The sequence below is a fragment of the Ornithodoros turicata genome, chromosome 1 (assembly GCF_037126465.1).
Source record: "Ornithodoros turicata isolate Travis chromosome 1, ASM3712646v1, whole genome shotgun sequence".
Classification (NCBI taxonomy): Eukaryota; Metazoa; Arthropoda; class Arachnida; order Ixodida; family Argasidae; genus Ornithodoros; species Ornithodoros turicata.
Window position 1 is genome coordinate 185,709,094 of NC_088201.1, and position 576,716 is coordinate 186,285,809.

At 46.0% G+C, this 576,716-nt stretch overlaps 8 protein-coding genes, 3 long non-coding RNA genes and 1 other non-coding gene across 15 annotated transcripts; 5 read left to right on the forward strand and 7 right to left on the reverse strand.

Moving 5' to 3' along the window:
* Window positions 1-37,663: 37,663 nt before the first annotated feature.
* Window positions 37,664-287,563, reverse strand: LOC135374067 (uncharacterized). The gene is made up of 31 exons (XM_064607070.1): window positions 287,450-287,563; window positions 283,721-283,865; window positions 270,876-271,009; window positions 265,406-265,547; window positions 264,862-264,992; window positions 244,373-244,529; window positions 238,703-238,836; window positions 236,988-237,147; window positions 233,403-233,527; window positions 221,624-221,744; window positions 210,295-210,428; window positions 191,998-192,091; window positions 189,958-190,082; window positions 163,828-163,948; window positions 161,499-161,632; window positions 149,016-149,109; window positions 139,871-139,995; window positions 136,033-136,153; window positions 133,528-133,661; window positions 122,410-122,503; window positions 104,184-104,308; window positions 96,856-96,976; window positions 90,863-90,996; window positions 82,642-82,735; window positions 72,904-73,028; window positions 70,169-70,304; window positions 62,360-62,484; window positions 59,937-60,069; window positions 54,948-55,081; window positions 46,170-46,326; window positions 37,664-37,982 (listed from the first exon to the last, which is right to left on the reverse strand). The coding sequence occupies exons 1-31, from the start codon at window positions 287,490-287,492 to the stop codon at window positions 37,751-37,753; spliced, it is 3,984 nt and encodes a 1,327-aa protein (XP_064463140.1). The 5' UTR covers window positions 287,493-287,563; the 3' UTR covers window positions 37,664-37,750.
* Window positions 75,574-78,884, reverse strand: LOC135374026 (uncharacterized). Of its 4 annotated transcripts, XM_064607049.1 has the most exons (9): window positions 78,714-78,884; window positions 78,592-78,652; window positions 78,443-78,538; window positions 78,318-78,358; window positions 78,024-78,228; window positions 77,863-77,939; window positions 77,500-77,546; window positions 77,306-77,366; window positions 75,574-77,226 (listed from the first exon to the last, which is right to left on the reverse strand). In XM_064607049.1, the coding sequence occupies exons 3-8, from the start codon at window positions 78,531-78,533 to the stop codon at window positions 77,360-77,362; spliced, it is 468 nt and encodes a 155-aa protein (XP_064463119.1). In that variant the 5' UTR covers window positions 78,534-78,538; window positions 78,592-78,652; window positions 78,714-78,884; the 3' UTR covers window positions 75,574-77,226; window positions 77,306-77,359. The 4 variants fall into 4 exon arrangements, 3 of the variants coding, with proteins under 3 accessions (XP_064463119.1, XP_064463114.1, XP_064463116.1); XM_064607044.1 differs by lacking the exon at window positions 78,592-78,652; XM_064607046.1 differs by having other exon boundaries at window positions 78,443-78,652.
* Trnaa-ggc (transfer RNA alanine (anticodon GGC)) lies at window positions 205,554-205,626 on the reverse strand. Its single transcript has one exon. It is a non-coding gene; the product is annotated as a tRNA-Ala (tRNA).
* On the forward strand, window positions 252,625-253,757 carry LOC135374050 (uncharacterized). Its single transcript, XM_064607058.1, has 2 exons — window positions 252,625-253,583; window positions 253,646-253,757. Exons 1-2 carry the CDS (start codon window positions 252,692-252,694, stop codon window positions 253,699-253,701), a joined length of 948 nt encoding a protein of 315 aa, XP_064463128.1. The 5' UTR covers window positions 252,625-252,691; the 3' UTR covers window positions 253,702-253,757.
* LOC135374058 (uncharacterized) lies at window positions 254,736-255,504 on the forward strand. The gene is made up of 2 exons (XR_010416737.1): window positions 254,736-254,862; window positions 255,344-255,504. It is a non-coding gene; the product is annotated as an uncharacterized LOC135374058 (long non-coding RNA).
* A 25,204-nt stretch (window positions 287,564-312,767) lies between the features above and the next one.
* LOC135374075 (uncharacterized) lies at window positions 312,768-314,649 on the forward strand. The gene is made up of 2 exons (XM_064607077.1): window positions 312,768-313,316; window positions 313,795-314,649. Exons 1-2 carry the CDS (start codon window positions 312,822-312,824, stop codon window positions 314,551-314,553), a joined length of 1,254 nt encoding a protein of 417 aa, XP_064463147.1. The 5' UTR covers window positions 312,768-312,821; the 3' UTR covers window positions 314,554-314,649.
* Window positions 314,650-365,341: 50,692 nt separating this feature from the next.
* LOC135378871 (uncharacterized) lies at window positions 365,342-523,132 on the reverse strand. The gene is made up of 23 exons (XM_064612023.1): window positions 523,014-523,132; window positions 520,759-520,903; window positions 510,307-510,440; window positions 504,223-504,364; window positions 503,798-503,928; window positions 496,125-496,281; window positions 494,005-494,138; window positions 492,287-492,446; window positions 488,073-488,197; window positions 475,286-475,406; window positions 461,319-461,452; window positions 443,022-443,115; window positions 441,014-441,138; window positions 436,665-436,785; window positions 431,523-431,656; window positions 427,504-427,597; window positions 424,072-424,196; window positions 404,669-404,804; window positions 395,268-395,392; window positions 393,978-394,110; window positions 388,979-389,112; window positions 376,576-376,732; window positions 365,342-365,660 (listed from the first exon to the last, which is right to left on the reverse strand). Exons 1-23 carry the CDS (start codon window positions 523,054-523,056, stop codon window positions 365,429-365,431), a joined length of 3,036 nt encoding a protein of 1,011 aa, XP_064468093.1. The 5' UTR covers window positions 523,057-523,132; the 3' UTR covers window positions 365,342-365,428.
* Window positions 412,132-413,277, reverse strand: LOC135379145 (uncharacterized). The gene has a single exon (XM_064612395.1). The coding sequence runs from the start codon at window positions 413,275-413,277 to the stop codon at window positions 412,132-412,134; it is 1,146 nt and encodes a 381-aa protein (XP_064468465.1).
* On the forward strand, window positions 432,568-433,387 carry LOC135374085 (uncharacterized). The gene is made up of 2 exons (XR_010416750.1): window positions 432,568-432,925; window positions 433,077-433,387. It is a non-coding gene; the product is annotated as an uncharacterized LOC135374085 (long non-coding RNA).
* LOC135374092 (uncharacterized) lies at window positions 471,579-473,874 on the reverse strand. Its single transcript, XR_010416754.1, has 4 exons — window positions 473,343-473,874; window positions 473,111-473,205; window positions 472,870-472,987; window positions 471,579-472,747 (listed from the first exon to the last, which is right to left on the reverse strand). It is a non-coding gene; the product is annotated as an uncharacterized LOC135374092 (long non-coding RNA).
* A 4,462-nt stretch (window positions 523,133-527,594) lies between the features above and the next one.
* LOC135391734 (uncharacterized protein K02A2.6-like) lies at window positions 527,595-528,779 on the reverse strand. The gene has a single exon (XM_064622154.1). It carries the CDS (start codon window positions 528,777-528,779, stop codon window positions 527,595-527,597), a length of 1,185 nt encoding a protein of 394 aa, XP_064478224.1.
* Window positions 528,780-549,529: 20,750 nt separating this feature from the next.
* LOC135374098 (uncharacterized) lies at window positions 549,530-555,179 on the forward strand. The gene is made up of 2 exons (XM_064607100.1): window positions 549,530-550,078; window positions 554,416-555,179. The coding sequence occupies exons 1-2, from the start codon at window positions 549,584-549,586 to the stop codon at window positions 555,034-555,036; spliced, it is 1,116 nt and encodes a 371-aa protein (XP_064463170.1). The 5' UTR covers window positions 549,530-549,583; the 3' UTR covers window positions 555,037-555,179.
* The last annotated feature ends 21,537 nt before the right edge of the window (window positions 555,180-576,716 follow it).

Below are 576,716 nucleotides of genomic sequence, written 5' to 3' on the forward strand. Positions count from 1 at the left end.
AGACTCAATTGAGACATGAGTATAACCTACAAATACATCTATGCCCACAGGTTACTTAACCCTTCAGGAAAAAACTAGTAATGATAATATGCTGTTCCTGAAGAAATAAGGGTTTTCCGTTCAAGTAGCGCGTAAAGACCACACGGCGCTGCCGGGTTGCCATGCTCTTCGGTTTCTCCGATGTATGTAAAAGACACTTGCAGTACTTCGGTGTCAAGGCACAGTATTTCGAAATATTCGTTAGTTCTGATGCAATCGTCTGTCTGCTTTTTACACGCATTCTCAACCCCTCGGCAGCAAAAACCGTAGTATCCATCCGTAGTATCCGTCGGTTTGCATTTCACACATGAACACCTGCACGACGAAAAAACAGCGCTTGTTTCGGCTTACACAAGTGCTTTACCCTGATACATGGAAATTTCACAAAACAGTTCATGTTCACGGCACGGTGAGCTACTGCTGAGGACGAAGGTGACTCCGATTAATCTCTGGACGAGGAATCTTCTGCTGCGAAGAACACACTTTCCAGCACGCTAACGCACGAACAAGTTCTGTGTGAGCGACAGTTCTCGAATGCGGAATTCCAGCGCACTCATGTCCAAGAGGCTCGACATTCTCGACATAGAAAGTGGTCACAAATGCCCACTGCCACTTTCGTTTTCGCCGGATTAGCGCCCGGAAATGCGCGTATTACATGCGTCCTCGACAGATGGCGCGGGGTCATGCAATTGTTGACAGACTGCTCGGTTTCCTACTAGGTCCCTGGACATGCAATTATGGAAAATTCGATTACAGAAAAACTACAGCGATTTCAGCGGAGTTCTTTGATGTTTGAACTTTTGAAGGTTCAAGCTTCTCGCTGAACATAAAGTTTTGATAGGTTTATATTCACTTTTCGGTCGCTTTAAACATTCCTTCTAGCCTCAGTTCACTGCCTTCAGTTTCTCCTTCAGTTATTCCTTCAGTTACTCTGCGAGCAACACATTCATAGAGCATGCGGATATGAACTTGGCTTTTGGGAAGTCAAAAGAGCAGAAGTGCAGCGACAAGAATTTATGGCCAAAGGCTTGCCTCTAGATGTCACCCGGACTACAAGACCATATCTTCAGTATTATTCCATTTTGCGAATTTTGGTAGCTCCGACAAAAAATCTCGGGCCCTATCTGTGCGGCCGAGCAGATGTCCTCCTCCACGCCAACTCCCATGCGAGTGTCCGTTCCATGACAGCAGTACTAGGCGTTACACTATCTACCAGATGGCGCGCACTAGAAGAGGTCGGTCGCTATCCGCACCTCCAGCACATGCATCAGGTTCCCATTCTAAGAGAGTATGAAAGAAGAGAGAATAGGCTATGAAAGAAATACCCTAATTGAGCGATTGCAATAATTGAGAGCGAGGTGGAATTTGTGAAAAGGATTATTTGGACTGACGAGGTACGGTTCCTGCATGATTGCAGGGAGAATGCACAGAGTCGTCTCTACTGGTCCTTTCACAACCCTTTCTGGCTGCAGCCTGACAAGCACCATTGGCTTTGGTGGCTGCGACTGATTGTACGCTCCATACAGGGTGACGTAACGGGTTGGTCTTCGGAGAGGAAAGTTTCTGCGACGCCTCTCCACATTCCTCTTTCGGTATGATTTCTCGCTTAGTTGAGGCAGAATTCATTACTCGAGAAAGAAACAAAGTTGTTGGAAGGTATAGTGTGGATGTTACACACCAACTACGATGTTGAGTAATTTTTTTTCGCCGATCATTCCGAAGTATCCATTTAACGTTATCGTAAAGGCTTCTGGCCTTCGGCGATTTTTTTCGAAATTGTGTGGGAAAAAGCACGATTTTTTTTCTGACACCTGGAAACGGTGGATTTCAACGAAAATTTTTCAGGCGATCACAGACACAGCGGAAATACGCGAAAAAGTGATATACCTGAGTGGAATATTGAACTGGAATGGTTTATGATGATCCAACGCAAGAATACACCACTAAGTACAGACTAAAGCTTGAGCGTGAACACATTCGAGGCAAGTGTGTCTGATTGGGTAAAAACAATAGAAAACAAAATCTCAAACCAAGGTACGGAAAGAAGTTACCCGACGTTCCGAAGCCGGTTCGCCTCCTTTATCAGGGGGAACTGTAGTGGCCGTTGGCAGCAGCGTTGGCAGCAGAACGTTGCTGCCAACTGCCACTACAGTGCATTCCTGAGGAAGGAGCCGAGCCGGCTCCGAAGTGTGGGGTAACCCCTTCCTGTACCTTTGTTGGACATCACAAAACTTCAACTTCTTATGAGAAATCATAATCTCAATGTTAAGGCTACACGTTTGCGCTGGTGACGTGCAGTGATAGGACGTTTGGGGTGACGGAAGCCTGGACATGTTATCCGCGAAATTTTATGTGAGCGCGTTGTGAACTGTAATATAATAATAATTGGGTGTTTACGTCGCGAGACAACTGAGATCATGAGCGACGCCACAGCGGTCGGTCTGTGGATTGCTTTTGCCCACCTGAGGGTTCTTTAACGTGCAATGAAAGCTCATTACACGGCACCCCGTATTTAACGTCCCTCGCGGAAGACGGCGTGTCTAAGCAACTTGTACCCTGCCACCAAGTTGCTGGCGTCCTCGGCCGGGTTCGAACCCGCGATCTCGGGATCAGAAGGCGAACACGCTACCGACTGAGCCACCGAGTTGTGAAACTGTATACATATATTTTCTTTGTTCAGACCCCTCATTACCGTCGCTCAGACCGTCGCTTACGTTCATTTTCTTTAGCGAACGCGTCCGCATCTCCCAGGAGTGGCGGCAAACCTGCGAGCTCCGCGCGAATGCTCCGCAGTACGGCGTTTACACTGCAACTTCGTGGTGTGGGATAACATTGACGACATTAACTGAAACGCAGCAATGCCAAGAAACCAGAAAAAAATAATGAAGAGAGTCACAACAATGAACAACAAACTGAAGTGTACGAAAATGTATTTAGAACCTTAAGACCTCTATACCAATAAAAAGTATTTGAACACGAAGTCTTGTACGGGCGCTCGGTATTGTCCATGCCTTGAGGTCCGCTCTGTATGAAGCTCAGGCCCTGAGGTAATCACAAAGCTTCAAGGTCTGAGGAAACCCCACAACCCCATTCCCTGAGGTAACCCCAGTGCACCAAGCCCTGAAGGTATCATAACCTCAGACTCTGAGGTAACCTCGGGAATTATTTTCAGTAGGGTCAGAAGGTCGAAGCCCTCTTCGAAAACAATCCAATAAAGCAATAGATTAAAGATTGGGCCTTCCAATCTGCTAAATCTTCGCCAGCCGGAACGTTCCTTATCAGCTGAGGCGCGCAATAAAGAGCAAATGAGAGGGAGATAGCGCATCGGGAAAATGAAAGGGCCCCTCTCCACTGACGCTACACTCTCCGAGGCCCAAGGGTGCGTTAACGAAATGTTGTCATGTTTCAAAATTTTATCCTAAACTTACTTAGCACTTTCTGTTGATGCGATAATAACGATCAATACGGCAGCACAACAGATGTTGGCACCTCTCATCTTGCTTCAATTAGTCAGCAAAATCTATTCGTTGTGGTAGGCAGGTGCAGTGAACTGCGCTCTTTTTTAAAAGGAAGATCTCTTTTTTACCAGGATTACATATACGATTACGATACAACATAGCAGCCTTGATATTTTGACGTAACATCAATTGAACGGCACTTCCGTGAAAGTATGGTGACGTTTATTGCCTTGAGCTGAAGAGCTGCACTCACATCTGGGGCAATCATTCCGTACGTCAGTGGGACCTTTCTCGAGAACCTTCATGACTCCTATTACACCGGATGCAAGTGCATTCCATGTTGCAGGTGATAGTTTTTAAAATGAACAGCTAACGTCAACCAACAGTTCGGTCAAGACGGATGACCTTATTTTGTATTCCGAACGTGAAATAGCTCTCATAGCTCCCATCGCTCTCAGGAACAAAACGTGGCACGTGTGAGTGAATGCTCGCCCTCTGGAACTCGTTTCCTTCCATTGTTAGAGCGTTCCTTGCATATAGGCTACAGAAGAAAGCTGATTAACTTGACGAATTGTCAAGGTCTGCTGCTAAGATTGATCGATTTCATTATTTTAACGCTACTGCAAATAACAAACAACGACAACAGATAGATTGACGATGATGAATGTGGAAATTCGCCACATGATGTGCGACCCACCGCCCGCACACAATGGCTAGAATGAGATGTGACATGATGAACGACGCTGAAGTGAGTGGTGGACCGTTCGCGGAGTTCGTGAGTCAACATTGGGGACGGCGAGGAAATGAACAAAACGCTTGGTTAAAACAGACAGCACTCGGGTACGCAGGCTCGTCGTAGGATACAGAGGAGAACCCTGTCACGCAGAAAGATAAGGGAATATTGCAAAAGCACGACGATGTTTGATCATGTTTGACCAAGGACTGAGGATGGTTGACAATTTGAATAGTGCGGCTGTGATCGGTTGAAGGTACACTGAAGTGCTGCTCTTTGGAAGTATAGATGGCAGTCCAACAGCAAATTCGCGATATCTGCAAGAACGGCACAGCGAGAGGAGAGCATCGAGTCGGAGCGACCACGTACAAGTGCGGCTGGGGCCAAAGGTTTACGGAACGCGGCATTGACATGTTTTTTCATCGGAGCGGCAGCTGCTAGCTATTAGGAAGAGATTGAATAAGAGACGGTTGGCGAGCTATTCCATTCACGTCTCAGAATGCGTGGTCGCTCCAATGGAGAAATGCGACACTCCGGTGTTCCGTAAACTTTTGTCCCAAGCTGTACCACTCTGCAAGATGACGTGTTGTGTCGGGTAGAGTTACCAAAAAAAATAAAGAAGTCTCTGCTGCACCCCCTGTGCCTGTGCGAGAACGCGTCGTTTGAGGGTGCCTCTGGTGTCAAATCTGCGGCAATCAAGGAGAAGATGTGGAATTTCCTCTTCAACAGTTCATGTAGTACAAATCGAACAAGTCAAACTATTGTATTTAATGCAGTGAGCATACAAAGTCAAAAGGGGGACTGCGAGCACGGGCCTGTGACGCAGTACCAAATAAATAGTTCAGAAACACGGATAACATCGCGCATCTTGTGGGGTCCATTTAACAATTGCACACACAACCTATGTCAAAGGCAGAAAAGAAAAAGAAAAAGAAGGAAAACAGACAAAAGCACCAAACTAGCTAAGCTGATTCATACCGAGGAACTAAAGTAATAAATCAAAAATGCTTAGCAGGCCCAAGATTCGCGGATATGTGTCCTGAGCGAACACTTATCACGGGTCGGTTCCTTTCGTTTGGTCATAACGGGCACTGCGTGACGAGCTTGATGAGGATTCTTCAAACTGTTTCATCGCTTTCAAATGCCAGACGTCTTTAGACTACAGTCTTAGAAATGAACTTCACCGCATAGCACGCTCCCAGCCAACCATGATCTCGAGTGATATCGCTATCTGCCATCTGAAAACGGGAGGCGTACACCTTTTATGTGACAATTATGAACAGCATAAGTGTCACAAAAGATGCGTACGCCTCCCGTTTTCAACAAATCAGGGCAGATCTCTGGCTTCATAGCTAAGGACGTCACACCGCCGGACGCCCTCTGGTCTCTGCTTGTGCCACCCACCTTCATACGTCTTCCGGACCACCAGGAACGAAGAGATCAGGGGCTAGATTTTGAACTTTTCGCTATCCCGTAACGCTGGCTAAACGCGCGTGCTCCACGGTTGACGGCCAATGCGCGTGACAGAATGAGCGCGCAAATTTTGAAAAGTAGCTAAAACAATCGCTATGTGCACACCAAGGTTAAGCCCCAGGTCCCTCGTCAAGTCCTTCGAGCCCATTTTTATGCTCTGGTAGACGCCAAGTTTTGTACCTCGCAGCAGCGTACACCTCGAAATGGGAAGTCCGCGTCGGCATTCATCACCCCATCCGAAGGCGTGGTGGAAGGACATCGTCGTTCACATCAAACCTCATCAGCAGCAGAACTCTATGCCATACTTTTCTTTCTGCAGCATATCGTTAACTTTACCTCATAGGGATGGGTCGTGTGTTCAAGAAAAGACCAAGAGATCAGTTCGACACTTACTCATAGCTGTTAAGTCGCCAGGCTACCTATAGTCAGCATATAGTGTAGCAATCGAATCCCCAGAACTAACACCCAATCGTAGAGTTCCACGCGTTATAAAGCACACACACTTTCGCTTCATTGTTCTCCTTGACGTGTTCAAGAATGCGATTCAGAAAAGAAAGACGAAACCGATCCCGACATCGTGTTGACTGACTCTACATCTGTCTTGTCTGCGAAGCATGGCACACACTGGTTCTCCAATGGGTTCCAGCCCATTGCGGTCTCACACGGAATGAACGGGCCGACAGCGCCGCAGAACTCAGAACCAGCTCTCTGGTGTCGGAGACTGACGCGTATTACGCTGCTGAGAGGAGATCGTCATTCCGTACTTTGACGCGACTCCACTGGCTTCCCGCCATTGAACCGCTGACACTCTAGCCACAGCCATGCTGAGCAAAGTTGATCCAGCGCTCGCTTTCCGAATACCTCGACATACCTCTCGTCAATATGCTGCACTAATTCATCGAATGCGCCTCGATGTGGCTTTTACAGCGATGTGGCATCACCGCTTCAGATAAGTTGACTCTCCCCAATGATGTCAGTGCGGTGCTGTAGAAGATCTTGAGCACATTCTTCTCCATTGCCCACACTACCAACCTTCCCGAACCGTACTCTCCGGATTCCTTAACGAGCTAGACTTTCGCCGCCTCTCTCTGACAAAATTGCTTGGTCCCTGGCCGCATCCAGCACACCAACGCTCTGCCCTCAAAGCTTTCTTCATCTTTCTGGATGGTATAAGACTTTGATCCGTATTGTAGAGGGGCTCATTATTTCCATTCACGCGTCACCACCAGTACCGCCCCTAGCGATGAAACACACCATTCATCATCCTATAATAAAGTTGTTGCTGTTGTTGTTGTTCAAACCGATATATGTTAGCTCCGGGACCGAAGCGGTATCGAACCGTTATGGTTGAACCCGAACCCGAAACAAACCAAAACACGTTTTGGTTCGACGCTCTGCTTCAAAAACGTTCTGAATACCAACTCTCGCACAGGGACTAAGGCTTCGCCTCTGCCGAACCCCCCGCCCCCAGCGGTATGCGGTGACGACGACGCTTGAGTTTCGAAAATTGAAATACCAATGGTGACTATAGCGATATGAGGGGTGTTGAATCTGTATTGTGCCACAATATGAACTATCGTTGTGGAAGCATGCTGGGATGCCTGCGGGTTTCGGTATCCGGCGTCTGATTGTGCATGTCTGCGGGAATCTTATTGTAACAGGAGCTACATCTACATCTTTCAAACTGTTATTAGCGTCGGAGCGGAAATAATGATTGAGGCAAAAACAGCGGCCACTACCTATGTTCAGGGTTGTAGAGAGCGCCTGAGTAAGAGTTGTCACTTTGTGGTATCGAGCCTCAGAACTAAGTACTGTGTTGGTTGAGTAACGTGGTAACAAACAGGAAACATGAAGGGACAGAGGACGCGTTTTCTGTCCGTCTGTGTTTCGTCGCGTTTGTTACCATGAGCCTCAGAGCATTTGCTTTTCACTGGGTAAGAGTGTTTCGGTAGTGTCATTAATATTACCCAACAGACCCAAAAAGTATCACGTTACAACTAGATACCTTTTTGTCTGTTGAGTAATATCAATGACATTTGCGTATGTGTTCTTGCTTCTCGTGGTATTCCATCCTTTTTTTGTTGTGTGTCTGTATGATTTTAGATGGTTAAGTGCAAGTGTCCTGTGATTCATGTGCCTTTTACAAATGACTGAGGAAAGTACAAAATGATTGGGTGCCGTTTACGTGCTCACTGTCTCTGTCACTGTATCAAGGTATTCGGAACTCTGTGGTATCTCTAGCAAGCTTTGACATTTTTGAACTCGTTTTTCTGTAATTGTAACTTAAATACGTTTTAGAATAAACTTTAACGGTCCTGCTTATGTGTCTCTTGCTACTGAAATGATCAAGTCGCTTGCAAACATGCAGACCATGTATTGTGCTCCAATTCTTGTACTATACAGTGCTATACAGTGAATGTATGGTGGTTCGAGCTTTGGGTGCCGCGTACCTGTTGAACGTGATGAGAATTGATGTTCTGAGGCTTGAACACACAGAAAGGACAAACACTTACAAAGCCTCATTTGCCTAGTAATTAATGATGAAGAAGGAAGAAGTAAGTGCGTGTCCTCTGCAAGGTTATGCCTGTTTTCCGTATCTCCTCAAAGTCACGTAAATGTAGCCTTCAACGAAACATATCTATATAGTTGAAAAGAGATTACGAAACAACCTCAGAACTAAACTCCTACCTAAAGAACTGCGTACATTCGCATAATAAAATAATGAAAATAGGAACGAAAACGGGCGTGCTCGAGCATGTTGAACTGTAGAGACTAGGTCGAGAACTGGATCCATGCCGCTTCGGTGGCGACGAAATCCAGCCAGTTCGTGAGGGAACGCACGTTGTTTTTCAAGCCACCAGTCGAGGCGATGCAAAACCATTCTCTCCATCAGTTTCCCCATACAGCTTGTCAGGCTCACCGGGCGAAAGGAGGATAGGGCATTTGGGGGCTTGCCTGGTTTCAGGATGGGAACAACCAATGCCTCCTTCCATGTATGTGGTAAAAATCCTTGTTGCCAAGACGTATTATAGACACGAAGGAGAGCTTGGAGTGACCGCCCGTCAAGGTTTCGTAGGGCGGCATAGGTGATTTTATCGAGCCCAGGGAACGAGCCGGCGTTCACAAGCTTCAACGCTGCCTTTAGCTCGATTAGTGTGAAGTCGCGGTCCATAACTTCCGGGGGACCGGGCCAGTCTTGGTGAAGTTCAGCCGTCAAACTGTGTACAAAACTGCGGTGTAGTGGTGTGGTCGAGGCAGCCGCCGGAGTCGTTAGTACCACACAGAAGTCCGTCGCAAGCGTGTTTTCGGCTACACGCTTAAAGGGACCGAAAAGTGAATATAAACCTATCGAAACTTTATGTTCAGCGAAAACCTTGAACCTTCAAAAGTTCGAATATCAAAGAACTCCGCTGAAGTCGCTGTAGTTTTTCTGTAATCGAATTTTCCATAATTGCATGCCCAGGGACCTAGTAGGAAACCGTGCAGTCTGTCAACAATTGCATGACCCCGCGCCATCTGTCGAGGACGCATGTAATACGCGCACTTCCGGGCGCTAATCCGGCGAAAACGAAAATGGCAGTGGGCATTTGTGACCACTTTCTACGTCGAGAATGTCGAGCCTTTTGAACATGAGTGCGCTGGAATTCCGCATTCGAGGACTGTCGCTCACACAGAACTGTTGTTCATGCGTTAGCGTGCTGGAAAGTGTGTTCTTCGCGGCAGAAGATTCCTCGTCCAGAGATCAATCGGAGTCACAGTCGTCCTCAGCAGTGGCTCACCGTGCCGTGAACATGGACTGCTTTGTGAAATTTCCATGTATCAGGGAGAAACACTTGTGTAAGCCGAAACAAGCGCTGTTTTTTCGTCGTGCTGGTGTTCATGTGTGAAATGCAAACCGACGGATATTACGGATGGATACTACGGTTTTTGCTGCCGAGAGGTAGAGAATGCGTGTGAAAAGCAGACAGACGATTGGTCTTTACGCGCTACTTGAACGGCAAACTGGACGGAAAACCCTTATTTCTGCAGGGAATTCCGTTATACCACCTGTCGGCCATTCACAAGAAGGATATGGGGTGCTCCGAGAGAATACAATAGAAAGTACTCCACTGGATCTCGATCTGCGTCATGCATGCTATTAGGGATGCTTTCCCATCAGTGCGCTGACCTGTAGAAATGTTGTCAGCATATTTTCATTTCTTGTTTGCTGCAAGTTTTTCTCATTGCTTTTTCTTTGCTGTCACAGCATATTATAATTACTAGTTTGTTCCTGAAGGGTTAAATAACGTGTGGTCATAGAGGTATTTGTAGGTCATACTCATGTCTCATTTGTATATGTGAGGAGTAAGTAAGATAATTTTCATCAGTGTCATTCAGCTGAACTGTGTTCATAACGTTTTAGTATAGTTCCTAGTGACCACATTTCCAAATGTCAACTAATAATTGAACCAAGATTGGGATTTAACACTTAACTCTGTTTTGCTAAACGGAGTACTTGTAACGGATTCATTATCACGTCACCAACTAACATTTCTAAAGAAGGACTTGAGGGCTGACTTCAAGTATTATTAACCCTTGATCTGGGTTCAAAGTTAACCATGCACCATTGGTGTGCATAGTACTCCAAAATGGCTAAATACTTTATTGCATAAGTTCTCGGTTACTGTAATTGAGATGTACTTTTGTAAAGTACTTTTGAGAGCACTGCAAATTGAAACTGGCTTCAGTGTACACTACAAATGCATCGTAACATTTAATTGAAATATAATATAAGAGCAGAAGCAACATTTTGTCACAACTCAAACAATATCTTTCTTTTTTCTTGTCCAGGGATTTAGGAAACAGAGTAGGACTTCTGCCCTCTGATGTTTTGACGTACTTGATAGAGTTGTAAAACCTGCAACAAAATAAACAAGAGAAGTATAGACAGTTTTGTCTTTCCCTTTTGAATTTAACAAGCTAGTTATATTTTACCATTTGTTCACTTTTGTATTCTCTGTTGGTGAAAAGATTACAGGAACAATAATGCTGCAGATCGAACAATGACCTGTCATCTTGATGAAGATCAGAACATTTCTTCAGGCATGCTAAGTGAGACAAAAGCAATGTACAATGAAGGTTGTACAGAAACACCAAATTTCCGTCGACTAAAACTTTCTACATGTGGATGTTACCACATCGTGTAGTTTCCATCCAAAAGTAGGACTAGGCAAGGGTGTTTGATAGGTTGTTGGCATGTTGATGTGCTATACCGTTACAGCACATCAATATTGATAGAGGGGCAAACAGTAGACAGCGTGATGGCTGCAATCTCAAGTGAAGATTTATTCAACAGAACAAGAAACCGAAAGCATGAGTATAGAGAAAGGCAGTGCCATGCAGTGCATGGTACTGCCTTTCTAATCTCCGAGAAGGTAGGATCGGAAAAGCAATAAAGAGAAATGACAGTTGCGTCCTAGGTAGGGGAACTCTGCAAATTTAGGACCAATATGATGTGTTAACCTTGCATGGCTCACTGCAGCTCTGACACACATTGAACAATTCCAGTAGTAGGGTTTCAAAGACAACGAACGTTTCCTGTTTCACTGGGCATTCAAATGTAGAAGATGCATCTCTAGAAAATTAATTAGCGCTCCTTAGTCATAAAGTCATAACTACATCTCAACAGGAAGTATTCTTGTACCCTTCAAACAAGCTAGTAGTTCTGATCGGTTTCTTCTCCCCTTCTTGACGTCATACTAATGTTCTGCACCTGTCCAAAGACTAAAAAAAATGTCACACTGCAACACGTAACAAATCTAGCGCTTCCATCTGTGGACTTTGCCTACCTTCTTTCAGCTATTTCTGTCATGTCAACTTGACTGCCTGGATCACACACACACGAAGCAGTCTTGCGCCACTTCAACACTGGAAGGCCCCTAAAATTAAATTTGTTGATGTTGACAATGTCGAGTACGGGACAAGTAGGATAACATAAGTGAAATGGAATACGTCATCGCTATATTATAATTTATACATGTGTGACGCCTGTAGATACCTAAGACGTTGTGTTGAACTCGTCACCTCGGTGAAGCAAAATCACTGGGTACTGAGCATCAGTGTACTACGGACGTCTTCGCAATTCGCTTTCTACGGCATCTTCGTAGTCATCGGCAGCAAAATGAGAACAGTACAAACGACACGACTGCCACATCTAATAACCGAGTGTTTCGAACCACATTCGCTTTTGAGCACTCTCCTGTTGAATCTTCTGGTAGAAAACGCCCACCGCCTATGGTGAACGAACATGATTTTTGCATCCCCGAACACCAAAACTACGGGAGAACCTATGTGTGTCGTCTTCTGTGTCCGTGTCTCTCGGTCTTCTTCATGGCTATACCAGCTAGCCTGCACCCTTTCCCTTGTTACCAAAACTACACCGGGCATATGTAGGTCTCTCGAATAATTGACCACAACAACCAGGAACATGTCATTCACTTCTCTTCGCGCGACCAACACGACCACCCAGGACGTAAACAATAAACGCGATAACACAGACGACCTACAGATGGCGCGGCGGATCGTAGCTCGCAGCGGCGAAGTAGCTGAATGATTTATAAATGTAAAACCTATGGAAGTGAGCGTCATTTTTAAAATGGCGTTTAACTGTAAGATAATGTGCATCAGCTTTGTTCTCTGCAAAATTAACTCTCACGTGGTAAGGGTTGACCAATCCCTGGGAGCCCTGGACCTGAAACCCAAGTTGCTCTTTTTCACCGTTCGCTGGCAGCACCGTCCATGTTCCGGCAATCTTCAAAATATGTATACGTAAAAATTATGCCGAATTGAGAAGTAATGCTTTCTGTATCTTATCAAACAGCGATGTTGTGCACGACAGTCGGCAAAAATATGGGGGTTATTTTTCACTTTTCGGTCCCTTTAACGATAGCCAAGGCCGCGAGAGGATTCTTTTGAGAGGGCGCCTCCTTCAGAGATCGGATTGTCCGCCACATCTTCGTGGCCGGATCAAACGGTGAAAGGTGGTGGCAAAACTTACGCCGACGCTTCCTGTCCTCGTTCTTAAGTTCTTGTGTTACTTTAGCTTTCATCCGGCGGTATTCCACAATGGCTGTAAGTTGCCCTGTCCGACGAGCCGTTCTTTCTGCTCGGCGACGTAATGCTCTAAGGTGATTAATTGCTGGGGAATGGCCGACATGGCCTGTTACCCTTTTAGACATGACCACCGCGTCCTGAATACCGCGGGTAATTGCTTGAGAGAGAGCCTCTGCGGACATACCGGTGTGCACAGATGTTCTGAGGCCCGCACGAAAACGTCTCCAGTTTGTGAAAGAAATCAGTCCAGCAGTGGCTGAGAGGGGCAGTCTGTCGTGCGAAATATACAAACGAAAATGATCCTACATGATGATTGTGACCCTCCAAGGTCGAAAATAAAGTTGTTGTTAAAACGGGCGTGCTTTGCGGGCACACACACACACACACAGACAAAAAACACACACTATGCAAAGCATACGGTAAACGATAGGCTTCGCTGCTCGCGAAGACATGAAAAGTAACGTTGCTGCTGCACTTCTGTAGTACTAAAGGTTAAGAAGTGCTCACAACAACAGCTGCATCGGGACTGAGGGTGGATACAGCCTGGCAAGGCCCTTGAAAAAAGGAAGATCGTGGAAACGCGCCACGAGAGGGTTTCGCGCCAACTTTGTCGAAGAACGGTGCCGGCAGATCTGGCTGTCAGGCGCAGCGGCGCTCGGCAGCAGAAGGACGTCCTCGTCGTCCACGGGCCGTCATACTTCATGCAGTGTACAAAAAGACGTAACAAAATACGTGTCTGTATAACTGGTACCAAACGAACACCGACTGCCTGCATTTATCTCCTTTTATTTGATTTATTTTTTACTTTTTTTGAGCTCATGGCTTTGGTGTGTCACACATGCCGGATAGTGTATGCAGTTCAGTGTGGATACCACTTATATGATTTCTTGTTTAATTGTACCAATATTCGGGCAAAAGGGCGCAGCATGGCGACAGGGTAATCTTCAGAGGCCTTCACGGCAGGCCAGTTATGGCCAGTTCCAATCTATTATTGGTTTTCCGAATGACATCACTGCTTGTGTGGCTTGTGAGTAACTTTCTACTTCCGTGTCCATCTTTTGATCCCTTTTTGCAACACCAGTTGGGTGTAACAAATGTATTTCGAGGTTGAGTCGAGTTGTGTGACTTAACCACCGCCACTTTGGTGTACCGTACTCACACACCCCTTATTCTTGTTCGCGGCTACTATACACCCCTCCGTCTTCAGCTGTGCAGCCATAGCGTTGCGGACTCTTACGTGTGCGAGGAGTATATCCAGTTACGCACGGTGGATGGTTCAACGCTTTACTGCTGGCACCTAAGTGCAACGCAACCCCTGCTCGCCAGTGTGGGCTACGACGAGTTATGTCTCCGTTAGGTTCCTTCCGGGAAAACAGGAGTTTCATGTGCATGTTCGTGTTTCATGTTCATTTCACGCCAAGATCGGAGGTACATGCAAAGTGCAACTTCTGCTCTTTGATTTCTCACAAGGGTGGAAACACAACAAACTTCCAGCGACATCTAAGGAAGAAGCATGTCGCTGTCAATCACCGACGGCACTTACACGCAGAGTGGGGTTGTTGCAAGTGTGATGAGGACCAACATGAGGACCACAGAGTGCGACTTGTCGCATTTTTCTGTACATTCAGCTGGTGGACATCCGAGCGGGAGCATCCAGCTTCGACGGCTTGTGACTCCAATGGACCGCTGACATTCTGCCCCAAGCCATGCTGAGCAGAGTTGATCCAGCGCTTCTTTTCCTCATTCCTTGACGTACCTCTCGTCAAGAATACGCTAGTAGATCATACGCCAGTAGATAATCGAATGCGCTTCGATGTGGCTTTTAATGCGCAGTGACGTTACCGCTTGAGGCAGATTGTGTTTCCAGCTGTCGCTGTTCCTGTATGTGACATAGTTCAACATGCCCGCAGGAAACATGGAGTGCACGGAGGTAGAAGAAAGAACTACTCATTCTGATTACATACACACTATTATTATTATTATTATTATTATTATTATTATTATTATTATTATTAACACTTTAGTTACGCCGTAACTGACCGGCGTCTGCGATATGCCGACCTAAAACGTGGACATCGAACTTGGACATCGCCATAACATTTCGTGAAAGGCACGCGATGGGTAACAGTTGCGGCACCACGCATGTTTGAGAACTTCCCGGGTTCGAACCCTGGTTCCGGCTGTGCTGTCCGGGTTTTTTCCTGTGTTTTCGTGAGACGCTTCCGGACACCAGTGCAGTTCCATTAGAAATCGTCCTTGGACGCACAATGCCACGGTCGTCAGCCTTGACGTTCCCAACCTCTGTGGGGCCGACAACGCCAAGCCCTTTCATAATCACCACCAGAAGCTCATCGCTTGTGTCGTACGTATACGTACGCATGCGCCTGCACCCTATGAAACGCGGCTATGAACCACAACACTGTGTACCAAGCTCTACAGCGTACGCTGCATGGACAACATCTCCTATCACAGAATTCAAAAACCTATACGCTGCGTTACCGGAATTTAGAACCACGAATCGCGCTCGTGCGTTCAGCTTCATTGGCTTAGGAACAAATATAGAGTTTTTGAACATCGGAAAGTCTTAAAGGCAACGATTCGGAAAACATGGTAAGTGAACAAGAGAGAACTGATGTTCTGAGGCTGGAACAAACATAGAAGGACAAACACATACAAAGCCTCAAGTTGCCTAAGATATTAACGATGAAAGATGAAAGTCACTGAAAAGGTTAGCCAGCTGTAGGACTCGAACCCACATCTTCTGGATTGCCGGTCCAGGGCTCTACCAATATCGATCCCTGTCGTATGAATGTGTGTATGAGTGTGCAAAAATGTAAGAGTGAAAGGAGGATGAGCGAGAGAGAGTGACTGCTTTGTCCCTTCAGATGACGCATCCTGGAAGTCGCTGAGAAGGCGTGTTAGCTTAGCTCAATTGGTAGAGCCCTGGACCGGCAATCCAGAAGATGTGGGTTCGAGTCCTACAGCTGGCTAACCTTTTCAGTGACTTTCATCTTTCATGGTAAGTGAGTCGTTTGATTCCCTTGAGGTGACTTGCATGACGGTGTGGACCTTTAATTTTACAGCGTCCTTTACCGTACCTTTTAAGTAGAATGCTGCTCATCTGATTAAACACAGGATAGGGTGTATGTGTTCTGCATTCGAAATGGAGTTCGCGTCCTACGTCTGTTGTAATGGCATCGCATTTCCTACGCGTTTTGCAGTATGCCAAGAAGTACAACCATTTTTTCCTGCAACTAGGGTTCCCGCAAACGTTCCATTATACCTAAGGACATCAGGCACAGGGGTCATCTCAGCAAGAAAAAAAAAAATACAGGGGATAGCTTATGCCAGACCACGTCCCCAACATCACATTTATTTGATTTTGAATCGTCGTCGTCGTCGCCGCATATACAGAGTGTCCACACTAACTGTTAACATATTTTTTTAAAAATATGTATAACACTTTTTTCCAAGATGAAATCATGGCAATATAGCACATGCTGAAGGGCACTCCCTAGCAGGGCATTAGCAAAGTCCAAAGGCAATGTCTTAATTAACTTTCATTAATTAAGTTTTTAATTATAAAAGCTACAACGTTGTCCCAATGAGAACAACTGTTCCTTTCGGTCACCTGATATCGTAGCCGTTTTCAGAACAAAAATCCGTTTGATAGATCGCCCGCAAAAAATTCGTGAAGGAACGCCTTTTTTTTCTTTATTTTGTTCATTGCGCTTCTTAGAAGACGCGTCTTTCTTTCACCCCCAATGTAAGAGGGAGAAAGAGCACACTATCGCCTCCCGCGTCCTGGAAAAAGATTAAAAGGAAACAGAAAATGCAACCCAAGATAAGGCCAGTTCCGATAGAGTCACCCGATACATTTGTCTTTGTTTTGTTTCCGCAAGTTAAAGCACATCTTCGACGCATGAGGCGGCACTGTGCTCCTTCCCACTCTTCCGTTGGGGATGAAGGAAATACGCGTCTCAGAAGATGCGCAATGAACAAAATATAGAAAAAATGGCGTTCCTTCACGATTTTTTTTGCGGGCGATCTATCGAACGGATTTTTGTTCTGAAAACGGCTACGATATCAGGTGACCGAAAGGAACATATGTTCTCATTGGGACAACTTTGTAGCTTTTATAATTAAAAACTTAATTAATGAAAGTTAATTAAGACATTGCCTTTGGACTTTGCTAATGCCCTGCTAGGGAGTGCCCTTCAGCATATGCCATATTGCAATGATTTCATCTTGGAAAAAAGTGTTATACATATTTTTAAAAGATATGTTCACAGTTAGCGTGGACACCCTGTATATATATATATATATATATATGTTTATAAGTCCCAAACGTCGCCACGCCAGCATTGGACAGCTGCTTCGGCCTTATTGGGCCTTCATCAGCAATGCGTAGGTGGGCGACGTTTGAGCGAGTGGCGTCGGAAGGTCACGTGGAGGTCACGTTTGGGACTTATAAACATATGTTCAACGTGCAGCCAAAGAGCGTATGCTATTTTTCCTCATTTAATACTTTACTGGCTTCGCACTGGGCTTTCAGAGGTGAGTGAGTCACCCTGACGGGAGGACATCACGTCCCACGTGACCTTCCGACGCCACTCGCTCAAACGTCGCCCACCTACGCATTGCTGATGAAGGCCCAATAAGGCCGAAACAGCTGTCCAATGCTGGTGTGGCGACGTTTGGGACTTATAAACATATGTTCAACGTGCAGCCAAAGAGCGTATGCTATTTTTCCTCATTTAATACTTTACTGGCTTCGCACTGGGCTTTCAGAGGTGAGTCACTCACCCTGACGGGAGGACATCACGTCCCACGTGACCTTCCGACGCCACTCGCTCAAACGTCGCCCACCTACGCATTGCTGATGAAGGCCCAATAAGGCCGAAACAGCTGTCGAATGCTGGTGTGGCGACGTTTGGGACTTATAAAGATATGTTCAACGTGCAGCCAAAGAGCGTATGCTATTTTTCCTCATTTAACACTTTACTGGCTTCGCACTGGGCTTTCAGAGGTGAGTCACTCACCCTGACGGGAGGACATCACGTCCCACGTGACCTTCCGACGCCACTCGCTCAAACGTCGCCCACCTACGCATTGCTGATGAAGGCCCAATAAGGCCGAAACAGCTGTCCAATGCTGGTGTGGCGACGTTTGGGACTTATAAACATATGTTCAACGTGCAGCCAAAGAGCGTATGCTATTTTTCCTCATTTAATACTTTACTGGCTTCGCACTGGGCTTTCAGAGGTGAGTCACTCACCCTGACGGGAGGACATCACGTCCCACGTGACCTTCCGACGCCACTCGCTCAAACGTCGCCCACCTACGAATTGCTGATGAAGGCCCAATAAGGCCGAAACAGCTGTCGAATGCTGGTGTGGCGATGTTTGGGACTTATAAACATATGATCAACGTGCAGCCAAAGATCGTATGCTATTTTTCCTCATTTAACACTTTACTGGCTTCGCACTGGGCTTTCAGAGGTGAGTCACTCACCCTGACGGGAGGACATCACGTCCCACGTGACCTTCCGACGCCACTCGCTCAAACGTCGCCCACCTACGCATTGCTGATGAAGGCCCAATAAGGCCGAAACAGCTGTCCAATGCTGGTGTGGCGACGTTTGGGACTTATAAACATATGTTCAACGTGCAGCCAAAGAGCGTATGCTATTTTTCCTCATTTAATACTTTACTGGCTTTGCACTGGGCTTTCAGAGGTGAGCCACTCACCCGGACGGGAGGACATCACGTCCCACGTGACCTTCCGACGCCACTCGCTCAAACGTCGCCCACCTACGCATTGCTGATGAAGGCCCAATAAGGCCGAAACAGCTGTCCAATGCTGGTGTGGCGACGTTTGGGACTTATAAACATATGTTCAACGTGCAGCCAAAGAGCGTATGCTATTTTTCCTCATTTAATACTTTACTGGCTTCGCACTGGGCTTTCAGAGGTGAGTCACTCACCCTGACGGGAGGACATCACGTCCCACGTGACCTTCCGACGCCACTCGCTCAAACGTCGCCCACCTACGAATTGCTGATGAAGGCCCAATAAGGCCGAAACAGCTGTCGAATGCTGGTGTGGCGATGTTTGGGACTTATAAACATATGTTCAACGTGCAGCCAAAGAGCGTATGCTATTTTTCCCCATTTAATACTTTACTGGCTTCGCACTGGGCTTTCAGAGGTGAGTCTGTGGCGCCCCCGGCAGATGACGACAATGATGGCCGGCTACTCTCGCGCACCAGTCTTGGCACGAGAATTAAATCATTCTTCGACCAGCCTTCTACCCCGCTGGTTGTCTCTTTTCTTCCGGCCTGGAGACCCACAAACTGGTGACCCGAACGGAGTGAGTTTTGCGGCCATGTCGCAGCCCCCAGCAACCGCGGCGACCGGTATCTCCACCCCTCAGGATGTCCAACCTAGCATCTCCCACGTAGCAGTCAAGATCCCGCCATTTTGGAGTTCAAATCCGGCGGTTTGGTTTTCCCAGGTGGAATGCCAGTTCCACCTCGCAGGTATTACCAGCCAATCCACCAAGTACTTTGACGTCGCCGCAGCACTACCTCCCGAAGTGGCCAACGAAGTCTCTGACATTCTCTGTGCCCCGTTGTCCACTGACCCTTACGACACTCTGAAGAAGGCGCTTATCGAGAGAACAACCGCTTCGGAACGTAAACGTCTGCAGCAACTGCTGTCCGCTGAAGACCTTGGCGACAGGAGACCATCCCAACTCCTTCGACACATGCAGAATCTCATTGGAACCAGGGCTTCAACCATTGACGAACCCTTCCTCAAAGAAATGTTCCTGCAGCGACTCCCGCCCACCGTGCAGATGCTGCTTGCAACTGCTACAAATCTGCCAATAGTCGACTTGGGGGCGCACGCCGATAAGATCATGGAAGTGGCTGTCCCCATCATCGCCTCTGTTAAGGCCTTCGACGCCACTTCGCCCAACGCCATGCCACCGATACCATGTACTAACACGGCCCATGTCAACCCTAACCAAGGTTTGCCTCAAAACGCTCCCGACAGCCTCGAAAGCCTGCGGGCGGAGGTTCACCAGATGTCATCGCTCCTCGCAGCCGTCCTTCCGCATCAAGATTCCCCGGCCGCCTCCGCCCCACACGCGCCACGGTCCTGGCGGCGCACCGGTTCCCCCCGTCCAGTTCGGCGACCACGCTCACGCACTAGGGAACCTCTGGAAAACCCCTAAGATTTCTGCTTTTACCACTGGTCTTTCGGCGCCAGCGCACGCAACTGTCAACCTCCCTGTGCCTGGCCGGGAAACCGCCCAGGGAATCGCTAGCGGCGACGTGCGGTTCCCCTCCCTCCCCCACGCCCAGTCGCCTCCTGTACATAACCGACCCAGCTTCCAAACGCCGTTTTCTAGTCGACACCGGTGCTGAGGTCAGCCTACTACCTGCCACACGGGCAGAAAGACTCGGCCACCCACTCTATCATCTTGCTGCCGCAAACGGTACCGGAATCCCTGTGTACGGCGAGCGCTCCCTCACACTTTCCCTAGGCCTTCGTCGTACCTTCAGATGGATTTTTCGCATGGCAGGAATCACCCACAACATCCTGGGAGCAGCTTTCCTCCACCATTTTGGCCTCCTCGTCGATCTTCATCGCAGAACGCTGTGTGACTCTACGACTCGCTTACAAACCCCTACGCTCCGCTGTGTTCAGCATCCTATACCAGCTGCGCCCCATCACATGATTTCCTCGCTCGAGACGCCTTTCGCTGACGTCGTGCGCGAATTTCCGTCACTCATGAAGCCTCCCGACTGGACCCAACCCGTCGGTCATGACGTCGTCCACCACATACAAACTACAGGCCCTCCAGTGCACTTCCGTCCTCGACGGCTTGCCCCGGAGAAATTCAAGATCGCTCAGGCTGAATTCGAACACATGCTTGACATCGGAATCGCTCGCCCATCCAAAAGCGATTGGGCCACCCCGTTTCATATGGTTCCTAAAAAGACTGGGGATTGGCGTCCCTGTGGCGACTATAGGGCCCTCAACAGCATCACGAAGCCCGACAGGTATCCCCTACCAAATATCCAAGATTTCACCAACAACCTGGCCGGGGCCACCTGTTTCAGCAAGATCGACCTGGTAAAAGCTTACCATCAGATTCCTATGGCCCCGGAAGACATCCCCAAGACAGCAATCGTTACACCATTTGGACTCTACGAGTTCCTCAGGATGCCGTTCGGACTCAAAAACGCAGCCCAAACCTTTCAGAGGTTTATTGATACCGTTCTACGAGGCCTTCCGTTTGCGCTCGCTTATATCGATGATATATTAGTAGCCAGCACGAACGAAGCTCAGCATGCAGACCACCTACGCCAAGTTTTCACCCGCCTCCAAGAACATGGGATCGTAGTCAACGTTCAGAAATCAGAATTCGGCAAGAGATCAATCGAATTCCACGGCCACTGCATTTCAACCGACGGCATATCACCCCTGCCCGACAAGGTTAAGGCTATTCACGATTTTCCCCGCCCCGACTCTGTCAAGCAGCTCCGCCGCTTCTTGGGCTTAGTCAACTTCTACAGGCGTTTTGTTCCTTCTTCCGCTGTCCTGGTCCGCCCTCTTGAGACCCTCCTCAAGACACCCCGCCACTCATCCAAATTAACTTGGTGCTACGAGGCCGAAACTGCGTTTGACTCCGTCAAGGAAGCCTTGGCAGACTCAGTCATGCTCGCCCATCCCGTGCACGGCGCCCCGACGTTCTTGCTTGTCGATGCGTCGAACAACGCTATAGGCGCTGCGCTACAGCAAGAGGTCAATGGCACGAGAAGACCTCTTGCCTTTTTCTCACGCAAGCTAAACGAAACGCAGTCAAAGTACAGTGCGTTCGGCAAGGAGCTCCTAGCAGCGTATTCCGCCGTTCGACACTTTCGGCATTTTTTGGAAGGCCGCACTTTCACTATCTGGTCCGACCGCAAACCTCTCGTCGGCGCGTTCACTTCCTCAAGCCAGAAATACAGTCCACGAGAGATACGTCATCTAGCCTTCATCGCAGAGTTCTCAACAGACATCCGCCACATCAAAGGTGCGCTCAATGTGGCCGCCGACGCGCTCAGTCGGATACACTCCGTCTCCACCACTACCCCACTCACCTCTGACATTATCATTCAAGAGCAGTCGGCCGACCCCGAGATAGCACAGCTCCGCGCCCGACGTTCCACCAGCCTCCGCCTTGCCGACGTACCGCTACCTGGCTCCACTCTCCCCATGCTATGCGACACCACCTACTCTGAGCCTCGCCCCGTCGTGCCGTCGGCTCTGCGCAAGTTGGTTTTCGACAACATGCACGGTCTCCCCACCCAGGAGTCCGAGCCTCCACCAAGCTCATCCTACAACGTTACGTTTGGCCAGGAGCTCGGCAGGACATCCGCCGCTGGGTGCGCGCCTGCGTACCCTGCCAGACCACGAAGGTCCAGAGGCATACCGTTTCGCCTTTGTCTGCCTTCCTCCCACCCAGCGACCGGTTCACTAAGATCCACATAGATATCGTAGGGCCACTGCCTCCATCCAAGGGCCACCGATATATCCTCACCTGCGTCGACCGGTTCACGCGTTGGCCCGAAGCGACACCCATGACTGATTCTACAGCCCAGACCGTTGCGGCCACCTTCCTGGACACATGGGTCGCCCGTTTCGGTGTTCCCACAGAAGTTGTCACTGACCGTGGCCAGCAGTTTGAAAGCGCCCTCTTCAAGGCGTTCACCAAACTACTCGGAACCACCCGTCTGCGCACATCATCCTATCGCCCCGCATGCAATGGTTTGGTCGAGTGTTTCCATCGTCACCTCAAGCAGGCCATCATGGCGAAAGACGGCCGCCATACCTGGACGGACAAGCTCCCCTTGGTCCTTCTTGGCATCAGGTCCGCCGTAAAATCCGACCTCGGCTGTTCCTCAGCAGAGTTAGTCTACGGCGTTCTCCTACGCCTTCCGGGTGAGGTGTTCACTCCCACAGTCGACCCTCCTCCGGATCCGTCCGCTTTCATCACCGCCCTCCGCCAAGCTTTAGCTAGTCTTCAGTTCACCCCGACGCGCACCACTTCCGCAAAGACATCTTTCGTGCCTTCCGAGCTCCACACTGCATCACACGTTTTCCTGCGCACCGACCGGCTGCGTCGCGCCCTCGAGCCCCCCTACACCGGTCCTTACGTGGTCCTACGTCGATCGCCCAAGACCTTTCTTCTCGACGTCCGCGGGCGACCCGAATCTGTCACTGTGGATCGTCTCAAGCCTGCATTCTTCGAGCACGCACCCACATCACTTCCCTCTGACGTCACCCCGTTTCCCCGCTCGGAGCCATCGGCTGCGCCCAGTGCCAAGACAGTTTCTTGGGCGCCTGCACTCATACCTACCCTCCTTCGTTCCTCCGGAGGCCTGAAGGGGGGAGCAGATGTGGCGCCCCCGGCAGATGACGACAATGATGGCCGGCTACTCTCGCGCACCAGTCTTGGCACGAGAATTAAATCATTCTTCGACCAACCTTCTACCCCGCTGGTTGTCTCTTTTCTTCCGGCCTGGAGACCCACAAGTCACTCACCCTGACGGGAGGACATCACGTCCCACGTGACCTTCCGACGCCACTCGCTCAAACGTCGCCCACCTACGCATTGCTGATGAAGGTCCAATAAGGCCGAAACAGCTGTCGAATGCTGGTGTGGCGACGTTTGGGACTTAGAAACATATGTTCAACGTGCAGCCAAAGAGCGTATGCTATTTTTCCTCATTTAATACTTTACTGGCTTCGCACTGGGCTTTCAGAGGTGAGTCACTCACCCTGACGGGAGGACATCACGTCCCACGTGACCTTCCGACGCCACTCGCTCAAACGTCGCCCACCTACGCATTGCTGATGAAGGCCCAATAAGGCCGAAACAGCTGTCCAATGCTGGTGTGGCGACGTTTGGGACTTATAAACATATTTTCAACGTGCAGCCAAAGAGCGTATGCTATTTTTCCTCATTTAATACTTTACTGGCTTCGCACTGGGCTTTCAGAGGTGAGTCACTCACCCTGACGGGAGGACATCACGTCCCACGTGACCTTCCGACGCCACTCGCTCAAACGTCGCCCACCTACGCATTGCTGATGAAGGCCCAATAAGGCCGAAACAGCTGTCCAATGCTGGTGTGGCGACGTTTGGGACTTATAAACATATGTTCAACGTGCAGCCAAAGAGCGTATGCTATTTTTCCTCATTTAATACTTTACTGGCTTCGCACTGGGCTTTCAGAGGTGAGTCACTCACCCTGACGGGAGGACATCACGTCCCACGTGACCTTCCGACGCCACTCGCTCAAACGTCGCCCACCTACGCATTGCTGATGAAGGGCCAATAAGGCCGAAACAGCTGTCCAATGCTGGTGTGGCGACGTTTGGGACTTATAAACATATGTTCAACGTGCAGCCAAAGAGCGTATGCTATTTTTTCTCATTTAATACTTTACTGGCTTCGCACTGGGCTTGCAGAGGTGAGTCACTCACCCTGACGGGAGGACATCACGTCCCACGTGACCTTCCGACGCCACTCGCTCAAACGTCGCCCACCTACGCATTGCTGATGAAGGCCCAATAAGGCCGAAACAGCTGTCGAATGCTGGTGTGGCGACGTTTGGGACTTATAAACATATGTTCAACGTGCAGCCAAAGAGCGTATGCTATTTTTCCTCATTTAATACTTTACTGGCTTCGCACTGGGCTTTCAGAAGTGAGTCACTCACCCTGACGGGACGACATCACGTCCCACGTGACCTTCCGACGCCACTCGCTCAAACGTCGCCCACCTACGCATTGCTGATGAAGGCCCAATAAGGCCGAAACAGCTGTCCAATGCTGGTGTGGCGACGTTTGGGACTTATAAACATATGTTCAACGTGCAGCCAAAGAGCGTATGCTATTTTTCCTCATTTAATACTTTACTGGCTTCGCACTGGGCTTTCAGAGGTGAGTCACTCACCCTGACGGGAGGACATCACGTCCCACGTGACCTTCCGACGCCACTCGCTCAAACGTCGCCCACCTACGCATTGCTGATGAAGGCCCAACAAGGCCGAAACAGCTGTCGAATGCTGGTGTGGCGACGTTTGGGACTTATAAACATATGTTCAACGTGCAGCCAAAGAGCGTATGCTATTTTTCCTCATTTAATACTTTACTGGCTTCGCACTGGGCTTTCAGAGGTGAGCCACTCACCCTGACGGGAGGGCATCACGTCCCACGTGACCTTCCGACGCCACTCGCTCAAACGTCGCCCACCTACGCATTGCTGATGAAGGCCCAATAAGGCCGAAACAGCTGTCGAATGCTGGTGTGGCGACGTTTGGGACTTATAAACATATGTTCAACGTGCAGCCAAAGAGCGTATGCTATTTTTCCTCATTTAATACTTTACTGGCTTCGCACTGGGCTTTCAGAAGTGAGTCACTCACCCTGACGGGAGGACATCACTTCCCACGTGACCTTCCGACGCCACTCGCTCAAACGTCGCCCACCTACGCATTGCTGATGAAGGCCCAATAAGGCCGAAACAGCTGTCCAATGCTGGTGTGGCGACGTTTGGGACTTATAAACATATGTTCAACGTGCAGCCAAAGAGCGTATGCTATTTTTCCTCATTTAATACTTTACTGGCTTCGCACTGGGCTTTCAGAGGTGAGTCACTCACCCTGACGGGAGGACATCACGTCCCACGTGACCTTCCGACGCCACTCGCTCAAACGTCGCCCACCTACGCATTGCTGATGAAGGCCCAATAAGGCCGAAACAGCTGTCGAATGCTGGTGTGGCGACGTTTGGGACTTATAAACATATGTTCAACGTGCAGCCAAAGAGCGTATGCTATTTTTCCTCATTTAATACTTTACTGGCTTCGCACTGGGCTTTCAGAAGTGAGTCACTCACCCTGACGGGACGACATCACGTCCCACGTGACCTTCCGACGCCACTCGCTCAAACGTCGCCCACCTACGCATTGCTGATGAAGGCCCAATAAGGCCGAAACAGCTGTCCAATGCTGGTGTGGCGACGTTTGGGACTTATAAACATATGTTCAACGTGCAGCCAAAGAGCGTATGCTATTTTTCCTCATTTAATACTTTACTGGCTTCGCACTGGGCTTTCAGAGGTGAGTCACTCACCCTGACGGGAGGACATCACGTCCCACGTGACCTTCCGACGCCACTCGCTCAAACGTCGCCCACCTACGCATTGCTGATGAAGGCCCAACAAGGCCGAAACAGCTGTCGAATGCTGGCGTGGCGACGTTTGGGACTTATAAACATATGTTCAACGTGCAGCCAAAGAGCGTATGCTATTTTTCCTCATTTAATACTTTACTGGCTTCGCACTGGGCTTTCAGAGGTGAGCCACTCACCCTGACGGGAGGGCATCACGTCCCACGTGACCTTCCGACGCCACTCGCTCAAACGTCGCCCACCTACGCATTGCTGATGAAGGCCCAATAAGGCCGAAACAGCTGTCGAATGCTGGTGTGGCGACGTTTGGGACTTATAAACATATGTTCAACGTGCAGCCAAAGAGCGTATGCTATTTTTCCTCATTTAATACTTTACTGGCTTCGCACTGGGCTTTCAGAAGTGAGTCACTCACCCTGACGGGAGGACATCACGTCCCACGTGACCTTCCGACGCCACTCGCTCAAACGTCGCCCACCTACGCATTGCTGATGAAGGCCCAATAAGGCCGAAACAGCTGTCCAATGCTGGTGTGGCGACGTTTGGGACTTAGAAACATATGTTCAACGTGCAGCCAAAGAGCGTATGCTATTTTTCCTCATTTAATACTTTACTGGCTTCGCACTGGGCTTTCAGAGGTGAGTCACTCACCCTGACGGGAGGACATCACGTCCCACGTGACCTTCCGACGCCACTCGCTCAAACGTCGCCCACCTACGCATTGCTGATGAAGGCCCAATAAGGCCGAAACAGCTGTCCAATGCTGGTGTGGCGACGTTTGGGACTTATAAACATATGTTCAACGTGTAGCCAAAGAGCGTATGCTATTTTTCCTCATTTAATACTTTACTGGCTTCGCACTGGGCTTTCAGAGGTGAGTCACTCACCCTGACGGGAGGACATCACGTCCCACGTGACCTTCCGACGCCACTCGCTCAAACGTCGCCCACATACGCATTGCTGATGAAGGCCCAATAAGGTCGAAACAGCTGTCCATTGCTGGTGTGGCGACGTTTGGGACTTATAAACATATGTTCAACGTGCAGCCAAAGAGCGTATGCTATTTTTCGTCATTTTATATATATATACATATATACTCATGGAACGATGCGACAGCACCAGAGGACACGTGTTTCGCCGTGTTTGCGGCTCGTCGGCCCTGGGCAGCTGCGCATCGTTCGGCATTGGCAAACCAGGGGTCACTCAGCGAGCGATATACACCTGGGAGGGTGACCGAGCACTCCTCAATGCCACAGTGCAAGCCAGTGAATTATAAAGAGAGGAACAAAGCCATTATAATTCTCTTTATAATTCTTTATAATTCACTGGCTTGCACTGTGGCATTGAGGAGTGCTCAGTCACCCTCCCAGGTGTATATCGCTCGCTGAGTGACCCCTGGTTTGCCAATCCCGAACGATGCGCAGCTACCCAGGGCCGACGAGCCGCAAACACGGCGAAACATTTAGCTCTTTTGTCCCGAAGAAGGCGGAGCTTCCGCCGTAACGTAGACATCCTCCCTAACTTTTATGATTTTTAAGTTTTAATAAACCCCTTTCTTGTTACTTCCCCTACTTTCGTCTTCTGTCTCCCATTTATTTCAACTATAATTACGTAGCCGTCCGATCCAACTCCAACTTTTCAAGATATATATATATATACCCTCCAGAAAGCTGTGAAATATACAAATCATCAAATGTAAATAATTACTGTATAGCTCACATGCTGTGCACTTTCCAGTGATGGATTTCTTGGCTTAACTACCTTTTATATTTGATCTGCATTGCACTACTCTGTTAGCCCTAAATGAATGTTCACCTTTTATTCCTCTTTCATGCGTTCCAGATAATCACTCCGAACCGACTCCAGGAAGTGACGCTTGTGAAGACTCTACAAATGATCTGCATGACGACCTACGAAGCTTCTATGCAACATTCCTTCCCTCCCACATCATGTTTAATGCAATAATTCACATTTTCCGGCGCCACTGCCACGACCTTCCTCGAGACTACCGGTCAATAATTCAGACAGAGCGAAAAACAAATCTGAACGCAAAAGGATCTTTTGTGCACTTCGGCATCAAAGGAGCTTCAACGTTTGAAAAAATTCCTACAAATATAAAATTGCAGGGAAATGTGGATGGCTTGCCATTGTTCAAGTCTTCTGGAAAGTCCTTCTGGCCCATTTTATGTAGAGTCACAAACACTGCAGACAATGACACTTTCATGGTGAGCCTATATTGTGGCACCGGGAAGCCCGAAAACTTGCAAGAGTGTCTGCATCCTTTCCTTGAAGAACTGCATAACTTGATTCAAGGAGGATTCATTTACAAAATGCCCATATAGAAGTTCGACTCACGGCTGTAATCTCTGATGCCCCAGCTAGGAGTTTTCTCAATCAGATTAAATCGCACACTGGGTACTACTCATGCGACAAGTGTATTTAGAAAGGGTTATACAACAACCGAAGAGTGATGTTACCAGAACTGAATGCACACAGAAGGACAGATATATCATTTCGACAGCAACAACGTGCAGAGCACCACATAGGCACCTCTCCTTTTTGTATCACTGGACTCATCAGCCAGCTTTTTCCAGCAGACTACATGCATCTTCTTTGCCTCGGTGTTGTGCGAAAACTACTCTTAATGTGGGTTCGACGTACCCATCCACACTGCCTCAATGCAACGCAATGCAAGTTATTACGCGAACATTTGAAGGCATGTGCAAAGCATTTTCCATCTGTGTTTTAGCGGAAGCCAATGGGCATAGGGGAATTGGAGCGGTGGAAGGCGACAGAATTTCGGAGCTTTTTGTTATACATGGGGTCTGCAGTACCGAAAGATTTGCTTCCCGTGCAAAAATACGAGCACTTTCTTTGCCTCCGTGTTGCTATCAGACTGCTGGCTTCCACTGAGTTTTGCTCACACTACAACAGCTGTGCCGAAGAACTGCTCACAAATTTTGTTCGAGACCTTGCTGACATCTATGGCAAGAACAACATTGTTTACAACGTACACAACCTATGGCATCTGGCATATGACTGTTTGACACATGGCGCCCTAGATTGCTTTAGCGCATTCCCTTTTGAAAATTTCCTAGGCAAGCTCAAGAGAATCCTAAGGTCAGGAAACCGAACTTTATCACAGCTTAGCAGGAAACTTTCAGAAGGGGTGCAGGTACGGCCTTCCAAGAAGTAAAAAAATAACCTAGTGTTGCCTACTGTTATCTCCAAGGTATATCTAAACTGTAAGCGAAAACAAGAAAAAATACCAAATCAGACCCATCGGCAAGCCTACCAACATTAGGCGCGAGCGATCCTGGGTGTTGGTAGTAGAGGCACGATCGTAAACAAAAAAAAAACTTTACAACAAAACATGGCTTGTGTGTGTACTAATAGGTTATTCATAATTTCAATGTAGAAAAAAATTCCTCTTGCCCCACTCGTGCACATACACGAAATCATCTACCACCCGAGTACATTTCCATACCCTGCTCCTTTGCGCATGTGTCACAGTGGGCGTGTTTATCCGTGTATCTCTGTATCCGTGCCGTGTGTCCGTGCATTGCAATACAGAGTTCGTACACTTTTTGGGTTAAACACGGAAGCGACGTTCACATCTCGGAGTTGTAGACCAAGATTCACACGTGTGAACAGATTAATACAATGCATCTCCGGTTGAGGGCCCCGCGAAAAAAAAATTTCGTCATGGGACGAGCGGCCATCATAGCGTGAGGAATCAGCTGTGCACCAACAATGTGATGTTTGGTTGCAATGGGCCTATAATGGCCACTCATTGAATAAATGCAAACCTCTAATCAATACGTGTACGTATAGCTCTAGGTGAGAAATGAACCTTAAGGGGACCTTCCTAATTTCTGTGTGGTCATCACGATGCCCCTCTGCTTGGAGTTGTCAAAATCTGTGATAACTGTATGTATTTCGAATTGATAGGTTTCATTAAACCTGACATTATTTATTTTTCAGTGTTCTCGTCAGGTATTGTTGCCTGGGTGACGGAAAGGAAATGCAACGCAAACGAAGTGCGCGAATGTAAACGTCTAGTTATGCACTACTTATTATTCATACTGATGACGTCATCTCTGACGCCATTTATTTACAAACGTAGTAGTCCGCGCAACGGATGGATGGCGCTGACCGTGTGACCGTCTGTGGCGTTGGGCAACAGTGGCTGCCTGGTGAACTTTGCACGCTTATGCTTTCGACAAACACATTATTTTCAAAATATGGGTGATTATTTTGAATTTCTACGTGCGGACAAAACACGCGTGTATGCGGTATTTCGGACAGGAGTGGCTGCCTGATGAACTTTGCACGTTTATGCTTTCGGCCATGGTATTATTTTGAAATTATAGATGATTTTTTGTGCTTTTGTACGTGCGGACTAAACATGCGTGTATGTGGTATTTCGGACAAGAGTGGCTGCCTGATGAACTTTGCACGTCATCATGGCGTCATTCTCGAGACACAGGGGCCTATGGGAGTTGCGCTACGTGTTTAGATATACCTTGTTATCTCCTCCATGGAACGACACCTGTCGTTGTCCAGGCAGTAAATGACACAGACGCAGGTGTTCAGGTGTTATCCAGAAAGAGCAGCTTTTTCTCAGTGCCATTGCCATCAGCCGAGATGAATATTTATATTTGCAATCGTTCAACGTCTCACCGTACCTGCTCTATTCAGTCTCTCAATGCATCTACACAATGTGTATGCCTGCCTTACAAGGAGCACTGCGTTGTCATTCCAATATTATAGAAGCATCAAACATTTTCATTTCATCAGTTTAACTTATGTTCTGTAGGAGACACGATTGTCAAAAAATCAACACTCCGTGATGTACTCCATCTCAAATGTCCAGATGTTGCACGGCTATTTCTTTTGAGTAAAAAACACATGCAGCACATGGTCCATGCAACTTCAAATACAGTATTCGCACAACACTTTCAAGCTCAACGCAACTGAGTCAATATGAGCCTTGAAACTTCTCACGGAGGGTTTTAGCTAACCATGTCCCCAACAGTACAATTGGTTTATGGCACCGTATGTTACATAGCATTTTTCCTGCATTTATTAAGCTGTGGTACGCAGCACTTGCATGCATTTGCTTATAATAATTTAAGCAAACCCACATGTGTACACGTAGAAGTGTAGAAGCTATATGTACTCCAGCGTTACTCATACTTGATGCGATGTGCCGAGTGCGCTAATATGTTGCAGAAACGTTGAACGTTCACTGATCAATGCAAGAAGTCAGAGACCGAGCTGCCTAGTGCCTTGCAGTGGCAAAAGCAATATTATTACAAAGTAGCTGCATGGTCACAGCTACAAACAATGGGGTGCTTCTGTCTAGGGGAGTTTATTGCTCTGCCTCGTCCTTCATAGTGTAAATCAATAAGCATGCTTCTGAATCTAGCTCATGCATTTCTGCAAGAAAGGAGAAACAGCATTTTTAAATCCTCTGTCATCAAAAAATAATTATCATGTGATAAACTCTAGCGCAGCTGCTGAACGTTGGTCCAGCAACTTCAGCATTTCCAGTGGTCATGATAATGATGTGTAGGAGCCTATTCCCACTCTCGGGGGCAAAGCCCGTCCATTCGATCCCAGTCGAAGGCGAGGCACAAATGCAAACACAATATATACTTAACAACCGCTATTTTAATGACTTACATCTTCAAGTCTCTTTTCTTCTCCGCTTCCACGTTCACACTGACCACCCAAACCCCTCGTCGTTCTCCTTTTTACCCCAAGTCTTTCACCTCCTCGTCGTCCCCCAACGTCCCAACTTCTTCCTCTACTTCGCCCCATACTTCGCCCACCGCAAAACGTCGAACACAGTTTCGCAACCGAAAACATCTACAATGCAGTAATGCAGCAAGCCAAACAATTACAATGTTTTCTCTAGAGGTCGTTGTCATCGAACTCCAGGACCACGTCGTCCCCAGGGTTCGGTGGGGAGGAAGGCCTTAAGAGGTCGGGCCTGTGCCTCCTCAATGTCTCCAGCGCTGAAGCTACGTCCCCGCTGTTGGACTGTTGCTTAGCTCGGTGAAGTGCTCCTTGTCGATGAGTTCGACGGTGCAGCTCAGGGACTTGACACAGAGGACATAGAAGTCTCTTTTCCTCCGCAGTCAGCGGAATCGGGGGGCCATTGAGGTGTCGGTCTGTCAGCAACAGGCCTCTGAAAGGTTGAGGCACCTTCGCCGGGTCGTCGGTGCGAAGCGGGCGTGGTTGAGAGGTCCAGCGAGAGCGGAAGGCCCATGATACTGGTCTGTCTTTCGCTACGACGGTCCATGTAGCCACTGACCGGTGAGTTGGTGGCCCGGATCGGCTCGGAACCTGAGGCCGGGCGGTAGACGAACTAGATCCTGGAGAGCGTCCAGGCCCGCGACTACGCTTTCTTTGGGGAGGCATGGCAGCTGCGAGAAAGAATAGGGGACGACGATAAGAAAGCAATTTCCGACCGCGAGAACCTGAAAAGGCTCTCCCCCAGAAAGTTATAGTTGAAGACTGCGAAGCAGAAATCACACTAAGCTTGCCTTTTAGCTTGTTTAAGCCGTTTCCCTAAAAGGAAATAATGTTACTGGTCATCGTGTCGTAATTCCGTATCTTCATAAAATTTCTCATAACCTGCTTTTTGTTGCGAAGAAATTTGATGTGAACCTTGTATTTAGAAATGATTTTCGTTTAGACTCGTTGACACCTTTTGAAAAAGTTGAAACTTCATGTAAAACCCACAGAACTATGTATGTGAACTGTCGTTCTAATATAGTATATCAGATACCTCTGGAATGTGGTTTTTGTTATATCGGCCAAAGTAAACGCTGCCTAAATGATCGCTTGCGGGAGCATGCCCTCAAAGTAAAAAATAACGATTGTTCTTCCGAATTGGTAAAACACCTACAAGTCTGTACAGGTTGTGCGCCCAGATGGCATGAAACCTTTGTAATGTCCAGTGAAAGCGACATCAACAAAAGGCATATGAAGGAAACGCTATGCATTATCTCTGCTGGGAACTGTGTCAGCAAACCTTCCCTGACCTTCCCGTTGGTTTTGGGACGTTCTTACGTTCTCCTCACCCTTCATTCTCACCCACTTGAACCCTTATATGTTTGTGCTGTTAAGTAAACTTTCAGCTGTGTTTGAGACCTTGTCTGTGTTTGTCGTTTTTTTGTAACCTAGTCTCGGGTTTTTAAGTTATGGCGAAATTGTATTTCGCATCTCCTAATACGGGTTCCATCAACCGCTGGAAACTGGCTGGTGAGTTAGACAGACCGAAAGGCATCCGTACGAACTCGAACAGACCCCTATGACAGGTAGAGGCTATCTTCGGGACATCCTCCGGGGCAACTTGGATCTGCAAGAACCCTCTGCTACAATCAAGCGTTGAAAACACCGCAGAGTTGCCCAGGGAATACATGATTGATTCGATGGACGGGAAGGGATGAGAGTCCCTTACAGTTACTGCGTTAAGTCGACGATAGTCGACGCATAACCTTGCCGTACCATCACGTTTCGGAGCCAGGACGACAGGAAACGCCCAAGGGCTCTGGGATCTCTGAACTGCACCGGTTTGGAGCCTTTCTTCGAGAGCAGCGTCTAACAAAGCACGCTTATGTACGCTCAAAGGTCTTGGATTACAACGCCAGGGCCTAGCTTTACCCGTGTCTATGCTATGCTGTAACAGAGACGTCTTACCGGGTTTTTCCGTAAAGATACCGTCGTACTGCCGCAATACTTGTTGAAGCTGACGGCGCTCCTCCTCAGGACCATGGAATGACCCCAAGACAGTCGGGAGTGCAGACGGTTCGGTGGAGACTGCTGCAGCTTGCTGTGCTGTGCAATCGTCCGCTGCCGTGGCGAAGGGGAAGAACCCTGTCGAACCGTGGTATACGTATCCTCCATTGCGCAGGTCCAGCGCCAACTTGTGCCGGATGATGAAATCCCTGCCTAGGATAACGGGCACTGCCAGGCCAGGAAGGTGAACGAAGCGCTGCTTTCGCCGTCTCCCATCGAAACGGAGCCAGAGCACAACTGCAGACTGTGCTGGAATGACGTCATTGGAAGCAAGACGAAGGGTGACCTCAGTAGTCTGCAGAACTACTTGGCTTTGCAGGCAGTGCTCGTAAACACAGTCGCCGATGAGAGAGAGTGTAGCTTCCGTATCGATAAGGGCGATGTAATTTCTGCCCAAAATGCGAACTGCGATATTTGGTTCTCTGTCCTGAATGCCATTCCGAACAGAGAGAGCAAAAAAGAGCTAATGCGTCTCCTTTGGTTGTCTTGCTGCTTGCAGAGCCAGCTTTTGCATGGTCAAGGCCGCTGCTAGTGACCGTTCGTTCGCTCTTTCGGCAGATAGCCGACGTCGTTAAGCGAGCGTTCATGGACGTCGGCTGCGGCCGTTTCCCGTTGGCATATTACGGGTATTCGGCCCTCGGTGCGGACAGTCCGACGGAAATGTTCGGGGCTGCCGCAATTCCAACAGCCGGCGGACCTTGGCGGCTGCGGGCTCGGCAGACGCTGCCGTTCCCGCTGCCTGTTGGTAGTTTCGCCAGCTGTGTTGCCAGGTTGAGCACTATAATTAGGCAGGACGGGTCTGTCATGGCTCGTTCCTGCAGGGATCGCCCTCTGTTCGTGACGGAAGGGATCAATTGCTCGGCGGGATGGCTCCGCATAAGGATTGCGGTGGTGCTCATCCTGTCCCACTGCAGGTAGGCGTTCGACCGAGGCTGCCCCCGCTGACCACGCACAGCGTGGTTCTAAAGCCCATTCAGGCGGCGGCGGGGGCCGATATTCGAGTTCGGCTAGGAGGTCGCCCTGTATGGTACGAGCCTCCTGCGCCAACGCTTCAAGACTATCAAAGCGATGGGCTCGAAGGTAGGGCCGGAAGCGTGGGTGGAACTGACGGATATCCTGTGCTACTCGCTGCTGCTCTGTTGCAGTTGGTTCTGCTCTGCTGTACAGCTCTTGCAGGGCCCGTACGAATTCTGCCAATGTCTCATCTGGATGCTGAGTACGTTTGTGCAGCTCCTCCAGGATACGATATTCGTAATCCGGGGGAAGGAATTCGTTTTTAAACCGCTGCTTGAAGTCCTGCAAGGACGTGAACCTCGACTGCAGTCGAAGCCAGCGGGCGGCGTCTCCTACCAAAGCAACCTGCAGGATGCGTAGGATCAAGACATCGTCTGAGATTCCCATACCAGCCCGATAGGCGGTAAGGTCATCCAAGAAGTCTGCGACTGACTTTCTATCGGTATACCCCGAGAACGTAAGAACAGGGATTGTCAGTCGGACGGGCGCTTGTGCCTGCGGCGGCGAAACCAACCCGGCATCAAGGCGTCGCGTCATCAACGAGCACGGCTCTGCCATACGTGACAGAAGCTCTGCCGTTGCTGTGGTGTCTGACTGTGGCACTGCAGATACCGCAGTCGACGTACCTCGGGATGGAGGCACGGCAGGTGCCTTCTCATCGTCGGCCGGTTCTCTCGGCTCCGTAGGCGCCGGGGCGACGTGTACCGGCCGCTCCTCCGAGTGGGACCGTTGGGGTACCGGGGCCTTCGCTCCGCTCCGGAGGTTGTACCCGCGTGGAGGCATACTGTCCATCAGTTGTAAGGGCTCGTAGGCCGGACACAACTACAATACTCAAACAAAACGAGCAGCAAAAGTGCTGCCCTGACAAAACCAGACTCGCCGGAAAAATGAAAACACAAAATGATCAAAGCACCACAATCCGGTGGTATCACAATGAACAAAAAAGTTCAAACGTCAAAATAGAACAACAGTAGATGAAACGTGCTGCGTCTTCCACGTCATCGAACGAACGAGCTCGAGCCCCACGTTGGGCGCCATTTGTGGGAGCCTATTCCCACTCTCGGGGGCAAAGGCCGTCCATTCGATCCCAGTGGAAGGCGAGACACAAATGCAAACACAAGATATACTTAACAACCGCTATTTTAATGACTTGCATCTTACAGTCTCTTTTCTTCTCCGCTTCCACGTCCACACTGACCACCCAGACCCCTCGTCGTTCTCCTTTTTACCCCAAGTCTTTCACCTCCTCGTCGTCCCCCAACGTCCCAACTTCTTCCTCTACTTCGCCCCACAGATGATAAATAAAATGATCAATTCTTTGAAACAAAACATCTTTATTTGAAAAATGATGATTGGGGAGTTTCATAAATGTTATAGTCACATCATAAGTCGATCGCTTTCATACCTAAAAACCTCCAGTTTTCAGCTAACTGCATGAAAAATCACTGCAATTAATATTTCTAACAAACATCCTCAATATAACAGTGAAAAATTGCCTTACCGTACGAAGGGCGTTGCCTCTGGACAGGAGCCGCCGATATTTCGAACGGAGACTGTTGTTCTTCTGGGCACCGTCCTCATCATTGGCACGGCATTTAAAGGGTTAGGTGTGACATGTTAAAGGTTCATACGAATTGTAGTTCTGTTTCATTTAGTTCCTATAAACATGTGGTCGTTATAACATGCGATATTGCAAGGCGGAGATTAAAACATCTGTCAGTGACGTTCTCAACATGTTGAAAACGCGCAAAAAAGTTGCAAAAAGGCGCCAACCAGCATGCACACATTCTGGCAATAGTGGCTGAATATCGGGTATAGCGGGCGAATGTACCCATTATGTTGCCAATATTGGAAGAGTACTGGTTATATTGGGCCGGTAGATCAGTTATTCAAACACTACTGGGAAACCACCGAGCATGTCCGGTGCATGACCGGATGTGCACAATATTCAGCCAATATCGGGAGGACATTAACAGTACTGGTCCAATATTGGACCGCTTTTGCCAATATGTAACCAATATTGGGCGAATGATTTGTGCTGCCTGGGCAACGACGAGCGAATATGGGCCCAATGTTGTGTGCTGCTTGGGTTGTTGTGACTGATGCAGTGGCATGTTGGGAGAAGATCTGCAGAAAACGTTTCTAAACCGAAGAGAAATATTCTGAGGAATGTATTGTGGCGCACACCTCAATGTTTAGCCGCTGTTTATTTTTATGTATCGTAATGGTCATTATCTCTTAATGACGCTTACTCAAGCGGTGTAGCAAGCACGTAGTGAAAGTGACATTCGCTTGGTTGGAGTGCACTTCACGAAAATTACACCAAATTAGCCCGTGTGCCAGGGATATTACAAATTTCAATGTGTTGTGCCCTGTTCTTTTTTCTTCTGCTCTGATGGTAAAGTGAATGTTGGGACTTTATGCCATACAACAATGAGCGGTGCTCTATTTGGTCCATTTGCTGTGATGGGGCTGTTGGTGAGGACGTGGAGATGTGGAAACATTGTCGTGCCAGCTTAGTTTCCTCTCATGCGTCAATGCATTCATTGAGAGCTGTTCTCAGCACAATTATATTCCAACATTCATGATGCATCCAATAAGTACTTGAGAAACAGCTAGCCAATATTTGATGAAGAAATTAAGAGTCATAATGTAGAGACTAACTTGTTCCCTGTTCGTAACACAAAACGTTGTTACATAGGAAATGTTGCTCTGAACCAGAAAGTACTTCCCTGTCGCCGTCCATATTGGATGTCATGGTGTTGAATATGCGAACACTTACGTGCAGTAGGTCGGTCACACAACCATATTTATTGTGATTAATCGGCCCGAACAAGCGAAATGGAAACCAGTAGATCCCTTTTTCACTACAACTGACGTCACACTACCTTCATCACTGAAGGCACAATGACGGCTGCTGCCAGAGTCCATGCTGGATACTTCATGCACCCAGCACTCTTGCTTTTGTCGAATTCACAGTCCAATTTCGACGTACCACACATATTTGCCATTATCTTCTTTTTCTGCTCAAGAAAAGATGCGCTGATCTCATCACCGCATCGTTTGTCCTTTAGTACTTCCGTAACGCAATTCTTGCTGTATTCCATGGAACTGGGAAAGACAGATTTGACATAAAGAGTAAATTAAGCTGTTAAAGTCTGACATAGCGTTTTGCAAGGTTGTAGACAGTATTAAACATAATGAGCAGCACACAAATGTTCTGCTATAGGGTGTGGCAAGCAACGTAAAAGAAGGGTAAAGAAAAACAGAAACAATGGTGTCCGTGCTGACGCAATGAGTAGCGCGACAGCTATCGTTGCACTACTAAGGTAATGTGGGGATAATTGTACGCAATGGTTAGCAGATATGGGACAAATGTAGGACCTCAACCGCAATCAGTCATGATGATGTAATGCTAGAGGGGATAACGCGCGCTGCGTTTGGCGTGAAGAAATAAGATTATACCGTTGCCTATGGCAAGTGCCTCGAGTGCATGATGCATAAATCACACTGATTTTTTGTCGTGTATATCGAGAGTCATTGATTTGAATGATCTGAAAACATTCATATGGAACCTGCGAGGATAAGCACAAGCCTAACTGCAATGCCTAGACAACTGCCGCAAACATAGGAAATCCAAGAAAGACTGTTCCTTCGGTTCTCCGTTCAGGTGGCCGACGTCACGGCGAAACAGCACGTCGCTGTCCCACCTTGGCCGTCTCGCTTGTAAGAAATAACAACATAGCATTCCAAGGCCGCAAGCTGCATCGTGATCACCTCACTCAGCAAACACGGCCGGTGCTACGCCTGACTAGGCACTCCTCCTTTCTCAGTCGCATCATCTAAAACTGTGTGGCAGATATGTTTTTTTTTATTGCGTGTTAGCGCCGCGAAGCAACTTGTGGCAGGTATGCGACAGCGAAGGGGGAGGAGTCAGATTGACAACCCTGTCATAAACGCCTCTGCGTCTATGGTTCACGTGGCGCCGTCTATCGCCCGAGCTGAGTTTTATTTGTCATCTTGAAAAAATCACCATGGGCGCTGTCTGGAAGAGATCGATGACGAAGTGGAAGTCGCCATCAGCTTCTGCTATGAACTCTATCGCTAGGGAAGAATTGCCAAAACGCGAACGACGTGAAAAATTAATCAGGAGAACGACGAGGAACAGTATGTAAAAGTGGATTTGATTGTGAATGATAAAGTACGGACTTCTCAAGAAAAATTAGCGGCCCAGCAATTTTGGTCAGGTTCCTCACCTCTTTGATACTGTAGAATTTCATCGACAACCTGAAGCATCGCGAAGAAAGCGGACCCCCACTACGACTTCTACGACGAGATCTACAATCTACATTCCTCGCCAGCTACCATAGAAATGCTTCTAACGTCAAAGTACGAGCGGAATTCGACAAAGACTGTTAACTTGAACCCAGTCAGATAAAAACATCACAAATAATGAAGAATCCCCGACTCCGTTTATTGCGCAAGAGGCAGAGTGAGGAATAAAAAACAAGTGGGTTGAAGCGGGGTAGTTGGTTGAAGTATACGTTAAAGTAAAAACTGTAAAACCTATCTTTCGCTTGTCCGCGTCCCTTCGCCGCAGTTTGAGGGATAGTTTGAGGGATAGTTTGAGGGATAGTTTGAGGGAAGTTTGAGGGATAAAAAACATTGAGGGATAAAAATCTACTGCATGAGCTGCTCAAGATATTACAATGTAAAACATGAACTACCTGCTTTAGGAGATATACATCAGGTCGAGGAATGGAAAAATGCGAACGTCACGCTAACATCCTACGAACATCCGACAGCTGGCTAACCTTTTCACAGACTTTCATATTTCATTTCTTAGGCAATTTGAGGCTTTGTATGTGTTTGTCCTTCTATGTTGTTCCAGCCCTAGAATATCACTTCTCTCATGATCAAGATATTATATATGGGCAAAGATAAACCGGAAGAAGCTTTTTCCTCATCAGTGTACCAATAGCCCTTCATCGCAACGTATGTGAAAAGGTACTGATAAGTATTTAGCTTAACATCCCCCCCCCCAAAAAAAAAATAAACCTTGAGCTAGGAAGCTGTATATTGAATGATGTAGTGGCCAATTTGTCTACATTCAACGGCGCAAAAATCCACTACCAATGATTGCAACTGATCTTTATTTCTCCGGGTCACAGTGAGCATGGGAGCACCTCCATAAAAGTGCAATCTGGAAGAGCATTGGACCATAATCAAGTTCATGTTTCTCTAAGGGAAAGGTGCGGAACACATCCATGACGAAATATAACGAACTTCGGATGACACTGACCTTTCACATATGCAACAGTTAAACGTCGGGTTGTCAATTTTAAATAATTTCAGTGTTGAAATAAACCCAGAAAGCTGTTGTGAGAAACCTGGTGGTATGTCTGGGGAGGGGGGGGGGGGTGTTCTCTCTCTGTGCCTGCAAATGTCATCCAAAAGTATTGCTATTATATATATCAGGGAAACTCACGTGAGGGAGTTGCTGCCATTATCGACAACGACTTGGAAATGATAAAGCTTGAAGCACAGTGGATCCCAAAATTTTTGACAACCCGACAAAATGTGGAATGAGGTCGCCTATTCCATCCCAATCCCGTTCCAATGAATGGAGATTTGTAATAATTCCACTCCTTCCAATTCCTCTGATTGAAACTGTATGGTCAATCCCCACTCCTAGGATCCATTAAATTCCTCTGACAGGTTCCGCCAATCTATTCCAATTCCATTCCAGGCTCTCATAAATCTGGAATGATTCCGGAATCATTCCATCTCCGGAGTGGCAACTCCGCAACTTTGGTGGAGACATCGGTGACTGTTTCAGATCATCTTGCATAAGGTTCGTCATGCTTCCACACTGCAAACTTTTTCACACCTTTAAAGGTGCGCGCCATGCACATCAAACTTGGTTGCCTAACACTGTACCTCCAAGCTGATATGTTACAAAATTCAGAAACCATTTCAAAAGATCAGGTGTCAGTGCAAATATTGCTTTCATTATGTCTTAGATATCGTAGATACGCGCTAATGTTTATATGCATACCGATGCTACCGATATTGGAGCACGTGCACGTGTGTACTATACTGTCCAACAATGACAGTCCAATTTGTGGAGGACAGGCGACATGCGACTAAAGTAAATTAGTGCTAAACCGTACTCTATTATGATGTTACCACAATTACACCGGAAAGGGCGTGCGCCATGAGCATTATTACTCCTTTAAAGGTGTGAAAACGGCTACAGTGCAGGACAAACTGGTAACTGCTCACGGGGAACTATTCGGCCAACCTGAGTCCTTTTGAATATCATTCAGTTCCACAATCTAAAAAAAACACCTAAAGAGACAACGAATTCAGAATGTTCCGGAGGCAACTGGTGGCAACCGGAGGCAACATGTGGTTTCACCAGCAGTCGGGAGAATTTTATTTGCAGGGACTTTTGTGGGACAGATATCGCAGGTGCATTGACTTCCGGGGGGAAATGTAGAATAGTGTGGCAGTTAGGGCTTCCTAGCTCAATCCTTTTTTGTTGTTGTTTTTTGTTTCGGGTAAGGCTCCGTACTTATCAGTGCAAGGAATACTGGGTTGGTAGAATGGTAGTAACACCCTTTTAATACTGCTATGTGCAACCAAGTTGCACCACAAGTGCGTGGTTCCCAGTCCGGCTCCAGTTCCGAAACGGAATGATCTTTTCCACAGCACGAGCGCGGCGGATCTCAATCCTCTGCTTCTTCAGCTGGCGCCACAACACACCTCCCCGTTAAGGTGATCCGTACCGCTGGGCCAGACGAAGATTTCGAGCAGTGTATCTTCGGGCCTGAGGTACGGGTTGAGTGTCCTCATCAGCAGCCAAGATAGACTCAGCGTTCCCACCTGTTGTTGCAGGTTCGACTCCGTGACCAGTCGATATCCAGAAATTCGGGCAGACGCGGCTTGATGTCGCCAGCATGCATCTTGTGCTGTTTCAGATCCTCCGTCATGTTGGGCCGCCCGAACAGCGAACAACGGTGCCTCGAATCCAGTGGTTCTTCCGGGACTTGTCCTTTACCCAAACTTCGTCGCTGGTGGCAAGTTCCGTAGTCTTGTGCAAGAGTCATAATTGCGCTTTTCACGATCTCTCGCTGGAGACGAGGCGTTTCGATGGTTAGGGCGCGGAAGGCCCAGCTCTGTACGGTAGTGCCTCTTCTTAAGCATTTCGCACGGTGGCTGTCCGGTTGTTGCGTGAGGCGTTATCCTGTACTTAAGCACGAAATGCTTAATTTCTTTTGCACTGTCCCTCCCTTCCTTCTGACGGCGAAGGAAGGCTTTCAGAGTTCGCACAAGATTCTCAGCCTGTCCGTTGGACCTAGGATGATACGGCAGAGTCAAGATGTGTTTAATTCCAAGGCGATCCAAGAAATCTTTCAACGCTGCCGAGATGAACTGAGGTCCATTATCGCTAACCAGCTGGAAAGGGAGGCAGTGAAGGTGTCCTCAAGGATTTCTATTGTGGCTGAAGCTTTGGTAGACCTCATCAACTTCACCTCGGGCCACTTGCTGTACGCATCGATTTCCACTAGGTAAGTTTTTCCGCCCAACTCTGCAAAGTCAGCGTGAAGGCGACACCACGGTTCTTTCAGAACCTCCCATTGGTGAAGTTGCTGATCCGAAGAAGTGGCACATGCTCCACACGACTGACAAGTCAGCTCAATGTCATTGTCCATTCCTGGCCACCATACATAGGAGCGCGCCAACATCTTCATTTTTGTTTGCCCAATGTGGCCATCATGAAGTAGGCTGAGGACAGTGTTGCGATGCTGGGACGGGACGACAACGCGCATGCCCCATACGATGCAACCCTTTTCTACTGTCAGCTCAGTGTTGCGCAGGTAGTACGGTTGAAGCTCGGGGTCCCGTTCACGAGAAGGCCAACCTTCCATGATGTAACGGTAGATCTTAGAAAGAACGGTCTGAAGCAATGGCCTTGGCAATTGCAGACGCTTTCAGCGGAATTTTATCAATACCTACTGAGAGGACGGAAGAGAACATTCGGCGATCCAGTGCTCATCCACAAGGAAGTCGTCATCCGAAATCGCAGCATCGAAATCAGGGTTCGGACCTGCCGGAAGTCGAGACAGGCCGTCGGCATTTCCGAACTGGGCCGTTGGCTTGTACTGAATGTCAAAGCTATGACCAAGCAGGGTCAACGCCCAGCGCTGCATTTTTGTCGCCGCTGTGACTGGAATTCCTCTCTTTGAGCCAAAGATTGCCGTCAGTGGCTTATGGTCTGTATATAAGATGGATTCCCTTCCCCAGAGATATTGGTGAAACTTCTTAACATCGAATATAATGGCCAGGGCTTCCTTTTCAATGTAGGCGTATTTTTTTAGCACACGTCAACGTGTTAGAAGCATGGGCGATGGACTTTATGGTAAATGACTGCGCCAACGCCTATCGAGGAAGTGTCAGCAGCCATTTAGAGAGTTTGACTAGGGCCGAAATACGCCAAGGAATCGATGGACGTGAGTGGACGTTTGATCACCATGAACGCCTATCTTGTACAAATTATACGCCGAACTTACTGCAGAGCGATTACAAATCAAATGCGGCAAAATCCCATCCATCCAATCCAATCCTATCCAATCCCAACGGTTTTCGTAAGGAAAGAGTAATCGAAGAGTAATCACAGAAACATGGCAGCGTCTATGTAATGCCAACGGGGATGAGACTGTCACTCTCAGAAAAAAGGATGGAGCAGTTACACCTTTTTGGAGGTAATAGCTGCCGCATACGTTGTGCCTAAAAGGCTGCAAAGTTCTACATGCTACGTACGAATGATAAAGTTACCTCTTCTGATTCGGCGAGCGAAAGGGCGTACGCCTTTATTGGATTTACGCCTTTATTTAGTATGGATATGTGATAATTTCTTTTACCACCCTTTTACACAATTTATCAGACGCTACGTTGACCTAGGTGGTAACGATGGTAATTACCACCTTTTCACGCCCTTTTTTTCTTAGAGTGTGGGCGCGAGTGTTTGAATGGCACAGGCGATTCGTGTCGCGCAGGGAGTCGGTGGATGATGACGAGACCGCGCCGGGACTCGAGCTCAGGAAAAACAAAAACCATGACAATGCAAAACCACACGCAGCTCTTATGGTGATGATGCGATAGACGCCACGTCCTTCCACATCCCTCCTACTCGCCTTGCATCTCACCGTGACATCCACGAGAACGTCCAGGCTAATAAACTCGCCACGCCGACGGGGATGACCATCTTCTCAGAAAGAGGCATTTTCCACCTGCTTCCAAGATTCCAGGAAACGCCGAAAAAAGTGCCTTCACTGCTGAAGTGACTACTTCGACGGTGGGAGAGGTCATTAGCTGATAACCGAATATTCGTATTTTTTACAGACTCGGTCTGGGAACTTCGAGGACAAATATAGTATTTCCGCGTTCGTGGTGTCCCCTCCTCCGCATTGTGTTTTGGTGCTGCTGCGCCTGACGTTTGAACCATGCAGGGTGTTTCACGTAAAATGTCACGAAACTTTATTCAAAAATCCAGCTGTCCGAAAATTATACAAAGAACGTCTTTTTTCTCAGAGGAGACTTTGCCGCGACTAGGGAGCATTTTTTTTTTAAACTCACGAGTAATTCAATGTTCCGAATTTGAATTTCGCGTTTCTTTTTCGGAACTCAAATTTGTCGAGTCAACCTCGCTTTTTTTTTCATAAACAGAAAGCACATGTCGGATTTACCACGTTCCATTGCAAATTACATTTATTACCACAATGGCAATACCAGGAAAAAAAAATTGTGAAACCGTTCTTTCGATGGGCGTAAATTGCTGTCCGCGCTCAGACGTCCGAAAGCAGCGATGCGAATAGGTCGTGAGTCTCTGCCCTTTTACTTTTCATTTTCATGCTTCTGTTGATTAAGCCAGCTTGGTTACAAACTTATCGGATAGAAGAGCGGCAGAAAAAAAAAAAACAGGAAGGAACCTGCCACCGTTTTTCTTGCGCCACACCTCGCAATAAACCGAGAACCCAAGGCGGCCGACATCTGCGCGCCCCGAAACGAACGTTACTCTTCTGTTTCCCTTTTTGTTTAAATCATCATTGTAGCCGTAACTCTCTTTTGGAACGAAAGGAGGTAAGTCCGACATGCGCTTTCTGTTTATGAAGAAAAAAAAAAAAAACAAAGACACACACGCGATGTTGGCTTGGCTTCAATTTCCCCTTAATTAGAATCGATAAAAGTGCTCCGAAGTTGTGGTAAACCCTCTTCCCAGGTAAATAGCATTGGCAGCATACAGTTCGAAGAAGCTTATCTTTAAATATAGATTTGAGACACGTTACGTGGAAAACTCTGTATTAACTACCCCAAGTTTCAGTCCAACGCTACACCTACAATGAGAACAAAACAAGGTACGCAAAACAGCATGAAGTGGCTTCGAAAACTGAACAAAAAGGAAAAAACAAAAACGCTAAGTATTGCGCCTGACTTGGCCCCCTTACCAGGCTTACGAAATCGTCAAACGGTGCTGAAAAACGAGCACTGTCCTAAAGGCCACGTATGCAGAGACGTCATATGTCTATGTACAGGAGCACACAAGCTAGTGTAATGACAACGCGGAATTGGAACATGCGTTTTATGAACCTCAAATGTGGGCCGATGAAGCCGAAGGCGAAACAGCCAAAAACTGTCCAGACGAAGTCAAGCCCCCATACTTGCAGCAAGGCTAGCAGCACCCCTTTATTGATTTTTTTTAAAACTCTGGTGTCTGTCAAGATTTCGCCTGTGGGGCCTTGTAGTACCTGGCCTATTTCAGAAAGAACTATGAAGGGCTGAACCTGAACATTTGGGTGCAGATCACGGAAATTCCCGCGAGGGCACCTCAATAACGCTATCGCATCAGTTAACGCCAAATAATTGGGGAACAAGTCCGAGTGCTACACCACAGCCCCCTGAGTTTCTTTAGTCTCGACGTTTGCCTGTCATCCTTTTGGGGCCACGGATTTCCGGTTGGGGGAGCTATGTTCACACCACATCGGCGTGGCTGCTCTTGTATTACGCGGCTCAAGTGCACGGCCACACAGATAGGAAAGTGCTATCATTCTTTTTCACGTCTTTCTCAGTCACATACCCATTCAAACACAAAACGGTGGGAAGCGTTTAATGCAAGACACGCGGAATTGATTATTCCGGTCCTCTTATGGGGATGGTGGGTAGGTACAGCAGCACCGAATACAGGCTGTTCATCACGACTGTGGAACTGCCGCTCACACGTGAGAAAGCACTTACCAGCACCGCTGCTTGTCAATCTCGGGGCTCAGACCTGCCGGCTTTTGCTTCTCGTCAGGTTTTCGCGTTGTAAGGCCGTACAACTGCTTGTATTTTGTGGCGCAATCATTCTCGGCATTGGGTACTGTTTTTGGGTCGCACTTCGGTAGAGGGACGCCTGGAAGCCAAAGATGTGGTAATGAGATATGTACTAACTAATGTATTTCCAACTAACATGCCCCCACCTAAAAAACGAAAGTCTACGGGACCTACACAAATGAGAACCAAGTAAATGTTGCTATCAGTATTTCATGGTACTCGCGAGTATTTTTCGGTGTAGTTCGTTACCCGGACGACTGGTGAAAGCGTTTGAAAGGTAGATACCGCATATTCGCGTGAAAGAGGGTCATACGAAGGCAACTGAAAACATAATAATCATAAAATTGTGTGGTCTGTAGCCTTTTTTATATGCGTTTGAATCACACATCCTGAATCACTTCTACAACATGAGAACCGCAGCCTCTCAAAGTCCAACCGTATTGGTGGTCGCCATCCTGCGAAAGGTAGGAAGCGTTAGTTGAGATTAGTTTAGCACATCTCGGTGTGGCTAGTCCAGGTTAGGCTAGGGCATGTCTGTGTGTGGGAAGGGGGGGGGGGGTGCCGAGGTGGTCTCGCCTGCACCAGACTGTGCCGCCTCCTGGGTCAACGTGACGGATCACGTTGTGCATATGACCTCCATTATGTAACCAACAGGGACAGTGGTATAACTCTCTACCTGGTCATTTTCATTGCTTTCAAAAACACAGTGGTCAATATCTCTGTTGCAAAATAAAATGTTGGACATAAATGTTTTGTGGTCCTCCGATTGAAAATAAGCTGCAAAAAATGAACTGTCACGCCCAGGAAATGGCCATCAGCGAACTTATACAAAACAGGATAAGAAATGCAAACACCTGAACTGATCTGATCTGATAATAGACTACCCAACAGCCTGCGTGTCCGCCCTGCTAAGCATAACTACAGTGACCTAGAATAACCTCCTAAAAGGCCTAATGAATGGCCTGAATGGCCTAACATTCTAGAACGTGCCTTCCTCGAGTGACTTTCGAAGCCGTTCACTAGCTCAGTTGTAGCCATTTTAAGTTTTCCTGTCGAAAACTTAACCTGCATTTCACTTGTAACTCTTCAGTTAGTTGCAACGGAATATATTGAGCTTCCTTGGCTAGTGTTCCGGAATGCTATCTTTGGTCTTTGGTGATGGCTTGGTGTTTCGAAGTAAGCGTAGCATGTCTCGTTATCGTAACGTGTCTTCCAAGCACAAGCCATTAATATTCAGACAACTTCCCCTGATGTGTTATTTTTGAGCCAATTCAGCTCATTTCCTGGACTATCACACTGCTTGGGACATATCGTCCAGCCGTTCATCGCCATCACCGTTGTCATCTTCAAGTGATCCACGCAAGGACCACGAGTGTCTTCATACAGCAAGGCATGCTCAAGCGATGCGAAATTCACCTTACGATTCATCGTATCCGTGGTCACCTTCACGAACATTTGACTGGTCTTCAGCAAACGCAACATCAGTGCCCTGTAATCAGCTGATCCGGCCTCATCTTCGTCGCTATGTACTTGTTGGAACTGTACCTCTTCGTCTTCTATCAACAAGGACTTTGCTCTTCACCGAAAAGAAACTTCGTTCAGTGATCAACGATTTCCAAGAGACTTCGCATCAAATTCGAAACGTTATAGTGATGTGTTCGTAATTATCTTCACTTCAGACAAGAACTTTAACAACAACAACAACTTTATTTTCGGTCTTGGAGAGTGGGGAGTTTCATCGCAACAGGCGATACTCTACCCCAGTGCTTGGTGGAATGGGGGGAATAAAATAACGAGCCCCTTTACAATAACGATCGAAGTCCGATGGTGTCCAGAAATGTCAGAAGAGCTTTGAGCGCAGAGCGTTGCTGGGCTGGATTGGGCCAGGGACCAAGCAATTTCGGTAGGGAGAAAGGGCCAGAGTCCAGCTGACGGAGAGACTCGGAGAGTGTGATTCGGGAAGGTTCGTAGTGAGGGCAATGAAGAAGAATGTGCTCCAGATCCTCAAGAGCACCACAGTGGCAACAGGTGGGAGAATCAATTTGTCTCAAGCGGTAACGCCACTGAGCTGTAAAGGCCACATCGAGGCGCATGCGGTGGATTAATGCAGCATCCTGACGAGATGTGTTTCGTGGCATGCGGAAAGCGAGCATGGGATCAACTCTGTTCAACATAGAGGGGGGAAGAATGTCGGTTGTCCGTTGGCGGGAAGCCAGGGGTGTCACTAGACGTCGCAGAATTGAACGGCGGTCTCCTCTGAGCAGAACAATACGGGTCCGGTTCCGAGACGAGAGTGCTGCTTCTGCGGCGCTGTCGGCCTGCTCGTTCCCCACGACACCACAATGGGCTGGAACCCACTGGAGAACGAGCCTGTGGCCTGCGGCGTAGATAGTGTGGTAAGCCATTAACACGTCGGTGACTAGGGGTGCGGATGGGCCTCGTATGCCGGAAGTTTCAATTGCTTGAAGTGCAGATTTGGAGTCTGTAAAGACTGCCCATTCCCGGGGTGGAAAATCAGCGATGTGTTGTAGAAAGAAGAGGATGGCATAGAGTTCCGCAGCTGTGGAGGAGGTTGGATGTGAAAGGCGTCTTCCGTGCACGACGCCTTCGGATGGAATGACGAAGGCTGAGGCGGACTTGTTGTTTCGGGATGCGCCATCAGTATATGCTGCCGTAAACGTAGAAAACTTCTCGTCTACCAGAGCATGAAAATGGGCTCGGAGGACTTGAGGGGGGACCTGATCTCTTCTTTGCAAGAACTTTAAGGTATGTTGAGACGTATATATTTATCGCTATTAATGCCAGTGTCTAGTTCTGCCGATATCTATTGTTACCGATATCCTCAGGTTACGTTTTACTCAAATTTTGATAGTGTAGACTTGCGTAACGTTTACACTCTTTCGCAATGGCCAGTCACTTCGACTTAGTTCTTATCACTTCAACTTTAGTCTAGTCTTGTAATTTACCTAGTACGACTTGAAATTGAGAGTTTGCATTTGTGGTGGGACGCCTCGACAAATGTAAACAGACGTTCATGAGCGAAGGACGCTTCGTCTCATGAACGAACAACTTTGGCTTGACAATTTTCCATGCTTGATTTCCCTGACTCCTGCTCTCGTATATCATGCTTGGAGTGCTTGTGTCAGTACTTCATTTTTGGTATTCTGTTCACTGTCAGATTTTGTCGTGTACATATTCTTGTCACAACTGTTCATCTTCTGTACACTTCACAATTTTTCTGTATACTTCACTGTACTCAAAATCGGGAGATTTTTTCTTTTGTAACGGGTATGGATTTGCCACACTTAGCATATACGTTGTAACTTCGAGGAATTCTGTCAGTTCTCTTTTCTCAGTGCCCTTATTCTGCCAAGGGCCCTGGTAAGAGTCGGGATGCTTTGTTTAAAACTGAGAAAGACAATGTCACGATGATTATCATTTTTTGGTTATCAAGTGTTTAGTACCTCAAGAGTGACCATGAAATGAGGACATTTCATTTTTATTAGAAGGGGTCGTGTCAGCGTCATTGTCATCGTCAGCTGACATGCCCATCATCAATGTGTGTTAGTGGCGCCACCGCAGTATTTAACGGCGGTGCGCCACGTCGTAATCGTCAGTCGTCATTCATAGAACGTCCTACGACGACCTATTCGGCACCTTACCATCCTAAATTATTATGCATGCCTGTAAATACGTCTCATCATCATTAAACGTTTGTATTTGTTGCTACTCCGACTGCCGCATCCTTATTACAAGAGTTTGGCGGATGAAGATGTTCTTGGAGTGAGCCACGGCCCGGTCACCTTCCTTCCACTTGGCGACCCAGGACATCATTTTTCTTCATTCCCGCCTCACAAATCACATATCTACTAAAACCTTGACAAATTAAACCAACTAAGGGAAAAGAGGTGCTGACGCCCGCCTTCGAACCTGCTTCTATGGTGGAAATGTGGTCTGCCTCGGCCAATTCCATTTGAATCTCACTTTTTCGGCAAGGTATCTTCAGTACGGACAGGGTACTGGTAACCACCGTACAGTGTTCTTCCAAGGCCTATTGTCTTGGTGAAGGCCACAAGTTCTTGTGATCTAATCGTCTTTCGGTAAGCTCAATAGTGAAACCTTCGGCGCACCGGGAGTCCTCGCGTATCTCTTTTTGTAGCCGGGAGCAAAACAATTGCTCGATCGGCGTTTCCTTGCTTTCGACTCTATAGAACACAACTAAGCCACAACCCCACCACTATCACCGAAACTAAAATGAACATAATTATGCGAACGTTATGCCGGAGACAGCTACGTATCACTTGACACAGAAACCGGAGCGATGTAATCCTTCAGATGAAACCACTGATCTCGATTGTAAAAGGCTGGATCGCGGATAGGGAGCGCGAGCGTGAAGAAACCGGCCGCCATCTTACTCTACCCACAACAGTCGCCGCAGCGATCATGGCAAGTTCTTGCAATGACGGTCGTACCAACCATACTGAAAAGTATACAGGGCCTTCATTTATACAGATGAGTCATTCTTTATCAAGGAATAAATAGGCGTCCATTCTGTATATTTAGTCGACAATTATGAAGTGTTTTTTTTTTTGCCCGAAACGAGCACTGGATGCAGGTTGTTCGATCGCTCTTCCGAGGTTCAATCGAACACACTTGCATTATACCCGGCAGCAAATGCGGTTTGAGTGCATAATATGCTTGACAGAACATGTTGCACTACACTTTTATTGTTGTCATCAATATATGTGCGAGCGCTTTTCTGCATGTATTGCTAGCATCGTACAAGAAAACAAGTGCACATTCATTTCTTTGAATTACCTTCGCGCACAAGTTCGGTATTACGTCATAATGAGACCAAGATTGTCACCCTTTTTCATGTATTGGTATTGTTTTGCGCCTTGGTTTGATTTGTCAGAAAGAATCCTACGTATAACGGTGGTGTGGCGTGACTTGAATATCGCCTTTGTGTCTGAGCTATATCGTCAGCGTGTTGCGATAATAGTAATTTGTAGCGTGTCGTGCTATTTGTAGCAGTTTTTAAGGCAAAAGTGGTCTCTCAATACAGGTTTCCTCATGGGGCTCCCCTGATGATCGTCTGTGCAGTGTGGTGCGACTGAGTGTGCAGGTATGTATCATGTTCCTCATCCACGGGTTTCTAGTTTACAGGAAGGAACCACCTCACTGTGGTCAGCCTCTCCAATTTTGCACATTTTCTTACATGTTCACATCTGAAACACACCTTACACCTTGTACACCTTAGGCTCCTTCACCCAGCAATATAATAATTATAGTTCTTTTTAGAAAAGTTCCCATATTCTTTTTTGGATAGTTTCTAATCTTTTAAATTTTTAGAAGATACAGGGATTGTAAATTCTGTTTTAGTCTGATGTTTTAACATTTGTCCAGTGCATTTATAAACAACAAATATATTTTTAACTAGTAGCATCCAAACCAATGTTTGATGTATTATGACTTTTGTTGTCGATGCACCATACAAATTGGAACAATCATCATCAATACAGGTTACTTCACAGCTGTGTCGTCATACTCAAGAAATGGGTGCAGAACCTACGTAATGCCCACGAACAGAAAATTATTTCTTGAGAATGCACTTCTCTGGCAACTGATGTTTACATCTACTGTTGATAACATTCATTTATTACATATTATATTCTTATATATTATTATATATTATTATTCTTATTCTTATATATATTATATTATCACATATTTGATCACATTAAATGTAAAATTCAGCATATATGAGAAAATATCAGGAGGGAAGTTGCTATTCATTGCTCAATCCAACCTAAAAGCGAGTGCTACAAATTTAGTGAGTGTACCTGTCCATTGTCATTCCTAAAATATATATTGTCATTGTAGGAAGGTCACAAAACAAGAAATGCAGTCTTTTGCGACCTCCTTGCAGGTTCGTTGTATCCTGAAACACATAAGTGCAAGAAATAAATGTTGAACTTGAAAAATGTGTATTTCTTTACTCATCATCAATTATCTTCTTTACAAAAGCATATCGTGTTAGACTTTTTTTTTTACGTTTGACAGACTGGGTACACGAGGGCCAAAATGACAAAATCACAACTGTTCCAAGCTCCAAATCGTCCTGTTGCAATTTGCAGACCATACGTGTGTAGTGCAAGAGGGCCCTTGCACATTAAAATGTAAGATGGGAGTCACAGTTAATGCGAATTGTTTCCTATGAGAGACTTCGATGCTGAACAAAATTGTGCAAACTGCGGAAGGTGCCAGAAAGCGTGTCTGGTCTCACAACGGTGCTACGACGCTCCCTTTTAGATGCCGAAGATACTGATTGGAGTTTCAGATGTGCAGCTGCATTTTTTTCGAATGTGCTCCACATAACAAGCATGACAAAGTCTGCACTGGATAGCAGGCCCCCGTTCGTAAGCAGCTTTGTTCACGCTGCAGTTGTATTCAGCAAAAGCGTCTGAGTACTCCGGAAGGACATTCAGTTTGGAACAACCACGCCTGCAAATAATCAGAACAAATGAAGGAAGAAACAAACAAACATAGAAGGGCTGTACTTCAAAAAGGGATAAGCCCTGTGTTTCAACGAGGTGTTACCACTTTCTAAGTAACTCAATTGATTAAGCTTACATCACTGCCTGATTAACTGTCCTAACGAGCGTGATCTAATTGTGTAAAGTAATTATTTGGGCTGCATCACCGTGCCCATATTTGCGAGGCAAGGCACCAGTGTCGTTCACTAAAGGCTCTTTCTGCGGCGATGCTTGATATGAATCATACTAAACGCATACACGGCTAAAACAACGGCTGTGATTCTACAGAACGATCTCTTTCTGCCATGCGAGTACATCTTTTCCCGGTGTACTTGCGGTGTTGAATTGTGCGTGGCTGTGATAATTCTAAAATAGTAATGTGAAAATAACTTGATTATAGACACCACTTCGTCTCAAGCTAAAAGCAAACCACTACATGCGCATGATCCTCCGAGAGCTGAAGATTGTTGCTGAAGAAGAGTGCTGAAGATTCGCGCCGCAAAAGATCGCGATTTCATCGCGATCTTTGTTACAATTAAGAGTCAGCCAATGAGGATCGCGTTTTCAACGGCCGTAGCCAATGATGAACGTGCCTTCAGCGTTTTTGGCCATGAAGAAGAATCACAGTCGCCTGCGAGTTATGACTGAACGTCCACGCCTACTAAATGAAGAAAAAAAGGGGGAAAAACAAATAAGGCACAAAACTGTCTGAATCTTTCTCAAAAGCGATTTTCTGGAAAGCGTCTTGCACTTTTTTTCTGAATATTTAGGTGTGCAGGTTCCCTGTGACCTGCAATAACTTGCGGGTTCTTCAGTTCGCAGAACGGTGAATCGCAGTAGCAGACGAATTCTGACTATATGTGTCCACGTAGAGAAGGAGGGGGAGGAGGCAATATGCATGCTTTCTCTATCTATTTGGCGTTGGCCGTACGCTGTCGAGTTTTACTACGGCAACGACACACTTATAAACTAAGGCATGTCGAAGGAAATATTCTGCCCTCTGGCGGTACATACTGCTCGCTAGTTGTTACGCACACACATGATATACGAGGCTTTTCTTTTATGAGAGTCAGAGTTGTACGCCCAGACGGACATTACCTTGAAAAAAAAAATTATATATGTAACCCCGAGGTGACCAATTACCTAAAATTCATTATTCAACTATATTGAGGAAATTTCGGGAGGAAGGCTGGACAATCGGCGTTCAAAGGCATTGGAACGCGAGCGAATTTCGATAAGCAATGAGGCGAAATTTCCTCAGCCACCGTGCTCAATCCACGTCAGAAGGCCACGTGCTTTAGACCGCTTGAGACGATTTAAGTAGATAGACCAGATCAACTACTTTGCGATCCTGGGAAGCTAAGTTCGCTCACTGTACAGATCAGTAATCAGAAAGCGCCCATTGGACAGCGCTGCACACGATGCTGCCTGCTGTCCAATACACACGTTCTGATTATTTTTCTTCAAGTTATCTTCACACTGACCGAGCTTAGCCTTCCTGATAAGGGTCCATCGGCGAAGGTGATGCTTTAGTGGGGCGCAGTCGTCGTTCCGCTCATTCGCATAGTGGAATTCAGCATTGGATACTTCACGACACGCGCGAGTGATTTTAACACATAAAACAGTTTTCAACGATTTTAACACAGATTCTGACCGATTTTAAATATTACTTTTGGTCGGAATTCCCTGAGTAAAGATTTAATTAATGTGAGATAGTTCTGTAGCTACATAATCTCCTCAAGGGGACTTCCGTCTGGTGGAATAATTCAGCTGTAGGAACGACTTCTAAGCTGCTCTCGTCTAAACGACAAAAAAGGAAAAGAGAAAAAGGTGCCTAGAACTTGCGGGATTTTTTTTTCTTTTTTACCTTACGTTTTTGTTTCTTTGCTTACATTTGTTGTGATGAAGCAACCGATTTTTGATTGTTTTTGCGTGTTTTTTTGAAGTCACTCGTGTTTTTCAGGATACCACTACATGGTGTTACAATTCGGGTACGGCGTTTGCGGTTCTGGAATACTGACTCGTTTTGTGTCATGTTACCATACGCCACCCAAGGTCGCTTGTCCCCACCGGGGGCAAACGACCTTTATGACTAGACTGACAAGGGCGACTGTTGTCAGAAGCAATGAGCTATGTTAGTATTATACATCGGTATTGTACTTACAGTCCAATTTAAATGTTCCACATTGTCTATATATTTTATATGTTTGTTGGATGAAGAGCTGAACGAAACCTGTGTCGTCACATCCTTGTTGTTTAAGTAGTTCCGGTAGACAAGTCTTGCTGTATTCCATCATACTAGAAAAGACGGTGGAGAAACTGGTGTTTAATTGCAGGGACTCGTAACATATCCTGGTGGATAATAAGAAGATAACAAGAAAAAGAAAACTTTGGATCAGGTCGTGTAAAATAAGCAATACAATGGCGCAAGAGAGATGTCAGCTGTTTCGGCGCTGGGTGCGGCAACCTACGTAGACGGCAACTCAAGGAATAGGCAGTGTGCAGAGCGACCTCCGTGCTGCCGCGCGGGAGACAACCACAAACGTTCTAAGAGTCGTATACTGCGGCTGCATTGAGAGACAGGGCAATTCACAAGGAGTGATCCAGCTACCGTGTCTGTCCATCACCTTGTTTTATAAAAAAAAAGGGGCTTGGATGCTTCGCGCCGCACGTAATGACACGCTGGAAATTATTTCTGTGGAAGTCAGCCACTCGAGCACCCGACGGCTTCGAACTGCACCTCCATCATAAAAACGGCCCTTAACATGAATGGCAGCGGCGACATATAATTTCAGTTTGCACTTTATATTTTAATGCGTTAGCATTAGAGTGCTCGCTAGACAAGGATCGCGGCGTGGCCAGTCTTAAGCCACGGTGCGCATGCGCAGTTAGTGTAGAGGGAAGAACGAAGGAAATGGCGCGACTTCTAGGCAGTGCAGCCAGCCGCCGGCTCTAAAGCAAAGCACACCGGTTCCAAAATATCTTCGCCACTGGCGTAGCTATCTCAGTATCCCTAAGTGGCTGCGTGATATATGTGTAAATATTAGGATGCTCATTGATCTCCGAGAACTGACACAGTCTTCCTTCGCGCTGACTGGGCGGGAGTCATTTGATTCAGGCGCGAGGATCCGAACGGTCGGTTGAACGAAGGAGATATGTCTGTCCGGCCATGCGTGTTTTCTCTGACTACAACCGTTGTGCTCGCAGATGCTAGCGGGTAGCTTCGAGGGTTTTGAGTGCTTCAGATTTAGCTTGTGGAGAACAGCTAGTGTGAAAACCGAATGGCGCATCCAGCTGATCAACACAACAGTCGAAAGACGAACATGACAGGGAATCCCTGCACCTCCAAAGGACGCAGAACTCGCGAGGCAGTCACTCTTCTTCCGATGTTCCGCAGGTCAATGGCAAGACAAGTTTGTATACTTGTTGTTTCCGAAGGAAGTAATGCAGGTTTATCGTGTGAAGTGTGTTACGTACAGCATTTACGAGTAACTCTGTAAGTTAGGGGCGTCAGTGCAGTGCGTTGCCGTTACTTGTGCGTTTCGAATATGCTGCTAATGAATTATATGTGTGGTTATGCTATAGCTGCCCCTTATGCATGTCGCAGCCGTTCATTCACCGTGATCTAGGAACGTTTGTGACAAGTGTGCTTTGGTCTTCAAATACGAAAGCTACATGGATTCATAACAGCGATTTTCGTTCAGACTTAGGCGTCGTCAAAAAACTTTTATTCTATTTTTAGAGCTCCCGCAGCCATCGGCAACTACGACATACCTGGCCCAGCTGTTCTCGAAAACTGTACACCTTTACATACTGTGTGCGCGAACTGCACAGTGCACCTAAAGCTCCAGTGAAACCTGCGTTACAAGACGTTAAAAGATATGTACTGTAACTTTATCTGAACAGTTCGCGAGGATAAATAAACTTGCTTTATGAACCACCACCGCTCTTTGTTTCTCTGCTATGGAGCAACACGCATGTTACTCTACAGCAAGCGCGAAAGAAAAAAAAAGCAAAAAAAAAAACAGAGGAAGCTGTGACTGAGGGGAGGGGAACGCGAAAAAGACGAAAAGCACCGGGAGAGACGGGAAAGGAGGTTGAGAAAGAAGGTCGGCCTGCGCATGCCCACTTCACCCTAGCTTTTTTCTCGTGCAGCTGGTCTTGACCGCTGTGACTTGCTCCCTTGATGCGCAAGATGAGCAACATGCGCATTATTGGTATAGATGAGCGTGGGTACCCAATTTCGTACCCGTAGCCGCACCGCACTCGCGGGAGCACGGCCTGCAGCAATGCCATTGGTGCAACCCGTACCCGCACATCCCGACGTGTACCCGCACACGTACTGGCGGCCAGCCCAATGCGTACGAAGGTTTCTGTTATGCCACATGTTCGTCACAGCGCGAGATGATTTATTGATGCTAGGGATACTATCCATTTGAGAGCCACTTTTCCAACGCGCCAGGCGCTGCGGCGACTGCTGACAATGGTTGCAAGCTTGCTAACGCCAAGCGTATGCCGAAAAGTTGCCGCAATCAGCCCCATGAGGCAAGTCAAAGGTACAGTCAAAGAGTAAGCATAGAACGCGTTGCCAGTAAATGAGAAAGCTGTCATCATCTCACACACCATGGAACGTATTGGTATGGGGGAAAGCGAATAACGTTTTGGAAAGTATTTTGGGCCAAATATTCGCAATGAATCGGGTCGTGTACGAAAAGTCGACGGCTCGCTTGGAGCCTGCGCGTATTGCGGATTCGAGTTTTACCAGTGACTTTTTTTAACAGCTTCCACCACAATTTTTCTTTGTGGAAATAAATTCACATTACATTACATTACATTACCATTACACCCTTCACACGCTGAAGTAGGTCAGACAGCTCTTCGTAGAGGAAAATATGAAGAACGAGTTTCTTCTTTCTTTCTTTTCTTTTTTTTTGCACGAAATTAATAGATTTCACTGAATTTTGAAATCGATCTACTGATATATAAAGCCGTCAGGTCGCAATGCCAGCACAACTGGCGGGCGCGGCGCCGTAGAAGAAGGTGGCGCGCCAAGCAAAAATGGCGTGGCGCGTTGTTCCAGGCGCGCCATGGGTTATTGAGGTTGAGCAAAGGAGCACCCCCTAGTAAGCAAGCAAGCGGCGGCGAAAGAAGGCTGACGCTGCGAGATGACGCCGCCAAGCTGAATTGGAGGAACCCCGAAAGGCTCGTTCGGCTGAGAATGATGTCTTGCGTTCGCGTTGTGTACGGTCGTGTGAAGGATTTTTCAGCGTTAACACATTTTCGTCTGATCCACCAATGGATCGACCATATTTTTCTTTGATTCTCTTTCGTGTGAAGGAAGTAGAATTTGGCGTGTGGAAATCTGAAATCATGTTTGTCTGTTATCGTCCTCTATACCTCGTCTCGGGTTTTCCGTTTCCCGACAAGTTAGGAAACTAAAAAAATCTCATCACTAAAAAAGAGACAGTGCTAGGGACATGATAAATAACGTAAAATTGTTTCCACTCGATCAGTGCGAAGGCATACTAAGGAGCCTTTTTAGCTTTTCTAATAACCGCGACTTCTCGAACAATGGGTTTGCCCGCAATTCTGGAAATAATTATAGGGAACCCAGGAAGATTGTTGCCAAGAAAGAACCTATTTTTTCACGGGTTCAGGGGTTGCGGCAAATGGGTCAACATCGGGCCCGCTACATCTAAAGCTATTGAGGCACTTTGCCTGAATAGAAACGACAAACGCGTTATGTGGTAAAAATTACATACGTTTTACCCTTACGAGGAAGCGCCTGCTCGTAAACTGGACACACTATATCTAATATGAGGCAATTCCACGAGAACGCTTGCACGAAACGTGAATGCAAACGTGCGCGGCGTAGTATGCAAGCGCCAAATTTCTCCTAGACCAGTTGTGCAGTTTCTTCACAAGGGGGACGAGTAGCAGCGCGCCTTTAGGCGCTGCACGCCGCCCATAGGCGCCAGGATTCAACCTTTTACTCTCATTGTTTTTGTTTAGCGATTATGCCTGTGTAGCCTACCGTACCTTTGTGCCTTTGCCTACCGTGGCTTTTACGTAATTATCGTCCCTCAATTGCAAGGTCGGACACCTCGGTCATGATTTCCATTCTTCCGACTGTTTCACTCATTCCTTTAAAGGTTCAACCGTATGAGACATTCTGTGAGCGGCAGAACGCGAGTTTTTCTCGGTGGCAAGCGACGCTGTCGTAAAACGCCTAAAGCTAACCTCATACAACGTTTCTACAATAACGGATTGACTGCGCCCCCAGCGAACGTTTCCGTACCCTCTCAAGGAATGGAAATCCGCATAATTTGATAAGCACTTTTATTATTTGTCAAATTCATGAACACAGGTGATGATGGTGATGAGTTGGATTGTTCTGGTCTATATGGCTATGGGGTTTATGGCTATGATGCGCCAAGCTAGGTAAGTGATGGTGATATTACAAGGTGGAAAAGAGTTAAACGAGAACTAAAAACGTATCTATAACTTTGCAGAAGGTGCGGTACGAACTCCTTCCCATAACAAATGGCCATAAAACATTACATACTTTAAAACTGAAACACAGATATGGTATCAGTGCAGGAGTGCGCACTCAGACCCACCTGTTATGCCTCGCCATTCACAAGGCATCCAAATGCACAGGGCGAACACAGCATTTCGTTTGATATTAATCTGTTGCACTCTTCCCCTCGTGTTTTGCATTTTGCACGCTCACACACAATCGCGTGGATAACATCAGCAACATCTGATCCTCCGCTGAACGCGATCCACGCGAACAATCTGGGCACTTCCGCGTGTCGCCATCCACGGCTAATCTCTGATGGGCAACTTGCTCGCGCCGCTTCCAACGCTTCCTTCGTCCAGCAGTCGCCCATCCACGATATCCGCACCCCTCGGAATTCGGTGGTGTCGCTGCTTTTCTATCGTTCCGCCACGGCAGGTCGCTGGATAATGCGCTGACTAATGCGGTTGGGCCTTAAAACACGAGGTAAACGGCATCTGAGGCAGACTTGCTCTGGTGCACCATGTGGTGTTGGGTGGACACAGGCGCGGTCTGCTGGTGCTGTTGTGGTCTGACGCTTATCACAAAAATGCTATGGAACTGCCGTTTGCACGTAAAAGAAAAAGCGCTTACCAGCAGTGATGTTTCTGCGTATTCGGGCTCAATGCTTCCGGTTTTTCAGGATTCAGCACATGGTTCTGCATATATCTATCGTTGCACGCAGACTGTGCATGGGATAACGTGTTTTTATTACACTCAGCAGAGCCTGTAAACAAAAATTATAGTACGTGTAAGCTGGCCCAAACCAACATACAGGAAGAATTTCAGAAGGGCGTACACGCTGTACTTGAAGGAACCCCCGTAAACTGCTGATAGATGCCCAGTGCTAAGAAATGCTGCTACGGCATTGCACCGCAGTAGCCATTATATTATTGCTCTGCGCGTAGGTTCCTGCGCAGCAGAAGAGGGCGAGGGTGTAAAATCGAGCTTGTGGTGACGTACCGCTCTCACATTCGCCAGGGTCTCCATCCGTTCCACGTCATAACAGCGGAAAGGTAAACAGTGGGAAACGCGCCATACGCTCCGTGTGTTTTCCGTTTTGTTAGGGGATACGGTGTTTCATACCTTCTGTATTTTTTACTGTACTTTGTCGTACCTGAAATGGGTGTAACGTTCTTCGTTTCTGAAACACATACAGATGAGATTATCGTGGGAGAACGCGGTTAACATCCAAGTTGCTTGAAGCCGCCACATCTTCTGTGGGGAGGGCAGCGGAGTGTTAATGTGATTGCGTGCTGTGCAGTCTTTTATGGCGGCTAGGGAAGATAGAAAATGCTACTTTGTGCGCGCCGCAAAGCAGCATGATAACTTTTTGGAACACTGATCTGTCGTGCTATGGTTTAACCCGGCTGACGCGGCTGCACACCCCGGTGCACACCGGGAATGCCGTTCTTCTTCCTCTACCTCTGCCTGTTGCAGTTCCGTAATGCTTCAAGGCACGCAAGTTCCCATAAGCACTCGTGCGCAACAGGTGGTGCTTGCTTTTCTAAAAGCCTACGCTTGTCCCACCCTACAGTTGTCAAGACGAGGTTTACTGGAGATCAACAGCTGCAGAAACTGTGGAACGCAGTTTCCTACATGACGCAGTGTTATAGAAGGTGAACGTTTGCCCACTTGACCGATTAAAAGATATATGTTACGATGCCTATGGAGCCTGTGCCACTTGCGCATCGTATACAAGCGCACACCGTGCTGTTGCAACAGGACAGGTACCTGGCAACGTAACTAATCAAGCCAGTTCAACGGAACCGTGCTACGTTATTAGGTGAGGCTCACCGTACTTTGTACTATTTCTTTCTCCTTCGTCACCTGTTCAGGTAGAGCGTTGGACAAAAGTTTACGCAACACGCTCCGGGGCATTCCTTCCTCAGAGCGACGCGATGACAGTGTTAGGTACTGCACGGACTTGCAAAGAAGAGGTTGCGTTACCTATGCACGTACTAGTTCGCAAGGTACCATTCGCTGCTACCCTCTCACTCTGAGGAAGGAATGCGCTAGGGCGTCTTCCGTAGACCTTTGCCCAGCCCTCTACGTTGTTACGCGCTTTAGCAGCGAGAGAAATACGAAATAGTACAAGTGGGAAGCTTTACCTCCTGAATAGAACACTGCAGTGTGAAAATTTTAGGTCTCTTTCAGTAATCATTTTCGCGGTACGTAACCAATAATGTAATGTGATGTAATATGATGTGAGCCACTGGAAAGCTGCGCACTATCTGCGAGAGGATGGTCTGTCGACTACAAACACGGCGTCGACGCTTCTATATGTTTCCTTTTCCTACAATGAATAAAGTAAATGCACATTGTATGTGAAATGTTTCCATATGTGCAACCATCGGCAGCAACATCAAATATGGAAGAACGTGATCGTGTAGAGAATCGATTATTATTTTTTCCCCTCTGTTGAGATTAGACGCGTATTCTACATAAGGAGTGTTGGGTTTGGTTCCCGATGGCACTGTTCCTTGTTCTGCGCATCCTTGTCATTTGCTAAGATGACGCACTTCCCTTGTTTCTGTCTTTTCTTGCATGCCACTGTGTGCTAGTCTCTGGTACTTCTGGGTGCGCAACATAAAACCGCTAAAGCATTTGCCATTTTTGTTTCAATAGCGGAGTAGCTATTCCGCTAAGATTCAAATTACTGGAGGAAAAGGTATTTCCGCTAGAAATACAAGCAGCTGAGGGCTCGTTTAATGCAAGTGGGAATGTAAAACATAGCAGAGAAAAAGAAAGCGAGGCCCCCCCGATAAAACACTTTTTTCGTCTCAGTTTAATTTCTTGCTTGCATATTGATCTCATTTTCATTGTGATTTCGTTTCGTTGACATTCAACTTGACAGTCTGGCGATCCTCCTCGACTTCAACTACCATCAAGTCCCACTGAATGTAATGAATTTGATCGCCGGAGGGATATTTATCACTGGACTTACAAAGACTACTGTTGTCCCAAGCCTCGTATTATGTGTTATCCCTGCTTCATTCTTCTTTTATTGTACTTACAGAGCGACTTGGACGTTCCACATTGAGTCTCAACTTTCCGAGTGAACCCCTGCAAAAAGTCTTCGGAATCGCATCCTTCTTTTTTCAGCGTGTCCTGAAGACAATTCTCGCTGTACTGCATCATACTGGAAAACATCGTGCACAAATAGCTGTTAAATTACAGGGGCGCGTAACATCGGTTCGCGCCGAATAAACAACGCAGTGAGCTGCGCACGAGCGAATAAGCAGCTTTTTCCGCCAGTTTGGAAGCGAGAAGTAGTATTCAGTCATGCCAAAACTACGGCAGGGCGAAACTACGACACGGCCCCTGGGCCCTGCCCTGAGCCCTGCGCGTATTTTTCCCCGCGCGGCGCGTGTGTGGAAGGTTGTCCACATGCTTATCTGCGAGGGGAGGGCTGCGTGCGCGCTTACCCTCACGTTTTTTAGCCTGGGTCGACTTCTTTCGACATTTTTTAGCCTTGGCAGACTTGGGTCGCGTATTTTTCCCCGCACCCGCCAGGCGGCGCTCGGGTGGAGGCGCTTACCGGTGGGTGGCGCGTGGGTACGTGAGGCTGCGTGCGCGCTTACCAGCTCACATTTTTCAGCCTGGGTCGCCTTCTTTCGTCATTTTTCAATCTGTGTCGACTTCAATCATAATTTTTTTACAGCTACAACATGTGTCCAGTAGGCTGTTTACATGCAAAGGATAGCCATACGCAAAAGTACACATGAAAATATATTTATTAAAGTCAATAGTGCTAGGAATTGTGCTGTGACTCTGTGTGGAGGAGAAAAACCCAGCCAAAAAACCTGAAGCAGAAGAAACACAATACACGTAACAAAGAAATACTTATTACAGGTACGATACAATAGCATTGAATACATATCACAGATCAACACACAATATTTTTTATTAACTGTAATCATACACACAAGTTTTCAGTGAATCAGAAGGGAGAGCACATTTTAATCAAAGAAGATGTTCTCAATCAATACGATTACAATCAAAATTACAAGTTTTATTATAAAAAGCCTGAGATGTGAGAACACGATAGATGTAAGTAATTTCGAGCGCAATCGGGAATTTAGGTTTCATCTTCCAACATGACACAAATTTAATTAATCAATTTCTATTGAAGTGAATAGTGCAGACATAAGGAAATAATTCGAATCCACACATAGCATTAATATAGAACCAATTATCGAACATGTAGGGAAATAATAGCTACACCATATCAAAACGAGAAACGATCACCACATTTAATCAACGAAGATAGTCTTAATCAATATGATTATAAACAAAATTATAAGTTGTGTTATAAAAAGTCTAATATTCCTATACGTGAGAACCATCAGTGCAATAGCGGGAAGTTCTGATAGTCGTATGTAATTAACTGTGAACAGCAGAGACCCTGGAATACTATGGGACATGAACACTAGAGGAAATAAAATCTATGCCACTACAAAGAAGTTATTCCTAATCAAAACAGAAGAGGAGAATAATTTATCATTTTAATTATCATAAAATCATATTCGTGACAATCTAATCGAACACTATACAATTTTCATTCTAAGAGACACTACAAACCTGACTTTGTTTTATGAATCCAACACAGAAAATAGATATGTTAAAAATGAACGTCACCACATAGCACGCTCCTAGCCAACAACCAGCTCTGATGATATCTGCCCTGATTTGTTGAAGATGGGTGCCGTTAGATGTATGGAAGACCACGGAACACGAACGACAAGAACACAAGAAGAAATAAAATCTATACCACTCCAAAGAAGATATTCCTAATCAATATGATCACAATCACATTACAAGTTGTATTATACATATTCCTACGTGAGAACCATTATTGACATAGTGTGAATATCTGTCATAACATTTCGAGCGCAATTCCAACATTACATAACTTTTAATTTCTTATTAAGTGAACAGCATAGACGTAAAGAAATAACGAGAAACAACAAAATCAATAGCTAAAATTAATAGAAACCCAAACATGCACACCATCCAACACATAGAGAAATAATAGCTAATCAATCTATCAAAAGGGGAAATATTACAATATAGCAAAGACTTAACGCTGAAGAACAGAGGAACACTCTAAGCGGGGACATGTAAACAACAACAGATGAAAATAACCATCATTGAACCATCATGAAATCGACCAACATACAATTTTCATTTTAACAAACACTACGAACCTTGGTGGAGGTATCCAAGACATAGAACATATGCAATGTTTTCATCTCGGTTTTCACTCTTTTCCTTAAAGCCGGGAGACTTTATGTCTCTATCTAAATGACCAAGACGAAGCAACTCCCATGCTTTATCACTCAAAGGGTTGGGGCTAATTCCTTCGTCCAGCAAACAGGGCGTTCTAGAGGTCAGATAAGATAGTTCAAAGGGGATATATTTTATTGTGCCGCGCAAATAGATGTCGATATTATTCGAGGAGATCACTAAATTTTCGTATCCTTTCCTTGAAACGGGAATCTTTCGTCAAAGTGGTTGACAAGTCGACAAGTTTGTACAGATCCGATGTTGTTATTGAACATCTAGAGAAAGTCCAAATTATTAAATTGTAGCAACAATACTCAATCAAAAAACGAGAAACAAACTTAATTACATCAAGTTTTGTAATATCTTGCAGCAGAAAGTTCTATATAGATGAACCACACAAAAAATCAAATGTGAAACACAACTCAGAAATATGAGGCATTCCCAACTCAGAGATGATTTTTACTTATCTCAATCGAGTGAACAATTGAGACAAATATGACACAATTAATACATCATGCATACATAATGTCCAGCTCATAGAATATCAGTCGAACCTGAAACAAAACAATAATTAATTCAGACAAATCATTTCTAAGCAAGCAGCGTGAATACACCGTAGAATCTGTACAGAAACTTGTCATTTTCAATGAATAAACATGATCAACTAGTGGATTCAAGCGATAAAGTGTGATGAAACCCGACGACCCCCAACACCAACATCAAGTTAGGGAGGGACGGGCTCTAGTATGGCCTTGTACATTGAATCATTAAAATCGCACATTTTTTCTTACTCATCACACCTTTTTGTAAATCAGTTTCCGTAATTTTCATGGCATGTAGATATTAATAACATTCTAAAAAAAATAATCAATAAAATGAGCATAGATATGCGCACACGCGTGCGTGTGGACGCGCACTTGAAAACAGGAGAGACAATTGTTCTACATTGAAGATAGATAGATTTTGTAATCGCTACCATAAGTCATGGGAAGATGTGATAAAACACTGCTTCGAAAAGAAAGAGCCGCGAAAGGATTTCATTATCACTGCATTTCAATACGTCGTAGACATGGTCGTATTCGGAGATAGGGTACAAACTACAGAACTGAAGATGCAAGAATTTATATGCCCAATCTACAATACTTATAAAAATATCTGCACCTCAACGTCGGAAGGACGGCTGGGATAGATGGCGGAGTTTTTGGGATTTGCTAACGAAGAATTGAAATACACTAGACCAGATGTAATTGTAATCATTGCAATGGGCATTGCGTTCATCAAGAAAGCAGTCAGATCAAATTATCATATACAATCTGTCTATATCGCACGGTTCATTACGGACTTGTTGAAATTACACATATCTGAGATGGAAAGTACATAAAATCTTATCACATTTTTTTTCATTTTGATGCAGTTTTTCTGTACGGCTGCGGGAAATCTCGAGTATATTTTGTGAATTGGATCTACGTTTATGTGTTACCTGCGCAGAACTGCTTATTATAATTAATATAGCATATCTTCAGTGTGTTTATGCATAACGCTCATCTTCATTGCGTACTGGGTAATCATTTGTGATGGCGGTAGTGTGATCCGTTTCTCACAAAATCTGATTGCCACTTTGAAATTATTTCATATACGTTTGCGTGCCGTGTGTTAGGAGGATTACGTGATTAGAAATGTATACTTCGCCTGCACATCGTGCTTATAAAAATTCTCCATTTGCATCGCGGCATTTGATAATAGATTCGCTTTTCGCGAAGGCTCCGTATTATCTCGCAGGCACTGAACCCGAATGAGATTGTAAAAGTCCATGACACTGTGTCGCGAAGGCTTTGACTTATCTCGCCGCAATCAGTTATCTTGCCTTATTTTCCGTATCTTGGACGGCTCATTTTTCCTATCCAGTCATACAAACGGACAACTGTGTTGACGAAAATATTTATTCCGCACTCCAATCGGGTTGCTTGTCAAAGACGCCTTTTCTTCTTCTTTTACTACGTCTGGGCTAGTGCAACTGATTGAGAAATATACATGCACTGTGGAATTTAATTCATGAAATATGATAAGTTTTCACAAGAGATTAGTGATCCTTTTTTGTAATCATAGACTGGTGTATCATGCCTCTAAATTTCAATGACCGATCCTTCTCCTGCAATTCTATCCTTCGAATGTTGTACAGCAATACTGCACTGTTGTACTGCAATGTTGTACTTGTACAGAGTGTAGTCGGGTAAAACCCATTTCATGGTCAGGTCTCATTCCCTATGAGAATTCTTACACATAGTGTGGAATATTCGTCTTAGCAATCTTCAATCTAATCATAAGATGTTTTCGTTGCGATGTGTAGAATACATTACAATGATGACAAAGAATGCTTGGTATGTTTGTTGAGTTTCAATAAGTGATGATACATCAGACCTTGCACGGCAATATTGAACTTCTCTTCATTCGACATCACTGACTGTGACTGGTAGAATAAAATAATTGCGTTGCCGTGGTACATATCACGTGATAAATTTTATGTACTTTCCATCTCAGATATGTGTAATTGCAACAAATCCGTAATGAACCGTGCGTGACAGACCGATTGTATATGATAATTTGATCTGACTGCTTTCTTTATGAACGCAATGCCCATTGCAATGATTACAATTTTATCCGGTCTAGTGTATTTCAATTCTTCGTTAGCAAATCTCAGAAACTGCGCCATCAATCCCTGTGGCCATCAATCTATTGTAGATTCGGCATATAAATTCTTGCATCTTCAGTTCTGTAGTGTGTACCATACCTCCGAATACGACCATGTCTACGACGTATTGAAATGCAGTGATAATGAAATCGTTTCGCGGCTCTTCCTTTTCGAAGCAGTGTTTTATCACATCTTGCCATGACTTATGGTAGCGATTACAAAATCTGTCTATCTTTTCAATGTAGAACAATTGTCTCTCCTGTTTTCAACTGCGCGTCTACACTTAACTAAAAGCATATCTATGCTCATTTTATTGATTAATTTTTTTTAGAATGTTATTAATATCTACATGCTATGAGAATTATGGAAACTGATTTACAAAAAGGTGTGATGGGTAAGAAAAAATGTGCGATTTCAATGATTCAATGTACAAGGCCATACTAGAGCCCGTCCCTCCCTATCTTAATGTTGGTGTCGGGGGTCGTCGGGTTTCATCACACTGTATCGCTTGAATCCACTACTTGATCATGTTTATTCATTGAAAATGACAAGTTTCTGTACAGATTCTACGGTGTATTCACGCTGCTTGCTTAGAAATGATTTGTCTGAATTAAATATTGTTTTGTTTCAGGTTCGACTGATATTCTATGAGTTGGACATTATGTATGTATGATGTATTAATTGTGTCATATTTGTTTCAATTGTTCACTCGATTGAATAATTTCTCTATGTGTTGGATGGTGTGCAGGTTTGGCTTTCTATTAATTGTAGCTCTTGATTGTGTTGTTTCTCGTTATTTGCTTACGTCTATGCTGTTCACTTAATAAGAAATTAAATTTTATGTAATGTTCGAATTGCGCTGGAAATGTTATGACAGATGTTCACACTATTGCAATGATGGTTCTCACATGTAGGAATATTTATAATACAACTTGTAATGTGATTGTGATCATATTGATTAGGAATATCTTCTTTGGAGTGGTATATATTTTATTTCTTCTTGTGTTCTTGTCGTTCGTGTTCCGTGGTTTTCCATACATCTAACGGCACCCATTTTCAACAAACCAGGGCAGATATCATCAGAGCTGGTTGTTGGCTAGGAGCGTGTTATGTGGTGAAGTTCATTTTTAACATATTTTCTGTGTTGGATTCATAAAACAATGTAATGTTTGTAGTGTCTCTTAGAATGAAATTGTATAGTGTCACAAGGATGATTTTATGCTAGTTAAAATGATAAATTATTCTCCTCTGCTGTTTTGATTAAGAATAACTTCTTTGTAGTGGTATAGATTTTATTTCCTCTTGTGTTCTTGTCCCATGATCTTCCAGGGTCTGTGCTGTACACAATTAATTACACACATCTATCGGCACCCGTCTTCAACAATCAAGGCAGATATCACCAGATCTGGTTGTTGGCGAGGAGCGTGCTATGTGGTGAAGTCCATTTTTAACATATCTATTTTCTGTGTTGGATTCTTGAAACAAAGTAAGGTTTGTAGTGTATCTTAGAATGAAAATTGTATAGTGTTCGATTAGATTATGTCACGAAGATGATTTTATGATAACTAAAATGATAAATTATTCTCCTCTGCTGTTTTGATTAAGAATAACTTCTTTGTAGTGGCATAGATTTTATTTCCTCTTGTGTTCATGTCCCATAGTCTTCTTGGGTCTCTGCTGTTCACAGTTAATTACATACAACTATCAGAACTTCCCGCTATTGCACTGATGGTTCTCACGTATAGGAATATTAGACTTATAATTTTGTTTATAATCATATTGATTAAGAATATCTTCTTTCATTAAATGTGGTGATCGTTTTTCGTTTTGATATGGTGTAGCTATTATTTCCCTACATGTTGGATGACTGGTTCTATATTAATGCTATGTGTTGATTCGAATTATTGCCTTATGTCTGCGCTATTCACTTCAACAGAAATTGATCAATTAATTTTGGGTCATATTAGAATATTAAACTTAGCTTCCATATTATGCTCAAAATTACTTACATCTATCAGGTTCTCCCATCTCAGACTTTTTATAATAAAACTTGTAATTTCGATTGTAATCGTATTAAGAACATCTTTGATTAAACGTGCTACTACATTTTAATTTCGGAATCTAAGGACTGGATATAATTAATAAATTCTCTATATTATTCACATGTACTGTCTCGTGTTTTTGTTTCTTCTGTTACAGGTCGTGAAGTTTTTTCGGCTGGGTTTTTCTCCTTCACCTGATCGGCATCACAATTGGCACAATTCCCAGCACTATTGGCTTTAATAAATATATCTCAAGTTGATTGGCATTATAATTGGCATTAATAAATATATTTTCAATTGTACTTTTTGTGTATGACCCTTCTTTGCATGTCTCTGCATGTTATAAGCGCGCGGACAACCCTCCGCACACGCGCCGCGCGGAAAAAAATACGCGCAGGGCTCAGGGGCAGGGCCTAGGGGTCCAGGTTGCTGAGTGGACCAGCCGTAGCCTCGACGTGACTGAATACTACTGCGACAAGCTACGTCAAACGACAATTAAGCAAAAAGCCAATGCGCGTGGTGGCAGGGTTGGAACTTTCACTCTCCGGATCTCCGTCAAGCGATGTCACCTTTGTAGCACATCAGCTTGGCTTTCACCTGAATTGTCTGCCTCAAGTGCAGGGCCGGACAAATCAGTCATGATTCCCGTCTCCTCAAGCGTTTCTAAGTCACTCATCCAGTGAAACACGAGGTGGGCGGTATCTGTGGCAGACTTCTAACAGGGTGTGGGGTGAAAACAGCCTTCGTCTGGATAAGTATCTCAAGAAGACTGTGGAACCGCCAGTTGTACGTGAAAAAGTCCTTACCAGCAGTACCATTTGTTCGCCTCTTTATTCACATATTCGGGGGGAAGGACAAGGCCGCGTTCCTTGATAAAGCTTTCTTCGCAGGCAGTCTGTGCAGGTGATAACGTTTTGTTAGGGCACTTTGATGCAACGTCGCCTGAAAACGGAAATAATTATGCGTGTAACGTTGCCCCAACTAACTTGTACAAATAATTTCAGAAAGACGATCTCCCTGCTTTCACGAAACCCAGTAGAAGATGCATCCAACAGTGATTACGTGGTAGTCAATTTTTCATACGACTTACGTTTTAAGTTCCTACAGTTTGAAATATTACTGTTCTCTTGCAGAGTTCACTTTTCGCGATGACCTTTCTAGAATACAGACAGGTTATGGCGAACAAGTGCATTCGTGTACATTTGTGGTCGTTGCCAGTGTTTAGGGCTTGATGCGTCTTCCGTAACATCGTTCCTGTGCGACGCCGTTTTATTAGGAAGAGCTCAGAGTAAGTGCCCCATTACACTTGCGTCGTGCAGCTTTTTTAACATGTGTTATTTTGCAGAATTCGAGAACTCCTTGATGACAGGACATCCCAGATTAAATGAGATTCAGGACAGGTCCAGAACCCCCCCCCCCCAACGTTTCCCCTACGCGCTTATGAAGAACCTATACGACTTAATAGCCAGCTTGTGAATTGTGAACTGAGACACAGTCGGTTTAGTGTTCACGTCTTTGCAAGTGTGCTTCCTGCAGCATATGGATGTTCATTGCATCTAAAGTATCTGTATGGTATCTCGATCCGATTGCAAACATATTTCACGAGGTTTGTACGGCTTGTCGTTTGTCTGCATGATAGTCTTTCTTAAACATAATTTTCAATCATTGGTGAGATAGCATATTGCCCCACGAAGTTACAGCAGGCTCCAACAGCATGGTATACGAGCCCGTGGACATCCTCTCAGAAATTACAGGATGGCTGATTACCTGAAATTCAACTTATTATATTTTTAAGGGTAAAAAGTGTGATGTACTACGTATCCTCAAACGAACACTTACTTTGAAACACAAATCGCTAAAGTTTGCTATGCATATGAGGAGTAATTGAATCCCCAAAACTCTTGTGTGCAAAAAGAGCGACGCCCATTCCACGTCAAAGGGCCACGTGGTTGCGGGCGATGAAGCTGATTGGGTTGAGGGCTGATCTGCTGTTCAGATAGATCGGCCCTATTTATGGTCCATATAAGCTGCCGACACCGAAGGTCATGCCGATTCGGATTATCTCTCGTACGTGCTTGTCTTCGGATCGCAGAAAAGGAGCTAGGACTTAAATAACGGCTGGCTGAAAATCTGCTATCTTTTACTTCTCCGAAAGCAGTCAATAAGTGAACTGACGTATTTTAGGTAATTAGTCGTGCAGTAGATGCACGCGTTTTCCCACAGGACGTACGCCTGACCGCATAACCCTGGTGCCAAAACCATGCTTATATCTGTGCCGCTCCACAGCCTTATTGTAGAGAATAAAACCATCGGGTTGTTGAACAAGTGCTGTCTCGTAAACAGCATGTTGGGTGCAACTTGAGTATTTCATGTCGCACGCCGTGTTATTGAGGAATATAAGTAACGGACCGTTGACAGACACGCATGAACGCCGAGGTAAGTAGCGGGATAACAGCATAACAAAAGTATTTGCGTTACTTTTATTTGGTACAGGTAGCGGTCTCGAATTTCTTTTCTGTACGACCAGATTCCTTACTGTTGAAAGTACACCGGGATCTTCGTTAATGACTGATTGGAATTTGTAAATTCTTTTTTTTTATTCTTTCTAATTCGAATTCGAATTCCTTTTTATTCTTCAATCAAACTCCGTAAAGGCAGGGAACAACACCACTCTTACCTCATTTACAAATTCCAATTAATCATTAACGAAGATCCCGGTGTACTTTCAACAGTAATGAATCTGGCCGCCTAGATGGGATATACTTTCCTTTTTTTTTCATATTTTTTCTTTTCAGCTACGCCCTCAGTACAGTTCACCCTGATCTGGCTCAGTAAGACGAATGACATCACCAAACGGACTTGACTTGCGGAATGTTCCAGAACATAACTCACGGACAACTACCACGTGGCACATTTGCACCGACTGTGAAGTGACTTACCGAATCTATTTAAGCATATGCAACTCTTGTAGTTCTTTCGTCCTGACGAAGATAGTGGCACTGTCGAAACTTCGACCGTTCTTTTATAATCTATGTTTTAAATTACCCATTAAATAAATTAGTTTTTGTTAACTTTCCTGTAATCTGTCGTCCACATCGTATTAATATATATATATATATATATATAGTTGAAATAAATGGGAGACAGAAGACGAAAGTAGGGGAAGTAACAAAAAAGGGGTTCATTCAAACTTAAAAATTATAAAAGTTAGGGAGGATGTCTACGTTACGGCGGAAGGTCCGCCTTCTTCGGGACGGAAGAGCTAAATGTGGCCGCGAGGCTGATAAGCCTTATCAACCTCGTGGCCACATTTAGCTCTTTCGCAGAATAGAAGCAGAATTCAGCTCTATTGCACAATAAAAGACATAAATGTTGATTTAAAATATTTCGATTAATATTGGAACGATAAAGGAAGCCAGCAGACGCAACTGCGGTTGTAGGATGTGGCAACTTCATCGCTGGAGTTAGAAACACGAGTGTTGAAACATGCCGTGCAACATGTGTCAAGCCCACTGCATTCTTTTTGTTATTTGATACTCACAGACTGGCTTCGATGTTCCACAGTCAGCGTTGATGTCCTTGAAGAACCGCTCAAGAACAAACGTCTCATCGCATCTTTGTCTTTCGAGTATTTCCGGAACACAAGTCTTGCTGTATTCCATAACACTAGAAGAGATAAGACCTATAAGTAATCTCCGAAATTACTGGGACATTCTGACGCCATCTCATGACATCCCTTGATTGAATCACGCAGAATAAGCAGCACAGTCAACTGCACAGGAGAGATGGAACAGTTTTTCCCGCCATTCGAAGCAGCAAGCTACCTCAAACGTAAATCCAGATAATTCGGAAACAGCCAATTTGCGTGGTGCTAGGAACTTGACTATTATTAGGAATAATTTACCTTCTGACAACATGGACAGACCCCCTCGCTGCTTTGTTCACCAGACCTGTATCAGCAGCCGTGTTTACATTAACTCGGCAGAGCAGGTCCAGTTGACAGTTGAGTCGGGTTGAACTTGTAGCGCCACCGCCATCTAACGATGGTCACGGTCCTCGGGGACTGCTTTTTATCTCTCGAGCTGTCTGTTTCTTTCGGGCAGTGCCGAAGTGGCACCGCGCAGTAAACACTGTTTCCCCTTCTGTCGGAGTCTAGTGTGGACTCGTTTACTCAGGCTTCCACATCTCTGGTGACCCGAACGGCGAACGCCCTGCTTTTTCTCGCTGCTTCGAATGCCAACACTTCGCTCCGGCCTGACTACTACTGCTACTGAACTTGGTATGAACACTCCGATTCAGCACCAACCGGACCTGGCCCCGCCCACGTCAGGCCCCTTGACCACCACTCCCCTACCTTCCGTAGAAGGAACTCTGTCCCTGCGTCTACCACCTTATTGGGCTCACGACCCGCAGCTATGGTTCGCCCAGGCCGATGCTCAATTTTCCGCCCGACACATTTCGTCGCAGATTACCAGGTACGGGTATGTCCTTGCGGCATTGCCTGCTGATACCGCGGAGGAGATCCGCGATATTATTCTCCAACCACCCCTCGACAAGCCCTACGGCACCCTCAAGACAGAATTAATCGCCCGAACAAAAATGTCTTCCCAACGTCACCTGCAGCAGCTTATCACCAACGAAGAGCTCGGCGACCAGAAGCCAACCCAGCTTCTTCGACGGATGCGAGCTCTAGTTGGCAATGCCACTCTAGATTCATCGCTTCTCCAATAACTGTTTTTGCAACGGCTGCCCGCGGAAGCACGCCGCATCCTTGCTGCGGCAGGCAGCACTTCCTTAGACGACCTTGCCAAGCTTGCTGACCGTATACTTGACCACTCGCCGGCGGCATCGGCTACCATCTCCTCTCTTGGCCACACGCCCCCTTCTGCGCGTCTTGACATCGACCTCTCTGGCACACCTGCTGCAATGGCGGCCATGACTGGAACGTTACAGAACATGAACGCCGCCATGGCGAATCTCACGGCAATGGTGGCTGGCATTTCCACCCGCAGCAGGTCCCCCTCTCCCGTCGGTCGCCAAGATACCCGACGGCGCCGTCACTCCAGCCGTCGCAGTTTCTGCTCACCCGTGCATTCGGAGGACAGCACGTTTTGCTGGTACCACTTTAACTTCGGCGGCAGAGCTCAGAAATGCAAGCCCCCGTGCAGCTGGCCGGGAAACGGTCCAACCAGCAACTCAGGGCGGCAGCAGCTGGTGTTTCGCGAACCCGCCTGTTCTTTATTCAGGACAAGATTAACAACCCGAGATTTTGCCACCCGGCTCTCCTCATTCTCCACCCTGCGGGCGCCGTCTTACCGACCCTCATCCGATCGTCGCGTCTTTGTGCACCCCGACCTGGCAACCACGACACATGTCTTCGTACGCCACGACGGCCATCGGCAGCCCCTGCAGAACCCATACGACGGTCCCTACCTCGTACAAAGTCGCCGTCCGAAATCCTTCACCCTCCTCATCAACGGGCGCTCCGAGGTGGTTTCAACGGATCGCGTGAAGCTCGCGTACATGGACATCCCGTCTTGCTCAGCGTTTTCAGCCCCCGTCTCTTCGGTCCCCCCCCCCCCGTGACTCCGGTTTCGTCCTCGTCTCGCCGGGTGCGCTTGGACTCGAGACCGCCTACCTGCCTTCGGCTTTAGACTCTCTTTGCGTGCTCGCTCTCCGTGCTTCTAGAGGGGGGAGCCTGTAGCGCCACCGCCATCTAACGATGGTCACGGTCCTCGAGGACTGCTTTTTCTCTCTCGAGCTGTCTGTTCCTTTCGAGCAGTGCCGAAGTGGCACCGCGCAGTAAACACTGTTTCCCCTTCTGTCGGAGTCTAGTCTGGACTCGTTTACTCAGGCTTCCACAAACTCATCCGACGCGGTTTACATGAACTCTCTTCAGGGAGAGCCGATCGCAGCGACGCTCCGCGTCTAGTCGAGTCAAGCCGTGCCAGCACAGCAAATCCGTCTCTTCCCCAGCAAACCAAAATCCATACCTGCGATGAACCCCGAACCATGCATTGGGGCGATGCGTTCGTTCCCGGTAGGAATGCCAATCCCCGAAAAAACTCCGAAAAACGCACAACTTGGCCACCCGAGTAACGTCCCCGCAAGCTACCCGGGGATCACCCGAGCGATCAAGCTGGGATGATACTGCGTGCGTCTTTTGAGGTATTGCAGTGAAGCATGCATGCGGCCCAGAGCTCGCGGTAGCTCCTCCTCCCGCTACCCGCCCACTGCCGTGGCTCAGAATGGCGAAGAGCACTGAAACTACTGCTTTGGAATTTCAGTAAAATATATTTATTTCCTAAGCGCACATGGCCTTGTACACAACACGTACTACAAACGAGAGTACATAAACACCCCACTGTTGGAAAAACCTCTGAAACTCAGTGGAGGTGCAAGGTTCCACCTATTCTCGCTTCACAAACACATTCACAAACTTCTCTCGTCTCTCTCAGAAGAGAAAATAGAAAAAGGGTGGGTTGAACAGTAAACTGAGAAATGTTTGTATACAGGGTGTCCCAGCTAATGTGAACCACGGTATTAAAACAGGCGAAGCGTTCTACGCGAACAGCAGCTGATGAGCCTTGTTAATCTGCCTACCCGTTTTCCCCCAATGCTGCTAATAAATAACTTAGGGGTAACAAAGCAAAGTTTTTCACTTCTTATATAGGGTCTATGTGTCAACCAGAAGGTATAGACTGGTTTGAGAAACACCTACCCCTGTGCCTAAGTCAAAGTACACTTTTTTTCTTTTTTCAAGAAAAATGCACCGCGTTACAACTTGGAAATCCACAGAAAAGGTGACATTTTTTCACATAAGCGTGGACGCTATTTTATCGAAAGGCACAAAGCTCGTGACAGATTGTCACTTCTGATGTTATTTCGTATTGTGGTAATTTCGCGATCTTTTTGCTACGAACGTCGTCTACGTAAGGCATTATTAGGCAATTACTCACAGCTATTTAATTTGTCTTAAGGAAAAGATACATGTGACCAAAACATACCACTTTTCGAAACATTCAACAACTGTTCTTGATATACAACACTTATAGCCTTTTCTTGTTACATTCCTCGTTCCATCATATGTGGCTGACACATACTGTACATGACAAAAGTCTTCGATTTTTACCTCGCATAATAGAGTTTTAAGGAACAACGTTTTAAGTCAGATCACAAGGAAATATTGTATACAGTACTTCAATTAGGTAAACGATGCTCCAGAAAATATCACAGTATAACTCCCCTCTGCACTTTTGGCAAGCAGAAGCTTCGAGCGGGCTACATTCTAGTCGTTTGAGCATGCATGAGAACTTGACAAGACAGTTTGAAGGCTGCAAATGGATGATTTGAGTGTTATGAGCACTTTAGTATACAGAGTAAAGTACATACGAATGACAATCTTGCCCCAGATTGAGGGCGCTTAAGTTCTTTTTTTTCCCTTTACGACCTTTGTAGCTGAAGTTCTGTGCTACATCATCTGACATAAGTTCACACAAAGCAGTCTAGTGATGTCTCTTTCGTCAGTGCCCCCACATCTCAGAAGAACGTGCTCGCGCATCATTAAGAAAAGCCATGAGATACTCAACTGACGAAAACAGAACTTTACGCACAACCTTATCCAAAATACATGTAGACAATGCGCGTGGATTGTGCAGAACGTACCAATTATAGCCTTTGTGATGATAAAGAGAGACATCGAATCGCAGAAGTTCTTGACGATATTAGAATGGCTCCCTGAAGATGTCATTTTCTGCAGGCCCTTCCGTTGGTGCCGTTGTTAACTTGGCCAATATGAGGTCAAGCCGCACGGTGTGGTGCTCCTGAATAAGCTTCATGGTATCCACCATTCTGAGCACTTGAGCTGTAAAGGTTAAAGTAAATTACGTTAATTGCTTTGCGCCCTTTCGCTGGAAGCAAAGAGGCAAAGTGGAGGTATTTACTTCCGGTGTGGGGAGATCTCCTGAGACAGCCCTCGAGAAGCACCTATTAACACCCTAAGACCTAGAAGAAGAAACAACGTTGCACACGTTGTACAAAAGTTGCAATCTGCCACAAAATCAAGGGAAACGTTGAAAGCTACATACCTGTGACATGTGTACTTAGATAATTATGTTAAATAAAATATTCTGATCACCTGTGACCGATGTGCAAAGCATCTGCTCCGCTGCAAGATGTTGGCATCTAAAGAGGAGATGACATTTTTTACGTCAAAGCACATGATTGTCTCATGAGTACAGAGTATTAAAAATGTGTTTACAGATTTGGAAATATGTGCAACATGAATGGAATGAAAAAGAAGAAAAATGGAGATGTAGGCACTCGTTAAGAGCACCAGCTATTCACGCACAATATCTGGGAGAAAGAAAAGGAAATAAATTAATGACAGAGGGAATCGTATGCTTGGTATAGTACGCGATCATTTTTTTTCTTTTTTATGATGCTGACTACGGAATTATGATCTGCAATGCACTTCTAACATACAGGAAAATGTTCCTACCATGTGCAGGATATACACTGCAGCAGTACGGGGGAGGGGCCACTCATCTGGTTGATTTCTGCTTGGGATACGCACAGCTGAAACAGTTTGCTTTGCAGTTAGTTCACCATACAACAGTCAACGCATCACAATATCGTTTGGGAGAATCCCTATTGGCATACCATACTGTGAAGTTTGTGCGTCTGGTTGCCTTATTCGCTGGGACTGAGACAGCTGGGCTGACTGCCCCACTGGCTGAAGTAGACGCTCATTCATTTCCCTCGTCTGCCATTGCATCGTTGTATACTTGGCGGGCTGTGTGGGACTCTGTGTGACAATGTCGTAAGCGATATGAAGCGCATAAAGTGTCAAGTTCATCCAGCGGCTCTGAAATTTAGGTTGGATTGGTTTGCCAACCATGCTGAAAGCATGTTCAAAAGCGTTTTGTATGGCTGGAAATACATAATTCTGCGTACCCCGATGGGAAATTCAGGGTCCGGATGCCCAGCTTCATTCACTGCATGATGAATGTCTTAATTTTACCAGCGTTAAAGTACAACACGTTCAATGCAAGGCCATGAAACACTGGAATGAATCATACGGTGAGAATAAGGTTGCCAAGTAGGTGGAGGCGGCACATCTTGGATTGGTCTGCGATTTTTGACGCTGCAGCAGAGACAGCGTGACAGCATTTCTCCTATTTTCAACAAAGAGTGATCATGTTCTGTAACAATGACTCACTTGACATACAAGGGAGGTCTTTCAGTTCGGGAGAACAGTCATGCTGCAGAAGTTGGCGTGACAGAATTTTCTACAAAGAAAAATGTACTGACTCTACGCTTCCTAAATTGTGGTAATATAGATTAATTTACCTTGAACGTCGCTCAAGTCCATGTATGTTAGTGGAGAGTGTCCTTCAGAATTGCACCTCTGACTGAACATCTGTACAAGCGTCCATGCACTTTAGTCATCGACACTTTGCCATCGGTAACGCCTGTTCCGTACAAGCGTTGCTCAAATGAGCCATATGTGACCCTCGCTGGTGTAACACATGTACTTCTCCTTCTATACCTTCATCGGAAGCGTCTTCATAAATGTCCATGACATCCGAACCACTTGTTTGAGAATTGCGGGATAGAAACGCGCCGTGTTCCAAGAGCATTGGACCGCTGTTACTCGTATTGTCGTGCCCTGACTGAGGGTACCGGCTACCCTCGATGCCCTCACATTGTTAGTTTCGCCGCTGTACCTTACGGAACGTATTGCTTGCTGGCTCTCACTCACGGGGACACTGACATTTCGTCGAGATGTGCGTGATGGCATCCACATTTTTTTTGGCACCTCAGCGTACAGTCTGGTTCCAGAGTGGTGTCTTTTCTCCCAGCTACACTCACAAGCAGTCAAACAAATGAACACATTTCAACTCGCTCACACAACTCACACAACAACGCACAACTCGCTCACAACTGTAACATCACACCACAACACCTCCATCCTGCAACCCGGACGAGCTTGCTAACGGTTTGAACGTTTGAATATCGCTCCCACTGGCCGCCTAGAAGCCGCGCAAGTCGCGTATCTTATTAAAACCACAAAATACTGGATGTGCCATGCGTAAATATGAAGAGTGAAATTGATAAATTTTACATCGTGTTCGGTAACGACCATATTAAGGATCACGTAGTAACGTTACAAAATGCAGCCGCAGTTGCGTACCGCGCAAGCGCAGTTGGAGGCGCGAAGGGTTCGAGGCGTCTGCATTCTCGCAGGCAGCTCTCACAGGGATGAATATGGGACGATTTCCTATTGCTCGCTCCCGGAGATCTGGGGGACGGCGCATGGATCAACTCATCCCGATGAGGCCGTGAGATGAAAACGGGATGATCTGGGAATCATGTGTGTTTGCTGGGTCGCTTCTGTTTCTGTACACGTCTGCGGGGGCCTACTTTGAGCGATTGCTGCCTCGGACGCAGCGACACGATGTACTCGATCCCGCAGATCATTCGTTCCAAGCTGGACCAGTCGTCGTTTACATCCACTTCGCTGGTCGCGTAGAGCGAGTGAACGCGCCCCTGTTGTCGCGTTGACGCGACTCGACCCGGCGCGGAGTCAACTCGACCGAACAGCGTTTACACGAGCAAATGGAACTCCGGTCGAGCTCATGTAAACCTGGCTAGTGTGACACGTGAGGGGTGAGAGCTGCCACGAATCTGTTTGGTGTCGAGATAGAGGAGGAGCAAGCACAACAACTATGATACCGGGGTCTGTTGTGCTTGTGGAAGGCGCAAGGTGTACTACTATTCTTGGGTTAGTGAATGCTGAGGACAACTCAACTCGCGGTGTCGCTCCGGCAGCACAGCGACGTAATGGTTGACTTACGTAAAGTTGAGGTTGTAGTCAGATTAGCCTGCGGAATCATTAAGCTTGGCCTCCCTGCAAAGTGGCATACGATCACAGAGTGCGTCAGCACAGAAGCTAAGTCAGCTACTACGCCTCTGTGCCAGAGCTCCACCGCGTGTCCAGATATCCTCAGAATTCACTAGTCCAATAATAGTATACCTTACGCCGACCAGTAGCTCACCCGCTTCTACTGAATCCCCTTTCTTACAGAGCTGTTTCCATACTTGTGTATATATACCGTTTCTCTTCTGTAATAGTTAACGGTATTTGTTCGCAACCATATCTCCCAACATCAGGAGTTCCCCAGGACTCGGGCCACTCTTCAACGTTTTTGTCAACGATCTCGTTATGTGTATCCAACATTTTAACTTGCTACGGTATGCCGAGGATGGGAAATTGTTGAAAGTAGTCTCATCCCCATTGGACTGCGCCTTGCAACAAAGGGACATCGACCGTGTTATCCAGTGGTGTCGCACGAGCAAACTTCTAATCAACACAGGTGTATTTCTCTCGTAAAGCCAACATAACCTGTTATAAACACTGTTCCAGCACAAATGTCATCACCCGCGCTAACTTGGTCCGTGACCTCGGTGTGACGTTCGATTCGAAATGCTCCGCATTGCGCACTCTAGGACTCTGGGACATACAAAGATATTCCCAAATCCTGATGTTGTTGTATGACCATATCAGGTCTATGTTGACCCTCGCATTGCATACGCATCCTTAATATGGAACTGTCTAAGTAACCCTCAGCGCATAGAAGCTGACCAAATAAGAAAGCGCTCCACATTTCACACTACCTATATTTCGGTTACACCCGGGGATTCCAGACGAACAATTATGAATATCTACTCAGACACGTTGGTCTCATTCCCCTTTCAACTCAGCGCGACATTACCGATGCCACTTTCTTATACAAGTGCCTTCAGTCTTGAATTGACCGTCCACAGTTGCTATGATCTCTGCCTTTCGGTCTTCCAGGTGAGTCCCTACGGAAGCATCCTACATTTTTAACTTGATGTATTTAATGGGGACACTATCTCGCGAGGCAAGACCCTCGTAAACTCGCTGTCATGTGATTTTTTTTCCCGTAACAGTTCCCGTTCTACTCGAAAGAGGTTGTATCTAAAGTTTTCCATTTGTGAAGTTCACTCATTTTGCTTGTGCCCATTTGTCTTTTCCTGACATCCTGCAGTTCTTCTGATCAGTATTGGATATAATTCCTTCGATCTTTTACTCAGCTTTCTGCCGTCCTTTAGTCCTGTCATTTCACGTATGCGTAATGTAAAATATGTTATGTAAGACGTGCCTGTTATTTTAGATATAAGCAGTCTATCCACCAACGCTATTGTACATATATTCTGTGGCCTACGTGTGTATTGCGTAACCTGTGAATATATTCTTCATTGCTTGGGTACCTGTCGTTTTCGGCATTATGTAGAACTTTGTGAGTGTGCGCCAATACCGAGGCCCTCGAGCCTGTTTTGGGCACATAATAAAAATGTGTGGCTGCAGTTGTTCTGTCTTCTACCCTGTCCCTGCCTTCTTGCTGCTATTCGTCATCATGAACATAAAATTATTATTATTATTATTATTTGACAATGAAAACAGCTTTTTCACCAAATCACACAAGCTTGGCTGCACTAGACAGAGCAGAATAGTAACTGTGGACGAATTAAAGGGGAGAAGAGCAAAACACAATGTTCCATGTATTCACATAAGCGACGTTCACTCCTCGAGGAGAAGATGCGAAAAACGTCACCGATTTTAGCTACCCCGTAAATACAAGTGATATACGTCCCCGTCCTGTCCCGTCCGTCCGTAGTCTTCTCGTGAATATGGACATGGGAGAACTGATGTTCTCAGGCTGGAACAACATAGAGGGGACAAATACATACAAAGCCTTCGTTAGTCTTCTCGTGCCGTGCTAACCTGCAGTAAATATCATGGGGCGCAGCCGCAATATAGTTCGTACCAGACGACACGGAGATGCGTTCTAACGAAAAGTCAATATTCGTGGTTTGAATGCTCAACATAATGCGCGGCGAAACTTTTGCCCCCATGCGAGTATTTCCTATTTCCATTTTTCTATTTTTCTTGAGTTCTCCTCCACTAGAATGTTCCGCAGGGATTACGGGAAGCGCGTATTGTATCAGAATTTGTGATATAGCATGGATGTGCAAGTGGATGCTATCCTGTACGACATTCCGAGGGCACTTGAAAGAAAAATTCCTACCCGGTTCGGCATCCCGGGATCCACATTTTGAAATCCTGATACCACGGGATTGTAAAAACGGCTCGGGATCCCGAATCCTAGGATGCCGATAACCCCGTCCCACTTTTTTCTGCTAAACGCCCTCGCTATATGGCCGTTTGAAACGCACATGGAAAAGAGCTTACCAACAAAGCAGTTTGGATGCGTCTTGCAACTTCTGGTAATTGTTGTAGCACGTACTCTTTGCACTGTCTAGTAATCCTGTAGGACAGATGGCACCTGAAAACGACAGATATGATTTCGTTTCATCGATGTTTTCGCCGCACGGAAACTACGGAATCTATGTGGAATGGTACGATGACCGAAGAATACCAATGGGCAGTCCTGGGAAGTAATCTAATAAGAAATAACTAGTTTTTTTTTCTTTATCATGGGGTTCCAAGATCCTTACGGCTTTATATGGACAGATCAGACAAAGTAAATCACAGGCAACAGTATAGCAAAGCAACAACACGGGAACGCACCAGAATAAAAGTGACGCGGATTGGTAGCACTACAATCGAAATGAAGAACGGAGAACAGTGCTGAATGATGCATGATTTACAACTGAGGTGATGGATGAAGGTAAATAATTCCATAGTCTAATGACGTGTGGAAAGAAGGAAAAGTGGAAAGAGCTTCTATGGGAAATGTACGGTTCATATTTGTGAGCAGCAGGAGCAGCATCGTCAATGAGTTTTTCCATTTCCAGATATACTCACATGACTCGGTACCGAGCAAAACCTCAACTGAACATCTGACTATTTTACTGGCCACACGTTCGGCTCTCAGCACCAGAAAGCTTTTCTTGGTCCGTAGATTGCATGTTCTTGGAGGCAGACAGGGAGTCAATGTTGTATAAATAACCGTGCAGTTAATGAGGTGTTGCAATAATAATCAATAATAAATACAGATAATAATTATAAGTGAATAATACTAATAACAATAAACTGCAATACTTGATTTCCATAATCGCCTCATAAATTTCAGCACTGAAGATTGACATTGCCCGGCATGGGATGTGATCGCAGACACGTCTCAATTACCATTGCACATGTTACTCCTCCTTGTGTTCTTGACCCGTGCTGCATGTTCTTTGAATCTGACTTAAAGCTGTATGCTCCTTGCTTTGAAGCAGTGTCATGGTTTCTGTATTTTGACATATTAAACGGCATAATACGAGAAAGACTCTCATCGCGTTAGCTGAATAGATTGTTTCTCTGAAGAATTTGCGATTTTTCGAGAATTCCCGACATAACTACTATACACGTGCTCACCCAGCACCTTGACCTGCTCGCAAGGAGTCTCATTGAGTTGCAAGAAGGGTATCGAAAAAGTATGATGTTCACCCTCAATGAATTGTACCTTGTACTACTCTTTTCTCGAAGGTGAATTAGAATTCATCGACGAAACAAAATTTTCCCAATATGCTTTGTTAGCTTAGTGACGCGTCCACCTTGCTTTTGCACACGATTTTTAAAGGAAAGCAGGTTTTGTGCAGTTGGATACCTGCGGAAGAGATTTCCGAGATCGGTTCTGTTCCCTCCCTAAAGACAACAACAGCGTCTTTACGGTGGACTCGGTAACTGCCTTTATGATTGTTTTTGTAATGAAGTCATTCGTCTCATTAACACCCATATCATCATTGGACGATGGCAGACGAACAGCTTTCGTTTGAAAGGGGTTACAGTCCAATGTACAGTGCGCGTCGTTAAATTATCTGTTACCTGATACAACTTTAAAACCACCGAAAGTAATCGCAACCCCGAAGATTCTGATCTGTTCATGTACTGGATTCTTATTATTATTACTGGACCATTACACTGAAGTGGACTCTTATATTTATAGTGGCAATGCCCCCATACACTTGATGGGTTGCACAGCGTGAGGTCGACACAACAAACGAATTGATTAGCACTCTTCACAGTACCCTATCGAGGCAAATTTTAATTGCAACTGTCTCAAGGGGTGGCTTCAGTAGATGTATTACAGCAATGGTCTTAGATTTAAGGATTGTAACAGCACCAGGTGAATATGTTGCATCTGCACGATCTTTTTGGAACAGGTTATAACACCAGAGTGAGTGTGTTTGTTGAAGATTCAGGTAAGTTTCTTGTAAGACAAAAGAGGAATGTGCCATACCTGTCTGAAATATCATTTATATCATAAAGGTTGGCGAAGAGCCCTCGACAATTCCACTACTTTGACAAAGTTGGTTTATTATTACGCCGATTCATCGACGAGGATCGACATTGTGCAGAAAAAAGAGATGAAGTGTGCAATACGGGTCTGTGTTAATGAGAAGAGTGTGCTGTTCAGAGAGAATATTTCTTTTGGGGGGTTGTTATTTGCTATTTCTGAGGCTTTCTGTTTTTTGAGCAGTTTCGAGTTTCCAGGCGGTATATCAGGGAACGAGCCACTCCCCGATAGATTACCCATGGGCTGTCTTTTGACTAGACGCTCGTGCTTGTGATTCAGCATTACGAGCTCGCCTGCCATCACACTCCATCGAGGTAACGTCAGCAGGTGGTGCCTGTGAGAATGACACCACCGAAGAGGCTTGTGCAACAGCAGGCACTTCTGCAGGAGAAGCTGGCGTTTGAGGAAGAGGTGAGTATTTTGTGCTTTGCATTATCCTGTTTGTCTGTGTTGAGCAAGAGATAATTCTGGGTATCTGGGAAGTAGGGCTGCAAAGGCTTTCTAGAGCTGGAACGAAGACAGCTTTTCTTCGCTTCTCGATCGCTTAGTCTCTGTGTAGCCTTGACGTGTGTCACCTCTTTCTCGAACTTCCGTTTTGAACAAGACTTGGAGTACGAAGAGTGCTCACCTGCGCAGTTGACGCAGTTATCTGGCCCTCCCCAAGCAGCACACAATATTGGGCCCATATTGGTTGGTCATCGGCTATACGGGTCGAATATGGAACCCGGCAAGGTTTTCCGCATATGAGCTCAAACTGGACAATATGGGGCCCATATTGCCCAGTTTTGAGCCACTATTGGGAAAATCCTGGCAATATTGGCCCCATATTGCCCGTGTAAACCACGTATTGGCTGAAAATGCAAAAAAATGGTACGTTCCCGCGTTGCACAAACGCTCAAGCAGCACGACAAGATTGGACGTTGAAGTGTATGAAATGCCCAATTCAATACGTCGTTACATCCAACAACTTCCCGCATATCATAGACATTCTCGAAAACAATCAACATACGGGGCAATCCCATTGTACCATTCACTAGAACTTGAACTCAACTTTCCATTTTCTGGAAGCAGGCGACATCTTGCTTCGCATGCCAGTGCCAATTGGTCGAACTGACTGAGAGTAAGCGTGGCCGTTTCAGCTAAATCACACGTCATACAACTAATGCGCGACAGTCGGATCGGACGTTTCATACGGGCTAAAATGTCACTGGCTCTAATGATATTGGAATTGTGGCTAGGTCAAGTAAAAACACAATGTTTGATAGAAAGGGATGGATCTTCTGTAAAGTTAGGTGCTTTCAAGTTACTGCACGCTGTGTGAGTTGCTGAGGCGTATGTCCGTCACCGTCACGAAAGTGTTTCACTCCTTCGTACTCTCGGAGCTGGTTTGAAATTCTTGGTTCATGGACTATCGCGATTTCAATGAAGGCTCCTGAGGGATGTTCGACATTATTGGCAGTTCCGTGGGACTGCCTGCCTAGCACTAGTCCATCCTGCTCTTAATTTTTAGGACGGGAGGTTTAGTTTTTTTCTAAATGTGATGTGCGCAAGCTTTCGGGCGTTCTGGGGCGATGATGTGTTGTTTTTATAATTGTATGCAACGTGGTTCAATGAGATCTGCAGAAATGAAAAAGCAAAAAGAAGAGAGAAGAAATATCAGTGCTCAATATTAAAACGGATAATGCTTTATTATTACACGGACTCCCGTTTGGCGTTGCCACATAAGTATTTCCAATATTGGCGCAAAATGGGCTGGCCAATATGGGCAGCCCATATTGGTACAATATGGGGTCTTGTTGCACTCCCCATATTGGTCCAATATTAGCAGCCCATACTGGACCAATATTGGAAACCTTGGCAGCCCATATCGGTCCAATATTGGAGCAATATTGGCGTGCTGCTCGGGTCCACACTCTTTGAAATCATGGCCCTGCTTCGTGCATATAGCACAGCATGCAGATCCCTACAAGCATAGGATGGGTAGCCGAAGCTATAGGAATTGGAACACCCGAGGGAGTTTGGCACGTAAGGGCGTAGATCGGTACAGATATGATCTACCTTCACTTTATCTGGAAAAGTGTGGCTATTGAAATTGAGACCGGGGTCTCTATTGGTGACAATCATTACTTTTGCATATTTATCTTTTAGGTTCTCCAAAATTTCCTCAACACAGATATCGATGATTTCCGGAACAGCTGTTACCACACAAACTATGCCGGGAGGCAGGGATGTTTCTACTCATTAGTTCTTTGGTTTCGAGGATGTGGTCGCTGCACACCCCTTGATGCACGTTTGATCAATATGCCCCTGAGCGATGTTTCTTAATTTCTGTAATATCTGACGAAAGATATGACACTGCATTCTGGAGAAAGAACGACGACATCCTTCCAGAGGTGTGTGACCACTGTACAGTATCAGATATTCCTGTGAAAGAGGCTGGTATTCATAGTTGTCGGGATAGCTGCTTCTGGCACATTTATTGTGTCTGATCAAAGCATCAGAAGTTTTACCCATTTCAGGTTTACCTAATGAGTCTTCCGATTGGTCACTCACAATCCGTAGTCACACATGTGAGAAGCTGCCAGAGTTATGATCAACCCGATTGAAAAAAAACAACAAAAAAAACAGAATTATTCTGGTATTTCTGATGTTCCTAGAGTCTTTATGGTGTTTGTAATGTGCACATCGAAACTGTCCGGTGCGACACCAGGCGATTCTGGTGATGTGAGGTTCTCCTGATGTGCACACTTACTGGCATGCTGTTTTTGATGTCCACATCACAGTGGCCAGCTGTGACACCAGAATGCTGCTGATGCACTTTAGTATGCTTCGTGAACGAACCACAGTATTTTAATCTAACCGTTAGCGCCGCAATACCAAACTCACGTGAAGGTCGACATGGCGTGCCAGACGCCGCATGTTAGTGCACTAGCCAGATAACATCGCACCTGCTCTGTTTACAAGTGCGATGTTATCTGGCGAGTGCGCTAATATGTGCCATGATCGAGCTCACCAATACGTGATGTCGACCTTCACGTGATTTCTTAGCTGGGCCTGAACTCACGCCGTATCAGAAGATTGTGATCATGAGTTTCAAGACCCGAAATGCCAAACTATGCCAGACATACAGGCCATAGGGTAATGGTCCTATTGGAAGAAACAGACTGACCAACCAAAACCCCCATTACCCCATGAAAAAAAAAAAAAAACACCGCCACCGTTCAAGGCTTCTACCATTCTCCCCACGTCCTCTCGGCAGAGTACGGATAAGACCTTGGGACTAGGGGGATAGGGTCCGCAGTGGCGCCACTCAGCAAGAATCGGCGGACGCTAACATGTATATCTTATTACACAGTCTATGCCCCTTTTATACCATGGGTAAGGCACAGATCATAGATGGAAAGGCTCCTATTCTAGCTGAGGGTATAGTACGGACTTCTGTGTATGTGATGTGTATAGTTTCAGTATTTTATGAATTTTGACTTATAGGACGTCTTCTACCACATGATTTTTATAGAGAGACATAATCGCAGTTTAACAGAGTTAGATGATAAATACAGATGTCAATAGCAGCATCTTAATGAGAATGGTTAGTGACTGATGGTAGCACGTTATCTGTGCGATATTGTCAAATTTAGGCAACATCTCTCTCAAGGTTGCCTCACCGGTGAAGGCGGCTCCGCGATTGTCGAAGCCGCAGTATACCATATCAGTATCCGTTACCCAACCTATGCTACAGCTACCCGTCCTTGGAATATAGCTCATAGCTTTTTGTGTTTTCAATCAATCAAATCCTTTATTGTTCGCAGGCCAATACTACTACGAGCGGTAGTGCTGCCCGGATGGTTTTTGGTAGAAGCTTTCCCACATGTTTTTTTTTTTTACGTGTGGTGTAATGTGCACAAACTTTTTCACTACAGTTCACACACATGCTTGGTGGCTATGCCAACATATTTGACGTGAAACGGCCTTCGAATCTGACCGACACAGGGTCAAAATGAAAACGTCTATATAGTCTAGTCTTTGAAGGTCCGGAATTTCGTGACATCGGAGATGCAAGACTGGTGTCGTTCAATTGGATATATAGTCAACTCGGTCACACGAGCATGAATTCACGTCGCAGTATTTCCTGTCTATTTGTTTAGAGCTTGTGGAGATCAATCGCCTTAAGTAAGAATGGACTGTCGACAATACGGGCAAGTGGCCTCTAGACGATATTTCTTTGCGAAGTATTGCGTGTGCAAAACGATTAACAATTCAAAATATCAGCCGCAACCCACGCAAGAGCGAACCCGAAATACAGATGGTGCATATCACTAGAAAGAGTAGCCCCTGCGCTCTACACCCGCAAGGTAATCTCCAGCGCCGAGCAAGCGAGACCGTTTCCAGTGCGTCTCAAAGTTGAGGCGACATGCGCGTTAAACGACACCGCATCCACCTCAATGGATGGACGCCTATACATTGACATTCACTTTTGCTTTCACGTTATTTGACGTTCAACCAATAGCCGTGCACCCTGACACCGTCCCTGTCCAATTTATGGCCTTTTCTTTCCAATGCGAAGTTGTGTCTAGACGTAAAGTAAAAAAGCATTACCAACTTCCTGCTTGTAGTCATTGTTGCTATTAGAAGTTGTTTGTTTTTAGCTAGATTAGGAAGTCAACACTCTGAAATACGTTTCAAGACCACGGTTCACATACCACTGCAGTATAAATTCTGGTCGCCCACAGGCATAACAACCATTTCACCTTTTGTAGAGCTGTACACAAGACAAGACACAAGTTATAGCACAGGCGATTTACACCCTGAGAGGTATAAATACTTTTAACGACGTTGACAAGCGCATCAAATGCCAGCACAGCCTGAAAATTTCTATACCACTGAACATGCATACCCAATCACCAATGTACCAGTCAAAATGTACACTGTATTCAATGTGTATACTCATGTAGAGCATACTAGATAAGGAGTGCCAAGATGATGTTCCTATCTTATCTGAGTACCTGATATATACATATAGCAGCCGTAAACCCTATGATCTGATAGTTACAAGTGCCTTTGGAGTGGCACCCTACAGGCACAGTGCCATCTATATGGTGCCTAACAAGGTTTTCTAGATGTGTAAAAAATAACGCGAACCGGTCTGCCTGGCGTCACATGGCCACCATAGCCAAAGTTGACCAATCGCCGCCGACAAAAACGGCACTGGCGTAGTGAGTACGTAGGCACTACGTAATAACGTCTAACGACTAACGACGTCTAACGACTAACGTCTACGTAAATACCCGGTGACGACCAGGCCAGCGTCATTCTGATGATGGGACTCGAATGGGACCCGAAATGTTAACTGTATTTTGTTATGTTTTTTGAAAGCCGGTGCGTTTCAAACTATTAAAGATGTCTACCCCCCCGCAATTGGACTATGTCCAGGTACGTAGGTACGTGCGCAGTCCTTGTTTTGGTTCACTTGCATAGCAAACGTTTGTCAATTTATATATCAAGGTTCGTTCGCTTCTCGGCTGTTTCATAAGGACGATGGATTTACTCTTAAGAGGAAATAAAAAAAGCTACTATGCAGAGAGTTCTAGAAAATACACCATTTGCTTGCAACTATCACTAGTGTGGAGCCGTTGATTTTCTGCGTTTTCTCTCATGTGCCTTATTGGTTTTTATACTGACGCATTCAGTTTGTGCAGCATGATCTGACCCAGCAGAGAAACGTCATCTTCTGTTTGGCCTTCTTGTATCGCTTCTCCAAACACAAGCTGCACCGCTGATAAGGTCATGCCGATAAGCGTTGCGTGTCGAAGGAGTAATCTCACTCACAAATTTCATGCCACGCCCTCAATTCCCTGCGCCAACGATACGGTTCTTTGAATTTGGTCGATTGTCAGTGCCATCATGTTGAATATGCAAATAATTGTGCGATAATGCTAGTCCCACTACCACCTTAGTTGTGATCAACATTACTAACCAATTAAATATTAAAAGATATAAAAAATGTAGCAATCCTTAAAACGACAACGGAAGACAGCAGAGGCTATAACCAGTTAGAACACACTCCTCCTGAGATATGGTGACCTTTGCCACCGACGTCATAATAGCTACTGGTCCCCGAACACATGTAGGATGCATTATGTGCAGCGCTCTTCCTGTGGTTATACTCACACATCGAGTTCGATGCTGCACATTGGTATCTCATTTCACTCTGCATCTTTGCAACATAATTTTGAAGAAGTTGTTCACCACAGCCTTTTGGTTTTAATTGGTCTGGAACGCAATTCTTCTTGTAGTCCAACATGCTGCAAAAGATAGCATACGAATATGTGTTACGTGACCCGGACCTTCTCGTGGCTAATAAATTCTACTATTACTATTCGCACTAATTACAAACCAGCTCCGGATTGTAAGACAGACAACACGTGACATTGAAGCACAACCCTGCAGGGAATACAAGACGTGACCACATTGAATTCTTCCCGCAATTTTAATTAGATTCAATAAGAAATAGGACTGCAAATTCGTCCAACGTGTCCAGGACGACCATTTACCAGTGACTGAATTGGACGTTTGCAGTGAAGCTGCCTTCGCGAAACCGGGTTCCGCCGTGTTGAGTGGCGAAGACCGCATCCACGGAATAAGGAACCGAATGAATGGATTGGTTTAATGGGTCCCAATGAGAAAGGCTGATTTGTCATTGATTTAATGAGATCCAACATTTTATGTATCACAGACTCCGATAATACAAGGAATGAGAAGTCAGTTGGAAGAATTGTTCTAATGGGTATCAGTGAGAAACTGCTTTCCAATTGATTTAACGAGATCAACCATGGTGCTTGGCATGTTGGTAATACAATAACTGAGACGCGAGTTGTTGGATGAATGGGCGTAATAGTGACCGACGGTACATGCTCATTCTAAAATTAAGTAATAATATGATTAGGAAGAACGCTGTACGTACGTGCAGAAAATGAACTAATTCGAGGAACTGGTCTTACTCGGACAAATGAAATTCCAGAATACGCATTGTATCGAAAAATATGTCACTTAAGGAAATGAAAATTGAATGGAAATCTGTAATTAAAATTATTTCTAACAAATCAAATAGCCGTTGCCCAATGTCGCGGAGGCTGGCCGCCGGCGCGAGGCCAAGGAAGGCGCGTTGTAACAAGTTTTCAACGCCGCACCACATAGTGATCCGTTCGCCTGGAAAACTGTTCAATTTTTGTAAATATTTCTGCAAAAGTACATGTGCCGTGGTAACTTCGTATTACTGCTCTTACTTGAAACTATTGTTTTTGCATTCCGTGCAACATTCAACAGGGCTTAAGAGGAAGCGTTTCTGCAAGTCCCCGCCGACGTATTCATCAGTCTGTTACCAAACGTCGAAGCGTGAGAATGTGCGTGACGAATGTCAAGCAATTGGCGCTTTTGGGGATTTCATTTTCAAGATTTTTTTCCGTTTTTAAGGTATATGTAGTCGATGTGCCAGATATTTTCGTTTTTTCTACGTTGTTACCAATGCTTTTAGCTTCTGCTCGCAGGCGAATATGAGGCTTGAGGGAACACAGCCAGATGTGCGTTAAGATCGCTATGAACGGCGCTGTGCGCAACGGTATGTAATGTGTTTTGTGCATACTTCATACTGACATGCCCTGTAAACGCGCAGTTATTTGTTGTATATCCCATTCAAGTAGTTCGTTATATTTAAAATAAATAATACATATAGGATGCATGTATGAGCGTGTGCGATTCCTGCGATGGAAATAAAATGGATGCAGCAAGAGGGCTGATGCGAGCGACTCGGGTTGGATGAAACGTAGACATGGTGTTGAAGGACGACAGGACGCTAGGCAGACAACCGGTTTGTCTGCTTCGTGTGCTGCATATTGCGAGTTAATGCACACACTTCCGTCTATACCGGTGTGCGCCTCATATGGTCGCAGAGTTGCATTGTTGCGGTTTTCGAAGTTTTTTAAGTCTGGAATCGTTTTGGAAGACGCGAGGAGACATTGCACCCAGGATTGTATTGTCCAACCACATGCAACTGAACAACTTTAGAAATTGCATTCGTAAAGACAATGAAAATTAAATACGAAGGGAACGCATGCCATAACAGATTCCGCGGCCGCCTCAAAAAGCCGCATCCCATGGCGCTTGCCTAACTCCAGCGCTATCCATCGCGCTGCGATCGAGAAAAGCGACTATTCATCCACCCATCCACAAGGCATGAGGAGACTAGCGGATTCTTTCCTCTCCGCAGACGCAACCCGACAGCTAGGGCGCTTGCTGAAATGAGGCGAAGTATTCGCGTTAAAGGGACTATCGCATCCGGAGACATGGGTAGGAAATGGTTACGAGAATGCTTGGCATCATTCGACAATCGATGTCACCGATTTTCACTGCTCAGAAATGTTTGTGTTTTAAATAAACGAGCTTTTTCGATCAGCGAAACCTCCGATGACATCATTGTGACGTAGAAGCCAACAGGACCAATGCGAGGGCGGCGCGCCGCCGGCGCCGTTCCCCCATTTTCTCTCGGAGACATCGTCTGCTTTGGAGATGGCGTCGTGCATGGCTACGTGTATGAAACAACCTATTTCTTCGAAAGTGCTGTGAATGTCGCTCAGTGGTGAAATTGCAACATGTCGTTGAGTTCGGGAACGCGTCGTGGTGTTCCTGACGGCAAAAAATCGTCTGGGGCGAACCCAGAAATGACGTTTCACGAACCCAAGGACAGGGACGCCAAACGAAAGTTGGAAGCAGCAATCGCCGGCAGGCTTCTTGTTGTGGGAGAAGAATTGCACGTTCGGCACGTTTGTTCCTCGCAGTTTGCCGACGAAGTGTACATGGAGGCGGACCTATTGCAATCCCGTATGGGAGTGTCAGCGAAATGCAAGAGGCTAAAGCCCTATGCTGTGCCCACGTTGTTCCATGAGCAAATGGACACCACCGACGTACCGGATGAGCAGGTAAGCATTTGTTTCCAGATGTTGTTTCCGAATGTACATCGGAATATGTATAAACCGCGGCCGGCAATGATGTACCAGACCCCCTTAGGCCCCACTAGCACCTCACGTAATTTTTTGACGGCATCCCTCTAACTTTTCCGGTTGCAATATTCAAAAGATTATCAAATTATCTATTTATCAATTAAAGATACTAAAGTTTAAGAAAAAGTTTATCCCATCTTTCTTTGCTCATGTAAACCAGCATGCACTCACCATCATTTTTGTGAGCAAGAGAGAGCCAATGAAGCAGCTTTCCAACAGAATAGCCCCATTCGGCATTATACTTTTATGCATCATATTGTCCAACATCAAGTGCTCAATTTCTATCTCAGGTGGGGAGAAGCAGCTTGATGGTAATGGTAGCAGCAATCTGCTTCAGGTTGTGAGTATCACAAGCTTCTATTCATTAGGAAAGTTTAATATCTGTGTTGTACAGTGAATGAATTGAATTCTGAGTCAGAGTGAACGTTCATGTTGTGAAACCGGCAGCTCATGCGGAGTATCAGCCTCTACGAGTGATATATATTGCTCACATACTGTGAAGGCTTGATGTTGTTAAATAGCGAATTTTTATTTTTAGGCTCTAGTAGTGAGGCTTCCCTCTGCGTCACACACTGAATGAGCCAGAGAAACTAAAGTAGAAAAAAAGACCCTTTCCAGGGCCACCACATGCTTTATGGAGAGACAAACACTGCGTTATGAACCCTCCAATATGCACATTATTGTTTTTGGTCCAGCTGCAAACACTTTTCTGAATTGTGTTTGTGATTCTAATTAACTTTTTTAAAATGCAATTTTAGTAACTGGCTATGAACGGCGTCTAATGAACTATATATGCACACCTGTGACTTTTAGTACAATTCCAGTTGCAGTGCACAGAGGACACTCCAAGGGTTCAAGAATATTGTGGTATTGGGCTTTGATATGTGCATGATAGTAAGTTTTTTCTTGTTTCAGCACATCAAGCTTCACATCTGCACTGCTCGTATATTGTGTAGAAGGAAAGACCCTGTCACCACCCTGTCAACATGAACCTAAATGCCAGCTCTCCGCACAGCAACTGAAAAGATAGCACGGAGGAGGGAAATAAAATCTACTGACATAATGTAATCAGCTTTTGTTTGACACATTTAATATTTTTATCATGCTCACAAAGCTTCCATGTACACAGGAGGAGATAAAACTGTGGTAATACACACATTGGCACTAACCTCTATCCTCCATTTAGAAATGAAGCATAAATCCATGCTCAAGGCAAAACACACCAGTTTCTTTTTTTTTTCCCAACATAGGTGCAAAACGTAGTTCAAAAGAAACCTCTCCATGGTGAAGCTGGAAGGTGGTATTCAAAATATGCATTACACAAGTACCACTGCTTGTCCTCGTCGTGTGATAACCTTGGTTTGTACTCCAGAATGATTTGCAATGAAAATTATTTACACATTCCACTGTACTTGCGATATCTGACTACAAGTCTCCACTGCTTGTGAGACATGCTTCTTGAACTGTTACAAACGGTTAAAACTTTCGAAACGGTCAGTGCATGCACATATGACTAACACTATGACCAGCATAACCGCTCACTAATTTGTGACTTCACAATGCAACATTTCTTCACCACATATGGTTATGAAAAGCAGGAACCATCGATAATGTTTTGATAGTGTACACAGTTACGTCTTCTCAATAGGAAACCAGCTTTTATGAACATACAAAAACAACAATGACAATAACGATAAGTCCTACAATGGATATGCCTGGTCTGCATACAGTGGCCCACTTGACACTTATGTTGCTTGTATGATCCACTATATGAAGTTGATGGGTACAGCGTCCTGATCCTGCGCACAGGACATCCTGGTATCCGCCTTCGGTTTCTTATGCCAAGGTACCCATAAATCCAGCTTGTGAAGAAACAATACGCAGTGAATCGGAGGCGCCTGTGTAAAACAATAATAAAGAAGAAAAGTAATTATTTATTTGACTAAGAGCAGTAAAGTTTTAGTAAAGCATTATCCATGTGCTCGGAATGAAATGGGAATGAAATCACGCCATTTACGACGTATGAGAAGTGTTTTGACACTGTACCTACTGTCGAGTCGCTCAAAAATACGCGGCGGTCATCACGACAAAAGATGGGTGCGTCAACCAGCGAGCTCCCTCCGCAGACAAACGCCATTGAGGAGCAGGTGATCGGCGATACAACTGTCCCTGCAATTTCCGAGGCAACCGACACCCTGTGTTCGTCAGGTTCCACTGGAGTACAGCGAGTGCAGAGGCATCTGTCATTTCCAAGTGGACAAATGTCAAAATGCCCGGCAGTGCACAATCATCATGAGCGATCGGATATGATAGGCTTACCTGAAAGTGTCGCCGCCATCGGACGGTTCGTTTTCACTGCCTGCACTTTCACTTGCGGCAGGGTCAAGTGGCAGATGGTCTGTGGAGTAAGGGTCGTAATCTAACGCAATTTCTTCAACGCTGTAATCCCCAGAATCGCTTGGAAGCGACGCGACGTCACTTTCGTATTACGACGATTCCGACATTACGCTTGGTGTCTGCTGGCCGCCTCGCATCCAGATGCCCCGCGGCCCCACCGATCAGCTGTGCGGGAAGAAGCGCTCTCATTGGCGCTGTTGAGCGTGACGTTATCAAGGCGTTGTGGAGAGACGGTGGAGAGGGACCTCATTATGCGTCGTCTGCTCTCTCGATGTATTTCATTAGATTGCTCAGCACATACGCGACCTATTCACTTGGGGTTTTCGCGGCCCTTGTCAGAGGTCACTGAGAAATATTGTGGTACTAAAGTTTCGGAATCGACCGAGATGGATGCGATAGTCCCTTTAATGTTTCTCCAAACCAAGCCCCACAGCGCGTTGTCCTAGCAGTGCAGCGTAATTCCTTGGAGTGCTGCCAGTGGCTAATGAGGAACCGCAGGCAGCTTGAAGTATCATTATTGACAGGTGTCTCAACCTCAAACAACAAAGTATTTGCCCTGCACGGGGTGGGGTCAAGAATTCTGCTGAGTTCTGCTCCTACATTTGGCCCATATAAGCAAATCATTCAGCAAAATTTAAAATTGTTCATGCATTTTCTTATTTATCATAATGCCGCTGTAAAACCGCCGGACACACGCGACGAAGTGCTTACCAGCACAGTCGTTTGTCGTTGCCGGACATCAGGCCTCTAGAAATGATGCCGTGTTCCTGTTCGTATTTCCTCAAGCACACATCTTCCGCATCTGATATTGCTTTTTGATTGCACTCCAAGCCTGAAAACGAACAGTATGATATATTAAGGTTATCATAATACAAAGCATGAGTTCGCCTTTGATTACTTGCCTATGGAATATCCCCTGTTCCCAGTTTGACTTGTTCCACATAGATATATCAGTGGTAAAACCCGGTGGCGGATCAAACCGCTTATATTTTACTGCCCTCGTTAATTGCCTGCAGCCTTCTCCACAGCGCCACCGAAACGTTAACGAGAAAAATCACGCAATAAGATGACGTTGCATCACGTTGAGTGCACCAGTCGGCGTCCTGCTGGGGGTTAGAGTTAGGCGGACGGCGCTGGTTTTTGGGGCAGTCTCCCCACGGCTGTGACACATTGCGACATCGCTTGCGTTGAACGTACCGTTGACATCGTGCAACTCTCACCGAACTTGCCAGTCGGGGCATCCGTGCACAATTGGCATTCGCCGGGCGGTCATGAAAGTGCCGGTAAGTATACCCTTCGAGCATGTTTACGAAATATTAACCATGCTGCCAGCACAAACAGCTCTCGTGGTCGCCTCAGAGGAAGGAAACGAAGCTCTGTACATCTACACCAGTAAATCACCTTTCAGTGATTGTGTTGTTACGTTATGTTGCACTCGTGTTTAGTTTTCGTCCCTGTCAAACTTTTCCTTCTTTCATACTTAACTGGCGACACTCCGTCCTGCAACCACACAGGACAACGACAGAGAACCGCCAACCAGCAATACCGCCAGCCCCTCTCAGACAGGTACAAGCGCCGTTTACAGGACCATTTTTTAACGCGCTTATCGCTCGTGTGCTGGTTTTGAAGCAGTTTTTTTTTCCTGTGGTAGACAAAAGGTCTAAGGCCTGGCAATGCATTGGCAAAACATAATTGAAATACAAAGGGGTCTTTTCGGGAAACAGGCGCGTAAAATTCCGTGTTTTTTCTTTAATTATGTCTAAACGTTTGCCTGTTTCAGCGGATACGTGTAGGAGACACACGCATGGTAGATAAAATATAATATGAATGATAAAATGAAAGAGCATTAAAATATGGAAATAAGTGATACTAAATGTAGCAGTGGGGACACCTACCACCAGCGAAATCACGCGTCGAATTTGGAACAAAATTTCACTAGAGAGCATATTCGCCACTTTCTATATCACAGAGCGTTCGACCTCTGCACCAAAATTTGCGATTGTCCTGCTGGCCTGGATGCATACTAAAGGATGCATACTAAAAGAACGCAAGAATTTCTCGCGGATTTTCTAGATTTTTTTGCATAAAAGCTATTCGGTAGAAACCGTTCGATTACTGTTTATCATCATGTATGATGCACTTCTCAATATAAAAAAAAAAAAATCTGGAGGTCAATGGGACCTGCCTGCATGACCTGACGTGAAATCGGCCTGGGGGAACACTCATCTAAATATTTCGGGGAACGAAATTCGAACGAAATTTCGAATCATTCGTAGCAGCAGGCGTTCATTTTTGACCGCTTCAAACAACGACCTTGTCAGATCGTATCTATGCGACATAATTCAGGTCTCAATAACAAATTAGAAACATAGGCATATCAACACGATAAAAATGACAGCGCTTGTATGTAGAAGATTGTGGACATGTGAACGAAAGAGTGTCACCAATTATTCGAGTAACTGCAGAAATCCTTGAATGTCTGCGCTGGTTTTTTTCACAAACCTGGGTGGAGAGAGACTCTTATGCAAAATATAGATGCCTCTTATTGGGATCTCGAATAATGTGGAAATCACCTGCGAGCTTTCATTTTACTGCAGGATATTTTGGCGATTTAACGGATGTGTCCTTAATTAATGTCCTTAAGCTCTTGATTCCCTCTTCAAGCCTTTTGCCGGCTCTCTAAAGAAAGCTAAATCGTTAATCGTTACTACCTTGTCAGCTAACAACCACCCTTTGATCAACGCTGTCAACAAATGTCGTATTGACTCTCTCTCGGTGAAATTCCTACTGAAGGATCACAAGCCCGACATGCCTCTTCGTGTTGTGATCAGCGAACGTGGATCTTGGCAAAGGATTGTTTCTGATTTTCTCCTGCGTGTTCTTAAGACGTTGCCGCTATCTGGTTCTCTTTCCATTTGGAATTCTGAGGAGTTTGTTGACTCCATAAAGCATTTTCATGGTGTTAGTGTTAATGCACTTTCACTTGACATCAAAGATCTTTATTATTCCATGAATATAACCATGTTGCTTGACCGGGTATCCAACCTTCTCAACAACCACTTGGTAGTTTTCCAGAATACGGCCGGCATGTCTGTTGCGCACTTCATGACAATTCTTGAAACTTACCTAAAATCTTCTGTCAACTTGTGGGAGAATAAGCCGTTAACTCAAGCCAATGGTGTTTGCATTGGTTCCTCTGTTGCTCCCGTCCTTGCGGAAATTTATCTTAATATTCTGGATTGCGCTATTCAATCCCTCATTTCCCGCACTTCCGATGGTATTCTGTTCATCCGTAGGTATGTTGACGACATTGTTGTAATTTTCTCTCTTCCCTCTGTCTCCCCGGACATGTTGGTAGATTCCCTCACCTCCCTGGCCCCCGAACTCAATTCCGCTGTTGAATTTTCTTCGAGTAGCCATACCCTTAAGTTCCTTGATTTAACGTTAGTCACTGAATATGGCCTTTGTTGGTATTATGGCAAAGATAATGCTAAACCTCTCCTACCGCGATCCAGTTTCCACTCGAGGATAGTCAAGTCTGGCATTGTTTCATCCTTGGTTAGAGCCTCCGTGTCAAAAACGTGCTCGCATTTCAGCTTGTCCCGCCAATGCGGTAGGTTGCTCTCAGCTGGCTATGATCGTCATCTTATCGCTTCCAGGGCCCTTTTATTTTTACGTAAGTTGTACTCCGCTCAATCGACCTTGCCCGATCTTTCCCGGAACTCTAAAAAGATGGTGGCCATCCCGTTCCACCACTCGGTTTCCCACAATATTTTAGCTGTTGCTAAGAATTTTGGCATTAAGATTGTTTTTTCAAATGTCTGTAAATTAAGCAAGCTTTGCCCCTTCTCCTCTGTGAACCGTGGTTGTAATGTCACCCACCGCAATCCGTTTGCTTCCTGTAACCACTCAGTGGTCCATTGTATACGTCTTGCTTGTGGCATGTGCTGTGTGGGTCAAACAAGACGCTGTCTGAATGACCGTCTTAGGGAACATGCCCTTAGCACAGAAATGACCCACGTGTCAAGCGAATTAGTTCAACATCTCCGGGAATTTAACAACTGTGAAGCCCTCTTCGCGGATACCTCTGTTTTGCGTAGGGAAAGAGTGACCTGGCGAAGAATGCTTTGTGAATCTGTATAGATAGCCACTCGAGGTATTTGTGTTAGTCAACCCTCTCTCATTCCTCTTCCTCCCCTTCGGAGGTTTTTGAATATATAGTGGGTTGTTGTCAATAAAATCTTTGCTGTGTTTGAGAATTGTTGTGTCCGTCCCTATCTCCTCCGTGTCTCTGGTTCCTCCTTGTATGCACCAGCTTGTCAGCGTCCTCTCTCTTTTATCTGTCCTTAATATCTTGCCATCCTATCTGTATAATAGCGTTGATAACTGTGCTCTTATTTAATTCTGTTGTTTATGAGGTACTGTGCGATATTATGTACACTGCAGCCCATTAGAGTGAGAATGGACGGGCATCATACCCACATTGGTTTTACCATGGTAATCCTTGTCCCTCAATTTCAATTGAACAAGTCCTTGTATGTTCAAGTGACTCATCCACAACAGTGTCCTACCGGTTCATCAGTAATTTGTGTTCCTGGTAGAGTACTGTTACGTGCTGTAAAAATACTTCGTCGAATCGGCAAGGCAACAGCATGTTTAGGTAGATTTTTCAACTTAATGTGTGTTGCTGTTGTATCTAATTTGCCATCTGGGCAATGCATTTCGATACAAGCATATCAAATGGAACACTGTTATTCTGCATTGCACATGTTTCCACCAAGATCACCTGCAAGAACCGCACGGGCATGTTGTGAAAATGCAACAACCTGCCTCCTCAGAAATACACCAGCAGGCCTCATACATGCCAAAAGTATTGGTGCTGTACATGATCTTTGTGTGCCTTGGGTCAATAAAGATGTACTGAATTTGCTGTCCACACAGGTGAGTGAAGTGTGGTGACTGGAGGCATAGCGTTTATTTGAAATAGCGTATGCTCACTGAAGCCAATAGAGGGCTCAGCGCATAACACTGGAGACGTACAGGAGACGCGGCGCATAGAGCACGTGACGTATAACGTTGAGGATTATATAAGTCGTGGCGGTTAACCCCTGTGGCGGATATATCCGGTCATGAAGTAAGAGTTATAAATATGCAAAATAACGGCGCTTATTTATCCGCCATCGTGTTTAGCGGCGCGGCGCTGAAGCTGCTTAACTTTTTTTTTTCACTGTTCTCATGTCTAATAATATTTATGCACGTGCAAAAGAGGAATATGAAATGAAATAAAGTGAAACTTAACTGAGTTAGTCCTTTGTGGAGGAATGCAAGACAGCACAATTGGTCCCAGTCATCATACGAATTTATCCTCTATTTTTAAACATCCGGAAACGATAACACAATTTATAACATAAATTGCTTATAGTATAATATTATTTATAAATAATAATTGCCCAATTTTGCGGTGTAAAATGAGAACTAAAACCACGCCACTCTCGTGCGCAAAACCTGCGACGGGTGTGCACACGTCAGAGGGTCACGTGTTTTTTATATCGAATAAGCTGATTGAACTAAAGGCTGATCTGTTGACCTAATATGCCGCTTTCCGGCCCAGATAAGGAGAACAGCTCCCATGACATTTTTGGGTACTATGTTGGCATTCCATGCCAGGACTGGGAGGTGAACCGGGTTCGAATCCGAATGCCGGCTGCCCTGTCTGGGTGTTTTCGTCATGTTTTCCTCAGTCGCTTTAAGACATATGTCGCCACAGTTCCCTGTGAAGTCCGCAAAGGGCGCTCGATCCCCACAGTGATGTTCCCGCCTTAATGTGACTACGATAAGCATCCCATACCTACCACTACCACCACCAGATAAGGTGAACGTCATGTCGTCTCTTCGCTCGAGAAGTGCATAGTTCCGGTGTCTGCTGATTACGTATTAATATGTGGCGATGTCAACCTCAAAGTAGTGCTCAGCTTTTTTGATAAGACAAGGGTCAATAAATAATGAGTGCCGTAATTCTGCTGTCTCGCATTTTCTCGGAAACAGTCAATACCGTACCATATTGACTTCCAGGTAATTCGGACGTCCAGTAGTTACAAGTACTTTTCCGCTGAGTGTCCGTCTGGCTGCAAAAATGGCATTGCTGCTCCGAGATTCTTTTGTTTTATCTTAGAGCGCCCTGTGTATTGTTTTAGTTATTTATCTATAATTGGTATAGTTCTAGATGAAAATGCGGGTAACAGGTCTTCCAGCGCACGCATTGCGCGGACGGCCTCAACCATGCCTGTGCCAGTCGTCTATTATGCTCGAACATGATGGAAAATAATTGTGACGTAAAGCTCGGAATTATTATTATTATTAGTTTCAAGGGTGTGGTCATTGGCATCGACGTCTAGATCGTGATAATGCTTGAGGTGCAGTGCCTCTTTTCGTTTTTTTTTTCGTTGTTGGGTTTATGCCTGTGTCCTTTACCCTCCCCTGCTTTTCACAATTGTATTCAATTGAAAGCATTGCAGCTCTTCTTGATTTTAGGTTTCTTTACGATACTTTATGATGAAACATCTTTTCTTTTCTTTTTCTGCATATCCCTGTGTACTAGTGGTACACCGAACTCCGCGCAGCTGCGATCTTTTACAATAGAATTGAAAATGAAACATAACAGAGGGGAAAAAGTTTGAGAGAGAAAAAGCGAGACACCGATAATACATTCTTTTTTTCTTTCTCATTTTTATTTCGTGCATGTACACTAATCTCTTTTCGATTTTCGTTTTCTGTTTAGACATTCTGGTATATATGTCTTTCCGGCCCTCCTCGATTTCAGCTACTGTCACAAGTTAATTGAATTCAAAGAAAATCGCGCAATTCTCTTCCAGTCACTCAGAAATGTACGGCTGTATCATTGCACTTTTAACGTTTTCGAATTGCGTGCAGTATATGACGTGACAGGCAACAAAGTGAACGGCACGGCTGGTTCTAGTTAGATAAGCGAGTAGAAAGTTACCTTCTGCCTTGATTATGCGCACCTGTATGCAGCTTGATTATGTACAGGGCGGTATTTCATTGCTTAGACTTTTGCAACAAGAAAAAGAAAAACTGAGAGAAACAGCGATGATGTCTTGCACACATGGTACTTGGTTCTTGGTCCTACATTTTTTGGGCAAAACGTGAGTTGTCTAACGTATCTTCAGACGAACACTTACTTTGAAACAGAAATCGGTAAAACAACAGCTTTATTTTAGGATGATAAATGGGGAGTATCATCGCGAGGGGCGATACTCTACCCCATTAATGGTGGTGATGTGCGGAACGAAGAAATCGCTAAAGCTTGCTATGCAAATGAGTCGAAACAAAATCCCCAAACCTCTTGAGCACAAAAAGAGCGACGCTTATTCCGCGTCAAAGGACCATGTGGTTTCGAGCAATGGGGCTCATCGCAGTACAGGCTGTTCAGATAGATCGGCCCCGTTTCTGGCCCATATAAGCTACCGACAGCCAAGGCCGTGTCGTTTCGGCAGTCGAGAACTGCGTATACTTGTAATTTCGAGTCATTTGCACAGAAGACACTTGTCTTGTTGTTCTTTTTTTTCCTCATATTCTTATGTGCTTACTGAGGGCTTTTGAGTGGAATAATAGTCCAACATTCTGGGTGTTACGACAGGTTCATTCACGAGTTGTATTTAAGTACTAACTGAGACAACTATTTCATAAAGTGTTGTATCTTACGTAAAGAGTGAAGCCGTGAAGGCAGTGAAAAGTACCTACCTCTCGTTACCAGCAGTGAGTGTTATGTTGTTGAACATAGTGGTATGTATTGCCTTAGGCTGGTCACACCACCAGCTCTATTAAGATAAATATTACACAATAAAGGAGTTAAAAGTAGACTTCAAATTTTTCGATTATTATTGGGACGATAATGGCAGCAGGGGCAGCAGTGCTTGTGAAATATGGCAACTTTATCGCTAGATTTAGAAACACAATTGTTGACACAAGCCATGTAACATGTTTTATGCCCCTCGCATTCTTTTTTATTTGATACTCACAGACTGGCTTCGATGTTCCACAGTCGGCGTTGATGTCCTTCAAGAACTGGTCAAGCAGAAACGTTTCATCGCATCCTGGTCTTGCGAGTATTGCCGGAACACAAGTCCTGCTGTATTCGGTCACACTGGAAGAGATAAGACGTATACCAGAATCTCCGAAGTTTCAGGGACATTCTGACGCCATCTCGTAACATCCCTTGATTGAGTCACGCAGAATAAGCAGCACAGTGAACTGCGCAGGAGAGATGGAACAGTTTTTCGCGGCACTCGAATCGGCAAGCTACGTCGAACGTAAATCGAATAATTCGGAAACAGTCAATTTGCGTGAGATATAGCATGCCGCCCTTGCTGGCCGACTTTTTCTGACAAAATAATACATACTCCCCTTCCCACCGCTGCCCTGTTCATACAGCGGGCATACAGTAGCCGCGTTTATATAAACTGGACCCGACACTGCTTACATGAAGTCGCTCAAATGGGAGCCGGTCGCAGTGAATTCGTTTTCCAGTTTCTCTTTCTGGACCCGCTTGTGCTGGCCTACACTGACCGTATGGCTGCCTCCGACACAGGGACAGGATGGACTCGGTCGCACAGTTCGCTCGATCAGAATTCGGACCGAGCGCATTTACATGCACTTCGGTGATCGCGTCGAGCGAGTCAACCCACCCCCGCTGTCGAGTTGACGCTGCTCGACTCTGCGTGGCTTCAGCTAGACTCAACATCGTTTACATGAGCGAATTGAACTCGACGCCTCGATCCGCTTATATGAAGTTGCCACTAATCTGTATGCCGCCAATATTGAGGAGAAGCAAGCACAAGGAGCTGCAAGGAGAAAGAGCAAGGAGGAGAAGGAACAGTCTATGAGCTCAGCCTGCAGTATCATTCATCTTGGCCTTTCTGCAAATTGGCATGCAATCACCGAGTACGTTAGCACTCTCGCTAGTCAGCTAGTACGACCCCTTGCCAGAGCGACACCGCAAGTTCAGATGTCCTGAGCATATCAAGTAATAGTATACGTATGAGTGAGAACGGGAACTCGGTAGAATTCTACTGAGTTCCCGTTCTCTCTCACCTGTTTACATATTTGGGTTTCGTGAAAAGTGTGTCAGCACGCGCACATATATGAAATATCCGCTCACGAAATGGAAAACATTTCGTGAGATGTGACGGTGTGCAAGTCCTCATTTATTTTTAAATGGTACTAGCTAGAGAGTTCAGTGCATCGTATGCAATCGTTTTTACGTACAAAAGGGATATCGACAGTGGTTCTGCGCCAGCGGAAAAGATGAGAGCTTCGCGCACTGAGAAGAACCACCACGCTGCCGGTTACGTCCGCAAGGCAGATAGCATACGTCAACTGTCTAATTAACTGTCTAGCTAACTGTCATCTCTATTTCCACAAGTAGCGGCGACGAAAAAAAACGAATAAGGAAAGGGAGCAAAGGGAACATTCATAGGAGAATCGTAGTCAGCTGTACTCAGACCCGAGTTTTTATTCACTGAAGGAGCGCAGAGTGCTACGGATTACCTGTGCGGGTTCACAAACCAGTTTCCAGGTGTGTGCCAATGAAACAACGACAGCGATCCTTATCAGTTTTCATTGACATGTCTCGGGTACACGCATGAAAAACCAGCAAACGCTGCATAGACAGCGCGAGCTCACTTCCGCAATCGCCATAGTACAACAATGGACACCCCTGTTACCGCAAGTAGTAACGACTGGACACAGGCTGCCGCTAACACACAACTTGGTCTAAACACGATTTAATTAGCAACTAGAGTTAAATGGGACCCCTCACATTAATCAGCACCCTACAAAGAGTCATTACATTAATTTGGGAGCATCTAACTCGTGTCCAGACCAGCTGTGTGTTGGACGCAACCTGTGTCCGTAAAAAAGAAAAAAAATAGATAAAAAATAGAGTGGAGAGAAACAATTTATTCGAAAATCAACGATGCCGCAGCGAAGAAACCACTCTGGAACACACGAGTGACCAGCGACCGCCATGTTGCTTGTTGACAGCTGGTAGTTGCAAAGATCGACGACAATTGGCTACCTAGTTGCAAGGCATCGCACCAGATGGAGCCACCATCATAGCTCTATGCGAGAAAGACAGAACAAGATACTAGCGGCAGGTAAAATTGCAACACTTCTCAACAAGTCTAGGCTTGCAAGAGCGCGTGGGAAAGGTCAAACCGCTACAGCTAAACAGCACGGAGAAAACAGTACACATCTGGGAAAAGGCTTAGGGGTGACCGGTTAGGCCCAACCTCAGCGTCACTGCACAAAGCTACGAAATTCAACAGGTAACACAAGACGACAACTACAAAATGCTAGGCTCACAACGCTAAATGTGCGTCAACAGGCTTGGTACACTACGGGTCACTGCTAGACAACTCTAAGCATGCGCGTACAGGGAATAAGGCCTATCCGTTATGGCAAACATGTGAGAAAAGGCTTAACACGAGCGCGGTAACATCGGGCACGGCAAATTAGTCACCTTTTCCCCCGCGGCGACGGTGCGTCCGATCCCGACGACAGTCAAGGATCAACTGGCGCAACGCAGGGACGGCGGAGTGACTGACCGCACATCCTCACTCCACGAGAGCCAGCGCGAAAGTAAGTGGAGCGCCTCGTCGCGGCCGCTACGCATGCACGTGCTCCTAGCGCCCTCAGCGCAGGTGGCATCCAGCGGTCATCTCCTCGCGGGCGCTCCCCGTTTCGGTTTCGCTCTCTTCTACTTCCACTGCGCGCACGCGCGCTCCAACAACGTACAATAAATCGCGATACGACTTCGTCTTACCCGTAGACGTGAAGCCCATCGAATTGGACCCTCGGCTCGCACAGGAGCTCGACGCTTCGCTGGCATCACGCGAAGCAAGTCGTGCGGTGAAGCCTCCCAAATTGAGCGAACGCGAAGCCACCTCCATCTTATTGGAGCACGCCGCACCCGTCGCTTTTGGCGACGTCACTTTGAATTTGCAAACCATGGTCCTACGTAACACACTGAACCAGTATTTTCAGACGCACAAGCGGTCATAGTGAATCTAGTTCTGATCATCATTCAAATAGAAATACCAATAATAGAAATCCTTCATGGTGACTCCCCGACTGTGTGCCAGCATGCACACAAATGTTTGTGTGTACTAATTGGCTGTTCTTCCGAGAAACTCCCGAAAAATTCGAGATGCTACACCATGAAGGCATTGTTTTATTATTATTTAAAAAATTATGATGGTTTTGCGATTAACATCGTTAATTATGTCAAGTCTCTTCGCATCCTCTATTCTGAGCACAGTAAATTTTCTGAAAGTGAGGAGTTGTGATTCATTTCATTCGATCCCACAATGAGCGTTTCGGATGACACGTGCCCATGAGCCAACCTGTTTCCAGGCACGTGGCACGACATCGATTCTCCGCATTATCTCAGACACAATCGCCCAAAACACAAACAGTTGATAACGCCAGATTGATTGGGCACTGTTTGGCACACCACAGCGAACACCCCTCCGACTGGAATGGAAATGTCGAAATGCTGTCTCCCTTTATTTCTGCTAAAGGCCGCCAGGGTGGCTCCCCTCTTGCTCCGCCGGTCGAAGCGGACTTCCAGTTAACTCTGCTTCGAGCTGTACATCTGCCTCCCGGCTATTTTGCTACACCCCAAGCACTCCTGGATGCGACTAACCAGCGCGTTTGCGAACACGGGCGCTTCAGCTTCGAAGGAACCAAACAGAATTGTAAAATTCAGCTTTCCGAGGGCACCACCACTTTCCGCGTACATGGCCGTGCTTTTGTGCTTCGAATCGCGCACCGTGTTTACGGGGGAGGAGGATGCCACAAGCTCCGTCGAGGTACTACTGGAACCCCAGTTTCACAACATAATCGTCTAGAAGGATATCGTGAAACCCACGTACGTGGGGAGCGGGAAAAGAACGATATTAGAGATGCTACCCTTTTATTACGAGAAAGACAAGCACGTCGTCGCCTACACGTTACATGACATCCAGTATGTCAACCTGTCTCAATTCGAAATTCCCTCAGTGACGATTGTTCTCGCGGACAAAACGGAATTTAACGTTGCATTTCAAATATGTACCGTAATTCCCCTAAATTAACACGGTGTACACGGGACCCCTTTTCCAACGAGGGGGCGGTGTGTTGAGCAACATATCCAAGTTTATCGTTCCCATCTGGCAACAAATAAAACCAATCGCCAAGAAAACGTTGAAGTGCTTGGCGCGGAATTTGGCCAACTGCGAAGGAATATCACGCACAGTAAAAAAGTCGGCCATAGCAACGGGGAGAGACGTGCTGGACTCCATAGAGGGCTCTGCAAACAACAATGGAAAGAAACGTCGCAAAGACAACAAAGGGCGCCGACACACGACGCCCCTGCAGATATCTTTGGTTCGCCGTGAGGGTCACACATCCGCTGTGCGCTCCGACCATCATGACGTCAATGAAAGACAAAAAACAGTCGCAATGGTCGCCGCTGTGCTGACGAGTGACGTGATGATATTCGAGCCCCCTTCTATTTAATACGGCGTGGAAGATACTTCGTACCAACTCTTTTATCCGGTCAAAGGGGGAAATAATACAGTGATCGAATTTTCTATTCAAAATTTTCAAAGGGCACACTTGGATCTCTACGGCAGCTTCGTGTCTTTGACCGCGCACATTGTTCGCGAGGACGGGGAAGAAATGGACGAAAAAGATGTGATTTTCCCAATAAAGCATCTGTTGAGTGGCATGTTTAAGACGGTCACCGTTTATGCGAACAACAAGCTAGTCAGTTCGAACGAGTTGTACGCCTACAGGAGTATTTTGGACGTCGTGCTTCATTCCACACCCCTGGCTCAAGAGACCGTGCAAGCGGCTGGACTCTTTGTCGAGGACGACGAGCATTTAAAAAACGATTACAACGTCTCGTCTCGCGGTCCGAAACAACGTTACAAAGCGACTAATGGTGGAAAATACTTTAACCTGGTCGGACAGATCAATACCGACCTGTTTGAACAGCCGCCGCGCCTGATGGTGCCTGCCGTCGAAATTCGCGTTGTTTTCCTGTTAAACAACGACGAATTTCAACTCATATCGGCCCCCAACGACAAGAAAACGTACAATTATGAGCTGGACATTAAAGAAATGACGTTACACTTGAAAAAGGTGACGCTGGCACCTTACCTGTTTTTCGAATACAGCGGCAGCTTCAGACCACGCCAGCCATCTTCGTGTTACGCGGATTGGAAACCAAAGTGCGGAGTTTGAGTGCCGGGAGCTTGGACGCTCACTTTGAAAACGTCTATCCCGAAAGGGTGCCTTCCAAATTATGCGTCGCCCTACTCGCCACGTCCGACTTTCTCGGCGACATCCAATCGAACCCCTACAAATTCCGCCATTACCACCTGTCTCATTCGATGCTCTCCGTGGACGGCCAGCAAGTGCGAGCCGAGTACGACTTTAAAGGTCAGCAATGCCGATATCTCAAATATTCGAAATGGTTGTGATATTCTGAAAGCCCACATCCAGCTCTCCTCAAAATGCACCTTCATTCTCCCAGTTCGGTACAGTACCACGTAAAAAAAATAGATAATTCATTCCGAAACACACACGGGCGCAGCCATTTTTATGACGTAGATGCACCCGAACGGGCATTCTGACGTGTAGGCGCCTTTCGTACTTGTCAGTGGATTCCAGCTACGGCTTTTCGTGGCTTCACATATCTGTGCTTGAAGATGGCGGACAGCCGGGTTCCGCGATAAGTAAACAGTGCAGCAGCTGCGAACTCATTCGTGAACCAAGCTCTGTGCGATGTTGTGACTGGAATTCGTCGTGTTTTGTGAGCACGTACAATTTGTATCAAGTCGCGTCTGCGTTATCCCTGCCCTTTACATCACTTGGCCATTATAGGGTCAATTATCTTAGAAAATTGACTGACGTTTCAACAGCCGTTTTAGCAAGAAAATGCCGATAGCGTTTTCTTTTTGCAGGAAAAAATCGTGCTATGTGTTTGAGAAACTGCATACTGCTATGGGAGAAGTTTTACGTACGATTTACCGTCGACGATGTTATGGAATGACGAGCGACGTAAAACGAAATACAAATCACATTTTAAAGTTTTTGTGGGATTCTGTGCATTTTTCAGACGCTTTCTTTGAATCACACACTCCCATGTCATGCTGCGTCGTGTGGTACGCTACAAACTACTGCATTTCTTGTGTAACATCTGGATATTGTTTGTAATAAGCATGCACTGTAGCACAAAAACATGGGCATAGCATAGATCCTACAAAATCAAATCAGTGGGTGCACCTTATCCCTCTCTAGAGTGCTGTTTCAACTCACAACTCAGCCCATGGGGTGTAAAAGTGTTAGAGGTAATTTATGTGACTTGCCGTCCTGGGTCACATCACTGGCCACCCTCGGAATTCTGTACTCAGGAATTATTGCACAAATCACTTTGTATTTAATATTTATCATGTAGGACATGATAAGCAATATGTAAGTTGCAACCCTCTCTGCAGCATTATCGACTGCCTCTTGGCTTTACAGTTAGAGATACATTAGCAAACCATTCGCAGAGGGCAGTCTTATAGGGCCCATGTAACTTACCTTCATGGAAGTTATGCGTTAGCATACCCACTGCACATGAAGCGCAATTATATATGCTTAACCATCTATCATCTATCTAATCTTCTGAACCATATGCGTGGATGCATACGAAATTATTTTTATGCCCATAAAACATGGGACCTTCCTAGTCCCACATGTGGACATGAATAACAGTGAATATATGTGAAGTAGCAAAGCAGAATGCTAGGCTCTACCATCATTGTGCCCCTTCAACTTTTCCACATTTATGTCTGGTGAACAGTGAATATCTCACTCGAAAAGACGACATTTGTGTATTGTTTGGCAAGCAAATAAATATATTTATTTACATTTTCCATCAATCAACAATGTTGGGCCCTGCTGCAAATATAAATGTCAACAAGGAAAGTACTTACAAATTATTCCTATGTATTCAAATGCAGATATGACAATTCTCTTTTTGTACCTCAGCACAGTACAGTTTCAAAATTAACACACTGCACAGCATCAGCAATCTTAAAATATGTCAGGAGGGGAAGCACATAAGGTTCCAATAACAGGCTCTGCAATCAAAGTGCCAAAAGATGAAGTAGCAAGAAAAATCTGAATAATCGGTTGGCATTGTGATGTGTACTACTATGTACAGTGGAACATGTTGAATGAACATGTGAATGGAACATGTTACCTCACTGCACTGCCTCCATGTGAGCACTAGGACAGGGAGCTTTCCAGGTTGCTGTTTTCGTGTTTTTTGATGCCCCCCTTTTTTTACAATAGCAAACATGGCCATAGTGAAACACAAGCAGCCAAGGACCGGATGAGACAGCTACAATGTGACTGCTAGCTCTCAAATGATATATTTATTAGCAGACTCTGGAATATACACATATATATTGGTAAACAAATGACAATTTAACCAACAGAATAACAGACAAGAAAAAGGGGTTATATATCTTTCCCCTCTTCTCATTCTATTTCACAGGCAGCCCTAGTATGATTCTGAGTTTGCCCGTGCGTCCCTTTTGAGATAACGTATCTCGGACAGAAGCAAATCCAACCACGGACTGCTTGCACATGCAACTGTCTTGGATTTCTCTAACCACTTGTTGTTTAAACGCAGCCTTGATCTCTGTGTTCTGGAAATATAGGCAGCATCCAGAGTCCCTGCAATGTGTTGCCAAGTTTCCCGAGGGCATCAAAAGTCTGTCCTTGGCTGCCTGTGTTTCGCTATGGCTCTCAGATACAAACTACCCCATTTCAACACAGTAGGAAACACAGATGTGTAAATAGCATCTGTTGATTGCACTGTACATACCCCATTATAAAGGATCATAGTGGATACTACATCTAGTGCAATAATGTCAGGAACACAAGAAAGCTAGATTTGAAACCACTCATGTCGTAGTAGTAGTATTTGTGTGAAGCTATGCAATTCCTGTCCTGCAAATAATTTAAACCATAGGTTTTATCTGCCAGCGTGATGATCCCATGAAAAGCAATTCTCACTTGGCTGGAACTACCGGTCCTGAAACCTATCCCTGACATGTGTAAAATCAGGGAGGAAGACCAAGGGCAGCGGTGGAAAAGACAAAGACACACGAGCTATGCTCACTGTGTAACAGCTGCTCTAGCTACTAAAATGAACATGTTCCAAATTAATATAACATGGCTTGACACAATATGCCGGCGAAAGCTAAGAAATAAAATTAGTAGTAAAATGTACAATATATAAACACTTGCCACAACATGACAGTTTCCTTCCTGCATTCATGTGCTGCCATTCATCCCACTTAAAGGAAGTACTGAACTATATGATAGCATTACACGCTCGTGTGACCGAACTTGAACAAGATTACATAGCACAAGATAAACGTAGAGGGAACATAATGTGCAGATTTTGATTCATGCATAATGGCCGCAGCAGTAATGCATAATGGCCGCAGCAGTAATGCATGAAGGCCACTGCTAAGTTGTGTTGAGAAACACCACTTTCTGTTTGCCATGCCTAAATGAAACGTACCTGACCTGATCCAAAGTAACTGTTCTGAGAACACACAAAGAGAAAAACAGAACACACACCGCAACATTAACAGATAGGTAAGTGAGCTGTGACCTTGGGACAAAGTCAACAAGTAATTCACGAAAAGTCAATGAGTGTCTGAAATATAACATCCCTGACTGGTAGCAGGACGGTCCACGTTCAATTCCTGGTGCTAGCACTGACTGGCTTTTTCATGAATTATTTGTTGAAGTTTCCATGTGCTTGAGAACATGAACCATTCCTCAACCACTGTATCCTCTTGAGGTGATGAGGGTTTGTCATACCAAAGACATCCCTTTCTTGGATGTGTCCTTACGGTTGCTCACCACTGCAGAAAAAAAAAGAAAAATTATTTAATGACAAGAAATGGATAGTCATGTTTACTTGATAATGATTGTGCACAACAGAAAGAAGACTTTCGCACAGAAGGCTCTACTTCTTCAGGTCTAACATCAAGTTACAAAATTCCAAAATATAAAGACATGTTGTAAGGCAGACAGCAAGTAGAGCGAGGGTTGCTAGAAATATACAAATAGCAACACAAACATAGTATAATAAAATAAAAGATGGTATGACGCCATCAGTTTCCAACAGACAAGGGATGAGTTGTGTAGCACAATACATGAATGAACACGGTGGCCAGATAAGTATTTGTCACAAAAGGCGTTCACGGGCGAGACATTCAGGGAAGCAGTGCTACAGTGTCTTGTCAATTCATGCCTTGCCGGCTTGAAACTGATGGAATTGTACCCCCTTTTTATTTTATAATATATGTTTGTATATTTATTTCTATGTCTCTACCAACCCTCGCTCTCTACCTTACAACATGTTTTATATATTCTGGGATTTTGTAACTTCACGTTAGACATTAACAAGAGCAGCCTTCTGCACGAAAATCTCGTCTCATTAAAATTTAGATGCTCTCAACAGTCTTCTTTCTGTTGTGAATCTGTATCGCAGGATACCTGCACAGTGCTGTTCTATGTACTGTGACTTTGCAGTAAGATTATGGACTTTGGATAAAAAGTCTATACAAAGCATTGCTCAGGTATTTTTGCCTATCGAACAGCATGTATGCAGTATGCACACAGTATTTGTGCAGTGGACCCACTAGAAATGTAAAGAATGTGGCATTGCCCACAGTAATGCACCAAGTTCAACACAAGTATTGTAGAATCCAGGTATTTTAGCTTACATGCAAATTCAGAACCACTATTCAGTATGAAGTTGTGACAAATAAATTGTTCCCATTTTTCCTAGCTCTCAGAACAGAGACAGTGAATTAATAAGAGTAGACAATGTTAACGTGAATTCTGGGCTATTCTCCAATCAAACATTTACAGGTAGTGAAAGCACCTTCCTCAACGGACGCTGATGACAGTGAAAATTCTAAACAGTTATCAGCTTCTGCGTGTCAGAAAGGACTGTATGTCCAACAGTAATCCAGCTAACAGTAACAAAAATGTACAAAAGGCACATTAACTGAACTAATGTAACATACCTTTTATATCAGACAGTGAAGCCTGTATCACCCCATCCACAGGAACCAGTGTCCAGACAGCAAAAGTGCTTGAACTGGGAGATAGCCTGAAAGCACAGGTTGTAACGTTGAGGGCAGATTTAAGAGTGGTGTAAAGATGCCTGCATGAGAGCGCCCATGAAAAATGGAACATAGGTGAATACTCAAATTATAACATTGCATTGTCATACCTGTTGGTGGCAGCTAGACTGCAACTAACGTGTCAGCAATTTCTCCATGCAACATATGCAAGCCAAATCCTGCTTCATTTACACCTTCAGCGTGCACCTGTGGTAATTCACAAGTTAGATTATGAATACTGTTGTGTTGTTAATCGTGGCTACATTAGAGTAAGTGCAGTAGGACAGCTGCACGATCGATTCATGAAGCTTGCTATTTTTATATCTCAACCTCGACTTACCTTTCCGCTCTCGTTTTTTGTCTTGATCCTCCGTGGCACGTTCAAAATTTGTTTGTCGGGCATCTCAGACTTTCATCAGAAGATTTCGTGCCGAGATTCCAAATTGCCTCTGGAGTCGCGCGTAGCCTATGATAACATTCGTGGACGAAATCGTTGGAGCGGAACTTAATAGGCACCGCTGTCAGCCAAGAGCTTCGTACTGCTTGGTCTTTTGGCAGCTTATGCTTGTCTTCTTCAACTTGGACGTGGACAAGTGTTCTTCTCCTTCACGTTTGAACGAGTGGCGAAAAGGAAACGTTCGCCTGCAATTACGCTTCGCTAAAGTCCTTCCACACGCGGTCACCGTCCTCTTGATTTCCGAGTGTCCCAAGCTCATGTGCATCGAGAAGGACCATACGGTCACCTTCGCATAGAAAAGATTACGAGAGCCACATCTTGGAACTCGTGTCCCTGAACCCCCTCACTTCCTCCATGCTGACAGGCATTTGCGCTTCCGACGAAGCCTTCGTTCTACGCAAGCCCAGCTATTTAATCATCAATGCGGAAGAGCGAAGAAAGCGCGGCCAGCAGTGGGTGCTCTACCTCCCGGGTCTGCCGTGTTTTTCGACAGTAAAGGACTTCCCCCATCGAAGCAAACCTTCGAAGGACTTTACTAGTGGATGAGTATAACGACAAGTGTATTCAATCGCCTTTTTCGCCTTACTGCGGGCTTTTTTCTATCCACGTAGCCACGCGCATGTCGAAACGCTACAGCGTGAAAAATTGTGAATCCATGTTTTCCTGTAACCTCGAAGAGAATGACGAAACACGAAAATGTCTCCTCGTGGGCGAACTCGCTTCGTAAAATGTTCTGTTTATTTTTTTCACGACATACACAAGACACTTGCGAGACAATCTTCCAACGTGCTGACCCAACGCACGTCGCTGGTCACCGTGACGTTGAAGGATGTGTGGAGAAGCTAGTAGCGATGGATGACAGGTCGGTTGAAACCCGCGTTGATGATACACGGGTCAATTGCCAGTCCTCGTTTATACTTTTCCAACAGCTCGAACTTGTAACCACGAAACGCTACGCTAAGGGTATCGTCTTGAGAATCGAGCGAAAATCACCCTCGCAGCCATCGCCGTGAATATAAACGCGTAATCGCAGCAAGTCCCGATACATTCGCGTTTGCACAAAGGTTTCAAACCTCTGCTTGGACGTCATGACTGAGATGGAATGAGAGTATACGCAACCTTTTTTTATTTATCATGAGAGGTTATACATGAATTAGCCTCCAGCTTTGGTTTTGTAGCCGGGAAGAAAGCCGAAATACGGACGAAGGCTCGAGTCCAGCCAATGGCTGGGGTTTCTCGACCAGTGTCCACCACAACGACAGGTGCTCAGCTGATCGCCGATCCGCAAATAGGTCTTCGGAGGCGGCTTGAAGGTTAGGACCAGAGGTAGATCTCCCGTCAGTAGCCATTCGTAATCTGCACGAAAGGAGCGTGAGACACGCACGTTTTTATTCTAAACACACACACGTACAGTCTTCTTCAGTCACAGAGGGACACTGATGGTCCATCTTCTCCATCTTCCTTCAATAGTCGAAGTCCTTCGCAACGTACGTCGAATGGTACCGTCCGACAGCAGAGAAACGGGCGAATCAATCGGTCCATCCAATGCTTTTGCTCTAAAAAAATGTGACTGGTTATAGAACACATTAAAAATAATGAGGAAGCGTACCTTTAGACCACAATCCACAGCAGTTGGTGGAGAAGTAGCGAGCGCTGCCAATCTCCCGAAATATGTGAGGTGGGAAAAAACCGACTTCACGCGCAGCAAAAGTGTTGTAAACTGCAAACGAAACTCTTCAAACATTTCGACGACGATGATCACGGTATGGGTATTACTTACGAGGATCTACCAAGCTGAGCATGATGTCGAGAATTACGATCGAACGATCGCTTCGCCATTTATAGTAAAGCTTTTCCTCTCACTCTCTATGACGTCCTTGAACGTGTTTGAACATGTTTTGACGTGTTTTGACGTGTTTAGACACGAACCGTGCGATACGAAAACGTCATGCAGCACGAATTAGTCTAGTGGTTAGTGTATCACAGCCAGTGCGGAAGGTTCTTGCGTTCGAATCCCACTCTGGGCCTTATTGTCGCCATATAGAAGTCGAAGTCGGCCCAGAACGCACAAGAGTGTTCGCTAAACATTAGTGTAATGTTTTATTCAACAACAGTGGGATCATTGTTATATATGCAACAATGTAACAAAAAAGGTGCGAAAGACTGAAGGTGGGGTGGGCAAAGTACAGACGACAGCGTAGCAATGCGAGGAGGTGGAGAGCGGTGTAGCGACTATAAAAGGTGCTCTGGTTCAACGACGATTGATCGAGAGCCCATAAGGGGCATCGATCTACGACGTGAGCCGCTTCGTGGAGCAAAATGTAAGTTGGCCGGCTCTGCCGCGTGAGTGTATTCTATATATGGTATTGTTTTTAAGGAACCAATATCCGCTGTCACCGCATGACGCTGAACACACAGGGACTCATCCCAACCTCTCTCATCATCAACCACAAGCGTTCCTCAACTGAAGGGAAAAAAGTGAGCATTGTTTCGTGAGGGGGAATCGCGTACTGATTTTCTTTGACTGCAGTGCCACGCTGCCTCGTATGTCAGTACGACCCCATCGATGCCATGCTCGTGGCTGCAGAAAGAGAGCACGGAGCTAGATTAGAGAATATCAGTAACAGTCCAGTCGTCCTTTCAGGCGACGACGACAACAACAGAGTCAGTAGTCCACCTTTCGTAATACCTGAAACGGACGACGACGAAACTCTAGATGGGCATGACAATGCAGACAAATTGCTCATGGGGGAAGGGGATCAGCCGTATGCAGGTTTCATTCCTCTGTCTGGTAGGGCTAGAGATGAATCACCAGATGCAAGCCCAGAATTTCGAAACGAAGCAGAGCCTGTGCAGGGTCGTAGAATCGTTGAATTACGAGAACAGGTCGTAGAATCATCCCTCCGTCACGGAGAGACGATTTCTTTCTTTCTTTGTCACAGATGAGGCATTCGACGGAACGGCGACTAGGTACACGCTTCTCTGTTCCCCGCACGACGACAACGTCGGCGATTTGCGACTCTATCTACCGAGCATAGCTCCAGTAATCACGCGCGTACTGGAAGCGTATCCCATGCCTTTCAAATTTTGTCTGAGCTCGAGAGCGCTCATGGTTAAGGACGGAGGACGGGTTGACTTCTCATGTCCTTCACGTGAACCTTCACATGAGAGTGGTTCATAACCACCAAGAAATCGAAGACGCAATAAATGCTGCCATCGCGGAGTCCTTGCAATGCGTAGGAAACTATACGAGAGAAGGGTCTGGTTTCACCTCGAATGACGTCCAATGTGTCGACTTAAAACTAACGCGTTTGAGACCGAAGCGGATTGGGTGCACGATGGAGCTTCCAGAAATGTTGAAAAAAAAAAGAGGACTCTCACAAACGTCAAACTCCCACTGAATCACGAAAACGAGTGTTTCAAGTCTAGCGTGCTGGCACTCTTGCATCCGTTGAGGAACAAACCAAACCATTATGCCAGATACCGCAAATACATGAATCCGGAGACGCGCGTAACATACTGGCTACCCTGCTTCCCAGTCACTTACAAAGACATTAACCGATGGGAGAGAAAAAACAAAATCTCCATGTACTACCGGACGGGTTCCCTACACGCTCCATAAAGATAAAGTCCATCTGCTCCAGCTTAGGCAGCATTTCTATGGCATTAAAAAATGTAGCACTTTCATGGGACGAAGTGACTATTTTTATTGCGAGAAATGCACGTCCGGTCACGGGACGAGAGAAGCATTGCAGCAGCACAAACGTCTGTGTCGAGACGTAAACGAAGTGATTCTAGAAATGCTGAAAGTGGGGGAAAGCATCTGCTTCACAAAGATACAGTACATGCATCCCTATCTCTATTTTGTAGTATTAGACACGGAGAGCGTTTTGGAAAAGGATGCACTCGTTCCGGATGCCGTGAGTGTGCACAGGATGAGCTCGTACAGCATCGTTGTAGTGAGAAGTTGCGATGGAAAAATACTAGGCCTAGAGGGCTATTTGCGACCCAACGCAGCCGAAAAATGCTTGCTCGCGCTCGAGGGATTTAGCGATCAAATCGATAGGTTGAACCGCTGCCCCTCGCCGTTGGTCACGAGTATGGAAGACCACTTTCGACACGCGAGCGCAACGCACATCGAATTTTGTGGAATCAAATTTAACCAACATACACGGAAGGTGTCGCATCATGACCACACCCGCTTCGTAGAGCCCGGTTCTTCGACGCTCTGTGATACGTGTAATCTTACGTGTCGGAACACCAAAGAGCTCGTCGTGTGCATGCACAACCTGCAGTACGATTTGAGCTCCCTTCTCCGCCACATGCACGTTCTAAATCTGGGTGAACCGATATTAGCTTCGAGCTCGGACAAGATAAGAGGGTTCCACATTGACGATCTCCATTTCCGTGATACCACGCAGTTTTTCAACCTGTCCTTGTCGAACCTGGTGGAAACCCTCCTCGCCAGCGGTGGCGAGAGCGCGTTTCATTGCACCCGTCAAATCCACCAGGATCAACGTGGCTCCAACCAAAGTTAGCTTGAAAGAGGGGTCCCGACGTTTCAGAGCCGAATTGGCTCCTTCTTCAGGGGTGACGAAAACCAACGCACAGAGGACAACATCTCCCCTTCGACTCTTACCATCCCACGAGTCACAGAGCGGTGGTTGTCTCATCCCTTATGTCAAGGGCCAAGAACATCTGCTCGACCGAAGAAAGCAGAAAGAGGGAGGAAAGAGTTATTATGTCCGACTTACGAAGAAATTGATACACCAAGAATTTTATTCGAAAAATCTCACGTCGCCAGTATTGCAAGCCAAATGACCGTTCCTGTACGGCTGACGCTCCTACGCGTCAGTCAAAACGTATCGCCATCCCGTAATGAAAGGCACGAGCGAAGCGTTACCACGTGTGCTAGCCAAGAAGGGGATCTGCGTGGGCCACAAACCCGTGTCAATGCTCGGACAGCTAATGCTACGGCCAAAAGACCGCCTGCCTAAAGAGAAGACACAAGGTGTAATCTACAAAATTCCTTGCGCCCAGTGCCCCGCATCGTACATTGGGGAAACAAAGAACTTCCCCCAAAGATTACAGCAACACAAGAACGATGTTCGCAAGTGTGACCTAGAACGCAGCGCGCTCGCTGAGCACTGCCAGATTAGAGGCCACGTCATTGATTTTGACAATGCACAGCTTCTTGACTGTGAAAGTGACCTCACGAGAAGGCTCCTCGTTGAGTCATGGCACACACAGTCAACACACAGAAACCTAAACCGGTCCCTGGTGACTTTACCCAGCATATATGTCAACGCACTTCGTCACGTGACCACCAAAACAATAACCAGCCGGGTATAAAGCCTGCTGCACGCTAGCCTTTTCGTCACCCCTGAAGGAGCCGATTCGGCTCCGAAACGTCCGGACCCCCCTTTCGAGCTAACTTTGGTTGGAGCCACGTTGATCCTGTTGAGTTTCTACCTAACCAGGCACACCTGTGTCAAACATGTTCACGTTCTACCCGTCAAATGTATGGTGACCGTTTCAGGTGCCTCCTCAGGAAGGGCATCTACCCGTACACCTTCGTCGACAGTTTCGAAGCGTACTACCGCCAAAGGAAGCTTTCAAAAGTGACCTGAACGACCAAGAGATCACGGACGAGGACTATCAGTACGCCCTCGAGATTTTCGAATTGTTCGAATGTAAGAACCTCGGCGGTTACACGCGTCTCTATCTCACGCTCGACGCCTGTCAGCTCTGCGATGTCGTACTGTATTTCAGAAAGATTGCGCTAGAGACGGATGGGATGGATATACTACGTGCCATGTCCCTCGCCAGTTATGCGTGGAGCAGCGCTCTGAAACTCACCGAAATCAAACTCGAGCTCATGAGCGATCGCGAGATGTACGAAATGATGGAGAAGTGAATCAAGAAAGGAATTTGTAACAGCTTCCACAGATACTGTCGGGCTAATCACGAGGGGTGTGACGATTACGATCCACAGGAAGGAAATACTTTTATCCAGTACCTCGACATGAACAGTTTGTACCCGTACGCGATGGCTTTCCATCTCCCGACAGGTGGTTTTGAGTCGGTCGATCCTTCGAGGTGGAACGAGATAGATTTTCTCAACATTCCTAACGATTCGGAAGTGGGTTACGTCTATGTGGTAGACTTGTCATATCCCGAAGAACTGCATGCGCTCACCAGGGATTTTCCCCTAGTCGCGAACACAGGTGCGTGGACGACAACGAACTGTCCCCCTACCAGCAGCACTTGAAACATGCGTTGGCGCTAAACGCCCCTGCCACAAAGAAACCCTTGCTGACGTGCTGCGAGAAGGAACGCTACGTCATTCATTATGCATTGCTCTCACTGTACTTGAGGCTGGGCATCAAAATAAAACGTGTTCACAGCATCCTCTCGTTTTGCCAAGACAACTTTTTGCGAACCTTCGTGCAGAGAAACGTCGCGTTGAGGAATGCAGAGACCACAAAATTCGAGCGACTTCTGTACAAAACCATGTCGAACAGTACGTTTGGTACGTCGATACAAAATATGAGACGCATGAAAAAGTACGCTATAGCCTACGACAAAGACAGCACATTCCGAAAAGCTAGCTGCGTTGACAGTCAGCATTTTCACATTCTGAGTGACAAGTGCATCTTGTACGAGCAGAAACAGAGTCGCATCAAATGGACGCATCCCCTTTACGCAATGTACAGAGGCACGCGAGGCACCCCCCCGATGTGTACTGTTTTCTCCGTGCTGTTTAGCAGTAGCAGTTAGACCTTTTCCACGCGCTCTGACTTTTGAGCAGTGTTGCAATTGTACCTGCCGCTAGTATCTCGTTCTCTGTCTTTCTCGCATAGAGCTATGATGGTGGCTCGATCTGTTGTGATGCCTTGTAACTGGGTGGCCAATTGTCGTCGATCTGTGCAACTACCGGCCGTCAACAAGCAACATGGCGGTCGCTGGTCACTCAGGTGTTCCGGAGCGGTTTCTTCACCACGGTATCATCGGTTTTAAAATAAATTGTTTCTTTCCACTCTATTTCTAGCTACTTTTTTTTCTTTTTTATGGACACAGGTTCCTGCCAACACACAGCTGGTCTGGACACGAGTTAGATACTCCCCCATTAATGTGATGACTCCCTGGAGGGTGCTGATTAATGTGGGAGGTCAAAATTAACTCGCTAAATCGCTTAAATTGCTAATTAAATCGTATTTAGACCAAGTTGTGTGTTGCCGGCAGTCTGTGTCCAGTTTTTACTACTACCGCACCTCCCCACCTGGATCCGCCACTCTCGAGTGGCAAGCGTGGGTCCGCACAGCTCGAGTGACAGCCCTGATTTTATTCTCTCGCACTTTTCTGAGTCACCCACCCATTCAAATACGAGGAGAGAGGAATGTAATGCAACTCATGGGAAATAGCGGAGGCAAATTTCCTCTAGCAGTGAGTGGAGAAGCGTGAGGACAGCCTTGATCCATATTTTATATCACAATCTGTCGTGGCCGTTCGAAACGCATATGAGAAATAGCTTACCAACAATGGAGTTTGGATGCAGTTTGATTGTTTTGATAATTGTTGTAGCAGGTACTCTTTGCACTGTCTAATAATCCTTGTGGGCAAATGGTACCTGAAAGTGAAATATAGGGTTTTCTTTCTTTGATGTTTTCAGCACCTGGAAACTGCGCAATATATGTGGAATGGTCTAACAACAGAGGAATAGCAATGCGCAGTATTGAAATGTAGCCGAATTAGAAATAACTAGTTTATTTATCTATTTACTAATTGTGTGGCTCTAAGGGCCTTGTAACACAGACAATGGTACAGCAAACCAACAAGGAAATCAATAGCACGGGAATACAGTAGTACAACAGTGACATATATTAGCAGCACTACAATTGAAAAAAAGGAACGGAGAACAGTTTTATATAATGTATGATTTACAACTGTGACTTATGGGTGAAGGTAAACGATTCGATAGTCTAATGGCACATGGAAAGGAGTTTCTATAGAAAAATGTACAGTTCAAATTTGTGAGCGGCAACAACAGCCGTGTCAGTAAATTCATTTCTGCCTATACCCCATGGTCCAGTACCCAGCAAAACCTGAACGAATGGTCTGATTATTTTACTGGCCACACATTGGGCTCTCAGAACGAGAAAGTTTCTCTGGGTTCCTAAATTGCATATTGCTTTCAGGTAGGTAGGTAACCGTGGAGTTAAAGCGGTGTGTTCAAGACGTAATTTAATGTATGACCGCCCCATAGACTTCAGCACTGAAGATTGACATGATACTTGGTAAGTGATGTGATCCCAGACATGTCTCAGTTACCATTGCACGTGTCACTCATTGTGTTCTTGAACCATCTGCGTAACATGCTAACGGTTCGCTGAATCACTGACTTAACGGCGGAAACTTCTGCTATAGCACAATGTGAGCATCATGCTTAAAGTATTTTGACATATTAAATGACATGCCATATCTAACACTGACATCACATCCACTGGATCAATTCTATTTCTCTGCAGAATTCCGGTTATAATGCAGAGAACTCCACACGTGCTCACCCAACACACTGGAACCAAGGTATATCTAAACTGGTAGCGAAAACTAGCGAAAATACCAAATCAGACCCATCAGCAAGGTCACCAGCAAGAGGCGCGAGCGATCCTGGGTGTTGACAGTAGAGGTACGGTTGTAAACAGAAAAACTTTGCAACATGGGCGTCGCTTGTGTGTGTACTAATAGGTTATTCATAATTTCAATGTAGGAAAAACTTTCTGTTGCCCCGCTCGTGCACATATACGAGATCATCTACCACTCAGTACATTTCCGTATCCTGCTCCTTTGCGAGTGGAACACATTTTCAAGATAGGGCACGTTCAGATCTAACCCTGGGAACAAGGCTTAGACAGAAGTGAGCACAGTCTCGAACAACTGCGGGGGGGCATACCCCCAACCCCCCCCCGCGCGTGTAATATGTACTGACCTAACCTAACCTAACCATACTAAGAAATTTGCAAATTACAGCATAATTCATTACTAGCGTACGTGCGACTTCCGGTTGGCCTCGTTCCCAGGGTCAAGATGGCGGCTTGCCTTATCTTGAATATGTGTGATTTCCCTCCTTTGCTCATGTGCCACAGTTGGGGGTGTTTATCCGTGCGTCTCTGTATCCCTACCGTGTGTCCGTGCATTGTAATATGGAGTTCGTACACTCTTTGGGTCAAACAGGAAGCGACGTTCACATCTCCGTGCTGTAGACCAAGATTAACACGTGTGAACAGGTGAATACAATGCATCTCCTGTTGCTGGGCCCGCAAAAAAAAGATTTCATCATGGGACGAGCGGCCATGATAGTGTGAGTGTTAGCAGGAACCAACTGTGCACCAACAATGTCGTGTTTTGTTGCAATGGACCTATAACGGCCACTCATTGAATAAATGCAAACTAGGTGTACGTATAGCTCTGAGTGAGAAATGGGCCTTATGTGAGCCTTCCTAATTTCTGTATGGTCATCACGATCCCTTTCTGTTTGGAGTTGTCAAAAGCTGTGATAACCGTATGTATTTGGAATTGATATGATTCATTAAACCTGATATGCTTTATTTTTCTGTGTTCTCGTCTGGTATTGTTGACTGGGTGCGGAAAAGGGAATACAGAGCAAGCGAAGTGGGCCAATGTAAACGTGCATGGCTAATTATGTACTAATTACTATTCATACTAGTGACGTCATCTCTGACGTCATTTATTTACAATCGTAGTAGTCCGCGCAACGGATGGATGGCGCTGACCGTCTCAATCATGGCATCATCCTGAAGACACAGGGCCTATGGGAGTTGCGCTACCTGTTTAAATATACCTTGCTGGAACTTTCTTCTATAGTCTCGCAAGGAGTCCCATTGATTATCCCATCGGTTTTAGGTGTAGGGATTGAAACACCACAAGGTGAACGTGTTGCATCTAAACAATCTTCATTGAACAGGTTTCATCGACGGAGGTAGTGTATTTGTTGGGGATTCAGGTATGTTATTGTAACGCAAAAGAGACTGCAGGATACCTATCTAAGATATCATTTATATCATCAAGATTCGTCAAGAGCCCTCGACGATTGCACTGAAGGATCGACATAGTGCAGCAAAACGAATGGAAGTGTGCAATACGCGTGTGCTTTATAGACGAGAGTGTGCTGCTCAGAGACAATCTTATTTCTTTCGCGGGCATTATTGGCTGTATCGGAGTTTTTTTTTCGGGTAACAATCAGTTCCTTAGCTGATATTATCAAGGGGTGAGTCGCTTCCCGATAGATTATAGTCGGGCTTTCTTTTTGACTGGATGCTCGTGTTTGTGAATGGGCATTGCGAGCTCGCATTTCATCGCACCCCATCGAGCTCACGTCCACGGATGGTTATGACTAGTGATGTAACGAACTTTTTGCGAACCCGCGGTCTGACTGCGAACCTGGTGGCTCGCAAGGTTCGACGAACCTTCGAATTTCTTGTCAGTTTCGCAAAGGTTCGCAAAAGTTCGCAGCTGAATTTAGCTGATTTTTTTCGTGGGGCCTTGGATGACAGGTAAGCGACGAAAGTCGTCCCCAGAGCAGAGCCCACTCGTGTTCTGGATTCGTGGTAAACGTAGTTTGTACATTTACGATTTAACTGCTAACAGTTTGGCGCCGTTGCCCTTGCGTGCTTTGTTTTTCTTACCGACTGTCTGTTTACTCTGCGAAGGTGTATGTAGGAATGTTAGGTGGTACCGTGGTAGGCGCAGGTAAGTTTCTGTTGCTAGAAAAGTACAAATCGAAGGAAAGCTAACTGATTTATCGAACATACCTTACAGGAGGACATATTGTCTGATGTGATTAAGCCTAATTAAGCCTTGAGTGGCGTACGTTAGACTGTTTATGGTTCCGGGCAGGTCACGCCAGCGCATGCGCAGTGAAGTCGAATTTTTCCGAGAAAAGTTCTAAAGTATCGAACTTTTGCGAACTCGAACCTTGCCAGGTTCGTGACATCACTAGTTATGACGAAAGTGGCGTCTGTGAGGAGGACGCCACTGAAGGGGTTGGTGGAACTAGAGGCACTTCAGCAGCAGAAGCTGGCGTTTGAAGAAGGGGTGAGAGTTCTGTGCTTCCTGTTATGCTGTCTGTCTGTACGAAGAGTGATTCAACGGGAAACGGGTCCAACACGGGACCCGTTCCGCCAAGATTTTCCCAACAGTGGCTCAAACTGGGCAATATGGGCCTCATATTGCCCTGTTTGAGCCATTATTGGGAAAATCCTGGCAATATAGGCCCCATATTGCCAGTGTAAACCCCATATTCGCTGAAAATGCAGCAAATGGTACGTTCCGGCGTTGCAAAAATGCCCAAGCAGAACGACAAGATTGGACGTTGATGCGTGTGAAATGCCCAATTGAATACGTCGTTACATCCAACAACTTCCCGCAGATCATGGATATTGTTCGAAACAGTAAACATACGTGGCAATCCCATTGTAACATTCACTAGAACTCGACAACTCAACTTTCCACTTTCTGGAAGCAGGCGCTATCTTGCTTTGCGATGCCAATGCCAATCGGTCGAACCGACTGAGAGTAAGCATGGCCGTTTCAGCGAAATCACGCGTCGTACAACTACTGCGCATGCGCGACAGTCGGTCCGACGCTTCGTACGGGCTAAAATGTCGCTGGGGCGTAGATCGGTAGAGATATAGCATACTTTCAGTTTATCTGGAAAAGTGGAGCTATTGAAAGTGAGAACGGTGCCTCTGTTGGTGACGATCATTACTTTTGCAAATTTTAATTTTTCTGACATCGATGACTCAATTATCTTTTAGGTTCTCCAAAATTTCCTCAACTGAGATTTCGACGATTTCTGAAAGAGCTCTTACCACGCAAACGATGAAGGGAGGCTGGGATGTTTCTACCCATTAGTTCTATGGTTTCGAGGATGTGGTCGCTGTCGCTCCCTCATGTACATTTGATGAATATGTTCCTGAATGATGCTTGTTAATTTCGGTAATGTCTGACAAAAGTCTGACAAAGATATGCGCGACAGTCGGATCGGACGGTACGTACGGGCTAAAATGTCGCTGGTTCCTCTAATGACACTGTCTTCTGGAGAAAGAACGACGACATCCTTCTAGAGGTGTGTGACCACTGCACAGTATCAGATATTCCTGTGAAAGAGATTGTTATTCATGGCTGTTGCGACAGCCGGGCCCGACACGTTTATTGTGTCTGATCAAAGTATGAGAAGTTTTACCCAATTCAGGTTTACGTAATGAGTCTTCCGATTGGTCACCCACGCTTCATAGTCACGCAGGGAGAAGCTGCCAGAGTTATGATAACCCCCGACTGAAAAACACCATAATTATTCTGGTGCTTTGTGGTGTTCCTAAACTCTTGTGGTGTTGGCAATGTGCATATCAAAACTGTCTGGTGCGATACCAGACGATTCTGGTGATGTCACGTTCTCCTGATGTGCACACTTACTGACGAGCAATTTTTGATGTCCACATCAGAGTGGCCCGCTCTGACACCAGAATGCTTCTGGTGCCCTCTTGTATGCTTGGTGTGCGAACTAGAGTGACACAGTATTTTAATCTAACCCTTAGCGCCGCAATACCAAACTCACGTGAAGGTCGACGTGGCGTGTCAGACGCCGCATATTAGTGCACTAACCAGATAACGTCACACCTGCTCTCTTTACAAGTGCGATGTTGTCTGGTGAGTGCGCTAAATGTGGCACGATCGAGCTCACCAACACGTGATGTCGAGTTTGATGCGATTTCTTAGCTGGGCCTGAACTCGCGCCGTATCAGAAGATTGTCATCGTGAGTTTCAGGACCCAAAATGCCAAGCTATGCCAGATATACAGGCCACAAGGCTGATGGACCAACCAAACCGGCCATCACTCCATCAAAAACCCTCACCGCCACCGTTCAAGGCTTCTTCCCTTCACCTCACAACCTCTCGGCACGGTCCGATAACACCTTTAGGAGTAGGGGGCTAGGGTCCGCGCGGGCGCCACTCAGCAACAATCAGCGAACATGATGGCCTGCTGACCAGGGCTAAAGTAACATGTATATCTCATTACACAGTCTATGCCCCTTTTATACCACGTGTAAAGCACAGATCACCGATGGAAAGGCTCCTATGCTAGCTGATGGTATAGTAGGGACTTCTGTGTTATGTGTATAGGTTCAGTATTTTATGAACCTTGACTTACAGGACGTCTTGTACCACATAACTTTTTATAGAGACAGCATCATCACAGTTAAACAGAGTTAGTTAATAAATACACACGCCAATAGCAGCATCTTAATGAGAATGGTGAGTGACTTATGGCAGCACGTTATATGGACGACATCAACAAATTTAGCCAACATCTCTCGCAAGATAGCCTCACCAGTGAAGGCGGCGCCACAATTGGCGAAGCCGCAGTATACCATATCACTATCTGTTACCCAACCTATGCTATAGGTACCCTTCCTTGAGATAATGGCCCAATGGCTCAATCAATCAAATGCTTTATTGATCGCAGGTTAATACTACTACTACGAGCGGTAGTGCTGCCTGGAACGTGTTTGGTAGAAACTTTCCCACATATTTTTACGTGTGGCGTAATGTGCACACACTTTTTCACTGCGGTTCACACCCATGCTTGGTGACTGTGCCAACATATGTGACGTGAAACAGCCTTTGAATCAGACCGACACAGGATAAAAGTTTATCAAAATGAACACGTCTATATAGTCTCGTCTTTGTAAGTCCGGAATTCCGTGACACCGGAGATGCAAGACTGGTGTCGTTCAATTGGATATATAGTCAACTCGGTCACACGACCGTGAGATCACGTCGCAGTAGCACCCGTCTCTTTGTTTAGTGCTTGTGGAGATCAAAAGCCTTCAGTGAGAATGAAATTTGGACAATAGGGACAAGTGGACCTTAGACGATATTTCTTTGCGAAATACTTAAAATAAGTGTGCAAAAAGTTAAACAATTCAAGTTATCAGCCGCAGCCCGAAGACCGAGCCTCAAATAGAGATGCTGCACGTCATTCGAAAGCGAAGCCCCTGGGCTCTACATCGCATTGAAACGTGCAGCGCCGAGGAAGCGAGACCGTGTCGGGTGCGTCTCAAAGTTGCGGGGACGTGCGCGGAAAACGCCGCCGCGTCCATCTGTGTGGATGGACACCTATATATTGACATTCACTTTCGCTTTCACGTTGTTTCACGTTAAACCAACAGCCGTGCACCCTGACACCGTCCCCACCCAATTTATACCCTCTTCTTCCCAATGCGGAGTTGTGTTGCGATGTAAATTAGAAAAGTATTATCAACTTCCTGCTGGGAGTCATTGTTGTTATAAAAAGTATGCGGTATAAATTCTGCGGTATAAACTACTAATACCATCCACTGCGGTATAAATTCTAGTCTTCCACAGGCATAAAAAAACATTTCGCCTTTTGTGGAGGTATACTCAAGACTGCACAAGTTATAGCACAGGCGATTCACACCCTGAGAGGTATAAATATTTCTAACGGCGTTGACATGTGCATCAAATGCCAGCACAGCCTGTAAATTTCTATACCGCTGAACACACATATCCAATAACCAATGTACCAGTCAAAATGTACATTGTATACTGTATTCACAATGTATACTCATGTAGAGCATACAAGATAAGGAGTGTCAAGAGGAGACCGCTGTTCAATTCTCCGACGCCTAGTGACAACCCTGGCTTCCCGCCAATGGACAACCGACATTATTCCCCGCTCTATGTTGAGCAGAGTTGATCCAACGCTCGCCTTCCGCATGCCACGAAACACCTCTCGTCAAGATGCTGCATTAATCCACCGAATGCGCCTCGATGTGGCCTTTACAGCTCAGTGGCGTTACGCTTGAGACAAGTTGTCTCTCCCACCTACTGCCACTGTGGTGTGCTTGAGGATCTGGAGCACATTCTTCTTCATTGCCCCCACTACCCACCTTCCCGAACCGCACTCTCCGAGTCGCTTAGTCAGCTGGACTCTCGCCCCTTCTCCCTATCGAAATTGCTTGGTCCCTGGCCTAATCCAGCCCAGCAACGCTCTGCGCTCAAAGCTCTTCTGACGTTTCTGCACACCATCGGACTTCGATCGTTATTGTGAAGGGGCTCGTCATTTTATTCCCCACATTCCCACCGGCAATGGGGTAGAGTATCGCCTGTGGCGATGAACCTCCCCACTTTCCGAAGCCAAAATAAAGTTGTTGTTGTTGTACATATTTTTCGCGAAATGTGGCATAGCATTATCCGAGTCAATCATTATTCAACTACATCGCCCTTATTGAACACCCTGAGAGATGAACGTACCTTGAAGTATTAGTTGTTAAATTTTGAAGTGCTAAACAGCCCAAAGCAGAATAGCGGAGAAACAGCGACAGGTAATCCGCGTGAGATAGCCACGTATTTTAAGTGATTGGAGTAGCGTTAACTTACTACAGTCCAGCAACGGTAGCGACGGCGGGAGTTGTCTAGAATGCACAAGATGAGGAAACTCGAAGTGCATACACAACCAAGCGGTAAAAGGTTGGAGGAAGAAGACAAACATGTCAATGTCAATCCTCCCGCATAGATGTCTATGGTTTTTCGCGATTTCTGGTGGAAGCTTAGCTTACGTTAGGTTATGTTAGATAATTGGAAGACTCGCGCAGATTCCAACGCTGTAAAAAAAAAGTCAAGCAAAGGATACCCCTCTACCGACAGCACACTTTGTCATACAATGAACATCGCTATCATCCTACTCCTACGAAAAGTACCGTGCCGTTGTAGGCACCGTATCTCAGGCAGTCTGGCGTTGCTCACAGAGGGACGCGTGCCGAACGGAGATACCAGGCATATATCGCACTCCATAAGGTGGCCAAGGAAATGACATTTCCCACTCAAAGGGTCTAATAAAAATTACTCATTTGAGAAGCAGGCATTTAGTGGACGCGTGTCCGTAGCCCCATATACAACGGCGGCCTGAGAAACTAATAGCACCGAGGGACTGAGGAACCTGGGGTGCGAGCGAGTGGAGCAATGTTCGATGTTTTTTTAGAATCTACAAAAATCACGGCGAAACGGGGGGAAACAAAGACAATACAACCGATCGTGTTGTCTGTGTCGTCAGCGTTTCCCCCTGCTTATAAGTGGACATGTAGAAGGGATATAAGAGGGTAAATGTAAATGGACGTAAGCCATTTGAAATTGAAGTATTCGAAGGTTTTTAATAGTAAGGATAATTGAAGGTAATTCGGAGTAATTAAAGCAAGAAAGTTGAGTTTAAAGGTTATGAATGTAAGGTACATCTAATTATGAGAAAGATTAAATGAAATTAAAGATTACCGAAAGTAACCGTGTGTGGCCAGAGCTAATTAAATGTAATAAAAGGTAATTACTGTCAATTAAAGGGAAATTGAGACAAATTAAAGCAAATAAATGTAATTAAAAGGAATTAAATGAAATTCAAGATTACCTCACGTAACCTAAGGGTACCTTCAGTAATTAAAAGGTAATTGAAAGTTTCGTACCGGATGTCATGTATAGTCCGGAGACGGCGAACAGGAAGTCAGGTTTAGACCGACTTAGAAGGGAACTCTACCGACATATATGTCACAGCGTCTGAGGGACAACCCATGAAAAACCGGGACAGCACAACTGACACTGGGATTAGAACCCCAGTACCTCACTGCCTGGCGCCACATGGCCACCATACCCAAAGTTGACAATCGCCGGCGACAAAAACGGCACTGGCGTAGTGAGTACGTAGGTACGTGCGCAATCCTTGTTTTGACTCACTTGCATAGCAAACGTTTGTCAATTCATATATCAAGGTTTATTTATTTATTTATTACAAAATACCCTGCAGCGCCGGGGGCCATTAGAGCAGGGGAATGGGGATATACATCACGAGAAAAAAAAAGGAATACAGAAATCGTGGACAGAATGAAGAAAACACACTAATCTCGCATGGATCTCAATTTAGATAAAAAGACAGAGCCGTTTTGGGCAGACACAACTTCACGCGGCAGTAAATTCCATAGTGGGATGGTCTCACAGAAGAAGGACTGTTTAAAGACAGATGTGTCAAACCGGTACGGCTCTATCTTTTTGGAGTGATCAACCCTCGATGACATGAAAACAGGTGAACGGAGAAACATAATTGCATTGAGGCCAGTGTCACCACTGTGAATGTCAAACATTAATTTAAGCCGGCAGTGCTTCCTACGCAGCTCTAATGACTCCCAACCTAATGCTTTAACCAACTCAGGGGAACGAGTCTCCATGGAATAGTTGCCCGTAACAAATCTAGCGGCTATATTCTGTACACACTCAATTCTTTTACGCAGATACTCTTGGTGCGGGTCCCACACAGCAGAAGCATATTCTAAAATAGGAAGAACGTATGCTTTACAAACTGTTTCCCTTACTGTCGGTGGAGTATTCTTAAAGTTGCGCCGGATAAAAAACAACGTACGGCTGGCCTTGGAAACAACTTGATTAACCTGTCCCTCCCAGTGCAAATTTGACTGAAACGTAACACCCAGATACTTGTACTCACTGGTTGCAGAAATGGGGGTAGATCCTATAACGTAAGTATGTGAAATTGAGCGATGGGGGCGGTTAAAGTGCATTACATTACATTTTGATGCATTCAGTGCCATCTCCCACCTATCACACCACTCGTAAACGCGGTCAAGGTCAGTTTGAAGGTTCGTTCGCTTCTCGGCTGTTTCATAAGGACGATGGATTTCAGTAATGGACGTTTCCCAGAAAACATGCAATGACTTCGTTGATTAATGAAGTTAACATTTTTCGTCCAGTACTTGCGCACACTGCCCTACCACGATCCGCCTGACCGCATAAGTCGCCTGTGGAGATGACATCACTGCTGCTCTCACCGCTTTTTAATAAAATATGTATCGAATAAAAAGCACCTTGTACATATCAAACAACTCTACTGTTAAGAGGAAATAATAAAAAAAACTACTATGCAGAAAATACACAATTTGCTTGCAACTATCACTAGTGTGGAGCCTTTGATTTTCTGCGTTTTATCTCATGTGCCTTATTGGGTTTTATACTGACGCATTCAGTTTGCGCATCTGACCCAGCAGGGAAACGTCATCTTCTGTTTGGCCTTCTTGTGGCGCTTCTCCAAACACAAGCTGCACCGCTGATCAGGTCCTGCCGATAAGCGTTGCGTGTCGAAGGAGTAATCTCACTCACAAATTTCATGCCACGCCCTCAATTCCCAGCGCTAACGATACGGTTCTTTGAATTCGGTCGATTGTCAGTGCCATCATGCTGAATATGTAAATAACTGTGCGATAATGCTGGTCACACTACCACCTTAGTTGTGATCAACATTACTAATTAACTAAATATTATTATTAAATAATATTTAATATTAATATTAAATAATATAATATTATTTAATAAATTAAAAGATATAAAAATTGTTGCAATCCTTAAAATGACAACGGAAGACAGCAGAGGCTATAACCAGTTAGAACACACTCCGCCTGAGATATGGTGACCTTTGCCACCGACGTCATAATAGCTACTGTTCTCCGAACACATGTAGGATGCATTATGCGCCAGCGCTCTTCCTGTGGTTATACTCACACATCGGATTCGATGCTGCACATTGGTATCTCATTTCGCTCTGCATCTTTGCAACATAATTTTGAAGAAGTTGTTCACCACAGCCTTTTGGTTTTAATTGGGCTGGAACACAATTCTTCTTGTAGTCCAACATGCTGCAAAAGATAGCAGACAGATATCTGTTACATCACCCGGACCTTCTCGTGGCTAATAAATTCTACTATTACTATTCGCACTAATTAAAAACCAGCTCCGGATTGTAAGACAGACAACACGTGACATTGAAGCACAACCCTGCAGGGAATACAAGACGTGATCACATTGAATTCTTCCCACAATTTTAATTAGATTCAATGAGAAACAGGACTGCCAATTCGTCCAACGTGTGCAGGACGACTATTTAACATTGACTGAATTGGATGTTTGCAGTGAAGCTGCTTTCGCGAAACCGGGCGTTCTGTGGCGAAGACCGCATCCACAGAATAACGAACCGAATGGATGAATTGGTTAAATGGGTGCCAATGAGAAAGGCTGATCTGTAATTGATTTAATGAGATTCAACATTTTATGTATCACAGACTCCGCCAATACAAGGAATGAGAAGTCAGTTGGAAGAATTGTTCTAATGGGTATCAATGAGAAACTGCTTCCCAATTGATTTAACGAGATCAACCATGCCGCTTCGCATGTTGGTAATACAATAAGTGAAACGCCAGTTGTTGGAGGAATGGGCGTAATGACCGACAGTACATGCTCATTCTAAAATTAAGTGATGATATGATTAGGAAGAACGCTGTACGTACGTGCAGAAAATGAACAAATTCGAGGAACTGGTCTTATTCGGACAAATGAAATTGCAGAATACGCATTGTATCGAAAAATATGTCACTTAAGGAAATGACAATTCAATAAAAATATGCAATTAAAATTATTCCTAACAAATCAAATAGCTGTTGCCCAATGTCGCGGAGGCTGGCCGCTGGCGCCTAGCCAAGGAGGGCGCGTTGTAACACGTTTTCAACGCCGCACCACATATTGATCCGTGCGCCTTGAAAACTGTTGAATTTTTTGTAAATATTTATTCAAAAGTGCATGTGCCGTGGTAACTTCGTATTACTGCTCTTACTTGAAGCTATTGTTTTTGTATTCCGTGCAACATTCAACAGGGCTTAAGAGGAAGCGTTTCTGCAAGTCCCCGTCGACGTATTCATCAGTCTGTTACCAAACGTCGAAGCGTGAGAATGTGCGTGATGAATGTCAAGCAATTGGCGCTTTTTGGGAATTTAATTTTCAGGATTTTTTTCCGTTTTTAAGGTATATGTAGTCGATGTGTCAGACATTTTCGCTTTTCTACGTTGTTCCCGTTGCTTTTAGCTTCTGCTCGCAGGCGAATATGAGGCTTGAGAGAACACAGCTAGATGTGCGTTAAGATCGCTATGAACTGCGCTGTGTGCAACGGTATGTAATGTGTTTTGTGCATACTCCATACTGACATGCCCTGTAAACGCGCAGTTGTTTGTTGTATATCCCATTCAAGTAGTTGGTTATATTTAAAATAAAGAAATACATATAGGATGCATGTATGTGCGTGTGCGATTCCTGCGATGGAAATAAAATGGATGCAGCAAGAGGGCTGATGCGAGCGACCCGGGTTGGATGAAACGTAGACATGGTGTTGAAGGACGACAGGACGCTAGGCAGACAACGACAACCGGTTTGTGTGCTTCGTGTGCTGCATATTGCGAGTTAATGCACACACTTCCGTCTATACCCGGTGTGTGCCTCATATGCTCGCAGAGTTGCATTGTTGCAAATGCAACCGTGCAACCTGCCGGTTTTGGAAGTTTTTTAAGCCTGGAATCGTTTTGGAAGACGCGAGGAGACATTGCACCCAGGATTGTATTGTCCAGCCACCTGTAACTGAGCAACTTTAGGAATTGCATTCGTAAAAACAATGAAAATTAAATAGAAATGGAACGCATGCCATAACAGATTCCGCGCAGAATGCGCGGCCGCCTCAAAAAGCCGCATCCCATGGCGCTTGCCTAACTCCAGCGCTATCCATGGCGCTGCAATCGGGAAAAGCGACTATTCATCCACCCATCCACAAGGCATGAGGAGACTAGCGGATTCTTTCCTCTCCGCAGACGCAACCGTAATGTCTCAGCTGGACCCGACAGCCAGGGCGCTTGGTGAAATGACGCGAAGTATTCGCGTTAATGTTTCTCCAAACCAAACCCCACAGCGCGTTGTCCTCTCTAGCAGTGCACCGTAATACCTTGGAGTGCTGCCAGTGGCTTATGAGGAACCGTAGGCAGCTTGGAGTATCATTATCGACAGGTGTCTGAACCTAAAACAACAAAGTATTTGCCCTGCACGGGGGGTGTCAAGCAATCTGCAAAGTTCTGCTCCTACATTTGGCCCATATAAGCAAATCATTCAGCAAAATTTAAAATTGTTCACGCATTTTCTTATTTATCATAATGCCGCTGTAAAACCGCCGGACGCACGCGACGAAGTGCTTACCAGCACAGTCGTTTGTCGTTGCCGGACATCAGGCCTCTAGAAATGATGCCGTGTTCCTGTTCGTATTTCCTCAAGCACACATCTTCCGCATCTGATATTGCTTTTTGATTGCACTCCAAGCCTGAAAACGAACAGTATGATATATTTGGGTACTCAAAATACAAAGCATGAGTCCGCCTTTGATAACTTGTCTAGGGAATATCCCCTGAATATCCCCTGTTCCCAGCTTGACTTGTTCCACATAGATATATCAGTGGTAAAACCCGGTGGCGGATCAAACCGCTTATATTTTGCTACCCTCGTTAATTGCCTGTAGCCTTATCCACAGCGCCACAGGAACGTTAACAACGAGAAAAATAACGCAATAAGATGACGTTGCATCACGTTGCGTGCACCAGTCGGCGTCCTGCTGGGGGTTAGAGTTAGGCGGACGGCGCTGGTTTTTGGGGTAGTCTCTCCACAGCTGTGACACATTGCGACATCGCTTGTGTTGAACGTACCGTTGACATCGTGCAACTCTCACCGAACTTGCCAGTCGGGGCATCCGTGCACAATTGGCATTCGCCGGGCGGTCATGAAAATGCCGGTAAGTATACCCTTCGAGCATGTTTACGAAATATTAACCATGCTGCCAGCACAAACAGCTCTCGTGGTCGCCTCAGAGGAAGGAAACGAAGCTCTGTACATCTACACCGGTAAATCACCTTTCAGTGATTGTGTTGTTACGTTATGTTGCACTCGTGTTTAGTTTTCCTCCCTGTCAAACTTTTCCTTTTGTCATACTTAACTGGCGACACTCCGTCCTGCAACCACACAGGACAATGACAGAGAACCGCCAACAAGCAATACCACCAGCCCCTCTCAGACAGGTACAAGCGCCGTTTATAGAACCATTTTTAAAGCGCTTATCGCTCGTGTGCAGGTTTTGAAGCAGTTTTTTTCCTGTGGTAGACAAAAGGTCTAAGGCCTGGCAATGTATTGGCAAAACATAATTGAAATACAAAGGGGTCTTTTCGGGAAACGGGCGCTTAAAATTCCGTGTTTTTGCTTTAATTATGTCTAAACGTTTGCCTGTTTCAGCGGATACGTGTAGGAGACACACGCATGGTAGATAAAATATAATATGAATGATAAAATGAAAGAGCATTAAAATATGAAAATAAATGATATCAAATGCAGTGGCGACACCTACAACCAGCTAAATCACGCGTCGAATTTCGAACAAAATTCCACTAAAGAGCATATTCGCCACTTTCTATATCACAGAGCGTTCGACCTGCGCACCAAAATTTGCGATTGTCCTGCTGGCCTGGATGCATACTAAAGGATGCATACTAAAAATTTCGCAAGAATATCTTCCAAATCCAAAAACGCTTCCAAAAACGGCAAAAAGTGAAACACCCGAATTCAAGGTCGGATTTTTTCATTTTTTTGCATAAAAACTATTCGGTACAAACCGTTCGATTACTGTTTATCATCATGTATGATGAACTTCTAAATATAAAAAAAAATCTGGAGGTCAATGGGACCTGCCTGCATGACCTGACGTGAAATCGACCTGGGGGAACACTCATCTGAATATTTCGGGGAACAAAATTTGAACGAAATTTCGAATCATTCCTAGCAGCAGGCGTTCATTTTTGACCGCTTCAAACAACGACCTTGTCTGATCGTATCTATGCGACATAATTCAGGTCTCAATAACAAATTAGAAACAGAGGCATATAACACGATAAAAATGACGGCGCTTGTATGTAGACGATTGTGGACATGTGAATGAAAGAGTGTCACCAATTAGTCGAGTAACTGCAGAAATCCTTTAATGTCTGCGCTGGCTTTTTTCACAAACCTGGGCTAGAGAGACTTATGCAAAACATAGATGCCTCTTATTGCCCATTATGCCTCTCGAATAATGTGGAAATAACCTGCGAGCTTTCATTTTACTGCAGGATATTTTGGCGATTTAACAAATGTGTCCTTAATCTCTTGCCATTCTAACTGTATGGTAGCGTTGATAACTCTGCTCTTATTCAATTCTGTTGTTTATGAGGTACTGTGCGATATTATGCACACTGCAGCCCACTAGAGTGAGAATGGATGGGCATCATACCCACATTGGTTTTACCATGGTAATCCTTGTCCCTCAACTTCAATTGAACAAGTCCTTGTATGTTCAAGTGACTCATCCACTACAGTGTCCTACCGGTTCATCAGTAATTTGTGTTCCTGGTAGAGTACTGTTACGTGCTGTAAAAATACTTTGTCGAATCGGCAAGGGAACAGCATGTTTAGGTAGCTTGTTCAGCTTAATGTGTGTTGCTGTTGTATCTAATTTGCCATCTGGCCAATGTATTTCGATTCACGCATATCAAATGGAACACTGTTATTCTGCATTGCACATGTTTCCACCAAGATCACCTGCAAGAGCCGCACGGGCATGTTGTGAAAATGCAACAACCTGCCTGCTCAGAAATACACCAGCAGGCCTCATACGTGCCAAAAGTATTGGTGCTGTACATGATATTTGTGTGCCTTGGGTCAATAAAGATATACCGAATTTGCTTTCCACAGGTGATTGAAGTGTGGTGATTGGAGGCATAGCGTTTATTTGAAATAGCGTATGCTGACTGAAGCCAATAGAGGGCTCAGCGCATAACACTGGGGACGCACAGGAGACGCGGCGCATAGATTATATAAGCCGTGGCGGTTAACCCCTGTGGCGGATATATCCGCTCATGAAGTAAGAGTTATAAATCTGCAAAATAACGGCGCTTATTTATCCGCTATCGTGTTTAGCGGCGCGGCGCAGAAGCTGCTTAACACTTTTTTTTTTTTTACTCTTCTCACATCTAATAATATTTATGCATTTGCAAAAGAGAAATATGAAATGAAATAAGTCATAAGTTTTCGAGAACTGCGTATACTTCTAATTTCGACTCATTTGCACAGAAGACACTTGCGATTTATTTCTCGAGTCTAGTCGTATTCGGATTTTAGAAAACGGGTTAGGATTTAAATAACGACTGGCTGAAAATCTGCTATTTTAACTAAGAAATAAACAAATAATTTTAGGGAATTAGTCGTGCAATGTTGTGTCGTAAACCATGACAGTTATCTTATAAGTAACTTGTATATTTTATGTTGGGTTATTGCAGGAATTTAAATAACCCACCATCGACAGATACGCCTGGTCGCCCAGCGTTGTAGCACGAAAATACCGGAAAAGTATTTGGGGTACTTTTATTTCGTAGAGATAAGGTCTCTAATTTCTGTGCAGTCATTTCTGCTTTGCAGAATATGGTCAAGGCGTTTTTGTCATGGTCGGAGTGCTACAGTTGTATACAATGTCTGGGTATGCGGAACGCTGTCTCGTTCTTTTTTTTCTCATGTTCTCATGTGTTTACTGAGGGTTTGGAGTGGAATAATAGTCCAACATTCTGGGTGTTACGAGAGGTTCATTCACGAGTTGTATATAGGTGCTAACTATTTCATAAAGTGTTGTATCTTACGTAAAGAGTGAAGCCAATGTTGCTCTGAATTCGGCGCAAAGTACCTACCTGTCGTTGTTACCAGCAGTGAGTGTCATGTTGTTGAACATGGTGGTATGAATGGCCTTAGGCTGGTCACACCACCAGCTTTATTAGGATAAATATTACAGAATAAAGGAATTAAAAGTAGACTTCAAATTTGTCGATTATTATTGGGACGATAATGGCCGCAGGGGCAGGAGCGCTTGTGAAATATGGCAACTTTATCGCTAGATTTAGAAACACAATTGTTGACACAAGCCATGTAAGATGTTTTATGCCCCTGGCATTCTTTTTTATTTGATACTCACAGACTGGCTTCGATGTTCCACACTCGGCGTTGATGTCGTTAAAGAAATGCTCAAGAAGAAACGTCTCGTCACATCTTTGTCTTTCGAGTATTTCCGGAACACAAGTCCTGCTGTATTCGATCACACTAGAAGAGATAAGACTTTTACCAGAATCTCCTAAATTACAGGGACATTTTGACGCCATCTCGTAACATCCCTTGATTGAGTCACGCAGAATAAGCAGCAGAGTGAACTGCGCAGGAGAGATGGAACAGTTTTTCCCGGCACTCGAATCGGCAAGCTACGTCGAACGTAAATCGAAATAATTCGGAAACAGTCAATTTGCGTGACAAATAGCATGCCTCCATTACTGGTCGACTTTGTCTGACAAAATAATACATACTCCCCTCCACACCGCTGCCCTGTTCATACAGCGGGCCTACTTCAGTAGCCGCGTTTATATAAACTTGACATAGCGGCTTCAGATTGCTGCTAATTTGAGGTGAACTGGACCCGACACTGCTTACATGAAGTCGCTCAAATAGGAGCCGGTCGCAGTGAATGCGTTTTCCAGTTTCTCTTTCTGGACCGGCCTGTGCTGGCCTGCACTGACCGTATGGCTGTCTCGGACGCAGCGACAGGATGGACTCGGTCGCACAGTTCGCTCGATCAGAATTTGGCCGAGCGCATTTACATGCACTTCGGTGATCGCGTCGAGCGAGTCAACCCACCCCCGCTGTCGAGTTGACGCTACTCGACTCTGCGTGGCTTCAGCTCGACTCAACGTCGTTTACATGAGCGAATTGAAATCGACGCCTCGATCCGCTTATATGAAGTTGCCACTAATCTGTATGCCGCCAATATTGAGGAAAAGCAAGCACAAGGAGCTGCAGGAGAAAGAGCAAGAAGGAGGGGAACAGTCTATGAGCTCAGCCTGCAGAATCATACATCTTGGCCTTTCTGCAAATTGGCATGCAATCACCGAGTACGTAAGCACACTCGCTAGTCAGCTAGTACGACCCCTTGGCAGAGCGACACCGCAAGTTCAGATGTCCAGAGCATATCAAGGAATGGTATACGTTGCACAGACCACAGGCTCACTCTCTTCTACTGAGTTCCCGTTCTCGCTCACCTGTTTACATATTTGTGTTTCGTGAAAAGCGTGTCAGCACGGGCACAGATATGGAATATCCGCTCACGAAATGGAAAACATTTCGTGAGATGTGACGGCGTGCAAGTCTTCTTTTCTTCTTTAGAAGATATATCAGCACCCTCCAGGGAGTCATAAATGCGTTTCATTAATTCCGGAGCATCTGACTCGTGCCCAGACCAGCTGTGTGTCGGAGGCAACCTGTGTCCATAAAAAAATAGATAGAAATAGAGTGGAGAGAAACAATTTATTCGAAAATCCACGATGCCGCGGCGAAGAAACCGCTCCAGAACACCCGAGTGACCAGCGACCACCATGTTGCTTGTTGACGGGCGGTAGTTGCAGAGATCGACGACAGCTGGCCACCTAGTTGCAAGGCATCACACCAGAGGGTGCCACCATCATAGCTCTATGGGAGAAAAACAGAGAACAAGATACTAGCGGCAGGTAAAATTGCAACACTGCTCAACAAGTCTAGGCATGCCAGAGCGCGTGAAAAAGGCTTAGGGGCGACCGGTTAGGCCTAACCTCAGCGTCACCGCACAACGCTACGAAATTCAACAGGTAACACAAGACGACAACCACAAAATGCTAGGCTCACAACGCTAAATGTGCATCAACAGGCTTGGTACACTACGGGTCACTGCTAAACAACTCTAAACGTGCGCGTACGGGGAATAAGGCCTATCCGTTACGGCAAACATGCGAGAAAAGGCTTAACACGAGCGCGGTAACATCGGGCACGGCAAATCACTCATCTTTGCCCCCGCGGCGACGGTGCGTCCGATCCCGAGGAGTCAAGGATCAACTGACGCAACACAGGGACGGCGGAGCGACCGACCGCACATCTTCACTCCACGAGAGCCAGCGCGCCAGTGAGTGGAGCGCCTCGCTGCGGCCGCTACGCATGCGCGCGCTCCTAGCGCCCTCTGCGTCGCCAGCATCCAGTGATGATCTCGTCGCGGGCCGTTCCCAGTTTCGGTTTCGCTCTCTTCTCCTTCCACTGCGCGCACGCGCGCTCCAAGCTGCAACGGGTGGCTTCTCCATTTCAGTTTCGTTGCGCGTTTCTTTGCGCGTGTTTATTTGTATAAAGGCAGTGCTCACTATGCTCACGTCATCATACTGACCGATACGTGGAATGTGGTTTATTCTCCTGCATTTCTCGCCGACGAGGAAAGACAAAAAACGAAGAACTTCGCAAATTTATTCGCGGTATCGTGGCGGAAGCCTTTCAAGTGCACCGCCTGGAATGGTTGCAAGCACGTCAAGAAATGTGTCAGAACAAGATGAAGACGGTCAACCGCATCTTAGCGGCAGCCTGGATAATCGGTATTAGGAACGCAGTTCTGATCTAGAGGACGACGACGTCTAAATAAAAGCGGTGCTACGAGTCTCAGTCTCTTCTTTTTCTTCGTGCAACGTGTACGCACGCACACAATATGTCTTCCCCCGAACCTTTTCGTTCCCGCCACCGTTTTCACTGTATCTTAAGCGGCCTCTCCATGTGCGGTAAATCTACGTTCATTGCGAACGTGCTGAACGGCGTCGTGGACAAGCCTCCGTCACAAATATTCTACGTGCAAAAATATGCTTTGCAAGGCATGCAGGACGAATTTGGGGACTCTGTCAAATTTGCCAAGGAGCTACCACGAGAGTGGGACACGTCGCGCGCTACACTCATCGTCGTCGACGATCACATGACCGACGCTGATTCCTTGAAGGAGGTGACCGATCTTTTCATTCGGGGTTCACACCATGCCAACGCGTCGATGTTCTTACTTGTTCAAAACATCTTTTTTAACAGTAGCCATTTTAGAACTATATATCCTACAACGCCAGTTACGTCGTCCTGTGGCGCACCGTGCGCAGCGTCCACCAGATGTAACGTTTCGGGTAACAGCTATTTGTCAGAAAAAGATTGGAGCATTTTCTCGACGCATATAAACAAGCAATGTCGTTGCGCCACGCTTATTTATTCGTTGATCTTCACAACTATACGCACGAGGATCAGAGGTTGTGTAGCAATATCTTTCTGGGAGAACGTCAATATACCGACGCTCTGAAATGAATCTCCGCACTCACCTCACTTTGCTCAAAGTGCTCTCTACTCTACACACTCCGCGCCGTCGCGACGTCTTGAGACATTCTTCTTCGTCCATGGAACATCTCTCCGAAATTTGTCTCAATGTATTGAACGGAAAGGTAGTACTGGCTCCAGACACGTTCGCGCGTTTGGAGAAGCACGAACGCTTCTTACGTCGGCTCGCCTACAAAAAGATTCACAAGAATCTGCAACGTTTGAAACGCTACCTGTCTCAGCAGCGAGGGCAGGGAGTTCTTTCGTCACTGGTTCCTTTCCTGCTTTCCGCCGTGTTGAACCATTTCGCCAATGGCCAACAGAACTGCAGTAACGGCCTCCATCGGAAACATTCTTTCCTCGAAGGAGAGTGACGACGTCAAAGTGAAAGCCATACTACAGGCACTGTATCGCATTCTCAAGCAGTACGGATTCGATCCCTACGACAGTAAAAGCAAGGCGTGCCACTCTACAAATGACTGACTATCCGCTCCTCTCTCCAGAGGTGGACGAAGAGGAAGCGGAAAGGGTCGTCTCAGAATTAAAAAGGTTATTTCCTGGGATCGCGAAGGCTGTGTCTCTGTGTCGGGCAAGCCCATCAGGCACTCCTTCGTTTAGGAACTCAATTATTTGTTGCAACCTAAGACTGGAAAGAAACCTTCCTGGTTCCCCAAAGTCTAGAAACTATTGCGCCTGATTTCTCTGCCCAAATCTCGCGAGCCTCAGCAGCAGCAGCAGCAAGCCTCCATTGCGTGGACGACTTATGGAGGGATATGAGAAACCAGAGGGTGGTTTGGGGGGGAGTGGACAGCTATAGAAAAGTGCATCACATGAGCAAAAACAAGGCTCTCGCCATTCTCAGAAAGCTGGATGCCTACACGCTAATATATACACGCTAAGTTTAATAGGAGACGCATCATCGCGCCATGATCAACGAAGTGTGGCAAATGGATCTCGCCGACTTTTCAAAATACAAGAGGTTCAACGGTGGCTACCGCTACATTCTCGTGGCGATCGATTCCTTCTCCTGCTTTCTGGGCACCCTCCCGCTCAAGACGAAACGCCCCGCCGAAATGAAAAGGGCCATGATAAGACTTTTTCGGGGAGGTAACGCACCAACACGCATCTTTTGCAACAGAGGAGGGGAATTCTACAACAAGATCGTCAAGGAATACCTAGCATGAAAGAAGGTCCACATGTATTCCACCTTCTCTCCTGTAATCAAGGCATCGCAGACACACTTTACACAACAGAATATTCCACTATTTTAAGGCAAACAGAAAATATCACTTCGTTTCCGTGCTTCCCAAGGTCATGCGCGACTACAACAACACCAGACACAGGACGTTGGGCATCAGCCCGTCCGAAGTCACGCCCGAAAACGAATTGGAGCTATTCAATAAGATAAGTAGGAAGCCCGTCGTACCCTCCGTGAAAAAGAAGCTCAAATTAGGGGGTAAACTGAGGGTCCTACTACACACCTCACACATGTTTTCAACACAGAAAATGTTTTCAAAAGAGCTCGGAAGGGAGTTGGTCGCCTCAGATTTTCACAGTCTCCTGCCTGAGAGACACCTCCCTTCTCGTCGTGCATCTGGAAGATTACCGGGGTAAGGAGGTGGACGGTTTTTTATACCTGGAGGAGGTACTCGTCGTTACCCGAGACGCAATGAGCCTTGGCCAGTAAGTGCTGAGGAAGAAGAAAGTGAACGGTCAGAGCTTCTCCTTGGTTCACTGGTTCAGCTACGACAGAGAATAGGACAGTTGGGTTCCGAGCAGCAACGTGGTCAAGATTGGGAAATGACGTCAGACATCTACGTCCACCTCCTCTTGAACGCCAGCATGGATAAGTATCCGTCGAATAAACTCAACGCCTTCACGGTAGCTTTCGACAGCCCACTTCAGCTCTCGAATGGCTATAAAGTCGGTCTGATGGATCTCAGCATAAGCAACGATTTTTTAAATATCAGATACGAAAAGCAAGATTCGAAAATCGCGAAACAAAATTTCGCGTCACCTCGAATCTAGAGACAGATTTTGGAAAAGCTTTTCGGAATGTAACGTTTCTTTCACGTACAATAAATCGCGATACGACTTCGCCTTACCTGTAGACCCTCGAATTGGAACCTCGGGCTCCCTCAGGCGCTCGACGCTTCGCTGGCATCACGCTGCACCAGTCGCTTTCGGCGGTGTCACTTTCAATTCGCAAACCATGTCCCTACGTAACACACTCAACAAGTATTTCCAGATGCACAAGCAGGACGCCTCGCTAGAATTCGCGGATAACGTCTACTCTCTGAAAACGCCGAAGGGGTTGCATGTACGGGAACCCTTTGTCAGGCTGCTACAGCTCACACCTGTCGAGGGACATGGAGAAACTCTACGCGTCTCTCTCCCTGTAGCGTGCCAATTTTCTTTCACGATCAAGACGAAAATTCCTCGATCTTTGCAAGTACAGCTCGAAGCAGTGGGTCGATCCTTCGAGGTGGAACGAGATCGATTTTCTCAACATTCCTCACGATTCGGAAGTGGGCTACGTCTATGTGGTAGACTTGTCATATCCCGAAGAACTGCACGCACTCACCAGGGATTTTCCCCCAGCACGCGAACACAGGTGCGTGGACGAGAACAAACTGTCCCCCTACCAGCAGCATTTGAAAGACGCGTTGGTGCTAAACGCCCCTCCCATAAAGAAACTCTTGCTGACGTGCTGCGACAAGGAACACTATGTCGTTCATTATACATTGCTCTCACTGTACATGAGGCTGGGCGTGAAAATAAAACGTGTTCACAGCATCCTATCGTTCCGCCAAGACAACCTTTTTGCGAACCTTCGTGCAGAGAAATGTCTCGAGGAATGCAGCGACCACAAAATTCGAGGACTTCTGTACAAAACCATGTCGAACAGTACATTTGGTACGTCGATACAAAATGTGAGACGCATGAAAAGGTACGGTATAGCCTACGACAAACAAAGCGCATTCCGAAAAGCTAGCTCCGTCGACAGTCAGCATTTTCCCATTCTGAGTGACAAGTGCATCTTGTACGATATGAAACAGCGTCGCATCAAATGGACGCACTCCCTTTACGTGGGCTTTGCAATTTTAGAGATATCCAAAGTCCGAATGTACAGCTTCATCTACGAGTCGCTCTTTTCTCGCTTGACGTGTCCAGTGCAATTGATCTATAGCGATACGGACAGCATAATTTTTCCTCTCACGTGTGAAAGCCTGGAAGAGCAGCTGATGAAGATTGAGAATGAGTTAGATCTGTCTTCCTATCCGGCGGACCACCCGTTTTTCAACGACCAGCACGCGAACCAGTTGGGATACTTCAAAGACGAGATGGGAGGTGGTGCCATTGAGGAAGTCGTAGCCATCCGAGCTAAAATGTACAGCATTCTCTTGGGTGGGACACACAAACAGATCGCGAGAGCGAAAGGAGTTCAGAAAGACGTGGTGAGGAAACACTTATTGCACGAAGTGTACCAAGATTTTCTGTTCAATGAAAAGACAGTCACTCAGAAGCAGTGCACCATTCAGAGCATAAAGCAAACAATGTACACCATTTCGAGACTCAAAAAGAGCTTGGTCCCCTATGACGACAAGCACTATATTTTGGATGCCGTACACTCCTTCCCTTATGGAAGCTGAGAATACGGTAAGCTTTCCTGGTGTTTTGATGCGTATCGCATTACAATAGTACTCCCTCTTTGTACAGCATCAGAAAACCCGGAAGAGAGCCAGAGAGGCATCGTCGTCAGGGATTGAGTGACCGTGGAACAAACAGCAAGTCCTTCGTGCACGTGCATATAATCGAGAAAAAAAGTTCTAGTCGAGACATGCTCTCTCTCTCGCAGACAGGAGAAGCACGGGTCATTGTGGCAGTGTGGTAGCGGAATGGGTGTATGAAAAGAATGACCATTCCACCATCGTGCTGGTGCCGTGACCCGCACAATGACAACGCTGCGATGAAGATTTCCCACACCATTTCTGTTCAGGCAAGTCAGGGAGGGTGTAGACATCTATCGACCAACTCAAGATACGTCTTTGTATGTATTCAATAAAGATGTGTTCGTGAAAAAACACAGAGTCTAATCAAAGTTATTCAGACTCTTTAATGCGTTGCATTTCGATAACCAAACGGTATTTCAATAAATCAGTGACAAAGTACAAGGTAGACTGCTTGCAAATGTCGCTGCTTCCGCAGGGCATACTTAATATGAGCAATGGCACGAGCGAGAAGGTCCACGATGTCTGCAGAGATGTAGTTGAATTCAGCGTTGGTCGAGCTCACAAATTCGCTCATCAGTCCCAGGGGTCCTTCCGACACCCTTATACAGACGTACTTGTAACAGGCGTAGATCCAACGCACCGTCTTCTGCAGCGGCCCGGGAGAGATCTCTCCTATATTGCCAAAGCCTACCATGTCTATCACGTAGCGAAAAGCAGTGATGACGACCTCGTTGCCAGGACTCTCCTTGCTGAAACATTCATTCTCCACTTCTTCCCACGAAGCGTGGGTACGGGGACAATATTATAAGCGTGGTAGCTGAACATTTTCACGCAGTGCGTGCGGCCTTTATAAAGGGTTTTCAAATAAACACATGCAAAGAAACAAGTGCAAAACCGAAACAGAGAAGCAACCCGTTGCCGCTAGGAGCGCGCGTGCACGCAGTGGAAGGTGAAACCGAAGCGGGGAGCGCCTGCGATGAGATGACCGCTGGATGCTGGTGGCGCAGAGCACGCTAGGAGCGCGCATGCGTAGCGGCCGCGGGGCCACTCACTTGCGCTGTCTCGGGAGGCTCTTGGCTGGCTCTCGTGGAGTGAGGATGTGCAGACAGTCACTCCGTCGTCTCCGCATTGCGTCAGTTGATCTTTGACTGTCGTCGGGATTAGACGCACCATCGCCGTGGGGAAAAAGGTGAATGATTTGCCATGCCCGATGTTACCGCGCTCGTGTTAAGCCTTTTCTCGCATGTTTGCCGTAACGGATAGGCCTTCTTCCCCGTGCAGTGATCCGTAGCGTACCAAGCCTGTTGACGCACGTTTAGTGTTGTGAGCCTATCATTTTGTGCTTGTTGTCTTGTGTTAGCTGCTGAATTTCGTAGCGTTGTGTGGTGACGCTGAGGTTACGCCTAACCGGTCGCCCCTAAGTCTTTTCCTCGATGTGTACTCTTTTCTCCGTGCTGTTTAGCAGTAGCGGTTAGGCCTTTTCCATGCGCTCTGGCATGCCTTGACTTGTGAGCAGTGCTGCAATTTTACCTGCTGCTAGTATCTTGTTCTCTGTCTTTCTCGCATAGAGCTATGATGGTGGCTCCATCTGGTGCGATGCCTTGCAACTAGGTAGCCAATTGTCGTCGATCTTTGCAACTACCAGCCGTCAACAAGCAACATGGCGGTCGCTGCTCACTCGTGTGTTCCGGAGCGGTTTCTTCGCCACGGTATTGTTGATTTTCCAATAAATTGTTTCTCTCCACTCTATTTCTATCTATTTTTTTTTTCTTTTTTATGGACACAGGTTCCCGCCAACACACAGCTGGTCCGGAATGTGATGACTCCCTGGAGGGTGCTGATTAATGTGGGGGGTCCCAATTAACTCTAATTACTAATTAAATCGTGTTCAGACCAAGTTGTGTGTTGGCGGCAGTCTGTGTCCAGTCATTACTACTACCGCACCTCCCCACCTGGATCCGCCACTGTGGAGCTGCAAGCGTGGGTCCGCACAGCTCAAGTGACAGCCCTGATTTTATTCTCTCACCTTTTCTGAGTCACCCATCCATTCAAACATGAGGAGAGAGGAATGTAGTGCAACTCATGGGAAATAGCTGAGGCAGATTTCCTCTAGCAGTGAGTGGAGAAGCTTGAGGACAGCCTTAATCCACATTTTATATCACAATGTGTTGTGGCCGTTCGAAACGCATATGAAAAATAGCTTACCAACAATGGAGTTTGGATGCAGTTTGATCGTTTTGATAATTGTTGTAGCAGGTACTCCTTGCACTGTCTAATAATCCTTGTGGGCAAACGGTACCTGAAAGCGAAATACATGGTTTTCTTTTTTCGATGTTCTCGGCGCCTGGAAACTGCCCAATCTATGTGGAATGGTTTAACAACAGATGAATAGCAATGCGCAGTCTTAAAAAGTAGCCGAATTAGAAATAACTAGTTTGTTTATCTATTTACTAATTGTGTGGCTCCAAGGGCCTTGTAACACAGAAATGGTACAGCAAACCAACAAGGAAATCAATAGCACGGGAATACAGTAGTACAACAGTGACATATATTAGCAGCACTAATTTGAACGCCACTCAAGGGGTTGGCGGAACTACAGGCACTTCAGCAGAAGAAGCTTGCGTTTGTGGAAGGGGTGAGTGTTCTGTGCTTCCTGTTATGCTGTCTGTCTGTACGAAGAGGGATCACCTTAGCAGTTGACGCAGTGATGTGGCACTCCCCAAGGAGCACACAATATTGGGTCCATGCTGGCTGGTCAACGGCGATACGGGTCAATACGGGACCCGTTTCGCCAAGATTTACCCAATAGTGGCTCAAACTGGGCAATGTGGGCCTCATGTTGCCCAGGTTGAGCCACTATTGGGAAAATCCTGGCAATATGGGCCCCATATTGCCCGTGTAAACCCCATATTCGCTGAAAATGCAGAAAATGGTACGTTTTGGCGTTGCAAAAATGCCCAAGCAGCACGACAAGATTGGACGTTGATGCGTGTCAAATGCCCATTTGAATACGTCGTTACATCCAACAACTTCCCGCAGATCATGGACATTGTTCGAAACAGTAAACATACGTGGCAATCCCATGTAACATTCACTAGAACTCGACAACTCAACTTTCCACTTTCTGGAAGCAGGCGCTATCTCGCTTCGCGATGCCAATGCCAATCGGTCCAACCGACTGAGAGTAAGCATGGCCGTTTCAGCGAAATCACGCGTCGTACAACTACTGCGCATGCGCGACAGTCGGATCGGACGAAGGTTCGTACGGGCTAAAATGTCGCTGGTTCCTCTAATGACACTGTGTTCTGGAGAAAGAACGACGACATCCTTCTAGAGGTGTGTGACCACTGCACAGTATCAGATATTCCTGTGAAAGAGATTGGTATTCATGGCTGTTGGGACAGCCGGTCCCGACACGTTGTTTGTGTCTGATCAAACACAATGTTTAGTAGAAAGGGATGGCTCTTCTGTAAAGTTAGGTTCTTTCAATTTACTGCAAGCAGTATGAGTAGCATAGGCGTATGTTCGTCACCGTTAGGAAAGTGTTTCGCTCCTTTGTACTCTCTGAGTGTGTTGGAGCTTTTTGGTTCATAGACTATTGTGATACCAACGAGGGCTCCTGAGGGACAGTTGGCAGTTCCGTGGGGTTGCCTGCACTAGTTAATCCTGCTCTTCGTTTTTAGGGCGAGAGCCGTACTATTTTTGAAATGTGCTGTGGGCAAGCTTTAGCTCGTTCCATCCTACAGTTCATAATACGATTGCATGTGACCTTCAGCACGACAGGCGTCGCGCCTGTTGTTCGCTTTGGGGCGATGCAGTGTTGTTATAATTGTATGCAACGTGGATCAATGAGACTTGCAGAGATCAAAATGCAAAAATCAGAGAGAAGTAATATTAGTGGTGGATATTAAACCAGATAATGTTTTATTATTACACAGACTCCCCGTTGGGGTTATCACAGAAATATTGGCAATATTGGCGCAAAATGGGTCTGCCAATATGGGCAGCCCATATTGGTACAATATGGAGCCCGGTTGCACTCCCCATATTGGTCCAATATTAGCAACCCTTATTGGACCAATTTTGGCAGTGTTGGCAGCCAATATGGATCCAATCTTGGAGTGCTGCTTGGGTTCACACTCTTTGAAATCATGGCCCTGCTTGGTGCATAGAGCACAGCATGCAGATCCTTGACAAGCATCAGATGGGTGGACGAAGCCATAGCACTGAGGGAACACCGGACGGAGTTTGGCAAATAGGGGCGTAGATCGGTAGAGATATAGCCTACTTTCAGTTTATCTGGAAAAGTGGGCTATTGAAAGTGAGAACGGTGCCTCTATTGGTGACAATCATTACTTTTGCATATTTTAATTTTTCTGACATCGATGACTCAATGATCTTTTAGGTTCTCCAAAATTTCCTCAACATAGATTTCGATGATTTCTGAAAGAGCTGTTACCACGCAAACGATGAAGGGAGGCAGGGATGTTTCTACTCATTAGTTCTAAGGTTTTGAGAATGTGGTTGCTGTCACTCCCTCATGTACATTTGATCAATATGTCCCTGAATGATGTTTGTTAATTTCAGTAATGTCTGACGAAAGATATGCTACCTTCTGGAGAAAACGACGACATCCTTTTAGAGGTGTGTGACCACTGCACAGTATCAGATATTCCTGTGAAAGAGATTGGTATTTATGGCTGTTGGGACAGCCGGTCCCGACACGTTTATTGTGTCTGATCAAAGCATAAGAAGTTTTACCCATTTCAGGTGTACGTAATGAGTCTTCTGATTGGTCACCCACACTTCATAGTCACACAGGGAGAAGCTGCCAGAGTTATGATAACCCCCGACTGAAAAACACCAGAATTATTCTGGTGCTTTGTGGTGTTCCTAGACTCTTGTGGTGTTGGCAATGTGCACAGCAAAACTGTCTGGTGCGATACCAGACGATTCTGGTGATGGTGATGGTTCGTTCTCCTGATGTGCACACTTACTGGCATGCTATTTTTGATGTCCACATCAGAGTGGCCTGCTGTGACACCAGAATGCTTCTGGTGCCCTCTTGTATGCTTGGTGTGTGAACCAGAGTGACACAGTATTTTAATCTAACCATTAGCGCCACAATACCAAACTGACGTGAAGGTCGACGTGGCGTGTCAGACGCCGCATATTAGTGCACTCGTCACACCTGCTCTCTTTACAAGTGCGATGTTGTCTGGTGAGTGCGCTAAATGTGGCATGATCGAGCTCACGAACACGTGATATGGAGCTTCATGCGATTTCTTAGCTGGGCCTGAACTCACGCCGTATCAGAAGATTGTCATCGTGAGTTTCAGGGCCCAGAATGCCAAGCTATGCCAGAAATACAGGCCATAAGGCTGATGGTCCTATTGAAAGAAACAGACTGACCAACCAAACCCCCCATCACTCCATCAAAGAACCCCACAGCCACCGTTCAAGGCGTCTACCCTTCGCCTAACAACCTCTCGGCACGGTCGGATAACACCTTGGGAGTAGGGTGCTAGGGTCCGCGCTGGCGCCACTCACCAAGAATGAGCCAACACTGATGGTCTGCTGACCAGGGCTAAAGTAACATGTATATCTCATTACGCAGTCTATGCCCCTTTTATACCACGTGTAAGGCACAGATCACCGATGAAAAGGCTCCTATGCTAGCTGATGGTGTAGTAGGGACTTCTGTGTTATGTCTATAGTTTCAGTATTTTATGAACCTTGACTTACAGGACGTCTTGTACCACATAACATTTTATAGAGACAGCATCATCAACAACAGCAACAGATTTAGTTAATAAATTAAGACGCCAATAGCAGCATCTTAATGAGAATGGTGAGTCACTTATGGCAGCACGTTATACGTACGACATCAACAAATTTAGGCAACATCTCTCGCAAGATAGCCTCACCAGTGAAGGCGGCGCCACAATTGGCGAAGCCGCAGTACACCATATCACTATCCGTTACCCAACCTATGCTATAGGAACCCTTTCTTGAGATATTGGCCCAATGGCCAAATCAATCAAATGCTTTATTGATCGCAGGCCAATAGTACTACGAGCGGTAGTGCTGCAGGGAACGTGTTTGGTAGAGACTTTCCCACATATTTTTTACGTGTGGCGTAATGTGCACACACTTTTTCACTGCGGTTCACACCCATGCTTGGTGACTGTGCCAACATATTTGACGTGAAACAGCCTTCGAATCAGACCGACACAGGAACACGTCTATATAGTCTCGTCTTTGTAAGTCCGGAATTCCGTGACACCGGAGTCGGTGTCGTTCAATTGGATATATGGTCAACTCGGTCACACGACCGTGAGATCACGTCGGAGTAGTACCGGTCTCTTTGTGTAGTGCTTGTGGAGATCAATCACCTTAAGTGACAATGAACTTTGGACGATAGGGACAAGTGGACCTTAGACGATATTTCTTTGCGAAATACTTAAAATAAGTGTGCAAAAAGTTAAACAATTCAAAACATCAGCCGCAGCCCGAAGAGCGAGCGTCAAATAGAGATGCTGCGTATCATTCGAAAGAGAAGCCCAGGTGCTCTACATCGTATTGAAATGTCCAGCGCCGAGGAAGCGAGACCGTTTCTGGTGCGTCTCAAAGTTGAGGGGACGTGCGCGGAACACGACGCCGCATCCAGCTGTATGGATGAACACCTATATATTGACATTCACTTTCGCTTTCACGTTATTTCAAGTTAAACCAACAGCGCCGTGCACCCTGACACCGTCCCCACCCAATTTATTGCCTCTTCTTCCCAATGCGGAGTTGTGTCGAGACGTAAAGTAAAAAAGTATTATCAACTTCCTGCTTGTAGTCATTGTTGCTATCAAAGGTCGTTTTTGTTAAATTTTCTTGCGAGCTAGATTAGGAAGTCAACCGTCGGAAATAATGGTGTTTCAACACCATTGTTCACATACCACTGCGGTATAAATTCTAGTCTTCCACAGGCATCAAAGCCATTGCACAACTTATAGCACAGGCGATTTACACCCTGAGATGTATAAATATTTCTAACGACGTTGACATGTGCATCAAATGCCAGCACAGCCTGTAAATTTCTATACCGCTGAACACACATACCCAATAACAAATGTACCAGTCAAAATGTACATTGTATACCGTATTCAAAATGTATACTCATGTAGAGCATACCAGATAAGGAGTGCCAAGACGATGTACCTACCTTATCTGAGTACTTGATGCATACATATACCAGCTGTAAACCCTATGATCTGTTAGTTATAAGTGCTGTACCTTTGAAGTGGCATACCCTACAGGCATAGTACCTTCTATGAGGTACCTTACAAGGCTCCGTACATGGGTAAAAAATTCAGCTAACCGGTAAAGACGTATGAAGGGAAAGCCTCAGGACTAGAGCCACTGATCTCCCGAACAGTTCTGTTCGAAATATTCGCGGCTCTCGTCCTGAGGCTGTTCCCTTCTTAGAAGATCTCCTATACTGCATAAGCTACGGTAAATTTTTAAAATTTACCTCTGAACGGGGGATTGTGAGGCGTACGAGGTTTGCAATGTACGATAATATTTTTGGACTACAATCGACATTTATTTAGGGGTCTCCAAACTAAATTTCTGCGCCGCGAAAACTGTACCGCAACATAATAAGAAAACACAATTGTGTCCAGAAACTGTTGATGTAAATGTATACAAGTTTTTCTTTTTATTCGACACAGGTATTTCATAAGAAAGCTGTGAGAGCAGCGCTGATGCCATCTTTGGCAGGTATGTTATTCGGCCAGGTGTACTGCGTGCAACACAATGTATGCAACTACTGCACGAGGAATTGGTAACAATACGTTAATTGACTTATTTGTTAGATACTTACATATTTTTCGCGAAATCTGGCATAGCATTTATCCGAGACAACCATTATTCAACTCCACCGCCCTTATTGAACCCCCTGAGAGATGAACGTACCTTGGAATATTAGTTGTTACATTTTCATGTGCAAAACAGCCCAAAGCAGAATAGCGCAGAAACAGCGACATGTAATCCACGTGAGATAGGCACGTATCTTAAGTGATTGGAATAGCGCTAATTTACTACAGTCCAGCAACGGTAGCGACGGCGCGAGTTGTCTAGGATGCAAAAGACGAGGAAACTCGAAGTGCATACACAACCAACAGGTCAAAAGTAGGAGGAAGTAGACAAACATGTCAATACTCACTCCTCCTGCATCATGGCGGAACGCTGCGAAACAAAGACAATACAACCGATCGTGTTGTCTGTGTCGTCAGCGTTTCCCCCTGCTTATAAGTGGACATGTAGAAGGGATATAAGAGGGTAAATGTAAATGGAGGTAAGCCATTTGAAATGGAAGTATTCGAAGGTTTTTTTAATAGTAAGGATAATGGAAGGTAATTCGGAGTAATTAAAGCAAGAAAGTTGAGTTTAAAGGTTATGAATGTAAGGTACATCTAATTAAGAGAAAGATTAAATGAAATTAAAGATTACCGAAAGTAACCGTGTGTGGCCAGAGCTAATTAAATGTAATAAAAGGTAATTACTGTCAATTAAAGGAAAATTGAGACAAATTAAAGCAAGTAAATGGAATTAAATGAAATTAAATGAAATTCAATATTACCTCACGTAACCTGAGGGTACCTTCGGTAATTAGAGGGTAATCACATGGTAATTGAAAGTAATTGAAAGCGTAGTATAGGATGTCAAGTATACAGGGTGTTTCATTTAACTCAAACCCCACCTTAAAAAAATAACGGCTAATCCCCCTGTCCCCCACTCCTTCCTGCTGTCCCCTCTCCATCTGTCCACATATGTACGCTGTTCATGGCCACAGTTGCTTCGCGGCGCTAACAAGCAATAAAAAAGAAGTGGAAAATGACCCTCCACAACATGTCCTCCCGCACTCTCCACAACCCGCCCTCCACAACATGTCCTCGGGATTTCACGGCAAACTTGAGTGATCTTCGCCTTGAAGGCATCAGGTTTTGTCGTGTCCTCGACGTACACGCGGTCCTTCACATATCCCCACAAGAAGAAACCAGAGGCGTAATATCCGCGGACCTGGCAGGCCATGGCACTGGTCCGAACCTTCCCACCCACTGGTTAGGAAATGCGTAGTCGGGATAGGCGCTAGCTGGGCTGGAGCTGTATGCGGGAGCGCCATCATGCTGAAGCCACAGTTGGCCATATCGCGCGAGTGGGAGGTTGGTGTAGAACTCTTCCACGGGGCCCTGAAGGACCTCGTTTAGGTATCTGTCCACGGTTAATCTCGCATCAAGGAAGAGGGGTCCAATGAGGGTCCCGTCGCAGATGCCGTACCAGACGTTGAGGGACCATTTGTATTGATGATGGGACTTGCGAAGCCAATGGGGATTGGTGGTACTCCAATAATGAGCGTTGTGCAGGTTCACCTACGCGTCCCGAGAGAAGTTTGCCTCGTCCGTCCAGGTGACGTTACTCAAAAATTACGGTTTCTGACCGACAGTGCGCAAAAGCCAGTTGGCATAGTGCAACCGGTTTTCGAAGTCAACTGTTGATGCAGTTGAACGTGGTAAGGATGGAGGCAGGCCTCTTGCGACCGTCCACACCGTCGACAACGGAACGCCACTCTGACTGCTGGCCTCGCGGATGCTGGCTAGAGGGTGTGCCTCAAAGAACGCCAGGGTGTTCGTTCGAACGTCGTCTGAAGGTGTCGATGACCTACGACTCTTTCGGGAAAACTTGCCAAATTCTTTTAGCGTCTCGTACTGACGAACAATCGTCGCAGGGCTTGGTCTCCTGCCGAGATGCCACATCTGAAAAATCTTCACTGCGTTTTTCTTAGTGCTCTGTGCAGCACCTAGGGCAAGCTCCATGTCAGCTTTTTCTTCGTTGGCATAGGGCATTATTTGACCCGCAGAGCACCCAACAAGGAGTGCGTGTACGGAGACGAAAGTGAACGAAGAATCAAGGTGTTCCGGTTGAAAGATAACATTTCTTGTCCCGCACTTTCAGTTGCATCACGGCGAAAGAAGAAAAAAACACGAGGGAATCAAACAAACATTAAAAGACAAAGCGCCGCGTTGTCATCGTCACTGCGCCCTTTGATCGTCTAGCAGATACGGCACCATACAAGGATGATAGATAAGAGTGTAGGTGGAAAGGATCGCATATCTCCTTTTTCGTCAAGTGGACGTGGGAGGGCGCTGTGATCGAGCGCTCTTTTGGCGTGACGGAAACATGCTCCATCCAAGTTTCGGAAGTCCGGGTACATTTCTGCAGACCCGGGGAAAAACCAGTCGTTAGAGCTAGAGTGTTGCAAGCAGTTAAATGAAACACCCTGTAGACTGGAGGTGGAGAACTGGAAGTGGGGTTGAGGCCAGAAGTGGACAATCAGAAGTCGGGTTTAGACCGGAAGTCGGTACGCGGAAGTCCAGTATAGACCGGAAAAGGCGCCTAATGCTAACGCGTTTCTCTCGCATTTGCAGCTGAATCGCCACTGATTTTTTGGGAGGAGAACTTTCAGACGAATGTTGACACAGTTGCCCCCTGAAGTCAGACCATGAGGCACACCAACCCCCACTCCTTCCGGCTGTCCTCTCCATCTGTCTACGTATGTAATTCGCTCACTCCTAACGCTAACACGCAATCGCGAAGAGAAACATATCAGGGAGCGTTGGACATCGGACGCGCTCTTTGTAAAAGCAAGCGGGAAGCTGTCATGGTCAAGAACAACAACGTGATACCCGCCACTACAAAGGAGTCAGGGGATTGGCTCATCATAATTCGTAATAATCATAAGCCCTTCCGATCTGCTAAATGACGAGTTTTAGTACATTGGACGAACTCTGCCAAAAAGATACGCCCAAGAAGTAACATTCCCCATTTCTGCCTTGGACTCTACTGCCTTTTCACAGAACGCATGCCGGTGGAGGAGGGGTACACGTGCTAGTGAGGGAGGGAGGTATTCTGAAATATGGTCTCAGTGCGTTCTCAGTCGAGGGATTTCAGAATGCACTGTGTCATCCTTTTAGAACGGTGTGAGATTTTCCATCACCAGAACCTTAAGGGAACTGCATCGGGTTCCAGGAAACCGTGCTAGAAAATACACGAGTCCTCCACGAAATTATGTGCTTGCTATGAAATAGATTTGTATTTCCGCGACTAGCGCAGCTGATGGAAGGAAGTTTTCTGTTGCGAGTCAAGTGTGAAGGACCAAAAGTTTAAACAGTAATTTTCATTTACGGAGATTATTCTGTTGCTCGGAGATATGGTTTACTGAGATATGCGATTTTTGAAAAACGGGAGCTCCAAACTACTTTGCGTTTTATAGCTTAGAGGGTGTCGCCACAGATACGAGCATTTACATGTTGTTCAATGATGTGTCCAGACCCCCGCAACCCCCTACCAACCCACAAAAGTCTAGAAGCCACACCCCCTTCCTAAAATTTTGTGAGGTTACCCAGTATCTCTTCAAAGAGCATAAAAATACATGGGAGCAGTGACGTCACACCCCCTGCGGAGCCCAATACACCCCCATGCACAAAATTCTGGGTAAACCACTGATGATGTTACGTCACTTCTCCAGAAATGACTCCAGGCACTGTACTAAAGCCAGCGTGCTATTGATCCAAAAGGTGTTTCGTGTCATATCAACATCCGCAAGAAGACAAATGCAGGAGCTTCCTGGTTGATCGGTAGTGTAGTATTGCAAAGCGATCTCTCTGTTGGTGTGGCGAAAGGCATGGTGTCCAGGGCAGCGTCCATGGCTGACCTCACAAGCTAATGTGCCAATACTTGCCCTAAAGCGTCTAAGGAAAACAAAACGAAAAGAAAGAAAGAAAGAACATGACAAGTATTTGTTCTAGTCTTACAGTGAATAATTCTTGTAATTTCATGTTTTTAATTCTATCTTATATGACTGCTCTGCTGCAGCAAGAGAGGCGGGTCAATATGCTTGTTACCTGTTAGGATCTCGTTTTATGCAGTAACGCTTTTTGTTAAGAAACCTGTTTAAATGACCAAGTGCTTGTTTAATACGCACATGTTGGCCGATGTTGTTCTCTTCACTACAACTTTTATTGTATGCGTTGGTGTTTAGAAAAATGCTGTTCAGCGAATTGAGGCTCTGACGATGGCAACATATGCCTGAGCTTAGGTTAAAGATAAATGGACAGAACACAAAATAAGCTGTACAGCATAGGGCTGGTTTTGGTAGCAAGCAAGATATAAAAGTGCCTATTTAGCGGACAAGTTTGAACGCTACGTTTCTAAGTGTGAATGACTCCGCGATAAAATATAATATCCGCATTTTGGAATCTTCATGATGAGCCAAGATGGCGACATGTGGTTGCGCTTCCGTTTCCCAACATCGACTGCATTACTCGCAGTTATAGGTTGCCATATGGACAAACGCCTGGTATGCCACAACTGTCCCATGCGTATGCTGCCCACTAATGAATAAGATAAATAAATAAATAAATGAATAACAGCAAAATGAGCGCACACGAAGAACATGCATTGTTCAGATGTGTCCTGTTTGCTCCCAGCCTCGTTTTTGTCTTCTTCTTTTCTTTTTCTGCGTGTAACGCACAAGCTCACGCGGTGGGCAATGTCACGACTACCACTATGGGGAATGTGCGTCCTGGGCCGACTTCGACGGGGACGCTGCTGACATATACAGGTTGACCCACCGAAAAAGGGCCAGGGGCTAAAAAAAGACGGAGTGCTGCACACAAATGGAACCAATTGTACGTGCTTAGCAGTTGTGTGGTCTATCCAAAAATATTTTTTCATCGCCCCTTGTTAATTAATTTGCAGTAATTAATTTTCTAACTTTTCAATTATAAAAGCTACGAAGTCTCAATGAGAATGTCTGATCTCTTGGGTCGCCTGATACCAAAGCCGTTTTCAGAACAAAAATTCGTTCGATAGATCGTTCACAAAAAATTCGTGAAGGAACACCATTTCTTTATTTTGTTCATTGCGCATCCTCGAAGACGCGTATTTCCTTCATTCCCAATGTGAGAAAGTGAAAGAGCACAGTGCCGCTTCATGCGTCGAAGATGAGTTTTAACTTGCGGAAAAAAAAAAAAAAATATATGGGGTGACTCTATCGCAACTGCCATTATCTTGGGTTGCTATTTCTGTTTTCTTTTAATCTTTTTCCAGGACGCAAGAGGCGATAGTGTGCTCTTTCGTCGTCTCGTTTTTGGGGTGAAGGAAAGACGCGCCTCTAGAGATGCGCAACGAACAAAATAAAGAAAAAAAATGGATGTTCATTGACGAATTTTTTGTGAACGATCTATCGAACGGATTTTTGTTCTGAAACTGGCTTTGGTATCAGGCGACCGAAGAGATCAGATGTTCCCATTGAGACAACTTCGTAGCTTTTATAATTGAAAAGTTAGAAAATTAATTACCGCTAATTAATTAACAAGGGGCGACGAAAAAAATATTTTTGGATAGACCACACAACTGCTAAGCACGTACAATTGGTTCCATTTGTGTCCAGCACTCCGTCTTTTTTTTTAGCCCCTGGCTCTTTTTCGGTGGGACACCCTGTATATGACAGCGTCTGAGGGACGACGAGAAAAGAAAACAGACGAGAAAAAACACGAAAAATTGAGACGGCACAGCTGACATCGGGATTCGAACCCGAGTACCTCCCTGTCTGACATCACATGGCCACCATACCCAAAGTTGACCAATCGCCGCCGACAAAAACGGCATCGGCGTAGTGCGTACGTAGGTACATGCGTAGTCCTGGTTTTGGTTCACTCGCATAGCAAAGGTTTGTCAATTTATATATCAAGGTACGTTAGCTTCTTGGCTGTTTCATAAGGACGATGGATTTCAGTAATGGATGTTTCCCAGAAAACATGCAATGACTTCGTTGATTAATGAAGTTAACACATTTTCCGTCCAGTACTTGCATACACAGCCCTACGGGTATCCGCCTGACCGCATAAGTCGCTGCGAAGATGACATCAGTGCTGCTCCCACCGCTTTTTTAATAAAATATGTATCCAATAAAAAGCACCTTGTACATATCAAACAATTCTACCGTTAGGAGGAAATAAAAAAAAATACTATGCAGTAAGTTCTAGAAAATACACCGTTTGGTTGCAACTGTCACAAGTGTGGAGCCGTTGCTTTTCTGCGTTTTCTCTCATGTGCCTTATTGGGTTTTACACTGACGCATTCAGCTTGTGCAGCATGATCTGACCCAGCAGGGAAGCGTCATCTTCTGTTTGGCCTTCTTGTGTCGCTTCTTCAAACACAAGCTGCACCGCTGATCAGGCCCTGCCGATAAGCGTGTCGTGTCGAAGGAGTAATCTCACTCACAAATTTCATGCCACGCCCTCAATTCCCTGCTCTAACGATACGGTTCTTTGAATTCCGCCGATTGCCATCCGATTGATTCCGTGCCATCATGTAAATAATTGTTCAGATAATGCTGGTAACACTACCAACTTTGTTGTGATCAACATTACTAATTAATGAAATATTTAAAGATATAAAAAATGTAGCAATCCTTAAAACGAGAATGGAAGACAGCAGAGGCTATAACCAGTTAGAACACACTCCTCCTGAGATATGGTGACATTTGCCACCAACGTAATCAGAGCTACTGTTCTCCGAACACATGTACGATGCATTATGCGCCAGCGCCCTTGCTGTGGTTATACTCACACATCGAGTTCGATGCTGCACATTGGTATCTCATTTCACTCTGTATCTTTGCAACATAATTTTGAAGAAGTAGTTCACCACATCCTTTTGGTTTTAATTGGTCTGGAACACAATTCTTCTTGTAGTCCAACATACTGCAAAAGATAGCAGACAAATATCTGTTACATGACCCCGAACCTTCTCGTGGCTAATAAATTCTACTATTACTATTCGCACTAATTATAACCCAGCTCCGGATTGTAAGACAGACAACACGTGACATTGAAGCACAACCCTGCAGGGAGTACAAGACGTGATCACATTGAATTCTTTCCGCAATTTTATTTAGATTCAATGAGAAATCAAACTTCCAATTCATTGAACGCGTACAGGACGACTATTTATCATTGACTGAATTGGACGTTTGCAGTGAAGGTGCCTTCGCGAAACCGGGTTCCGCCGCGTTGTGTTGCGAAGACCGCTACCACGGAATAAGGAACCGAATTAATGAATTGGTTTAATGGGTGCCAATGAGAAAGGCTGATTTGCAATTGATTTAATGAGATCCAGCATTTCATGTATCACAGACTTCGCCAATACAAGGAATGAGAAGTCAGTTGGAAGAATTGTTCTAATGGGTATCAATGAGAAATTCCTTTCAAATTGATTGAACGAGATCAAACATGCTGCTTGGCATGTTGGTAATACAATAAGTGAGACGCCAGTTGTTGAAGGAATGGGCGTAATAGTGACCGACGGTACATGCTCATTCTAAAATTGAGTAATGCTATGATTAGCAAGAACGCTGTATGTCCGTGCAGAAAATGAACTAATTCGAGGAAGTGGTCTTATTCGGACAAATGAAATTCCAGAATACGCATTGTATCGAAAAATATGGCACTTAACGAAATGAAAATTGAATGGAAATGTGAAATTAAAATTTACTCCTAACAAATCAAATAGCCGTTGCCCAATGTCGCGGAGGCTGGCCGCTGGTGCCAAGGCCAAGGAGGGCGCGTTGTAACATGTTTTCAATGCCGCACCACATAGTGGTTCGTCCGCCTTCAAAATTGTTGAAAATTTTTGTGAATATTTATTTAAAAGTACATGTGCCTTGGTAACTTCATATTACTGCTCTTACTTGAAGCTATTGTTTTTGCATTCCGTGCAACATTCAACAGCGCTTAAGAGGAAGCGTTTCTCAAAGTCTCCCTCCCCCCCCCCCCCCCCCCGCCGACGTATTCATCAGTCTGTTACCAAACGTCGAAGCGTGAGAATGTACAATTGTTACAGTTTCTACGTTGTTACCGATGCTTTTAGCATTGCTCGTAGGCGAATATGAGGCTTGAGAGAACACAGCCAGATGTGCGGGAAGATCGCTATGAACGGCGCTGTGTGCAACGGTATGCAATGTGTTTTGTGCATATTTCATACTGACATGCCCTGTAAACGCGCAGTTGTTTGTTGAATATCCCATTCAAGTAGTTGGTTATATTTAAAATAAATAAATACATATAGGATGCATGTATGAGCGTGTGCGATTCCTGCGATGGAAATAAAATGGATGCTGCAAGAGTGCTGATGCGAGCGACTTGGTTTGGATGAAACGTAGACATGGTGTTGAAGGAAGACAGGACGCAACGCAGACAACCGGTTTGTATGCTTCGTGTGCTCCATATTGCGAGTTAATGCACACACTTCCGTCTATACCCGGCGTGTGCCTCACATGGTCGAAGAGTTGCACAGTTGCAAATGTTTTTAAGTCTGGAATAGTTTACGAAGATGCGAGGAGACATTGCACCCAGGATTGTATTGTCCAACCACCTGTAACTGAGCAACTTTAGAAATTGCATTCGTAAGAACAATGAAAATTAAATACAAAGGGAACGCATGCCATACCAGATTCCGCGCATAATGCGCGGCCGCATCAAAAAGCCGCATTCCATGGCGCTTCCCTCCAGCGCTATCCATGTCGCTCTGATCGAGAAAAGCGACTATTCATCCACCCATCCACAACTCATGCGCAGACGCGCGGATTCTTTCCTCTCCGCAGACGCAACCGTTATGTCTCAGGTGGACCAGACAGCTAGGGCTGTTGGTGAAATGGCTCGAAGTATATACACGTTAATCTTTCTCCAAACCAAACCACATAGGGCGTTGTCCTCTCTAGCAGTACATCATAACTCCTTGGAGTACCGCCAGTGTCTTATGAGGAACCGCAGGCAGCGTAAAGTATCATTATCGACAGGACAGGAAATAAAACACCGAAGCCTCTGCCCCGCACGGGGTGCGCAGGAGAAACGTCAGGGGGGGGGGGGGGACCGCCGGATACACGCGACGAAGAGCTTACCAGCACAGTCGTTTTTCATTGCTGGACAGCAGGCCTCTAGAAATGATGCCGTGTTCCTGCACGTATTTCCTCAAGCACACATCTTCCGCATCGGATATTGCTTTCTGATTGCACTCCAAGCCTGAAGAAGAACAGTATGATATATTTGAGTACTCATAATACAAAGCAGAGTCCGCCTCTGATAACTTGCCTAGGGAATATTCCCTGCTCCCAGCTTGACTTGTTACACATAGATATATCAGTTGTAAAAACCGGTGGCGGATAAAAGCGCGTATGTTTTGCTGCCCTCGTTAATTGCCTCCCAGCCTTATCCGCAGCGCAACCAAAACGTTAACAACGACAAATATAACGCAATAAGATCACGTCGCATCACGTAGCGTGCACCAGTCCGCGTCCTGCTAGGGGTCAGAGTTAGGCGGACGGCGCTGGTTTTTGAGGCGGCTTCTCCACGGCTGTGACACATTGCGACATCGCTTGAGTTGTCAAAGGCTAATGTCTAGACTGGCGGGCAGGATGAGCGGACCGTTGACATCGCGCAATATTAACCATGGTTCCAGCAAAAACGGCTCCCGTGGTCGCCTCAGACCAAGAAAACGAAGCTCTGTGCATCTATACCGGTAAACCACCTTTCAGTGATTGGGCTGTTACATTAAGTTACACGCGCGTTTAGTTTTCCTCCGTGTAAAACTTTTTGTTCTTTCATACTTAACTGGTGACACTCGGTGCTGCATTTGCACATGACATCGACAGGGAACAGTCATCCCGTAATAGCGCCAGCCCCTCCCAGACAGCTACAAGCGCAGTTTATAGGACCGCGTTTTAACGCGCTCATTGCTCGTGTGCAGGTTTCGAAGCAGTTTTTTTTTCTCTGGTATGCAAAAGCTCTAAGGCCTGGCATTGTATTGGCAAAACATCATTGATATACAAAGGAGTCTTTTCGGGAAACGAGCTCTTAAAATTCCTGTCCCTATGTCTAAGCGTTTGTCTGTTTCAGCGGATACCTGTAAGAGATAAACGCATCAAAATATGAAAATAAATGATGCCAAATATAGCAATGGGCAACACCTACAACCAGGGAATCACGCGTCGAATTTGGAACAAAATTCCACTAGAGAGCATATTCGTCACTTTCTATATCACAGAGCGTTCGACCTGCGCAACAAAATTTGCGCTTCACCTGCTGGCCTGGATGCATACTAAAGGATATATACTGGAAATTTCGCAAGAATATATTTTAAAACTCGGGAGGTACCGCTTGCAACTACGTTAAAAAGTGAAGCACTCGAATTCAAGGCCGGATTTTCTCGATTTTTTTGCATAAAAACTATTCAGTAGAAACCATTCGTTTACTGTTTTATGACGAACTTCTCAATATTAAAAAAAATCAGGAGGTCAATGGGACCTGCCTGCCTGACCTAATACCTACCTAACGGGAATATCTACCTATTATCTGAATATTTCGGGGAACGAAATTCGAACAAAATTTCGAATCATTCGCAGCAGCAGGCGTTCGTTTTTGACCGCTTGAAATAATGACCTTATCAGATGGTATCTATGCCACGTAATTCAGGTCTCAATGGCAAATTAGAAAGAGAGGCATATTAACACGATAAAAATCAAGGCGCTTGCATGTAGAAGATTGCGAACATGTGAATGAAAGAGTGTCACCAATTCTTCGAGTAACTGTAGAAATGCTTGAATGTCTGCGCTGTTTTTTTTTACAAACCTGGGCGCAGAGAGACTCTGATGCAAAACATACGTGCCTTTTATTGAGATCCCCAGTAATGTGGAAATCACCAGAGCGAGCTTTCATTTTAATGCAGGATATTTTGGTGACTTAACGGATGTGTCCTTAATCTCTTGCCGTCCTAACTGTATGGTGGCGTTGATAACTGTGCGCTTATTTAATTCCGTTGTTTATGAGGCACTGTGCGATATTATGTACACTGCAGCCCACTAGAGTAAGAATGGACGGGCATCATATGGTGGCGTTCTATGGTATGGTATGGTATGGTATGTATGGTAGCGGGAATGGTAGCGTTGATAACTCTGCTCTTATTTTAGTTCTGTTGAGTATAAGTAACTATGAGATATTATGTTCACTGCAGCCCAGATTGGTTTTATCATGGTAACCCCTCTCCCTCAACTTCAATTGAACAAGTCCTTGTATGTTCAAGTGCCTCATCCACTACACTGTCCTTCCGGTTCATCAGAACTTGCTGTCCCTGGTAGAGTACTGTTACATGCTGTAAAACTGCTTGGTCGAATCGGCAAGGGAAAAACATGTCTAGGGAAATTGTTCAGCTTAATGTATGTCGCTGTTGTATCTTATTTGCCACCTGGGCAATGCATTTCGATTCAAGCAGATAAAATGGAACACTGTTATTCTGCATTGCACATGTATTCACCAAGATCACCTGCAAAAACCACACGCGCATGTTTTGACGATGCAGTAGCCTGACCTTTCTGGTTAGAAAGACACCAGCAGGCCTCATATGTGCCAAAAGTATTGGTGCTGGACATGATCTTTGTGTGCCTGGGGTCAATAAAGATGTACTGAATTTGCTTTCCACACAGGTGAGTGAAGTGTGGTGGTTGGAGGAATAGCGTTTACTTGAAATATCGTATGCTGGCTGAAGCGAACAGAAGGATCAGCGCATAACACTGGGGACGTATAATAGACGCGGCGCATAGAGTGGTGGCGTATATAAGCCGTGGCGGTTGACCCCTGTGGAGGATATATGCGGTCCTGAAGTAAGTGTTATAAATTTGCGAAATAACGGCGGTTATTTATCCGCCATCGTGTTTGGAGTGGACAGCGGTGGGGCACAGAAGCTGCTTAACACACTTTTTACTGTTCTCAGATCTAATAATATTTATGCACTTCTGTGTGCTCCCACACCCTGTGTATTGTTTTTTTGTGTTATTTGTCTATTATTGGTATAGTTCTAGATGAAAATGCTTGTAACAGGTTTTCCAGCGCACGTATTGCGCGGACGGCCTCAAACATGCCTTTGCCAGTCGCCTATTATGCTCGAACGTGATGAAAAATAATTGTTACGTAAAGCTCCGAATTATTATTATTATTAGTTTAAAGGGTGTGGTCATTGGCATCGACATCTAGATCGCGATAATGCTTGAGGCCCAGTGCCTCTGGCCTCTTTTTGTTTTTTCGTTTCACCTTTTACCTTTTACCTTCCCTGCTTTTCAATTGATTGCAGCTCTTGATTTTACGTTTACTTTATGATGAAACATTTTCTTTTCTTTTTCTGTATATCCCTGTGTAGTAGCGGTACACCTAACTCCGCGCAACTGCGATCTTTTACAATAGAATTGAAAATGTGGAACATAGCAGAGGGGAAAAAGTTTGAGAGAGAAAAAGCGGGACACCGATAATACATTCTTTTTTTCTTTCTCATTTCTATTTCGTGCTTGTACACAAATCTCTTTTCGATTTTCGTTTTCTCTTTTGACATTCTGGTATACATGTCTTTGTGGGCCTCCTCGATTTCAGTACTGTCACAAGTTCATTGAATTCAAAGAAAATCGTGCAATTATCTTCCAGGTACTCAGAAATGCACGGCTGTATCATTGTACTTCCAACGTTTTGCGAATCGCGTGGCACTATATGACATGACAAGTAGTAATTACTGGACACAGACTGGCGCCAACTCACAACTAGCCTTAAACAGGATTTAATCAGCAGTTAGAGTTAATTGGGACCCCTCACAGTAATCAGCATCATTCAGTGAATCATCACAATAACTGGGGAGCGTCTAATTCGTGTTCAGTACAGCTGTGAGTTGGCGGCAACCTGTGTCTATAAAAAAGAAAAATAGATAGAGTGGGGAGTTTAGTGGAAGATCAACGACGCCATCTTGAAGAAAGCGGTCCGGAACGGCCGCTGACCATCGCTGGGCGACGAAGCACAGAGGCAGGTTGTAAAGCATCGCAGCCATGACCACCGGTTCCGGACATCCTGTGACATCAGCTGTGACGTCATCATGACATGTCTGGGCAGGTTAGGACAGCTCTGAACATGCCAGGGGAAAAACACTCATAATACAGAGGCTGGGAAAGCAAGAGTAAATATGCTAACCATCAATAGCTAACAAAAAAAATAATTAGTTGCACAACAAATGAGCCCACCACTAGTGTCATCATCAAGACAAGAATGATCAAGATGAATCTTTCTTATCCAAAAAAGAAAAAATACAAAGCTAGATGCATCAACGAAGAAAGCATGCAGGTCGGGGCATCTCAGGAGCACTGTTACACGAGGAAAAATCGCACGAGCGCTGGGCAGCAGAGGAAAGCAAACACAGAAAAACACTTCAACAGAGTGAAAAAGACACTCACCATCATTGAACACGTACACCGCATTCCCTCATTGTAAATCCGCTCATTACAAAATCCACCGCAATCGTCGCACACCATTCAAGAGTGACGAACGACACATCCGCACCCCATCAGAGGTAAACAGAACCCCACCGAAGCTATGCTCTTCCACTAACGGCCAACACAATTGATAGGAACAGAATTAACGCGTCCACACCGGCCAGTGTCCAAAAGAGAAGTGAATCCTTGCGCCCTCTGCAGGCTTTGCTCATTGGTCCTGACGTCATCCTATTGGCTCAGGGCTACACTGTTGTTTTTTTTTCACTGATGTCCAACCCATCTCCTCTGGACAAGGTGCACCTGAAACAGTAAAGTTAAGGTATGATGTCATCACCCAAGCATGCAGCTGCGTGGCTCAAGGACGCGTACGCTCTAGACAGGGGACCTGTTGTTTATTGAATCACTATCCCACTTCCTTCATTCTACTACAATGATTGCATAGGAAACAGAAAAAGTATTGCAGAAAAACATCACACATGAGAGGTGATTGTAGGAATTAAGCATTTCTTTCCTAAAGTCTTACTAAATGAGACTTACGAATACAGGAAAAAACAAAATATCCTAACAAGTAATATCATCAATGGCTACATACAACGAGCTAATCGAGACATGTCCGTCACATCCGAGAGCCAGGCAGATAACTGAATAATGACGCTTTGTTCCTCCTGACTAAAGCAATGCACCTGTCCCCCTTGCAGTTAGTCTTTGAACTAATTGAATCGCAAAAATATTAAGAATCATTCTAGCACTACTCCCATTCAGGGCAGCACTATCGTCAAGACAAGAATGTGTCTTTTCAAAAAGAAAAACAGAACTATATGTAGAAGGAAAGCATAACTGGTCAGGACACCCACTGTTACGTCGGGAAAAATCGCATGTTTGTCCGACAACAAGGGGAACAAAAATGCAAAGTAACACTTGAACAAAGTGTAAAACCAGCATCCAACTATTCTAAGCACACACACTCCTGTTATTCGAAGAACAATGCTCATCAAAAATCCGTACAGGACAATGCACACCATTGACCAACCTCCCATTTTTCTATTGCTACACTTTTTCCCAGTAACAATATATGCATTGGTCCAGACACCTGAAAGACTGCATGATGTCATCACTTCCTGCAATCACATACACATCACACTCCTATTATTTATTGAATTGCAGGATTATTTCTTTTTTCCTACTCTTAATGATATTCATTCTTACATTAAAATTAAAAAAGTATCGTGCGTGAACGCTGATCTTAGCGATCTTCACTGTAAAGGCTTATCATGGTCATTAGAATCACAGCAGCAGTAAACTACCACTGCTCTTTGAAATAATAATTGTGACCCTGGAACACTCAACATCATAACCAGGCTTGTGTAATACATGGCGCTCAACCTTTTCTATGCTCATACATTCGTTGTCTCAGGCTACACCTGCGAGCAAAAAGTTGTGAAAGCCTGGGGGCAAAGTTCCATTCGCGCTCCACGGAGGACTAGACAGAACGCCGTTACGGGAACAGATATATAATGTGAATTGCATTCCTACTATATTAATGATTATTGCATTGCAGTTTAGAAAGACTATCACAAAAAGTCCGTACTACGCTCAACTATAGTTTAGGAGCCTTAAAATTCTACTTTCTATAGAAACTATAATTGCCCTGTTACTTGGATCACTATTAATCAAGCGCTCCAATTTTTTCTTTTTCCATTTCAGCCTTGTCATGCAGTGAAGCAGTCTCACATCCAAAATAATTAATTTACACTAAGGGTGACGTGCTAGGAATTTCTGTCCTGCGCTCATATGCAAGCATTTCTGCACAAATACCTATAACTGCTAACAGCTCACTTCCTCAACACAGTGTGCTCCTAATGACATCTAACAAACAAAAAACATACAAACCCTCTTCTAAAAAATTCAGCTGTACCATGCAGCTTTCTTCTGCATAAAACCAGTGAAAAAGGGAATGGGAAACAAAAAATTGTGCGCACTTGTGCTTGAACTGCAATGACTTCAAAAACCGAAGCATACACTAATAAACTAAGAAAAAGACACCCATTTCTGCTGTCAGGTAATTCTTGCATGGTGCTACACACGCAGACGCATTGCCCTTGCGTAAAGAAAGCACAGGAAAAGGGCACACAAATTCCTTTAAGCGAGCAGGGAAAAGGCTTAAAACGGAGCGCTCAGGAATAATACCAGACTCCCCACACACCAGTACGAAACTCAACGGCTAACCCAACATAGCAACAAGATACTAGCGGCGGGTAAAACTGTAACAAGAAAGACACTGCTAAACAAGCCCCAACATGCCATGGTGACGTCACAATCCAGCATAAAACAGTGCGCTTACTCAGGGAATCGGTAACGCGCGCGCGTCGCGTGTCCAAGCCGGCGTGGGGTGCGGTTCTGGCGCACTGTTTTATCACTCAAACAGCAGTAGAGCTGACATTGTAGTACCCTCGCGATAAATATTTTATTGCAGCGACAGCAGAAGGTATTCAGAAAGGCTTCGGGTGTGTAAAGTCAGCCCACCCAGCAAACCACTAATATCCCATGGACGTCCAGAATAGGTCGCGAACGTCGCGAATATCGCAATGTTGTCTGTATGTCTAGCGGACATCCATGGTATGATCCTAAATACGTCGCAGACGTCCCAAAATTACAACATCCTATGAACATCCCTGGGACATCTGTTTGTTTCAGTGTGGTGGTTTATTCTGCGTACAGTGAATTTCTTCCTGCGTAAATATGTGTGCTGCAGTGGTGAAAGAATTCTGTGTTGGAACATAGATTTTTGTTGACATTTCTGTCGTAGACAAAGGGGATATATCCGTCAACACCGTACTGCGAATTGCCGATATTCCTGACATCTTTTTCAACCTAACTGTCTCAGACTTTTGCACACAAAATTACTGAAGATGGGTTCCGTAGTCCATCCTTCGTTCCTAAAAGTCCCACTTGCACTTATAACGCCTAAAACATGTTCACCTTCGGTTCACCGAACCTTCGGTTCACTTCGGTTCGCCTGGTCACCATTGTACTATGACGACATCGATAGTGCCAGTGTCAGAGCCACTGTTAGCTATGTGAGACACTGAGATTCTGTGCGCCCAGCGTAGCGTCGATTCCGTGGCGTCAAAATGTGTTGGTATGTTTATTAAACACGAGTACACAAAAAGTTCTCAGTTTCCACCTGTTACCTGTGTTACGTAACATTTTATTGGTCTAGGCGGCGCAAGCAACCGCCTGTTACGAAGGCAACGGCCGCGAAGCGCAATCCAATCCACCATATAATCCACTCCAACGTTGATACGTCGATACAGTGCTTGCTTGTGGCTGTGCTTCACCGAGAACCAATCTTCGTTGGCGCGAAACGAGAATGAAGCCAGCAGCAAACAATGTAAATGTTCTTCTTGCGGTTGTATGTAAAACAAACTAGGAATTGTGTGTATATGTGTGCGTGTGTGTGCGCGCGCTTGACAGATAATGCTTGCAATCCGAAACTTTAGGCCAAACGACCGTTCCCGCGTTCCTAATGCAACCACGATGTAATGCTTTCATATTTTCAAAATGCTTATGTCTGTGTGCCTAGTGTTTGTTTGTTATTAGTTGTGCTATAGTCGCGTTCTATTTCAACGAAAGTGGAGAGAACAGGGCAATTCTCGTTCCGAGCGGAGAAGTCAGAATCTGAGCGTTATAGGTTTCGAGTTTGCGCACCCATCACAATGCCGAATTATAAAGAAGGGTATGTGCGTAAGAAAGCGCTAAGAGAAGCTCGAGCCACCATTGCAGTGTTGCGTGACGAACTGCAGGAGGAGTCAATCGTGTATGTCCCCCCTTCCCACGAACCTGCCACTTACTCTACCCATGATACTGGGCAAACTTGTGGTAACTCTGGTGATGAGATTGAGTCGGGGGTTAACGTAGGTGCCGGTACTTCAGGAAGCTCGGTGGAAGTTCATGTTGAGTTGGGGGTTAATGTAGGTACCAATACATCAGCAAGTTTGGTGGAAGCTCATTTTGAAGGAATCTCTTCTGCGAACGTTCCTGGCGCTTCTCCAGAAGATAGAAGTGAGAGCTCAACCACACCAAATCTTGCTATCCAGCTGCGGTCATGGGCCATTCAGGAGGGCATTACGCAACATGCTGTAACCAGCTTACTCAAGATACTGCGACAGCACCTGCCAGAGGAAAACCTTCCTATGGACGCTCGGACCCTTATGCAGACCCCTCGAAGGAGTGGAAATTTGCTTACTGACATGCCACCTGGGCAATATTGCCATTTTGGACTAATTGAGCGTTTGCGACATCATCTTGAAATGATTGATGAGGTGCCCGAGCATGTCTCACTGTTGTTTAACATTGATGGTCCGCCCCTTTCTAAGAGCTCAACAACAGAACTGTGGCCAATTCAGTGTCACATCAGAGACATGTTGTTTCCTCCTTTTCTTGTGGGTGCGTACTGCGGGAACGCAAAGCCTCAGTCCTCCAATGACTACCTTCGAAGATTTGTGGCAGAGCTTGCGTGTTTACTTAGAGAAGGTCTCTCAGTAAAAGACACTGTTGTTCGGGTGCAGTTCTTTGCAGTGGTGTGTGATGCCCCAGCACGTTCTTTTATATATGGTACGAAGGGTCACACAGGGTACTCAGGATGCCCAAAGTGCACGGATGAAGGCGACTACGGGTTAAATCGAACCTTTTTTGCAACTACCCCCTCCTCCTTGAGAACAGACGAAACCTTCCGTGAACAATCTGACCCTGACCACCACCGGCACCCGTCCATCTTGACTGAACTCCCAATTGACATTGTTAAAAGTGCTCCATTGGATTACATGCATGTCATTTGCCTGGGAGTGATGAAGAAGATGATAGTGCTGTGGGTTTCAGGTCCATTGAGCATCCGTCTCGGTCCTCAACAGAGGGCCAGTCTAAACAATATGTTGTCCATGCTGAAGCACAGCATTCCAAGGGATTTCGCCCGAAAACCACGAGGTGTAGACGAGGTAGAGCGTTGGAAGGCTACAGAGTTCAGGCTATTCCTGCTGTACACTGGACCAGTCATCCTGGAGACAGTACTGCCGAGGGCCCTCTTTGAGAACTTCCTCACGCTACACTATGCCATTACTGTTTTGGCAACAGAGGAGCTGTGCCTCGCACAGAATGACTATGCGACAGCATTGTTGTCTCACTTTGTGAATGTGTTTGCAGAACTCTACGGCCCTGAAATGGTTTCTTATAACGTTCATTGTCTGCTCCACTTGGCGGAAGATGCGAGAAATCTTGGACCACTAGATCAATTTAGTGCTTTTCGTTTTGAAAACAACATCCCAGCAAACCAGATACATCCAGCAAATATCCGTAAGATATCTCACCCGGGACGTTTGGATATCCAGTGGAGTTTGCCACAGATCCGTTTTACATCCATGCGATATCCCTGCAACTATTTGTGTTTGTAGAGTGCGTAGAGACCCTTGCAACTGTGTTCCAGCAAATAATATTTATTGTGTGTTTTAACCCATTTGATACTATTGGGAACAAAAACATTACCTTAGCCTAACAGGATTAATCACAGTACAGCAACACCGTGGGACACGCCAGCATAAGTGCCGAACCCTGCCCGCCTCACTGGGACCACTTGGAAAAACCCGCAGTAACCTCTATTTGCGAGCTGGATGGAACATATACTGAAATACAAATCGTTACACACACGTTCGTTAGGGGTAGCGTGGCGTAAACCATTTGTAATGGTGATGAGGATGTATCTTCGCAATTCCTGTGTTTCTGCATCAACTCACAGTATACCCAACAACATTTCCGACATCCCTTCCTATCAACTACTGTGTTTTTAATTCAGGTTACCACCTCTATAAGGACAAACAAATCTTTCCTGGATCTCCCATAGATATCCCTAAGATATGCAGGCTGCCTGTCACGGGACATTCAAACATCCAGAGCGCGAGATCCTTCCAACGTACCAGGGACATCTGTTGTCTACTGGAGTAAGCCCAACACGCATTGAAATTGTGCGATACCCCATAGATATCCTACAGATGTCCAGATATTCAGGACGTTCGCGACCTTGTAGCGATGTTCCAGGGATATTAATGGTTTGCTGGGATGCGAACTCTCAAGAAACAACTCAAGAAGCCTGGAGCAACACTGGCACAGCTTTATAATCGGTACAAAGAGCAACACGAGGTCCAGGCAGTGGTTGACAGAGGAGAGAGGAAGCTTGGCCTGCACAACACACACGATCGTGGTCCCCTGACTCAACTGAGCACTCAACCACAGTATGACATGCTGAGAACAAAAGACTTCGTACTCACTACAAGAGGACCTGACAGTTTTTGCTCCATCAACAGTGAACTAATAGCGGTAAAATTTTGCAACTTTCCGGCTCTCTGGTGAGCCCTGTGTGATTGGACATAAACTGGAGCCTGTTCGTGACTTGTACTCTAAACCGTTCCCATCATCACTAACTGGGATGCACATTGTCACAAAAGCACAAAACATGCAGACATGGCGCTTAGTGAATGTGCGGAAAATTGTAGTTCTTCCGTATGGTTCACAGATGGTAGCAATGCCGCTGATCGATCTCCAGTGATATTTTACGTGCATTAGCGTTCAAGACGTACAGCAGAACTGCTATATAGTAAACTTGTACATTCAAGGGCACCCATATATTTTCATCTGTGTATTATAAATACAACTAATGAAGAAAAGGGTTTAGGAAAAGTAATACTGTGAAATATCAATATCTTTGAAGCTCTGGTAACAGAGCAGTATTAGAGTAGCGTGCTATTGGAGGACACGAATACGAACTTTCCAAATTTATATGCCTAATGAATCCTGCAGTGTAGCAGCTACCTGTCATTCAATTTTGCATTTGAACTATGATGTTGTAGCTGGAAAACAAATGGTTTGCTTGAATGCTGCAGACAATGTGATAGAAATGTTGTCACCTATTTCTACGAGTTTACTACAAAGAGGTTTTGCTGTATGGTTGCTGTATAGCCATACTCAGCTCGATGTGCTTGTTTTGATCTACATGTGAACATAACTGGCAACATTTTGTCCCTCAAATTTTCATCAGCTCTACCTCTTCTGAGGCATATCTCATGCTCTGTTGAATGTTCATTAGCACGACAATTACTCATATACCACTTCTCCCGCTTTGCTTTTTCTGTGTTTTACCATTCGACGTAAAGGTGCAGTGTGCCATTGTACACTTTGTTGACCGTAATGAAGTGGAAGTTGTGCCATGTTCATGGCTTCGTGGGAGCACCTGTCAGTGGCCAGACCTTCCCTCACACAAGGTGGAAACACTAATCAAGAAAGGCTACCCTCCAAGAGGTTCCTGTCATCAATTTGAAGTTGTTGTCAAAGGAATTTTCAGTAAGCTGTAACTAAAATCAGTGAGAGTGTGGAAAATGCCGTGAGTGATGAGGTTTTCATTCATTTTTCAGAATCCTACGATGACGCAAGGAGGATGTTACCAGTATCTGAGTATACCTCAGATCTAAACTCAACAAGTGAATTGCCAGCTAAGAGAATACGTCGTCCACGAAACTTTGAGTCTGACGATGAGTACCCGCCCATCCCCACAAGCTTTCTGCGGAAAGGTATGCTTCATGAGTATGTTATCGATTGCTACTTTGTACTTTACTGCCGTTAGTAGCATCCAAACTAATCACACTTTTATTCAACAGAGAAGCCACTGCCCGTGAACCGCATTGCGAAGACAAAATCCAAGAAAACAGAGGCCCTGCATAACACTGGAGGTAGTAAATTAGTGTGGCTTTCCTAAACTGACACATACTTTTCAAAACATTTTAGCTACTGGGATGGCTAGGTGCAGTGAATAGTTGTCTTTTGCCTCATGCCGTGACTGTAACGCAGTCTCTTGGTGAAATGCTTCACATGTCTTTTTTTCTTCACACAACTCGTAAATAATGAATGAAAAACAGCCGAAGTGAGCAAAAGTCAGTTGATGGCTCAATTTCCGGTAGCTATGCAACACTTTATGAATTAATCTATGCTTCCTGTGTAAAACCACATGCATGGAAGAATTGCAATGTACGAGTGTAACTGAGTGAATTGACATCATCCTACTTTTATCTATGCAGATGAAACTGTGGGAGTGCAAAGTGTTTCCACGTAGAGACCAGTCGAAGGTAGAGATTCATATATTTTGGTGCCATGCTTGCTGGTGCAGTCTCAAATTTGTTTGTCTTTTTTGAGAATGCTTTCAACGTGCAAGCTTGCTACCTTTCACTGGGTGTTTTTCGAAATGTGTTTCATTGGATACTACACCCTCAGAAAGACTGTAGGAATTCTAGTCATTGTCACAGTTTTTACAGCCTCTTTTTACCAGCTGGTCAGTTGTCTTATCTCCTGTTATCTGCTCCAGCTGCTGTTCTGATTTTGATGGATCTGCCACAGGATGCCGGTTGTTTTCCACTGCGAGTCTGTAGTCTGATGTGCCATCAGTTTGAAACTATTGAATTGCACTACTGAAATTTGGCTATGGGCACTGCGCACAAATTTCAACATCTATTGAGCGGCTCGTGAGTGTAGTGTTCATGTAATGACAGATGTTAGATACGCCACCGTGCAAACCTGTGTTTTTCATGGTTATCTTTAGGTGCCACCAATGCAAGCCTGTCTGACATGGAAGACATAGCACTGGAAACAGGTATAAATTCATGTAGCACTCAACAAAACCCTCATTTGCCTTTCTGAATTTGCAAGGTTCACAGTTCTCGTGGACAGTCGGTAAGCTGCCTTCTTTTGTTAGTTTTGCTGGTGCACATTCCTTTCTGATGTATATACTTCATGAGCATTTCTCTCAAGTGGAGGATGATGCGGCTCATGCTATTTTGCCAAGGCCTGGGGAGCTGCAATTGGAAACACAATTGGCAGGTGGGGTGACTATATACTACATACACACTGATACCACACATTTCACTGTGTGTTCTTATCAATTTGTTGTGCAGTATATGTACTAGTAAATTGTAAACAGTACACATAGTAACGTGCCCTCTCACTTATATCACAGGATGTTCTACCATGAGCAGTGTTGCGCAAATACAGAATATTTATCGAGCACAAGGGGCACCACTGCCTGAACAGAGTGAGCACAAACTGGATTATTTTGTTAATTCCTTGATCTTGGAATGTACTTATTCCAGAGTTTCAAGAGGTAGTGCTGGCGAATTTCAATGTACTGCGGATGGCACTCCAGCAACTGGCACAACTGCTGTCAACTCTGCAGCCTTTGCACACCACACTTTCAGCGGGAGCACCACTGCTACCCCAACCACTGAGCACAGTGGAAGAGGTTCAGAAGTTTGAACGTGAGCTCACGTCTGACACCGAAAAGAAGTTGGTATGTGGCGACGGCCCAATGCTTGATTGCCGTAAGGCACATGTCATATGCCATTGCTAGTGAAAATAAACACTGTCCGTTTTATTCATTTATTATTTTATTTTATTTTATTAATACCCTTAAGCCATAGTAATTGAGAGCACATACTGCTGAACTCATTTAAGGTTCACCAGTCTATGTGCACTCACTGCTCAGCGGTGTATATGTTGCTGTGTCTTGTCTCAATTCGCAGGTGCTGGAGCTTACACTGCTTGGTGGTGGGACCGTGACGTCTGCAGTGAGGAGAATTATGCGTTACCTACTCACGGATGACGTGGCCAAAATGTACAGCTGGGAGGGCCGGAAAGGGAAGTTAAAGTTTTTGGACCTGACCTCGGATTTGAGACTGCGTGAGTGCTGCTTGAAAATCCTGTGTTATAAATTTAAATCTGGTTTATGTGCTATGTATGATAAGGGTCTTGATAGCATAGTGCATGTGTCGACTTGCGTGAAGCTATCATGATTCATCAATCACAGGGAGTCTACCAACTGGAAAACCGGATTGTCTGTGAATATTAAAATGCTACTGGAAAAGTCAACGGATTGTCAGGGTATTTGCCAGAAAGCAGCTGAGGTCAGGGAAAGCAGTGCAGTCACAATGTACAGCGAATCACGAGTGCCGATCAGTGGTTGAGCGGCCAATATTCAAAGCTAGCAAAGCTTCAAATCTATTGTAATCAAATGATTTCAGAAGTTCGTGCTGATCATGATGCTTCATGTTCTTGAGCTGATTTTCTCTCAGTCAATCTGAGCTGATTTTCTTTCTGCACTTAGGCGCACTCCACGCACAGAAGAAGTTTGTGAAAGCCACACACTTCGAGGTCGAAGCAACAGTGAAAGATCGGCTACGCCACGCCCCAGAGAGAGCAAGAAGATCGAAAGGGAATCCAGAAACAGGTATTGGCAACATTTTGTACGCTTTATCCCAAATAAGCAAATATGCCCAGTTACACTACATAGACGAAGATGAATGGTTAGATGAATGTCTGTTAACTCCAACAAAGACCCCTGGTTACCGGGAATAGGAAATATTGAGAATCCTTGCTGTCTTATAGGCAGTGTGCAGTGTGACTGCCGCGCCGCCATGCGGGAGACAACCGCAAACGTGCTGGGTGTCGTACGTGGCTGCTTCATTGAGAGATGGGCAAATCCACAGGGAGTGATCATTCGTGTTCATTCATCGCCGTGTTTCACGAAAAAAGGAGTCTGAATGCTTCTCGCCACACGTAATGACATGCTGGAAATTATTTATGTGGAAATCAACGGCGTTCGAACACCCGACGCCTCCAAACTGTGCCTCGCGTACAAAAACCGCCCTTAGCATGAATGGCAGCTGCGAATTACGGTCTGCACTTTCTATTGCCTTTTACTCTGTTTCTTGTGAAGGAAGGAGAATTCGACATTGTGGTGGAAATTTGGGTTAACTGCTTTGAAAGGTGCATGCCACCAAAAGTGGAAAAGATTTTGCGGTTTTCTTCTTCTGGCAATTGACTTATCTAATTGTGACTCAAAATTTTTTCAAGCAAGGCCACATGAGTAATTCACAATAAACATTGGACGATATGCTGCTCGACTAGCTATTCGACAAAAATGTCATTAAAACCTAATACTTTTAGAGAGTTTTTAGAGAGCCTGCAACAAAGCTAACAACACGCTATGAGAAGGTAGGTAAAAAGGTTGCAATGAAATGTAAAGGTCGGCGCGCGTAAATCGATCTAATCTAGCTAGTTGAACTCCAAGTTAACAAAGTAAACATAGTATTTTTTAGTCCATCACTTTGTAGTATTGCAATAGGAACACTTCCCATTTTTGCATTGCATGTGCGAGAATTTTACATACGAAAATTGTCGCTTTAGTAAGCACACGTTGTGCTTCGCCTTCGCCTCAAGCGACGCAAGTGACTGTTTTTGAAATTTCTAGCACAGTTAATCGCATTAGTACAATTAACGCGTGACATTAGCACAACCTGCTGTAGTGAATGGAAAAGACTTTGTGAGTGTTAATCAACGGTAGCACATTCTTGTGTGGTGCAGACTATTCTCAAGAGTTAAACTACCTTCTCTAGACGGCGGTCTCCCTTTCTGAGAGACCCAGTCAAGTTTGAGCACCACGAAACAGAGCCATCCGATCATATATTGTTATTGTGGATATATTGTTTCTACTTTACCAGTATCATTCATTTCAGTTACTTACGTTTTACCCTCACGAAGAAGTGCCTGCTCGAAAACTGAACACACTAGTATATCTAATACGACCGGTGGAGCATAGTCTGCTAGCACTGAACGTCTCCTGAAGCGTTTGCGCAGTTTATCCACCAGGGAAACGAGCAGCAGTGCCCCTATAAGGGCTGCACAGTGCGTATATGTCTCGCATGCATTATGCTCTCCTTCTGCAACTTTTCATGAGAGAGAGTACATGTTTGGTTGTAGAACACAATGTGCCCACCAGCTACATCGAGTTAAGTTTGTAATGTGGTTTAGCTACGGGCAGAACTTAGTACATATCACCAGTGCATAGAATATACAAAACTCGATAAATACAGAAACATAGTATGTAACAATGCATTACATAATATGAAGCTGAACAGGGTGAAGGATCATGTGTTTTGTGTGTATGGAGGGGTAAAGATAAACTCTACAGACACAAACTATGCAAGTCTGCTCTCTCTATGCAACTTCATCAGCTGCTATTTGCCGCCATTCATTGCAGTGCATGGCATCCTGTAAGTATTTAACTCTGACATTTTTTTCCCTTTCAGCATTGGCTTTAACAGCCTAAATTTTCGAGTGACCACGGAAGAGTGTTTGCACCCACCTTTGCATGGAACCGTCTTGTGGGCACTGCATTCATTTACCAGGCACCATTCGATCAAGAACTGTGCATGGCTGAACATGTGACTTAAAACAATGTTATATGCACACAATGTGCTACCTGTGAGTGAGATGTGACCTGCACAATCATCAGCTGCACAAGAAAGCATCGGGATATGCGGGTCATCGCCTACAAGACCATTACCATCTTTGCACTCAAGGATTACATAGAAATCGTAACTAAGGAAGCTTTCTGTATGTTCCTGTGTTTCCTTCACCCTCCTTCCAAACCTGAGTTGCACATGCACAGGTGTAAGTCCTTCATATCACGCCCGTCAGCACTATTTGGTACTGATAGCATTGTTCTTCACAAAGATTGTCTTATATATTCTGCTGGGTGTGTCTCATAACTAACATTGCTAAATTACTCATCTTTTGTTCGAAAAAACAAAAACAAAAAAACCTATTGAACACATGAAGTTGCGATGTGGCCAGCGTGAACGTGATGTAATGTTGTAATTAGTGCAGGTGTTAATGGACTTTGATGGTTAATCTTTTTAATTAGTGGTTTGAAATGCAGAGCTGTAGGGCATAACTCAGAGGTGTCGACTGAAACCTGATGGATGGAAGAGGATGCGAAAGTGCAATTTTTTCTACCATTCCACAGAGTGTGTGACTGCTGCACGATATGTCTACTATATTGCAGGGTTTGCCCATATAGTGTAAAAATATGGGACCGGGTGTGAGTGCGTCATGATGTGAAAAGCATCCTGACATCAGTCTGCAAACGATACGACCAAGAGGGGGATTGAAAAGAACAGCTACAAACTTTGCAGGGTGCTATATTTTTTTTTTCAATTTCGTATTTCTTGAACTGTAGCCCTGTGTGAAAGGTAACTGTCAGTGTGAAGTAACGCACCATGTTTTGTCAGTCGAGGTGAACTGGCACCATACCCCCCCCCCCCATTACATTTTTCTAAAAAATATCTGTGATACGCCTGCATAGCTTATGCGAGACTTTTTTCATTTTTGTATACATGTGTTGTCAATAGCACAACTAGACTCTTAGTGTTCATCTTTTACTCGCAGACTTTTCTGACTAACTGGCACCAGGTAGTGCATATAGTATTCACCAGAAAAATATTGTGATACCCTGCCAATATTGTGCATTGTTTTACATTTTATTATACATGTTTAATGTAAACCTGTAAAGAATCATTAACCTGTTATGTACCTGTAAACCTTTTAATAACTGGTGCCATTGTAGTCCTCATATTCTGCATAGAAATATTGTGATACCTTGCCAGCAGTTGTGCAATGTTTTAGTTTTGATAACCTGTTTCTTTTAATAACTAGCGCTAGGTAGTGCTCAAATCGTCCATGTCAACAAAAGTACATGATACTCTGAATAACTGATATCACTTCTAGGAATTGATATGTTAAGGTGTATTTTTATTATGTTCAGGTAGTGTTCCTGAAACATCTGTGATATTATATGAAAAGCTTACAATTTTGTGTGGAACAATAAAGGAAATGTTACAAAATGTTTGTCGCATTTTGCATGAATTTCAACATATACTATAAAATACAAAAAAACAAGAAGCATGCAATTGGGGATATCCTCTGAACGTCCAAATATCCCGTCGCGATATTTATGGGACGTTTGTGAGACGTACAAAAGTGAGTCTTTTGCTAGTCCTATGGATGTACAAAAGACTTCTACGGGCTCTCTGGGCAAATCCCTGGGATATCCGAACATCCACGCCGGGATGTTACTGGGACATCGCTGGGATATCTGTGGTTTGCTGGGCCAAGGGGTGTTGATGCGAGCGCACTGCGCTGTTGGGTTCCCAAACTTGCAGCCCACGATGCTGGAATGATTATTTCATTTGATTGTATTTTCAGTTATTAGTGGCTCACCTTTTTAGTGAGGGCCTATGAACACATGTTAAGTGGTGTGGTTTAAAAATGATGAGATCTACAGTGTGCAGCGAATGATGTTCACATTTACCGGTTCCACTCTATAGCATTCTTGCAAAATATATGGGTGCAAGGAAATAAAACCAAAAAGAAGTGAATTCCATTCTGTACTATAATTGCTGCGTAAAACCACAGCACCATTTCCTCTTGGATGTATAGCGAACGCGCATTCTTTTCTTTTTTGATTCGCGACGGTCGGCTGGCGATATCCTATTACACCGGGAACGAAGACCTATTGTTTCGCATTCGTATACGTATATGTCTGTACCGCGTTTTGACGATGGTAGGATAATTATTGACCTGATGAGTAATATGAATTTATGCGGTTGTGAATTGACTTTGGGTTTACACTCGATGTGGCTACAAAAAATGTGACAGTGCGCGTGATCGTTTGTGAAGCTGGGACCCCACTTGACAAGTAAGTTCTTTGTGTGTGCCTTTTCGGGTGGCACGAGCGATAAATTTATGCACTATTGCGTGAAAAATTGGGTTAAAACAAAGGTAGTCGCGTTTGCATTGCTATCTGTAGGATAGGGCAAGCGTTTTTAATGGAACTGTCTTGCGAACCTGGCGAGTCTTTCTTTTGGGCAGGCTATTTTATGAGTGCCCGACGCCGGTCCTGTTGCGGTGCATTTGATATACTTTCCTGAAGCAGTGTGCTTTGTTCTTGTAGTGTGATTCATGCCTTTAGCTCCAATTCTATCAGTAGAAATGAATAGGAGTGTTTGTTTGTTTGTTAGTATGTGTCTGTCACGTTCGTAGCGCTGTTCAAGCTTTGTTTTCTTTGCAAAAATTCAGACTATGGTATTAAGCTGTCCAAGAAGAAGTGACTTTCCATGCTCGCTTAAGGTAATTTGTGTGTCCTTTTTCTGTGCTTTCTTCATGCAGGGACAATGCAATTGTGTATTTAGCATTATGCAATATATTATCTGATATCAGAAATGGGTGGATCACAGTTTATTAGCGTGTGCCTGGTTATTTTTTCTGTTATAGCTATGCGAGCAAAAGTGCCTGTAATTTTTCACTGTCCTTTTCTTATTTTCTCTACTATTATGCAGAAGAAAGCCTCCTGGTAAAAGCTGAATAGTGTTCTATCAGTGGAAGTGAGGTTGTTTAATTTTGTTGGGTGCTCGATATCTTGATGAAGTAAGCACTGCATAATTTTGCAGTTATGGGTTTTTCAGCAGAAATGCTGGTATCTGAGCACAGAGTAGAAATTTCTATATTTCTCTGCTCCCTAAGCAAACTTGTACATCGTTTTCCGAGCAGGATATCGCAAACCGCGTTTAGTTTACACGAAATAGAAACGATGAAGTTGTGTATGGCTGTATGATGTTCTGTCGCAGGCTTAGGCCTTTTCCCCGATGAGCAGTATTTTGTATGCGATGACACATGTCTAGACTTGTTCAGTAGTGTCTTTCTTGCTGCAATTTTTACCCTTCGCTAATATCTTGTTGTTGTCGTCTTGTGTTAGAAGTTGAGCTTTGTAGCGATGTGCGGTAACGCTGCGATTATTTCTGAGCGCTCCGTGTTAAGCCTTTTCCCCATCGTGTCTTGTATGCGTTGTCCTGTGCGCGTGCGTGCGTGCGTGCGTGTGTGTGTGTGTGTGTAATTGCTTAGCAGTATCGTATCGTATCGTAGCAGTATCGTATTATGTGCTGCCCGAGAAGAAGTGATCTCTTCTGATCGCGTAAGGTAATTTGTGTATACCTTTGTCTTGTGCTTTCTTTACCCAGGGACAATGTAGCTGTGTGTATCACATTATGCAATAATTTTGTGATAGTAGAAGTGAGTGCCTTTTTCTCAGTTTATTAATGTGCACTACTGTATCTTGCAGTTACAGGTATTTGGAGCGCAAGTGCGTGTAATTTTTCACGACTCTTTCTTCTTTCACTGTTTTTACTCAGTCAGCATCCAGGCAGAGCAGAAGAAAGCCGCTTGGCATATAGGTGAGTACATGAGAATTGAATTTCTTTGTGGTTTGTTTTTTGTTAGATGTTGTTGAGTGTCAGTATTCACTTTGCTTGATATGTTGATGGAGTAAGCTGTTTGCAGTTATAAGTATTTGTGCAGAAACGCTGGTATCTGAGCGTGGAGGAGAAATTCCTATAAAGCACCTCTCCCTGTGCAATCCTGAGCTGCTGTCTGTGTGTGTGCGCGCGCGCGTGTGTGCTTTTTTCCTGGTTTGTGACGCCATCATGGCATGTTGGGGCTTGTTTAGCAGTGTCTTTCTTGTTACAATTTTACCCGCCACTAGTATCTTGTTGTTATCTTGTGTTAGCCGTTGAGTTTCATAGCGGTGCGTGGTGACTCTGCTATTATTCCTGAGCGCTCCGTTTTAATCCTTTCCCTGCTCGCTTAAAGGAATTTGTGTGCCCTTGTCCTGTGCTTTCTTGTGGCAATGCGTCTGTGTATGTAGCATTATCCAAGAATTTCCTGACAGCAGAAATGGGTGTCTTTTTCTTAGTTTATTAGCGTATGCTTCAGTTTTTGAAATCATTGCAATTCAACCACAAGTGTGCACAATTTTTTGTTGCCCATTCCCATTTTCACCGATTTTACGCAGAAGAAAGCTGCATGGTAGAGCTGAATTCGTGAGAAGAGGGTTTGTATATTTTTTGGTTGTTAGATGTCATTAGGAGCACGGTGTGTTGAGGAAGTAAGCCGCTTGCAGTTATAGGTATTTGTGCAGAAATGCTTGCATCTGAGCGCAGGACAGAAATTCCTAGCACGCCATTCTCAGTGTAAATTAATTATTTTGGATGTGAGACTGCTTCACTGCATGACAAGGCTGAAATGGGAAGAGAGAAAAAATTGGAGCGCTTGATTAATAGTGATCCAAGTAACAGGGCAATTATAGTTTCCATAGAAAGTAGAATTTTAAGGCTCCTAAACTATAGTTGAGCGTAGTACGGACTTTTTGTGATAGTCTTTCTAAACTGCAATGCAATAATCATTAATATAGTAGGAATGCAATTCACATCATATACCTGTTCCTGTAACAGCGTTCTGTCTAGTCCTCCGTGGAGCGCGAATGGAACTTTGCCCCCAGGCTTTCACAACTTTTTGCTCGCAGGTGCAGCCTGAGAACGAATGTATGAGCATAGAAAAGGTTGAGCGCCATGTATTACACAAGCCTGGTTATGATGTTGAGTGTTCCAGGGTCACAATTATTATTTCAAAGAGCAGTGGTAGTTTACTGCTGCTGTGATTCTAATGACCATGATAAGCCTTTACAGTGAAAATCGCTAAGATCAGCGTTCATGCACGATACCTTTTTTAATTTTAATGTAAGAATGAATATCATTAAGAGTAGGAAAAAGAAATAATCCTGCAGTTCAATAAATAATAGGAGTGTTTCTCAGTCTTTCAGGTGTTTGTAGCAATGCATTGATCATTACTGGGAAAAAGTGTAGCAATAGAAAAATGGGAGGTTGGTCAATGGTGTGCATTGTCCTGGACGGATTTATGATGAGCACTCTTCTTCGAATAACAGGAGTGTGTGTGCTTAGAATAGCTGGATGCTGGTTTTCCACTTTGTTCAAGTGTTTCTCTGCATTTTGTTCTCCTTGTTGACTGACAAACATGCGATTTTTCCTGACGTGACAGTGGTCGTCCTGACATGCCCTGACCTGTTCAGTCATGCTTTCCTTCTACATGTAGTTCTGTTTTTCTTTTTGAAAAGAAAGATTCTTGTCTTGACAATAGGGCTGCCCTGAATGGGAGTGGTACTAGAATGATTGTTAATATTTTTGCGATTCAATTAGTTCAGAGAGTAACCGCAAGGCAGACAGGTGCATGGCTTTATTCAGGATGAACAAAGCATCATTATACAGTTGTCTGCAAGGCTGGGCTGCCTGGCTCGGATGGAACGGACATGACTCGATTAGCTCGTATGTAGCCATGGATGGTGTTACTTGTTAGGATATTTTGTTCTTTCCTGTATTCGTAAGTCTCATTTAGTCAGACTTTGGGAATGAAATGCTTAATTCCTACAATCACCTCTCATGGTGGTGTTTTTCTGCAATACTTTTTCTGTTTCCTATGCAATCATTATAGTAGATTGTAGTATAATTGTGGGATAGTGGTTCAATAAATAACAGCTCCCCTGTCTAGAGCTTACGCATGCTTGAGCCACGCAGCTGCATGCTTGGGTGATGACGTCATACCGCAACTCTATTGTTTCAGGTGGACCTTGTTCAGAGGAGATTGGTTGGACATTAGTGGAAAAAACAGTGTAGCCCTGAGACAATAGGATGACGTCACGGGCACAAGGATTTACTTCTCTCTTGAGCACTGGCGGGTGTGGATGCGTTAATTCTATTCCTAGCAATTGCGGTGGCCATTAGTGGAAGAGCGTAGCTTCATCGGGGTTCCGTTTGCCTCTGATGGGGTGCGGATGTGTGGTTCGTCCCTGGTGAATGGGGTGTGACAATTGCGGTGGATTTTGGGACGAGCAGATTTACAAGGAGGGAGTGCGGTGTACATGTCTCATGATGGTGAGTGTCTTTTTCACTCTTTTCAAGTGTTTTTCTGTGTTTGCATTCCGCTGTTGCCAAGCGCTCGTGTGATTTTTCCTTATGTAAGAACGCTCCTGACATGCCCCGACCTGCATGCTTTCCTCGTTGATGCATCTAGCTTTGCATTTTTTGTTTTTTGGATGAGAAAGATTGATGTTGATCATTCTTGTCTTGACGATGACACTAGTGCTGCCCTGAATGGGAATAGTGCTAGAACAATTCTTAATAATTTTGCGATTAAATTAGTTCAGAAAGTAACCACAAGAGGGAAAATGCAGGGATGTGCCTGTCTCTCGGATGGAATGGACATATCGTTCTGCGCTCCTGTGACTGCCGTTGTGGTGGGCTTATTTGTTGTGTAACTAATGCTTTCGCTCGTGGTAACTTTGTCCCCGTTTTGTTTGCGGCTTTCATGCCCTTGCATGTCGGGCTGTGGTTGTTGTCCAGGCATCCCCGCCATTTTCTATCTTCTTCTGCCTAGAAAACGAGAGTAGTGCTGGCGTGGTTCTTAATAATTAATTTAATAATAATTGGGTGTTTATGTCGCGAGACAACTGAGATCATGAGCGACGCCCCAGCGGTCGGTCTGTGGATTGCTTTTGCCCACCTGAGGGTCCTTTAACATGCGATGAAAGCTCATCACACAGCACCCCGTATTTAACGTCCCTCGCGGAAGACGGCGTGTCTAAGCAACTTGTACCCTGCCACTAAGTTGCTGGCGTCCTCGGCCGGGTTCGAACCCGCGATCTCGGGATCAGAAGGCGAACAAGCTACCGACTGAGCCACCGAGGCCGGTGGTTCTTAATAATTCTGTCATGAAATTAGTTGAGAAAGGAACCGCTAGGGGTTGCAGCTGCGGGACTTTATACAGGAGAAAGAAACATTAGGGTTCAGTTCTGTGCCTGGCTGTCAGATGGAATGGACGTATCGTTCTGCGCTCCTGTGACTGCCATTGTGGTGGGCTCATTTGTTGTGTAACTAATGTTTTCGCTCGTGATAACTTTGTCCCCGCTTTTTATGATTTTCATGCCCGTGCATGTAGAGTGCTGGTTGCTGTTGTCCAGGCATGCTCTTGGAAACGAGAGTAGTGCTGGTGTGATTCTTAATAATTTTGTCATGAGATTAGTTGAGAAAGTAACTGCTAGGGGGTGCAGCTGCGGAACTTTATACAGGAGAAAAAACCATTACGAGTGGGTTCTCTGCCTGGCTGTCGGATGTCGCTCCCCGTAACTGCTGTTGTGGTGGGCTCATTTGTTGTGTAACTAATTCTTTTTGTTGTTAGCTATGGATAGTTAGCATATTTACTCTTGTCATGTCCAGAACTGGTGGTCATAGCTGTGATGCTTTGCAACCTGCCTCTGTGCTCCGTCAGCCAGCGATGGTCAGCGGCCGTTCCGGACCGCTTTCTTCAAGATGGCGTCATTGATCTTCAACTAAACTCCTTCTCTACACTCTATCTCTGTCTATTTTTTTGTTTTCATGGACTTCAAGATGGCGTCGTTGATCTTCAATGAAACTCCTTCTCTCCACTCTATCTCTATCTATTTTTTCTTTTTTATGGATACAGGTTGCCGCCAACTCACAGCTGGCCTGAACACGAGTTAGACGCTCTCCAATTAGTGTGATGACTCACTGGATGATGCTGATTACTGTGAGGGGTCCCAATTAACTCTAATTGCTAATTAAATCGTGTTTAAGGCTAGTTGTGAGTTGGCGGCAGTCTGTGTCCAGTAATTACTACTGTGACAGGCAACAACGTGAGCGGCACGGCTGGTTCTAGTTAGATATGCAAGTAGAAAGTTACTTGTGCCTTAATTATGTGCACCTGTGTGCAGCTTGATTATGTACAGGGCGATCTTTCATTGTTTAGACTTTTGTAAAAAGCAAAATAAAAACTGAGAGCAACAGCGATGACATCTTGCACCCATGGTAGTTATTATATCTTTTGGGGGAAAACGCCAGATGTCTTACGTATCCTCAAACGAACACTTACTTTGAAATCGCAAATGTTTGCTATGCAAATGAGTCGAAGCCGAATCCCCAAACCTCTTGAGCGCAAAAGGAGCGACGCTCATTCCACGTCAAAGGGCCACGTGGTTTCGAACGATCAAGCTCATCGCAGTACGGGCTGTTCTGATGGATCGCCCCGTTTCTGGCCCATATAAGCTACCGACAGCCAAGGTCTTGTCGTTTCGGCGCTCGAGAACTGCGTATACGCAACACAGAAAACACTTGCGATTTATTTCTCGAGCCTGCTCGTCTTCGGATTTTAGAAAACGGGTTAGGATTTAAGTAACGACTGGCTCAAAATCTGCTATCTCTCATTCAATAAATTTGAACTAACAAATAAACAAATAAATTTTAGGGAATTAGTCGTGCAATGTCGTGTCGTAAACGATGTCAGCTATCTTGGGTGCAGCTTGTATATTTTTTGGTGTATGTTGTATCATTGCAGGAATTTAAATAACCCACCATCGACAGATACGCCTGGTCGCCCAGCGTTGTAGCGCGAAACTAGCGAAAAATTATTTGCGGTACTTTCATTTGGTGGAGGTAAGGTCTCGAATTTCTGTTCTTTTTTTTCTTCTCATGATCCCATGCGTTTACTGAGGGCTTTTGAGTGGTATAATAGTCCGACATTCTGGGAGTTATGAGAGGCTATTTCATAAATTGTTGAATCTTACGTAAAGAGTGAAGCCCACATTGCTTCGGCGCAAAGTACCTACCTGTCGTTGTTACCAGCAGTGCCATGTTGTTGAACATGATGGTATGAATGGTCTTAACCTGGTCACACCTCCAGCTTTATTAAGATACTTATTACAGAATAAAGGGATTAAAAGTTGATTTCATTTTTTCTTTTATTATTGGGACGATAATGGCAACAGGGGCAGCAGTGCTTGTGAAATATGGCGCCTTTATCGCTGGATTTAGAAACACGACTGTTGACACAAGCCATGTAACATGTTTTATGCCCCTGGCATTCTTTTTGTTATTTGATACTCACAGACTGGCTTCGATGTTCCACAATCAGCGTTGATGTCCTTGACGAACCGCTCAAGAAGAACCGTCACATCGCATCCTTGTCTTGCGAGTATTTCCGGAACACAAGTCCTGCTGTATTCGATCATACTGGAAGAGATAAGACGTAAGCAAGGATCTCCTAAATTACAGAGACATTCTGACGCCATCCCGTACCATCCCTTGATTGAGCCACGCAGAATAAGCAGCACAGTGAACTGCGCAGGAGAAATGGAACAGTTTTTCCCCTCACTCGAAGCGGCAAGCCACCTCAAACGTAAGTAGAGATGATTCGGAATCAGTCAAGTTCCGTGAGAAATAGCGTGTCGCCCTTACTGGCAAAGTTTTTTTGACGAAATCATACACCCCCCTCCCCACCCCCCTGTTCATACAGCGGGCCTACATCAGTAGCCGCGTTTATATAAACTCCACAGAGCGGCTCTAGCTGACTGCCGAGTCGAGCTGAACTGTACCCGACACTGCTTACATGAAGCCGCTCAAATGCGAGCCTATCGCAGCGAGTGCGTTTTCCAGTTTCTCTTTCTGGGCCCGCCTGTGCTGGCCTTGCACTGACCGATGGCTGTCTCGGACGCAACGACAGGATGGACTCGGTCGCACAGTTCGCTCGATCAGAATTCGGCCCGAGCGCGTTTACATGCACTTCGGTGATCGCGTCGAGTGGGTCAAGCCACCCCCGCTGTCGAGTTATTGCTACTCGACTCGGCGCGGGTTCATCTCGACTCAACATCGTTTACATGAGCGAACTGAACTCGACAACTCGACCCGCTTATGTCAAGTTCCCACTAATTTGTATGCCGCCAATATAGAGGAGAAGCAAGCACAAGGAGCTGCAAGGAGAAAGAGCAAGGAGGAAGAGGAACAGACTACACTCAATGAGCTCAGCCTGCAGAATCATTCATCGTGGCTTTCCTGCACATTGGCATGCAACCACCGAGTACGTTAGCACACTCGCTAGTCAGCTAGTACGTCCCCCAGAAAGAGCGTGACACCGCACGTTCAAACGTCCCCAGCATTCATTTATCAAAGAATAGTATATGTTGCACTGACTACAAGCTCACCCTCCTGAGCTCCTACTGAGCTCCCGTTCCCACTCACCTGTTTACATATTTGTGCTTCGTGAAAACTGTGTCACCACGCGCACAGATATGGAATATCCGCTCTTATGAAATGGAAAACATTTCGTGAGATGTGACGGCGTGCACGTCTTCTTTTCTTCTTTAGGAGATACAAGCTAGAGAGTTCAGTGCATCGTATGCTATTGTCTTTGCGTACCAAAGGGATAACATTGGTGGTTCTGCGCCAGCGCAAAACATGAAGACAGCTTCGCGCATTGAGCAGAACCAACACGCTGCCCGTTACGTCCGCAAAGCAGATAGCATACGTCAACTGTAATTAACTGTCTAGCTAACTGTCATCTCTATTTCCAGAAGTACCGGCGACGAAAAAAAACCGACTAAGGGAAATGGGGCAAAGGAGACATTCATAGAAGAATCGTTGTCAGCAGTACTCTGACCTGAATTTTCATTCACTGAAGCAGCGCAGAGTGCTACGGATTACCTGTTCGGGTTCACAAATCAGTTTCCAGGTGTGTACCAACGAAACAACGACAGCGATCTTCATCAATTTCTACTGGCATGTCTCGCGTACACGAATTAAAACACCAGCAAACGCTGCATTGATAGAGCCAGCTCACTTCGGCACTCGCCATAGTACAACAATAGAAACCCCTCATACGGCACCTCCCCACCTGGATCCGCCACTGTCGAGCGGCAAGCGTGGGTCCGCACAGCTCGAGTGACAGCCCTGATTTTATTCTCTCACACTTTTCTGAGTCACCCATCCATTCAAACACAAGGAGGGAGGCATCTAGTGCAACTCATGGGAAATAGCTGAGGCGGATTTCCTCTAGTAGTGAGTGGAGAAGCAGTCACCTTGACAGCCTTGATCCACATTCATTATCACAAGGTGTTGTGGCCGTTCGGAACGCACATGAAAAATCGCTTACCAACAATGCAGTTGGGATGCAGTTTGATCATTTTGGTAATTGTTGTAGCAGGTACTCTTTGCACTGTCTAGTAATCCTTGAGGGCAAACGGTACCTGAAAACGAAATATATGGTTTTCTTTCTTCGATGTTTTCGCCGCCGGGAAACTGCACAATCGATGCGGAGTGGTATAACAACAGAAGACTACCAATGCGCAGTCTTTTAAAGCAGCCGAATTAGAAATAACTAGTTTATTTATCTACCTACTAATTGTGTGGCTCGGAGTGCCTTGGAACACAGGCAACAGTACAGCAAACCAACAAGGACATAAATAGCACGGGAATACAGCAGCACAACAATGTCATGGATTAGTAACACTACAATTAAAAAAAACGGACAACAGTTTTACATAATGTATGATTTACAACTGAGACGTATCGGTGAAGGTAAACTATTCGATAGCCTAATGGCACGTGGAAAGGAGTTTCTATGGGAGAATGGGCGGTTCGAATTTGTGAGCGGCAACAGCAGCTTTGTGATTAAATTCATTTCCGCCTATACCCCATGATCCAGTATCCAGCAAAACCTCAACGAAAGGTCTGATTATTTTACTGGCCAGACATTGGGCTCTCAGAACCAGAAAGTTTCTCTGGGTCCGTAAATTGCATATTGCTTTGAGCCAGCTAAGAGAGTAAATGTAAATAACCGTGGAGTTGCAAGTGATGTTGCAAGGCATAATTTAATGCTATGATCACCCCACAGACTTCAGCACTGAACATTCACATGATACCTGATAAGCGATGTGATCGAAGACATGTCTCAGTTACCATCGCACATCTCACCCCTTGTCTTCTTGAACCGCCTGCGTAACGTGCTAACGGTTCGCTGAATGTCTGACTTAAAGGTTTAAACTTCTGTTACAGCACGGTAAATTTGAGCGTCGTGCTTACTGTATTTTGACATATTAAATGGCATGCCATATATAACACTGTCATCACGTCCACTGGATCAATTTTATTTCTCTGCAGAATTGCGGTTATAATGCAGAGAACGCCACACGTTTGTGGAGGCCCTGGACACGTGTGAGGAGGCTCCTGTTCGGTCCCTGACTGCTCGAAGCCTTCGTCGATGCCTCGGAGTTCCAAGAATGGCTGAAACACGGCAAGTACTGGCTGAAGCTGGTGAGCTGCCGATTGAGGTTCTCTGTGAACGTGAAACGGCTCGGCACTTCTTCCGTTTGCGTGTTTACATTCCCGCTACCCACTCCTCAGGAAAATTCGATACCGCCCTGAAAGCGACTTCTGTCGAGTAGCGCAGAGGACACGCCAGACTCTCACTGGCTTCATAACTAAGGACACTATACCGCCGGAAGCCCCCTGGTCGTTACCGGTACCACCCACTTTTGTACGCCTTCCAAACCTTCTGGAAAGAAGAGATCAGGTCCCCCCCTCAAGTCCTCCGAGCCCATTTTCATGCTCTGGTAGACGAGAAGTTTTCTACGTTACGGCAGCATATACCGATGGCGCATCCCGAAACAACAAGTCCGCCTCAGCACTCGTCATACCATCCGAAGGCGTAGTGCACGGAAGACGCCTTTCACCTCCTGCACAGCTGCGGAACTCTATGCCATCCTTTCCTTTCTACAACACATCGCTGATTTTACACCGCGGGAATGGGCAGTCTTCACAGACTCCAAATCTGCACTTCAAGCAATTGAGAATTCCCTGGCCTAATCCAGCCCAGCAACGCTCTGCGCTCAAAGCTCTTCTGACATTTCTGGACACCATCGGACTTCGATCGTTATTGTGAATGGGCTGGTTATTTTATTCCCCACATTCTCACCAGCAATGGGGTAGAGTATCGCCTGTGGCGATGAACCTCCCCACTCTCCAAAGCCAGAAATAAAGTTGTTGTTGTTCCACACGTGCTCACCCAGTTGGAAAAACAAAGTGGAATCTGAAGTGGTTTAAACAGGATCCACTTAAAGGCTAAAGTGGTTTAAACAGGATCCACTAGGAGGCCAAAGTGGTTTAAGCAGGATCCACTTGGAGGCCAAAGTGGTCAAGCAGAGATCCACTTCGGGGCTAAAGTGGCCAAGGAGGGATCCACTTAAAGCCAAAGTGGTCAAGCAGAGATCCACTTTGGGGCTAAAGTGGCCAAGGAAGGATCCACTTAAGGCCAAAGTGGTGAAGAATTGATCCACTTAGAAGCCAAGGAGGTCAAGAACGGATCCACTTAGGGGCCAAAGTGGTCAGAAATGTACCCACTTTGAGGTCAGAGTGGCTCAGGATGGAAGATCGAGAGGTCGAGTACAACGGTACATCATCACTCTCAAATTAAGTAATAATATCTGATTGGGGAATTTATTGGCAGGAAAAAGAAAAAATGATTAGGATAATATATAATTAAGAAGCTTCGTGTTCGTGTTGAGGAAGAACTAATTCAAACCAATTCAAACAAGTGAAATTCCATCACACGAACCGTATCGAAATTATTGCAAGTGAAATTGAAATGAAAACTTGAAATTAAAATTTATTCCGAACAAATCGACCGAGGAGGAACGTCGGCCGCGATATCGCCAAGAGGGCGCGTCGTAATACGTTTCCGTGGCGCACCACATCGTGGCTCGTGCGAGTTGAAAATAGTTCGCGTCATTTCAAATGTTTGTGAACGTATTATCCTCAAAAGTACATGTGCCATGGTACCTTGTTATTTCTCCTTTTACTGTAAGCCATTTTTAATGCATTCCGTACAACAATCAGTGGATGTATGTCGACTCGTCCTCCAGAAGCGAGGGGGGACGCCGGCCGGGACGCCGGGACCGCCAACGGTCTCCACTCTCCAGCCACCAGTGTAGCCACCAGTTCCTTAGCTGATATTATGAGGGGGTGAGTCACTTCCTGATAGAGTACCCTTGGGCGTTCTTTTCGACTGGATGCTTGTGCTTGTGAATGAGTATTGCGAGCTCGCATTTCATCGAACCCCATGGCGGTCACGTCCACGGATTGTCATGACGATGGTGGCGTCTGTGAGGACGCCACTGAAGGGGTCTGTGGAACTACAGGAACTTCAGCAGAAGAAGGCGGCGTTTGAGGAAGAGGTGAGTGTTCTGTGGTTTCTCTTATGCTGTCTGTCTGTCTTGAGCAAGATATCATTGAGTTTCTCTTTAACTGCGGATGCATTTCCGTAACTGGAACGAAAACACCCTTTACCTCACTTGTTTATACCTTAGCCTCTGTGTAACTTTGTTGTGCATCATTTCTTTCTCAAGGGTGATCTGGGATCACCTGCGCAGTTGACGCAGTGATCTGGTCCTCTCCACACTCTTTGGAATCATGACCCTCCTTGGTGCATCGAGCACAGCATGTAGATCCTCTGCAAGTACCAGACGGGTGGCCGAAACTATTGTACTTGAAACAACTCAGGGAGTTTGGAACATTGGGGCGTACATCGGTAGAGATGTAGCCTACCTTCAGCTTATCTGGAAAAGTGGGGGTTTTCAAAGTCGGAACGGTGTCCCTAGTGGTGACATCCATTATTTTTGCGTATTTAAATTTTCTGACATTGATGACATCTTTTAGGTTCTCCAGAATTTCCAGAGGTGTTTTTACACATTAGCTCCTTGGTTTCCAGAATGTGGTTGGTGTCGCTCTCCGATGTACATTTGATCAATATGTCTCACGGACGAAATTTCACAAATCCTGTTCAACAAAAACATGACATCACCTTCCTGGAGAATGAATGGAAACATCCATCCAAGAGGTGTGTTCTTGTCATCATTGTTCAGTATCACGTATTTCGGTGAAAAAGATTCATGGTTGTTTGGATAGCCGACCATGACTCGTCTATTGTTTCTAATCGAAGGATAACAAGTTTCACTATTTAAGGTTTAAATAAATGAATTTTCCCGTTGGTTGCCCGCACTTCACATTCACACACGTGAGAATGTGCCACAGTTATGATAATCCATCAGCCATGGCTTGGCCAAACCCCATCCGCCACTGTTCAAGGCTTCTACCCATCCCCTCGGCACGGTATGGATGACACCTGTGGACTGGAGTTCGTGGTGACTAAAGTTACATCTACACCCCTTTTATAACATGTTTTTTTTTTCGGAAAATCCAAGAAAAACCTCAGACAGCACAGCCGGCCGTAGGATTCGAACCCACCACCTCCCAGTCTTCAGCACGACTTAGGTCGCGCTGAAGACCAACAAACCAAAGACAAACTATTTGCCGCAACACCAGCAAGAGCCAGCTCAGATTGTGCATATCGCTGGAAAGAGGAAGACACTGGTATTCCAATATCTGGTGCCGAGCAAGCGAGACGGTTTCGGGAGCGTGCAAAGTTCGCGCGACACCCGTGTACCTATCGGGATGGATATAGCAAGCGTATTCTTTAACGTTAAACTTTCACGTGTACTTTCATATACTTTCGCGTCAGTTTACATTAAACCAATAGCCGTACATCTGAAAACGGCCACCATTGTATCGCTGGTGGCGTGGTCACTGTCGCTATCAAAAGACACTTTTTTTTCTTGCAAGCTAGATTAGGAAGTCAGTCGCTTGAACTAAATTTGCAGACCCATAGTTCACATACCACAGCAATATACATTCAAGGCCATCAGTAACATATAAACCATTTCACCTTCCCTGGGATAATACATTTAGAGACGTACACGTTATAGCATGAGCGACTTACACCCCATGAGGTAAAAATATGCCTAATGGTGATGAGATGTGTATCACATGCCTGCATAGTCTGGAATTTCTTCTACCACTGAAAATGCATACCCAGTGAGCAATGTACCAGTAAGGTAACTCATGTAGAGCATAGTGCATAAGGAGTACCAAAACGATGTACCTTATCTGAGTAGCTGATGCATACATAGTTTCCACCACCTGTGAACGGTTTGATGTGCCCTTATAAGGATTGTACCTTTGGAGTGGTTTCCCCCATAAGTGCAGTACATTCGAAGGGGTACCTTACAAGTTTTCTTATACTGTATAGAACAAAAGGTATATTTTTGGAAAATTTGTACCTCTTAAAAGTGGGATTGCAAGGGGCGCAACGATTAGAGTGTGTAATAATATTTCGTGTACCACAATCGACATTTAATCACGGGTGTACGAACTAAATTTCCGGGCTGCGAATGCTGTAGCACAATATAATAAGAAGACCCAATTGTCTTCAGAAACCGTTGATGTGAATGTATACAAGTTATCCTTTTAATTCGGCATAGATATTTCATTTAAAAAAATCTGAAAGCAGCGCTGATGCCATCTTCGGCAGGTGTATTATTCGGCTAGGTATACAGCCTGTGGAACAGTGCGTATGCAACTACCGAACAGGAAATTGACTTGACTTATTTATTAGATGTTGTCCGCAAAACGCGGAATAACAGAATTCGATTCAATCATTATGCAACTCCATCGCTCTTATTAAACGTTACTACCGTGAGTAGTAATGTTACTACTATTAAACACTGTGAGACATTAACGTACCTTGAGATATAAATTGTTAAATTTCGAAATGCAAAAGAGCTGGAAGCATAATAGCGCAGAAACAGCGACAGGTGATCCACGTGAGATGGCCACGTGTTTCAAGTGAGTGGAGTAGGTGATGATTTGTTGGCCACATAGGCCGTTCTGCGCTAGAGGTGTGCGTCGCGCCATCGGTACTGCCAAGTGAAATTTAAAAATTTCAGAGAACATAAATAACGAGAAAACATAGAAACCATATTCTACGGGAATAATGTTGCAATCGTGCACTGTGTATGGAGAACAGTAGGTTCAGCTCTCAGGAGTAGTGTCCAGCAACGGTAGGACGCCGCCAGTTGTCTAGCATGCAAGAGATGAGCAATCTGGAAGTGCATCCACAAGGAAGAGGTAAAAAGTGGGAGAAAGAAGACAAAACATGTCAACGTCAATCCTCCCGTATATATGTCTATGACTGTTTCGCGGTTCCTTGCGGGAGCTTAGGTTACGTTAGGTTAGGTTAGGTTAGATAATCAGAGGACTCGCGCAGATTCGAACGCTCTAGAGAAAAATAAATGAATAAATAAAGGCGACCTCTGCACCGACAGCACAGTTTTGCATACAATGAACATCGCTATCATCGTAATCCTACGAAAAGAACCGTGCCGTCCTAAGCACCCTAACTTAGGCCATCTGCACTTGCTCAGGGAGGGACGCGTATCGAAGAGGGATACTAGATATATCGATACCGCATTACATAAGCTGTCGTAAGAAAATGACATTTCCAACTCAAAGGGTCTAATTATGTACGAAACGGTCTAAATATTCTGCATTTGAAAAGCAGACATTTAGGGGACGCGTGTCCGTGGCACCAGGTCGAACGGCGTCGATGGACTGGGGAATCGGGAGAGCGCTGGTGCGAGCGAGTGAAGCAATGTTACATTTTGTGTAGAATCTACCAAAATCCTGGCGAAACGGGGGAAAACACAGTCAATACCACCGATTGTGTTGTCTGTGTGGTCAGCGCACAAATTTCTGTGGGTGGCCCACCACCGTGCACCCACCCACACATCGTGCTTCAATTGGCCTTAGCCATCCAGTATGGCATGCAGCATGCTGTCCAAGACCGCAGCCCAACCCTATGCTTCTGAGCGTGCGAATGTCATGTTGCAGTTGACTGTCAACAAATATGCGAAAAATATGCATAAAAATTAGTATTTGTAACACAGATTTAGCTGACTACTGCAGTGGACGACAGCAGCTGTGGTTCGTCGTTTATGGTTTTGCTTTTTCTTCCTCCCTTTAACAGATCCTGTACCGATGACGCACTTGCCTTCGAGGAATTGGAGTAGAGTTACACCTAGACTAGAGTAACCTAGAAGACAGAGTAATGCGAACGGGCAGCTTTTCGTGAAGCTGCTGCATGTAGACGCCGAGCGGTGGCGCTGCCATAGCTTTCCCTTTAAGGTTTTGCGTTGTCGTCTGCTGCGCGGTCGCTCTGTTTCTGTTTCTTCTGTTTCTTAAATATTTCGCGTGCTTGTGCTGTTGGGACTGCTGTATTGACATTTTTTTTTGCTTTCTAATGGTGCTGTAGTATCACCCTGAATCAGTGAAAACTACGAGGAACGAGCACAGTTACGGGACACAGGTCGTAAGCGTGAGTCTCCGTAACACCGCGGCCGTAGAAAAACTACAACTTCGTGTGAAAATTTATGGTCGCCAGATGGAAAAGATCCGTTCTTGAGGATCCAATATTGTTGTAGCTTTCCCTTGAACGATTGCAATATGACGGTCCCCGTTTCTCGGACTCTGGGAGTGATTTTATGTTGCTTAATGACTTCTCTTACACGTAACACCAGTAAAGTCGTTCTCGGCAAGGATACATTGACTGACGTGGAATTAAGCAATGTTTTTCTCTCGTGGATTTTCTGAAGCATTGCGGGGAGGCACTGGTCTTTGCTTTTGGAGCCATTTTAATTCATAGAAGTGACTTTTTTTCTTTCTTTTTTTTCATGGATGTAGCTGGAAACTTGTAAAACCATTATTTGTGTGTATAATTTTTGAGAGGTGGTGAAATGCCGACGAGAAAAACGTGCCAAGGGGCCCCGACGACTTCTCCCTCTGGTGCAACAAGAAGACATCGAGCAAAGTTGCGGTGTTGGAGCTTACTGAACTGGTTCACGACAAAGAGGCGAACAGAGATTTTTAATCATTACCGGACCTCCTGTGCTCTTCTAAGGTTTGGGCTTTTGATTAGACAGGCAACGTACACCCGAGGCGCTATGTGCAGCGACTGAGCTTAATGTACCTCGCAGTAGCGCGCTTAGCTCCCCTAGATTTGTTCAATGCCTTAGTGTAAAAATGCAGTCGCGTTACAATGTAGAACTCCACAACCTCTGCTGTCAGCCACTCGCGATGATCCAAGCAGCCAACGGCTCGTTGGGACCTTGACTTGATCATGGTGACAATGTCAAGTATGCTGTCTCGATACAGCTCTTGGGTGCTGAAACAGCTGGTAAAGACATGCCCTATGTCGTCCACAAAAGTGAAAAGGTGTACGGAGGGATATCGAAGTCCGCCTCTATTACAAGGCGACGTAAACGCGGATTCACTGACGTCATCTGCGAGTCCTTTCTCCACGGTGAGCTGTGTTATGCACACGTCACACTTAGTGCTCAGAGTGGACCTTCGCGCCACATAATATGCATAGTATCACAGAAGTTCCTTCCATAAAAGTCGAACTTTTTCATTTCTGGCATCATTGCGTATATTTTATAGACTACTTCGAATCATGAGCGGATGCAGGTACGTGAATGGAAATAATGTGACCAATGTGTCAATTCACTCAATCCAGTACAATGAAATTTTTTGTGTGCTACAAAGCCTGTCGTGACATCCATAATTTCAATATATAACTAAAAAAATTGCGTGTCAGATCCTTCCTACCCTCTCTCCTCTTTAGATCTCTATTCATTAACTCTTATTACTGTCCCAATTGCTCTTTACTGAAATTTTCTGAACAATTTTTGATCATTACTACAGGAAGTGTGGCAAGGAAAAATCCAGTCACATGAATTGGCAACAGTTGATATGCAGTTCTTGCTGTGGACAGCGTCATGTGATGGCACAACAGATTTCTGCAACCGTTCAGTCCATCTCCAGTTACAGTGAGAAAATTCGCAGCTCGTCATTCCACCCTGGCATAGGAATGCAGCGTCTGCTTCCTGCAGGACCCGCTCTGCCTGCGAGACTGTGAGCACAGTCCTTTCGTCAAGACACTTTCTCAAATAGTAGCAGTGTGCATCGAATCCCTTGTCGTCGTTAGCACAGAAGGACACAACCTTGGGATGCGTGATCTCGTGCGGGTGCTTGCTTACTTCTGATGTCACATAAATAGCCCCATCATGTCCGCTATGCTGAGCTTCGACCAGTGCTTGGTACCCTCAGTTGCCCTGCTAGCTCCAAAGTCAATTTAGTGTCTTCATTTGTGCTGTCTTCGTCCTGCCCCATGTGCGACGTCTCAGCCTCCGCCTCATCAAGATCTCGCCTGGATCTTTTTCCTGATCTTCTGGCTCACTCGCTTGCAGTGTTTCTTTTTCTTTCGGGACGCGGACGTCGCGTTTTCTTCGAGTAGTGCTCGAGTAGGAAAGTCTGGAAGAAGTGTGGGGACAGCACCCGGAGCTAATGCGGGCTTGCCGCGAGGAACTGTCACTTCTTTCCCGTTCACGAATTGGACGTAATCGCGCAGTATAAACCTCGGCTCGTAATGTCGCTCACATAACGCTGATATATCTGTCAGCGGCTTGTCCAGCCGCTTGAAGTTCCTCTCCCATTCCTTTCTGAGGTTCTCCTCTTTTGGGACAGAGAACAGCGAGAACTTCTGTTCGTGATGGGTGCGGGCGTAGCCGGTGCTGCAGCCGGGTGCAAAGCAAAACATCCGTGTTTTCTTTTTCCGCTCCGCCATTTATTCTGGCACGTGGCACAATATACAAACTGTCGTTCATAAAATGAACGAATTGGCGTTCAAATCTCACAAATGTAACAGCCGTCACACAGCAAGCGCGCAAAACACTGCGAGATCAGAGCAACGGAGTAGCAGACAACAGCCAAAATCTTCAAGGGAAAGCTACTGCAGCGCCGCCGCTCGGCGTCTACATGCAGCGGCTTCACGCGCTCCATTGGAAACCTCGGCCGTTCGCCCTACTCGGTTTTCTAGGTTACTCTAGTTACACCTACCAAACATTCCTGAGTGTTGCCAGACAACAAACGACACCACGTACGTGAGACGCGTTATGACACACAGACAGACTAGTGGCATGGCCGACTGGGTAGGGGCGCCGCTCGTTCCTGATCGACAGACGTCCGTAAGATTATCAGGTGGCGTATTCGAATCCTCTGGTCGATGGAGCCTATGGTTTCCGCTGGTTTTGGGGGCAGAATTCTCAGACGAATGTTGGCACAAAATTCTCCCCCCACTAAAATTTTGTGAGGTTACGCAATATTTCGTCAAAGGGCATAAAAATGCATGGGATCGGTCACGTCACTTCCCCTATGGAGCATGACACACCCCCAGGCACAAAATTCTGAGTAAACCACTGATGTTGTTACTTCACTTCTCCGGAAATGACTTCCGGCACTGTACTAAAGCTAGCATGCTATTGATCCAAAAGGTGTTTCGTGTCATGTCAACGGACATATCTGCGAGACGATAAATGTAGGAGCTTCCTGGTTGGTCGGTAGCGTAGTATTGCTGAGCGAGCTGTCTGTTAGTGTGGCGAAAGGCATGTTGCAGGGCGGCGCGTCCATGGCTGACCTCACAAGGAAATGTGCCAATATTTGCCTTAAAGCGTCTAAGGAAAGCACCCAGCGAGAACGCACAGCCGGTACCGTGACTCAAAACTCGGTCAGATTCGAGTTTCGGCGTGTAAAAGCTTTAGTCCTTTCCACGTAGCCAGGGGAACTCGATGTGTCAGTGAGACAAGAAAAGTGAGAAAGAACATGACACGTATTTGTTCCAGTCTCACAGCGAATAATTCTTGTGATTTCTGTGTTTTAATCCCATGGCGCATGGGTTGCAGCAAGTACTGAGAGACGGGTCAATATGTTTGTTACCTGTTACCAATTTCATTTTGTGTCGTAACGTTTTGCGTTGGAGAACCTGTTTAAATCACCAAGTGCCTGTTTAATACGCACATGTTGGTCGATATGGTTCACTTATATAACAACGTTTTTTGTTTGCGTTGGTGTTTTGAGAAATTCGCAGAGGACAAACCAAACTGTACAACATAGGGCTGGTTTTGGTAGCAAGCCAGATGAAAAAGTGCCTACTTAGTTTTTAGTGTTTCTAGAGTGTGCGAATGAATCTTACATTCGCATTTTGGAAATTTCATGACGAAGCAAGATGGCGACACTTGCATGCGCTTCCGTTTCCTACCAGCTCCCGTGGCACAGTGGTTATGGTGGCCGCTTTTCACGCCGAGACTGGGAGGTGACACGGGTTCGAATCCTGTCACCGGCTCTGCTGTCTAAGGTTTTCCCTGGGTTTTCCGAGTACTTTCCAGACGAATGTCGGCACAGTTCCCATATGAAAAGACACTGGCCGCATATGAAAAGCCACCTGTCGAGAATTATGTCACGTTAAATGTGATGGCTGCGTTCCGCACATCGCAGTTGTGCTATAGCAAACTCAATAGTACATCCGCCCAACACGCGCAAGCATAGTCTTATTCTCTCAGGTTCTTGTTTAGAAAGACCAGCCGCTCCAATAGAGCTGGAGGCAGTCTGTTTCTTTTCGCGGTCTTGTTCAGGCTGGCTGCAGAGAACACTCGTTCAACTGCTCCAGAACTTGCACGTACTGCAAATACATGTTTCACTAACTTCCGAAAGCAGCAGGTAGCGGGCTGCTGTGGACATCCAATAGTCGAGAGGGGAAACAACATCATCTACTGTACACTCGTTTAAATAGAGGACTATTTCGTCGTTCGTTCTTCCGGTACAAGTTCTGCGGTATCATCAAGCTGACCATAAGCAAGCACTATGAAAAAAGTCTACCAACATTCACATTCCTATTCCTGGACACAATGACCTCCTACGACTGGTTCTCATGTGCACATTTCAGGACTTATTTTAGCAATCTCTGGGACACCAGAACGCGACATCAGTCGCAGTTCAGAACCAACAACACAGACAAAATGCGTGTAGGGTAGTCCTTTTCTCGAACGTACTTTGCCTGACCTCAGCGACCCAGTGCTGCGTTTTTTTCAATACGTTCCATTTCTAAGAAATGATGCATCGCGAGGACGGTGGGACATATGTTTCGTTACTCGGCGCTCGCGCTAGCTTCGAAAACTGGTTGGACATCTCATTCCGACGACGAATAAACCGATACGTTTCCAGCCTGCTACATTTTGGTGGAAGCGGTGGGATTCGTCTTAGTGACATGACGGCTGAAAACTCGTCAGTACTGCAGCAATTTCTCTTACCCGACACATATTCTGGAGATGAGGACTTCGATTCCTGGGAGAAGCACTTTTCCGCCTGTGCTGCAGCTAACTGTTGGACCAACGAGCAAGTTACTACTCCTCCCCACTCGCCTTTGAGGACGTGCTGAACGGATTTATGTCCATCTCACACCGGAGGAGAAAGAATCCTACGCGAAGCTCCGCGATGCACTGTCTGCTAGATGTTCTCCATCGGCCATGCGCCTACTCGTAGCAGCGAACTTTCGCTCCCGCACCCACCGACCTGACGAATATCTGAATACATATGCGTACGATTTATTCGACACCTACGACAAAGCTTATCCTGGTTCCTCGTCGCAGATGAGAGACAGCATGGTACGAGATCCACCGCACGTCTTGCAGCTATTCGGCAACTTCCGCCAACTTCTTCCGCTGCAACGCACACAGTGGCGAACGTGTCACAAGCCACACCCACAACAGATCCGCTGGTGGGACTTGCATCAGCGATAGCTGAATTGGGCAGGAAAGTGGATGCCCTTGCCGCCTCTAACGCGTCGCAGAATGCACGCCCTGCGAACGTGTGCTACCGCTGCGGCAATCCGGGCCACCTCGCAAGGTCTTGTACACGGCGTCCACGAGGACGAGCCCAGTCCCGGTTTCCCCCATATCCGGCAACGGGAAACTAACCGGCGTTCCTTGTGCGGCCTCACTGGGAATGCCTTTACAGCAGGCCACCACCGGTAACATGGGAGGTCCCTCAATCATGATTACCGGCGCCGTTGAAGGTGAGCCGGTTAGGAATTGCTAGACTCGGAATCCAGTTTGACAATCCTCAACTACGATATCTTCCGGCAACTGCCGAGACGTTTCCCGACCCAAGCGACTCTTCCCCAGCCTGTTTACGACCTCAATGGTAACCCATTGAAGGTCGCGGGAGTTTATGACTTGCAGATATCTGTCCCGGGAACCACCACTACCGTTCAACCTGTTTTCGTTGTCCGTGGTATACAGCATGATTGCATTCTCGGCGTAGACTTCCTCGTCAGACACCGTCGCATCGTCGACTTCGACGCTCGCACCCTCAGGGCTCGCTCGCCAACGCAAACAGAACCGCAGGGAATCGTACGTCGGCCTGGACCTCTGCTCCACGGTCACTACTGTACTGCAGCCACATACACAGCTCTTCCTGGATGTGAAGATTCCGGTTGCTGAGTCCCTGTAGCTCTGTGGCGCAGCCGTTCTCGAGCCAAGACCAGATTTGTACTCCAAGAAAGGGGTCTTTAGCGGGAGCTGGCTTGGGGAGTGTTCCCATCCTTGTCACGAATCCGTCTCCCGACCCAGTTACGTTGTATCGCGGCACAACGTTAGCCCGATTACACCTTTTGAGTAACAACTCGGAGTACTCTTTAGGATCGGACAACGCCCACCTTGTGTCCGGGGCCGTATCCCCGCGCCGTAGCCCTTGGGACAAATTGGTACTTGCCTCGTCTATTTCTGGTTGCCCGGACCTGGGCAGCAACGATCGTTCGTCTCTGGTGGACCTTCTGCACAGCTTCGAAGATATTATATCTCAAGGCGATTGGGACTTAGGTTGAACTTCCCTAATTCACGATGAAAGATGGAAGTCACTGAAAAGGTTAGCCAGCTGTAGGACTCGAACCCACATCATCTGGATTGCCGGTCCAGGGCTCTACCAATTGAGCTAAGCTAACACGCCTATTCAGCGACTTCCAGGGTGCGTCATCTGAAGGGACAAACCAGCTACTCTCTCTCACTCATCCTCCTTTCACTCTTACATTTTTGCTCACTCATACACACATTCATACGACGGGATCGACGCAGGCGGCATCTGTTGAACATGAAAGAACTGATGTTCTGAGGCTGGAACAACATAGAAGGGACAAACACATACAAAGCCTCAATTTGCCTAAGAAATTAACGATGAAAGATGAAAGTCACTGAAAAGGTTAGCCAGCTGTAGGACTCGAACCCACATCTTCTGGATTGCCGGTCCAGGGCTCTACCAATTGAGCCAGGCGTGTTAGCTTAGCTCAATTGGTAGAGCCCTGGACCGGCAATCCAGAAGATGTGGGTTCGGGTCCTACAGCTGGCTAACCTTTTCAGTGACTTTTCCGATCCCCTCACAGCACTCAGAAGTTATCGCCACCTGCTTCATCGAGAACTTCTCCCGCTTTGGCCTGCCCATCTCGCTCTATTCCGATCAACGGCGGACGTTCGAAAGTGCTCCCTTCAAAGACATCTGTGAGATCCTCGGTATTGCGAAAACAAGAACGAAGGCCTATCACCCGCAGTCGGATGGTCTGGTGGAACGGTTCAACCGCACCTTGTATGCTCAGGGTTTACGTTGACGAATATCAACGCGACTGGGACACTTACCTCCAAATGGTCATGATGGTACACCGTTCCAGTGTACATGCTTCCACGGGTTTCACTCCGCACTACCTCTTGTTTGAACGAGGAGCTGTGCTACCAGTGGACACCCTTGTCGATGCGTTCCATCAGGTTTGTCCCACTCAACCCAACCACCTCAGGGATATTACTCAAGCACTGCAGGCCGCCCGGGAAGCCGCTATGTCCAATGGTACCACCCCAAGAACACACTGTCATCCCAGGGATATCCTAAGGTTGTCTGATGGCGACAGGTACGGCATCCCTAGGATGTCAAAATCTGATCCTCAGAATGTCATAATACTGCCACTTTGGCATATGAGATGACGTCCCCGAGGCTGTCCCACGCCCATCCCCAGGGACCAATTTAGAACAGTTTAAGTACACATGGAGGACAATGCTTTCCTTCAATTCCCTGCATTGATTTGTTCTATTTTGCTATTTCTGGCACGCACATCCGCCAAGTGCTTACAGAAGTTACATCAAATTGCAATGACACCAAAGTTATGGCAGCATTTTTATTGTTCCAGTGAGAAACAGAATCTTGTCAAGGACACAAGTCTGAGTGGGACAAGCTTAAGCTTGCCCACTCCGAAACCCACTCCGAAAGGTACTAGAATTCTCTTCCGAAGCCAAAACAGATACCATTTCTTGCTTATAAGGCGACTCTCCGTAAATACGAGAGTCCTGCTCGCCTGCTGCGCAAAACGAAAGGTGAGCTCCCTATGTTTCTTTCCATTACGCAAAGAAAAAATACTCAAAGCGAGGAATTGATTGAAGTATTAGCTCTGCTTCATTCCAAAGTCTGTTTCTTACTCCCTTTGGTTTGAGGCATTCAGGTAGGACCTTTGAAAGTCAAAAGCAATGCGACAGAATCGCGCGTTTCTGTTCTTTCCACGGGAAATCCTTCATGTATCATAGACAGTCATTCCTTTTGGCGGCAGGGAATTTTACGCTGGGCCACCCTTTATTTAACAAAAATGTCAGTCAGGTCCCAGGATCGGCCCAAAAACAAAACAAATGTGTTTAGGCAGTCTGAGCAGGTAAGCTAAACAAAATAACATTTCTCGTCCCTCTAGCTACCCACAGGGACGGGCACAGGACGTACCTGAATGACTCTTCACGGACAGTCCGCGAGTGTTATCCTCAGGACGTTTTGGGGATACACCTCGAAGGACGGGGACACGATGACACTGTGGGGACATCCTGAGGACGATGTGTGTTCTTGGGACAGAGCGAAAGCGCGGCAAAAACGGAATTATGACTCCACTGTTGGCAACGTTGAATACAACGGAGGCGACATCGTTATGCTGCATTGCCCAGCTGTGCGTCGAGGACACTCGTCGTTCCAAGTTTCACATCCCCTGGCAAGGGCCCTATACCATAATCAAAACACTTCCCAACAACATCTACCGTATACAACACCAGGAGCATAGCCGAAAACGGCCCGTCGTTCATCACAATCCCCTCAAACGATTTTCTGGTATACCTCCCCAAGGGAGCTCGACGCTTTCTTCCGACCCAGTAGATGCCGCTCCGCTATCGTCTCCACAGGATACTCCTGTGGAGGCCCGGGACTACCTTGGCTACGGAGGTAGTGTTCAGGATCAACCGGCCCTCGCCCTGGATATCAGTTCGGACCGGTTCATTCACTTGCTCGCTGACTCCGGCACACAGCTTACACCACCTCAAGGGGACAACGCTTCGCTCCCTCCAAGTCCTACCTCTTCAGCGTCTGTCAAACTCAACACCCCACCTACTGCGTCGGATCAGGACGTGGATCCCTCCAACGATGCTTCACACACTCCTGATTCAACAGATGTTTCCCCAGGTCGCACCCCACAGTACCCGACGCTCCCTCTCACCGTCACTCCGGCATCATGCAGTTACGCCCTCGCGGACAGTTACGACCGCCTCAACGATACAAGGCAAATTCCTCTGTGGTACCCTTCGCGGGACGCGAACAGCTCTCTGCAGGGGGGGAACAGTGTAGCGGCCCCTAGTTGCGGAATGGGCATTTTGAACATCGTGAGGACGGTAGGACATATGTTTCGTGACTCGGCGCTCGCGCTAGCTTCGAAAGCGGGTTGGACACCTGATTCCGACGACGAATAAACCGATACGTTTTCGGCCTCCTACAGTTGTGAATTAAACGTCGAACTGCCAATGTAATTATGTGTGAGAGTATTGCATGATGCACCCTTAGTGCTCATAAGCGAAAATGTCTATAGGCCTCAGAGCGGCCTGTCTGACAAACGGACCACCTCTTAAGCTTGAAGCAGCCTACAGACTGTGTCCGTTGACAGTTTCACACAATAGAAAAATCACAGGATTTATTTTTGAACGAAACGGAAGTTTCGGCGGGACATTGACAACCGAGATGGGATGCAAGGCAAGCCATTCCAAATCCAAACATTTTTTAAACCTCTTCGCATTAAGAGTTGCATTGCATCATGTGCATGCATATGTGAAATACAATTCAGCCAAATCTCTTGTAAAAACATAATTATAGAGACGGCTTCAGATACGACTGACAAAAAACCTGCCTGCCCGGCAGCGTGAAATTTCACAGCAGTCAGAATCCACCCATTTCCCTTAAGGAGCTTGACCAAATACACATCCAATTCCGTCGAAAAAAAAACGGGATTCGGTCCAAATCCAAATCATCTGCCAAAATTGTGATTCAATCCAAATCCAAATCATCTGGCGAAAATGTGATTCAATCCAAATCCAAATCATCTGTGAAAAACGTGATTCAATCCAAATCGAAATCCTCGCCATATTTTCCCAGTAAATCAACTCCCAAATCAAATCCACGAGCCCTTTGATGGATTTAAATCAAATCCCCGGATTTAAATCCGCCACACTGGTTCAGATCTCTCCTCTTTGTTCCCTGCATCGTGTTTTCCGCTTTCTGCATTTAGTGCACAAGCTCACGGAGGTAGGCAACTACACGACGAACACTCTGTACCAATGTGCGTCCCGGCCCGACCTCTAAGGGAACTCTGCCGACATATGTCTAACAGAGTGTAAGGGAAACACAGGAAAAACACCAGACAGCACAACTGGACCGGCATTCGCGCCGGGTACCTCCCAGTCTCGACGTCACATGGCCACCATACTCAAAGTTGACCAATCGCCGCCGACAAAAACGGCAACGGCACGCACCACTACCATATGGGTCACAATAGGTGCGTCGTCCTGTTTTCGTTTTATTTGCTTAGCAAAAGTTTGCGTATGTATGTATCGAGGTACGTTCGCTTATCGGTGGTTTCATACGGACGATGGATTTCAGTAATGGATGTTTCCCAGAAAATGTGTAACGACTTCGTTGATTATTGAAGTTTGGCTAATTTTTCGTCCAGTACTTGCACACTCTGTCCTACGGGTGTTGACCTGTCCGCCTAAGCCGTCTGCTAAGATGACATCGGTGCTGCTCTCACAGCTTTTTAATAGAATATGCATCATGCCATATTGTATATCAAACAATTATATATTAACAGGAAATAAATGAACACGCAACAATAATGCGGAAACTTTTGAATTATACACTACGATGCTTGCAACTATCGCAAGTGTGGAGCCGTTGAGTTTCTGCGATTTCTCTCATATGCCATATTGGGTTTGCCATTGACGAATTCAGTTTGTGCAGGATTATCTGACCCAGCAGAGAAACTTCATCATAATTTTCTGTTTGGCCTTCTGGTGCCGGTTCTTCGAACACTACCTGCACTGCTGGTAAGGTTACAATACCGCGGTCTGGTCCTGCTGATAAGGGTTGTGTGTCCCCCCCAAAGAGTAATCTCAACAACCGTAGACAATCCTTAGAACGACAATGGAAGACACCAGATGGTATAACACACTCCTCCTGAGGTATGGCGACCTTTACTACTGACACCACAAAAACTACTGTTCCTACAAGACATGTAGGATGCATTATGCGCCAGCGCTCTTCCTGTTGTTATACTCACAGATCAAGTTCGATGCTGGACATTGGTTTGTCATTTCACGCTGTATCTTTGCAACATAATTCTGAAGAAGTTGTTCACCACATCCTTTAGCTTTTAATTGTTCTGGAACACAATTCTTCTTGTAGTCCAACGTGCTGCCAAAGATAGCATACAAATATATGTTAGATAAGAGGGACCTTTTTCGTGGATAATAAAGTGTCACATAGGCTTAGACTTGAACGGGTCGATGTGTACAGCGGCCCGCGCAGGAATGGTGGAAGACTCTTCTTTTGTATTCGGTGCGGCAAGATATGTCAAACATGAATACAGATAATTCACGAAAACGCAAATGCGTGCGGGGCAAGGATTCGAACCTATGTTCAGTTTAGGGATGCTATATTTAGGACACCAAAATGGTGTCGATTCTGGCGTCGACTTATTGTGACTCCGGTAGAGGCTGTACACAACAATAACAATCATGATTTCCATTTCCTCGCGTTTTTTTTTTTTTCTGTGAGACATTCATTCATTCATTCAAAGAAGCATTCTCAACAGCTGACTCGGGGCCCCACTTGCGACAGGGTGTTTGGTAACGGCAGGTTTTATCTATATTATTAGTGGAATAGCATTACTGAGCTACCCCTCAGAAATTCCTGTGGTCGGCGTCAGAAACTCAGCTCGGGCGATAGGTGGGGCCACGTCAACCAAGGGCGCAGACGAGTTTACGGCAGCCTTTTACGATCTGCCCTTCTCATAGCACCGGGTGCATTTGCTAGTCGAGGGCATTGTCATGTTAGTTTAGATTGCATCTTGGAAGCGAGACAGCCCAAGGTCTCCTCTAGCTTTTCACACAGAAGAAACGCAGAGACGAGGGACACGGAAAAACGGGGACAAAAGATTGCTTTCTAACTATTTGATCGCTTCAGTATGGATTTATATCACAAGCTCGCTCGCTAGATTTCTATCTTGCTGCTGATGACCTTCCAGTCTTCTGGGCCAGTAGTGCAACAACTGGTGGGTCGATGGATGTAGCCAGCAGGTGCTCCAAGACGAAAAGCATCGAGGCTTACTCGGGTGGAGTCCACGTTCTTCGAGATGGTTAAGGTTTTCTTGATGCACGCTAAGCTCAAATGTTTTAGACGTTTGACCTGGGCACGTGTGCGTTTAGGCCTAACAGTTTGGAACAGATAGGCTCACCTCTGCCATTATGGACCTGAAATCGCTTCTAAAAGTCGATCTCCTGGTATTGTGCGAGGAATTAGGAATACGAACTGAGAAGTCAATGAGGAAACAGCAGCTAGTAGAGTAACTGCACCCTGCAGCAACTCATCAGTAGATGAGAATGAACATCGGGGTGCTTTGAAGTTGAAGATAGGAGTAGAATGCAAGCGAGCTGGGGTATACTTGTATACTTTTCCCATGCTCAGGGACATGTTGCCAATACTTTGAAGTTGCTCAGTGGTCAAGCTGAATTTGTGAAAAGCCAAAAGCTGAAGTTATTAGAAATAAGGAGCATTGGCCCAGCTAGACCACAATTATGAACGATACAGACACTTCCGCCTCAAACGCGTCTTTCACACACAGACGCATAAGGCTCTTATCCCAGAGTTGTTTGAATTGGGAATAAGAAATTTTGGAAAGACAGTGCCGTACGGAGGATGTTGCTCCAAGATTTCCCGCTCATTTTGATCCATAGGTCACTCAATTTAATCCAAGCTTTACCGAATTTAATCCAGTGGTCAACCAAAATTAACCCAAGCAACCCATGTAAACGTATTCCGTCATGGAAATTGTCATGACTCAGACTTTCATGATTACGTGAATGTAGTATGATTTATGGCCACCGATCCAACAAGCCGTGGGTTTTGCAGCGCCATGCGGTGTTTTATGGCAGCTTTTTGTCATCATGACATTTCACGGCTATTTTCATGATATGCTCCATGAATTGCTTTTATAACTGTTGTTCTAAGTCAGGGCTTTACGTCGCGACACAACTGTGATTATGAGCGACGCCACAAATGGTAGGGTCTGTGAATTTGATTTTGCCAACCGTAGGGTTCTCTAACGTGCGCCCAAATCTCGACACATGGCAAAACAAATTTATGACTTTTTTAATACCACTGCTTCAAACAGTGTCATGCAGTGTTCTGTAACTACCGATCGTCATTATTGTTGAATTCCAATGGCAGAGTCGGAGCAAGTGGCACACCCCGCAGTAGAGCGGCTTGATCTGGCCTAGAGCAAGTCATCCGAATCTGCGACTGGAACACTTGCTCCCAATTTGCTCTGGCTCTGGCCAATCTCCCTTGGTGGATAGCGGCCAGAGACGGATGAAGAAGAAGGAGCCTGTACTCATGTTCCGATACAACGCCATGTTTTGCAACATCAAGGTCTTCCTAATCTCCTAACGTTGCCCTGGTGATGTCTGGCTTATTGCTTTCTTCAAGAAACAAAATTGCTAACGTACGACGCGAAATACTAGTCACGGCGAAGACGCTTCGGGAAGTGGCCATGTTGCCGAAGCAGAGACAGGAAATAGGAAGCACGAGCGACAAGTGACACGACACGTAGAGTTCCGGTTGAATCTGTTTATTTTGGCGGAGCAGTCTGCGTTGCTCCCTGGAGCGACCTTGGCTCGAATGCCGCTCCGAAGCTCCCATTGGAAGACTCCAGAACTGTTCCCTATCTGCCAATGGAACAGTCTTGCTCTCGGTGGAGCAACAAAACTTGCTCTGGAAGCGCTCCGAATCTGCCATTGGAATTCAACATATGAGATTCCGTGACTATTTTGATTATGTGTTTCATGAATCAATTTTATGGGACTACCCCTGTTTCAAACAATGCCATTCAGCATTACATGACTACCGACGGCAATTATGACACTTCATAACTATTTTCATGATACGTGGCATGGATCAATTTTACTGGGCTAGTGCTGCTTCAACTAGTGCCACAGTGTTTTGTGACGACTGACGGTCATTGACATTCTATGACTATTTGCATGATATGTGGCATGAATCAATTGTACTGGGCTAGAGCTGCGTCAAACAGCGTCACACGGTGTTTTGTCACAACCAACGGTCATTATGACACCCCATGACTATTTTCATGATATGTGCACGAATTAATCTTATTGGAACAACATTTATTCAAACACTGTCGTATAGTGTTTTACAACCACCGACGGTAATTACCATATTCCATAACTAGTTTAATGCATATGCCAAGAATCGACTTTATGGGACTACTGCTGCTTCAACCAGTGTAATACAATGCTGTATGACTATTGACGCTCTTTATGACATTACATCACTATTTTCACCATGTGCGCCATGAATAAATTTTATGGTACTCCCGCTGGTTCCTGCAGTAGTCTGTGATCACCGCGGCCATTATGACATTCCATGACTGTTTTGATATATGTGCCGTGAATCCATTTTATGGGACTACAGCTGCTTCGAACAGTGTTATGCAGTGTTTTTTGAGCAGCGACGGTCATTATGACATTCCATGATATCTGACACCGTCTGAAAACCGTATATATATATATATAACATATCTGAAAGACCATCGGTAGCCACAAAATACTGTACAACAGCATTTGAAGCTGTGGTAGTCCCATAAAATCGATTCATGGCACATACCTTGAATATAGTAATTGCATGTCGTAAGGACCATCGAGAGTCCCAAAACGCTGTATGACACTGTTTGAAACAGGCTTAGTGCCATAAAATTGATTAATGGCACATATTATGAAAATATTCATGGAATATCAATGACCGTCGGTAGCCACAAAATTCAGTGGCGATTTATTGGTAAATGGGACAGTAACGCGTAGCATTAAGCGCCTTTTCCGATTCATACTTGACTTCCGGGTATCCACTTCCAGTCTAAACCCGGCTTTCAGTTGTCCACTTCCCGCCAATATTAGACTTCCAGTACCCACTTCCGATCCAACTCGACTTCCGGTTGTCCATCTCCGTTGACTTCCGGTTCGACACTTTCAATTACTATACTTAAGTACAGTTAATCACCCTTTAATCAGCCACAATTACTTTCAATCACCATGTAGTTACCCTAGGTAACTGCAGATTACATGAGCTTATCTTGCATTTCATTTAATTCCCTGGAATTGCGGTTACTTGCTTTAATTACTCTCAATTCTGCTTTAGTTGACGTTAATTACACTTAATTTCCTCTGGTAACCTATAATTTCATTTGACATTTCTCTTAATTATATATATATATCTTACATTCATTACCTTTAAGCTCCACTTGCTTTCATTAATTGCCTTTAATTACCTCTAATTACCTTAAATTACTCTTACCTCTTACTCTTAAGGTCTTTCGACTACTTCAAATCATGATTTATTTAGCTCCATTTATATCTATCCTCTCATATCCCCATACATGGCCACTTATATACCACTGCCTCGGTGGGACATACACACACACACATACATACAGCTGTTTCCATTTTGACGCTCGTAACGCTAACGCATTAAAACACTGTATGACAGTTATAGTGTGCGCCATATAGGAAGACTCTAGAGAACGTACTTGGCGCGCCGTCAACGGGATTCTGCTATCCCCGAGCGTGACCCCCCTAACTATAGCGGAGCTGCTCAGTTTGTTGTCAACCCTGTGCAGTCACGTCGGACGAAACAGGGGGAACGCGCCGATAGAGGCAACGGCGTCCACCGTTAGAAGCGAGGCTAGCCGTGTAATTTGCGTTGAGTACGCACGAAGCTTCGGGATACATGCAGAATTGAGTACTGCTATCGGAATCACAAGGTGAACGTTGCCATATCAAATGTGACTCATATATTATCAATGAGATTACCTGCGACACCGCCAACCCTTTGCTTTCCACCGACACGGATGAAGACGTTTACCGCCTATGACGTACTGAAGTGGCGTTTGTATGCTTTGCGAGCGAGTTCAATAAATCGTTAACCATCGTAACGAATGTAGGCCTGTATTTCCGAAGGCAACATAATTCCAAAGATGAATACACACCACACAGTAAACCGCCATTTTCATGCTGCTCTGCGAACCAACCGGAACCGGAAATGGCAAAAACGAAACCAACCGCCATTCCATGCTCTGGTCTGTCGAGTTTCGTGGTAGTAAAGTAACGAACGAATGGCAGCACACAAGCAAATGTTGTAGTGGGAAAATATTCACTGCTTATTTGTTTAACGAATACATATGAGATACGTACACAGTACGCCGAATTTAGATAGCAAGTGATGAATTTAGGAAAGCGAGCACGTCATGTTTAGCGGAATGAAGCAGCCAACGGAAGGCAACGCCTTCCATGACCAACGGATAACAGCTCCCGTGTGGTCACGCTTTTTTGAGCGAGTCCGACCCCATTAACGCCCCCCCCCCCCCGGTACCACTAAAACCATGAACTATTCTCCTATCAAAAAACTGTTTGGTGGACGTACTTCGTTCCGCCAAGGCAATTATTTAGCTAGACTGAGCTCTTTCCCCGATAATAACAACACAAAATAGGCAAACTGTTGACTGACGTGATTGAGGAGCATGTCTTGGAAAGGGGAATTATTCTCGATCAGTTGACACTTATTGCGAGAAAGTACCTTCTTTAGACATTTACGGATCTGGAAAACACGCACGCGCACACTCTCGAATGGGTGCGCATGGACCTGCATGTTCTTATTTGGCATCGTCCCAACTCGAAAATCATCCTTGATTTCGATGCTTGCTCTGTGTTCCAAAAAAGCGCTTGTTAAGTTTCTATGATCATCGAGAATACCTCTCTGCTGTTTGTATTTCTTTATTTTGTTTGCCAGAACCCAGTTTACTCGGTCGCCTATTTCTTTCCAGTCGGTTTTGTTTAAAGTCACTTTCATTGATACACTGCTCCGTGAATATATGCGGATTATCTCCAGACATCCGTGTATGAATGGACATTGTGACACGCGTCTCCTCTCAGGGACTCGAGAAACATGCCATATGTAGGGAACTCGTTTCCTGCGAGCCCTTTTATATGTTTGTATGCATTTCGTTTTGAGCCACTAATGGGTTTTGGATTTGTAACATTGTTTATTTATGACAGTTATCTAATTCTGCGAAGTATCCTTTGTAATTTGCTCGCTTCAGGATTGGAGCACTTCGGAGACCTTCAGTAACGAACCAATCCTGGGGCTGAGAAGTGAGAAATTTACATGTTTGATTTTGTTTGTGCAATTTGTGGGCGGCACCCTGATTTTGAACAAAAAGGCCCATCGCCCATGTGTAGGGGTCTCGTGATCTGATCTTTTCCGGACTTTCTTGTCGGAAGTCGTCTTGCTGTATATAGATGTAAATAAACTTGTTCCGCTGCGACCTGGACTGGCCTGGCTCTCTCTCCGCGGACCAGACTCGCGTCGTCCCACCACCACCCTTCACGACAACTCTCTTCCCAGGAACCCGAGGAAGAAGTTGACTGCGGTTATGTAAGCAACGAAATTAAACAGAAAAACACGGTAGTCCTGAGAAAATCGCGCCAAAAAAAAAAGAGACCCTCTCCCCGTCATTTACTCCCTGTTTCCTTTTCCCTATACTGCTGTGCGCAAGCTCTAATTGTGCATTTCCACAAGAGGACGTGTCGAATATCATTTCTTGGTTCTCTCACAATCATCTTAAAACCAACAGCGCTAAAACTAAGGTAGCTTAGTTCGCTCGTAAAAACAATGCCACTGTTTTTTGCAACTCATGCATTGATGAGATATGCCGTGTGGACATTATTTGTGATATGTGTGTAACTTTCGACGCCAAACTCCATTTCCGCAAACATGTCATGGCAATTAGGTCCTCAGCGCTACGAGTGCTATGCCCCGTGGGTAGAAAGAAAAATGAGTATGGGAAACTCCCTTGGGGGTGTCCACGACCGTCACACATATGACTTTTTGCTCCCTTGCTAAAGGTGTTCCCTGGACTCCCTTTCCTTAGGGTGTTCCTCTGGCACCCTTCCTGCAGGTGTTCCTTCACTGCCCATTGCAGAGAACGCAATGCATTCTGTTTTACTCGTATGAAGAAGAGCCGAGTGCGTGCACGTAGTTCTCTTTTGGCTTTTCATTTTCCTCCGAAGCGGCTGCTTCCGTTCATCTCTATCTGGCTGCTATGTTTCATTAAATACCTTATCATTCTTGCTACTGGCACGTCTTGGGTCACCTCAACTGGGGACCAGAATGGTGACTCCACCTGCAGTCACCCAGCAAAGAGTGGCTGTTGAAGATAGCACTCGGATGTTTTGCAGCTCAGGAGTGTTCGATCCCTCGAACGAAAAGTGGAATATGTACCCGGTATGGTTTGAAGGAGCTGTTCCCGTGGCTAGGTTCACCGAAGACGCGGACAAATACAGCCTGCTAAAACGTCTCCGACTCAAGAGGTTTCCAAACATTTGCGCAACCTTGTTCTGCCTCACGTAGTTTTGACCGCGGCATATTTCAGTGCTGACCAGCAGACGTGCTGGTCATGATACTCCCAAAAGCAGTTTGAACGCGTCAAGCTTTGCACGACAAAGCAAGGTGGCACGGAGTCAGTAAAGGATTTCGTGCAACGCCTTTCGGCCATCATCGCTCACTGTGCATGTGAAACTGAAACGGATGTTCGTGCTAGCTCCTTGCTGACAGCATTCATTGTGAGCCTGCGAGACCAACGCGTTCGTGCCAGATTGGTACTGGACAAGGGGCTGACGCTGGATAAAGATGTTAACTTGGCCGAGAACGTCAGAACCTAAAACAACAAAGCCTCTGCCTTGCCTTCTACGAAGCCTTTCTTTCTTTCTTTCTTTATTTACCCTCAGGTCTCAGAGGAATTACAGAGGGGAGTGGGGGCAGTGAACATGTCTTCAAGGAGCTTTCGGAAACGTGTAGCATCCTGGACGACGACCAGCGAGGCAGGAAGGCTGTTCCATTCGAGTGCTGTCTTAGGAAGGAATGAGTTGTAAAAATGGTTTGTGCGGCTGAACGGTACGAGAACTTTTTCAGAATGATCCAAGTAATTGGACATATGATGAGGAGGGGATAGCAGTGAGTACCTAGGAAGGACGTTATTATAATAGAGCTTATGAAATAATGAGAGACGAGAGAATTTACGACGTAGAGATAAAGGCGGGAGAGATCCGTTTAGTTTAAGTGAGGTGACGCTGGTGAAACGAGAGTAATCAGAAAAGATGAAACGAGCAGCCCGGTTTTGTAGAGCTTCTAGCTTGTAGTCGAGGTTAGCCTGGTGGGGGTCCCAAATAGACGACGCATATTCCAACTTAGGTCTGACCAACGTAACATAAAGTTGTCTCTCTAGTTCCGAAGGTGCCCTGGAATAGTTTCGTTTAATGAACCCTAGCGTTCTATTAGCACTTGTGAGTACGTTATTAATATGGACGTCCCATGTTAGGTTGCTAGTGAGGTGAACACCAAGGTACTTATAAGAACGTACAGAGTCTAGTTTATGGCCTCCAAGAAAATAGGTGTTAAATGGAAGGTTACTGCGATTAACAGGCATGTGTTTGCATTTGTCAATATTTAGACTCATAAGCCAAGTATTACACCAGCTAGAGAGAGCGTTGAGGTCATCTTGTAGGGCAACAACGTCGGACGGAGAAGTGATTGAGCGATAGATAACACAGTCGTCAGCAAACAATCTAATATGCGAGGTAATTGAGAGCGGTAAGTCGTTAATATATATCAGAAATAAAAGAGGACCAAGGACTGACCCTTGGGGTACTCCGGACAGAACAGGGACGGAGGGTGAATACGCATTGTTAACATACACGAATTGTGATCTATTATAAAGGAAGTCTTTGATCCAAGCTAGAACATTAGGGTCGATTTTTAGGTAGGACAATTTGTAAAGGAGGAGGTCGTGCGGGACAGTATCGAATGCTTTACGAAAGTCGATGAATATGGTGTCGATGTGGGACTTGACATGTATAGACGTGAATAAGTCATGGGTGAAATACACAAGCTGTGTTTCACAAGAAAGACCACGGCGGAATCCGTGTTGTGCATCACTGAAGAAAGACGTAGATTCAAGAAAGTTAATGAGGTTGGAATAGATTATATGCTCAAGAAGTTTGGAAGGTACAGAGGTTAGTGAAATGGGCCTGTAGTTACCTGGATCATGCTTACTGCCTGACTTGTAAACAGGGATAATCTTTGCCACCCTCCAGTCGTCCGGGATGCTGCCTGTTTGTAAACTTTGCAAAAATATATTGTACAGCAAGAGACCTGTTGACTCCTTTGTGCTTTTTAGAATTTTAGAGCATATATTATCGGTTCCACAACTAGAAGACATTTTTAGTTTATCAATAAGGGAAAAAATTCCACTAGGAGCAAGAACAATAGGGTCCATTGGAAACATCACGTTATTATTCCTGAAATCATATGAAGTGCAAGCAGGATGAGATTTTGTGAACGATTTTGAGAAAGCTTCGCTAAGAGCAGAGGCGCAAAGGGCCGGCGGTATCGCGGAGCCCTCAACCTCGAGTTGTAATGTGGAATGATCTTTGGGTAAGATGGCGTTCCAAAATAGCTTTGGATTAGTGCGAAGAAGAGATGGTAGGGTCGAGTGGAAATATGTTGTTTTTGCGGAAGCCAAGGATAGTTTATAATCATTAGAGGCAGAGTGATAGTTAGCCCAATGCTCAGTAGCGTTAGTCCTTCGTGCTCTTTGAAACGAACGTTTTTTCCTATTTCTTAGACGTCTCAGGTCACGGCTAAACCAAGGAGAGCGACACGAGACAGGGAAAGTAATACGCGGAATATAGAGCTCAGTGAGTCGATTGATCTCATTTTTAAAAAGAAGCCAATTCTCATTTACAGATCGCGATGAGAATCCTGCATAGAAGCCTTCTGAGAAGACAGTGAGGGCCGCGTTAATAGCATCAAAATTACCCTTTGCAAAACAGGTAATCGTCTTAGTGAACACATGCTTAGTGAGAGCAACGCGTATAGTTGACATGATGATGTTGTGGTCACTAATACCCGGTAGGACGCTAACAGAATGAACACTGTCAGGATGAGAGCAAAACATTAAATCTAAAACACTTGAGCGAGAAGCGCAAATTCGCGTGGGCTCAGATACAAGCTGTGCTAAGCAAAAAGTCGAGATGACAGTAATGAAGTCTTCACAAACAGTGCTGCGGGGGCAGGAATAGGGCAACGAATCCCAAACAATATTCGGAAAATTGAAATCGCCTAGTAGATATAACATACTTGAGGGGAATTTGCATGTTAATTCACAAAGGGCGTCGTGAAGCGAGCAGGCAAACGAGGCTGGCGATGACGGGGGGCGATAGCACACACCTATCAGGACAGTATGTTGTAAGCCGGGTACAGCGGCCCACACCATCTCCAAGTCAAGAACTGATGTGGTTATCAATATGGGTTTTAGAGAAGCTTTGACTGCTAAAAGAACTCCACCACCGATGCGCTGTTCCCTGTCACATCGGAACACATTGTACACAGAATAATTATTTCCAAAAATTTCTTCATTAGTTATATCAGGTGACAACCAAGTTTCTGTTAGGCCGATAACATCAGCATCGCAATCGTCAACATGGGAAAACAAGGAGTCACGTTTTTCGCTAGACCGTATACCACGGATATTAGTAAACAACAAAGAGAGGTTCGTACACTGCGTATCAGGAGCGGTTCTGTGGGCGGGTAACATCAGAAGCGCAAGTAGTTCTGCCAGATGAGTCAGCAGCAGATAGTGAGGACAACCTAGTCACGTGCTCCTTGGGTGAGTTCGTCGCGGGATCCCAAGAATAAACCTTCCCATTTAGGTATAACTTGTCGTATACGAGACGAACTTTTGTACCGTTGTTCCTATCTGTGAGGCAGCTATTCCACAATTGTCTGCGTATATCTTGAACTTTCCTAGTGAAATCCTCACGTACAAATATGTTCGTGCCTTTTAGTTCCTTACAAGACCTTAAGATGGCAATTTTTTCCCTGAAGTCAAACAATCGCAATATTATGGGCCTACTGCCTGAACGTTTGTTGCCAAGTCGATGGATACGCTCAATAGACTGCACTTTTACACCGATTTTATCAAAGACAGAGTGCTCAACGAGTTCAAGTAACTTGGCATTGCTTTCGTCTCCTTCTTCTGGTAGGCCATGGATAACAAGATTGTTTCGTCTGGACCGACTTTCGAGGTCCTCCACTTTAGCCGTAAGTGCAGCAATGGATTCATGCAGGACAGTTACAGTGCTTTTTACGTCGCTGAACTCAGTCAGGAGTGGTTCGAAGCCTTCCGCAACATTGTTTACGCCTTTTCTTATTTATCACGATGCCGCTGTGAAACCGCCGCATGCACTCGACAAAGAGCTTACCAGCACAGTCGTTTGTCATTGCCGGACATCAGGCCTCTAGAAATAATGCCATGTTCCTGTTCGTACTTCCTTAAGCACACATCTTCGGCATCGGATATAGTTTTTTGATTGCACTGCAAGCCTGAAAACGAATAAGACGACATATTTAGGTACTCATAAAGCAATTCAGAGTCCCCCTTTTTTAACTTGCCTAGGGAATATCCCCTGTTAGTAGCTTGACCACATAGATATATCAGCGGTAAAAACCGGCGACGGATAAAAGCGCGGATATTTTTTTGCTGCTCTCTTTAATTGCCTGCCAGCCTTATCCGCAGTGCCACCGAAACGTTAGCAACAACAATAAACAAAAATAACGGAGTAACGAGACAAATAAAATAAGTTCCATGCATGTTGTCATTGTTGACAAACAAAAGGGGATGCTTTTATTTGTTTTGTTTGTTGAGTGCCTCGCGAAAGACTGCCGGATAGAAGCGTGGTGCTTAGCAATGTTGCCAAATTCGAAAGTGTGTCAGTGCTGCAGATTGCATCACTTTGCGTGCAACCGTCGGCGGCTTGATTGTGGCCAGAGCCAGGCGGACGCCGCTCTCTGGTTTTCGCGATGGTTTTCGGGGGGATTGTCCATGACTGACAGATTGCGACGGCGTGGCGTTGTCAGAGGCCAATGTCTAGACTGCTGGGCAGTATGAACGCACAGTTGACATCGTGTAACTCTCACCGAACTAGTCACTCGGGGCATCAGTGCATAGTTGGCATCCGCCGATCAGTCATGAAAGTGCCGGTATGCAACAGGTGGGTATTGTATGGCTTTCGAGCACGTTTACCAAATATTAACCAAGCAAATATTAACCATGACCATGCTTCCAGCACAACCAGCTCTTGTAGTTTGCTCAGACGAAGAAAACGAAGCTCTGTGCATCTATACTGGTAAATTAACCTTCTGTGGTTGGGTTGTTACGTTATCTTAGACTTCCGTTTAGTTTTTCTCAGTGTAAAACTTTTCCTGCTTTCAGACTCAAGTGTCCTGGAGAAACATGACTCAGATAAAAAGGGACCTTTTCGAGACACGGGCGCGTAAAATCCGTTTTTTTTTTTTCGAAATATTCCAAACGTTTGCCTGTGTCAGCGTATACCTGCATGAGCGATACATTAATTGAAAGAGGCAATAAAATATGAAAAAAAAATCATACCAAGTACAGCAATGGGGGACACCTACAGCCAGAGAAATCATGCCTTGAAGTAGGAACAAAATTCCGCTAGAGAGCATATTCGCGACTTCCTATATGACAGAGTGTTCGACCTGCGCGCGTAAATTTGCGCTTCACCTGCTGACATGGATGCATACTAAAGAAGAAAAAAAAATCGCGTGTGGAATCACCTGCGAAATAATGCGGACAACATTTCGAGTGTACAGCGGCGGGGCGCAGAATATATTCATTTAATAATCCCGCATTAAAGTATGGAGTTTACAAGAAACGCACGCGAGTCTCGCGAGTCTTTCGTCTCGCGAGTCGAAAGTCTTTTCGAGTCTTTTTCTCGCGAGTCTTCGAGAGTCTTTCTTCATTTCTAAATTTTCTTCTTTAAAACCACGGGGACTAAACGTTCATGGCGGTCCTCTGCAGTTGTTCAACCCATCATCCAGCTAAGCTACTCCATTCACCTTCTGTTCTTAGCATTCTTAGCTCCATTTTCCCTTCAGCCCATAAGGTCACCCGTACCTTCCCACGCAGTTCAACAGAAGCTGTGTTTCCCTCGTACACGGCTAGACATCCACCTGTGCCCCCGTTTTTTCACCACCAAATCTTTTGAACCCCAATTTTCCGAATGGCTCATTTACCCGTACACCTTCTCTTCCCTGATTCTTATGTGACGATTGCTCACGTGATGCATTGTATTAGTGTCTGGTTGTTTTGTGTTTACTTAGTTCTGGAAACCTGTTTTATTGTATCTGTTCACTTGGTATATATACTCGTGTCGCACTTAGTTGTGTAACCTGAAGAAGTGCAGTCTCTTGCACGAAAGTTCTTGTTCGAATAAATATTAGTTGCTCCTAACCGTTTTTCATGTTACGTGTGTGATTCCCTCTTCGCGGGCTCCTTGACAGTGTTTTATTTTTTTCCCATTTTCAACGTATGGAGTTGACAATGAGGATGCAGTATATGGGCTTTCTTTATCTTTCACATTTTAGTAATATAACTCTGACTTCAGAACACAAGACATCTTGCATGACAGCGGATGTAACTGCTGAACGACTAATCCTCAATTAACATTAACATCCATTAATTCACTTAATATATGTGGTGTGGGAGGTGTCATGTCGCCGTGAATCCCGTTGATAGCACCGGCGCAATAAGAAAATCAGGCTGGGAGCAAACGTGTGCTCACCCGTGCGCATTACGGCCTGCTAAGGAGCTGAAGTGATAAGGAGCGCACTGTTGGGGCTCAGTTGGTGGCGGAAGTTTATGTCTCATGCAAGAAAATAAACCTTGTTCGCCGTTCTGTAGTTGTTGTGTTCGGCTTCTTCGGGGTTACGGCGGGTCGTATTCGAAATCACCACGGGTTTGTGGGCCGCGGATCCCACAAAATTGGCGCCCAACACTAGTGTTTTCGACCTGCCGTACCATTCCCCCGGGGATTCCCCGTGCTTATTCGTTCCCGTCAAATAAGCACACAGGACACAGCCGAAAGCAGCACACAATATTGGGCCCATATTGGCTGGTCATTGACGATACGGGTGCAATATGCGGCCCGTTTCGCCAAAATTGGGAAAACCTTGGCAATATGGGTCCCATATTGCCCAGTTTGAGCCAATATTAGGAAAATCCTGGCAATATGGGCCACATAGTGCCTGTGTGCACCCCATATTGACTGATATATGAATATTAATTGAAATACAGAAAATGGCACGTACTCGTGCTGCACAAATGCCCAAGCAGCACGGCAAGATTGGACGTTGAAGCGTGTGGAATGCCCAATTCAGTACATCGTTACATCCAGCAACTTCCCGCAGATGATACAATCGACAATCAACAATCCGAAACAATCAACACACGTAGTAATCCCATTGTAACATTCACTAGAACTCGACAACTCAACTTTCCACATACTGGAAGCAGCCGCCACCTTGATTCGCGATGACTGAGAGCGAGCGTGGCCGTTTGAGCGAAATCACGCGTCTTACAGCTAATGCGCATGCGCGACAGTAGGATCGGACGTTTCATACGGGCTTAAATGTCTCTGGTTACTCAAATGATAACGGAATAGCGGCAGGTCAAGTAAAAAGACAATGTTTGATAGCAAGGGATGGCTCCTGTAAAGTTAGGTGCTTTCAAGTTAATACAAGCGATGTGAATTGCTCTGGCGATGTCAGTCACCGTCAGGAAAGTGTTTCGCTCCTTTGTACTCTCGGAGCGGGTTGGAAATTTTTGGTTTATAGACTGTTGCGATCCCAATGAAGGCTCCTGAGGGATGTTTGGCACTGGCAATTCCGTGGGACTGCCTGTCTCCTTCAGCAAGACGGGCGTAGCACCCGTTCTTCGTTTTTGCGGCGATGCAGTGTTTTTTTCTTTTTTGTAAACCTATGGCAACGTGGATCAATGAGATTTGCAGAAATGAAAAATCAAAAAAGGGGGAAGAGAGAAATAATATCAGTTGTGAATGTTAAACCGGATAAAGCTTCATTATTACACGGACTCCCCGTTGGCGTTATCACAGCAATATGGGCAACATTGGCGGAAAATGGGCTTGCCAAGATAGGCAGCCCATATTGGTCCAATATAGAGGCTGGTTGCGCTACCCATATTGGTCCAATATTGGCAATCTTGGCAGCCCATATGGGTCCAGTATTGAACCAATATTTGATCCGCAGCACAGTTAAGCTCAGCGGCTTTGTGGCGTAGGTCCCAGCCTCCATTTGTCTCTGAGCATATTTAAGCAGCAGTTTCGGGACGAGTTCCTCCCCCTAAACTATGTGATGCGTACGCGTGAAAAGCTTGCAGCCCGAATGCAGCATAGTGATGAGAGCCTTTTGGAAAACGTTCGGGCGATTCAGGAACTGTATGAGGGAACGAACCGTCTCGCAGAGGAAAAAGAGGAAGTGACACGCATTCCCGTCTTCTGCCGGAGCAAACAGCGATAAGAGGCAGGTTACTTCGAAACGTGCTGTCTTTTCTGATAATACAGTGGCCTCGGTCCAGCTTGCTGATTGCAAGATGACATCGTGGTTCAGGGCAAATGCGCTGCAGGTTTGGTGGACACCGGAGCAGCTGTTTCCCTGACCGGCGACACCAATCCACGACTGGTGTCGAGGGCGAAACATCTCGGTACGGACGACCAGAAACCGCCTAAGGCTCGCCTGTGATGCGGTTTACCTGCCGGTGGTTCGATACGCCTTACTTCGACCGTCGATGGACATCGGGTCAGACAACGCTTTGTTTACCTCCATGGAGTGGCTGGAGCAATGATTCTGGGGCGCGACTTCATTATCCGTATGGGACTCATTCTGGCCCTACATCGCGGAGGATACCAGCATGCATGGAACGGTACCTTCTATCCATTACTGGAGTGGACGACCCCTGGTGCAGGGCGACTGGCAACGGCGAAACCGGGAACCGACTGGCAACAGCGATGAACCAAAGGAGCAAGCCGCTGGAGTACCTCGCCTCGCTGGACCATCACTGCACGTTGGTGCACCACGGAACAGAATACCGAACGCCTATAGTTGCAACTGCTGCCTTGGATGAGGGCCTGCGAGGATTTTCAGCTACCTCGGGGCAACGGGAAATGCTGGAGCAAGCATTGCTACCATTGTCATGGATGTTTACTGAAAAACCAGGTTTGAGCAATTACTTGGAACACGTCATAGACACCGGCGACGCAAGGCCTTGGAGATGAAATCCTCGGCCCCTTAGCGTTCACAAGCGCAAGTTGCTCGATGTTGCGCTTAAAGAGATGATCGAGACGGGTGCTGTGAGACCCCCCGCAGCCCAAGGGCCTTTCCGCTGGTACTGGCTCCGAAGAAAGATGGAACCGCAAGGTTGTGCGTATACTACCGTCGGTTGAACGAGGTGAGCCTCTATAGGCTCGATCATGTGCACGATGGGATCAGCCCGTGTGTTAACAATCTCGGACTCCGGTCAAAGATTCCTGCAGATACCGATAGAATCCTGATGGTAGTACCTGATGTCGAAAAGACAGCATTTACCTGTCATAGGGGATTGTTTGAGCTCGTCCGGCTTCCATTTGGACTGCCGAATTCCCCGGCTAGTTTTCAGCGAATGATGGACGAGATTCTCGGCGATGCGAAGTACAACTTCGCCATGGCCTATATGGATGACGTAATAATTTCCTCACGTTCATTCCAGGAACACCTTCATCTGAAAGTGGTGCTGGGACGCATGCAAGCCGCTGGGTTGACGGTCAATCCTCGAAAGCTGCAGTTGGCAAATAACCCAATCGACCCGCTCAGGTTTACGGTGGAGTCCGGCACGAGGACAAGCTGAAGGCTATCCTAGACTAGCCTTGCCCGCAGAATGTAAAGAGCTTGCAGCGCTTCCTTGGTATGATTGGATTTTATAGACAATTCATATCGAGGTGCTCGGATATGACTGAGCCATTAACTTGGCTATTGTGGAAAGGTGGGCGCTGGTCATGGGGGGAAGCACAAGATAATGATTTCTCCGCTCTGGCCGAAGCGATAGCGCAGATCACCTGTCAGTATCTCCCAGATCTTAATCGCCCATTTGTAGTGCAGACAGACGCGAGTGATTATGGACTGGGTGCGGTGTTGTTACAACAGCGCGAAGGTGAACTTCGGCCTGTGGCATTTGCAAGCTGCACGCTGACGTCGCCTGAACGAAACTACACCGTGACGGAGAAAAAGCGTCTAGCTATCATGTTCGCACTGAATAAGTTCAACATGTATCCGGATGCTGCGAAATCTACAATCCAGACTGGCCATCAGGCACTCGCCTGGCTGAGTAGATTGAAATATCCCGCCCGAAGACTTGGACGTTGGAGTCGGACGTTGCCACGGTACGACTTCTCGATCGAATATCGGAGGGGGACCTCTAACAAGGTGGCAGATGTGCTGTCTCGAGCACCTCTGCCCATGGAGGACGTCGTTTCCACGCACGAGCTCGCAGTCGCTGTTGGACAAGCCGGAGTGAACACAGAGCTGGCGTGGGGACACGTCGTGAGCCGGGAGGACATCATCTGACACAAGTGAGGTAGGCACTTTGCAGAGCCTCACTTAAAGTCAATTTTAAGAAAAGTGAGTTTTTCAAACATCAAGTTACCTTCTTAGGGCGCGTATTTGATGGCTATACAAAGACAACAAAAGCAGCAACTCAGCTTGCCAAGCCACACAATTTCCACTCGCTTCGTGTTTTTCTTGGTCTGGCTGAACACTTTCGCGCGTTCATCAAAGACTACGCTAGGAAAACAAAGCGCCTGACTCTTCTAACACAGAAAGACGTACTTTCTGTAGGGACAGCAGAATGCGAAGCTGCGTACAACCAGTTGGGTTCTGACATTTCCTCCGATCCAATCCTTACGCTCCCAAACTTAAACTTCCCTTACAGGTACATACTGACGCGTCATACTATGGAACCGCAGCTATACTCTATCACCGTAACTGTACCGCATCTACTCACCAACAATTGCATGTCATAGGATACTACTCCTACACTTTTACTAAAGCTAAACTCAACTATTCTGCGACTGAAAAGGAAACACTTGCAGTCCTTGTGGCCTTGAGGTACTTTCAACCTTAACTGGATGGGAGAAGGTTTCACCTTGTCCCATGTCACCTTGTCAGCACGACCGAAAAACCGGATAGAGAGGTGGATATTAGAGCTCCAGCATTATGACTGTGAAGTCATAGATCGTCCTGGACGACTTCTCCAGGATGCGGACGCGCTCTCAGGGCTATCGCACAACCACAATGTTGACCATCTCACAGTGCACATCGCAAGACTTAAGCTTCAAAGACGGCAAGTACTTCGTTCCACCGTCGCTGCACGCCACAATTCTTTCGATTTATCACGACACTCCCTATTGTGGCGGTCATGACGGATTCTCCCGTACATATGCAAAAATTAAGCAGCGCTTTACTTGGCATGGAATGATGGCATATGAACGTCCGATCCTGTCATATCTGTCAACTCGCAAAAGCGAAATTTTAGCCTCAACCCGATGTACTTACACTCTTCAGTGCCCTTCGAAGTCGTCCACATTGATTTTGCCTAGATCCAGAAGAAGTCGGAGAGTACGTAGAAAACTCAGTCCTTCCGACTGGCCATCGACCAATGCACACGGATGACTGCAGAGCGAGTGGGAAAGGAAGATTCGCACACCATACTAGCCCTTCTGAGCCGACGCATGTTTCAAAACACCAAGACTAAAATATCCCATAACGCTTTCAAGGCTTAACGGCTTTCAAGAGCAAGCTCCTACAAGACTGGGAGAACCAACGTGGCATCACACTTAGATATGCATCGCCATACCACCCTGTGGGAAATGGTCTTGCCGAACGAGCAATCCGGGATATCAAACAGTACATCATGTTGTAGCCCGAGTTCCCGGGAGGCTGAAAATGTTGCCTTGAAGCAGCCGTTTGCCACCACAATAGATCGGAAACAGCAGCGCTTGGATGCTCACCCCATTTTGCGGCTTCCGGTGGGCAACAGTGCTCCATGCAGACAAGCAACTTGATATCCAGGACGGCGTACAGCTGCATGAGAAACGCACTACTCCTCGTGAAGAAATGAGTTACAGACAATCAATGAAGATGTCCTACGATAACCGCCACTAGACCAAGATCCCTGTGCTACGCGTAGGAAACCTGGTCATGGTACGCAAAGGTACCCCTGGTAGGGCTCGTGCTATCCACGGCCCTTACACCTTCCAAAATACAGCTCACAAAAACGCAGTGCTCAAAAACATTGTATACGTAGCGCCTTCCGGACATTCTGGATGTGCGGCAGCAAGTAATGTCATCCTCTACCATCTCAGGAGAGATGAAGCTCAACTGGGAGAGAGTTATAAGAAAGCGGCGCCGGGAGGAGGAGGACAAAGAGAGGAAGCGAGGTTGAGAATAGAATAGGAATAAACAGTTTCAGACAGCAAAGTCTTACATCTCACATCTAATAATATATGTGCTTGCAAGCGAGGAAAATGAAATGACAGAAACTAAAACTGAACTGATAATACAATTTATAATATAAACTGCTGTAGAGTCGGATGTTTTCGGGTAAAACATCATGCTACCCCAATTTACCCCCAAACAGGAGGTAAATTGTAATCGGGAGTAATCGGGTTTAACCCGGTTTGTACCGGTCAAATGCAATGTTTTCTGCCAGCTTCTTTTGTTCCAACCGCTCAATAAGTCATGGCGTGACGGCGATTCGGCCCCGTACATGCAGCGAATGCTCAAGAATGTCAACGAGAGAGAAGCAGTGGACATCATTCGCATAGAGGACATACCCCACTTGATTCACGTAGCAGTGGCAAAGGCGATTGCATCAGGATGCGTGGTCGACTTATAGCAGATCGTCTTAAAGGCGGGTGCCCTTTTCAAACACAGCAATCGGCTGTATCAGGAGTGTCACGAGCTATGTATTGCCAATGGGATAGCACACTCAGACATAAAAAGCACCTCTTATTGTACCTCAGCGCTGGTACAGAGTCTGTGTATCGAGAACGCGGTCTTGTTTCTTTGTTGTGTTCTGTTTACTTTTTGATGTGGTCATGTGGGATTAAGATCATATGTGTAATAATAGTGCAAGATTCTGGGTCTTACAAGAGGTTCATTCACGAGTTGTATTTAAGTACTAACTGAGACTCTAAAGCATATGTGGGCAATAAGAGGCTCAATAAAATACAATAAGTACAGAGTGTCCACGCTAACTATGGCTCGATTTTTCATATTTGGATAAATCTTTTTTTTTTTTTCCTCGCAGTCATAAATGATCCCAATATGGGCAGGAGCAACTAGGGCACGAGCCTAAGTCGATGTATTCATTGAGTTTCGTTAATTCATCCTTTTAATATTCGAGATAGAACCTCCGCGGAAACGCAAACATTTTGCAGCTGCTATCTTGCTCTATCGCAACGGCGTAATACGTATTAGAAGTGTGGACCTTGACAACAGACTGAAGAAAAAAAAAAAAAAAAAACGAGCAGTTTTTTTCTTCCTTTTTTTTTTTTTTTTTGTAGCCGGGGCCGGTACTGCCGGCATCCCAGGCGTTTCAAGCACAGCGTAAAGGAAGAGGTTGCGAAAGTCGTAAATGAATTCGTTTCGATGATGCAGCTAAACGCAGCATGGAGTGAAGAGAATACGACGCTGATCAGACGCGACAAAGTTACTCAAATCAGACATGAAGGCGCTGACACAGTACCGAATTTTAATCCATCGTGCGCTCTCGCCTTCGCATGCGATGCACAAAGACAAACATTTTAATATAGTACAGTACTAATATTACCTTCCCAAGCAGCACAATGTACTGAAAGTCGAGTGCAATAGGGGTGGACGGGTAGGTGGAAGCTCTTGAACAGACTCGTGAAACTAAAGAACATTGATAAGACACATACCGTCCACCCCTATTGCACTCGACTTTCAGTACATTGTGCTGCTTGGGTTTGTACATTTTAGTTAATAGTGACTTCTTCGATTGGAAAGTTCTCGCGATTACGGCTCGGAAAGCATGATAAGGCATGATAAGGCTGTCGCTTCGAAGCGGGTGACATCTCATTGCTAATTGTGTATCATATAACCACCCTTAACGTATCGCGTTCTTAGAGATCTCGGGATGTACCCCCCTCCCCCCCGGAAAAAGCAAAAATCACTAAATAGAGTCCCGGTTATATCAACAAGTAATGTCAATTTCTTAAGCAACAATTGTACTGCTAAGAGGTAGCATGAAATATGTGTACCGGATAATTTTTTGAAATGCTCAATTGACTTAAAGATTAAAAGAGTGTGGATAGAAGTTTTGTCATTCTGAAGCGGAGCTGCCGCATGGTGCTTTGTTGGTGAGGCTCTGACCCTGGGGATGGGGGCTGAAGAACACAGAGTTCCGCGTGATGTTCTGAAGCCCTTTCATAAAACACTGCCCACCTACCCTCCGTCGATAGGATACACATAATGCGGGAACAGCTGTCCATTGTTGGTATGGCTTGATTGAATTATGGCGAGGTTGGCTGTTGTAGCTGATATTTTTGGTGTAAGTTTTCGAATATTTTGTACCATACCCTTGAGCAGTAGCCCTGGCGACACAGTTTACGACAGAGTTTTGGTTGCTCTAAATTCAGCACAAAAAAAAAATCATTTCCTGTCGTTATTATCGGCGGTGAGAGTAATATGGTGCTGAACAAGAAAATATGTGCTAATAGGCTTATACTAGCAGCATTATTCAGATCAAAATCGCCGGATAATCGAACGAGCAGAATTTGAAAAATCGATAATTTAGAATTGTCGTTAGAATAGCAATGCAGCAGAGGCAACAGTGCTTCTCAAATGCTGCGACCTTTAAAACAGCAGTCCGGGAACACCGAACACCGAAGTTTTTAATTGTAATGGAATGTCCGATCACTTATCGCGTTTTCACGCAAGAAACATGAGCCTTGGAGTAAAATATCGCGCTCGCGCAATATAGTAAGTTGATTGATTTTCATGTACGCAGAGACCTTTCTCCTACTATCGTGGAAGACACGTGCGAAACGACAGACACTTCCGTCACGATGTGAAGTTGTACGTTGCGTCCACTCCTAGGGCTGGCAGGTGACCTGAGCAGCGATCGGACACCGACACCTGTCAATGTGACGGCGGCCGCCTACACATCGCCTTTCGTGCGCGTTGTTCTGCAGGGAGACACGAGCGCCTCAGAGACGGCTGCCTTTTTCTTTTACTGGACATGACGACAGAAACATCGCAGTCTGATCAGTCTGCCACAAGTGAATTTTCTGCCGTTCTTCTCGCCTGCACGACAAGGATATGCAGTGCGAAAAAATCGGCAACTCACGTGGATTGAGGGCAGCACCCCCTAAAAGGGAACAGGGACGTGCAGGTGCAGTGGGAGTGAAAGTTCCGATCGTTGAACTAGTGAAATTAATTGCAGACAGAAAGAACGCACTTTGTTTGCCTTGTTTTCCAGGGACGAGGAGAGCCGAGTCATGTTGCATCGCTTTGCAAACACGAACAGCAACCCTGCGTAACACCTTATGTGAGACGCTGACTCTCTTCGGTTGTTCGAGAGAGAGAGAGATTATGCGTTTAATGAAGATGGTTGGAGACGTATATAATAAACAAACAATAGCTATAAGACACGATCGCATTAGCATTATGAGCGTATTGCTTAATTGTTCGTTTGTAGTTCTGTTTAATGCCTGAAACCAACAGAACATAATGAATAGCTGTCAGCAAGGAGCATCCCACGTCCGAAGCAGACAAATTTTCCGTAGCGAATAAGATCACTTTTAACGTTTGACGTCAAAGTCAATCGGAAGTGGCTTGTGGGTCGAGCGCTTGTGGGTCGAGCGCGCGTGCCTCCGGCCACGGGATCGCGTTTATGAAATGAATTGTGCTGTCGATTTTTGAGTCGAAATAATTTACGAGAATGAGTTTTACACACTGCTTGACAAATTAAAAAACGGTTTTCAGCAAGTCAAATTTCCTTTCCATGCTCCTTGTTGCAGAAGAGCACAGCCCGTACAAATAGGGCTGTGGCCAACAAGCAAAGAAGTGCCCATTATGCCCCGATATTCTTCTGGTTATTGTACTTACAGTCCCACTTGGATGTTCCACATTCAGCGAGTACTTGCTCGAGGAACATTTCAATAAAATCTGGATCACTGCATCCGTAATGTTTGAGAAATCGCGGAACACAAACCTTGTTGTATTCCATTTGACTGGAAGAGGTAGAAAGTGAGGTAGAAAGGGTAAGTAGACTGGCAAATACGAGGTAAAATACTGAGGGCTAAGAAATTGTCACACAGCCATTGATTGGGTCTCTTAGAATAAGGCGCGTTCAGGGAAATTCAGGGAATAATTCGGGGAAAGTCTGTGTGCGGCGCAAGGATTTGACTCATGGGATTTCTGTTTAGCAATGTTACCTTTGTACAATAGTAAAGCCAGAAAGGACTCGAAGGGCGGTGACTAGCTGGTACATGATTGCGAGAGGACAATACCCGAGACAGGTAATAGACATAGACACACAGAAAAGTTGTCTCCAACACAGCCAAGTTTAATAGACGACCAACTATGTATTCAAAAATCTCCGAAGGGGTTGAACATGAATAAGAAAAGAATTGATTATGGAATTACTGCATGAACAGTTACTTGAGGAGTCCTCGCAAGCGGACCTTTCTTTCCACAAAATAAGGGTTCGTGAATATATGTGTATAACACTTCAATATCTTCAAGTTGTGTCCATTACTTTGGTTCAAGTCATTCAAACCAGCGTCTGAGACTGCTTTCAACAGGTTATTGCAAGCACTTTGTGGTCAAAACATTTAGATATAATAATGGACGTCATGCCGTAAACGCCTTAGCAAAGCAGCCCGTTAAGCTCGGTCTGAACCCAAGAACACACTGTCATCCGAAGGATATTCTAAGATCACATTGTATGAACAGGGGTGTCACCCGCAAGAAAGTCAAATCTGATCCTCAAACCGTCCGTCCTCATCGTGACTGTGTTGCACGATATACCCAGGATGTCCTCGGACTTTGATTATGGACAAGTTTAGGACAGTGTGATGACACATAAGGGGCGCAATCTAGTTTCGATTAATTGCTCCTTATTTGTTTCTTCCACATGCTCAAAGATGATAAATGATACGAAACTACAAGCAGTCCCAATGTCTTCCGTTTTGCTGATTCCATTCACCTTGGTAAACTGTCGCAATTTAGCCGTCCCTTTCTTGTACTTTCCATAACTGACAACGAGCGCGGCGGTTTCAAAGGGAAGCAGAGAAAAATACAAAATACAGAGAAAAATCTTGAGGGGCAGTGAGTCCGGGAACCCCACTTTCAAAGCTATTAGAATTCCGTTCTGAAGAGAAAACACGTATATACTACGAATACCGATATTACAATTTTCTGCTTGTTACGCATCCCTCCGTAAATTCGAAAGTCTTGCTCGCCTTCGACACAAAACGAAGTGTGCGCGGTTCAAGTTTATTTAAATTACGCAAACGAACAATACACGAGCGAGGAACTGCTTGAAGGATTAACTCCTCATCGATGCAAAGTCTATGTTTCTTACTGCCTCTGGTTCGATACAGTCGGGTAAGACATTTGAAAGTGCGCAGGACAGTCAGCAGTGCGACAGAATCGTTTCTCTGACGTTTCTCTGTTTTCCGCGATAAATGCTCAATGTATCATTGCAAGTTTTTCTTTTTTTCTAGGCAGATAAATCTTACACGGTACCGCTCTTTCTTTCTGACAAATATCACTCGCCTCTAGGCTTGGCCTAGACAACTAAACTAATGTGTCCTCAGTGGTTCGGCTTTTTTAGCAGGTAAACTGAAGAAATAGTATATGTCATTTTCCTAGCTACCCAAGGGACGGCCACAGGACGTACCTGATGACTCTTCACGAAGAATCGGCGAATGTCATCCTCTGGATGTTCTGGGATGCATGGTACTAGAACACGATGACACTGTGGGGAGATCATGATCGTGTTCCCTTGTGGGGAAATGACTGCATGGTAGTTTTTATTGGCTGTGGACCCTGGCTGTGGACCCACAACGCGCATGAACCTTTAACGCGTCATCTGTAGCCCCTTAAATATCTTGTCAACTATGAGGACGCTGACTAATAGGACAGCCTCTCTTCGACATATCGGCACATCACGTTCTGAGGCATCACCCTTTATGCTTCCATACCGGTTCGCTGCACTTTCTATCCTCCTACATTTGGACAACAAGATTGTGTTCTTCAATGTTTACAAGTTCAGCAAACTCCCCCCCCCCCCCTTCAGTTTTCTTCAGCTTCTGATGTCGCTGTTGCAAATCGGCGCAACACGCTTGTCTCTTGGAATCGGTGCGTTGTCTATTGCATCCCGTTTGAGCGTGGTTTGTGTTATGAAGGCTAGAAAGGACGGATTCTGAATGACCGTATTCGTAAACAGCAGATCAACACTGAAAGAAGCCTCGTGAACTTGTCCCGCGTCTCAGTGAATGCAACTATTCTAAATCTATTTACTGTGAAACCCGTATTTTCTACAAAGAGAGGGCCACTTGGCGGACAATCCTCAGGAAAACTAGGACGTTAACCATACGTAGTAATTGCGTAAGCAACCCATTTACTTGTTTGAAAGTTGCTTAAAAGGTCCTGTGTGTCGACTGCGTCTTGTATCTCTCATGCACAATCGGTAAGCTCAGTCGCATTCATCCTCCCCCCCCCCCCCCCAGAAAAGTAATGAGTAACGTAACGTCATTACATTTTTAATAACAAACGCATAACGACGTTATGCGTTACTGCCTGTTCGGGAACATTGCTTCATCGTCTGAACTTGAAAGCTTGAACGAGGACCGTGCGTGCAGAATCCGGGAAAATCTATTCATCTTCAACAATGACGAGAAGGTCACATCGGCACCCACGAAGAACGCAAGAGAAGGGTTATTGACCTACCCTGGTTGAGATGTCACCTTTGTTTACCACCTCTGCTTTTCACTCCCTCTGGTATTTTTCGGACAAATGGGGCAAAAGCGCCAGAAAAATAGCCTCTACTTTCTGAACAAGTAACAAAGTACCAAGGAATTGGCTGTTTGGATTCGTACTGTGTGAGATAAAAGGTGGCCGTCTCTATCAACCTTGACAAGGAGCACTCACTGGTCATTAGGCGCCCTCTCAGCCCAACGCGCGAAGCTCACAGATGACAATTTTGAACATCAGCTACTTCTGCGTTGCAATAAATCGTTGTGTTCATGCGTGACCCTTGTTTGTGCCCAACACTGCTTGTATTGATTCGCGGAATGCCCTTATGTGACTCAACCAAAAATGGTACATATTATAGGGACAACTGGTGAAGTAATGCAAAAGTAACGGCATTACTTATCAGAAGTAACGGCGTTAGTAACGCGTTACCTACTACCGCAACCGTAACGAATAACGTAACGCGTTATTTTTTGAAAAAGTAGTGAGTAACGGTAGTGCACTATAAAATAAAAGTAACTTCCCCACCTATGCAGTGAGTGGCAGTCGTTCATTCAAATAGCGGGTGTTGTGCAACGCATGCGAAATACGTGAGGTAGACTTCCTCTAGCAGTGAGTGGAACGGGGTGAGAACAGCTTTGATCCCCATATTCATTATCACAATGTGGCTGCGCAACCTTAACGTCCGCTTGCACGTGGAACAGCGCTTACCAGCAATGTAGTTTGTGCACCTGATCAGGGTTCAAATCCCTAGGTTGTGAGTCTGCACGACGTTTTGGAGCTAGGGCTCCGTGTTCCTCCGCATATTTGTATTCGCAAATTTTCATCGCGTTGGATAATTGTTCGTCATCGCACTGTGGTGCAGGGACACCTGAAAACGAAATATGTGGTATAAGCAGAGTGCCCCAACAAACATGCGTGAGGAATGTAAGAAGAGACTGTTCTTCCTAGACCGTTCTCTGTCCCAAGCATTAGTGGCCCTCTTGCTCGCAGTATTTTCTATAATTCTTCGTGGACCCCTCAAGAACCTTGAAGTCAACCTTACGTCAACTGGGGCCTGGTCAAAGGGACGCTTCCGTAGATCTGGGACCAATAGGAGGAGACATCGTCCCGTTCACTTCCCTGTTCTCTCAAGCGTATTGGAATTCGTTCTCAATCTTGGAATGTCAGGCGTCCATTGGAATTGGCGAAGAGCATGTATCTTATGCTGTTGGGGTATCGCCATGTAAAAGTGCTAGCGCCGAGGACGACAGCAGCATAGACAGCTACCGAATCTAATAACACTTTTTTTTTTAACACAGGAGCGACACGCTCCCAAGCTCTGGGAAACTACATCCCTCTGCTCAAAACTCCATAGGCCCGAACGCATGGGACCTTTCTTCCCGCACCAAAATACCGCACAATCTTTGGCCCTTGACGATGTCATGGTAATGACCGTGGCGCTTGCGACTGCCCGAAACGCAAGGGACATCTATAGAGCAAGAGATCCGCCGTGCAACGCGTACCAGATTTTTTAGACTATATACATTTATAATTTTATATTACATGCCCCAGCAACAACAGATGTCGCCTAGACAAGTCGGGAATTAAAATTACGTTGCCTCCAGTGGCCGATTACGTCATGAGCAATAACTGGTCGGAATGGGGCAACAGTACGCAGAGAGCAATCTCGCCTGGGTGTGTATTCATCCAGCAGCGTAAGATGCCTTCTGTGACCTAACTGTCCTACACTAGCTTGTCCTGGTTCCTTCCGGTCTTAGGTCGGTCCTTTTAATTCCTTTTCCTCCTCTTTTTCTTACCAGTCACCCTGATAGGCACGTGAGTTGTCTCGTGAAAACTCCTGCTGGTTTGAGTCGTTCATTCCTCTAGTTGTGTTCAGTCTCGCACTTTTTTTATATTACGAACAGAAATTTTTTTGTGATCTCTTCGCTGACTCCTAACTGGTTGCTGCAGAACAAGAGATGCAAAATTTTCAGACATTTTGAAGCGCTCGAAGACAAAAGAAAGCATTTTTCTCTTTTTTTTAGAAAAAATTGAAAATGTGGAAACAAACGCGGTTACTGCTGAGTCGAAGCATTGCCGTCCAAACCACAGCATACAATGAGCTACTGCTCATCCTCTAGGCATAAATGCGGAGCAGATCATCCCATGGGACAGCGATAGGTAATTAGAACATCGTGTCCACTCCGACTAGAACTCCGACATTATGCGATCGCGATGGTGATCGCTTGAAGCGGCCAGACGGAGCACTAAGTTGGTGGTTGTTGGCGGATTAGAGGTGCCTATGGCATTGCTGGCGGGTAGGAATCCATCAGAGGGACGAACATTCACATTTTTCAATTTTGTCGCCAGGAAATTCCTCAAAATTTCCGTTTTTCCCGGGGCTTCGCATCTCTATGCAGAACGTCACTTTCAATAACACCCACCTGTACAGTTCCACTTGGATGTTCCACACTCAGTTCGTATTTGCTCGAAGAACATCTCAAGAAAACCTGGATCACTACATAGGTACTCTTTCTGGAGTATCATCGGAACACAATCCTTGCTGTATTGCAATAGACTGGAAAGAGTTGCATGCAAAGACGAGGTAAATTGCATATATTCGTAACGTACTGAGGGCTAAGAAATTGTCACATGGCCATTGATTGGGCCTCTTAGAATAAGCAAGAAGGCGCGCTGCGCGGGAGAGGTGAAAAAATTCGCCTCTCTCTCTTTCTTTCTCTCTGCATTGGCTACGTTAAACGTAAAACCTGATAATTCACGGTTATGTCAGTGTGTGTGGCACCAGGTTTCCATCAACGACTCATGGGATTTCCGGTTAGCGATATTACGTTAGTACCACATAAGAGTGGCTTTCTTAAATTATTGTGCCTGAAAGAAGTAGAAGGGCGGGGACTATCTGGTGCACGACAGCGACAGGACTCTCTGAGATATGGAGTAGACATAGACACACAGAAAAGTTCTCTCTCACACAGCAAAAAAGTTAATTGACGACGAACCCGTATATATTGAAAAACCTCCGAGGCGGGGGAAGACGAATAAGAGGGGGACTGCTTACGCAATTGTCACGTGTTTTTCTTTTCTTTTGGGGGGTCCCCTCGAGCGGCCCTGTGTTTGCACAAAAGAGATGTTCATGAATAGCTGTCTATAACGCATCAATATCCACGTGTTGTATTAATTACGTTGGTTGTAGTCTTTCAAACCAGTGTATGAGTTTTTGTTTCAGTAGGCTAGAGCGAGGATCTTACCATCTAAATATGTGGACATCACAGTGGAGGTAATCCCCCCCTCGCCACACGCTTGCCCATTGACCTCGCTCGTATTTTCTTCCCCCGTGCCCTCAATTCGCATGAACCTTTAACGCGTCAACCATAACCCTTTGCATATCATGCCAATGATCAGTACGATTCCCAGAAAAACTTTGAACTCTTCCTGAGGAACTTTCTTCACTTCCTTGCCGGTAGATTGAATTTTTCAGTCATTCTACATTTGGACTTCAAGATTGTGTTCTTGAGTGTTTTTAAAGTTCAGCAAACTGTTTTCTTCAGTTTTACATGTATCTACTGTAAATTAGCGCAAACCGCTTGTCTTATGTAACCATTTTCGTTGATTATGGTGTCCCGTTTGTGCGTGGTTTGTGTTATTTTGGCTAGAAGGGACGGTGTCTGAATGACCATCTCCGTAAACACCAGCTTAAGGCGGTGCATCACCACCGACGCTCTATGGGAATCCCCATACATTTTTCAACTCCCGTAGCGCCGCGAAAATTCGGTTGATCTCCGTGCAACTGCTTTTAAATGGAAGAGGATGCTTAGATCTAGTGCCTGATCGAAGCAGATTTTGCGTTTTAGACTCAGAAATTTTTATATCGTCGTCGAAAGGTTTGGGAAAAGCTATATTTCGAGATTCCGCTCGCTTACAAAATAGAGCCGCCCAAAATCGAAAATCTGGCTCGATCACGCACTAGAAAAACATATCAAGAACCAATACCAACAAAAAGATTTCATCTATGTTAAGCCGTTGACTCGGCACACGAGTTTTTGTCAGGTATGGTCATCCGTGGAGTACGCCGCTTCAGAATGGGCAGCGCAGTGCTGCCATCTCTCATGGAGGGTATCGTCACAAGGCACAACAATTTGAGCGCTGGAAATGCTATACCGCTGCACGTGCAGGTGGACGACGAAGCCGACGTTGACTGTGACGCAGGAGCACGAGCACACGCCTGCCGCAAATACGTGAACGGACTATACTATACATGAGCTGTTCATTCATCGATGTTTATTTTCTCGGGGGGAGGGGCGGGGGAGGGCATGAACGTGGCATGTCATTCCCCCATATAACGCCGGGACGATCGCGTTCAGCCTCACTTCATTGGAAATTGTGTATTAAAAACAGGAATGCAAGAAAAAATTCAGAGCACCAGTCAGCTATCGTATAAAGGAAACACTTGAAGCAAAACCATTGCGGACAGGCACGAAAGCTTCTGGCTGTTTGAGATATGGAAATAGCGAGTTTTAGTATACCGCTACCGGGAGCACCGTAGGTTACCGCGTCTACCGCACTCTATCAACAGCTAAGATTCTGTATCACGCACGCTGTCATTGGTTCCGGTGGGCACGGTAACTTACCGGCGACGTTACCAACGGTATACTAAAACTCGCTAATAATTCATGAGTGCAGAACAGGGTTGCGCACTGAGATCACACTGGAGATCACTGAGATCACACTGAGTCACTAAGTCACTTAGTCACTGAGTCACTAAGTCACTGAGATCACACTAAGTCGTGTTGCAGGCAATGCTCGCAGCTTGTTGATGAATGTTGACAATAACGCCGCCGAGCACTTCAATTCCGTTATCGCGAAGTTTGTTGGGGGAAAGCGGATCAACTTCTGTCAGAGGCGGTCTTACCAAACACGCGCATTTGCCGCAGCCGTAACAGTGAACTCACGTGAAGGTTTGCATCATCGTGTGCACAAGGAGATGTGTCAAACAAAGCCAGGGAAGTACACTTTGAGCCTTCAAAAACGTTGTAGTGCACGTGAAGAGGCAAGGGCCAAGCGCCGTCTCAACACCAAAGCGAAGAAGGCCAGCCTTCCAGCCCTGCGTAAGAAGCCCGAGCGCCGAATTGCTGACTATGGGGAACAAGCGCAAAGACCAGACATGGAGCCAACGTCCTTCGCGACGGCATGCATCGACTACAAAAAATTGCTTGAGCTCTCAGAGGAGGAGCATGCCGCATTACAGGAAGACACCATAGAGCAGTCGCTGAGCCTCCGGTGGAAACAAGAAAGGAGAAAGCGGCTTACGGCGTCTTTTTTTTTTTTTGGTAGAGTATGCAGGATGCGCCCCTCTACAAGTGCTTTAGTTACATGTCAGTATTTTGGGCTTTAGTTACATGTCAATATTGTGGGCTTTAGTTACGTCTGTCTGTCACTAATGCACCTGTTCAGTAGCTTCAAGGCGCTCGGAAACCATCACCCATTGTTGTGCACTTGCGGACATGAAAGTCGTTTCTGAACGCAGAAAAGGATTGCGCAGTGAACTAACACTGCAGTGCAAAATGTAATGACTAAAGGGTGTGGCTGACACTGAGCGTCCACCAAGCATCGGACAAGATCATATGGACGTGAACACCGCTGTAGTTTTGGGAGTCCTCTCTAGTGGAGCGCGATATTGAGCCCATGCTCAGTTCTGTGCTGCGCTGAACATGCCGTGTATAGTGACCGGAACATTCGTGAAATATCAGGACCAACTGGCGGACCGTAGCAAGGGTATAGGACAGAGTCACGTACCGGAACTGAGGAAGTAAGTGCGGTCTGTGGAAGTGCACGCATGTCTACCGGTACCAGATCCACGGCCAACTCCACGTATAACCAACCGTCAGTACTGCCTCTTCGTTGTAGGTACTGGACGACGCCTTGCGGAACGAGAAAAGGGTGGTGTACCTTGCGCGAATTTATAGCGACTGCCTCCTGCTAGAGCTTGTTGACCCTCGCTATCCTCGAAGCATGCGAATTAGAGTTCCCGATTACAGAAGGAAGTACGCCAGGCCAGAACAATTGTAATCAGTGTGCCGTGTGCTTTTTGCTAATCGAGACAAGGTCGTGATGTCGGCAGCCACGACGAGGACGAAAAAGAAAGCTAGAGAGGATTTCTGGAAGTTCCTGTGCGGATAGGCAAGATGACACTCACAATGACAATTTGTTACGAAATGCTCTCACTCCGAGATCCAGACTGACAGAACCACGAGCTGAAGGTCACTTCCAGACGAATGGGACATCAGAGACCCAGTTCGCGGCATGCTGATCTGTGCTTGGGTGAAGTCTGGGGCCGTGGTTAGTGACGACCAGGATGAGCACAACGGACCCGAATTATACAGACGACCAAACTGGAAACCTCCATTCGCACTTTACGTTCCAAGCAGCTGTATGGTCCAGGCAGACACATTTTTCTCCTCTACCCTGCTTTTCTTCCCTTTTCTTCTTCTCTTTTGCCTTTTTCCTCCTTCTCCACTGATGTCCAAGGATATGGGAAACGTCATGCAGCCTCTTTGCAGTTTTATTTCATTTCCGCTGACTGTGCAAGTAAATGAAGTGCTTTGTACCACCACAACGTGGTCTGAGATTTGTAAGCCCAGAGTGACAGAAAATAACAAAAACAGGTTGCGGCTTCGTTTCGCAATTTCCGCGTAATGTCGGTAAGCTATAACATGCCGACACCAACGTGTTTCAACCGCGTCGTGTCCAACCTAGGTTTTTTGTGTTACGAGGAATTTCATTTATTATATGCGAAAGCATTGCCGAAATCACACGAAACGACTGGTGACTAACCCTTCGCCCGACAAGAACACAGCACGGAACAGCAACAGATCGACGAAGAAGTTCAGGAGACAGCTGGACAGCCTGTGCGCATTCAAAAGCCGCGCCACTAATTGTTCCGTCTGGCTGAGCGCGATATGCGTGTTTACAGTATTGGACTTGGCATGGGTGAGCACGAGCGGTCATATGTTTGCACAAGATTTCGCTTGACCCGTCGCGCGCAAAGAGAAAACAAAAATAACAGAATAAGAAGACGTTACATCAGCGGTACCACATTTCCAAGCAAGCGCCAAAATGTTGTGAAGCGGTGTCTGCGCGAACCATTTCGCTCGCTGCGCCATCCCTCGATTGTAGACGACGAAGTGCCGGCTCTGATGCACCGCCTTAACACTGAAAGAAGCCATATTCCCAGCGAGCTTGTCCTGCATAAAAGGTGAAAGATGAAAGTCACTGAAAAGGTTAGCCAGCTGTAGGACTCGAATCCACACCTTCAGCATTTCTGACTGAAACAACCGCAAAATCCCTTTTCTGGGAAACCCGTATTTTGTGCAAACAAAGGGCGCTTGTCGAACAATCTTCAAGAAAACTATTTAAACAACCATACGTGGTAAATGCGCAGAACACCTGGATTATTCCCCCGCTTCAGAAGTTTATGAATATACAGGGTGTTTCTATTTGGCTCCAACACATTTTCTTAACAGGGGGAGTTGGCGTAGGAAGCATTTAGTTTTTTCACTGGATTACTCGGCAGGGGTGCTACTAGAAAACCATATTTTTTCCCAAATTAGGGGACTAATTAACATTGACTTGAACATTGACATTAGCTTGAAGGAGCACATGGCAATTGCTATACGTATTAAAGTCTGATCTCCTCGTGATCCGCTCAAACCGCTGATGAAGCACATAAGTAATCTCAGCGTGTGCCACAGACCTAACTATTTAAGCTCTGCCGTCTGCTGAGGAGGACTTCGCTCTGTTTGAGAAAACTTTTATTGCTGTGTGTTTATGTCTTCTCCGTTTCTCCGGTGTCCTACGTCTTGTTACAGTGCCTCCGGAAACGCTGAGGCCGGAAACTCAGTCACAGACATGCCCCCCTCCCTCATTGTAGCTCGTGCTTCTCAGGTTCTCGTCCATTCAAACATCAGCTATAGCGCAACGCACAAGAAATACTTTAAGAAGACTTACTCTAGCAGTGAGTGGAACGGAATGAGAGCAGCTTTCATCCATATATTCAATGTCATAATGCGGCTGCGCAACTTGAACGGGAAAGCGCTTACCAGCAACGTTTTTTGTGCACCTTGTCTCGGCCGGAATCTCTCGGTTGCAGGTCTGCACGACGCTTTGGAGCTATGGGTCCATGTTCCTTTTTATATCTGTACTCGCAAATGGATTTGGCGTCGGGTAAACCTTGCGTGCACTGTGGTGGAGGGACGACTGAAAACGAAGTATGAGGTATAAGCAGAGTGCCCCAACGAACATTCGTCAGGAATTTAAGAAGAGACTGTTCTTCCTGGACTGTTCTAATTTTCTTTGAGGATTCTACAAAATTGACTTAGTAGTATATGGAAGGAAGTACTCTGCGTCAGGTGGGAGCTGGTCAAGAAGAAACTTCCGTGACTCAGGGGCCAACGCGAGGATATTTCGTGTCTGAAAATAACACCGCGTGGGGTCACTCGTCCAGTACCTCCCCGCCAATATAGTTCCTTTCCGGTCCCTCTCCTCTCAAGCACATGCACATTCCTTCTTAGTCTTGGTACGTCAGACGTGAAGTATATTGGTACGCGGCGAGTATATATCGTCTCTTGGTGGTACATCGCAAAGCAAAAGTGGTAAAACCGAAGGCAATACAAAGAGCATAGACAAGAAGCGAGTGCTACACACGAATGACACGCTTAGAATACCTGAAAAACTACATCTCTCTGCTCCAAGGTCCAAGGGGCGAAACCGTGGGAACTTTTCTTCCCGCATGAAAACGTTACGTTCACATGGCGTCCATGTCGACCCCATAGCGCGCACAAAACGAATTGGACATCTCTAGGACGAGCGATCTGGAGTGGGATGCGCAGCTGGTTCTTATATTATTTACAACGCATGTCCCACTCATGACGGATGTCTCACGGGCACGTCAAGAATTAGTATTTCCTCCTTGCCTTGTGTGGCAGATGCAGTCATGACAGAAATCAATGATCGGAATGGGGAAACAACACTCTCGTCTCGGTGTCCCTATTCACCCAGCCTAAGATATCTTTTGTGATCTAACTGCATTACTTTCACTTGACCTGGTTGCCTTCTGTCTCAGGTTGGCCGGTGTTTTTCTTCTTATTTAGGGTAACGTGGGGCAAGATAATACACCGGGCAACGTGCAACGTGTTTTGCTCGACGCCGCCTTTCTCAGAGACGCGTTGCCCCATGCGCTTGAAACCTTCCTCATAGGTGGCTCTGCATGTCCGCTTTAATGCACGCGAGAATTGTCCGGATGGGTATTTGCGTTGAAGAGAAAAATAAAGACCCAGAAAAAAGGCGCGATTTTCTGTAGTCCCTTTTCTCGTCATCTGCGCAGCAGCGCATCGCAGGTTTATGCTGTCAATGGAAGGCCAAATCCTATTACTTTATTCATTCAACTAGATATATGCAAAATATGGGTACTCTTGGTTATCCGGTGTTCAACTGAAATATTAAAAGCATCCGGTAGTATCCACGGGGCAAGACATGACAACTTAACGTAATTTAGACGTAGCGCAATGTTAATGTAATGTAATTTAGAAACTATTAGGTGGCCTTATGATGGTTACTAAGAGATTCCTGTTTTGCATACTGTCAGTAGTATAGATTCGAGCCCCACAACAACCACTTTTTTCTAATCCAGTTGTAGGAATTTCTAATCCACCAGCCATTTCTAATCCAGGTCAAGCCAGGTCTAATCCAGGCTCGACCCCTTCATGGTGATCCATTTAATTCCTATGTCATTGGCTGCCCTTCATTGCCACATTTGCTCACTCGCTCATAAACACCAAAATTATCTATTCTATTCAATTCTAAGTCAGTTCATAGGCTTCCAAATCGCTCTTTTTTCTAATCCAGTTCTAGGAATTTCTAATCCACCACCCAATTCAAATCTAGGTCAAGCCACTTCTAAGTCCTCTGGTTGGTTGGTCACAGCTCCATTCCTTCACGCTGATTGACCGATCCAGGCTCCACCCCTTCATGGTGATCCATCTAATTTCTATGTGATTGGCTACCGTTCATTGCCACAACATCTGCTCACTCGTTCGTAGACACCAAAATGATCTATTCTATTCAATTCTAAGTCATAGGCTTCCAAATCGCTCACCTGTCCATAGGTCCGGGGGGTGGTCACTTCCATTCATTTCTAAAACCTAGTGGTTGACCTATTGGCTGCCTCTCATACATGCTCGATAGACTCATTTGTCATTTCCACTCTCTAGTTACTCGGTCACACGCTTTCAACTGCATATTGCTTCATAATTTCAACCGCAACATAGACAGTCCCTCGTGGGTCAATTCCATTCATTTCTGGGCCAGCTCACAAGCCCCCCCCCCCAAATTGCATATTGGCTTGGGACGCTTTCTAGTTAATCCAGGACAACGCTTCGGAACAGTAAGGACATAGAAATACACGGGAAATAGTTTTCAACATTTATTAGACACATCATGGCATTCTCCGAGAGATTGTAGTTCTCTCTGGGGCACTTCCAGCACACTGGACATTTCCACCCCGCATCCATGGCGTTTTTCACATAAGTACCGTGTGGATCACCCAAGCGTTCGTCCTTCTCCATCCACGGCTCAGTCCCAGACCGCACGCGAGAACAGCATGTCACGGAAGTATCAGTTCTCTTCCTGCACATCTCCTGGAGCGAAAAAAGAACATTATGAGCTTCACTATTTACATCATCCATTTAAACTTACCATATTCACAGCTTCCGTAAGGGTAGGATTCGATGTCATTGCTGAGGTATCTCTTGTCGTCGTATGCCATCAGACTTCTTTTGACGTTTCTGATGGTGTACATGCACTGTTTCTTTCCAACGATTGATACTTGTTCGTTCGATACGCTCGTGTGATTGAACAAGGTATTGTAGTATGTCTCATGGAGGAGGTGCTTGCGTACAATATTCTTTTTGACCCCTTTAGCTCTTGCAATTTGCTTTCCTCCAGCTAATTTGATGGAATACATTTTAGCTTTCAAGCATATTACTTCTTCGATAGGTACACTACCAGTTTCGCTTTTGAAAGCCCCAAGTCTCCCATGATTCTTTTCACTGTACAGTGGATGATCCCGGTCGAAGGAAGACAAATCTAAGTGGTCGTCGGCGATCGCTCGTAACTGATCTTCGTAGTCCTTGCAGAATAGGCCGAGGATCAGAGAATCCGTGTCAAAGTAACAGGCAATCACTGGACAAGTGAGCTTACTCAGCAAGGTTTCGTAGTAGAATGAGTACATGGTTAATTTACTCAGTTCCAAAATCGTAAACCCAATCTGGAGCGGGAAATCGCATCGCACTTTTCTTTTGCGCATTTCGTACATGACACAATCCGGGGACAAAATTTCCATCCTCTCTCATCATCATCAATCTCAAGCGTTCCTCAACTGAAGGGAAAAGTGAGCATTGTTTCGTGAGGGGGAATCTCGTACTGATTTTGTTTGACCGCAGTGCCGCGCTGTCTCGTATGTCAGTACGACCCCATCGATGCCATGCTCGTGGCCGTAGAAAGAGAGCACGAAGCTAGAATAGAGAATCTCGGTAATAGCCCAGTCGTCCTTTCAGATGACGACGACGACAGAGTCAGTAGTCCGCCTTTCGTAATACCTGAAACGGACGACGACGACGACGACGACGAATTGCTCATGTGGGAAGGGGATCAGTCGTATGCAGATTTCATTCCTCTGTCTGGTAGGGTTCGAGATGAATCACCAGATGCAAGCCCAGAATTTCGAAACGAAGCTGAGCCTGTCCAGGGTCGTAGAATCGTTGAATTGAGAGAACACGTCGTAGAGAATCATCCCTCCGTCACGGAGAGACGATTCCTTCCTTTTTTTGTCACAGACGAGGCATTTGACGGAACGGCTACTAGGTACACGCTTCTCTGTTCCCCGCACGACGACAACGTCGACGATTTGCGACTCTATCTACCGAGCATAGCTCCAGTAATCACGCGCGTCCTCGAAGCTTATCCCATGCCTTTTAAATTTTGTCTGTGCTCGAAGGCGCTCATGGTTAAGGACGGAGCCGACGGGTTGACTTCGCATCTCCTTCACGTGAACCTTCACATGAGAGTCGTTCATAACCGCCAAGAAATCGAAGGCGCGATAAATGCTGCCATCGCAGAGTCCTCGCAACGCGTTGAAAACTATGCGAGAGAAGGGTCTGGTTTCACCTCGAACGACGTCCAATGTGTCGACTTAAAACTAACGCGCTTAAAACCGAAGCGGATTGGATGCACGATCGAGCTTCCCGAAATGTTGAAGAAAAAAACAAAGACTCTCACAAACGTCAAACTTCCACCGAATCACGAAAACGAGTGTTTCAAGTATAGCGTGCTGGCACTCTTGCATCCGTTGAGAAACAAACCAAACGATTATGTCAGATACCACAAATACATGAATCCTTCGAATCCGGAGACGCGCGTAACGTACTGGCCACCCTGCTTCCCAGTCACTTACGAAGACATTGCCCTGTGGGAGAGAAAAAACAAAATATCCGTCTACATCTACGTGTTCGACGAGCAGACGAGTTCGATATCTACCGGGCGGATTCCCTGCACGCTCTATCAGGATAAAGTCCACCTGCTCGAGGTTAGGGATCATTTCTATGGAATCAGAAAATTTAGCACTTTCATGGGACGAGGAGACTATTTTTATTGTGAGAAATGCACGAGCGGTTATAGGACGAGAGGGGCGTTGGAGCAGCACGAACGTTTGTGTCGAGACGTAAACGAAGTAATTCTCGAAATGCCAAAAGCGGGGGAGAGCGTCTCCTTCACCAAGATACAGTACATGCATCCCTACCCCTATTTTGCGGTGTTGGACACGGAAAGCATACTGGAAAAGGACGCGCTCGTGAAGGACGCCTCGAGTGTGCACAGGATGAGCTCGTATAGCATTGTGCTAGTGAGAAGTTGTGATGGGAAAATAATGAACGTAGATGGCTATTTGGGACCCAACGCGGCAGAGAAATGCTTGCTCTCGCTCAAGCGATTTAGTGATCAAATCGATAGGCTGAACCGTCTTCCCTCACCGTTGGTCATGAGTATGGAAGACCACTTTCGGCACGCGAGCGCTACGCACTGCGAATTTTGTGGAATCGAATTTAACCGACATACGCGGAAGGTGTCGCATCACGACCACACCCGTTTCGTAGATCCCGGTTCCTCGAATTTTGTCGCGACGCTGTGTGATACGTGTAACCTTACGTGTCGTAATACCAAAGAACTCGTCGTGTGCGTGCACAACCTGCAGTACGATTTGAGCTCCCTTCTCCGCCACATGCACGTTCTAAATCTGGGCGAACCGTGGATCTTAGCTTCGAGCTCGGAAAAGATAAGAGGGTTCAATATTGGAGATCTCTATTTCCGCGATACCACGCAGTTTTTCAACCTCTCCTTGTCGAACCTGGTGGAAACCCTGCTCGCCAGCGGTGGTGAAAGCGCGTTTCATTGTACCCGTCAAATGTTTGGTGACCGTTTCCGACGCCTCCTCAGGAAGGGAATTTACCCGTACACCTTCGTCGACAGTTTCGAAGCGTACAATTTGCCCGCACTACCGCCAAAGGAAGCTTTCAAAAGCGACCTGAACGACCAAGAGATCACGGACGAGGACTATCAGTACGCCCTCGAGATTTTCGAATTGTTCGAATGTAAGAACCTAGGAGATTACACGCGTCTCTACGTCACGCTGGACGCTTGTCAGCTCTGCGACGTCGTACTGTATTTCAGGAAGATCGCGCTAGAGACGGATGGGATGGATATCTTACGTGCCATGTCCCTCGCCAGTTACGCGTGGAGTAGCGCTCTGAAGCTCACCAATGTCAAACACGAGCTCATGAGCGATCGCGAGATGTACGAAACGATCGAGAAGGGGATCAGGGGAGGCATTTGTAACAGCTTCCACAGATACTGTAGGGCTAATCACGAGGGGTGTGACGATTACGATCCCCACCAAGAAAAGACTTTTATCCAGTACCTCGACGTGAACAGTTTGTACCCGTACGCGATGACTTTCCATCTCCCAACAGGAGGTTTTGAGTGGGTGGATCCTTCGAGGTGGAGCGAGATCGATTTTCTCAACATTCCTCACGATTCGGAAGTGGGTTACGTGTACGTGGTAGACTTGTCATATCAAGAAGAACTGCACGCGCTCACCAGGGATTTTCCACTGGCACCAGAACACAGGTGCGTGGACGAGAACGAACTGTCCCCCTACCAACGCCACCTGAAAGATGCGTTGTCGCTGAACGCCCCTCCTACCAAGAAACTCTTGCTGACGTGCCACGACAAAGAACGCTATGTCGTTCATTATGCATTGCTCGCTCTGTACGTGAGGTTGGGCATGAAAATAAAACGTGTTCACAACACGTTTTATTTTCATGCCCAACCTCACGTACAGAGCGAGCAATGCATAATGAACGACATAGCGTTCTTTGTCGTGGCACGTCAGCAAGAGTTTCTTGGTAGGAGGGGCGTTCAGCGACAACGCATCTTTCAGGTGGCGTTGGTAGGGGGACAGTTCGTTCTCGTCCACGCACCTGTGTTCTGGTGCCAGTGGAAAATCCCTGGTGAGCGCGTGCAGTTCTTCTGGATATGACAAGTCTACCACGTACACGTAACCCACTTCCGAATCGTGAGGAATGTTGAGAAAATCGATCTCGCTCCACCTCGAAGGATCCACCCACTCAAAACCTCCTGTTGGGAGATGGAAAGTCATCGCGTACGGGTACAAACTGTTCACGTCGAGGTACTGGATAAAAGTCTTTTCTTGGTGGGGATCGTAATCGTCACACCCCTCGTGATTAGCCCTACAGTATCTGTGGAAGCTGTTACAAATGCCTCCCCTGATCCCCTTCTCGATCGTTTCGTACATCTCGCGATCGCTCATGAGCTCGAGTTTGACATTGGTGAGCTTCAGAGCGCTACTCCACGCGTAACTGGCGAGGGACATGGCACGTAAGATATCCATCCCATCCGTCTCTAGCGCGATCTTCCTGAAATACAGTACGACGTCGCAGAGCTGACAAGCGTCCAGCGTGACGTAGAGACGCGTGTAATCTCCTAGGTTCTTACATTCGAACAATTCGAAAATCTCGAGGGCGTACTGATAGTCCTCGTCCGTGATCTCTTGGTCGTTCAGGTCGCTTTTGAAAGCTTCCTTTGGCGGTAGTGCGGGCAAATTGTACGCTTCGAAACTGTCGACGAAGGTGTACGGGTAAATTCCCTTCCTGAGGAGGCGTCGGAAACGGTCACCAAACATTTGACGGGTACAATGAAACGCGCTTTCACCACCGCTGGCGAGCAGGGTTTCCACCAGGTTCGACAAGGAGAGGTTGAAAAACTGCGTGGTATCGCGGAAATAGAGATCTCCAATATTGAACCCTCTTATCTTTTCCGAGCTCGAAGCTAAGATCCACGGTTCGCCCAGATTTAGAACGTGCATGTGGCGGAGAAGGGAGCTCAAATCGTACTGCAGGTTGTGCACGCACACGACGAGTTCTTTGGTATTACGACACGTAAGGTTACACGTATCACACAGCGTCGCGACAAAATTCGAGGAACCGGGATCTACGAAACGGGTGTGGTCGTGATGCGACACCTTCCGCGTATGTCGGTTAAATTCGATTCCACAAAATTCGCAGTGCGTAGCGCTCGCGTGCCGAAAGTGGTCTTCCATACTCATGACCAACGGTGAGGGAAGACGGTTCAGCCTATCGATTTGATCACTAAATCGCTTGAGCGAGAGCAAGCATTTCTCTGCCGCGTTGGGTCCCAAATAGCCATCTACGTTCATTATTTTCCCATCACAACTTCTCACTAGCACAATGCTATACGAGCTCACCAATGTCAAACTCGAGCTCATGAGCGATCGCGAGATGTACGAAACGATCGAGAAGGGGATCAGGGGAGGCATTTGTAACAGCTTCCACAGATACTGTAGGGCTAATCACGAGGGGTGTGACGATTACGATCCCCACCAAGAAAAGACTTTTATCCAGTACCTCGACGTGAACAGTTTGTACCCGTACGCGATGACTTTCCATCTCCCAACAGGAGGTTTTGAGTGGGTGGATCCTTCGAGGTGGAGCGAGATCGATTTTCTCAACATTCCTCACGATTCGGAAGTGGGTTACGTGTACGTGGTAGACTTGTCATATCCAGAAGAACTGCACGCGCTCACCAGGGATTTTCCACTGGCACCAGAACACAGGTGCGTGGACGAGAACGAACTGTCCCCCTACCAACGCCACCTGAAAGATGCGTTGTCGCTGAACGCCCCTCCTACCAAGAAACTCTTGCTGACGTGCCACGACAAAGAACGCTATGTCGTTCATTATGCATTGCTCGCTCTGTACGTGAGGTTGGGCATGAAAATAAAACGTGTTCACAACATCCTCTCGTTCCACCAAGACAACTTTTTGCGAACCTTCGTGCAGAGAAACGTCGCGTTGAGGAATGCCGCGACCACGAAATTCGAGCGACTTCTGTACAAAACCATGTCGAACAGCACGTTCGGTAAGTCGATACAAAATGTGAGACGCATGAAAAGGTACGCTATAGCCTACGACAAAGAAAGCGCGCTCCGAAAAGCTAGCTCCGTCGACAGTCAGCATTTTCACATTCTGAGTGATAAGTGCATCTTATACGAGATGAAGCAACGCCGCATCAAATGCACGCACCCCCTTTACGTGGGCTTTGCCATTCTTGAAATATCCAAAGTCCGAATGTACAGCTTCATCTACGAATCGCTCTTTTCTCGCTTGACATGTCCAGTGCAATTGATCTATAGCGACACGGACAGCATAATTTTTTCTCTCACGTGTGAAAGCCTGGAAGAGCAGCTGATGAAGATTGAGAGTGAGTTAGATCTGTCTTCCTATCCGCCGGACCACCCACTTTTCAACGACGAGCACGCGAATCAGATGGGGTACTTCAAAGACGAGACGGGAGGTGGAGTTATTCAGGAAGTCGTAGCCATCCGAGCGAAAATGTACAGCATCCTCTTGGCTGGGACACACAAACAGATCGCGAGAGCGAAAGGAGTTAAGAAAGACGTGGTGAGGAAACATTTATTGCACGAAGTGTACCGAGATTCTCTGTTCAATGAAAAGGCGGTCTCTCAGAAGCAGTGCACCATCCAGAGTATAAAGCAAACGATGTACACCATTTCGAGACTCAAGAAGAGCTTGGTCCCCTACGACGACAAGCGCTATCTCGTGGATGCCGTACACTCCTTCCCTTATGGAAGCTGCGAATACGGTAAGCTTTCCTAGTGTTTTGACGCGTATAGGATTACGATAGTGCTCTCTCTCTTTGTGCAGCAACGGAAAACCCGGAAGAGAGCCCGAGAGCGTCGACGTCGTCAGGCATCGAGTAACCGCGGAACAAAGAGCTGCACGCGCATGTAATCGAGAATAAAAGTTCTAGTCGAGACATGCTTCTCTCTCTCTCTCTCTCTCTCCCTCAGACAGGAGAAGCACGGGTCATCGTGGCAGTGTGGTAGCGGAATGGGTGTACGAAAAGAATGACCATTCCGTCATCGTGCTGGCGCAGTAACCCGCGCAATGACGACGCTGCGATGAAGATACCCCATATCCTTTCTCTTGAGGCAAGTCAGGGAGGGTGCAGGCATCTATTGACCAAGTCCTTTGTATGTATTCAATAAAGATGTTTCAGTGAAAGAACACACAGAGTCTCGTCAAAGTTATTCGGACTGTTTAATGCGTTGCATGTCAATAACCAAGCGGTATTTCAATAAATCAGTGACAAAGTTGGCGATGTAGACTGCTTGCAAATGTCGCTGCTTCCGCAGGGCGTGCTTAATATGAGCGATGGCACGAGCGAGAAGGTCCACGATGTCTGCAGCGATGTAGTTGAATTCTGCGTTGGCCAAGCTCACAAATTCGCTCATCAGTCCCAGGGGTCCGTCAGGAACCGTTATGCAGACGTTCTTGTAACGGGCGTAAATTCGACGCACCATCTCCTGCAGCGGCCCCGGCGAGATCTCTCCTATATTGCCAAAGCCTACCATGTCTATCACGTAGCGAAAAGCAGTGATGACGAGCTCGTTGCGGGGACTTTCGCCGTTGAAACATTCCTTCTCCACTTCTTCCCAAGAAGCGTGGGTACGGGAACAATTTTGTAAAGAGTGGTAGCTGAACATCTTCACGTAGTGATGGCGCGAGCGCGGTGCGCCCTGCCTTTATAGAGATAAACGCGCGCGCGCGCAAAGAACGGAGAATGAAAGCGAAACTGAAAAGCCACCCGTCGCCGCTAGGAGCGCGCGCGCAGCAGAGAGCCGAAACCGAAAACACCCGCGGCCGGCGCAGGGGGCGCTAGGAGCGCGCGCGCGCGCATGCGCGGACGGGTGGAGCAGAGGGCGCGCGCGCGTCGCCTCTCTCAGTTTCTCTCGGACCGTCGCGGAAGACGGACGTGCGCTCCGCGCGCTCGCTCAGTTGCTGGCTGCCTCTCGTAGAGAGCAGACGTATGTTCTCCGCGCTCGCTCAGTTTCTGCCTGGAAGTTGCCGCGGGGGAAAAGGTGAGTGATTTGACGCGCTCCTTTTCTCGTATGTTTGCCGTGTTTAGCGGTGACCGCGCTCGTGCTAAGCCTTTTCTCGCATGTTTAGACTTGTTTTGCGGTGTCCAAGCCTGTTGACGCATGTTTAGCGATGTGTGGTTCCCGCCTTGTGTTAGCTGCGTAGTGTTTGGGTTAGGCCTAAGCGATCGCCCCCCCCGTAAGCCTCTTTCCTCGTATGTTTGCCGTGTTTAGCGGTGACCGCGCTCGTGTTAAGCCTTTTCTCGCATGTTTAGCGATGTGTGGTTCCCGCCTTGTGTTAGCTGCGTAGTGTTGTGGTTAGGCCTAAGCGATCGTCCCCCCCGTAAGCCTTTTTCCCCCGATGTGTACTGTTTTCTGTTTAGCAGTAGCGGTTAGACCTTTTCTCTCGCATGCCTAGACTTGTTTAGCAGTGTTGTCATTTTTACCTGCCGCTAGTATCTTGTTCTCTGTCTCTCTCCTCTAGAGCTATGATGGTGGCGCCATCTGGTGTGATGCCTTGCAACTAAGTGGCCACCTGTCGTCGATCTCTGCAACTACCCGACGTCAACAAGCACTGGTCACCCCGGAGCCGTTTCTTCGCCGCGGCATCGTTGATTTTCGAATAAATTGTTTCTCTCCACTCTATTTCTATCTTTTCATTTTATTTTCTACCTATTTTTTTATTTTTTATCAGCTCAACTAGCCGGCAAGTCACATCTTTGTCTGGACGTGTCTTAGATGATCCCCAATTAGTGTAATGACTCCCTGGTGGGTCCTGATTAATGTGGGGGGTCCCAATTAGCTCTAATTGCTCATTAATGGCGTCCAGACAAAGATGTGTCTTGCCGGCTAGTTGAGCTGATACATTACTACTACTGTCTAAAACTTTCCCGTGTAGTAGAATGTTTGCAGCAAAGCAGAAGTGCACTCAAGAGCGAGCCACCAGCGACACATCCGACTGGCGGTGCCTCGGTTGCAGAGGACGGTGGAGGGAAATGGCACCAGGCTCTATCTGGTTTTATAGCTCGTCATGTACGGGGTGGGTTCAAGGGGGCAGTGTAGGTACTTGAATTAGATCTAATTTGTATAGTTCATTACCACGGCGTGTCTTACCTTGCCCCACGCTCTGCATTTTTAAATTTCTTATTCTGTGTTTATTTTAGAACCTATTACGTCCGTTCTAATTTACAAATCAGAAGCTCTATACCTGTGAGAATGTGCCTATGGGTGTTTTTAAAGAAAACACACGAAACATACAAAATCCATATTCAGTTGCTAAATTCTGACTCATCTTGCCTTACCTTACCCTAGTCCCATTTTTCTTCCCAGTCATGTTTAATTGCATGTGCTTGCTTGTGAAGATTAAACTTATGCAAGTTTGAGTCACGTGGTCGTCTCTCTAGTTATGCCCAGGCCAGGGTTTCTTTTTCTTTACTTTTTTTTACATTATGCAGAGAACACTTCCTGTGATCCCTGCACTAAATTCACTCTTTGGGTCCATTATTGGACCCATATGGGCACCAAGATTACCAGTTCAGGTCCAATATGGTCTGCCAATATGGAGCCAGTATGGGAGTGCAAAACAAGGCTTGATATTGGACCAATATGGTCTCGCCATATTGGCAAGCCCATTTTGTGCCAATTCTCCGGTACAATGTCCACCACTGCTATTACTTCTCTCTTGTTTTTGCTTTTCTCATTTCTTCAGATCTTATTGATCCACGTTGTGTAGCATTACAAAAACAACACTGCATCGCCATAAAAACGAAGAACAGGTGCCATGCACCACTTGCTCAAAGATCCAGGCAGTCCCACGGAACTTCCAATGCCAAACATCCCTCAGCAGTCTTCATTGGGATCGCAACCAGTCCTCCTCAGGTAACTGAGGGTGCGGCTGTAGAGTATGTACCACTACGCCAATCTACAATGTTGCAAGCTCATTGGCCTAGACTGTGTGCGCGCTCCGATTGGTCGACAATTTTTTGAAATCGCATTTTCTACGCGCGCATGTGCGTGTGCAGCGTCCGGCTGTCGTTTCAACAGTTCCAGCATAGTTTCTAAATAGCTCGCATCGGCTGGCACGGCGTCCGTCGTCTTGTGTTCCGTGTTTCGGTGATGTCAGTCGGCAGAACAGTTTGTGATTCTACGCTTGTTGTGCTGTTCCTGGACACGACTATTATCCCACGTACAGTCTATCAACTATGGAATTGGAATGCTTCGTGGGTTGGAGCGGTTGGAGTGTGAAGAACGCGTTCGGGCGCCGTTGGATTTTGAGGGCTGACAACAAAGACAGGAGTACGATTACGTGCCACACAAGTGCCTTCCGCTCTGCAAGCAACGAAAGAAGATGCTCATCATAAAATCGGCGGGCACGGCGTCCTCTTGTGTTCCGTGTTTCAGTGATGTCAATCGGCAGAACAGTTTCTAGAAGTGTTCGCTGGTTTATTCATGCGTCGATGTGATTGAACGTGTGTTGTGCTGTTCCTGGACACGACTATTATCCCACGAACAGTCTATCAACTCCGGAACTGGAATGCTTCGTGAGTTGGAGCGGTTGGAGAGTGAAGAACACGCTTGGGCTGTGTCGAATTTCGAGGGCTGTGTTCGTTTCGCTTCAAGTTCGAACTTAGTTACAGTGCGTCAACAACGTAGTGGACTTCGTATTCACAGTGCACCCATGTATCAGATCTTTGAATCAGTGCTTTGTGTCAAATAAATATTTCTTTTAGCCGAAAGAAGCTTCAGTTATTTTGAATATCGGTAACGGCGGTAGGAGTGGAATCCGGTAGAAGTCGATGGTAGCCAGAACCGACCGAAAGCTCAGCCAAAGTTAAGGCTCCTGATTGGTCGACTGGCATTGCATAATATCTACAACGTTGCACTCTCATTGGTCGTGTGCCCAGTGTTGTGTGAATTATCTCAAACTATGGGCTCTATGGGGAGCTGTTGGAGCCTGATCGCAACGGTGTATGGACCAAAAATTTCTAACTCACTCCTAGAGTACAAAGGAGTGGAACACTTTCCTGATGGTGACATGCATACACATCAGCGACACACACTGCCTGCAGTAACTTGAAAGCACCAAGCGTTATTGAAGAGACACCCCTTCCTATCAAACATTGTGTTTTCTACTTTACCTGCCGCAATTCCGTTATCATTAGAGGAAACAGCGACATTTTAGCCCGAATCAAACGTCCGAACCGAGTCTGTGTTGCGCATGCGCATTATTTGTAGGACGCATGATTTCGCTCAAACGCCCACGCTGTCAGTCGGTTCGACGTATTGGCATTGGCATCACGAAGAAAAATGGTGACTGTTTGCAGCAAGTGGAAAGTTTAGTTACAGTGGCTAGAAGGAGAAGTGTGCCGGGCGCCATATACACGCCATACGATAGGGAAGCGCAAACCGCAATGACAAGTTCTTGCGTCGCAGAGGGCGCTGCAACCACTAGGCGAGTCAGGTCGCGGGAAGCAGACGCTTACTTGTCAACTCAACGTGTGTCGTTTCGAGCATTTGTTTGTTCAATTTGTGTCTCTTTGGGCGCTTTTGTGTGTCACTTAGCGAAGTCTGGGTATCCAGTCTTCACGGCATGGTCCATGCCACGGTGAGGACGAACATGAGGTCTTCCTGTTCCGACCACCGAAGGAAACTACCCGCAGAGAAGAGTCGGCGCGTAACGTAAAGCGCGCGGAGAAAGGACTGACAATTGACTGTGTTGTGTGTGAACGGTAATTCGAGGAAGGGTATACCACAAGGATTCTTCGGCACATCATTGGCGACGGAAACGTTGAAATTCCGAGGGACAGGTCGCTGCTAGCAGACGATGCCGCTCCAGCCCTGTTTCCGGACGCGCCGAAGTATTTCACGAAGAAAGTGCGCCCATCAAAATACACCTGGATTCTGGTGCGCAGGTGCACAACTTCAACCCGTTGTGCATCAACACTCATGGAAACGATTTTGCAATCTCTGTCAACGTACGGTGCACGAAAGAATGCTCAATGACATGACGCATCAGAAAAAAAATGAAAGGAATTCAGTGTCCAAAATTCCCTTTTTGCTGCACACAGACCTAGTCTGGACTGGTTACAAAACGGAAAAATTGCCGTATAAAAGTTGTATGCAGTGTGCTTGATACAGAATTCGATAAGGGCTGGTTAGAAAGTGGTTAAGAATTCCTATTTAGAACATGTATACAGTGCGCGTAATAGACCCTGTACGCACCTTTATTCAGGCTTCTGTCTGCTAGACTGGGAGCGAATAGGCTGGATAGGTTATGGTTATAAGAGCTGTATATAAACTAGAAGATCATTTTCATAAGCCGCACACATCCAAGAAAGTGAGTTCACCAGCTGCTTCGACGTCTACTATACCCTGGCCATGGACTGGCCAAGCTCATTCAGTGCTCGAAGCAGCATTTACGTAATATTTTTCCACTCAGAAGCTCTACGCCCGCAGTACCTTTGACTTTATGCAAGTCATGGTAGAAAGTGCACAAAAAACACGGACTAGAAGCAGACGACACACAGACAGCGCTGGTGTTGTCGTCTTCTTCTAGTCCGTGTTTTTGTGCGCTTTCTACCATGTCGTATGCTTACCAACTAGCCCAACGTTGTTTGTTGTTATTTATGCAAGTCCTTGACCAATCAAGCTTGAACAAATTGGCTGTGACGTGCACTGCAATGAACTGATTATATGTGTTCTTCATAACTTTTTAGTGACACGACTGCATTCTCTTAGAGTCTTTTTTTTTCTTTCTCTCTCAAATTTTCTTGGATAAGGAGAATGTGTCAAAAAGAGAGCGACGGAAGCATTTGAAAATACGCTTGAACGTAAATCAACGAGACGTTTCCGCTCAATCGTACGTGTATACACCAGCTCGATTGTCTCCTCACTGATGTTCAACCAAAAAACGCTATTTTTGCTTGAAAATATGCCATTTGAAAATATTTACTATGACGTCTCGCCGGTCTCGGTAAAATATAAATGTGTTCGGTACTGTACGATCATAACTCTATTTTTTTTTCTTTATTTAAAAATTGCGCGTGCTCGTGTTCTCGTAGTTATCACTGCATAATTAAGAGAACATGAATCAAGTACCACCAACATTCCTTTTCAAGCTAACGTGAAATCCTCCGGTTTAGTGCCGAACTCCGCAACTTCCCACGTAGGAGCCCTTCGGGAGGTAACTCGCCTACTGCGACCAGCGCCACCTGGACCTTTCATTGCAGTTTTGTGCACTTATTTCCCGGCGCCCGGCACACTTCTTCTAGCCACTGTAGTTTAGTTGTTGAGTTTCAGTGCATCTTACAGTGGCATTGACACGTATATGGACTCTCTTGAAAGATGTGTATCCTCTGCGGGAAGTTGTTGCATGTATGGACGTACTGAATTGGGCATTTCACGTGCTTCAGCGTCCAATCTTGCCGTGCTGCTTGGGCATTTGGTACAACACAGGTACGTACCATTTTATGCATTTTCAGTCAATATGGGGTGCACATGGGCAATACGGGGTCCATATTGCCAGGATTTTCCCTATATTGGCTCAAACTTTGTAAAATCGGCCCATATTGACAGTATCGGCAGTATGAAGAAAATCCTGGTGAACAGGTCCCATATTGTACCCGCATTGCCAATGACTAGCCAATATAGGGGTCCAATATTGTGTCCTGCTTGGGCATAATCGCTAAAACACTCCATGCACGACCCCGTAAAGGACATAAATGCAACAAATAAGACTGAAACGTTCCCCTGTATCGAAAGTTCTAGCTGTCGTAAGAAATGAGCATCGCTGTAGCAGACTTTCTTAGAGTATTCAATAAGGCAGCTCCCATTGTCCTGACAGGCCGATAGACCACTGACAGTCAAGCTTCTAATGTTTTATGCCATCTAACTCGCTCCACTCGAAATATTGTAATATTGCTTCAGGATTCACTTAAATATGGTTCGCGACGATACGTCAAACCCATAAAACTTCCCTAAAACTGATTGCGTGAAGCTCGCAGCCTATAGAAGGCCACGTGCTATGCACCAGTACCTATAGGCATCCATAAACGACTGGGAGCTTCACAGGTGGACGCCCCTTTCTGTATATCCGCCCGATATCGCGTGTCGGAGTTTCAAAATTTTTCCTAGTCCTGGCGGAATTCTCTAATGGCATGGAGTGTTGCGATAGAGAAAAGAACGCGGGATTGCACTGCGGAAGTTCGATTTTCGATGGGCCTACAGGATGTCTCAACCAAAATCAGTAAGAAACACATATGTTGTGTTAGTCTAGAGCAGGGATTTCCCTACACTCCCCCAGGGGGGGTGTACACCCTCCCTGCATTTTTGCAACCCCCCTCCCTGAAATTTCTCAGGTGACCCCACCCAGCTCGGCCACCAACACGTTCTGGTAGTGAGTCCGGCGCAGCGTGTTACATCCGGTACTGTCAAACTTGGGCTGTAGGACCACAGTCGTGCAGATGATCGTACCATGCATTTGTCGAAATCATTTGAAAGTGACTGTTCAATGCATATATTGCGCTCATATACGAGCAAAAATGCGTGCGGGCACGCAAACTCAATGTGAGTCATCAAGAAGCATTTGCGCCCAACTCAATCAAGCGAGGTATTCTGCTTTTTTCGTCTAAGGTCTTCACCGTTGCTTGCTAGGTATCCATTGAGCTTCGTGAGATAAGGTGCTAGCCCTTTTTCTTTGTTGGTCGTGTGACTATGCATCTTAATGTGAAATGTCGTTCATAATGAATCTGCATTCTAATGTACTGAGTTCTAATGTAATATCATGTGCAAATAAAACGGGAAAGCTGTGCAGATATGTCACAATTGTGCCACGATTCTTTCCGTGTCTCAGAAAATATTTCGTAAGTGGAATTTTCACCAAGCATACCCCCCTCCTTGAAAGCTCGGCGCCCCCCCCCCCCCCAGCAGTGAATTTCTGGGGAAATCACTGGTCTAGAGTTAATACCCCAAGCCATTCCTCACTTCAATGTTGCTTGTGTGAGAAAATAAAGTAAATTTAGACATCTCACCCCCTATTTTTAATCGCGACAGCAAACACTCGCATTCTCCAAATCACGGAATACAAGTTATACATATAGTGTTTGTGCTACCTGCATCCACTTCCACTTTGATGCCAATGCATCGAAAGAGATTGGCACTGCCACCCTAAGTAAGCTTTTGCGCCTTCAGTTCTGGAGAGCGCTTTTCTTTCTTTACATTTCTGTTTACTTCTTGGAATGCTGCGCGCATTGTATATTTTTGAAATTCTGTAAACAAAAGGAAAAAGACAGAAATTAACAAATTTTCATTGTGTACTATTTTTTTTAATTGTTGTGGTGCTCCCATCAAGCCATCTGTCCTAATGGTCCCACCAGACCGCTAAACCATTGGTCCTATTGGAGATGTCCAAAATTACAATAGGCCTATTGGTCTAATGGTTCCATTAGGACTGGCGCTGATGGATTTTTTGATCGGGAATGGACTCGATGGCGTCAGGATGCCTTTCAACTGGACGAGGCAGATTTTAGTAGTTTCGCCCGCCAAAATGCGCTGTTCACAATGTTTGTGAGGACTTGTGACAGTAATTCACACCGTCTTGGTAGCTAAGGCGTTCTGATGAACATCTAAGGCGATGCCTTTATTATTAGATTCCTATAGTAGTTTTTGAATTCTTTCCTCTTAGGGTATGTTGCGGCATAGTGTTATGTTGTTTTGAATGTGAAGAGCAACGCACTCGGCACATTTCTTGAGGTAGATTCTCTTGAATAGTTAATATTCTCCTGCAATATTGTTCAAAATGACTACAAAACGTTTTACCACACTGCAAATTTATTTTAAGTGCGCAGTTTGTGAAGCATGACAGTAATGGCTGCGTGTTGTACTTCGATGCTTGAAACAGAAACGTACGTAGAAGTAATCAAATCAGGGTTAATGCTGAGGAGAAAGGACAACCTACTCCTCCGTCTAATACTACTGATGCCACTACATCTTCCCTTTCTGGCCTCGGACTCCCATACGCCCTACACCTGAGCAAACATTACTTCTCGTGTCATACTTAAGGCCATTCTCCTCCGACACAATCGCCGGGGCATGAATATGATTTTCAAGTTTTGCTTATTGGTCGACGTTTGTACTTTCACTGATATACGTTCTTGTTCATTATTTTTACACGACTAGCGAGCTATACAGCGGTATACAGCGGTATGAGCGAGCATGAAAACGGGCATTGGAATGGAATGGGCAGATATGAGAGCACGGTAATGAGAGCTATCGAAACAAATAGAACAATCCTATCGGTCGGAGAAAATGCGGCCTTGTCGGCAGCCTGCTCAGGGCAGTGTCGTCTCAACACACGAGTTTCCCGAGGAGTACAGATTGTGGCCACAGAAAACCATGCATAAAGCTCGTTTCGTTAGCCTGAACGACTCGTTCACGAGCCTCGCACAACAGCTAGTGTCGAGTCACGGGCAGAAGTGATGCATATAACGCGCGTTATGAGATAACGACAAGTTGAAGATCGGACCCCAGCTTTCACGTCTCGTTACGGTGACTGTGCGCCACCAGGACCGAGTACCGGAGAAGGAACCTTATCAGATTTCACGTTTATTTGACAAAAGCAATATGGTGCAAGAGGCTACAAAGTATATACAGGGTGTTCAAAATTAAGCTTTCACTAGCACTTTATAAGTAGGCGAACAAAAGAAAACTGGTGCTATTTTTTCTGTTCCTTGAGTAAGAAGCAGGTGCTACAAGAAGCGTAAAGTTGTAATCCGGTTTCCCGTTATCGCTGTGTTTGCGTAGCGCTCGTGAAAGCTTAATTTTGAACACCCCTGTATAGGTGTCCAGTAGATCCCTATCGCACGTTTCAAATATTTCGTGTCACGGGCCTACTTGGCTGCTCTGACGGTACATTCTTTCGAATTTAATCCGTAGTGAGTACATGTTGAAAATGAAAATTGAGGCCCGGGAGTTCATGCAAAGTGCATATTACAAGAATGTTTACAAAGCGATATTGTTGTCTTCCAGAGGGCGGTGCCCACATACCGCAATAATTTGATTTCCTTTATTTTTTTACAAAGCAGAAGCCGAGTCTTTGTCGCACGTTCCGCTTTGAGAAGTTGTGCTGGGTGCTAGCGGTGATTTGCCAATTCACTGATTGCGTACCTCGAAATTGGCCAGAAGCACGCGCTTATCTAGTTCGACCGCAAGTTTTACCACCATGACCTCCGTTTCGAAATTACGCGAGCGGAGGCGAAGATACTGGGATCGGTAAATCTTAAAAATGGTTCAGATGGTGCCGAAATATGACGTGAGACACGACCAAAAATCGCCGATATATGGCACAGCATACAAAAGTATTTTACACAGAGTGTTCAGGATTAAGCTTTCACGAGCGCGACGCAAACACAGCGATGACAGGAAACCGGATGATAACTTTACGCTACTTGTGTAAGAAACAGGTGGTGCTAATTATGTAGCACCTGTTTCTTACTGAAGGAACAGAAAAAAATAGCACCAGTTTTCTTTTGTTCGCCTATTTATAAAGTGCTAGTGAAAGCTCAATTTTGAAAACCCTGTATAACCATCGATGTGAAATATGCTGAAACATAAAATATGTATCAGACACGAAACACTGAAGAATTGCGTGGTTTTGGTCCAAGTACCTTTGCGTCACGAGTCTACTATGATCATGAGCGAACGCCTCAGTGGTCGGTGTGCGGAATGAGTTTGCCCACCTGAAAGTTCTGTAACGTGCGTTCGTCGCGCTTTAAGATATGAGCGCACGACGCAGTGTGTTTAACGTGCTTCGCTTAATGCAGCCTCTCGGAACAACTTGTAAACTGTCACGAAATTGCTGCCGGCGTTCTGTGTCGGATTTGTAGCCGAAACCTTGGTATGAGGTAACTACGGACCACGTTAGCACTTGAGTCAGCGAGGCCGGTAAAATGGTAACGTTTTCAGGTTGCATTATGCGGTGAGAACTCTTTCCGCTGTTATACTCACATATCGGGTTGAATGTTGGACAATTTTGCAATCTTGTCTCTATCTCCATCGCAGCCTGTATAGCAGCAGCGGGGTGGCATCCTTTGTCTTCTAGGAGTTTGGGAACGCAATACTTGTTGTATTTTAACATACTGGAAAAGATGGCATAGAAAAACTTGTTAAATCACAGGGAGCATCGGATGGAAATTGCAGCCTGACATGGCATTCAGTCAGGTGTATTTAAACTGATGAACGCTGGACAGATGAAGCACGAAACAGGATATGGTTCCCGTCTAGGGGTGCTACATTTGCATTAGCGCGACTTTTCCCTTATTGTAACGCAACATTAGCCCGGCATTCATTCATTTATTCTGACGCTGCACTAGCGTTGCCTCTTCTTCAGTTACGCAGTTCACTACTTGAGTCAGCGCCTCTTTTCCCTGAGTTGTTGCATTTCGATGATTCCGGGCGTATTAGGCTTACATGTTTGTGTCGTCCCTTAGTGTGGTCTGCCTCGACCAAATCTCGTTGTCACTACTTGAAACGCACGCGAAAAAGCACTCACCTACAGAGTAAGGTTATATTCCCAATTGGCTCAATTGGATCAGTTGGTTTTCGGGAAATGCCGTGTTCAGTTTCAAATCTTTTATAGCAGTCAATGTTGGCCTCGGATATTGTTGTGGAATCGCACGTTGCTGCAAGAGGGCCTGCAAACGAAGGATATGATATGCGGACACATGTAATGCAAATCACACGTTATTTGAATTCTGCATGCTCTTCTTAAACATGAGCTTACCCACAAGCATGCTCCTAGCTAACCATCATCCCGAACGACAACCTTTTTGCCCCTGATTGTAAACAAGAGGCGGAGCGTATTTTGATCCCACTGATGCGTACTATAAACTCAGAATAGGGTCCGCCTCCCGTTTTCAACATATCACGATTAAGAACGTTGTCATCCGGGATGATGTTTAGCTAGGACGGTGCTGTCCCAGGCAACACACCAACATTGGCCGAATAAGGGATCAATGTGGGCTGCCAGGTTGGCCAATAAAACCGTCAACGACGAGCCCGAGTAACGGTAGTAATATTGATGTCATTTTTTTATATTTTTCTGTAGATTGCCCAGCCAATATGGGTTCGGTTTATGTGCTGCCTGGGGGTGGTGTAGTTCTCTCTAATAGTGTAGAGTTACCAGTGGTAATTCAATAATACTCCATAAAACTAGGAAGTTCACTGCATCTCGATTTCTATCGATGAGGATGCATCATACAGGGCTTTTTTTTAATGTACATCATTTTTCATCAAACGTCAGCACTCGCGTATAGCTTGAGCGCTCCTGGAGGGAGAAGGAGAAAGGGAAAGACGGGGGAAGAGATACGGTCAGGGATTGCTGTGTTCGTCACTGAAGATAATGAAAAAGAACAAGATAAGAAATCGACCGACGGGAAAATGTACAGGCGTCATGGTTTCGTTTTCCCGAGTTGCTTGACCCGGTTGATTCTAGTGGTTGTAGGCCTAGGTGCTTGTGTCGTCCTCGTTTGTAGCCCACCTTGACTAATTTCTTGTCTAAGTCGTAAAAAGAAAATAACGTGGCGTAACCAGACGCCCACAGCTCCCCATAGAGCCCATAGTTTGAGATAATTCAGGCAACACTGTACATACGACCAATGAAAATGCGTCGTGATGCCTGGCAGCCAACCAATCAGCAACCTCTCAGTTTGGCTCGGCTTTCGGCCGGCCCTGGCTGCCATTGACTTCTACTGGTTTTCATACCTGGCGCCCGTTATTCCAAAATAACTAAGACATTTTTGATAGGCGAAATACATATTTATTGATGCAACGTATATGTTTGACTCATGTTTGACTCATGTTATGTTTAACTCAAATGTTTGACTCATATATTCACAGTACGCACAGGACGTTTCGTTCCTTGAATAGACAGCAACCAAACCAAGTTCGAACTTTCAAAGCACACATACAGTCTACTTCTGGAGGTGAGCGAAGTCCACGAGTGCGTGCGTTTCACAGATGAGCATCTTCTTCTCATTCTGGCAATGCACCGTAGGTCACACAGTCACGGGAAATACTTTTGTCGTTACGAACTCTTCTTAGTCACTGTATTTGAAAATGCGACAGCGCTCGAAAGTGTTCCTCAGGCGTCAGCTCACCAAGCATTCCAGTTCCGACCCGGCAAGAATGTCCGTAGGTTGACACTTTATCGGAGATCTGTACATGGCCAGAGTCATATAGCTCACGAACAAACCCGCGCGTACACTTCCTCTTTGGTCGTTGTGGTCAACCGACATCGGCGAGCCGCGGAGACGCAGCGACCTTGCTTGGAGCTGCCCTCCTGGCCGACTGCCGAGACTGCCCGCGAAAAGTGAGCTGTCAGATATTTCGAAACTTTATCAACCAATCCCGGAGCGCGCATCCTCCTTTGGCCAATGGGCATCCGTCATGATGCCTGACGATGTAGTACCACGTGACTGTGACGTGTTTTTATTTTTCTACTGCCGCAAATGCGGGGAGCTGTGGAGGCCTGGCGTAACTCATTGCTTAAGACTGCTGTGTTCCTACAGTAGTCCCCTTCCGGGGAGGGAAGGAGCGAAAGGTAATCAAAGACCAGGCGCTGTGGCCATCGTGCTCGTCTGTGTGGGCCGATCATGTATGAACGTTGTATCACCAACTGTAGGATGGGCATCTGTGCTGTACCTGTCGGCTGTGTAGGAGAGCCGTTAAGAACAGCATATGATTTTATATCTTGAAAGCCGAAGATCTCGGTGCCGCCCGCGCGTTTAGTGTCAACATTCAACTTCCTGTCGCCCGGTGACGGTTGTCGTGAAGCGCTTAGCGCCACGCGTTAGAATGCGTTGCAGGCCATCGTTGAGGGAATGCAGTGCTCTCCTTCCCGCGTCCAGGTGGAGGTACACATGTGAGCAAACTTGTTGGCGCCAAGATATGCGGGGGTGATATTGGGCGAATAGGGGCGGGTCCCACGCTATGTCATGGCTTCGCAAGTAAGCTTTTCCTCCGCCTTCTCTTGCTAAAAGTGGGCGGCAGTTAAATGGTCAGGGTGCATGCCCACAACTACGTCGCAGATTCAAAAAATGGTCTTGCCTGCTCTCATCTCCACGACAAGCGAGTCACATAGTCTGTGCTAAGCAAAGCCGATAAAGAGTCGTCCTCTGCCAGATCCTCCGCGTATAGCCGTTACCCTTGGGGGAGAAGTGTGAACGACGAAAACTAGTTCGTGTGCTTGTTCTCTTCTTGTTGGAAATTGTGTTCGGCTTTTGTCTTTGTGGACCATTCGAGGATTCGTTTTCTGTGTGTGTCCGTGTTTGTTACACAAATGAATCTGCCTTCACAATAAGCGTAGCACAGCAATGGCGGGCATCGGGGCCAGAGTCATTTCCAGCAGCAAAAAGGGAGGGAGAAATGGCAGTTCGGGTTGTTAGCGTTTTCCATAACACAGACAGAACACTATCTCCTTCGGACGTTCGAAATAGATCCCAAAGTACATATCCTGAAATGGATATCAGATGGACATTTATGGGAGCTACATGAATGGACGCCCTTAATTGTACATCCGCAGGATGTACCATAACGGCCGTTCGAAGAATTGTCCAGATAGGGTCCCTGATGGGATGTTGCGGCGAGCATGGTGAGGTTTGTCGCTTCGTGAGTTTGACTTTCGCTGAACCAGCTAAATGCCTCAAATCAAAAGCAGTAAGAAACAGAGACGTTATCGTTAAAGTGAGTTAATACGGCAAGCAGTTCTTCAGTCCAGTGGTACTGGTATACGCAATCACATTAAAATTAAACACCTACCTCACCTCTTAGTTTGACTCACAGGCAAACGGTACCCTAGAATTGGTGGAAGTTCGCGAGACAAGCAATATACAGTGTATGTTTTTATTTTGGAAAGGTATGCCACTGCCTTTCTAAGTTCATGGTTCTGATACCTTTTTCGTTGCTTTTAGAGCTTCACGCGCAATGTCTCTAACAGAAATACTAGGTAGAAACAAAGTAGCTAATGCGCCAGAAAAACCCAAATCAAATCAGGTAGAAACAGATACGACCAGGTGAGAAAGAAAGATGCAGTGGCAGAAGCTGAACCAAAATGGCATAAAAAAACGCCATTAGGAGTCTGTCCACTTACAAGGCAGCTCATTAAACAGTATCAATACTAATGAGAAAATACAGGGCCCTGAGCACGTACGCAAGTAAGTCCGTGCAACTTCTCCGGCATCTCCGTGTAACTTCCTGTGAGGGCAAACGACGGATAATTGTGGGAAGTCCAAACCATGGCCACCCGGAGATGTGGGGGATGTTTGTCGAAAAATTGTCAGTCCTCCACGGAGATCCAAATTGCCGGGAAATGATATCCCCAGAAGCACCACGGGAAGTTTTGTTCCGTTTGGGAGGAAGAGCAGCGCCACATTTTGGGTGATGAAGGTTTATTTAACTGAGGATTACACAGATTACAAATGATGACTGCGGACCCATACCGGAGCGCGGACACCGATTTGCTAGTGTTCGTAACACGAAGTCTCTTTTGACGCTTATGACCCAGTAAACCAGAAATATCCCAGGCACGTCCCACAAAGGTCCCATACGTCGCATATGTCCGCCACGTCTATGCGACCTTACCTGTACGTCCACAATGTGTCTTTCAAAAACATCTTACTTTCTATATCCCTGAGGCATCTCATAGATGTAAAAAGAAAGGAGCAAGCGCGCGTTATTTTTCGGAGGCATCTAGGGTGCGTGACCCCTAGTGGCATGACGTAAGCAAAAGGGAAAATTTTGGGGCTTACTACCTTATTTACGAAGTAATCACATTAAACACGGTAGCTTGAGTTAGAAACACGATATTTGCCAGGATGGGTGTCAGGGATGTCCACAGGCATACGCTGACGTCCTTTGCAGACTCACAATCTAACTGTAAAGACGTTGTCACCGTTGCAAACGTCATACGCCACGCTACACTTGATGAACGTACTCCAACAATTTTTATTTCAGTATATGCTCGTTCTGGTATCTCTTGAAATCCGAATCTCTTGAAAACATTTTTTTACCATTCATTACAGGAGCTATGAACTCTACCAAGCTGACCCGCTGGCATGTTGGCTGTGACACGTTCTGTATAGATGATTCCGATAGGTCTGTATACAACCAATGCGATCGCGTTTACCTCGGCCCGGTTCCAAGATCGTTCTGTCCACCACTGTTTTTCAACGTGAACACTTCTTATCTTCATATTTGAGGGTTTATCCCAAAAAAAGAAAGAAAGGTGCCCGCGTGCTTTGAGGACGAAATGCCTACGCTGCGTGCTGTCCACGTCGTCGTCAGAGGCAGAAAGAAAGTGAATTGCACCACATCATAGAAAACAAGGCGCGTCAAACCAATGACGTGCAGAAGTATATTGCACGGTCCCAGGTTTTCTGTCCAGCATGTTAGGCCATATTACCAACGCGTGTAAGTTTGTCACTCTTTCTTGCTGCTTCTACACTGCTCTCCGACAGAGTAGAGCAGACGACGTTGTGTTTACATCTGCGTTTGCGTCTGATTGGATGCTACAATCCTTCAAATACGTAGCAAGGGATAGAGGTATCGTGATGGCGGTACGTCTAGTCGCCTCTATCAGAAAAAAGAACGTTTTTGTATTAACGCTGCACCCGTTATGAAGTATTGAACAAGAACTTGTATATAGAATTACGATGTGTAGAAGAACTGTATTTCACTTAGTACACCCGTAACTAAATAGCTGCAGATAGGAATTCGTACCTCCTTTAAGGCTTATCGATTTTTTTTTTTCTATCCAATCGCAGATCCTAAGGTCCCTTATTCAAGATCCAAAATCTCTCTAATATCTTTCCTGAATATCTTTCTTTACTTTTTTCGCATGAAGTAGACTGCTGGTGTTAAGTGACACTGATTCTAAAATGTGGATATCTTCATCGCCGACATCATGAAGGCGGTATATGAAGGTCACATTATGCGCCCAGCAATCTGGCTACCGATGTACTCACAGTTGAAGTTCAATGATGCACATTCCGCCACTATTTGCTTGCTCCTCATTTCCTTAAAATGTGTAAAGATCAGTTGATCGCATCGTTTTTCTCTGAGTCGTAAGGGAACGCAGTCCTTGCCGTAAGTCAACATGCTGGAAAAGATAGTATAAAAACGAATTCAGTTATTTGGTGATGGTTGTAGTGCCGCGGAACCATAAATCTTGCGGGTAAGAAATACACAGTACGCATACAACACAACTGCAACGTGTTTCACCAATCCACCTAAATGCAAACATATGTAAAACCCCAGTACTTAGTCATACACTGCACATCGGTACGGTGAAAAGTAATGAAGATATACCAACCAAATTCATTATGCCGACCTGATTTAACATCCAGTTCAGTAACAGTAACATCCAGTAACAGTAATATCCAGTTCAGTTTAACGACCTGTCCAGTACTGGCATGGCGACGTTTGAGTTACCAACATATGCTATACGTGCAGCCAAAGAGCTCCGGCTATTTTTTTTCCTTGATTTAACATCAGTATTTTACCACTGTTAAAAGGACAAGAGGCCTAACAAGGGTCATCGCGCTGTACACCTTCTTGTGGTATATTTAAAAAAAAAGGATAAAGAACAAAGATTAGAAGAAGACGATTGTCCTAGAACCGCCACTGATGTCGATTCTAAAAGGCTGGATCGCGGATAGGGAGCGCGAGCGTGAAGAAACCGGCCGCCATTTTACTGTACCCACAACAGCCGCCGCAGCGATTATGGCAACTTGTTGAAATTACGGTCGTACCAACCGTACTGGCAAGGATACAGGGCCTAAATTTATACAAGTGAGTCATTATTTATCACGGAATAAATAGGTGTCCATTCTGTATATTTAGTTGACAATTATGAAGTTTTTTTTTTTTTTTTTTTTTTTTTTTTGCCCAAAACGAGCACTGGATGCAGGTTGGTTGATCGCTCTTCCGGGGTTTTATCGAACACACTTGTATTTTACCCGGCGACAAATGCATTTTGAGTTCATAATACGCTTGTGAGAACGTGTGACACTACACTGGTAGTGTTGTCATCAATATATGTGCGAACACTCGAGCGCTCTTCTGCATGCATTGCTAGCATGGTACACGGTGCTCTCTACGGAAGCAAGTGCACATTCATTTCTTTGAATTACCTTCGCGCACACGTTCGGTATTACGTCATAATGAGACCAAGATAATCACCCTTTTTCATGTATTGGTATTGTTTTGTGTCTTGGTTTGATTTGTGACAAAGAATCCTACGTAACGGTGGTGTGGCACGACTTGAATACCGCCTTTGTGTCTGAGCTATATCGTCAGGTTGTTGCGATAATAATTTGTAGGGTATCGTGCTATTTGTAGCAGTTTGTAAGGCAAACGTGGTCTCTCAATACAGACTTCCTCATGGGACTACCCAGAGGATCGTCTATGAAGAGTAATGAGACTGAGTGTACAGGTAAGTATCATGTTCCTCATCCACGAGTTTCTAGTTTACAGGAAGGAACCACCCCAGTTCACGCACTGTGGTTAGCCTTTCTCAATTTTGTACGTTTTCTTATCACGTCAGAAACGTTCACGTCAGAAACACCCCAGCAAATCATCAATATCCCACAGACCTCCCAAATTGGTCTCACACGTCACAGATGTCACGCGTATCCTCACAACGTCCGCTGTATATACACCAGGAGACGTCACAAGTATCCCCAGTGAATATTCTGTGGATATACTACGAATATCACAACAATGACATTTCTTTACCTTACAAGGATTTATTGTGTCGATAACAGCCATTTCCAGCATTCTCAGACGTGGCAATTTAATTTTTTGCATAAAAAGGTTATAAACTATCCTTAAATAAATCACTTCACACTTCAGACATGTACAACCGGACAAATAAAAAAGCTCTCACAGAATAAGCTGCTAGTCAACACCGACTGTTGGTGTAACGTAGAATGCACGTTGTCTAATGTTGACTGATGTTGAGCAGTGTTGTATGTAGATAGATAGTGCTGAATCAACGCTATTTCAACTGTACCTGGTCAATGGTGGATTGTGAACAAAGAACAACGTTGATTTTCCAAGAGCCACTCAACTAAAGATTTACGCAGCAAATATTTGCGTGGGTTCTACATTGTACCTTCAACATATTGTCAACTTTTATCACGAACGGAAAAGTCGTTGCGTCTTTACTCAACATACTGCGCACCCAATTTGTTCCTGTGCCGTTCGCATGTAGAGGAAGGCCTGTTTGATGTGGTACTTATCCTACTCTTTCCTCATAATAATAATATTGATTTTATACCCTTATATCCATACCTTTTCTAATCATATTTGTAACGACTCATCACGTATCGCACCATAGTCAATAAACAAAAGAGAGAAAAAAAACATATTTTACCTTTTCCACGGGAATTATAATGATCGGTCACGTATGTTGAGGGATATAACAAGAATGAAGTTCCCAACAAGCGCGAGCCAAAGCGTAACGACGTATGCCTCATCGCCATCGACATTCTCCAACCGCCGTTTCAAACAGGCGAGGTCCGTCGTCGTAGCGGTTCGGTAGGATATGACATATGAACCTCAGCATCATGCGTATTTTGTACTGGAATCTCGGGAGCATCGAGGCAGTATTGGCTAGTACGTCGAACAACTGCGTTGTGCATAACAACGATTGCCGTGGTGTGCGAGAGCTAGCGTTCCTTTGTTCTCCGGCTTTGCAGTTAAGGTGAGTTCGTTCTTCCTTTTGCCTCACTTAAGATTTGTGCGTTGTTGTTTTTTTCAACAATCACATGTGGTAGAGGTGTGGAGCAATGACAGCTTTATATCTGAGTAAACAGCTGTAGTTTGCTTTACCTGCGGAGTCTGTTGCGTATCACTGACGAATTCATGCGAACGGCGGAACTGTGTGAGATTGTGTCTGTGTACAGGTACAAAGTGCAAGTCCAATTCTTCACATGTCTTCGATTCAGGATTTGATTCGGGATGATGATAGCAATGGTGAAGCAAATTCTATTAACTATGCGCAGCCTGCTAGTAGATAAGCTTGGCTCAGCTACAGTTGTCTTTCATATAAAGGATAGCAGTTATGTTTTCACGTTTGACTGCACTGTTTTTCAAAGTTCCTTGTTTTTGCATGACCGCTTATCTTTCTTAAATGTCACATGGACGCGATATGAGTCTAGATTAATAAAACATGACTGTTTTACAGTATCCACACACAACCATGGATAGCCTCATACATGTGTAAAGTTACTGGTGTCTCTACAACACTGAAGAGCCAGGCATAAACCGGAAGACGTCGCTTGGGTCTGCCAGTGATTAGGCTGCTTCCGCATGTAACCATCTATACTGCAAGAGAAACTGCCATAAGTCACTGTCTTCCATTTGTTTTGCAGAGGTCTGTTCTTTACGCCTATTTATGGCAGTGTTTGAGCTGCTATCCCAATAGATGAAATTAACTATGTTATTGGTTATCTTTCAGGGATGACGGTTGCGAAGTGGCGTAGCAATCACGTGATTATTATTATTATGACCATTATTGTCTTATTATGCGTCTTATCCGTGTCACCCTATATTGTTAATAATTAGCCTATTTATGTTGTAATATCATATTTTGTACTATTAGAAAGAGCGTTTCTTACAGTGCATGTAACATCACTGTACTTGGTTTGTGTTCAATAAACAAGAGTTGGTTGATACGATGTTCTCTGTTGCAGAGTAGTATTTTCCGTGGAATAAGTAAAAATTGCAAAAAAAGCTACAAAATACAATAATAATAATACGTCCTGTATATGTCCTCTATATGTCCAAATATCCCTGAGAGACATCCCTGGAACCTTCCCTGGATCAGCAAATGTAGAAGAAATACGGGTCCTCTGTCTGTCCCAGAGACGTCAACGGGCTATTCAGCCTAGTCCCTGGGATATCCCAAAATCCCAAGTGGGATATCGTGTGGACGTTTCTGAGACATATATGGTTTACTGGGACACCTTATACATCTTAGGCTCCTTCACCCAGCAATATAATAATTATAATCCTTTTTAGAAGAGTTAACCATATTCTTTTTAGAGTAGTTTTTAATCTTTTCAATTTTGAGAAGATACAGGGATTGTAAACCCTGTTTTAAACTGACGTTTTAACATTTGTCCAATGCATTTCTTAAACAAGATATTCATTTTTAACTAGTTGCATCCAAACCAATGTTCTGATGTATTATGACCTTTGTTGCCGATGCACCATAAAAATTGGAATAATCATCATCAATACAGGTTACTTCACAGCTGCCTCGACATACTGAAGAAATGCGTGCAGAACCTGCGTAGTGCCCACGAACTTTGATTACCACAGCACCTCCAGAAAGTAAAAGCATGTGTGTCACATGGGATTTTTAAATGTATTCACAGTATATAATACCTTGTATTAACTGTTGTAGATCTAAGCCGCCTCTACAGTACACTCTCAGAAATTATAACTTGTCAGGGAACTGTGATAATTGTTTCAGTTGATAGGCAGGCACATATATGCTATCAGAAGAAAATTATTTCTTGAGAATGAGCTTCTCTGGCTACTGGTGTTGTTTACATCTACTGTTGATCACATTCATTTATCACATATTATACTCTTATATAATATTATTATTATTCTTATATATATTATTATATTATCACATATTTGATACCATTAAATTTAAAATTCAGCATATATGAGAAAATATCAGGAGGGAAGTTGCTATTCATTGCTCATTCCAATCTAAAATTGAGTGCTACAAATTTAGAGAGTGTACCTGTCCATTGTCATTCCTAAAATATATATTGTCATTGTAGCAAGGTCACAAAACAATAAATGTAGTCTTTTGCGACCTTCCCGCACGTTCATTGTATCTTGAAACACAAGTGCAAGAAATAAATGTTGAACTTGAATAAACTTGATGTTGTATAAACTTGATGTAAATGTTGAATAATATAATGTATGATATAAAATGTTGAATAAACTTGTATACTCTTTACTCATGATCAGTGATCTTTACAAACGCATATCGTGTTAGAAGTCTTTGTTTACGTTTCACAGACGGGGTACACGACGGCCAAAATGACAAAATCACAACTGTTTCAAGCTCCAAATCGCCCTGTTGCAATTTGCAGACCATACGTGTGTAGTGCAAGTGTAGGGCCCTTGCACATCAAAATGTAAGATGGGAGTCACAGGTAATGCAAAGTGGTTCCTATGAGAGGCATCGATGCTGAACAAAATTGTGCAAACTGCGGAAGGTGCCATAGAAGATCTTCAGAAAGTGTGTCTGGTCTCACAACGGTGCTACGACGCTCCCTTTTAGATGACGATGATACTGATTGGAGTTTCAGATGTGCAGAGAACGTGTTCCACACAACAAGCATGACATAGTCAGCACTGGATAACAGGCCCCCGTCCCCGAGCAGCTTTGCTCAATCTCCAGTTGTATTCAACAAAAGCATGTGAGTACTCGAGAAGGACATTCAGTTTGGCACAACCGCGCCTGCAAATAATCAGGACAAATGAAGGAAGAAACAAACAAACATAGAAGGGCTGTACTTCAAAAAGAGATAAGTCCTGTGTCTCATGGAGGTGTTACCAGTTTTAAGTAACTTAATTGATTAAGCTTACATCACTACCTGATCAACTGTCCTAACGAGCGTGATCTTATTGCGTGAAGTAATTATTTTACCTACTTCGGTGTGTCCATATTTGCGAGGCAAAGCACCGCTGTCGTTCACTAAAAGACACTTTCTGTTCTATAAACCATACTAAACCCATCCACGGCTAAAACGGCTGTGATTCTACAGAGCGATCTCTTTCTGCCATGCGAGTACATCTTTTCCCGGACAGTTCTCTGTGGTACAATTTTTGTCCAGAACGCAGAACTTGATATTACATACATGGTTGTTGTTAACCTCACATCGTTTCTTGTTGAAATATTGGTTGGGAAACGAGCTGTAGTACAATCCCCAGCGCTGCACTGCAGGGACGGTCTAGTTTCAGAATGCAAAACAAACGGCAAAAGAATCGAACGGCAGGACACCCGTGAAACACTGGTAGGATAAATCAGTATACTGGCACCTTACAACATTGTGTGATGACAAACAACGATCAACGCCTGCAGCGCAATAAATATTCACAATCTCCGTTGCCTCCCATAGTTTGTTATGGGCACACACTGCGCTTAAGGGCCTCCCAACATGACGGCCAGAAACGCACTATTTTAGAGACGCGCGAGAGCTGCTTGATGTGCTAATTCAATTCAACTTATTCTAACTGATCCACTTTGCATTACGTTACAAAAATAATGATGCATGAAATTGGGAGAGGGAAAACCTGATCCCAGCGGAAGCAGGACGCCATAAGCCATGTATTTGTCATCTCTTTCTGCGATGCCCGAGTGGGTTGGATTTGGAACCTCCTTTCGTCGGACTGACAGCGATTGCGTCGTAGTCGTAGTCGTTGCGAAGAAGTCGTAGCGCGTTATGGTCAGGTGCTTCGTTTTTTTCTTCTTTTTTTCGAGGAGATAGTTCGTGAATATCGCTGTCAATTATCACAAATTTGAGTGAATTCGGCACGTTCTTCATATTGGTGGGGTAAGACAATGACCTTTACTTGGCAATATTCCGAGTTCTCTTCGCAAATGTTTACATAATTAGACTTACGATGCATGACATTCACATTAGGAAGGTGGCAAAACCAAGTAAGAACAAGTGCCGTTGACCGTATGATTCTAGGTGGCGTAGTTTTTTCATTATAATCCAATGATACCTTGTATTTGCTTCCGTACGTGGACGATGGGGGATCACTCTCGTTTACACTTCGCAAAATAAACTTCGAGAATAAACTCCTCGAAATAAATCACGAAAAAATCCACGGTGTAAAGATAAAGCCGTAAAAATCAACTTTTGTGATACAAACGCTTCAGATTCAAACTTTAAAAATAAATAGTCTCTGATTGGTCGACAGGCACGACAGCCTCAGAGCAGCGAAGGCTTTTGGCTCCCGCGTCTCAAAATAGTTCCCCGCAGGGTGAGGCTTTTTGCGGTGGGCTGGAAACTGGAGTACCGAATCTGGACGAATCGTTTACTGTATTCTCCGCCGGCTATCAGGATTCTGTTGACACTGCAGTTAATGATTTGTTCTACTGCTCCCCTGTCAAATTTGAGTATGTCGGAGTTTGAATTCGTGTCGTGTCACCAAATGAGTTCCCGGCGTTCGTTCCAGATATGGTGGACATCTGCTATATTATGAACATTGTCGCGAACATCGCCATTCTCCTGCAGCTGCCTTGGTTGTGAATTCGTAGAGTTGAAAAGTGACGATCGACGAAAAAACCTGATTCCGATACCGTGTGGATGTGTTGTGTTTGTCCGTCTGTATGTGTTTGTGTGTGTTCCTGCCTCAGAACCGTTGAATTGTGAAATCGGAACCTGCCTCCTTGTGAGCCTGCGTTCTGATAAACTCAGGGAACACGTACTGGACAGACTCTCGAAATGCATTTCTGCAAATAAGCTGCATATGAATGTGAAGAAATTGGTTGTTTGTTTGCAAGAAAAAAATATTTTCTCTCGGATGAATAACTTGAGTCAGCAGAAGTGCCCTAATTTTTTGTAACCAGCATACGGTAGTCTCAAAGTTTAACGAAATAAGATTCTAATTTCAGGAACATCCACATTGATTCGCGCACCTTCCTAGACAACGATTTGCCATGCAAAAGATGTATCTAGACATAATATTTCAAGCACTTTGTTTTCACTGGTTTTTGAATGCCATTTTCTTAAATACCGTGAAATTTTCTCAGACATTTTTGCGTCTTTTTTATTCACGTGGATATACAGTGCAAATTCTGGTTATTAAAACTCGGAACTGAAGAAAACCAAGCGCAATAAGTAACGGAAATCAGAAGTGCGAGAAATGAATGGCACCCTCTGTTGTATTTCTTTGCCTTCCTTTCTCTCCTATGATCTTCACATTCAGAAATCCCGAAGTACGTTTCTTAGCAGGTCACTCTTTATGCCAAGCACCCACGCCAAGAAGGGGTCTAAAATTTACAGTACCAGTTACTTCATTGTGTGGTGCCCTTGCACCTATTTTTACAGCTTATAAATATTGTGCTGAAATATGAAATCGTTGCAAAAACTTGCATCCTGCGCGACATTACATTAAATGTGCTGCTTGCAGTTCTGCAGTGTTGCTTCTTCCTCACGTTCAAGTGAAAAGGTAAGAAGAACGTTCCGAGACTTACTCTAACACAGCCATTATTTCGGGGCCATGTCCTCGCACTAAATGGTCACGAGCATACTTTTGAAAACTATATAGCGGCACATAGGGAAACCGACGTTGCATTTGCACCAACCTTCTATTTCCAATAATTAAACTAGACCTAATTAGCACATCCACTTGGGTGTAGAACATGTTGTCATCTCTTATAACTGCAAAAATATGATTTCTCTAAGAATAAAAAAATCAGTCCATGGACACGCCATATGCACCGCACCTACTAGAAATTAACCAGTGCTTGCTGAAAATATACTGGTATTTGCGTCTTATATGATGTATGATGCATTTTCTTTTTGAGCAGCTATGCCAGTGTGAGATCTCCTAAGCCAGACTAGATAATTCGTCATCTTTGTTCTCCATGCGGTCACATATATGTTACGCTACAAGGAAGCTAGCTGGTACCACAGTACCAAACAGGTGAATTAACATGAAAACAATCACATAGCAGAGTGAATAACAACCACCATAATTGACTTAGTTTGCTTGGTCGATGGCAACTGAAGGTGGCATATTTCTTTCCTCAGATTTTTTGTTTATTGGTTTGTTCCAGCTAAAAACAGGAGCCATACACTGAGCAGCAGGGCATAATCAAACCCTCCATAAGCATCACTTTGCCTCTTTGAAATTGGCTTTGCGCCATTAAAAATCCTAATCATCATCCTCATCATCTCTTTGGCTTTGGCAAGCGTGGCTTTGCCTCCACAAGCATGACTTTGACATAATTCCTTTGTGCCGTGATAAAGGGTACTATGACTGTGTTCGCAGTACCATTTAAAACGTTGGCACCTATAGGGCTAGATTGCAGCCCCCTATTATGTGCAGATATTCTGATGCCTGCAGAGCTGTAAGCTGTTCTTCCGGGTGAAAGAAAGCTTGAAGACTGCATACGTTGTGGCTCACTGCCAAAGAGATACGGTTGGAGAAGAAATAACATAATACACATAAAGCACAGTGAGGCATGCTCCACCCAGGCCACAAGGAGGTTCAATTAATTTGAGTCACCTTCTGTTAATGCAGCAAAAACACCTATTTCCACTGAAAGAAAGACTGTGGGCTTTTTTTTCTGTTGTGGTTGAAGGGCACACGAGATCATAATAAATTGTTTCCAAAAGCTGTTACGCTGCATTCTGACATGATCCGAGCCAATATGGTCAGCCGATGCTATAAGATCTACAGAAAACGCATGCCAGCAGATTCTGAACATGCTATAGGAGAGGGTATGCCCTTGAAATGATGAGATTTGTTCACTTTCCAGATGACTTCAGGTATGTGAAAACAATCATAAATGTTAACAAAGCTGTTATGAAGCAGTGACTGCAATTAATCTGTAGAACTGGGCATAACAGTTGAATGCAGAATTTGTTCAAAAGGTTCTATAGCGACATACAGATGGGGTATGAATGAGCTGACGAAACAATTTTCTTGCGTAAGAACAAATACACCTGTAGGTTCTCACAATGGAAAAGCAGAGCTTCGATTTTCGCAGGAGAGAGGCATCTTTTATTTTTTTTTTGCTTCCTAGATGGCCTCAACTGACGAACAAGCTGCAGCACATTATGGTGACAATTTTTTTTATGTTTTTTATAGAAAAATAAACCTGTAGATTTTCAATATGTTGCAGGAGAGGACTAGTTATACAAATAAGGGAAGATTTCTTTTAGACGACCTATATGTGAATATACTATCTGAAAAAAAGTAGATTTTTGCAGTAGATTTTGCTTGATATTCTCAAACACATGGTTAAACAATGAATATAGATCAGCTTGATATTTTTATGTGAAGCTAATCACAAACAATCAGCTACAGGCATAAATAATCTGGGGCTCCTTCAAGAATACTAATTTGTCAGAAATTTATTGCAAACTTGACCCCAAATGTGCTCCGTTCTTGAGTTCTCACCACATCACCAGATTTATTATCATTCTACATACCCTTTGGGATGGCAGACCCGTGCTTCCCCTCTAACACCAGGCAAGGAAAGCGCATAAATGATGTATATGTGGATGTCAGAAGGAAGCTCGTAAGGGACAACTTCATATTTCGGCACAGTTTAATGCGCCGCATTGTTCAGGAAAACATAATGATGATTTACATTCGATATACGCATCATCTAAAAAATGCACACAATTTTTTTCTGTGATATTTAAGAGAGTCAAGCTACATCTCTGGCTGGTTTTGGCTGGAATAACTTTATTTTGAGATGGACAGGGAGTTTCATTGCCTGGGGCGATACTCAACACCATAGCTGCTTGTGGTGTGAGGAAGAAAATAATGTCCCATAGAGTCCAAAATTGCCAAAAGAGCTTTGAGATCAGGCATCCATGGGCTCGATTTAGCCATAAGCCAAGCAATTTTATCTGAAAATGGCAGTTTAGAAAGCTTGGTAGTGTGGACAGTGACACAGAATATACTCTGGGTCTTCTACAGGACTGCTGTGACAGTATCTGAGAGAGTCAACTTGCCTCAGATGGTAATGACACTGAGCTGTAAATGCCCCATTGAGTCACAGTCCATGAGTCACAGTGCACCATCTTGGCGAGAAGTGTTTTGTGGCATCCAAAAACCAAGCTCTGTGTCAACATTGCTCAGTATAGACGGGAGGAAAATGTCAGTTGTCCATTGACAGGAAGACTATTTATACAATCCATTGATGTGTTGGTGAACGGCATCTGCTGTCTACATGACCACTAACAGTCATTTGCTATCTTTCACTGTGATTTAATTAAACACCTCCCTCATGTGACGGTGTTCCCGACACAGTTTTACCTTGCTGAACCACTTTTCGCGGCTCTTATCAAACATAACATTAGCGGTTCTTCGTAGGCTGAGGCCGAGGAACGCAAGAGACGTTTACACGATGTTTACGTGATTACCGTCGTGACAAATGGTCGACACAGCAGTTTTGCGGTACGTTTTATATATTGCTCATCCTGGACATTTTTCGCTACCCGATTTCCTGTCCAAAACAGCTACGACTGCATCAATGTCACTTCACCCATGAATTCTTTCATCAGTTGCACGCGCGCGTTAGCACACCAAGTCGTTACACGTCTGAAGAATAAATACCTGACGAAACCGGCAGAAGAAACATATGCTTTATTAGAGCTTGCAGTGATTATCCTTTTTATGCAGCACGTCCCGCAACACCATACGGCCCCGTCGTTACTCCATTTTCTCAAATAGCCTCGTCCTCAATGGTAGCCGAACGGCCGAACCGCTGAAGCGTTGTTTTCCTAGTATTCATGCGCATAGTTATTTACGCCTGTAACTTAATTAAATTAATGAATAATTGAGAGATACATGCTGAATACGACACAGAATTGCATAAAGACTCGTTATTCTGGAGTTTGACCCTCTTAAACACTGATTTTCTCACGTAAAACGATGCTTAACACTGGACTGCATAGACCCATTGTGATTTATTTTGACAGCTTGGATTTGAAAGGATTGGAATTTGAAGGGTGGATTCCTTAGTGTGGATTTCAAAAGTTTTATTATTAAGAGTGGGTAACAGGGTACACCCGACGATGGAACAACAATTTTCGCCCAGGTTTGAAGCCGATTTAAAGGGTACTATGCTTATAACATGAATATGCATAAAAACGTATGCTTTGGGCGTGACGGCACATTTTATATGAAAACGCACGAATAGTGAATACTTTTCTATAATTCGATATAGCCAGGCGCAGGAGCACGAGCTTATCCAAAGCCTTGCTCTGTTGTCACATTGTCGTGGAATGTTTTGCTTTCAGTCTTTTACATCGCTCGGAATCTAATATTTTAGTTACTTCAGTATTGTTCACAAGAAAAGAATGCGCTACCGCTACAACGAGTGAACCCGAAGCCTGCGTTTCTTGCGTCTGGGATGTTGATTTCGCAAGTGCTCAGATGTAGGATCGGAAACGTTCGCTACAAACAATAGCTCGACTTCGCTGTCGTTCGCCAGCTTGTCGAACACGGTCTCAGAAGCGTAAGCTCTCGCTGTGGAGAGCCGCGAGCGGAGACAGTACAGCTGGGACGGCATGCAAACTCGCGGCAAGCGGCAGTCGCTTGCGTACACGCTTACCGCATGTGGGTACTCAAGACGATGTGGGTACTCGACGTTGACGACGCTGTCAACGTACTGCAGACTGCGTGGGTGGCCGAAAGAAAAGAGCGTGATACAATCTCTGTTGACCACCTGACTGGGCGATGACGCGCGGAATGCCGCTAAAAATCACGTGGTCGAGGTAACGCGGGACGCGGAGGCGGCTTCTTCCGCACTGCGGCAAGAATGTCCCACGCCGCATACGCGCTACCGTGTTCTTTTGGCGCGTGTTGGTACGCGGCCGTATTGCAACAGTGCCTGCGGGGACTTGCTTGTATTGCTCTCCGCCGCGGCCAAGCCGTTTCGGCCTCATCCGTTTCACGGTCGTTTTGCGCACTGCAGAGCGGATCAAGCGATTAGCAGTATAGCTCTGAAAAATAACAGCTCCCACCGTAAAACGCACGGGGCTGCTTCGGAGCCCTTGTTTCAATGGGAGATAACACTTACCAGCATCTTGTCGTATCGGAAACCAAATCTGTGTGTTTTCCAGTAGTCAGTCCGTATTGCTGTCTGTACTTTGCATTACATTCAGCGTCAGCTTCAGAAATTATCTGCGCCATGTTTTCTTTCTCGCACTGTGGCGCAATGAGGTCTGGAAATATTGTAACCGAGTATATTCGTACGCTTCGAAATAGAAAGCAGTACTCTGCATTTGCCTAGAAAATATTTTTTTTTGCTTCTCGTGTTGCGCACACTCATCAGCAGTAGAGATGCAGTGCCATGCCCAGAATGCTTTAATTGTCTAAGGTTCGTTCACCTTTCATATTGCGGAAAAGTAGCAAGCCCTGCATTGCCCTCTAGTACATTTTGAACAATCAGGATTCTATGGTATTGACTTCTTAAATCAGATTGGATTAGTTCAATGCACTTTTGGAACCGTTGTGTTCATGTTATGGAAAGAGTGATATGTGAATGGGCTGTACATCTAAACGACCTGAAATCTATAAACGACCTTCGCGCTAGACCTATAAACAATTACAAAGAACGATAAGAGAAGGAGAGTCACTGAAAAGGTTAGCCAGCTGTAGGACCCGAACCCGAATTCCTTTTCAGTGATTTCCTTCTTTCTATTTGTCCTTTCTATGTGTTACAGCGTCATAACATCAATTCCCATCATGATCATTAAAAATAACATTGCGTTGTTTTGTTGTGTGTTTGTGCTTCCATGTCGGGTTTTGTGCTGAATTTTGTGACACGGACCGTGCGCATATATTCCAGACATACAGAATGCAGATTGTGGCTCTGACTCAGAATCTGAATGAGACGCATAACAGCCTCGTGTAGTTGCTTGTGAGGCGATTCATGTACAATCAAAACGCAGAAGCAGTCAGTCTTTTGTCGCATTCTGCACGGGCTTGGCCCAGTCAGTGGACTCCTGAGGCGCAAAATTTAAGAAAGAAAGAAACACACAACTGTTGTTGGTGGATTCAACAGATTCGATTCGCAGTCTAGGCCACTCGGATTCGGATTCCCGAATCAAAAATCACTCCGTAGCAGAGGTGGGGAGTAATGCATTACAAAGTAATGCATTACCGGTAATGCATTACTTTTGAGTAATGAGTAATGGTAATGAATTACATTTTGCCAGCAAGTAATGAGTAATGGTAATGCATTACATTTTGACTGAGTAATGCAGGGTGGCATTACTCATTACTTTTGTCGAATGTTCATTGCGCCACGTGAAGATTGGGAGCATCCAGGTTTTTTTCAACCCACCTTTAAAGTAGCACAGAAGTCATTTTTAACACCCAGTTTTCTTCCTATAAAACTGTTAAGTTTGCCAGTAAGATGCCTCATGCGAAGTAATTAACACCACAGAGTCATAATTATCGCAGAAATTGAATTTAAAATACGCCGCAAAAAGCTACCGTGCGCAACGGTGGTGAAGAGCAGTACCAGCCTGTGATCTGCCTGGAACCTCGCGCTGACGCTATAAGGAGAACGTTTGCTGATTGGCCTAGAGAAAGGTTGTCTGCTACTCCGCTGTCGTCTGCTACTCGGCTGTTCGGGGTTCTGATAAAGCCTTTCTCCTTGCTCGGTAATGCTTCGGCCGCTCCTTCTATCCCCAATTCTCCGGGAAAACTTGCAAAACAGGTTTACGGCGGCAAAGGGACAATGCGCTGACCCCCACTGACCGGCAAACCAGAACGAGTCTTCTTATGCCGTCATCGGTGACGTGCCATCATACCTCCTCATCCTCGTTATAGCTGGAGTGGCGAGTTAAGGGTGAAGGCGCGGAGCTACGTTTATGCGAGTTTTTTTCTGGGAAACAAATTGCACACATCAAAACGTTTCGCGCTATTCAGTATAATGACACACACACTTTCATCAGATGTCTTAATCTGAATTTTTTTTGGATGGCCCTCTGTACTCCTTTAACAATGAGCACAGGGCAACAAGGAAAGAGAAAGGCGCAGCCTGGAGAATTCTGCAAGAGTTCAACAGTCGGCGGTGTGTGTCACAAATGTCTACATGATATCACCGATTTTCTCCTGTGCGCATTCGGAGTAAAGGATAATCAATGAAAGAGAAACATAACCTCTATGAGGGTAACACGTAACAATTGCTGTGGTGATTCGCTCTTTTGGTATGGTACCGTGTTAGTTTCTCTTGTGCTGCCAGAGGTAGTTTTCCTGCCAGGACAGAACTGTAGGCTGGGCTTCATCCGCCGGCTCCATAATGCTAGAAAAGGCATCATCTGCAATAAATGTTATCTATAGTTTTTGCCTATCGGACTCGCTTCTGCGGGGATTTAGTGGCACGGATTTGGGGATACTCGGGTGGCTATTGCCTATAGCAAAAAAAGCAAGGAAAAAACTTATGCATAGCATCTTTGAGGCTTATGCCCTAAAACGTAAATGTAATGCCAAAGTAATGACATTACTTCGTTAAAGTAATGGCATTACTAATGCATTACTAACAACCAAAAAGTAATGAGTAATGTAATGCACTAGTTTTTTATACAAGTAATGAGTAATGGTAATGCATTACAAAATAAAAGTAATTTCCCCACCTCTGCTCCGTAGGACTCGAAGATTCGGTTATCCCATCTCTAGAAAATACTATTAAAACCCTAAGACACACATTCACACAACATGTGCGGGTGTAATCCTGAAGCGCAAAACAGCTTTGCAATCACGTGGGTGAGATACCCAGTTCTCCTCGGCTGCATCGTCGGCAACGTCATGTGTCTCGCCAATGCTGAGGGGAGCGCCTTCTTTTTTCTGTCTTTACTTTTTTAGTTCGCCCTGCCCGTTTACGGTGTCTAATAGTCGATCTCCGAAGCAGATGCTCCATGACTGCAGGTGAGGTACGTATACACAAGTCAAGCTGGAATTGTGGCACGCTTGACTCCTATTTGGTTTGAGACATTCAGCAGGTCTGCAAGCACGTCGAAATTATCCGGTAACTTAGTTCTAAATTTTGTCAAACCTTGAGAATGTGTTGAGGGAAGATTGCAGAATCAACGAAAATATTTGCTACTTATTCATTGACGAGAAACAGTTTAAACAACGTTGATTCAGCGTTACAATTATACATTCAACTTTGCTCAACATTAGGCAACGTAGATTCTACCTTCAGCCAACACTTGGTGGGCAAGGAAACGAAACAACAATGGAGATGAGGACTCAATGAACGTCCACTGTGGGCTTATTGGGGCTTTCTTCAAGACGATCTGCCAATCTTACTGAGGAGGTAACGACGATCGAGCGCACGAACTGATGCCAAAACCGCCTAGCGCCCCCGCCCGATGAAATTCTCGAACCTGGCCTAGTCTTACCCACTAACGCTTTTATACCTTTAACAGGGTGATAGCTTCAACATCCATTAGGCTTAGCAAGGCTGTCTCAAGTGAATCATATGGTGCTACACAGACGTACACGAAACGGTTCTATTCTAACGATATACGCAGATTCACGTTGCCCGGATGCACTTGGTACGCGCTAAGAATTCACACACCACAGGGTTTCTGCACAATAGCGCCAGTTGGCACACGGAATGCAGACTTCATCATCAGGAAGTAAACGCGTTATTTTCATCTCATGAGGGGACAAACTCACAAAGGAGGAACCCTTCTATATAAGAGGAACATTTCGCGATTGCAGATGAAGGTGAAGATGCAACACCAGTACATTAAAAAAAATATGGATATTGAAAAGCTTTCATAGAACTCACCGAAGAAGCAGAGCGATACGAGAGCGAGGATGACTTGCTTCATTTTAAAAGAACTGCCTTTGTCGAGCGCCCACGTAACAGGTGTAGTGTACTGTTCAGTCAGCGTATGCAATGTTCCACACGCGCTCGTGCCGACAATCATAATAATAATAATGATAATGATGATTGGATTTCTATGGCACATGAGCAACTAAGACTATAGTGTGCCAACTATTTAGTGTTATTCATAGGCATTTTATTCACAATGCATCACAATCATAATATCTGCTATGTAATTTTGCAGAGGAAAAGTTGCACGATCTGAAACAACGCCTTTGGAAAACACTGTACAGTGTGGTGGTGGTGGTGATAGGGCTTCACCGTACAGTGTCCTATCCCTTCAGACAGTATCCTAACCTCTCATATCCTATGCGATACGTGGTTTTGTGAGGTGCACCTGTCGTTCCGTACCTCGCTTCAAGTACATGGCTTCGTTGTTTGTGGAGGACACTTCCCTCAACACGTCGTCTCCATCCGAGCTGTGCTCTATACGGCCTCCGAGCTCGCAGCTGTAAAAATGTAACACGGCAAAGACACACTGAAAAGTCGTGCGCGCTTACGACAGGACTGAGAGATCAGATAGGATTTTGCTTCCAAGTTTTCCGAAGAAGGCCAGAGAAACACTTCTGGGTCCCCTTCTCACCTGATGTGAGCTCATGGCCCATCTCCACCTGTGCCGATGGGGCAAGACGGACAATGGTCTCGGTGTGGACGTTTCGTATTCCGGTGACCTTCTCGTTGCAAACGCGGGTGAACATACATAGTACAAGCCGTCACAGAGAAGGCTTAATTTGAGATACATTTGAGTAGGGTTGACTAGACGTCTCTTTTCTTGTTTCAATTTATTTTTGTTCTATGTACTCCTGATCTCAGCTAAGCTATTTCTGGCATGCCGACGAGGAAAAAGGGCTGGCCTGTCCCTTAAGGAAACAAAAATTATCGTTCCAGACACTTTGTATGAAAAAGGCCCATGCAGGATATAGACGAGAAGCGGAGCAGGTATTGACTATTGACTACATTTAGACGGCAATTTTTCGCTTTTTTTCCCTCTGTTTAGCTGTTTGGTGCAGATTGGCTGTACAGTAGACGAAGAAAGTATAGGAAGTCACTGAAACGTTAGCCAGCTACGGGGCCAGCTGCCAGCTTCGGCGTTGCGGCCTCAAAAAACCAATTTCCATCATGATTGTCTATAGACGTTCGTACATTCCATAGAAGGGCTATAGACCATTTGTCTTTTGGGAGTTTATATGCAAAGAATGAAGCATCAAAATGCAATGTTAAGACATTTTAATTTTTAACTTTAAAAGCATGAAAAGTTTATAATGTTGAATTTTTGGCAAATTCTGTCATCCCAAGCCATCTTCAGTCGGACTGCGTGTGATGGCAATTGATGTTCTGAGGCTGAAACATATAGAAGGGACAAATACATACAAAGCCTCAAGTGCCTAATAAATTCCTTAAAATCGTAGCAGTTCTCCCTGATCCATCACAATTCCCGCAGTCACGAAGACAAGTTTATTCATTTCGCAGATGTGGAGGCAGTCGAAAGCAAATAATTTCTTGCCTTCAGAAGTACCGATGGCACATCACGTACTTTGATAGAGTGAATCCATAGGAGGCCTGGAATAAGAGTATAACAGTGTGGCTCCAACTAGGCAGCTCCCAGAAGACCGCGAGGTGGAGAGCGACGCCTTATACTCGTAGCAGCTTTCCTTGATCCTTGAGGTAATTCCCACAGTCAGTGATAAGTCCCGTTACGAAAATCAGTTTATTCACTTCGCAGGGGTTGATGCACCCAATACCAGATAATGCCTTGCCTTCAGAAGTACTGGTGGCCTACCAAGTGCGTTGATCGAGTTAATCTGTTTCACGCGTTGTGCAACAGTGAAAAAGTACGCGACTTCAAGTAGGGAGCTCCCACAAGACTGCGATGCGAGGTGGAGAGCGACGCCTTATAGTCGTAGCAGCTCTCCTTGATCCATGACGGAATACCCGCTGTCAGTGATATAAGTCCCGTTACGAAGACAACTTCATTCACTTCCCAGTTGTTGAGGCAGCCGATAGGAGATAATTTCTTGCCTTCAGAGCTACCGATGGCACACCACGTACGTTGATCGAGTGAATCTGTATGAGGCCTGGTGCAAGAGTAAAAAAAATGTGACTTCAAGTGGGCAGCTCTCACAAGACCGCGATGCGACTTTCAATGCGACGCCTTATATTTGTAGCAGCTCTCCCTCATCCATGACGTAGTTCCCGCAGTCACTGATAACTGACGTTACGGAGGCCAGTTCATTCACTTCGCAGATGTTGAGACAGCCAACAGCACATAGTTCCTTGCCTGCAGAAGTACCGATGGCACACCACGTGCGTTGGTCGAGCGAATCCGTATGAGGCCTGATGTACGAGTAAAAAAAAGCGTGAGTTCAAGTAGGCAGCTCCCACAAGACAGCGATGTGGGGTTCAGAGCGACGCCCCATATTCGTAGCAGCTCTCCTTGGTCCATTACGTAATCCCCGCAGTCACAGTTAAGTCACGTTACGAAGATAAGTTCACTCACTTCGCAGATGTTCAGGCAGCAGATCGCAGATAATTTCTTGCCTTCAGATGGCACACCACGTACTTCGATAGAGTGAATCCGTGTGAGACCTGGTGGTAAGAGCAAAAAGAAGAAAAAGAAAAACCTGAGTTAAAGTAACAGCTGCCACAATACAACAATGCATGAAATATCGACTATTCTCAAGAGATCTGGCCTCAGGTTTTCCCACTCCCTCGCGCGCCCCGCCCACCCGGAGCGCGCCAATGGGAGAACGCGTGGGCGGAGTCGATTTGAGTGCCATCTGGGGGCAGAGGTTCGAACGTAGATGGAGACGTGCTTTTCGCGATGCTACCTCCACTGGGTCGTTACATCCACCATTGCCCTGAGTTGGCCCGTGTTCCAGAGATGGCGCTGCTCGATCTGTGGACCCAGAGCCGTATATTAAAAGGGAGTCTGGCCATTAATGGGTCATGCCTATACCTGAAGCTCCACCCACTTTTGCAGCTTTCCGACCAATGAAGTCTTGAAATATGGGGCGCTATCAATCAGCCTATCCTCACTATTTTCCCCCCTATCCAACATGGGCAGCGCCATTTTGGGTGGCAAGTGGATTGGATGGGATTGAAATGGATACCACTCGCAATCTGCAAAAGTAGTGAATTGTTGGTGCAAATTTGATAAGCGCCACCTAGGGAGCGTAAGGCACGTCGGGAATTGTCGTCTGCTTCCGTCGTTGTACCGCTGCCGGCAGAACCACCTGCTGGGACACGTTCTGTTGTCGGTATGATTTTTAAACAAATCTACATGAATAGTTGGAATATAAGAGGCAAGAATGTTTATATCCATGAAATCCAGCTGTTAAATATAAGATTGTACAGCACAGCACCGTTTTTGTTATGATTTCGTTGTGATCGCCGTGTTCACTAGGCCTAACACCGGCGAAAAAACGTATTATTTTCAGTTAGATATTGATGGATGAGCATAAGTTGAAACTGATTTCTGAGAAATTTATATTAGGATGTACATTTGCAGCGTAAAATCAGGTTAGTCTGTGAAAATTTTTTGTCACGAAATCCCCGTTTCACTGCGTTTGTTTTCGTCGCCATTTTGGGTGGCAGTATGGTGTCATGGCGACCCCCTTGGTAAAAAGCAAACCAATCAGAGGAGCGAAACTGTGATTGACAGGTCGAGCCTCTTTTTTGTGACTCCTCCCAATGGCCAGACTCCCTTTTAATATACGGCTCTGTGTGGACCTAGGGACGCGCGTTCCTTGGGACCACGAAAATGGTCGGCGATAAGTACTGAGTCATAATCCCATTTCTGTCTCTTTTTCTTCTTCTTCTTTTTCTGTCTTTGCGGAATGATTTGACGGATTTTGACCGCTCCTGCGTTCGCTTGTTTTTGCTTTTAATAAACGTTTCATGATGGCCTGTTCCTGCTTTTAATAAACGTTTTATGATCGGTGCCCTTGGGCGATGTCCGCGTTTGCTTGTTTGTTTTTGCTTTCAATAAACGTTTTATGATCGGCGTTCTTGGGCTCTACCCGCGTTTCCTTGCTTTATTAAACATATTGAACACGTGTTGTTAGAATGATCTTGATAAGACGTCCGCTGGATCGTTGCGCCCGTGTTTGGTTGATAGTAGGGCGTTCTTTGGCGTGTGTGTGTGTGTGCCTTCCCTTTTATTGAGCATGTCATGCGATTCGTGTGCGATGCGCTATGGACTGGGACACGGGCAGTGAGAGGTATACCCCGCTTTTGTTTCTTTGTCGTTTCGCGGGACAATGCGTCATTATGGACTGTCTCTCTGCGTCCTTTCTTTGTTTTTCCTTTCTGTTTCATACCTCCTTTATGTCTTCACTGCGCCATGCGAAGTGTGTTTCCTATTTGATGAGATGCCATGCCCGTGCTGCTTTTGTGCGTACGTTTAGATAATGCCGACAAAAGACTCTGGTTCTTTTCCCCCTTTTACTGAACATGATGCCACACATGTTGTTACAGAAGGACTTTGACGAGACGCCCAGGCTGTTTTTGTGCGTATGTTTGGTAATGATGGCTAATGACGATAGAAAACTACTTTTTTGGTGGTTTCTTTCATTAAACTTTTCGTGGCACCGTACAGCTGTCAATCGACTGGGCGCGCATCATCTTTCTATGTGAAACCAGGAGACGCATGCAACTGACCACAGCGGGCTGTGAAATTATGCACATGACATTTATTGCAAGGAACTGCATGGACAGGCTTATGTTGGCGATGACAACAGTACATGTGGTCGAGGGCTGTCCTCTGATACCCGTGCAGTAATGACTCGGTAGTGGAGTGGGGTAGTGGGGTAACAGTGGTCGCCACACATACCATACTAACAAAAAATTGTCACCTGTTATTCTACGAAGAAGATAGTGTTCGGTAGCTGTACGGAAAGGAACAGCAACAGGATTTAGCTCCGAATTCTGGGTCCGCCCTCGGGAATTTCTTGCACCGAGTGCACCTCAAGGGGCCTTCCATTTGGTTCTAATAGTACACTCGACTGCTGTGCTAACCCTTGTTAGCAGTCGATTTAATTCAGTTAACTTCCCCGCGCGCAAACAGCTTTGTGATCATGTATCAGCGTCAGCCACGTCTATATATAGGTTGGCACAGTGCTAACGCATGTGCTTTGCTACATTCAGGATGCGATTGCGCGATTGTTGCGAATATTTGCATTGTTGCGATTGCGAAGAACTGCAAAACACGCCTTCGCCAACCTGTTTTTGCGTTTCGTGCTCAATTTGACTGTAGTTCTTTTCGCTGTCTGTTAAGGTCCTTGAAGCGTATGCGATTGGCTTCGCAATTCCTTCTCGTCTTACATGCGCTACGGCCCCGATGCCGTACGGTGACGCATCTGCTGAAATCTGTATTGGCAACATCGGATCATAGTGCTGAAGAATCGGTGCTGATGCATTAGCTTTCTTCAAACATTCGAATGCTTGTTTACACTCCTTTGTCCACGCCCATTTAACTTTTCCACTGAGGAGTCGGTCCAAAGGATACGCAGTAGACGAGAGTCTGGGCACAAATTTGACGTAATAAGTAACCATACCCAGAAACGAACGCCATTGCTTTCGGTTTTCCGGCCTTGGCGCTTCCAGGATCGCCTGCACTTTCCTCGGGTCAGTGGACACTCCGTTTGCTCCTATGATATGTCCTAGAAAACGCACTTCTCGCTTCAGGAATTCACATTTGTCTTTCTTTATCCGCACTCCTCTTAACCGCAGCCGCTCTTGCAAGTTTTCCAAATTCTCCAGGTGATCCGCCTTCGTGCGTCCAGTTATCAGAATGTCATCCAAGTAGCAGATAACACAATCGAGACCTTTAAGGAGGTTATCCATGATACGTTGGAATAGCGCGGGTGCTGACGCGATTCCGAAGGGCAAACGGTTTACCTCGAAAAGCCCTTTATGCGTGTTGACCGTTAGGTACCGTCTGGACGTCGGGCTCATAAGTACTTGCTGATATGCTCGGCTTAAACCTATTTTGCTGTAGAACTGTCCACAAGCTAACGCGCTCAGTACTTCGTCCACTCTCGGTAGCGGATAATTGTCAACGTTCAAGTACGGGTTTAAAGTTACTTTATAATAGCCGCATAAGCGCACGGTGCAGTCTTTCTTTACAACTGTGACGATTGGCGTTCCATACTCGGAGGTGTCAACTGGCTTCTAAATTCCCATTTCCACTAGCTTTTCTATTTCTTTCTGAACAGCGGGCCTCAGTGCTAATGGGATCGTGCGTGCCTTCATGAAGCGGGGTGTTGTTCCTTCTTTAAGAAAAAGTGAAGCTTCTTCTTCTGTTATTTGTCCCAACGATTCCGAAAAGACACCTTGATACTTGTGTAACAAACGCTGGATATCCCTTGTTGTATCAGGCTTGATACTGTTCAGGCTTTGCCAGTCTAAACGGATGTTGCGCAACCAGTCTCTCCCAATCAAGGGCACTCCAGTTTGTTGCAGTACGTGCAGTGGCAGTTGAGAGTGGCACCCGTTGTGATCTACGCTTACTTTAATCACGCCACAAGGCTTTACAACTTCTCCTGTATACGTCCTCAGCACTAATGACGTGGGAGTCAATACCTTGCTTGAGAACAGTGCTTTATAGTCGTCCATCGAGATTACCGATACCGCGGCTCCCGTGTCCAGTTCCATACAAAGAGGCAAATCGCATTGTGAATGAGATAGGTCGGTCGCTTATCTTGCTGCCTAATGCTTTCAGCAAACCACATGACGCATCTTTCAATGCTAGATACTCAAAAGTACCCGTGCGTGGTGGTTTCGGCTTGAAACTTCTGTCCCGCTTTTTGCCTGAGAGGCACACTGACGCTATATGTCCGACTTTCTTGCATTTGAAACACTTTTATCCCAAAAACGGACATTCCTTAGCTACGTGCTGATCTGATCCACAACGGTTGCAATTTTTTTTTTGCGCGGGGCTTCTTATCAGCGCTGAACTTTTGAAGTGACGTATCAGACGAATACTTGGAATCGGCCTTTCTTTGGTGGCATTCCGCCGCATTCTGTGTTGCCCTTTCCAACGATAGAGCTTTTTCAACAGCTTTCTTGAAAGATATTGATTCTGGTTCCGTGAAGAGGGATCTCTGAATGTCGACTCGCAAAAGTCCTGTTACAAATCTGTCTCTCAACATCTCGTCGAGGACTGTTCCAAAATTACACGTTTCAGCTAACCTTTTTAGCTCTGCGACGTACTCCGCAATTGATTCACCGTCTTGTTGGGTTTTACTATGCAACTTTGCGCGTTCCGAAATTACTGATGGTGCCGGCGACAGGTGATCCCGCCGCAGAAGCTTTAAAAGATCGTCAAGAAACTTTGTTGCTGGCAGCTCAGGCGACGCTAAATTTTTCAAAAGCTTAAATGTCTTTCGACCAATTATGCTGAGGAAGGCATCTACTCGGTCGGCGTCTGGAATGCGGTTTACACGCAAAAACGACTGCAGACGTTCTTCGTAAGAAGGCCAGTCCGACACTGAATCATCAAATGGTTCAACTTGCCGGATGAGAGCCATGGGTCTCACCTGAACATCGCTGCCAGTTCCTTGGGTTGACGTTGCTGCTATCTTCTTTTCGCCGACGCTCATCCCATCCTCGTCGCCACTTTGTGGTGTTTAGAGGAGTCCGAGAACACACATTGTAAGCCTCGAAACTGCTTTATTCCGAGAGCCACCTAACATCGTAGCAGCAACTAGACACACACATGAAAAAACGCAGCAACCCTAGGTAGCGCTGTTTTTAACACATAGTTATCAGGACACGCCCCCCTAGCAAGTGAGGGAATGCCTCACGTGAACATCTTATCAGTCAAAACATGTAAACATCACAAAAACAAACAAATGCGAGAATCGCTCAAGGACGCCGATCATGAAACGTTTATTGAAAGCAAAAACAAGCGAACTCAGGAGCGGTCAAAATCCGTCAATTCATTCCGCAAAGCCAGAAAAAGAAGGAAAAAAAAAAGAGACAGAAATGGGATCATGACCCAGTACTTATAGGCTATAGCCGACCATTTTCGTGGTCCCAAGGAACGCGCGTCGTTAGGTCCACAGATCGGACAGCGCCATCTCTGGAACACGGGCCAACTCAGGGCTATGGTGGATGTAACGACCCAGTGGAGGTAGCATCGCGAAAACCACGTCTACGTCTACGTTCGAACCTATGGCCCGAGATGGCACTCAAGTTGACTCCGCCCACGCGTCCTCCCATTGGCGCGCTCCGTGTGGGCGGGACGCGCGAGAGAGAGGAAAAATCTGAGGCGAGATCTTAGAGAATAGTCCTTCCTACGTGTCAGATTTAAACGTGACAAACAAATTGCATTCACATGCTCCTGTGCACCTGGCCCCGGTTCCTTTCGTGAAACGTGCCATGTCGTTGTCTTTCTTTCTCATGAAACCGTTTCTTCTGTTCCACTTATCAAAAATTGCCAAAACACGCCATGTCGTTCCCTATTTGTCTCATGAAATCGTTTCTCCTGTTCCACTTGTTCCTCTGCGGTTCATCATGCCATGTGTGAAATACAGCATTCGCATACTCCTCTGCACCTTGCACTGCTTGCATTCATCAAACACGCCATGTTGTTCTCTATCCGTCTCATGAAATTGTTTCTCATGTTACTTATCAACCTCTGCGGGTGACCATGCCATGCGAATGTGAAAAATTGCATTCGCATGCACGTGCACACCTTGCACAGGTTCCTTTCGTCAAACAGTTCATGTCGTTCTCTATCTGTCTCATGAAATCGTTCCTTCTGTTCCACTTATCAACCTCTGCGGTTGACCATGCCATGTGAATTTTTAAAAAAATGCTTTCACACACTTCTGCGCACCTCGCACAGTTTGCTATCGTCTAACATGACATATCGTTCTCTATCTGTCTCATCAAATCGTTTCTTCTGTTCCACTTCTCACCTTCCGCGGTTGACTATGCCGTGTGATGTGAAAAACTGGATTCGCATCCTCCTTTGCAGCTTGCACTGGTTCCTTTCTTCAAACGTGCCATGTAGTTCTCAATCTGTCTCATGCAATCGTTTCTTCTGTTGCATTTATCAACCTCTGCGGTTGACCATGCAATGTGAATGTGAAAAATTGCAGTGGCGTACTCCTATGCTATTGACACTGGTTTCACTTTCGAACCTACGTGCTTCGCCTTGAAAATTAACATTCCCATACTCCTCTGCACCTTCAACCAGTTCCTTTCGTCGAACAACCTACGTTATTCTTTTTCTGTCTCATGAAATCGTTCCACCTGTTCACCACGATTCATGACCAAAACGTTCCACGAACTTCTGTGCACCTGTGCACATTGCATCAGTTTCTTTAATCGAACAAGCTATGACGTTCTTGTTCTCCCCTATGAAGTCGTTTAATCCATTACATTTATCAACTTCTACGCTTGGCCATGTCACGTCAATGTGAACAATTGCATTTGCACACTCCTGTGCACGTTTCACTAGTTCCTTTCGTTGAACAAGCAGTTCATTCATGTCATTTAAGTCCTTCTTTCTCTGTCTCACGAAATCGTTTCTTCCGGTACACCAATCAACACGTGCCCTTGGTCATGCCATATCAATGGTACATATCGGTTGTTTAGGAAAAATAAAAGCGATATTTGACCTCCATACTCCTGTGCATACTTGACCATACCATGCGACCATGAAAAGTTGCACTCGCATACTTGTGTGCACTTTGCACGGTGCACAAGTTAATGCCACCCGTTCAGTTTCTTCCCCTGACTTCAGTGACTGCCCGCTAAGGTTACGAGCAATACCAAGCGGTAATGAGTAATACCACATCCAATCCTCCACCAAATGGGAAATCCCGCTAGAAGAACGTATGTTGTCCACCCTCTCTAACCCGGTCGCCACTTGCCGTCTGTGGTAATGCGAGTGGTATCTCAGTGATAGAATTTGAGTCCATTCGGCATGTTCTTGATATTATTATTATTGTTGTTGCTGTTATGATGATGATGACGACGATGACGAGGATGATTATGATGATGATGCGTAGTTTGTATGTGAAAGTCACACACAAATAATTGGTCCCGGGGGTAAGACATGCGACCACGCATCGTGCAAACACATCTTACATAAGATGAGCAATACCGCAGAGAGTGACAGTAGTGACATACTGCGCTCAAGCGGAACCCACTTATACACAACCCTATGCCGGGGCCATGATGGGCCTTCTCGCACCCCGAAAGATTTGCAGTTAGAGGCTCCTATCATGCACACCAAAAGCATAATGATAAATACTTTCGGGGTCATTATGCTGGTACCAAAACGGTTGTGTGGCGATCGCAAGACACCACATAAGCATCGTTCTTTCTCATCGTCTATGGTGAAACGACAGTTCACTAATTCACGGAACGTTTGCGCCTCGTCCGTTTTTCATATTTCTTTCTGGATTCGCACGATATGTTACTCTCACTAGAGGGTCTCCTTGCCTTCCAGAGATGATTGTCTGCAAATTAACTCATTCAAGTTATATGCGTAGGAAGGCCTCAATCTCATCAGAACATGAGTAACTAAACCAAAACGGTCATGTCCTGCTATAAAATGGCAAACATAATGACCACTGGGAGGAGATCAAGTATGAACGCTCGCAAGATGAGAAAAATCTCACGTTGACGCGCCTGTCCAATTTCGCCTTCAAGGTCAGCTTTGGAGAATGGTCATGGAAGACACCAACGCTTTCAATGCGTACGAACATCCGATACGGCAAGCACTTCAAGGCCTCGGTAAACAAGCGCATGAAAGTTTTCTGCAAGTCGCATCTTAGCCTCACTGTTCTGATACGTTCACTTTCTGATATCTGTTATTTTGATATTGCGCGTGAAAAGGAAATGTATTGTGGTGTACTCTGTGGTTACTCTGAAAACATTTCACCTTAACAAAACGAGAAAATACCTTCCCGCAAATGCTGCGAAGCTCTGCCTCTTTCTTCTACGTTGATGCGTTCAACGTTTCACCCGCTATAATGACCGCACCCCCTGTTTTTGAAACTGTCATATCCACTAGAGATTGAGTGCATGGTAAATTATCATGACAGTCGCGTTGTTGTCACGTTTTATCGTCGCACACGTTGCAACGCTGTCTTGCAAGCGCGCTTTGGAGCTAACACCCCTGGCGAATGCCAGTCCCGCAACTGTACACTACAATCAGCGGGACACGAACGACTTCATGGCGGTATCGTCGCACTGTTACAGTGGTATTCCGCCCAGTGGCGTAGCCAGACTTCCAAGGTAGGGGGGGGGGGGGCTCATGCAAAACCTAAAGGGTATTCTTTGCGCTCGCAAAATAGCAATTATATGGTGGGGGTGGTTCATTAAATATTGTCGCACGTCCTCTACTCCATGATCGTGAACAGATGCCAATAGCACGAATGCTTTGACGATACCTCGAAATGCGCTATCAGTTTGAAAGAAAGGCAGGAAGGAAATGTCCACATAGGGAAGTGATCGCTCGACGTGAGCATGCAATGTGCCAGGTGAAATGTCTGGAGAAGGTGAATTCTCTTCCAATGGCTCATCATCCCCGATACCATGAGGATCAAAAAAGCAGAACACGCATCTAGGCACTAAAAAAAAGAAGAAACACTAAGAAAACGTGCACCACAGAGCCTGGATGAAAAATACTTACTTTTGAAGCGAGCTCCGCACACTCCCGAAGCGATGCGAAGACTGCTGCCTCTTCACACATCCTCTCCACTTATATAGCGACGACCTCCTTGCATGCCCCAACATGCACGGGTTCGGGGAGTCGTCATAGCCTAAAATAACTTGCTCTGCATGTTCAAGGTCGCAGCTTGCCCTTGGCTTCACGTAATGATGCCCCGTCCGCCTACGCCATTGCCGCACCTGAGCGCAAAGTTCGCTCTCATCACATGTCATTCCGATATGCAAGTTGCTTCCATGAGCAGGCACACAACCATCCCTTTTTTGTTCACAGTGGCTGTGGAATTTCAATAATATTACTTAAATGAAACAAACTGCAGTGAAGTGCAGATTCATCTCTACCAGAATTTCTACCGTCAGCATTAAACCCTGAGATACCAGCATTTCTGCTCGAATAGCAAAATAGCTATGACTTCGAAAATTAAACACATGCAAACAAACTACCATCGACTGACAAAACACCCATTTCTGCTATCAGATCATTCTTGCATAATGCTACATACAGTCGCATTGTCCCTGCGTAAAGAAAGCACAGGACAAGGGTACACAAATTCACTTAAGCGATGAGGGAAAAGGCTTAAGACCTCAGGAATAATCGCAGAGTCACCACACATTGCTACGCGGCTAACACAAGATAACAACAAGATACTAGCGGCGGGTAAAATTGTAACAAGACACTGCTAAACAAGCTCCAACATGCCATGATGACGTCAGAAACCAGGAAAAAAAAAACCCCACACACAGACAGCAGCTCAGGAATGCATAAGGAGACGTGCTTTATAGCAATCTCTACTCCACGCTCACATACCAGCATTTCTGCTCAAATACCCATAACTGCAAGATTAAGCAGTGCTTACTTCATCAATATATCGAGCACCCAACAATATCTAACAAACAAACAAACCCACTCCTCATGAATTCAGCTTTACCAAATGGCTTTCTTCTGAGTAAAAGCAGGGAAAGAAGAAAAGAGCCATGAAAAATTACACGCACTTGTGCTTGAATAGCTATAAGAGAAAAAAAAAAAAAATAAAATAACGAGGCACACGCTAATAAACTGTGAAAAAGACACCATTTCTGCTATCAGATAATTATTGCATAATGCTAAATACATAGTCGCGTTGTTCCTGCGTGAAGAAAGCACAGGACAAGGGTACACTAATCGAATTGAGAAAATCACTTCTACTCGCGCAGCATAATACGATAGACGCTGCATTTTTTATGGGTGAAAATTGCTATAAGAAGGCACTGCTACACAACTGCAACAACCATTATTTTTAAACCAACATTTCATGCAATGCCAGATAAATTTATCACTCGAGTCCCACGAAAAGGCATACACAATGTACTTACTGGTTAAGTGGGGTCACAGCTGCACACACACAACACAGACACAACGAGCGATAATGAAAAATAAGAAATTACACGCACTTCTGCTCGAATAGCAAAGTGTCAAGCATGACAAAACACATTTTCTACCACCAGGAAATTATTAAACGGAATAATACAATATTCGCTAAAATGAAGCTTGTGTGGCAAACACACAACCTGAGGAACACACCCATTCACATCCGCGTTCTGAATTTGTTATACAGGTGTGAGCGATTCGATAAGAATAAAACACGCTGCTTGGAGAAAGCATATGTCATGTGTAGCTCAGTCTACTCTATTGAAAATGCGATCAACCTTAATTTTCAAACAAAAAATGCCACAGTCGACATAATATACGGCAATATCGGCAATATCACTGAAGTCAAAGACAAGGAACTTACTTGTCAAGTGGAATCCTTGGTTCAGATAAGCGCGCGCACACACGCACACACACTCACATTTTCGCACTCACAAACAGAAAGTCTATTCAGAGCCACATAAATTCATATTATTCCTCACGTCAATAATTATCCAAGTAGCGTCAAAACGGGAGTACGCACATATGCGAATACGAATCAATAGGCCTTCCGGCCGGATGTAATACGATATCGCCTGTAGCGGACGACGACAACGACGACAACGATGGCCACGCGCGTGGAGCACCGGTTTCAGTTCCACCGGCGCGGCCATGGAGATAGGCCACCGTCACCGCCTCTCCGTGGCATACCATCATCGCCGGTCGGGGCTCATGTAGAGGAAGACCACCGTCCTCTACATTTGGTGACCCGGACGAAGAACATCACGTCCGGAGCAATTCGGCCCTTCACCATCCCAAATTTCTGACCACGCCATCGAGCAGCACTACCTCCGGCACACACGGCCCACCTTCACTCCTACCGCACTCTTCGCTCTCTCACCTACGCTTCTCTCTTCGCTCAAGTGTTCTCACGCTTCTCACTGCCGGCCGCCACACTCGAGCCTTGCGCTCACCTGCCGGTTGCGGCAGTCGCGGCAGCCGACGCCTCGGCACGCTTAAGCCCGTCTCGGCACCTCACTCACTCCACCTGGGACTATCGAGCTTCGGCTCCCGTGCCGGTCGCGGCACCCCAGGACCACGACACCGAGCGCCTCACTCTCTCTGCGACGGATCGCTGTTCCCGTCCACACCTACCACAGGGATGACTACCTACACACGGATGCTGTTCCCGTCTTCATCCCCTCTGAAACGCCGCCAACGTGTGCCGTGCCCCTGTTCCCGCTGTTCCCGCTGTTCCCTGTTCTTGCGATGCGTCCGCAACGCATCTGACGGCCGGGGGACCCCTGTAGCGGACGACGACAACGACGACAACGATGGCCACGCGCGTGGAGCACCGGTTTCAGTTCCACCGGCGCGGCCATGGAGATAGGCCACCGTCACCGCCTCTCCGTGGCATACCATCATCGCCGGTCGGGGCTCATGTAGAGGAAGACCACCGTCCTCTACATCGCCAGTCGACCGCCGCAAAGCAAAAAAGAAACACGACATCGCAGGAACACATGTTGTCTATACATCCAATAAGAAAAACAGCGTGCACCAATTATAATACAGAAGGTGATTCATTTCTTTGTACTTTTGTTTGCTTGCTTATGAATATTTCAGAAGAAGTACTACATAGTGTAAGCGGAGAACAGCATTCGCTACACGCTGTAGCTCTTATCATTTTTAAACCAAAACAGTTTTCATATGATTATAACCACAATACCATTCACTAAATAGGGAGTCACTAAAGATTCAAATAAGTTAAAATATCATTCCATCATCATTGATTGTAAACTTCACGCAAGCAAAAGCAACTGCTACGCGTCTAATTTTTTTTTAAAGAAACACAAAATAGACTCAATCTCGTCATGTTAAACACCAACAGCAACGAAGACTAGGCAATTTTGTATTTATTTTTCTCGTTTCCAGCAGCTCATTCCTGCAGCTCATTATAACTGCTATTTTCCGAGCGCAAAGAATACCCTTTAGGTTGTGCATTTGTTCTGACGTTCTAATGATGAAAGAAAATCGAGGGGATATAACCGCACACATAGCTCATTTTATGGCGCTTGCTCGCAAAGTCCACAGCGACGGAGCTATCGCGAATACTTTGATGGACGTGACTCAGGAGTCCACCGGGCGCATTGAAAATTACCAGCGCGAGGGTACTGGGTTTGTATCCACTGACGTCCAAAAAGTTCAATGTGTATTTCCGCTGTGAAAACTAAAAAAAATCGGGTGCAATGGGATACTTACCACTAATTTGGCTAAACGCAGGAGCGTGTTAACGAATGTCTCATTACCAGAGCGTAAGGAGGGCAAGTGCTTTAAATACAATACGCTCGCTCTCTTGCACCCGCAGGAAAGGAACCGATGAAAAAAATATGAAAATCATGCAACAGAGTACTGGTGGCCTTGTCACTTCCCTGTATCCTTCTCTAATCTTGACGAACTCGAAAACCAAAACGAGATTTTCGTGTACGTGTACGCGTACGTCGATCAGGAAGTTAATGTGTCGCGACCCCCAAAACTAAAATGGGAAAAGGAAATTCACTTGTTGGAAGTAAATGAGCATTTTTTAAAATTAAGTCCCTTGTGTGCTTGTTGACAACAAGAAGTAACCATTTTGTATGCGAACGCCGCACACGCTCTTTCGTGAAGGAAGAGAGCATGGCGAAACATCGACGCCTTTGCACAGACGTAAATGAAATCCTGTTGGAATTTTGTGAGGCGGGAAAAAAATTGAAGAGTTTACTAAAATACAGCACATGCAGCAGTACAACTACGTCGTTGCGTTGGGCACTGAGAGCGTACTCGCAGCCAGTGGTGTTGGCATGCGAACGTCACATAACCTCTCGCTTCTGTGCTGTACTCGTGCGTACCCATGACTCAAAGGTGATGTGCAGTAGAACACACCATGGGGAAGATGCGGCAAAGCAGTGTGTGAAGGCGCTCATGGAAATGTGTCATGAAATAATTGCCTCGAACGCCTGCCCCGCTGCAATCGTGCTGAGCGGTGAACAACAAGCCAAGCACAGAGCTGCCACCCAGTGTGCATACTGTAAACGGGAATTCGCGAAATACCTACCTCGTGTCCATAATCATGATCATTTGAAGCATTGTACTGCGAGTGAGACAAATTATATCGCGACACTATGCAACCCCTGTCGCGTGCACAACCAGAGAAAAATTTCCGATCATGGTCCACAATTTGTCTTATAATCTGGTTGGACTGTTACGGGAATTTCACGTTCTCGAGTGGAAGAGACAAACCCTTCATTGTGGCCAGCTCCATGGAAAAAATTTGTTCGTTCAAAATTGGTACCTTCCTCTTCAGAGATACCATGCAGTACCTAAATTCGTCACTTGGGGAGGTTGTGGAAACTGTCAAATCAATAAATCAATGGGGGGGGGGGGTGCAGAGGCGTTCCAATGCTTGAAACAGGTATTTGGAGACGACTACAAAATTTTGCTTCGTAAAGGTGTGTTTCCTTACAGTTACCTTAGTTCTTTTGCAGTGTAAGACGAGTTGAGTCTCCCAGAAAAATCTGCTTTTCGAAATGATCTAACTGGGGAAGGTGTAAGCGACAAGGACTACCAGTATGCTGTGCATGTATTTGAACATTTTGGGTGCTCGAGTTTATGGGAGAGAGAGAGAGAAATACATGATGACGATGATATGGGGATGACTTCCGCTCATTGAGCATTGAGCAGTTTATGGGATTATAACACATTGTACCTGAAAACGGATGCCCTATTACATGCAGACATCATGCAGCACTTCCGACGCCTGTGCTACAGCGCACGCGGATTGGAATTGCTTCATTGCGTTTCTCTGGTATCCTATTCGGGCAGTGCGCATTAAATTATACGAATGCAAAATGGGAATTGATTACCGATGAGGAAATGTACAGAACCATCGAATCGGGCGTTAGAGGCGGGCTCTGTCAGGCGAGCAGGTGTCATTTACGTGCCAATAACCAACTGTGTAGTGGCTATGATCCCGATAAACAGGAGGTGTACCCTATATCATACATAGATTGCAAGAATCTTTATGGTTTAGTATGATAAAGCACCTCCCCGTCGGTGATTTCGAATGGGTCGAGGATATCAGCTTCGTGGATTTTATGAGTGACTCCATAGATTCAGACGTGGGGTACGTGTATGTATATGACTTGGAATATCCAAAATCTATCCACGCACTGATGCGGTACTTTCCCCTAGCTCCCGAGAAGGCGGTCGTCCCAAAGGAATGGCTGTCGCCATTCCAGCGAGGGCTTCTCGAAGAATTAATGTATCAGCCTGCTAACAGCAAAAAGCTGTTGCTTACGTGCAAGGACAAAGTCGAGTTATGCGCTGCTCGCACTCTATTGTAGATTGGGTATGGAGTGACGAAAATTCACCGAATTCTAAAATTTCTTCAAGCACCATTCCTGCGTCCCTACATCGAGGACAATGTTGCCAGATGCGTTGCCTCGGGCACGACGTTCGAAAAAAACTTCTACAAACTCTCAAATAATGCAGTCTTTGGGAGAACACTTTTAAATAAATTTAAGATGTGTGATAATCCAGTAGCCTTCGATGAGGAGACGGCGAGTCGCCTCGGGAGTCGGGCAGAATGCGTGCGGATGGGAATTTTGTCCCCGGATTGTGTCACGTACGAAATGTGCAAAAGAAAAGTGCGATGCGATTTCCTGCTCTAGATTGGGTTTACGGTTTTAGAACTGAGTAAATTAACCATGTACTCATTCTACTATGAAACCTTGTTGAGCAAGCTCACTTGTCTGGTGATTACCTGCTACTTTGACACGGATTCTTTGATCCTGAGCTTCTTCTGCAAGGACTACAAAGATCAGTTACGAGCGATCGCCGACGACCACTTAGATCTGTCTTCCTTTGATCGGGATCATCCACTCTACAGTGAAAATAATCGTGGAAGACTTGGGGCATTCAAAAGCAAAACTGGTAGTATACCTATTGAGGAAGTAGTACGTTTGAAAGCTAAAATGTATTCCATCAAATTAGCTGGAGGAAAGCAAATTGCAAGAGCTAAGGGGGTTAAAAAGAACATTGTACGCAAGCACCTCCTCCATGAGATATACTACGATACCTTGTTCAGTCACACAAGTGTATCGAACAAACAGGTGTCAATAGTGCGAAAGAAACAGTGTATGTACACCATCAGAAATGTCAAAAGAAGTCTGATGGCATACGACGACAAGAGATACCTGTGCAATGACATCGACTCCTATCCTTATGGAAGCTACGAATATGGTAAGTTTAAGTGGGTGATATAAATAGTGAAGCTCATAATGTTCTTTCATCGCTTCAGAAGATGTGCAAGAAAAGAATAATGCCTCTGTCACATACTGTTCTCTCCTGCGGTTTGCCTCTGGGTCATGGACAGAGAAGGACGAGTGCCTGGGTGATCCACATAGTACCTATGCGAAGAACACTATGGATGTTAGCGGAGATGTACGGCATGCATCGATGTGTCCCCAGGGAGAACTACAATATCTCCGAGACTGCCATGATGTACTCAATAAACATTGAAAACTATTTACCATGTTTTTGTGTCCCAACCATTGCCGAGAGTCGCTTAGGCTAAAAAAAGAAGGCCTCCCAGATCAATAAGCAATTTGGAGGAACTGTGAGGTGGCCTAGAAATGAATGGGATTGATCAGTGAGTGGTTGTCTATTATGCAGCTGTAATTATGAAGCAATATGCAGTTGAAAGCGTGTGACCGAGTAACTAGAGAGTGGAAATGACAAATGAGTCTATCGAGCATGTATGATAGGCAGCCAATTGGCCAATCACTAGGTTTTAGAAATGAATGGAAGTGACCACTCCCGGACCAATAGACAGGTGAGCGATTTGGAAACCCATGAGCCGACTTAGAATTGAATAGAATAGATCGTTTTGGTGTGTATGAGCAAGTGCGCAGATGTTGTGGCAATGAAGGGTAGCCAATCACATAGAAATTATATGGATCACCATGAATAGGTGGAGCTGCGACCAACCAACTAGAGGACTTAGAAGTGGCTTGACCTGGATTAGAATTTGGTGATGGATTATAAATTCCTAGAACTGGATTAGAAAAAGAGCGATTTGGAAGCCTATGAGCCGACTTTGAATTGAATAGAATAGATCATTTTTGTGTGTATGAGTGAGTGAGCAGATGTTGTGGCAATGAAGGGTAGCCAATCATTCAGAAATTGAATGGATCACCGTGAAGGGGTGGAGCTGCGACCAACCAACCAGAGGACTTAGAAGTGGCTTGACATGGATTAGAAATGGGTGGTGGATTAGAAATTCCTAGAACTGGATTAGAAAAAGCGCCTGTTGTGCGTAACGGCGCTACACTACTAACGCATCTTCTCCGTACAGTCAAAGAGCCCCGGCTGCTCCCCTCCCTGTATATTGTACTTCAGTGGCTTTGCATTGAGATTTCAGTGAGGAGCCTCTCACTCTGACGGGTGGATATCACGTCCACGTGACCTCCTGACGCCACCCACTCAAACGTTTCCTACCTGCGCGCTGCAGAAGAGGCATAAGTAGGCCGAAGCAGTTGTCCAGTACTGCTGTGGCGAGGTTTGAGACTTGTAAACGCACGTTCTACATGCAGTCATAGAGCCCCGGCTACTCTTCCCCTCTGTATACCTATTTCACTGGATTTGCACTAGGCTTTCACTGGTGAGCCTTTCACCTTGACGGGTGCATATCACGTTCCAAGTGACCTTGTGACACCAGTGGTGTCAAAAGGCCACGTGGGGGGTTTGATACCTGCCCGTTAGACATCGCTGATAAAACAGTGCCAGCACGCCGTTGTGATGTCTCCGATGCAGAGGTGGGGAGTAATGCATTACAAAGTGATGCATTACATGTAATGCATTACTTTTGAGTAATGAGTAATGGTAATCAATTACATTTTGCCAGCAAGTAAGGAGTAAAGGTAATGCATTACATTTCGACTGAGTAATGCACGGTGGCATTACCCACTTTCGTCGAATGTTCCCACGTGAACGTTTGGAACATCCAGGTTTTTCAACCCACTTTTAACAATGAGCTCAGAGCAACAAAGAAACAGAAGGGTCCTGCCAGTGGGTCAGCCGTCGGCGGTGTGTGTCACAAGTGCCCACATGATAATATAACAATTTTGTTATATTTTTAATTTTTATAACAGATTTTCTCCTGTACGCGTTTGGGGTAAAGATGAATCAACGAAACAGATACAGAGCTTCTATAAGGGTAACAAGCGACAATCTAGTACTGATTTGCTGTTTTATTTATTTATTTTTTGTATAATGCCATCTTAGTTTTTCTGTGCTGTCAGAGGTAGTTTTTCTGCCCGGACAGAATTGTAGAGCAAGGCATAGCGGAAAGGCGTCATGGAGCCGGCGGTTGAAGACTTGTCCCATTCGTGGTGTGAATTTAATACCTATACCGAGTCAGTTAGTTGCGATGGGGAACATTTTACGATTGGGTGCAAGTTAAAAGGATCGCAGCCTAGAATCGCCAGATGGGTTCCCGAAAATCAAGATATTTCGTCACCCGCTTGCGCTGAACGAGTGCTAACTATGGCAAGAGACGTCGTGTTGCCGAAGCGGGCAAGGCTAGCGGATGAAAACTTTGAGCATCAACTCCTAGTACGCTGCAATAAATCTTATCTATAGTTTTTGCTTATCAGCCCCGCTTTTGCAGGGATTTTGCAGGGAAGGAAGCTCATGCGCGGCACATTTGAGGCTTATACCTTAAAGGTTAATTTCCTCAACTGTGGACGTCACCCACACAAATGCTGTGCACCTGCGCACCGCTGAAAACGCCCAAGTGGGCCAAAACAGCTGTCCAGTGCTGGTGTGGCGACGTTTGGGGCTTGTAAACACATGTTCGACGTGCAGTCAAAGAGCCCCGGCTACTATTCCCCCTGTATATGTACTCCACTGGCTTTGCACTGGGCTTTCAGTGGTGAGCCTCTGGAGTCTCTGTGAGTCAGGGGAGATCTGATTACCTGAGCAGTTGGTGTAGTAATCAGGCCATTTACAGTCTTCACTGTTGCGACCCCGCTCGCCAAAATGTGCACAACATGGCGACCCTGGGCAAGCGTCGACGGCGTACCCAAGTCGATCGCACTTGAAACAAGTGTGTGATATGAGGTATATGCATGGACCTCAGTCGATAGGTAGCCAACGTTGATCTTCTGGGACAGTGGAGGATTTGAAACGTTATCATCACATTTCTGGTCACTGTACAGGGTGTTTTTATGTTCTGGAGGTTTCTTGTTTATAGAAAAGCTATGACAGCAGCGTGGATGTCGTGTTTTCATTGGGTTACACGGCAGGGCGCAATCCTTTGGATGAGTAAATGAATATAAGATTACAAGTTACCTAAAATTCATTAATTAACTCTGAATTAGAACATTTCGGGCAAAAGGAAGATGGCATAATTGGAGCTAATTCCCGTAGAAAGCATTTTTATCGTTCCTGAAAAATCCTACATCCTAAAAATCCTCAAACAAGCGCGTGCTGTGATGTACCCATTGCCCATCGACGAAGACCTATCTTCTCTGCAAAGCGGCTGATCTTGCCAGCAGATCACTCCTACGCCAATCATCTCGATCGCTCCAAAGCATCTGCTCCTGTGACTGCAATGAGGGCTGTCCTCACTGCGTTAGCAATTGGCGCCTTTTCGATACTGCCTCGTTCGCAATGAAAATGTCGGCAATCGGTATTCCAACGCACCTGCTCGTTTCATGACCTTTTAAAACTACAAATGCATGGAAAACCGAATCCTTCACACAATTTCACCAACACCGATAGCTCTCCGGTCGACCTGAGACATTGCAACATGAGAGTGTGGCGGCCTCTGTGAGGCGCGGGCGGAAGCACTTTAGCGCGGACTCATCCCAGTGTGAGCCTGAGGCGGAAACGCTTTAATGCTTTAGGTCATCATGCTTCAGGCGCTCTTCAGCCGTCTCCAGAATCGCTCGCTTTATACTGCCAGTTTGCTTCTGTCACTGTAAAATGATTGCCTCCCATTCCGCTATCTTGCTACGCCCGAAAGTTACTTAAAGAGTAGTTAAAGTGGTACAGCTTGGGACAAAAGTTTACGGAACACCGGGGTGTCGCATTTCTTCAATGGAGCGGCTATCTAGCAGCAAACTGAAGTAAACACACATACTGAGAAATGGATGGAATTACAGGCCACCTGTTTCTTATTCGATCTCTTCCTGATAGCTAGCAGGGGCCGCTCCGCTGAAGAAATACGCAGGTGCTGTGTTCCGTAAACTTTTGTCCCAAGCTGTACGCCCGTAGTTAAAGAGGAACATAATGACTCTGAAGCGATTAGTAATGCAGTCGTTACATAGTTCGGGCTAAGGACGACACGGTAGTATAACGCACGAGAAGAACACTATATATGTTGCTCTCTTAACTGCTTTTATAAAAGAACTGTGAACAGTAGATATACCTATAGAGTACCTAGAAATCACTGGTACAGATGTACAGACAGACCTGGAAAACTGGAGGACTACGTTCTCTAACGAGGAACTCATACAGTCTCCTATAATTTCCTTCCGAAATCTGTACGGTTGACGTCAGGTGGTATTTATGTATTTATTTATTTCCGTGTTAGTGCAGCGAAGCAACTGTGACTATGAGCGGCGTACAGACGTGGACAGATGGAGAGGGGACAGCAGGAAGGAGTGCGGGACAGGGGGATTTGTATGCGTCCTGGGCCGACTTCGGGGGGAACTGTGCCGACATTCGCCTGGAAAGTCTTCGGAAAACCCAGGGGAAACCTCAGACAGCACAGCCGGTGACAGGATTCTCGCCGTGAAAAGCGATTATCCTAACCACTATGCCACGGGAGCTGGTGTCATGTGGTGTGAGTAGCTTGGTGAGTAATCGAGACTGTGAAGCGGACCTTCCCCCAGGGTATCTTCCAATGCGGTGTTTTGTAACCGGATCGTTCTGCCGGTTAAGGCAGGAACGTGAATGCAACGGCTGGTTCTAGAGTTACACATAGATTTATTTTGCATCGGTGAATGTCATGTGGTAACCTAACCTAGCCTTGGACTCCCCTACGTCATACATTTTCCAGTACTGTTTCATTATGTTGGTGGTAAAGAATACGTTGTAATGCATCCAATTGTGTTCATCGAACTTTCTGCAAGACGGTTTACAAGACCGTCAATTGGGTTACCTGCATTAAGTTACAAGTTGGCATAAAAGGCGGAAGGTGAACGTGCTTGAATACGGAGACTACTTACTACAATGTCTGGTGCAGCACTTTGTACAATTTTATTTATGTCTACTAACTAGGTGTTGAGGCCTCGTCGAACACCCAAGACGCGCCCAAAAGAATTTACAAGTTTCTCCTAATGACCCTTAAGAGCATGTTGTTTTAAGAAATCAGTGCATTGCATCAATAACTGCAGTGTCTGAATTCGAAATTTCATCAGTGACGATTGTTATCGTGGAAGAAACGGGAAGACGTTTACTGTTACGATCCAAAGGCATAACCAATTTAATGTTGCACTTTAAATCAGAGAGTCGAACCGAACCCGAACTTGAACCGAAAGCGTTATTAACCGTTATTTTTGGCCAAACCGAAACTGTTGGCGCCATCTTGGAGCTGAGACAGAACTGAACCGTTAAAAAAATACCGGTAACCGGTTCAAATAACGGTTCATACGGGACTAAGGGTGGAACTTAGCATGTTGTGCACGAACAGTTTTTTTTTCATCTTTTTTAATTCTTTGATTAGCTTCGTAGCCTTCGTCTTGCTTGCCGAAAAAGTCGTGCCCTGCAGGAAAGCTCTGGATTTTCTGGAGTCGTGAAATAACCACAAACGTGGTATCTGAAAACTGTTATGACTACTACTGTCTAAGACATACACATGAATATATGTATATTTAAAAATTTCTTATGAATTAAGAATCAACGACTGTTTTGGGTAGCATTCAGGAAGTGACGTATATTATAATAATATACAAACGAGCCTCAGCTATAGAGGGTGTCCATCCTAACTGCAGAAATGATCGCTGACACATAGCGCTGTCCAGGAAAAGTCACTGCTCCCGTTTGTGTTACAAACAGGTGCTGCATTGTAAGACGAGCCCGATTGTCACACAGACGTCATAGCAGAGCTGTCAGTTTTTCTTTGATATCGCTGGTCGCCGGCGCTGATCGCCGCACGATGTCGCCAAAAATCATTGCGGTTATCGTGGTACACGGAGCACCCAGTGCATACTACTGAGGGATGCTCGCATGTTTTGTGTGGTGGGCAGGGCTCGGAAGCGTTATTTTTTGGGGTTCGGTTCAAGTTCTGAATGAAGATTATCGGTTCAGTTCGGGTCCAGCACAATCAAAATAGCGGCTCGAACCGATATTAATCGGTTCGAACCGGTTTATGTGTGAAGTGCTAATCACTGTGCCACATGTGAGAGGTAATATCAGGTTCCGGCGCTGGCATGCTTCTCGTTCCTCCCTTCTTACTTCCTTCCCTCTACACTTCATTGGTACAAAGAACCATGCAGTTCCCAGGAGGTCATCTTTTACTGTACCGAAAAGTGCTAGGAAATGCCGTACAGCATGCCATTGAACTCAATTGCAGAAGGCTGCCACCAATTTTTAAAGAAAAGAGAGAAGGAAGCAGTCACGTAGTAGATACGAGTATCTCATCACCATGCGCACCTGTCGCGAGTTCTTACCCTCTCGCAGCGGGGCAACTTCGACTTGCGGGAGCGAGAAAGTCACCTACAAAGGCGATGGAGCGCATCCAGAGGGTGGGGAGGGGGGTCGTCGAAGAGCCAGGGCTCGCAAGAAAATACCAGGCGCAGCGACGATGAGAGTTGGCTCATGCCGACCTAACTGTTCATGATATTATTAAATGACCAATGAATCCAATGAATGAATGAATGAAGACTTGTATTTATTTCATTAAAATCGAATTAAAGGAGTGAAGCAAGCGGACATCTTGACTTTTTCGTGTAAAAAACTGGGCTCGGACACGAGTGAGCCCGCCCCAATTTTTTCGTCGCCAACATCCTTACCAGCGTCAGTCCTTCTGCAACTTCTTCGTATTTCAAATAATGATCCTATAGCAATGTGCCACACAAGAAGAAGAAGAAGTAGGTCGAAAGCTCGGCCATCGTACCCTGTGCTCGTGTTCCTGTGTGCGTTCTAACATATGCAATGCTTGTCCCTCTGCTCGCGTTTGCTATCCTTAGCTCGGACCTCTGCCACGTCAGCTCTGCGACGTTGACCGATCTACTACCAGACCTTCTAGTCCACACCTTGAACCATAGCCGCGCCGTTAATGGGTCGAGCATAGACGATTATCAAGGAGCACCGTTAACCACCCTACAGTTGGACATCAAGCCAGGACGTCTCTACACGCGCCTTCTTCTGCAAGAGCCTAAAGACGTCCCAACGGCCATCGTGAACGTGAACGACGAAAATCTAAGCAAACGTGACTTCATCGTCAAGCACTCGCCCCTAGCGCATCGTCGGCAATACATCTTCGTTGTCTCCGATCAGGGCGACGTCAAGTCCACTGACCAGAGTGTTGCATTCCGCAGAAGGTTTGGCTTTCAAAACCCTCTCGTGACAAGAGGATTATCTGCAGATTCCCTCGCGGCTGTACGCAGAAGGGTGAAACGGCGCAAACGAAGCCTTGCAGGCGATGACGTGAGTAAATGATGTCACAACCTCAGGCGAGCTTCATGCGATTATCTAATCGAATCGAATCTAATGCGATTATCTAAGTATCTAATTGGTCAGTGATGAAATATTTGTACTACGCCTTAGATAGCGGAGCGCCGCATCCCTAGGTCCTAGCCCAATCTTTTGATATACCCGCATGGTCCAATGGCTTCATACCTTACCCGGCCCGAGTAAAGCCCAAAGATATCGTACTGTTCCTCTCCCTGCGGTCCCATGTGCCCTGTGCTGGGCTAAGGGGCACTGTTTCAACATACGCCTTGAAAGTCTGCAGAAAACACCAATGTTCCTCAGCCCAAACGGTGGTAAGATTCGAACCAACCACCTGTCAGTACTCGATATGAGCTAGGTATTAACGCTAACGATGTTAAATTATTATTAGCCTTCGAGGCCACTTTCTGGGTTCCATATCGCGCCGTGTCTAACTATTATCTCTCTGCCGCAGAGCAAGTTCCAAGCGCATGCCCTACTCTCGGATAGCCACCAACCCAAAGATATCTTCGACGCTTACAGAGGAAACCTAACCAGGGACGGCGTCGTACCTCACTTCTTGGCGGACGTACCGAAGCAACTAATCAATGTCGACTACGGCTACGGCCGCAAAATCCGAATGGGCAACTTTTTTGTATCTCAGCAGCTCTGGCTCGAACCCTTGCACGTTTCCTTCGACATGAAAGAAGGGAACCTCTACACACTATTCCTTACGGACATCACCTTCATGTTCTGGCAGTACTGGCTGGTGGTCAACATCGTCACCAAGGATGTGTACTCTGGCGATGAGCTCATCCTCTACAGCGGACCCTTCCCGACCTCTGGACGTCCAGAGACTCTGGTCTTCCTCCTCTACTCTCAGGGCAGTCGAGTAATTGAAATTGCAGAGTTCAAGGGGGAAACGGGCTATGACCTGGCCACCAAGGACCCCAGAGTGTTTGCGCACGAGTGGAATCTGGGCGATCCGGTCGCGATCAATTATTTCCTGACAGACGCGGAAAGAGATGACGTCCGTGCAGCGTTTATAAACAACCGGGAAGCTGAGAAGAGGAAGAAAAGGCGAGAATTAATTTTGAAACGTAGGAAGACCAAGGAGCCACTGCTGAAGGTCACAAAAGAGGCAGAAGCTGAGATAAAACAGCCAGAAGAAGCTAATAACTGCCATATTTCGCGATTGTGGTGGCCACTGTTGCTGATGTGTTTTATACGTTGAATATGGTGTGCTCCTGTACGCGTAGTAAAGTAGTATTCAAACTGAAATTGGTTATTCCTTGTAACGCAAGAAAATTGTGCGTACAAATATATACTGGACGGGAGGATACACGGGGAAGAATTCCATGTCGAAGGTTTCTTCAGTACGTACAAAGAGTGTTGGTGATTAACCACATAATATAATAACCACATAATATATCTGCCACGTTGCACTCTCATTAGTCGCTTGCTCAGTGTTGTGTGAATTATGGGCTCTGTGTGGAGCTGTTGGAACCTGGCGTCGTTATACGCGTTTCAGATTTTCAGATCGCTGCGACCTTATGTGGAAAGGCACCAGTACGAAACCTGAACATTTTGCTATTCTTTATTTCAGAATCACCATCCATATTCTTTGTCGCAGGCCACCAAGGCACACCAAGGGAAACGATGTGGCCTCCGTTGATTTCCAGACTGCAACGTGATTATGAGGAAAGGCATCTGGGTCTCGTTTACTGGCTACACGGTCACCATTCCTATTCTTTGTCATAGGGATCAAGGGAAACAATTCAGCAACCGTTGGGTACCAGCCCGTTGGGTGTTTATGGTTAGTCATAGGCAGGCAACTGTTTTCTTGCAGTGAAGAAAAAAAAAAACATGGCAGGTTGGATGGCTTGTGGGATCAGATGAGTCTTGGACAACGGAATCCAGATAACGGGTGAGCGTGGAACTCTTTGGATCACTGAGAGGAGAGCGGCGAGATTCCTGATGTTACTTGTTTCCGAATAGAAAAAGTCAAACGTTCACTTCGTTGTTCGTTCAGCGAGGTTGAAGACACAGGTAGTTCGTTCACTCGTTACTTGAGCTTGATGTCATGTACGCACACATATGTGCACATTGTTTCATTGCTTGCTATGAGACTGTGCTTTGGAAAAAAGTGCTTCAGAATATTCGTTTGCTTCGCTTTTGTGTGGACAGAAGCAGTTTTCATTTTTCGTTGGAAACTCGCAGGTCCATGTGATTCCTCATATGTAATATGACATACGGAGATAAATCGATGGCACAAGTGAGTGCGGAATTCTACCTCGCTGCATGGTGTTTTTTTTTCTTACCACACTTAATTACTTAATTACCACACTTAATTTCAAACTTCATTTTCACAAATTTCAATTTCACACTTGTTGTTTGTTGCAGGGTTGAAGAGACCGACGTGTAGGTCGAGCATAATATCTTACTGTCAACATATCTCCTGAGATGCATTATGTAACATGTCGCGCGTCTCCTATCACTACACGTAAAAGTTTGTCATGCTATCGTTATACTTAGCCCCCGCTGTTGTGTCCCTGGATGCACCAACGGGGCATCTTAGACATAGGCCGTTTGTGACACCAAATTGTAGAAGTTTCAGACGAGCTGCTTAGCACTGCTAAAGTGGCCCTAAAGCTACATAAAATACTTTCCCTTGAAGGCTGGCGTTACCTTTAGCCCAACTCAGATAGAACTGGCTTCCTCCTGAAGACAGCCCGTAGTGCATACAGACCCTCCTTTTTCTCTTCTCTCCACCATTTGTCACAGCCCAACTTCCTCGTGCAAATAAAATGGGTTTAGTGACAATAACGTGACAACACGCGGTGCAGAACATGAGTTTATGTGAATACGAGAGAATGTGAGTTTATTTCAAACCCATTTTTGACGTCATGGGCTGTCGTGCGTCGGTGCGGGGTAAGTTGCCTTCTAGTCTTCGGTACTGCAAGAAAAAAAAACAGCGTTCAGCTGCTGCGTATGTGTGTTCTATGTAGCGAGTATTTACATAGACACGGCACGCGTGGTCTTTTAAGACCTATGGAAAAGAAGAGGAGGAAGCACCCGAAAGCGCAGGACAAGTGACGAACGAATAAGGGCACAATTTCAGCCCATTGGAAGCTTCGAACCGGACACGTGATTTGAGAAAGCCAATTAGTTTCGCAGAAGCAGTGTACATCATAGTGTACAGTACCAGGCAGTGCAATGAGTAAAGCACCAGTTTGGGATTCATTTTGATGCGCTACCGTACGGCGTCTGTCCAGGAATTGAGAAACTCCGTTTGAAACGGCTACGCGGACGCTAGAAACATAAAACTGTCGTTGGCATCATAATCCTTTCTCCTGGCTTCCAATTTTCGATGGAACAGGACAACAACTCTCGTTCCTCTATAGGCCCATGTGCATTAACTGAAAGGACACCGCATAATTTTAGCGAGCAGAGAACTTAATCAACTTAATAAATAAAAAAAAGAAAACTTCACTTAAGAAAACTTAAATAAAGGCAACTTAAGACAACAAAGAAAAGGAAAAGTACTGGACTCTCTATGTTAGAACACCTTTACAGTTAATGACTATTTCACCCTGTGAAAACAATCCAATATTAGTCAAGCCATGCGAAGGCGTTCCGTCACGGGGGGGGGGGGGCAAGGGGATACGTTGCCGTTGCAACAGAAATTATGATTTATTTTAGCTTTCTACGTTCCAGAAACGTAGCTTTTGTGAGCCCAGACACTGTAGCTGCGGGCGCCGTTTGACGCGCAGAAGCCTTGCCCTGCCCCCCCCCCCGCCCTTCCTCCACTCCTCCTAAAAAATCCTAAAGAAAGGTAATAGGTATACCTAAACAGGTAGCAAAATCCCTGCGCGTCCCCCGTCTTCATTGTGACGCCATGATAGAGACCATCAGCGCCGTCTATCGAAACTATTGCACGAATGCCGTAACACCTGACGTCAAGGGTATGAATAATAAGCACCGCATGGCGCTTTTACATCGGCGTACTGCGTTGCCGCTTGTATTCCGAACAGCTGTAGCGAAAATTCCCCAAGCCTTCGGCTCACCAACATCACCAGTCTTGACGGAACCACACTCAGTGGGATATAACCGACATAAACAGCCCACAGATGGCGCAAGCGAGCAGAATGCGAAAACGTGCACGTGGAGGCTGATGATTTCGTATGCAGGGCGTCCCAGAACACGTGTCATTCAATTACAATAATAATAATTAAAAACCTACACCACATAGATCGTGCGATCAACGGCACTTGTTCTGACTAGGCTTTTGCCACCTGCTCATAGGAATGTCGTGTAACGTAAGTTTTGTGAACCCCAGTCGAAAATTTGCGAGGCACAGGTTATGATTTTAGCCCCACCAACGCAAACAGCGTGTCTAATTTACGCAAATTAATGATAATAGACAGGAATATTTAGGAACTATCCCATTGGAACTATCCCTGAACATCAATGCACTACGCAGGTTCCAGAGGATAGCGCGCGACCAATTTTTCACCGCAGTCGTTGTCAGTACGAGGAACGGCTGTTGAAAACCCAGCCCACGCTGGCATCGCAGACAGAGATGACACAGGCATGGCTTACGGCGTCCAGCTTTCGCTGGGATCATGCTTTCCCTCTCTCAGTTTCAGGATCTGTCACTTTTTCTACCATCATTCTGTGGGCTGGGCTTGTACCCTCCTTCCGTCGGTCTGACAGCGATTGCGCTCAAGAAGTCGTCGCACGGGCTCCGAAAAACATGACAGCATGATGTTCGACTATTTTTGTCTGATGGGGTAGCCCTGAATATCCCTGTCAATTGTCATTAATTTGGGTAAATTAGACACGCTCTTCACATTGATGGGGTAAAGAAGTAACCTTTACTTGGCAAATTTCCGACTTCAGTCCGCAGAAATTTTCATAATGAAATTTACCTTACACGACATTCACGTCAGGAAGTGGCAAAAACCTATTAAGAGCAAGTGTCGTTGTCCGCATTATTCCAGGTGACGTAATTATTTTATTGTAATTCAATTACACGTTTTCTGGGGCACCTTCCTTAGTGAGGCAACAGGAAGCTTTTTCCTGCATTGAAATAGTCATGAATGAGTTATAATGCACACAAAATCCATACGCATGTCCCAAATATATATTTTTTGTGTGTTTACAATCGAACCCCTACTAGCAACATCAAAGATCGCTCGCGCCTTCTGATGATAGCAGTGCCGATGGGTTCTATTTGGTATATCCCGGTGGCTTTCTTTACCAGTTTAGATTTACCTTGCCTGTCCCCTAATAAAAAAGGTAGTGTGATAGTGGCGATTACTCACATTACTGTAGGCAATGGTCGGCGCGGTCTCCTCCAGGCTCACGGTGCTCCGAGGATTCCGGTCACCTATTGAAAATATTTCGTCTTGTGAATACTGAAACTCTTGTCCCTTTGCGAAACGGGAACTTTTTGCTGCCTCTCACTCTACCAGAACGATTTCCCGTCTGGAGGAGGCTTAGAGTTAGCACAGAAGTAATTTTTACCGCCCTGTTTTCTTCCTATAAAGCTGTTAAATAGGCCAGTAAGCTGCGCCAAGCGAAGTAATTCACACCAGAGAGTCATAATTATCGCAGAAATTGAATTTAAAGCACGCCGCAGAAAAGCCACCGGGCAGAACGGCGGTGGAGAGCAGTACAAGCCTCTCATCTGCCTGGAACTCGGCGCTGACGCTACAAGGATCACGCTCGCTGATTGGTCCAGAGAAATGTCGTCTGCTACTGGGTGTTCGAGGTTCTGAAAAAGCCTTTCTCCTGGCTCGGTAATGTCTCGGCCGCTCCTTCTATCCCCAATTCTTGGGGAGAACTAGGAAAACAGGTTTACCGAGGCAAAGGGACGAGGCGCTGACCCCCACTGACCGGCGAACCAGAACGAGTTCTCCTTATAGCGTCATTGGTGACGTGGCATCATACCTCCTCATCCTCGTTATAGCTGGAGTGGCGAGTTAAGGGTGAACACGCGGAGCCAAGTTTATGGGAGTTTTTTTTTTTCCTGGGAAACAAAATGCACATATCAAAACCTTTCGCGCTATTCGGTATAATGACACACACACTTTCATCAGACGTCCTAATCTGATTTTTTTTTTTTTTTTCGATGGCCCTCTGTACTCCTTTAACGTTTCGTTATTGCTTACCTTGACACTTCGTGGACAATCGCCCGAGAAAGATTTTCACGTTCACTCGTATGCAAAGTGGCGAACAGCAAAAAAAAAGTAAGAAAGACAAAAAGAACGGTTCGGTTCGGGTTCGCGTTGCCTGAATCTCGTTCCGGTTTAGTGCTGGTTCGGCCGCACAAAAACTCGAACCAGTTTGCAAACCGGTTCGCAACTCTGAACCTGTTCGCGGACCGCTTCAACGCTTCCGTTTTATACCTCCCATAAGACTGCTGTTATCAAGAAATGTATGGCTAATAGCTTACTGCTGTTGTCTTAATTGACGTTTTTAGTATATGGGTACTCCGTTTAGCGAGAGGAAGGAGAGATGGATGAAAACTTGCAAATAGCGTCCACTCTGATGATGCGGTGTGGCCCAGCTACTATCGGTTCCTAAAATCGATTTCTTTTCACACGGACCGCGCCAGCAAGACACGCTTAAAGGAAGCCCAATACGATAGACAGCGTTTTACGTAGACGACGATACTGAGCCGGCACACTGCGTTTGCAGTGTGAATCGATGTGAAACCGTACCGAGGCATGTCGAAAATAAGTCAGCCAGCCTTGCCCTGTTCGAGCTCACAGCAGTGTACAGGTAATTCACAACACAATTGCACTACCAGTAAGCTGTACTATATTTATTTTTCAAACCACAACCAATCATACATGCACCGTTCTGTGTATGTTCCTTCCACACTTGTCACGCTTCTGACTCGTTTAATGTTGACTGTTCACTTGTAAAGGGAAATCCTGTGCGTATTAGTCCTATATAGAGCTACACAACTGGTCACCTCCATTCCTGTGTTATTCGGTTGACGATGGCTGGCTACGCACCTTTAAGAAAATGGACCGCTTTCTAGCAGAGGACGGCCACGTCGACCGCTTGGAAACCCACTGTTTGACAAGCTTACGCATGGCACCTCCTCTCTGAAGAGCAGGCACCGCAGCGCGTGCGTGGGCTCTATCCGCGGCGGACAATTCAAGGACAATTGCGCTTCAGTGTGTTAAAAAAGACGCTGAAAGCATACTTACTAAACGGCCTCGTTTGGCTGCTAGGTGAACATTTGCTAAATCCATTTTATGGAGACCATTGTGTCCTCGTTCGGGGATTGAGACACTTGCACTCTTATGCTTACTATTATGTTCAATACGGTTTCGTTGCGAACCGGCTAGAGTTATCGTTTTCTCCGCTTCCGTTCCGGTTCGGGTTCAACAGTATGATGAAAATAGGCTAGGCTCTAGATAAGGTTCCGGCAAATAATAACGGTTCGGGTTCGGTTCAACACCCTGCTCGTATGTAACACGCCATTATCAGGATATTCCTGAAAACGTTCATCTTAAGTGTTAGCTGGGTAGCCTTCTGGAGAGGGGGCCTGCCCCCCCCCACCCTGAGAAAAATTTCGGGGGGAGGTTCTCAATCCCCCACGCAATCGGCGCCTATACTGATATGGGTAAAGGAGTATGTGCCTGACTGACATTTGAAAGAGAATAGGGCAGTGGTTTCAAGAACAGTTGGCATCAGAAAGTACCCTTTTATGTCGTGGATAAACCAAGAGAAACCAAAACAGTTTGTGAAACTTCTCGTCCTTTCTGAAAAGCAAGTTCCCATTGTTGAAAGCGGCGCTATGCTCTCTTGGATTTTCTGAAGTCGTCTGCTGACGTCTGTAGTAGTCCACAAAAATAATGTAGGTAACTTGCGCTTCCCGGTCGTACAGCCTTCGCCAATGTTTTCGGAACCAAAGGTTCGAGAAGCGAGCGCCAAATTTCTGCCCGATGGGAGACGCACAGTTATGTCAATGCAAAACGGCTACAGTCTGATCTCCCCCGTGGGCTTCCCTGCAAGGGCGTTGGGAGTGGTACCGCTTCATTTCAAGTGTTTTGCAAACAATCTGCAACCACAAGCAACAGCAACTTTACTTCAATGATGATGATTGAGGAGTTTCATCACCAGTTTCCCGCCTGTTGTTTTACCTTTCTTTGCGCCGCGTTGACATTGATGCTGGTGACAGCCGACTTATCACAAAGAAAACAAAACAACCGTCTTATCACAAAGAAGAGATAAACGAAGGAAAGCAGGGAGAGTTTCTCGTCTAGACGCAGATTTCGCGCTCGCTTCTCTGAGAAAATCAAACAGGCGGGGCTAGAGCGTAATTTTTAGAAATTTTTTTCGACTGTTTCTGTTGCGATACTGTGCATAGTTTTTGTTGGGTCTGTGGTTATCCGTAGCGAACATCATACTATTGGAAAAAAAAGTTAGGTTCCCCTGGCAATTTTCAAAGTTCAATCGAAAAAATAAATTTCCCGCAATTAAAAATTGGCCAAAGCCTTCCTCAATGGTGGCAAAACTTTCCAGAAGGTAAATGCCCAAAGTCCGACAATCCTCCGGCGAGTACATCGCCAGTTACAATTTCACCTTATATTCACCTTAGGTGAAACACCCTGTATAATCATAATATAATCAGCCTGATAACTATTATACAAAGGAATGCTGAATATTATTCCAGCAAATCAACATTGTCTCTCTATTGACTTGACACGAATGCGATCATGAAAAACATACGCATCAAAACAAAGAATACACTCCAGAAAGTGATACAAGGTAGCAAGGAAAAATGATACAAGGTACCATATGGTGTTACGGTCTCGCGAGTTTGTCAGTTGTTCGGCGTGCAGATTACTGCAGATAAGGCGTAATTTTGCCTAGATAATAAGAAACTGCCGTTCCTCTGCTATTAAAACAAAAAAGCACGAGCTCCCAAAGGTCATGGAAACTTCCGACCATGGACCGACATGGTTCCTGAGCTTGCATGGGTGCAGCAATGTACAAGAGCTATTGCACTAGAATTACTTGCCCCAATTGTAACTTGTGAGTTTGTTGCTAACACATGCGCCATCGTGAGCAAGTGTATCACGGGCTCAACAGGAAGCGATTCAACCTGCTTCTCAGCTCTAGAAACAGTAAACACATAGAACAATGAACATAGTTAATGAAGCACCAGTTGACGTGTTCCCACGGTCTGCAAGATTGGAATGCTACACTCCAAGTGCTTCAGTAGCTTTCCTGCTATGCTTTGTGGAGCACTGTGCAGAATTAAAGGGACCGAAAAGTGAAAAATAACCCTCATATTTTTGCCCACTGTCGTGCACAAGATCGTTGTTTGATAAGATACAGAAAGCATTACTTCTCAATTCCGCATATTTTTTACGTATAAATATTTTGAAGATTGCCGGAACATGGACGGTGCTGCCAGCGAACGGTGAAAAAGAGCAACTTGGGTTTCAGGTCCAGGTCTCCCAGGGATTAGTCAACCCTTACCACGTGAGAGTTAATTTTGTAGAGAACAAAGCTGACGCACATTATCTTACAGCTAAACGCCATTGTAAAAATGACGCTCACTTCCATAGCTTTTACGTTAATAAAGCATTCAGCTACTTCGCCGCTACGAGCTACGACCGGCCACGCCATCTGCAAGGCCGTCTGTGTTATCGCGTTTATTGTTTACGTCGTGGGTGGTCGTGTCGGTCGCGCGAAGAGATGTTGAAGAGATGACATGTTCGTGGTTGTTGTGTCAATTATTCGAGAGGCCTACATGTGCCTGGTGTAGTTTTGGTGTTCGGGGATGCAAAAATCATGTTCGTTCACCATCGGCGGCGGGCGTTTTCTACCACAAGATTCAAGAAGAGAGTGCGCGAAAACGAATGTGGTTCGAAACACTCGGTTATTAGATGTAGCAGTCGTGTCGTGTGTGCTGAGCTCATTTTGCTGCCGATGACTAAGAAGATGCCGTAGAAGGCGAATTGCGAAGATGTCCGAAGGAAACTGCCGTTCAGTAACCAGTGATTTTGCTTCACCGAGGTGACGAGTTCAACACAACGTCTTAGGTATATGTACAGGCGTCACACATGTATAAATTATAATATAGCGACGACGTATTCCATTTAACTTATGTTATCCTACTTGACCCGTACTCAACATTGTCAACATCAACAAATTTAATTTTAGGGGCCTTCCAGTGTTGAAGTGGCTCAAAACTGTTTCATGTGTGTGTGATCCAGGCACTGACATGACAGAAATAGCTGAAAACAGGTATGCAAAGTCTACAGATGGAAGCACTAGATTTGTTACGTGTGGCAGACATTGTGACATTTTTTTTAGTCGTTGGACAGGTGCAGAACATTAGTATGACGTCAACAAGGGGAGAAGAAACTGGTGAGAACCACTAGCTTGTTTGAAGGGTACAAGAATACTTCCTGTTGAGATGTAGTTGTGACTTTATGACTAAGGAACGCTAATTAATTTTCTAGAGATGCATCCTCTACACTTGAATGCCCAGTGAAACAGCAAACGTTCATTGTCTTTGAAGTCCCACTACTGGAATTGTTCAATGTGTGTCAGAGCTGCAGTGAGCCATGCAAGGTTACCACATCATATTGGTCCTAAATTTGCAGAGTTCCCCTATCTCGGACGCAACTGTCATTTCTCTTTATTGCTGTTCCGATCCTACCTTCTCAGAGATTAATGTGGTTCACCATACACTGCATGGGTACTGCCTTTCTCTATACTCATGCTTTCGGTTTCTTGTTCTGTTGAATAAATCTTCACTTGAGTTTGAGAGCCATCATGCTGTCTACTGTGTTTGCCCCTCATCTATATTGATGTGCTGTAACGGTATAGCACATCGACATGCGAACAACCTACCAAACAACCTTGCTTAGTCCTACTTTTGGATGGAAACTACACGATGTGGTAACATCTACATATATAAAGTTTTAATCGACGGAGATTTGCTGTTATTGTACAACCTTCATTGTACATTTCTTTTGTCTCACTTAGCATGCCTGAAGAAATGTTCTGATCTTCATCAAGATGACAGGTCATTGTTCGATCTGCAGCATTATTGTTCCTGTAATCTTTTCACCAACAGAGAATACAAAAGTGAACAAATGGTAAAATATAACTAGCTTGTTAAATTCAAAAGGGAAAGACGAAACTGTTTATACTGCTCTTGTTTATTTTGTTGCAGGTTTTACAACTCTATCAAGTACGTCAGGACATCAGAGGGCAGGAAGTCCTACTCTGTTTCCTAAATCCCTGGACAATAAAAAAGAAAGATATAGTTTGAGTTGTGACAAAATGTTGCTTCTGCTGTTATATTATATTTCAATTAAATGTTACGATGCATTGGTAGTGTACACTGAAGCCAGTTTCAATTTGCCGGGCAGTAAAAAGTACTTTACAAAAGTACATCTCAATTACAGTAGCAGAGAACTTATGCAATAAATTATTTAGCCATTTTGGAGTACTATGCACACCAATGGTGCATGGTTAACTTTGAAACCAGATCAAGGGTTAATAATACTTGAAGTCAGCCCCCAAGTCCTTCTTTACAAATGTTGGTGACGTCTAATGGGTGACGTGTTAATGAATCAGTTACAAGTTCTACTCCGTTTAGCAAAACAGAGTTAATTAAGTGTTAGATCCCAATCTTGGTTCAATTATTAGTTGACATTTGGAAACCTGGTCACTAAGAAGTGTACTAAAAGGTTATGAACAGAGTTCAGGTGAATGACACTGATGAAAATTATCTTACTTACTCCTCACATGAGACTCAATTGAGACATGAGTATAACCTACAAATACATCTATGCCCACAGGTTACTTAACCCTTCAGGAAAAAACTAGTAATTATAATATGCTGTTCCTGAAGAAATAAGGGTTTTCCGTTCAAGTAGCGCGTAAAGACCACACGGCGCTGCCGGGTTGCCATGCTCTTCGGTTTCTCCGATGTATGTAAAAGACACTTGCAGTACTTCGGTGTCAAGGCACAGTATTTCGAAATATTCGTTAGTTCTGATGCAATCGTCTGTCTGCTTTTTACACGCATTCTCAACCCCTCGGCAGCAAAAACCGTAGTATCCATCCGTAGTATCCGTCGGTTTGCATTTCACACATGAACACCTGCACGACGAAAAAACAGCGCTTGTTTCGGCTTACACAAGTGCTTTACCCTGATACATGGAAATTTCACAAAACAGTTCATGTTCACGGCACGGTGAGCTACTGCTGAGGACGAAGGTGACTCCGATTAATCTCTGGACGAGGAATCTTCTGCTGCGAAGAACACACTTTCCAGCACGCTAACGCACGAACAAGTTCTGTGTGAGCGACAGTTCTCGAATGCGGAATTCCAGCGCACTCATGTCCAAGAGGCTCGACATTCTCGACATAGAAAGTGGTCACAAATGCCCACTGCCATTTTCGTTTTCGCCGGATTAGCGCCCGGAAATGCGCGTATTACATGCGTCCTCGACAGATGGCGCGGGGTCATGCAATTGTTGACAGACTGCTCGGTTTCCTACTAGGTCCCTGGACATGCATTATGGAAAATTCGATTACAGAAAAACTACAGCGATTTCAGCGGAGTTCTTTGATGTTTGAACTTTTGAAGGTTCAAGCTTCTCGCTGAACATAAAGTTTTGATAGGTTTATATTCACTTTTCGGTCCCTTTAAACATTCCTTCTAGCCTCAGTTCACTGCCTTCAGTTTCTCCTTCAGTTATTCCTTCAGTTACTCTGCGAGCAACACATTCATAGAGCATACGGATATGAACTTGGCTTTTGGGAAGTCAAAAGAGCAGAAGTGCAGCGACAAGAATTTATGGCCAAAGGCTTGCCTCTAGATGTCACCCGGACTACAAGACCATATCTTCAGTATTATTCCATTTTGCGAATTTTGGTAGCTCCGACAAAAAATCTCGGGCCCTATCTGTGCGGCCGAGCAGATGTCCTCCTCCACGCCAACTCCCATGCGAGTGTCCGTTCCATGACAGCAGTACTAGGCGTTACACTATCTACCAGATGGCGCGCACTAGAAGAGGTCGGTCGCTATCCGCACCTCCAGCACATGCATCAGGTTCCCATTCTAAGAGAGTATGAAAGAAGAGAGAATAGGCTATGAAAGAAATACCCTAATTGAGCGATTGCAATAATTGAGAGCGAGGTGGAATTTGTGAAAAGGATTATTTGGACTGACGAGGTACGGTTCCTGCATGATTGCAGGGAGAATGCACAGAGTCGTCTCTACTGGTCCTTTCACAACCCTTTCTGGCTGCAGCCTGACAAGCACCATTGGCTTTGGTGGCTGCGACTGATTGTAAGCTCCATACAGGGTGACGTAACGGGTTGGTCTACGAAGAGGAAAGTTTCTGCGACGCCTCTCCACATTCCTGTTTCTGTTCGATTCCTCGCTTATTTGAGGCAGAATTCATTGCTCGAGAAAGAAACAAAGTTGTTGGAAGGTATAGTGTGGATGTTACACACCAACTACGATGTTGAGTAATTTTTTTATCGCCGATCATTCCGAAGTATCCATTTAACGTTATCGTAAAGGCTTCTGGCCTTCGGCGATTTTTTTCGAAATTGTGTGGGAAAAAACACGATTTTTTTTCTGACACCTGGAAACGGTGGATTTCAACGAAAATTTTTCAGGCGATCACAGACACAGCGGAAATACGCGAAAAAGTGATATACCTGAGTGGAATATTGAACTGGAATGGTTTATGATGATCCAACGCAAGAATACACCACTAAGTACAGACTAAAGCTTGAACGTGAACACATTCGACGCAAGTGTGTGATTGGGTAAAAACAATAGAAAACAAAATCTCAAACCAAGGTACAGAAAGAAGTTACCCGACGTTCCGAAGCCGGTTCGCCTCCTTTATCAGGGGGAACTGTAGTGGCCGTTGGCAGCAGCGTTGGCAGCAGAACGTTGCTGCCAACTGCCACTACAGTGCATTCCTGAGGAAGGAGCCGAGCCGGCTCCGAAGTGTGGGGTAACCCCTTCCTGTACCTTTGTTGGACATCACAAAACTTCAACTTCTTATGAGAAATCATAATCTCAATGTTAAGGCTACACGTTTGCGCTGGTGACGTGCAGTGATAGGACGTTTGGGGTGACGGAAGCCTGGACATGTTATCCGCGAAATTTTATGTGAACGCGTTGTGAACTGTATACATATATTTTCTTTGTTCAGACCCCTCATTACCGTCGCTCAGACCGTCGCTTACGTTCATTTTCTTTAGCGAACGCGTCCGCATCTCCCAGGAGTGGCGGCAAACCTGCGAGCTCCGCGCGAATGCTCCGCAGTACGGCGTTTACACTGCAACTTCGTGGTGTGGGATAACATTGACGACATTAACTGAAACGCAGCAATGCCAAGAAACCAGAAAAAAATAATGAAGAGAGTCACAACACTGAACAACAAATTGAAGTGTCCGAAAATGTATTTAGAACCTTAAGACCTCTATACCAATAAAAAGTAGTTGAACACGAACTCGTGTACGGGCGCTCGGTATTGTCCATGCCTTGAGGTCCGCTCTGTATGAAGCTCAGGCCCTGAGGTAATCACAAAGCTTCAAGGTCTGAGGAAACCCCACAACCCCATTCCCTGAGGTAACCCCAGTGCACCAAGCCCTGAAGGTATCATAACCTCAGACTCTGAGGTAACCTCGGGAATTATTTTCAGTAGGGTCAGAAGGTCGAAGCCCTCTTCGAAAACAATCCAATAAAGCAATAGATTAAAGATTGGGCCTTCCAATCTGCTAAATCTTCGCCAGCCGGAACGTTCCTTATCAGCTGAGGTGCGCAATAAAGAGCAAATGAGGGGGAGATAGCGCATCGGGAAAATGAAAGGGCCCCTCTCCACTGACGCTACACTCTCCGAGGCCCAAAGGTGCGTTAACGAAATGTTGTCATGTTTCAAAATTTTATTCTAAACTTACTTAGCACTTTCTGTTGATGCGATAATAACGATCAATACGGCAGCACAACAGATGTTGGCACCTCTCATCTTGCTTCAATTAGTCAGCAAAATCTATTCGTTGTGATAGGCAGGTGCAGTGAACTGCGCTCTTTTTTAAAAGGAATATCTCTTTTTTACCAGGATTACATATACGATTACGATACAACATAGCAGCCTTGATATTTTGACGTAACCTCAATTGAACGGCACTTCCGTGAAAGTATGGTGACGTTTATTGTCTTGAGCTGAAGAGCTGCACTCACATCTGGGGCAATCATTCCGTACGTCAGTGGGACCTTTCTCGAGAACCTTCATGACTCCTATTACACCGGATGCAAGTGCATCCCATGTTGCAGGTGGTAGTTTTTAAAATGAACAGCTAACGTCAACCAACAGTTCGGTCAAGACGGGTGACCTTATTTTGTATTCCGAACGTGAAATAGCTCTCATAGCTCCCATCGCTCTCAGGAAAAAAATGTGGCACGTGTGAGTGAATGCTCGCCCTCTGGAACTGGTTTCCTTCCATTGTTACAGCGTTCCTTGCATATAGGCTACGGAAAAAAGCTGATTAACTTGACGAATTGTCAAGCTTTGCTGCTAAGATTGATCGATTTCATTATTTTAACGCTACTGCAAATACCAAACAACGACAACAGATAGATTGACGATGATGAATGGGGAAATTCGCCACATGATGTGCGACCCACTACACACACACAATGGCTAGAATGAGATGTGACAATGAACGACGCTGAAGTGAGTGGTGGGCCGTTAGCGGAGTTCGTGAGTCAACATTGGGGACGACGAGGAAATGAACAAAACGCTTGGTTAAAACAGACAGCACTCGGGTACGCAGGCTCGTCGGATACAGAGGAGAACCCTGTCACGGAGAAAGATAAGGGAATATTGCAAAGGCACGACGATGTTTGATCATGTTTGACCAAGGACTGAGGATGGTTGACAATTTGAATAGTGCGGCTGTGATCGATTGAAGGTACACTGAAGTGCTGCTCTTTGGAAGTATAGATGGCAGTCCAACAACAGCAAATTCGCGATATCTGCAAGAACGGCACAGCGAGAGGAGAGCATCGAGTCGGAGCGACCACGTACAAGTGCGGCTTGGGCCAAAGGTTTACGGAACGCGGCATTGACATGTTTTTTCATCGGAGCGGCAGCTGCTAGCTATTAGGACGAGATTGAATAAGAGACGGTTAGCGAGCTATTCCATTCACGTCTCAGAATGCGTGGTCGCTCCAATGGAGAAATGCGACACTCTGGTGTTCCGTAAACTTTTGTCCCAAGCTGTACCACTCGGCAAGATGACGTGTTGTGTCGGGTAGAGTTACCAAAAAAAAAAAGAAGTCTCTGCTGCACCCCCTGTGCCTGTGCGAGAAGGCGTCGTTTGAGGGTGTCTCTGGTGTCAAATCTGCTGCAATCGATGAGAAGATGTGGTATTTCCTCTTCAACAGTTCATGTAGAACAAATCGAACAAGTCAAACTATTGTATTTAATGCAGTGAGCATACAAAGTCAAAAGGGGGACTGCGAGCACAGGCCTGTGACGCAGTCCCAAATAAATAGTTCAGAAACACGGATAACATCGCGCATCTTGTGGGGTCCATTTAACAATTGCACACACAATCTATGTCAAAGGCAGAAGAGTAGAAGAAAAAGAAGAAAAACAGACAAAAGCACCAAACTAGCTAAGCTCGTTCATACCGTGGAACTAAAGTAATAAATCAAAAATTCTTAGCATGCCCAAGATTCGCGGACATGTCTCCATAGCGCAAGCGCATAGCGTAATTTAAGGTGTTGTGTAAGTAACACAACTTTACGTTTGTGCACGTGTATGGGTGAGAGGAGGCATGAAACACGAATGAAGGAGGAGGAGGAGGACAGGGGAGAGCGAACACTTATCACGGGTCGGTTCCTTTCGTTTGGTCATAACGGGCACTGCGTGACGAGCTTGATGAGGATTCTTCAAACTGTTTCATCGCTTTCAAATGCCAGACGTCTTTAGACTACACTCTTAGAAATGAACTTCACCGCATAGCACGCTCCCAGCCAACCATGATCTCGAGTGATATCGCTATCTGCCATGACTTGTTAAAGCGGGAGGCGTACACCTTTTATGTGACAATTATGAACATCATAAGTGTCACAAAAGATGCGTACGCCTCCCGTTTTCAACAAATCAGGGCAGATCTCTGGCTTCATAGCTAAGGACGTCACACCGCCGGACGCCCTCTGGTCTCTGCTTGTGCCACCCACCTTCATACGTCTTCCGGACCACCAGGGGCCTTATTCCGAGCCGCTGTCGAGCGGCAGCGACGGTGTCGATAGAGGAGTATCGGTAGAAGATGATAACGAGCACCGGGAACGACACCTGCCACTTTTGGCATTCCCATGTAGCTTTTAACGACAGTGCGCTTGGTTTGTTGACTGTCGGTAGAGGTTAAGACGTCTGGGAACGAGACGTCGCACTCTGAGCCAATAGTGTAGCAGGAGGAGAATCACGCGGAATGTCTTATTTTGGAAGCAGACGACGACGACGACGCGTTTACGATGGAGAAGTCTCGCGCTTCACGCTCAACGCACGAATAATATGAAATTGTGTTGCTGTTCGTGATAGAGCACCGCAGTTTAGTCACGGACATTTTGCTGACGACCTACACGCAATTAGAATCAGTCGCGATATTAAATTCCCAGAGAAGGAGCTGTCAGAACAGTTAACAAGTGGAGAAATGTAAGCTTTAGGCAGACCTTTGTGTATTGTTTGATATGTATGATAGTAGAGACAAAGGTGTGGCAAAGTGGTTTCAATAAAGACGTTTCATCTGATACAAACCCGTTGTCGCCCGATCTAAACACCGGCGCCAACCGTGATCGTGTTTAGTCACGCGACTTGCAGCCGTCTTGACAGCTCTCTCTCCGCTTAACGACAGTATCATCCACCACATCGACAGGGTGGAGGCTGTCGTTCCCGTGAGCGACACCGTCGCTTACGGGCGACGCGTTTGGAGTGCAGGGAATACCAAATTCTCTTCGATAGCGTTACGTTGCGTCACATATCACGTGTTCTCGCTCCCGAACGACACGTTCGCGCTACCGACATAGATCGGAATAGGCCCCCAGGAACGAAGAGATCAGGGGCTAGATTTTGAACTTTTCGCTACCCCGTAACGTTTGCTAAACGCGCGTGCTCCACGGTTGACGGCCAATGCGCGTGACAGAATGAGTCCCAGGTCCCTCGTCAAATCCTTCGAGCCCATTTTTATGCTCTGGTAGACGACAAGTTTTGTACCTCTGCAGCAGCGTACACCTCGAAATGGGAAGTCCGCCTCGGCATTCATCACCCCATCCGAAGGCGTAGTGGAAGGACATCGTCGTTCACATCAAACCTCATCAGCAGCAGAACTCTATGCCATACTTTTCTTTCTGCAGCACATCGTTAACTTTACCCCATAGGGATGGGTCGTGTGTTCAAGAAAAGATCAAGAGATCAGTTCGACACTCGTCGTCGATCAGTCGTCAGGCTACCTATAGTCAGCATATAGTGTAGCAATCGAATCCCCAGAACTAACACCCAATCGTAGAGTTCCACGCGTTATAAAGCACACACACTTTCGCTTCATTGTTCTCCTTCACGTGTTCAAGAATGCGATTCAGAAACGAAAGACGAAACCGATCCCAACATCGTGTTCACTGACTCTACATCTGTCTTGTCTGCGAAGCATGACACACACTGGTTCTCCAATGGGTTCCAGCCCATTGCGGTCTCACACGGAATGAACGGGCCGACAGCGCCGCAGAACCCAGAACCAGCTCTCTGGTGTCGGAGACTGACGCGTTGAGATTACGCTGCTGAGAGGAGATCGTCATTCCGTACTTTGACGTGACTCCACTGGCTTCCCGCCAATGAACCGCTCACACTCTAGCCCCAGCCATGCTGAGCAGAGTTGATCCAGCGCTCGCTTTCCGAATACCTCGACATACCTCTCGTCAATATGCTGCACTAATTCATCGAATGCGCCTCGATGTGGCTTTTACAGCGAAGTGGCATCACCGCTTCAGACAAGTTGACTCTCCCCAATGATGTCAGTGCGGTGCTGTAGAAGCTCTAGAGCACATTCTTCTCCATTGCCCACACTACCAACCTTCCCGAACCGTACTCTCCGGATTCCTTAACGAGCTAGACTTTCGCCCCCTCTCTCTGACAAAATTGCTTGGTCCCTGGCCATATCCAGCACACCAACGCTCTGCCCTCAAAGCTCTCTTCACCTTTCCAGATGCTATAAGACTTTGATCCGTATTGTAAAGGGGCTCATTATTTTCATTCACGCGTCACCACCAGTACCGCCCCTAGCGATGAAACACACCATTCATCATCCTATAATAAAGTTGTTGCTGTTGTTGTTGTTCGAACCGATATATGTTAACTCCGGGACCGAAGCGGTATCGAACCGTTATGGTTGAACCCGAACCCGAAACAAACCAAAACACGTTTTGGTTCGACGCTCTGCTTCAAAAACGTTCTGAATACCAACTCTCGCACAGGGGCTAAGGCTTCGCCTCTGCCGCCCCCCCCCCCCCGCCCCCAGGGGTATGCGGTGACGACGACGCTTGAGTTTCGAAAATTGAAATACCAATATGACTATAGCGATATGAGGGGTGTTCAATCTGTATTGTGCCAGAATATGAACTGTCGTTGTGGAAGCATGCTGGGATGCCTGCGGGTTTCGGTATACGGCGTCTGATTGTGCATGTCTTCGGGAATCATATTGCAACAGGAGCTACATCTACATCTTTCAAACTGTTATTAGCGTCGGAGCGGAAAAAATGATTCAGGCAAAAACAGCGGCCACTACCTATGTCCAGGGTTGTAGAGCGCGCCTAAGAGTTGTCACTTTGTGGTATCGAGCCTCAGAACTAAGTACTGTGTTGGTTGAGTAACGTGGTAACAAACAGGAAACATGAAGGGACAGAGGACGCGTTTTCTGTCCATCCGTGTTTCGTCGCGTTTGTTACCATGAGCCTCAGAGCATTTGCTTTTCACTGGGTAAGAGTGTTTCGGTAGTGTCATTAATATTGTAAGACTTCACAGTCTTACCTCTTCTTAAAACCCTAGAATGAGGCTCGTGCCCCATTCCTCTTCCTCTTAATTCACCTGTCGGCACCTTACAAATATTACCCAACAGACCCAAAAAGTATCACGTTACAACTAGATACCTTTTTGTCTGTTGAGTAATATCAATGACATTTGCGTATGTGTTCTTGCTTCTTGTTCTTGCTTGCTGGTATTCCATCCTTTTTTTTTGTGTGTGTGTGTATGATTTTAGATGGCTAAGTGCAAGTGTCCTGTGATTCATATGCCTTTTACAAATGATTGAGGAAAGTACAAAATGATTGGGTGCCGTTTACGTGCTCACTGTCTCTGTCACTGTATCAAGGTATTCGGAACTCTGGGGTATCTCTAGCAAGCTTTGACATTTTTGAACTCGTTTTTCTGTAATTGTAACTTAAATAGGTTTTAGAATAAACTTTAACGGTCCTGCTTATGTGTCTCTTGCTACTGAAATGATCAAGTCGCTTGCAAACACGCAGACCATGTATTGTGCTTTAATTCGTGTACTATACAGTGCTTCGAATGTATGGTGGTTCGAGCTTTGGGTGCCGCGTACCTTGATGTTCTGAGGCTTGAACACACAGAAAGGACAAACACTTACAAAGCCTCATTTGCCTAGTAATTATGAAGAAGGAAGAAGCAAGTGCGTGTCCTCTGCAAGGTTATGCCTGTTTTCTGTATCTCCTCAAAGTCAAGTACCGTAAATGTAGCCTTCAACGAAACATGTCTATATAGTTGAAAAGAGATTACGAAACAACCTCAGAACTCAACTCCTACCTAAAGAGCTGCGTACATTCGCATAATAAAATAATGAAAATAGGAACGAAAACAGGCGTGCTCGAGCATGTTGAACTGTAGAGACTAGGTCGAGAACTGGATCCATGCCGCTTTGGTGGCGACGAAATCCAGCCAGTTTGTGAGGGAACGCACGTTGTTTTTCGAGCCACCAGTCGAGGCGATGCAAAACCATTCTCTCCATCAGTTTCCCCATACAGCTTGTCAGGCTCACCGGGCGAAAGGAGGATAGGGCTTTTGGGGGCTTGCCTGGTTTCAGGATGGGAACAACCAATGCCTCCTTCCATGTATGTGGTAAAAATCCTTGTTGCCAAGACGTATTATAGACATGAAGGACAGCTTGGAGTGACCGCCCGTCAAGGTTTCGTAGGGCGGCATAGGTGATTTTATCGGGCCCAGGGGACGAGCCGGCGTTCACAAGCTTCAACGCTGCCTTTAGCTCGATTAGTGTGAAGTCGCGGTCCATAACTTCCGGGGGACCGGGCCATTCTTGGTGAAGTTCAGCCGTCAAACTGTGTACAAAACTGCGGTGTAGTGGTGTGGTCGAGGCAGCCGCCGGAGTCGTTAGTACCACACAGAAGTCCGTCGCAAGCGTGTTTTCGTCTACACGCTTATCGATAGCCAAGGCCGCGAGAGGATTCTTTTGAGAGGGCGCCTCCTTCAGAGATCGGATTGTCCGCCAGATCTTCGTGGCCGGATCAAACGGTGAAAGGTGGTGGCAAAACTTACGCCAACGCTTCCTGTCCTTGTTCTTAAGTTCTCGTGTTACTTCAGCTTTCATCCGGCGGTATTTCACAATGTCCGTAAGTTGCCCTGTCCGACGAGCCGTTCTTTCTGCTCGGCGACGTAATGTTCTAAGGTGATTAATTGCTGGGGAATGGCCGACATGGCCTGTTACCCTTTTAGACATGACCACCGCGTCCTGAATACCGCGGGTAATTGCTTGAGAGAGAGCCTCTGGGGACATACCGGTGTGCACAGATGTTCTGAGGCCCGCACGAAAACGTCTCCAGTTTGTGAAAGAAATCAGTCGAGCAGTGTCTAAGAGGGGCAGTCTGTCGTGCGAAATATATAAAGGAAAATGATCCTCCATGATGATTTCGACCCTCCAAGGTCGAAAATAAAGTTGTTGTTCAAACGGGCGTGCTTTGCGGGCACACACACAGACACGCACAGACAAAAAAACCACACTATGCAAAGCATACGGTAAACGATAGGCTTGGCTGCTCGCGAAGACATGAAAAGTAACGTTGCTGCTGCACTTCTGTAGTACTAAAGGCTAAGAAGTGCTCACAACAACAGCTGCATCGGAACTGAGGGTAGATACGGCCTGGCAAGGCCCTTGAAAAAAGGAAGAGCGTGGAAACGCCCCACGAGAGGGTTTCGCGCCAACTTTGTCGAAGAACGGTGCCGGCAGATCTGGCTGTCAGGCACAGCGGCGCTCGGCAGCAGAAGGACGTCCTCGTCTTCCACAGGCCGTCATACTTCACGCAGTGTACAAAAAGACGTAACAAAATACGTGTCTGTATAACTGGTACCAAACGTACACCGACTGCCTGCATTTATCTCCTTTTATTTGATTTATTTTTTACTTTTTTTAAGCTCGTGGCTTTGGTGTGTCACACATGCCGGATAGTGTATGCAGTTCAGTGTGGATACCACTTATATGATTTCTTGTTTAATTGTACCAATATTCGGGCCAAAGGGCGCAGCAATGCGACAGGGTAATCTTCAGAGGCCTTCACGGCTGGCCAGTTATGGCCAGTTCCAATCTATTATTGGTTTTCCGAATGACATCACTGCTTGTGTGGCTTTTGAGTAACTTTCTACTTCCGTGTCCATCTTTTGATCCCTTTTTGCAACACCAGTTGGGTGTAACAAATGTATTTCGAGGTTGAGTCGAGTTGTGTGACTTAACCACCGCCACTTTGGTGTACGTACTCACACACCTCTTATTCTTGTTCGCGGCTACTATACACCCCTCCGTCTTCAGCTGTGCAGCCATAGCGTTGCGGACTCTTACGAGTGCGAGGAGTATATCCAGTTACGCACGGTGGATGGTTCAACGCTTTACTGCTGGCACCTAAGTGCAACGCAACCCCTGCTCGCCAGTGTGGGCTACGACGAGCTATGTCTCCGTTGGGTTCCTTCCGGGAAAACAGGAGTTTCATGTGCATGTTCGTGTTTCATGTTCATTTCACGCCAAGATCGGAGACACATGCAAAGTGCAACTCCTGCTCTTTGATTTCTCACAAGGGTGGAAACACAACAAACTTCCAGCGACATCTAAGGAAGAAGCATGTCGCTGTCAATCACCGACGGCACTTACACGCAGAGTGGGGTTGTTGCAAGTGTGATGAGGAGGTTGATCCAGCGCTTCTTTTCCTCATTCCTTGACGTACCTCTCGTCAAGAATACGCAGCAGATCATCCAATGCGCTTCGATGTGGCTTTTAATGCGCAGTGACGTTACCGCTTGAGGCAGATTGTGTTTCCAGCTGTCGCTGTTCCTGTATGTGACGTTGTCCAACATTCCCGCAGGAAACATGGAGTGCATGGAGGTAGAAGAAAGAACTACTCATTCTGATTACATATTAACACTTTAGTTACGCCGTAACTGACTGGAGTCTGCGATATGCCGACCTAAAACGTGGACATCGAACTTGAGGCCATAACATTTCGTGAAAGGCACGCGATGGGTAACAGTTGCGGCACCACGCATGTATGAGAACTTTTCCCGGGTTCGAACCCTGGTTCCGGCTGTGCTGTCCGGGTTTTTTCCTGTGTTTTCGTGAGACGCTTCCGGACACCAGTGCAGTTCCATTAGAAATCGTCCCTGGACGCACATTGCCACGGTCGTCAGCCGTGACGTTCCCAACCTCTGTGGGGCCGACAACGGCGAGCCCTTTCATAATCACCACCAGAAGCTCATCGCTTGTGTCGTACGTATACGTACGCATGCGCCTGCACCCTATGAAACGCGGCTATGAACCACAACACTGTGTACCAAGCTCTACAGCGTACGCTGCACGGACAACATCTGCTATCACAAAATTTAAAAACCTATACGCTGCGTTACCGGAATTTAGAACCACACGGAAGAACACGAATCGCGCTCGTCCGTTCAGCTTCATTGGCTTAGGAACAAATATAGAGTTTTTGAACATCGGAAAGTCTTAAAGGCAACGATTCCGAAAACATGGAAAGTGAACAAGAGAGAACTGATGTTCTGAGGCTGGAACAAACATAGAAGGACAAACACATACAAAGCCTCAAGTTGCCTAAGATATTAACGATGAAAGATGATAGTCACTGAAAAGGTTAGCCAGCTGTAGGACTCGAACCCACATCTTCCGGATTGCCGGTCCAGGGCTCTACCAATGTCGATCCCTGTCGTATGAATGTGTGTATGAATGTGCAAAAATGTAAGAGTGAAAGGAGGATGAGCGAGAGAGAGTGACTGCTTTGTCCCTTCAGATGACGCATCCTGGCAGTCGCTGAGAAGGCATGTTAGCTTAGCTCAATTGGTAGAGCCCTGGACCGGCAATCCAGAAGATGTGGGTTCGAGTCCTACAGCTGGCTAACCTTTTCAGTGACTTTCATCTTTTATGGTAAGTGAGTCGTTTGATTCCGTTGAGGTGACTTGCATAACGGTGTGGACCTTTAATTTTACAGCTTTCTTTACCGTACCTTTTAAGTAGAATGCTGCTCATCTGATTAAACACAGGATAGGGTGTATGTGTTCTGCATTCGAAATGGAGTTCGCGTCCTACGTCTGTTGTAATGGCATCGCATTTCCTACGTGTTTTGCAGTATGCCAAGAAGTACAACCATTTTTTCCTGCAACTAGGGTTCCCGCAAACGTTCCATTATACCTAAGGACATCAGGCACAGGGGTCATCTCAGCAAGAAAAAAAAAATACAGGGGATAGCTTATGCCAGACCACGTCCCCAACATCACGTTTATTTGATTTTGAATCGTCGTCGTCGTCGCCGCATATACAGGGTGTCCACGCTAACTGTTAACATCTTTTTTAAAAATATGTATAACACTTTTTTCCAAGATGAAATCATTGCAATATAGCATATGCTGAAGGGCACTCCTTAGCAGGGCATAAGCAAAGTCCAAAAGTAATGTCTTAATTAACTTTCATTAATTAAGTTTTTAATTATAAAAGCTACAACGTTGTCCCAATGTGAACAACTGTTCCTTTCGGTCACCTGATATCGTAGCCGTTTTCAGAACAAAAACCCGTTCGATAGATCGCCCGCAAAAAAATCGCGAAGGAACGCCATTTTTTCTTTATTTCGTTCATTGCGCATCTTCGGAGACGCGAATTTCGCGAATGGCTTTGTCTAGGGCATTCTCAACTAGGCTTGTAGGAAATTTGCGGTTGACAAACGCGCGTTTCAGATGATCAAGATTTCTGTCTAGGTTTTCGTTGTTGGAACGGATACGTCTATACCGTAGCGCCTGGGTGTAAGGTATAGCGAGTTTAGTGTGGCGCGGGTGGCAGCTGTTAAAAGAAAGATACTGTTGGGAGTCAGTAGGTTTGCGGTAGAGGTCAGTGGAGATGACCCCGTCGGTTAAGGTAACTTTAACGTCGAGGAAGTTAACTGTTACAGCGGAATATGAATGAGTAAATTTGATGGAAGGGGGGACTTGGTTGATGTCGTTAAAAAATTCATTCATGTCATCCTCTGAATGCGGCCATATCATGAAAATGTCATCAAGCAAGCGCTTGTAGAAGGTTGGCTTTTTCTCACGTTTGGAGAAAAACCTTCTTCTAGGGTTGGCTGTTGGCATAACAAAAAAAATGTTGGCATAACTCGGCGCCATCTTTAGCCATCTTTAGCCGTTATCTTGAGGCCCAGATAGGTCACTGAGCTGGTGAAGAATTTGCATTTGTCTTCCTTGACTGTGATATTGTATTGCTGGAAACGTTGCAAAACTTGCTGGAGGTTACGTTGTGACTCTTCTAAATCTACGCCTCCTACAATAACGTCGTCGATGTAACAACCGACTCTTGGGAGTCCCTTTAGTACTTGGTCCATTAATGACTGAAAAATCGCCGGAGCGCTTGCAATGCCGAATGGTAGCCTCTGATATTCAAATAGCCCCATAAGTGTGTTGATCGTCAAAAAGGGTCGGCACTCTGGGCTAACTTCCACTTGTTGATAAGCACTTCTCAAGTCGAGTACGGAAAAAACCTTGATAGTAACGAAAATCTCCAACCAAGTTACAGGACGGGGATACCCGACGTTTCGGAGCCAGTTCGGCTCCTTCCTCAGGGGTGACTGTAGTGGCCGTTGGCAGCAGCGTTCTTGCCGTGGTTCGAATTTCGTGATTCGCCGGATTGTTTTTCAGTCACGTGACGGAGGCCGCTGACGTATACGCTAGGTAACGCTCCAACAGATCGGTTAAGGTTTCCAGGTGTGGATTGTATATGCCAGGACTCTACAAACATTCTTTTGATCTGATTATCCTCAAGGTCGATTATGCAGGCGTTTTGAAAGTCGATAGGATGGTCTCGAACTTGACAGTGTTCAGCGAGAGCGCTTCGTTCGATGTCCGACATCCGTACATCATTCTTATGTTGCCGTAGCCTTTCGGGGAAGTTCTTTGTCTCGCCGATATATGATGCGCTGCATTTGGTGCATGGAATTTTATAGATTACACCTTGTGCTTTTTCTTTCGGTGGGCGATCTTTCGGCCGCGGTATATAGTGTCCGATCGTTGAGACGGCTTTGTGAGACACACGTATTCCTTCCTTCGCTAGTATACGTGTCAGAGACTCGCTGATTCCCTTCACATATGGCATGGTGATTCGTCTTGTCTGACAGGGCTGGTCGTCAGTTGGACGTGGTCGGTTTCGGAGACCGCGAGCTTGACGACGGACGACTCTCTGAACAAAGCTACTTGTGTATCCGTTCTTTTTTAAATCGGAAGTGATTGCTGCTTCTTCTTTTTTCCTGTCTTTCTCAGACAAACAAATTTTCTTAGCTCTCGAAAAAAGGGACGAAACCACCGAAGCCTTGTGACACGTAGGGTGATTGGAATCAAACCTTCGATATCGTCCCGTATGAGTGGGCTTCCTGTACACGGTGAACCTTAGGTCACTTCCTTCTCTCTTTACGAGTACATCGAGAAAAGGCAAAACGTTGTCCCTCTCGAGTTCCACGGTAAACTGGATGGATGGCTCGATGCGGTTTAGGCGTGTCAAAAACTCGTCAACATCGGAATTCTTCAAAATACAGAAGCAATCGTCTACGTACCGTAAGAATGTTTTCGGTTTAATATCGGGGGATTGCAGGGCCCTTTCTTCAATTGATTCCATCACCAAGTTCGCTACGGTTACCGATATTGACGCACCCATTGCTGTTCCGGTAGTCTGCTTGTAGTACTCTCCGTTGAATGAGAAGTACGTTCCGCTGAGGCAGAAATCTAGGAGGCGGCACACTTCGTGAACGCTGAGGTTGGTTCTAGTCGCCAGGTCGTTGTCCCTCTCAAGTGCCATCCTGGCAGCGTCCACTGCCAGTGGGACCGGCACGTTCGTGAAGAGAGACACAACGTCAAACGAAACGAGGCACTCGTCAGCGCTGATGGTGAGTGGTGAGACGCGCTCAACGAAGTGGGCAGAGTTTTGTACATGAGTTGGGGTGTTTCCGGTGAGCGGGGATAAAACCTTGTGTAGGTAGCAGGATAACGCCCGAAGAGGGGACGATCTGAAGTCTACAATGGGGCGAAGGGGGATACCGGGCTTGTGGATCTTGCAACCCGCGAGTGTAGCGAACAGATCCTCCGGGTGTGGTAGCGGGTAATAGTCAGTTCTCAAGGCAGGATTCACCATAACCTTGTAATCCCCACACGAGACAACCTTGTTCGATGGAGAGTTCACCCCTGCGCGTCCAGTATGGAGTTAGCATTTCATTCTCAATTTTTGAGGGCCACCCCCGCAGCGTGCAGTCAGTAACGTTTGTCAAGACTGCGTCCCATCTAGTTGCCTTAGCCATCTCGTTAGAAGTTAGGGGTGTGGAGTCAAACACAGCAAGGCACTCACATTCATCGTCCACTTGGTCAGAAACGCAGGGCAGCTGTAGACGTGAGAGCGCATCAGCCACTTGAAGAGCCTGGCCTCGCCGGTATTTCAATTCGTAGTCGTCGCCAGCATTACAGCCCATCGACGAATTCGTGCTGCCGCAAAAGCAGGAACCGCCTTGCGATGTCCGATGATGCCCAGCAGCGGCTGATGATCCGTATACAACGTGAAAGCGCGACCATACACATATCGATGAAATCGCTTCAGCCCGAAAATAATCGCAAGGGTCTCCTTTTCATATTGCGCGTACCCCCTTTCAGCTTGTGTGAGTGTACGTGACGCGAACGCAATGGGCCTTTCTTGTCCGTCAGGTGTGATGTGAAAAATTACGGCACCCAGTCCATACGCGGAGGCGTCACACATCAGTCCCAGGGGTTTTTCCACGTCGTAATAAGTCAATACATCACTGTTTAACAGGAGCTGCTTTGTTTTTTCAAAAGCAGGTTTGCAGATCTTCGTCCACGACCATCGATGTCCCTTCTTGAGGAGGCGGTAGAGCGGCTCTGCTACGATCACTAGGTCCTTCAAAGACTTGCCGTAAAAATTCAGCATTCCAAGATAGGATTTTAGTTCAGTTACAGTCTTTGGCTCCGGCGCATCTCTGATAGCCTTTATCTTGCTGGAAGTGGGGGATATTCCATCAGCCGTTATCTTGTGTCCCAGATAGGTCACTGAGCTGGTGAAGAATTTGCATTTGTCTTCCTTGACTGTGATATTGTATTGCTGGAAACGTTGCAAAACTTGCTGGAGGTTACGTTGTGCCTCTTCTAGATCTACGCCCCCTACAATAACGTCGTCGATGTAACAACCGACTCTTGGGAGTCCCTTTAGTACTTGGTCCATTAATGACTGAAAAATCGCCGGAGCGCTTGCAATGCCGAATGGTAGCCTCTGATATTCAAATAGCCCCATAGGTGTGTTGATCGTCAAAAAGGGTCGGCACTCTGGGCTAACTTCCACTTGTTGATAAGCACTTCTGAAGTCGAGTACGGAAAAAAACCTTGCAACCCGCAAATGTGGCGAACAGATCCTCCGGGTGTGGTAGCGGGTAATAGTCAGTTCTCAAGGCAGGATTCACCGTAACCTTGTAATGCCCACACGAGACAACCTTGTTCGATGGAGAGTTCACCCCTGCGCGTCCAGTATGGAGTTAGCATTTCATTCTCAATTTTTGAGGGCCACCCCCGCAGCGTGCAGTCAGTAACTTTTGTCAAACCTGCGTCCCATCTAGTTGCCTTAGCAATCTCGTTAGAAGTTAGGGGTGTGGAGTCAAACACAGCAGGGCACTCACATTCATCGTCCACTTGGTCAGAAACGCAGGGCAGCGGTAGACGTGAGAGCGCATCAGCCGCTTGAAGAGCCTGGCCTCGCCGGTATTTCAATTCGTAGTCGTACGCCGCCAGCATTACAGCCCATCGACGAATTCGTGCTGCCGCAAAAGCAGGAACCGCCTTGCGATGTCCGATGATGCCCAGCAGCGGCTGATGATCCGTATACAACGTGAAAGCGCGACCATACACATATCGATGAAATCGCTTCAGCCCGAAAATAATCGCAAGGGTCTCCTTTTCATATTGCGCGTACCCCCTTTCAGCTTGTGTGAGTGTACGTGACGCGAACGCAATGGGCCTTTCTTGTCCGTCAGGTGTGATGTGAAAAATTACGGCACCCAGTCCATACGCGGAGGCGTCACACATCAGTCCCAGGGGTTTTTCCACGTCGTAATAAGTCAATACATCACTGTTTAACAGGAGCTGCTTTGTTTTTTCAAAAGCAGGTTTGCAGATCTTCGTCCACGACCATCGATGTCCCTTCTTGAGGAGGCGGTAGAGCGGCTCTGCTACGATCACTAGGTCCTTCAAAGACTTATGATAACAAAAGATAACATAAGATAACATAAGATAACAAAATGAAGACGCGGCGTTTCACGTGCGTCATGCACTTCTCGGCGTTCAGTATCTTGTTTCTCGCTAGGTGACTAGGATATCTTATTTCCCATTGTGTGCCTAGGTGTGCATTAAGAAGGAACAATTGAAACTCCCCGTGCAGACAGCAAAATTTAAAGATTTGTGTATGCGATGTATTTTGCTTAAGCGCGGCACACCATGCGGTTTCAGAACATAGTGGAACACAAAACTAGCGTTCCATGCAGCTAAAGCGAACACGAACGATTAGTGCCGGAGCTGTTCTGCACATATGTTCACAGTACACTATACCTCCGAAACACTTACAAAAGCTTTGAGTACTCCTCCTTCTTGTTGTAGGTGATGAAATGAGTCATTCAAAGCGCGTCTATCAGTCAAACATGGGCGCCAGCGAACACGTCCCAGAAAATGAGCCAGTCAGCCGTAACACGCACAGAGAAAAACCCGCGCGTTGTGGCGGCGACACTTTATAACGGTGTTTAAATGCGAGTTGACTTTTTTTGAAGCACAGGGATTTTTAGCAAACAAAAATATCAACAAAGAAGAAACGAAAAAAAAAAAAGGCAGAGACATGGTTAGGTCTCCCTACTTCTAACCACAAACGTAGTATCCATCCAATTATTTGTTGAGCAGTTGAGTATGACCTGAAAATAGGAGCCTGCATTTTGGCTAACGCAGTAGTCGCTATTGTGTAATCCAGACCACAGTATAGATGGTTGTATTTTGTGGATCAAACTCAAGCGTGGAAAAACGCAATTCCTTACCTTACCGATCATAAAGGCATTGTGCAGAAAGACACCTAACCTAACTTGAAACAAAACTCAACAAAAGTGGCAACAAAAGTAGCTCTTTTTGGAGCTAACCGCTGTTGCAAAACCCTGCCCATACGATATTGTCCGCACGTCCAAGAAAATAACGGATATGTTTTGCCAAGGATAAAATAGCACCCACTGTGAAGAAATAAACAATAATAAAACAATAAAAAAAGAGCAGCGCTGGTCGGGCTCGAACCTGCAACTCTTCATCCACTGCCAGGTTCTCTAACCACTACACCACCCCGACCTCTGCTTCAAGGTTTATTTTGCATCTACTAAACATATGGTCCGGTCTGGTTTTGCTGTACAAAAGTAAACGGACGAACAGAATGTCATTGCGTTTGGCTGAAGTTGCTACCACATGTTTCGACTTCCGTAGCATTTCGTAACTTCTGTGTGCTAGAGCGGTTTCGTTGGTTTCATGTGCAATGCCAGATTGGCTATTACGCGTTAATGGTTAGCGAACTGCTACCGCTTCATCTAACATTGCTTCAATTGCTACAAGCGTGGCCAAACACAGCGAGCAGCTTGAACACCCCCCCCCCCCCCGCGCGCCACAACCACCACCACTACCACCTTCTCAGCTGTTGCGCGCCTGGTACAGCTCCAGCTGATCAACGCTTGTCAACGCAAGCATGGATCGTGTGACGTCGAGAGGGAAACGAAGTAAAAATATCAAGAAGACATATGAGACGCTCTTGCAGGATATCGAAACGTCTTCGTCACCTGCTTTGCCTGAACATCATGCACAAGAGGTTGCAGCCACATCAGCTAGCGGTGTTCATGCAAGGACGGTCGATGAAGAAAGTGAGTGTGGTAGCTACAAAGCACAAAGTCCGACAGCCATAGCAGCAGCTAGTACAGACTCGAGCTGTGACAATGAGACACCGTACACAAGTACGGACAGCGAGGACTTGAGACGTGGAGGGGACAACTGATTATGGAGGTACGCAATTTTTCTTTCAGCGAGTGGCAGTGGTCCATGTTAGAGTAACAGACAGAAGTCTGCAAGCTTGTTGCTGGGCTGCGAAGACGACGGCATGCATCTCAATGTAATGCTGCATTCGGCTTCGCAACAATATGTTTTTCAGGTGATGGGCAATTCTTCTGTATCATAGTTATATATATATATATATATATATATATATATAACCTTGTGTCCATATAGGTTATAAACGTCCGGCACGTACGTATGCAAGGCCTCGTCATGCATACGTACTTACATCATTTATGCCCCTATAGGCCCCTACATGCCGATGTAGGAGTTATACATTCCATCTCGTGTCGTATTATACAACAAAATTATATATATATATATATATATATATATATATATATAGATACTCATTGAACGATGCGACAGCACCAGAGGACACGTGTTTCGCCGTGATTGCGGCTCGTCGGCCCTGGGTAGCTGCGCATCGTTCGGGATTGGCAAACCAGGGGTCACTCAGCGAACGATATACACCTGGGAGGGTGACTGAGTACTCCTCAATGCCACAGTGCAAGCCAGTGAATTATAAAGGGGGGGGGGGGAAAGCCATTAAAAAATAAGTAAATGATGCTAGACGTGTTTGAAATTCAAACTTACAGATTAAAATGGCTTCTATGGCTGCACGTAGAGAAACAGATACTCATTGAACGATGCGACAGCACCAGAGGACACGTGTTTCGCCGTGATTGCGGCTCGTCGGCCCTGGGTAGCTGCGCATCGTTCGGGATTGGCAAACCAGGGGTCACTCAGCGAGCGATATACACCTGGGAGGGTGACTGAGCACTCCTCAATGCCACAGTGCAAGCCAGTGAATTATAAAGGGGGGGGAAGCCATTAAAAAAATAAGTAAATGATGCTAGACGTGTTTGAAATTCAAACTTACAGATTAAAATGGCTTCTATGGCTGCACGTAGAGAAACAGATACTCATTGAACGATGCGACAGCACCAGAGGACACGTGTTTCGCCGTGATTGCGGCTCGTCGGCCCTGGGTAGCTGCGCATCGTTCGGGATTGGCAAACCAGGGGTCACTCAGCGAGCGATATACACCTGGGAGGGTGACTGAGCACTCCTCAATGCCACAGTGCAAGCCAGTGAATTATAAAGGGGGGGGGGGAAAGCCATTAAAAAAATAAGTAAATGATGCTAGACGTGTTTGAAATTCAAACTTACAGATTAAAATGGCTTCTATGGCTGCACGTAGAGAAACAGATACTCATTGAACGATGCGACAGCACCAGAGGACACGTGTTTCGCCGTGATTGCGGCTCGTCGGCCCTGGGTAGCTGCGCATCGTTCGGGATTGGCAAACCAGGGGTCACTCAGCGAGCGATATACACCTGGGAGGGTGACTGAGCACTCCTCAATGCCACAGTGCAAGCCAGTGAATTATAAAGGGGGGGGGAAGCCATTAAAAAAATAAGAAAATGATGCTATACGTGTTTGAAATTCAAACTTACAGATTAAAATGGCTTCTATGGCTGCACGTAGAGAAACAGATACTCATTGAACGATGCGACAGCACCAGAGGACACGTGTTTCGCCGTGATTGCGGCTCGTCGGCCCTGGGTAGCTGCGCATCGTTCGGGATTGGCAAACCAGGGGTCACTCAGCGAGCGATATACACCTGGGAGGGTGACTGAGCACTCCTCAATGCCACAGTGCAAGCCAGTGAATTATAAAGGGGGGGGGGAAAGCCATTAAAAAAATAAGTAAATGATGCTAGACGTGTTTGAAATTCAAACTTACATATTAAAATGGCTTCTATGGCTGCACGTAGAGAAACAGATACTCATTGAACGATGCGACAGCACCAGAGGACACGTGTTTCGCCGTGATTGCGGCTCGTCGGCCCTGGGTAGCTGCGCATCGTTCGGGATTGGCAAACCAGGGGTCACTCAGCGAGCGATATACACCTGGGAGGGTGACTGAGCACTCCTCAATGCCACAGTGCAAGCCAGTGAATTATAAAGGGGGGGGGGAAAGCCATTAAAAAAATAAGTAAATGATGCTAGACGTGTTTGAAATTCAAACTTACAGATTAAAATGGCTTCTATGGCTGCACGTAGAGAAACAGATACTCATTGAACGATGCGACAGCACCAGAGGACACGTGTTTCGCCGTGATTGCGGCTCGTCGGCCCTGGGTAGCTGCGCATCGTTCGGGATTGGCAAACCAGGGGTCACTCAGCGAGCGATATACACCTGGGAGGGTGACTGAGCACTCCTCAATGCCACAGTGCAAGCCAGTGAATTATAAAGGGGGGGGGGGGAGCCATTAAAAAAATAAGTAAATGATGCTAGACGTGTTTGAAATTCAAACTTACAGATTAAAATGGCTTCTATGGCTGCACGTAGAGAAACAGATACTCATTGAACGATGCGACAGCACCAGAGGACACGTGTTTCGCCGTGATTGCGGCTCGTCGGCCCTGGGTAGCTGCGCATCGTTCGGGATTGGCAAACCAGGGGTCACTCAGCGAGCGATATACACCTGGGACGGTGACTGAGCACTCCTCAATGCCACAGTGCAAGCCAGTGAATTATAAAGGGGGGGGGGGAGAAAGCCATTAAAAAAATAAGTAAATGATGCTAGACGTGTTTGAAATTCAAACTTACAGATTAAAATGGCTTCTAAGGCTGCACGTAGAGAAACAGATACTCATTGAACGACGCGACAGCACCAGAGGACACGTGTTTCGCCGTGATTGCGGCTCGTCGGCCCTGGGTAGCTGCGCATCGTTCGGGATTGGCAAACCAGGGGTCACTCAGCGAGCGATATACACCTGGGAGGGTGACTGAGCACTCCTCAATGCCACAGTGCAAGCCAGTGAATTATAAAGGGGGGGGGGGAAAGCCATTAAAAAATAAGTAAATGATGCTAGACGTGTTTGAAATTCAAACTTACAGATTAAAATGGCTTCTATGGCTGCACGTAGAGAAACAGATACTCATTGAACGATGCGACAGCACCAGAGGACACGTGTTTCGCCGTGATTGCGGCTCGTCGGCCCTGGGTAGCTGCGCATCGTTCGGGATTGGCAAACCAGGGGTCACTCAGCGAGCGATATACACCTCGGAGGGTGACTGAGCACTCCTCAATGCCACAGTGCAAGCCAGTGAATTATAAAGGGGGGGGGGAAAGCCATTAAAAAAATAAGTAAATGATGCTAGACGTGTTTGAAATTCAAACTTACAGATTAAAATGGCTTCTATGGCTGCACGTAGAGAAACAGATACTCATTGAACGATGCGACAGCACCAGAGGACACGTGTTTCGCCGTGATTGCGGCTCGTCGGCCCTGGGTAGCTGCGCATCGTTCGGGATTGGCAAACCAGGGGTCACTCAGCGAGCGATATACACCTGGGAGGGTGACTGAGCACTCCTCAATGCCACAGTGCAAGCCAGTGAATTATAAAGGGGGGGGGGGAAAGCCATTAAAAAAATAAGTAAATGATGCTAGACGTGTTTGAAATTCAAACTTACAGATTAAAATGGCTTCTATGGCTGCACGTAGAGAAACAGATACTCATTGAACGATGCAACAGCACCAGAGGACACGTGTTTCGCCGTGATTGCGGCTCGTCGGCCCTGGGTAGCTGCGCATCGTTCGGGATTGGCAAACCAGGGGTCACTCAGCGAGCGATATACACCTGGGAGGGTGACTGAGCACTCCTCAATGCCACAGTGCAAGCCAGTGAATTATAAAGGGGGGGGGGGAAATCCATTAAAAAAATAAGTAAATGATGCTAGACGTGTTTGAAATTCAAACTTACAGATTAAAATGGCTTCTATGGCTGCACGTAGAGAAACAGATACTCATTGAACGATGCGACAGCACCAGAGGACACGTGTTTCGCCGTGATTGCGGCTCGTCGGCCCTGGCTAGCTGCGCATCGTTCGGGATTGGCAAACCAGGGGTCACTCAGCGAACGATATACACCTGGGAGGGTGACTGAGTACTCCTCAATGCCACAGTGCAAGCCAGTGAATTATAAAGGGGGGGGGGGAAAGCCATTAAAAAATAAGTAAATGATGCTAGACGTGTTTGAAATTCAAACTTACAGATTAAAATGGCTTCTATGGCTGCACGTAGAGAAACAGATACTCATTGAACGATGCGACAGCACCAGAGGACACGTGTTTCGCCGTGATTGCGGCTCGTCGGCCCTGGGTAGCTGCGCATCGTTCGGGATTGGCAAACCAGGGGTCACTCAGCGAGCGATATACACCTGGGACGGTGACTGAGCACTCCTCAATGCCACAGTGCAAGCCAGTGAATTATAAAGGGGGGGGGAGAAAGCCATTAAAAAAATAAGTAAATGATGCTAGACGTGTTTGAAATTCAAACTTACAGATTAAAATGGCTTCTAAGGCTGCACGTAGAGAAACAGATACTCATTGAACGATGCGACAGCACCAGAGGACACGTGTTTCGCCGTGATTGCGGCTCGTCGGCCCTGGGTAGCTGCGCATCGTTCGGGATTGGCAAACCAGGGGTCACTCAGCGAGCGATATACACCTGGGAGGGTGACTGAGCACTCCTCAATGCCACAGTGCAAGCCAGTGAATTATAAAGGGGGGGGGGAAGCCATTAAAAAATAAGTAAATGATGCTAGACGTGTTTGAAATTCAAACTTACAGATTAAAATGGCTTCTATGGCTGCACGTAGAGAAACAGATACTCATTGAACGATGCAACAGCACCAGAGGACACGTGTTTCGCCGTGATTGCGGCTCGTCGGCCCTGGGTAGCTGCGCATCGTTCGGGATTGGCAAACCAGGGGTCACTCAGCGAGCGATATACACCTGGGAGGGTGACTGAGCACTCCTCAATGCCACAGTGCAAGCCAGTGAATTATAAAGGGGGGGGGGAAAGCCATTAAAAAAATAAGTAAATGATGCTAGACGTGTTTGAAATTCAAACTTACAGATTAAAATGGCTTCTATGGCTGCACGTAGAGAAACAGATACTCATTGAACGATGCGACAGCACCAGAGGACACGTGTTTCGCCGTGATTGCGGCTCGTCGGCCCTGGCTAGCTGCGCATCGTTCGGGATTGGCAAACCAGGGGTCACTCAGCGAACGATATACACCTGGGAGGGTGACTGAGTACTCCTCAATGCCACAGTGCAAGCCAGTGAATTATAAAGGGGGGGGGGAAAGCCATTAAAAAATAAGTAAATGATGCTAGACGTGTTTGAAATTCAAACTTACAGATTAAAATGGCTTCTATGGCTGCACGTAGAGAAACAGATACTCATTGAACGATGCGACAGCACCAGAGGACACGTGTTTCGCCGTGATTGCGGCTCGTCGGCCCTGGGTAGCTGCGCATCGTTCGGGATTGGCAAACCAGGGGTCACTCAGCGAGCGATATACACCTGGGAGGGTGAGTGAGCACTCCTCAATGCCACAGTGCAAGCCAGTGAATTATAAAGGGGGGGGGAAGCCATTAAAAAAATAAGTAAATGATGCTAGACGTGTTTGAAATTCAAACTTACAGATTAAAATGGCTTCTATGGCTGCACGTAGAGAAACAGATACTCATTGAACGATGCGACAGCACCAGAGGACACGTGTTTCGCCGTGATTGCGGCTCGTCGGCCCTGGGTAGCTGCGCATCGTTCGGGATTGGCAAACCAGGGGTCACTCAGCGAGCGATATACTCCTGGGAGGGTGACTGAGCACTCCTCAATGCCACAGTGCAAGCCAGTGAATTATAAAGGGGGGGGAAGCCATTAAAAAAATAAGTAAATGATGCTAGACGTGTTTGAAATTCAAACTTACAGATTAAAATGGCTTCTATGGCTGCACTTAGAGAAACAGATACTCATTGAACGATGCGACAGCACCAGAGGACACGTGTTTCGCCGTGATTGCGGCTCGTCGGCCCTGGGTAGCTGCGCATCGTTCGGGATTGGCAAACCAGGGGTCACTCAGCGAGCGATATACACCTGGGAGGGTGAGTGAGCACTCCTCAATGCCACAGTGCAAGCCAGTGAATTATAAAGGGGGGGGGGAAAGCCATTAAAAAAATAAGTTAATGATGCTAGACGTGTTTGAAATTCAAACTTACAGATTAAAATGGCTTCTATGGCTGCACGTAGAGAAACAGATACTCATTGAACGATGCGACAGCACCAGAGGACACGTGTTTCGCCGTGATTGCGGCTCGTCGGCCCTGGGTAGCTGCGCATCGTTCGGGATTGGCAAACCAGGGGTCACTCAGCGAGCGATATACACCTGGGAGGGTGACTGAGCACTCCTCAATGCCACAGTGCAAGCCAGTGAATTATAAAGGGGGGGAAAGCCATTTAAAAAATAAGTAAATGATGCTAGACGTGTTTGAAATTCAAACTTACAGATTAAAATGGCTTCTATGGCTGCACGTAGAGAAACAGATACTCATTGAACGATGCGACAGCACCAGAGGACACGTGTTTCGCCGTGATTGCGGCTCGTCGGCCCTGGGTAGCTGCGCATCGTTCGGGATTGGCAAACCAGGGGTCACTCAGCGAGCGATATACACCTGGGAGGGTGACTGAGCACTCCTCAATGCCACAGTGCAAGCCAGTGAATTATAAAGGGGGGAAAAGCCATTAAAAAAATAAGTAAATGATGCTAGACGTGTTTGAAATTCAAACTTACAGATTAAAATGGCTTCTATGGCTGCACGTAGAGAAACAGATACTCATTGAACGATGCGACAGCACCAGAGGACACGTGTTTCGCCGTGATTGCGGCTCGTCGGCCCTGGGTAGCTTCAGGAGTGCTCAGTCACTGAGGAGTGCTCAGTCACCCTCCCAGGTGTACATCGCTCGCTGAGTGACCCCTGGTTTGCCAATCCCGAACGATGCGCAGCTACCCAGGGCCGACGAGCCGCAATCACGGCGAAACACGTGTCCTCTGGTGCTGTCGCATCGTTCAATGAGTATCTGTTTCTCTACGTGCAGCCATAGAAGCCATTTTAATCTGTAAGTTTGAATTTCAAACACGTCTAGCATCATTTACTTATTTTTTTAATGGCTTTCCCCCCCCCCCTTTATAATTCACTGGCTTGCACTGTGGCATTGAGGAGTGCTCAGTCACCCTCCCAGGTGTATATCGCTCGCTGAGTGACCCCTGGTTTGCCAATCCCGAACGATGCGCAGCTATCCAGGGCCGACGAGCCGCAATCACGGCGAAACACGTGTCCTCTGGTGCTGTCGCATCGTTCAATGAGTATCTGTTTCTCTACGTGCAGCCATAGAAGCCATTTTAATCTGTAAGTTTGAATTTCAAACACGTCTAGCATCATTTACTTATTTTTTTAATGGCTTTCCCCCCCCCCCTTTATAATTCACTGGCTTCCACTGTGGCATTGAGGAGTGCTCAGTCACCCTCCCAGGTGTATATCGCTCGCTGAGTGACCCCTGGTTTGCCAATCCCGAACGATGCGCAGCTACCCAGGGCCGACGAGCCGCAATCACGGCGAAACACGTGTCCTCTGGTGCTGTCGCATCGTTCAATGAGTATCTGTTTCTCTACGTGCAGCCATAGAAGCCATTTTAATCTGTAAGTTTGAATTTCAAACACGCCTAGCATAATTTACTTATTTTTTTAATGGCTTTCCCCCCCCCTTTATAATTCACTGGCTTGCACTGTGGCATTGAGGAGTGCTCAGTCACCCTCCCAGGTGTATATCGCTCGCTGAGTGACCCCTGGTTTGCCAATCCCGAACGATGCGCAGCTAACCAGGGCCGCGAGCCGCAATCACGGCGAAACACGTGTCCTCTGGTGCTGTCGCATCGTTCAATGAGTATCTGTTTCTCTACGTGCAGCCATAGAAGCCATTTTAATCTGTAAGTTTGAATTTCAAACACGTCTAGCATCATTTACTTATTTTTTTAATGGCTTTCCCCCCCCTTTATAATTCACTGGCTTGCACTGTGGCATTGAGGAGTGCTCAGTCACCCTCCCAGGTGTATATCGCTCGCTGAGTGACCCCTGGTTTGCCAATCCCGAACGATGCGCAGCTACCCAGGGCCGACGAGCCGCAATCACGGCGAAACACGTGTCCTCTGGTGCTGTCGCATCGTTCAATGAGTATCTGTTTCTCTACGTGCAGCCATAGAAGCCATTTTAATCTGTAAGTTTGAATTTCAAACACGTCTAGCATCATTTACTTATTTTTTTAATGGCTTTTCCCCCCCTTTATAATTCACTGGCTTGTACTGTGGCATTGAGGAGTGCTCAGTCACCCTCCCAGGTGTATATCGCTCGCTGAGTGACCCCTGGTTTGCCAATCCCGAACGATGCGCAGCTACCCAGGGCCGACGAGCCGCAATCACGGCGAAACACGTGTCCTCTGGTGCTGTCGCATCGTTCAATGAGTATCTGTTTCTCTACGTGCAGCCATAGAAGCCATTTTAATCTGTAAGTTTGAATTTCAAACACGTCTAGCATCATTTACTTATTTTTTTAATGGCTTTCCCCCCCCTTTATAATTCACTGGCTTGCACTGTGGCATTGAGGAGAGCTCAGTCACCCTCCCAGGTGTATATCGCTCGCTGAGTGACCCCTGGTTTGCCAATCCCGAACGATGCGCAGCTACCCAGGGCCGACGAGCCGCAATCACGGCGAAACACGTGTCCTCTGGTGCTGTCGCATCGTTCAATGAGTATCTGTTTCTCTACGTGCAGCCATAGAAGCCATTTTAATCTGTAAGTTTGAATTTCAAACACGTCTAGCATCATTTACTTATTTTTTTAATGGCTTCCCCCCCCCCTTTATAACTCACTGGCTTGCACTGTGGCATTGAGGAGTGCTCAGTCACCCTCCCAGGTGTATATCGCTCGCTGAGTGACCCCTGGTTTTCCAATCCCGAACGATGCGCAGCTACCCAGGGCCGACGAGCCGCAATCACGGCGAAACACGTGTCCTCTGGTGCTGTCGCATCGTTCAATGAGTATCTGTTTCTCTACGTGCAGCCATAGAAGCCATTTTAATCTGTAAGTTTGAATTTCAAACACGTCTACCATCATTTACTTATTTTTTTAATGGCTTTTCCCCCTTTATATATATACATATATATATATATATCCTCCAGAAAGCTGTGAAATATACAAATCATCAAATGTAAATAATTACTGTATAGCTCACCTGCTGGGATTTCTTGGCTTAACTACTTTTTATATTTGATCTGCATTGCACTACTCTGTTAGCCCTAAATGAATTTTTTGAATGAACCTTTTTGAATGAACCTTTTAGTCCTCTTTCATGCATTCCAGATAATCACTCCGACCCGACTCCAGGAAGTGACGCTTGTGAAAACTCATCTACAAATGACCTGCATGACGACCTACGAAGCTTCAATGCAACATGTCATCCCTCCCACATCATGTTTAATGCAATAATTGACATTTTCCGGCGCCACTGCCACGACCTTCCTCGAGACTGCCGGTCAATAATTCAGACAGAGCGAAAAACAAATCTGAACGCAAAATGATCTTTTGTGCACTTCGGATTGTTGGACGGCATCAAAGGAGCTTTGACGTTTGAAAAAATTCCTACAAATATAAAATTGCAGGGAAATGTGGATGGCTTGCCATTGTTCAAGTCTTCTGGAAAGTCCTTCTGGCCCATTTTATGTAGAGTCACAAACTCTGCAGACAATGACACTTTCATGGTGAGCCTATACTGTGGCACCGGGAAGCCCGAGAACTTGCAAGAGTGTCTGCATCCTTTCCCTGAAGAACTGCATAACTTGATTCAAGAAGGATTCATTTACAAAGGTGCCCATATAGAAGTTCAACTCACGGCTGTAATCTGATGCCCCAGCTAGGAGTTTTCTCAATCAGATTAAATCGCACACTGGGTACTACTCATGCGACAAGTGTATTCAGAAAGGGTTATACAACAACCGAAGAGTGATGTTACCAGAATTGAATGCACACTGAAGGACAGATATGTCATTTCGACAGCAACAACAGGCAGAGCACCACATAGGCACCTCTCCTTTTATATCACTGGACTCATCAGCCAGCTTTTTCCAGCAGACTACATGCATCTTGTTTGCTTCGGTGTTGTGCGAAAACTACTCGTAATGTGGGTTCGAGGTACCCATCCACACCGCCTCAGTGCAACGCAATGCAGGTTATTAAGCGAACATTTGAAGGCATGTGCAAAGCATTTTCCATCTGTGTTTTAGCGTAAGCCAATGGGCATAGGGGAATTGGAGCGGTGGAAGGCGACAGAATTTCGGAGCTTTTTGTTATACATGGGGCCTGCAGTGCTGAAAGATTTGTTTCCCGTGCAAAAATACGAGTACTTTCTTTGTCTCCGTGTTGCTATCAGACTGCTGGCTTCCACTCAGTTTTGCTCACACTACAACAGCTGTGCCGAAGAATTGCTCACAAATTTTGTTCGAGACCTTGCTGACATCTATGGCAAGGACAACATTGTTTACAACGTACACAACCTGTGGCATATGGCATATGACTGTTTGACACATGGCGCCCTAGATTGCTTTAGCGCATTCCCTTCTGAAAATTTCCTAGGCAAGCTCAAGAAAATCCTAAGGTCAGGAAACCGAACTTTATCACAGATTGGCAGGAGACTTTCAGAAGGGGTGCAGCTACGGCCTTCCAAGAAGAAAAAAAACAGTGTTGCCTACTGTTATCTCCAAGGTATATCTAAACTGGTAGCGAAAACAAGAGAAAATACCAAATCAGACCCATAGGCAAGGCTACCATCATTAGGCGCGAGCGATCCTGGGTGTTGGTAGTAGAGGCACGACCGTAAACAAAAAAACTTTACAACAAAGACATGGCTTGTGTGTGTACTAATAGGTTATTCATATAATTTATTCAATTTCAATGTAGAAAAAAATTCCTGTTGCCCCACTCGTGCACATATACGAAATCATCTACCACCCGAGTACATTTCCATATCCTGCTCCTTTGCGCATATGTCACAGTGGGCGTGTTTATCCGTGTATCTCTGTATCCGTGCCGTGTGTCCGTGCATTGCGATACAGAGTTCGTACACTTTTTGGGTTAAACAGGAAGCGACGTTCACATCTCGGAGGTGTAGACCAAGATTCACACGTGTGAACAGATGAATACAATGCATCTCCTGTTGAGGGCCCGCGAAAAAAAAATTCGTTATGGGACAAGCGGCAATCATAGGGTGAGTGCTAGCAGGAATCAGCTCTGCACCAACAATGTGATGTTTTGTTGCAATGGGCCCATAATTGCCACTCATTGAATAAATGCAAACCTCTAATCAATACGTGTATAGCTCTAGGTGAGAAATGAACCTTAAGGGGACCTTCCTAATTTCTGTGTGGTCATTACGATGCCCCTCTGCTTGGAGTTGTCAAAATCTGTGATAACTGTATTTCGAATTCATGTGTTTCATTAAACCTGACATGATTTATTTTTCAGTGTTCTCGTCTGGTATTGTTGCCTGGGTGACGAAAAGGAAATACAACGTAAACGAAGTGCGCAAATGTAAACGTCTAGTTATGCACTACTTGTCATTCATACTGATGACGTCATCTCTGACGCCTATTATTTACAAACGTAGTCCGCACAACGGATGGATGGCGCTGACCGTCTCTATCATGGCGTCATTCTGAAGACACAGGGGCCTATGGGAGTTGCGCTACGTGTTTAGATATACCTTATCTCCTCCATGGAACGACACCTGTCGTTGTCCAGGCAGTAAATGACACAGACGCAGGCGTTCAGGTGTTATCTAGAAAGATCAGCTTTTTCTCAGAGCCATCGCCATCAGCTGAGATGAATATTTCTTTTGCAATCGTTTAACGTCTCACCGTACCTGCTCTATTCAGTCTCTCAATGCATCTACACAATGTGCACGCCTGCCTTACAAGGAGCACTGCGTTGTCATTCCAATATTATAGAAGCATCAAACATTTTCATTTCATCAGTTAGCTTATGTTCTGTAGGAGACACGATTGTCAAAAAATCAGCACTCCGTGATGTACTCCATCTCAAATGTCCAGATGTTGCACGGCTATTTCTTTTGAGTAAAAAACACATGCAGCCCATTGTTCATGCAACTTCAAATACAGTATTCGCACAACACTGAGTCAACGCAACGCAACTGAGTCAATATGAGCCTTGGAACTTATCACGGAGGGTTTTAGCTAACCATGTCCCCAACAGTACAATTGGTTTATGGCACCGTATGTTACATAGCATTTTTCCTGCATTTATTAAACTGTGGTACGCAGCACTTGCATGCATTTGCTTATAATAATTTAAGCAAACCCACATGTGTACAAGTAGAAGTGTTGAAGCTATATGTACTCCAGCGTTACCCATACCTGAATCTATGTGCCGAGTGCGCTAATATGTTGCAGAAACGTTGAACGTTCACTGATCAATGCAAGAAGTCAGAGACCGAGCTGCCTAGTGCCTTGCAGTGGCAAAAGCTATAATATTACAAAGTAGCTGCATGGTCACAGCTACAAACAATGGGATGCTTCTGTCTAGGGGAGTTTATTGCTCTGCCTCGTCCTTCATAGTGTAAATGAATAAGCATGCTTCTGAATCTAGCTCATGCATTTCTGCAAGAAAGGAGAAACAGCATTTTTAAATCCTCTGTCATAAAAAATAATTATCATGTGATAAACTCTAGCGCAGTTAATGAACGTTGGTCCAGCAACTTCAGCATTTCCAATGGTCATGATAATGATGTGTAGGAGCCTATTCCCACTCTCGGGGGCAAAGCCCGTCCATTCGATCCCAGTGGAAGGCGAGGCACAAATGCAAACACAGGATATACTTAACAACCGCTATTTTAATGACTTGCATCTTAAAGTCTCTTTTCTTCTCCGCTTCCACGTCCACACTGACCACCCAAACCCCTCGTCGTTCTCCTTTTTACCCCAAGTCTTTCACCTCCTCGTCGTCCCCCAACGTCCCAACTTCTTCCTCTACTTCGCCCCACACTTCCCCCACCGCAAAACGTCGAACACAGTTTCGCAACCGAAAACATCTACAATGCAGTAATGCAGCAAGCCAAACAATTACAATGTTTTCTCTAGAGGTCGTCGTCATCGAACTCCAGGACCACGTCGTCCCCAGGGTTCGGTGGGGAGGAAGACCTTAAGAGGTCGGGCCTGTGCCTCCTCAATGTCTCTAGCGCTGAGGCTACGTCCCCGCTGTTGGACTGTTGGTTAGCTCGGTGAAGTGGTCCTTGTCGATGAGTTCGACGGTGCAGCTCAGGGACTTGACACAGAGGACATAGAAGTCTCTTTTCCTCCGCAGTCAGCGGAATCGGGGGGTCATTGAGGTGTCGGTCTGTCAGCAACAGGCCTCTGAAAGGTTGAGGCACTTTCGCCGGGTCGTCGGTGCGAAGCGGGCGTGGTTGAGAGGTCCAGCGAGAGCGGGAGGCCCATGATACTGGTCTGTCTCCCGCTACGACGGTCCATGTAGCCACTGACCGGTGAGTTGGTGGCCCGGATCGGCTCGGAACCTGAGGCCGGGCGGTAGACGAACTAGATCCTGGAGAGCGTCCAGGCCCGTGACTACGCTTTCTTTGGGGAGGCATGGCAGCTGCGAGAAAGAATAAGGGACGACGATGAGAAAGCAATTTCCGACCGCGAGAACCTGAAAAGGCTCTCCCCCAGAAGGTTATAGTTGAAGACTGCGAAGCAGAAATCACACTAAGAAAGACCAAGTATTCAAGAGCACTAGGATTTAGCGACTAGGATAGTGGCAGCTACGTGCGCCGCCTGGAACTGTAGCGCCTGGAAGGTCCGGGAACAGGATCCTGGTCCAGGTCTAGAGGAGGAAGCTGACCGTCTGCTTCTTCACTCTCGGGGTCTCGGAGGTGGTAAGTCTTCAGGTCCGAGATATGTACTGGCCCAGTTTCTTCGCCCGTGTCACAACGACTGGGTACTGCCATCCCGGAGGCCCAGGGCATTCTCTACTGGAAAAGGAGCCTCTCGTCCCAAGTTCAGGAATGCCGGGGTGAAGCCTGTAGATCTGTTGACCGTCGTCCGTGTAGCGAACGCCAGCTAAGTGAGGCGAAGATCCCAATCACGGTGGTGCTGACTAGTAAAAGCAACCAACATCATCTTCAGGTTCCGATTAACACGTTCGATAATATTAGCCTGAGGGTGATACGGGGAAGTCTTCTTGTGCTGAATGCATAAGACAGCGCAAGAATCTGAGAACACCTTACTTGTAAAGTAGGTTGCGTTGTCAGTGATCAGCTGAGCGGGAAACCCGAACCGGCAAAAGGTGTCGAGTAGTCGTTCCCATACTCTTTTGGAAGTCAGCGTCCTGAGAGGAAACAGCTCAACCCACTTTGTGAAATGATCAGTAACCACAAACAGGTATTGGTTACCTCTAGGACTACGAGGAAAAGGTCCCATCACATCACAAGCAACTATCTGCCAGGGCCTATTGCTCTGAACCGGCTGTAAGCGCCCAGAAGGTAAACCGCCACGAGGTTTTGGTCTATGGCATATCGGACAAGTAAGAACATACTTAGTTACGTCCTGCCTCATTCCTGGCCATGTCGCAACACGACATAACTTGTTTTCCTGCCACTGCTGTGAACTGCCAAGGCCGAGTCATGAAAGTAACGTATGAAAGACTTACGGGGCACCACGACTCTGAATGGGGAGGTACCGTCGTCGTCATCCGCCTGGGGTATGTACCTGAACAGGATGCCATCCTCGCCCAGCAGATAAAAGTCGTGCCGTCCGTCAGACGTTCCGGTGTCTGCCGAGACCTGCTCAGCTAACCATTGAGACACCCGCTGACAAAGGCCGTCCGCTTTCTGAGCGTCTAGGAGCTGCTCTCTGCTCACGACCGTGCCCCAGGACGAGGATCCCTCCCGTGCCACTTGTGCTGCTGCCAGGAGTTGAGAAGGCGCCTCGGTGCCTACCTCTTCCCCCTCCGGTAGAGGCGCACGGGATAGTGCATCCGCTACCACATTCGTGGAGCCCCGCCTGTACTCCACGTTGAAGGAGTAGCCTTGTAGCTTCAGGCCCCACCTGGCAAGACGTCCAGCTGGGTTGTGGAGCTGCTCAGCCATGAGAGTGCCTGGTGGTCAGTCTGGACGGTGAAAGTGCTGCCATCCAGGTAGAGATCAAACTTCCTGAGAGCGAAGATGATCGCCAGGCACTCCTTTTCCGTGACGGAATAGTTCCGTTCTGCCGGATTCAGCGTGCGACTTGCAAAAGCCAGTGAACAGAGAATAGCGTCATGCTCCTGCAAGAGAACTGCGCCAACACCATAATCGCTAGCATCTGTGTGCACAACAAACGGTTTATTTAGGTCGGGCAAATATAGCCTGGCCGTATTAGCGATTGCATGAGTTAGAGCTCGGAAGGATTCTTCCTGCTGTTCTCCCCAATGCCAGCGTGTGTCTTTGCGCAACAACTGGTTAAGCGGCTGCGCTAACTGAGCACAATTAGGAATGAATTGCGAGGTAGAAACCAACCATACCTAGAAAACGCTGCAATGCTTTTACGTTACCATGAACCAGAAACTCCGTGATCGCCTTTAACTTGTCATCGCAAGCACTGATGGTGCCTCCGTCCACCACGAAGCCGAGGAGGCTGATCCTAGGCGATGCCAGCTGTACCTTGCGGGGGTTAATGGTTAGCCCCGCCTGCTTCATCCTTGCAAGGACGATTGACAGGTGTTCCAAGTGTTCCTGAAAATTTCTGGAAAACACTACGACATCATCCATGTACGCCATCGCGAAATTGTAACCAGAGGATAGACAGGTAGCAAGCGAGCTGGTGGTATAGATCCGTAACTTAAAAACCCCAGACTAGGGGACAAAAAAACGACAAACACAGACAAGGTCTCAAACACAGCTGAAAGTTTACTTAACAGCACAAACATATAAGGGTTCAAGTGGGTGAGAATGAAGGGTGAAGAGAACGTAAGAACGTCCCCAAAACCAACGGGAAGGTCAGGGAAGGCTTGCTGACACAGTTCCCAGCAGAGATAATGGACAGCGTTTTCTTCATAAGCCTTTTGTTGAGGTCACTTTCACTGGACATCACAAAGGTTTCTTGCCATCTGGGCGCACAACCTGTACAGACTTGTAGGTGTTTTACCAATTCGGAAGAACAACCGTTATTTTTTACTTTGAGGGCATGCTCCCGCAAGCGATCATTTAGGCAGCGTTTACTTTGGCCGATATAACAAAAACCACATTCCAGAGGTATCTGATATACATTAGAACGACAGTTCACATACATAGTTCTGTGGGTTTTACATGAAGTTTCAACTTTTTCAAAAGGTGTCAACGAGTCTAAACGAAAATCATTTCTAAATACAAGGTTCACATCAAATTTCTTCGCAACAAAAAGCAGGTTATGAGAAATTTCATGAAGATACGGAATTACGACACGATGACCAGTAACATTATTTCCTTTTAGCTTGTTTAAGCCGTTTCCCTAAAAGGAAATAATGTGTGTGAGTGACCCCAAGACAGTCGGGAGTGCAGACGGTTCGGTGGAGACTGCTGCAGCTTGCTGTGCTGTGCAATCGTCCGCTGCCGTGGCGAAGGGGAAGAACCCTGTCGAACCGTGGTATACGTATCCTCTGTTGGGCAGGTCCAGCGCTAACTTGTGCCGGATGATGAAATCTCTGCCCAGGATAACGGGCGCTGCAGGCCAGGAAGGTGAACGAAGCGCTGCTTTCGCCGTCTCCCATCGAAACGGAGCCAGAGCACAACTGCAGATTGTGCTGGAATGACGTCATTGGAAGCAAGACGAAGGGTGACCTCAGTAGTCTGCAGAGCACACAGTCGCCGATGAGAGAGAGTGTAGCTTCCGTATCGATAAGGGCGATGTAATTTCTGCCCAAAATGCGAACTGCGATATTTGGTTCTCTGTCCTGAATGCCATTCGGAACAGAGAGAGCAAAAGGAGCTAATGCGTCTTCTTTGGTTGTCTTGCTGCTTGCAGAGCCAGCTTTTGCATGATCAAGGCCGCTGCTGGTGACCGTTCGTTCGCTCTTTCGGCAGATAGCCGACGTCGTTAAGCGAGCGTTCATGGACGTCGGCTGCGGCCGTTTCCCGTTGGCATATTACGGGTATTCGGCCCTCGGTGCGGAGAGTCCGACGGAAATGTTCGGGGCTGCCGCAATTCCAACAGCCGGCGGACCTTGGCGGCTGCGGGCGTGGCAGACGCTGCCGTTTCCGCTGCCTGTTGGTAGTTTCGCCAGCTGTGTTGCCGGGTTGACCACTATAATTAGGCAGGACGGATCTGTCATGGCTCGTTCCTGCAGGGATCGCCCTCTGTTCATGACGGAAGGGATCAATTGCTCGGCGGGATGGCTCCGCATAAGGATTGCGGTGGTGCTCATCCTGTCCCACTGCAGGTAGGCGTTCGACCGAGGCTGCTCCCGCTGACCACGCACAGCGTGGTTCTAAAGCCCATTCAGGCGGCGGCGGGGGCCGATATTCGAGTTCGGCTAGGAGGTCGCCCTGTATGGTACGAGCCTCCTGCGCCAACGCTTCAAGACTATCAAAGCGATGGGCTCGAAGGTGGGGCCGGAAGCGTGGGTGGCACTGACGTATATCCCGTGGTACTCGCTGCTGCTCTGTTGCAGTTGGTTCTGCTCTGCTGTACAGCTCTTGCAGGGCCCGTACGAATTATGCCAACGTCTCATCTGGATGCTCAGTACGTTTGTGCAGCTCCTCCAGGATACGATATTCGTAATCCGGGGGAAGGAACTCGTTTTTAAACCGCTGCTTGAAGTCCTGCAAGGACGTGAATCTCGACTGCAGTCGAAGCCAGCGGGCGGCGTCTCCTACCAAAGCAACCTGCAGGATGCGTAGGATCAAGACCTCGTCTGAGATTCCCATACCAGCCTGATAGGCGGTACGGTCATCCAAGAAGTCTGCGACTGACTTTCTATCGGTATACCCCGAGAACGTAGGAACAAGGATTGTCAGTCGGACGGGCGCTTGTGCCTGCGGCGGCGAAACCAACCCGGCATCAAGGCGTCGCGTCATCAACGAGCACGGCTCTGCCATACGAGACAGAAGCTCTGCCGTTGCTGTGGTGTCTGACTGTGGCACTGCAGATACCGCAGTCGACGTACCTCGGGATGGAGGCACGGCAGGTGCCTTCTCATCCTCGGCCGGTCCTCTCGGCTCCGTAGGCGCCGGAGCGACGTGTACCGGCCGCTCCTCCGAGTGGGACCGTTGGGGTACCGGGGCTTTCGCTCCGCTCCGCAGGTTGTACCCGCGTGGAGGCGTACTGTCCATCAATTGTAAGGGCTCGTACACCGGACACAACTACAATACTCAAACAAAACGAGCAGCAAAAGTGCTGCCCTGACAAAACCAGATACGCCTGACAAATGAAAACACAAAATCATCAAAGCAGCACAATCCGGTGGTATCACAATGAACAAAAAAGTTCAAACGTCAAAATAGAACAACAGTAGATGAAACGTGCTGCGTCGTCCACGTCATCGAAGGAACGAGCTCGAGCCCCACGTTGGGCGCCATTTGTGGGAGCCTATTCCCACTCTCGGGGGCAAAGCCCGTCCATTCGATCCCAGTGGAAGGCGAGACACAAACGCAAACGCAAACACAAGATATACTTAACAACCGCTATTTTAATGACTTACAACTTACAGTCTCTTTTCTTCTCCGCTTCCACGTCCACACTGACCACCCAAACCGCTCATCGTTCTCCTTTTTACCCCAAGTCTTTCACCTCCTCGTCGTCCCCCAACGTCCCAACATCTTCCTCTACTTCGCCCCACAGATGATAAATAAAATGATCAATTCTTTGAACCAAAACATCTTTATTTGAAAAATGATGATTGGGGAGTTTCAGTGTTATAGTCACATCATAAGTCGATCGCTTCCATACCTAAAAACCTCCAGTTTTCAGCTAACTGCATGAAAAATCACTGCAATTAATATTTCTAACAAACATCCTCAATATAACAGTGAAACACTGCCTCACCGTACGAAGGGTGTTGCCTCTGGACAGGAGCCGCCGATATTTCGAACAGAGACTGTTGTTCTTCTGGGCACCGTCCTCATCATTGGCATGGCATTTAAAGGGTTAGGTGTGACATGTTAAAGGTTCATACGAATTGTAGTTCTGTTTCATTTAGTTCCTATAAACATGTGGTCGTTATAACATGCGATATTGCAAGGCGGAGATTAAAACATCTGTCAGTGACGTTCTCAACATTTTGAAAACGCGCAAAAAGGCGCTAACCAGCATGCACACATTCTGGCAATAGTGGCTGAATATCGGGTATAGCGGGCGAATGTACCCATTATGTTGCCAATATTGGAAGAGTACTGGTTATATTGGGCCGGTATATCAGTTATTCAAACAATACTGGGAAACCATCGAGCATGTCCGGTGCATATCCGGTGCATGACCCGATATGCACAATATTCAGCCAATATCGGGAGGACATTAACAATACTGGTCCAATATTGGACCGCTTTTGCCAATATGTAACCAATATTGGGCCAATGATTTGTGCTGCCTGGGCAACGACGAGCGAATATGGGCCCAATGTTGTGTGCTGCTTGGGTTGTTGTGGCTCATGCAGTGGCATGTTGGGAGAAGATTTGCAGAAAACGTTTCTAAACCGAAGAGAAATATTCTGAGGAATGTATTGTGGCGCACACCTCAATGTTTAGCCGCTGTTTATTTTTATCTATCGTAATGGTCATTATCTCTTAATGACGCTTACGCAAGCGGTGTAGCAAGCTCGTAGTGAAAGTGACATTCGCTTGGTTGGAGTGCACTTCACGAAAATTGCACTAAATTAGCCCGTGTGGGAGGGGTATTACTTGCAAATTTCAATGTGTTGTGCCCTGTTCTTTTTTCTTCTGCTCTGATGGTAAAGTGAATGTTGGGACTTTATGCCATACAACAATGAGCGGTGCTCTATTTGGTCCATTTGCTGTGATGGAGCTGTTGGTGAGGACGTGGAGATGTGGAAACATTGTCGTGCCAGCTTATTTTCCTCTCATGCGTCAATGCATTCATTGAGAGCTGTTCTGAGCACAATTATATTCCAACATTCATGACGCATCCAATCAGTACTTGAGAAAGAGCTAGCCAATATTTGATGAAGAAATTAAGAGTCATAATGTAGAGACTGACTTGTTCCCTGTTCGTAACACAAAACGTTGTCACATAGTAAATGTTGCTCTGAACCAGAAAGTACTTCCCTGTCGCCGTCGATATTGGATGTCATGTTGTTGAATATGCGAACACTTACGTGCAATAGGTCGGTCACACAACCATATTTATTGTGATCAATTGGCCCGAACAAGCGAAATGGAAACCAGTAGATCCCCTTTTCACTACAACTGACGTCACACTACCTTCATCACTGAAGCCACAATGAGGGCTGCTGCCAGAGTCCATGCTGGATACTTCATGCACCCAGCACTCTTGCTTTTGTCGAATTCACAGTCCAATTTCGACGTACCACACATATTTGCCATTATCTTCTTTTTCTGCTCAAGAAAAGATGCGCTGATCTCATCACCGCATCGTTTGTCCTTTAGTACTTCCGTAACGCAATTCTTGCTGTATTCCATGGAACTGGGAAAGACAGATTTGACATAAAGACTAAGTTAAAGTCTGACATAGCGTTTTGCAAGGTTGTAGACAGTATTAAACATAATGAGCAGCGCACAAATGTTCTGCTATAGGGTGTGGCAAGCAACGTAAAAGAAGGGTAAAGAAAAACAGTAACAGTGGTGTCCGTGCTGACGCAATGAGAAGAGCGACAGCTATCGTTGCACTACTAAGGTAATGTGGGGATAATTGTACGTAATGGTTAGCAGATATGGGACAAATGTAGGACCTCAACCGCAATCAGTCATGATGATGTAATGCTAGAGGGGATAACGCGCGCTACGTTTGGCGTGAAGAAATAAGATTATACCGTTGCCTATGACAAGTGCCTCGAGTGCATGATGCATAAATCACACTGATTTTTTGTCGTGTATATCGAGAGTCATTGATTTGAATGATCTGAAAACATTTATATGGAACCTGCGAGGATAAGCACAAGCCTAACTGCAATGCCTATACAACTGCCGCAACCATAGGAAATCCAAGAAAGACTGTTCCTTCGGTTCTGCGTTCGGCTGGCCGATGTCACGGCAAAACAGCACGTCGCTGTCCCACCTTGGCCTTCTCGCTTGTAAGAAATAACAACATAGCATTCCAAGGCCGCAAGCAGCCTCGTGATCACCTCACTCAGCAAACACGGCCGGTGCTACGCCTGACTAGGCACTCCTCCTTTCTCAGTCGCATCATCTAAAACTATGTGGGGGTATGTTTTTTTTTATTGCGTGTTAGCGCCGCGAAGCAACTTGTGGCAGGTATGCGACAGCGAAGGGGGACGAGTCAGATTGCCAACCTTGTCATAAACGCCTCTGCGTCTATGGTTCACGTGGCGCCGTCTATCGCCCGAGCTGAGTTTTGTTTGTCATCTTGAAAAAATCACCATGGGCGCTGTCTGAAAGAGATCGATGACGAAGTGAAAATCGCAATCAGCTTCTGCCATGAACTCTATCGCTAGGGAAGAATTGCCAAAACGCGAACGACGTGAAAAATTAATCAGGAGAACGACGAGGAACAGTATGTAAATGTGGATTTGATTGTAAATGATAAAATACGGACTTATCAAGAAAACTTAGCTGCCCAGCAATTTCGCTCAAGTTCCTCACTCCTTTCATACTCTAGAATTTCATCGACAGCCTGAAGCATCGCGAAGAAAGCGGACCCCTACTACGGCTTCTACGACGAGATCTACAATCTACATTCCTCGCCAGCTAACATAGAAATGCTTCTAACGTCAAAGTACGAGCGGAATTAGACAAAGACAGTTAACTCGAACCCAGTCAGATAAAGACGACATCAGAAATAATGAAGGATCCACGACTCCGTTTATTGCGCAAGAGGCAGAGTGAGGAATAAAAAACAAGTGGGTTGAAGCGGGGTAGTTGGTTCAAGTATACGTTAAAGTAAAAACTGTAAAACTGCAGGCCTATCTTTCGCTTCGCTGTCCGCGTCCCTTCGCCGCAGTTTTAACTTTGAGGGATAAAAAACATTGAGGGATAAAAATCTACTGCATGAGCTGCTCAAGATATTACAATGTAAAACACGAACTACCTGCTTTAGGAGATATACATCAGGCCGAGGAATGGAAAAATGCGAACGTCAAGCTAACATCCTACGAACATCCGACAGCTGGCTAACCTTTTCAGAGACTTTGTATGTGTTTGTCCTTCTATCTTGTTCCAGCCTTAGAACATCAGTTCTCTCAGGATCAAGATATCATGTAAGGGCAAAGATAAACCGGAAGAAGCTTTCTGCTCATCAGTGTACCAATAGCCCTTCATCGCAACGTATATGAGAAGGTACTGACTATTTAGCTTAACTCCCCCACAAAAAAAAAAAAAAAAACAAACAAACGAACAAAAAAACATTGAGCTAGGAAGCTGTACATTGATGATGAATGATGTAGTGGCCAATTTGTCTACATTCAATGGCGCAAGAATCCACTACCAATGATTGCAACTGATATTTTTTCTCCTGGTCACAGTGAGCATGGGAGCACCTCCAGAAAAGTGCAGACTGGAAGAGCATTGGACCTTAATCAAGTTCCTGTTTCTCTAAGGGAAAGGTGCGGAACACATCCATGACGAAATATAACGAACTTCGGATGACACTGACCTTTCACATATGCAACAGTTAAACGTCGGGTTGTCAATTTTAAAACATTTGGGTGTTGAAAGAAACCCAGAAACCTGTTGTGAGAAACCTAGTGGTATGTATGGGAGGGGGGGGGGGGTTCTCTCTCTTTGCCTGCAAATGTCATCCAAAAGTATTGCTATTATATATGTCAGGGAAACTCACGTGAGGGAGTTGCTGCCATTATCCACAACGACTTGGAAATGATAAAGCTTGAAGCACAGTGGATCCCAAAATTTTTGACAACCCGACTCAATGTAGAATGAGGTCGCCTATTCCATCCCAATCCCATTCCAATGAATGGAGATTTGAAATAATTTCTTGGATTGAAACCGTACTCCTAGGATCCATTAAATTCCTCTGACAGGTTCCGCCAATCTATTCCAATTCCATTCCAGGCTCTCATAAATCTGGAATGATTCCGAAATCATTCCATCTCCGGAGTGGCAACTCCGCAACTTTGATGGAGACATCGGTGACTGTTTCAGGACATCTTGCAAAAGGTTAGTCACGCTTCCACACTGCAAACTTTTTCACACCTTTAAAGGTGCGCGCCATGCACATCAAACTTGGTTGCCTAACACTGTACCTCCAGGCTGATATTTTACAAAATTCAGAAACCATTTCAAAATATCAGGTGTCAGTGCAAATATTGCTTTCATTATGTCTTAGATATCGTAGATACGCGCTAATGTTTATATGCAAACCGATGCTACCGATATTCGAGCACGTGCACGTGTGTACTATACTGTCCAACAATGACAGTCCAATTTGTGGAGGACAGGTGATATGCGAATAAAGTAAATTAGTGCTAAACCGTATTCTATTAGGATGTTACCACAATTACACCGGAAAGGGCGTGCGCCATGCGCATTATTACTCCTTTAAAGGTGTGAAAACGGCTACAGTGCAGGACAAACTGGTAACTGCTCACGGGGAACTATTCGGCCAACCTGACTCCTTTTGAATATCATTCAGTTCCACAATCTAAAAAGAAAAACACCTAAAGAGACAACGAATTGAGAATGTTCCTGAGGCAACTAATGCTGCAAATATGGTCTCACCAGCAGTCGGGAGAATTTTATTTGCAGGGACTTTTGTGGGACAGATATCGCATGTGCATTGACTTGCGGGGGGAAATGTAGAATAGTGTGGCAGTTAGGGCTTCCTAGCTCAATCTTTTTTTTGTTTTTATTTTTTTTTTTTTTGGGTAAGGCTCAGTACTTATCAGGGCAAGGAACACTGGGTTGGTAGAAAGGTAGTAACACCCTTTTAATACTATTATGTGCAACCAAGTTGAACCACAAGTGCGTGGTTCCCAGTCCGGCACCAGTTCCGAAACGGAATGATCTTTTTCACAGCACGAGCGCGGCCGATCTCAATCCTCTGCTTCTTCAGCTGGCGCCACTACACACCTCCCCGGTAAGGTGATCCGTACCGCTGGGCCAGACGACGATTTCGAGCAGGGTATCTCCGGGCCTGAGGTACGGGTTGAGTGTCCTCATCAGCGGCCAAGAGAGACTCAGCGTTCCCAACTGTTGTTGCAGGTTCGACTCCGTGACCAGTCGATATCCGGCAATTCGGGCAGACGCGGCTTGATGTCGTCAGCATGTATCTTGTGCTGTTTCAGATCCTCCGTTATGACCTAATATGTTGGGCCGCCCGAACAGAGAACAATGGTGCCTCGAATCCAGTGGTTCTTCCGGGACATGTCCTTTACCCAAACTTCGTCGCTGGTGGCAAGTTCCGTAGTCTTGTCCAAGAGTCATAATTGCGCTTTTCACGATCTCTCGCTGGAGACGAGGCGTTTGGATGGTTAGGGCGCAGAAGGTCCAGCTCTGTACGGTAGTGCCTCTTGTTAAGCATTTCGCACGGCGGCTGTCCGGTTGTTGCATGACGCGTTATCCTGTACTTAAGCACAAAACGCTTAAGTTTTTTTGCACTGTCCCTCCCTTCCTTCTGATGGCGAAGGAAGGCTTTCAGAGTTCGCACAAGATTATCAGCCTGTCCGTTGGACTTAGGGTGATACGGGGGAGTCAAGATGTGTTTAATTCCAAGGCGATCCAAGAAATCTTTCAACGCTGCCGAGATGAACTGAGATCCATTATCGCTAACCAGCTGGAAAGGGAGGCAGCGAAGATGTCCTCAAGGGCTTCTATTGTGGCTGAAGCTTTGGTAGACCTCATAAACTTCACCTCGGGCCACTTGCTCTACGCATCGATTTCCACTAGGTAAGTTTTTCCGCCCAACTCTGCAAAGTCAGCGTGAAGGCGACACCACGGTTCTTTCAGAACCTCCCATTGGTGAAGTTGCTGATCCGAAGAAGTGGCACATGCTCCACACGACTGACAAGTCAGCTCAATGTCATTGTCCATTCCTGGCCACCATACATAGGAGCGCGCCACTGATCTCTATTTATAAAGGCTGGATAGCGGATGGGTGAGGGTATCGCGGGAAAGGGTACGCCAACCGGCCGCCATATTGCGGTGCTCAAAAGAGCCATTACAGCCCATTGGAATGCATGTAAGCTGTGACAAGTTTTGCTGTTTGTGAGCGCTTCCCTTGCTGCTTCGCTAAAATTTTGCCACGGATCGCTGCAGAAATCCCTCGTGATTGGATTCCTTACGCTTTTTGTGTGAAATCCCGTCACATGTTATTTCCTGTCTATTTTGTACTCGTGTGAGGTCGTGTCGTTCCAATTTTGTACTTTGAACTTCGATTATGTGATTTGCTGGTTTTGTGTGGTGTTGTATTTGTTGTGTTACGTTTCCTTTGTCGTCTGTCAGCGTGTGCAGCGTGTTGCTTCTCGTGTTTCTCCCATTTCCTTTCTGCTCGGGGTTGTGGAATGCCAAGGAATGTTTAGCACGTTTGTTTATGTAACCAGCTTAATATGCTTGGGTATAAACATATGCTTTGCACAGGAAGTTTAGATATGACTAGTTATGACACGAAATGCCGTACGGCACTAAAGCACTTCCAAAGGACTAGAATGATATTATGTGATATAAAGGCTATATGACGGTAAAGACATATCGACTAGAAATATGTGCACTGGGGAAGTAAATGGCGGTAAAGACAGTTCAAAATGACTAGAGCTAGAGTGAATAAGTCCTAAAAAGGCTAAGTAGCAAGGTCTTGTGGTGAAAGCTCCAACATCAAAGTATCACAAGTCCATTTGCAACAGCAAGTTTGAAGCAGTCAACCAGGTAAGTGGGCAGAGTGCATTAATGGTTGTTGAATATGATCAACCTTGACAATTTCTTTCGCAGTGAGGCCTGGCTGTCACCTTCTCTGTATATTCCTTGGCAAGGTGGTACAGTCCGATACTGGGAAACTTCTTTGATCAGACGGATCACATTGTTTTCATTTGAGCTGTATTCAAACATATATTGTCGCAAACTTAAGCAGGGAGAATAAAGAGTAGACATTCGAGGTTGAAAAATTATTTATTGTCTCGAAGTAAACATGCTGGAACGCACCAAAGAGACATGTGGCTTGTGTGTTTGTATGTCCCACAAATACAGTTTGTACGTTAGGCAAATTTTCATGAAATACTTTTTTCTTTATATGCTTTTGCCCATCTTAGTATTGTTCTATCCAATATGGAGTGGCTTTTACTGCATATGAATGCATAATTCAGGAGTGTTTTCATATGTTGGACTAGCTGCAGCTTAAGGTGCCCTTCGTGCAGTACTGATTCCAATCATCAGCCATTGCTTGAAGCTCTTAACTAGGGAACATGATTCTAAAGGCTAGATTTTCATGCAAATACACACTTTCAACCAGAGTTCGAGGTAACTTGTTACTGTTCCTTTTCTTGTTAACTATATAACTTAACTCGCTACTTTTGCACCGTGGTAACTTTCAGAGGAACTCCTTTTTCAGGTAACTTTGCCAAAGTAACTGAAGCTAAGTTCCAAGTTACTTTTGATTCGTTTTTCACTCACGTCCACTTATTTCCTTGCTTTCTCTACGGTTCTTCCACGGCATTTTATGTCATAAAACGTGATGTCCAGCCAATGACAGTATTCCGTTCAGGAAGTAAGAACTGCTGCTATTGAAATGAAGCTGAACCATCGTGTGCCCACAGGGACTAAGATGTAAAGCGTTCGAATTGTTGGACATAAACGAAAACCCAACGCAGGCAACTCAGGGTCGACCTCAACTGCACCTGTGTAGTGCTGTTTTGTGTCAGAAGTAACTTGGGAGTAACTTGTTCTTTTTTTTAAGTAACTCTGTAACTGCGAGCTACGTTTTGGGCTGAATAACTTAGTTACATTTTTCACACAGTAACTTTGTAACGAGATCCTTTTGACGGGCAACTTCTCGATCTATGCTTTCAACTGTGCATGCTTTTTGTACACTACATAAAGTAAGACACTTTTGCCCCTGTGAATTTGTTGCGTGTTTTAAATGCATGCAAGTGAATTCCTAGAGGTGCATATTTTGAGCAAGATTAATGAATTTTTCATGCATGTGTGTTCAACCAGATTTTAGTGCATATAAATACGGCCTCTACATATGACGCATGCATTATTACTTTCTGGTGGTGTTCTGGGAAGTCGAACTTGTTGGGCACAGGTTCAGGCCTCAGTCGAACGGTTTGGCACGTTCTGTCGAAGCATTTGTTTTTAAAATGTTTGCTGCAGACCAGTGATGTCATCGACGGCGTCCAGTCAACCTGCATTGAACATTTCATGCCATCAATTACGGAAGGGATGACAAGGCTAATCCAAGCAAGCAATCGTCGATACCGTGACCAACAAACTGAGCCGTAGATAACACACCTGACAAGCGCACTTCAACGCCTGCTGCGTGCCGACACCATACCCGTGAATTGCAGGAAGTCTAGACTATCACAATGACTCTATCCAGATAACGTACGGCTTAAAGTTTAACGTTTAGATCTTGAGATACGATTCACAAAGTGCCGCGCACATGCTTCAACAGCAACGTTTTGCCACCCCGCTCGTGGACTAATAAATCACATTTATTTGTAAAACCAAGTCACTTACTTGTGAAATGTCGTCCCCGGTGCCTTGCCAATACATGCGGTCAGCACACCCATAACCACAGCAGGCGGGCATGACACCACAAAAATGCTACGCAAAGGCGCATGCAGATTATGCAGCTGTGTCGCGGACGGCATGTTTTGAGCTTCCCAAGATGGCGGCCGGTGACCGTACGGTTGCACCCTCAATCCGCTATTTAGCCTATTACTATAGAGATCAGTGGAGCGCGCCAACATCTTCATTTTTGTTTGCCCAATGTGGCCATCATGAAGTAGGCTGAGGACAGTGTTGCGATGCTGGGACGGGACGACAACGCGCATGCCCCATACGATGCAACCCTTTTCTGCTGTCAGATCAGTGTTGCGCAGGTAGTACGGGTCAAGCTCGGGGTCCCGTTTACGAGAAGGCCAACCTTCCATCATGTAACGGAAGACCTTAGAAAGAATACGGTCTGAAGCAATGGCCTCGGCAATTGCAGACGCTGTCAGCGGAATTTTATCAATACCTACTGAGAGGACGGAAGAGAACATTCGGCGATCCAGTGCTCATCCACAAGGAAGTCGTCATCCGAAATCGCAGCATCGAAGTCAGGGTCAGGACCTGCCGGAAGTCGAGAGAGGCCGTCGGCATTTCCGAACTGGGCGGTTGGCTTGTACTATGCTATGACCAAGCACGGTCAACGCCCAGCGCTGCATTCTGTTCACCGCTGTGACTGGAATTCCTGTCTTTGAGCCAAAGATTGCCGTCAGTGGTTTATGGTCTGTATATAAGATGAATTCCCTTCCCCACAGATATTGGTGAAACTTCTGTACAGCGCATATAATGGCCAGGGCTTCTTTTTCAATTTGAGCGTAACTTTTTTGGAGCCGACGTCAACGTGTTAGAAGCACGGGCGATGAACTTTATGGTAAATCACTGCGCCAACGCCTATCGAGGAAGCGTCAGCAGCCATTTAGAGAGTTTGACTAGGGTCGAAATGCGCAGAGGAATCGATGGACGTGAGTGGACGTTTGATCTCCATGAACGCCTATCTTGTACAAATTATACGCCGAACTTACTGCAGAGCGATTACAAATCAAATGCGGTAAAATCCCATCCATCCAATCCAATCCTATCCAATCTCAACGGTTTTCGTAATGAAAGAGCAATCGAAGAGTAATCACAGAAACATGGCGGCGTCTACGTGATGCCAACGGGGGATGAGACTGTCACTCTCAGAAAAAAGGGTGGAGCAGTTACACCTTTTAGGAGGTAATAGCTGCCCCATACGTTGTGCCTAAAAGGCTGCAAAGTTCTACATGCTACGTACAAATGATAAAGTTACCGCTTCTGATTGTGCGAGCGAAAGGGCGTACGCCTTTTTGTCGCAGTGTGGATATGTGATAATTTCTTTTACCACCCTTTTACACAATTTATCAGACGCTATGTTGACCTAGGTGGTAACGATGGTAGTTACCACCTTTTCACGCCCTTTTTTCTTAGAGTGTGGGCGCGAGTGTTTGAATGGCACAGGCGATTCGTGTCGCGCAGGGAGTGGGTGAATGATGACGAGACCGCGCCGGAACTCGAGCTCAGGAAAACAAAAACCATGACAATGCAAAACCACACGCAGCTCTTATGGTGATGATGCGATAGACACCACGTCCTTCCACATCCCTCCTACTCGCCTTGCATCTCACCGTGACATCCACGAGAACATCCAGGCTAATAAACTCGCCACACCGACGGGGATGACCATCTTCTCAGAAAGAGGCACTTTCCACCTGCTTCATAGATTCCAGGAAACGCCGAAAATAGTGCCTTCACTGCTGAAGTGACTACTTCGACGGTGGGAGAGGTCATTAGCCGATAACCGGGTATTCGTATTTTTTACAGACTCGGTCTCAGAACTTCGAGGACAAATATAGTATTTCCGCGTTCGTGGTGTCCCCTCCTCCGCATTGTGTTTTGGTGCCGCTGCGCCCGACGTTTGAACCATGCAGGGTGTTTCACGTAAAATGTCACGAAACTTTATTCAAAAATCCAGCTGTCCGAAAATTATACAACGAACGTCGTTTTTCTCAGAGGAGACTTTGCCGCGACTAGGGAGCATTTTTTTTTAACTCACGAGTAATTCAATGTTCCGAATTTGAATTTCGCGTTTCTTTTTCGGAACTCAAATTTGCCGAGTCAACCTCGCTTTTTTTTCATAAACAGAAAGCACATGTCGGATTTACCACGTTCCATTGCAAATTACATTTATTACCACAATGGCAATACCAGGAAAAAAAAATTGTGAAACCGTTCTTTCGATGGACGTAAATTGCCGTCCGCGCTCAGACGTCCGAAAGCAGCAATGCGAATAGGTCTTGAGTCTGCCCTTTTACTTTTCTTTTTCATGCTTCTGTTGATTAAGCCAGCTTGGTTACAAAGTTATCGGATAGAAGAGCGACAGCAAAAAAAAAACAGGAAGGAACCTGTCACCGTTTTTCTTCCGCCACACCTCGCAATGAACCGAGAACCGAAGGCGGCCGACATCTGCGCGCCCCGAAACGAACGTTATTCTTCTTCTTTTTTCTTTTTTTCTATCATCATTGTAGCCGTAACTCTCTTTTGCAACGAAATGAGGTAAGTCTAACATGCGCTAACAAAGACACACACGCGTTGTTGGCTTGGCTTCAATTTCCCCTTAATTAGAATCGATAAAAGTGCTCCGAAGTTGTGGTAAAACCGCTTCCGAGGTAAATAGCATTGGCAGCATACAGTTCGAAGAAGCTTATCTTTAAATAAAACTTTGAGACATGTTACGTGGAAAACTCTGTATTAACTACCCCAAGTTTCACTACAACGCTACACCTACAATGAGAACAAAACAAGGTACGCAAAACAGCATGAACTGACTTCGAAAACTGAACAGAAAGGAAAAAAGAAAAACGATAAGTATTTCACCTGTCTTGGCCCCCTTACCAGGCTTACGAAATCGTCAAACGGTGCAGAAAAACGAGCACTGTCCTAAAGGCCACGTATGCAGAGACGTCATATGTCTATGTACAGGAGCACACAAGCTAGTGTAATGACAACGCGGAATTGGAACATGCGTTCTATGAACCTCAAATGTGGGCGGATGAAGCCGAAGGCGAAACAGCCAAAAACTGTCCAGACGAAGTCAAGCCCCCATACTTGCAGCAAGGCTAGCAGCACCCCAACAACCCTTTATTGATTTTTTTTTTAAAATCTGGATGTCTGTCAAGATTTCGCCTGTGGGGCCTTATAGTACCTGGCCTATTTCAGAAAGGACTACGCAAAGCTGAACCTGAACGTTTGGGTGCAGATCACGGACATTCCCGCGAGGGCACCTCACTAACGCTATCGCATCAGTTAATGCCAAATAATTGAGGAACAAGACCGAGTGCTACACCACAGCCCCCTGAGTTTCTTTAGTCTCGACGTTTGCCTGTCATCCTTTTGGGGCCACGGATTTCCGGTTGGGGGAGCTATGTTCACACCACATCGGCGTGGCTGCTCTTTTATTACGCGGCTCAAGTGCACGGCCACACAAATACGCAAGTGCTCTCATTCTTTCTCACGTCTTTCTCAGTTACATACCCATTCAAACACAAAACGGCGGGAAGCGTTTAATGCAAGACACGCGCAATTGATTATTCCGGTCCTCTTAGGGGGATGTTGGGTAGGTACAGCATCGAATACAGGCTGTTCATCACGACTGTGGAACTGCCGCTCACACGTGAGAAACCACTTACCAGCACCACTGCTTGTCAATCTCGGGGCTCAGACCTGCCGGCTTTTGCTTCTCATCAGGTTTTCGCGTTGTAAGGCCGTACAACTGCTTGTATTTTGTGGCGCAATCATTCTCGGCATTGGGTACTGTTTTTGGGTCGCACTTCGGTACAGGGACGCCTGGAAGCCAAAGATGTGGTAATGAGATATGTACTAACTAATGCATGTCCAACTAACATGCGCCTACCTAAAAACGAAAGACTACGGGATCTACACAAACGAGAACCAAGTAAATGTTGCTATCAGTATTTCATGGTAGTCGCGAGTATTTTTCGGTGTAGTTCGTTACCCGGACGACTGGGTTTTAAGCACTAGTGAAGGCGTTTGAAAGGTAGATACCGCATATTCGCGTGAAAGAGGGTCGACGAGGCAACTGAAAATATAATAATCATAAAATTGTGTGGTCTATAGCATTTTTTACATGCGTTTGAATCACACAACCTGAATCACTTCTACAACATGAGAACCGCAGCCTCGCAAAGTCCAACCGTATTGGTGGTCGCCATCCTGCGAAAGGTAGGAAGCGTGAGGTGAGATGAGGTTAGCACATCTCGGTGTGGCTTGTCCAGGTTAGGCTAGGGCATGTCTGTGTGTGGGAAGGGGGGGGGGGGTGCCGAGGTGGTCTCGCCAGCACCAGACTGTGCCGCCTCCTGAGTCAACGTGAAGGATCACGTTGTGCTTTACACAACATATGACCTTCCTTATGTAACCAACAGGGACAGTGGTATAACTCTCTACCTGGTCATTTTCTTTGCTTTCAAAAACACATTGGTCCATATCTCTGTTGCAAAATAAAATGTTGGACATAAATGTTTTGTGGTCCTCCGATTGAAAATAAGCTGCCAAAAATGCAGTCACGCCCAGGAAATGGCCATCAGCGAACTTATACAAAACAGGATAAGAAATGCAAACACCTGAACTGATCTGATCTGATAATAGACTACCCAACAGCCTGCGTGTCCGCCCTGCTAAGCATAACTACACTGACCTAGAATAACCTCGTGGCCTCATCGGAGCCCTACCGCTGAAGCGCAGCATGTCGCCGCCGCCGGATGGCGCTCGCGTTGCTTTCACTTGATGATCTCGGCGTAGCATATTCTCTGCGTTATGATCCATATAACGAAGCAATTGTCAAGTACGACGGTGCGGAAGCAGTCTTCGCTGCACCACCAGCCTGCTATTCCGCATTGTTCAAGTGCGGTCGTGAGCTCGAGGCGCCTAAATCACGACCTTCAGAACAAAGATTTGATCGGCCCGTAATTCACTATATCAGCGCAAACTGTCACACTCCTCCTGATTTCATGGAGATCCAATAATACACTACTAAAATACTTCGACAATAATCCACGAATTTCAGTGCGCTATGAAGAACAGCAGCTAATTTTTAGATGAGCCGCTTTGTTCCACCTTCCCGGTTCCAAGAAAGAATTGGAGCCGCGTTACAATGTAAAAGCTGATAACCCTGGGTGTGAGTTTTGCAGCATGACTTGTACACCGAATGGAACCTTTGAACTTAATCTGCGCCATAGACAAGGCGTCATAAATAAGTACTCGCATCGCGTTTACATCGCGAGTACTGTCTTCGACAGAATGGCGTACCTGCAGGCTAGCTGGTGGATAAACTCCATGATAGGCAAGACTAAGCGATGGACAAGACCTAGCGATGGGCAAAGACACGTAAACACAACACGTACTGTCTTCACAATATCATAAAATGGTTCACTGTAATGATAAACTTTGAGGAGGTACACTGGCCCTTGCACCATGAAGACTGTCGAACACCGCCGAGAAAGCTTTCAATCACATCTTTACTAAAACCTTGACAAATTAAACCAACTCAGGGAAAAGAGGTGCTGACGCCCGCATTCGAACCTGCTTCTATGGTGGAAATGTGGTCTGCCTCGGCCAATTCCATTTGAATCTCACTTTTTCGGCAAGGTATCTTCACTACTGACAGGGTACTCGTAACCACCGTACAGTGTTCTTCCAGGGCCTATTGTCTTGGTGAGGGTCACAAGTTCTTCTCATCTAATCGTCTTTCGGTAAGCTCAGTAGTGAGACGTTCGGCGCACCGGGAGTCCTCGCGTATCCCTTTTTGTAGCCGGGAGCAAAACAATGGCTTGATCGGCGTTTCCTTGCTTTCGACTCCATAGAACACAACTAAGCCACAACCCCACCACTATCACCGAAACTAAAATGAACATAATTACGCGAACGTAGTGCCGGAGACAGCTACGTATCACTTGACACAGAAACCGGAGCGATGTAATCCTTCAGATGAAACCACTGATCTCGATTGTAAAAGGCTGGATCGCGGATAGGGAGCGCGAGCGTGAAGAAACCGGCCGCCATCTTAGTCTACCTACAACAGTCGCCGCAGCGATCATGGCAACTTCTTGCAATGACGGTCGTACCAACCATACTGAAAAGTATACAGGGCCTTCATTTATACAGATGAGTCATTCTTTATCAAGGAATAAATAGGCGTCCATTCTGTATATTTAGACGAGAATTATGAAGTTTTTTTTTTGCCCAAAACGAGCACTGGATGCAGATTGTTTGATCGCTCTTCCGAGGTTCAATCGAACACACTTTGCATTTTACCCGGCGCAAATGCGGTTTGAGTGCATAATATGCTTGACAGAACATGTTACACTACACTGGTAGTGTTGTCATCAATATATGTGCAAGCGCTTTTCTGCATGCATTGCTAGCATGGTACACGGTGTTCTCTACGAAAGCAAGTGCACATTCATTTCTTTGAATTACCTTCGCGCACAAGTTCGGTATTACGTCATAATGAGACGAAGATTGTCACCCTTTTTCATGTATTGGTATTGTTTTGCGCCTTGGTTTGACTTGTCAGAAAGAGTCCTACGTAACGGTGTCGCGTGACTTGAATTTCGCCTTTGTGTCTGAGCTATATCGTCAGGTTGTTGCGATAATAGTAATTTGTAGCGTGTCGTGCTATTTGTAGCAGTTTTTAAGGCAAAAGTGGTCTCTCAATACAGATTTCCTCATGGGGCTCCCCAGATGATCGTCTGTGCAGTGTGGTGCGACTGAGTGTACAGGTAAGTATCATGTTCCTCATCCACGGGTTTCTACTTTACAGGAAGGAACCACCGCAGTGCACGCACTGTGGTTAGCCTCTCTCAATTTTGCACATTTTCTTACATGTTCACATCTGAAACACACCTTACACCTTGTACACCTTAGGCTCCTTCACCCAGCAATATAACAATTAGTTCTTTTTAGAAAAGTTCCCATCTTATTTTTTGAATAGTTTCTAATCTTTTCAATTTTTAGAAGATACAGGGATTGTAAATTCTGTTTTAGACTGATGTTTTAACTTTTGTCCAATGCATTTATAAACAACATATCTATTTTTAACTAGTAGCATCCAAACCAATGCTTGATGTATTATGACTTTTGTTGTCGATGCACCATAAAAATTGAAATAATCATCATCAATACAGGTTACTTCACAGCTGCGTCGTCATACTCAAGAAATGGGTGCAGAACCTACGTAATGCCCACGAACAGAAAATTATTTCTTGAGAATGCACTTCTCTGGCAACTGATCTTGTTTACATCTTCTGTTGATAACATTCATTTATCACATATTATATTCTTATATATTATTATTCTTATATATATTATATTATCACATATTTGATCAGATTAAATGTAAAATTCAGCATATATGAGAAAATATCAGGAGGGAAGTTGCTATTCATTGCTCATTCCAACCTAAAACCGACTGCTACAAATTTAGAGAGTGTACGTGTCCATTGTTATTCCTGAAATATATACTGTCATTGTAGGAAGGTCACAAAACAATAAATGCAGTCTTTTGCGACCTCCCTGCACGTTCGTTTTATCCTGAAACACACAAGTGCAAGAAATAAATGTTGAACTTGAAAAATGTGTACTCACTTTACTCATCATCAGTGATCTTCTTTTCAAAAGCTTATCGTGTTAGACTTTTTTGTTTACGTTTGACAGACTGGGTACACGAGGGCCAAAATGACAAAATCACAACTGTTCCATGCTCCAAATCGTCCTGTTGCAATTTGCAGACCATACGTGTGTAGTGCAAGAGGGCCAGTAAGATTTTCCCCTAGTCGATGATGGTAATGACGGGGGAAGGGGTTGGTGTTCGTCGGTGCCTTGACGGCCGTGCATGAAGCAAACGTAGACTAGGAGTACACTATATACAAGTTTATTTACACGGGGAGACCAGTGTCCCTCCCGACTGCCAAATCCTGAGTGATAGTAACAATCACATTCACTTTCCGCTACACCTCGGTCCGAGGTCAGCGACAAGGTAGGTTTCGCGTTCCGCGACCTTCATCCATTATGACGAGTCTGGTTGACCTTCCGTGTGTATTACGGAGTCCTTTCTTCCCCACAGCTCCACGGCGGGAGTAGCCTTGAGTCGCCACTTAAACTGGTCACTTCGAGACTCGGTAAAATTCCACTACAAGCGAAGTTTGATGGAGGCAATAACTTCACACCTCCCCACCAAGAATGTTCTACGCACAGAAGTCTGTCGTGGAACTTCAACAATAAAAAAAAGTTAGTGCCGATCTACGCACACACACACACAGAAAACCTAGGTTTGACACCCTGAGCGGTACGTTCCAGGCTTCACCATGTCTTTGAACAAAACACTGCCATAATGAGCCATGAAATTAACCAAATAATAATAATAACTTAATAACTCGGTAGCGTCGCAATAGCTAATTACACACATCTTACTGATCCCTATCAAGGCGGGATAGCGCGTCTGCGCAATGATTAAGCGCACCCTTAATGTGGCTTATTTCAATGTTGTATTTTTGCAGCGCGAGTGACCAACGTGTCAGTCTGGCACTGCCTCCAGCAGATCGGGCGAGATACACCAAGGGATTGTGGTCTGTCACCACATTTATTTTTGCTCCATATACCCATGTATCTACGCGCCCAAGTGCCCACACGATAGCAAAGGCCTCCCGCTCTATTGCAGACCATTTTGTTTGTGAGGGTGCCAGTTTTTTGCTGAAAAATGCTATTGGGATATTGTCGCCCTCAAAACACTGTGACAGGCAGGCTCCCACTGCCTTTTCTGACGCGTCTGTTGTTAGCGTGAAATCTCTCATTGGGTCAGGCGCATGCAATTTTGGAATTGCCGCCAGCGCCAACTTAACTGTTTCAAACGCGGTTTGGGCTGCCTCGCTCCATGGTATCCCGTTCGGTACCCTTTTACCCGTGAGCTCGGTCAACGGTAGCACTATCTGTGAATAGTTCGGAACATATTCCCTGTAATAATTGAAGAGCCCCAACATGCTCCTCAGGTCCCTTTTAGTCGTTGGAGGTTTGAGATGCTTTACCGCTTCAATTCTTTCAGGATCAGCCGAATGGCATCCTGATCCCACTACGTGGCCCAAATATTTGATGCTGCCCTGTGCAAACTTGCATTTATTCGCCTTGACAGTTAGGCCAACCTTTACAATTGCCTGAAGTACTTTGTGCAAATGCTCTAAATGTTCTTCCCAGCTGTTGGAGAACACGGCTACATCGTCTATGTATGCACACGCGTATTCCCTGTGCTCGCGTAGCACTTCATTCATCACTCTCTGAAAGGTAGCCGCAGAGTTCTTTAGCCCGTACGGCATGACACGCCAAGCATATAGCCCATACGGCGTCTGGAACGCGGTGTACTTTTGGGAATCAGCATCAACCGGAATTTGCCAGTACCCACGCGTCATGTCGAGCACCGAAATGTAGTTTGCGTTAGCCACACTGTACAACAATTCGGACATGTTGCGCATAGGGAAGTTGTCCGTCTCCGACACTGCGTTTAAGTTACGATAGTCCGTGCACATACGGAGCGACCCGTCCTTCTTAGCCACACATACGATCGGGTGTGCAAAACTGCTTTCTATCGGGTAGATCAATCCCCAATTGAGAAGCTCGGAAATTTGCCGTTCGACCTCTTCTCGCAGTGCCACTGGGATGCGATAGTTACAAGGCTTGACATACTTTGCGCCTTCCACAATGCGGATGGCGTGCGACCCCACTTTGCACTGTCCCGGTACGTCAGTGAATACCGCCTTAAAGGAGTTGATGACCTGAATAAGTTTCTCCTTTTTCGCTTCGTCTAGGAACTCGCATCCCTCTAGCATTTGTGAGAGGTTCGTCGGCTCTGGCTTCTGTCTCTTTGGTATGCTCTCCACGTCACCGAACTCTGCGTCACTTTCGAAGATGACACCTACCGCATTAGCCCTTGATACATAAGGCCGCAATCTGTTTGCGTGGACCCACTTTTGCTTTTCCCCATTTAGCTTTACAATGTAGCTGTCTGGCCTTTTTCTCTCCTGCACAATGGCCGGCCCTTTCCATTTTGCCTGCAGCTTTCCCGACGTTTCTCCTTCCAGAATTAGGACCTGATCCCCAACGTCGAAGCTTTTCGGTCGCGCGCGGAGATTGTACTGGTTAGCGTACGACCTCTGCCGTTCATTCGCGCTGGCCCGAGCTCTGTCCGCTGCCTCTGCCATTTTTAATCTTAAGTCGGTCAAGTATTCCACGGCTGGCTTATTTAGCCCTGCCGGCGGGGTCCATTCTCCTGTCCATGTACGTTGAAGTATACATAATGGTCCCATCGGAGCTCTGCCGTACATCAGCTCGAAGGGTGACACCCCCGTCGTATCATTAGGAACCTCGCGATAGGCCCATAATAAACACGGCACGTATTGGTCCCAGCTTCGGCTATGTTCATTCACTACATGTCGCAACATTCCTTTAAATGTCGCATTCCACCTTTCCACCAAGCCGTTGCTTTGCGGGTGGTCAGGTGTCGAGAATCTAATCGTCGCCCCTAGTTTGTCAGTTAGTTCCCGCGTTAGTCCGGAAGTGAAGTTGGTGCCTTGGTCACAGCAGATTTCTTCCGGCGTCCCGAATCGCGCAAATATGTCTATCAACGCCTGACACGTTGCTTTTGCCGTGAGGGATCGCAACGGAACTACTTCTGGCCACCGCGTACACAAGTCTACGACGCACAACGCGTATCGGTAACCACGGGAAGAAGGTGGTTCTAACGGTCCAATGCAATCTAGAAACACCGTCTGAAACGGTTTCTCCGGGCGCGTTAACGGAGTGATCGGTACCTGATCGCTCGCCCGCGGTCTTGAAAAAATCTGGCAACTGTGACATGATTGACAGTGCGCCTTTATGTCACTCGCAACTGTAGGCCAATAAAATGCACTCTGCACGCGTTGTTTAGTTTTCTTTTGGGAAAAGTGCCCGCCCCACGGAGAGTCATGAGCGAGCTTTAGTACTTCAGCTCGTCGCGATATCGGCAGTACAAGTTGGCGGCATTTTCTTCTGGCAACTAGGTCGGTATGATAAAGCAAACCCCCATCTATAGTCATGCCATGCGTTCCTTCTCTTGCCTGCTTCCACGCGTCAGCTAGCGTAGTGTCTTCCTTTTGCTCCACCCGGAAGGATACTGACTCTTCACATGTGTCGGACGTCGCGCTAGTCCCAGATTCTACTTCCACGGCGCGTACAACCAAACCTTCCTCCGCGTTCACGGCAGTTTCATCGGGCTCGAACACTAGTTTTTCTGTCCGATCTGTTATCATTTCTGTTGTCCTCTTTTCGTGAGCTTCCGCTTCTAACACGTCCTTCGCGTGAGCCTCGAGCTCCTCCTGCGCCTGAACCAAGCTTTCGTGGTCAACGGGATTCAACAGTACGTCTACTCCGTCTGCCATGCGATCCACTACAGCGCATAACAGCAGCATCTGCTGACACCATTCGCCCCTTGTAGTGACCAAACCCAACGGCACGTACATAAGCTTTGCAGGCTCAATATCCCCGAATGCGCTCTTTAACTTCATGTCACTAGAGCTTTCTTTTTCACACTCGGGCGGAATGCAGCTTCTCCTGACAACCGTGATGTCAGCTCCTGTGTCAAGCCGTGCTCTTAGTGTCTTTTCACACGACTGAACATTGAATTCAAGCATCTCACTCTCTGTTGAAACTTTGAACCCTGCGTTTCCCGCGGCATCACCAACGTCCTTACTCGCTAGTAACGTGACTCTCGCAACGAGCTTACTTTCCTGCTCTGTTTCATCGCGTTTAGGCACTGCGCGCTTAGTTTGCGATTCCGGGCAATCGTATTTGTAGTGTCCATATTTGTGGCACACGTGACACTTTCCTCTACGTCTAGGCCCCGAAACCTTAGATTCCGCTCCCTTAGTTTCCGCAACACGGATTGCCTCCTGTTTCGGTGTCTTCGCCTCCCCAACTTCTGCGCTAGCTCCCTTAGTTTGTCGTTTTACCCGACCTGCGTTGCTGTCCTCGTAATTGGACGCCAATTGAGCTACCTGCTGCGGCTTCAGCCACTCTGCTGTCTCATTTAGAATGACATACGATCTGATATCATCAGGTAGTCCCTGCTTCAGGCGGTCCGACACTACGAGCAGTTTAAGGTCCTCTAGAGTTTTGATCTCCCGACTTTCTAAGTAGTGCTCAAACAGAGTTTGCAAGTTAGAGGCGAACTGGTTCCACGATTCCCCATCAGCTTTACGAGCTGCGTAGAATAATCGCTTGTACTCGTTTGCCGTCAGCTTTAGCTCGGTTAGTACCTTTTCTTTGAGCTCACTAAACGCGAGGATTTTCCCCTCTCCATACCGTGTCGCAACATCACGCATTTTCTCGGTTAGGTACGGCAGAATCACCGCTCCCTGAACGTCATCCGGGACACTGAGATTTATGAAGATCGTCTCAACACTCTTAAACCATGCGGGCACCAGCGGTTCAGATACAGGCATGGGCGCGATGACTCCCCTCAATTCCTTCGCATATTCACCCACCCTGCTTCTTGGCTTAGCTACCGAACTGACACTCAGTGAACCCGCCTGCATTTGTGCTAGTTTCACACGCTCTAGCTCAAGCTGCAATTTCAGTTTCTCAAGCTCGAATTTCTGAGCTTCCATTTGAGATTTCAAGTTACTATCTATTGCGCCACCATCCGAATCCTTCCCTGGAACTTCATTGCATTCCTCATCTACATCCCCATTCTGCGTTTTCTGCGATCGCGTAACGATAGACATGGTAAAGCCGGAGAAAACCGATCAGAGAGTCTCACCTTCGGTTCTGATGGCTTCCGTGCAGAGAAGTTCCTGGATCCGGGCCCGTAGCTCGCAGCCTTTACACAGCGCCAGCTTCCTCGACGCACTCGAATCGCCGTACTGGTCGCCTGTTCCTGACCTCCTTCAGTGAACTTTACAGGCCGCTGCTCGCAGCTTTTCCGCTCCAACCTCGGTGACTTGTTCCGACGAGGTTTCCTTGACTCAGGACGGCCCAACTTGCGAAGCTGCACCGCTGTCCAACGTTGCTCCAAGTTAGTCGACGACGAACATCCTGTCGACTGCGCCAGTAAGATTTTCCCCTAGTCGATGATGGTAATGACGGGGGAAGGGGTTGGTGTTCGTCGGTGCCTTGACGGCCGTGCATGAAGCAAACGTAGACTAGGAGTACACTATATACAAGTTTATTTACACGGGGAGACCAGTGTCCCTCCCGACTGCCAAATCCTGAGTGATAGTAACAATCACATTCACTTTCCGCTACACCTCGGTCCGAGGTCAGCGACAAGGTAGGTTTCGCGTTCCGCGACCTTCATCCATTATGACGAGTCTGGTTGACCTTCCGTGTGTATTACGGAGTCCTTTCTTCCCCACAGCTCCACGGCGGGAGTAGCCTTGAGTCGCCACTTAAACTGGTCACTTCGAGACTCGGTAAAATTCCACTACAAGCGAAGTTTGATGGAGGCAATAACTTCACAGGGCCCTTGCACATCAAAATGTAAGATGGGAGTCACAGTTAATGCGAAGTGTTTCCTATGAGAGACTTCGATGCTGAACAAAATTCTGCAAACTGCGGAAGGTGCCAGAAAGCGTGTCTGGTCTCACAACGGTGCTACGACGCTCCCTTTTAGATGACGATGATACTGAGTGGAGTTTCAGATGTGCAGCTGCATTTTTGGAACGTTCTCCACATAACAAGCATGACATAGTCAGCACTGGATAACAGGCCCCCGTCCCTAAGCAGCTTTGCTCAATCTCCAGTTGTATTCAACAAAAGCATGTGAGTACTCGAGAATGACATTCAGTTTGGAACAACCAGGCCTGCAAATAATCAGAACAAATGAAGGAAGAAACAAACAAACATAGAAGGGCTGTACTTCAAAAAGGGATAAGCCCTGTGTTTCGAGGAGGTGTTACCACTTTCTAAGTAACTTAATTGATAAAGCTTACATCACTGCCTGATTAACTGTCCTAACGAGCGTGATCTAATTGTGTAAAGTAATTATTTGGGCGGCATCGGTGTGTCCATATTTGCGAGGCAAGGCACCACTGTCGTTCACTAAAGGCTCCTTCTGTGGCGATGTTTGATATAAATCATACTAATTGCATGCACGGCTAAAACAACGGCTGTGATTCCACAGAACGATCTCTTTCTGCCATGCGGGTACATCTTTTCCCGGTGTACTTGCGATGTTGAATTGTGCGTGGCTGTGATAATTATAAACTAGTAACGTGAAAATAACTTGATTATAGGCACCACTTCGTCTCAAGTTAAAAGCAAACCACTGCATGCGCATGATCCTCCGAGAGCTGAAGATTGTTGCTGAAGATTCGCGCCGCAAAAGATCGCGATTTCATCGCGATCTTTGTTACAATTAAGAGTCAGCCAATGAGGATCGCGTTTTCAACGGCCGTAGCCAATGATGAACGTGCCTTCAGCGTGTTTGGCCATGAAGAAGAATCATAGTCGCCTGCGAGTTATGACTGAACGTCCACGCCTACTAAATGAAAAAAAAGGGGAAAAACGGAAAAACAAATAAAGCACAAAACTGTCTGAATCTTTCTCAAACGCGATTTTCTGGAAAGCGTCTTGCACTTTTTTTTTTTCTGAATATTTAGGTGTGCAGGTTCCCGGTGACCTGCAATAACTTGCGGGTCCTTGAGTTCGCAGAACGGTGAATCGTAGTAGCAGACGAATTCTGACTATATGTGTCTACGTAGCGAAGGAGGGGGAGGAGGCTATATGCATGCTTTCTCTATCTAGTTGGCGTTGCCCGTACGCTGTCGAGTTTTACTACGGCAACGACACACTTATAAACTAAGGCATGTCGAAGGAAATATTCTGCCCTCTGGCGGTACATACTGTTCGCTAGCTGTTACACACACACATGATATACGAGGCTTTTCTTTTATGAGAGTCGAGTTGTACGCCCAGACGGACATTACCTTGAAAAAATGTATGTAACCCCAACGTGACCAATTACCTAAAATTCATTATTCAACTATATTGAGGAAATTTCGGGAGGCTGGACAATCGACGTTCAAAGGCATTGGAACGCGAGCGAATTTCGATAAGCAATGAGGCGAAATTTCCTCAGCCACCGCGCTCAGTCCACGTCAGAAGGCCACGTGCTTTAGACCGTTTGAGACGATTTAAGTAGATAGACCAGATCAACTACTTTCCGATCCTGGGAAGCTAAGTTCGCTCACTGTACAGATCAGTAATCAGAAAGCGCCCATTGGACAGCGCTGCACACGATGCTGCCTGCTGTCCAATACACACGTTCTGATTATTTTTCTTCTAGCTATCTTGACACTGATCGAACTTAGCCTTCCTGATAAGGGTCCATCGGCGAAGGTGATGCTTTAGTGGGGCGCAGTCGTCGTTCCGCTCATTCGCATAGTGGAATTCAGCATTGGATACTTCACGATACGCGCGAGTGATTTTAACACATAAAACAGTTTTCAACGATTTTGACACAGATTCTGACCGATTTTAAATATTAATTTTGGTCGGAATTCCCTGAGTACAGATTTAATTAATGTGAGATAGTTCTGTAGCTACATAATCTCCTCGAGGGGACTTCCGTCTGGTGGAATAATTCAGCTGCAGGAACGACTTCTAAGCTGCTCTGGAATATGTGTCTAAACGACAAAAAAGGAAAAGAAAAAAAGGTGCCTAGAACTTGCGGGATTTTTTTCTTTTTTACCTTACGTTTTTTTTTTCTTTTCTTGCTTACATTTGTTGTGATGAAGCAACCGATTTTCGATTGTTTTGGCGTGTTTTTGTGAAGTCACTCGTGTTTTTCAGGATACCACTACATGGTGTTACAATTCGGGTACGGCGTTTGGGGTTCTGGAATACTGACTTGTTTTGTGTCATGTTACCATATGCCACCCAAGGTCGCTTGTCCCCACCGGGGGCAAACGACCTTTATGACTAGACTGACAAGGGCGACTGTTGTCAGAAGCAATGAGCTATGTTAGTATTATACATCGGTATTGTACTTACAGTCCAATTTAAATGTTCCACATTGTCTATATATTTTATATGTTTGTTGGATGAAGAGCTGAACGAAACCTGTGTCGTCACATCCTTGTTGTTTGAGTAGTTCCGGTAGACAAGTCTTGCTGTATTCCATCATACTAGAAAAGACGGTGGAGAAACTGGTGTTTAATTGCAGGGACTCGTAACATATCCTGGTGGATAATAAGAAGATAACAAGAAAAAGAAAACTTTGGATCAGGTCGCGTAAAATAAGCAATACAATGGCGCAAGAGAGATGTCAGCTGTTTCGGCGCTGGGAGCGGCAACCTACGTAGACGGCAACTCAAGAAATAGGCAGTGTGCAGAGCGACCTCCGTGCTGCCGTGCGGGAGACAACCACAAACGTTCTAAGAGTCGTATACTGCGGCTGCATTGAGAGACAGGGCAATTCACAAGGAGTGATCCAGCTACCGTGTCTGTCCATCACCTTGTTTTATAAAAAAAAGGGGGCTTGGATGCTTCGCGCCGCACGTAATGACACGCTGGAAATTATTTCTGTGGAAGTCAGCCGCCACTCGAGCACCCGACGGCTTCGAACTGCACCTCCATCATAAAAACGGCCCTTGAACATGAAACATGAATGGCAGCGGCGACATATAATTTCAGTTTGCACTTTTTATTTTAATGCGTTAGCATTAGAGTGCTCGCTAGACAAGGATCGCGGCGTGGCCAGTCTTAAGCCACGGTGCGCATGCGCTGTTAGTGTAGAGGGAAGAAGGAAGGAAATGGCGCGACTTCTAGGCAGTGCAGCCAGCCGCCGGCTCTAAAGCAAAGCACACCGGTTCCAAAATATCTTCGCCACTGGCGTAGCTATCTCAGTATCCCTAAGTGGCTGCGTGATATATGTGTAATATTAGGATGCTCATTGATCTCCGAGAACTGACACAGTCTTCCTTCGCGCTGAATGGGCGGGAGTCATTTGATTCAGGCGCGAGGATCCGAACGGTCGGTTGAACGAAGGAGATATGTCTGTCCGGCCATGCGTGTTTTCTCTGACTACAACCGTTGTGTTCGCAGATGCTAGCGGGTAGCTTCGAGGGTTTTGAGTGCTTCAGATTTAGCTTGTGGAGAACAGCTAGTGTGAAAACGGAATGGCGCATCCAGCTGATCAACACAACAGTGGAAAGACGAACATGACAGGGAATCCCTGCACCTCCAAAGGACGCAGAAATCGCGAGGCAGTCACTCTTCTTCCGATGTTCCGCAGGTCAATGGCAAGACAAGTTTGGATACTACTTGTTTCCGAAGGAAGTAATGCAAGTTTATCGTGTGAAGTGTGTTACGTACAACATTTACGAGTAACTCTGTAAGTTAGGGGCGCGAGTGCAGTGAGTTGCCGTTACTTGTGCGTTTCGAATATGCTGCTAATGAATTATATGTGTGGTTATGCTATAGCTGCCCCTCATGCATGTCGCAGCCGTTCATTCACCGTGATCTAGGAACGTTTGTGACAAGTGTGCTTTGGTCTTCAAATACGAGAGCTACATCGATTCATAACAGTGATTTTCGTTCAGACTTAGGCATCATCAAAAAACTTTTATTCTATTTTTAGAGCTCCCGCAGCCATCGGCAGCTACGACATACCTGGCCCAGCTGTTCTCGAAAACTGTACACCTTTACAAACTGTGTGCGCGAACTGCTCTTCGGTGTCGATGCACCTAAAGCTCCAGTGAAAACTGCGTTACAACGCGTTAAAAGATATGTACTGTAACTTTATCTGAACAGTTCGCGAGGATAAATAAACTTGCTTTATGAACCTCCACCGCTCTTTGTTTCTCTGCTATGGAGCAACACGCATGTTACTCTAGAGCAAGCGCAAAAGAAAAAAAAAACCGAGGAAGCTGTGACTGAGGCCAGGGGAACGCGAAAAAGACGAAAAGCACGGGGAGAGACGGGAAAGGAGGTTGAGAAAGAAGGTCGGTCTGCGCATGCCCACTTCACCCTAGCTTTTTTCTCGTGCAGCTGGTCTTGACCGCTGTGACTTGCTCCTTTGATGCGCAAGATGAGCAACATGCGCATTATAGGTATAGATGAGCGTGGGTACGAAATTTCGTACCCGTAGCCGCACCGCACATGCGGGAGCACGGCCTGCAGCAATGCCATTGGTGCAACCCGTACCAGCACATCCCGACGTGTACCCGCACACGTACTGGCGGCCAGCCCAATGCGTACGAAGGTTTCTGTTATGCCACATGTTCGTCACAGCGCGAGATGATTTATTGATGCTAGGGATACTATCCATTTGAGAGCCACTTTCCCAACGCGCCAGGCGCTGCGGCGACTGCTGACAATGGTTGCAAGCTTACTAACGCCAAGCGTATGCCGAAAAGTTGCCGCAATCAGCCCCATGAGGCAAGTCAAAGGTACAGTCAAAGAGTAAGCATAGAACGCGTTGCCAGTAAATGAGAAAGCTGTCATCATCTCACACACCATGGAACGTATTGGTATGGGGGAAAGCGAATAACGTTTTGGAAAGTATTTTGGGCCAAATATTCGCAATGAATCGGGTCGTGTACGAAAAGTCGACGGCTCGCTTGGAGCCTGCGCGTATTGCGGATTCGAGTTTTACCAGTGACTTTTTTTAACAGCTTCCACCACAATTTTTCGTTGTGGAAATAAATTCACATTACATTACATTACATTACCATTACACCCTTCACACTCTGAAGTAGGTCAGACAGCTCTTCGTAGAGGAAAATATGAAGAACGAGTTTCTTCTTTCTTTCTTTTCTTTTTTTTTTGCACGAAATTAATAGATTTCACTGAATTTTGAAATCGATCTACTGATATATAGAGCCGTCAGGTCGCAATGCCAGCACAACTGGCGGGCGCGGCGCCGTAGAAGAAGGTGGCGCGCCAAGCAAAAATGGCGTGGCGCGTTGTTCCAGGCGCGCCATGGGTTATTGAGGTTGAGCAAAGGAGCACCCCCTAGTAAGCAAGCAAGCGGCGGCGAAAGAAGGCTGACGCTGCGAGATGACGCCGCCAAGCTGAATTGGAGGAACCCCGAAAGGCTCGTTCGGCTGAGAATGATGTCTTGCGTTCGCGTTGTGTACGGTCGTGTGAAGGATTTTGCAGCGTTAACACATTTTCGTCTGATCCACCAATGGATCGACCATATTTTTCTTTGATTCTCTTTCGTGTGAAGGAAGTAGAATTTGGCGTGTGGAAATCTGAAATCATGTTTGTCTGTTATCGTCCTCTATACCTCGTCTCGGGTTTTCCGTTTCCCGACAAGTTGGGAAACTAAAAAAAATCTCATCACTAAAAAAGAGACAGTGCTAGGGACATGATAAATAACGTAAAATTGTTTCCACTCGATCAGTGCGAAGGCATACTAAGGAGCCTTTTTAGCTTTTCTAATAACCGCGACTTCTCGAACAATGGGTTTGCCCGCAATTCTGGAAATAATTATAGGGAACCCAGGAAGATTGTTGCCAAGAAAGAACCTATTTTTTCATGGGTTCAGGGGTTGCGGCAAATGGGTCAACATCGGGCCCGCTACATCTAAAGCTATTGAGGCACTTTGCCTGAATAGAAACGACAAACGCGTTATGTGGTAAAAATTACATACGTTTTACCCTTACGAGGAAGCGCCTGCTCGTAAACTGGACACACTATATCTAATATGAGGCAATTCCACGAGAACGCTTGCACGAAACGTGAATGCAAACGTGCGCGGCGTAGTATGCAAGCGCCAAATTTCTCCTAGAGCAGTTGTGCAGTTTCTTCACAAGGGGGACGAGTAGCAGCGCGCCTTTAGGCGCTGCACGCCGCCCATAGGCGCCAGGATTCAACCTTTTACTCTCATTGTTTTTGTTTAGCGATTATGCTTGTGTAGCCTACCGTACCTTTGTGCCTTTGCCTACCGTGGCTTTTACGTAATTATCGTCCCTCAATTGCAAGGTCGGACACCTCGGTCATGATTTCCATTCTTCCGACTGTTTCACTCATTCCTTTAAAGGTTCAACCGTATGAGACGTTCTGTGAGCGGCAGAACGCGAGTTTTTCTCGGTGGCAAGCGACGCTGTCGTAAAACGCCTAAAGCTAACCTCATACAACGTTTCTACAATAACGGATTGACTGCGCCCCCAGCGAACGTTTCCGTACCCTCTCAAGGAATGGAAATTCGCATAATTTGATAAGCACTTTTATTATTTGTCAAATTCATGAACACAGGTGATGATGGTGATGAGTTGGATTGTTCTGGTCTATATGGCTATGGGGTTTATGGCTATGATGCGCCAAGCTAGGTAAGTGATGGTGATATTACAAGGTGGAAAAGAGTTAAACGAGAACTAAAAACGTATCTATAACTTTGCAGAAGGTGCGGTACGAACTCCTTCCCATAACAAATGGCCATAAAACATTACCTACTTTAAAACTGAAACACAGATATGGTATCAGTGCAGGAGTGCGCACTCAGACCCACCTGTCATGCCTCGCCATTCACAAGGCATCCAAATACACAGAGCGAACACAGCATTTCGTTTGATATTAATCTGTTGCACTCTTCCCTTCGTGTTTTGCATTTTGCACGCTCACACAAGAATCGCGTGGTTAACATCAGCAACATCTGATCCTCCGCTGAACGCGATCCACGCGAACAATCTGGGCACTTCCGCGTGTCGCCATCCACGGCTAATCTCTGATGGGCAACTTGCTCGCGCCGCTTCCAACGCTTCCTTCGTCCAACAGTCGCCCATCCACGATATCCGCACCCCTCGGAATTCGGTGGTGTCGCTGCTTTTCTATCGTTCCGCCACGGCAGGTCGCTGGATAATGCGCTGACTAATGCGGTTGGGCCTTAAAACACGAGGTAAACGGCATCTGAGGCAGACTTGCTCTGGTGCACCATGTGGTGTTGGGTGGACACAGGTGCGGTCTGCTGGTGCTGTTGTGGTCTGACGCTTATCACAAAAATGCTATGGAACTGCCGTTTGCACGTAAAAGAAAAAGCGCTTACCAGCAGTGATGTTTCTGCGTATTCGGGCTCAATGCTTCCGGTTTTTCAGGATTCAGCACATGGTTCTGCATATATCTATCGTTGCACGCAGACTGTGCATGGGATAACGTGTTTTTATTACACTCAGCAGAGCCTGTAAACAAAAATTATAGTACGTGTAAGCTGGCCCAAACCAACATACAGGAAGAATTTCAGAAGGGCGTACACGCTGTACTTGAATGAACCCCAGTAAACTGCTGATAGATGCCCAGTGCTAAGAAATGCTGCTACGGCATTGCACCGCAGTAGCCATTATATTATTGCTCTGCGCGTAGGTTCCTGCGCAGCAGAAGAGGGCGAGGGTGTAAAATCGAGCTTGTGGTGACGTACCGCTCTCACATTCGCCAGGGTCTCCAATCGTTCCACGTCATAACAGCGGAAAGGTAAACAGTGGGAAACGCGCCATACGCTCCGTGTGTTTTCCGTTTTGTTAGGGGATACGGTATTTCATACCTTCTGTATTTTTTACTGTACTTTGTCGTACCTGAAATGGGTGTAACGTTCTTCGTTTCTGAAACACATACAGATGAGATTATCGTGGGAGAACGCGGTTAACATCCAAGTTGCTTGAAGCCGCCACATCTTCTGTGGGGAGGGCAGCGGAGTGTTAATGTGATTGCGTGCTGTGCAGTCTTTTATGGCGGCCAGGGAAGATAGAAAATGCTACTTTGTGCGCGCCGCAAAGCAGCATGAGAACTTTTTGGAACACTGCTCTGTTGTGCTATGGTTTAACCCAGCTGACGCGGCTGCACACCCCGGTGCACACCGGGAATGCTGTTCTCCTTCCTCTACCTCTGGCTGTTGCAGTTTCGTAATGCTTCAAGGCACGCAAGTTTCCATAAGCACTCGTGCGCAACAGGGGCTGCTTGCTTTTCTAAAAGCCTACGCTTGTCCCATCCTACAGTTGTCAAGACGAGGTTTACTGGAGATCAACAGCTGCAGAAACTGTGGGACGCAGTTTCCTACATGATGCAATGTTATAGAAGGTGAACGTTTGCCCACTTGACCGATTAAAAGATATATGTTACGATGCCTATGGAGCCTGTGCCACTTGCGCATCGTATACAAGCGCACACCGGCGATCCTCTCACTCTGGCGATCCTCCTCGATTTCAACTACCATCAAGTCCCACTCAATGTAATGAATTTGATCGCCGGAGGGATATTTATCACTGGACTTACAAAGACTACTGTTGCCCCAAGCCTCGTATTATGTGTTATCCCTGCTTCATTCTTCTTTTATTGTACTTACAGAACGACTTGGACGTTCCACATTGAGTCTCAACTTTCCGAGTGAACCCCTGCAAAAAGTCTTCGGAATCGCATCCTTCTTTTTTCAGCGTGTCCTGAAGACAATTCTGGCTGTACTGCATCATACTGGAAAACATCGTGCACAAATAGCTGTTAAATCACAGGGGCGCGTAACATCGGTTCGCGCCGAATAAACAACGCAGTGAGCTGCGCACGAGCGAATAAGCAGCTTTTTCCGCCAGTTTGGAAGCGACAAGTAGTATTCAGTCATTCCAAAACTACGGCAGGGCGAAACTACGACATGGGCCCCTGGGCCCTGCCCTGAGCCCTGCGCGTATTTTTCCCCATGCGGCGCGTGTGTGGAGGGTTGTCCACATGCTTATCTGCGGGGGGAGGGCTGCGTGCGCGCTTACCCTCTCACGTTTTTTAGCCTGGGTCGACTTCTTTCGACATTTTTTAGCCCTGGCAGACTTGGGTCGCGTACTTTTTCCCGCACCCGCCGGGCGGCGCTCGGGTGGAGTGGCTTACCGGTGGGTGGCGTGTGGGTACGTGAGGCTGCGTGCGCGCTTTCCAGCTCACATTTTTCAGCCTGGGTCGCCTTCTTTCGTCATTTTTCAATCTCTGTCGACTTCAATCATAATTTTTTTTACAGCTACAACATGTGTGCAGTAGGCTGTTTACATGCAAAGGATAGCCATACGCAAAAGTACACATGAAAATATATTTATTAAAGTCAATAGTGCTAGGAATTGTGCTGGGACTCTGTGTGGAGGAGAAAAACCCAGCCAAAAAACCTGAAGCAGAAGAAACACAATACACGTAACAAAGAAATACTTATTACAGGTACGATACAATAGCATTGAATAGGTATCACAGATCAACACACAATATTTTTTATTAACTGTAATCATACACACAAGTTTTCAGTGAATCAGAAGGGAGAGCACATTTTAATCAAAGAAGATGTTCTCAATCAATACGATTACAATCAAAATTACAAGTTTTATTATAAAAAGCCTGAGATGTGAGAACACGATAGATGTTAAGTAATTTCGAGCGCAATCGCGAATCTAGGTTTCATCGTCCAACATGACACAAATTTAATTAATCAATTTCTATTGAAGTGAATAGTGCAGACATAAGGAAATAATTCGAATCCACACATAGCATTAATATAGAACCAATTATCGAACATGTAGGGAAATAATAGCTACACCATATCAAAACGAGAAACGATCACCACATTTAATCAAAGAAGATATTCTTAATCAATATGATTATAAACAAAATTATAAGTTGTGTTATAAAAAGTCTAATATTCCTATACGTGAGAACCATCAGTGCAATAGCGGGAAGTTCTGATAGTTGTATGTAATTAACTGTGAACAGCAGAGACCCTGGAAGACTATGGGACATGATAAAATAAAATCTATGCCACTACAAAGAAGTTATTCTTAATCAAAACAGAAGAGGAGAATAATTTATCATTTTAATTATCATAAAATCATATTCGTGACAATCTAATCGAACACTATACAATTTTCATTCTAAGAGACACTACAAACCTTACTTTGTTTTATGAATCCAACACAGAAAATAGATATGTTAAAAATGAACGTCACCACATAGCACGCTCCTAGCCAACAACCAGCTCTGATGATATCTGCCCTGATTTGTTGAAGATGGGTGCCGTTAGATGTATGGAAGACCACGGAACACGAACGACAAGAACACAAGAAGAAATAAAATCTATACCACTCCAAAGAAGATATTCCTAATCAATATGATCACAATCACATTACAAGTTGTATTATACATATTTCTACACGTGAGAACCATTATTGCCATAGTGTGAATATCTGTCATAACATTTCGAGCGCAATTCCAACATTACATAACTTTTAATTTCTTATTAAGTGAACAGAATAGACGTAAAGAAATAACGAGAAACAGGACAATCAATAGCTAAAATTAATAGAAACCCAAACTTGCACACCATCCAACACATAGAGAAATAATAGCTAATCAATCTATCAAAAGGAGAAATATTACAATATAGCACAGACTTAACGCTGAAGAACAGAGGAACACTCTAAGCGGGGACATGTAAACAACAACAGAGGAAAATAACCATCATTGAACCATCATGAAATCGACCAACATACAATTTTCATTCTAACAAACACTACGAACCTTGGTGGAGGTATCCAAGACATAGAAAATATGCAATGTTTTCATCTCGGTTTTCACTCTTTTCCTTAAAGCCGTGAGGCTTTATGTCTCTATCTAAATGACCAAGACGAAGCAACTCCCATGCTTTATCACTCAAAGGGTTGGGGGCTAATTCCTTCGTCCAGCAAACAGGGCGTTCTAGAGGTCAGATAAGATAGTTCAAAGGGGATATATTTTATTGTGCCGCGCAAATAGATGTCGATATTATTCGAGGGGATCACTAAATTTTCGTATCCTTTCCTTGAAACGGGAATCTTTCGTCAAAGTGGTTGACAAGCCGACTAAGTTTGTACAGATGCGATGTTGTTATTGAACATCTAGAGAAAGTCCAAATTATTAAATTGTAGCAACAATACTCAATCAAAAAACGAGAAACAAACTTAATTACATCAAGTTTTGTAATATCTTGCAGCAGAAAGTTCTATATAGATGAACCACACAGAAAAATCAAATGTGAAACACAACTCAGAAATATGAGGCATTCCCAACTCAGAAATTACTTTTACTTATCTCAGTCGAGTGAACAATTGAAACAAATATGACACAATTAATACATCATGCATACATACTCATAGAATATCAGTCGAACCTGAAACAAAACAATATTTAATTCAGACAAATAATTTCTAAGCAAGCAGCGTGAATACACCGTAGGGTCTGTACAGAAACTTGTCATTTTCAATGAATAAACATGATCAACTAGTGGATTCAAGCGATAAAGTGTGATGAAACCCGACGACCTCCAACACCAACCTCAAGTTAGAGAGGGACGGGCTCTAGAGTATGGCCTTGTACATTGAATCATTGAAAGCGCACATTTTTTCTTACTCATCACACCTTTTTGTAAATCAGTTTCCATAATTCTCATGGCATGTAGATATTAATAACATTCTAAAAAAAATTAATCAATAAAATGAGCATAGATATGCTTTTAGTTAATGTAGACGCGCACTTGAAAACAGGAGAGACAATTGTTCTACATTGAAAAGATAGATTTTGTAATCGCTACCATAAGTTATGTGAAGATGCGATAAAACACTGCTTCGAAAAGGAAGAGCCGCGAAACGATTTCATTATCGCTGCATTTTAATACGTCCTAGACATGGTCGTACTCGGAGATATGGTACAAACTGCAGAACTGAAGATGCAAGAATTTATATGCCCAATCTACAATACTTATAAAAATATCTGCACCTCAACGTCGGAAGGACCACTGGGATGAACGGCGGAGTTTTTGGGATTTGCTAACGAAGAATTGAAATACACTAGACCAGATATAATTGTAATCATTGCAATGGGCATTGCGTTCATAAAGAAAGCAGTCAGACCAAATTATCATATACAATCCGTCTATATCGCACGGTTCACTACGGATTTGTTGAAATTACACATATCTGAGATGGAAAGTACATAAACTCTTCACACGTGATATGTACCACGGCAACGCAATTATTTTATTGTACCAGTCAGTGATGTCGAATGAAGAGAAGTTCAATATTGTCGTGCAAGGTCTGATGTATCATCACTTATTGAAACTCAACAAAGATACCAAGTATTCTTTGTCATCATTGTAATGGATTCTACACATCGCAACGAAAACAGCTTATGATTAGATTGAAGACTGCTAAGACGAATATTCCATACTGTGTGTAAGAATTCTCATAGGGAATGAGACCTGACCATCAAATAGGTTATACCCGACTACACTCTGTACAAGTACAACATTCGAACGATAGAATTGCTGGAGAAGGATCGGTCATTGAAATTTAGAGGCATGATACATCTGTCTATGATTACAAAGAAGGATCACTAATATCTTGTGAAAACTTAATAATACGGAGCCTTCGCGAAAAGAGAATCTATTATCAGATGCCGCGATGCAAATGGAGGATTTTACAAGCACGGTGTGCAGGCGAAGTCTACATTTCTAATCACTTAATCCTCCTAACACACAGCCCACAAACGTACATGAAATAATTTCCAAGCGGCAATCAGATTTTGTGAGAAACGGATCACACAACCGCCATCAGAAATGATTACCCAGTATACAATGAAGATGAGCGTTATGCATAAACACACTGGAAGATATGTTATATTAATTATAATAAGCAGTTCTGCTCAGGTCACACATAAACGTAGATCATTTTCACAAAATATACTCGAGATTTCCCGTAGCCACACAGAAAAACTATCATTATTATTTTAGTGACATAGCATCCAGGCAGTCGCGTCCTCGAAGACGTTTCGGCAACACGCAGGGCCGCGTTTCGGGAATGCCGTACCCGAAACCGAACGCGATTCTGCGCCCGACGCGTTAACGCGGTACCACACGCGAGCGTGTTGCTTTTTCCTGAAACGGGTTCGTCGACGCAGGTGATAAATAAATAAATTTCGTTCGGAAAATATTCGTAACTTTTAATATCCACGACATAAAGAATTCGCATTATGGTATAGTGTATATAGAAAATATCAATCCATTCGATTAAATCCTTTGTCATCGTGAAAGAGTGCTCGTCAAAGTGAGCGAGCTAAAGCCTGCGTATTGTGAAATTACACATTCTACAACACTGATCATAAATCGCAAAACCATTTCAAATTTTAATTAAAGTCTTACTGATGTGTGGTAGTCACCACTTCTCCTGAATGTGAATCGATAAATTTTAGCATTTAATCCACAATTAAATATCTTGTATAGTATGCGTGAGTATATGCACAACTTTTTAATCTATATCTTTAAAAAAAAAGCAAGAAATAGCGTGCAGTTTTGACTTTGAAAATTTAAAAAAGAAATTTATATTTAGTGTGGAATTTGCGTTTGACAACGAAATTATTTCATATACGTTTGTGGGCTGTGTGTTAGGAGGATTACGTGATTAGAAATGTAGACTTCGCCTGCACATCGTGCTTGTAAAATCCTCCATTTGCATCGCGGCATCTGATAATAGATTCTCTTTTCGCGAAGGCTCCGTATTATTTCGCAGGCACTGAACCCGAATGAGATTGTAAAAGTCGATGACACTGTGTCGCGAAGGCTTTGACTTATTTCGCCGCAATCAGTTATCTTGCCTTATTTCCCGTATCTTGGACGGCTCATTTTTCCTATCCAGTCATACAAACGGACAACTGTGTTGACGAAAATATTTATTTATTTATTCCACACTCCAAACGGGTTGCTTGTCAAAGACGCCTTTTCTTCCTCTTTTACTACGTCTGGGCTAGTGCAACTGATTGAGAAATATACTTGCACTTTGGAATTTAATTCATGAAATATGATAAGTTTTCACAAGAGATTAGTGATCCTTCTTTGTAATCATAGACAGATGTATCATGCCTCTAAATTTCAATGACCGATCCTTCTCCAGCAATTCTATCCTTCGAATGTTGTACTTGTACAGAGTGTAGTCGGGTAAAACCTATTTGATGGTCAGGTCTCATTCCCCATGAGAATTCTTACACACAGTGTGGAATATTCGTCTTAGCAATCTTCAATCTAATCATAAGCTGTTTTCGTTGCGATGTGCAGAATCCATTACAATGATGACAAAGAATACTTGGTATGTTTGTTGAGTTTCAATAAGTGATGATACATCAGACCTTGCACGACAATATTGAACTTCTCTTCACTCGACATCACTGACTGGTACAATAAAATAATTGCGTTGCCGTGGTACATATCACGTGTGAAGATTTTATGTACTTTCCATCTCAGATATGTGTAATTTCAACAAATCCGTAGTGAACCGTGCGATATAGACGGATTGTATATGATAATTTGGTCTGACTGCTTTCTTTATGAACGCAATGCCCATTGCAATGATTACAATTATATCTGGTCTAGTGTATTTCAATTCTTCGTTAGCAAATCTCAGAAACTGCGCCATCAATCCCTGTGGCCCTTCCGACGTTGATGTGCAGATATTTTTATAAGTATTGTAGATTCGGCACAGAAATTCTTGCATCTTCAGTTCTGTAGTTTGTACCATATCTTCGAATACGACCATGTCTACGACGTATTGAAATGCAGCGATAATGAAATCGTTTCGCGGCTCTTCCTTTTCGAAGCAGTGTTTTATCACATCTTCCCATGACTTATGGTAGCGATTACAAAATCTGTCTTATCTTTTCAATGTAGAACAATTGTTTCTTCTGTTTTCAAGTGCGCGTCTACACTTAATTAAAAGCATATCTATGCTCATTTTATTTATTATTTTTTTTAGAATGCTATTAATATCTACATGCCATGAGAATTATGGAAACTGATTTACAAAAAGGTGCGATGAGTAAGAAAAAAATGTGCGCTTTCAATGATTCAATGTACAAGGCCATATTAGAGCCCGTCCCTCCCTAACTTAATGTTGGTGTTGGGGGTCGTCGGGTATCATCGCACTTTATCGCTTGAATCCACTAGTTGATCATGTTTATTCATCGAAAATGAATACATGAATAAGTTTCTGTACAGATTCTACGGTGTATTCACGCTGCTTGCTTAGAAACGATTTGTCTGAATTAAATTTGTTTTGTTTCAGGTTCGACTGATATTCCATGAGTATGTATGCATGATGTATTAATTGTGTCATATTTGTTTCAATTGTTCACTCGATTGAGATAAGTAAAAATAATCTCTGAGTTGGGAATGCCTCATACTTCTGAGTTGTGTTTCACATTTGATTTTTCTGTGTGGTTCATCTGTATAGAACTTTCTGCTGCAAGATATTACAAAACTTGATGTAATTAAATTTGTTTCTCGTTTTTTCATTGAGTATTGTTGCTACAATTTAATAATTTGGACTTTCTCCAGAAGTTCCATAACAATATCGCATCTGTACAAACTTAGTCGACTTGTCAACCACTTTGACGAAAAATTTCCGTTTCAAGGAAAGGATTTCAAAATATAGTGATCCCCGCGAATAATATCGACATCTATTTGCGCGGCACAATAAAATATAGCGCCTTTGGACTATCTTATCTGTCTTCTAGAAAGCCCTGTTTGCTGGACGAAGGAATTACCCCCAACCCTTTGCGTGATAAAGCATGGGAGTTGCTTAGTCTTGGTCATTTAGATAGAGACATAAAGTCTCCCGGCTTTAAGGAAAAGAGTGAAAACCGAGATGAAAACATTGCATATTTTCTATGTCTTGGATACCTCCATCAAGGTACGGTAATCAAGGTAAGGTAAGTGTTTGTTAGAATGAAAATTGTATGTGGGTCGATTTCATGATGGTTCAATAATGAATTATTTTCCGCTGTTGTTGTTTACATGTCGCCGCTTAGAGTGTTCCTCTGTTCTTCAGCGTTAAGTCTGTGCTATATTGTAATATTTCTCCTTTTGATAGATTGATTAGGTATTATTTCTCTATGTGTTGGATGGTGTGCAGGTTTGGGTTTCTATTAATTTTAGCTATTGATTGTGTTGTTTCTCGTTATTTCTTTACGTCTATGCTGTTCACTTAATAAGAAATTAAAAGTTATGTAATGTTGGAATTGCGCTCGAAATGTTATGACAGATATTCACACTATTGCAATAATGGTTCTCACGTGTAGGAATATTTATAATACAACTTGTAATGTGATTGTGATCATATTGATTAGGAATATCTTCTTTGGAGTGGTATAGATTTTATTTCTTCTTGTGTTCTTGTCGTTTGTGTTCCGTGGTCTTCCATACATCTAACGGCACCCATCTTCAACAAATCAGGGCAGATATCATCAGAGCTGGTTGTTGGCTAGGAGCGAGCTATGTGGTGACGTTCATTTTTAACATATCTATTTTCTGTGTTGGATTCATACAACAAAGTGAGGTTTGTAGTGTCTCTTAGAATGAAAATTGTATAGTGTTCGATTAGATTATGTCACGAAGATGACTTTTTGATAATTAAAATGATAAATTATTCTCCTCTGCTGTTTTAATTAAGAATATCTTCTTTGTAGTGGCATAGATTTTCTTTCCTCTTGTGTTCATGTCCCATAGTCTTCCAGGGTCTCTGCTGTTCACAGTTAAATAGATACAACTATCAGAACTTCCCGCTATTGCACTGATGGTTCTCACTTATGGGAATATTAGACTTTTTATAACACAAATTATAATTTTGTTTATAATCATATTGATTAAGAATATCTTCTTTGATTAAATGTGGTGATCGTTTTTCGTTTTGATATGGTGTAGCTATTATTTCCCTACATGTTGGATGACTGGTTCTGTATTAATGCTATGTGTTGATTCGAATTATTGCCTTATGTCTGCGCTATTCACTTCAACAGACATTGATCAATTAAATTTGTGTCATATTAGAATATTAAACTTAGCTTCCATATTATGCTCGAAATTACTTACATCTATCAGGTTCTCACATCTCAGACTTTTTATAATAAAACTTGTAATTTCGATTATAATCGTATTAAGAACATATTTGATTAGATGTGCTACTGCATTTTAATTTCAGAATCTAAGGACTGGATATAATTAATAAATTCTCTATATTATTCACATGTACTGTCTCGTGTTTTTGCTTCATCTGTTACAGGTCGTGAAGTTTTTTCGGCTGGGTTTTTCTCCTTCACCTGATCGGCATCACAATTGGCACAATTCCCAGCACTATTGGCTTTAATAAATATATCTCAAGTTGATTGGCATTACAATTGGCATTAATAAATATATTTTCAATTGTACTTTTTGTGTATGACCCTTCTTTGCATGTCTCTGCATGTTATAAGCGCGCGGACAACCCCCCGCACACGCGCCGCGCGGGGAAAAATACTCGCAGGGCTCAGGGGCAGGGCCCAGGGGTCCAGGTTGCTGAGTGGACCGGCCGTAGCCTCGACGTGATTGAATACTACTGCGACAAGCTACGTCAAACGACAATTGAGCAAAAAGCCAATGCGCGTGGTGGCAGGGTTCGAACTTTCACTCTCCGGATCTCCGTCAAGCGATGTCACCTCTGTAGCACATCAGCTTGGCTTTCACCTCAATTGTCTGCCTCAAGTGCAGGGCCGGACAAATCAGTCATGATTCCGGTCTCCTCAAGCGTTTCTAAGTCACTCATCCAGTGAAACACGAGGTGGGCGGTATCTGTGGCAGACTTCTAACAGGGTGTGGGGTGAAAACAGCCTTCGTCCGGATAAGTATCTCAAGAAGACTGTGGAACCGCCAGTTGTACGTGAAAAAGTCCTTACCAGCAGTACCATTTGTTCGCCTCTTTGTTCACATATTCGGGGGGAAGGACGAGGCCGCGTTCCTTTATAAAGCTTTCTTCGCAGACAGTCTGCGCAGGTGATAACGTTTTGTTAGGGCACTTTGATGCAACGTCGCCTGAAAACGGAAATAATTATGCGTGTAATGTTGCCCCAACTAACTTGTACAAATAATTTCAGAAATACGATCTCCCTGCTTTCACGAAACCCAGTAGAAGATGCATCCAACAGTGATTACGTGGTAGTCAATTTTTCATATGACTTACGTTTTAAGTTCCTACAGTTTGAAAGATTACTGTTCCCTTGCAGACTTCACTTTTCGAGATGACCTGTCTGGAATACAGACATGTCATGGCGAACAAGTGCATTCGTGTACATTTGTGGTCGTTGCCAGTGTTTAGGGCTTGATGCTTCTTCCGTAACATCGTTCCTGTGCGACGCCGTTTTATTAGGAAGAGCTCAGAGTAAGTGCCCCATTACACTTGCGTCGTGCAGCTTTTTTAACATGTGTTATTTTGCAGAATTCGAGAACTCCTTGTTGACATGAAAAATTAGAGTGGAAGGCTTGTACAGGACATCCCGGATTAAATGAGATTCAGGACAGGTCCAGCACCCCCCCCCCAACGTTTCCCCTACGCCCTTATGAAGAACTTATACCACTTAATAGCCAGCTTGTGAATTGTGAACTGAGACACAATCGGTTTAGTGTTCACGTCTTTGCAAGTGTGCTTCCTGCAGCATATGGATGTTCATTGTATCTGAAGTATCTGTATGGTATCTGGATCGGATTGCAAACATATTTCACGAGGTTTGTACGGCTTGTCGTTTGTCTGCATTATAGTCTTTCTTAAACATAATTTTCAATCATTAGTGAGATAGCATATTGCCCCACGAAGTTACAGCAGGCTCCAACAGCTCTCAATAGAGCCCATAGTTTGATATAATTCACACAACACTGGGCACACAACCAATCAGAGTGCGACGTCGTAGATATTATGCATAGCCATTGGGCCAATCAGGAGCCTCAACGTTTTGCTGAACTTTCAGCCGGTACTGGCCACCATGAACTTCTACTGGATTTCACGCTTCCCGCCGTTATAGGGTATTCAAAGTAACTGAAACGACTTTTAGCTAAAAGCAACATTTTATTCACACAAAGCACAATCGGAGAGCGCACACAGTCTCGGCCAATGAGCTTCCAACGTTGTAGGTCGGCGCAGTGGTCCATATTCTACAGCCGCATCCTCGGGTACCTGAGGAAGACTGGCTACAGTACGTTTTGAGCACTCTCTTCACCTTTTGTGATATCATTGCTCTTTAGGCCTCCTGCCCTTCCCCAGTGCTCTGATGCTAAAGACATTGAATCTCTGTTGTGCACTTGTTATATCTCTGTCAGGAATATATTCATCCAGTTGTGTAATTGTAACGTATATATAATGCACCATGTCTTTATAAAACGTTATTCAGATTGCTTATGCTTATCGTTCATCAATTCATATAAGTAAAAAAAAATACACCGGAATGCGTGGAAAGTCTCGAATTTCTTTTCTGTGCGACCAGATTCCTTACTGTTGATCACCGATGAAGTACACCGGGATCTTCGTTAATGACTGATTGGAATTTGTATTTTTTTTATTCTTTCTAATTCGAATTCGAATTCCTTTTTATTCTTCAATCAAACTCCGTAAAGGCAGGGAACAACACCAGTCTTACCTCATTTACAAATTTCAATCAATCATTAACGAAGGTCCCGGTGTACTTTCAATAGTAATGAATCTGGCCGCCTAGATGGGATATACTTTCCTTTTTTTTCATCATTTTTTCTTTTCAGCTACGCCCTCAGTACAGCTCACCCTGAGCTGGCTCAGTAAGAAGAATGACATCACCAAACGGACTTGACTTGCGGAATGTTCCAGAATATAACTCACGGACAACTACCACGTGGCACATTTGCACCGACTGTGAAGTGACTTACCGAACCTATTTAAGCATATGCAACTCTTGTACTTCTTTCGTCCTGACGAAGATAGTGCCACTGTCGAAACGTCGACCGTTCTTTTATAATCTATGTTTTAAATTACCCATTAAATAAATTAGTTTTTGTTAACTTTCCTGTAATCTGTCGTCCACATCGTATTAATATATATATATATATATATATATATATATATATATAGATATATAGATACTCATGGAACGATGCGGCAGCACCAGAGGACACGTGTTTCGCCGTGTTTGCGACTCGTCGGCCCTGGGTAGCTGCGCATCGTTCCGAATTGGCAAACCAGGGGTCACTCAGCGAGCGATATACACCTGGGAGGGCGACTGAGCACTCCTCAATGCCACAGTGCAAGCCAGTGAATTATAATGCAGGGGGGAAAGCCATTAAAGGAACAAATAAATGATGCTAGACGTGTTTTTAATTCAAACTTACAGATTAACATGGCTTCTATGGCTGCACGCAGAAAAACAGATACTCATGGAACGATGCGGCAGCACCAGAGGACACGTGTTTCGCCGTGTTTGCGGCTCGTCGGCCCTGGGTAGCTGCGCATCGTTCCGAATTGGCAAACCAGGGGTCACACAGCGAGCGATATACACCTGTGAGGGTGACTGAGCACTCCTCAATGCCACAGTGTGTGGGATTTGCTCATGCAAGTAGCCTTCCCCACCGGGTTGTGGTCTAAATAACCGGTACGTTCCCTATCGCCAACCAAGAATGACTCCGACACAGGTTTGGAATAACTTACATTGCCGACTTTATTGCTGCAACGTCTGCTCACTTCCAAGTCCCAGGTACGAGTGACCTCTTCCTCCCCAGGGTCCCCTCCCGCGACACCTTCCACTGACCTACTTCCATGCGCCAAATCGGCCCACGCGGCCAAACTGGCCAGTGGAAAGTTCCTGTGTCGAGGGATCGCCTGGGGGAGATGAGGTCACGGGACGGTTCCCCATGTGTCCCCCAAACTGGGTCACCACACTCCCCCCCACCTAAGGCCCCGACGGGGGGTTCGAACCCAGAAAGTCCATGAGTTCTTGGTCGAACGCAGCGGTCGACTTCGGGGCCTGGTCGCTGGGGGGCACCGGGTTGGGGGTGACGCCAGCGGTGGGAAGGTCCTCGGCGGTGGCTCTGCCGTGCGGCGGTGACCCGGCCTCGAGCAGAAGCTCCGGCCGAAACTCCCGAAAGGTCCGCAGGGCGGCGGCGACAGCGTCCTCGGCGGAGGGCGCAGGTGGAGCGTCCGGGACTGCCGGTGTTCGGGTGGCCAACGCGGTCCGGTGACGGTCACCCAGCTCGTGGGTTGTGCGGTGGATCACCAACCCACCGCAGGTCCCGCAGAGACGAGCCGTCTCCTCCTCCGTGTAGACGGCCGGGGGCTCCGTGGGGTGCCGGTCGGACAGGAGATGGCCCCGGAAGGTGGCTGCCACGGTCTCCGAAGCACCGCCACGGAGGGGACGCGGCTGGTCGCGCCACCTCCTCGATGACACGAAGCACACTGGCCCCTCCCCGACCTGCACGGTCCAGGTGGCTACGGAATGGTGACTGGGAGTCGCCCGCGGGGTGGGTCCGGCCGAGGGCGCAGTCCTCGAGCCTCTTCTCGGGAGACGGGTGCTCCTCGTTGCCGAACGGTCTCTCACGACCGCGTTCGGAGTGGCATGCCTGGGGTTGGGGGTCCTGAAAAGACAGAACGTGCGGAGACACGGAAATGTTATCGCGCGCGCAAATTGTACGCGCGAGAACGCTGACCTACAGCCCGTGTTCCGCCGCGGGTAGGGCATGCCGCCCTACCACGTTGCCTTGGGCTAAAGCCGCCCTGGTCACCCTGCAGCTGATTAGGTGGGCGGATAGACTCGTCCCCCTCGTCCGCCGCGTGGTCGCGTTCATGATAGCGTTTTAAGTCGCCAACGTGAACAGGCCCTGTCTCCTCCGCCGTGTTCACACGACGGAGTCGGTACGACAAGCGAGATAATCGGGAAATCACCCGAAAAGGTCCCTCCCAGCGCTGCGCCAGTGACGCTGCGAAACCTATAGCAGCGTTGCTCAGCGGGTGTGTGCGCTTCAAGACCAAATCCCCTACTTCATATGACAGAGGACGGTGCCCCTTATCGTACTGACGCGCTTGTTCCGAGCGGGCGGCGTCCAAGCTCTCTCTTGCGGAATTCACCGCATCCGAGAGCCGACTACGCAGCTCGCTCGCGTACCTCGACAGATTCCGAGCAATCGGCTCCGTGCACTGTCTCAGTCCGTTCTCCAATGGGAAAGCAACCTCCTTCCCAAAGTTAAGGTATGCCGGGGAAAACCCCGTTGACCTGTTTACTGTCGTCCTGGTTGCAAATCCCAACTCAGTAAGACGCACATCCCAATCCTTGTGCCTGTCGGTTAGAGCTACCAACATATGCTTAAGGTTGCGATTCACTCTTTCAGTAATGTTCGCCTGGGGATGATACGGCGTCGTTCTCTTGTGCTGAATACCAAGTGCAGCACAAGAGTCGACAAAGACTCGGCCAGTGAAATAACTGGCGTTGTCAGTGATCAACTGTGCCGGAAAACCGAACCGGGAAAAGGTCTCCATCAGCCGGTCCCATATTCTCTCCGACACCAGCTTCCTAAGCGGGAATAACTCCACCCACTTAGAAAAGTGGTCAGTAACCACCAACAGGTACTGATTCCCCCGTGGACTTCTGGGAAATGGACCCATTACGTCACACGCTACTATGTGCCAGGGGTAGCTGCTGACTACTGGCTGCATGAACCCTGGGGGTTTACCACCCCTTGGTTTTGCTTTCTGGCACACGGGGCAGCTCCGAGTAAAGCACATAACATCCTGCCTCATCCCCGGCCAGGTCGCGACGCGGCATAACTTATGAAAAGTCTTGCTGCCACTGCCGTGACCCGCAAGGGCTGAGTCATGGAAATAACGCATAAACACCCTTCGCAATTTCCTGGGAACTACGACCTTGAAGGGGGAAACACTCTCGTCCTCCTCGTCTAACCCGGGCACATATCGCAGCAAAAGCCCGTCCTCACCCAAGAGATATGAGTCGAGGCATCCGTCGTCATCCCTGCCAGCGTTACCGGTGTCAGCTGCGCTATTATCCGCCAGCTTTTCCGACTTTTCCGACCCGCTGACATAAACCGTCCGACTTCTGTGCCTCTAAGAGCTCTTCCCTGCTCACGATCGTGCCACAAGACAAGGAGTTACCTGCCCGATTCAAACCAATCGCGGCCACGAGATCCCCCTCCTCGGTCTGCCGTTCCACGCCTTCCGGGAGATTAGCGTAATCGCACGCGCACCCAATCTCCCCTCCTCTCTCTTCCGCTGGGAGAGAGGACCTCCCGCGTCTAGCGGCTCTAACCAGGTCCAAGTCACCCACACAACCGGTCGATGACCTGCCCTGACACTGAGGTTCCTGCTGTAATTCACAGCTGTAACCCAGTGGCGCTCGGGACAAAGCGTCTGCCACTTTGTTCGCGTTTCCTTTCAGGTATTCTACATGGTAGGAATAGCCCTGAAGTGCTAACGCCCAGCGTGCTAATCTGCCTGACGGTTTCTTCAACCGCTGCAGCCAAGAGAGTGCTTGGTGGTCGGTCTGAATGGTAAAAGTTGTCCCATCCAAATACATGTCGAACTTTTTCAAGCCAAACATTACCGCCAAGCACTCCTTCTCCGTAACGGAATAGTTCATCTCCGCCGGCGACAGTGTGCGACTAGCGAACCCGACCGGGCATAAACCACCGTCGTGTTCCTGTAGCAACACTGCACCAAGCCCGTAATCGCTTGCATCAGTTTGCATAACGAACGGCTTGTTAAGATCTGGCAACCACAATTTAGCTGTATCCGCTATAGCTTGTGATAAGGAGCGAAACGCCTCCTCCTGCCTAGGCCCCCAAGGCCACTGGGAATTCTTCCGCAGTAGCTCGTACAGTGGTTTTGCTAAGGACGCGCAATGCGGGATGAACTGGCGATAGAAGCCAACCATTCCTAGGAACCTCTGAAGGCTCTTGACGTCATGCGGACGAGGATACTCGAGTATGGCCCTCAATTTATCCTCATTCGGACTTAGCGTACCAAGATCAACTACAAAACCAAGGAGATCCACCTTGGGGGATGCAAGCTGAACTTTGCCGGGATTAATGGTCAACCCCGCGTCCCTCATCCGACTTAGCACATTGCCCAAGTGAACGAGATGCTCATCGAACGACTTAGAAAATACCACTACGTCGTCCATGTAAGCCATGGCATAATTGAACTTCGCGTCATCCAGCACGACGTCCATTAGCCTCTGGAAACTAGCGGGCGAGTTGGACAATCCAAAAGGGAGTCTCGTAAATTCAAACAAGCCTCTGTGACACGTGAATGCCGTCTTTTGGATATCCTCCTCCCCTACAGGAATCTGCAGAAAGCCCCTGCTACAGTCCAAAATCGTGAACACGCTGGCATTCCCCAACGCGTACATGATCGACTCGATGGACGGAAAAGGATAAGCATCTCTGACCGTCACGGCGTTTAACTGGCGATAATCCACACACAGCCTTGCCGTCCCATCTTTTTTAGGTGCCAGCACCACCGGGAAAGCCCAGGGGCTCTGCGACCGCCTAACCGCGCCTGTCGCAATCATCTCATCCAGCGCCGCGTCAAGGAGATCCCTCTTACGCGCGCTGAGCGGCCTGGGGTTACACCGCCAGGGCCTCGCAGTACCAGTATCAATCCGATGTTCCAGAACATCGGTTGTTCCTGGGTGCTCCGTAAACATTTCGGAAAAGGGTAGTAAAGCGTCCAAAAGCCTGGCGCGCTCAACTCCTCTGCCCCCGAAAGACGCTACCACCCGCTCGATATCCTGTGGGATTCCCCCCACAGTTTGCACAAGCTTAGTTTCTGACGAGTGGGTATCCACACGACTGGTTAAACGGCCAGTCGGTGAAGGAGAGGCGAAAGGAATCAGTGGGCTTAGCGGTCCCCCACACCGATATCCGTTTGCCTTTAAATCGAGAATCAATCCCTCTCGGACAATGAAATCTCGTCCCAAAATAACTGGGATTGACAGCCCTGACAGGTAAATGAACCGTTGTCTGCACCGTCCCCCGCTAAAGCGCATTGTAAGTCTCACTGCGCCTGTAGCACTGGACATTCCCGATGCTAACCGCAAAGGGATATCAACCTTCCTGACGCGGACATTTCGTTCACGACAGTGCGCGTACACGGCGTCTCCAATTAGCGAGAGCGTGGCACCGGTATCCACCAGGCCAATGTACTCTTTCCCAGCTATTGTTACGCCTATGTACGGATCGAACACAGGAGCAGACTCCTGAACTCTACAAGCTATTGGGGCGAAAACTGATCCATCCTCGGCAAAAGACTGCGGCGAGGTATGAAACACACGCCCCGAGCTCTCTCTGACTGCCGACGACGGATTAGGGCTAACCCCAACTGCCGCCGCCGGCGTTACTAGTTTCCCTGCGCCGAACGGAAATTTCCCCGACGTACAGGACAGTCACGCTTGTAATGGCCTGGTTGATTACAGCCATAGCATCTGGGCTGCGCCCGCCCGCGGTCCGCCTGTGGCATTCTGCTACTGGGGTCCCTCTCTACCTGGTTCTGCCTATCCTGAACCCTCCGAGCAGTGGATGTTCCACTCCTCGGATCGCCACGTGAGTTTTCGCCAAACCCCGCGCGGCGCCTCTGTTCAAAGGAGAAAGGATCCAGGGAGCGCGGCGGGACGATGACGTCCGACCGGCTTCCCGCGTCCGCAACCAAGGACGTCGCTTCCCTTCCCCGTGGAACGGAGTCCTTCACACCCGCCCAAGCGCAACCCGGCTCAACTGATAGTTCCGGGCGCGGTGGAGGTTGGTACCGCAATTCAGACAATAAATCAGCCTGAATCACACGAGCCTCTCGTGCAAGCGCATCAAGATTCTCGAAATTTCGCCCCCGTAGATACGGACGGAAGCTGGGATGGCTCTGCCGTATAACACGCGAAACCTTATCCTGATCTGTGGCCGTCGGGTCGGCCCTATCGTAGAGCTCTTGAATTGCGCGCACAAATTCAATGAGACTCTCGTCGGCGTGCTGTGTGCGAAAAGCTAACTCTTCGCGCACACGCATTGCGTAGTCGGGTGGCAAAAATTCCTCCCTAAAACGCTGCCGGAAGTCCGCCATCGAGGTGAAAGGCTTCTGCAGCCTTCGCCATCGAGCGGCGTCCCCCACTAGCGCTACTGGCAAGACCTGCCCTAGCACTACCTCGTCGGACGCTCTAGATGCAACCTGATAGGTCTCCATCTCCAATAGGAAGTCGGCTACCGACTTTCTATCAGAGTACCCCGAGTACGTCGGAATTGTCATACTCGAGTGGAGCCGTGGGGGAAAAGTAGAATGCGGGCTAGTCTGCGCCGCATTCAACTGCTGGGTCAATGAAGCGACAATATTTGTCACTTGCAGCAATAAGCTAGCGGTATCAACCGCTTGTGGAGTGGGGAGAGGTGGAAGCACACCTGCCCCCGTGTTGGTTCCGGCATCGCCGTTGCCGCCACGTGCTCCTGCCTCGCCGGGGTTAATAGTGTCCCCGTTTGTTGCTGACCCGGACTGATTTTCCATGGATCGCGTATGCACTACCATGCCACGAGGCGCCTAACACCCGTGTTCCCCCAAAATCCTAACAGGGCCCCAAAAATGTAGAGCGCTCAGAACCACTCTCAATTGACGACAAAGGAACGTAGGCCTACGTTGGGCGCCAGATGTGGGATTTGCTCCTGCAAGTAGCCTTCCCCACCGGGTTGTGGTCTAAATAACCGGTACGTTCCCTATCGCCAACCAAGAATGACTCCGACACAGGTTTGGAATAACTTACATTGCCGACTTTATTGCTGCAACGTCTGCTCACTTCCAAGTCCCAGGTACGAGTGACCTCTTCCTCCCCAGGGTCCCCTCCCGCGACACCTTCCACTGACCTACTTCCATGCGCCAAATCGGCCCACGCGGCCAAACTGGCCAGTGGAAAGTTCCTGTGTCGAGGGATCGCCTGGGGGAGATGAGGTCACGGGACGGTTCCCCATGTGTCCCCCAAACTGGGTCACCACAAGTGCAAGCCAGTGAATTATAATGCAGGGGGAAAAGCCATTAAAGGAACAAATAAATGATGCTAGACGTGTTTTTAATTCAAACTTACAGATTAACATGGCTTCTATGGCTGCACGCAGAAAAACAGATACTCATGGAACGATGCGGCAGCACCAGAGGACACGTGTTTCGCCGTGTTTGCGGCTCGTCAGCTCTGGGTAGCTGCGCATCGTTTCGGATTGGCAAACCACCTGGGAGGGTGACGAAGCACTCCTCAATGCCACAGTGCAAGCCAGTGAATTATAAACTGTGGCATTGAGGAGTGCTCAGTCACCCTCCCAGGTGTATATCGCTCGCTGAGTGACCCCTGGTTTGCCAATTCGGAACGATGCGCAGCTACCCAGGGCCGACGAGCCGCAAACACGGCGAAACACGTGTCCTCTGGTGCTGCCGCATCGTTCTATGAGTATCTGTTTTTCTGCGTGCAGCCATAGAAGCCATGTTAATCTGTAAGTTTGAATTAAAAACACGTCTAGCATCAATTATTTGTTCATTTAATGTCTTTTCCCTCTGCATTATAATTCACTGGCTTGCACTGTGGCATTGAGGAGTGCTCAGTCACCCTCCCAGGTGTATATCGCTCGCTGAGTGACCCCTGGTTTGCCAATTCGGAACGATGCGCAGCTACCCAGGGCCGACGAGCCGCAAACACGGCGAAACACGTGTCCTCTGGTGCTGCCGCGTCGTTCCATGAGTATCTGTTTTTCTGCGTGCAGCCATAGAAGCCATGTTAATCTGTAAGTTTGAATTAAAAACACGTCTAGCATCATTTATTTGTTCCTTTAATGGCTTTTCCCCCTGCATTATATATATATATATATATATATATATATATATATATATATATATATATTTATAAGTCCCAAACGTCGCCACACCAGCATTGGACAGCTGTTTCGGCCTTATTGGGCCTTCATCAGCAATGCGTAGGTGGGCGACGTTTGAGCGAGTGGCGTCGGAAGGTCACGTGGAACGTGATGTCCTCCCGTCAGGGTGAGAAACTCACCTCTGAGAGCCCAGTGCGAAGCCAGTAACGTATTAAGTGAAAAAAAATAGCATAGGCTCTTTGGCTGCACGTTGAACATATGTTTATAAGTCCCAAACGTCGCCACACCAGCATTGGACAGCTGTTTCGGCCTTATTGGGCCTTCATCAGCAATGCGTAGGTGGGCGACGTTTGAGCGAGTGGCGTCGGAAGGTCACGTGGAACGTGATGTCCTCCCGTCAGGGTGAGAAACTCACCTCTGAGAGCCCAGTGCGAAGCCAGTAACGTATTAAGTGAAAAAAAAATAGCATAGGCTCTTTGGCTGCACGTTGAACATATGTTTATAAGTCCCAAACGTCGCCACACCAGCATTGGACAGCTGTTTCGGCCTTATTGGGCCTTCATCAGCAATGCGTAGGTGGGCGACGTTTGAGCGAGTGGCGTCGGAAGGTCACGTGGAACGTGATGTCCTCCCGTCAGGGTGAGAAACTCACCTCTGAGAGCCCAGTGCGAAGCCAGTAACGTATTAAGTGAAAAAAAAATAGCATAGGCTCTTTGGCTGCACGTTGAACATATGTTTATAAGTCCCAAACGTCGCCACACCAGCATTGGACAGCTGTTTCGGCCTTATTGGGCCTTCATCAGCAATGCGTAGGTGGGCGACGTTTGAGCGAGTGGCGTCGGAAGGTCACGTGGAACGTGATGTCCTCCCGTCAGGGTGAGAAACTCACCTCTGAGAGCCCAGTGCGAAGCCAGTAACGTATTAAGTGAAAAAAAAATAGCATAGGCTCTTTGGCTGCACGTTGAACATATGTTTATAAGTCCCAAACGTCGCCACACCAGCATTGGACAGCTGTTTCGGCCTTATTGGGCCTTCATCAGCAATGCGTAGGTGGGCGACGTTTGAGCGAGTGGCGTCGGAAGGTCACGTGGAACGTGATGTCCTCCCGTCAGGGTGAGAAACTCACCTCTGAGAGCCCAGTGCGAAGCCAGTAACGTATTAAGTGAAAAAAAAATAGCATAGGCTCTTTGGCTGCACGTTGAACATATGTTTATAAGTCCCAAACGTCGCCACACCAGCATTGGACAGCTGTTTCGGCCTTATTGGGCCTTCATCAGCAATGCGTAGGTGGGCGACGTTTGAGCGAGTGGCGTCGGAAGGTCACGTGGAACGTGATGTCCTCCCGTCAGGGTGAGAAACTCACCTCTGAGAGCCCAGTGCGAAGCCAGTAACGTATTAAGTGAAAAAAAATAGCATAGGCTCTTTGGCTGCACGTTGAACATATGTTTATAAGTCCCAAACGTCGCCACACCAGCATTGGACAGCTGTTTCGGCCTTATTGGGCCTTCATCAGCAATGCGTAGGTGGGCGACGTTTGAGCGAGTGGCGTCGGAAGGTCACGTGGAACGTGATGTCCTCCCGTCAGGGTGAGAAACTCACCTCTGAGAGCCCAGTGCGAAGCCAGTAACGTATTAAGTGAAAAAAAAATAGCATAGGCTCTTTGGCTGCACGTTGAACATATGTTTATAAGTCCCAAACGTCGCCACACCAGCATTGGACAGCTGTTTCGGCCTTATTGGGCCTTCATCAGCAATGCGTAGGTGGGCGACGTTTGAGCGAGTGGCGTCGGAAGGTCACGTGGAACGTGATGTCCTCCCGTCAGGGTGAGAAACTCACCTCTGAGAGCCCAGTGCGAAGCCAGTAACGTATTAAGTGAAAAAAAAATAGCATAGGCTCTTTGGCTGCACGTTGAACATATGTTTATAAGTCCCAAACGTCGCCACACCAGCATTGGACAGCTGTTTCGGCCTTATTGGGCCTTCATCAGCAATGCGTAGGTGGGCGACGTTTGAGCGAGTGGCGTCGGAAGGTCACGTGGAACGTGATGTCCTCCCGTCAGGGTGAGAAACTCACCTCTGAGAGCCCAGTGCGAAGCCAGTAACGTATTAAGTGAAAAAAAAATAGCATAGGCTCTTTGGCTGCACGTTGAACATATGTTTATAAGTCCCAAACGTCGCCACACCAGCATTGGACAGCTGTTTCGGCCTTATTGGGCCTTCATCAGCAATGCGTAGGTGGGCGACATTTGAGCGAGTGGCGTCGGAAGGTCACGTGGAACGTGATGTCCTCCCGTCAGGGTGAGAAACTCACCTCTGAGAGCCCAGTGCGAAGCCAGTAACGTATTAAGTGAAAAAAAAATAGCATAGGCTCTTTGGCTGCACGTTGAACATATGTTTATAAGTCCCAAACGTCGCCACACCAGCATTGGACAGCTGTTTCGGCCTTATTGGGCCTTCATCAGCAATGCGTAGGTGGGCGACGTTTGAGCGAGTGGCGTCGGAAGGTCACGTGGAACGTGATGTCCTCCCGTCAGGGTGAGAAACTCACCTCTGAGAGCCCAGTGCGAAGCCAGTAACGTATTAAGTGAAAAAAAAAATAGCATAGGCTCTTTGGCTGCACGTTGAACATATGTTTATAAGTCCCAAACGTCGCCACACCAGCATTGGACAGCTGTTTCGGCCTTATTGGGCCTTCATCAGCAATGCGTAGGTGGGCGACGTTTGAGCGAGTGGCGTCGGAAGGTCACGTGGAACGTGATGTCCTCCCGTCAGGGTGAGAAACTCACCTCTGAGAGCCCAGTGCGAAGCCAGTAACGTATTAAGTGAAAAAAAAAATAGCATAGGCTCTTTGGCTGCACGTTGAACATATGTTTATAAGTCCCAAACGTCGCCACACCAGCATTGGACAGCTGTTTCGGCCTTATTGGGCCTTCATCAGCAATGCGTAGGTGGGCGACGTTTGAGCGAGTGGCGTCGGAAGGTCACGTGGAACGTGATGTCCTCCCGTCAGGGTGAGAAACTCACCTCTGAGAGCCCAGTGCGAAGCCAGTAACGTATTAAGTGAAAAAAAAAATAGCATAGGCTCTTTGGCTGCACGTTGAACATATGTTTATAAGTCCCAAACGTCGCCACACCAGCATTGGACAGCTGTTTCGGCCTTATTGGGCCTTCATCAGCAATGCGTAGGTGGGCGACGTTTGAGCGAGTGGCGTCGGAAGGTCACGTGGAACGTGATGTCCTCCCGTCAGGGTGAGAAACTCACCTCTGAGAGCCCAGTGCGAAGCCAGTAACGTATTAAGTGAAAAAAAAAATAGCATAGGCTCTTTGGCTGCACGTTGAACATATGTTTATAAGTCCCAAACGTCGCCACACCAGCATTGGACAGCTGTTTCGGCCTTATTGGGCCTTCATCAGCAATGCGTAGGTGGGCGACGTTTGAGCGAGTGGCGTCGGAAGGTCACGTGGAACGTGATGTCCTCCCGTCAGGGTGAGAAACTCACCTCTGAGAGCCCAGTGCGAAGCCAGTAACGTATTAAGTGAAAAAAAAATAGCATAGGCTCTTTGGCTGCACGTTGAACATATGTTTATAAGTCCCAAACGTCGCCACACCAGCATTGGACAGCTGTTTCGGCCTTATTGGGCCTTCATCAGCAATGCGTAGGTGGGCGACGTTTGAGCGAGTGGCGTCGGAAGGTCACGTGGAACGTGATGTCCTCCCGTCAGGGTGAGAAACTCACCTCTGAGAGCCCAGTGCGAAGCCAGTAACGTATTAAGTGAAAAAAAATAGCATAGGCTCTTTGGCTGCACGTTGAACATATGTTTATAAGTCCCAAACGTCGCCACACCAGCATTGGACAGCTGTTTCGGCCTTATTGGGCCTGTAGCAGCAGCGTCATAATCATCACCAGCACCGCCATCGGTTACGCGCAGCACTGCGTTACATCTTAGCGTTCCACCATCATGAACGGTGACCAGCACTCCACCAGCTCTTCGCCTCCCAGCCGGCCACCGCCACCGCTTGAGGCTTCTGTGGCACCGCTCCGCCTGCCGCCTTTCTCCGCCGCGGACCGTATTCTGGATTTTGCTGGCCTTCCATCTCCAGGAGCCGTTGCCGCCCTGGCCCCCCGCACCTCCCCTCCACCGACGGACGTTGCAATCAATGCCATCAGCACGTCGCTCCAGCAACTCCAGACTACGGTGGCGGCCCTGGTGAACCGGGTGGACGCCATTCCCCCGCAGCGACCACGTTCCCCTCGGCGCCCGTTTTGCCGTCGCTGCTCGCCATCCCGTCAACGGTCTCCTTCGCCCTCTCAGCACCACTTCTGCTGGTATCATCGAAAATTCGGCGATGCCGCAAGGAACTGCCAGGCACCTTGCTCGTGGCCGGGAAACGCTCCCCCCCAACCATTAACGGCTGGCATGGCTGGGGGCGACAACAGCCGGCTCTTCCGGATCACGGACCGCGTGTCCGGCTGTCGCTTCCTGGTGGACACCGGGGCTGACGTGAGCGTCGTTCCACCAACCCCCGCAGAAAAACGACACCGACAACCAGACTTGGCTTTGCAGGCCGTCAACAAGTCCACCATCTCAACTTACGGTCAACGCTCCGTCACCCTCGACCTCGGCCTGCGCAGAGTATTTCGTTGGGTTTTTACCATCGCCGACCTCCCCTTCGCAATCCTTGGCGCCGACTTCCTCCACCATTTCGACCTTCTTGTGGATATTAGACGCCAGCGCCTCGTCGACAACACTACTTCTTTGCACGTTTATGGAGCTCCAGCGCATATAGCCGCCATTAGTCCCACCATACGGCTACCGTTGCCCACTGCTTTCGCCGACATGGTCACGGAGTTCCCCGCTGTCCTGCGCCAATCGCACGCCTCTTGCCCACCTCGCCACAGCGTCACTCACCACATCGTGACACGGGGCCCCCCTGTCTTCGCTCGCCCCAGACGGCTGGCTCCGGAGCGCCTCGTCATTGCCAAGAGGGAATTTGAGCACATGCTCGAACTGGGGATCATTCGGCCTTCCTCCAGCCCGTGGTCTTCCGCTCTCCACATGGTGCCCAAAGCAACACCTGGTGATTGGCGCCCATGTGGGGACTACCGTGCACTCAACATCGTCACGGTACCGGACAGATACCCGCTTCCCCATATTCAGGACTTCACCGCGAATCTTGACGGAGCGACCATCTTCTCCAAGATAGACCTCATCAAAGCCTATCACCAAATTCCCGTCCATCCCCCTGACATCCCGAAGACTGCTATAACCACCCCTTTTGGCCTCTTTGAATACGTGCGGATGCCCTTTGGCCTGCGTAATGCTGCGCAGACATTCCAACGATTCATCAACGAAGTGCTCCGCGGCCTGGACTTCGCATTCGCATACATGGATGACATCCTCGTCGCAAGTCCATCTCCGGAGGCTCATCGCGCCCATCTGCGCGCCCTGTTCTCGCGCCCGGAGGACTACGGAGTCTCCATCAATGCCGCCAAGTGCGAGTTTGGCGTTACCACCCTTACCTTCCTGGGACACACCATCACCCCGCAAGGCATCCGGCCACTCGCATCCAAGGTCCAGGCCATCCGAGACTTTCCTGCCCCCACTTCTCGCAAAGGACTTCGTTCATTCCTTGGCCTCGTGACTTTCTACCGACGTTTTGTGCCTCGCTGTGCTGCCTTGCTCCAGCCTCTCTACGCAGCTCTCGGCGCTGACCATCCGAAAGAGGCCCGTGCTGCCCCTCTGGAGTGGACACCGGCAGCAGAACGCGCGTTCGAAGAGGTCAAGCAGGCCCTGGCAGATGCTGTGCTGCTCCACCATCCTCGTCCTGACGCCGAGACAGCGTTGTTCGTCGACGCCTCCACTGCTGCTGTCGGCGCAGTCTTGCAGCAGCGTCAGGATGGCCACTGGAAACCTCTCGGTTTCTTTTCCCAGCGCCTCTCGCCAGCAGAAACACGCTACAGCACCTTCGGGCGTGAGCTCCTCGCCGCCTACCTGGCATGCAGACACTACCGCCATTTTCTCGAGGGCCGCCCGTTTGTGCTGTACACCGACCACAAGCCTCTCATGTTCGCCCTGCGATCGCCCTCCCTCAACCACTCGCCTCGTGAAACCCGCCACATGTGCTACCTCTTGGAGTTCACGACCGATGTGCGACACGTCGCAGGCGAAGACAATGCCGCTGCCGACGCACTCTCGCGGCCTGACGTCAATGCTCTCCATCCGCCCCCCGCGGTCGATTTGGACGGCATCGCCCAGGCGCAACACGCTGATCAAGATCTCGCCAATCTTCGTTCCTCCCCCGCCTCATCCACCACTTTTCGGGAGATCTCGCTCCCCGGTTCGACGGCAAGTCTATGGTGCGACACCTCTACTGGTACCCCGCGCCCTTTCGTTCCCCTGGCCTTCCGCCGGCATGTTTTCAACGCCCTCCACTCGCTGTCCCACCCTGGCGTGCGCGGCACGCAAAAGATCGTCGCAGAGCGCTACATATGGCCTCGCATGAATGCCGACGTCCGTGACTGGGCGCGGGCCTGCCTTGCCTGCCAGCGGTCCAAAATCTACCGCCACACCATCTCGCCTCCATCGCGGTTCCTTCCGCCAGATGCACGTTTCGACAAGGTCCACATCGACTTGGTCGGCCCGCTTCCTCCGGCCAAAGGCTACCGCTACCTGCTCTCGTGCATCGACCGCTTTACCCGCTGGCCGGAGGTAACGCCGATCCCTGACATCACGGCAGAGACGGTGGCCCACGCATTCCTCTTCTCCTGGGTTTCCCGATTCGGCGTCCCGTCCACTGTAACCACGGACAGAGGACGCCAGTTTGAATCGGCCCTCTTCCGTCACCTGTGCAGCGCCCTCGGAACCCATCACATCCGAACCACGGCCTACCATCCGGCTGCCAACGGCCTGGTCGAGCGCCTTCATCGGCAGCTCAAGGCTTCCCTCCGCGCCACTGACCACGGCGACACAACCTGGCCCGAGCGTCTACCCTTCGTCCTGCTTGGCCTTCGCGCCGCGATCCGCCAGGGTGACTGCAGCGCGGCCCACATGGTCTACGGGTGCCCGCTCCGCCTTCCCGGATCATTCTTCACCCCCTCGGCCCCGCTCGTGCACGACCCTTCCTCCTACATCGACCGTCTCCGCCAGCTCTTCCGGGACCTCAAGCCCACGCCTACCCGCTCCGGTCCCGCAACACGCGTGTTCGTGAGCCCCGACCTTCATCAAGCCACCCACGTCTTCGTCCGCCGGGACTCTGTGCGCTCCAGCTTGCAGCCTCCCTATGACGGCCCCTACAGGGTCATCTCGCGAGCCGCGAAGTTTTTCCGCCTCGATCTTCCACGGGGACCTGACACTGTGGCCATCGACAGGCTTAAGCCCGCATTCCTGGAGTCTGCACCTCTGGTATCGCCCGACCCGCCCTCCCTACGTCCGTGCTCAGCTCCTGTCTCCAGCATTCCTCCCCCTCCACGTCGAGTGCATTGGGCGCCGCAGCTAGTACACTACGAGCCGCCCACCGCCTCGGGTCCGGCTCCTGCACTCCTTGGCCTCGGCGCCCGACCTTTCCGCCAACCTCGGCCCTCCTCGCCAGCCTTGTCATCCGCCACGGGGGGGAGCCCTGTAGCAGCAGCGTCATAATCATCACCAGCACCGCCATCGGTTACGCGCAGCACTGCGCGTGACCCGAGCTTTCGTTTTCGGTTCATCGCCATTAACCGTCATTAAACCCATCAACCTCAGTAGAGCCTGGTCGCCTCATTTCTCGCTCTACAGGCCTTCATCAGCAATGCGTAGGTGGGCGACGTTTGAGCGAGTGGCGTCGGAAGGTCACGTGGAACGTGATGTCCTCCCGTCAGGGTGAGAAACTCACCTCTGAGAGCCCAGTGCGAAGCCAGTAACGTATTAAGTGAAAAAAAAAATAGCATAGGCTCTTTGGCTGCACGTTGAACATATGTTTATAAGTCCCAAACGTCGCCACACCAGCATTGGACAGCTGTTTCGGCCTTATTGGGCCTTCATCAGCAATGCGTAGGTGGGCGACGTTTGAGCGAGTGGCGTCGGAAGGTCACGTGGAACGTGATGTCCTCCCGTCAGGGTGAGAAACTCACCTCTGAGAGCCCAGTGCGAAGCCAGTAACGTATTAAGTGAAAAAAAAATAGCATAGGCTCTTTGGCTGCACGTTGAACATATGTTTATAAGTCCCAAACGTCGGCCTTATTGGGCCTTCACGACGTTTGGGACTTATAAACATATGTTCAACGTGCAGCCAAAGAGCCTATGCTATTTTTTTTTTCACTTAATACGTTACTGGCTTCGCACTGGGCTCTCAGAGGTGAGTTTCTCACCCTGACGGGAGGACATCACGTTCCACGTGACCTTCCGACGCCACTCGCTCAAACGTCGCCCACCTACGCATTGCTGATGAAGGCCCAATAAGGCCGAAACAGCTGTCCAATGCTGGTGTGGCGACGTTTGGGACTTATAAACATATGTTCAACGTGCAGCCAAAGAGCCTATGCTATTTTTTTTTCACTTAATACGTTACTGGCTTCGCACTGGGCTCTCAGAGGTGAGTTTCTCACCCTGACGGGAGGACATCACGTTCCACGTGACCTTCCGACGCCACTCGCTCAAACGTCGCCCACCTACGCATTGCTGATGAAGGCCCAATAAGGCCGAAACAGCTGTCCAATGCTGGTGTGGCGACGTTTGGGACTTATAAACATATGTTCAACGTGCAGCCAAAGAGCCTATGCTATTTTTTTTTCACTTAATACGTTACTGGCTTCGCACTGGGCTCTCAGAGGTGAGTTTCTCACCCTGACGGGAGGACATCACGTTCCACGTGACCTTCCGACGCCACTCGCTCAAACGTCGCCCACCTACGCATTGCTGATGAAGGCCCAATAAGGCCGAAACAGCTGTCCAATGCTGGTGTGGCGACGTTTGGGACTTATAAACATATGTTCAACGTGCAGCCAAAGAGCCTATGCTATTTTTTTTTCACTATATATATATATATATATATATAGTTGAAATAAATGGGAGACAGAAGACGAAAGTAGGGGAAGTAACAAAAAAGGGGTTGATTCAAACTTAAAAATTATAAAAGTTAGGGAGGATGCCTACGTTACGGCGGAAGCTCCGCCTTCTTCGGGACGGAAGAGCTAAATGTGGCCACGAGGCTGATAAGCCTTATCAACCTCATGGCCACATTTAGCTCTTTCGCAGAATAGAAGCAGAATTTAGCTCTATTGCAGAATAAAAGACATAAATGTTGATTTAAAATTTTTCGATTAATATTGGAACGATAAAGGAAGCCAGCAGACGCAACTGCGGTTGTAGGATGTGGCAACTTCATCACTGGAGTTAGAAACACGAGTGTTGAAACGTGCCGTGCAACATGTGTTATGCCCACGGCATTCTTTTTGTTATTTGATACTCACAGACTGGCTTCGATGTTCCACAGTCAGCGTTGATGTCCTTGAAGAACCGCTCAAGAAGAAACGTCTCATCGCATCTTTGTCTTTCGAGTATTTCCGGAACACAAGTCTTGCTGTATTCCATAACACTGGAAGAGATAAGACCTATAAGTAATCTACGAAATTACTGGGACATTCTAACGCCATCTCATGACATCCCTTGATTGAGTCACGCAGAATAAGCAGCACAGTCAACTGCACAGAAGAGATGGCGGTGATGAGGTTTTTCCCGGCATTCGAAGCGGCAAGCTACCTCAAACGCAAATCCAGATAATTCGGGAACAGCCAATTTGCGTTGTGCTAGGACTAGGATTAGGAATAATGTACCTTCTGACAACATGGACAGACCCCCTCGCTGCATTGTTCACCAGACCTGTATCAGCAGCCGTGTTTACATTAACTCGGCAGAGCAGGTCCAGTTGACAGACGAGTCGGGTTGAACTTGTAGAGCCACCGCCATCTAACGATGGTCACGGTCCTCGAGGACTGCTTTTTCTCTCTCGAGCTGTCTGTTCCTTTCGGGCAGTGGCGAAGTGGCACCGCGCAGTAAACACTGTTTCCCCTTCTGTCGGAGTGTAGTGTGGACTCGTTTACTCAGGCTTCCACATCTCTGGTGACCCGAACGGCGAACGCCCAGCTTTTTCTCGCTGCTTTGAATACCAACGCTTCGCTCCGGCCTGACTACTACTGCTACTGAACTTGGTATGAACACTCCGATTCAGCACCAACCGGACCTGGCCCCGCCCACGTCAGGCCCCTTGACCACCACTCCCCTACCTTCCGTAGAAGGAACTCTGTCCCTGCGTCTACCACCTTATTGGGCTCACGACCCGCAGCTATGGTTCGCCCAAGCCGATGCTCAATTTTCCGCCCGAAACATTTCGTCGCAGAATACCAAGTACGGGTATGTCCTTGGGGCTTTGCCTGCCGATACCGCGGCGGAGATCCGCGATATTATTCTCCAACCACCCCTAGACAAGGCCTACGACACCCTCAAGACAGAATTAATCGCCCGAACAACAATGTCTTCCCAACGTCGCCTGCAGCAGCTTCTCACCAACGAAGAGCTCGGCGAGCAGAAGCCAACCCAGCTTCTCCGACGGATGCGAGCTCTTGGTCGCTTCTGCAAGAACTGTTTCTGCAACGTCTGCCCGCGGGAGCACGCCGCATCCTTGCTGCGGCAGGCAGCACTTCCTTAGACGACCTTGCCAAGCTTGCTGACCGTATAGTTGACCATTCGCCGGCGGCATCGGCTACCATCGCCTCCCTTGGCCACACGCCCCCTCCTGCGCGTCTGGAGATCGACCTCTCTGGCATAGCTGCTGCAATGGCAGCCATGACTGCAACGTTACAGAACATGAACGCCGCCGTGGCGAACCTCACGGCAATGGTGACTGGCATTTCCACCCGCAGCAGGTCCCCCTCTCCCGTCGGTCGCCAAGATATCCGGCGGCGCCGTTACTCCAGCCGTCGGTGTTTCCCCTCACCCGTGCATTCGGAGGACAGCACGTTTTGCTGGTACCACTTTAACTTCGGCGGCAGAGCTCAGAAATGCAAGCCCCCGTGCAGCTGGCCGGGAAACGGTCCAACCAGCAACTGAGGGCGGCAGCAGCTGGTGTTTCGCGAACCCGCCTGTTCTTTATTCAGGACAAGATTAACAACCCAAGATTTTGCCACCCGGCTCTCCTCATTCTGTGCCACCCTGCGGGCGCCGTCTTACCGACCCTCATCCGATCGTCGCGTCTTTGTGCACCTCGACCTGGCAACCACGACACATGTCTTCGTACGCCACGACGGCCATCGGCAGCCCCTGCAGAACCCATACGACGGTCCCTACCTCGTACAAAGTCGCCATCCGAAATCCTTCACCCTCCTCATCAACGGGCGCTCCGAGGTGGTTTCAACGGATCGCGTGAAGCTCGCGTACATGGACATCCCGTCTTGCTCAGCGTTTTCAGCCACCGTCTCTTCGGTGCCCCCCCCCCCCCCCCCGTGACTCCGGTTTCGTCCTCGTCTCGCCGGGTGCGCTGGGACTCGAAACCGCCTACCTGCCTTCGGCTTTAGACTCTCTTTGCGTGCTCGCTCTCCGTGCTTCTAGAGGGGGGAGCCTGTAGCGCCACCGCCATCTAACGATGGTCACGGTCCTCGAGAACTGCTTTTTCTCTCTCGAGCTGTCTGTTCCTTTCGGGCAGTGCCGAGGTGGCACCGCGCAGTAAACGCTGTTTCCCCTTCTGTCGGAGTCTAGTGTGGACTCGTTTACTCAGGCTTCTACAAACTCATCCGACGCGGTTTACATGAACTCTCTTCAGCGAAAGCCGATCGCAGCGACGCTCCGCGTCCAGTCGAGTCGAGCCGTGCCAGCAGAGCAAATGCGTCTCTTCGTTTCTGTTTCTGTACACGTCTGCGCGGGCCTACTTTGAGCGATTGCTGCCTCGGACGCAGCCACACGATGTACTCGATCCCGCAGATCATTCGTTCCGAGCTGGACCAGTCGTCGTTTACATGCACTTCGCTGGTCGCGTGGAGAGAGTGAACTCGCCCCTGTTGTCGCGTTGACGCGACTCGACCCGGCGCGGAGTCAACTCGACCGAACAGCGTTTACACGAGCAAATAGAACTCCGGTCGAGCTCATGTAAACCTGGCTAGTGAGAGTTGCCACTAATCTGTTTGGTGTCGAGATAGAGGAGGAGCAAGCACAACAACTATGATACCGGGGTCTGTTGTGCTTGTGGAAGGCGCAAGGTGTACTACTATTCTTGGGTTAGTGAATGCTGAGGACAACTCAACTCGCGGTGTCGCTCCGGCAGCACAGCAACATGGACATGTGTATGAATATGGACATGGGAGAACTGATGTTCTGAGGCTGGAACAACATAGATGTGACAAATACATACAAAGCCTTCGTTCGTCTTCTCGTGCCGTGCTAACATGCGGTAAATATCATGGGGCGCAGCCGCAAGATAATTCGTACCAGACGACACGGAGATGCGTTCCAACGAAAAGTCAATATTCATGGTTTGAATGCTCAACATAATGCGCGGCGAAACTTTTGCCCCCATGCGAGTATTTCCTATTTCCATTTTTCTATTTTTCTTGAGTTCTCCTCCACTAGAATGCTCCGCGGAGATGACGGGAAGCGCGTATTGTATCAGAATTTGTGATATAGCATGGATGTGCAAGTGGATGCAATCCTGTACGACATTCCGAGGGCAGTTGAAAGAAAAATTCCTACCCGGTTCGGCATCCCGGGATCCACATTTCGAAATCCTGATACCACGGGATTATAAAAACGGCTCGGGATCCCAGATCCTAGGATGCCGATAACCCCGTCCCACTTTTTTCTGCTAAACGCCCTCGCTTTATGGCCGTTTGAAACGCACATGGAAAAGAGCTTACCAACAATGCAGTTTGGATGCGTCTTGCAACTTCTGATAATTGTTGTTGCACGTACTCTTTGCACTGTCTAGTAATCCTGTAGGACAGATGGCACCTGAAAACGACAGATATGATTTCGTTTCATCGATGTTTTCGCCGCACGGAAACTGCGGAATCTATGTGGAATGGTACGATGACCGAAGAATACCAATGGGCAGTCCTGGGAAGTAATCTAATCAGAAATAACTAGTTTTTTTTTCTTTATGATGGGGTTCCAAGATCCTTGCGGCTTTATATGGACAAATCAGACAAAGTAAATCACAGGCAACAGTACAGCAAAGCAACAACACGGGAACGCAGCAGAATAAAAGTGACGCGGATTGGTAGCACTACAATCGAAATGAAGAACGGAGAACAGTGCTGAATGATGCATGATTTACAACTGAGGTGATGGATGAAGGTAAATAATTCCATAGTCTAATGACGTGTGGAAAGAAGGAAAAGTGAAAAGAGCTTCTATGGGAAATGTACGGTTCATATTTGTGAGCAGCAGGAGCAGCATCGTCAATGAGTTTTTCCATTTCCAGATATACTCACATGACTCGGTACCGAGCAAAACCTCAACTGAACATCTGACTATTTTACTGGCCACACGTTCGGCTCTCAGCACCAGAAAGCTTTTCTTGGTCCGTAGATTGCATGTTCTTGGAGGCAGACAGGGAGTCAATGTTGTATAAATAACCGTGCAGTTAATGAGGTGTTGCAATAATAATCAATAATAAATACAGATAATAATTATAAGTGAATAATAGTAATAACAATAAACTGCAATACTTGATTTCCATAATCGCCACATAAATTTCAGCACTGAAGATTGACATTGCCCGGTATGGGATGTGATCGCAGACAAGTCTCAATTACCATTGCACATGTTACTCCTCCCTGTGTTCTTGACCCGTGCTGCATGTTCTTTGAATCTGACTTAAAGCTTGATGCTCCTTGCTTTGAAGCAGTGTCATGGTTTCTGTATTTTGACATATTAAACGGCATATTACGAGAAAGACTCTCATCGCGTGAGCTGAATAGATTGTTTCTCTGGAGAATTTCCGATTTTTCGAGAATTCCCGACATAACTACTACGCACGTGCTCACCCAGCACCTTGACCTGCTCGCAAGGGGTCTCATTGAGTTGCAAGAAGGGTATCGAAAAAGTATAATGTTCTCCCTCAATGATTTGTACCTTGTACTACTCTCTTCTCGAAGGTGAATTAGAATTCATCGACGAAACAAAATTTTCCGAATATGCTTTGTTAGCTTAGTGACGCGTCCACCTTGCTTTTGCACACGATTTTTAAAGGAAAGCAGGTTTTGTGAAGTTGCATACCTGCGGAAGAGATTTCCGAGATCGGTTCTGTTCCCTCCCTAAAGACAACAGCGTCTTTACGGTGGACTCGGTAACTGCCTTTATGATTGTTTTTGTAATGAAGTCATTCGTCTCATTAACACTCATATCATCATTGGACGATGGCAGACGAACAGCTTTCGTTTGAAAGGGGTTACAGTCCAATGTAGAGTGCGCGTCGTTAAATTATCTGTTACCTGATACAACTTTAAAACCACAGAAAGTAATCGCAACCCCGAAGATTCTGATCTGTTCATGCACTGGATTTTTCTTATTATTACTGGACCATTACACTGAAGTGGACTCTTATATTTATAGTGGCAATGCCCCCATACACTTGATGGGTTGCACAGCGTGAGGTCGACACAACAAACGAATTGATTAGCACCTCTTCACAGTACCCTATGAAGGCAAATTTTAATTGCAACTGCCTCAAGGGGTGGCTTCAGTAGATGTATTACAGCAATGGTCTTAGATTTACGGATTGTAACACCACCAGGTGATTATGTTGCATCTGCACGATCTTTTTGGAACAGGTTATAACACCAGAGTGAGTGTGTTTGTTGAGGATTCAGGTAAGTTTCTTGTAAGACAAAAAAGGAACGTGCCATACCTGTCTGAAATATCATTTATGTCATAAAGGTTGGCGAAGAGCCCTCGACAATTCCACTATTTTGACAAAGTTGGTTTATTATTACGCCGATTATTACATCGACGAGGATCGACATTGTGCAGAAAAAAGAGATGAAGTGTGCGATACGGGTCTGTGTTAATGAGAAGAGTGTGCTGTTCAGAGAGAATATTTCTTTTTGGGGGTTGTTATTTGCTGTTTCTGAGGCTTTCTGTTTTTGACCAGTTTCGAGTTTCCAGGCGGTATATCAGGGAACGAGCCACTCCCCGATAGATTACCGATAAGATTACCCAAAAGGTATTTGGGTTAAGTTTATGTCGGCTGCGGCCTGTGGGTTCTGCAGCGTGACCGATCGTGCGGACAAGGGCGCTGCACCTTATACCAAGAGCACATAAATGGCACTGCGGGGTCTGGAAACCTGTCCGTGGGTACCGACAGACGGGGGACTCCGTTCGAGCGTCAACGGACGGGAGGCGGGCAAAATACTAAACCCACTGTGGTCCCCATACGCGCGACCGAACGGGAGGGCTCCGGAACACGGGGCATAAACCGTTCATTCCGACAACACGAGCAACGAGGCCAGTGACCAAACTAGAATTTAGAAAAAATAAACGAATAAACGGGGCGACTCCGCTGCGACAACCAGGATGAGCCAACAGCCCCTAGAGACATCAGCACAAGGCTGCTTCCGTCTCGAAAAGTCTCAAAACACAAAAAATCAACAGAAAATAAGACCAGCAGTGACTCTAGTGCACCGTGCAAAACTAGCACACCGCTACGGAAGCAAGAGCCCGAAGCTCCTTCTCGCTTCCAAAAAAGGAGCTAAATCACAAAATTACAAACAGGCACTCATACTCGTATTAGCAGAAAACGGGGAAGGCCCCTACGTTGGGCGCCAAATTGTGGGAACCTCTGTTCACCACCACCGGAACCCCAAGCTCGCTCGCATCAACCGCGCATGGGAAAAGCCACAAAAACGGGTTCACTCCCAACCAACCTTGTTTATTGTCAGACATTCCCGACCGCATTGCATCAGAACAGGTTCCGTCCGCCCGGGCTGCGTGGCAGCCACTGCCTCACTTCCCTCCTGCGCCCGCGCTTTTATCCCTATTGCTATCAGCGCCCCCACAAGGTTCGTTCGCCTCTCGGCTGTTCCATAAGGATGATGGATTTTAGTAATGGACGTTTCCCAGAAAACATGCAATGACTTCGTTGATTAATGAATTTAACACAGTTTTCGTCCAGTACTTGCACACACTGCCCTACGAGTATCCGCCTGATCGCATAAGTCGCCTGTGAAGAAGACATCGCTGCTGCTCTCACCGCTTTTTAATAAAATATGTACCGAATAAAAAGCACCTTGTACATATCGAACAATTCTACTGTTAAGACGAAATAAAAAAACTACTATCCAGAAAGTTCTAGAAAATACACCATTTGGTTGCAACTATCATAAGTGTGGAGCCGTTGCTTTTCTGCGTTTTCTCTCATGTACTTATTGGGTTTTATAGTGACGCATTCAGTTTGTGCAGCATGATCTGACCCAGCACGGAAGCGTCATCTTCTGTTTGGCCTTCTTGTGTCGCTTCTTCAAACACAAGCTGCACTGATGATCAGGCCCTGCCGATAAGCGTGTCGTGTCGAAGGAGTAATCTTACTCACAAATTTCATGCCACGCCCTCAATTCCCAGCGCTAACGATACGATTCTTTGAATTCGGTCGATTGTCAGTGCCATCATGTTGAATATGTAAATAATTGTGCGATAATGATGGTCACACTACCACCTTTGTTGTGATCAACATTACTAATTAATGCAATATTAAAAGATATAAAAAAAGTGTAGCAATCCTTAAAACGACAACGAAAGACAGCAGAGGCTATAACCAATTAGAACACACTCCTCCTGAGATGTTGTGACGTTTGCCACCGACGTAATCAGAGCTACTGTTCTCCGAACACATGTAGGATGCATTATGCCCCAGCGCCCTTCCTGCGGTTATACTCACACATCGAGTTCGATGCTGCACATTGGTATCTCATTTCACTCTGCATCTGTGCAACATAATTTTGAAGAAGTTGTTCACCACAACCTTTTGGTTTTAATTGGTCTGGAACACAATTCTTCTTGTAGTCCAACATGCTGCAAAAGAAAGCATACGAATATCTGTTACATGCCCCGGACCTTCTCGTGGCTAATAAATTCTACTATTACTATTCGCACTAATTACAAACCAGCTCCGGATTGTAAACAGACAACACGTGACATTGAAGCACAACCCTGCAGGGAATACAAGACGTGACCACATTGAATTCTTCCAGCAAATTTAATTAGATTCAATAAGAAATAGGACTGCCAATTCGTCCAACGTGTCCAGGACGACCATTTACCATTGACTGAATTGGACGTTTGCAGTGAAGCTGCCTTCGCGAAAACGGGTCCCGCCGCGTTGTGTGGCGAAGACCGCATCCACGGAATAAGGAACCGAATGGATCAATTGGTTTAATGGGTGCCAATGAGAAAGGCTAATTTGCAATTGATTTAATGAGATTCAACATTTTATGTATCACAGGCTCCGCCAATACAAGGAATGAGAAGTCAGTTGGAAGAATTGTTCTAATGGGTATCAATGAGAAACTGCTTTCCGGTTGATTTAACGAGATCAACCATGCTGCTTGGCATGTTGGTAATACAATAAGTGAGACGCCAGTTCCCAGTCAACACACATGGTTGACAGAATGTAAAATCCACGTTGAATATCGTTGAACAATGTGAAACGTGAATTGAGAACACGAATTTCACGCAGATTTTACGTAAAATTTCAACGTGCGAATTGTAATGCAGGAATTCAACGCTGGTTCAACACTCATATACCAGCAGCGGAATGGAGCACGTTATGACAGCGTTGATACTTACGCTGCAATTTAACGTAACTGAAAACGTAGAACGAACAACGTTGTTTCTGCACAAGTTTTACTTCAGGATTTCACATGCAAACTGCACACGTAGAAATCACGTTGGTTTATCATACGTAAAGCAACTGCATTATCCAATCCAATCCCATCCAGGATCCAATTCAAGTCAGTTCCTTTCAAAGCGAGAATCGGGGAAGCCGCACCAGACGCCATTCTCCTCAGATCGTAACCGCCATTAACTGATGCTGGCGTTTCAAGTTTATTTCTTTTTTGCGGCTCCTTCTTCTTTGTTTCGTGGCTTGTTTTGGTTTCGAACCGGGTTGTGCTGGTGACTGTGATATCGGTAAGCACAGGTTTCACTCGCACTGCTGGGATATACGAATCGGTTATGACGGTTACGGCGGCCTCTCTACTACCAGGAAGCTGGCTCAGAGATTATCGCCGCTGCTAGCAAGTCCAGTGTGTGCGTTTTATGAGTGATTCGTAGAAAGCGCAGGTATGTGCACGTCGGATTTCTGTTCATAATTGTGTTTACATTTGTAGAGTGTGCAAATAGGGTGACTGTTACATGGTGGGCTCCTGAATTGTTTTTCAGCGTTGTTGGCCGTTTCAAATTCGTGTGATAATTATCGTGACTTGTATTTCAGGACAGAGAGCGATGCGTGAAAGAAAGGCAGATGTTGAGCAAAGGGCGAGCCTGTACACAGACATAACGTAAGTTTTCTCTTAGCTGTTCGAATTGATCTTTTGCTTTGTTTGTGTTCTCTTTTATGCAGGCGTAGTCGCAAAGAAAGAAGACAGCCTGGATGCCGAAACGACGTGGCTTCCCGCGAGGTTCTAGTGCATTTCAACTATTAGAACGGTCAGTTAACTGCCTTTATTGTTCACAAGAGAGAGTATGGAAAAATGTAGCAGTGCTAATCAAATGTAAGGAGAATAAAACCTTTTGGCAAGCATATTCTTGTGTCATTATTTGTGACTATTATCAGGACATTATGCCTATTTGTGAAATAAAAGCATCGAGAAATAACATGTATTCAATAATAATTAAAAATGTAGTTACGTGTAATCTGCATTTTCATCGCACGTTAATTATACGTTGTCAGTTTGCTGTTGATTATTCCACCTTTTCAACGTTGGTATACGTTGAATTCACGCATAAACTACGTTTCAGTTACGTGGAATATGCGTTCTGGTCGCTGTTAATTTAACCCGTTTCTGCCTGTGACATTAGCCCGGTTGAATCAACGTTAATTGTTAACGTCGACCCTGCATTGACATGGTTGATTTTGAACGTGTTTTCAGCGTTGAATTTGCAATGTTGTGTTGACTGGGTTGTTGGAGGAATGGGCGTAAGTAATAGTGACCGACGGTACATGCTCATTCTAAAATTAAGTAATGATATGATTAGGAAGAAAGCTGTACATCTGCGCAGAAAATGAACTAATTCGAGGAACTGGTCTTATTCGGACAACTGAAATTCCAGAATACGCATTGTATCGAAAAATATGTCACTTAAGGAAATCAAAATTGAATGGAAATGTGTAATTAAAATTTATTCCTAACAAATCAAATAGCCGTTGCCCAATGTCGCGGAGGCTGACCGCTGGGGCCTAGGCCAAGGAGGGCGCGTTGTAACACGTTTTCAATGCCGCACCACATAGTAATTCGTCCGCCTTGAAAATTTTTGAATTTTTTTCCGAATATTTCTTCAAAAGTACATGTGCCGTGGTAACTTCGTATTACTGCTATTGTTTTTGCATTCCGTGCAACATTCAACAGGGCTTAAAGGGACGGTCTTGTATCCCCTGCCCCTCTCATAAACTGTACCATTCGATTGCCCTTTGTTGAAAATGGAGTACTGCTAATTTACCCGACAAAACACGCCGCAGTTATTCAATAACCGAATTCAATTGATAAAGATTGCAGAGCATGCCGCGATCTGTGTTGGAAAAAAATAAGAGCGACCACGTCGCCCTGCGGGTAAGTCCGTGATAGGATACATACATCGTCTGCTTTTGCGCGCGCTAGTGCATCGGCGTGAGCAGACGACTTTCAGAAGTTACTGGGCACCGCGGCAACTCTCGTACATTTTCTTTCAGTTCTCAGGTGAAAAACGCAAGAACTGGCAAGCATGGTGGTTTAGAACAACTATGTTCAAAGTCGCAGGACAACCTCATCCACAATCACAAATCTGAAGTCGGCGGCCATCGGCGCGCGCGGTCGCATTAGAGCTCAGACCAAAAATATATTACGTGCGCTTCCATTACACTCCCCGTTGTACACTGATCGTGCTTCGAAATGAAGTGTCGCTGACGATGTACATGGAGAAGAAATGCGTGTTTATTTAAAAACCGCATTAAATACTCGCGGAAAGAAAACACGTGACTTAGCTTCCACGTATCCGATTATTCACCACATTATCCGAGACCCCACAGTCAATGCTCGGACTACATTCTCCGCTCGCGGAGGTATATGCCTGAGTGTCCGCATTTCGAGAGCAAAGGGGATGACTCAACCCAAGATGCTTCTGTAAGTTACAATTACCATGACAACGACGACGTACCCGCACGCCGACGTCATACAACAGAGGCCTTTGCCAAGCTCCGATAGAGCTTTTTGTCTCTGGCTCCGCCACGTTTGTGGAAATAAATACTATTATTATTATTATTATACCTGACGTATGCATTAGAGAAACACGGCTTTCGTCGTCTGCTATTACGGCACGTTTCGACAAATTCCTCGAAAGCGACTTGGTTATTCCGAATGAAACTATGACGGTTGTATGTGTACAGTACTCGTGAAGCTAGTTTTGGCTAAGTTTCGGAATCGCCTCGGCTGTACGAGACCATCCCTTTAAGACGAAGCGTTTCTGCAAGTCGCCGACGTATTCATCAGTCTGTTACCAAACGTCGAAGCGTGAGAATGTGCGTGATGAATGTCAAGCAATTGGCGCTTTTGGAGATTTCATTTTCAGGTTTTTTTTTTCGTTTTTAAGGTATATGTAGTCGATGTGTCAGACATTTTCGTTTTTTCTACGTTGTTACCGATACTTTTAGCTTCTGCTCGCAGGCGAATATGAGGCTTGAGAGAACACAGTCAGATGTGCGTTAAAATCGCTATGAACGGCGCTGTGTGCAACGGTGGTATGTAACGTGTTTTGTGCATACTTTATACTGACATGCCCTGTAAACGCGAAGTTGTTTGTTGTATATCCCATTCAAGTAGTTGGTTATATTTAAAATAAATAAATACATATAGGATGAACGTATGAGCGTGTGCGATTCCTGCGATGGAAATAAAATGGATGCTGCAAGAGTGGTGATGCGAGCGACTTGGTTTGGATGAAACGTAGACATGGCGTTGAAGGACGATAGGACGCTACGCAGACAACCGGTTTGTATGCTTCGTGTGCTGCATATTGCGAGTTAATGCACACACTTCAGTCTATACCCGGTGTGTGCCTCATATGGTTGCAGAGTTACGTTGTTGCACATGCAACCGTGCGACCTGCCGATTTTGGAAGTTTTTTTAAGTCTGGAATCGCTTTGGAAGACGCGAGGAGACATTGCACCCAGGATTGTATTGTCCAACCACCTGTAACTGAGCAACTTTAGAAATTGCATTCGTAAAAACAATGAAAATTAAATGCAAAGGGAACGCATGCCATAACAGATTCCGCGCATACTGCGCGGTCTCCTCAAAAAACCGCATCCCATGGCGCTTGCCTAACTCCAGCGCTATCCATGGCGCTGCGATCGGGAAAAGAGACTATTCATCCATCCATCCACAAAGCATACGGAGACTAGCGGACTCTCCGCAGACGCAACCGTAATGTCTCAGCTGGACCTGACAGCTAGGGTGCTTGGTGAAATAACGCGAAGTATTCGCGTTAATATTTCTCCAAACCAAACCCCACAGCGCGTTGTCCTCTCTAGCAGTACATCGTAATTATTTGGAGTATTGCCAGTGGCTTATGAGGAACCGCAGGCAGCTTAAAGTATCATTATCGAGAGGTGTCTGAACCTACAACAACAAAGTATTTGCCCTGCACGGGGTGCGCAGGAGAAACGTCACGGTGGGCGGGGGGAGGGGGGGGGGGGTGTCAAGCATTCTGCTCCTACATTTGGCCCATATAAGCAAATCATTCAGCAAAATTTAAAATTGTTCACGCATTTTCTTATTTATCATAATGCCGCTGTAAAACCGCCAGACGCACACGACGAAGAGCTTACCAGCACAGTCGTTTGTCGTTGCCGGACATCAGGCCTCTAGAAATGATGCCGTGTTCCTGTTCGTATTTCCTCAAGCACACATCTTCCGCATCTGATATTGCTTTTTGATTGCACTCCAAGCCTGAAAACGAACAGTATGATATATTTGGGTGCTCATAATACAAAGCATGAGTCCGCCTTTGATAACTTGCAAAGGGAATATCCCCTGTTCCCAGCTTGACTTGTTCCACATAGATATATCAATGGTAAAAACCGGTGGCGAATCAAACCGCTTATATTTTGCTGCCCTCGTTAATTGCCTGGAGCCTTATCCACAGCGCCACCGAAACGTTAACAACGAGAAAAATAACGCAATAAGATGACGTTGCATCACGTTGCGTGCACCAGTCGGCGTCCTGCTGCGGGTTAGAGTTAGGCGGACGGCGCTGGTTTTTGGGGCAGTCTCCCCACGGCTGGGACACATTGCGACATCGCTTGCGTTGTCAAAGGCAGGATGAACGTACCGTTGACATCGTGCAACTCCCACCGAACTTGCCAGTCGGGGCATCCGTGCACAATTGGCATTCGCCGGGCGGTCATGAAAGTGCCGGTAAGTATACCCTTCGAGCACGTTTACGAAATATTAACCATGCTACCAGCACAAACAGCTCTCGTGGTCGCCTCGGAGGAAGGAAACGAAGCTCTGTACATCTACACCGGTAAATGACCTTTCAGTGATTGTGTTGTTACGTTATGTTGCACTCGCGTTTAGTTAGCGTTTAACACGCTTATCGCTCGTATGGAGGTTTTGAAGCATTTTTTTTCTGCGGTAGACAAAAGGTCTAAGACCTGGCAATGTATGGGCCTGTTGCTCTGGGCCAGGTGGCGCGAGTGAGCAGCATCATCAGCGCCCTAAATCATGCAACACTCCCCAGTTTAGCAGACGACGCGGCACTTTCAAGTACACGGTTTCGAGTTGTTCGCGCTTTTCAAGAAGCACCGCTTTTTCTGTTGATTTCCTACAGGTTTTGTAGCTTCCTTGGCACCATACCGTTTGACACACCATGCAAAACCCGCTGATGAAACTCCGTACTGTTGGGATCCGCGGCCGTTTGGGCCCGAAATGGCGCTGTGCAAACTTCACTGCAACAGCCCTATTGGCAAAACATGATTGAAATACAAAAAGGTCTTTTCGGGAAACGGGCGCGTAAAATTCAGTGTTTTTTCTTTAATTATGTCTAAACGTTTGGCTGTTTCAGCGGATACGTGTACGAGACAAAATATAATGGTAAATAAAATATAATATGAATGATAAAATGAAAGAGCATTAAAATATGGAAATAAATGACACCAAATGTAGCAGTCGGGACACCTACAACCAGCGAAATCACGTGTCGAATTTGGAACAAAATTTCACTAGAGAGCATATTCGCCACTTTCTATATCACAGAGCGTTCGACATGCGCACCAAAATTTGCGATTGTCCTGCTGGCCTGGATGCGTAGTAAAGGATGCATACTAAAAATTTCGCAAGTATATCTTCTAAAACTGGGGAGATATCGCTTCCAAAACGGCGAAAAGCGAAACACTCGAATTCAAGGTCGGATTTTCTCGATTTTTTTGCATAAAACTATTCGGTAGAAACCGTTCCATTACTGTTTATCATCATGTATGATGAAATTCTAAATATAAAAAAAAATCTGGAGGTCAATGGGACCTGCCTGCATGTCCTGACGTGAAATCGGCCTGGGGGAACACTCATCTGAATATTTCGGGGAACGAAATTCGAACGAAATTTCGAACCATTCGTAGCAGCAGGCGTTGATTTTTGACCACTTCAAACACAGACCTTGTCAGATCGTATCTATGCGACATAATTCAAGTCTCAATAACAAATTACAAACAGAGGCATATTAACACGATAAAAATGACGGCGCTTGTATGTAGAAGATTGTGCACATGCGAATGAAAGAGTGTCACCAATTATTCGAGTAACTGCAGAAATCCCTGAATAGGTGCAGAGAGACTCTAATGCAAAATATAGATGCCTCTTATTGGGATCTCGAATAATGTGGAAATCACCTGCGAGCTTTCATTTTACTGCAGGATATGTAGGCGATTTAACGGATGTGTCCTTAATATCTTGCCATCCTAACTGTGTGGTAGCGTTGATAAATGTGCTCTTATTTAATTCTGTTGTTTATGAGGTACTGTGCGATATTATGTACACTGCAGCCCACTAGAGTGAGAATGGACGGGCATCATACCCAAATTGGTTTTATCATGATAATCCTTGTCCCTCAACTTCAATTGAACAAGTCCTTGTATGTTCAAGTGACTCATCCACTACAGTGTCCTACCGGTTCATCAGTAATTTGTGCTCCTGGTAGAGTACTGTTACGTGCTGTAAAAATACTTTGTCGAATCGGCAAGGGAACAGCATGTTTAGGTAGATTGTTCAGCTTAATGTGTGTTGCTGTTGTATCTAATTTGCCATCTGGCCAATGCATTTCGATTCAAGCATATCAAATGGAACACTGTTATTCTGCATTGCACATGTTTTCACCAAGATCATCTGCAAGATCCGCACGCGCATGTTGTGAAAATGCAGTAGATTAAGAAAACAACTTGTCTGGTCGGAAATGCACCAATAGGCCTTGTAGGTGCCAAAAGTATTGGTGCTGTACATGATCTTTGTGTACGTTGAGTTAATAAAGGTGTACTGTATTTGCTTTCCACGCAGCACAGGTGAGTGAAGTGTGGTGATTGGAGGCATAGCGTTTATTTGAAATAGCGTATGCTGACTGAAGCCAATACTGGCCTCAGCGCGTAACATTGGGGACGTAAAGGATGCGTGGAGGCGTATATAAGCCGTGGCGGTTAACCCCTGTGGCGGATATATCCGGTCATGAAGTAAGTGTTATCAATGTACAAAATAACAGCGCTTATTTATCCGCCATAGTGTTGAGTGGACAGCGGCGGGGCACAAAAGCTGTTTAACACACTTTTTTTTTTTTTGCTGTTCTCACATCTAATAATATCTATGCACTTGCAAAAGAGGGAAATGAAGGGAACTGAGCTGAATTAGTCCTTTGTGGAGAAATGCAAGACAGCGCGATTTGTCCCAGTCATCACATGAATGTATCCTTTATTTTTAAACACCCGGAAACGATAACACAATTTATAACATAAATTGCTTATAATATAATATTATTTATAAATATCAATTGCCCAATTCTGCGGTGTAAAATGATAACTGAAACCACGGCACTCTCGTGCTCAAAACCTGCGACGGGTGTGTACCTCAGAATGTCACGTGTTAATTTAGAACGAATACGCTGATTTAACTAAATGCTGATCTGTTGACCTAATAGGCCGCATTCCGGCCCAGATAAGCAGACCAGCTCCCGTGCCATTGCGGGTACTATGTTGGCATTCCATGCTGGGACTGGGAGGTGACCCGCGTTCGAATCCGAATGCGGGCTGTCCTGTCTAGGTGTTTAACCGCGGGTTTAACTAAATACAAATAATATACACATAAACTAAACTAAAACATATACTAAAGATACACTACAAAAAAAAAACTAAAAACATATAAAACACATATTAAAAAACATAAAACTAAACTACACAAATAAACTAAGAAATTTCAGGTAATCAGTCGTGCAATGTTGTGTCGCAAACGATGTCAGTTATCTTACGTGCGACTTGTATATTTTATATGGTCGCCTGGTCGGCCAGCGTTGCAGCGCGACAATAGAGAAAAAAATATTTGCGGTACTTCTATTTGGTAGAGGTAAGATCTCGAATCTCCATACAGTCTGATTTACGGAATATGGTCAGGGTGTTTTTGTCATGGTCAGAGTGGTACACTTGGATACATCGTCTGGGTATCCGGAACGCTGTCTTGTTATTTTTTCTTCTCATGTTCTCACGTGTTTACTGAGGGCTTTTGAGTGGAATAATAGTGCCACATTCTGGGTGTTACGAGAGGTTAATTCACGAGTTAAGCACTAACTGAGATAACTATTTCATAAATTGTTGAATATTACGTAAAGAGTGAAGCCGATGCTGCTCTGAATTCGGCGCAAAGTACCTGTCGTTGTTACCAGCAGTGAGTGTCACGTTGTTGAACATGGTGGTATGTATGCCCTTAGGCTGGTCACACAACCAGCTTTATTAAGATAAATATTACAGAATAAAGGAATTAAAAGTTGATTAATTTTTTTTTGTCATTATTGGGACGGTAATGGCAGCAGGGGCAGCAGTGCTTGTGAAATACGGCGACTGAATTTAGAAACACGACTGTTGACACAAGCCATGCAACATGTTTTACGCCCCTGGCATTCTTTTTGTTATTTGATACTCACAGACTGGCTTCGATGTCCCACAGTCAGCGTTGATGTCCTTGAAGAACCGTTGAAGAAGAACCGTCGCATCGCATCCTTGTCTTGCGAGTAGTTCCGGAACACAAGTCTTGCTGTATTCCATAACACTAGAAGAGATAAGACCTATAAGTAATCTCCGAAATTACTGGGACATTCTGACGCCATCCCGTAACATCCCTTGATTGAGTCACGCAGAATAAGCAGCAATGTGAACTGCGCACCAGAGATGGAAGAGTTTTTCCGGGAACTCGAATCGGCAAGCTGCGTCAAACGTAAATCCAGATAATTCCGAAACAGTCAATTTGCGTGAGAAATAACATGTCGCCCTTACTGGCCGACTTTTTCTGACAAAATAATACCCCCCCCCTCCCCACCGCTGCCCTGTTCATACAGCGGACCTACATCAGTAGCCGTGTTTACATAAACTCTACAGAGCGGCTCCAGTTGACTGCCGAATCGAGTTGAAATGGACCCGACACTGCTTACATGAAGTCGCTCAAATGGGAGACCATCGCAGCGAATGCATTTTCCAGTTCCTCTTTCTGGACCCACTTGTGCTGACCGATGGCTGTCTCGGTAGCAGCGACAGGATGGACTCGGTCGCACAGTTCGCTCGATCACAATTCGGCCCGATCGCGTTTACGTGCACTTCGCTGGTATCGTCCAACGATTGAACCCACACCGGCTGTCGAGTTGACGCTACTCGACTCTGCGCGGGTTCAACTCGACTCAACATCGTTTACATGAGCGAATTGAACTCGACGCCTGGACCCGCTTATGTAAAGTTCCCACTAATCTGTATGCCGCCAATATGGAGGAGAAGCAAGCAGAAGAGAAAGGAGGAGGAGTAACAGACTACAGTCTATGAACTCATCCTGCAGAATCCTTCATTCTGACCTTCCTGCAAATTGGCATGCAATCACCGAGTACGTTAGCACACCCGCTAGTCAGCTAGTTCGTCCCCTTGCTAGAGCGACACCGGAGGTTCAGATGTCCTCAGCATTCATTTCTCCAAGAATACTATACGTTGCGCAGACTACCAGCTCCTCCTCTTCTACTGAGTTTCCGTTCCCACTCACCTGTTTACATATTTGTGTTTCGTGAAAAGTGTGTCACCAGGAGCACAGATATGGAATATCCGCTCTCACGAAATGCAAAACATTCGTGAGATGTGACGGCGTGCAAGTCTTTTTTTTTTCTTCCTGAGAAGATACAAGCTACAGACTTCAGTGCATCGTATGCTATCGTCTTTGCGTACCAAAGGGATATCATTAGTGGTTCTGCACCAGCGTAAAACATGAAGAGAGCTTCCCCCATTGTGCAGAACCAACACGTTGCCCGTTACGTCCACAAAGGAGATAGCATATGTCAACCGTCTCATTAGCTGGCTAGCTAACTGTCACCTGTATTTCCACAAGTACCGGCGACGAAAAAACGAATAAAGTAAAGGGAGCAAAGGAGACATTCATATGAGAATCGTCGTCAGCTGTACTCTGACCCGAATTTTCATTCACTGAAGCAGTCCACAGTGCTATGGATTATACCTGTTCGGGTTCACAAACCAGTTTCCAGGTGTGTACCAACGAAACAAAGTCAGCGATCTTCATCAATTTCCTTTGGCATATCTCGGGTACACGAATTAAAACACCAGCAAACGCTGCACTGATAACACAGCTCACTTCCGCACTCGCCATAGTACAACAATAGACACCCCTGTTAGCGCACCTCCCCACCTGGATCCGCCACTGTCGTGCGGCAAGCGTGGGTCGGCACAGCCCGAGTGACAGCCCTGATTTTATTATCTCACACTTTTCTCAGTCACCCATCCATTCAAACACGAGGAGGGAGGCATCTAGTGCAACTCATGGGAAGTAGCTGAGGCGGATTTCCTCTAGTAGAGAGTGGAGAAGTAGTCACCTGACAGCCTTGATCCACATTCATTATCACAACATGTTGTGGCCGTTCGGAACGCACATGAAAAATCGCTTACCAACAATGCAGTTGGGAGGCAGTTTTATCCTGTTGGTAATTGCTGTAGCAGGTACTCTTTGCACTGTCTAGTAATCCTTGAGGGCAAACGGTACCTGAAAGCGAAATATATGGTTTTCTTTCTTCGATGTTTTCGCCGCCAGGAAACTGCACAATCGATGCGGAATGGTATAACAACAGAAGACTACCAATGCGCAGTCTTTTAAAGTAGCCGAATTAGTTTATTTATCTACTTACTAAGTGTGTGGCTCGAAGTGCCTTGGAACAGAGGCAACAGTACAGGAAACCAACAAGGAAATAAATAGCACGGGAATACAGCAGCACAACAATGTCATGGATTAGTAACATTACAATAAAAAAAACGGACAACAGTTTTATATAATGTATGATTTACAACTGAGACGTATCGGTGAAGGTAAACGATTAGATAGCCTAATGGAACGTGGAAAGGAGTTTCTATGGGAAAATGGGCGGTTCGAATTTGTCAGCGGCAACAGCAGCTTTGTGATTAAATTCATTTCCGCCAATACCCCATGATCCAGTACCCAGCAAAACCTCAACGAAAGGCCTGATTATTTTACTGGCCAGACATTGGGCTCTCAGAACCAGAAAGTTTCTCTGGGTCCGTAAATTGCATATTGCTTTGAGCCAGCTTAGAGAGTAAATGTAAATAACCGTGGAGTTGCAAGTGATGTTGCAAGACTTAATTTAATGCTATGATCAACCCCATAGACTTCAGCACTGAACATTGACATGATACCTTGTAAGCGATGTGATCGCAGACATGTCTCAGTTACCATCGCACATCTGACCCCTCGTGTTCTTGAACCGTCTGCGTAACGTGCTAACGGTTCGCTGAATGTCTGACTTAAAGGCGGAAACTTCTGTTACAGCACGGCAAATTTGAGCGTCGTGCTTACTGCATTTTGACATATTAAATGGCATGCCATATATAACACCGTCATCACGTCCACTGGATCCATTTTATTTCTCTGCAGAATTCCGGTTATAATGCAGAGAACTCCACACGTGTGTGGAGTTCTCTGCAGCTGGTGGGCTCCCGACTGAGGTTGTCTGTGAACGTGAAACGGCTCGGCACTTCCTCCGTTTGCGTGCTCACATTCCCCGCCACCCACTCCTCAGGAAAATTCGATACCGCCCTGAAAGCGACTTCTGTCGAGTAGCGCAGAGGACACGCCAGACTCTCACTGGCTTCATAACTAAGGACACTATACCGCCGGAAGCCCTCTGGTCGCTACCGGTACCACCCACTTTTGTACGCCTTCCAAACCTTCTGGAAAGAAGAGATCAGGTCCCCCCTCAAGTCCTCCGAGCCCATTTTCATGCTCTGGTAGACGAGAAGTTTTCTACGTTACGGCAGCATATACCGATGGCATATCCCGAAACAACAAGTCCGCCTCAGCATGCGTCATACCATCCGAAGGCGTAGTGCACGGAAGACGCCTTTCACATCCAACCTCCTGCACAGCTGCAGAACTCTATGCCATCCTTTTCTTTCTACAACACATCGCTGATTTTACACCGCGGGAATGGGCAGTCTTCACAGATTCCAAATCTGCACTTGAAAATTGAAGCAATTGAAAATTCCGGCATACGAGGCCCATCCGCACCCCTAGTCACAGATGCGTTAATGGCTTACCACACCATCTACGCAGCAGGCCACAGGCTAGTTCTCCAGTGGGTTCCAGCCCATTGTGGTGTGGTGGGGAACGAGCAGGCCGACTGTGCCGCAGAAGCAGCACTCTCGTATCGGAAACGGACCAGTATTGTTCTGCATAGTGGAGACCGCCATTCTATTCTGCGACGCCTAGTGAAACCCCTTGCTTCCCGCCAATGGACAACCGACATTCTTCCCCCCTGTATGTTGACCAGAGTTGATCCAACGGCCGCTTTCCGCATCCCACGAAACACCTCTCGTCAAGATGCTCCATTAATCCACCGAATGCGCCTCGATGTGGCCTTTACAGCTCAGTGGAGTTACCGCTTGAGACAAGTTGACTCTCCCACCTGCTGCCACTGTGGTGTTCTGGAGGATCTGGAACATATTCTTCTTCATTGCCCCCACTACCAACCTTCCCGAACCACACTCTCCGAGTCTCTTCGTCAGCTGGACTCACCCCTTCTCCCTATCGAAATTGCTTGGCCCCTGGCCTAATCCGGCCCAGCAACGCTCTGCGCTCAAAGCTCTTCTGACATTTCTGGGCATCATCGGACTTCGATCGTTATTGTGAAGGGGCTCGTTATTTTATTCCCCACATTCCCACCGGCAATGGGGTAGAGTACCGCCTGTGGCAATGAACCTCCCCACTCTCCAAAGCCAGAAATAAAGTTGTTGTTGTTCCACACGTGCTCACCCGGCACACAGGAATTCTCTTCGATGTTCTCGCAAGGAGTCCCAGTGATTATCCCATCGGTTTTACGTGCAAGGACTGAAACACCACAAGACGAACGTGTTGCACAGGTTTCATCGTCGGATGTAGTGTATTTGTTGGGGATTCAGGTAAGTTATTGTAACGCAAAACAGACTGCGGCATACCAGTCTAAAATATCATCTATGTCATCAACGTTCGTGAAGAGCCCTCGAGAATTGCACTGAAGGATCGAGATAGTGCACCAAAAAACAATGTAAGTGTACAGTACGGGTGTGCTTTATAGATAAGTGTGTGCTGCTCAGAGACAGTCTTATTTCTTTCGCGGGCATTATTGGCTGCGTCGGAGTTTTCCGGGTAGCCACCAGTTCCTCAGCTGATATTATCAGGGGGTGAGTCACTTCCTGATAGATTACCCTTGAGCTTTCACTGGATGCTCGTGCTTGTGAATGAGCATTGAGAGCTCGCATTTCATCGCACCCCATGGCGGTCACGTCCACGGATTGTCATGACGAAGGTGGCGTCTGTGAGGAGGACGCCACTGAAGGGGCCTCTGGAACTACAGGCACTTCAGCAGAAGAAGATGGCGTTTGAGGAAGAGGTGAGTGTTCTGTGGTTCCTGTTATGCTGTCTGTCTGTCTTGAGCAAGAGATCATTCTGAGTTTCTCTTTAACTGCGGATGCATTTCCGTAACTGGAACGAAAACACCCGTTACCTCTCTTGTTTATACCTTAGCCTCTGTGTAAGTTTGTTGTGCATCATTTCTTTCTCAAGGGTCTGTGATCACCTGCGCAGTTGACGCAGTGATCTGGTCCTCTCCACACTCTTTGGAATCATAACCCTGCTTGGTGCGTCGAGCACAGCATGTAGATCCTCGGCAAGTACCAGACAGGTGGCCGAAACTATTGTACTTGAAACAACTCAGGGAGTTTGGCACATTGGGGCGTACATCGGTAGAGAGGTAGCCTACCTTCAGCTTATCTGGAAAAGTGGGGGTTATTCAAAGTCGGAACGGTGTTTCTAGTGGTGACATATACATTATTTTTGCGTATTTAAATTTGTATGACATTGATGGCATCTTTTAGGTTCTCCAGAATTTCCAGAGATGTTTTTACGATTAGCTTCTTGGTTTCGAGAATGTGGTTTCTGTCGCTCTCAGATGTACATTTGATCAATATGTCCCACGGACGAAATTTCATAATCCTGTTCAACAAAAACATGACATCGCCTTCTGGAGAATGAATGGAAACATCCATCCAAGAGATGTGTTCTTGCCATCATTGTTCAGTATCAGGTATTTCGGTGAAAGATAAATGGTTGTTGGGATAGCCGACCCTGACACGTCTATTGTTTCTGATCGAAGGATAACAAGTTTCACTATTTCAGAATTAAATAAATGAATCTTCTCGTTGGTTTCCTGCACTTCACATTCACACACGTGAGAATGTGCCACAGTTATGATAACCCATCAGCCATGGCCTGGCCAAACCCCATCCGCCACTGTTCAAGGCTTCTACCCATCCCCGCGGCACGGTATGGATGACACCTGTGGACTGGAGTTCGTGGAGGCTAAAGTAACATCTACACCCCTTTTATAACATGTTTTTTTTTAATCAAGGAAAAACCTCAGACAGCACAGCCGGCGGTAGGATTCGAACCCACCACCTCCCAGTCTTCAGCACAACCTAGGTTACCACCAACGAGCAAACGCCTGAGCCCACTCGGCCATGCCGCTGGTTTTTACAGCATGCGTAAGGTATAGATAACCGATGGAAAACATCCTATGGTAGCAGAGGTATAGTAGGGACTTCTCCGTTATGTTTATGTTTTCAGTGTTTTGTATACCTTTACATGCGCAGCGTGTTGACTACATTTAGTTTTTGTAGAGACGGTACCATCTCAGTTAAACAGAGATTTAGTTAACAAACACAGACGTCAATACGGTAGCATCTTAATCAGAATGGTGAGTGACTGATGACAGTGTGTTATGTGTATGAGATAATCAAATTTAGGCATCCTCACCCGCGAGGTACATTCACAGCTGACAGGGGACTCCACAATTGGTGAAGCCGCGGTGTATCATATCTGTATCTCTTACCCAGCCTATGCTAGTGCTTCCCTTGCAATACGTCCTACGGCAGCGCACCACTATTGGTACAAGCCGCAGTGTTACCTGAAAGGTTTTTTCAAGAAACTCGCATTTTTCTATACGTGTGGCGTAATGTGCACAAGCTTTTTCACTCTGGTTGACACCTCTGCTTTGCCACTGTGCCAAAATATCTGTCTGTAAAAGCAGACCAGGAGGTACGTGTAACAGGATAAAAATTTGGACCATAAGAATTACGACTCGCTTTAATAACCCTGTCACTAGTAAAATGTGTTTGTAAAGTAGTGATGTCATTCAATCACATATACAGTCAGCTCGTTCACACGACCTTGAGTTGGCGTCCCGGCCGCGCGAGCGCTGCAGGGAGGGCATTCAACGTTGAACAATTGAAACAGGCGCTCGAGAAACATGAAACTTTCTGTACAGTGTACCTCGCAACCTAGTTTTGGTAGCGTTGTGATTCGGATGCCATTGTTCAGAGATTCTCGAGATCAATCGACTTCACTAATAATAAGTGGACTTGAGATATTAGTTCATTGTGAAATACTTAAAAGACTGCATAAATTTTACACGTACAAACTATTTACCGCAACACCAGCAAGAGCCAGCTCAGATTGTGCATATCGCTGGAAAGAGGAAGACACTGGTATTCCAATATCTGGTGCCGAGCAAGCGAGACGGTTTCGGGGGCGTGCAAAGTTCGCGCGACACCCGTGCACCTCTTGGGATGGATGTAGCGTATACTTTAACGTTAAACTTTCACGTGAACTTTCGTCTACTTTCATATACTTTCGCGTCAGGTTACGTTAAACCAATAGGCGTACATCTGAAAACAGCCACCATTGAAGAACCAAGAAGTATTAGCTTCTTCTCACTCGTGGTCACTGTCGCTATCAAAAGACTTTTAAAATTTCTTGCAAGCTAGATTAGGAAGTCAGCCCCCTGAAATAAATTTGCAGACCCATTGTTTACATACCACAGCAATATACATTCAAGGCCATGAGTAACATATACACCATTTCAACTTCTCCGGGGATATACATTTAGAGACGTACACATTATAGCATGGGCGACTTACACCCCAACAGGTAAAAATATGCCTAATTGTGATAAGACGTGTATCACATGCCTGCAGAGTCTGGAATTTCTTCTACCACTGAAAATGCATACCCAATCAGCAATGTACCAGTAAGGTAACTCATGTAGAGCATAGTGCATAAGGAGTACCAAAACGATGTACCTTAACTGAGTAACTGATGCATAGATAGTTTCCACCACCTGTGAACGGTTTGATGTGCCCTTATAAGGATTGCACCTTTGGAGTGGTTTCCCCCATAAGTGCAGTACATTCGAAGGGGTACCTTACAAGTTTTGTTATACTGTATAGAACAAAAGGTATATTTTTTGAAAATTTGTACCTCTTAAAAGGGGGATTGCAAGGGGCGCAACGCTTAAAGTGTGTAATAATATTTCTTGTACCACAATCGACATTTAATCACGGGTGTACGAACTAAATTTCCGGGCTGCGAATGTTGTAGCACAATATAATAAGAAAACCTAATTGTGTTCAGAAACCGTTGATGTGAATGTATACAAGTTATCCTTTTAATTCGACATAGATATTTCATTAAAAAAATCTGGGAGCAGCGCTGATGCCATCTTCGGGATGTGTATTATTCGGCTAGGTATACAGCCAGTGGAACAGTGCGTATGCAACTACCGAACAGAAAACTGACTTGACTTATTTATTAGATGTTGTCTGCAAAACGCAGAATAGCAGAATTCGATTCAATCATTATGCAACTCCATCGCTCTTATTAAACGTTACTACCATGAGTAGTAATGTTACTACTATTGAACACTGTGAGACATTAACGTACCTTGAGATATAAATTGTTAAATTTCGAAATGCAAAAGAGCTGGAGGCATAATAGCGCAGAAACAGCGACAGGTGATCCACGTGAGATGGCCATGTGTTTCAAGTGAGTGGAGTAGGTGATGATTTGTTGGCCACATAGGCCGCTCTGCGCTAGAGGTGTGCGTCGTGCCGCCGGTACTGCCAATTAGCTCGCCAAGTGAAATTTAAATATTTGAGAGAACATAAATAATGAGAAAACATAGAAACCATATGCTATGGGAATAATGTAACTGTATATGGAGAACAGTAGCTTCAGCTCTCAGGAGTAGTGTCCAGCAACGCTAGGACGCCGCCAGTTGTCTAGCATGCAAGAGATGAGCAATCTGGAAGTGCATCCACAAGGAAGAGGTAAAAAGTGGGAGAAAGAAGACAAAACATGTCAACGTCAATCCTCCCGTATATATGTCTATGACTGTTTCGCGGTTTCTTGCGGGAGCTTAGGTTACGTTAGGTTAGGTTAGCTTAGATAATCAGAGGACTCGCGCAGATTCGAACGCTCTAGAGAAAAATAAATGAATAAATAAAGGCGACCTCTGCACCGACAGCACAGTTTTGCATACAATGCACATCGCTATCATCGTAATCCTACGAAAAGAACCGTGCCGTCCTAAGCACCCTAACTTAGGCAGTCTGCACTTGCTCAGGGAGGGACGCGTATCGAAGAGGGATTCCAGATATATCGATATCGCATTACATAAGGTGTCGTAAGAAAATGACATTTCCAACTCAAAGGGTTTAATTATGTACGAAACGGTCTAAATATTCTGCATTTGAAAAGCAGAGATTTAGGGGATGCGTGTCCGTGGCACCAGGTCGAACGGCATCGACGGGCTGGTGCGAGCGAGTGAAGCAATGTTCGATTTTGTGAAGAATCTAGCAAAATCATGGCGAAACGGGGGGAAACACAGTCAATACAGCCGATTGTGTTGTCTGTGTCCCCCCCCCTTCTCTTCCCTCTGTTTCCCCATGTTTATTTTTCTTTTTTTTGAGAATAATGCTAGTCCGTTATGATGGCCACCCACAGAATGGCCCACCACCGTGCACCCACCCACACATCGTGCTTCAATTGGCCTTAGCCATCCAGTATGGCATGCAGCATGCTGTCCAAGACCGCAGCCCAACCCTATGCTTCTGAGCGTGCGAATGTCATGTTGCAGTTGGCTGTCAACAAATATGCGAAAAATATGCATACAAATTAGTATTTGTAACACAGATTTAGCTGACTACTGCAGTGGACGACAGCAGCTGTGGTTCGTCGTTTGTCGTTTTGCTTTTTCTTCCTCCCTTTAACGGATCCTGTACCGATGACGCACGTGCCTTGGAGGAATTGGAGTAGAGTTACACCTAGAGTAACCTAGAAGACAGAGTAATGCGAACGGGCAGCTTTTCGTGAAGCCGCTGCATGTAGACGCCGAGCGGTGGCGCTGCCATAGCTTTCCCTTGAAGGTTTTGCGTTGTCCGCTGCTGCGCGGTCGCTCTGTTTCTGTTTCTTAAATAGTTCGCGTGCTTGTGCTGTTGGGACTGCTGTATTGACATTTTTGTTTGCTTTCTAATGGTGCTGTAGTATCACGCTGAATCAGTGAAAAGTACGAGGAACGAGCAGAGTTACGGGACACAGTTCGTAAGCGTGAGTTTCCGTAACACCGCGGCCGTAGAAAAACTACAACTTCGTGTGAAAATTTATGGTCGCCAGATGGAAAAGATCCGTTCTTGAGGATCCAATATTGTTGTAGCTTTCCCTTGAACGATTGCAATATGACGGTCCCCGTTTCTCGGACTCTGGGAGTGATTTTATGTTGCGTAATGACTTCTCTTACCCGTAATCACCAGTAAAGGCGTTCTCGGCAAGGCTACATTGACTGACGTGGAATTAAGCAATGTTTTTCTCTCGTGGATTTTCTGAAGCATTGCGGGGAGGCACTGGTCTTTGCTTTTGGAGCCATTTTAACTCATAGAAGTGACTTTTTTTCTCTCTTTTTTTTTCATGGATGTAGCTGGAAACTTGTGAAACCATTATTTGTGTGTATAATTTTTGAGAGGTGAAATGCCGACGACAAAAACATGCCAAGGGGCCCCGACGACTTCTCCCTCTGGTGCAACAAGAAGACATCGAGCAAAGCTGCGGTGTTGGAGCTTACTGAACTGGTTCACGACAAAGAGGCGAACAGAGATTTTTAATAATTACCGGACCTCCTGTGCTCTTCTAAGGTTTGGGCTTTTGATTAGACAGGCAACGTACGCCGGAGGCGCTATGTGCAGCGACCTCGCAGTAGCGCGCTTAGCTCCCCTAGATTTGTTCAATGCCTTAGTGTAAAAATGCAGTCGCGTTACAATGTAGAACTCCACAATATCTGCTGTCAGCCACTCGCGATGATCCAAGCAGCCAACGGCTCGTTGGGACCTTGACTTGATCATGGTGAGAATGTCAAGTATGCTCTCGCGATACAGCTCTTGGGTGCTGAAACAGCTTGTAAAGACATGCCCTATGTCGTCCACAAAAGTGAAAAGGTGTACGAAGGGATATCGAAGTCCGCCTCTATTACAAGGCGATGTAAACGCGGATTCACTGGCGTCATCTGCCAGTCCTTTCTCCACGGTGAGCTGTGTTATGCACACGCCACACTTAGTGCTCAGAGTGGACCTTCGCGCCACATAATATGCATAGTATCACAGAAGTTCCTTCCATAAAAGTCGAACTTTTTCATTTCTGGCATCATTACGTATATTTTATAGACTACTTCGAATCATGAGCGGATGCAGGTACGTGCAGGCGTGTCAATTCACTCAATCCAGTACAATGAAATTTTTTGTGTGCTACAAAGCCTGTCGTGACATCCATAATTTCAATATATAACTAAAAAAATTGCGTGTCAGATCCTCCTACCCTCTCTCCTCTTTAGATCGCTATTCAATAACTCTTATTATTGTCCCAATTGCTCTTTACTGAAATTTTCCGAACAATTTTTGATCATTACTACAGGAAGTGTGGCAAGGAAAAATCCAGTCACATGAATTGGCAACAGTTGCTATGCAGTTCTTGCTGTGGAGAGCGTCATGTGATGGCACAACAGATTTCTGCAACCGTTCAGTCGATCTCCAGTTACAGTGAGAAAAATCGCAGCTCCCATTCCACCCTGGGATAGGAATGCAGCGTCAGCTTCCTGCAGGACCCGCTCTGCCTGCGAGACTGTGAGCACAGTCCTTTCGTCAAGACACTTTCTCAAATAGTAGCAGTGTGCATGGAATCCCTCGTCGTCGTTTGCGCAGAAGGACACAACCTTGGGATGCGTGATCTCGTGCGGGTGCTTGCTTACTTCTGATGTCACATAAATATCCCCATCATGTCCGCTATGCTGAGCTTCGACCAGTGCTCTGGTACCCTCAGTTGCCCTGCTAGTCAATTTAGTGTCTTCATTTGTTCTGTCTTCGTCCTGCCCCATGTGCGACGTCTCAGCCTCCGCCTCATCAAGATCTCGCCTGGATCTTTTTCCTGATCTTCTGGCTCACTAGCTTGCAGTGTTTCTTTTTCTTTCGGGACGCGGACGTCGCGTTTTCTTCGAGTAGTGCTCGAGTAGGAAAGTCTGGAAGAAGTGTGGGGACAGCACCCGGAGCTAATGCGGGCTTGCCGCGAGGAACTGTCACTTCTTTCCCGTTCACGAATTGGACGTAATCGCGCAGTATAAACCTCTGCTCGTAATGTCGCTCACATACCGCTGATATATCTGTCAGCGGCTTGTCCAGCCGCTTGAAGTTCCTCTCCCATTCCTTTCTGAGGTTCTCCTCTTTTGGGACAGAGAACAGCGAGAACTTCTGTTCGTGATGGGTGCGGGCGTAGCCGGTGCTTCAGCCGGGTGCAAAGCAAAACATCCGTGTTTTCTTTTTCCGCTCCGCCATTTATTCTGGCACGTGGCACAATATACAAACTGTCGTTCATAAAATGAACGAATTGGCGTTCAAATCTCACAAATGTAACAGCCGTCACACAGCAAGCGCGCAAAACACTGCGAGATCAGAGCAACGGAGTAGCAGACGACAGCCAAAATCTTCAAGGGAAAGGTACTGCAGCGCCGCCGCTCGGCGTCTACATGCAGCGGCTTCGCGCGCTCCATTGGAAACCTCGACCGTTCGCCCTACTCGGTCTTCTAGGTTACTCTAGTTACACCTACCAAACATTCCTGAGTGTTGCCAGACGACAAACGACACCACGTACGTGAGGCGCGTTATGACACACAGACCGACTACTGGCATGGCCGACTGGGTATGGGCGCCGCTCGTTCCTGATCGACAGACGTCCGTAAGATTATCAGGTGGCGTATTCGAATCCTCTGGTCGATGGAGCCTATGGTTTCCGCTGGTTTTGGGGGCAGAATTCTCAGACGAATGTTGGCACAAAATTCTCCCCCCCCCCCACTAAAATTTTGTGAGGTTACGCAATATTTCGTCAAAGGGCATAAAAATGCATGGGATCGGTCACGTCACTTCCCCTATGGAGCATGACACACCCCCAGGCACAAAATTCTAAGTAAACCACTGATGTTGTTACTTCACTTCTCCGGAAATGACTTCCGGCACTGTACTAAAGCTAGCATGCTATTGATCCAAAAGGTGTTTCGTGTCATGTCAACGGACATATCTGCGAGAAGATAAATGTAGGAGCTTCCTGGTTGGTCGGTAGCGTAGTATTGCTAAGCGAGCTGTCTGTTAGTGTGGCGAAAGGCATGTTGCAGGGCGGCGCGTCCATGGCTGACCTTACAAGGAAATGTGCCAATATTTGCCTTAAAGCGTCTAAGGAAAGCACCCAGCGAGAACGCACAGCCGGTACCGTGACTCAAACCTCGGTCAGATTCCAGTTTCGGCGTGTAAAAGCTTTAGTCTTTTCCACATAGCCAGGGGAACTCGAGGTGTCAGTGAGACAAGAAAAGAGAGAAAGAACATGACACGTATTTGTTCCAGTCTCACAGTGAATAATTCTTGTGATTTCTGTGTTTTAATCCCATGACGTATGGGTTGCAGCAAGTAAGTACTGAGAGACGGGTCAATATGTTTGTTATCTGTTACCAATTTCATTTTGTGTCCGCACATGTTGGCCGATATGGTTCACTTACATTACAGCGTTTTTTTTTTTTTTTTCGTTGGTGTTTCGAGAAATGGGCAGAGGACAAACCAAACTGTACAACATATGGCTGGTTTTGGTAGCAAGCCAGATGAAAAAGTGCCTACTCACTTTTTAGTGTTTCTAGAGTGTGCGAATGAATCTAACATCCGCATTTCGGAAATTTCACGATGAAGCGAGATGGCGACACTTGCATGCGCTTCAGTTTCCTTCCAGCTCCCGTGGCACAGTGGTTATGGTGGCCGCGTTCCACGCCGAGACTGGGAGGTGACACGGGTTCGAATCCTGTCACCGGCTGTGCTGTCTGAGGTTATCCCTGGGTTTTCCCAGTACTTTCCAGACGAATGTCGGCACAGTTCCCACTGAAGTCGGCCCAGGACGCATACTAACCCCCTGTCCTCTCTCCATCTGTCCACGTCTGTACGCCGCTCATAGCCACAGTTGCTTCGTGGCGTTAACACGGAATTAAAAAAGCTTCCATTTGCCCACATCGATTGCACTGCTCGCAGTTATGGGATACCATGTGGACAAATGGCTGGCACACCCCGACTGCCCCATGCGCATGCTTTCGACTAACGGATAAGTTACACAAAAAATAAATGAATAAAAGCAAAAAAGGGCAAAAGGCCGCACACGAAGAGCATGCATTGTTCAGATCAGTGTTGCGGATTTAACGAGTCAAATCGGATTTAAATCAAATCTATGTTTTTCGGAACACCGCAAATAAAATCCAAAATCAGGTCCGGACTTAAACTTGAGGCAACAAATCAAATTATTTTAAATCCGGATTTGTTTTTGGTGCGCCAAATCAAATCCGGTTTTAAATCTGGATTTATCAAATCTGTCAACGAATCCGGGGCGAAAGTTCCCGAAACAACTGTAGCATGCATCTGAACATGTCTATGAGTTATACAATTAGTGCAAGCGTTCGCGGGATAAGACCCGTGACATGGTACAAACACCTATAAACGTCACCTGCAGCGGAGACTATGAACAGCCAACAGAGCGACGTAACGACAGAGCGACAGAGTAACGTTTGTCAAATACGCCGACTGGACGCATATGATAAAGCCACCTGTCGAGACTTATGTTACGTTAAATGTGATTGCTCTGTGCCGCACATCGCAGTTGTGCTATAGCAAACTCAATAGTACATCCGCCCAACACGCGCAAGCATAGTCTTATTCTCTTAGGTTCTTGTTTAGAAAGACCAGCCGCTCCAATACAGCTGGATGCAGTCTGTTTCTTTTCGCGGTCTTGATCAGGCTGGCTGCAGAGAACACTCGTTCAACTGCTCCAGAACTTGCACGTACTGCAAATACATGTTTCGCTAACTTCCGAAAGCAGCAGGTAGCGGGCTGCTGTGGACATCCAATAGTCGAGAGGGGAAACATCATCATCTACTGTACACTCGCTTAAATAGAGGACTATTTCGTCGTTCGTTCTTGCGGTACAAGTTATGCGGTGTCATCAAGTTGACCATAAGCAAGCCACTATGAAAAAAGTCTACCAACATTCACATTCCTATTCCTGGACATAATGACCTCCTAATCTGGTTCTGATGTGCACATTTCGGGACTTACTTTAGCAATCTCTGGTACACCAGAACGCGACATCAGTCGCAGTTCAGAACCAACAAAACAGACAAAATGCGTGTATGGGAGTCCTTTTCTCGAACGTACTTTGCCTGACCTCAGCGACCCAGTGGTGCGTTTTTTTCAATACGTTCCATTTCTAATGCCTGGTTCACACTGTTGCATTTTCATGCGTTACGGATGCGGCGCGACACGGTTGTCATGACAACGAAGCACGACACTCCGAAAAGCACACGCACCGCAAAAGTTGAGCTCGACCGAAGTCCATGCGGTACGGGCTACCTGCGGAGATGCAGCTGACCAATGAGCGAACGCGCTCCGCGCAAGCGCATCACTGCTGTGCTGTCGCGTGCTTTTCAAACATGGCTGCCTCCGGTGACAGCACGTTGGCAAAACAAGAAGCTCTAATTTCAGAGGTCGAGAAATACCCGTGGCTCTACAACCCACGCCGAGCCGAGTACAGAGATTCAAAGTTTCGCCGACCACATCACGTTGCCCGTTCATGGCTGCCTGTGGAATGGAGACGTGGTGGAGTGGAGACGTGATTGGTCAACCACAAGCGTTGGACGTATCGAGAACGCATATGTCTGAACAGCGTGTCGTACGACAGCCGCCTCCGCACTGGATCCGCACCGTAACCGCAACGGAGAGAAGGTGTAGTGTGAACCACGCATTAAGAAATGATGCATCGCGAGGACGGTGGGACATGTGTTTCGTGACTCGGCGCTCGCGCTAGCTTCGAAAAGTTGGACATCTCATTCCGACGAATAAACCGATACGTTTTCGACCTGCTACATTTTGGTGGCAGCGGTGGGATTCGTCTTAGTGACATGACGGCTGAAAACTCGTCAGTACTGCAGCAATTTCTCTTACCCGACACATATTCTAGAGATGTGGACTTCGATTCCTGGGAGAAGCACTTTTCCGCCTGTGCTGCAGCTAATTGTTGGACCGACGAGCAAGTTACTACTCCTCCCCACTCGCCTTCGAGGACGTGCTCAACGAATTTACGACCATCTCACACCGGCGGAGAAAGAATCCTACGCGAAGCTCCGCGATGCACTGTCTGCTAGATGTTCTCCATCGGCCATGCGCATACTCGCAGCAGCGAACTTCCGCTCCCGCACCCACCGACCTGACGAATATCTGGATGCGTACGATTTATTCGACACCTACGACAAAGCTTGTCCTGGTTCCTCGTCGCAGATGAGAGACAGTATGGTACGAGATCCGCCGCACGTCTTACAGCTATTCGGCAACTCCCGCCAACTCCTTCCGCTGCAACGCACACAGTGGCGAACGTGTCACAAGCCACACCCACAACAGATCCGCTGGTGGGACTTGCATCAGCGATAGCTGAATTGGGCAGGAAAGTGGATGCCCTTGCCACCTCTCACGCGTCGCAGAATGCACGCCCTGCGAACGTCCCAGTGTGCTACCGCTGCGGCAATCCGGGCCACCTCGCAATGTCTTGTACACGGCGTCCACGAGGACGAGCCCAGTCCCGGTTTTCCCCATATGCGGCAAAGGGAAACTAACCGGCGTTCCTTGTGCGGCCTCACTGGGAACGCCTTTACAGCAGGCCACCACCGGTGACATGGGAGGTCCTTCAATCATGATTACCGGCGCCATTGAATGTTCGCCGGTTAGGAATTGCTAGACTCGGAATCCAGTATGACAATCCTTAACTACGATATCTGCGGGCAACTGCCGAGGCGTTTCCCGACCCAAGCGACTCTTCCTCAGCCTGTTTACGACCACAATGGTAACCCATTGAACGTCGCGGGAGTTTATGACCTGCAGATATCTGTCCCGGGAACCACCACTACCGTTCAACCTGTTTTCGTTGTCCGTGGTATACCGCATGATTGCATTCTCGGCGTAGACTTCCTCGTCAGACACCGTTGCATCGTCGACTTCGACGCTCGCACCCTCAGGGCTCGCTCGCAAACGCAAACAGAACCACAGGGAATCGTACGTCGGCCTGATCCTCTGCTCCACGGTCACTACTTTACTGCAGCCACATACACAGCGCTTCCTGGATGTGAAGATTCCGGCTGCTGAGTCCCTGTAGCTCTGTGGCACAGCCGTTCTCGAGCCAAGACCAGATTTGTACTCCAAGAAAGGTGTCTTCACGACGTGGCCTTTAGCGGAAGCAGGCTTGAGGAGTGTTCCCATCCTTGTCACGAATCCGTCTCCAAACCCAGTTACGTTGTATCGCGGCACAACGTTAGCCCGATTACACCTTTTGAGTAACAACTCGGAGTACTCTTTAGGATCGGACAACGCCCACCTTGTGTCCGGGGCCGTATCCCCGCGCCGTAGCCCTTGGGACAAATCGGTACTTGCTTGGTCTATTTCTGGTTGCCCGGACCTGGACAGCAACCATCGTTCGTCTCTGGTGGACCTTCTGCACAGCTTCGAAGATATATCTCAAGGCGATTGGGACTTAGGGCGAGCTTCCCTAATTCAAGATGAAAGATGAAAGTCACTGAAAAGGTTAGCCAGCTGTAGGACTCGAACCCACATCTTCTGGATTGCCGGTCCAAGGCTCTACCAATTGAGCTGAGCTAACACGCCTATTCAGCGACTTAGCTGAGGCTTGTTGTGCTTGAGACTTAATTGAGGCTTGTATGTATTTGTCCCTTCTATGTTGTTCCAGCCTCAGAACTTCAGTTCTCCCTCCCCAAGGGAGCTCGACGGTTTCTCCCGGCCCAGTAGATGCAGCTCCGCTATCTGGCAGCTCCGCGTGGAGGCCCGGGACTACCTTGGCTACGTAGTGTTCACTACGACTGTGGTTCACTACGTAGTGACTACGTAGTGTGGTAGTGTTCAGGATCAACCGGCCCTCGCCCCGGATATCAGTTCGGACCGGTTCATTCACTTGCTCGCTGACTCCGGCACACAGCTTACACCACCTCAAGGGGACAACGCTTCGCTCCCTCCAAGCCCTACCTCTTCAGCTTCTGTCAAACTCGACACCCCACCTACTGCGTCGGATCAGGACGTGGATCCCTCCAACGATGCTTCACACACAATCCTGATTCAACAGATGTTTCTCCAGGTCGCACCGGCACAGTACCCGACGCTCCCTCTGACCGTCACTCCGGCATCATGCAGTTACGCCCTCGCGGACAGTTACGACCGCCTCAACGATACGAGGCAAATTCCTCTGTGGTACCCTTCGCGGGACGCGAACATCTCTCTGCAGGGGGGAACAGTGTAGCGGCCCCTAGTTGCGGAATGGGCATTTTGAACATCGTGAGGACGGTAGGACATATGTTTCGTGACTCGGCGCTCGCGCTAGCTTTGAAAGCGGGTTGGACACCTGATTCCGACGACGAATAAACCGATACGTTTTCGACCTCCTACAGTTGTGAATTAAACGTCGAACTGCAAATGTAATTATGTGTGAGAGTATTGCATGATGCACCCTTAGTGCTCAGAAGCGAAAATGTCATAGGCCTCAGAGGTGGTCTGTCTGACAAACGGACCACCTCTTAAGCTTGAAGCAGCCTACAGACAGTGTCCGTTGACAGTTTCACACAATCGAAAAATCACAGGCTTTATTTTTGAACGAAACGGAAGTTTCGGCGGGACATTGAGAACCGAGATGGCGGGATGCAAGGCAAGCGATTCCAAATCCAAACATTTTTTAAACCTTTTCGCATTAAGAGTTGCATTGCACATGTGCATGCATATGTGAAATACAATTCAGCCAAATCTCTTGTAAAAACATAATTATAGATACGGCTTCAGATACGACTGACAAAAAACCTGCCTGCCCGGCAGCGTGAAATTTCACAGCAGTCAGAATCCACCCATTTCCCTTAAGGAGCTTGACCAAATACACATCCAATTCCGTCGAAAAAAAAACGTGATTCGGTCCAAATCCAAATCATCTGCCAAAATTGTGATTCAATCCAAATCCAAATCATCTGGCGAAAATGTGATTCAATCCAAATCCAAATCATCTGTGAAAAACGTGATTCAATCCAAATCGAAATCCTCGCCATATTTTTCCAGTAAATCAACTCCCAAATCAAATCCACGAGCCCTTTGGTGGATTTAACACTGGTTCAGGTCTCTCCTCTTTGTTCCCAGCATCGTGTTTTCCGCTTGCTGCATTTAGTGAACAAGCTCACGGAGGTGGGCAACTTCACGACGAACACTCTGTAGCAATGTGCGTCCTGGCCCGACCTCTAAGGGAACTCTGCCGACATATGTCTGACAGAGTGTAAGGGAAACACAGGAAAAACCCCAGACAGCACAACTGGACCGGCATTCTAGTCCGGGTACCTCCCAGTCTCGACGTCACATGGCCACCATACTCAAAGTTGACCAATCGCCGCCTACAAAAACAGCAACGGCACGCACCACTACCATATGGCTCACAATAGGTGCATCGTCCTGTTTTCGATTTATTTGCTTAGCAAAAGTTTGCGTATGTATATATCAAGGTACGTTCGCTTATCGGTGGTTTCATACGGACGATGGATTTCAGTAATGGATGTTTCCCAGAAAATGTGTAACGACTTCGTTGATTATTGAAGTTTGGCTAATTTTTCGTCCAGTACTTGCACACACTGTCCTACGGGTGTTGACCTGTCCGCCTAAGCCGTCTGCTCAGATGACATCGGTGCTGCTCTCACAGCTTTTTAATAGAATATGCATCATGCCATATTGTATATCAAACAATTATATATGAACAGGAAATAAGTGAACACGCAACAATAATGCAGAAACTTTTGAATTATACAAAGTACACTACGATGCTTGCAACTATCGCAAGTGTGGAGCCGTTGAGTTTCTGCGATTTCTCTCATATGCCATATTGGGTTTGCCACCGACGAATTCAGTTTGTGCAGGATTATCTGACCCAGCAGGGAAACGTCATCATCATTTTCTGTTTGGCCTTCTGGTGTCGCTGCTTCGAATACTACCTGCACTGCTGGTAAGGTTACAATACCGCGGTCTGGTCCTGCTGATAAGGCTTGTGTGTCCCCCCAAAGAGTGATCTCAACAACCGTAGAACGACAATGGAAGACAGCAGATAGTATAACACACTCCTCCTGAGGTATGGCGACCTTTACTACCGACACCACAAAAACTACTGTTCCTAGAAGACATGTAGGATGCATTATGCGCCAGCACTCTTCCTGTGGTTATACTCACAGATCGAGTTCGATGCTGGACATTGGTTTGTCATTTCACGCTGTATCTTTGCAACATAATTCTGAAGAAGTTGTTCACCACATCCTTTAGCTTTTAATTGTTCTGGAACACAATTCTTCTTGTAGTCCAACGTGCTGCAGAAGATAGCATACAAATATATGTTAGATAAGAGGGACCTTTTTCGTGGATAATAAAGTGTCACATAGGCTTAGACTAGAACGGGTCGATGTGTACAGCGGCCCGCGCAGGAATGGTGGAAAACTCTTCTTTTGTATTCGGTGCGGCAAGATATGTCAAACATGAACACAGATAATTCACGAAAACGCAAATGCGTGCGGCGCAAGGATTCGAACCTATGTTCAGTTTAGGGATGCTATATTTAGGACACCAGAATGGTGTCGACTAGTTGTGACTCCGGTAGAGGCTGTGCACAACAATAACAATCATGATTTCCATTTCCTCGCGTTTTTTTTTTTTTTTTTGTTAGACATTCATTCATTCAAAGAAGAAGCATTCTCAACAGCTGACTCGGGGCCCCAATTGCGACAGGGTGTTTGGTAACGGCAGGTTTTATCTATATTTAGTGGAATGACATTACTGAGCTACCCCTCAGAAATTCCTGTGGTCGGCGTCAAAAACTCAGCTCGGGCGATAGGTGGGGCCACGTCAACCAAGGGCGCAGACGAGTCTACGGCAGCCTTTTACGATCTGCCCTCCTCATAGCACCGGGTGCATTTGCTAGTCGAGGCTATCACGAGGCAGCTGAGGGCATTGTCATGTTAGTTTAGATTGCATCTTGGAAGCGAGACAGCCCTAGGTCTCCTCTAGCTTTCCACACAGAAGAAACGCCGAGACGAGGGACACGGAAAAACGGTGACAAAAGATTGCTTTCTAACTATTTGATCGCTTCAGTATGGATTTATATCACAAGCTCGCTCGCTAGCTCTCTAGCTTGCTGCTGGTGACCTTCCACTCTTCTGGGGCAGTAGTGCAACAACTGGTGGATCGATGGATGTAGCCAGCAGGTGCTCCCAGACGAAAAGCATCGAGGCTTACTCGGGTGGAGTCCACGTTCTTCGAGATGGTTAAGGTTTTCTTGATGCACGCTAAGCTCAAATGTTTTAGACGCTTGACCTGGGCACGTGTGCGTTTAGGCCTAACAGTTTGGAACAGGTAGGCTCACCTCTGCCATTATGGACCTGAAATCGCTTCTAAAAGTCGATCCCCTGGTATTGTGCGAGGAATTAGGAATACGAACTGAGAAGTCAATGAGGAAACAGCAGCTAGTAGAGTGACTGCACCCGGCAGCAACCCTCATCAGTAGATGAGAATGAACATCGGGGTGCTTTGAAGTTGATGATAGGAGTAAAATGCAAGCGAGCTGGAGTATACTTGTATACTTCTCCCATGCTCAGGGACATGTTGTCAATACTTTGAAGTTGCTCAGCGGTCAAGCTGAATTTGTGAAAAGCCAAAAGCTGAAGTTATTAGAAATAAGGAGCATTGGCCCAGCTAGACCACAATTATGGACGATACAGACACTTCCGCCTCAAACGCCTCTTTCACACACAGACGCATAATGCTCTTATCCCAGAGTTGTTTGAATTGGGAATAAGAAATTTTGGAAAGACAGTGCCGTACGGAGGATGTTGCTCCAATATTTCCCGCTCATTTTAATCCATAGGTCACTCAATTTAATCCAAGCTTTACCGAATTTAATCCAGTGGTCAAGCAAATTTAACCCAAGCAACCCATGTAAACGTATTCCGTCATGGAAATTGTCATGACTGAGACTTTCATGATTACGTGAATGTAGCATGATTTATGGCTACCGATCCAACAAGCCGTGGGTTTTGCAGTGCCACGCAGTGTTTTATGGCAGCTTTTGTCATCATGACATTTCAAGGCTATTTTCATGATATGCTCCATGAACTGCTTTTATGACACAACTGTGATTATGAGCGACGTCAGAAATGGTAGGGTCTGTGGATTGATTTTGCCAACCGTAGGGTTCTCTAACGTGCACCCAAATCTCGACACATGGCAAAACAAATTCAAACAGTGCCATGCAGTGTTCTCTATCTACCGATCGTCATTATGAGATTCCGTGACTATTTTCATTATGTGTTTCATGAATCAATTTTATGGGACTACCGCTGTTTCAAACAATGCCATTCAGCATTACATGACTACCGACGGCAATTATGACACTTCATAACTATTTTCATGACGTGGCATGGATCAATTTTACTGGGCTAGTGCTGCTTCAACTAGTGCCACAGCGTTTTGTGACGACTGACGGTCATTGACATTCTATGACTATTTGCATGATATGTTGCATGAATCAATTGTACTGGGCTAGAGCTGCGTCAAACAGCGTCACACATTGTTTTGTCACTACCAACGGTCATTGTGACATCCCATGACTATTTTCATGATATGTGCACGAATTAATCTTATCTGAACAACATTTATTCAAACACTGTCGTATAGTGTTTTACAACCACCGACGGTAATTACCATATTCCATAACTAGTTTCATGCATATGCCAAGAATCGACTTTATGGGACTACTGCTGCTTCAACCAGTGTAATACAATGCTGTACGACTATTGACGCTCATTATGACATTACATCACTATTTTCACCATGTGCGCCATGAATAAATTGTATGGTACTCCCGCTGGTTCCTGCAGTAGTCTGTGATCACCGCGGCCATTATGACATTCCATGACTGTTTTGATATATGTGCCGTGAACCCATTTTATGGGACTGCAGCTGCTTCGAACAGTGTTATGCAGTGTTTTTTGAGCAGCGACGGTCGTTATGACATTCCATGATATCTGACACCGTCTGAAAACCGTATATATATATATATATATATATAACATATCTGAAAGACCATCGGTAGCCACAAAATACTGCACAACAGTATTTGAAGCTGTGGTAGTCCCATAAAATCGATTCATAGCACATACCTTGAATATAGTAATTGCATGTCATAAGGACCATCGAGAGTCCCAAAACGCTGTATGACACTGTTTGAAACAGGCTTAGTGCCATAAAATTGATTAATGGCACATATGAAAATATTCATGGAATGTCAATATCCGTCGGTAGCCACAAAATTCAGTGGCGATTTAGCGGTAAATGGGACAGTAACCCGTACCATTAAGCGCCTTTTCCGATTCATACTTGACTTCTGGGTATCCACTTCCCGCCAATACTAGACTTCCAGTATCCACTTCCGATCCAACTCGACTTCCGGTTGTCCATCTCCGGTGTATACTTGACTTCCGGTTCGACACTTTCAATTACTATACTTAACTACAGTTAATCACCCTTTAATCAGCCTCAATTACTTTCAATCACCATGTAGTTACCCTCTAATTACCTTAGGTAACTGCAGATTACATGAGCCAATCTTGCATTTCATTTAATTCCCTTGAATTGCGGTTACTTGCTTTAATTGCTCTCAATTCTGCTTTAGTTGACGTTAATTACACTTCATTGCCTCTGGTAACCTATAATTTCATTTGACATTTCTCTTAATTATATATATCTTACATTCATTACCTTTAAGCTCAACTTGCTTTCATTAATTGCCTTTAATTACCCCTAATTACCTTAAATTACTCTTACCTCTTACTCTTAAGGTCTTTCGACTACTTCAATTCATGAATCATTTAGCTCCATTTATATCTATCCTCTCATATTCCCTTACATGGCCACTTATATACCACTGCCTCGGTGGGGCTTCGCCATCTCATATAGACAAGAATTTTCGCCGGCTCCACTGCGCGGCCATTTTGTAGCGACTGTGGCGCCATCGTGCGGGTTTTTCCTGCTGGGACTGCGGCGCTTCGGCTCAGTCCATTGGCGAAGCTGTGCTTTCGACAATGAAAAAATAGCTAGGAAGCAAGCGAGCTGGTGAAGATGATGCATAATGTAAAAAGGACAGACACAACACAGACACAGGGACAGAGGCAACACAGAAGGGACAGATACACAACAGAACAGACACAACACCAAGTCTCAATACGTTCGAGGTATGGATCGTTGTTCGGTCGCCCCGTGGGCTTTAGAGATGCATAAGTGTATATATATAAGTGTATATATGAATTTGGTTTCATAAGACTTAGAAATGAAACAGAGCAAAAACCGAAGTCAGCAAAGTTCGTTGCATCTAGTAAACTTCTGCGATAGCGCAGGCGCTACATCCATTTCCTTTTTGTTGAACCATATATCGAACATAGTTATGTTCCCTATATGTATGTTTTAACACTGCGGGTAGTATTCAATGAACTGTTGGTGTCATGACATGATTTTGTCTTCACTTATTCCTTCACCTGTCAAGCTATTTGTTTCTCATTCACCGTTCTCGCTTCCAATTAAGTATCGCCGTTCTTGACTACCAGAATATTCCTGTCACATACGCGCTGGTTCGTAGCTAAAATTCTGGTCTATACGGACATACACACACACATACATACAGCTGTTTCCATTTTGACGCTCCTAACGCTAACGCGTTAAAACACTGTATGACAGTTATAGGTGTGCATCATAGAGTCAATATAGGAATACTCTAGAGAACGTACTTGGCGCGCCGTCAACGGGATTCTCCTATCCCCGAGCGTGACCGCCCGGGCGCAGCCACCCGTTGGTCATGGACAGTGTTAGTGGACAAATTTCAGCCCCCTAACTACAGCGGAGCTGCTCAGTTTGTTGCCAACCCTGTGCAGTCACGTCGGACGAAACACGGGGGATCGCGCCGATGGAGGCGACGGCGTCCACCGTTAGAAACGTTGAGTACGCACGAAGCTTCGGGATACATGTAGAATTGAGTACTGCTATCGGAATCACAAGGTGAACGTTGCCATAACAAACGTGAATGATATATTATCTATGAGATTACCTGCGACACCGCCAACCCTTTGCTTTCCACCGACACGGATGAAGACGTTTACCACCTATGGCGTATTGAAGTGGCGTTTGTATGCTTTGCGAGCGAGATCAATAAATCGTTAACCATCGTAACGAATGTAGGCATGTATTTCCGAAGGCAACATAATTCCAAAGATGAATACACACAGCATGACACACAGTAAGCCGCCATTTTCATGCTGCTCTGCGAACCAACGGGAACCGGAAATGGCAAAAACGAAACCACCCGCCATTCCATGCTCTGGTCTGTCGAGTTTCGTGCTAATAAAGTAACGAACGAACGGCAGCACACAAGCAAATGTTGTAGTGGGAAAATATTCACTGCTTATTTGTTTAACGAATACATATGAGATACGTAGTACACAGTACGCCGAATTTAGATAGCAAGTGATGAATTTAGGAAAACGAGCACGTCATGTTTAGCGGAATGAAGCAGCCAACGGAAGGCAACGCCTTCCATGACCAACGGATGACAGCTCCCGTGTGGTCACGCTTTTTTGAGCGAGTCCGACCCCATTAACCCCCCCCCCCCCCACGCCCCCATGAACTAACCATGAACTATTCTCCTATCAAAAAATTGTTGTTTGGTGGACGTACTTCGTTCCGCCAAGGCAATTATTTAGCAAGACTGAGCTCTTTCCCCGATAATAACAACAGAAAATAGGCAAACTGTTGTACGTGATTGAGGAGCATGTCTTGGAAAGGGGAATTATTCTCGATCAGTTGACACTTATTGCGAGAAAGTACCTTCTTTAGACATTTACGGATCTGGAAAACACGCCCGCACGCACTCTCCAATGGGTACGCACGGACCTGCATGTTCTTATTTGGCATCGTCCCAACTCGAAAATCATCCTTGATTCCGATGCTTGCTCTGTGTTCCAAAAAAGCGGTTGTTAAGTTTCTATGATCATCGAGAACACCTCTCTGCTGTTTGTATTTTTTTATTTTGTTTGCCAGAACCCGGTTTACTCGGTCGCCTATTTCTTTCCAGTGGGTTTTGTTTAAAGTCACTTTCATTGATACACTGGTCCGTGAACAGATGCAGATTATCTCCAGACATCCGTGTATGAATGGACATTGTGATATGCGTCTCCCCCTCGGGGACTCGAGAAATATGCCATATGTAGGGAACTCGTTTCCTGCGAGCCCTTTTATGTGTTTGTATGCATTTCGTTTTGAGCCACTAATGGGTTTTGGATTTGTAACATTGTTTATTTGTGACAATTATCTAATTCTGGGAAGTATCCTTTGTGATTTGCTCGCTTCAGGATTGGAGCATTTCGGAGACCTTCAGTAACGGACCAATCCTGGGGCTGTGAAGTGAGAAATTTACATGTTTGATTTTGTTTGTGCAATTTGTGGGCGGCACCCTGATTTTGAACAAAAAGGCCCGTCGCCCATGTGAAGGGATCTCGTGGTCTGATCTTTGCCGGACTTTGTTGTCGGAAGTCGTCTTGCTGTATATAGATGTAAAAAAAACTTGTTCCGCTGCGACCTGGACTGGCCTGACTCTCTCTCCGCGGACCAGACTCGCGTCGCCCCACAACCACCCTTCACGACAACTCCCTTCCCAGGAACCCGAGGAAGAAGTTGACTGCGGTTACGTAAGCAACGAAATTAAACAGAGAAACACGGTAGTCCTGAGAAAATCGCGCCAAAAAAAAAAAGGAGACCCTCTCCCCGTCATGTACTCCCTGTTTCCTTTTCCCTACCGGATTGCACAAGCTCTAATTGTGCATTGCCACAGGAGGACGTGTCGAATATCATTTCTTGGTTCTCTCACAATCATCTTAAAGGTCAGCTATGCCGATATCCCAAATAGTCGAAACGGTTGTGATATTCTGAAAGCTCACATCCAGCTCTCCCCAAAATACACCTTCGTTCTCTCAGTTCGGTACAGTACCATGTCAAAAAAATAGGTAATTCATTCCGAAACACACATGGGCGCAGCCATTTTTATGACGTAGATGCGCCCGAACGGGCATTGTGACGTGTACGCGCCTTCGTACTTGTCAGTGGATTTCAGCTACGGCTCCTCGCGGCTTCACGTATCTGTGTTTGAAGATGGCGGACAGCCGGGTTCCACCGTTCCGCGATAAGTAAACAGTGCAGCAGCTGCGAACTCATTCGCGAACCAACCTCTGTGCGATGTTGTGACTGGAATTAGTCGTTTGTGTTTTGTGAGCACGTACAATTTGTATCAAGTCGCGTCTGCGTTAGCCCCTTTACAGCACTTGCCCATTGTAGAGGCTGACGTTTCGACAGCCGTGTCAGCAAGAAAATGCCGACAGCGTTTTATTACTGCAGGAAAATTGTGCTATGTATTTGAGAAACCGCATACTGCTATGGGACAAGTTTTACGTACGATTTATCAATGTGCAACAGCGTCGACGATGGTATGTAACGACGAAAGACGTAAAACGAAATACAAATCACATTTTAAACTTTTTGTGGGATTCTGTGCATTTTCCAGAAGCTTTCTTTGAATCACGCACTCCCATGTCACGCTGTGTTGTGTGGTACGCTACAAACTACTGCATTTTATGTCTAACATCTGGATATTGTTTGTAATGAACACCGTCGCACAAAAACATGCACACGAAAGCTCCAGTAGCCATGTGGTTGCACACTATGCAGACGCAAAAGAAGTACCAGAGCACATATTGCCACTTAGAAATGTGGTGTCTGAAGAGTTAGGGCATAGCATAGATCCTAGAAATCAGGTGCACCTTATCCTTCTGTAGAGTGCTCTTTCAATTCACAACTCAGCCCATGGGGTGTAAAAGTATTAAAGGCAATTATGTGACTTGTCGTCGTGGGTGACATCACTGGCCAGCCTCGGGATTAATTCCGTGCTCAGGAATTATTGTACAAAGCACTTTGTATGTAGGACGTGATAAGCAATATGTAATTTGCAACCTTTTCTGCAGCATTCTCGATTGCCTCTTACCTTTACAGTTCGAGACACGTTACCAAACCATTTGCAAAGGGCACTCTTACAGGGGCCGTGTAACTTGAGTTTTTAGTATAAAATTTATAAAAATATAAGTATACAATATGTAATATGAAATTCATATAAAGTCAAAAATAACATTTATAAAAAGAATTTATAAAAAATAAATAAAAAGGCTTCATGGAAGCAATCCGTTAGCATACCCATTGCACATGAAGCACAATTATATATGCTTGGACATCATCTAATTAATCTTCTGAACCATATGTGTGGCTGCATACGAAATTTTTTATGCGCATCCTCTACCTTCCAATTCCTACATGTGCACACGAATAACAGTGCATATATGTGAAGTGGCAAAAAGCAACGCTAGACTCTACCATCATTGTGCCCCTTTAACTTTTCCACATTTATGTCTGGTGAACAGGGAATATCTCACTAGAAAAGAAGACATTTGTGCATTGTTTGGCAAGCAAATAAATATATTTACATTTTCCATAAATCAACAATGTTGTGACCTGGTGCAAATATTAATGTCAACAAGTAAAGTACTTACAAATTATTCCTATGTGCTCAAATGCAGATATGACAATTCTGTTTTTGTACCTCAGCACAGTATAGTTTCAAAATTAACAAACTGCACAGCATCAGCAATCTTAAAGTATCTGAAGAGGGGAATCACATAAAGCTCCAATAATAGACTGTGCAAACAAAGCTAAAAAAAACAAAGTACTTCAAGAAAAATCTGAATAATCGGTTGCCGTTGTGATATGTACTACTATGCACAGTTCATGAATGGAACATGTTACCTCATTGCATTGCCTCCATGTGAGCACTAGAACAGGCAGCTTTTTAGGTCGCTCTTTCCGTATTTTTCTATTGTCTTTTTTTGTTTTCTGTTTTTGCATTAGCAAGCATGGCCATAGTGAATCACAAGCAATCAAGGACAGGATGAGGCATCTACAATGCGACTGCTAGCTCTAAACTGATATATTTATTAGCAGACTCTGGAATATGCACACATATGCTGCTAAGAAAATGACAATTTAACCAATAGGATAACAGACAAGAAAAAGGGTTATATATCTTCCCCTCTCCTCATTCTATTTCACAGGCAGCCCTAGTATCATTCTGAGTGTGTCCGTGCGTTCCCTTTGAGATAACGTGTCTCTGACAGAAGCAAATCCAATAGCGGACTGCTTACGGATGCAACTATCTTGGATTTCTCTAACAACTTGTTATTTAACCGCTGCCTTGAGCTGTGTGTTCTGGAAATTTAGGCAGCATCCAGAGTCCCTGCAATGTGTTGCCATGTTTCTCGAGGGCCTGTGTTTCACTATGGCTCTCAGATACAAACTACCCCATTTCAACACAGTAGAAAACACAGATTTGTAAATAGCATCTGTTGATTGCACTGTACATACCCCCACATAAAGGATCATAGTGGATACTACATCTTGTGCGATAATGTCAGGAACACAAAAACTATAGATTTTAAACCACTCTTACGTCGTAGTAGTAGTATTTGTGTGAAGCTGCGCAATTCCTGTCCTGCAAATAATTTAAACCATATGTTTCATCTGCCAGCGTGATGATCTCCTGAAAAGCAATTCACACTTGGCGGGAACTACCGGTTCTGAAACCTATCCCTGACATGTGTAGCCATCAGGGAGGAAACCCAAGGGTTGCGGTGGAAAAGACAAACACACACGGGCTGTGTTCTCTCTGTGTATCAGCTGCTCTGGCTAGGTTTCTATTCACGCTTAACGGCCGTAGCAGTAATGCATGAAGACCACTGCTAAGTGTTGAGAAACACCACTTTATGTTTGCCATGTCTAAATGAAACGTACCTGACCTGATCCAAATTAACCGTTCTGAGTCTGGAACACACAAAGAGAAAAACGCAACACATGCCACAACATTAACAGATAGCAAATGAGCTGTAGCAAGCTCCACCTTGGGACAAAGTCAACAAGTAATTCACCAAAAGTCAATGAGCGCCTGAAATGTAACATCTCCAGTGGCGTAGCCCGGCCTCAAAGGTAGGGGGCTCGATACGAAAACTCCCCCCCCCGCTGATCCTGTGTCGACAACACACACATACTTGTGCACACTTCAAACTGAGGATTAAAAAAGGGAACTAAAATAGTTGATTTAGACGTTCACAGTACGATTACATGTATAGGCTGTCATGACCAATGAAGTGGTGTCACGAGATTGGAAGTATTTTGAAAAGCTCATACTTTGAAAACCATTCAAGAATGCTTCTTAGATAGACGCCATGAACTGCAAGAACTTTCGCGATAGTCACACTGGTCCCCCCCCCCCCCCCATATATTATGTTCTCGGATTTGCACGATTTGTGTGGGTCGGTCCGTGGTAGGTAGGGGGGGCTCGAGCCCCCCCTAGCCCCCTTGTGGTTACGCCACTGAACATCTCTGACTGGTAGCAGGACGGTCCACGTTCAATTCTTGGTGCTAGCACTGACTGGCTTTTTCATGAATTATTTGTTGGAAGTTTCGATGTGCTTGAGAACCATTCGTCAACCATTGTATCCTCATGAGGTGATGAGGGTTTGTCATCCCAAAGAGACTCCCTTTCTGGCATGTGTCCTTATGGATGCTCATCACTGCAGAAAAAAAGAAAGAAAGAAAGGAAAAGCATTTAATGACAAGAAATGGATAGTCGCATTTACTGCATAATGATTGTGCACAACAGAAAGAATATTTTTGCACAGAAGGCTGTACTTCTTGATGTCTAACATCAAGTTACAAAATTCCAGAATATATGACATGTTGTAAGGTAGAGAATAAGTAGAGTTATTGAGTTGTCGAGTTGAGTTGAGGGGGCAGTTGTACCCCCTTTTTATTTTATTATATATGATTATATAATTATCTTTATGTCTGTACCACCCCTCGCTCTCTACATTACAACATGTTTTATATATTCTGGGATTTTGTAACTTCATGTTAGACATTAACAAGAGCAGCCTTGTGCACGAAAGTCTCGTCTCATTAAAATTTAGATGCTCTCAACAGTCTTCTTTCAGTTGTGAATCTCTATCGCAGCATACCTGCATTGCATACGCAGCATACTTGATACATATTGCTGTTCTACGTACTGTGACTTTGCAGTAAGAGTATGGACTTTGGGTAAAAAGACTACACAGCACTGCTCAGGTATTTTTGCCTATCGAACAGTATGTATGTATGCAGTATGCACACAGTATTTGCGCACCGGACCCACTAAAAATGTAGTGAATGTGGCATTGCCCACGGTAATGCACCAAGTTGAACACAATTATTGTAGAATCCAGGTATTTTAGCTTACATGTCAAGCCAGTACCACACCAGTATCCAGTGTGAAGTTGTGACAAATAAATAGTTTCCATTTTTCTTAGCTCTCAGAAAACAGACAGTGAATTAATAAGAGTAGAGAATGTTAACATGAATTCTGGGCTATTCTTCAGTTGAAGATTCACAGATAGTAAAGGCACCTTCCTCAATGGACGTTGATGACACTGAAAATTCTGAAATGTTATCAGAGGCGACATCAGCTTCTGTGTGTCAAAGGATTGTATGTCCAACAGTAATCCAGCTAACAGCAACAAAAATGTGCAAAAGACAAACTAACTGAACTAATGTAACGTACCTTCTATATCAGACAGTAAAGCTTGTAACACCCCATCCACAGTAACCAGTGTCCAGACACAAAAGTGCTTGAACTGGGAGATAGCAGCTAATCGGAATGGCGATCTTTGTTTTCCACCCTGGAAGCACAGGTTGTAACTTTGAGGGCAGATTTAAAAGTGGTGTCAAAATGTCTGCATGCGAGTGCACATGAAAAGTTGAACATTGATGAATACTCAAATTATAACATCACATTGTCATACCTGTTGGTGGAGGTGGACTGCAACTAACGTGTCAGCAATTTCTTCATGACCAGATGCAAGCCAGATCATGCTTCATTTCCGCCTTCAGCGTGCACCTGTGATAATTCAGAAGTTAGATTATCAATAGTACTATTGTGTTGTTAATCGTGGTTATATCAGAGTAAGCGCAGTAGGACAGCTGCACAATCGATTCATTAAGCTTGCTATTTTTTATATCTGAACCTCGACTTACCATTTTTTGCTCTCGTTTTTTGCCTTGATCCTCCGTGGCACGTTCAAAATGTTATGCGTCGGGCACCTCAGATTTTCATCAGACGATTTCGTGCCGAGATTCCAAATTGCCTCTGGAGTCGCGCGTAACCTATGATAACATTCGTGGACGAAATCCTTGCAGTGGAAATTAGCAGGCACCACTGTCAGCCAAGAGCTTCGCACTGCTTGGTCTTTTGGCAGCTTATAATAGGTAACACTTGAATGCACCGATGAATTGTTCTAACAGTGTAGCACTCTCGCATCTTCGACAACTTCGCCGTGGCATATTTACGAATCATATCGCTCCAGCCCATAAAAGGCAAGGTCAGAACAAGGAAGTGCACTTTCCAAACGACGCTGTGCCAAAAACAAACATTCACATGCTTTGTTTCCGGCTTAGCAACAACACAACAGCTGTTCGCTTACGTACGATGCACAGAGGAGGAAACGAAAGAAGCCAAGCAGCCAAGCCAAGAGTCCATGCCAAGCCAAAGACAGATAAACCGAGAGCAGTGACGTCGGTGCGCCCGTGCGCAGGGTTTGCCGACGGTCTGACGGCCGTGCGTGGGAACTAAAAAAACTGTTTTCTAAAAAAACTACGAACAGTTGGAGCAAGATATTTCGCACACATATTCAGTGTTCGGTAATGAACACACAGCGCGAGTATCGCTCAGTTCTGCGGCACTTCAAAATCGGCATATCTGACCTTTAAAACCAACAGCGCTAAAACTAAGGTAGTTCGCAGTTCGCTCGTAAAAACAATGCCACTATTTTTTGCAACTCATGCATTGATGAGATATGCCGTGTGGACATTTGTGATCTGTGTGTAACTTTAGACTCCAAACTCAATTTCCGCGAACATGTCATGGCAGTTAGGTCCTCAGCGCTACGAGTGCTATACCCCGTGGGAAGAAACAAAAATGGGTATGGGAAACTCCCTTGGGGCTGTCCACGACCGTCACACATATGACTTTTTGCTCCCTTGCTAAAGGTGTTCCCTGGACTCCCTTTCCGTAGGGTGTTCCCCTGGCACCCTTCCTGCAGGTGTTCCTTCACTGCCCATTGCAGAGAACGCAATGCATTCTGTTTTCCTCGTATGAAGAAGAGCTGCGTGCGTGCAGGTAGTTCTCTTTTGGCTTTTCATTTTCCTCCGAAGCGGCTGCTTCCGTTCATCTCTATCTGGCTGCTATGTTTCATTAAATACCTTATCATTCTTGCTACTGGCACGTCTTGGGTCACCTCAACTGGGGACCAGAATGGTGACTCCACCTGCAGTAACCCAGCAAAGAGTGGCTGTAGAAGATAGCACTCGGAGGTTTTGCAGCTCAGGAGTGTTCGATCCCTCGAACGAAAAGTGGAATATGTACCCAGTATGGTTTGAAGGAGCTGTTCCCGTGGCTAGGTTCACCGAAGACGCGGACAAATGCAGCCTGCTAATAACGTCTCCGACTCAAGCGGTTTCCAAACATTTGTGCAACCTTGTTCTGCCTCACGTAGTTTTGACCGCGGCATATTTCATGGCTGACCAGCAGACTTGCTGGTCATGATACTCCCAAAAGCAGTTTGAACGCCTCAAGCTTTTCAAGACAAAGCAAGGTGGTACGGAGTCAGGAAAGGATTTCGTGCAACGCCTTTCGGCCATCATCGCTCACTGTGCATGTGAAACTGAAACGGATGTTCGTGCTAGCTCCTTGCTGACAGCATTCATTGTGAGTCTGCGAGACCAACGCGTTCGTGCCAGATTGGTACTGGAAAAGGGGCTGACGCTGGATAAAGATGTTAACTTGGCTGAGAACGTCAGAACCTAAAACAACAAAGCCTCTGCCTGCCTTCCGCGAATCCTTCCGCAACATTGTTTACGCATTTTCTTATTTATCACGATGCCGCTGTGAAACCGCCGCATGCACTCGACAAAGAGCTTACCAGCAGAGTCGTTTGTCATTGCCGGACATCAGGCTTCTAGAAATAATGCCATGTTCCTGTTCGTACTTCCTTAAGCACACATCTTCGGCATCGGATATAGTTTTTTGATTGCACTGCAAGCCTGAAAACGAATAAGACGACATATTTGGGTACTCATAAAGCAATTCAGAGTCCCCCTTTTATAACTTGCCTAGGGAATATCCCCTGTTAGTAGCTTGACTTGTCCCACATAGATATATCAGCGGTAAAAACCGGCGACGGATAAAAGCGCGGATATTTTTTTCTGCTCTCTTTAATTGCCTGCCAGCCTTATCCGCAGTGCCACCGAAACGTTAGCAACAACAATAAACAACGGAGTAACGAGACAAATCAAATAAGTTCCATGCATGTGTTGACAAACAAAAGTGGATGCTTTTATTTGTTTTGTTTGTTGAGTGCCTCGCGAAAGTGTGTGCCGGATAGAAGCGTGGTGCTTAGCAATGTTGCCAAATTCGAAAGTGTGTCAGTGCTGCAGATTGCATCACTTTGCGTGCAACCGTCGGCGGCTTGATTGTGGCCAGAGCCAGGCGGACGCCGCTCTCTGGTTTTCGCGATGGTTTTCGGGGGGATTGTCCATGACTGACAGATTGCGACGGCGTGGCGTTGTCAGAGGCCAATGTCTAGACTGCTGGGCAGTATGAACGCACAGTTGACATCGTGTAACTCTCACCGAACTAGTCACTCGGGGCATCAGTGCATAGTTGGCATCCGCCGATCAGTCATGAAAGTGCCGGTATGCAACAGGTGGGTATTGTATGGCTTTCGAGCACGTTTACCAAATATTAACCAAGCAAATATTAACCATGACCATGCTTCCAGCACAACCAGCTCTTGTAGTTTGCTCAGACGAAGAAAACGAAGCTCTGTGCATCTATACTGGTAAATTAACCTTCTGTGGTTGGGTTGTTACGTTATCTTAGACTTCCGTTTAGTTTTTCTCAGTGTAAAACTTTTCCTGCTTTCAGACTCAAGTGTCCTGGAGAAACATGACCCAGATAAAAAGGGACCTTTTCGAGACACGGGCGCGTAAAATCAGTTTTTTTTTCGAAATATTCCAAACGTTTGCCTGTGTCAGCGTATACCTGCATGAGCGATACATTAATTGAAAGAGGCAATAAAATATGAAAAAAAAAATCATACCAAGTACAGCAATGGGGGACACCTACAGCCAGAGAAATCATGCCTTGAAGTAGGAACAAAATTCCGCTAGAGAGCATATTCGCCACTTCCTATATGACACAGTGTTCGACCTGCGCGCGTAAATTTGCGCTTCACCTGCTGACATGGATGCATACTAAAGAAGAAAAAAAAAATCGCGTGTGGAATCACCTGCGAAATAATGCGGACAAAATTTCGAGTGTACAGCGGCGGGGCGCAGAATATATTCATTTAATAATCCCGCATTAAAGTATGGAGTTTACAAGAAACGCACGCGAGTCTCGCGAGTCGAAAGTCTCGCGAGTCGAAAGTCTTTTCGAGTCTTTTTCTCGCGAGTCTTCGAGAGTCTTTCTTCATTTCTAAATTTTCTTCTTTAAAACCACGGGGACTAAACGTTCATGGCGGTCCTCTGCAGTTGTTCAACCCATCATCCAGCTAAGCTACTCCATTCACCTTCTGTTCTTAGCATTCTTAGCTCCATTTTCCCTTCAGCCCATAAGGTCACCCGTACCTTCCCACGCAGTTCAACAGAAGCTGTCTTTCCCTCGTACACGGCTAGACATCCACCTGTGCCCCCGTTTTTTCACCACCAAATCTTTTGAACCCCAATTTTCCGAATGGCTCATTTACCCGTACACCTTCTCTTCCCTGATTCTTATGTGACGATTGCTCACGTGATGCATTGTATTACTGTCTGGTTGTTTTGTGTTTACTTAGTTCTGGAAACCTGTTTTATTGTATCTGTTCACTTGGTATATATACTCGTGTCGCACTTAGTTGTGTAACCTGAAGAAGTGCAGTCTCTTGCACGAAAGTTCTTGTTCGAATAAATATTAGTTGCTCCTAACCGTTTTTCATGTTACGTGTGTGATTCCCTCTTCGCGGGCTCCTTGACAGTGTTTTATTTTTTTCCCCTTTTCAACGTATGGAGTTGACAATGAGGATGCAGTATATGGGCTTTCTTTATCTTTCACATTTTAGTAATATAACTCTGACTTCAGAACACAAGACATCTTGCATGACAGCGGATGTAACTGCTGAACGACTAATCCTCAATTAACATTAACATCCATTAATTCACTTAATATATGTGGTGTGGGAGGTGTCATGTCGCCGTGAATCCCGTTGATAGCACCGGCGCAATAAGAAAATCAGGCTGGGAGCAAACGTGTGCTCACCCGTGCGCATTACGGCCTGCTAAGGAGCTGAAGTGATAAGGAGCGCACTGTTGGGGCTCAGTTGGTGGCGGAAGTTTATGTCTCATGCAAGAAAATAAACCTTGTTCGCCGTTCTGTAGTTGTTGTGTTCGGCTTCTTCGGGGTTACGGCGGGTCGTATTCGAAATCACCACGGGTTTGTGGGCCGCGGATCCCACAAAATTGGCGCCCAACACTAGTGTTTTCGACCTGCCGTACCATTCCCCCGGGGATTCCCCGTGCTTATTTGTTCCCGTCAAATAAGCACACAGGACACAGCCGAAAGCAGCACACAATATTGGGCCCATATTGGCTGGTCATTGACGATACGGGTGCAATATGCGGCCCGTTTCGCCAAAATTGGGAAAACCTTGGCAATATGGGTCCCATATTGCCCAGTTTGAGCCAATATTAGGAAAATCCTGGCAATATGGGCCACATAATGCCTGTGTGCACCCCATATTGACTGATATATGAATATTAATTGAAATACAGAAAATGGCACGTACTCGTGCTGCACAAATGCCCAAGCAGCACGGCAAGATTGGACGTTGAAGCGTGTGGAATGCCCAATTCAGTACATCGTTACATCCAGCAACTTCCCGCAGATGATACAATCGACAATCAACAATCCGAAACAATCAACACACGTAGCAATCCCATTGTAACACTCACTAGAACTCGACAACTCAACTTTCCACATACTGGAAGCAGCCGCCACCTTGATTCGCGATGACTGAGAGCGAGCGTGGCCGTTTGAGCGAAATCAGGCGTCTTACAGCTAATGCGCATGCGCGACAGTAGGATCGGATGTTTCATACGGGCTTAAATGTCTCTGGTTACTCAAATGATAACGGAATAGCGGCAGGTCAAGTAAAAAGACAATGTTTGATAGCAAGGGATGGCTCCTGTAAAGTTAGGTGCTTTCAAGTTAATACAAGCAATGTGAATTGCTCTGGCGATGTCAGTCACCGTCAGGAAAGTGTTTCGCTCCTTTGTACTCTCGGAGCGGGTTGGAAATTTTTGGTTTATAGACCGTTGCGATCCCAATGAAGGCTCCTGAGGGATGTTTGGCACTGGCAATTCCGTGGGACTGCCTGTCTCCTTCAGCAAGACGGGCGTAGCACCCGTTCTTCGGTTTTGCGGCGATGCAGTGTTTTTTTTTTTTTTTGTAAACCTATGGCAACGTGGATCAATGAGATTTGCAGAAATGAAAAATCAAAAAAGGGGGAAGAGAGCAATAATATCAGTTGTGAATGTTAAACCGGATAAAGCTTTATTATTACACGGACTCCCCGTTGGCGTTATCACAGAAATATGGGCAACATTGGCGGAAAATGGGCGTGCCAAGATAGGCAGCCCATATTGGTCCAATATAGAGCCTGGTTGCGCTACCCATATTGGTCCAATATTGGCAATCTTGGCAGCCCATATGGGTCCAGTATTGAACCAATATTTGATCCGCAGCACTGTTGAGCTCAGCAGCTTTGTGGCGTAGGTCCCAGCCTCCATTTCTCTGAGCATATTTAAGCAGCAGTTTCGGGACGAGTTCCTCCCCCTAAACTATGTGAAGCGTACACGTGAAGAGGTTGCAGCCCGAATGCAGCACAGTGATGAGAGCCTTTTGGAAAACGTTCGGGAGATTCAGCAACTGTATGGGGGAACGAACCGTCTCGCAGAGGAAAAAGAGGAAGTGACACACATTCCCGTCTTCTGCCGGAGCGAACAGCGATAAGAGGCAGGTTACTTCGAACCGTGCTGTCTTTTCTGATAATACACTGGCCTCGGTCCAGCTTGCCGATTGCAAGATGGCATCATGGTGCGCGTTCAGGGCAAATACGCTGCAGGTTTGGTGGACACCGGAGCAGCTGTTTCCCTGATCGGCGACACCAATCCACGATTGGTGTCGAGGGCGAAACATCTCGGTACGGACGACCAGAAATCGCCTAAGGCTCGCCTGTGATGCGGTTTACCTGCCGGTGGTTCGATACGCCTTACTTCGACCGTCGATGGACATCGGGTCAGACAACGCTTTGTTTACCTCCATGGAGTGGCTGGAGCAATGATCCTGGGGCGCGACTTCATTATCCGTATGAGACTCATCCTGGCCGTACATCGCGGAGGATACCAGCATGCATGGAGCTGTACCTTCTATCCATTACTGGAGTGGGCGATCCCTGGTGAATGGCGACTGGCCACGGTGAAACCGGGAACCGACTGGCAACAGCGATGAACCAAAGCAGCAAGCCGCTGGAGTACCTCGCCGGACCATCACTGCACGTTGGTGCATCACGGAACAGAATACCGAATGCCTATAGTTGCAACTGCTGCCTTGGATGAGGGCCTGCGAGGATTTCCAGCTACCTCGGGGCAACGGGAAATGCTGGAGCAAGCATTGCTACCATTGTCATGGATGTCTACTGAAAAAACAGGTTTCACCAATTACTTGGAACCCGTCATAGATACCGGCGACGCAAGGCCTTGGAGATGAAATCCTCGGCCCCTTGGCGTTCACAAGCGCAAATTGCTCGATGCTGCGCTTAACGAGATGATCGAGACGGGTGCTGTGAGACCCCCCGCAGCCCATGGGCCTTTCCGCTTGTACTGGCTCAAAAGAAAGATGGAACCGCAAGGTTGTGCGTATACTACCGTCGGTTGAACGAGGTGAGCCTCTATAGGCTCGATCATGTACACGATGGGATCAGCCCGTGTGTTAACAATCTCGGACTCCGGTCAAAGATTCCTGCAGATACCGATAGTACCTGATGGTAGTACCTGATGTCGAAAAGACAGCATTTACCTGTCATAGGGGGCTGTTTGAGCTCGTCCGGCTTCCGTTTGGACTGCCGAATTCCCCGGCTAGTTTTCAGCGAATGATGGACGAGGTTCTCAGCGATGCGAAGTACAACTTCACAATGGCCTATATGGATGACGTAATAATTTCCTCACTTTCATTCCAGGAACACATTCATCTGAAAGTGGTGCTGGGACGCATGCAAGCCGCTGGGTTGACGGTCAATCCTCGAAATATGCAGTTGGCAAATAACCCAATCGACCCGCTCAGGTTTACGGTGGAGTCCGGCACGAGGACAAGCTGAAGGCTATCCTAGACTAGCCTTGCCCGCAGAATGTAAAGAGGTTGCAGCGCTTCCTTGGTATGATTGGATTTTATAGACAATTCATACCGAGGTGCTCGGATATGACTGAGCCATTAACTTGGCTATTTTGGAAAGGTGGGCGCTGGTCATGGGGGGAAGCACAAGATAATGATTTCTCCGCTCTGGCGGAAGCGATAGCGCAGATCACCTGTCAGTATCTCCCAGATCTTAATCGCCCATTTGTACTGCAGACAGACGCGAGTGATTATGGACTGGGTGCGGTGTTGTGACAACAGCGTGAAGGTGAAGTTCGGCCTGTGGCTTTTGCAAGCCGCACACTGACGTCGCCTGAACGAAACTACACCGTGACGGAGAAACAGCGTCTAGCTATCATGTTCGCAGTGAATAAGTTCAACATGTATCCGGATGCTGCGAAATCTACAATCCAGACTGACCATCAGGCACTCGCCTGGCTGAGTAGATTGAAACATCCCGCCCGAAGACCTGGACGTTGGAGTCGGTCGTTGCTACGGTACGACTTCTCGATCGAATATCGGAGGGGGACCTCTAACAAGGTGGCAGGTGCGCTGTCTCGAGCACCTCTGCCGATGGAGGACGTCGTTACCACGCACGAGCTCGTAGTCGCGGCTGCACAAGCCGGAGCGAACAGAGAGCTGGCGTGGAGACACGTCGTGAGCCGGGAGGACATCATCTGACACAAGTGAGGTAGGCACTTTGCAGAACCTCATTTAAAGTCAATTTTAAGAAAAGTGAGTTTTTCAAACATCAAGTTACCTTCTTAGGGCGCGTATTTGATGGCTACACAAAGATAGCAAAAGCAGAGTCCGCAGCACGGATAACTCAGCTTGCCAAGCCACACAATTTCCCCTCGCTTCGCGTTTTTCTTCGTCTGGCTGGACACTTTCGGGCGTTCATCAAAGACTACGCTAGGAAAACAAAGCGCCTGACTCTTCTAACACAGAAATACGTACTTTTTGTACGAACAGCCGAATGCGAAGCTGCGTACAACCAGTTGGTTTCTGACATTTCCTCCGATCCAGTCCTTACGCTGCCAAACTTTAAACTTCCCTTACAGGTACATACTGAGGCGTCATACTATGGAACCGCAGCTATACTCTATCACCGTAACTGTACCGCATCTACTCACCAACAATTCCATGTCATAGGATACTACTCCTACACTTTTACTAAAGCTGAACTCAACTATTCTGCGACTGAAAAGGAAACACTTGCAGTCCTTGTGGCCTTGAGGTACTTTCAACCTTAACTGGATGGGAGAAGGTTTCGCCTTGTCACAGATAGTGATGCCCTTAGGCCGGAGTCACACTGGTTATACATTATACATTATACACGAACATCCCGTCATACATGTATGACGAACGTGTATAACAAACATCCCTTAAACATGTATGATCATACAGTGCCTGTCACACTGCTTATACATCTGCAAAACATGTTTTAAAACACGTGTGTATAACCAGTATGACCGTGCCGTCATACAAGCAAGTGCTCTGACTATGTTTGACAACATCTTGTCAAACACACGATGATGTATTTGGGCACTGCCGAAAAACGGTGATGGGCAAGTTGGATAAACGGGCGTATTCGCCACGACAGTTTTCGTTCGCACGAGTCAGTGTCAACAACATCGTGATGCGCGTGAGTTATTTTACACGAGTAAGTTGTAAGTCAGTGTTCGCGACATTGTGTTGCACGTACGTTCAAAATGGCGACCTTTTTGCCTGCGCACATGGAGCATGAAACAATCGAAAATCAGCAAGTGCAGCCCCATCTTCGTCGTCTTCGTACATTTTGAATAGCGATGTCCGAGAATGGAAGCTATATAAACTCCTCGGTTGGTCACTGTGACACTGACGTGTGTCATACATCAGTGTTTAAGCCACTCCCACTGTAGTTGTATAACCAGTGTGACCGATGTTTGAGCGACACATGTTCGACGCGATGTATAATACAAGCGTTTGAATCGAACGATGTTGTCAAACAAGAATTGTATGACCAGTGTGACCGAGCATTATACATACGCCATACATGTTTGAAGACATGTTGTCATACATGTTTGGAGCGCGTGTATAACCAGTCCGGCCTTACGCATCTACTTCAGACAGCACGACCGAAAAATCGGATAGCGAGGTGGATATTAGAGCTCCAGCATTATGATTGTGAAGTCATACATCGTCCTGGACGACTTCTCCAGGTTAGGGACGCGCTCTCAGGGCTATCACACAACCACAATGTTGACCATCTCACAGTATTCAACACATCGCAAGACTTAAGGTTCAAAGACGGCAAGTACTTGGTTCCACCGTCGCTACACGCCACAATTCTTTCGCTTTATCACGACACTCCCCATTGTGGCGACGGATTCTCCCGTACATATGCAAAAATTAAGCAGCGCTTTACTTGTCATGGAATGATGACATATGTAAATTAATACGTCCGATCTTGTCACATCTGACAACTCGCAAAAGCGGAATTTTAGCCTCAACCCGATGTAATTACACTCTTCAGTGCCCTTCGAAGTCGTCCACATTGATTTTGCCTAGATCCAGAAGAAGTCAGAGAGTACGACGAAAACTCAGTCCTTCCGACTGGCCATCGACCAATGCACACGGATGACTTCAGAGCGAGTGGGAAAAGAAAATTCGCACACTATACTAGCCCTTTTGAGCCGACGCATGTTTCAAAACACCAAGACTACAATATCAGATAACGCTTTCAAGGCTTAACGGCTTTCAAGAGCAAGCTCCTACAAGACAGGTCCTACAAAAGGTTTGGCTGACCTTTCCCCGTTTTTTTTCCCTTTTCGTCTAATAAACATATCCCCCCCCCCCCTCCTACAAGTCTGGGAGAACCAACATGGCATCACACTTAGATATGCATCGCCATACCACCCTGTGGGAAATGATCTTGCCGAACGAGCAATCCGGGATATCAAACAGTACATCATGTTGTAGCCCGAGTTCCCGGGAGGCTGAAAATGTTGTCTTGAAGCAGCCGTTTACCACCACAATAGATCGGAAACAGCAGCTCTTGGATGCTCACCCCATTTTGCGGCTTCCGGTGGGCAAGAGTGCTCCATGCAGACAAGCAACTTATATCCAGGACGGCGTACAGCTGCATGAAGAATGCACTACTCCTCGTGAAGAAATGAGCTACAGACAATCAATGAAGATGTCCTACGATAAGCGCCATTCGACCAAGATCCCTGTGCTACGCGTAGGAAACCTGGTCATGGTACGCAAAGGTACCCCTGGTAGGGCTCGTGCTATCCACGGCCCTTACACCTTCCAAAATACAGCTCGCAAAAACGGAGTGCTCATTGTATACGTAGCGCCTTCCGGACATTCTGGATGTGCGGCAGCAAGTAATGCCATCCTCTACCATCTCAGGAGAGATGAAGCTCAACTGGGAGAGAGTTATAAGGAAGCGGCGCCGGGAGGAGGACGGCAAAGAGAGGAATCGAGGTTGAGAATAGAATAGGAATAAACCGTTTCAGACAGCAAAGTCTTACATCTCACATCTAATAATATATGTGCTTGCAAGCGAGGAAAATGAAATGACAGAAACTAAAACTGAACTGAGTTAGTCCTTTGTGGAGGAATGCAAGAGAGCACTATTGGTACGAGTCACCATATGAATTTATCCTCTATTTTTAAGCATCATGAAACGATAATACAATTTATAATTAAACTGCTTTAGAGTCGGATGTTTTCAGGTAAAACCCCATACTACCCCAATTAACCCCCAAACAGGAGGTAAATTGTAATCGGGAGTAATCGGGTTTAACCCGGTTTGTACCGGTCAAATGCAATATTTTCTGCCAGCGTCTTTTGTTCCAACCGCTCAATAAGTCATGGCGTGACGGCGATTCGGCCCCGTACATGCAGCGAATGCTCAAGAATGTCAACGAGAGAGAAGCAGTGGACATCATTCACATAGAGGACATACCCCACTTGATTCACGTAGCAGTGGCAAAGGCGATCGCATCAGGATGCGTGGTCGACTTATAGCAGATCGTCTTAAAGGCGGGTGCCCTTTTCAAACACAGCAATCTGCTGTATCAGGAGTGTCACCAGCTATGTATTGCCAATGGGGTAGCACACTCAGACATAAAAAACCACCTCTTATTGTACCTCAGCGCTGGTACAGAGTCTGTGTATCGAGAACGCGGTCTTGTTTCTTTGTTGTGTTTTGTTTTTTTGATGTGGTCATGTGGGATTAAGATCATATGTGTCGTGCTTTTGAGTGTAATAATAGTGCACGATTCTGAGTCTTACGAGAGGTTCATTCACGAGTTGTATTTAAGTACTAACTGAGACTCTAAAGCATATGTGGGCAATAAGAGGCTGAATAAAATACAATAAGTATAGAGGGTCCACGCTAACTATGGCTCGATTTTTCATATTTGGACAAATCTTTTTTTTTCCTCGCAGTCATAAATGATCCCAATATCGGCAGGAGCAACTAGGGCACGAGCCTAAGTCGATGTATTCATTGAGTTTCGTTAATTTATCTTTTTAATATTCGAGATAGAACCTACGCGGAAACGCAAACATTTTGCAGCTGCTATCTTGCTCTATCGCAACGGCACAATACGTATTAGAAGTGTGGACCTTGACAACAGACCGAAGAAAAAAAAAACGAGCAGTTTTCTTTTCTTCCCCCCTTTTTTTTTTTTTTTTGTAGCCGGGGTCGATACTGCCGGCATCCCAGGCACACAGCGTAAACGAAGAGGTTGCGAAAGTCGTAAATGAATTCGTTTCGATGATGCAACTAAACGCAGCATGCAGTAAAGAGAATACGACGCTGATCAGACGCGACAAAGTTACTCAAATCAGACATGAAGGCGCTGACACAGTACGCTCTCGCCTTTGCATGGGATGCACAAATACAAACATTTTAATATAGCACCGTACTAAGATTACCTTCCCAAGCAGCACAATGTACTGAAAGTCGAGCGCAATAGGGGTGGACGGGTAGGTGGAAGGCCTTGAACAGACTCGTGAAACTAAAGAACATTGATAAGACACATACCGTCCACCCCTATTGCACTCGACTTTCAGTACATTGTGCTGCTTGGGTGTACATTTTAGTTAATAGTGACTTCTTCGATTGGAAAGTTCTCGCGATTACGGCTCGGAAAGCATGATAAGGCATGATAACGCTGTCGCTTCGAAGCGGGTGACATCTCATTGCTAGTCGTGTATCTGATAACCACCCTTAACGTATCGCGTTCTTAGAGCTCTCGGGATGTACCCCCCCCCCCCGAAAAAAGCAAAAATCACTAAATAGAGTCCCGGTTATATCTACACCTTATGAATTGAACTAGTACAATCAAAGATAAACAAAAAATATAAATGTGTTCACCAACAAGTAATGTCAATTTCTTAAGCAACAATTGTACTGCTAAGAGGTAGCATGAAATATGTGTACCGGATAATTTTTTGAAATGCTCAATTGACTGCTGAAAGATTAAAAGAGTGTGGATAGAAGTTTTGTCATTCTGAAGCGGAGCTGCCGCATGGTGCTTTGTTGGTGAGGCTCTGACCCTGGTGATGGGGGCTGAAGAACAGAGTTCCGCGTGATGTTCTGAAGCCCTTTCATAAAACACTGCCCACCTACCCTCAGTCGATAGGATACACATAATGCGGGAACAGCTGTCCATTGTTGCTATGGCTTGATTGAATTATGGCGAGGTTTGCTGTTGTAGCAGATATTTTTGGTATAAGTTTTGGAATATTTTGTGCCATACCCTTGAGCAGTAGCCCTGGCGACACAGTTTACGACAGAGTTGTGGTTGCTCTAAATTCAGCACACACAAAAAAATAATTTCCTGTCGTTATTATCGGCGGTGAGAGTAATATGGTGCTGAACACGAAAATACGTGCTAATAGGCTTATACTAGCAGCATTATTCAGATCAAAATCGCCGGATAATCGAACGAGCAGAATTTGAAAAATCGATAATTTAGAATTGTCGTTAGAATAACAATGCAGCAGAGGCAACAGTGCAAATGCTGCGACCTTTAAAACAGCAGTCCGGGAACACCGAACACCGAAGTTTTTAATTGTAATAGAATGTCCGATCACTTATCGCGTTTTCACGCAAGAAACATGAGCCTTGGAGTAAAATATCGCGCTCGCGCAGTATAGTAAGTTGATTGATTTTCATGTATGCAGAGTCCTCTCTCCTACTATCGTGGAAGACACGTGCAAAACGACAGACACTTCCGTCACGATGTGAAGTTGTACGTTGCGTCCACTCCTAGGGCTCGCAGGTGACCTGAGCAGCGATCGGACACCGACACCTGTCAATGTGACGGCGGCCGCCTGCACATCGCCTTTCATGCGCGTTGTTCTGCCGGGAGACGCGAGCGCATCAGGCTGCCTTTTTCTTTTACTGGACATGACGACAGAAATATCGCAGTCTGATCAGTCTGCCACAAGTGAATTTTCTGCCGTTCTTCTCGCCTGCACGACAAGGATATGCAGTGCGAAGAAATCGGCAACTCACGTGGATTAAGGGCAGCACCCCCTAAAAGGGAACAGGGACGTGCAGGTGCAGTGGGAGTGAAAGTTCTGATCGTTGAACTAGTGAAATAAATTGCAGACAGGAAGAACGCACTTTGTTTGCCTTGTTTTCCAGGGACGAGGAGAGCCGAGTCATGTTGCATCGCTTTGCAAACACGAACAGCTACCCTGCGTAACACCTTATGTGAGACGCTGACTCTCTTCGGTTGTTCGAGAGAGAGAGAGAGAGATTATGCGTTTAATGGAGATGGTTGGAGACGTATATAATAAACAAACAATAGCTATAAGACACGATCGTTATGAGCGTATTGCTTAATTGTTCGTTTGTAGTTCTGTTTTATGCCTGAAACCAACAGAACATAATGAATAGCTGTCAGCAAGGAGCATCCCACGTCCGAAGCAGACGAATTTTCCGTAGCGAATAAGATCACTTTTAACGTTTGACGTCAAAGTCAATGGGAAGTGGCTTGTGGGTCGAACGCGCGTGCCTCCGGCCACGGGATCGAGTTTATGAAATGAATTGTGCTGTCGATTTTTGAGTCGAAATAATTTACGAGAATGAGTTTTACACACTGCTTGACAAATTAAAAAATGGTTTTCAGCCGGTCAAATTTACTTTCCGTGCTCCTTGTTGCAGAAGAGCACAGCCCGTACAAATAGGGCTGTGGCCAACAAGCAAAGAAGTGCCCATTATGCCCCGATATTCTTCTGGTTATTGTACTTACAGTCCCACTTGGATGTTCCACATTCAGCGCGTACTTGCTCGAGGAACATTTCAATAAAATCTGGATCAGTGCATCCGTAATGTTTCAGAAATCGCGGAACACAAACCTTGTTGTATTCCATTTGACTGGAAGAGGTTGAAAGTGAGGTAGAAAGGGTAAGTAGACTGGCAAATACGAGGTAAAACACTGAGGGCTAAGAAATTGTCACACAGCCATTGATTGGGTCTCTTAGAATAAGGCGCGTTCAGGGAAATTCAGGGAATAATTCGGGGAAAGTTTGTGTGCGGCGCAAGGATTTGACTCATGGGATTTCTGTTTAGCAATGTTACCTTTGTACAATAGTAGAGCCAGAAAGGACTCGAAGGGCGGTGACTAGCTGGTACATGATTGCGAGAGGACAATACCCGAGACAGGTAATAGACATAGACGCACAGAAAAGTTGTCTTCAACACAGCCAAGTTTAATAGACGACCAACTATGGATTCAAAAATTGGAGTCCTCGCAAGCGGACCTTTCTTTCCACAAAATAAGGGTTCGTGAATATATGTGTATAATACTTCAATATCTTCAAGTTGTGTCCATTACTTTGGTTCGAGTCATTCAAACCAGCGTCTGAGCACTTTGTGGTCAAAACATTTAGATATAATAATGGACGTCATGCCGTAAACGCCTTAGCAAAGCAGCCCGTTAAGCTCGGTCTGAACCACGGAGTAAGAAGACTAGGAGATGACACTGCCCATAGAAGCAAGCGCCGGCGCGCGACCAGAGACTGTCACGGAAGAGCAAAAAGGCAGTTGCTGACTTCACGCGACAGATGGCACGGTGGCACTGTCTTCCATTTTGCGCTTTTACATGGAAGGCTATGGGGGAAAACAGTGCTTTTCGCGAGTCGTACATCAGCCTCTACGGATGATGACAAACTATCGAACGTGAACAATGTTTGTCTTGGCAATAAATATCATGCTTGTCAGCTACATACCGCTTCTTGTTTAGCGAAACCAACGGAAAACAATTTCATTCTTTTGCCTCTCGGTTCCGTTGAGCAGACGACAGGAGCACGGTGATCGCGTAAGCGTTTCATCTTCTTCTTCTTTCCTAGCGTTTAATTCACGTGCTTTGACGTGTTTTAGTCACGCCGCCTGACAAGCGACAGCATCACGTGACCGTATGCTTCGGAAATTCTGCGTCTTCGTGCAACAGATGGCAGTGCGGACCGGGCCGCCGAGCGCGCGCTCCTCGTACATTCTCTGGTCGCGGGAGAGAGTGAAGTTTCATCTCCTAGTCTTCTTACTCCGTGGTCTGAACCCAAGAACACACTGTCATCCGAAGGATATTCTAAGAGCACATTGTATGAACAGGGGTGTCACCCGCAAGAAAGTCAAATCTGATCCTCAAACCGTCCGTCCTCATCGTGACTGTGTTGCACGATATGGTATACTCAGGATGTCGTCGGACTTTGATTATGGACAAGTTTAGAACAGTGTGATGACACATAAGGGGCGCAATGTAGGTTCGATTAGTTGCTCCTTATTTGTTTCTTCCACATGCTCAAAGATGATAAATGATACGCAACTACAAGCAGTCCCGATGTCTTCTGTTTTGCTGATTCCATTCACCTTGGTAAACTGCCGCAATTTAGCCGTCCCTTTCTTGTACTTTCTATAACTGACAACGAGCGCGGCGGTTTCAAAAGGAAGCAGAGAAAAATACAAAATACAGAGAAAAATCTTGAGGAGCAGTGAGTCCGGGAACCCCACTTTCAAAGCTATGAGAATTCCGTTCTGAAAAGAAAACACATATATACTACGAATACCGATATTACAATTTTCTGCTTGTTAAGCATCCCCCCGTAAATTCGAAAGTCCTGCTCGCCTCCGACACAAAACGAAGTGTGCGCGGTTCAAGTTTATTTAAATTACGCAAACGAACAATACACGAGCGAGGAACTGCTTGAAGCATTAACTCCTCATCGATGCAAAGCCTATGTTTCTTACTGCCTCTGGTTCGATACAGTCGGGTAAGACATTTGAAAGTGCGCAGGACAGTCAGCAGTGCGACAGAATCGTTTCTCTGACGTTTCTCTGTTTTCCGCGATAAATGCTCAATGTATCGTTGCAAGTTTTTCTTTTTTTTTAAGCAGATAAATCTTAAACGGTACCGCTCTTTCTTTCTCACAAATATCACTCGCCTCTAGGCTTTGCCTAGACAACTAAACTAATGTGTCCTCAGTGGTTCGGCTTTTTTAGCAGGTAAACTGAAGAAATAGTATATGTCATTTTCCTAGCTACCCAAGGGACGGCCACAGGACGTACCTGATGACTATTCACGAAGAATCGGCGAATGTCATCCTCTGGATGTTCTGGGATGCATGTTCAAGGACTAGAACACGATGACACTGTGGGGAGATCATGATCGTGTTCCCTTGTGGGGAAATGACTGCATGGTAGATTTTATTCCCCCTGGCTGTGGACCCACAACGCGCATGAACCTTTAACGCGTCATCTGTAGCCCCTTAAATATCGTGTCAATTATGAGGACGCTGACTAGTAGGACAGTCTCTCTTCGACATATCAGCACATCACGTTCTGAGGCATCACCCTTTATGCTTCCATACCGGTTCGCTGCACTTTCTATCCTCCTACATTTGGACAACAAGACTGTGTTCTTCAATGTTTAAAAGTTCAGCAAACCCCCCCTCCCCCTCCTTCAGTTTTTTTCAGCTTCTGATGTCTCTGCTGCAAATCGGCGCAGCACGCTTGTCTCCTGGAATCGGTGCATTGTCTATTGCATCCCGTTTGAGCGTGGTTTGTGTTATGAAGGCTAGAAAGGACGGTTTCTGAATGACCGTATTCGTAAACAGCAGATCAACACTGAAAGAAGCCTCGTGAACTTGTCCCGCATCTCAGTGAATGCAACAATTCTAAATCTATTTACTGTGAAACCCGTATTTTCTACAAAGAGAGGTCCACTTGGCGGACAATCCTCAGGAAAACTAGGACGTTAACCATACGTAGTAACTGCGTAAGCAACCCATTTACTTGTTGGAAAGTTGTTTGAAAGGTCCTGTGTGTCGACTGCGTCTTGTATCTCTCATGCACAATCGGTAAGCTCAGTCGCATTCATGCCTCCCCCCCCCCCATTGGCTTCTCAAGTTTCTCGGTTACCAGTCGTGATAGGTGGGGAGTAACGCGTTACAAAGTAGTGCGTTACCGGTAATGCGTTACATTCGAGTAGTGAAATATGGTAACGCATTACATTTGGGAGAAAAGTAATGAGTAACGTAACGTCATCGCATTTTTAATAACTAACGCATAACGGCGTTATGCGTTACTGCGTGTTCGGGAACATTGCTTCATCGTCTGAACTTGAAAGCTTGAACGAGGACCATGCGCGCAGAATCCGGGAAAATCTATTCATCTTCAACAATGACGAGAAGGTCACATCGGCACCCACGAAGAACGCAAGAGAAGGGTTATTGAAATACCCTGGTTGAGATTCTCCTTTATTTACCACCTCTGCTTTTCACTCCCTCTGGTAATTTTCGGACAAATGGGGCAAAAGCGGCAGAAAAATAGCCTCTACTTTCTGAACAAGTAACAAAGTACCAAGGAATTGGCTGTTTGGATTCGTACTGTGTGAGATAAAAGGTGGCCGTCTCTATCAACCTTGACAAGGAACACTCACTGGTCATTAGGCGCCCTCTCAGCCCAACGCGCGAAGCTCACAGATGAAAATTTTGAACATCAACTACTTCTGCGTTGCAATAAATCGTTGTGTTCATGCGTGACCCTTATTTGTGCCCAACACTGCTTGTATTGATTTGCGGAATGCCCTTATGTGACTCAACCAAAAACGGTACATATTATAGGGACAACTGGTGAAGTAATGCAAAAGTAACGGCATTACTTATCAGAAGTAACGGCGTTAGTAATGCGTTACCTACTACCGCAACCGTAACGAATAACGTAACGCGTTATTTTTTGAAGAAGTAGTGAGTAACGGTAGTGCACTATAAAATAAAAGTAACTTCCCCATCTATGCAGTGGCAGTTGTTCATTCAAATAGCGGGTATTGCGCAACGCACGCGAAATACGTGAGGTAGACTTCCTCTAGCAGTGAGTGGAACGGGGTGAGAACAGCTTTGATCCACATATACATTATCACAATGTGGCTGCGCAACCTTAACGTCCGCTTGCACGTGGAACAGCGCTTACCAGCATTGTAGTTTGTGCACCTGATCAGGGCTCAAATCCCTAGGTTGTGAGTCTGCACGACGTTTTGGAGCTAGGGTTCCGTGCTCCTCCGCATATTTGTATTCGCAAATTTTCATCGCGTTGGATAATTGTTCGTCATCGCACTGTGGTGCAGGGACACCTGAAAACGAAATATGTGGTATAAGCCGAGTGCCCCAACAAACATGCGTGAGGAATGTAAGAAGAGACTGTTCTTCCTAGACCGTTCTCTGTCCCAAGCATTAGTGGCCCTCTTCCTCGCAGTATTTTCTAAAATTCTTCGTGGACCCCTCAAAAACCTTGAAGTCAACCTTACGTCAACTGGGGCCTGGTCAAAGGGAAGCTTCCGTAGATCTGGGACCAATAGGAGGAGACATCGTCCCGTTCACTTCCCTGTTCTCTCAAGCGTATTGGAATTCGTTCTCAATCTTGGAATGTCAGGCGTCCATTGGAATTGGCGAAGAGCATGTATCTTATGCTGTTGGGGTATCGCCATGTAAAAGTGCTAGCACCGAGGACGACAGCAGCATAGACACCTAGCGAATCTAATAACTTTTTTTTTTTTTTAACACAGGAGCGACACGCTCCCAAGCTCTGGGAAACTACATCCCTCTGCTCAAAACTCCATAGGCCCGAACGCATGGGACCTTTCTTCCCGCACCAAAACACCGCACAATCGTTGGCCCTTGACGATGTCATGGTCATGACCGTGGCGCTTGCGACTGCCCGAAACGCAAGGGACATCTATAGAGCAAGAGATCCGCCGTGCAACGCGTACCAGATGTTTTATACTATATTCATTTATAATTTTATATTACATGCTCCAGCAACAACACATGTCGCCTAGACAAGTCGGGAATTAAAATTACGTTGCCTCCAGTGGCCGATTCCGGCATGAGCAATAACTGGTCGGAATGGGGCAACAGTACGCAGAGAGCAATCTCGCCTGGGTGTGTATTCATCCAGCAGCCTAAGATGCCTTCTGTGACCTAACTGTCCTACATTAGCTTGTCCTGGTTCCTTCCTGTCATGGGTCGGTCTTTTTAATTCCTTTTCCTCCCCTTTTTCTTACTAGTCCCCCCTGAGTTGTCTCGTGAAAATTAAACTTATGCTGGTTGGAGTCGTTCATCCCTCTAGTTGTGTTCAGTCTCGCACTTTTTTTTTATACTACGAACATATTTTTTTTTTTTTTGTGATCTCTTCGCTGACTCCTGACTGGTTGCTGCAGAACAAGAGATGCAAAATTTTCGGACATTTTGAAGCGCTCGAAGAAAAAAGAAAGCATTTTTCTGTTTTTTCTTTTTAATTTGAAAATGTGGAAACAAACGCGGTTACTGCTGAGTCGAAGCATTGCCGTCCAAACCACAGCATACAATGAGCTACTGCTCATCCTCGAGGCATAAATGCTGAGCAGATCATCCCATGGGACAGCGATAGGTAATTAGAACATCGTGTCCACTCCGACTAGAACTCCGACATTATGCGATCGCGATGGTGATCGCTTGAAGCGGCCAGACGGAGCACTAAGTTGGTGGTTGTTGGCGGATTAGAGGTGCCTATGGCATTGTTGGCGGGTAGGAATCCATCAGAGGGACGAACATTCACATTTTTCAATTTTGTCACCAGGAAATTCCTCAAAATTTCCGTTTTTCCCGGGGCTTCGCATCTCTATGCAGAACGTCACTTTCAATAACACCCACCTGTACAGTTCCACTTGGATGTTCCACACTCAGTTCGTATTTGCTCGAAGAACATCTCAAGAAAACCTGGATCACTACATAGGTACTCTTTCTGGAGTATCTTCGGAACACAATCCTTGCTGTATTGCAATAGACTGGAAAGAGTTGCATGCAAAGACGAGGTAAATTGCAGATATTCGTAACGTACTGAGGGCTAAGAAATTGTCACATGGCCATTGATTGGGCCTCTTAGAATAAGCAAGAAGGCGCGCAGCGCGGGAGAGGTGAAAAAATTCGCCTCTCTCTCTTTCTTTCTCTCTGCATTGGCTACGTTAAACGTAAAACCTGATAATTCACGGTAATGTCAGTGTGTGTGGCACCAGGTTTCCAACCCCGACTCATGAGATTTCCGGTTAGCGATACTACGTTAGTACCACATAAGCGTGGCTTTCTTAAATTATTGTGCCTGAAAGAAGTAGAAGGGCGGGGACTATCTGGTGCACGACAGCGACAGGACTCTCTGAGATATGGAGTAGACATAGACACACAGAAAAGTTCTCTCTCATACAGCAAAAAGGTTAATTGACGACGAACCCGTATATATTGAAAAACCTCAGAGGCGGGGGAAGACGAATAAGAGGGGGACTGCTTACGCAATTGTCACGTGTTTTTTTTTGTTCTTTTGGGGGGTCCCCTCGAGCGGCCCTGTGTTTGCACAAAAGAGATGTTCATGAATAGCTGTCTATAACGCATCAATATCCACGTGTTGTATTAATTCCGTTGGTTGTAGTCTTTCAAACCAGTGTATGAGTTTTTGTTTCAGTAGGCTAGAGCGAGGATCTTACGATCTAAATATGTGGACATCACAGTGGAGGTAATCCCCCCCTCGCCCCACGCTTGCCCATTGACCTCGCTCGTAAAAGACTGAATAGATATTTTCTTCCCCTGTGCCCTCAATTCGCATGAACCTTTAACGCGTCAACCATAACCCTTTGCATATCATGCCAATGATCAGTACGATTCCAAGAAAAAACTCTCTTCCTGAGGAACTTTCTTCACTTGCTTCCGGTAGAATTTTTCACTCATTCTACATTTGGACTTCAAGATTGTTTTCTTCAGTTTTACATGTCTCTACTGTAAATTAGCGCAAACCGCTTGTCTTATGTAACAATTTTCGTTGATTATGGTATCCCGTTTGTGCGTGGTTTGTGTTATTTAGGCTAGAAGGGACGGTGTCCGAATGACCATCTCCGTAAACACCAGCTTAACACTGAAAGAAGCCATGTTCCCAGCGAGCTTGTCCTGCATGAAAGATGAAAGTCACTGAAAAGGTTAGCCAGCTGTAGGACTCGAACCCACACCTTCAGCATCTCTGTGACTGAAACAACCGTAAATCCCTTTTCTGGGAAACCCGTATTTGGTGCAAACAAAGGGCGCTTGTCGAACAGTCTTCAAGAAAACTATTTAAACAACCATACGTAGTAAACGCGCAGAACACCTCGATTATTCCCCCGCTTCAGAAGTTTCTGAATATACAGGGTGTTTCTATTTGGCCCCAACACATTTTCTTAACAGGGGGAGTTGGCGTAGGAAGCGTTTAGTTTTTTCACTGGATTACTCGGCAGGGGTGCTACTAGAAAACCGTATTTTTTCCCAAATTAGGGGACTAATTAACATTGACTTGAACATTGACATTAACTTGAAGGAGCACATTGCAATAGCTATATTAAAGACTGATCTCCTCGTGGTCCGCTCAAACCGCTGATGAAGCACAGAAGTAATCTCAGCGTGTGCCACAGACCTAACTATTTAAGCTCTGCCGTCTGCTGAGCAGGACTTCGCTCTGTTTGAGAAAACTTTTATTGCTGTGTGTTTATGTGTTCTCCATTTATCCGGTGTCCTACGTCTTGTTACAGTGCCTCCGGAAACGCTGAGGCCGGAAACTCAGTCACAGACGTCACAGTCATTGTCGCTCGTGCTTCTCAGTTACTCGTCCATTCAAACATCAGCTATAGCGCAACGCACAAGAAATACTTTAGGAAGACTTACTCTAGCAGTGAGTGGAACGGAATGAGAGCAGCTTTCATCCATGTATTCAATGTCATAATGCGGCTGCGCAACTTGAACGGGAAAGCGCTTACCAGCAACGTTTTTTGTGCACCTTGTCTCGGCCGGAATCTCTCGGTTGCAGGTCTGCACGACGCTTTGGAGCTATGGTTCCATGTTCCTTTTTATATCTGTACTCGCAAATGGATTTGGCGTCGGGTAAGCCTTGCGTGCACTGTGGTGGAGGGACGACTGAAAACGAAGTATGTGGTATAAGCAGAGTGCCCCAACAAACGTTCGTCAGGAATTTAAGAAGAGACTGTTCTTCCTGGACTGTCCTAAGTTTCTTTGAGGATTCTACAAAATTGACTTAGTAGTATACGGAAGGAAGTACTCTGCGTCAAGTGGGAGCTGGTCAAGGAGAAACTTCCGTGAATCAGGGGCCAACGCGAGGATATTTCGTGTCTGAAAATAACACTGCGTGGGGTCACTCGTCCAGTACCTCCCCGCTCATATAGTTCCTTTCTGGTCCCTGTTCTCTCAAGCACATGCACATTCCTTCTTAGTCTTGGTACGTCAGACGTCAAGTATATTGGTACGCGACGAGTATATACAGGGTGTCCCAGAAAACGTGTCATTGAATTATAATAAAAAAACTGCACTACCTAGAGTCATGCGGTCAATGGCACTTGTTCTTACTGGGTTTTTGCCACCTCCTCATGTGAATGTCGTGTAACGTAAGTCGTATTATGTAAATTTTTGCGAGCTTAAGTCGGAAATTTGCCTAGAAAAGGTCACTTTTTTACCCCACCAATGTGAAGAGCGTGCTTAATTTAGTCAAATTAATGATTATTGACAGGAATATTCAGGAGCTATCCCATCGGAAAAAATAGCCGAACATCATGCTCTACGGAGGTCGCACAGGATAGCGCACGATGAATATTTCAGTCCGACGAAAAGAGGTTGGAAACCCAGCCCTCCCCGACATCGCAGAAAGAGATAAAACAGGCACGGCTTATCACGTCCGACTTTCGCTGGGATAATCCTTTCCCTCTCCCAATTTTAGGAACTGTTACTTTTTCTACTATCACTCTGTGGGCTGGCTTCGGAACCTCCTTTCGTCGCACTGAGACCGATTGCGCTCAAAAATGTCATCGCGCGCTATGGTCCGATGCTCCGAAAAGTATGATATTCGGCTATTTTTTCCGATGGGATAGCTCGTGAATATCACTGTGAATTATTATGAATTTGAGTGAATTCGGCACGCTCTTCATATTGGTGGGGTAAAAAAGTGACCTTTACTTGGCAAATTTGCGAGTTCAGTCCGCAAATATTTACATAATTAAACTTGGAGTACATGGCATTCACATTAAGAGGTGGCAAAAACCTAATAAAAACAAATGCTCTTGACCGCATGATTCTAGGTGGCGTAGTTTTTTCTATTATAATTCAATGACACGTTTTCTGGGACACCCTGTATATCGTCTCTTGGTGGTACATCGCAAAGCAAAAGTGGTAAAACCGAAGGAAATACAAAGAGCATAGACAAGAAGCGACTGCTACACACGAATGACACGCTTAGAATACCTGAAAAACTACATCTCTCTGCTCCAAGGTCCAAGGGGCGCATTTCTTCCCGCATGAAAACGTTACGTGCACATGGCGTCCATGTCGACGCCATAGCGCGCACAAAACGAATTGGACATCTCTAGGACGAGCTGGGATCTGGAGTGGGATGCGCAGCTGGTTCTTATATTCTTTACAACGCATGTCCCACTCATGACGGATGTCTCACGGGCACGTCAAGAATTGGTATTTCCTCCTTGCCTTGTGTGGCCGATGCAGTCATGACAGAAATCAATTATCGGAATGGGGAAACAACACTCTCGTCTCGCTGTCCCTGTTCACCCAGGCTAAGATATCTTTTGTGATCTAACTGCATTACTTTCGCTTGACCTGGTTGCCTTCTGTCTCAGGTTGGCCGGTGTTTTTCTTCTTATTTAGGGTAACGTGGGGCAAGATAATACACCGGGCAACGTGCAACGTATTTTGCTCGACGCCGCCTTTCTCAGAAACGCGTTGCCCCATGCGCTTGAAACCTTCCTCATAGGTGGCTCTGCATGTCCGCTTTAATGCACACGAGAATCGTCCGGATTGGTATTTGCGTTGAAGAGAAAAATAAAGACCCAGAAAAAAGGCGCGATTTTCTGTAGTCCCTTTTCTCGTCATCTGCGCAGCAGCGCATCGCAGGTTTATTCTGTCAATGGAAGGCCAAATCCTATTACTTTATTCATTCAACTAGATATATGCAAAATATGGGTACTCTTGGTTATCCGGTGTTTAACTGAAATATTAAAAGCATCCGGTGATACCCAAGGGGCAAGACATGACAACTTAACGTAATTTAGACGTAGCGCAATGTTAATGTAATGTAATTTAGAAACTATTAGGTGGCCTTATGATGGTTACTAAGAGATTCCTGTTTTGCATACTGTCTAAAACTTTCCCGTGTAGTAGAATGTTTGCAGCAAAGCAGAAGTGCACTCAAGAGCGAGCCACCAGCGACACATCCGACTGGCGGTGCCTCGTTTGCAGAGGACGGTGGAGGGAAATGGCACCAGGCTCTATCTGGTTTTATCGCTCGTCATGTACGGAGTGGGTGCTTGAATTAGATCTAATTTGTATAGTTCATTACCACGGCGTGTCTTATCTTGCCGCACGCTCTGCATTTTTAAATTTCTTATTGTGTGTTTATTTTAGAACCTATTACGTCCGTTCTGATTTACAGATCAGAAGCTCTATACCTGTCAGAATGTGCCTATGGGTGTTTTTAAAGAAAACACACGAAACATACAAAATCCATATGCAGTTGCTAAATTCTGACTCATCTTGCCCTACCTTACCCTAGTCCCATTTTTCTTCCCAGTCATGTTTAATTGCATGTGCTTTCTTGTGAAGATTAAACTTATGCAAGTTTGAGTCACGTGGTCGTCTCTCTAGTTATGCCCAGGCCAGGGTTTCTTTTTCTTTACTTTTTTTACATTATGCAGAGAACACTTCCTGTGATCTCTGCACTAGGTTCACTCTTTGGGTCCATTATTGGACCCATATGGGCACCAGGATTACCAGTTCAGGTACAATGTCCACCACTGCTATTACTTCTCCCTTGTTTTTGCTTTTCTCATTTCTTCAGATCTTATTGATCCACGTGGTACAGCATTACAAAAACAACACTGCATCGCCATAAAAACGAAGAACAGGTGCCATGCCCCACTTGCAGAAGGATCCAGGCAGTCCCACGGAACTGCCAATGCCAAACATCCCTCAGCAGTCTTCATTGGGATCGCAACGGTGTATGGACCAAAAATTTCTAACTCACTCCTAGAGTACAAAGGAGTGGAACACTTTCCTGATGGTGACAGGCATACACATCAGCGACACACACTGCCTGCAGTAACTTGAAAGCACCTAGCGTTATTGAAGAGACACCCCTTCCTATCAAACATTGTGTTTTCTACTTGACCTGCCGCAATTTCGTTATCATTAGAGGAACAGCGACATTTTAGCCCGAATCAAACGTCCCAACAGAGTCTGTGTTGCGCATGCGCATTAGTTGTAGGACGCATGATTTCGCTCAAACGCCCACGCTGTCAGTCGGTTCGACGGATTGGCATTGGCATCACGAAGAAAAATGGTGACTGTTTACAGCAGGTGGAAAGTTTAGTTGTTGAGTTTCAGTGCATCTTACAGTGGCATTGCCACGTATATGGACTCTCTCGAAAGATGTGTATCCTCTGCGGGAAGTTGTTGGATGTAAGGACGTACTGAATTGGGCATTTGACGTGCTTCAACGTCAAGTCTTGCCGTGCTGCTTGGGCATTTGGTACAACACAGGTACGTACCATTTTCTGCATTTTCAGTCAATATGGGGTGCACATGGGCAATACGGGGTCCATATTGCCAGGATTTTCCCTATATTGGCCCAAACTTTGCAAAATCGGCCCATATTGACAGGCCTAAGGCAGTATGAGGAAAATCCTGGTGAAACTGGTCCCATATTGTACCCGCATTGCCAATGACTAGCCAATATAGGGGTCCAATATTGTGTCCTGCTTGGGCATAATCGCTAAAACACTCCATGCAAGACCCCGTAAAGGACATAACTGCAACAAATAAGACTGAAACGTTCCCCTGTATCGAAAGTTCTAGCTGTCGTAAGAAATGAGCATCGCTGTAGCCGACTTTCTTACAGTATTCAATAAGGCAGCTCCCATTGTCCTGACAGGCCGATAGACCACTGACAGTCAAGCTTCTAATGTTTTATGCCATCTGACTCGCTGCACTCGAAATATTGTAATATTGCTTCAGGATTCACTTAAATATGGTTCGCGACGATACGTCAAACCCACAAAACTTCCCAAAAACTGATTGCGTGAAGCTCGCAGCCTATAGAAGACCACGTGCTATGCACCAGTACCTAGGCATCCATAAACGACTGGGGACTTCACAGGTGGACGCCCCTTTCTGTATATCCGCCCGATATCGCGTGTCGGCAGTTTCAAAATTTTTCCTAGTCCTAGCGGAATTCTCTAATGGCATGGAGTGTTGCGATAGAGACAAGAACGCGGGATTGCACTGCGGAAGTTCGATTTTCGATGGGCCTACAGGATGTCTCAACCAAAAGCAGTAAGAAACACATATGCTGTGTTAGTCTAGAGTTAATACTCCAAGCCATTCCTCACTTCATTGTTGCTTGTGTAAGAAAATAAAGTAAATTTAGACATCTCACCCCTTATTTTTAATCGCGATAGCAAACAACACTCGCATTCTCCAAATCACGGAATACAAGTTATACGTATAGTGTTTGTGCTACCTGCATCCACTTCCACTTTGATGCCAATGCATCGAAGGAGATGGACACTGCCACCCTAAGTAAGCTTTTGCGCCTGCAGTTCTGGAGAGCGCTTTTCTTTCTTTACATTTCTGTTTACTTCTTGGAATGCTGCGCGCATTGTATATTTTTGAAATTCCGTAAACAAAAGGAAAACGACAGAAATTAACAAGTTTTCATTGTGTACTATTTTTTTTTAATTGTTGTGGTGCTCCCATCAAGCCATCTGTCCTAATGGTCCCACCAGACCGCTAAACCATTGGTCCTATTGGAGATGTCCAAAATTACAATAGGCCTATTGGTCTAATGGTTCCATTAGGACTGGCTCTGATGGATTTTTTGATCGGGAATGGACTCGATGGCGTCAGGATGCCTTTCAACTGGACGAGGCAGATTTTAGTAGTTTCGCCCGCCAAAAAACGCTGTTCACAATGTTTGTGTGTCTTGGTAGCTAAGGCGTTCTGATGAACATCTCTGATGAACATCTAAGGCGATGCCTATATTATTAGATCCCTATAGTAGTTTTTGAATTCTTTCTTCTTAGGGTATGTTGCGGCATAGTGTTGATGTTGTTTTGAATGTGAAGAGCAAAGCACTCGGCACATTTCTTGAGGTTGATTCTCTTGAATAGTTAACATTCGCCTGCAATATTGTTCAAGCTGACTACAAAAACGTTTTGCCACACTGCAAATTTATTTTAAGTGCGCAGTTTGTGAAGCATGCCAGTAACGGCTGCGTGTTGTACTTCGATGCTTGAAACAGAAACGTATGTAGAAGTAATCAAATAAGTGCTAATGCTGAGGAGAAAGGGCAGCCTACTCCACCGTCTAATACTACTGATGTCACTGGCCTCGGACTCCCATACGCCCTACACCTGAGCAAAGATTACTTCTCGTGTCATACTTAAGGCCATTCTCACCCGACACAATCGCAGGGGCATGAATATGATTTACAAGTTTTTGCTTATTGGTCGACGTTTGTACTTTCACTGATATACGTTTTTGTTCATTATTTTTACACGACAACCGACCTATACAGCGGTATACAGCGGTATGAGCGAGCATGAGACCGGGCATTGGAATGGAATGGGCACATATGAGAGCACGGGAATGCGAGCTATCGAAACAAATAGAACAATCCTATCGGTCGGAGAAAATGCGGCCTTGTCGGCAGCCTGCTCAGGGCAATGTCTCAACACATGAGTTTCCCGAGGAGCAGAGATTGTGGCCACAGAAAACCATGCATAGAGCTGGTTTCGTTAGCCTGAACGACTCGTTCACGAGCCTCGCGCAAGAGCTAGTGTCGAGTCACGGGCAGAAGTGATGCATATGACGCGCGTTATGGGATAACGACAAGTTGAAGATCGGACCCCAGCTTTCACGTCTCGTTACGCTGAATGTGCGCCACCAGGACTGAGTACCGGAGAAGGAACCTTATCAGATTTCACGTTTGTTTGACAAAAGCAATATGGTGCAAGAGGCTACAAAGTATATACAGGGTGTTCAAAATTAAGCTTTCACTAGCACTTTATAAGTAGGCGAACAAAAGAAAACTGGTGCTATTTTTGCTGTTCCTTGAGTAAGAAACAGGTGCTACATAATCAGCAGCACCTGTTTCTTACACAAGTAGCGTAAAGTTATCATCCGGTTTCCCGTCATCGCTGTGTTTGCGTAGCGCTCGTGAAAGCTTAATTTTGAACACCCCTGTATAGGTGTCCAGTAGATCCCTATCGAACGTTTCAAATATTTCGTGTCACGGGCCTACTTGGCTGCTCTGACGGTACATTCTTTCGAATTTAATCCTTAGTGAGTACATGTTGAAAATGAAAATTGAGGCCCGGGAGTTCATGCAAAGTGCATATTACAAGAATGTTTACAAAGCGATATCGTTGTCTTCCAGAGGGCGGTGCCCACATACCGCAATAATTTGATTTCCTTTATTTTTTTACAAAGCAGAAGCCGAGTCTTTGTCGCACGTTCCGCTTTGAGAAGTTGTGCTGGGTGCTAGCGGTGCTTTGCCAATTCACTGATTGCGTACCTCGAAATAGGCCAGAAGCACGCGCTTATGTAGTTCGACCGCAAGTTTTACCACCAGGACCTCCGTTTCGAAATTACGCGAGCGGAGGCGAAGATACTGGGATCGGTAAATGTTAAAAATGGTTCTAATGGTGCCGAAATATGACGTGAGACACGACCAAAAATCGCCGATATATGGCACAGCATACAAAAGTCTTTTATACAGAATGTTCAGGATTAAGCTTTCACGAGCGCTACGCAAACACAACGATGACAGGAAACCGGATGATAACTTTACGCTACTTGTGTAAGAAACAGGTGGTGCTAATTATGTAGCACCTGTTTCTTACTCAAGGAACAGAAAAAAATAGCACCAGTTTTCTTTTGTTTGCCTATTTATAAAGTGCTAGTGAAAGCTCAATTTTGAACACCCTGTATAACGATCGATGTGAAATATGCCGAAACATAAAATGTATATCAGACACGAAACATTGGAGAATTGCGTAATTTTGGTCCAAGTGCCTTTGCGTCACGAGTCTACTATGATCATGAGCGAACGCCCCAGTGGTCGGTGTGCGGAATAACTTTGCCCACCTGAGAGTTCTGTAACGTGCGTTCGTCGCGCTTTAAGATATGAGCGCACGACGCAGTGTGTTTAACGTGCTTCGCTTAATGCAGCCTCTCGGAACAACTTGTAAACTGTAACGAAATTGCTGCCGGCGTTCTGTGTCGGATTTGTAGCCGAAACCTTGGTATGAGGTAACTACGGACCACGTTAGCACTTGAGTCAGCGAGGCCGGTAAAATGGTAACGTTTTCAGGTTGCATTATGCGGTCAGAACCCTTTCCGCTGTTATACTCACATATCGGGTTGAATGTTGGACAATTTTGCAATCTTGTCTCTATCTCCATCGCAGCCTGTATAGCAGCAGCGGGGTGGCATCCTTTGTCTTCTAGGAGTTTAGGAACGCAATACTTGTTGTATTTTAACATACTGGAAAAGATGGCATAGAAAAACTTGTTAAATCACAGGGAGCATCTGATGGAAATTGCAGCCTGACATGGCATTCAGTCAGGTGTATTTAAACTGATGAACGCTGGACAGATGAAGCACGAAACAGGATATGGTTCCCGTCTAGGGGTGCTACATTTGCATTAGCGCGACTTTTCCCTTATTGTAACGCAACATTAGCCCGGCATTCATTCATTTATTCTGACGCTGCACTAGCGTTGCCTCTTCTTCAGTTACGCAGTTCACTACTTGAAACGCACGCGAAAAAGCACTCACCTACAGAGTAAAGTTATATTCCCAATTGGCTCAATTGGATCAGTTGGTTTTCGGGAAATGCCGTGTTCAGTTTCAAATCTTTTATAGCAGTCAATGTTGGCCTCGGATATTGTTGTGGAATCGCACGTTGCTGCAAGAGGGCCTGCAAACGAAGGATATGATATGCGGACACATGTAATGCAAATCACACGTTATTTGAATTCTGCATGCTCTTCTTAAACATGAGCTTACCCACAAGCACGCTCCTAGCTAACCACCATCCCGAACGACAACCTTTTTGCCCCTGATTGTAAACAAGAGGCGGAGCGTATTTTGATCCCATTGATGGGCGTACTATAAACTCAGAATAGGGTCCGCCTCCCGTTTTCAACATATCACGATTAAGAACGTTGTCATCCGGGATGATGGTTAGCTAGGACGGTGCTGTCCCAGGCAACACACCAACATTGGCCGAATAAGGGATCAATGTGGGCTGCCAGGTTGGCCAATACTGGTCCCAGGTGGGCATGAAAAGTGCAACCAGGCTCCCTATTGAACCAATATTGGCTGCCTATATCGGCAAACCCCTATTTTCTATATTGCGCCATCTGTGATAACGTCAACGACGAGCCCGGGTAACGGTAGTAATATTGATGTCATTTTTTTATATTTTTCTGTAGATTGCCCAGCCAATATGGGTTCGGTTTATGTGCTGCCTGGGGGTGGTGTAGTTCATTCTAATTCAATAATACTTGATAAAACTAGGAAGTTCACTGTATCTCGATTTCTATCGATGAGGATGCATCATACAGGGCTTTTTTTAATGTACATCATTTTTACAAAATTATTATGGGGACTAACCAGGTACGTTTTTTGCTGCCACGCGGACGTCCTGTTTGATAGCCTGTTCGGTTCTACCAGATTGTGGAGGACGGGATAAATAGAGCAGACACAAGATGCCATGAAAAGATGAAGCCGCGAGTTTTTTTTTTTTTTTCTTTTTTTGTGAACGCGAAACTATTTCTTACACCGCTTGCCGAAACGTCAGCACTCGCGTATAGCTTGAGCACTCCTGGAGGGAGAAGGGGAAAGGGAAAGACGGGGGAAGAGATACGGGCAGGGATTGTTGTGTTCGTCGCTGAAGATAAAGACAAAGAACATGATAAGAAATCGACCGACGGGAAAATGTACAGGCGTCATGGTTTCGTTTCCCGAGTTGCTTGACCTGGTTGATTCTAGTGGTTGTAGGCCTATGTGTTTGTGTCGTCCTCGTTTGTAGCTCGCCTTGACTAATTTCCTGTCTAAGTCGTAAAAAGAAAATAAGGTGGCGTAACTCCTTGCTTAAGACTGCTGTGTTCCTAGAGTAGTCCCCTTCCGGGGAGGGAAGGAGCGAAAGGTTATCAAGACCAGGCGCTGTGGCCATCGTGCTCGTCTGTGTGTGGGCCGATCATGTATGAACGTTGTATCACCAACTGTAGGATGGGCATCTGTGCTGTATCTGTCGGCTGTGTAGGAGAGCCGTTAAGAACAGCATATGATTTTATAACTTGAAAGCCGAAGATCTCGGTGCCGCCCGCGCGTTTAGTGTCAACACTCAACTTGCTGTCGCCCGATGACGGTTGTCATGAAGCGCTTAGCGCCACGCGTTAGAATGCGTTGCAGGCCATCGTTGAGGGAATGCAGTGCTCTCCTTCCCGCGTCCAGGTGGAGGGTACACATGTGAGCAAACTTTTTGGCGCCAAGATATGCGGGGGTGATATTGGGCAAATAGGGGCGGGTCCCGCGCTATGTCATAGCTTCGCAAGTAAGCTTTTCCTCCGCCTTCTCTAGCTAAAAGTGGGCGGCAGTTAAATGGTCAGGGTGCATGCCCACAACCACGTCGCAGATTCAAAAAATTGTCTTGCCTGCTCTCATCTACACGACAAGCGAGTCACATAGCCTGTGCTAAGCAAAACCGCTAAAGAGTCGTTCTCTGCCAGATCCTCCGCGTATAGCCGTTACACTTGGGGGAGAAGTGTGAACGACGAAAACTAGTTCGTGTGCTAGTTGTCTTTTTGTTGGAAATTGTGTTCGGCTTTCGTCTTTGTGGACCATGCCAGGATCCGTTTTCTGTGTGTGTCTGTGTTTGTTACACAAATGAATCTGCCTTCATAATAATCGTAGCATAGCAATGGCGGGCATCGGGGCCAGAGTCTTTTCCAACAGCAAAAAGGGAGGGAGAAATGGCAGTTCAGGTTGTTAGCGTTTTCCATAGCCCAGACAGAACACTATCTCATTCGGACGTTCGAAATAGATCCCAAAGTACATGTCCTGAAATGGATACCAGATGGACATCTCTGGGAGCTACATGAATAGACGCCCTTAATTGTACATCCGCAGGATGTACCGTAACGGCCGTTCGAAGAATTGTCCAGATAGGGTCCCTGATGGGATGTTGCAGCGAGCATGGTAAGGTTTGTCGCGTCGTGAGTTTGACTTTCGCTGAACCAGCTAAATGCCTTAAATCAAAAGCAGTAAGAAACACAGACGTTATCGTTGAGTTGATATGCCAAGCAGTTCTTCAGTCCAGTGGTACTGGTATACGCAATCACATTAGAATTAAACACCTCACCTTTTAGTTTGACTCACAGGCAAACGGTACCCTAGAATTGGTGGAAGTTCGCGAGACAAGCAATATACAGTGTATGATTTTATTGTGAAAGGTATGCCACTGTCTTTCTAAGTTCATGGTTCTGAGACCTTTTTTTTTTTTTTTTTTGCTTTTAAAGCTTCACGCGCAATGTCTCTAACAGAAATACTAGGTAGAAACAAATTAGCTAATGCGCCAGAAAAACCCAAATCAAATCAGGTAGAACCAAAGAGGACCAGGTGAGAAAGAAAGATGCAGTGGCAGAAGCTGAACCAAAATGGCATTAAAAACGCCAGTAGGAGCCTGTCCACTTACAAGGAAGCTCATCTCCGTGTAACTTCCTGTGAGGGCAAACGACGGAGATTTGTGGGAACTCCAAACCATGGCCACCCGGATATGTGGGGGATGTTTGTCGGAAAAACGTCAGTTCTCCACGGAGATCCAAATTGCCGGGAAAGGATATCCCCAGGAGCACCACGGGAAGTTTTGTTCCGTTTGGGAGGGAGAGCAGCGCCACATTTTGGGTGATGAAGGTTTATTTAACTGAGGATTACACAGATTACAAATGATGACTGCGGACCCATACCGGAGCGCGGACACCGATTTGCTAGTGTTCGTAACCCGAAGTCCCTTTTGACGCTTATGACCCAGTAAACCAGAAATATCCGTGGCACATCCCACAAAGGTCGCACACGTCGCATATGTCCGCCACGTCTATGCGACGTTACCTGTACATCCACAATGTGTCTTTCAAAAATATCTTACTTTCTATATCCCTGAGGCATCTCATAGATGTAAAAAGCAAGGAGCAAGCGCGCGTTATTTTTCGGAGGCATCTAGGGCGAGTGACCCCTAGTGGCATGACGTAAGCAAAAGGAAAAATTTTGGGGCTTACTCCCTTATTTACCAAGTAATCACATTAAACACGGTAGCTTGAGTTAGAAACACGATGTTTGCCAGGATGGAGTGTCAGATGTTCACAGGTATACGCTGACGTCCTTTGCACACTCACAATCTAACTGTAAAGACGTTGTCACCGTTGCAAACTTCATACGCCACGCTACACTTGATGAACGTACTCCAACAATTTTTATTTCAGTATATGCTCGTTCTGGTATCTCTTGAAATCCGCGTACGCGGTGGAGGGCCCAAAAAGGGAGCCTGCGTCTTATATTGTGAAAGGCGAAAACACATTTATTAACACGCGTCTTGGATTAGGGCCGAAAGGCCTCTGGGCTACCATTTACCACACAACAAATACGCTTATGGTGCCAAAAACCTAGCTATAATGTAGCCTTGAAATTAAACATTGTTACACATCTTATGAGAATGTGTGGCACCCCACTGCATAGCATATAGCACATTTCTGAAAGAACAGGTTTATAGTAATATGTGCAGATTTGAGAACATCCTGTGAATATCCAAATATCCCGAAGTTGACGTCCGTGGAATGTGGAAAAAGTGCCAGGACATACATGCGACGTCTACGGGCTCTCTGCAATGATCCATGGGATATCCAAACATCCAATTTGGGATATCAGGTGGAACAACAACAACAACTTTATTTTTGACGTTAGAGGTCAGGTGGACATCTCCTAGACGTCTATGGTTTACTGGGGACACTGCGGCTGCTGTGTCGCTTATTGGTGTCAGTTGCGCTGGCGCCGACAAGGTCAGTGCGAATTTCCGTTATACGGACCATTTCGAATACTTGGATTAACCGGGAAGGGGTCACGTGATGCTGGCATTCCGCGGACGATCGAGAGATCTCTGGTGTGCCTGCTATCAACAGTTGGCGCTGTTCAAAGTCGCAAAGGCAAACAGGTACATGACAGGCTCGATCCTCGAAGCGTTCGCAAAACGCAATGATAAATGTCCGGATAAGAGCCTCAGCTACAGCAAATAGGAGAGGATCAGATTGTTCATAGAAGAGCGTACGTGTTCGTATTGTGAAAGTTTCGAGTTGACGACAGCTATTGCAACAAACAAAAGCGAAGGCGAGCGGTCAGAGCACGGAATCGTAAAGCATGTGCGTCTGTGATGGAAGACCAGAGGTGTGTCTTACTGGATTGTGTAACTGTCTCGGTACCGAGGACCTTAGAACGGAAACTCTAGGATTACCAATTGACTAAGAGATCCAGGTTGCCAGATGGGAGTCTGGTAGGGCAGTGAAGCTCGTGGCGCCGATAAGCGGCCTCGTCTACGTCTCTTAGGAATTAGATTGGATGAGTATGACACTCTCGACTATGGCAGAAAGCTTCAGGGGGAAGTTATACTACTAATAAAGGTGCAGTGAAACCCAACAACCTGTGTCTTCTTTTGACTTTTCTGAAAACTAGAGAGCCATAGTACCGACGAAGGTGCACAGGTACCACTGGCACAATGCCCATGTTTCAGTATTTGCGTCTTGGCGTCGTGGCTACATCGATGGGAACAAAGACTTACGCCGTTCTATGGGATGGTATGCTACAACGCAGCGACTAACGAAGAGCAAGGAACCGTCAAACTTCGTAATTTTTTTACCATTCATTACAGGAGCTATGAACTCTACCAAGCTGACCCGCTGGCATGTTGGCTGTGACACGTTCTGTATAGATGATTCCGAAAGGTCTGTATACAACCAATGCGATCGCGTTTACCTCGGCCCGGTTCCAAGATCGTTCTGTCCACCACTGTTTTTCAACGTGAACACTTCTTATCTTCATATTTGAGGGTTTATCCAAAAAAAAAGAAAGAAAGGTGCCCGCGTGCTTTGAGGACGAAATGCCTACGCTGCGTGCTGTCCACGTCGTCGTCAGAGGCAGAAAGAAAGTGAATTGCACCACATCATAGAACACAAGGCGCGTCAAACCAATGACGTGCAGAAGTATATTGCACGGTCCCAGGTTTTCTGTCCAGCATGTTAGGCCATATTACCAACCCGCGTAAGTTTGTCACTCTTTCTTGCTGCTTCTACACTGCTCTCCGACAGAGTAGAGCAGACGACGTTGTGTGTACCTCCGCGTTTGCGTCTGATTGGGTGCTACAATTCTTTAAATACGTAGCAAGGGATAGAGGTATCGTGATGGCGGTACGTCTAGTCGCCTCTATCAGAAAAAAGAACGTTTTTGTATTAACGCTGCACCCGTTATGAAGTATTGAACAAGAACTTGTATATAGAATTACGATGTGTAGAAGAACACTATTTCACTTAGTACACCCGTAACTAAATAGCTGCAGATAGGAATTCGTACCTCCTTTAAGGCTTATCGATTTTTTTTTCTATCCAATCGCAGATCCTAAGGTCCCTTATTCAAAATCCAATATATCTCTAATATCTTTCCTGAATATCTTTCTTTACTTTTTTCTCATGAAGTAGAGTGCTGGTGTTAAGTGACACTGATTCTAAAATGTGGATATCTTCATCGCCGACATCATGAAGGCGGTATATGAAGGTCACATTATGCGCCCAGCAATCTGGCTACCGATGTACTCACAGTTGAAGTTCAAGGATGCACATTCCGCCACTATTTGCTTGCTCCTCATTTCCTTAAAATGTGTAAAGATCAGTTGATCGCATCGTTTTTCTCTGAGTCGTAAGGGAACGCAGTCCTTGCCGTAAGTCAACATGCTGGAAAAGATAGTATAAAAACGAATTCAGTTATTTGGTGACGGTTGTAGTGCCGCGGAACCATAAATCTTGCGGGTAAGAAATACACAGTACGCATACAACACAACTGCAACGTGTTTCACCAATCCACCTAAATGCAAACATATGTAAAACCCCAGTACTTAGTCATATACTGCACATCGGTACGGTGAAAAGTAATGAAGATATACCAACCAAATTCATTATGCCGACCTGATTTAACATCCAGTTCAGTAACAGTAACATCCAGTAAGATCCAGTAACAGTAATATCCAGTCCAGTTTAACGACCTGTCCAGTACCGGCATGGCGACGTCTCAGTTACAAACATATGCTATACGTGCAGCCAAAGAGCTCCGGCTATTTTTTTCCTTGATTTAACATCAGTATTTTAACACTGTTAAAAGGACAAGAGGCCTAACAAGGGGCATCGCGCTGTACAGCTTCTTGTGGTATATTCAAAAAAAAAAAGAACAAAGAACAAAGATTAGAAGAAGACGATTGTTCTAGAAACGCCACTGATGTCGATTGTAAAAGGCTGGATCGCGGATAGGGAGCGCGAGCGTGAAGAAACCGGCCGCCTGTTTACTGTACCCACAACAGCCGCCGCAGCGATCATGGCAACTTGCTGAAATTACGGTCGTACCAACCAACCCTGTATCCTTGCCAGTACGGTCGTACCAACCGTACTGGCAAGGATACAGGGCCTAAATTTATACAAGTGAGTCATTATTTATCACGGAATAAATAGGTGTCCATTCTGTATATTTAGTTGACAATTATGAAGTTTTTTTTTGCCCAAAACGAGCACGGGATGCTGGTTGGTTGATCGCTCTTCCGGGGTTCTATCGAACACACTTGTATTTTACCCGGCGGCAAATGCATTTTGAGTTCATAATACGCTTGTGAGAACGTGTGACACTACACTGGTAGTGTTGTCATCAATATATGTGCGAACACTCGAGCGCTCTTCTGCATGCATTGCTAGCATGGTACACGGTGCTCTCTACGGAAGCAAGTGCACATTCATTTCTTTGAATTACCTTCGCGCACAGGTTCGGTACTACGTCATAATGAGACCAAGATAATCACCCTTTTTTTTCATGTATGGGTATTGTTTTTGTCTTGGTTTGATTTGTGACAAAGAATCCTACGTAACGGTGGTGTGGCACGACTTGAATACCGCCTTTGTGTCTGAGCTATATCGTCAGGTCGTTGCGATAATAATTTGTAGCGTGTCGTGCTATTTGTAGCAGTTTGTAAGGCAAAAGTGGTCTCTCAATACAGATTTCCTCATGGGACTACTCAGAGGATCGTCTATGAAGAGTAATGAGACTGAGTGTACAGGTAAGTGTCATGTTTCTCATCCACGGGTTTCTAGTTTACAGGAAGGAACCACCTCAGTGCGCGCGCTGTGGTTAGCCTCTCTCAATTTTGTACATTTTCTTATCACGTCTGAAATGTTCACGTCAGAAACACACCTTATACACCTTAGGCTCCTTCACCCAGCAATATAACAATTATAATCCTTTTTAGAAGACTTAACCATATTCTTTTTAGAGTAGTTTTTAATCTTTTCAATTTTTGAAAGATACAGGGATTGTAAACCCTGTTTTAAACTGACGTTTTAACATTTGTCCAACGCATTTCTTAAACAACATATTCATTTTTAACTAGTTGCATCCAAACCAATGTTCTGATGTATTATGACCTTTGTTGCCGATGCTCCATAAAAATTGGAATAATCATCATCAATACAGGTTGCTTCACAGCTGCCTCGACATACTGAAGAAATGCGTGCAGAACCTGCCTAGTGCCCACGAACTATGATTACCACAGCACCTCCAGAAACTAAAAGCATGTGTGTCACATGGGATTTTTAAATGTATTCACAGTATATAATACTTTGTATTAACTGTTGTAGATCTAAGCCGCCTCTACAGTACACTCTCAGAAATTAAAACTTGTCAGGGAACTGTGATAATTGTTTCAGTTAATAGGCATGCACATATATGCTATCAGAAGAAAATTATTTCTTGAGAATGCGCTTCTCTGGCTACTGGTGTTGTTTACATGTACTGTTGATCACATTCATTTATCACGTATTATACGCTTATATATTATTATTATTATTATTCTTATATATATTAATATATTATCACATATTTGATAACATTAAATTTAAAATTCAGCATGTATGAGAAAATATCAGGAGGGAAGTTGCTATTCATTGCTCATTCCAATCTAAAATTGATTGCTACAAATTTAGAGAGTGTACCTGTCCATTGTCATTCCTAAAATATATATATTGTCATTGTAGCAAGGTCACAAAACAATAAATGTAGTCTTTTGCGACCTCCCCGCACGTTCATTGTATCTTGAAAGACAAGTGCAAGAAATAAATGTTGAACTTGAATAAACTCGATGTTGTATAAACTTGATATAAAATGTTGAATAATATATTGAATGATATAAAATGTTGAATAAACTTGAACTTGTATACTCTTTACTCATCATCAGTGATCTTTACAAAAGCATATCGTGTTAGACCTCTTTGTTTACGTTTCACAGACGGGGTACACGAGGGCCAAAATGACAAAATCACAACTGTTTCAAGCTCCAAATCGTCCTGTTGCAATTTGCAGACCATACGTGTGTAGTGCAAGTGTAGGGCCCTTGCACATCAAAATGTAAGATGGGAGTCACAGGTAATGCAAAGTGGTTCCTATGAGAGGCATCGATGCTGAACAAAATTGTGCAAACTGCGGAAGGTGCCATAGAATATCTTCAGAAAGTGTGTTTGGTCTCACAAAGGTGCTACGACGCTCCCTTTTAGATGACGATGATACTGATTGGAGTTTCAGATGTGCAGCTGCATTTTTGGAACGTGCTCCACATAACACGCATGACATAGTCAGCACTGGATAACAGGCCCCCGTCCCTAAGCAGCTTTGCTCAACCTCCAGTTGTATTCAACAAAAGCATGTGAGTACTCGAGAAGGACATTCAGTTTGGCACAACCGCGCCTGCAAATAATCAGGACAAATGAAGGAAGAAACAAACAAACATAGAAGGGCTGTACTTCAAAAAGAGATAAGTCCTGTGTCTCATGGAGGTGTTACCACTTTTAAGTAACTTAATTGATTAAGCTTACATCACTACCTGATTAACTGTCCTAACGAGCGTGATCTAATTGCGTGAAGTAATTATTGGGCTACTTCGGTGTGTCCATATTTGCGAGGCAAAGCACCGCTGTCGTTCACTAAAAGACACTTTCTGCGGCGATGCTTGATATAAACCATACTAAACCCATCCACGGCTAAAACAACGGCTGTGACTCTACAGAGCGATCTCTTTCTGCCATGCGAGTATATCTTTTCCCGGACCGTTCTTTGTGGTACAATTTTTGTCCAGAACGCAGAACTTGATATTACATACATGGTTGTTGTTAACCTCACATCGTTTCTTGTTGAAATATTGGTTGGGAAACGAGCTGTAGTACAATCCCCAGCGCTGCACTGCAGGGACGGTCTAGTTTCAGAATGCAAAACATAACGTAATTAAGAATCGAACGGCAGGACACCCGTGAAACACTGTTAGGATAAATCAGTATACTGGCACCTTACAACATTGTGTGATGACAAACAACGATCAACGCCTGCAGCGCAATAAATATTCACAATCTCCGTTGCCTCCCATTGTTTGTTATGGGCACACACTGCGCTTTAGGGCCTCCCAACATGGCGGCCAGAAACGCACTATTTTAGAGACGCGCGAGAGCTGCTTGATGTACTAATTCAATTCAACTTATTCTAACGGATCCACTTTGCATTACGTTACAAAAATAATGATGCATGAAATTGGGAGAGGGAAAACCTGATCCCAGCGGAAACAGGACGCCATAAGCCATGTATTTGTCATCTCTTTCTGCGATGCCCGAGTGGGTTGGATTTGGAACCTCCCTTCGTCGGACTGACAGCGATTGCGGCGTAGTCGTAGTCGTTGCGAAGAAGTCGTAGCGCGTTATGGTCAGGTGCTTCGTTTTTTTCTTCTTCTTTTTTTCGAAGAGATAGTTCGTGAATATCGCTGTCAATTATCACAAATTTGAGTGAATTCGGCACGTTCTTCATATTGGTGGGGTAAGACAGTGACCTTTACTTGGCAATATTCCGAGTTCTACTTACGATGCATGACATTCACATTAGGAAGGTGGCAAAACCAAGTAAGAACAAGTGCCGTTAAACATATGATTCTAGGTGGCGTAGTTTTTTCATTATAATCCAATGATACCTTGTATTTGCTTCCGTACATGGACGATGGGGGATCACTCTGGTTTACACTTCGCAAAATAAACTTCGAGAATAAACTCCTCGAAATAAATCACGAAAAAATCCACGGTGTAAAGATAAAGCCGTAAAAATCAACTTTTGTGATACAAACGCTTCAGATTCAAACTTTCAAAATAAATAGTCTCTGATTGGTCCACAGGCACGACAGCCTCAGAGCAGCGAAGGCTTTTGGCTCCCGCGTCTGAAAACAGTTCCCCGCAGGGTGAGGCTTTTTGCGGTGGGCTGGGAACGGGAGTACCGAGTCTGGACGAATCGTTTACTGTATTCTCCGCCGGCTATCAGGATTCTGTTGACACTGCAGTTAATGATTTGTTCTGCTGCTCCCCTGTCAAATTTGAGTATGTCGACGTCTGAATTCGTGTCATGTCACCAAATGAGTTCCCGGTGTTCGTTCCAGCTATGGTGGACATCTGCTATATTACGAACATTGTCGCGAACATCGCCATTCTCCTGCAGCTGCCTTGGTTGTGAAGTCGTAGAGTTGAAAAGTGACGATCGACGAAAAAGCCTGATTCCGATACCGTGTGGATGTGTTGTGTTTGTCCGTCTGTATGTGTTTGTGTGTGTTCCAGCCTCAGAACCGTTGAATCGTGAAATCGGAACCTCCCTCCTTGTGAGCGTGCGTTCTGATAAACTCAGGGAACACGTACTGGACAGACTCTCGAAATGCATTTCTGCAAATAAGCTGCATATTAATGTGAAGAAATTGTTTGTTTGTTTGTTTGCAAGAAAAAAATACTTTCTCTCGGATGAATAACTTGAGTCAGCAGAAGTGCCCTAATTTTTTGTAACCGGCATACGGTAGTCTCAAAGTGTAACGAAATAAGATTCTAATTTCAGGAACATCCACATTGATTCGCGCACCTTCCTAGACAATGATTTGCCATGCAAAAGCTGCAAAAGATGTATCTCGACATAATACTTCAAGCACTTTGTTTTCACTGTTTTTTGAATGCCATTTTCTTAAATACCGTGAAATTTTCTCACAGAAATTTTTGCGTCTTTTTTTATTCACGTGGATATACAGTGCAAATTCTGGTTATCAAAAGTCGGAATTGAAGAAAACCAAGCGCAATAAGTAACGGAAATCAGAAGTGCGAGAAATGAATGGCACCTTCCGTTGTATTTCTTTGCCTTCCTTCAGAAATCCCGAAGTACGTTTCTTAGCAGGTCACTCTTTATGCCAAGCACCCACGCCAAGAAGAGGTCTAAAATTTACGGTACCAGCTACTTCATTGTATGGTGCCCTTGCACCTATTTTCACAGCTTATAAAGATTGTGCTGAAATATGAAATCGTTTCCAAAACTTGCATCCTGCGCGACATTACATTAAATGTGCTGCATGCGGTTCTGCAGCGTTGTTTCTTCCTCACGTTCAAGTGAAAAGTTAAGAAGAACGTTCCGAGACTTACTCTCACACAACCATTATTTCGGGGCCATGTCCTCGCACTAAATGGTCACGAGCATACTTTTGAAAACTATAGCGGCACATAGGGAAACTGACGTTGCATTTGCACTAACCTTCTATTTCCAATTATTAAACTAGACCTAATTAGTACATCCACTTGGGTGTAGAACATGCTATCATCTCTTATAACTGCAAAAATATGATTTCTCTAAGAATAAAAAAAATCAGTCCATGGACACGCTATATGCACCGCACCTACTAGAAATTAACCAGTGCTTGCTGAAAATATACTGGTATTTGTGTCTTATGTGATGTATGATGCATTTTCTTTTTGAGCAGCTATGCCAGTGTGAGAGCTCCTAAGCCAGACTAGCTAATTCGTCATCTTTGTTCTCCATGCGGTCACATATATGTTACGCTACAAGGAAGCTAGCTGGTACCACAGTACCAAACAGGTGAATTAACATGAACACAATCACATAGCAGAGTGAATAACAACCACCATAATTGACTTAGTTTGCTTGGTCGATGGCAACTGAAGGTGGCATATTTCTTTCCTCAGATTTTTTGTTTATTGGTTTGTTCCAGCTAAAAACAGGAGCCATACACTGAGCAGCAGGGCATAATAAAACCCTCCATAAGCATCACTTTGCCTCTTTGAAATTGGCTTTGCGCCATTAAAAATCCTAATCATCATCATCATCATCATCATCTCTTTGGCTTTGGCAAGCGTGGCTTTGCCTCCACAAGCATGACTTTGACATAATTCCTTTGTGCAGTGATAAAGGGTACTATGACTGTGTTCGCAGTACCATTTAAAACGTTGGCACCTATAGGGCTAGACTGCAGGCCCCTATTATGTGCAGATATTCTGATGCCTGCAGAGCTGTAAGCACTTCTTCCGGGTGAAAGAAAGCTTGAAGACTGCATACGTTGTGGCTCACTGCCAAAGAGATACGGTTGGAGAAGAAATAACATAATACACATAAAGCACAGTGAGGCATGCTCCACCCAGGCGACAAGGAGGTTCAAGTAATTTGAGTCACCTTCTCTTAATGCAGGAAAAACACCTATTTCCACTGAAAGAAAGACTGTGGGCTTTTTTTCTGTTGTGGTTGAAGGGCACACGAGATCATAATAAATTGTTTCCAAAAGCTGTTACGCTGCATTCTGACATGATCTGAGCCGATATGGTCAGCTGATGCTATAAGATCTACAGAAAACACATGCCAGCAGATTCTGAACGTGCTATAGGAGAGGGTATACCCTTGAAATGATGAGATTTGTTCACTTTCCAGATGACTTCAGGTATGTGAAAACAATCATAAATGTTAACAAAGCTGTTATAAAGCAGTGACTGCAATTAATCTGTAGAACTGGGCAGAACAGTCGAATGCAGAATTTGTTCAAAGGGTTCTATAGCGACATACAGATGGGGTATGAATGAGCTGACGAAACATTTTTCTTGCGTAAGAACAAATACACCTGTAGGTTCGCACAATGAAAAAGCAGAGCTTCGATTTTCGCAGGAGAGAGGCATCTTTGTATATTTTTTTTTTTTGCTTCCTAGATGGCCCCAACTGACGAACAAGCTGCAGCACATTATGGTGACAATTTTTTTATGTTTTTTAAAGAAAAATAAACCTGTAGATTTTCAATATGTTGCAGGAGAGGACTAGTTATACAAATAAGGGAAGATTTCTTTTAGACGACCTATATGTGAATATACTATCTGAAAAAAGTAGATTTTTGCAGTAGATTTTGCTTGATATTCTCAAACACATGGTTAAACAATGAATATAGATCAGCTTGATATTTTTATGTGAAGCTAATCACAAACAATCAGTTACAAGCATAAATAATCTGGGGCTCCTTCAAGAATACTAATTTGTCAGAAATTTATTGCAAACTTGACCCCAAATGTGCTCCGTTCTTGAGTTCTCACCACATCACCAGATTTATTATCATTCTACATACCCTTTGGGATGGCAGACCCGTGCTTCCCCTCTAACACCAGGAAAGGAAAGCGCACAAATGATGTATATGTAGATGTCAGAAGGAAGCTCGTAAGGGACAACTTCATATTTCGGCACAGTTTAATGCGCCGCATTGTTCAGGAAAACATAATGATGATTTACATTCGATATACGCATCGTCTGAAAAATGCACACAATTTTTTTCAGTGATATTTAAGAGAGTCAAGCTACATCTCTGGCTGGTTTTGGCTGGAATAACTTTATTTTGAGATGTACAGGGAGTTTCATTGGCTGGGGCGATACTCAACACCAATAGCTGCTTGTGGTGTGAGGAAGGAAATAATGTCCCATAGAGTCCAAAATTGCCAAAAGAGCTTTGAGAGCAGTCATCCATGGGCTCGATTTAGCCATAAGCCAAGCAATTTTATCTGAAAATGGCAGTTTAGAAAGCTTGGTAGTGTGGACAGTGACACAGAATATACTCTGGGTCTTCTACAGCACTGCAGTGACAGTATCTGAGAGAGTCAACTTGCCTCAGATGGTAATGACACTGAGCTGTAAATGCCTGATTGAGTCACAGTCCATGAGTCACAGTGCACCATCTTGGCGAGAAGTGTTTTGTGGCATCCAAAAACCAAGCTCTGAGTCAACATTGCTCAGTATAGACGGGAGGAAAATGTCAGTTGTCCATTGACAGGAAGACTATTTATACAATCCATTGATGTGTTGGTGAACGGCATCTGCTGTCTACATGACCACTAACAGTCCTTTGCTATCTTTCACTGTGATTTAATTAAACACCTCCCTCATGTGACGGTGTTCCCGGCACATTTTTACCTTGCTGAACCACTTTTCGCGGCTCTTATCAAACATAACATTAGCGGTTCTTCGTAGGCTGAGGCCGAGGAACGCAAGAGACGTTTACACGATGTTTACGTGATTACCGTCGTGACAAATGGTCGACACAGCAGTTTTGCGGTACGTTTTATATATTGCTCATCCTGGACATTTTTCGCTACCCGATTTCCTGTCCAAAACAGCTACGACTGCATCAATGTCACTTCACCCATGAATTCTTTCATCAGTTGCACGCGCGTGTTAGCACACCAAGTCGTTACACGTCTGAAGAATAAATACCTGACGAAACCGGCAGAAGAAACATATGCTTTATTAGAGCTTGCAGTGATTATCCTTTTTATGCAGCACATCCCGCAACACCATACGGCCCCGTCGTTACTCCATTTTCTCAAATAGCCTCGTCCTCAATGGTAGCCGAACGGCCGAACCGCTGAAGCGTTGTTTTCCTAGTACTCATACGCGTAGTTATTTACGCCTGTAACTTAATTAAATTAATGAATAATTGAGAGATACATGCTGAATACGACACAGAATTGCATAAAGACTCGTTATTCTGGAGTGTGACCCTCTTAAACACTGATTTTCTCACGTAAAACGATGCTTAACACTGGACTGCATAGACCCATTGTGATTTATTTTGACAGCTTGGATTTGAAAGGATTGGAATTTGAAGGGTGGATTTCTTAGTGTGGATTTCAAAAGTTTTATTATTAAGAGTGGGTAACAGGGTACACCCGACGATGGAACAACAATTTTCGCCCAGGTTTGAAGCCGATTTAAAGGGTACTATGCTTATAACATGAATATGCATAAAAACGTATGCTTTGGGCGTGACGGCACATTTTATATGAAAACGCACGAATAGTGAATACTTTTCGATAATTCGATATAGCCAGGCGTAGGAGCACCAGCTTATCCAAAGCCTTGCTCTGTTGTCACATTGTCGGTGAATGTTTTCCTTTCAGTCTTTTATATCGCTCGGAATCTAATATTTTAGTTACTTCAGTACTGTTCACAAGAAAAGAATGCGCTACCGCTACAACGAGTGATCCCGAAGCCTGCGTTTCTTGCGTCTGGGATGTTGATTTCGCAAGTGCTCACATGGAGGATCGGAAACGTTCACTACAAACAATAGCTCGACTTCGCTGTCGTTCGCCAGCTTCAGAAGCGTAAGCTGTCGCTGTGGAGAGCCGCGAGCGGAGACAGTACAGCTGGGACGGCATGCAAACTCGCGGCAAGCGGCAGTCGGTTGCGCACACGCCTACCGCATGTGGGTACTCAAGACGATGTGGGTACTCGACGTTGACGACGCTGTCAACGTACTGCAGACTGCGTGGGTGGCTGAAAGAAAAGAGCGTGATACAATCTGTTGACCACCTGACTGGGCGATGACGCGCGGCATGCCACTAAAAATCACGCGGGGGCGGCTTCTTCCGCACTGCGGCAAGAATTTCCCACTCCGCATACGCGCTACCGTGCGCTTTTGGCGCATGTGGGTACGCGGCCGTATTGCAACAGTGCCTGCGAGGACTTGCTTGTATTGCTCTCCGCCGCGGCCAAGCCGTTTCGCCCTCATCCGTTTCACGGTCGTTTCGCGCACTGCAGAGCGGATCAAGCGATTAGCAGTATAGCTCTGAAAAATAACAGCTCCCACCGTAAGACGCACGGGCCTGCTTCGGAGACCTTGTTTCAATGGGAGATAACACTTACCAGCATCTTGTCGTATCGGAAACCAAATCTGTGTGTTTTCCAGTAGTCAGTCCGTATTGCTGTCTGTACTTTGCATTACATTCAGCGTCAGCTTCAGAAATTATCTGCGCCATGTTTTCTTTCTCGCACTGTGGCGCAATGAGGTCTGGAAATATTGTAACCGGGTATATTCGTACGCTTCGAAATAGAAAGCAGTACTCTGCATTTGCCTACAAAATACTTTTTTTTTTTTTTGCTTCTCGTGTTGCGCACACTCATCAGCAGTAGAGATGCAGTGTCATGCCCAGAATACTTTAATTGTCTAAGGTTCGTTTACCTTTCATATTGCGGAAAAGTAGCAAGTCCACTGCATTGCCCTCTAGTACATTTTGAACAATCAGGATTCTATGGTATTGACTTCTTAAATCAGATTGGATTAGTTTAATGCACTTTTGGAACCGTTGTGTTCATGTTACGGAAAGAGTGATATGTGAATGGGCTGTACATCTAAACGACCTGAAATCTATAAACGACCTTCGCGCTAGACCTATAAACAATTACAAAGAACGATAAGAGAAGGAAGTCACTGAGAAGGTTAGCGAGCTGTAGGACTCGAACCCGAAATCCTTTTCAGTGATTTCCTTCTTTCGTCATTAATTTCTTAGGCACTTGATGCTTTGCGCGTATTTGTCCTTTCTATGTGTTACAGCGTCATAACATCAATTCCCATCATGTTCATTAAAAATAACATTGCGTTGTTTTGTTGTGTGTTTTTGCTTCCATGTCGAATTTTGTGCTGAATTTTGTGACACGGACCGTTCGCATATATTCCAGACATACAGAATGCAGATTGTGGCTCTGACTCAGAATCTGAATGAGACGCATAACAGCCTCATGTAGTTGCTTGTGAGGCGATTCATGTACAATCAAAACGCAGAAGCAGTCAGTCTTCACGCATTCTGCACGGGCTTGGCCCAGTCAGTGGACTCCTGAGGCGCAAACTTTAAGAAAGAAAGACACAAACAACTGTTGTTGGTGAATTCAACAGATTCGATTCGCAGTTTAGGCCACTCGGATTCGGCTTCCCGAATCAAAAATCACTCCGTAGGACTCAATGATTCGGTTATCCCATCTCTAGAAATTACTATTAAAACCCTAAGACACACATTCACACAACATGTGCGGGTGTAATCCTGAAGCGCAAAACAGCTTGGCAATCACGTGGGTGAGAAACCCCGTTCTCCTCGGCTGCATCGTCGGCAACGTCATGTGTCTCGCCAATGCTGAGGGGAGCGCCTTCTTTTTTCTGTCTTTACTTTTTTAGTTCGCCCTGCCCGTTTACGGTGTCTAATAGTCGATCTCCCAAGCAGATGCTCCATGACTGCAGGTGAGGTACGTGTACACAAGTCAAGCTGGAATTGTGGCACGCTTGACTCGTATTTGGTTTGAGACATTCAGCAGGTCTGCAAGCACGTCGAAATTATCCGGTAACTTAGTTCTAAATTTTGTCAAACCTTGAGAATGTGTTGAGGGAAGATTGCAGAATCAACGTAAATATTTGCTGCTTATTCATTGGCGAGAAACAGTTTAAACAACGTTGATTCAGCGTTATAATTATACATTCAACTTTGCTCAACATTAGGCAACGTAGATTCTACCTTCAGCCAACACTTGGTGGGCAAGGAAACGTATACTTTGAACTGAAAGAAGATGAAATGGAGATGAGGACTCAATGACCGTCCACTGTGGGCTTATTGGGGCTTTCTTTAAGACGATCTGCCAATCTTACTGAGGAGGTAACGACGATCGGGCGCACGAACTGATGCCAAAACCGCCTAGCGCCCCCGCACGGTGAAATTCACGAACCTGGCCTAGTCTTACCCACTAACGCTTTTATACCTCTAACAGGGTGGTAGCTTCAACATCCATTAGGCTTAGCAAGGCTGTCTCAAGTGAATCATATGGTGCTACACAGACGTACACGAAGCGGTTCTATTCTAACGATCTACGCAGACTCACGTTGCCCGGATGCACTTGGTACGCGCTAAGAATTCATACAACACAGGGTTTCTGCACAATAGCGCCAGTTGGTACACGGAATGCAGACTTCATCATCAGGAAGTAAACGCGTTATTTTAATCTCATGAGGGGACAAACTCACTAAGGAGGAACCCTTCTATGTAAGAGGAACATTTCGCGACTGCAGATGAAGGTGAACATGCAACACCAGTACATTAAAAAAATTGTGGATATTGAAAAGCTTTCATGGAACTCACCGAAGAAGCAGAGCGATACGAGAGCGAGGATGACTTGCTTCATTTTAAAAGAACTGCCTTTGTCGAGCGCCCACGTAACAGGTGTAGTGTACTGTTCAGTCAGCGTATGCAATGTTCCACACGCGCTCGTGCCGACAATCATAATAATAATGATAATGATGATTGGATTTCTATGGTACATGAGCAACTAAGACTATAGTGTGCCAACTATTTAGTGTTATTCATAGGCATTTTATTCACAACGCACCACAATCATAATATCTGCTATGTAATTTTGCACAGGAAAAGTTCCACGATCTGAAACAACGCCTTTGGAAAACACCGTACAGTGTGGTGGTGGTGGTGGTGGTGTTAGGGCTTCACCGTACAGTGTCCTATCCCTTCAGACAGTATCCTAACCTCTCATATCCTATGCGATACGTGGTTTTGTGAGGTGCACCTGTCGTTCCATACCTCGCTTCAAGTACATGGCTTCGTTGTTTGTGGAGGACAATTCCCTCAACACGACGTCTCCATCCGAGCTGTGCTCTATACGGCCTCCGAGCTCGCAGCTGTAAAAGTGTAACACGGCAAAGACACACTGAAAAGTCGTGCGCGCTTACAACAGGACTGAGAGATCAGATAGGATTTTGCTTCCAAGTTTTCCGAAGAAGGCCAGAGAAACACTTCTGGGTCCCCTTCTCACCTGATGTGAGCTCATGGCCCATCTCCACCTGTGCCGATGGGGCAAGACGGACAATGATCTCGGTGTGGACGTTTCGTATTCCGGTGACCTTCTCGTTGCAAACGCGGGCGAGCATACATAATACAAGCCGTCACAGAGAAGGCTTAATTTGAGACACATTTGAGTAGGGTTGACTAGACGTCTCTTTTCTTGTTTAAATTTATTTTTGTTCTATGTATTCCTGATCTCAGCTAATTTATTTCTGCCACGGTGACGAGGAAAAAGGGCTGGCCTGTCCCTTAAGGAAACAAAAAATATCGTTCCAGACACCTTGTATGAAAAAGGCCCATGCAGGATATAGACGAGAAGCGGAGCAGGTATTGACTATTGCCTACATTTAGACGGCTACTTTTCGTTTTTTTTTTCCCCTCTGTTTAGCTGTTTGGTGCAGATTGGCTATACAGTAGACGAAGAAGTATAGGAAGTCACTGAAACGTTAGCCAGCTACGGGGCCAGCTGCCAGCTTCGGCGTTGCAGCCTCAGAAAGCCAATTGCCATCGTGATTGTCTATAGACGTTCGTACGTTCAATAGAAGGGCTATAGACAATTTGTCTTTTGGGAGTTGATATGCAAAGAATGAAGCATCAAAATGCAATGTTAAGACATTTTAATTTTTAACTTTAAAAGCATTAAAATTTTCTGATGTTGAATTTTTGGCAAATTCTGTCATCCCAAGGCATCTTCAGTCGGACTGCGTGTGATGGCAATTGATGTTCTGAGGCTGAAACATATAGAAGGGACAAATACATACAAAGCCGCAAGTGCCTAAGAAATTCCTTAAAATCGTAGCAGTTCTCCCTGATCCATCACAATTCCCGCAGTCACGAAGACAAGTTTATTCATTTCACAGATGTGGAGGCAGTCGAAAGCAAATAATTTCTTGCCTTCAGAAGTACCGATGGCACACCGCGTACTTTGATAGAGTGAATCCATAGGAGGCCTGGAATAAGAGTATAACAGTGTGGCTCCAACTAGGCAGCTCCCAGAAGACAGCGAGGTGGAGAGCGACGCCTTATAGTCGTAGCAGCTTTCCTTGATCCTTGAGGTAATTCCCACAGTCAGTGATAAGTCCCGTTACGAAAATCAGTTTATTCACTTCGCAGGGGTTGATGCACCCAATACCAGATAATGTCTTGCCTTCAGAAGTACTGTGGCCTACCACGTGCGTTGATCGAGTTAATCTGTTTCAGGCGTTGTGCAACAGTAAAAAAGTACGCGACTTCAAGTAGGGAGCTGCCACAAGACTGCGATGCGAGGTGGAGAGCGACGCCTTATAGTCGTAGCAGCTCTCCTTGATCCATGACGGAATACCCGTAGTCAGTGATATAAGTCCCGTTACGAAGACAACCTCATTCACTTCCCAGTTGTTGAGGCAGCCGATAGGAGATAATTTCTTGCCTTCAGAACTAACGATGGCACACCACGTACGTTGATCGAGTGAATCTGTATGAGGCCTGGTGCAAGGGTAAAAAAAATGTGACTTCAAGTGGGCAGCTCTCACAAGACCGCGATGCGACTTTCAATGCGACGCCTTATATTTGTAGCAGCTCTCAGTCATCCATGACGTAGTTCCCGCAGTCACTGATAACTGACGTTACGGAGGCCAGTTCATTCACTTCGCAGATGTTGAGACAGCCAACAGCACATAGTTCCTTGCCTGCAGATGTACCAATGGCACACCACGTGCGTTGGTCGAGTGAATCCGTATGAGGCCTGATGTACGAGTAAAAAAAGCGTGATTTCAAGCAGGCAGCTCCCACAAGACAGCGATGTGGGGTTCAGAGCGACGCCCCATAGTCGTAGCAGCTCTCCTTGGTCCATTGCGTAATTCCCGCAGTCGCAGTTAAGACACTTTACGAAGATAAGTTCACTCACTTCGCAGATGTTCAGGCAGCAGATAGCAGATAATTTCTTGCCTTCAGATGGCACACCACGTACTTCGATAGAGTGAATCCGTGTGAGACCTGGTGGTAAGAGCAAAAAGACGAAAACGAAAAACGTGAGTTAAAGTAACAGCTGGCACAATACAACAATGCATGAAATATCGACTATTCTCAAGAGATCTGGCCTCAGATTTTCCCTCTCCCTCGCGCGCCCCGCCCGCCCGGAGCGCGCCAGTGGGAGGACGCGTGGGCGGAGTCGATTTGAGAGCTATCTGTGGGCAGAGGTGCGAACGTAGACGGAGACGTGCTTTTCGCGATGCTACCTCCACTGGGTCGTTACATCCACCATGGCCCTGAGTTGGCCCGTGTTCCAGAGATGGCGCTGCTCGAACTGTGGACCTAGGGACGCGCGTTCCTTGGGACCACGAAAATGGTCGGCGATAAGTACTGAGTCATGATCCCATTTCTGTCTCTTTTTTTTCTTCTTCATCTTTTTCTGTCTTTGCGGAATGATTTGACGGATTTTGACCGCTCCTGCGTTCGCTTGTTTTTGCTTTTCATAAACGGTTTATGATCGGTGTCCTTGGGCGATGTCCGCGTTTGTTTGTTTGTTTTTGCTTTCAATAAACGTTTTATGATCGGCGTCCATTGGCTCTACCCACGTTTCCTTGCTTTATTAAACATATGGAACACGTGTTGTTAGAATTATCTTGATAAGTCGTCCGCTGAATCGTTGCGCCCGTGTTTGGTTGATAGTAGGGCGTTCTTTGGCGTGTGTGTGTGTGTGTGCCTTCCCTTTTATTGAGCATGTCATGCGATTCGTGTGCGATGCGCTGTGGACTGGGACACGGGCAGTGAGAGGTATACCCCGCTTTCGTTTCTTTGTCGTTTCGCGGGACAATGCGTCATTATGGACTGTCCCTCTGCGTCCTTTCTTTTTTTTTTCTTTCTGTTTCATACCCCCTTTATGTCTTCACTGCGCCTTGCGACAAGTGTGTTTCCGAACGCAATTTGATGAGATGCCATGCCTGTGCTGCTTTTGTGCGTACGTTTAGATAATGCCGACAAAAGCGTTCTTTTCCCCGTTTTACTGAACATGATGCCACGCATGTTGTTACAGAAGGACTTTGACGAGACGCCCAGGCCGTTTTTGTGCATATGTTTGGTAATGATGGCTAATGACGACAGAAAACTACTACAGGGTAGTGGAGTAAGAGTGGACGCCACACATACCATACTAACAAAAAATTGTCACCTGTTATTCTACGAAGAAGATAGTGTTCGGTAGCTGTATACGGAAAGGAACAGCAACAGGATTTAGCTCCGAATTCTGGGTACGCCCTCGGGAATTTCTTGCACCGAGTGCACCTCAAGGGGCCTTCCATTTGGTTGTAATAGTGCACTCGACTGCTGTGCTAACCCTTGTTAGCAGTCGAGTTAATTCAGTTAACTTCCCCGCGTGCAAACAGCTTTGTGATCATGTATCAGCGTCAGCCACAGCTATATATAGGTGGGCACACTGCTAACGCATGTGCTTTGCTACATTCAGGATATGATTGCGCGATTGTTGCGAATATTTGCATTGTTGCGATTGCGAAGAACTGCGAAACACTCTTCGCCAACCTGTTTTTGCGCTTCGTGCTCAATTTGACTGTAGTTCTTTTCGCTGTCTGTTAAGGTCCTTGAAGCGTATACGACTGGCTTCGCAATTCCTCCTGGTCCTACATGCGCTAAAACGGCCCCGATGCCTTACAGTGACGCATCTGCTGAAACCTGTATTGGCAACATCGGATCATAGTGCTGAAGAATCAGTGCTGATGCCTTAGCTTTCTTCAAACATTCGAATGCTTGTTTACACTCCTTTGTCCACACCCATTTAACTTTTTCACTGAGGAGTCGGTCCAAAGGATACGCAGTAGACGAGAGTCTGGGCACAAATTTGGCGTAATAAGTAACTATACCCAGAAACGAACGCTATTGCTTTCGGTATTCCGGCCTTGGCGCTTCCAGGATCGCCTGCACTTTCCTCGGGTCAGTGGACACTCCGTTTGCTCCTATGATATGTCCTAGAAAACGCACTTCTCGCTTCAGGAATTCACAGTTGTCTTTCTTTATCCGCACTCCTCTTAACCGCAGCCGCTCTAGCAAGTTTTCCAAATTCTTCAGGTGATCCGCCTCCGTTCGTCCAGTTATCAGAATGTCATCCAAGTAGCAGATAACACCATCGAGACCTTTAAGGAGGTTATCCATGATACGTTGGAATAGCGCGGGTGCTGACGCGATTCCGAAGGGCAAACGGTTTACCTCGAAAAGCCCTTTATGCGTGTTGACCGTTAGGTACCGTCTGGACGTCGGGCTCATAAGTACTTGCTGATATGCTCGGCTTAAATCTATTTTGCTGTAGAACTGTCCACAAGCTAATGCGCTCAGTACTTCGTCCACTCTCGGTAGCGGATAATTGTCAACGTTCGAGTACGGGTTTAAAGTTACTTTATAATCGCCGCATAAGCGCACGGTGCAGTCTTTCTTTACAACTGGGACGATTGGCGTTCCATACTCGGAGGTGTCAACTGGCTTCCAAATTCCCATTTCCACTAGTTTTTTTATTTCTTTCTCAACAGCGGGCCTCAGTGCTAATGGGACGGTGCGTGCCTTCATGAAGCGGGGTGTTGTTCCTTCTTTAAGAAAAAGCGAAGCTTCTTCTTCTGTTATTTGTCCCAACGATTCCGAAAAGACATCTTGATACTTGTGTAACAAACGCTGGATATCCCTTGTTGTATCAGGCTTCACACTGTTCAGGCTTTGCCAGTCTAAACGGATGTTGCGCAACCAGTCTCTCCCAATCAAGGGCAGTCCAGTTTGTTGCAGTACGTGCAGTGGCAGTTGAGAGTGGCACCCGTTGTGATCTACGCTGACTTTAATCACGCCACAAGGCTTTACAACTTCTCCTGTATACGTCCTCAGCACTAACGACGTGGGAGTCAATACCTTGCTTGAGAACAGTGCTTTATAGTCGTCCATCGAGATTACCGATACCGCGGCTCCCGTGACCAGTTCCATACAAAGAGGCAAATCTTCGACTCGCATTGTGAATGAGATAGGTCGGTCGCTTATCTTGCTGCCTAATGCTTTCAGCAAGCCACATGACGCATCTTTCATTGCTAGATACTCAAAAGTACCCGTGCGTGGTTGTTTCGGCTTGAAACTTCTGTCCCGCTTTTTGCCTGAGAGGCACACTTACGCTATATGTCCGACTTTCTTGCGTTTGAAACACTTTGATCCCAAAAACGGACATTCCTTAGCTAGGTGCTGATCGGATCCACAATGGTTGCATTTTTTTTGCGCAGGGCTTCTTATCAGCGCTGAACTTTTGAAGTGACGTATCAGACGAATAATTGGAATCGGCCTTTCTTTGGTGGCATTCCGCCCCATTCTTTGTTGCCCTTTCCAACGATAGAGCTTTTTCAACAGCTTTCTTGAAAGATATTGATTCTGGTTCCGTGAAGAGGGATCTCTTAATGTCGACTCGCAAAAGTCCTGTTACAAATCTGTCTCTCAACATCTCGTCGAGGACTGTTCCAAAATTACACGTTTCAGCTAACCTTTTTAGCTCTGCGACGTCCTCCACAATTGATTCACCGTCTTGTTGGGTTTTACTATGGAACTTTGCGCGTTCCGAAATAACTGATGGTGCCGGCGACAGGTGATCCCGCAGAAGCTTTAAAAGATCGTCAAGAGACTTTGTTGCTGGCAGCTCAGGCGACGCTAAATTTTTCAAAAGCTTAAATGTCTTTCCACCAATTATGCTGAGGAACGCATCTACTCGGTCGGCGTCTGGAATGCGGTTTACACGCAAAAACGACTTCAGACGTTCTTCGTAAGAAGGCCAGTCCGACACTGAATCATCAAATAGTTCAACTTGCCCGATGGGAGCCATGGGTCTCACCTGAACGTCGCTGCCAGTCCCTTGGGTTGACGTTGCTGCTATCTTCTCTTCGCCGACGCTCATCCCATCCTCGTCACCACTTTGTGGTGTTTAGAGGAGTCCGAGAACACACACCGTAAGCCTCGAAACTGCTTTATTCCGAGAGCCACCCAACATCGTAGCAGCAACTAGACACACACATGAAAAAACGCAGCAACAGGAGGTAGCGCTGTTTTTAACACATAGTTATCAGGACACGCCCCCTAGCAAGTGAGGGAATGCCTCACGTGATCATCTTATCAGTCAAAACATGTAAACATCACACAAACAAACAAACAAACGCGAGCATCGCTCAAGGACGCCGATCATGAAACGTTTATTAAAAGCAAAAACAAGCGAACTCAGGAGCGGTCAAAATCCGTCAATTCATTCCGCAAAGACAGAAAAAGAAAAAAAAGAGACAGAAATGGGATTATGACTCAGTACTTATAGCCGACCATTTTCGTGGTCCCAAGGAACGCGCGTCCCTAGGTCCACACATCGAGCAGCGCCATCTCTGGAACACGAGCCAACTCAGGGCCATGGTGGATGTAACGACCCAGTGGAGGTAGCATCCCGAAAACCACGTCTCCGTCTACGTTCGAACCTGTGCCCCCAGATGGCACTCAAGTTGACTCCGCACACGCGTCCTCCCATTGGCGCGCTCCGTGTGGGCGGGGCGCGCGAGGGAGAGGGAAATTCTGAGGCCAGATCTTAGAGAATAGTCCTTCCTACGTGTCAGATTTAAACGTGACAAACAAATGGCATTCACATGCTCCTGTGCACCTTGCCCCGGTTCCTTTCATGAAACGTGCCATGTTGTTCTCTTTCTTTCTCATGAAATCGTTTCTTCTGTTCCACTTATCAACCTCTGCAGTTGACCTTAACATGTGAATGTGAAAAATTGCCAAAACACGCCATGTCGTTCCCTATTTGTCTCATGAAATCGTTTCTCCTGTTCCACTTGTTCCTCTGCGGTTCATCATGCCATGTGTGAAATACAGCATTCGCATACTCCTCTGCACCTTGCACTGCTTGCATTCATCAAACACGCCATGTCGTTCTCTATCCGTCTCATGAAATTGTTTCTCATGTTACTTATCAACCTCTGCGGGTGACTATGCCATGCGAATGTGAAAAAATGCATTCGCATGCTCGTGTGCACCTTGCACAGGTTCCTTTCGTCAAACAGTTCATGTTGTTCTCTATCTGTCTCATGAAATCGTTCCTTCTGTTCCACTTATCAACCTCTGCGGTTGACCATGCCATGTGAATTTAAAAAAAATTCTTTCACATACTTCTGCGTACCTCGCACAGGTTGCTATCGTCTAACATGACATATCGTTCTCTATCTGTCTCATCAAATAGTTTCTTCTGTTCCACTTCTCACCTTCCGCGGTTGACTATGCCGTGTGACGTGAAAAACTGAATTCGCATCCTCCTTTGCAGCTTGCACTGGTTCCTTTCTTCAAACGTGCCATGTAGTTCTCAATCTGTCTCATGCAATCGTTTCTTCTGTTGCATTTATCATCCTCTGCGGTTGACCATGTAATATGAATGTGAAAAATTGCAGTGACGTACTCCTATGCAATTGACACTGGTTTCTTTAGTCGAACAAGCAGTGTCGTTCTTTTTCTGTGTCATAAAATCGTTTACAATTACACTTTCGAACCTATGTGCTTCGCCTTGAAAATTAACATTCACATACTCCTCTGCACCTTCAACCAGTTCCTTTCGTCGAACAACCTACGTTATTCTTTTTCTGTCTCATGAAATCGTTCCACCTGTTCACCACGATTCATGATCAAAACGTTCCACGAACTTCTGTGCACCTATGCACATTGCATCAGTTTCTTTAATCGAACAAGCTATGACGTTCTTGTTCTCCCCTATGAAGTCGTTTAATCCATTACATTTATTAACTTCTACGCTTGGCCATGTCACGTCAACGTAAACAATTGCAGTTGCACACTCCTGTGCACGTTTCACTAGTTCCTTTCGTTGAACAAGCAGTTCATTCATGTCATTCAAGCCCTTCTTTCTCTGTCTCACGAAATCGTTTCTTCCGGTACACCAATCAACACGTGCCCTTGGTCATGCCATATCAATGGTACATATCGGTTGTTTAGGAAAATAAAAGCGATATTTGACCTCCGTACTCTTGTGCATACTTCACCATACCATGCGACCATGAAAAGTTGAACTCGCATACTCGTGTGCACTTTGCACGGTGCACAACTTAATGCCACCCGTTCAGTTTCTTCTCCTGACTTCAGTGACTGCCCGCTAAGGTTACGGGCAATACCAAGCGGTAATGAGTAATACTACATCCAATCCTCCACCAAATGGGAAATCCTGCTAGAAGAACGTATGATGTCCACCCTCTCTAACCCGGTCGCCACTTGCCGTCTGTGGTAATGCGAGTGGTATCTCAGTGATAGAATTTGAGTACATTCGGCATGCTCGTGATATTATTATTATTATTGTTGTTGTTGTTGCTGTTATGATGATGATGATGATGATGACGAGGATGATGATGATGATGCGTAGTTTGTATGTGAAAATCACACACAAATAATTGGTCCCGGGGTAAGACATGCGACCACGCATCGTGCAAACACATCTTACATAAGATGAGCAATACCGCAGAGAGTGACAGTAGTGACATACTGCGCTCAAGCGGAACCCACTTATATACAACCCTATGCGGAGGCCATGATGGGCCTTCTCGTACCCCGAAAGATTTGCAGTTAGAGGCTCCTACCATGCACACCAAAAGCATAATGATAAACACTTTCGGGGTCATTATGCTGGTACCAAAACGGTTGTGTGGCGATCGCAAGACACCACATAAGCATCGTTCTTTCTCATCGTCTATGGTGAAACGACAGTTCACTAATTCACGGAACGGCGGCGCCTCGTCCGTTTTTCATATTTCTTTCTGGATTCGCAGGATATGTTACTCTCACTAGACGATCTCCTTGCCTTCCAGAGATGATTGTCTGCAAATTAACTCATTCAAGTTATATTAGTAGGAAGGCCTCAGTCTCATCAGAACATGAGTAACTAAACCAAAACGGTCATGTCCTGCTATATTGGCAAACATAATGACCACTGGGAGGAGATCAAGTATGAACGCTCGCAAGATGAGAAAAATCTCACGTTGACGCGCCTGTCCAATTTCGTCTTCAAGGTCAGCTTTGGAGAATGGTCATGGAAGACACCACCGCTTTCAATGCCTACGAACATCCGATACGGCAAGCACTTCAAGGCCTGGGTAAACAAGCGCATGAAAGTTTTCTGCAAGTCGCATCTTAGCCTCACTGTTCTGATACGTTCACTTTCTGATATCTGTTATTTTGATATTGCGCGTGAAAAGGAAACGTATTGTGGTGTACTCTGTGGTTACACTGAAAACATTTCACCTTAACAAAACGAGAAAATACCTTCCCGCAAATGCTGCGAAGCTCTGCCTCTTTCTTCTACGTTGATGCGTTCAACGTTTCACCCGCTATAATGACCGCACCCCCTGTTTTTGAAACTGTCATATCCACTAGAGATTGAGTGCATGGTAAATTATCATGACAGTCGCGTTGTTGTCACGTTTTATCGCCGCACACGTTGCAACGCTGTCTTGCAGGCGCGCTTTGGAGCTACCACCCCTGGCGAATGCCAGTCCCGCAACTGTACACTACAATCAGCGGGACACGAACGACTTCATGGCGGTGTCGTCGCACTGTTACAGTGGTATTCCGCCCAGTGGCGTAGCCACACTTCCAGGGTAGTGGGGGCTCATGAAAAACCTAAAGGGTATTCTTTGCGCTCGCAAAATAGCAATTATATGGTGGGGGTGGTTCATTAAATATATTGTCGCACGTCCTCTACTCCATGATCGTGAACAGATGCCAATAGCAAGAATGCTTTGACGATACCTCGAAATGCGCTATCAGTTTGAAAGAAAGGCAGGAAGGAAATGTCCACATAGGGAAGTGATCGCTCGACGTGAGCATGCAATGTGCCAAGTGAAATGTCTGGAGAAGGTGAATTCTCTTCCAATGGCTCATCATCCCCGATACCATGAGGATCAAAAAAGAAGAACACGCATCTAGGCACTAAAAAAAAAAAAGAAGAAACACTAAGAAAACGTGCACCACAGAGCCTGGATGAAAAATACTTACTTTTGAAGCGAGCTCCGCACACTCCCGAAGCGATGCGAAGACTGCTGCCTCTTTACACATCCTCTCCACTTATATAGTGACGACCTCCCTGCATGCCCCAACATGCACGGGTTCGGGGAGTAGTCATAGCCTAAAATAACTTTCTCTGCATGTTCAAGGTCGCAGCTTGCCCTTGGCTTCACGTAATGATGCCCCGTCCGGCAACGCCATTGCCGCACCTGAGCGCAAAGTTCGCTCTCATCACATGTCATTCCGATATGCAAGTTGCTTCCATGAGCAGGCACACAACCATCCCTTTTTTGTTCACAGTGGCTGTGGAATTTCACTAATATTACTTAAATGAAACAAACTGCAGTGAAGTGCAGATTCATCTCAGACTGGAATTTCTACCGTCAGCATTAAACCCTGAGATACCAGCATTTCTGCTCGAATAGCAAAATAGCTATGACTTCGAAAATTAAACACATGCAAACAAACTACCATCGACTGACAAAACACCCATTTCTGCTATCAGATCATTCTTGCATAATGCTACATACAGTCGCATTGTCCCTGCGTAAAGAAAGCACATGACAAGGGTACACAAATTCACTTAAGCGATGAGGGAAAAGGCTTAAAGGTACTGTAAAGCAGCACCGATCAAATGTCATTTAGTGTGGCTATTCGATAGTCCAAGCCACCAGGACAAAAACTGCGCAAGTTTCATTCCAATCGACGGTACAATTAATTAGAAAATTACAATTAAATATTACGGGCAACACTGTACTAGGTATCCGAAATGAATCCGTACTCCTGACACATACGGCGGCAACCACATTGCATGCGTAGAACACTGGGCCCGACATAACAATCCACCATAAAATCCGCCCCTGCAATCCACACAACGACCCACATGTGAGGATGAACGGATAAGCGAACTGAAATGAAATGCTGAGACGTTGAAAAAAATGTGTCAGACGTTCAAGAAGCCAGACAGCGTCGGGACTTATGTTTGTTCACAGAGGTCCACAAAGGGAGTTTGTTCGTTCGAAAGAGGCAGAAGGAGCGCGCAGGCGCAGCAGAGAAGTAGGGAGAGCCTCCATCGAACAGCGGCCAGCGCTGGGTTACTTCGCAAAAACAGGGGTTAACAGGTTAAACTGTTAACAGGGGTTTCAGAATGCATAGGTAAACAGGAAAACTGATAATATGGTTACTAAAATAACGAAGTTCCGATGTAATAGTGTGTAATACCAATTTTCAGTGTTGCCCGCTGTACAGGGGGTTGTTTGACACCAGGCGTCGCCCCGCTCCACTACGCCGCATCTTCATGGCAAATAAAAAATATTTATAGCGCGTTGTCGGTCGTATGGTTCCGCATATGGTATTTAGAAGCAACGAAGTCTCTAGTCACATCACCGGCATATCATGCTTGTCTACTGCTTTACAGTACCTTTAAGACCTCAGGAATAATCGCAGAGTCACCACACATTGCTACGCGGCTAACACAAGATAACAACAAGATACTAGCGGCGGGTAAAATTGTAACAAGACACTGCTAAACAAGCTCCAACATGCCATGATGACGTCAGAAACCAGGGGAAAAAAGCACACACACACACAGACAGCAGCTCAGGAATGCATAATGAGACGTGCTTTATAGCAATCTCTACTCCACGCTCACATACCAGCATTTCTGCTCAAATACCCATAACTGCAAGATTAAGCAGTGCTTACTTCATCAATATATCGAGCACCCAACAATATCTAACAAACAAACAAACAAACCCACTCCTCATGAATTCAGCTTTACGAAATGGCTTTCTTCTGAGTAAAAGCAGGGAAAGAAGAAAAGAGCCATGAAAAATTACACGCACTTGTGCTTGAATAGCTATAAGAGAAAAAAAAAAATAAAATAACGAGGCACACGCTAATAAACTGTGAAAAAGACACCCATTTCTGCTATCAGATAATTATTGCATAATGCTAAATACATAGTCGCGTTGTCCCTGCGTGAAGAAAGCACAGGACAAGGGTACACAAATCGAATTGAGAAAATCACTTCTACTCGCGCAGCATAATACGATAGACGCTGCATTTTTTATGGGTGAAAATTGCAATAAGAAGGCACTGCTACACAACTGCAACAACCATTATTTTTAAACCAACATTTCATGCAATGCCAGATAAATTTATCACTCGAGTCACACGAAAAGGCATACACAATGTACTTACTGGTTAAGTGGGGTCACAGCTGCACACACACAACACAGACACAACGAGCGACAATGAAAAATAAGAAATTACACGCACTTCTGGTCGAATAGCAAAGTGTCAAACATGACAAAACACATTTTCTACCACCAGAAAATTATTAAACCGAATAATACAATATTCGCTAAAATTAAGCTTGTGTGGCAAACACACAACCTGTGGAACACACCCATTCACATCCGCTTTCCGAATTTGTTATACAGGTGTGAGCGATTCGATAAGAATAAAACACGCTGCTTGGAGAAAGCATATGTCATGTGTGGCTCAGTCTACTCTATTGAAAATGCGATCAACCTTAATTTAAAAAAAAAAAAATGCCACAGTCGGCATAATATACGGCAATATCGGCAATATCACTGAAGTCAAAGACAAGGAACTTACTTGTCAAGTGGAGTCCTTGGTTCAGATAAGCGCGCGCACACACGCACACACAGTCACATTTTCGCACTCACAAACACAGTCTATTCAGAGCCACATAAATTCATATTATTCCTCACGTCAATAATTATCCAAGTAGCGTCAAAACGGGAGTACGCACATATGCGAATACGAATCAATAGGCCTTCCCGCCGGATGTAATACGATATCGCCAGTCGACCGCCGCAAAGCAAAAAAGAAACACAGCATGGCAGGAACACATGTTGTCTATACATCCAAGAAGAAAAACAGCGTGCACCAATTATAATACAGAAGGTGATTCATTTCTTTGTACTTTTGTTTGCTTGCATATGAATATTTCAGAAGAAGTACTACTTAGTGTAAGCGGAGAACAGCATTCGCTACACGCTGTAGCTCTTATCATTTTTAAACCAAAACAGTTTTCATATGATTATAACCACAATACCATTCACTAAATAGGGGAGTCACTAAAGATTCAAATAAGTTAAAATATCATTCCATCATCATTGATTGTAAACTTCACGCAAGAAGAAGCAACTGCTACGCGTCTAATTTTTTTTTAAAAAGAAACACAAAATAGACTCAATCTCGTCATGTTAAACACCAAAAGCAACGAAGACTAGGCAATTTTGTATTTATTTTTCTCGTTTCCAGCAGCTCATTCCTGCAGCTCATTATAACTGCTATTTTGCGAGCGCAAAGAATACCCTTTAGGTTGTGCATTTGTTCTGACGTTCTAATGATGAAAGAAAATCGAGGGGATATAACCGCACACATAGCTCATTTTATGGCGCTTGCTCAAAAAGTCCACAGCGACGGAGCTATCGCGAATAACTTGATGGACGTGACTCAGGAGTCCACCGGGCGCATTGAAAATTACCAGCGCGAGGGTACTGGGTTTGTATCCACTGACGTCCAAAAAGTTCAATGTGTATTTCCGCTGTGAAAACTAAAAAAAATCGGGTGCAATGGGGTACTTCCCACTAATTTGGCTAAACGCAGGAGCGTGTTAACGAATGTCTCATTACCAGAGCGTCAGGAGGGCAAGTGCTTTAAATACAATACGCTCGCTCTCTTGCACCCGCAGGAAACGAACCGATGAAAAAAATATGAAAATCATGCAACAGAGTACTGGTGGCCTAGTCACTTCCCTGTATCCTTCTCTAATCTTGACGAATTCGAAAACCAAAACAAGATTTTCGTGTACGTGTACGCGTACGTCGATCAGGAAGTACATGTGTCGCGACCCCCAAAACTAAAATGGGAAAAGAAAATTCACTTGTTGGAAGTAAATGAGCATTTTTTTTTTTTAAATTAAGTCCCTTGTACGCTTGTTGACAACAAGAAGTAACCATTTTGTATGCGAACGCCGCACACGCTCTTTCGTGAAGGAAGAGAGCATGGCGAAACATCGACGCCTTTGCACAGACGTAAATGAAATCCTGTTGGAATTTTGTGAGGCGGGAAAAAAATTGAAGAGTTTACTAAAATACAGCACATGCAGCAGTACAACTACGTCGTTGCGTTGGACACTGAGAGCGTACTCGCACCCAGTGGTGTTGGCATGCGAACGTCACATAACCTCTCGCTTCTGTGCTGTACTCGTGCGTACTCATGACTCAAAGGTGATGTGCATTAGAACACACCATGGGGAAGATGCGGCAAAGCAGTGTGTGAAGGCGCTCATGGAAGGTGTCATGAAATAATTGCCTCGAACGCCTGCCCCGCTGCAATGGTGCTGAGCGGTGAACAACAAGCCAAGCACAGAGCTGCCACCCAGTGTGCATACTGTAAACGGGAATTCGCGAAAGACCTACCTCGTGTCCAGAATCCTGATCATTTGAAGCATTGTACTGCGGGTGAGACAAATTATATCGCGACACTGTGCAACCCCTGTCGCGATTTTTCCGCGAAAATTTCCCCTGTCCCCAACCCCTGTCGCGAAAATTTCCGATCATGGTCCACAATTTATCTTATGATCTGGTTGGACTGTTACGGGAATTTCACGTTCTCGAGTGGAAGAGACAAACCCTTCATTGTGGCCAGCTCCATGGAAAAAATTTGTTCGTTCAAAATTGGTACCTTCCTCTTCAGAGATACCATGCAGTACCTAAATTCGTCACTTGGGGAGGTTGTGGAAACTGTCAAATCAATGGGGGGGGGGGGGGGTGCAGAGGCGTTCCAATGCTTGAAGTAGGTATTTGGAGACGACTACAAAATTTTTCATCGTAAAGATGTGTTTCCTTACAGTTACCTTAGTTCTTTTGCAGTGTAAGACGAGTTGAGTCTCCCAGAAAAATCCGCTTTTCGAAATGATCTAACTGGGGAAGGTGTAAGCGACAAGGGCTACCAGTATGCTGTGCATGTATTTGAACATTTTGGGTGCTCGAGTTTATGGGATTATAACACATTGTACCTGAAAACGGATGCCCTATTACATGCAGACATAATGCAGCACTTCCGACGCCTGTGCTACAGCGCACGCGGATTGGAATTGCTTCATTGCGTTTCTCTGGTATCCTATTCGTGGCAGTGCGCATTAAATTATACGAATGCAAAATGGGAATTGATTACCGATGAGGAAATGTACAGAACTATCGAATCGGGCGTTAGAGGCGGGCTCTGTCAGGCGAGCAGGTGTCATTTACGTGCCAATAACCAACTGTGTAGTGGCTATGATCCCGATAAAGAGGAGGTGTACCCCATATCATACATAGATTGCAAGAATCTTTATGGTTTAGTATGATAAAGCACCTCCCCGTCGGTGATTTCGAATGGGTCGAGGATATCAGCTTCGTGGATTTTATGAGTGACTCCATAGATTCAGACGTGGGGTACGTGTATGTATATGACTTGGAATATCCAAAATCTATCCAGGCACTGACGCGGTACTTTCCCCTGGCTCCCGAGAAGGCGGTCGTCCCAAAGGAATGGCTCTCGCCATTCCAGCGAGGGCTTCTCCAAGAATTAATGTATCAGCCTGCTAACAGCAAAAAGCTGTTGCTTACGTGCAAGGACAAAGTCGAGTTATGCGCTGCTCGCACTCTATTGTAGATTGGGTATGAGAGTGACGAAAATTCACCGAATTCTAAAATTTCTTCAAGCACCATTCCTGCGTCCCTACATCGAGGACAATGTTGCCAGGTGCGTTGCCTCGGGCACGACGTTCGAAAAAAACTTCTACAAACTCTCAAATAATGCAGTCTTTGGGAGAATACTTTTAAATAAATTTAAGATGTGTGATAATCCAGTAGCCTTCGATGAGGAGACGGCGAGTCGCCTCGGGAGTCGGGTAGAATGCGTGCGGGTGGGAATTTTGTCCCCGGGTTGTGTCACGTACGGAATGTGCAAAAGAAAAGTGCGATGCGATTTCCCGCTCCAGATTGGGTTTACGGTTTTAGAACTGAGTAAATTAACCATGTACTCATTCTACTATGAAACCTTGTTGAGCAAGCTCACTTGTCTGGTGATTACCTGCTACTTTGACACGGATTCTTTGATCCTGAGCCTATTCTGCAAGGACTACAAAGATCAGTTACGAGCGATCGCCGACGACCACTTAGATCTGTCTTCCTTTGATCGGGATCATCCACTGTACAGTGAAAATAATCACTTGGGGCATTCAAAAGCGAAACTGGTAGTGTACCTATTGAGGAAGTAGTACGTTTGAAAGCTAAAATGTATTCCATCAAATTAGCTGGAGGAAAGCAAATTGCAAGAGCTAAAGGGGTTAAAAAGAACATTGTACGCAAGCACCTCCTCCATGAGACATACTACGATACCTTGTTCAGTCACACAAGTGTATCGAACAAACAGGTGTCAATAGTGGGAAAGAAACAGTGTATGTACACCATCGGAAATGTCAAAAGAAGTCTGATGGCATACGACGACAAGAGATACCTGTGCAATGACATCGACTCCTATCCTTATGGAAGCTACGAATATGGTAAGTTTAAGTAGGTGATATAAATAGTGAAGCTCATAATGTTCTTTCATCTCTTCAGAAGATGTGCAGGAAAAGAATAATGCCTCTGTCACATACTGTTCTCTCCTGCGGTTTGCCTCTGGTTCATGGACAGAGAAGGACGAGTGCCTGGGTGATCCACATAGTACCTATGCGAAGAACACTATGGATGTTAGCGGAGATGTACGGCATGCATGGGTGTGTCCCCAGGGAGAACTACAATATCTCCGAGACTGCCATGATGTACTCAATAAACATTGAAAACTATTTACAATGTTTTTGTGTCCCAACCATTGCCGAGAGTCGCTTAGGCTAAAAAAAGAAGGCCTCCCAGATGTGAAAACTTCTGGGGGAACTGTGCAATTTGGGGGAACTGTGAGCTGGCCTAGAAATGAATGGGATTGATCAGTGAGTGGTTGTCTATTATGCAGCTGTAATTATGAAGCAATATGCAGTTGAAAGCGTGTGACCGAGTAACTAGAGAGTGGAAATGACAAATGAGTCTATCGAGCATGTATGATAGGCAGCCATTTGGCCAATCACTAGGTTTTAGAAATGAATGGAAGTGACCACTCCCGGACCAACAGACAGGTGAGCGATTTGGAAACCCATGAGCCGACTTAGAATTGAATAGAATAGATCGTTTTGGTGTGTATGAGCAAGTGAGCAGATGTTGTGGCAATGAAGGGTAGCCAATCACATAGAAATTAGATGGATCACCATGAATAGGTGGAGCTGCGACCAACCAACTAGAGGACTTAGAAGTGGCTTGACCTGGATTAGAATTTGGTGATGGATTATAAATTGCTAGAACTGGATTAGAAAAAGAGCGATTTGGAAGCCTATGAGCCGACTTTGAATTGAATAGAATAGATCATTTTGGTGTGTATGAGTGAGTGAGCAGATGTTGTGGCAATGAAGGGTAGCCAATCATTGAGAAATTGAATGGATCACCGTGAAGGGGTGGAGCTGCGACCAACCAACCAGAGGACTTAGAAGTGGCTTGACATGGATTAGAAATGGGTGGTGGATTAGAAAAAGTGCCTGTTGTGCGTAACGGCGCTACACTACTAACGCATCTTCTCCGTACAGTCAAAGAGCCCCGGCTGCTCCCCTCCCTGTATATTGTACTTCAGCGGCTTTGCATTGAGATTTCAGTGAGAAGCCTCTGACTCTGACGGGTGGATATCACGTCCACGTGACCTCCTGACACCACCCACTCAAACGTTTCCTACCTGCGCGCTGCAGAAGAGGCATAAGTAGGCCGAAGCAGCTGTCCAGTACTGCTGTGGCGAGGTTTGAGACTTGTAAACGCACGTTCTACATGCAGTCATAGAGCCCGGGCTACTCTTCCCCTCTGTATACCTATTTCACTGGATTTGCACTAGGCTTTCACTGGTGGGCTTTTCACCATGACGGGTGTATATCACGTTCCACGTAACCTCGTGACACCAGTGGTGTCAAAAGGCCACGTGGGGGGTTAGATACCTGCCCGTTGGACATCGCTGATAAAACAGTACCAGCACGCCGTTGTGATGTCTCCGATGCAGAAGTGGGGAGTAATGCATTACAAAGTGATGCATTACATGTAATGCATTACTTTTGAGTAATGAGTAATGGTAATCAATTACATTTTGCCAGCAAGTAATGAGTAAAGGTAATGCGTTACATTTCGACTGTGTAATGCACGGTGGCATTACACCCTTTCGTCGAATGTTCCTCCGTGAAGGTTTGGAACATCAAGGTTTTTCAACCCACTTTTAACAATGAGCTTAGGGCAACAAAGAAACAGAAGGGTCCTGCCAGTCGGTCAGCCGTCGGCGGTGTGTGTCACAAGTGTCCACGTGATGATATAACAGATTTTCTCCTGTACGCGTTTGGGGTAAAGAAGAATCAACGAAACAGATACAGAGCTTCTATGAGGGCAACATGTGACAATCTAGTAGTGATTCGCTGTTTTATTATGTATGTATTTCTTTTTTGTATAATACCATGTTAGTTTTTCTTGTGCTGTCAGAGGTCGTTTTTCTGCCCGGACAGAATTGTAGAGCAAGGCATAGCGGAAAGGCGTCATGGAGCCGGCGGTTGAAGACTTGTCCCATTCGTGGTGTGAATTTAGTACGTATATCGAGTCAGTTAGTTGCGATGGGGAACATTTTACGGTTCGGTGCAAGTTAAAAGGATCGCAGCCTAGAATCTCTAGATAGGCTCCCGAAAATCAAGGTATTTCGTCACCCGCTTGCGCTGAACGAGTGTTAACTATGGCAAGAGACGTCATGTTACCGAAGCGGGCAAGGCTAGCGGATGAAAACTTTGGGCATCAACTGCTAGTACGCTGCAACAAATCGCATCTGTAGTTTTTGCCTATCAGCCCCGTTTTTGCAGGGATTTTGCAGGGAAGGAAGCTCATGCAGGGCACGTTTGAGACTTATGCCTTAAAGGTAACGCATTACAAAATAAAAGTAATTTCCTCACGTGTGGACGTCACCCACACAAATGTTGTGCACCGACGCACTGCTGAAAACGCCCAATTGGGCCAAAACAGCTGTCCAGTGCTGGTGTGGCGACGTTTAGGACTTGTAAACACATGTTCAACGTGCAGTCAAACAGCCCCGGCTACTGTTCCCCCTGTATATGTACTCCACTGGCTTTGCACAGGGCTTTCAGTGGTGAGTCTCTCTGAGTCAGGGAAGATCTCATTACCTGAGTAGTTGGTGTAGTAATCAGGCCATTTACAGTCTTCACTGTTGCGACCCCTCTTGTAGAGGACGGTGGTCTTCCTCTACATGAGCCCCGACCGGCGATGATGGTATGCCACGGAGAGGCGATGACGGTGGCCTGTCTCCATGGCCGCGCCGGTGGAACTGAGAGCGGGTGCTCCACGCGCGTGGCCATCGTTGTCGTCGTTGTCGTCGTCCGCTACAGGGGTCCCCCGGCCGTCAGATGCGTTGCGGACGCATCGCAAGAGCTGGAGTTAAGGACGACCGTGGTGGACGTGCAGACGTGGTGACGTGTGGTCGAATAGGGGCACGGCACACGTTGGCGGCACTTCAGAGAGGATGAAGACGGGGAGAGCATCCGTGTAGTCATCCTTGCGGTAGGTGTGGACGGGAACAGCGATCCGTCGCAGAGAGAGTGAGGCGCTCGGTGTCGTGGTCCTGGGGTGCCGCGACCGGCACGGGAGCCGAAGCTGGATAGTCCCAGGTGGCGAGAGTGAGGTGCCGAGACGGGCTTAAGTGCGCCGAGGCGTCGGCTGCCGCGACTGCCGCAACCGGCAGGTGAGCGCACGGCTCGAGTGTCGCGGCCGGCAGTGAGAAGCGTGAGAAGACTTGAGCGAAGAGAGAAGCGTAGGTGAGAGGGAGCGAAGAGTGCGGTAGGAGTGAAGGTGGGCCGTGTGTGCCGGAGGTAGTGGTGCTCGATGGCGTGGTCAGGAATTTGGGATGGTGAAGGGCCGAATTGCACCGGACGTGATGTTCTTTGTCCGGGTCACCAAATGTAGAGGACGGTGGTCTTCCTCTACATGAGCCCCGACCGGCGATGATGGTATGCCACGGAGAGGCGATGACGGTGGCCTGTCTCCATGGCCGCGCCGGTGGAACTGAGAGCGGGTGCTCCACGCGCGTGGCCATCGTTGTCGTCGTTGTCGTCGTCCGCTACACGCTCGCCAAAATGTGCACAACATGGCGACCCTGGGCAAGCGTCGACGGCGTATCCAAGTCGATCGCACTTGAAACAAGTGAGTGATATGAGGTATATGCATGGACCTCAGTCGACAGGTAGCCAACGTTGATCTTCTGGGGCAGTGGAGGATTTGAGACGTTATCATCACATTTCTGGTCACTGTACAGGGTGTCTTTATGTTCTCTAGGTTTCTTGTTTATAGAAAAGCTATGACAGCACCGTGGATGTCATGTTTTCATTGGGTTACGCGACAGGGCGCAATCCTTTGGATGAGTCAATGGATATAAGATTACAAGTTACCTAAAATTCATTAATTACCTCTGAATTAGAAAATTTCGGGCAAAAGGAAGATGGCATAATTGGAGCTAATTCCCATAGAAAGCATTTTTATCGTTCCTGAAAAAATCCTAAATCATAAAAATCCTGAAACAAGCGCCTGCTGTGATGTACCCATTGCCCATCGACGAAGGCTTATCTTCTCTGCAAAGCGGCTGATCTTGCCAGCAGATCACAACTACGCCAATCATCTCCATCGCTCCAAAGCATCTGCTCCTGTGACTGCAATGAGGGCTGTCCTCACTGCGTTAGCAATTGGCGCCTTTTCGATACTGCATCGTTGGAAATGTCGGCAATCGGTATTCCAACGCACCTGCTCGTTTCATGACCTTTTAAACTTACAAATGCATGGAAAGCCAAATCCTTCACACAATTTCACCAACACTGATAGCTTTCCGGTCGACCTGAGACGTTGCAACATGAGAGTGTGGCGGCCTCTGTGAGGCGCGGGCGGAAGCACTTTAGCGCGGACTGATCCCAGTGTGAGCCAGAGGCGGAAACGCTTCAATGCTTCAGGTCATCATGCTTCAGGCGCTCTTCCGCCGTCTCCAGAACCTCTCGCTTTATACTGCCAGTTTGCTTCTGTCACTGTAAAATGATTGCCTGCCATTCCACTATCTTGCTACACTCGAAAGTTAGTTAAAGAGTAGTTAAAGTGGTACAGCTTGGGACAAAAGTTTACGGAACACTCGGGTGTCGCATTTCTTCAATGGAGCGGCTACCTAGCAGCAAATTGAAGTCAACACACATACTGAGAAATGGATGGAATTACCGGCCACCTGTTTCTTATTCGATCTCTTCCTTGATAACTAGCAGGGGCGCCCCGCTGAAGAAATACGCAGGTGCTGTGTTCCGTAAATTTTTGTCCCAAGCTGTACGCCCGTAGTTAAAGAGGAACATAATGACTCTGAAGTGATTAGTAATGCAGTCGTTACATAGTTCGGGCTAAGGCCGACCCTGTAGTATAACGCACGAGAAGAACACTATATATGCTTAATGTAAAAACCCCCGAGACTAGGGAACACGAAGGGACAGACACAACATGAAGTCTATATATGCTGCTCTCATAACTGCTTTTATAAAAGAACTGTGAACAGTAGATATACCTACCGAGTACCTAGAAATCACTAGTACAGACGTACAGACAGACCTGGAAAACCGGAGGACTACGTTCTCTAACGAGGAACTCATACAGTCTCCTATAATTTCCTTCCGAAATCTGTACGTTTGACGTCAGGTGGTATTTATTTACTTATTTAATTCCGTGTTAGTGCAGCGAAGCAACTGTGACTATGAGCGGCGTACAGACTGGACAGATGGAGAGGGGACAGTAGGAAGGAGTGCGGGACAGGGGGGTTTGTATGCGTCCCGGGCCGACTTCAGGGGGAACTGTGCCGACATTCGCCTGGAAAGTCTTCGGAAAACCCAGGGAAAACCTCAGACAGCACAGCCGGTGACAGGATTCCCGCCGTGAAAAGCGATTATCCTAACCACTATGCCACGGGAGCTGGTGTCATGTGGTGTGAGTTGCTTGGTGAGTGATCGAGACTGTGAAGCGGACCTTCCCCCAGGGTATCTTCCAATGCGGTGTTTTGTAACCGGATCGTTCTGCAGGTTAAGGCAGGAACGTGAATGCAACGGCTGGTTCTCGAGTTACTGCGTCGGTGAATGTCATGTGGTAACCTAACCTAGCCTTGGACTCCCCTCCGTCATACATTTTCCAGTACTGTTTCATTATGTTGATGGTAAAGAATACGTTGTAATGCATCCAATTGTGTTAATCGAACTTTCTGCAAGACGGCTTACAAGACCGTCAATTGGGTCACCTACATTAAGTTACAAGTTGGCATAAAAGGCGGAAGGTGAACTTGCTTGAATACGGAGACTACTTACTACAATGTCTGGTGCGTCGCTTTGTGCACTTCTATTCATGTCTACTAACTACGTGTTCAGGCCTCGTCGAACCCCCAAAAACGCGCCCAAAAGAATTTAGAAGCTTCTCCTAATGACCCGTAAGTGCATGTTGTTTTAAGAAATCACTTAAGAAATCAGTACATTGTGCTCCTCTGTCGCGAAGACCAATGCTGCAATAACAAATGGTCGTACCCGCAAACGTCCATAAAGCAAAACCGCGCAGCCCGGGTTACTGTCAATAATGTATTCGGGCAAGTATGACGAAGCAGTTTTCTCGAACGGTAAAGACCCAAGCATAGTGTGACATACGTCTACATCTTCAGGCCCGTTTGAGACGTGGCGACGACGACGAGATCAGAAAGGGGCATGATACCGGCGTCCTCGTCACGTCACATCATTGCATACTGTTGCAAGACTATTACGTTTCTAGAAGAACTTAAAAAAATGTATTTTTTATGCCTCACCAGTTGGTGTTTCTTCATTGGATGAACATGGGCGCTTCCTGCTGACGACTGCTGATTGCGAACGTTTCTTTTTTTATGAGTATTTTAACGTGTCTCAATTCGAAATTCCCTCAGTGACGATTGTTCTCGCGGAAGAAACGGGAAGATGTTTACTGTTACGATCCAAAGGCATAACCAATTTACTGTTGCACTTTAAATCAGAAAGTCGAACCGAACCCGAACTTGAACCGAAAGCGTTATTAACCGTTATTTTTGGCCAAACCAAAACTGTTGGCGCCATCTTGGAGCTGAGACGGAACTGAACCGTTAAAAAATACCGGTAACCGGTTCAAATAACGGTTCATACGGGACTAAGGGTGGAGCTTTGCATGTTGTGCACGAACAATTTGTTTTTTTCATCTTTTTTATTCTTTGATTAGCTTCGTAGCCTTCGTGTTGCTTGCCGAGAAAGTCGTGCCCTGCAGGAAAGCTCTGGATTTTCTGGAGTCGCGAAATAACCACAAAGATGGTAACTGAAAACTGTTATGACTACTACTGTCTAAGACATACACATGAATATTTGTATATTTAAAATTTCTTATGAATTAAGAATCAACGACTGTTTTGGGTAGCATTCAGGAAGTGACGTATGTTATAATAATATACTAACGAGCCTCAGCTATAGAGGGTGCCCATCCTAACTGCAGAAATGATCGCTGACACATAGCGCTGTCCAAGAAAAACTCACTGCTCCCTATGGCGTTTGTGTTACAAACAGGTGCTGCATTGTAAGACCAGCCCGTTTGTAACACAGACGTCATAGCAGAGCTGTCAGTTTTTCTTTGATATCGCTGTGTGTTAGAGATCATTTCTAGGCTTATCGTGGCCATCCTGGGCATAAATGCGAGTACGCGGACCAAGCGATGGATGGAAGCGACATCGCCCAAACAAAACAAAACCTCCCGGGGTGTTCCTGTGGATATCCCTTGACGGAAATTCGGATCTCCCTGGGAGACAGACATTTTTCCGACGGACGTCCCCCACATCTCCGATTGGCCACGGTTCGGACTCCCCATATATATCCGCCGTTTGTCCTCACAGGATGTTACATGGAGATGTCTGGATATTGTACGGATCTACTTATGTACATGCACACGTTGTGTGGATATACAAACATCCGTAGAGGAGAAAGACAGCTTTCATTGAAATCAGCATTTTTCTGCCTGCCATTTTGTTTTAATCCCCGCCTCCGCACCTTTTAATTTCTGTTGCTCCTCTTTGTTTTTCGCACATCACGGAGAACGAACGCAGCGTTTTAGTCAGAAAAAAAAATATATGAAAGCTCCGACAGGACAACCCAGTCCCAGAAGCTCACTTCGAAAGCCAGTGTTATTTCCTTCCAACGAGAGAACAGATACAATATACTGCTTGTCTCGCGAGCATCCCCATATTCCAGATACCTTCTCGCCTGTGAATCAAAATGATGGGTGTGTTGTCTAAGCTTAATTCGATTACGCACGCATACAACAACGAAGTGAGAAATTGCTCGGTGTATTAACTCGCTATCAATACAATGTCTGTGTTTCCTACTGGTTTTGGTAAGAGACATTCAGCTGGTACATCGAAAGTCAAACGTCGCAGTGCTACATCGCCACCCGTTTCCCTCTCTCCCGCAATAAATGATCCGTGTAACATCCCGACAGGGATCTAGCTCGGACAATTCTTGAAACAGCCGCGACCGGATATCCAGTGGATACAGATCCTGGGACGTCCATGTATGAGGCTCCCAGTGACATCCGACGGATATAGATTCTCGGATATGGACCTTGGTATCTGTTTCGGACATCCACAGGAGAAAGTGTTCTGTCTGGGCGGCCGCACGATGTTGCCAAAAATCATTGCGGTTATCGTGGTACACGGAGCACCCAGTGAATACTACTGAAAGATGCTCGCATATTTTGTGTGGTGGGCAGGGCTCGGCAGCGTTATTTTTTGGGGTTCGGTTCAAGTTCCGGATGAAGGTTATCGGTTCAGTTCGGGTCCAGCACAATCAAAATAGCGGTTTGAACCGATATTAATCGGTTCGAACCGGTTTATGTGTGCTGTGCTAATCACTGTACCACATGTGAGAGGTAATATCAGGCTCCGGCGATGGCATGCTTCTCGTTCCTTCCTTCATACTTCCTCCCCTCTGCACTTCATTCGTAGAAAGAACCATGCACTTCACAGCAGGTCATCTTTTACTGTACCGAAAAGTGCTAAGGAAGCAGAAGGAAGCAGTCACGTAGAAGATACGAGTATCTCATCACATGCGCACCTCTCGCGAGTTCTTACCCTCTCGCAGCGGGGCAACTTCGACTTGCAGGAGCGAGACAGTCACCTACAAAGGCGATGGAGCGCATCCAGATGGTGAGGAGGGGGGGGGGGGGGTCGTCGAAGAGACAGGTCTCGCAAGAGAATACCAGGCGCAGCGACGATGAGAGTTGGCTCATGCCGACCTAACTGTTCTTGATATTATTAAATGACTAATGAATCGAATGAATGAATGAATGAATGAATGAATGAAGACTTGTATTTATTTCATTAAAATCGAATTAAAGGAGCGAAGCAAGCGGACATCTTGACTTTTTCGTGTAAAAAACTGGGCTCGGACACAAGTGAGCCCGCCCCAATTTTTCCTCGCCAACATCCTTACCAGCGTCAGTCCTTCTGGTACGTCTTCGTATTTCAACTAATGGTCCTATAGGAATGTGCCACACAAGAAGAAGAAGTAGGTCGAAAGCTCGACCATCGTATCCTGTGCTCGTGTTCCCGTGTGCGTTCTAACATATGCAATGCTTGTCCCTCTGCTCGCGTTTGCTATCTTTAGCTCGGACCTCTGCCACCTCAGCTCGGCGACGTTGAACGATCTACTACCAGACCTTCTAGTCCACTCCTCGAACCATAGCCGCGCCGTTAATGGGTCGAGCATGGACGATTATCAAGGAGCACCGTTAACCACCCTACAGTTGGACATCAAGCCAGGACGTCTCTACACGCGCCTTCTTCTGCAAGAGCCTAAAGACGTCCCAAGGGCCATCGTGAACGTGAACGACGAAAATCTAGCCAAACGTGACTTCAACGTCAAGCACTCGCCCCTGGCGCATCGTCGGCAGTACGTCTTCGTTGTCTCGGATCAGGGCGACGTCAAGTCCACTGACCAGAGTGTTGCATTCCGCAGAAGGTTTGGCTTTCAAAAAGCTCGCGTGACAAGAGGATTATCCGCAGATTCCCTCGCGGCTGTACGCAGAAGGGTGAAACGGCGCAAACGAAGCCTTGCAGGCGATGACGTAAGTAAATGTCACAATCTCAGGCGAGCTTCATGCGATTAAAAGTATTTTATTGGCCAGTGATGAAATATTTGTACTACGCCATAGATAGCTGGAGAATGAAAAAATTGTCACCGACTTAACGCAACGGGAAATAACAATTTATTTAGACGTTTCGTCTCCTATGCGGGAGACATCATCAGTGCAAGTCTAGGGACGGGAATGAGGAGCACTAAAACCGGTCTTGCTATTTACGGGTTTTCCGAGGCCAGAGTACAGTCCAGGAAGTGGGCCACGGTTGGCATTACATGCTGTTGGCTCCCTCTGTATGTGCCACGATTCGAGGAATTTTCTGGGTCCCCACCGCTGTTCACGTGCCAAGGTGACGGCACCCTTGTAGTCGAACACGTGTCCCGTTGTCCAGCAATGATCCACGAGCTCGGTCTTTGACCTAGTTGCGTTGGTCGCCTTTTCAACGTCTCGTCTGTGTTCTTTAACGCGGGTGTCCCGTTTCCTGCCTGTCTCACCTACGTACGTGGCATTGCACTCCAAACAACATAGCCTATAAACAACACCGCTTTCGCTTCCAGGTGGGGTGGGATCTTTTGGCCTTGAAATGATATGTCGAAGTTTCATATGGGGTTTGAAACAAGTCTTTATCCCCAAAGGTAGTAGAATGCGCCGAATACGCTCCGAAACCCCTTTGACGTAGGGAATTGAGATGGTCCCATTATGTGTGGAAGGTTCTTTTGGCTGCCTGTCTTCTCTACGCCTGCGCGTGTCGTCGATAAACTTCTGGGGATAACCTCGTTTCCTAAGCAGTTCATTGACGGTGGTCTCTTCTGAAGATTGAAGTTGAGAGTCGGAGGCGAGACGCTCAGCACGATCCAACAGGGTTCTGACGACGGCTCGCTTGTGTTCGGTAGGGTGGTGGGAATTAAAGTCCAGGAAGTTGCCAGTGTCGCAGGCCTTACGGTAGACCGTTGTTTTGATTTGTCCTACTTGGTCGTGATGTACATTTACGTCCAAAAAAGGAAGCACGTTGTTTTTCTCGATTTCATAAGTAAACTGAATAGAAGGTTCAACACTGTTTAGGACCGAATGGAAGGCATCGACGTGAACCCTGCTTAAAATCACAAAGGTGTCGTCAACGTACCGTCGGTAGAATTTAATGGGGCAGGGCGCTTGCTCTAGTGCAGATTCCTCCACGTGCTCCATGACCAAGTTGGCCAGTGTCACGGACACTGGGCTACCCATTGGGCAGCCCTCAGTCTGATGGTACATCTCCTGATTGAACGTGAAGTATGTTTGTTTGAGGCAAAAGCGCAGCAGGACAATAATGTCTTCCACAGTCAGAGAAGTACGTGCACTGAGGGTGGCATCATCACGGAGCCGCTTTTCGGCGACCCTCACCGCGAGAGTGGTCGGAACGTTTGTGAAAAGGGACACCACGTCGAAAGACACCATCACGTCGTCATCCTCGAGTACGCGCTCACGCACCAGCTCCACAAACTCACGAGAGTTCCGAACCGTCAGGGCGTTGGCTCCAGTTACGGGCGAGATGATGTCAACCAGGTGCTTGGCGAGGTTATAAGTTGGGGAACCAATGAAGGACACAATAGGGCGCAAGGGGCATTCTGGTTTGTGTACTTTGGGGAGGCCGTACAGCTTTGGAGTGGAACCGTCGGACGAGAAAAGATGACGGTATGTAGACTCGTCGAGGTGGCCCTTCTTTTTTAGGTGCCGGAGGTGTTCATTGAGACAACGCTCAGATTTCGCTGTGGGGTCATTGGAAAGTTTCACAAAATGTTTCTTGTCACTTAAAATGGTCTGCATCTTGGCCTGGTAGTCGGTCTTGTCTAGAATGACGGTCCCCTTCCCCTTGTCAGCAGAGAGAATTATTATATTTTCGTCCGACTTGAGGTCACGCAGCGCCGCTTGTTCTTGGCAGCTCAGGTTAGCCGGGCTTACTCTTGCGACAGACAAGGTAGCTGCTACGCGGCTGCGAGCTAGGTTCACACCAGTGCTGTCTTTTATGTGGCGGAGTCTGTCCTCGATTTCAGTGATGAATTTACACACAGGGATGGAGCGAGGAGTCAAAGCAAAGTCCAGACCTTTAGACAGGAGACTTACATGACTTGCACTGAGGTGCTTGGAAGAGAGGTTGAACACAGTGCTGGGATTACTGGGCACCGGGGAAGGGGACCGTCATTCTAGACAAGACCGACTACCAGGCCAAGATGCAGACCATTTTAAGTGACAAGAAACATTTTGTGAAACTTTCCAATGACCCCACAGCGAAATCTGAGCGTTGTCTCAATGAACACCTCCGGCACCTAAAAAAGAAGGGCCACCTCGACGAGTCTACATACCGTCATCTTTTCTCGTCCGACGGTTCCACTCCAAAGCTGTACGGCCTCCCCAAAGTACACAAACCAGAATGCCCCTTGCGCCCTATTGTGTCCTTCATTGGTTCCCCAACTTATAACCTCGCCAAGCACCTGGTTGACATCATCTCGCCCGTAACTGGAGCCAACGCCCTGACGGTTCGGAACTCTCGTGAGTTTGTGGAGCTGGTGCGTGAGCGCGTACTCGAGGATGACGACGTGATGGTGTCTTTCGACGTGGTGTCCCTTTTCACAAACGTTCCGACCACTCTCGCGGTGAGGGTCGCCGAAAAGCGGCTCCGTGATGATGCCACCCTCAGTGCACGTACTTCTCTGACTGTGGAAGACATTATTGTCCTGCTGCGCTTTTGCCTCAAACAAACATACTTCACGTTCAATCAGGAGATGTACCATCAGACTGAGGGCTGCCCAATGGGTAGCCCAGTGTCCGTGACACTGGCCAACTTGGTCATGGAGCACGTGGAGGAATCTGCACTAGAGCAAGCGCCCCGCCCCATTAAATTCTACCGACGGTACGTTGACGACACCTTTGTGATTTTAAGCAGGGTTCACGTCGATGCCTTCCATTCGGTCCTAAACAGTGTTGAACCTTCTATTCAGTTTACTTATGAAATCGAGAAAAACAACGTGCTTCCTTTTTTGGACGTAAATGTACATCACGACCAAGTAGGACAAATCAAAACAACGGTCTACCGTAAGGCCTGCGACACTGGCAACTTCCTGGACTTTAATTCCCACCACCCTACCGAACACAAGCGAGCCGTCGTCAGAACCCTGTTGGATCGTGCTGAGCGTCTCGCCTCCGACTCTCAACTTCAATCTTCAGAAGAGACCACCGTCAATGAACTGCTTAGGAAACGAGGTTATCCCCAGAAGTTTATCGACGACACGCGCAGGCGTAGAGAAGACAGGCAGCCAAAAGAACCTTCCACACATAATGGGACCATCTCAATTCCCTACGTCAAAGGGGTTTCGGAGCGTATTCGGCGCATTCTACTACCTTTGGGGATAAAGACTTGTTTCAAACCCCATATGAAACTTCGACATATCATTTCAAGGCCAAAAGATCCCACCCCACCTGGAAGCGAAAGCGGTGTTGTTTATAGGCTATGTTGTTTGGAGTGCAATGCCACGTACGTAGGTGAGACAGGCAGGAAACGGGACACCCGCGTTAAAGAACACAGACGAGACGTTGAAAAGGCGACCAACGCAACTAGGTCAAAGACCGAGCTCGTGGATCATTGCTGGACAACGGGACACGTGTTCGACTACAAGGGTGCCGTCACCTTGGCACGTGAACAGCGGTGGGGACCCAGAAAATTCCTCGAATCGTGGCACATACAGAGGGAGCCAACAGCATGTAATGCCAACCGTGGCCCACTTCCTGGACTGTACTCTGGCCTCGGAAAACCCGTAAATAGCAAGACCGGTTTTAGTGCTCCTCATTCCCGTCCCTAGACTTGCACTGATGATGTCTCCCGCATAGGAGACGAAACGTCTAAATAAATTGTTATTTCCCGTTGCGTTAAGTCGGTGACAATTTTTTCATTCTCCAGTTATGACGCCCGGCTTTTGGAATATCTTCGCCATAGATAGCGGAGCACCGCATCCCTAGGTCCTAGCCCAATCTTGTGATATACCCGCCTGATCCAATGGCTTCATATCTTACCCGACCCGAATAAAGCCCAAATATATCGTACTGTTCCTCTCCCTGTGCTCCCATGTGCCCTGTGCTGGGCTAAGGGGCACTGTTTCAACATACGTCTTGAAATTCTGCAGAAAACGCCAATGTTCCTCAGCCCAAGCGGTGGTAAGATTCGAACCAACCACCTGTCAGTACTCGATATGAGCTAGGTATTAACGCCAACGTTATTGAATTATTATTAGCCTTCGAGGCCACTTTTTGAGTTCCATAACGCGCCGTGCCTAACTATTAACTCTCTGCCGCAGAGCAAGTTCCAAGCACATGCCCTACTCTCGGATAGTCACCAACCCAAAGATATCTTCGACGCTTACAGAGGAAACCTAACCAGGGACGGCGTCGTACCTCACTTCTTGGCGGACGTTCCGAAACAACTAATCAATGTCGACTACGGCTACGGCCGCAAAATCCGAATGGGCAACTTTTTTGTAGCTCAGCAGCTCTGGCTCGAACCCTTGCACGTTTCCTTCGACATGAAAGAAGGGAACCTCTACGCACTATTCCTTACGGACATCACCTTCATGTTCTGGCAGTACTGGCTGGTGGTCAACATAGTCACCAAGGACGTGTACTCTGGCGATGAGCTCATCCTCTACAGCGGTCCCTTCCCAACCTCTGGACGTCCAGAGACTCTGGTCTTCCTCCTCTACTCGCAGGGCAGTCGAGTAATTGACATTGCAGAGTTCAGGGGGGAAACGGGCTATGACCTGGCCACCAAGGACCCCAGAGTGTTTGCGCACGAGTGGAATCTGGGCGATCCGGTCGCGATCAATTATTTCTTGACAGACGCGGAGAGAGATGACGTCCGTGCAGCGTTGATAAACAACCGGGAAGCTGAGAAGAGGAAGAAAGGCGAGAAGAAATTTTGAAACGTAGGAAGACCAAGGAGCCACTGCTGAAGGTCACAAAAGAGGCAGAAGCTGAGATAAAACAGCCAGAAGAAGCTAATAACTGCCACATTCCGCAATTGTGGTGGCCACTGTTGCTGATGTGTTTTATACTTTGAATATGGTGTGCTCCTGTACGCGTAGTAAAGTAGTGTTCAAACTGAAATTGTTTATTCCTTGTAACGCAAGAAAATTGTGCGTACAAAAATATACTGGACGGGACTACCCAAGGCGAAGAATTCTATGTCGAAGGGTTCTTCAGTACGTACAAAGAGTGTTGGTGATTAACCACATAATATCTGCCACGTTGCACTCTCATTAGTCGCTTGCTCAGTGTTGTGTGAATTATAACTATGGGCTCTGTGTGGAGCTGTTGGAACCTGGCGTCGTTATACGCGTTTCAGATTTCCAGATCGCTGCGAGCTTATGTGGAAAGGCACCGGTACGAAACCTGAACATTTTGCTATTCTTTATTTATTTCAGAATCACCATCCACATTCTTTGTCACAGGCTTTGTCACACCAAGGGAAACGATGTGGCCTCCGTTGATTTCCAGACTGCAACGTGATTATGAGGAAAGGCATCTGGGTCTTGTTTACTTCTTACTGGCTACACGGTCACCATTCCTATTCTTTGTCATAGGGATCAAGGGAAACAATTCAGCAACCGTTGGGTACCAGCCCGTTGGGTGTTTATGGTTAGTCATAGGCAGGCAACTGTTTTCTTGCAGTGAAGAAAAAAAACATGGCAGGTTGGATGGCTTGTGGGATCAGATGAGTCTTGGACAACGGAATCCAGATAACGGGTGAGCGTGGAACTCTTTGGATCACTGAGAGGAGAGCGGCGAGATTGCTGATGTTACTTGTTTCCGAATAGAAAAAGTCAAACGTTCACTTCGTTGTTCGTTCAGCGAGGTTGAAGACACAGGTAGTTCGTTCACTCGTTACTTGAGCTTGATGTCATGTACGCACACATATGTGCACATTGTTTCATTGCTTGCTATGAGACTGTGCTTTGGAAATAAGTGCTTCAGAATATTCGTTTGCTTCGCTTTTGTGTGGACAGAAGCAGTTCTCATTTTTCGTTGGAAACTCGCAGGTCCATGTGATTCCTCATATGTAATATGACATACGGAGATAAATCGATGGCACAAGTGAGTGCGGAATTCTACCTCGCTGCATGGTGTTTTTTTCTTACCACACTTAATTACTTAATTACCACACTTAATTTCAAACTTCATTTTCACAATATTCAATTTCACACTTGTTGTTTGTTGCAGGGTTGAAGAGACCGACGTGTAGGTCGAGCATAATATCTTACTGTCAACATATCTCCTGAGATGCATTATGTAACATGTCGCGCGTCTCCTATCACTACACGTAAAAGTTTGTCATGCTATCGTTATACTTAGCCCCCGCTGTTGTGTCCCTGGATGCACCAACGGGGCATCTTAGACATAGGCCGTTTGTGACACCAAATTGCAGAAGTTTCAGACGAGCTGCTTAGCACTGCTAAGGTGGCCCTAAAGCTACATAAAATACTTTCCCTTGAAGGCTGGCGTTAGCTTTAGCCCAACTCAGATAGAACTGGCTTCCTCCTGAAGACAGCCCGGGGTGCATACAGACCCTCTTTTTTCTCTTCTCTCCACCATTTGTCACAGCCCAACTTCCTCGTGCAAATAAAACGGGTTTAATTCAAATAACGTGACAACACGCGGTGCAGAACATGAGTTTATGTGAATACGAGAGAATGTGAGTTTATTTCAAACCCATTTTTGACGTCATGGGCTGTCGTGCGTCGGTGCGGGGTAAGTTGCCTTCTAGTCTTCGGTACTGCAAGAAAAAAAAAAAAACAGCGTTCAGCTGCTGCGTGTTTGTGTTCTATGTAGCGAGTATTTACGTAGACACGGCACGCGTGGTCTTTTAAGAACTATGGAAAAGAAGAGGAGGAAGCACCGGAAAGCGCAGGACAAGTGACGAACGAATAAGGGCACAATTTCAGCCCATTGGAAGCTTCAAACCGGACACGTGATTTGAGAAAGCCAATTTGTTTCGCAGAAGCAGTGTACATCACAGTGTACAGTACCAGGCAGCACAATGAGTAAAGCACCAGTTTGGGATCCATTTTGATGCGCTACCGTCCAGGAATTGAGAAACTCCCTTTGAAACGGCTACGCGGACGCTGGAAACATAAAACTGTCGTTGGCATCATAATCCTTTCTCCTGGCTTCCAACTTTCGATGGAACAGGACAACCACTCCCGTTCCTTTATAGGCCCATGTGCATTAACTGAAAGGACACTGCATAATTTTAGCGAGCAGAAAACTTAATCAACTTAATAAATAACAAAACAAAACTTCACTTAAGAAAACTTAAATAAAGGCAACTTAAGACAACAAAGAAAAGGAAAAGTCCTGGACTCTCGATGTTAGAACACCTTTACAGTTAATGGCTATTTCCCCCTGTGATAACAATCCAATACTAGTCAAGCCATGCGAAGGCGTGCCGTCACGGGGGGGGGGGGGGCAAGGGGATACGTTGCCGTTGCAACAGAAATTATGATTTATTTTAGCTCTCTGCGTTCCAGAAACGTAGCTTTTGTGAGCCCAGACACTGTAGCTGCGGGCGCCACTTGACGCGCAGAAGCCTTGCCCTGCCCCCCCCCCCCGCCCTTCCTCCACTCCTTCTAAAAAATCCTAAAGAAAGGTAATAGGTATACCTAAACAGGTAGCAAAACCCCTGCGCGTACCCCGTCTTCATTGTGACGCCATGATAGAGACCATCAGCGCCGTCTATCGAAACTATTGCACGAATGCCGTAACACCTGACGTCAGGGGTATGAATAATAAGCACCGCATGGCGCTTTTACATCGGCGTACTGGGTTGCCGCTTGTATTCCGAACAGCTGTAGCGAAAATTCCCGAAGCCTTCGGCTCACCAACATCACCAGTCTTGACGGAACCACACTCAGGGGGATATAACCGACATAAACAGCCCACAGAAGGCGCAAGCGAGCAGAATGCGAAAACGTGCTCGTGGAGGCTGATGATTTCGTATGCAGGGCGTCCCAGAACACGTGTCATTCAATTACAATAATAATTGAAAACCTACACCACATAGATCGTGCGATCAACGGCACTTGTTCTGACTAGGCTTTTGCCACCTGCTCATAGGAATGTCGTGTAACGTTTGTTGCTTCGTACGCTTCGGCCGCTCCTTCTATCCCCAATTCTTTGGGAGAACTAGGAAAACAGGTTTACCGAGGCAAAGGGACGAGGCGCTGACCCCCACTGACCGGCGAACCAGAACGAGTTCTCCGTATAGCGTCATTGGTGACGTGGCATCATACCTCCTCATCCTCGTTATAGCTGGAGTGGCGAGTTAAGGGTGAACACGCGGAGCCAAGTTTATGTGAGTTTTTTCCTGGGAAACAAAATGCACATATCAAAACATTTCGCGCTATTCGGTATAATGACACACACACACTTTTATCAGACGTCTTAATCTGATTTTTTTTTTTTCGATGGCCCTCTGTATTTCTTTAACGTTTCGTTATTGCTGACCTTGACACTTCGTGGACAATCGCCCGAGAAAGATTTTCACGTTCACTCGTATGCAAAGTGGCAAACAGCAAAAAAAAAAAAAAAAAAAGAAAAGAAAAAGAAACGGTTCGGGTTCGCGTTGCCTGAATTTCGTTCCGGTTCAGTGCTGGTTCGGCCGCACAAAAAAGCGAACCGGCTTGCAAACCGCGGGTTCAGGGCTGCGAACCGGTTTGCAAACCGGTTCGCAACCCTGAACCTGTTCGCGGACCGCTTCAACGCTTCCGTTTTATACCTCCTATAAGACTGCTTTTATCAAGAAATGTATGGCTAATAGCTTACTGCTGTTGTCTGCATTGACGTCTTTAGTAGATGGGTACTCCGTTTAGCGAGAGGAAGGAGAGATGGATGAAAACTTGCAAATAGCGTCCACGGTGATGATGCGGTGTGGTCCAGCTACTATCGGTTCCTAAAATCGCTTTCTTTTCACACGGACCGCGCCAGCAAGATACGCTTAAAGGAAGCCAAATACGATAGACAGCATTTTACGTAGACGACGATACTGAGCCGGCACACTGCGTTTGCAGTGTGAATCGATGTGAAACCGTACCGAGGAATGTCGAAAATAAGTCAGCCAGCCTTGCTCTGTTCGAGCTCACAGCAGTGTACAGGTAATCCACAACACAATCGCACTACCAGTAAGCTGTACTATATTTATTTTTCAAACCACAACCAATCATACAGGCACCGTTCTGTGTATGTTTCTTCTACACTTGTCACGCTTCTAACTCGTTTAATGTTGACTGCTCACTTGTAAAGGGAAATGCTGTGCGTATTCGTCCTATATAGAGCTACACAACTGGTCACCTCCATTCCTGTGTTATTCGGTTGACGATGGCTGGCTACGCACCTTTAAGAAAATAGACCACTTTCTAGCAGAGGACGGCCACGTCGTCCGCTTGGAAACCCACTGTTTGACAAGCTTACGCACGGCACCTCCTCTCTGAAGAGCAGGCACCGCAGCGCGTGCGTTGGCTCTATCCGCGGCGGACAATTCAAGGACAATTGCGCTTCAGTGTGTTAAAAAACATGCTGAAAGCATACTTACTAAACGTCCTCGTTTGACTGCTATAGGTGAAGATTTGCTAAATCCATTTTATGGAGACCATTGTGTCCTCGTTCATTGAGACACATCGGGATTGAGACACTTGTACTCTTATACTTACTTTTATGTTCCATACCGTTTCGTTGCAAACCGGCTACAGATATCGTTTTTTCCGCTTCCGTTCCGGTTCGGGTTCAACAGTATCATGCAAATTTCGGCTAGGCTATGGATAAGGTTCTTGCAAATAATAACGGTTCGGGTTCGGTTCGACACCCCGCTCGTATGTAACACGCCATTCTCAGGATATTCCTGAAAACGTTCATCTTAAGTGTGAGCTGGGTAGCCTTCTGGAGAGGGGGCCTGCCCCCCCCCCCCCCGAGAAAAAATTCGGGGGGAGGTTCTCAATCCCCCACGCAATCGGCGCCTATACTGATATGGGTAAAGGAGTATGTGCCTGACTGACATTTGAAAGAGAATAGGGCGGCGGTTTCAAGAACAGTTGGCATCAGAAAGTACCCTTTTATGTCGTGGATAAACCAAGAGAAACCAAAACAGTTTGTGAAACTTCTCGTCCTTTCTGATAAGCAAGTTCCCATTGTTGAAAGCGGCGCTATTTTCTGAAGTCGTCTTTTGACGTCTGTAGTACTCCACAAAAATATGTAGGTAACTTGCGCTTCGCGGTCGTACAGCCTTCGCCAATGTTTTCCGAACCAAATGTTCGAGAAGCCAGCGCCAAATTTCTCCCCGATGGGAGACGCACAGTTATGTCAATGCAGAACGGCTACAGTCTGATCTCCCCCGTGGGCTTCGCTGCAAGGGCGTTGGGAATGGTACCGCTTCATTTCAAGTGTTTTGCAAACAATCTACAACCACCAGCAACAGCAACTTTACTTCAATGATGATGATTGAGGAGTTTCATCACCAGTTTCCCACCTGTTGTTTTACCTTTCTTTGCGCCACGTTGACCTTGATGCTGGTGAGGGCCGACTTATCACAAAGAAAACAAAACAACCGTCTTATCACAAAGAAGAGATAAACGAAGGAAAGCAGGGAGAGTTTCTCGTCTAGACGCAGATTTTGCGCTCGCTTCTCTGCGAAAATCAAACAGGCGGGGCTAGAGCGTAATTTTTACAAATTTTTTTCGACTGTTTCTGTTGCGATACTGTGCATAGTTTTTGTTGGGTCTGCGGTTATCCGTAGAGGACATCATACTTCTGTAAAAAAAAGTTAGGTTCCCCTGGCAATTTTCAAAGTTCAATTGAAAAAATAAATTTCCCGCAATTAAAAATTGTCCAAAGCCTTCCTCAATGGTGGCAAAACTTTCCAGAAGGTAAATGCCCAAAGTCCGACAATCCTCCGGCGAGTACATCGCCAGTTATAATTTCACCTTATAATCACCTTAGGTGAAATACCCTGTATAATCATAATATAATCAGCCTGATAACTATTATACAAAGGACTGCAGAATATTAGTCCAGCTAATCAACATTGTTTCTCTATTGACTTGACACGAATACAAAGATTATGTGATCATGAAAAACATACGCATCAAAACAAAGAATACACTCCAGAAAGTGCTACAAGGTAGGAAGGAAAAATGATACAAGGTACCATATGGTGATACAGGTTCTTTTATGGTCAGTATCAAATGGGATAAATGGCGTAAGGAATCCCATTTGGCATGAAGAGTGATATGGAATCTCATTTGACGCTTACAAGGTAACACATGTCCCTGCAAGACGTCTTGTAATCTTAAGATGGTGACCAGCAAGATGTGATATTGATTGAGTTGTATTTATTTATTTACTTTTTTTCTTTTCTTTTTTTGCCCGACGTTACACGTGATGCATTTCGAAGTGAGAAGGAATAAGAGGACGCCTGCGGCAAAGTTCTGTCGTTGCAGTAGAGAATGAAAGGAGGAGGGAAAAAAGCTCGTGTTACGGTCTCGCGAGATTGTCAGTTGTTCGGCGTGCAGATTACTGCAGATAAGGCGTAATTTTGCCTAGATAATAAAAAACTGCCGTTCCTCTGCTATTAAAACAAAAAAGCACGAGCTCCCAAAGGACATGGAAACTTCCGACCATGGACCGACATGGTTCCTGAGCTTGCATGGGTGCAGCAATGTACAAGAGCTATTGCACTAGAATTACTTGACCCAATTGTAACTTTGCATGGTTATGAAAAACCATATGTTGCTAACACATGCGCCATGGTGAGCATGGTGGCATGGTGGCGGGCTCATTCATCATGGCAGGAAGGATTCAACCTGCTTCTCAGCTCTAGAAACAGTAAACAAACAGAACAATGAACATAGTTAATGAAGCACCAGTTGACGTATTCCCACGGTCTGCAAGATTGGAATGCGACACTCCAAGTGCATCAACAGTAGCTGTCCTGCCATGTTTTGTGGAGTACGGTGCAGAATTAAGCATGATTACGTTAACCCTTTTACTTGAGGCTGCGCACCACCTTCAAAGCACTTAATCAATGTCATTCGGTGCACTTATGACTTTCAAAAAATTAAAGTTGATGCGATATCTGCCAACAGAGTATCACGTAGTGGCTGCGACACTCAGGGTACAGTAACAACGCGTATGAAACAGCAAATAACGCGTTCTCATAACCTGCAAGATTGGAATGCGACACTCCAAGTGCATCAACAGTAGCTGTCCTGCCATGTTTTGTGGAGTACGGTGCAGAATTAAGCATGATTACGTTAACCCTTTTACTTGAGGCTGCGCACCACCTTCAAAGCATTTAATCAATGTTATTCGGTGCACTTATGACTTGCAAAAAATTAAAGTTGATGCGATATCTGCCAACAGAGTATCACGTAGTGGCTGCGACACTCAGGGTACAGTAACAACGCGTATGAAACAGCAAATAACGCGTTCTCATAACCTCCAAGATTGGAATGCGACACTCCAAGTGCTTCAACAGTAGCTGTCCTGCCATGCTTTGTGGAGTACGGTGCAGAATTAAGCATGATTACGTTAACCCTTTTACTTGAGGCTGCGCACCACCTTCAAAGCATTTAATCAATGTCATTCGGTGCACTTATGACTTGCAAAAAATTAAAGTTGATGCGATATCTGCCAACAGAGTATCACATACTGGCTGCGACACTCAGGGTACAGTAACAACGCGTATAAAACAGCAAATAACGCGTTCTCATAACCTGCAAGATTGGAATGCGACACTCCAAGTGCTTCAACAGTAGCTGTCCTGCCATGCTTTGTGGAGCACGGTGCTGAATTAAGCATGACTACGTTAATCCTTTTACTTGAGGCTGCGCACCACCTTCAAAGCATTTAATCAATGTCATTCGGTGCACTTATGACTTTCAAAAAATTAAAGTTGATGCGATATCTGCCAACAGAGTATCACATACTGACTGCGACACTTAGGGTACAGTAACAACGCGTATGAAACAGCAAATAACGCGGTCTCATAACCTGCAAGATTGGAATGCGACACTCCAAGTGCATCAACAGTAGCTGTCCTGCCATGCTTTGTGGAGTACGGTGCAGAATTAAGCATGATTACGTTAACCCTTTTACTTGAGGCTGCGCACCACCTTCAAAGCATTTAATCAATGTCATTCGGTGCACTTATGACTTGCAAAAAATTAAAGTTGATGCGATATCTGCCAACAGAGTATCACGTAGTGGCTGCGACACTCAGGGTACAGTAACAACGCGTATGAAACAGCAAATAACGCGTTCGCATGACCTGCAAGATCGGAATGCGACACTCCAAGTGCTTCAACAGTAGCTGTCCTGCCATGCTTTGTGGAGCACGGTGCAGAATTAAGCATGATTACGTTAACCCTTTTACTTGAGGCTGCGCACCACCTTCAAAGCATTTAATCAATGTCATTCGGTGCACTTATGACTTGCAAAAAATTAAAGTTGATGCGATATCTGCCAACAGAGTATCACGTAGTGGCTGCGACACTCAGGGTACAGTAACAACGCGCATGAAACAGCAAATAACGCGTTCTCATGACCTGCAAGATTAAAATGCGACACTCCAAGTGCTTCAACAGCAGCTGTCCTGCCATGCTTTGTGGAGCACGGTGCAGAATTAAGCATGATTACGTTAACCCTTTTATTTGAGGCTGCGCACCACCTTCAAAGCATTTAATCAATGTCATTCGGTGCACTTATGACTTGCAAACAATTAAAGTTGATGCGATATCTGCCAACAGAGTATCACGTACTGGCTGCGACACTCGGGGTACAGTAACAACGCGTATGAAACAGCAAATAACGCGTTCGCATGACCTGCAAGATTGGAATGCGACACTCCAAGTGCTTCAACGGTAGCTGTCCTGCCATGCTTTGTGGAGCACGGTGCAGAATGAAGCGTGATTACGCTAACCCTTTTAATTGAGGCTGCGTCCCACCTTCAAAGCATTTAATCAATGTCATTCGGTGCACTTATGACCTGCAAAAATAAAAGTTGATGCGATATCTGCCAACAGAGTATCACGGACTGGCTGCGACACTCAGGGTACAGTAACCACGCGTATGAAACAGCAAATAACGTGTTCTCATGACCTACAAGATTGGAATGCGATACTCCAAGAGCATTGGACCGGCAATCCAAAGTTTGCGAGATCCTACCCCGCTACTGCCTGAGCTTTTCAGCTTTCTAGATGTTTTTCTATAATGCGACAGACCGCTCGAAGGTGGATGGCTCGAATCCAACTGTCAGCTGTGCTCTCTGGGGTTTTCCCTGGTTTTCCCTGAGACATGGGTAGAAAAAGGTGTAATGCCAGCACAGTTCCCCGAGAAGTCAGCTCAGAGCGCATGTTTCCCCCTCCGCTAGTCGTGATGTTGCCCACCTGTGTGAGGCCAAATACGGCGAGAAGATATGAGACACCGCCACCAACTGACACAGGAACCTAAGTTCAACAAAATTAGATGTCTTTTCTGACCACATGACTGCTTAGATGAAAAGAGATTTTGGAGGCAAGTTGGACAGGACCAAAGGTGGTGACTGATCAGTCAGATTCAATAGCGTTTGGAAGTACACATACATATGACAATCCCCTCATGAGGAAATTCAATGAAAAGAACAGGCGCCTCAACCGCTGAAGCCGGAATCTGCCGGAATCCTCCTAGTGGGAGCAACAAAAGGCTCACTTATGTGTGACGGAGATGTTACTTGGCTGTCACTACTGAACACCTTGGTGCAAATAAGACAGCACTTGAAAAGACTGCCATGATGAACAGATATGATTCTTCGGATGATCAGAATATATTCCGAATGAGTCCTGATCACTGTTGCATTCCCCTTTGTTGGCTTCGTGTACCGTGTGCTGTGGTACATGTTCTTACCAAGCGTAAATCGCATGTATTCAAGTGCCGAGGTGTTGTGTACACCACATACAGAAGATATACCATCCAGCTCGTCAGCTAATAAACCATTTGAGGGTTTAGGGCGCCCTAGCAACCACAGTCCATCTACGGAAACAGCACTTTTTATGCGCGTGCTTCCCATCATGGCATCACAAGTACCCTGCACAGGGCTATACAGCACACCAGCTCTCAGTAGTTCCTGCCCTTCCTGCGCCATTACAACACGCTCGATGACCTGGGCAGGCACACCATTTGCAGCTGTGATAAGCTTTGTCAGCTGTCCATTTCCTGACTCAAACACAAACGCGGAATTTGCCCACAAAGGTCCTTGGTGCTGAACTGCTTTCGGGAGGGGCAGCAAGATGTGCACGTTGAACGTCATGGCTGTGTCTCCATAGAGTCCAGCCATCCGCGAGACGAACTTCTGCAGGAGTTTTTCCTGAAAGACAGAAAAGAAAAAACGGAAATTTTATACTATTGAAATACGTTAAAGAATAAAAGCATGCAAATGAAGATTATCCCAACTCTTGAAAAGCAGTGGATGATTATTTTTTCCTGCACGACGGGGCAGTGTTTCAGTGATGTGACACGAGAGCAAAATGTAGACTGCTTCAACCAAGCTCCGAAAGTGGGCCCAATATAAATGTGAAAGGACATCACGAACACATGGCAGGCTCTAGAACAGCAGCCACATGCACCATTCGCTGGCTTTCCCAAACTTTCTCTGTGAGGCAGGCGTGTGACACAGTCAGGTGGCCTTATGTTTGTAAGGCGGCGATCAATTCGGGACAGCGTAGAAGGGCATCCTGAAAGAAACAAGAAGCAAGTGTAAGAGGTATGGGTAGAGCTTACTTTTATCACCAGCTGTCGTTAATCACGCAAAAAAAACAAAAACAGCAGGAATCTGAGCAGGAATCATCATCTATGGAAGCTCATGACTTACTGAAAGCACGCACTTAGCTTACTTTGACAAGGATACGACCCCAGGTTACTAGGCACACTGATTACCCTGAGTAGCATGTTGCTAAAATTGAGCAGCTCTCCATGTTATGTAATGCAGAAATGCTCGAGGCATACATAGCCTAGTTACAGGGTGGGATGGGAATTGCAGTTACCGATATAGTACCGTTCATCTGAATTTCCACTATCCAGCCAGGTCTCAGTTATTTGTCTTGTAACAGCGAGGAGCACAGCGTGCATGTAATCCACGCTGAAGCTCCATACGAGGTCAAAATGCTCAAGATTCATGACTGGAGAAGGCCCCTTGAGGCCATTGACCACACAGTTGCATTCAAGCGCCAGATGCATGTCAGCAGCAACCGCTTCCGATGTTCGGTCCTCCTTATTGTTGTTGTACGGATAGCGCATGGTGCCTGGAAATCAGAATAAATTGCTTATCTTCACATTGCCTATAGGTTGTAATTAATTGAGAAACAGCTCTTCGACCTAATTTAAATATGAAGTTTCTTTGTACTGTATTGCTTATTCTGAAGAAGCCTATATTTCTTTTGCAGTAACAGCAATTGGTAAAATTTGTCCAACCTACAGCAGCTGAATAGCTAAAAGTAGACACAACTTTAATCACTTTGCCTTTAAAAGCATTGCTACCATTGCTTCAAACCTCCACCACCACTGTGCCTATAAGAGTAAGACGTGTAAGAGAGTAAGACACAACAGTTACCTCCATCATGATCACCTGGTGCAAAGCACCACGGGCAGCCGAAGTATCCACTGAAGAGGACAGAGTTCTGAACAGCAGCTCGTGCGGGGCTGTCCACGCAGCAGCATGTAACATACTCGTTTGATTTTAACGTTTGATCGTTGTGTGTCCATTCTACTGTCATTTCACTCAGTTTTCGAACAAATTTGGACAAGAAAAGCGACATGTTAGGGTGATGTGGTCCAAACCACAGTCCTGCAATGACGGGGTTCTTGAGGCGCTGACCTGGTGGAGGTTCATTCAGGGTAAATTGAAGCGGTCAGATTGAGCTTCTTGACGACTTGAAAATTGGACTACCATCGGTATTAAATGTCACAGTTAGGGTCTTCCATGCTATCGTGCCGTCACGCCGCAGTTTACGCTGATGATCAGCATTCGTCATGTCGGTGATGCCTGCCGGCGCATCATTTCGGAGCTACTCAAGGTTTTGATACAGTTCATCACCGATCAGCCTAATTAGGTGAAGCATCTGGCTTCGAAAGTCCAACATTGTAAAGAAACAGCCCTCTGCTTTAACTGTTGACAGCTGGTGCTGTTTCTTGCATTCAGGGATGGGGCATTCAGCAATGGAGCTGCCTGGAGGGAACTTTAACTCTGCTCTGCTGAGCTTACAATAAAAAAAATTGTTTTGAAATTCATCCGACTTTTGCAGTCCACGGCTTTCTGCAAAGGTACTCGGTACCTGGAAGACCACTGTTAAGGAAAAGGAAGAAGGGGGTGCTCGCGCACGCCTGCACTCATTGTACAGTAGTGCTAATCATCTGTTCATAAAGCCTGTTCTGTTCCCATCTCTGGCGCTTTCTCAACAAATGGTGCCGAAACCCGGCCTGGGCCCGCGGGAGGTTCTTCGCCCAGGAAAAGAATCAGGAGGACCACTTCAGGCCAGAGATATCATGGAACAGGAGTTGCTTCTCGTGAAGAGAACCTGCACCCGTCGGAGGTTGACTGCGATATTCAGCGAGGCCGAACAAGCCATTGCAGAATCACACAACAGTTCGGACCACGTCAGTCACTGTGAGGTGCTGTTACAAAGGATTAGGACGTTCTCCACGAGCCTTGCGGACATTGAGAGCAGACTAAGCGCTCTGTTCACAGTTCAAGAAGCAGAAACGAAGTTAAATGCAGCGTTGGAATGGCAAGACCGCATATTTCAAGTCAATTGCCTCTTGAAGAAGAGACACCCCCAGCATGCGGGAGCGACGTCCACAACGGCGACTTGTGGGTCGACAGCGGCCAATCGGATTTCGGGGCTACAGGGTTACGCTTCACTACTCAGGCTTGATGGCCGCCACGAATCATGGCAAGAATTTTGAAGCCGGTTCGAGGCACTAGTCCACAGCAATAGGTGCTTGACCATCGCAGAGAAGATGTCGCACTTGGTAACCGTGCTCGTCGGGGAGGCCGCAACGTTCATAAAGGGTCTTCAGCTCACCGATACCACGTACGCCACAGCGGTCAAGATGCTGGAGGACAAGTATGGGAATCCGGACACGCTGCCATCAGTTGTCACACTTGACCCAGAACATAAGGGCCAAATCACAGAACCTGGAGCACCGGTAGACGCTCCGCAAGCAACAATAGGTCTGACAGCAACGTCATCAGGTGTGCCTCTGCAGGGACTTCCAATAACTGGACTTGACGAGGAACGTGCACCAGGACGCATCAGTCCAGCAGAGGCCAGGTTGGCTGCGGAGACGACGACGGAGAAATCACCAGCTACTCTATTTGCGGATGCTGAGAATAGACTTTCTCCACCTGAAGACGTGCTTCACAGTGAGAGGTCACTTACAGATGTTGAACAGAGGAAGGAGCTTGCACTGACGGCGTCGCTTGTTGAGACGCAGCGCTTGACTAGGGAGAGCCCTCTGGACACAGTACAGGAAGAGGCAATGGAACAAAGTCAGGTTGTGAAGCACGACGATAAGTTTGGACATTCTCGGGAGACAGTGGCAGCGCCGCATGCATCACCCAAGAGACGATCGTACGATACGCCGCCTCCCGAACGAGGACCAGTACCAGGCGTAGCAGCAGCCATATCACAGCAAGCGGCGAACACATTGGTGAGAGCCGGTGCGAAAGAAGTTGAAGAATGGGAAGAACACGGTACGCTACCACATCTTGGGGAGAATAGACTTCTCGAGCGTTCAGCAGAAGACGACCCACCAAAGTGTGTAGAAGCTGGTCGTACAGAGCCTGAACGTGTTTCACCACGGAACGACGAAACTGATGTAGGAGAGCCTATGTGGATGATAACAGAGCATGAGCTGGTCCAAATCACAGAGTACGAGATGCCAGCGTTGACAGGAAAGAGCACAGGGAATACAGCGCACGGAATTGTATCATGGAACCCTGGCGGAGAGAAGGACCCCGCAGCGAGACTATACACGCACCAGCACCGGCGTCGATCGTGGACGCTAACAATCTTGTTACGACCTAGACGCCAGGCTCGCTGTCGGGTGTCCCTGCACGAGTCGTTCATCATCGATCGTCAGTACAAAGTCGAGACCACCTCATCAAGTCGCGGGCCAGAGTGTTAAGGAAAAGGAAGAAGGGGGTGCGCGCGCACGCCTTCACTGATTGTACAGCAGTTCTAATCATCTGTTCATTAAACCCTGTTCTTTTCCCATCTCTGGCACGTCCTCAACAACCACTTCCCGGTGGGCCGAACAACAAGTTTATGATGTGGAGGAGGGCATCGAGCGCTGTCCACGAGAGATGGTGTGATACAGCAAAAGTCATTATCATTGTCACAGCCTCTGCCACTGTGGTCGTAGAAGAAGGCAAAGTTATACGCTGGAACTCTTCCAGGTGCCCTGAAAGTAGGTCTGTGTCTTCTCGTGTACCACTGTGCTCTCGTTTTGCACGATTTCGTCGCAAACGTGTTGACTTCGGTACAATGAATGGTGCTCCCTTGTCCAAATACGTTTTCCTCCGCTTTTTACAGGGCATGGCTTGTTGAACACAGAGAAAGAACAGATTAATCCACGGGTACGACCACTGGGTACCACATGTGCCTTCAGTGTTTTGTTACGTAGTTTTCGGATTCATCTCCAATCACTCGATGATGTCGTTTTCCGGCGATTGAAATACCTAATTTACCTAACTTCGGGTTGCGCGGGTTGCGCAGCATATATCAGTGAGGCAGAATTTGTGAAGAGTTGCTACTCTTAGAAACAAGATGCGTCTCAAAAATAATAAACGCGGATGCATGCCATTTCTGTGAATAAAATGCATAGTGCACGCTAATTTCATTCGCATATGTTCACTGTATTCGTATACATACACGGAGTCCATGGTCTTTTTAAAAGCACATCTTCCCTTTTAATTTTGAGCAGATGTCTATGTGTCGGTGGTGCATAAATGCAAATGGAAAATATTTCACACACGACAAATCACAAAATATGGACAAAAATATAATCAAATTGTGGGGTGTCAGGTGGCGTCCTATCGGCGGAGTTTAGTCATCCTCCATTACTCCATGTTTTCTTGGTTTTCCCTCCACGCTAGACGTTACTTTACGCCATTTGTCATCTCGCGTTCGCCGGCTGCTAAAGTTTGAACGTTTGTGACGTACACGTTAAATGTACGCGCTTGCAGAATACACGTTGGACAAGCAGCAAGCAATCGTTTCGACAGACATTGTGAAGAATTTGGGGTGACAGTTGGGGTGACTTACTGATATTCCCGTTGTAGTGACATTAAATATTTTTTTCCTCTTGTGTGTCTAACTCTGGTGTCTCCATCAGTGCGTGGAAACCATATCTGCATGCATTTTAGACTATATTATTTTCATGCTGTTTGCTAATTGTCTTTTTCTTGCATGTGTAAAAGATTCTAAGGCTGACATAGTCCGGGAGGCGGCCAAAGGAAGGAGGAAACAATCCCTGATGGTGATTGATTCTGACAGCGGGCAAGCTGCACGGTCAACCTCGAAAACGAGGTTGTGCCTGAATTCCACTTTCTATGCTACAGAGTACAATGCTACCACTTTTGCTGTACCCGTGACTAGCCAGTTGTCTTTCGCTCATGTCACCAACTTGATGCATGTCTTCAGTTATTTCATGAATCATGATTTAGTGCTTGGAGATTGATAGTTGCTACTTGTATTTTAAGGGATGCACTGCAAGCCAAAGTGCCACCAAGGCAAAGAAGACTGCAAACAAGAGGCTTCTGGAAGAAATTGCAGCAGTACGGGACCCGTCACCAGAGTCAGACGATGAGCTATTTCTGAAAAAGCATCTGAAGGAAAAGCAGCGGAAGGTGCAACGACTGCAAAAAAAGTGCAAGCAGTATGAACAAGATCTGCGTGAGGAGAGAAATTATTGCAGGCGCTTGAAGGATGCACTTCTTTATAAAATCGGTGAGTTGAAGTGCGATATAAATCTACCAAGCTTAGATGTCTTGGGCTTGAATAATATAATGCAAATTTTCTGTCTACAGAGGTGCAGGGAAAGGAATCTCTGCCCGGTAATTCTAAAAACTATGAGTGCACCCCTGCTATTTTACACGACAGTCCTGTTGGTATGCATACATATTTGTTACATGTTATTGAGTGCATAAAATATGCAAGTACCGTTTTGCTCGGCAGATGGCATGCAATATCAGGGGAATAAGACAGCAAGTGAAGCAGTGCTCCCCACCTTAGAATCTGCGGTGGCAGCTTTCGAAGACTACAGTTCTCTTGAGCCAGTAGCTGACCACGACGGTACTTGACATATGATTGTTACGGTTATGTTTAGTCTTCTCTTCAAGTATTTCTGACTGCAGCTGTGTGTTCATGGATTGTTGTGCTGCGAAAGGCTTTTCTTTCTTGGTGATCACAGTAAACCCTCATTAACTCGGACCTCTAGTATCCAGCAGTGGTTGTTTGAGCTAAGCAGTAATTTCAGTTATGGAATGCACTTTTAAACGGTAAACCTACCTGGTGCATCACGGTTAGCTTGAGTTAAGCATTAACTTGTTCAACTTTGACCTAGAGGGAGTTCACTGTATCTGGCATTTGATCTTTCTAAATGAAGTAAGAGCAGTTACGAACCTGTCCTTAAAACCCTAAAACCAGTTTACCCAAGAAACAGTACTGAAAGCTGTATTTCAGTGACGATCAATGCTGTTGCTCGTGTATCCAGGGTCGTGCCTGTTACTGCAGTGGTCAGTTAGCTGATGGTAGTCCAGTGTGCAGATGCACCGCTGACATCACTAGCTGCATGGCGTGACGTCACTGCCTAAGGCAAGTGTGTGACATCTCTGTTCACTTGTCGTGAATCATACACACGCTGTCAGAGTGGAATGGCGGCCTCATGACACAGACCAGATGAGGTGTGGTGTGAGCATCAACAAACGCTCCATCAGCGCGCAGACCTAAACTTTCATTCTTCACAAGCAGTCACTAGCTTAACCGTGTGGCAACCAACTTTAGTTGTTTCATGGAATCGATTTCGCCATTGATGTTGTAGCCAGGTGGAAACAATGATAGTTTGTATAATGTAAAACCCCGAGACAAGGGTCAGACACAACACGAAGAGACTTCGTGTTGTGTCTGTCCTTTCGTGTTCCCTAGTCTCGGGGTTTTACATTATGCATCATCTTCACCAGCTCGCTTGCTTCCTAGCCATTTTTTTCAATGATAGTTTGCCGAGTAGACAGTACACGCGAACATTGCCAAGTGAATTGCTGTCACGAAGCCACCGACTAACCTCATAGTTGAAGTGCAGGAACATATTCCGCTCAAACATTTGATTAACCATTGTGAAGGCAACCATTATTTTACTGTACGCAAAATTCTTTTTGTCATGTCTTGAAAATTGCAGCTCTGGGAGCTTACGCATCCGAGGAGCATCTGAAAGAGGTTCGCCAGCCATTGTCTCCAGGGCACTGTCCATTTGAGGGCATGCCGCTCACCCAGCCAGTGCCTCCACAGGACCGACCACATGAGCGGCTGCCCCTCACCCAGCCAGTGCCTCCACAGGACCGACCACATGAGTGGCTGCCACTCACCCAGCCAGTGCCTGTACAGGACCGTCCATATGAGAGCAATGCCGCTCACTCAGCCAGTCCCTCCATGGGACCATCCATATGAACGCATGCCGCTCTCCCAGCCAGTCCCTCAGTGGGACTATCTATATGACAACATGCCGCTTGCCCAACCAGTGTCTCCATGTGACCATCCCTATCAGCGCGCGACACTCACCCAGCTGCTGCCTCCAACTAATGGTGCGGGAGGTTGCCCGCCAAGTCAGCAATTGTCTCCATGTAACCGTCCAATAGGTGGCACGCCCACCCAGGCAACACTACACAGGGACCATATGGGAGGCCACCCATCCCCCTGTCCCAGGAGTGAAGGTGCAGGAAAACTTGTTTATCTGTTCCAGCATGCAAATTTTAAATCTCATTAATTGTGCAGGTACACAAATTCGGGTACCCACGCTGTCTGCACCTCTTCAGACAGTAGTGCGGACTGCGGACAGAGCACCAGGAGCTGATGAAGTGCCTGTCTATGACAAGACAGATGGGAATGTAAGTCACTTTGCTTGCTTTGTACTGTCATTTCTCATGCCATATCACACAGTGCTGCCAGGTCATTCACGTATGAATTCAGGAGAAAACAAATTACAGTACGCTTGTTAGTTAAGCCCCCGATAGTTAGGCTCTTCCGGTCGGTCACTCCAAATGTACATGCATTTCTATGGCGATAAACGCTCACCAATTAACACAAAATTAAATGCGCACTGCTTAATTCAGACTCCACAACGGCTGACTCCACTATTAAGTGTCGCCGCCGAGCATATGAGCGGCGTATTACACATTCTTAGTGAGCGAGGTCATCACTTTTTTTTTTTTTTTTCTGGCAGTTGTCGAATGCGCTCGCTGTTGTTCCATTTCTCAAGTGGGCTTCACGCGAGTTCAGGCGTAATGGGAAGCTGAATTCTTTACCCCTGCAGCAGAAGATAATGTAGCTTTGACGCTTCTTGCCATGACGCTTGCACCAATACACATGTATACACGCAGCCTCACTGCGCTCTGAGTTCCTATTTGCTACTTATGATCTGAGCTTCCAATGTTGTGTGATTTTTCACAGGTGCACTTTGGTGCAGACGTGTTCTTCGAGGAGGAGAAGTTGAAATACATCTAGAAAGCCCGGACGGATTCCATGGCGTGCAGGGAAATAGTTCGTTCGGTGTGGGAGCCGTCAGAACTGCTTGGGAGGAGTGCCACTGGCCAGGCTTCACGGCGCTTTTCAAAGGAAGGCAGGGCGGCCAGGCCTTGCCTTACTCCTGAAAAGTTGCGTGCGGCTGAAAGTAAGCTACCCACTTTGAAAAGACAGCCTTGGGAAAAAATAGTCTCTATCGCACGATCGTAATTTTATTGCAGGAGCACATTTTTTTTCTGTGTATACTTTTGGCAAATAGGGCCATTGCAGGCTTCCCTCCCCACTCCGGAACAGTCACCTTAGTTTCATCTATTGTACCACATCCATTTGCTGTTTCTCAATCTGATCACATGAGCTGCGAGTGAGATCCGACGTCACGCATGGCAGCGGGCCTGTTACCAAGGTGGTGGTGGCTCGCAGCACGTTACGAATGTGCTTCATATGGGATGAATGCAGTAAGTGTACGTTTACATCCTTCCGCAGTGCTTTGGAACGTAGGTTTCCTGCCTGTAATGTTTCACAGATTTTTAATATGCATTTGCAAAAAAAATGTGCAGCAGAGCTAGGGGGTTTAGGTATAATTTACTGAGCACATTACTGTGCTGTCTGTGATTTTTGTGTGCTGATGCTTTTTGTCTGCAACATGCTGTGCATTTTCCTTTTTTTTTACTACTTGTGCTAATGGCTTGCTTCACTCCAGATGCCTTCTACAAGTATGTCAAGAACACCACTGCCCAGGGCCTGACAGCGGACGAAGAATTCCAGACTATCAAGGCGAGAAGGTGCCTCCACCGAAAGCACGTTAGTAATATGTTAAATGATCTCAATAGAAAGAAGGTATAACCTGCGTTACCACTCTGGTTTCTTACCGTGTAGTTCAGTGCAGTGGCGTAGCTAGACCTACAAGGTAGGGGGGCTCGATACGAAAACTCGCCCCCCCCCCGCTGATCCTGTGTCGACAACACACACATACTTGTGCACACTGCAAACTGAGGATTAAAAAAGCAAAGAAAATAGTTTATTTAGACGTTCACAATACGATTACATGTATAGGCTGTCATGACCAATGAGGTGGTGTCACAAGATTGGAAGTATTTTAAAAAGCTCATACTTTGAAAACCATTCAAGAGTGCTTCTTAGATAGACGCCATGAACTGCAAGAACTTTCGCGATCGTCACAGTGGTCCCCCCCTCCCCCACATATATTATGTTCTCGGATTTGCACAATTTGTGTGGGTCGGTCCCTGGTAGCTAGGGGGGCTCGAGCCGCCCCTAGCCCCCGTGGCTACGCCACTGGTTCAGTGACATGCACACAAAACACATTAGGTGGGGCAAGGTGAAGTCACAATACTATTTCATATATACATATCTGAGCCCATTTGCATATATGATCCGATTTGCGTGTGTGATCCCATTTGCATATCTGAATCCATTTGGATATGTGATCCCATTCGCTTATCTGATCACATATCATACAAGAGGGGGCCATAATCCTATTTGCGCTCTTAAAAGAATTTCCGGTAGGGATACGAAGACGTTGCAAAAGGATCTGAAGGCCTTCTTCACCTTCATCATAACACACGCCCTCTCACGGCTGCTGCCACGGCTCACACCATTCAAAGATTGAGATTTGAGACCTTACACATCCTGTCCCCCCTGTATTCAGGTACGGCCTTGCTCCCTCTGATTATCATGTGTTTGGATTCCTGAGGACGAAGACGTCAATCACATAGAAGTGGTACATTTGCAGGCTGGACGCACAACTAAAAACATTTTTAAATGCGATAGCGTTTCCTTAATGCGCTTTTGGGCCTTGGTGAGGCGTACCGTCAGTGGAGAGGGGTCCTTTCACTCGCACGATGCGGTGTCTCCCGTCGTTTGTTTCTTTATTGCGCGGCTCGGCTGATACAAGACGTTTCGGTGGGCGGCAGTTTAGTACATTGGAAAGTGTTTACGACAGCAGTTGCTAAAAAACGAGAAGCGAACCACCCGATTCCATTGAAGTGCCCGACATCATGTTGTGGATCTTTCGCTTGACAGTGTCCTTTATTGTTGGAACTAGAGTCACTAAATAAGCTACGCTTATTAGCTTAGCTTATTTAGTGACTCTAGTTGGAAAGTAATTCTTCTGAGGCAGGAACGCACAAACAGACAAACACGAAACAAACATCTTTGTCGGTTTTTGTCCTCCAGTCTCGGGTTCTTAAGTTATGGATCTTTCATCTGTTCATTTATTGTATCGTTTTCGTAGAGCGCTTGGGATCAGCTAAACCACTAGTGTTCTTATGGGATATGCACGCATGCCCGCAAAGGCGCACAAGGGGTGATGAGCTTGCCCATATCAGCAAGAGGCCGCTCAATTAAGCGCACTCATTGACCCTTATAAAGATCCTGTTCTCCATCGTCGGGTTCTTCACCCGTTCATGGACTCCCTGTCGTCCACTGGATTGCTCCAGACGCTTTAGTTATATCTTGTATTTTCATCCTTCCTTCATCATCTTCACATAATGTTCCACGTGCAACGGGGTAGGGTACCGCACCACGGCGGCGAAACGCCCCATCTCATCGTCATCACTTATTGTTGTTGTTGTTGAACTTCTAGAGTCCGCACAGTGCGCTTCACGTAATCTCGTCCGACATTAGGGAGTTACAGTGTAAACCACTTATCGCGGAGTGTTCGCTCAAGTACAAAGCTCTCACAATTGCCGCCACCGCTGCGGTCGCGTTCGTTAAGAAAATGAACACAAGCGACACGCCACCGAATGCCACGAAGCGACGTGCGGGAA

Excerpts from the sequence above, each read along its gene's own strand:
- LOC135374075 (XM_064607077.1), top strand. The coding sequence starts at position 312,822 with ATGCTTGTCCCTCTGCTCGCGTTTGCTATCCTTAGCTCGGACCTCTGC. Across the intron at positions 313,317-313,794 it reads GAAGCCTTGCAGGCGATGAC|AGCAAGTTCCAAGCGCATGC; the intron begins GTGAGTAAATGA and ends TCTCTGCCGCAG.
- LOC135379145 (XM_064612395.1), bottom strand. The coding sequence starts at position 413,277 with ATGGAAAATCAGTCCGGGTCAGCAACAAACGGGGACACTATTAACCCC.
- LOC135374026 (XM_064607044.1), bottom strand. The coding sequence starts at position 78,783 with ATGTTCAGTCAGAGGTGCAATTCTGAAGGACACTCTCCACTAACATAC. Across the intron at positions 78,539-78,713 it reads GGACTTGAGCGACGTTCAAG|GAGAAATGCTGTCACGCTGT; the intron begins GTAAATTAATCT and ends TGTTGAAAATAG. Across the intron at positions 78,359-78,442 it reads TTGGCAACCTTATTCTCACC|TGAATGAAGCTGGGCATCCG; the intron begins GTATGATTCATT and ends TTCATCATGCAG.
- LOC135378871 (XM_064612023.1), bottom strand. The coding sequence starts at position 523,056 with ATGAAGCAAGTCATCCTCGCTCTCGTATCGCTCTGCTTCTTCG. Across the intron at positions 520,904-523,013 it reads CGTATCGCTCTGCTTCTTCG|ACCTCATTGCGCCACAGTGC; the intron begins GTGAGTTCCATG and ends CAATATTTCCAG. Across the intron at positions 475,407-488,072 it reads TGGAACATCCAAGTGGGACT|GCTTGCAGTGCAATCAAAAA; the intron begins GTAAGTACAATA and ends ATTCGTTTTCAG.
- LOC135391734 (XM_064622154.1), bottom strand. The coding sequence starts at position 528,779 with ATGAAAGATGCGTCATGTGGCTTGCTGAAAGCATTAGGCAGCAAGATA.
- LOC135374067 (XM_064607070.1), bottom strand. The coding sequence starts at position 287,492 with ATGAAGCAAGTCATCCTCGCTCTCGTATCGCTCTGCTTCTTCG. Across the intron at positions 90,997-96,855 it reads AACGACAAACGACTGTGCTG|CATGTTGGACTACAAGAAGA; the intron begins GTAAGCACTTCG and ends TATCTTTTGCAG. Across the intron at positions 62,485-70,168 it reads GCGAACAAATGGTACTGCTG|TATGATGCAGTACAGCGAGA; the intron begins GTAAGGACTTTT and ends GATGTTTTCCAG.
- LOC135374050 (XM_064607058.1), top strand. The coding sequence starts at position 252,692 with ATGAAAATAAAACGTGTTCACAACATCCTCTCGTTCCACCAAGACAAC. Across the intron at positions 253,584-253,645 it reads TTATGGAAGCTGCGAATACG|CAACGGAAAACCCGGAAGAG; the intron begins GTAAGCTTTCCT and ends CTCTTTGTGCAG.
- LOC135374098 (XM_064607100.1), top strand. The coding sequence starts at position 549,584 with ATGCTTGTCCCTCTGCTCGCGTTTGCTATCTTTAGCTCGGACCTCTGC. Across the intron at positions 550,079-554,415 it reads GAAGCCTTGCAGGCGATGAC|AGCAAGTTCCAAGCACATGC; the intron begins GTAAGTAAATGT and ends TCTCTGCCGCAG.